At 32.5% G+C, this 576,716-nt stretch overlaps 7 protein-coding genes and 2 long non-coding RNA genes across 15 annotated transcripts; 4 read left to right on the top strand and 5 right to left on the bottom strand.

Moving 5' to 3' along the window:
- The first annotated feature begins 90,187 nt into the window (after positions 1-90,187).
- Positions 90,188-409,818, top strand: eag (potassium voltage-gated channel protein ether a go-go). Its single transcript, XM_085948780.1, has 10 exons — positions 90,188-90,606; positions 335,917-336,037; positions 346,468-346,580; positions 382,588-382,719; positions 389,294-389,430; positions 393,597-393,959; positions 395,007-395,430; positions 399,013-399,212; positions 405,302-405,554; positions 407,501-409,818. Exons 1-10 carry the CDS (start codon positions 90,528-90,530, stop codon positions 408,742-408,744), a joined length of 3,066 nt encoding a protein of 1,021 aa, XP_085804906.1. The 5' UTR covers positions 90,188-90,527; the 3' UTR covers positions 408,745-409,818.
- Positions 96,289-102,426, bottom strand: LOC147070821 (uncharacterized). Its single transcript, XR_015070894.1, has 4 exons — positions 102,264-102,426; positions 100,238-100,361; positions 98,675-98,758; positions 96,289-97,032 (listed from the first exon to the last, which is right to left on the bottom strand). It is a non-coding gene; the product is annotated as an uncharacterized LOC147070821 (long non-coding RNA).
- On the bottom strand, positions 105,455-111,043 carry LOC147070822 (uncharacterized). The gene is made up of 3 exons (XR_015070904.1): positions 110,862-111,043; positions 106,720-106,846; positions 105,455-105,629 (listed from the first exon to the last, which is right to left on the bottom strand). It is a non-coding gene; the product is annotated as an uncharacterized LOC147070822 (long non-coding RNA).
- Positions 115,127-121,410, bottom strand: LOC147070823 (uncharacterized). The gene is made up of 3 exons (XM_085948849.1): positions 121,097-121,410; positions 117,083-117,206; positions 115,127-115,493 (listed from the first exon to the last, which is right to left on the bottom strand). Exons 1-3 carry the CDS (start codon positions 121,197-121,199, stop codon positions 115,400-115,402), a joined length of 321 nt encoding a protein of 106 aa, XP_085804975.1. The 5' UTR covers positions 121,200-121,410; the 3' UTR covers positions 115,127-115,399.
- Positions 126,469-139,260, bottom strand: LOC147070824 (uncharacterized). The gene is made up of 3 exons (XM_085948847.1): positions 138,984-139,260; positions 128,302-128,425; positions 126,469-126,650 (listed from the first exon to the last, which is right to left on the bottom strand). Exons 1-3 carry the CDS (start codon positions 139,084-139,086, stop codon positions 126,557-126,559), a joined length of 321 nt encoding a protein of 106 aa, XP_085804973.1. The 5' UTR covers positions 139,087-139,260; the 3' UTR covers positions 126,469-126,556.
- djl (don juan like) lies at positions 159,214-168,321 on the bottom strand. Its single transcript, XM_085948781.1, has 3 exons — positions 168,165-168,321; positions 163,036-163,159; positions 159,214-159,596 (listed from the first exon to the last, which is right to left on the bottom strand). The coding sequence occupies exons 1-3, from the start codon at positions 168,256-168,258 to the stop codon at positions 159,323-159,325; spliced, it is 492 nt and encodes a 163-aa protein (XP_085804907.1). The 5' UTR covers positions 168,259-168,321; the 3' UTR covers positions 159,214-159,322.
- A 14,464-nt stretch (positions 409,819-424,282) lies between the features above and the next one.
- On the top strand, positions 424,283-436,781 carry LOC147070826 (uncharacterized). Its single transcript, XM_085948819.1, has 8 exons — positions 424,283-424,475; positions 424,624-425,525; positions 427,451-427,513; positions 428,734-428,859; positions 429,511-429,685; positions 430,792-430,977; positions 431,581-432,020; positions 434,496-436,781. The coding sequence occupies exons 1-8, from the start codon at positions 424,446-424,448 to the stop codon at positions 435,817-435,819; spliced, it is 3,246 nt and encodes a 1,081-aa protein (XP_085804945.1). The 5' UTR covers positions 424,283-424,445; the 3' UTR covers positions 435,820-436,781.
- Positions 436,782-480,864: 44,083 nt separating this feature from the next.
- beta'COP (coatomer subunit beta') lies at positions 480,865-496,877 on the top strand. The gene is made up of 17 exons (XM_085949047.1): positions 480,865-480,931; positions 482,599-482,757; positions 483,875-484,067; positions 484,357-484,505; positions 485,186-485,360; positions 485,588-485,693; positions 486,337-486,417; positions 486,865-486,998; positions 487,174-487,473; positions 487,993-488,083; positions 488,192-488,357; positions 488,896-489,065; positions 491,219-491,387; positions 492,647-492,872; positions 493,749-493,905; positions 494,657-494,786; positions 496,598-496,877. The coding sequence occupies exons 1-17, from the start codon at positions 480,929-480,931 to the stop codon at positions 496,757-496,759; spliced, it is 2,571 nt and encodes an 856-aa protein (XP_085805173.1). The 5' UTR covers positions 480,865-480,928; the 3' UTR covers positions 496,760-496,877.
- A 14,864-nt stretch (positions 496,878-511,741) lies between these two features.
- LOC147070828 (ninjurin-A-like) lies at positions 511,742-551,479 on the top strand. Of its 7 annotated transcripts, none has more exons than XM_085948821.1 (8): positions 511,744-511,994; positions 523,337-523,780; positions 539,634-539,763; positions 540,700-540,834; positions 543,432-543,596; positions 546,242-546,330; positions 547,189-547,374; positions 549,335-549,631. In XM_085948821.1, the coding sequence occupies exons 2-8, from the start codon at positions 523,454-523,456 to the stop codon at positions 549,503-549,505; spliced, it is 1,203 nt and encodes a 400-aa protein (XP_085804947.1). In that variant the 5' UTR covers positions 511,744-511,994; positions 523,337-523,453; the 3' UTR covers positions 549,506-549,631. The 7 variants fall into 7 exon arrangements, with proteins under 7 accessions (XP_085804952.1, XP_085804947.1, XP_085804950.1 ...); XM_085948820.1 differs by lacking the exon at positions 549,335-549,631 and adding an exon at positions 550,700-551,032 and having other exon boundaries at positions 511,858-511,994; XM_085948822.1 differs by lacking the exon at positions 549,335-549,631 and adding an exon at positions 550,700-551,032 and having other exon boundaries at positions 511,858-511,994; positions 543,432-543,536.
- The last annotated feature ends 25,237 nt before the right edge of the window (positions 551,480-576,716 follow it).

Consider the following 576,716-nt stretch of genomic DNA (forward strand, 5'->3'; position numbering starts at 1 on the left):
TCAACTTTAAAAATAATTTTAAAAACATATAACACGTGAATTGATTAAAGGGTCCTACTTTATTATTCCATATTATTTTATAGTAAGGTATATTATTAAAATTTATTTCATTACGTTTTCTCTAATGTATTGAAAATATGTTTGACTAATAATTCATAGTTTTAATGTTTTTATATTTAAATTTTATATTAAAAAACATTGATTTTTTATAAAAAATAAAAATTTGTAGCTATAACTTTTTTTTTTATTTCTACAAGATTTAATCGAGATTCAATATTGTGATAATGCCGATATTAGATAATAGAACTTCCGGCGAACTTCCGTGCTATCTCAAGTAGCAGGGCTTCGAACCGGAACTGAATCGAAAACCGGAAAACCCCGTTATTTTTGTCGGAACGAAAACCGGAACTACTATCCACTACCATCATACCTACTACCATCCAATCGGAGCTGAACCGAAAACGGGAACCGAAGCGATATTAGGTTTTTTTTATTTGTACCGGAACAAAAACCGAAACGACAAAAATAACGGTGCGAAGCCCTGGGCCTAGTAGATCGTTTAATTTTTAATTCAATATATCATTAATTTAGGTTTGTTAAAATAATACCAGTGAAGGTATTGATATAATAATGTACCAAAGGTTCTGTACACCGAGCATTGCGCAAGACGGGAACTGTAATGATCACTCTTTATTCAAACCAGTCTCGTATCGCGGTTTGTTTACATCGCGAATGTGTTGAGAGAATGGCACGAAGCCGGCAGTTATAAAAATAACACAATACTTTTGATACCGGCGTTTCTTTAGCAACGTTGAATACATTTTATTTTTAATGTTGGCAATACAAATATCTCATTGCCCGCGTGTCTGATCGAATGGCAACACTGTCTGGGCCAATGTTGTTGGTAAATATTTGAATTGAGTGGTAATCTTTTTTGATTACAGCGTTGACCCACACCTTTATTGGCCTCATCGTTATTATACCTATTAGATACCTACTTAAACGCCTTCTACTTGCGTAAAAAAGTGAAATTTACTAGCAAAAAATACCTGCTTACAGCCGACTATTTGTTGATTGCCCAGGTGGGCAGCTATTTATATTAATTTTAACGCATCTTGTTAGGTAGGTATTACATATTAGAATAGATAGGTACTGTGATAAAATAATTGATAATTCTTTATGTATTTATTTAAACAAATATATTGATATGAAAAGGCGGAATCATTTTCATAATAAACCTTTTATATTTAAACTGATTTTATTATGAGGTATTTAATATACCTATAACAGATTATGTTTTAGACAATAACTTGTTTGTTTCTGATTTGATACAGTGATTGAATGCAGTCGATGCGTTCTTCTAAGAGGGGGCTCAAGAGGAGGAGATTGAAATATAATCTAGTATCAAAAGGACATCGGCGTCGTTAGGACGTTAATTTAAATCGATATTTTCGCAAAAATCACTAATCATCGGAGATTTTATTTAAAAAAAAAAAAATATTATTGGCATTGTCGGCCGTCTTACACATTATTATTTGATAAACAACTGCACGTGTCCGCCGATCAGAAAACAGGGCTGTCAAAATATTATATGCATTAATATTTTTTAAATGTTAATTTCGTCATAGTATTATTATTACCTAATTCAAATTGAGCGTAGGTTGATACTCAAATACTATTATAGTATGTTTATGATTTCGAGAAAATAATACGATGATATATAATCCATATCAATTATTTGAAAACAATACATTTGCATGTAGGTACATGTATAATATAGTGAAAAGGTCAGATACCTGTTTAATTTGCAAGATAACATCAAAATTTGTATATACTTACCTAAATGAATAATATTCGACATTCATGAGTGAGCACGGCTCAAAGCTATGAAAATGTGTTTTTTTCAATTTGAAAATATTTTAATTGTGTATTATTTTATTACAGATTCATAATACGTTATATAACTAATACAACTACTATGAATAAAAAAGACTGGAAGGAACATATTGTGTCACGGCAATCAAGGAACACCGGAAAATATGGCCAACAATGCATGATACACAAACATAAAATACACAAAATTACCTATTTAAGTTTACCGCACACGTGCAGACCACACGATATTTGTTTTCGCAAAGTCATCGCTTTCCAAAATGGCGAATTTGGTTGCCAGTTTTTATGGCGATGAATCAGTATGTTCCTTCCTGTCTTTTTTATTCGTAGGTTTGTTTACTATGTACACCAAGAAATTTCCATTTATAAAATCCAAAATGAGTTTTGGAATATAATGCAACTAATACTAGAAAAATTCTATCATGGGTGTTTACTTCTTGAATTAGTTGACCCCAGAAACAACAGGTCCATTCCACTACGTGAACCACAGTGGATATTATGCAGGGTCCACATTGGCAACATGTCGCCGGCAACCTCGTATGATAATTATCGTAAAATTTATCGAGGTTGTCGCGCGACATGTTGCCAGTGTAGACCCGGCATTAGATGCATAAAACTTGAATAAAATATATTATAAATAAAATTTAAAAAGTACAATATAATTAATTGCGTCGACAGCCCTGGCGTCGCCCACCAGTCGGATGGACTAATAAAAAAATAATGTATCTAGTGACTGTATGTTAATAATTATTTTTAGGCACTCATGATATAAATTATTTCGCCCATTGCCTTTACATGCAATAATGGTTCTACCTACCACTTGTTTCACTAGTATAAAAGTGAAGTTGCGCAGTCAATAAAAAGTCACTTTCTTTTTATAATAGGCAGACACTAAATTCTACGTTTTAAAAAATATGCATTAGAATTAAACAATACCTATTATTTTTAATACGTAGGTCCTAAACATTACAAATAAACACTATTCATTATTAATGTTTTTTGGATAGCACATGAAATAAAAATGTAGGTAGATATGCATTTCAACATCCTTCGTATGTTTAATTCTCGGACAATTTCAGGTTAAAAAGTTATTAATATATTATTAAGTTTATATTGTGGCAACCACATAATTGAAAATGTCACCATCATATTGGTTGCAATACTTTCTCCCAAACAGTTGATTAACAAATTGAATTTAGTAACATTTACGTACCTATCTATATTAGAAGATATTATTTTTTGGTCACCCCATTCTGTCTTCACGTCGACCGTGTTTATGATTTAAATTTAATTTAGAGACCATTTACATTTGACACAAGCATTGTCGGCGACCTTTGTATATTGCTAGTAGACCAACAATTCCGGACCACATATAAAAAAATCATATTTTCAATTCTCAAGGGCAATTCTGTAGAGCTGGTTGAATTTAAACTGAATTGAAAAGCTATTTTGATTACGTATGGCATTCTCAGACGACAATATCCGTAAGAAAAAAGTTTGAAAGAATGAGCGATAAAGATTCATTGTATTCCAGTCGATTAGATTGATAAGAACAATGGTAAGATAAAACAAATATTTATCAAATGCATAACCAGCCATTCATAACGCATGCTTATTAATACTTGATAAGCATACAAATAATATAAGCTCCAAGCTGTGAGGCTATAACAATGTAATGTCATAATAACAGGTTACATTATTTATGTATCTTTTTTAGTTTATTAAATAAAGTCAAACACACACATACACACACACACATACACACACACGCACACGCACACAAAGCTATAATAGCTATTAGTAAAAAAAGATTCGTTTATCTATATTCTATAAAATATCTAAAGTTATGCCATTCAATCATACATAATTTTAAATAATTAATTTTTATTATATATGTACCTATTTATCTATTATGGGCTGATGTAGGCAGGGCTTAATGAATTAAAAAAACGAATTAACTAATACCATTTATATTGTATTCTTAATTCAACAAAAACAAATAAGTATGACTGAAAAAGTTTTAGTGTGCACTATTTATGTCGAATCTTCACAGCTTACCTCCACCCCGTCCCATTGATATAATATATACCTGTATCTGAAGCTGTGTTGTGGATTTGAATCCCATGTCTGGAAAAATTCATGTGTTGTTACTTCTGGACCCAATGGAGCAAGCAGCGATCGAATAAAAAATAATTACAAGATAAAAAGAACTTTTTATATACCTACTTACCACGTTTATAAATTTTCTGTTGAATCATATAAACTTGACAATTCTATGTTTTAATAAATATAGAATACTGAAATGTCATTTTGACATTTCATTTTGATTTCCATAGTAACGCACGTACCTATATATTAATAATTTAGTTGCTAGGACCCCCCGTAGCAACGAATTTTTCCGAAATAACTTTCCATACAAAACAGAATTAACTGAAAATGAATTCAATTCTGTTTAAAGATGGCTAAAAGTATTAAAAGAATGCATTGTTCATACATTTGTACATATTCTAAAAGTTTCAAATGTCTAGCTAGTCGGGAAGTTAGTTAAAAATCGATTGGAAGATTGGACAAACAAGAAAAAATTTATACTGGACACACAAGAAAAAATCTGTACCGGACAAACAAGAATACGAGCTAATAAAAACGTGGTAAAAATACGAACTTAAGCGCTCGATAATTTTCCGAAAATATTTATGTATTTTTATGTGTAGGTATTTTATAAAAATAAGTCCTAAAATCTGTTATAACTTCCACTTTGTGTAGGCCCATATCCAAATGCTCCACTCAGAAACGAATATGGTTATTTACAATATAATAGAATAGATTATATTGTTTTTTAATACTACAACAGGCCATTACGCCCTATGACAGTACTGTAATTAAACAATCAAATACACAGGCTTTGCTAAAATCATATACATATATTTTGACCACACCGGGATTGAGCCCGGAGCCTTTGAATGAAAAGTGAGAGTATATTTCGTTCTGATAACCGACCACGAGGAAACTATCGTGAGGGTTCAAAATATTAACAAAAACATGATGGGAAATGAAAGTTTTTTTCATTTATTTAACACTGAATATAGGATACTTACACAAGATTGAAGAGAATACAGACATCATTTTGAAAAGCCTCAGACATACATGAGTATTAGAATTTTTTTTTGGGCGAGTGAGACTTTCACTTTCCGGGTGAGTGCTCTATTGTTTAAGTTATCTATCCGTGTATGAATCATATACCTACCTATATACTTTTTAATAACTACCTATGCTTATCTGAGGTACAAAGGCGTTTATAGTAGCTATTATCTATATACATACATGTTTGTTAAAAAAATCTGCTATTATTCACTGATTCATATATAAAAAAAATGTGAATTAAAACGATGTCTGGATGTTTTTATTTATTTATACATAATGTGTAGAAACATCTCGTGATTTCCCGGCTGAGGCGGAAACAATATAAACTTTATACATATTTATATAATTAGTATAATAGTATATTAATTTGTTTTCGTTCCCAAACGATTAAAAACGTATCATCCAATACAAACACGCGATTCGAGATGATTGCTAACACTATTATAAAAAAAAAACATCACAAAACTTGTTCACGTGGGTCAGGGGTCGAAAAGCCACGGCTTGCGAGGCACGTCATGTAGCTATTTGGTACACTCGTGTGGTTATCCAGAAATATTGACTTTGAAAATAAAACTGCCATATTTCCAAATTTGCCAAAAGTTAGAAAGGTAATTCAGGATAGCTATTTTATGAATGAAGGATTTTTCTTAAAATTCATGAATAGTGAAGCGAAACTAGTTCAATAACATCGTCATTAAATGAGATTTTTTTCTCCTTTTGATATTGACATGGGCACTTTTGAAATTGAAAAAGCGAAGACTCGTTACTAGGCAAGCATAACTTAATCAAAACATTATATTATATTATAAATATCATTAGAAGACTAATCATAAATGTGAGATATAAAGTAATATATGTCGTAATATATATACAGATGCGCTAAGTCGTATGCTCATGCGTTTAATGGCTGTAATAATCTTTATGTAAATGTATCATGTAATGTAATGTAACATTATAATAATTACCAGCAAATTGGCAAGTTTGAAGGTTTTTTTATTATCATTCCTCAAGCAAATATTTGAAAATTAGACCATTATTTATTTCTACGCCGTTAATTCATATTTTATTTGAAATATTTAAAAAAATAAAATTGATATTTTATGTCTATTTGGTTCAAGATTTAATTAAATTTTGAAAACGAACTACGACCAGCTATTTTATTAATTCTACGATATTATTCTACGTTGATATTAGTAAGTAAGTGTGTAACCATTCATCAGTTAAGTAGTAGGTAGTCTCATATTATTATTAATATTATTATTATCTTATTGTATCACATAAGTAAACTGACAAGAATCTTTCTAGTATGCACAATGATCCCCGTAGTCTACCTTACTTTCAAAAGTCACTCTTCGCCACTGATTGAAATGGAATTGACGGATTTAAGCTGGGAGTTACAATGTTCTAAATCTGTTCATCTGGTACTGAATAATTGACTTACTTTCAAAAGCGGCTAAAACCGTTTTTCGAGTATTTTGAGTAGGATATATATTTTGATAAATATATATTTTGTTTACCATATTATGGTCTGAGTTTTAATTTCAAAACTCATCTAAATACGTCACTATTAATTATTAAAAAATTTAGCTTAGTTTCAAAATCGGCTAAAACAAAAGATGTCGACGGTGTTTTGGCCAATTGATGTAACCCTCAAATTATACGAAAATGAGTTAATGATTGGATCTCATTTTAAAGATGACAGAGCAGGTCCGGGCCAAATGTTGTAAATTAAAAAAAATAATTTACCACTTTTTGGAAAGGAAACATCCTTTTACATTGGTTTTAGGTATAAAAAATATGACCCGGCCACTTGATGTAACTGAATGGTGTAACCCACTGCAAAGACTTTTTCTCATAAGACAATATTGATGTAAGCCACAATTCTATGTTGGTTACACCATTTGCCCTGTTTGTTCATTCGGAAAGTTTATTCGCCACGTGCGGTTTGTCAAGTGATGGGAGGTGTATTACACGTATAAGGTGTATAAAAAGAGAATATTATTTTGTTCCGGTTAATAACGCTACCCGAAAAGTTTCCCAGAATTTTTTATTAAATACTCTTAAGAGCATACTTCAGTGAAAAGGCAAATAATTTTCAACTATAGGTGCGACGAAATTTCGGACTTGCTGCCAATCGGAGAGCGATAGTAGAGCTGTGAACACGTCAATTTGTTTTGTGATGGCGTGGGGAAATTAATTCTTAAATCGTGTAAAGATGACTAAAAAACGTTACCATTTACTTGAAAAAGAAAACATGTCAATGAATATATTATTATTATTACTAATAGAACAATATACCTACATAACATTAAATGGACACATGTTGAATTTTTATGACAAATTATGTTTTGTTTTGCACGCGTCGTTTGCACAATCTTCGCGTCGCGTCGTCACGATCGTTTTAGACCGTGCCCCAGCTGAAGTATAGCCTTAATATATCCCAAAATAAGGTTTTCTACACAATTCAAAACAAAACAGAACTTCATACAGCCAAACGATATAGTCGTGGAAAACACACTCCAAAAAACAAAACATCTTTAGAGGTTTTGCACGACATTGAAATGTTAATACAAAAATTACCAGCAGTTCCTTCGCACTACTGTAGAGCAAGCACTACACGAAAATATTTAAATGCAGAATTGAAGAATACATAATTTGTTTACAGGTTATACAAAGACGAATGTAAGATACGCAATTTTATAACATGTTTTGAGAAATTGTTCAAAGATGTATTTCGTACAAAGTTCAATTTAGGTATCCACCATCCAAAAAAAGACAAATAATGTAATATATGTGAAAAATTAAAAAAACATTGCTGAAGAAAATATGACAAATGTAGAAAAAGATTTCTACAAAAGACACAAATATGAAGCCGAGTTTTCCAAATCTACACACTGAAAGAAAACCTAAAACCCATTTTTTTATGTGTTTTGATCTCCAAAAAGTCATAAACACACCCCATGGAAACAACATGTTACTGTATTATTCACGAAAATACACAATCTTTAATGAAACTTTCTATGAAAGTGCGACCAGAAATGGTTATTGTTTTTTATGGGGGGAACAGGATGGGCATAGGGGAGCCAATGAAATTTTTACAATTTTAAATGACTATTTGAATATAGTGGATGAAAGGGGTTCAGTGAGCACGGTGTCGCTGTACTGTGATTCATGCCCCGAGCAGAATAAAAATCGCCAAATTTTGGCCTGTATCATTTGGTTTTTAAGAACAGTAAAAATATTGTAAATATCAGCACAACATACCTTGAACCTGGACAGACAATTGAAAATAATTTAAAGAATAAAGTTATTTGGGCCTCATCTGAATGGCCAACACTAATAAGTAATTCTAGAATCAACCCCAAACCATACAACGTAATTACAATGACCCACGGGGACTATAAAAGTCTCCAGAATGCAATTCTCCCCAAATTAAATAAAACAGATCAAAAAATATTAAAAAGGCCTGGTTCTCCAAAGACTCTGACCACACGCTTTTTTTCTTATTCATTGAACCCTAATGTGGAGAAAAGTACCTTTACATTTTTGCTAGAGGAAGGTCTTCCTGACGAATATCTGAGCCAACCGTACGTATTGCGATGCCTATACAAAACACCAATTTCTATTTCAACCGCCAAATTTAAAGATCTGTCTAAACTTGTACAAAATAAAATAATTCCATCCAGATACTATGAACAATATTTGACAATGGGGCATCACAGTTCAGTTGGTGATACACTGAATGAAACAGACGAAGAAGATGAGCCACCTTATAATTTATAATGTAATATTGTATGGATACTTAACTATAATAGATTATTTTTATAACATAATTCTTGTTTAAAACTTTTAGTAAAACACAGCATTACTTTTTAATTATAAGGTACCTACCTATATGACTTATTGCTTTATTAAGATATAATAATTATATTTCTTTTGAATTTGTCTTCCTTTTTAACAATTTAAAAAAATATGTTAATAATTATAAATTTGTTTTATTTGTAATTTAAAAATATATTTAACAAAATTTTATGTTTATGATAAATAAAGTCAAATGATGTAACCCATAAGGAATCTCCTATAAAAATGAGATATTGACAATAACTGAACCATCCAATTGATGTAACCCTCATTTTCTAATTTGAAACATTTTTTATGTAAAACTGGTTTAAAATACATGTGTGTTAGTAAATAATAAATACTTCAATAGTTAAAATCGTATTAATTATATATATTTTTTATACGTCATAATAGAATATTTCTGATAAAAACAGTTTTTACTCTCTCCTGAACAATTTCAATTTTGAGGGTTACATCAATTGGCCAAAACACCGTCGATGTGTTATTTCAATGTACGAGTATCTTACACAGTAAATTTATACAATATGGATAGTTTAAATAACATGGACATGATTAAATAAAAAAAAATGCAATCGGTGTGTGTTCTTACTGTCTCTAATAAAAAAAAACTTAACTTCTTAATCTATATAATATAATGGTTCTTGAAAAAAATTGAAATTGTAGTGGTACCATTTTGTTTTTATTTGTGTTATAAGGTTGCCGACTCACGACTGTCATGGGTTATTGAGAAGAATCAAAATTTGAACGCAATATGCAAAAATATTCATTCGCAAATGTTACCAGAGCAAATAAAGCACGTGTCGTTTATTAAAATTATTCGTCACCGACGACGACATTCCGACCGCTTTCCGGTTTGATTTGAAATTTTCTTTTTCGTATCGGAAAATGTGAAACTCTTTTCTTCAAAAATAATAATACAAACCGAAGAAACGTTTGTAGGAATCTAAATCGCTGACGAGACTTTTACGTTTTTATAAAATCAATATAAATCCGCCAGGTGGCGCATGTAGCTGCCATATTCTGTGGAAAAAACACGTCAAGATATGACGAAGGTAATTAGTTTAGTAAGCTATTTTTTGTCCTTTCGGCGGATATATACAACATACCAAAAAAGGATATATTGGAGGCCTTAATACTTGAGTAAGTTGAAAATGATAGATATTATATAGAATGAGGAGCGAAATGAATTAATTCTTTTAAAAAAATGATCGAAAATAATAATTATAACTCGACGTGCGGCAGTTTGGTGAACTGATAGCTCACAATATTATATCGGCAACATTTATAGCGCAACATTAACGCCAAGTAGGGTGAGTGAGGAGCATTATAATAATTATTCTGAATTGGTTTAAAGGATAGTAAAAAAAATCGCCTGTGGCGCAACATAATTTGTCATAATATAAATATTTTGATGTGATAATAAAATAATTAACTTTTTCCAAAATCATTTTTATATTCGGAGGGGGGGGGGGCGATCATTTTGGGTAGTCACCAGTGGCGGCCGGTGGTTACCAAAATTGCTTTCATAGGGGGTGCACTAAAAATTTTCTTACCTTATTTAAAAAGAAGACCAATTCGGCGTTGTTTGTGCTTAGCGAACACCTCAATCACTTTCTCATTAAAGTCTGGAACTGATTGTAAAAGTTTTTTCTCGATGCTTAACACAGATAGACAATTAAGTCTGTCCTGGTTCATGGTATTTCTTAAAAACGATTTAATTCTTTTAAGGGCTGAAAAACACCTTTCACTTTGCACAGATGTCATCGGAATTGTACAAATGATTTTTAAAAGTTTAGTACATTGGGAAAATGATGTCATTAAATTATTATTATAAAACAATTGTAAAATAGCTGTAGCACCACTAGTCACTCTGGCGACAACTACCCTTGGCGCGGTTCTTGTTATATGACCTTACAAAGAGTAAGTGTGTATTGAATAATGATAAATTAATATGGCTGCGGCAGATGCTTGGATTCCAGTGATCAGTAGTACAATTTCGTCAAGAATGAGATCAGACAGCCTCTTTGATTATACTTAAAGTGAAGATACAACGTCAGATGCTGATTGGTCAGATTCTACGGTACTACATACGGTAAAAAAGTATCTATCTGACATGCGTCGTCTACCTATTAAAATACGGAGCTACGTGACCTGGAATAAGCATTAAGTTTGCCAAGTGATTGACATGTTAGGAGGCGTCGTGACTCGCGTTCATCTGTTTCACTTAATGAGTGATATTGGGCGAAGAACCACTTTCAATCTATGTAGGTACGTAATAATGCAGATATATAAACATTTAAAATTTAAGATCTGGGGAGCTCTTATTAACCTGTAACAGGTGAGCCTAGGGATTGCAATACGGAATGAAAATGTCAGTACCGGTTTTTCGGTATTTCTTATTGAATACCGATATTTATTAAACATTAAAAAACAGAAGTCGGTGCTTATCAATAAATATAGCTATTGAAATCTTTTTAAAATATTCTTTTATAGCAAAAACCTACATACCTACATTTATTATGTTGACATTTAAAAATATGTATTCATCATAATTGAAGAACTAGTGATTTTTTGCGAATAATTTGAATATATTGATAATTTTAACTAAAGCTCTCAAAAGTTGATCATGTGCAAATTAGTCCCGGTTGCAGGAAAAGCTTGTTAAATTCAACGCTTGCACAGTCATCAATAATAATTATAGAATAATTGAACATTTATGTTTGATGAAATTTGTTTTATTATTTTTTCACCTCTGTTGGATTCACTCAATATATTTGCATTTTAGCAGCACATAACTTATAATTCATTTTCAAAAACGAAAACAAGTGGGCTTTCTTAATACCGAAAATTCCGGTATTTTGGATTTTTAAAACCGGTATTTCGGTATTGATAAATACTGGAATACCGGTATTGCAATCCCTAAGTGAGCCGTAAACTAAGAGGAGTAAATCGATGTGATTGTAAAATATTCATAAATATTTTTAATATTCTATAAATGAGGCATGTAATCAATTATTACAATTATAAAAATATATGTAGGTACCTACCTATTTCTATATATTATGTATGTGTTTATTAATGTTTTTATGTTTGAAGACGGACAAGTCAGACCAAAATATTTAATATGTAAGATACAATGCTAATGTCGCTGTGGAAGTAATACATTTCAGACAAATTATGTTCATGAAGTAATAAAAAAGCTTGTATTTTTTTTTTAAATACAAGCCAATCTTCTGTTTAAACATCCCTGTTTCAATCATAACTAATAGTTATGCTTAGTTTAGTACCTAAGCGTAAATGTAAAAACTGTTTCTTATGTGTAGTAACATACTATTGAAAAACCTTAAACTCAAATTAAATTGATAGTCATGCCATGTCAAATATGTCATTTTGGATCGTTCATTTGAGACGTGGTCAAAAAAATAGAAGGTAATCGTCGACCCAATTATCACCGATTTTCGATTGAGCCTTAGGCGAAAAATAGGAATTAATTTACAATATTTTATCCACGCCGAATTTATTTACGATTCATTAGAACGATTATTAAATGTCAAGTGACATTTAATAATCGGGGGTGATCGTGGCAGACGATTAACGTAAAAATCTGCCAGTGTAATTTAACCTTTAGAAACGAACATTATAAAACAAATCTTTAAAAAAGTTGGACCGAGTGGGATTTGAACTCACACCTTTCACTGTCTGTGTGGGTGCTTTAACTCTTTGGGCTGTCAAGCCATCTAAAAATAATGCAAATTAATCGTAGCAACTATGTTAATTGGTGTTTCAAACTGTATGTCACTTGTAGTCTGTAACCCACAACACATCAACTGACTCTTTCCGCAAAATTTCAATACAGTTTTACGTGCACACTGGGAATTCATTCTGAAAAACAATCGGAATTTGTAAGGCGAGATGGATATTCATTTTTAATCAAACCGAAGGCGAAAGAATATTTTATTCTTGAAGTTGGCTGTATTGAATGGATGTACGTACACGGTTGGTGGAAAAATTCGTTTGTTTTTGTTTTCTGAAATGTAATGCAGTCAGTGTTGCCAACTATCGTTGACAAAAATATGCCAAATGGGGTACCTACCTAATAATATTAGCTATAACTAGAATGAGGTAGAACAAAATCTAGAAAAATAACTAGAAACGAGCATTTCAAAAAAATAAGTCATACTAATTATCAACTTCACAAGGAAAAAAATTTGAAGAAAATTTATTGTTTCGCACACAAGAAAATACGTAATACACGTACAAATCTCTTAAAAACATATAAATATTATTGAATGATACATTTTATTTTTCAAACAAAATATGTATGTAGTTTTTATTTCACGGTTTCGTTCGCTCAAATAAGAGATTCTTAACTTATTATACAAAATTTACATTCTTATCCCGGTCGCAGATCCAAATTTGTCTCGACAACAAGACGTCGAATTTGTCGATGTAATTTTGTTATCATTAACACATAGTTTTGGTGCGACATTTTCAGTAGAAAAAATCTGTCTGCTGCATGTAACAAATTTCACTCGATATAGGTCGCAATTAGAATACCAAAATGTTGCATACGCACGAATACACACGTGCAGATGCTGTTTTTCATTCGTTTAGGCTAGCCGCGCGATGACGCTGTCCCGGCAAAGTCCCGCCTGTGTGCGCTAAAGAGAGTTTCTACATTGCTGGTGATTTTGATTTATAATCATGTTCCAGGCGAGACGATTTTCTTTGCGCGATTGGGTTTAAAGTTATTGTATACAAACAAATAAAAAAAATATTAAAGACATTAAAGACATTAACAGTAATCTAATAAAATATTCTAAGAAAATTCTATGTTAAAAATTGATACCATTAAATTTACCTCTAGGTATAAGTAATAAAAGGCCAACATATTGATTTCAAGAACAACTGATGATGTAATACTCGAGGTGTATGATCATTTTTTATTTAAGCTGTTTGCGGTGACAAAAAACGACAGATATAACGCCAAATGTCAGATGCATAATATATTGTAGGATGTTTATTCGAAAATGATAGATCTGGCAAGAAAATGCTACATTGGAAATGCTACATTCAATGCAGACCAATCTGATAACGTGATCACACTGATCAGTGATCACACAAATAAAAAAAAACCACTTCAATAATATAACAACGAGGTAGCACGGTTATTATTATGTACACAGTATTATCTCACATTTTCCTTCATGCGTAATTTAAAAATCGAGATTTAACAAATTGTCAAGTAAATAAAATCATAAGAAAATGTGTAATAAGTAAGTAAGTTTGGGGTTACATTTTTTATAATTTTTTCCGTATAGTCAAGCTATGAGTAAACTGTATATTTCTGGTTCCAAACATTTGTTGAATCGCGAACCCATTATGTAGTAGCCAAGTATCTGCGACTCTCGGTTACATTGGCATAAAAGGCATTTTTAATAGAATGACAAAAACACATTAAAACTAATCATATAGGTAATACAAATTTGCACGTGAATTATCATTAAATTACTGATAATCATAAATCTTCTATCACTATGTCTACGATTACATTATATGAATTCTTCTTTCAAGTTACAATTTTTTATGTGACTTACCAATGGTTTGACAACAGCGCTCGAAATGGATCAGAATCCTCGAGATGATCGCTCCGTCTCAAAAATTAAATATTGCATTCCGTTTCATAATTATATACAAATAATAGAATAATTAACTTTTTATATTATTAACATGGTTAAAAGTTTAAACGAAACTTGTCGGAATCATAGTAAACAAATTATAACGTGTGAAACCACTATTTTTGTTTGCGGCGTCGACAGCATTATAGGTACCCTAATTTAGCATGTCACAAGTTTAACGACTGTTACTACATTTGACCGCCTGAGATTGGGAGCTATATTTCTATATAATATATACAATTATTAGTAATTATTATGTCAATATTTGAAGAAATTTATCTAGCCCACCGGTTCGTAAAATCTTCCATTTCGAGCGCTGTTTGACAACAAAGTTGCATTGCAAAGAATTTTGCATTGTCTATTCTTAGGTACGTCGCATCAGAATATTAAAGCAAATAATGGATGCCCCAGATAAATGCATCAATTCATGAGTGAGACGGTTCTTATGTGGCCACATGCCATCGTAGAATGCTTGCTAGAAGTGTGGCCAATGCGTTGAAAAGGCTGTTTGATAGTCAATCATTCGTGTCACGGGTCTGGACCAGAAACCCCTCATGTGTGCGCGTCTGATTGTCACGTATTTTTAGTAAACATAATCAGTTTGATGATCCAGGGCTGATAATATAACGAAAGACAACGAAGTAAACCAATGAAAAAAAAGGATATAGTAAAGCTTTACAATTTAATAGAAAAAGATGTTTCATTTTCACCAAATTTTACCGTGTTTTGTAGCATAAACATTAACCATATTAAAAGTGGTTAACTATCAAAACACATTAATTAAAGATTTAGTAATACGTAGGTACTACCTTCTCAACTCCCGCGTAAACATTTAAATTGTCATGAAACAAAATAACGTCATACGCATTTTTTTTATTATTCATGGAACAAATTTGCAAGATAAGTGTGTAAACTGTTATTTTTTATTAAAATTTAACAGTAATTGGCGACCCGTTAGAAATCACCTTGTGAAACCACCTTCGCGGTCACGACCCCTGTAGATCTATGTTAATTGCAACAAAATGTACCTTTTCTAAATGGTTCGTAAATTGTAAATAATTAATTCTTTGTTCATTGCATAAGTGTCGACTAAATATAATACCACGTTTAGACGTGCATGGATTTACTGTTGACAGTACGTAACAAGAATATTTACAAGATAAAAAGAACTTTTTATATACAACGTTATAAAATTTTCTGTTGAATTATTATGCTCAATATGCTCAAGCTTGTACTTGCTATGAAGTAAATAAAAAACAAACAAACAAACAAATATAGAATACTGAAATGTCATTTTGATTTCCATGGTAATGCACGTATATAATATTATTAATTTAGTTGCTAGGACCACCCACTTAGCAACCAATAATAGTGTATTGGATTACGGATTTCCTACGAAATAACTTTTCATACAAAACAGAATTAACTGAAAATGAATTCAATTCTACTTAACGCATTCGGCGTCCAAAGTATTAAAGATGGCTAAAAGTATTAAAAGAATGCATTAGCATCGTGTTCTGATATAAGAGTTTCAAATGTCTAGCTAGTCGGGAAATTAGTTAAAAATCGATTGCAAGATTTGTACCGGACAAACAACCACCGGACAAATTAGAATACGAGCTAAGAAAAACGTGGTAAAATAACGTCATACGCAATTTTTTTATTATTCATGGAACAAATTTGCAAGATAAGTGTATAAACTGTTACTTTTTATTAAAATTTAGCAGTAATTGGCGACCCGTTAGAAATCACCTTGTGAAACCACCTCCGCGGTCACGACCCATGGGTTGAGAGGACGAGTTGTAGATCTATGTTAATTGAAACAAAATGTACCTTTTAAGAATGGTTCGTTAATTGTGAATAGGTACTTCTTTGTTCATTGCATGGATTTACTGCTGACAGTACGTATTATCGCGGCCATAACAAGAAAATGCACGTGTAAACACGTATTTTCACGCAAGTTGCAAGATTGAATGCATGAATCAAAAAAAATCGGAAGCTTCTGAATTTTCCTGCAACAGTTGGGATTTTTTCGATCTGCGCCTGCGCAGTAGAACGATAGTGGCGAACCTGCCGGCAAAAAAACGAATTACACCGAGGAGAGACTCATTTTGAGGTTAACCGATTTTTACTACTTGTCAAATAGTACCATAAAATGACAACATCGTGTATCGCTTACTCTTGAAGAATGAGATTGTAGAGACAGTCAGCACTTTTACGTGTAAATAGTTATTGTCACGAGAGTTTAAAATACTATTGCTGCCAGTAAATCCATACACGTGTACAAGCGCTATAATGTTGTGACATTGTATTCTATTTCGAATTTGTCAAAAACGAGTGGCTGGAAAAGTTTTTGTTAGTTTTCAGGAATATTAATTATCGAAGGATTACTGCACAGATGTTGTGTGTTATTAGTTATGCATATTTTGAGGACATCGAATTTAAATGAATTGAAAATCTAAGTGAACATGAGTATTAAGTATGTATGTATGTATTTATTTGAATATGTAAGAAAATTTTCATTTATTACTCTATTTGGACGTATACTATTTATAGAGAATAAATGTGTGATGCACTCTGTCTATAAAGCTATACGTATATGATTATTATTACTGTCAGTACGATATTAATCGAGTGATGAAATTGATGCGAACATTGTGATCATATCGAAAATAGATTTTAAAGTTGTAGTTACACAAAACATAACTGTTGTTATGTAACCCATTGTAATAGGTACATATCGTTATCGAAAATTATCGCACAAGCAAAATTTTCACAAGGGTGCCTCCAAACCTGTTAGCACCAGAGAGCTTTATTTACCTAAAACCACCACTATCTGAGAGTAGGTTTCGTGGAAATGCTCTAATTTTCAGTATTTTGTGTAAATTAATTTAATTTTTTTTATGTTTTTGTCTATTTGAGATAGCCGAAAATAAATAATAAAATATCATACCACTTATGGACGTCAGTATATGGAATATTTGTATTCTGCGTGTAAATTGCATCGCATCTTGTTTATCAAAATCTGGTATTCGAATGATTTTTTTGAAGTCAATGTAAACATTAAATAATCGTTTAGTATAGAGCTTTCACTAATATAATTTAAGTGGGAACACAATATTTATGTGTTTTTCTCAAAGCCTGGGTGTTTGTGATAGTTCAAAATTACTAACAACAACATTCAGGGGTTGCCCCTCATTGAGCCATAAACCAAAACTGCTTTCAAAGTCTTAGTATTTGGCTACTGGCTTTCTATTCTATTAATCTATTCTGTGTTCAGGTTAGTCTAAGCCTAGTCCGTATATTCTTCAAAGAAGTTGTCAAGCAGAAATCTTCTAATTGCGGGAAGTGATGTTGCCATGTTAGTCAATGTCTTTCTGATATGTTATTCCACTTTCATCTAAGCATATCATTCTTAACTAGTTTGCAATATCTGCACCAATCCTGTTGTGATTCCCTAGTTAGGTCATGGTCATAATATGAACTATTTTCCACAATAATACACAACACTTACGCATATTATATATTACATTTTTAAAACTTGTTTAAAAAATAAGTAGGTAGTTATTTACGCAATATATTATATTGTACCTTGTATTTCATTAAAAAGACTTATCATAGTTCATTCACCATTCATATTTATTTGCAACACTGACAATAGGAATATCATAATATTTCTGAAGCAATCAATCAATAATAAATTACAAACAATGAATGCAAGATAAAAAAATATGATTTTAGACTAGAGAGAAACATGTAAAAAGTAATTAGTTGAATATGAATCTGTCAGAGTCAGATATGTATAAAAAACATATTTTTTATGATAATCAACTCATACCTACCAGGGATTGAAACACATGATTCAGGGATTAATATTTTCTAATACAGTCTTCTCGGGATTGGAGAAAACATATAGATTCTCTCTTCTCTTCTTAGTCGTTCCCTTATGGATAACGATCGTGACCACTTTGAAATTATCTCATTTTCTGAGTAACCAAGACTTTCCACCCCTCTCGATCCTCTGCTTCTTTCAGAGCAGAGTAAAGGTTGACCAGAGTAAGCTCCTTCAGTTGGTCGCTCCAGCGAGCGGACGCTTCGTCTTCCCTGGAGGATATCCAAAACCATTAGTATCTACTGCATCTTAAACATATTTTCGATAGCTGTTTCTTTACCTGTAGTCTCTGGATGATTGACTGGTTCGTCTTGTGCTCTGTCCAAGAAATTTGAAGTATTCGGCACTAAAACACCATATATCGAAGGCAGTGGCGCACCCAGGATTTAATATTGGGGGGGGGGGGGGGCAAGTAGGAGAATGTAAATTAATCCCATAGGCTCTTTTTCATCTTCACAGACTAATTTCTACTTTATCGGCGTTTTGTCTATTCCACTCGGTGTGCCTACACCATGGTCCCCACATCCTGAAACGGGCCCTTAGGCTAGGATATTTGGTGGGCCCCCTGCCTACCGCTAAGATTAAAGGCAGTGTGAAACACTACATTAACGTTTTTCAAATTGTGTTTTAGTTCAAATTAAGGGTACTCATACAGTGAATTATTGGCGATTTTTAATACATCTACTTTAATAATGGAGCTGTCGAGTACCTATTGACACATAATAATCAAAAAATATAATGCACAAATATATAATTGAAAATGTTCATGGCTATGAAGTATAATAGCGCTTTTTTTTTTTACTATTAAAGCTAATTTATGATGTGTGTTTATCACATCTGGTCAACCCGACACGCCGAGCACCCCACAGCCCGGGCTCCCAGACTAGAGCCCTGTCAGCCCTCCCCAGCCATGACCTACACCACTCCGGAATTCAGGTGGACACCGAGAATTTTTGGACAGTTCCATTAGGGATTGGGTTTCTAAAAAAACCTGACCTTAGTGTTTCGAAATTTTGGTAAAAAGGGTGCTGTAGAATTACAAATCATTTTTTTGGGGTGTTTTTATTTGTCTAAGCCCAAAAGTATAGTTTATTGGCTTTCAATTTCAATGTTTAAAATCATTCTGATAATTTTCATATTTGGGGGGTGCCAGGGCCCCTTGCCCCCCCCCTGGGTGCGCCATTGATCGAAGGCATCAATAAGTGTCTTCTGCTCCTTTGTCCCTAGTCGCCGTGACACTGTACAAAAATATGGAGCACAATAATGTTTGCAAAAGCACAATTTTCGTGGTAATTGAAATTCCTCGATCCTTCCAAATAGTCATTGCATAATACCTATAGACTTTATACAAAACATTAATTTAATCTAATTTTACTATTTTATACGTAATTAATGTCAATCAATTTTCATCACAAAAACCTACTGTTCAAGCAAGTATTCCTTCTTCATTCTTCAATAATTGAAGGTAAGGAATTATTGTGATAACGATTTTTATATCAGGTAGTTTTATGACTTATGTATGTATGATGTTCAAACATACTACATTTGTACTGGTATTGTTTTCAAGGCTATATTTCCGCTAAGGCATGGTCTAAAAAGATCGTGACTACGCGACGCGCAGATTATGCAAACAACGCGTGACGAATAAATCATAATTTATCATAAAAATTCAACATGCGTCCATTTAATGTTATGTTTATTGTTATATTAGTAATAATAATAATATATTCATTGACATGTTTTGTTTTTCGAGTAAATGCGTAACGTTTTTTAGTCATCTTTACAGGTTTTAATAATAAATGTATTCCTCCGACGCCATTACAAGACAAATTGACGTGCTGACATGTCGAATATCGCTCTCCGATTGGCAACGAGTGCGAATTTTCATCCCACCTATTGTTGAAAATTATTTGCCATTTCACTGCTGTATGCTCTTAAGCCTGCACGCCCATCATACGGCCGGCCACTGAACTCGACCTAATTGCCCATCAACGGCCGCACTAGACATTGTCGACGCACAGTGATCCCTTCGTAGCACAGTGCGTACCTACTTTATCTACAATACAAATAGTACGTCGTATTACTTATTACTCCCGCAGCGGTACTCCAGCTTTACCCCGCTTCATTTCTCTCCATACCCAGATAGTACCAGTACAGTTGCACCGGTCGGTTAGAGCAGGCTAACTTTGAAAAATTATGTCACTTTTACAGAACTTATATAAAATCTAATGCTGGAATAACGATTTTTTAAAACTTGTTTTTAAGGATCAACAATTAGAGCAGGATTCTGAGATTCAGGATTTCGTGATTGCATGCCCTGATATCTAAAATAGTAATCGAGTACATAACAAATTGATGATGTTTCAACATACGTTCATCAGAAAAATCATTAATCTTGGCTTATAGATTAAAATTACATTTTTTGTCTTGGTACTGGAAACGTTTTTTTGTAAGTTTTACAATAAGTCTCGCGTTGGCTTAAAAACAGATATTGTGTAATGGTATATGTCCAGAATCATTGAAGTTAATGACCCCACCAAACAACATTGGTCTGTATAACACCTGGTGATCACCCTCCTCTTGAGGGCATCCATCTGACGCCTCCGCTGAGATCTCATGCCGTATCTTATAGGCATATTGTCACCACGTTTGTCTACAAGATAGCACTCGATATAATATATCAGCCGAGGTGGCGTAGGACGGAATAATTCCGATCCCTTCTTAGATTCATTACTTTCAACTCCTGACTCTTCTGTTTCAGCAGCGTTTCAGTACATGGGTACTGAGGACACTTTATGCCACTAAATATACATGATAGCAGAGCGAGTCAAGATTCTATTTTTTATTTTATAAACTCTTTCATTAAGGCTATACTTCAGTTGAGGCATGGTCTAAAAAGATCGTGGCTAGGCAATGCGCGGATTGTGCAAAAAATCCAACATGCGTCCATTTAATGTTATGTTTACTGTTATATTACTAATAATAATAGTATATTCATTGACATGTTTTCTTTTTTTAAGTACATACGTAAAGTTTTTTAGTCATCTTTACACGATTTAAGAATATTTTCATCCGACGCCATGACAAAACAAATCGACGTGCGCACACCTCTACTATCGGTCTCCGATTGGCGACCAGTGCGAAATTTTATCGCACCTACTGTTGAAAATTATTTGCCGTTTCACTGAAGTACGCTCTTAAGCACGAAGGTGCATGGTTGCTACATCAGTCCCGTGCAGCTTCGTTTCGGGACAGGGAAGTATGGCCCAATTTATTTTTTATTCTGACATGTTTATAACGTTAAGAAAGGCGGCCGTGTACAAATCTGCTGCATATACATGACGGGTGGAGATGGGGTAACTCAAATCATGGTCTTAATCGAGCGTATCGTGGAACCCTACGATTCGTGTGAAGCATTAGGGGTTTTTTATGACTGATAATCGTCTCAGGTGCAGTTACCTAAGACGAAGGTCGCAATGTACTCAAGTATGCGTTGACTTAATTTAGATGACTTGACGTTAAGTGTACCTATGAGAGAGACAAGCACGTAGAAGCAAAATAAAAAAAATATAGTACCAAACCTAATAGTCCCCAGCCAAATTACGTTTTTAATTTTGATAACAAATTGAGAGCTTATGATGTAGACAGTTTAAATACCTGGGGGTACACATCACCAGCAGACAGTTTGCTATAAGGATGGGAATGACTGGTGTAGCATTCATCTCAATACGGGATAACGCCTGGAAATTTAGGTTATATTTACCCTTGATTGCCTTTCAGCAACAAACTGTATTATTACTATTTTTTTGTGCGAATGACATTTTAAAACTTGCAGTTTTCTGAACAAAGTGTACCTACTGATAAAATAGTTATAGATTTTATTTACAGGTGCCACTGTTATATTATAATAATGTAATATTAAATATTAGTCAAACCAAACCAAATGCCGTCGGACAGTGCTGCTTTGTGGTAGCAACTAGCAAGTCATGTCACCAGATTTGGGAAAAACTGATCTAAACTTTATAAAGAATGGTTGTTAGCCACTCACTCAACCCATTGTTTCCTTGGACTGGATAAAACAATAATTTATTTTAATATCACCGCCGTAAGTTGGTAAAATATTTAGAAATTAATGATAAACCTACTTACTTACGTCTTGAAACAAAAATAGTCTTGTTTATAGCGATTTTTTTATCGTGCTCGATGTGTTGTGGCTGTAAGCAACCCTTACATCTTTTTAACCCCTTTGAATGATTAATGCACAACTAGAAAGTTACATATCTTTTGAGCACAGAATACACTTTGGCGGTAAATAAAAAATGACATGGCGCCCGTTTTTATCTGGTTCGCAAGTTGCGTTTGTGGTTTAGTAGCAATTTAACGACATCCAACTGTGAAAAGGGTGCTTTTTGTCGAATCTGGGTGGTTGTAAAGATAGTTGAGATGACAATGCTCCCCTTCTTGTTATCAGAAACTGGTCTTCGTATTCGGTAGAATATCTAGAAGCAGTTTAAAATGTTTGTCTTCATTATAATATTTGGTAATTAATTATATGGCGGAGACAATTACAGTCAATATCACGGACAGAATAGTCGGATAGGTATTTGAATGAGATATATAATATTTTTAATCAGCGCTTAAAATGAACCTAGAAATTATCGTTCTGTCTCATGGAGAAAATAAAAATTGCAAATAATTTAATTAATTTTATTTACACATTCTTATTAAAGTTTAATAGAACATTTGTCGGACTCACGGTAAAAAAAGTATTTATACAAACAATTATTAATGAACTTGTGTGCTTTTTTGCTGGAGTTTTTTAAGCGATGTCAATTTCCTCATAATAATCAAAATCAACGTATGCAAACCATAGGAGTTAGTAATAGAGGTTCTGATTTCTCGACCGGTTTCATTTCTCGCGATTCGAAATTATTTCTCGAAATCAAAAATATTTAATTTCTCGAGATTATCGAAAAAATCGTCATTATTACAAAATTATCTCTTCTTGACTCGGCAAAAAAAGAAGAAATTCCGTTCAGAATGAAATACGAGAGGTTTTTTCCCAAGAAATTCCATTCGTTTTCTTTTAAATTACGGTTGCGATCGTCAATTTCTCGATCTATTATTCGAGAATTCTCGAGACGAGATTTAGTTAGTAATAATAATTAATGAGTTCATGAATACGTTAATATTCGGTGTTATAATTTCAGTAGATTTGAACCTAGCATCCATGGTTTCACGGGTTTGTGGATGTATTTGTTATTATTAAATTGAATTAAAAATTTCCGTTCCATTGACGTTCCGTGGGGTTAGAGCGTTATACAGACCATGCACTGCTTATGAGCGACAGACAATGGAGGAAAAGCGTATACATAATACTATTTTTGACAGTAGGTTTATTTAGTAGAAAAAAACTCACTTTAATATTTTCGGAAAATTATCAATCTATTTCGAGCGCAGACTATACCTACCTAGATTAATCAATAACGGTTAAACGGCAATATTTTGCCAATTAAGCCAATAATTTTAGGCTATAAATACTTCGATAGTTTATTCGACGCAATACGGATATCAAGTATTTGCCCATTTATACTTTTCTTCAGCTTAGATACCAGAATCTATTTCTAAATATATTCTTTATTTCGATAAATTATGCCAATGTCTTTCAAATTCTTTCATTTTACGGAACCCTTAGTATTATGTTTTATGTGTTAGAACATTATATTATTATGTTCTGAAAATCCAATTTTTAAAAATCACTTCAAAATCAATCACATTTACTTACCTAACTTTTTTCTAAAGTTTCCTTTTTAGCCTTTATCAGAGGTTTTTTTGTGTGATTGGCCTTTCTTTTTTCAGGTTTCAATTCTACAGTTTTTCTATACAACTAGATTTCCTATCAAAAATAAATTCTAGTCGGTCTTTGTACAACGATTTGAGTTACCCCATCTCCACCCGTCTTCCATGAGGCTATAAACGTGTCAGAATGAAAACGTTTTAGTACTACACTAATTCCTTGTTCTGAAACGAAGCTGAACGGCACTGATGTAACAACCATTCACCTTGGTGCTTAAAGAAAGAAGTTAGAAAATAAAAAAAGAATCTTGTATCTGAAGAATTTTATGGAAAACAAGAAGAAACATCCAAGTTGGGTAGTTATGTGTTGATTCAGTTGGACCGATCGGCAATAATTATTGTGATCATATTTCCACAAGCGCTTAGTAGTTGAACCTCAATATAATGGACTAATTATTTGGATGAGGAGGTGTCCGTTAAATCCTGCTAATTTGTCTTCGGATGATATATCCAGACACCCGTTGTGGAGTGACGTTAATGTTCAATATCGACGCGCTTGGTTTCGGTAATCGAGTATCGAAACATCCGAAAATCGAATACCTATTGAATATCGAATTCTGAAAATCGACTATCGAATATCGTATATCTAATATTGAATATCGAATATCCAATATCTTCTGTATTCTGTCTTCTATCTAGTATCGAATATCGAATGCCGAATAACGAATATCGAATACCGAATATCGAATATCGAACAAGACGGCTATCCGAAATCGCCTCAAAATCCTGTCGCCAGGGTATTTCGTACTCATAACACCTCCGCTTGGTGCGCCCTGAGTAAATTTACCAGGCCTGTCTTACGTCGCAATCCGACAAGAAGTTTGTTAAATATTTTTATTTATGAGTAACTTTTCCGTATTATATATAAAAAACCAGATACCGTTTTCATTTTTGGTATTATCAATAATTTCTTATTTACGTAATGTATAAGAAAATAATTGATATACATAGATTAATAAAATAAATTATTATGAGCCTAAACAGTTAAAATTATTTATTTTTTGGTTATTAGCACTGACATCGACATCTATGATGGAAAACGTATTCTAAAAACGTGGCAGAAAATAATTTTCCAGATATTATAATTAAAGCTTCTTAATTAAGACGATAGATGGTATTAGCAAAAAAACTGCCGCTTCTGAATAATAAATTATTATACAATGTAGGTAGTATTTTATAATAATATTTTTTGTTGAACTGAAGGTTTCTTATATTTATCATTTTAAAAATTATAATAATTATTATCTACAAAAATGTACGTATCTTTTTATAATGTATTTTTCGAGCAAAGTTTGGAAATAATTATTATGACTTCACTTCTCTCAAACAATAATATTAAGTACTTATAGGCATTACACATTAAAATTTTCGGTACGTATTGATCTATCTATATATTGAGCACACAACACCAAATGGTATAAAAGTCGAAATAGCTATCGACTATATTGATACTAGATTATTCGGAGCAATGACTTATTTTATTATAGTCATATAATTACTAGGTGGTAGTGCCATCTATCATCATTATTGAACGATACTATCGCAAGCAAAGCAATATTAGCTAAAGACGCGTCGATTTGAATACTAACGGTGCATTTTACACGAGTCTCATTGGTACTATCTTAAAAATAGTTTCTTTTTATTTGTAAATATTACGAAACTTTAATTCAATAAGCGATTGAGTTCAGCGCGCCTGAAAGAGATGCAACGTGGGTGGGTGTTCTATTTATGCGTTCGCGCAACAAAGACGCGAACTATATTGCATGCAAATTAACATGTATCAGAGAGAGAAACAGCTTATGTGTTACAGACAGATAAATCAAGACAAATATATAATGTAATTATAGCCGGTGGGTCGCTAGAGGTTAAACTGCAGCGGATAGGTTTTTGATAGTAAGTAAGTTTATTCTTTTTGAAGAAATATGCTCCAGGTAAGGGGCGGCGGCATGGCCGAAGAAGAAGAAGAATTTCAGAAACAAACTTAATGTACCTACATAAGTAGGAAATAATAATATAAGATTAGTATTTTAATTAAAGATTGAAAAACCGGTATTCCATGAACCCGGTATTCATTGATAACGAAATACCGGTTTTTAAATCCAAATTACCGGTTTTTTCAGTAGTTAAGCATTAAACAGATAAAATAAAACAATATAAACTAATATAATATAAACTAAAATAATAACAAAAAAATCACCTTTGGGCTGAAACTAGACTTCGGTTTTTGGTAGATTTTTTGATTTGATTTGACTTTTGGACGAAATTTGGCAAATTTTTCTCTCTCTCTCTCTACATCGGTTTCTGAATGAATTTTTTATTTATTTTGTGCGAAAAGTTAACAGTGCAGCACGACGGAGAGTTAGGGCGCCATAAACGTTTTAAAACACCACGATTAATTTATCGATACCGGTATTCAATATGAAATATCGAAATTAACTTTTTCGTCCGGTATTGAAACCCTTAATTTTAATGACTTTCTTCAAAATATCATATTGTTTACGTTTCATTACAACATTACATTATCAACACATATGTATTTACAATGATAGTTTAATCCGTTTATCTATGAAACCAGTGATATTTAAAGAGTGCTGTAGGCTGATTGAAAAATTAATAATCCCAGAAATTATGAATCCAATGCGCTGATGCACGATGATGAATAACAAACAAATTTGTTCTACAGTTACCAATTCAACTCTTACTCAATCAGTTCACGTGATTCTCTCTAGTTATACATAGTCCAACCTAAAGTTTTTGTTCTAGTAAAATTTATTTGGATTTATTCATGTTATATTTTGTATGATAATAAATATATTATATCAATCATTCATACTAGCAGTGGCGTAGCGTAAGTATTAGGACGCGGCAGAAAAGGGGTTCGAAATCTCAATATTACGAAAGTCGTTAAAGCATTAACGAAAAATTTGATATCGCAGAATCACTATTAAAATTGTTATAACACGATTGTTATTATAATATATTATTTTAATTCTAATACTTACATTTAAAAAAAAAAAATATTTATATGTAAGTGTGTAATGTTTTTTTTAAAATTATTATTCGAAGCAATTATTTATTCACATCTGTTATAGCGGCGCTAAATTGGCGATGAATTTTCTATTTTATTGTATTATAACGTTTACAAAAAAAATCTGTTTGTTTTGGAAAAAAAGATTAACAAACTCTCGACTTGATTTTCGAAACACTGAGGGGAGACCTTGCATGATTTGTTATTAGGTGCCCAATATTTATATGTACGCCACTGTACCTATACTATCGTTATTAGCCTAGTTAGTTTAAAATGTAGGTATAATGAAACATCACTAATACATTGTAATATTAAGTCACGGAATGTTGTAGTTTCATGGCTATCAATAAAATAATAAATCTATGCACTAACCATCTGTCACACGATATTGTGCTAGGTTGTTCATGCTAAAAATGAATGATTATTGTTATTATTTATCAAAGTATACGTCAGAATTATGTATGGGTATAGTAATTGTAACTGAACCAACAAAAAGCTAAGACATTTGATGACAATGTTATTCAAAACACGCGATATTTTGAAACGCATGCAATATAAAAATAACAATAATTAAAAATACGTATTTTACCTTGCATATTTCCTTATATTATCTAAAGATGGCGGCACATTTGGCACTTCAAAATTTGGCAGGATTACACGGATTCGAAATTTAAAATTTTTTAGCGCGCACCAAAACAGAAAGTTTTCATTAATAAAATAACATTGAAATCTGTCAAAGATTCTAGTTTTAGATTAGAGCCGTTTGTATATATTATTTAGTTGCAGGAACCCCCGTTGCAAAGCTGCGGAGCTAGAGTCGCATTCGATTTTCTACGCTGTCACGAACAAGCAATTTTTTATTCTACTGTACGCCATTCGCGAATGTGTGTCAACATAAGACCATATTCACTATTTGGAGTACGTTTAAGGGTTGTTTTAGCTTGTCAGGCATTGTGAAATCGAAAATTTTTATGGTGGATGTTCGTTTTATTTCGGGCATTTCCGGTACAGCTCGTCGGCACTAGGAGGTACTATCGTCACTGCTCTAGGGTAACACTTTTCCGATCTCGAGGAAAAATTCTGTGTAGTGTCGTTATTTTATGTTTTGTGTAAAATAACAACCCGTTATATCCTCGTACATTAATTTAAACTTTAGTGGATATAGCAGATGTCGCTTCAATAGTATACTATACATATTATGTACATAGTTATATAATTCATTTTAAATTCAGTAGAAGTCACAGCTTAATATAATATTTGGCTAAATTAAGGCGTTATTGACAATGATTTGAGTTTCCCCATCTCCAACCGCCATGTATATGCCGCCGTGGTTTGTGCATGGCCGCCTTCCATGACGCTATGAACGTGTCAGAATGAAAAGATTTTAGTGCCACACTTCCTTGTCCCGAAGCGATGCTGCACGGGACTGATGTAGTAACCATGCGCCTTAGTGCTTAAAGAAAGAGTTTTAGAAAGTAAGAAGAATCTTGACTTGTTCTGCCGTCATTTATCTTTAATGACATGAAGTGTCATCTGTACCCGTGTACTGAAACTCTGCCGAAACAGGAGTCAGGAGTTGAAAGTGATGAATCTAAGGAGGGATCGGAATTATTCCGTCCTCCATATGACGCAGCAATTTTTTTTCGAATGCCTCAAAGTTGGCCTTGGTTGATATCAAGTCGGCGTGGCCAATCGGGCCCGTGTGTGGCAGACAGATCCGCTCGGTCGGATCCCATCAACGGGCAGTCCCAGAGGACGTGTTCAGCGTCTTGATGGTCGTGCCCGCATGTGAATTTCGGCCTATAAAGCGTCCTATTAAGCGAAAACCATGCAGCTTGGCTGCGAAGTCACCATGGCCGGTTAGGAACTGGCTTACCCAGTGCGTTATGGACGATGATATAGTATTGATTGTTGATTATAATGAATTATGGATAGGATTTTAATTTGTGGGGACAAGTATTAGTCAAAGTAATAGACCGCCGTATTTGGCTTGGTTATGCTATTATAAGTAAGTTGAAGGATGTCATATACATCAATCTGAGACGTAGTGCTTGAGAGCCGGCCTAGTCGGAATATATGATCTCCAGAGGGTGCCTCTTATAGTCGCTTACCAGGTTATTTGTATCTTTCCAGGTTATGCCAACATTCCGTGGCTCCATAGTATGTATAATGTGGATGGTATTTTACAGCCTCTCAGGACACTGGTATCAAGTTGGCTTGAAAAAAAAGCAAACAAGGTGGGCGTTATTAGTTTTGTTTTCATTTACTCTTAAACCAATCTCTAGTGCGGCCCTTTGTAGGTGGTCAAATTCTTTCTTAACAATCTGTATGGATCATGTTGAAGTCGTCTGCGTAGCCAACCAGTTAGCTCGGTCTGCTTAATATAGTGTCGCTCCTGTTCACTTACAAACTTAGTGAAAATATATTTTCATGAACAGAAATAATTATAAGTTTAGTATGGCACACGGTTCTAAGCCGCATACGGTTTCAGTCTATGGATAGCCTCTTAATTGGTAGTAGGATTGTCACAAGACCAAATGGAAGGCTCGATCGTGACCTCAAAATATTAAAAGACCTTTTACAAGATGAAAGGATGGTATCAAATTGATTTGGATAACGAAATAATAGAACTGGACGCAATGGAAATCTAAGGTCTGAAGATGCTTATTACGTTTAAGAGTTATTGGTTAACACTGATTTACCATATATGGTAGATTTAGCTAAATTTCTGACAAGTTATAAGGTATCGGCTGATTAGTATGAAGCAGTTTCAACTATTAAGATTTTATATCGCTATGATGCAGATTAGCCCAAACTGAACGTGGACTCTGTACGATTCATTAAAAAAAACCAAACCTTATTGTGGGCTAATAAGACAATATTGATGTGATAATATCACACCAATCAGGGGTGTATTCATGCTCTATCGTGGCAACACCGAGGGTGGTTTTCAAATAGTCAGTTTTTCAGTCGAGTAGTGTGCGTTACGAAGACACATTTCCCGCACATACAGTTCTCCTATCCAACTGTTTTTCTTTAGTTTCCCACGCCGTGAGACGTACAACGTTATTGTGTAACTATCGATTGGTTAGTATTCGTTGTATTTCGGATCGAATCCGCAGCCGGGTCACCGAATATAATCATAGTGTGCGTTAGTTCTTACAGTTAAATAATAATATATACACGGTGAAAATGTGTATTTTTTCTATCGGTAACGAGTATATTCATAAGTTGACACTTAGTGAAATAATATACGTACTATATTAAATCATTTAAACATTAAATAATAACCTTAAAAGAGAGTAAAGTATCAAATTTAAATTATCAACAAAGACAAAAAGATAAACAATAATAATAGAATCGAAATTGATTTCAGTTTGTAATATATATATTATACAAATAATAATTTAAATTCAATTAATTTAAGATTGAATCAATATGAAAGTAAAATTAAAATATTATATATATGTATATTTTGTGTAATAAAACATAATATATTTATATTATTTTAATCTATTTTCAAATTTGTTAAAACTGTGCGGTCTTTCCGTATTTATTATCCATATTATATTTATTAAAATAAGTTCTTTTTTCTTTAGGAAGTGAGTGATTAAAATTTGGGTTCATTCTAAACATTTTGGAGAATACCAAGGTTTGATGTATTGATATATGATTATTATGATTTAAAAAAAAATAGAGAATTTTATAATATATATTTTTGCATATTTAACTTATTACTATCTTTAGGTCAAAACAAAATATTCTTATGTCTACTATAAATAGAGACAACTAAATATACTTACAATAATATAAAAATAATATTTTATTCCTAGAACACAATTTTTAGATTCCTAAAGTTAATAAAATATGACGCCTAGATTTAAAAAAATAAATAAATATATATTTATAGTTATTATTTCCTATTCGAATAAAATGTATTTATGCCATAAGCCGATCTCGAGTATACAACTGGATGAAGGCCTCCCCTATCTCATTCCATTTTTCTAGCTCTGTAGATATTTGCTGATTTTGTAGATTTTAAGATGCCTTTCTTTTAATATTATCCACTCTCCGGGTGACATGTCAAGGGTATTAGCATTTCATCAGCTTGGTGACATGATCACGTAATCTTGTCTTCCTCTTTATCCATCTGTATCCTTTATGGTATTTCCAGAACATTGTTACACGAAAAGCAATACAATATATTATCAATTATAATAATATTTTAAAAAAATCTTAAAGTAGCCAAATCGTGTTAGTATTTTTTCGTTGTTCAATTTAAATTATCATCACTGGAAGCAGCCAATATAGCGCACTCGAGTTTGTGAACCCGTATAGTCAAATTACTATTATCAGTATCATACTAATTTTTGTTGTTGTGTGTACTCAACTATTATAATTCAAGAATATTTTACACTAAGTATTATCCTTCACAGGAGAATAGCTTTTAATCAGAGATTAAATCAGATGAAATTGATTGATTAATCATGTTTAATAATAAAACTAAATTAAATTGACACAGACTCGCCTACATACAATATTTACAATATAACGAACATATTCGACAACAATTTACGTACCTATCCGTGGCGAAGGGTGAAGGTAGGCTGTTATGATCCGCCATAAATAGTGCATATTAAACTTTGTTAGTTATACATATTTGTTTTTATTGAACTGAGACTACAATAATTTACAGTTGGTATTGGTTAGTTTTTAAAAATCAATCAAACCCTGAATAAACCAAACCATAATAGTTTTGGTATATTTTGGGCGATAGGATAAAATTGTGCACACTTTTTCATTCATACTTATTTGTTTTCGTTGGATTAAGAATATTATAATATTACACGTCATAATATTGTTGGTTCATTTTTTTTTTAAATTCATTAAGGCAATGCCCTAAAGCAAACTATAATACCTATATCCAAAATATTATTCTATATATAAAATATCAGATGCTATGTATGATTTAATTGCATAATTTTAGATATTTTATAGATATACGATTATTATCTATATGGCTTGGTTTTTGCAGGTTTTAATTAAATTTTAAAAACTAACCAACACCATCTGTAAATTGTGGTTTTATTTCAATGAAAACAAATACGTTATGACTGACAATGTTAGGTGTGCACTATTTATGGCGAATCCTAATAGCCTACCTCCACCCTTCGCCACTGGTAGGTACGTAAATTTTTGCCAGATATTCGCAGAAATACAGCGTAATGTCTACACAGTTAAGCCGGGTTGAGTTCGATAAGTTCAACACAGAATAACTCAATTATTAGTCGACATTATCGAATATACGAAAGCTACTGAATGGTAATTTATACGCCATGCTTTAGAAGTCGTATGTATGAATCAAATAGATAAATTACCCAGAACTACAGGTCAAAGTTCATAGCATATTACTCACTTTTACTAGGCCAAACCCCATCCGAGTACTCGAAAGAGACTGACTGCCTTTCATACAGTTTTTTTTTAAGACTAGTATAGTAATTACATATGGAATTTATCATTTTTTAATACATCCATCCAGATATTAAATCGAAAAATGAGTCAAGGCTTTATTATTCTTCAGATACAAATACACCTGGGTTTTAATCTTTTAAAAATGTTTTTTTACGAAGGCTTTGATTGCAAATCTCTGTCATATCGTTGTTGAAATTCACCCTGTTCTAGAGATCTGCAAGTTGACCTCTGTGAGTCTCTTGTGTTGATCAAATTTAGGATATTATATGAGGATACAATGTCCTCCTAAACATCATATTTTTTGATACTATTACATACCACGAAGCCCAATTACGTGGTGTAGATAGTAATCCCAAGACTTAATACTTTGGACGCTGAAGACGCACATGCGCGTAATGACCAGGCGGCCGATCGATGTAATTAACGTGCATTTTAAAGGTGCTAATTAAAAAGTCATTATCGACTCAGCAGCGAATGCGTTAAGATATATTATCACTACCAGGGAACACAGAAATAATGGGAAATGACATACCTAACGGGCAAGGAGTAGCAGGTAACCGATCTCGAGTAAGGAATAATCCAGGATAAACTTAAACACGTGTCAAGAATACGCCATACGTAGAATACTAAAAAGTGCTCTCGGTTTATGCATTAACGCTCATTTAATATTGGTGTAGGTATTACACACACTATTGCACTTGCATAATGCGTGTTTCATTTGCATCAAAATGTATTGTATTGAATATTGTCTATCGGAATTCTATTTATTATCTGTTCTGTGTTCACTACTGAGAAACGTATTCATAGTGCACTGCACGAGAAGCCATTGCTTTACGCATTGGACTACGAGGGTCACCACTTCTGTCACAGAGGACAACACAGCGAATTGCTCCTTCCCATGGGAACACCAAATCTTTTACACATAACGTGGTGGCCTGATCTTCGCCTCAATATCGTTTGGGCTTATTTTAACTTAAGAGGCGAGACATGGTAACGGGGTATGGATTAGGTAAAATGAACATAGGTTTTTACCTTCTATAAGTCGTATTTATCATTAGATATAGAAAATATGCCGAAATAAGATTAGTTTATCTTTTCATTGATGACGTGATCGGTTCAGGAAATTCAAACATACAGATACAACATAGATCATAGATACAGCCGAATCTCGAAAACCCGCTGGTTTTCTGATGGTACCGTTTACATCCGGACTTCGACTAAACGTAACAATACAGATATAATGTGGAATTTAATCACCCTAGATCGTTTGCCCAGGCTTAGGTTTTGATTGATGAAGAAATATTTCATTGTTTCACAAATGTTTTGAATTGTGACATTTATGTACATAATCTCGCCCATTAGACACTTCGTAGACATGTTACACATTGTTCTAGATTAAACAGTCAAAGTCAAAATCATCATAATATCTGGAGGATAAATTTTTTTTATCAAAAAATGAGTAATTTTGTTATTTTATAAGAATTCGGCCGAGAATTAATAAAAAATCACTCATTATGAGTTCTAGGACATATTATGTGCTTTTATAGAATTAACCAATTAATTATAGCAACTATGTTATTCTGATTAATTCAAAGGACCTATGATGTTTCTTGGAATATAGTAAAGAAATCGTTGGCATAATTGCAATACCTTTAATTTTTATTATTGTAGGTAAGTACTTACTTAAATTAAATTTTAGGAAAGGTATAGACTAAATTTGTATCGAAACCGTCCAAGCTTAGAACTCTATTATATCTTTAGGTTTAACGAATAATTGAGAAGCTAAGGATTTAACGATTGCAAGTACACCGGTACCCAAGTTGAGTTAAATCGATTTCAAAGTTAAACATTCGTAAACGTAGTCTTTTTTATCAATAATGATTCATTTTTCATGTTATAAGGATAAATAGTGATTATTATGTATTTCGTTATTTTTATTAATATGTTTTAAGTGTTTGAAAAAGGACAAGATACGTCAAAAAGTTGACATTAGATACGTCGCTACGAGTCATTTTAATTACAATATTTTATAGAGCATTATTAGTCCACTTAGTAAAATCGAAAGTTGGAAATAAAATGATTATACATTTTCTTATAAATTAGTTACTCGTTTGAATAAATTTTCACGCACAAACATGTATGCGATGATGTAAAATCGCCGCCATGGAAATCATTTTTTAATTATATTATGTCACTTCCGCCCGATTAAACCGCAAAGTTCCAAACTGGTATCGCAGTATTGTTCCAAACCTTTAAAAATCAGATAATACCGATATAATTATTCGGTATTGAAACTGGAAATTAAATGACGCCTTGATTAACGTAGAAGGTTTAACATGACTGTATTTTTATCGGGTTACGCGATGTCTGGTTTACTTCCGTCGATCTTTAATGCCCTTGGAGACCAGCAATGACACGTGCTATAAAATATTAATATTTTAAAGAGATAAATATATATATATATATTTATAATATTTATTGGTAGACACTTCTGTTTTTGTCCATATATTTAACGTATACCGGTATTAGTATTTACATTCGGTATTGCAATCCCTACTTAAAGAATACATATAAAAAACCTATATAATGACTTTCTATAGATAATCGAGCGAATATTATTGTCAGCATAAAATAAACACTCGCAAAGCATCATCTTACAACGGGCTCAAATACCATTATTTTTATAATTTTGTTCTTTAACAAATTCTTAATATGTATTATGTTTTTACTTACATTCCACTTGTACTCCTTTCAGTCCTCAGCACGTCAATTATAATACTAATATATTTTGATTATATTATAATATTAATTGGAATATTAAAATGTAATACTATGCAGGTATTACACATGCCCCAAATTAACTGAAGGCTTTATGTTGCGGTTAGTTTGTGTAACTATCATGTTACAAGAGTGGTTTAATTATTAATATGCTTCGATGGATTAATTCAATTAAATTTCGACATTAATATTTTGTAGAGCATGGGCTTCCAACCTTTTTCATATCGCGACATACTTTTATATTCGACGAGTTATCTCTCTCTTTGCGACAACAATATTAAAAACAATCATAAAATAAAAAAAATACATACAAATTAGCCATCGTCACCTAATATCACACTTTGATTAAGTTAAACATGTGAATTAGTAACCATTCACATTTATTTTAACTTTCTGTTTCTTTTGTGTTGATTATTACACCTTTCGCACTCGATTCGCTTATACTGGATTTACCTACTTCTAAAATTTAACAAACAGAACATTTGGGTTCACTTTGCTAGTCTCAATTTGCTAAAAATTGTTACCTCACTTTGAAAAGGTTCTAACTGAAATTTTGGCCTAAAATTACTTTTTGGGGTGAAAAGGTTCCATTAGCCATATTCTAACATATACGTTCATTTCAGAGTCATCTATTGTCAAATATGGGAATTAGCAGTATGCCGGAGTTCTATCTACATGTTTTTTTATATTCAAAATATGACCATTCTAAATTTCAAACGCTCATAGCTCAAAACATGGTCAAGTGCAATTATAACCTTTTCAAAGTAAGGTAACGAAATGTCAGAAATTACACTTTTGTAGTCTCTTGATTTATTTTATTACCACGTGCTTTATTATTATTCCCACGTTTTTTTTAGCTCGTATTCTTGTTTGTCCGCTGGTTGTTTATCAAGTACAAATCTTGCAATCGGTTTTTAACTAACTTCCCGACTATGTAGATATTTGAAACTTTTAGAATATATCATAATTCTGTTTTGTATGAAAAGTTATTTCGGAAGAAATCCGTAATCCAATCCACTATTATTGGTTGCTAAGGAGGTGGTCCTAGCAACTAAATTATTAATATAACGTGCGTTACTATGGAAATCAAAATGACATTTCAGTATTCTATATTAATTTGTTTGTTTGTTGCAAAATAGCGAAAAAATGATTTGTTGACAATTGCCTTATTTGTCCTAAATTATTAATACATAGAATTGTTAAGTTTATATGATTCAACAGAAAATTTAAAAACGTGGTATATAAAAAGTTATTTTTATCTTGTAATTATTATCTTTTCCACCGGTTATTATAATATGTTTCACTTTTATTAATTTATATTATCAGTTACCACTTTCATACGAATTTTCGTAAAACTTTTAAATACTACACAAATTAAATAAATTAAATAGTGTGATTCCGTTGACAGTCTGTTACTTAAATATAGCGAGACCGATTAACAACAATACCTTTTATACAATCAATTTTGCATTTCAGACAATTTATTATTTAATAATAGTTGGCGACAACCTAAAAAACACCTTGAAACACCCTCAGGGGTCATTACCCATGAGTTGGGAATCCATATAGTCTGAGGTTAGACATTATTAATACTTGAAATATCTAATATGATTTAAAATATTTAATTTTATTGAACCTCAGAATCATACATACCTACATATTAGAAAAAAAGATATACAAAATGTGCACCGAATACGATTCGAACTCACGTCTTATACTACTTGGATGAGTACTCTTTTCTTAAGCTACTGTTCCATCTATGATTCTTGCGAATTAATTATTTTTTATAACTACGTTTTCAATAAAAGGATCTTTTGGTTTCAAAAGACATTTTATCAGTAAATAAAAATAAAAAGAGAATTAAAAATATAACCTCTTTGATATGAAAATATGATTATGTATATAATATTATATACATATCTATATATATCGGTTCATTTCTCCGTGTTATTTTGAATGAAAAATGAAAAACATTAGTCCGTCAAATGAATACGTTTGCGAGTGAGTTTTCGCGGAAAATATTTCAGACGCAGAGGCTTTCCAGGCGGAAAATTCTTTGACTTAACTCACATCGCGATGGGTTTCTTAGAGTGGGTAGGTAGGTGATCCCAAGCCTTACTCGGATTAGGGTCAAATACTTTTGATTCTTGGTTTCAGATACGACATAAAAATAAGTCGGTTTGTCTCGTCTTGTTATGAGTTGGTTTAGATATTTAGTTTTCTGTTGATGTCCGTTATTATAGTCCGCCAAAACTTGTATAAAAACCCAGAAATCTATTTCTTATCATTAAAGTCGATGCAGATAATATAAACTTTTTCGTGTATAAGACTTATAATGTCAGAATATAATAGTGTAAATTTGTAAAAACAGAATAAAAAAAAATATAAAGATTGTAAGTAAGGATATTAACATTATGAATACATACATAAGATAAAGTTAAATGTTAAGGGCGGACATGCTCAGCGTAGGTCAAAATGAACCTTTTATTGAATTTTGAAAGCATAATCCTGGACATTCCTTAAACGTTGTAGATAATCTGTTTATATAATTTTGAACATGTTAACGCGCGTGTTTGAACATGTACCTAACCGATTTTTCTTTAAACGGTACATCATCAATTTATGGCTACGGCCGTATATTGTAGCTTAACCACTAGGGAATGCCAAAAGAAATGGCGTATTTCAAAAAAACACTATCTTTTTCTTAGGTCAATAATTATTATAAAGCAATCATTATTCGTAGGATGTTTATCACACTTCAATGGTCAAAGACATAGCTTATAATTAGTATCTTTAGAATTATCTTCAAATGTGTTAATATTGCCTATTTTTTGAATAATAAAATGCCTAATTCTTATCAAATTTGGGATCACAGAGATTATCAATATAATTTTGTATCGTAAATATTTCACTATAATAATGTCGACATAAATTATACTGATGGTTTTATAAATGCGTTTAAAAATTAATAAATGTAAAAATCTTAACACCACTGCACATTTATGTACTGAAATATGACTATATTCTAAAACATTTGATCGAGAGGTTTAAAAGAATACTATTTTATGTAATAAAAATACTTTATGCAGTCATCAAATGTTTAAATTAAATATAAAGGATAATAAGGCATCAAAATGATACAAATAGATTATCTACAACGTTTAAGGAATGTCCAGGATTATGCTTTCAAAATGCAATAAAAGCTCCATTTTGACCTACGCTGAGCATGTTCCCCCTTGATATGATGATAATATAACAAATATTGTTTTTGATTGTATAAAACAAGGATTATTTGATGAATAAAATTTATAATAAATACGATTGCATTGTTTTAGCCTAGACTAAAATATTCATACAATGACATTTGTTTAATATTTGTATCTTAACTTTGCTATATGCACATCTTAAAATGTTGCAAATAGGTAATTCAAATTTTAATATTGTTTCTAAGTATTCAGTTACATGTCGGATATATCTAAATATGTATCTTGGTTTGGGCTAGACATTAATTTGGAGACATAGATTATGTCTGTAAAAAAAATGTTGACAGGGAAACTTAATAATATATCTTTAATAGCGTTAAAATTTACGAGTTAACACTATCTTCCTAAAAGAACCACACCGTATTGATAAATAAGTAGTTATTTAAAAAAAAAGATATCTAGTAATATATCGCTATCCAGCTGGGATTTAAACCTAAAGCTTTTCACACATTACGGCTGTTGGACGTTATCACAAATTGTATGAGGTCGCAGATTTGAGGTTCACTGCAATAGTGACTTGGACACGAGGATACCGGGTGAGTTGGTACCCGTAGGTCCTTTCTTAAAGTTAGATACTAGGTATAATAAAAGATCCATAATATAACAAATATATAGAATGCCTAAATTTGGACGTAACACTACCACACACCAGTGACAAATGGTGACTTTTGGAAAGAGGTAGACTGTGGAGAAAGCACACTTATTAGATATATTTACGGGAAATAAGAAGATAATCCGACATTACTACTGATAAATAGGTACAAAAAAATCGATGAAATTTCAAAAGCTCACTGATGGTATAAAATTAAGCAATTAATTTGAATTATGTATTTTCCTAAACATTTATAAACGCAAGATACCAATTTATAATTTAACCCGTAAAACTAGACACTTTAAAATACTTCTATATTTAAAATACAGACTTATATACAGTATCAGATTTCAACTGACATAACTGACTGAATAAATTGTGTTAATTTATGAATGAACTACTGATAAACAAAAATCAAGAGATAAATTATTTAATATTTTTAACAACAATCAATATTTATAATATGTGATTGAATCCCATAGAAATTATTTTTTTAAATTATCTTATTAATTATTTTGAATAATTGTGCACTTACGTAATATGTAAGCGCTCCTTAAATAGCTTACCGATTTGTATGGACCGCCGCAGACATCTTGAAATTATGAGAAACAAACTTCATATAAAAAACAACTTTCGATTCACGCGAACATAATCCATACAATATGTGAAGCGAAACGAGATGTCACCTATTTTTTTTTTAAACTTTCGAGACATGCCATAAATGGTGCTTATTGAGATAGGGGAAAAGATCGTAAAATTATCATGACAATTATACGATAAATGTCGTTGGGCATATTTATTATATTATTATGTGATCATATTATTTAATTTGGCAATATAAAATTAAAAAATATTTTTCATAAGAAAGTAGGCTTTAATTAATCGCCTAGTATGGGGTCTTTGCCACTGCCACATACAATAAGTCCATTCCATCCTACCGACGGTATCAATGTAAATAATATGAAGAATTAATATCATACATCGGCGTATTTTTGTTAGTTTACGCAAAACGCTGCGTCGGGTTGATTAAAACCATTGCCGGACCTCATCCGGCCCGCGAGCCACCCATTGGGGAATTCTGTCTTATAGTATAAGCGGTGCGGGGATGTAAAATGTATAAAATATTCACGTCGGGGCGTAATTTCAAAGCTTTACCCCGAGATTCCTGGTTTTCAAACAGAAATATTTAATAGCATAAGGTCGGTGTCTTGGGCCGCCGCTCTCGTAGTGGCGCAGCCGACAAAAAAGCGTTACGATCCTCGTCATTCTCGGTATGGCACGTCACTGGTTTTATATACGTTTCTTCTTCGAATGATGGCTAGTATTCTATGTTATTACTAGTGAATCTTTTTTACGCGATTTCGTCGGTAGTTGAATCTGGTTGATGTTTTAGGAAAATCCATTGTAACTAATTCTTACTTAATTAAGCTGGAGCAAAGGTTATTCAAGTCCATGGCCGACTGCACAAGCATCCTCGCATCATTAAAACATTGACTTTACTTATTACGGTTAAATTATTCGCGGATCTCAGCATTCATACTGATGCGCATCCCTTTGGTTTTATTTTTAACCGATCCAAGCATTCTTCGGAAAAAATTGTTTTCTTGTTTCTTCGTTAAACTCCAGGTTCAATATCCACACAGAGCGATTGGTTAAACAGTCACGTTCGTAATAGTCGTATGGCAAAAACAGAGATAAGTCTTATATTATATGGCTACAAATTATGTATTTGGCTGATGACACTAGGGCGCAGCGTTGCCAACTTAGCGTTTTTCTTGCCGGCATTTTGATAGGCATCTAACTTGCAAAAAATGCATCTAGCTTATGGCGTTTTTATCACCGTTTTTTATGCTTCAACACAGCTGTGAAGGTGCTGAAAATAAGATAGATATTTAGTTTATTTATCATCAGATAGGTGTTTAATGAAGGAAGATCAGTACTTGAGAAATAAAACCACACAGTGAAACAGTAGGAGAATTCTTGGCGTTATAGTGATATAATGGTATCAGATATTATAATTTAATGTGTGCTTAGGCATGTGGAATCGAATTGAGGATTATCGCGGATTTCACTCTTTGGTATTACCTACCTAATTATTAATTATCGAAGGTTGTTAGGTAAATAAACTATTTTTTGTCAATTTTGAAATGAGTTTCTGGGAAAATGTGGTGTGATTTTTACCCGTATACCGATTTTTTTCACTTTTTTTTCGATATGTAAAAAAATTGGTAATTATCACAAAATCTAGCGTTTTGTCTTGCCAAATAGTTTGTTTTCGTACCTCGTCTAGCATGTTTTCGTCAACGACAGTTGGCAACAACTTAAATAAAATTATACGAATTATTGTCGTTCACCATCACAAAGTTATGGTCGTCTTTTGGGCACTCATCGTCAAACTATTTTCCTACTGTACAAAGAGCCTATCGCGTGACGGTAAGGGGAGACCACGCATCTGTTTAAAGTACGGGATTCATATTTTCTCTTTCTCTCACTCCTGCTGCAGGTCGTAAGTAATCGAATACGAATCAAGTGCAACGATGAAATCATGAGGGCTACCTCATCGTTAATTTGAAAACGATTTACAAAGAAGCTCGTCAAGGGAAAAAAACTCGTTAATGGATCAAAATTACATTTATACGACTCAAAAACTGGTGCGATCCACCAAAATCCATTCCACGATCAGCGCATCGAACATGCCTGTTCGAGAAAAATAATATAACATTTGAATTTGTAATTGCGAATTCCATGTAATTTTGATTTTATAGCATTATTTCGTTTTAGATTCCTACATACGTGTATATTTGTTGCATTGTTTGAAGCACCCAGCGAGCCAATACAATATGCCAATTTGAATGGAAGTAATTTTGTTACTGGATGCAAACACCGAGGAAAAGCGAGAAAGAGCGAAATTGCGGTGAATTGAGCCCAAGCCGATGCTACGTAGCCATGCAAAAAAATCCCATGAAAAACTAATGCCCTGTTTCGATGTTGAAGTATACCTACATACACTGACAGTTGTTTTAATCCCCAGGAACTTTGACACGATGTAGAGGTACATTATTGGATATCTGCTGGTCTATTCTATACACGAGGCGACTATCGACCGCTAAAGTGATAAAGTGATAGTATTTATTACATATTTGTATTGAGTTATTATAATTGTTACAATAATTTAGCCGTCTAAACAGTCAAACCTATCTATCTCGCTATAAATTTTATCACAGCCAAGAGAGGTGCTGTTAAAATATAGCACTTTTTATAGGAATTACAATCAACTAATAATAATTAATTGTATTGTTACAATAAGTGCTAATACTTTGATACAAACCTACCCTAAGATTGATAATATTTATCACTTTAGCGATCGATAAGTATAGAATAGACCCACTAAGAGAAAGAGTGACTTTTGGAAGTAGATTGTGATATCTCAAATTTAACGACGTAGAAAAAATATTTTTTGAAATGATTTAATTTTGTATTATTTTCTTGAAAGCTGATACTAAAACGCCTTAAAAATATAGTGCAACTTTCCGATCTGCTGCGATAATTTTCCGGTAGATGTCAGGTTATTCTATAATCACATATATACGTTTAAGAACGGATTATTATTATATTATATCACTGTAGATGGATATATTGCGACAGCTTTACGTTAAAATAATTACCAATCGATACCTCGGTTAGTCTGTCACTGATAATATAACATTAATTTATTATATTAATATTTGCTGTAAATAAGCACATAGTAAGAAGTCTTCACCACTATTGGATAATATTGGAATATATATTTGACAATATTTGGATGGGTTTGGTATTTCTTGCGTTTTATGGCCTAACTGGCAAAGCTATGAGGAATAGATTTCTCATTAATAACATCTGATATGGCTGTTATATGGACTGATGCGAACAGGTTTCGTGTTTATAAGTGAGTCACAATTTGTATTAAGTAATAAAATTCATTACTGTGACGTTGGTTACGTTCTGATGAATAAGTTCCTTCAATGAATCCCAAATGTATGATGGCATGTATTATTCAACAAATAATGTATTTTTTTCACGTCTGCTAAAATCAAATGATCAATAAATAATTGGCTGCATGCCGCAGCTATGTTTAAATATGGAACAGCGTTTTTCATTCATAACGGATTGTGTTTTCGTTATTTTTTTTGTTGTTATCAAATTTATAACTTCAAAAAAGCGCGGGAAATATTCAAAAGGCATTTGTTATTTGAAACGAACGTGAAAATTTTGCCAATAATTGGAAAATAGTAGTATTTTTTTTCACTACGTGAGTCGTACATACATATACGTTGAATTTTTGTATTTTTGTGTTAAGTCTTCAATGTATTCATATTGTTTTTCAGTTTGTGTATGAGTCAGAGTATGGTCCTAATAGGTTGAGTAAGTGGCTAATATCCATTTCTCGTAAAAACAAAAAAAAACTTTTAATACAAAAACCTCCACAAAAGGCCCATATTATGATCTTATTAGGATTGGACATGTAAAAAAATGGCCGTAAGAAGATAAAATTCTTGAGTGTGGAGAAATATGGAATAGATGTGCTAAAAATATGTAATTTAAAATAATTATGTAATTCGTATAATATGAATTACAGTTTGTCACGTTAACGAAGCGTGCATTTAATATTGGTAATATTCGGATATCAATAGCGAAGGGTGGAGGTAGGCTGTAAAGGTCCTCCATAAATAGTGCACATTACACTTTTTTAGTCATACGTATTTGTTTTTATTGAACTAAGGCTAAAATTTACAGATGGTATTGATTAGTTTTTTTTAAATCAATTAAACCCTGCTGAAACCAAGCCATAATAGTTCTGGTAGACTTTAGGCGATACGACAAAATTGTGCACACTTTTTCATTCATACTTATTTGTTTCTGTTGGATTAAGAATATGTATTACACATATTGTTAGTAATTTTCTTTTATTCATTAAGCCCTGCCTAAACCAAACTATAATAGATAAAAATATTATTCTATATATAAAATATCCACAGTTATGTAAGCTTTAATTGCATAATTTTAGATATTCTATAGATAGATTAGTATTTTTTGAATATTGTCTATTATTGTTTGGTTTCGCAGTGATAAATTGAGTTTTAAAAATTAACCAATGCCATCTGTAAATTGTAGTCTTAGTTCAATAAAAACAACTTCGTCTGACTAACAAAGTTTAATGTGCACTATTTATGGTGGATCTTAACAGCCTAGCCCCACCTTTAGCCACTGTCGGATACATCCAGAAGGCTTTGTATTTTTTGCATTTTATGGCCTTACCATAATTAATTAAGTCTATCTTAATAATCCGTTTATTGGTAACGCCGTTTTACTCATCTTATAGAATCATGTTGTAGTTGCATTTTAGTGACCATGTTTCTCATTTCGATGCGCATGCAGGGTGATGCCACCGTTTCAGCATGTTGTCTCGATTACGATCTGGTCTGGTCATACACTAATAAGTTGCATCTAATTATAATTGAGTTGCTAAGAATTAAATTAGTATAAGTACAAATTGAGTTAGCGACGTTATTGGATAATGCTTTCGATTTTGAAAATTACAACATTTTTATTAGATGTAATATTGATGATTTTAATAATAGCTGAAATATGATGATGATGAAGTGAATTTAATTGAAATATTAGATGTTATTTATTTATTTAGAAAAAAGAGTATTTTGGCAATATAGAGATTGGTCAATGAGTCATGATATATAATAAATTCAAATTATAAAAATGATTTAATTACAAATAACAACCAATATAAAAATAAAGTAGAAGATAAAGTTTGTTTTAATGTAAATATTAAAGTAAAATAATAAAAAACAATTACAAATTTAACCTATTTTACACGTCCACGAATATTATATAGTTAAAAAAAATCTTTATCGTGCCATCAAACAGATTAATCGCACGATACACAGCATCCGTCCTGCGATGGGGTATCACGAAGACCGTAGAGTTACGAGTAATGTTGGTGTGAACATGAAAATATAATATTTGCCAGTGTTGACGGACAATCACACTTCGGGTGGAAAAGGATTGAAATGGAAATATTTGCAGTGTAATGGGCTTCGTAACCTACGGTGACCTTACAGTAACGAGAGTGTTAAGGGAATAAACAAAGGAATGGATAATGCTTCACTTAAAAAATCTCAATGGAATTATATTATATTGAAATGTTTCTAATGTTTATGTTTGAAAAAAAAATCGACGACAAGATACGAATTGAATTTGGGATTTAAAAAATTGCAAAAACTTGGACTACGATTATTTTCATCTGGATTGATAAACCACTATCGTGTTCGCGCCTTTTATGTGTTATGCCTTTTCAAGTTATGTATCTGAAATGTAACACAATGTATACCTTTTTTGCGATTTCATTATTCTGGTTATAAATACACAACAGTGGACGTTGGCATGTTATGCTTTAATAAAAAATACTTTTTCCCGTTTTCTTTGTAAAGACGCAGTCGATTTTATAAATTTAATGAAAGTAACAAAAGAAAAACAGCATTTTTTGCCTCACCCAAAAAAAAACCTCGCACGTTTACCGACGGCTTCTCTTTATATTAATTTAATCCTAGCATATCGGTCACGCGAATTTTTTCACCAATTTTTTGTTTTTTGTTTTGTGGATATTTTATTTTAATTCACACTTTCTGGCACACTCTGTACAACATACATTACGACTTTGTTATTTTGCTTCGAGTAGGCACACGTGCAGGAAGGAGTGCTACGTTTTTTTCCAACTTAAATCTTATTACAAAATAATGAAGAAAAATAATATTCAGAAACGAAATAATGGCACTAAAGACCTTTGCATTAGCGTGAAATAGGTCAGTGGTGGGACAAATATTTCATATTTCACCGCGTAAGTATCGAAATAAATAATAACTCTATTTTTTTAGTACATTGCTAAAATACAAGTGATATGACAAGAAATAATATGCCAGAGGGGTGGAACTAGATATTTTAGAGGACGAGCCAGTAAAAAGAAATGCGCTTCTTTACTTAATACAGTAATATATTTAATAGCGTTTTTACGAATTGTACATAATACCTAAAATCTATAATACATACTATTATTGATTTCAATAGTTATCGACTACTATATTGACATACTTTAATAAACTATTTCTTTCTATTACTTATATTTTTTCTATTATATTGAATATACTTACATAAATTGAAAACATCTCGTGCATATACACACTAGAAAAATACTGGCGCGAATCCAGCAGATACAGACCCGACAAAAAGCATTGGTAATTTATAGCAATATCACCTTTATTTTAATGGCGTTAGAACAGATTATGCCTATCGGCAGACGCGACAAAAAAAGTGAGTGTCATTTTTTTTCAAGATGCTTCGTCCATATTAATGTCATTGATATTGAAATAATTATTTAGATAAATAGAAATGGATTTAAAACAATATAATACGACGTAAGTACATTTATTTACTTATCAATAATATCCATGTATGGCGTGCATATGTTGATAAGTCGAAAAACATCAATTCCCAGGGCAGTTGTTTGTACGTTTGGTTTTTTGTGGTAATTAAGATTAGGTACTTATATATTTTTGGATGTGTTTAAAATTTAGTAATATGTTTGTTAATACCTACTCAACCAAATAAAATTAAAAAATATTCTTGATTTACCATAGAAACCAACTTTATACATATCTGGCCTGAGAAATAATGTTTTTCGACTTATCAATAATATATTCACGCCATGCGAGGATTTAATCTCCAACTATTATTATAGTAAAATGCCGCTATCTTCAATTATAGAACTTACTATATTATCTACTTTATTTTTAAAATGGTGAATCTATCATAAAATTTAGCGATTGCATATTTTATTGATTTTGACATAAGTAATCGCAAAACACTCGAGTAAATTTGGGGTTGCAAATAGAATATTATTAAAATTATTAAAACAAGGAATAATTAAATAAAATGACCCGAAAGTCAATAATATTAACAAAAAAACTACATATATTTAATATTAGTCGATAAAATATAAAACATGGCGGTCGATGAATATAGACTTTACAATCCACTTCCGGTTAATTCTATTTCATTAACCAATAGAGCTGGTTTTTGAAAGTTACTGAAAAAACATACGATTAAAAAGTGCTTAGATACCTATTGCAAAAAAAGGACGGAGGTAACCGACTTTGAAATCAATAATCTCAAACGTTCTTATTGGATAGGTGATCTAAGATAGTTTTAAATTAATTTCTGTACCTCAGATCTACAGTATCTTATTATTTTTTCTCGAAAATAGGTTAAGTAAGTACATATTATTTAGTACGTAAAATTTACACTTTGAGTCATTCATAACAGAAACACGAAATTATGAATAAAATAAAGCCGTAATTATTATTAACATTGAAGGCATGAAACTTTTTAAATTGCGTTTTGCTGAAAGTGTTCTTTTTAGAGATAAAGTAGCTAGAATATTTTAGGGTAAGTATACATTTTAATTTGCTAAAGCTGCTATCAGTTGAAACTACTGAAATCGTCTCGTAAACCAGTGGTTTTGAATAGTTTATTTACCGTTCTATCTATTCTCGAAAATCTGGTTTCGCCCAAATTAGCTGGACCCTCGCCTATCCCTTTGTCTCACCTCCGTGTGCTAATGAGAGAGATTTGTATCTGCACACAGTAATATGGAAATAATATACTGTATGTGTTCATCTTTGATTTAAATTAGCGCACGCGCATCTTGTTTCTTAGTTCATATATTTATGTATTGTATTTCAGATCATAAAGTTAATGAGTTGAATGAAAAGTATATATTAATCTTTCTAGTGGATTTAGATATTTTATTTTTTTATAGAGTGTGTGGATCTGGCGTCTCTAAGATTCCTTGTCACTCACCAGATTTCTTGTGTCTTTCCAAGAGTTTATATCAGCATTTCGTATAACTCTGAAGTACACTCTGTGGATGTTATTTGTCGCTCGTTTAGGACATCGGAGTCTGATAAGCTTGAAGAAAAGCATGTCCGGAAACTAGGTATGCAGTTCGTAGTATCACACTTCACTGTGAAATGTTGTATCGGAAATATATGGCCGTATAATAAAGACCGTCCAACCTCTTTGGGTCGTATAGTACTGACATAAAATTAATGTCTGAATAAAACACGGTTCTTGTCGGTTTACACTTTACAGGAAGCCAGCAGCAAAAAAAATGAAAATGTCCGATATAATGGATTATTTGTTAGGTTAGGTTAGGTTAGGTTAGGTTTGCATTCTTGAATTGATATTTTTTTCCAAAATCACCTATGGAAATGGAATTAATGTTCATATTGAATCTAATAAAGTTGGAGACCGTATAATATATGGTAATCTCTTTCCGATAAGAAAGCTCATGGCGAATTGTGCAACGGTGAAATGTTTTACGTACAATTCACATGTAGCCGAAGAAAGGAACTAATTAAAAAATCAAAACTGTGGTAAAAACTAACTAACCGATTAATAGTAATTTTGTAGGTAAAATGTTTTTGAAAATATGACCATAAAAATTAAGAATTCAACGCTGAGCTTATACCGTAAGAAGTTAAGAAGTCAGTTTGTAATAGGTATTAGTACCGAAGCGTACTCATTGCTAGTATCTATCTACCTTTATACCTACGTATAGGTAAACATTTCCATGAATATTTATTGACGGAAAGCTGTGGGTAATGGTCGGCTTATGCTATAGCTACCACAACAGCGTTCATGATTCTTATCCAACCTTCTGCCAATGACTTTCGTCTAGGGCAGGCCTTCTTAAACATTTGCAATACAGTAATAAAGACAACTAGTTTTTTTTTACATTATATCTTCAACTTTATCTGGACATCAAAAATAAAAGGATAGGTGTCGGTTTTTTTTAATAAAATTTTATTATTGTATGTAGTCATTCTTAATCATTTTTTTTATCTACTGTACTATAATCCAATATACTGTAATCCAGGTAGGTACCAATAACCTAGAAAGTATAAAGTATGGTGTTGTAACAAAACAATAATATGATATAAGTTACAATAAGAATATAATAACACACCCAGAAAAAACTTTCTAGGTGTGGTAGTACAAGGTTTATTTATCAACTATGGAGAAGTATGGGATAAACTAAAACACGAATAAAAGAAGAATAATACGCTATTTTTAATAGTTACGTATGTATGCATTAAATTTTGTCACGTAACCGAAACGTGCCTTCAATATTGGGCTGGCTCAGTACAGGGGTACACTATTTGACAAAAACCTGTTAGGAAAAAATGGCTGTCAAAGTTTTTGAATACCAATAATACAGTAGTTAGATATTTTTATGAAGTATTTCCATATTATTATTATGTAAAAATCCTAAAAAAAATAACATTTTATCTAAAATTATAAAAAAACCACCCTAAATTCCCTTCCATATTAAAATTAAATCAATTTATGCACTAAAACAATAATACTCCGTTGATATTCATGTTGATGTCATACAAATCTATCTGAAATATTATGGTAAAATAAATTTCTACAAAAACTGATTTTCCATATTTTGTAATTCATAAGTCAAAACTGACATTTTGTCAAATAGTGTACACCTGTACTGAGGCATCGATTGATAATAATATGTGAGGGGTAATTTTATGGCGTCACCTTCATTTAGTCATAAAGTAAATTTCGCGTCAAAATTTTCTAAAGCATTTCTATCATATTAATTTATCTTGTGGCAGACATGATTATTTGCTCTCTCCTGAGCAATTTATAATATGTGACACCTGACCTTTTACTAATTATTTATTATCGTTATTTTTTAAACATTAGAAATAAGAATGAACACTTTTACCTGGTTACCTACCTGCATTTTTGTAGATTTTGCGTGAATATAAAAATGTGTAGGTACGAATAAACACATAAATGTGAGTATGGCGTGATAAAGCTACATTGGAGACCCTTTCGCGTTATCAGATTTATATTATGGATTTATAGAAACTCGAGAATAACCGAATAATATAATTATTATTACTACCTAGCAGAGAGAAATATAACATCTTTCAGTAAATAGGAAGCTTATATTAAAAAAAAATATTCTGTGAATTAGATTGCATATGGTGGCATCTACTTGATTATTAAAATACAGTCGATTCTCTTAACAACGTAGAGAAAGTCCTAGCTTTTTCGAAAAACTTCCTCTCCAACTCTGCAACAGTAGAGATCTTCATCGCATTTTCATTGCCATCGTCTAATCACAGAAGTTGAGGCATAAAGACAATATGGCCGAAGATATAATTATATAGATTATATTCAGTTATCATTAAAATAAGAAATTGATTATAATGTATTATAGCCATGAAAAAAAATCTGTTAAGAAGATGTCGATGAAGATTGTAGGGAAAATTGAAAAAATCACATTCATAAATTTCAAAATGAGGTCTGTATTTATAATATTAACCGTCCACTGATTTCCATCTCAACTAAAATTTAAGTTGTGGTTAATAATTAATACATTCTCGTGGCATTCAGTAACATTATTTTTTACTGCGATTCATAAGGAAACCGCAAGGAATCAAATAATATTAGAGTTCCTTTTTACGTCAGTATAATTCAAACCTTTATTGTCATCCCCTATCGGAGATCATCCGCCATTAGAGTTACTTTCATTATATAAATTATTGTATGAGTTAGGCCTGAAACTGTATGTTACAGGTTGAACTCGTACGAAACACGGTGCTTCATAAGTCTCTATATGCGACATTTGTGGTAATGCTTGAAACTGCGAAATACTGTAGTGACCTTTCATAATGTGGCCAAGGTACTGTAATATTTTTTAGGCACTTAATCAATCGCAAGGATGATGAATAGGTAAAGACATTATACATTTTAAGGCTTCAATTCTCCGTGATATTTCTTGGTTCAGTCTCATGTACTAAAGGATTGAGAAGCTACTAACATAATTATGTGATACTTTCGGGTATCACACCATCAAAACTATATTTATTTACACGTATTACGTAAGTAGAAGTCTGAAGTTTTGCAACGTGCTCACCATATGCTCCATCTATCAGTAACAAAATAATTACAAGATAAAAAGAACTTTTTATATACAGCGTTTTTAAATTTTCTGTTGAATTATTATTCTCAATATGCTCAAATTTGTACTTGATATGAAGTAAATAAAAAACAAACATACAAACAAATATATAATACTAAATTGTCATTTTGATTTCCATAGTAACGCACGTATATATTAATAATTTAGTTGCTAGGAACACCCCCTTAGCAACCAATAATAGTCTTTTACTTTTTACGGATTTTTCTGAAATAACTTTCCATACAAAACAGAATTAACTGAAAATGGATTCAATTCTGGTTAAAGATGGTTAAAAGTATTAAAAGAATGCATTGTTATCGTGTTCTGTGGATCTATTCTATACTTATCGACCGCTAAAGTGATAAAGTGATAAATATTATCAAACTTAGGGTAGGTTTGTATCAAAATATTAGCACTTATTGTAACAATTACACGAAGCTGGTTTTTATTGTTGCAATAAGTGCCATATTTTAACAGCACCTATCTTGCTGCTGTTAAAATATGGCACTTATTGCAACAATAAAAACCAGCTTCGTGTAATTGTTACAATAAGTGCTAATATTTTGATACAAACCTACCCTAAGTTTGATACTATTTATCACTTAAGTGTTCGATAAGTATAGAATAGACCCACTGATATATTCTAAAAGTTTCAAATGTCTAGCTAGTCGGGAAGTTAGTTAAAAATTGATTGCAAGATTTGTACTGGACAAACAACCACCGGACAAACAAGAATACGAGCTTATAAAAACGTTGTAAAATGAATGTGAATAATAGTAAAACACATTATAATAATATTATAAAATCAGTACCTCCCTACTCAAGAATCGGTTCATCTATATATGACATCACTAAATAATGGGCGAGGTCACAAAAACAACAAAATACAAAATCATCTTTCCTCGAGCACAGTATACTTACTGAAATCGATTTTCAACGAATGTAGAGTTTGTAAAATTTTACGTAATTTAAACAGGAGAGTAAAAGATTTTGTGACGAAATGTGACAATGGTGTGATGTAATTGAAGGATGAATTGAAAATATTTGCGAACCATATTTTGAGAGTCGCACCGTAAGCTTTTATCGATTTTCGCAAAACAAAACAACCACCGTCATTATTTCGAGAATCATGTCAGGCGATTGTTTTTCGCGGGGGTGAGTCATTAGCCTTTAGGGCAACATAACAATATAATAAGCTTTTGTGTTTGGAAAAATAACAAATCCTTTGCCATTCAGATGAATGGATTAGGATAGGTACCAACTGATTGGAAAATGATCCATTTTTTTAATGTCAATACAATAAAGGTGAAATCAATATAAATTTACAAAAACTTACCAACTAATTGCTTTCGCATGAATTCGCCAAATGATTTCGCGACACACAAAATTTCCTTGAAATAATCACACACATTTCTCTTACACGGTGGGACAATGTTTCACATGCATATGTGAGCACTGAGAGCACACATTGGTTAAACGCTTTACTACGTTTAAGGCACAATAAGAAGTCACTTTTGAAGATACTATTCAGTTTGGTTCTGCGAGCAATATCATCATACATACCCTACATAATATATATGTAGGTATTATTGCATAATACTGACGAAGTTAAGATTCGTATTTGGAAGCATGTCATCAACACGAGTGTAAAAAGTGCGTATGAGAGTCTGTTGTTATTGGAATGTCTCGATGGGGTATTAACAATTATATTTCATATAAAGCAACCCCAAAAAGACAACACAACAATATCAACCTACAATTAAACATTAGTTAGGTATCTAAATTATATTTCAAAGATGTTTGCCAGTTATCATAGCGTCCAGTCGGCAGTGCCAACTTGTGAAATGCCCCTGTTTCATTGTCACGTAAGTCAAATTATTTAAAGTCGTCGGACTTTAAGTCCGCAAATCAGGTTCGTTGGATTTCAAACATCTACGTGAGTTCAAAATGGCATTAATACGCAACCGATTTTTTAAAATGTAATTTCATTATTACTTACTTATTTGAATTTATATAATTCTTAAAAATCCTCACATTTATATCATCATCATCAGCCGGGGTCAATCCATTGCTGGATGAAGGCCTCCCCAAGCTTCTTCCAACTCTCTCGGTCCTGTGTCATTCGCTGCCACGTATTTTCGCCGAACTCTACCAGTTCGTCAATACAGCGGCTTTTAGGGCGACCCTGTGGCCGTTTCGTGCTCCTTGGGTACCACTGGATGACGGCATTTGTCCAGTGGCAATCTTTTCGGCGAGCAATGTGCCCCGCCCATCTCCATTTCAGCTGTTTGGCAACGTCTATTACATCGCGTAGGTACTCTTGTTTGCTTCCTAACCCATTCGTTTCTCTTACGGTCCTTTCGCGTGATGCCCAACATACACCTCTCCATGCCTCGCTGTGCGACTTTTAGCCTTTAGACATCTCTCGTGTTGAGGGTCCACGTCTCGCAGCCATACGTGAGCACGATTAGTACACATTGGTTGAACACCCTATTATATCACATTTATATAATTTTATCTAAATAACACAATTTTCTGGATTATTGAAAGACATTACGATATGTTCAACTATCACCAGCTGTCAATGCTCGCTTATTACTCGTTTATTGAGGTCAGTAGCAGAGCATAGACAAATTGGACGACTTATTGTCCGCGGACTTTTGGCTTGTCAATGGAACGCCCGCATTAAATCCGGCGGACATTAGTATTTATTGGGGCGGCGCTGTCATCATCATCATCAGGGGCGCGACAACCCGGTGTGGGTCCTGGCCTCCTCCAACAGCTCCCTCCACCTGTCCCTATCCAGTGTGGCCGCTTTCCAATTTGGTACCCCCAGAATACGGCAGTCACTGGCAGCTCCATCTAACCAGCGAATCTTTGGCGTCCCTCTTCTTCTACGTCCTATTGGATTGCTGGACATCACTCTCTTTGCCGGTTCATTGTCATTCATACGGTGTACATGATCTAGCCATCGCAGTCTCCCAATCTTGATTGATTGAACTGCGCTGCAATCTTCGTACAGCCCGTAGAGCTCAGGATTATATCTTCTCCTCCAATTGGTGCCATCCCTGATCGGTCCATATATACGGCGGAGAATTTTTCTTTCAAAGATGTTCAGGGCTCGTTCTTTTCGCAGAGTTAATGTCCAGGTTTCCGATGCGTAGGTGAGCACTGGATTTACAAGTGTCTTGTAAAGAGTGCTTTTAGTTCGGCGAGATAGTAAGCGGGACTTAAAAAATGTCTTAACAGACCAAAGTAGCATTTATTCGCAGACATGATTCGCTTGTTGATTTCTTCTGTAGGCGACACTGTATATGCAATTAAATAATATGTTTTCATGAAACTGTATTATTACCATGCAAATGTAATGTTTATGGAGTATCTAGTAAATTGATATATATTCATGTTAACTACTTACTAGTCCTTTCGCCAGGTCGTTAATTTCAAACATTACACTGACATCAGCGCGGGAAACTTTCATTGTTCGAATTCAACGCGCGGAATCTTGGTGCCGGAGAAGTTTTCGAGATTTTTCTCGCATGTTGGGGTGGGCGTGCCCCGTTCAAATTAACACCGCGTCGTTTCGCTTAGCGTTTTCAGTATGCCGGTCTTTGTCTGACAAAAGCGCCCCCCTTAAAGCTGTTTACAGTGTATGAAACTACTTCAAATAAATTCCTCATGCAATGTTCAACGGGGGAGAAACAATGTTTATACCTGCACAACTATACGATTATCGATTTTGACTGTCTATGGTTTGCTCATGAACTATTTTCGAAAGTATTTTGTTCCAACGATAGTAAATTGTGTCAAATTCGAAACATTGAATACATATTATATAGTATTCATAGGTTTAAGACCTTTTACATTATTCGAGAAATTAAAGTTATACAATTTTACGATTTTTAATTAAAATACATTTTATTAAAATTTATATTATAGTACTGGAGGACAATCTATTTTATATCGAATTTGGGAGGATTTATTACCTTATGTAAGTACGTTCTATGGCAAGCAAACATATTATTCGTAAATAATAATCAAGTGGAAAAATTATGTTTTTCTCTTGCGTCCTTTTTACTATTAACTGCTTGCTTTATGTAATTATATTATGATGTCATATTTGTCATATGTATTATTATCGTGCATCTTCATGCATTGTTAAAAAAATAGTGCGTTCAATTAGTACTTCTCATAATTATGTATATACACATGTTGTAGTGTGTGTTATATGTAGAGTTTACTTTTATTAACCAATATTTGAAGGGATTATTGCCAGACAATGATATGACACAGAAACATAATTTGGAGATATGAGCAATTTAATGTTCTTGTTCGTTTACTATTGTAACAGGAAAAATTACTATCCTCATTAAGATGTGCGATATATCTAACATCTAATTATTCTGTTTGAAGCAGAAGGCGTAGATGACTGACCGATATCAATATTTTGACTGGCATGGCATATCTTATTATTGTTATAACCATTTTTATAGCAACATTTGAATTTGTAAGAATTACAAATTGATCATAATCATTGAGACATCTGTGTATTTTTTTTAAAGTGTATTAAGTAAAACGTGAGTGTATGTGCTGGGAATTGGTTTTATTCAAAATCAACAAATTCATAATTATGTGGCATATCATCTTGCGATAATTCCTTCATTTTACGGACTAATACTTAAATATGTATTTAAAAAAATGTTATCAGTAGTCAACCAATTTTAAGACATCTTATAACCTCGTGCGCAGTCGATAACATTAAAAAAAAGACACCGTCTACATATTATTGTATTTACGCGTACGCCATACGTACGCATTTATTCGAGCATACGCATGGCTTAGGATGTATTCATTATTTACACGTCATGATCATTAACTAATAAAATTAAACGTTGTTAGTCATACTTATATGTTTTCATTGAACTAAGATTATAAATTGTAAATGGAACTGATTAGTTTTAAAAATCAATTGAATCCCGCCTAAACCAAATCACAATAGTTTAGGTATGGTATAGGCATCCGAAAAAAATAGTGCACACTTTTTTAAGTTGTCCTTATTTGTTTTAATTGATTTAAGAATACATATTATTAAACATGGTGTTAGTTTAAAATTAATTAAACCCTAACCTAACCTAATCTAACCACAATAGATAAAAAATATTCGGTACTGTTTGGTTAAAGCGGATACACCGGAAAACGCATTTTGAAAATAGCCGATAAACTGGATTATTTGTTAGTTTGGGTTAGTTTAGATTAGATTAGGTTGGGTAGGTTAGGTTAGGTTAGGTTAGGTTTAGTTGGGTTAACCTAACAAATAATCCAGTTTATCGGCTATTTTCAAAATGCGTTTTCCGCTGTATCCGCTTTAACCGAACAGTACCAAATATTCTTCTATCTATAAAATATCTACAATTATTTATGATTTATTTGCATAATTTTAGATATTTTATTGATAAAGGAATATTTTTGACTATTATCTATTATGGCTTGGTGTATGCAGGGCTTAATTGAATTTTAAAAACTAACCAACACAATCTGCAATTTGTAGTCTTAGTTCAATGAAAACAAATACGTATGACTGACAAAGCTTAGTGTGGACAATTTATGTCAGATTTTAACAGCCTACCTCCACCCTTCGCCACTGGTATATAGTAATATAATTAATGTGTAATATTATTACGTGGAGCGAACTATGCCCTCTGCGAGTCTGTGGCATATTATCAGTGATACCAACATAATAATAAAATTACCTTTCGGTCCATAGAGCGACCGTAACGTCTTTCTCGTGAACCATTTTACAAGCTATTCGTTGCAAAATTGCCACCCCTAATCCCGGGTCTTCAAACTTCGTTCACTGTTATGGCCGTAGGTATTCCAGATAATCTTTTCCCATACTGAATATTGTCTTGAGCAGGCCGCACACGCAAGCCGAACCTAGTAATGCAGCCTGCCACGAACAGAATTATTGAATGTATTGTCAGGTATTCGAAATTTTAATATTAGTTTCATTGAAAAAGTATTCTATATTTGAATGGAAAATGATGCTTCGATAGTTTTGACAGGCAACTGGACATAGTCTTTTGAATATGAGAGAAAGCGAAGGAAAATGCTTAATTTAAATGCGGTCGAGCATTACCAACCGTAACAATAATCATATTCACCCCATGAAATTGCTGCGTACTAAAAGAATCGCATCCGTACATGTCCAGGATTAAATGTTTCCACTACAAGCACCATATTTTTAGATTGACACAAAACGATGAATAAAAATAAATTATCCGTCATCCTGTGTCGTCAATTATTAGTGGGCCTTTTAACCTGATCCGTGCCACGGACGAATTAACTCACCAAAGCATGTATGTCGCGTCGGGCCACGGATGAATATATTCGCGGGTTCTTGTAAACGTCATAACTTCTGAATAAACATTCTGTATATATTTTTTAAACAATATTTATCATTTTAGTGTGAAAATATTCACGATAAACTTGATAAACATGTTGTGTTGCTAAGTTTTCACAAATATTTATCATTCCGTTCCTATTTCATATTTTTAAAGGGTTTATTTTATTCCGAAAATACCTGGTCTACAATTGTCCACCTAGTAAAAATTGGCTGGCAGTGATAAGGTTAAACAAACTGAAATACGTAAATAATAATTAGACAGATATACAGAATGAAGAAAATTGATTCCCCCCCCCCCAAATCAATGAGTTACACGACAGTTCGACAAATTTACAAAGCCGTTTCATTTATATGAATATCCAGTTAGTTCGTTTAGATACGTACGATCATAAATAACACACTTGAATGAAAGTTGGATAAACCCACGTGATCGACAACTGTTTTATGTAAGCATGCGTCTCTTTTTTACAATACCTCACCTCACTATTCCACTTCAGCTATCTGAACAACTCACTATGTGCAAGAAAGCTTCTAGGAGTCATCATAAGATAAACTAGGTCATTTAAGAATTCAAATATCTTATGTACGCATCCACCATCTGGAATTCTTATGAAGTTTTCTACAAGTTTGTTTTAGAGCACGTCCAGAAGAAATTTCATCAACATGTTTATTTGAACGTATGTAATAGTTTTTTTGCGAGTATTTTCCGACTATGTTCCGACAAGACATGTTCGCTCTTTAATCTCTTTAGGTCACTTCTACTCTTAAATCATGTTTCCCTACTCTAAAGTTTGGTTTCCAATCCCGATGATCTTGAAAATTTGAATTTGGATGCACCCGTCAATTATATGAATAGTGTTTTGGATTCAAACTGTTTCCTCATGTCAGGTTTATCACCCACTGATAGCAAGAACTGCATGGCTTCTCAATTCACTTCCAAGAGACGTAGGCATTTTTTAGTGATGCGATGTGGATTGTCTTTGTTTAGAAAATTTTATTTCATTGTTTATAGTTTTCTCTAATTATTATTTGGTTTGTATTTTAATTATGGTTTGATTTATCGATTCTTTTTTATTCTAAATACCATGTTGTGAATGGCTTGAATGAATAAATGCAAGATTTATTTCATTCAACATAACTACTCTTGATTTAAAACTCATATTGTTAACAAATTTGAAATTGATACTCTATATAAAAGAAACTATAAAATTTCGTCCCTAAAAATTTGACTGAAAAAATATATTACTTTTATTTTGAGCACAGGCGTATTCGACAACCTCTGTCATAATCTGAGGAGATTTATCCAAAGTGCCTGCGACTTTATTTAAAGCCACCCCTATATTTTTCAACCCCTAACGCCAGCCGATTCTAGATTAACTAAAGTGCTCCCGTAACCAATGAGGGTATTAACGTTTACTGTTGAATGAATGCCTGATTATGGCCTTCAGACACTTTCTTCACATTTAACTATTATGAATTTAGTGATGTATATTAATGGAAAATTTGTAAAGCAGAGATTGTATAAATACTTCAGATATGACCAACAGGTCGATTGCGATCAACTTGTAATATTATGTTTGCTACCAAATATTATTTGCTACACATTAGGTGGAAAATAATTGATTTTCTGCATATTGAATGACACAAACCGGTTAAAAACCATAACATCAATGCGAAGTATGCTCATTTAAATTCTCACTACCTAATATCTAAAAAATCAAGCAATCGCTGATGAAAAATATGTACAAATATGTTTGCACATTTAAATGCTCGCGTCTTGATACTCCGAAAAACATGAAATTCCGTAAACCCTGAGGGAAACCATATCAATACGATGTATGTTTGTTTAAATTCTCGCAGATTATTAATCAATACGTACTGGCAAACATCCATACACTACATATTATTAATATAAAAGATACGATATGTCTAATTTAAAAAAAACATAAAATCACACTGGTAAAAAAACATGTTTCAGGATATAATTTTCAAAAATGGTAATCCCATTTTTTTTTTTTTACTGAATACGTATTTTTTATAACTCAACCAAAATCAAATTCAACATCAAATCACTTGAAAAATCAACAAAATATCGAGATAACTTTCGATAGTCGACAATTCTAGGCAGTAAATTTCAAACAGCATCAAATCTATTTCAACCAATCACGTCATAGAAAAAGCAGGTGCCACCTTACTGCTACCAAATCTTATGAAGGTGGTCAGAAAGACGACGTATTTGTTTTGTAGTAAAAATAAACTCTTTAGGAAAGATATTCCATAACTAACACTACCACCGTAATTTTCAATTCAGTGCCACGGTATGACTATAGTTGGTCTTGTCTGCACGCATACAAATAAGATGACTTTGATCGTGTTTGCTGCAACATAATATGCAGTTGGGGTTACTCAACCCAGATTGCCGCCATTCACGTCGCCAGACTCCTCCATGCTCGTATTTCTTTGAACTTACCCCCACCCCTATTCTGCCTTACTGCAGGGATATTCTAATTAGTTAACATGGCAATACCTGTTTCCGTTATTTTTCTCGATCAAAAAGTAAAACAAATAATATCACACGGGGAAATTCCGTATACAAGGCGGCTATCTACAATAATTGGTAACATAGTGATACGCGCTATTTTTCTTGCAAATTGTTTACATTAAAAAATACATACTGTGCGATGCAATTCGTTGTACCTAATATGATGACTTATATAATTAAATCATAATTTACGTGTGTAATTATATTTTATAATATTTTAAGTGTGTTGCCTGGCTAATAAAAATGGCTATTTATCCAATATGGCAAAGGGTTGCATATTACTTAGCTACCCGAAAGGGGGGGGGGGGGCGAGTAAACCAAGTCAACAACTCAATAATTCAAGTGAATTTATTTAAAAATATAATGATACGGAATACACTTAATTTTACCTTGCGGAACCCTGGGTTTACGTTGAAAACCGTTTGGAAAACACTACTGTAGAACATAACACAGGGTTGAGGGGCCCGTTTCAGGATGTGAGGGCCATGACTGTCGGAATACGACATTGTCATATCACTTTAAAAAAAATGATTTTGAGTTAATTCATATCTTAGAATAGCCATGCAAAAAGGCTTTATTACTTTTAATATCGATGTTATCAATGAAACTAATTGAAATTTAGTTATATTATGTTGCTACTGACGTATTCAACAAACTGGAAATGTTTAACGATTCAATAAAAATTTCTTCTCGATTCTTTTAAAGTAAGAAAGTTTTACGTAAACACGTTTTTCTCGGAATATAGACGTACAGCCTTTTAAAGTTTTACGTGTAGGCTTCTTATTCGTTGGAAGACTTTGTAAGTAATGCGTAGGCAGAGTAAATAACTATATAAGTAGCTACCTCCTTCAATATTCATACCATGCAAAATTAATCAGATGATTAAATTTATCGCTTGAAACAATTGAGCTGGAATGATGAAATAGAAAATACTAAACGTTTTTTTTGGGAAAATACAATATACTAAATATATTATATAAATATACTTATACATCACTATCATCATCATTATTAACTTTGAAAACCTTGGCGGGGATTGAACTCATCCAGGAAATTCTCCAACGTTTCCGCTTTCCATATATTTTGATCGAACACCTTTAAATCTCTTGTTATGAAGTTCAGCTCAGCTATCTTAGTGCCACTATACATTACAACTGTAGCTCACGTGTTCACTGTAGATATGTTCTTCTTGTCATGGCTGAAGTGCTTTCTCGTGATCTGCATAATATACAGGTACCAGTGGCGAAGGGTGGAGATAGGCTGTTAAGATCCGACATAAATAATAGTGTACACTAAACTTTGTCACTTATACGTATTTCTTTTCATTGAACTAAGACTACACTGTGCAGATAGTGTTTGCTAGTTTTTAAAATTCAATTAAACCCTGACTAATCTAAGCCATAGTAGATATCTCTTAATTATGCTATTAAACAATACATCATTTTAGATATTTTATATATATAAGAATGTTTTATATTGATTATGTTTTGGTATAAGTAGGTAGGGCTTAAGGAATTTAAAACAACTAACTAACATCATTTGGAATATGTATGTGTAATTCAAAGAAAACAAATAAGTATGATTGAAAAATTGTGCATTATTTTTGTTGGATCGCCCATAGTATACCTAAACCATCGTGGTTTGGTTTAGACAGCGTTTAATTGAATTTGAAAAAAAAAACTAATCAGCATCATCTGTAAATTGTATTTTTTGTTCAATAAAACCACATACGTATGACTGACAAAGTTTAGTGTCCACCATTTATGTCGTAGCATAACAGCAAATATCCACGCCTCGCCATTGCTTCGCGGTACATCAACGGTACTCCTCAAAGGCAAGGAGGCGGACGTCGGTGACTTTCATTTTACGCCGCCTCCCCACTTTGATGGTGAAACACTATTCATGATGATGTGGGGACTATTCGTCTAATTAAATGACGCTGGATGCAGCGTTGAAGACACGCAAAAAATGGGATTCCTCCATGAAAGGCAGGCATACATATGTTTTTTTTTCCAGATATTAAATGGTGAATGGAGATAGCCCCTTGACTCAGTACCATTATGCCAGTCAATTTTTCACTGGACAAGGTATCTTTGATGGCAGGCTCTATGAGTATGTGACGGAGAAATACAGGATGTAAACCATATCTGATGGGAATATCCTAACATGTGTAATATTTTATATTTAATTTGTGAGAAATATGCAATTTTTAAAGATTGTGGTATAATTATTCAATAATTGTATGACTGATTTTAACTGTTTCGATGTTCCCTTTTGAATCTTTTGATGTCTCGATTACCTGATCATTAAATCACCACTGCAAAATGCTGTTTTTAAATAAATAAAAATATAAAACTTATGTTTATCGTAATTAATAATGATCTCTTTCATTAAAATGTTAAATAAACAAACATAAATAAAGGTCCAGTCGGTAAATGAAATGTTATACCCCGTTGGTAGTGGGCACTTTTTTAATGAATAAATTGGTTCACTCTCGTAAATTTCCTTGCCCCTTTTTCATGCGACCAGTGTTACCTGGGCGAAAAAAAAACACCCCGAAGTGATGCATAATTTATTTCGGCCGAAGCAACGTGTGACGTCATTCATATGCGGTTCATTCAGTGTTGCCACTTTGCGGTCGCGAATTTGCAAACCGTTTACATCGAGAGTGTGCCTGTCTCCGTCTATCCGTCTATCCGTATATCTATATAATAATATTATATATTTTAGTAGGTACTTCTGTTAGCCAAAGTTTGATAGAGTAAGTAGGTACGGCAATTATTCATCCTCTGTCGTGTACTTGCGAGAGAATAAACATGCAAATGATACTTATATAAAGTACTTACAAGAAATATATCAAATTCTTCTTCTTCTTCTCCATTTTTACAACGTTTTTATTAGCTCGTATTCTTGTTTTTCCGGTGGTTGTTTGTCCAGTAAAAATCTTGCAATCGATTTTTACCTAACTTCCCGACTAGCTAGAACTTTTAGAATATATCAGAACACGATGCCATTGCATTCTTTTAATACTCTTAGCCACCTTTAAGTAGAATTGAATTCATTTTCAGTTAATTCTGTTTTGTATGAAAAGTTATTTCGGAAGAAATCTGTAATCCAATCCACTATTATTGGTCGCTAAGATGGGTGGTCCAAGCAACTAAATTATTAATATATACGTACGTTACTATGGACATCAAAATGAAATGTCAAAATGACATTTCAGTATTCTATATTTATTCGATTGTTTGTTTGTTTTTTATTTACTTCATATCAAGTACAAGTTTGAGCATATTGAGCATAATAATTCAACAGACAATTTAAAAAAAGTTGTATTTAAAAAGTTCTTTTTATCTTGTAATTATTTTATTTAAAATTATATGCATATTGCTTATCATAGAGTTTTAATTGAATATCACTTTCTGGGTAAAATTCACATATTAATTTGCCAGTCAACATTTTCTTTTGACCATGTCTGATCCTAATAGGATCATATGGGGATTTACAGTGTGAAGGTTTGTATACACAGATTTTTTTAACGAGAAATGGATGATAGCCACTTGTTCAACATGTTAGGTCCATACTCCAGACTAAGCACAAATGGAAAAATGATATATGTATTTTCCAGACCCAGGATTCGAATCTGTGACCCACGACATTATAAGCCGACACGTACGCCGCTCAACCATCGTGGGGTAAATGATAATGGTGTAGCTTTGATAAAATCATATAAATCTATGGAGACCTCACTGGAATCGAACCCAGAGTCCCAAGTGAGAATAATACATTTTTAATTTTCTCTATTACATACCTAGATATCGTTTTTCCGACGCAATGTTTGATATCGTGTAGGTATATATGAATGTATGTGTGTAAGACGTTTCGGTGATACGCACCTAGTGAAATTATTGCACCTCGGCTGTCAAAGACCGCCATCTGTGTTTGTTTTACGGGAGCAGTTAAATTTCAGGACCTCTTTTTTCGGCGGCAAAACGATCCTTTCTGCATTGCGTTAATTTTATTTATTCAAGAGGGAGCGTTTGAACCAGTTGACTGCCGGTGAATCGAAAAACCATAATAGTAATCGAACGACGAAACGGAAAAGGGTGTTGCAGGTTAACGTTTCCATAACCAGTTTAAAAATACCACGAGAAAGGTATTGAAATATGATAGTATATCGATGCTGAGCTGTTAAAACCTCCGATGTAGTAAATTTAAAATTTAAAATTTAACTTATCTAATATATAAAAATGAATATTTGTGTGTTTGTGTGTTTGTTTGTTCGTATTTAATGCGCAGCCATACCGTTCATCCGATTGCGATAAAACTTTGTAAACTTGTTGCTTGCACTTGCGGGAAGAGTATAGGCTATACTAATATATAAAAATGAATGTCTGTCTGTCTGTATGTCTGTCTGTCTGTGTGTCTGCCCCGTATGCGTTCCTATACCATTCATCCGATTGCAATGAAATTTTGGTAAGTGGTTGTATGCACACCCATGAAGGTTTCTGAATTAGAAAAATTATCATCTTCTTCTTCTTCTTCATTCTATTTTTTTTTATTCATATGGTTCCTATACCATTCATCCGATTGCAATGAAATTTTGGTAAGTGGTTGTATGCACATCCATGAAGGTTTCTAAATTAGAAAAATTATCATCTTCTTCTTCTTCTTCATTCTATCTTCTTTTATTCGTATGGTTCCTATACCATTCATCCGATTGCGATGAAACCTTTGTCAGTTGTTGTGTTAACACCCGCAAAGGTTTCTGAAATAGTACAACTATCTTCTTCTTCTTCTTCTTCTTCATTTTATCTTCTTTTATTCGTATGGTCCCTATACCATTCATCCGATTGCAATAAAACCTTCGTCAGTTGTTGTGGTAACACCCGCAATGGTTTTTAAATTAGTACAACCATCTTCTTCTTCTTCTTCTTCTTCTTCTTCATTCTATCTTCTTTTATTCGTATGGTCTCTATACCATTCATCCGATTGCAATGAAACCTTCGTCAGTTATTGTGGTAACACCCGCAATAGTTTTTGAATTAGTACAACTATCTTCTTCTTCTTCCTTGGTTCCTATACCATTGATCCGATTGCAATGAAATTTTGGTAAGTGGTTGTATGCACATCCATGAAGGTTTCTGAATTAGAAAAATCATCATCATCTTTTTCTTCTTCATTCTATCTTCTTCAATTCGTATGCGTTCTTATACCATTCATCCAATTGCGATGAAAATTTGACCAGTTGTTGTGCGCAAGCCCGCGAAGGTTTCTGAATTAGTACAACCATCTTCTTCTATTCGTATGCGTTCCTATACCATTCATCCGATTGCAATGAAACTTTGGTGAGTTGTCGTGCGCACGCCTGCAAAGGTTTCTGAATTAGTAAAACCATCATCTTCTTCTTCTATTCGAATGCGCACCTACACCATTCATCCGATTGCAATAAAACCTTCGTCAGTTGTTGTGGTAACACCCGCAATGGTTTTTGAATTAGTACAACCATCTTCTTCTTCTTCTTCTTTTTCATCTATTCTATATTCTTCTATTCGTATGCGTTCCTATTCCATTCATCCGATTGCAATAAAATTTTCGTCAATAATTGTGCCAACACCCGCGAAGGTTTCTGAATTAGTACAACCATCTTCTTCTTCTTCTTCTTCTTCTTCTTCATTCTATCTTCTTTTATTCGTATGGTCTCTATACCATTCATCCGATTGCAATGAAACCTTCGTCAGTTATTGTGGTAACACCCGCAATAGTTTTTGAATTAGTACAACTATCTTCTTCTTCTTCCTTGGTTCCTATACCATTGATCCGATTGCAATGAAATTTTGGTAAGTGGTTGTATGCACATCCATGAAGGTTTCTGAATTAGAAAAATCATCATCATCTTTTTCTTCTTCATTCTATCTTCTTCAATTCGTATGCGTTCTTATACCATTCATCCAATTGCGATGAAAATTTGACCAGTTGTTGTGCGCAAGCCCGCGAAGGTTTCTGAATTAGTACAACCATCTTCTTCTATTCGTATGCGTTCTTATACCATTCATCCAATTGCGATGAAAATTTGACCAGTTGTTGTGCGCAAGCCCGCGAAGGTTTCTGAATTAGTACAACCATCTTCTTCTATTCGTATGCGTTCCTATACCATTCATCCGATTGCAATGAAACTTTGGTGAGTTGTCGTGCGCACGCCTGCAAAGGTTTCTGAATTAGTAAAACCATCATCTTCTTCTTCTATTCGAATGCGTACCTACACCATTCATCCGATTGCAATAAAACCTTCGTCAGTTGTTGTGGTAACACCCGCAATGGTTTTTGAATTAGTACAACCATCTTCTTCTTCTTCTTCTTTTTCATCTATTCTATATTCTTCTATTCGTATGCGTTCCTATTCCATTCATCCGATTGCAATAAAATTTTCGTCAATAATTGTGCCAACACCCGCGAAGGTTTCTGAATTAGTACAACCATCTTCTTCTTCTTCTTCTTCTTCTTCTTCTTCTTCTTCTTCTTCATTCTATCTTCTTTTATTCGTATGGTCTCTATACCATTCATCCGATTGCAATGAAACCTTCGTCAGTTATTGTGGTAACACCCGCAATAGTTTTTGAATTAGTACAACTATCTTCTTCATCTTCCTTGGTTCCTATACCATTGATCCGATTGCAATGACATTTTGGTAAGTGGTTGTATGCACATCCATGAAGGTTTCTGAATTAGAAAAATCATCATCATCTTTTTCTTCTTCATTCTATCTTCTTCTATTCGTATGCGTTCTTATACCATTCATCCAATTGCGATGAAAATTTGACCAGTTGTTGTGCGCAAGCCCGCGAAGGTTTCTGAATTAGTACAACCATCTTCTTCTATTCGTATGCGTTCCTATACCATTCATCCGATTGCAATGAAACTTTGGTGAGTTGTCGTGCGCACGCCTGCAAAGGTTTCTGAATTAGTAAAACCATCATCTTCTTCTTCTATTCGAATGCGTACCTACACCATTCATCCGATTGCAATGAAACTTTGGTGAGTTGTCGTGCGCATGCCCACGAAGATTTCTGAATTAGAAAATCATCTTCTACTTCTATTCTTATGCGTTTCTATACCATTCATCCGATTGCAATGACATTTTGATGAAGTGTTGTGCCCTTGCCCGCAAAGGTTTCTGAATTAGTACAATCATCTTTTTCTTCTTCTATTTGTATGCGTTCTTATGCCATTCATCCGATTGTGATGAAATTTTGACCAGTTGTTGTGCGCACGCCCGCAAAGGTTTTTGAATTAGTACAACCATCTTCTTCTTCTTCTATACGTATGCGATCCTATATCATTAATCCGATTGCAATGAAACTTTGGTGAGTTGTCATGCGCATGCCCACGAATATTTCTGATTTAGAAAATCATCTTCTTCTACTATTCGTATGCGTTCCTATACCATTCATCCGATTGCGATGAAACTTTTGTCAGTTGTTGTGCGCACACTTTCGAAGGTTTCTAAATTATTATTATATAAAATACAAAGTTTGTCGTTTGTTTGTTCCATCCAATTTTGATTTTTTTTTACTACATATTAATAACATTAATAACGTTTTTATATTTTGGATTCGATTTTAATTTAGTGTTCTTATGTTTGACCTTTACTCCTGTTAGAAATATTTTCATATTGCCATATTGTATTACACAGATATTTTAATATTAAAAAAATAATTACCTCTTATTATTTTTCAAATATCTAAGATAAATATAACCACGAAGCGACCCTGTGCGAAGCCGGGTACTTCAGCTAGTTCTTAATAAATATACATTCGTTCCTTAGTTAAAACATATGACAGCGACGAACACTTCTTAATAGGCGATTATTAAGCCTACCATATAATAAATTAATTTGTGTATTATCAGTTCATATTATACTAACAGAGATTGATATCTACCTACAGATGTGTTGTATATGTATGCGTTTAAAGGCTGTAATAAGCAGTACGTAAATGTATCATGTTTTTGTATTGAATATCGCGACATCAACGGCATATTATTATAATAAATGGGCTAAGTACACTAAAATTTGATGGCTTTCATAATAATAATTATTGGTCTATCTCTTAACGGTTTATGTTCTGGATTTAATTAAATAAATTTTAAAGCGCCATTTATTTTGTTAATTCTTTGATTATGCCGATGTTAGTGTGGAATGTTATTTGTCCATATACGCCACGCGGCTCCTGGAAGAATCCCTGTCACTTGTCAGTCTTTTTGGGTCTTCCCAGATCATGCCAGTATACCGTAACTCCGGCGTTTACATTCTGTGGATAGTATTTAGCGGCATTCTGGGATGCCGGAATCCAGTTGTCTTGAAGAATAGGAAATAAAAATCTATTAAGTTATCGGTAGCATGTGGCAGAGTCAGTCCAACGTCGTTTTTTCACTTTAAAAGTGGTGAGATATAATATTATATTTAGATAATATTATGTTGGTTAAATTGAAAAACTCATTTGAAACGGATGATTAAAAAAATAAGACGACTATAAAGTGCATAATTCATTTGCTATGCCACTGGACTAAACTAGCTGGGGAAAAGAGGTAATAAAAAATATTTTGTCCCCGCGATCGTAGAATGCAAAAATAAGAAATTTATATTTATTGTGGATATCATTCAATTTTAATGATGGTTCAAGTTACAGTGATCATTCGAAAAACTGGCAATTTTTGGAAGCTCTTTAGCAAAAAAGTGTTAAAACACAGCAAAGTTACGATGCTATATTTTTTTTTACATTCAGCTTTTGAAAAAAGTATATTTTAAGATTTTAATTCTTACGAAATGACCACCTTACCTGCTTTATAAAAATCGCCGATGTTTCAACTATACTAAAACAGTTGAGGAATTACCATAGTGTAATAGAACTTTCAAGATGTGACTGTATCGGCTTACCGTGAAGATCTGCTGAGGTGATCACATTATCAATAAGGTGGTTTTATAATACAGGGGAATGTAGAGGGCAACAAAAGCGTGGATAGAAAAAGATTCTTTTAGTTACGCAACCTAAGTATGCCGAGGATTGTAATTCTAATGTAAGTTGGTTGTAAACTTTCGATATAAGACAGCACCAACAGAAGAAGTACTAAAAGGTCATAAAACTTTCTTTAGACGTTGTCTAATATCTTTGCTTTGAACCGATAAAAGGCAAAATAAATTCCATTAATTTCTAGATAATTGCAAAATAATGAATCGTGAATCAAAGCTTCAAAACAAAAACAAGTCTTATTTACCAATTAAGCGGCGAGTAAAAACATTATGAAACGTCAGCGAAAGCTTTTCGGCTCAGAACTTTCAGCGCCGCCGTTTCTATTCATTCGAGCTTTCGCGTCTCGCAAAAAGCCTTCAGGTTGTTGCACGTTGGAAAAGCTGCACTGAATATTAAACAGCCAATCACAATCCGGTTTGTTATTGCTTAATCATAATTTTATTATTCGCGAGGCAGTAACGAAATTTTCAACATGGAATAAAGGCTATAGGCAACCTGCCAAATTGCCTTTCGAATTGGCCTTATCTGCCATTTACATATTCATACGATTATGTGCAAATACTACTTATTTTTCATGAAAAGCGAATATAGAAAGTTACACGGTTACAAAATTAAACTAATTTAGTTATTTGTATTTTAAATATTTGAATTAGCTAGTAATATTTATATTGATAATTAGAAATACTAATACTAGATAAAATTACTAGGTGACAATGCCACCTGAAACAATCGTGAGAGTATCTTATAATTTATTTTCTTTCACGATCCGACTAAAATAAACGACTCTTTTTTTTTTGCTTGATAGCTTATTTTTCAAATTTCGAATGTTTTCTCTCACTTTACCTCTTCTAATACGTCATCTCACTGACTCGCTGTCTTATAGATTTACATACTTATTTATTTATTTAAGAAAAAAAAATATTGTCGATATAACAAATCAAAATTCAGGACGTTCACAACATGAGATTTACATTATAACAAATATACTCTCACAAGAGAGAAGAAGAAAAAAAAACAAACTATTTTAAACAGTGAAATAAAGTTTCAAAAACAAAATGCACAGCACATCGTTGAAAATATCTAGGTTTTTAGAGAGCGCATTGACTAATCTTGCACCCCACGCTAATGGTGCCTGATAGCCTTGACTCGAGGAAACAGTACGAACGAGGATACGTTTTCAGGTTCAGGTAGATTTCAGATTCAGGTAGATACATAAAAGATAAAATAATATAATATGTAATATTTGAATATTATATTCCATTTGTATAATATGTCGCTATCAAAATGAGACCATGAAAAACATGTCGACTTTAAGATAAGTATGCCAATCAATAGCTGACAGCTATACCAGCATTATAATAAATCACTGAGATTTATTATAAAATGTCTTGTAACTTCATAGCAACAGTGAGATAACAGAAACAACTCACTGTTAATAATGCTATAGAAAAAATCTCACTATTATCAATTAATATATACAGCAGAAAAAATAAAATAAAAAATAAATATAGTTAAGGATTTGATTTGTATGAAACAAACTTTATATTAGTTCAATTGTCTCGAAACTAGTGTTTTTGACTTATCCCACTATTGATTTCAGGTAGCGATGTGGTAATTTACCTCTTTCTTCCTCCTATAATTTCAATGATCAATTGATTTAGATAAGTAGAGTATTCGCTTCATAATTTTGCACTTTTTACTACAGTGATATGCCTCATTTCCTGATTACCTCGCATACAATAATTAGATCAAATGATATTCACTTGTATTAATATAACATGTAGTAATACATAAATAAATGGATAATCTATGTAAAAATTTTTTTTTAGAACAATTTATATTACATCACGGTTATGGCAAAGCTATGAAGTGGCAACTCTATTTAATATACGACCATGTCTGATCCAAATAAGATCATTTTATGGGCCGTCACAGAGTGGAGGTTTGTATTAACAGATTTGTGTTTACGAGAAATGGATGACAGCCACTTGTTCAACCTATTGGTCCATACTCTGACTCATACACAAATTGAAAAACAATATGTGTACTTGTCAGAACCTGGGACCCACAACCCTATAGGCCGCGGCCATGTGAGATTTAATATATCTGTATAATATATCAACAGTATTATTTTGTATAATTTCATATTATCAATAAACAATAACGTCTTTTATATTTTACGTAAACATTTTCAAATACACATTTCTAAAATATATCTCACTTTTCACAGTTGACGTTTTGAGGTTATGTCATTGCAGGCTTGAAATGAGCGCTTCTGAGTATCCCCGTGAATGAAAATTGAAATAATCTCTCCTGTATAAATCGTGCTGACAGGTTTAACGTAATTAAAACCAATCTACCAGGGAACAAGAGAGATGAAGGAGGTATAAATTTGCTGTCAGAATGAAAATTTAGTATCAAGAGAAAACGATACCCAGTTATACCTATACACAACTAATTGTTTATATTAGAATAATTTTAGTGTGGATAATAAAACAGAGATTACCAATACAATATAATATTATCTACGTTGTTATGGCAACAATTATTACGAAAAATAGAACACATAAATAAACAAAATAATATAGTTGTATATTCTTAATATAAAAAAATAAATTGCTTCTTTAATACTGTCTTGTTGAATAGGACTTTTTGACAATATTATTTTTAATAGCTACTAATTATTCAAGTATCGTAATATGTACTTAAATGATGAAAATAAAAAGCATACAAGTTTAGGTACAGAGTGTATATACACTGATCCGTTTGATTTACAAAACAATGCTATAGATAATGTTTGGATCTAGGCACACACCCTCTACCTGCACCTCACCATACTTTACTTACTCGTGATTAAATTTTATTAATATCTCCGATCAAGCTCTTGTGATCGATTACGATTGAGTGTTAGCGCGTGCCCTTATACCCACATCTCACCTAACCTCTCCACCTCTACTATCTGAACAGTATAAGTGAGCTCTTCTTGTGAATCGTTATCGTAACTTCGGGTCTTTTTGAGATATCGAGATGAAACTCTACTTTGTTGGTACCAGGGAATATAAAATTAACGGGAACTGCCCTACCATACCGGGATGGTGGTGTGTTTAGTGACCTAATAGCTGGACGCAGTGACTGTTCACATTATAATAACATTTAAGATTTAGTTATAATTTAATAATTGTATGACTAGTTAGTTTGTCACCCACGGTGGCCGTGTGGCTTAAGCGTTGGACTATAACGCCGTGGGTCCCAGGTTCGAATCCTGGGTCTGGCAAGTACACATATTGTTTTTTAAGTTGTGTCTGTCAGGGTATGGACCTAATAGGTTGAGCAAGAGGCTGACATTAATTTCTCGTAAAAAACAAAATCTGTTAGTACAAAAACCTCTACTCGGTGGAGGCCCATATGATCCTATTAGGATCGGACATGGTCGAAAGAAAGAAAAGAATGACTGGTTTAAACTATTTAGTTTTTTGCGTTAATTTTCAGGCAGACACAAGACGAATCATTGTTATGACGTAGCCTGCCAATTGTCTCTTGAATGTTCCTGATAGAACATACATAAAAATACGAAGCTCGGTATTTTTTTTCAAATATGATTTTTTCTAGTGGGTATATCATCATCATCATCAGCCTGAATCTATCCACTGCTGGATGAAGGCCTCTTCAAGCTGCTTCCACTTCTTTCGGTCCTGTGCATAGCGTTGCCACATACTTCCGCAGAACTTTATCATTTCATCGATCCAGCGGCCTCTAGGTCTACCTTGCGGACGTTTTGTACTTCTTGGATACCACTGGATGACTAGATTTTTCCAACGATTGTCTCTTCTTTCAGCTATGTGTCCAGCCCATCTCCATTTAAGGCTTTTAATAAACTCTATTACATCGCAAACCCTTGTTTGCTTCCTTATCCACTCATTCCTCTTTTTCTCCTTTCGCGTTATGCCCAGCATGCACCTCTCCATACCACGTTGTGCTACTCTAAGTTTCTGGATCTCTCTTTGGAGTGGGTATATATGTGAGATGTTTTCAAGTTTGTATGTTCAATATATGGAATGCTACATTCCCAAAATCTTGTGAATTATTCGTTGAATATAAGAAATAGTCACTGATAGAGTTGTCGAGTAAAAGAGTGTCATCGGTAAACTCGAGAATGTACATATTTGCCGTGGATGTAACACCCCATCTCTTGTTAGGTGGTAATGACTAATGATATCGCATACACGATTTTAATCCAGTAAAAGCAGTAGGTATTGTTATTATTTTGAAATAGCACACCTACAAATAGGGTTATATAATATAATTCCAGATTACTAGTTGGAAATGTGTAATGTGAGTGTTCAGACCAGATCAATACACGGTAAAAAAAAATACAAGCAAGCACGCACTAATTACATTTATCTAAATTGATGCAATTTTCTCATGCGTCGAAACTTACTTGTTCTCGTGTTGCACGCCACTGCAACGTAAAATATTATATTGCAAACATTCAGCTACATCAAAGAGAACCTATATTTAACAATACAGGGTAGTTATATTGTAATATTATATTAAATAAAATAATATACATCATACTGTTAAAGTGTAGGTACCTAATATAATAAAGATTCGGATCGCTTACATTGGCTAAGAGTGGGGTTTCCCAACATTTTCCATGCTCAACACGTAAATAAATAAGATAAGTAAAGTTTGCATAAGATGAAAAAGTAACATTTTATTTTGAAACACATTGTCGAATAAAAAAAATATAAATTGAAATAAAAATAATTACAAGATAAAAAGAACTTTTTATATATCACGTTTTTAAATTTTCTGTTGAATCATATAAACTTGACTTGACTGAAATTCTATGTATTAATAAATACTTTTTTTTTGTCTTGATAGAAATACTGAATAAATATTATAGAATACTGAAATGTCATTTTGACATTTCATATTGATTTCCATAGTAACGCACGTATATATTAATAATTTAGTTGCTAGGACCCCCTTAGCAACCAATACAAGTGAGTAGTAAATATTACTTTTAACAAATTTTTTCCGAAACATACAAAACAGAATTAACTGAAAATGAATACAATTCTGCTTAAAGATGGCCAAAAGTATTAAAAGAATTCATTGTCGTCGTGTTCTGATATATTCTAAAAGTTTCAAATGTCTAGCTAGTCGGGAAGTTAGTTAAAAATCTTCAATCGTCCAATACAAATCTTGGACAAATAAGAAAAAAATTGTACTGGACACACAAGAAAAAATCTGTACCGGACAAATAAGAATACGAGCTAATAAAAACGTGGTAAAATAAGTTTGAATATAAACAGTAAAATCAATTGAAATTGTGGATATAAAATTGCTTTTCATGTATGATGTTGTAAAACGTGAAACTTTCTTAGAGTTTGGTGTAGTTAGTCATTGTTATTTTTTTACTATTGAAGTTTGGATTTTTGAAAAGATTCTTATTTTGTTTCATGCAAGTGAGAAAAAAATGCTTCGCAAGCACCTGCTAGAGCTAGACGCTCATGCTTCACCATAAGTTTATCTGCGCAAATCGGGTTGTATCAGGAAGCCCGTGTGTATGGACGAGAAAATTGTAGCTCGCGCGAAAAGCGCTATGAAAGTGTTGCCATCTAGTCGGCGCTTTACGTGATACCGATTTAAATTTCATTGCATATTGTCAACGTGAAGATCTCTTTACTTAGATTAATCGGCAGTTTTGCATTAGGTTTTTTTTTTATTTATTACAATTTTGCCTTACGCGCTTCTTTCTCTCATGGGTAAATTAGGGTCACGTAAATTCAGTCAAAGCACATTTAAGTGCATGGCGACCTTAGACCTGGGTAACTGCACTTGAGACATTCCCAGTCATAAAACAATGATACTTCACATTCAAACGTACGGTCTCGCGATAAGCCTGATTAAGACCGGTTGTGGTGCGGAGCGTGTGGTTTGGTGGGACCATTAAATTTAATGTAGGATAAATTTACAGTTTGTTGAACATTTTTCACTCCGTCTTGAAATAAAATTGACGACAAACACTTCTTAGTAAATCTTTTAATTTTAGTACGTACTTACTACAATAAACTTACAAGTTTTATATACTGTCTCGTAATAAAACCGCAAAAGAAGCTTTTTTATAACTAAAAAGATTAGAAGCTTATCTCATACCCTTTTCAACGTTAGATTTCTTACCTGATCAAAGCCAGCGAATGAAATCTTTCAGAGAGATTGTGGCATCGGTCTGATAACTATATCTCTGTAATCGAATGAATTCTTTTAGCTAAGATTTAGTAGGAAATTGCTCCACGATCTGACAGAAACAGATAAATAAAATTTAGTTGTCCGAGCAATACGACCTGTATTTAGATACGAGTAATAAATAACTATAGTTTTAATTAAATATTATTGAAGAACAATCGTCATGGCATAGTATTAAAATCGTAAGGGGTATTTTCGTATTTAGGTGTATCGGTATAGTATTATGTAACATTTTTTGTCATGCTATATTCAAAATTTTAAAGATCTGTATATTATAATATCATCGTCATCATCAGCCAGGGTCAACCCACTGCCGGATGAATGTCTCCCCTATCTCTTTACACTCTTTCGGTCCCTAGGTCTTTGCTGCTACGAACATCCACCAAATTATATGAGCTTGTCTATCCAGCGAGTTTTAGGGTGTCCCATTCAAAACCTGCCACAGCAGTTAGAGAAAGAGAACTTGTAAATCCTCGTGCTTTAAACTGAGACCAAGTTTTTTTACAGTAGGCTTTTTGCACGGTATGATAATAATTTGACGATGAAAGCGTTGAAACGCTCAAAACGTATTATTTCTATGATGAATGGGAGATTTAGTATTTCATTGTGATGGTAAAAGACACGTGTTGTTGTTTAAATTATAAGTTCTCATACAAATATTATACGTTTAGTTGATTAATGGAGGAGTGTGATACTGGACCAGTTTTTTTAGTGGATAGTGAAGCGGGAGACTGCAGAAGTAGTACCTTTGTTCTGAGTAAACCAAGCACTGGTCATCATTCTTCTACAAGGCAAGGCGATGTGTAATATAGATCTAAAGTCTCTCCCTTACCGAGACCACCTGTGCGTGGTGCCAGCTACCCCGGTATCGCAGAACACAGCGGATCTAGACTGGGAAGTTAATAAATACGAGTATCCCTGGTATTGGGCAGCAGCAATTATTATCAGTACTGTTGTAAGATGGAGATGATAGATTTCTGTACAGTTTACATTTAGATAACTGAAGGCAAGGTCGCAACGGCTTTGACACTGCAATGTGGAAAGCAAGGGGAAACTACGATATTAACTATATCCCTAGTAATTATCGTGGATGGAACGCCTTGATGATGGCCGACCTCCGCTAGCGGATGGCATAATAAGAAGAAGTAAATCACTGCCTACTTGGTATTGGACATGCACATTAAGAAGTTTCAAACATTTAACTACCTATTATGCTATAAATAATATTATCCTTAAACTCTGTTGATAAAATGCTGAAAAACTTATAGAAAAGCGTTTCCCGGAACACCGTGCGTTCCCCGCTGTTTTATAAATAGAGAAAGTTTAGCATAAATAATTTTCAGTGTAACCTGGATTCTAAAAATAAACGGCCCGTTGCAGCCGGAAAACTGTTTTTCCTGGGGGTACAGAAGGCAAAACTCGGTCACAGGGGCAATGACAGCTAGGCCTGCGACATCGATACTTCGAGTGGGTAGCCGTATCTGAAATCGGTAGAGTGCATAATTTTCTTATCAATATAGTATTGTCAATTTCCTGAAACGTAAACATTTCTACTTTATAATTATTATATGAATTAACTTTGCACGGTTTAGAAACGATTCTACGCAAGTAATGATTGTGTTTGCGGAAATCATTTTCAAATTAGAGATTTCGTAATCAGTGTTTATTTTAAGTATTTATTTTATTCTAAAGTAAAATTTAATCACATTTGGAGGTTTGATTCAATAGAAAAGAAGATTTTATAACTATAAAACATTTTAAGACGTGTTTTTTCAGATAATCTTGATAACAGATTAAAAGCAGACAAAATTATATTAAACATGGAGATAATTAAACTTTATTATTTAAAACAGCTGTCTTATAAAATCTTAAATATTGCCGTAAATATTAAATTATCAGGACTTACCTATACTTATATTAATTTCTGTGAATTTTAAGTACTTATAGTATATTTTTTTTGTCAATGTAGAAAATGTCACTATATTTACGTTATGATTATTTAACAGTGACGAAGGGTGCATGTTGAAGCTAAGTAGACTGTAGTCCGTAACTGAAAGAAATCCTCAGGACAGTCATATTATTTACAAGACTAAAATTTGAATTTTGTTCATCCTTAAATTATTACTGAATAAATAATTTTCAAAATGGTCAATTTACCAAAAACGACAGCAAGCAATAAAATATCATATATAAAAAAGTAATGCTAGAAAATTCTACCCTCGCGGTAGTTTTGTCGAAGAGACCGTTTCATTTTGTTTATCTTTGACTTTAATAAAAAATATTTTTCGTGTTAATGTTTTTTGATACGTATTTATTAATTAAAACACGTTAAAATATGAATTATCAAATAATGTCTCAAATTAAAAGCTTTATGATTTTCCACCACCGTTTTTATTAAAGTACCCCCAACATTTTTATATTTAGCCTTATAATTCACCAATAAAAATACAACAGGATTTATGGATAATATAAGCATTATGATATTGCATACCAGTAACCATTGTAGTGTAGGTATATGTGTTAGTATTATATATATAATAGAATATATAAAAATATTTTAAGTTTATCGAAGTAACAATTGAATATTGAAGTATTGACATCTCTAGTGGTAGCCTAATCGATATCAATATTTACCAACTTTTCAAAAGGGAGTATTAAACACACATCAGAGAAAACAAATGACGTCATTTGATGTTAATATTGATCGAAGAGCTTTAGGTACTATACCTAATTTGTTTCCAATAAATTGATAATATCAAATAGGAAGTTGTTTCAAATGACAAACCGTTTTCCCGATTAAAACACAAGTACAATTGATTCTTCGAGTGAATCGAGATTTACGTTCGAATTAAAATAGATTTGATGATTGTAATTAATTTTATTTACTTGGGAGTAGAAACCGGAAGACGAAAGACAGAAGAGAGCCAATGAATTAGTATTTGAAATTCGAAAACATCTGAAATCCAAAGTGTTATCTATAAACACTGATGAGAGCAGTCCTCACATATAGGTCAGGATCAGGTCTTCCGATTTTTTAATTAAAAATCATGAGAGCAATATTTGGAACAAATGATGAAGATGAAATGTGCATACATCACAACCGCAAAGTCTATCATCAATATTTTCTTAACTGAAATGAACTGGTCATGTTTAATGAATGTATGTGGGCCAGTTTGGAAAGTTTTGATGCGAAGCCATCTTGGCGTAGTGTTGGAATATCCAAATTGCAGTAGTTAGATGGAGTAGATCAAGATCTATGAAAGATTGAAAGATGACTTACTTGAGAAAGCCAGCGCCCACCACGGGCTGCTGCGCTACGAATAGCGAAGAATAAGTATTAACTATTCATATTTTGATTTATATAACCAGCCTACATGAAAGTATTGATGAGGATTTCCAAATGACCTTATCATATCCCTCGATTTGAATAGCAATCATTTACGGTCACTGGCGTGCGATAACGAGAAACTTTGGGTAATACACGTTTTATGGGGCACCCTTATCCTCTACTTTTCTAGTTGTTATCTATACTCTATAGTGTTGGTTGAGAATTAAATTTAATTGTGTATTGTACATGCACTTAGGTGTACTGCTGAGAAGGGTGTGTTAAAGTTATTTTGGTTCTTTAGGAGAACCAGTGGAGGAGATTTCCTCCCTATATTTTTAGCTTTTCCTCAAACCGGTCTCTTGACCGCTTATGCATCCTAGGTATTAGTCAGCATCTTCTACCTCTTTTAATTCGTTCGTTATAATTAAACATAACATCCCTTATGGATTTTTCAGAAGATGACTGTCACCAAAACATCAGTTCCCTGAAAATGCACCAGAACAGGAAGAAAGAAAAGAAAAATACCACTATGATTGACCAGAAGAGACCGTTTTTTTTTTTTTTTAAATTTGAACCGCAAAGGGGTACAAAACTCCGACAGTATATTGTGCAATACTCTTGGTCAAAAACCCCTTCGCTGTGATTATAATCCGGAAGGGTAATAGGTCTCTAGTGATCTGAAAGGAGGGAAATAAAAGATATGAATCTACCCGCTTTAAACTAAGACATAGTTTTGTGTTGTCGTTGTGCAGTAAGCTATTTTTGCAATAGGAGATTAATTTGACGTCGAGTGCAACGAGCATCTATAAAGGGAAAACATATATTTTTTCCCGAACATTGGAAAAATTAGTATTTTTTCTGATGATGAATGTAAAGTGTTGTTGATTAATCTGTAACTCCTCAGTATCATCAGCCAAATATACTACGTTTGCCGAATAATGACAATGGGGGAGTGTGGTATTTTTACTGTCAGTTTTCAGTCTGGATTGTAGTTCACAGACTACTTATAGTTGTACATGTCTATCATGAACAGTAGAATAGAATTTTTGTAAGCAAAATTTTAGTGATAGGTAACTATTCGTTTTTTAATTAGGACAGGAGCACATTCCCTTATTTGAGCATGTTATCATTTAAAAAGGATTTTTTAATACTTCGGAAAAAGAAAATGTCCAATAAAACTGATATGTACTATATTTCCATCAAGGAAATTCCCTTTGTAGTAAGATAGACTCAGATTGAAGTATAATAGGAATCTGAGACTATTATATAGTACGTATATTACGAAGAGGAATAATGTTCAATATAATCCCATTGTATCATAAAAGGGGCTTTCCCTTTAATACTTGTTCATTGTTAAATAAATTAACATAATCATAAACAAACAAAGTGCGCTGTTCATAAAATAACCTCTTTAAAAAGATGTTAAAAAAACCCAGAGCGAGATTTATAAAAAAATCTGCTTTTTCTTATTTTAAAATTTCCGCATTTTTCCGCGTATTTTGATGGAATATTTAAAAGACTTTTGACGTTTATTTCGTAAAAGATATTTGAGATAACAAAAATTTGAAAGAGGTATTAGGAGTTTTAATTAACATTTTTACCTTATTCATGACATTTGTCTGTCTATTTTTTTGACGTTGAGTAGGTACCTATTATAAGATAATTTTCTATAAAGCTATGAAAATATTCCTTTCAATTTATGATTTTTTTTAAATTACATTTTTAAATTGGTACTTGACGATTTAATTATGTATAGATAATTTTATACTTTAATTTAGACCAAATAGGAAACCACTTTTGAAGAATGTACTCCATGTCAAATTGGTTCCACGAGTAATCTCGTCATGTACCTTTGTCAATATATATTGTTTGTTGTTTGAGATAGACGTTATTGTTGATTCGCTTGATTTGAATAACATTGATGATCATAATATAGTTTTCAACCAATCTTTGCTACCAGTGCTCACGTATGCGTAGCATAATGTGGCATGGAATGGTGCATATTCGACGTTACGCGGATATACTTTCATTGGTAATGAAGCAATGGACAAGGAGGCAGACGGAAGTGCCTGATGCTGTAGAGACACTATAAAGCTGATGCATTGGCAAAGTACCGAATCTGTCATCTTAAAACCAGCTGAATTGTGAATCGATAGAGGCTGATGAAAATGATGAAAATCACTAGACACGACTCTTCGCCAGAACCCCTACATGCCCTCCGCTAAATACGATTTTTAAATTCCATTATCTCAAAAAGCAGATCGACGACATTTTTTACATTTCAAATTGTATACCGTCCGCGAGGAATATAAATAATAGTATAGTAAAAATAGTTTTATGACGAAAGTTATGTGGATATTACATTAAAATAATGTTTAGAAATTTATTATTTATTTAAAAAAATATTTTTTTTTAGAATTTCTACCACGAGGAATCGATTAGTGAAGGTTTTGTAGCGATATGATCATTTATAAAAAATGTTCGTTTAGTGAAGATATAGTTGCATTATAGGGATTGCAGTGCCGAATGAAAATATCAATACCGGTATTTCGGTATTTCCTATTGAATACCGAAGTTATTACCGGTATTTGTAAAATAATTGAAAGTATTGGAAGTAAATTGGAACAGAAGTATCAAGCAATAATTAATATAATACTTAGGTATATATTAAAATCTCTTTAAAAGTCACCATGGACGATGAAAGGCGATGGAAGTAAACCAGATATCGCGAATCCGACAAAAACATCCAGTCCTGTTAAGACTATTTCGTTAATAGATACATTATATTTCCACTGTCAGTATCGAATATATCGGCGTTTTTAAAACGGGTATTTTGGTATCGAAAAATACTGGGATACCGGTTTTGAAATACCGGTATTGCAATCCCTAGTTGCGTAGAGACCAATGATTGAATTATTGGACCGTTTCCATTTTTTTTTTAATTAAGTATGCTTTCACTGTATCATAAATGTACTTCATTTAAAATCTATGAGTCGGTGGATATATGGGAAGTAAAGGTATATTAAACCCTAAAAAAGTGACATAAAAAAATAACATTTGATTTCATAGAAAATGTTGCAGAATTTCTCTTATATTATAGAGGAAATATAATTGTTAGCTATTTGCTCAAAATTTATTTACTGTGAGTTAGCATTATTATTCTCTTTAGATTACTAATGAGCGCTTCGATTTCCCTACAGACGGTATGCCTTGCAATGTTGAAAATTAACCAATAGAATTGTACTGCTAGAAACATGATATCTTATAAATTAAATGTGCCAAACCGGTGGTAGGCTGGTGGTAGGTTTGCAACTATAAAGGCAGGTTTAAATAGCACAGAACTCCGTATATATCATTTTTTAAATACCGCGTATGCAATGTTATTATTTATACTGTCATTATAATATTATATCATATACCTAATAGTAAAAGATTTTTTTTAGTGTGAGGGTGGGGTTAGACAGTTAAAAACTGTACAGAAACAGAAGTATTGGTTAGTTTTTAAAATTCAATTAAGCCCTGCGTCAACAAAGTCATAATAGATAATAGTCAAAAAATATTCGGCTATCTATAAAATAGGTACCTATCTAAAATTATGCTTAATAGCATAATTGATAGAAGAATATTGTTTAACTATTATGGTTTGGATTAGACAGGGCGACAGGGCTTAATAAATTTAAAAAAATAACTTACCCCATCTGTAATATGTATTCTTAATTTAACAAAAACTATGACTGAAAAAGTGTGCACTATTTTTATCGGATTGCCCATAGCATACTTAAATTAATATGATTTGGTTAAGACAGGGTTTGATTGATTTAAAAAAAAAAACTAACAAGCACCATCTGCAATTTTTATTCTTTGTTCAATGAAAACAAGTAAGTATGACTGAAAAAGTTTAGTGTGCATAATTTATGCCGGATCTTAATAGCCTACTGCAACCCCTAGCCACGGATGTATTTAGTACATGTAAAATTGGTGTGTGTACGCGCGTTAGAAGCTATACTTTTTGGCGTAACAAAACAAAAACAAAACTTGTGGTAAACTAGATTCTTTGAACAGCTCTTAATTATCTTGTTAAATTACACACCCAAGGAAAAGGACCGCTTATTGGAACGCCGTTGGTTTATTTCTATACACTTTAACTTATATTACTAAATTATATAATTATTTATCGTTGTTTTTATTTTTAAAGTAACAACTGCCACTATGACGTTTATGGTTTGTTTACGTAAGGAATTGCAAATGGCCGACAATAATAAATTCGCTAAACGGAACAATTTTAAACTGTTATATTATACTGTATAATAAATTCACTGCCTAGGCAACAGAACAATTCTAAACTACAATATTATACTGTATAATCGTCACGATTGCAGTATCATACTGTGGCGTAAACGTAGTGCGTTCGGCTGATAACCTAACAATCGGTGGTTCGAATCCAATCGAGTGCGTTTTTTTTCGTTTGAAAAAATTAATCATGTGTTACATGTCACACGCCAAAAATACACTCTGATCTGATTTTCCAAACGCGCCTAAAGAAGTATAGGAACTTCAAAAATAGGTGAATATTTTCCAAAAGGTACACAAAATACATCAGCAAAATTGAATTTTGTTAGTAAATAAGTCATCTGACACATTTAAAAATTATCTATTTGTATTCCCTGACCCCGAAAACTTACGAACAACAACAGTGTTGACGTCTAATTAATAAAATTGTCATAGTAAAGTTTGAAAATAGAATCTGTCTAGAAACCAATTTATACTTATTAAGCGTAGTTTCTTTAGAGAAGTAATTCTTAACATTTTTTAATGACACTTTGTAAAATTTTGAGAACCCCTAACTTGCTACACAATATATTATTTATTTATTTAGAAAATAGTATTATGGCATTACAGCGATTGGCCAATGCGCCATAATACCTAATAAATACAAATTATAAAGTAACAACCAATATAACAAGAAAATATGTGCGTAGATATTAAAGTGAAATGATAAATACAATTATAAATTTAACCTATTTAACACGTCCACAGACATAATATGGTTAGTAAAAAATAAATTAACCTTTATGTTGCTATCAAATAAGTTAATCGCACGATACACAGCATCATGAAACATCATATCCGTCCTGCGACGGGGTATCACGAAGACGGTAGAGTTACGAGTGATATTGATGGGAACATGAAAATTAATGTTTGCCAGTATATATGGATTGTAAATGAACCCACGAAGAAGTAAAAAGAAATGCTTTGAAAGAGCAATCACTCTCATAGTCCAAATATGTAGGTAAATTTTTAAATGATGAAATTTATATATTACACAGTAGGCGTTAATTTATCGCAATGCCATCTAAACTTATAACCTCAATCGCGACAATCATTATTTCTAATAACTCACTTTTTATTATTCAACGAATAATTCACAAGTAATATTCTAATTATTGAACATACATAATTTTTGAAAAATTTTAATACTTAGAATATTACATTCTTAAATCTTGTGAATTATTCGTTAAACAAAGTAATTATTTAAAAATTATTAGCAAGTTCAAGGAAGCTACAACACCAAAATATCTTGGAGTGATTTGTGACGTCGGTTAGTAATTAAAGTAATACCTACTTTGATTTAAAATACAAAAGCCAATAGCCAATAGTAGTTCAATTTAGAGAACACTTTATAAAGTATTATTCAGAGAGTATTATAAGAGCCATTAGTTCATTAGTTAAAACTTGTCGTAATTAAGTATGGTATCTTTAGCATAGTGGTATATGTGCGTGGGCGTGAAACCCGAGAGATGCAGGTTCGATTCCTGCGGGGTGTCTTACTTTTTTCAAAAAAATCTTTGCTATTGGTTTACACACAACATAACACACAACACAACATTTATACACAACATCCGCCACAGGATCAATAACGCAGAAATTTATTCCAAACATAAACTGTGCCATCACTCTTGCCAGGAACTTAAAAATATCACACGAACTCACACAGATACTAACAGGCCACGGATCGGTGCGAGCTTATCTAAAAAGATTTAAATTGAGGGATGACGACTGTTGTCCATATGACGGCAACACATCTCAAACTGTGTGGCATGTCATCAACGACTGCCCTATACTAGAAAGGGGGCGATGGACTCTCAGGACTCGATGTAGACAACATAATCACGAAATTGACCTCCAAAAGCCTCACGAAGCACTAAGCAATAGAACAACACAAGAACACTACACAAAATATTTAATCCTGGCCATAAAGAAAATTAAAGATATAAATGGAGGCACCTAATTAGCCCCACATCAATGCAACTAACCCACCCAACCACCTTGTACGAAAAAGCAAGGGTATGGTTATTATTAAAAAAAAAAAAAAAAATATAACTTTTCAGAAGTGTTTTCAAAAATTATGAATGTACAATCATTATTTCATTTGGAACCATTTTGAAAAATATTGAAATGAATTCATCCATTGAACTAGTGTAAATAATACTCTGACTTTCATTATTCACCTACACTATGGATGCACATCTAAAGCGAAACCCATTCAGTCTAAATTCACCGTAACATCCCCTGAATTTTCTAATAAACGTATTGATAACACAGTATGACGTATAGGGTTGAGTAATATTATCACCGTTGCCACCTTGAATAATTAAAGTCATCTTGCAATATTACCGTAGCAAAATTTATCACGTCGTTGCACCTTGCAGGTGTGTATGACGTCACTATGATGTTGCATTTTCATAACATATTATAACCCAGTGGTATCAAACTGTGCGCCGCGGCTAGATTTATATAATTCGGAGGACGTTTTCTGTGGACAATATTATTATAAAATTAATTCAAACTATTCTTCCCTTATTATTAAGATAATCCAGTAGCGAAATGTGGAAGCAGGCTTTGGAGATCCGACATAAATCATGCACACTAAACTTTGTCAGACATACTTATTTGTTTCCAATGAGCCAAGATTATAAATTGCAGGTTGTGTTGGTCAGTTTTTTTTTTTTAAATATTTTATAGATATAAAAATATTGTTTCATCTTTTATATATTATGATTGGGTTTAGGCAAAGATTAATTAAATTTTAAATTTTAAATCACCATCTGCAACCTGTATTCTTAGAACAACGAAAATCGAAAAGTACCTGCGACTGAAAAGTGTGCACTATTTTTGACGGATTTCTACAATCGGTCTAAACTATTTATTATAATTTAGTGTAGATATGAATTAATTCAGGGGGAGGCAAACTTTTTGGATGGAAGGCCAAATTCAAAAATTCAAAATGAGTGGCGGGCTGCAAGTAAAATACCATTTTTAGATATTATACTATTTATTATCACGAAAAATAAACATTACAAAAAAAATAATGAGAAAAATGAAACTGTTGTACATTTTTTAACATTTTTTTTTTAAATTCAGATGTTAATTTTGTAGTTGATATCCTCAAAACTGCTTGTAAATGGACATCGGAGATATTTGATCGTAAAGAATTTTTATTGAGGTTCATGACCGAAAATGTTTGTTCACATAGGTTGATCCTAAAATAACGAACATTTTTCTTGCATAATCTTTAAGTTGGTCGAATTTGTCTGGATTAAGGGCATTGTAAAATTTAGAGATTTCTTCACGACGATGCAATTCTCTTCAATCAGTGTCACATTGCAGATCAATAATCTCAAGTTGTAGCTCTGTCGGTATACTATCAATATCTATTAAAAATGGATCGCGTACTATTGCTAAACAAATTTTAATCTATTGTCAATATTTTTTAAAAAACTATAAAAAAGTTATTCGTAATCAGAAGTACAATTAATGATGGCGGGCCGCAGTTTGCCCCCCCATTTTTTTAAAATTTAATTAATAATTGAATTTAAAAAAAATCATCTGAAAATTGTGTTCTTAGTTCAATGCAAACAAATAAGTATGAGTGAAAAAGTTCAGTATGGACTATTTATGTCGGATCTCCACAGGCTACCTCCAGCTTTTGCCATTGAGAACAAACAAATATTTTAATGCTGTGTCCTTTAGATTTAATTGTATTTTTATTAAAAATCCGTAATTATGTTCGTTTAAATTGTCATAAATGGAAAGTTATACAAGGACGCAAAGAAAAATACGTCTCATGCCGATAGGGATACTTTCGAATGGTAGTTTTCAAAGTCAAAAAAATGCCTCGAATCTGAATATTAAGTAAAAAATTCAATGGGGTGTTTAGAACATTTTTTAAGACGAGGTGGCACGAAAAATTTTAACGACCATGATAACCTATTGGGTGGTAGTCAATTTTTGAGAGAACTTTATTGTTAGTGATGTAACAACAAGCCATCAGAATGGATGCAGAAAGTAGAAACATTAAGTCAATGCAATAACGAAAATTACCATTAATGTCCAAGGTTATATGAAATTTGATGATAAGCCTGCGTATTTTATACACTTATTATTTTCATGGGATTATCAGAGGAAACCTTATGAATCACGAAACTTTGTACGGATTAAACGGTGGGGAAAGCCGACTTTTCTCTAAATGTGATATTAATAGGAATATTGATTTTAGGCTTAGTTGGCGACAGACATATACATAACTATTTCGTTTATTGGTTCACAAAAATTCATTACTTCCACTTTATTATATTATTATTTCCAGACTTCGGAGACTCCGCTAGTAAGGTATCATTTTTTTATCTAATTATTATCATTATTTTGAACTTATTTAACCTGTTTTACTGTTATAAAAAAATATATTCCTATTTAGGCCAAATATATATGAATGGTGATTAGTCTAAAATTATTATATATTTACATAATCATGAGCAATTTGGTTTTTATCACAACTAAATTATTGGAAAAGTCTTATCATTTATAAACTTGAATAGTATTCAGTAATCGAATTATACATCGTTGGTTTATAAAATTATATTATACATCTTCTATTCTTTATCTTTAAATGAACGAGAGTATTTTTTAAACAAGAAAGAAGCGTGTAATAAAAAAATATACTAAACATGGTTGTACGCTTCTAACAAGATTTTTTTTCTAAAAACATGATTTAAAAAAAAACCCAGTAAATAACAGCCAATGAAAACTTGTGTTTTAAAATATAATTTATAAAAATCCATCAAAAATGAATGTCACATAAATATTATAACTACCGCATAAGGGTTTATTGGTTTCAAGCTGTTTAATTAATAAAAATAAATTAAAAAGTTATGGCAATAATGAATATAATATAAATAATCAAATAATAATAGTAACCATATTAATAAATAAAATTTAAATAATTATCGAAAAAATGTTGTGAACGCAAAATTAATACACAGCTATATACGATCATTGGTTTTAATTAATAAATAATAACTAACATATAATTGAATTGGTGTTTACTCAGTATTGAAAAATAATTTACATTTTTTAAAAATAATAACTAAGTTGTCAATATTTACAATGCATTCCATTGAAGATGCGAAACACATAAATTAATTTAAAGTGGTCTTAAATTTGTATACTTACCTACATATATATTAATTTTATTTATACAAGTAAAAACAGGTGACTTGTGGACAATACTGACGAATGACAAAAACTGAATCGCGAATAATGATCTACAGTAATAATGTAGATGCACCAAAGATGTTGAGAAAAAACCAATATTCTTCCAGATAGAGTGTTTTGTGGTTTCCCTCTCAAAATCGCTATAGTTCCATGAATAAAGCATCAAGGTTCCAGTTTCATATATGTACAAATGTTTGCCAGGGTCTGTCCATATCCAGGTCTAATCGGCCACGCGAATTGACGTCAACTAAGGTCAGTTTTGAGGCACCTGATTATTTGTGTCGTATGGGACGGAACAATTCCAATCATTCTTTAGATCGATCACTGACACCTCCTGACTTCTTTGCTTTGGTAGAGTTTTAGTATTCAGAAACACTTAATGTCGCTAAAAATAAATGACTCAAAGCAATTTTTATTTTCAAAACTCTTTCTTTAAGCACCGAGGCGCATAGTTGTTACATAAATCCCGTGCGACTTCGTCTCAGGATAAGGAAATGTGGCACTAAAATCGTTTCATTCCGACACGCTAATAATGTCATGGATAGCGGCTGTGCACAAATCACAGCTACATATACGTCATGACGGTTAGAGATGAGGTGACTCAAATCATTGCCCCAAATATTTAAGTAGTAGACATGGGATCTTTTTTTTTGTTACACTTTCATGTAGATGAATAGGTGAAAAACAGCTTTTTGTTTTCTCAAATACACAGTCACAAGTAGGGAATCCAATCCCGAGCCAAAATTCTGATCCCGGGATTTCGGGATTACAATTTGACAATCCCGGGATCCCGGGACTGGTCCCGGGATTGGCATTTTTTCCATTGTTAATATAAAATTTTTATATTTACAAATAACATTGATAAATTATTTGATTAAAAGTGCTAAGCATTGTTTTTTTCCAATTTTTTAATTTTTAATAATTTATGTGAAAAAATAAAATGAATCGGCAACCTACACATGGGTATAAATCAAACTTCATTCAAACTCAGTTTATTTCTGATGTAGTTATTTTTTATTAAAAGTATTTTTTCTGTTATATTTTCGCTTTTATTTTATTTTCCATAAAAACTGATAAAAAAATCAATCCCGAAATCCCGGGATTATGTTAATCAATCCCGGGATTCATAGGTATCGAAAATAGCTCGGGATTCGAGATCCCGGGATTGGAATCCATATTTAAAATGAATAAATTCCACATTTTGATAATGCAGAAATGTTAGAAAGCAGTAGTTCTTCAGCAATTCACAAAAAGTCAAAAATACCTAAAAGTGGACTTGGCTGATTTTGAAATGTAGCGACACATCTGTATAGTTGAAAAAAATGATCTATGTAAGGGTGTAGCAACATGTTGAATAACGTCTTATTATATAGAGCTAAACGTCAAATTGAATTGAATTATATTTATCGATTTTCATTGGTAAATCACAAAAGGATTGGAAAAAAATTCAACATCTTTGGGGTGTGAAAATATTAGTTAAAATAATGAAGATGTGCCGATGAATTAAATGTGTTTTATAATAATTTATTACAGATATTGTAAATTAAAATAATTAATTTGAAATTGTAAATATTTAGTAAAAAAAAACGTGTATATTATATCATAGTAGTATCAGGCGAAGATAAAAGTAATACACGGAGATTGTTGAAAAGGTGAAAAATTCAAAACGATGATTACTGCTAACTAAGACACATTGTGTAATAGGAGTGCAGAATAAGCGAAAGAGGTATTTCGTTAATCCGCCTGCATGAGTATAGTTCCCGAGGGCGCTTGTATCAGGGGCGCAGGAGGTAGCGTCGCCGTGCGGAGGTGCCGTGCTCGCGGGCCTTGGATGGGGGGGCCGCGGGGGGCGAGGCGCTAGGCGGGGTGCGCCATGCCCGGCGGACGGCGGGGGCTCGTCGCCCCGCAGAACACCTTCCTGGAAAACATCATACGCCGCTCGTCGTCGCAACGTAAGTACAACCGCCCACTTTCTCATTAATTATGCCAGCTAATACAATTTTAATCTTGCATTCCCTTTCAGCGATGACAATGTTTTTCTTTTCAGGAATTTCAAACTTCTTTACGATTAGGTTTTTAGTCCGTGAGACAAATATCACACCAAGAATTTTCATGGCGCATGGACAATTATTATTATGATTTCTAGACTACATTAAGTAAAGAGATTGTCCATACATGGCGCCACGCCTCAATGATCGTGGGATTGGTGTGATGGGATCTGATATAATATGATGATTTGTGACGAAGGGTTAGGGGATTCTAGAAAATGTGACGCATAAGACCAACAAAATATAAACTGAAAATATCCAGATGTTGATCATTATCAACCAATTACCCCAAATTTTAGTGCAACGCTTAGTCTACTAGAATCATTCAATATTTTTTTTATTATTTTGTAGTAAACAGATATATTATAATATAAATAAATTAAAATGACAGAAAAAATGAACTCTACCTATATTGTAATAAGAATCGATTTCTAACAATAATAAAATAAGATAAAAAGGATCTTGTCGGTTTACAGGAAGCCAGCGGCAAACAAATTTTGAAAATAGCCGACATACTGGATTATTTGTTAGGTTAGGTTAGGGAAGGTTTTCATTGTTGAATCAAAATATCAAATATTAGCGCCTGGTTATTTCTATATCTTATTTCTATGCGCCTATTAGGTTTCTGCCTGGCTTCCTGTTCGACGGTTTCATTATGTCCCTTAGATAGGAAAATAAAGGAAATAGGTAGCTTGGGTTGACAGGAACCTGTGGGTCTATTCTATACTTATCGAACACTAAATTGATAAATAGTATCAAACTTAGGGTAGGTTTGTATCAAAATATTAGCACTTATTGTAACAATTACACGAAGCTGGTTTTTATTGTTGCAATAAGTGCGATATTTTAACAGCACCTATCTTGCTGCTGTTAAAATATCGCACTTATTGCAACAATAAAAACCAGCTTCGTGTAATTGTTACAATAAGTGCTAATATTTTGATACAAACCTACCCTAAGTTTGATAATATTTATCACTTTAGCGGTCGATAAGCATAGAATAGACCCACTGATGTAGTTTGATGGTGTTATCTTTCCTTCATATCCTTATTAAAGACTGGACTTCTGTGCAACTCCTGAATAGTATTAACAGTTGTTACGTTTAAAGCCCGTCGTCTTGAAGGTAATTGTCAGGTGATTTACCTTCAAGGACGTATTTAGACTAGATGGCGAGAAAATGATAAGGAAACAATAAGCTTTCACGAAACTTAAAAAATTAAAGTTTATTCACCGAAAATTCGACTACATAATATACAGCGGACAAGATATACGAGTTACAATGATTTGATAATAACAGGCAAATGGCGCGAGGTGCCTGTTCCTATTATACATTTTTATCATTTTAATTAGTTTATTGACGTCTTGGGCGTGAGATCCGACGTAGCTCCAATGTCCAATGACCGTCTCTGCCCTACATTTGTGATTATCAAGCTAGAATATTCTGTAGGCGTTCTGTAGGCGTTCTGTAGGTGAATGTGAATGAAAATGAACCTGCTGTTAAGTATTTTTTGACGAGATGATAAAAGAAAAAGGCTTGACATTGGTTGGTCTGCCTTTTTACCATTGTAACCTAAATCCAATTGTGTATATTTGGTCGCTTGTCAAGATAAGGCTGGAATAGAAAAAAATATTGAAAACTCGTAAATAATTACTGATAATAAAAATATTATTAAAAACCTTATTTCATTAGGGATTTTGCGCTAACAATAATGACAACACTGACAATATTTTTTACTCGGCGTGTAGTGACATCCGGTTTTCGCCCTTGTAAAATGTTCAAACAGTAGATAGTTGGTATGTGTTTTTTTTAACGCATCAATCAATTAGATTTTTTTGGTTTGGGATGTCCCTGTGATGAATACACACGTGGCGTGTCACCAGAATAAATCAATTCATCATCGTGTTAAGCAGCTCTTTCAGCTGAGTCCAACAAACCCAAAAAATACGACTGTTTGTCACCCAATTATATTGTCTGTCTTTTGGGTTTTGAGATTTTTGGACCCTGCGGACCGTCTGCTTTGAAGACATTGGCTGAGATCGGCCGTTGCTTGACTGATAAAACAAGTGTCGTTCAACTGAGTACCTGAGACAGCGAATAAGCATAGAAATTCAACGAAGGAAAGCAGATGCGGTTTTAGGTACTATAAAGGTATCCAAGAGACTGGAGAATGTATTTTATATACTTGGAGAAACCTAGTATATCAATAGTTTTATAATTATTATTTTATTGGTTTATACAATATAATAATATACGAGTACTATCCACTTATATTGTTCAATTTTACAAGTTTCTTTACGTATTTTGTTTTACTCTTTTAAGTAGGTACTTACTATTTTTATTGTTTCTCTATATAATTCTCAATCTAATATTTATAATAAATAACTGTTTATTTGTAATAATAAAATAGTATATTAGGAAACCCTGACTCATTGTTAAAAGTTGGTAGAACTCCGCAACTGTGTATAATCAATTATGTTACATAGATTGATACTTGCACATTGTATGAGCTGTATATTAAATTGAACACTGTGATGTAAGTTTATCTTACGTCACAGTAAACATAATTAATATTTACTACTACGTCATTATGAAGATAGTATATTATCAATATTTTAATTATAAGTTAAGGGTGATGCAATATTACAAACAATATTGCGCAATACAATATTGCTTGCGGTAAATATTATCAATATCACGATGAGGTAAGTGCATATTATTTCATTATGTACGGAAAACTGAACGATATTCCCTTTTCTTGGTATACAGTATACACACTAAGGCTTTCGGGTATAGTATCTCATAGAAACGGAACCTTAGAATTAAGCTTCTCCTACTTAATCTTGCATAATGACCCCACAACTTCCTGTACTTATACTCTCATATCTATTCTATGAGACACCCATAGCCAACCTTTGGTAATGTTTAATACTTATATAATGATAATAATATTATAATCGTTTTGTTGTCAGCAGACAAAATTGGCAAATCAGGGTTTCTCAAACTATGTTGCGCGGAATGAGAATAGGTGATTATTAGAAGAATTTTTAGAAGAATACCCCAGTGTCAAAACAAGCTATTATTGTTATACTTTTCGTTTACTACGACATATTTATAAAGTCTAGAACAGGCTCGACGCCACATCAGACATTAGAATTCAACTTTATAATATAATGCCTGATTTCAAGAAGATTTGCAATTCAATTACCCAAAATCATCGAAGTAATTAACAATTTCATTCACTTAATATGTTTTCATGTGTTATGTTGTAAAAATAATTATTAAATAAATAATAAATGTTTTTTCTCATTTTTTTATTGATTATGTAGTTATTTATTTACCTAGATACCTTACAAATCAAGGTATTCCGTTGAAATGTTTAGGATTGGTTGTCGCAGGAAAAGTTTTGGAAACACTGGGTAATTGTACAGATCACCATTAAGTCAATTCTGAGCTGGAATAAAACTCATGATTTTACGTAATATTTGCAATCGCTATAACCTATGTAGAGTGGAGGGAGCTAAGAGAGGCTTTTCCAGCAGAGGATAGATACCGGCTGATGATGATGATGATATCGTATGAATGTTACCAAAGATTATTAATCAGTTACCTAAATTTGTTCTATTGAAGGGTGAAATTGATTTAATTTGAATTGAAATTCTAAATAATTAATATTTTGTATTATTCCGTTAGAATCGTTTTTAGCGATTCGGGTTTCGTATTTCGGTATCTTCATGCATTATGCACGTCACATGATAACGAATATACAACTGAGTAGTCAGGCACAGTTGGTTGTATTTTTGTAATAGGTGAATGTATAGTCGAACCCCGGGTAGGTAAAAATGATTCAAATACATACATCACTTAGCATGTGGTTTTCGTTTGACGTTATATCGTGCGTAGATAGATAGATAGACTACTGGTTATGAGTGGAACTGAGAAAGAAAGTAATGAGGCATGGCAAGATAGTCGGCGGGGAAAAATTTACAGATACACGCGACACTCTAAATATTGTAAAGCCGAAATCCCGAATGCAGAAATCCCGAATGCTGAAATCCCGAATGGCCGAAATCCCGAATGGCCCAAATCCCGAAAAATAAAAAAATACAAACAGTAATATTTGCGCAATATTAACACTTTATGTACTCTATTTTCACGCAAATTTTACAAGAGAGACAAAAACCCATTTTCCACAAAAAAATGGTTTTTGGTCTCTCTTGTAAAATTTGAGCAATTCAAGATAAGTGTTAAGATTGCGCAATTATACCCGTTTGTATTTTTTTTATTTTTCGGGATTTCGGCCTTCGGGATTCCGGCCATTCGGGATTTCAGCGTTCGGGATTTCGGTATTCGGGATTTCGGCTTTCGGGATTTAGGCTTTCGGGATTTCAGTATTCGGGATTTCGGCCTTCGGGATTTCGACCCAAACCCATTATTTACTGATCGTGAAACATTTCTTAAAATACTTCGGAAACATAGTGCATATTATTAGAAAAAAATAAAAATAATGTCACACCGGATAGGTTATATAATATATATTTTCAAGTTTGCGAGTTGTTTTCAAATTATTTAAGGTTAGGTTAGGCTCATTACCGATAGCATATTGTTTCAAATAAATTATTGAGTGAGATAATACCTTGGTTTATTTTGTACATATCATTGATTGGTCTAAATTATTAGACTTTATGTATAAAAGGTTTTCTGTCTCTCATTTGGTAAATGGTCGGAAAATACCCTCATTTGAGTATATCTACCCAATTCTGCAAATGAGCAAGTAGCAGAACTTACTTACATACAAATTTCGCGGCATTCTGTATACTAGGTACAAAAGCGCTCATTAGACCATGTTCATAATTAATTTATTATTCACAGGGGTTAATTATTCGAGCTTGAAATTAAATTATATGCATTTATGAACAAAGCACTCGTTATTTATCCAAGTAAATTTGTACTATATTATAATACGCGCAAGTTGATATTACATTAATTAAACATATTTAGGTATGAGTGAAAAAAAATCTCGTGAGACTCATTCTGCCATACAGGTCTGAGACATGGACCTGAATAATAATAAATATGGCGAAATAAATCATGACGTAGTTAATTGACAGGCGCATGTAAATTCAAATTCTTTAGGATTTAATATTGAATGAGCGTCAGTTCATAAACCGAGAGCAGTTGTCAGAACGAAGGACTAGCGTATTCTTAACACGTGTTTATGTTTATCCTATATTCTTCCACACTCGAGATCCGTTGCCTGTTACTACACACCCGTTAGGTATTTCACTTCACATCAATTCTGTGTTACCTGCTCATACCATATCTGGCGCAATTCATGGTGTAGCCAATTATAAACGCCATCAAATATATGTCAGCAACTTTGAAAGGCTTTAGATGGTAAGAGAATTAAGTACACACTGAGGTTTTTTAATAATACAATTTATTATAATTTTGTACGTATAATGATGTGGAAAACTTATTTATTACTTTTACGTCATAGTATTTATTGCTTGTACATACAGGGAAACATTGAAATAAACATGAATAATATGGGTACTCCAGTATATGATTTAGGAAAACATAATAAATGCACATTAAATTTATATTTTTATGTTCATTATAATATTAAAATAATTAGTGATTTATTGACATTTTAATTGAGGAGCAAAAATCATGTTCACTAAGCCAATTTCAATATTATTGTTTTGTTACATTTGTAAACTGGTGAAAAATAATATATTGGTTTACTATTATACCGCTTGTGACTTCGCCTGTGATGTACGGGTGGTGGTCGTGTTCGTTGTCGTGGGTCCCAGGTTCAAACCCCCGAAAAAAACTATTAAAAAACCCCCTTCGTGAGACGGCCAAGGTTAAAAAAAGAGAAACTAAAATGTCAATTGTATCTCTTTAATCTTTAGTGATAATTTTTATTGTTAATTAAAATATCATCATCGAAGTTCTGACTTAACTCAAGGTGTAATTAAATTGAGTTAACGAGGGCCGCAAAGACTAATGTGTGGGTTAATATTTTTGTAAAGTGACATTTTAATATACTTAATACAATAATTTAGAGACCAAAACACACATTTATATGATGACAGCAATTAAAAACGTAATATTTTCATTAATTTTAAGGGTCGTTTGGCAGGGACACAATTCTGTCGATATGATCTGTATCAAATATGATTGTACGATAATCTTGTAAATTAACATTTAATAGAGTAAAAAATAGTTTATTTTAAGAACGTTTAACTGGAGTTGTGCAACATTTGGGATACGGTTTTGTCAAGTCCTCTCCTCCAATCACATGATCCGGATCCTTTACATCACACCTGAAAATCAAAAAAATAAATAATATTAATACTATCGACCGAAGGTACTTGATGGAATTTGAATTTAAATTCTAATGGATTTAAAACAAATTAAGTATATTATTTTTTAATTAACTATTTTTTTTTATTTAAAGAATACTATAAAAGACAGGCATAAAAACAGGGCACTCGTTATTGAATACAATTAATTTGAAACAGTGTAATGATAACACATCGGACTTTAAATTCGGCATGATTAGACAGTTTAGTACAAATTGCTTAAACATAATATATATTGATTCATTCGTATTATATAAAGGGTTATCAAATAAGAGATATATATATTATTTGAAATACAATAAGTTTATTGTGTCACAAGCTATATAACATGTTGCACCATCTTGTTCGAATCACATATCGTCTAGATCAAAATCATCTAATTCATGCCAGAAAAAAAACAGTAATCATGTTTCGGTAGCGTTTTCCATTGACAGTAGGGGTTTCAATCCCGGGATCACGGGATCCCGAGCTATTTTCAATACCTATGAATCCCGGGATTCGTAAACATAATCCCGAAGATTTCGGGATTGATCTTTTTATCAATTTTTATCGAAAATAAAATAAAAACAGAAAAAATACTTTTAATAACAAATAACTTAATTAGAAATAAACTGAGTTTGAATGGAGTTTGATTTATACCCATATGTAAGTTGCCGATTCATTTAATTTTTTCACATAATTAATAAAAATGAGAAAGAGGAAAAAAACAATGCTTCGCACTTTTAACAAAGTAATCCCACCATGGTCTCATACGTTTTACGGCAGTTTCATATTTGGCTGACTAATTAGATTTATGAAGCGGAAAGGCCATACACCACGATTTGCTTTACTATTTTAAATCTCGCTAACCCATTCATAAGTCTTTAGGTACTATCAGAAACAGCAATCTCATATTAAATTCACATTATTATTTATATTACAATATTATTTACTCCATTAAACTTATGTATTTTAAAGAATGAACGTACACAATATTAACAATAAAAATGTCTTAAATAGTATAAATTATACTAGATTTATTTTTGACCGATTTTATCAATGTTATTTGTGAATATAAAAAAAAATATATTAACAATGGAAAAAATGCCAATCCCGGGATTGTCAAATTGTAAAACCGAAATCCCGGGTTCAGAATTTTGGCTCGGGATTGGATTCCTTAATTGACAGTAACTGCATTGCCATTCTAGTTTTCAAAAAAATATGGCCCAATTACATAAACTACACCAACCTGTTAAAATTTTTGTGGGTGTAAAGGGATCTCACTTGCAGGCGATCATAATACCCATGCCCTTTTAATTATCAGATAAGTATATTATCAACGCCCACGGTGGCCGCGCGGCATAAGCGTTGGACTATAAAGCCGTGGGTCCCAGGTTCGAATCCTGGGTCTGACAAGTACACATATTGTTTTTCAATTTGTGTGTCAGGGTATGGACCTAATAGGTTGAGTAAGTGGCTGACATCCATTTCTCGTAAAAAACAAAATCTGTCAATACAAACCTCCACTCTGTGGAGGCCCATATGATCCTATCAAGATCGGACATAGTCGAAAAAAAAATATTATGATTATCATATTGAGTTATTTTAATTGAAATATACTTACGCCTTCACAGTCATATTGTTCGCTTTATCACACGTCAGTTCTCCACATCGTTTGATTGGCTGATAAGTTTTGCCGACTTCCAAGCTGGAAAAGAAAACACATAAAATGGCTGATATATCATTATTTGTTATTATTATCATATTATAACGTCATGGACGTAGCGGCGAAGAGTGTAAGTAGACGGTGGAGATTCGACACAAATAGTGCACACTGCAATTTGTCAGTCATACTTATTTGTTTTCATTGAACTAAGAATACAAATTATCGGTATTAATAACTGGCGTATGTTAATCAATGCTGTTGAAGAAACCGTTCTTATATTGGATTGAGTAATCATTGGTTTCTTTATTAAATATAAAATTATTCGTAGGATGTTTATCACATTTTAATGGTCAAGGACTCAATAGCTTATAATCACTATCTTTAGAATTATCTTCAAATGTGTTAATTGTGCCCATTTTTTGAATAATAAAATGCGTAATTCTTGTCAAATTTGGGATCACAGAGATTATAAAATATATCGTAAATATTTCACTATATAATGTTAACATTAATTTTACTAATAGTTTTGTAAATGCGTTTAAAAATTAATATATCTAAAAAATCTTGACACCACTGCACATGGATGTACTGAAATATAACTATATTCTAAAACATTAGATCGAGAAGTTTAAAAGAATACTATTTTATGTAATAAAAATACTTTATGCAGTCATCAAATGTTTAAAATAAATATAAAGAATAATAAGGCTTCAAAATTATATAAATATATTTTCTACAACGTTTGAGGAATGTCCAGGGTTATGCTCCGAAAATACCATAACATTTTGATCTACGTTGGGCATGTGGGCCGTTAATAACTCCACAGTTTACCTGAATATTAATAAACTTGACAGGTGGTTCTTTTTTTTTTTGCTTCACTTGAACATTCCATATTTGTGTCGCTAGATTTCAAAATCAGCCAAGTCCATAATAGATGAATAGGAGAAAAACAGCTTTTTACTTTCTCAAAAACACAGTCACAAGGGTGAAAGTTTATATTATTTCGAGTATAGAATATTTAAAATTAATAACTTCCCCATTTTGATAATGCAGAAATGTTAGAAAGCAGTAGTTCTTCAACAATTCACAAAAAAGTCAAAAATACCTAAAGGTGGACTTGGCTGATTTTGAAATGTAGCGACACATTTATAGTACTTACATTTTTTAGTACCGTTACGTTACGGTCGCTCTATGGACCGAAATTTGTAATCGCAAATATTGGTGTCACTGATAATACGCCACAGACTCGTAGAGGGCATAATTCACTCCATTGGCGAAGAGTGGAGGTAGGTTGTTAATATCCGACGTAAATGAGCCACACTAAACTTTATAAGACACACGTATTTGTTTTCATTTAACTAAACATACAAATTGCAGATGGTATTAAATCATTTTTTAAATTCAATTACAATTTTCGGCATCTTTGATTTTTATATTGTCCGACAATAATAAAACTTACTCATAATTTTATTATACAAGGCTGTGATAAATAAACTAAATAATGATAGGTATCTAACTTACTCTCGCGATGCAATGATGTATGAGTCATGGCAAACCATGGTGGCACATTTCCCAGGAACTTGGTATTCCATATTGATTATCATTGGGAAACCATGTGTTGGGTTATAGCACATCCCCTCATCCTCTATTAAAAAAAATGTTTATATTATTACCAGCACAATACATATAACCAGGTGGTAGTGCCGTCTATCAACATTCTCTATCGTTCTCATAGGTTCACGTCTTCATTCTGATATTTTAGCGTAGTCTTTATAAAGTTTCCTGACTTTTCACCGAGCATGCCATCACTGAAGTCAGTCATTTGTTAAGTGGCGACACTGACCTGATGGTTTTTCATCATAAATAATGTTTATATTTTTTAATTGATTATGTATGACTATAATTTATATGACCAAAAATTATTTTAATTGAAATTTAATGAGGTTGCCAGCAACTTGTTGCCAATGTGGACACCGCTTAAGGTTACAGTGCGTTACGTCCCTATTATAATTAGGTACCTTTAAATCTCTCACTAATTTGTTGATTCTCGATAATAAACTATAACCGTCATGTAAGCATCTGTTAAATTATTATGAGAGTATCCTATTATTTGTTTTATTTCACGACCCGATTAAAATAAATGATTCCTCCGATTTTTCAAATTTAGAATTTGCGTTTATACGTAGGTATATGTTTAATTCGCCATCTCCCTATCTCATTCTCTCTTACAATTTTTTATATGTTTTCGCTCATACGCTACAGATAATTCAATAAGCTGATATTCAATGTTAGTAAACTTATAAAAATATCATCGTCGAACTGGTGAAGCCTCCGATGTGTATTTTTTTTCAAAATGGTTGGCTAAATAATACATAATAATATACAGAGCTACAAACTTATCTGGAGAATGAGATGGGAGAGCTACTGTCGAAAACTATTCAATCACGACTCGTAACTGGCAAAATCTGACATTCGAATGACGTTTTTCAATATGGCGTCCTATGGTAGTTCGTAGTTCCATTTTTGGCCATTCTCCAGATAAGTTTGTAGGTCTGTATACCAGTGGCGAAGGGTGGAGGTAGGCTGTTAAGATCCAATATAAAATCCGGCCCACGGTGGCCGCGGGGCTTAAGCGTTGGACGATAACGCCGTGGGTCCCAGGTTCGAATCCTGGGTCTGGCAAGTACACATATTGTTTTTCAATTTGTGTGTGAGTTATGGACCTAATATGTTGAGAAAGTGGCTGACATCCATTTCTCGTAAAAAACAAAATCTGTTAATACAAACCTCTACTCTGTGGAGGCCCATATGATCCTATGAGAATCGGACATGGTCGGAAAAAAAAAACTTTAACAGTTCAGCATATTTGTTTTCATTGAACTAAGTCTACATACAATGTGTATATAGTGTTGCCTAGTGTGTAACCTAATCCAAGTCATAGTAGATAACAGTCAAAACATATTTGTTTATTTATAATTATTATTTATATTATTTATCGATTATAGTTTGGTTTAGTAAGTCACGTAAATTCAATTAAAGTACACTTGCATGGCGACCACAGTTTGAGTAAAAGCTCCTGAGATATTCTCAGTCATAAATAATACTGGTGCACCACATCCAAACATACGGTCCCGTGATACACATTAAGAAGACCGGCTGTGGTGCGGTGCTAAAAGTTAACACCTTTAGGGCGCACGACAACGCTTTTGAGAGGATTTTTTTTATATTTTCTTGATTAATTATTGGAACGAGAGATAACTTCAACAGGGTATATAAAAATGTCCATGAGTAGGTATTGGTTACAAAGATCAAAAATTGGATGCGAAGTCAGCAATAATGAATGATTGAATATATTATGAATAAAACAGAAAATAAACAGTGAACAATCCAACACGTTTCACAATTAAATGTGAAATTTGTAGGCTACAAATAAATAAATTACTAGGAGAGTTCTTTATTGTTTTTCTAAAACAGTAAAATGGAGCTTTGTCTTGCCAATACTGACTTCCTATATACGTATTTTATTATAATTTTATATTATACATACCTGTGTACATAAAACCCATTTCAAATGAGTCCCACGTGCCTGCATACGATGTTAACAAAAAAGCAAGGCTACTTATAATAATAAAATGTACTTTAGCACCCATTTTTCAGTATAACAAAATTACTCAGCTCAAAGTGTCTTCAATTGAATTTAGATGACAACTGATTCGTAATTATTCGCACAACGCTTGAACTGATTTATAATAATTGTTTATTTTATTTTTCTCAGATATCTATTTTTAAGATTATACATTATTTTCTTGAATATGAGCAGATAAGATGTTGCGACAGTGGCCTTCGGAATAAAATTATTATATCGTCGGTATAGTGGCAAAAGGCGTTAAGTCAAAAAACCTTGTTTTGAGATAATCGTCTTTTTCTAAATTCAAGAAATTGAAACCTCTCTATTTAAATAGTTTAAACATTTTTACCTAAACTTGCTACCTACTTTATGATATTCGGTAATCATTTATGAATTTGATTTGAGTATTGCCAAGTCTTTTTTATAGTAATAATAATTAGTTTTTTGAGTTTATTTACAAAAAGGTGAATTAACGTTTTTTGCCACAACGATTTTTGAGTTAATAGAATAGTCAAACATAAAATGTTGTAGTTTAGTAGTAATACATTGGACTCTAATAATAATAGAAACTGGCCAATTTAGAATAAAATTAAAATTAAAACAGAAATAATATTGGGTAGGTAATAATATCAGGTAGGTATAGAAGTAATTTGATATTTATGTATGTAAGATTAGTAATAATGATACTTTTCATCTTTATTAAATTATTAAACATAAATTTGTGTAGCTAAGTAGGTACTAAAAAAATAAATAAAAAGAATACATTTTTATTTAATTTATTTATCAGAACATTGGATTAGAGGTGGATAAACGGTATGGGGATGATGATTACACAAAAATAATTTATGAAAACAATTAAAATTAACAATTACCCTATAAATTAATTAAGAAAACTTAAAATATAATTAAGAGATCATTTCCGCTTCATCATAGCCAACCTCGAAGGGTTCGAGAACAGTATTTAATTTATTTATTAGAAACATCGGATAACATTCTAAATAAATAAATATCGATCATTCATCAAATATATACTTACCAGTGGCGTGGCAGTTCATAGATGCTGGATGTGCGGTGCATCTGTAGATATTCGATAAAGTACTATTTAATAACATTATGTATGTATCGTACAATTTTATTGTAAAGTTCATATAACTGTACAAAGCCAACTTTGAGGCAATTTGAAAGTGTGCTGCATCGTATGAAGGATCGAATAATTCCGATCCCTCCTTAGATTCATCACTTTCAACTCCTGACTCCTCTGTTTCGGCAGAGTTTCAGTACATGGGTACAGAGGACACGTTATGAAAGACACGTATACACTCTTTCTTTAATCACCAAAGTGGATTGTTCATCAATACGGTGCAGTTTCGTTTCGGGACAAGGAAGTGTTGCACTAAAATCTCTTCATTATGACACATTTATAGCGCCATGGAAGGCGGCTGCATATTATAATGATGGGTGGAGTTGGCGTTACTCAAATAATTGCACTTTTATTTTAAAGATTCTATATTATTAAAATATCCACCTACAACTTTACTATCCACACTATATCAACATCGTCGATGGCCCACTAGTAGCAACTAATAGGTATTAGGTAAATATGTAGTTTTTAACAGAATCCCCAAAATCTAAAGTCACCTCACGGTAGTGATACTTGCATACATCTAAAGCTTGCAATAATATAATATCCAATATTATCACCTGAGGGTAGGTATTGATGACCATTTTGTGTTATTCCATAGAACTCCGTATTTGACCTGATTTTCGACTTTCTGTATCTTGCTATGGCAGTAGCGAAGAATACTTGTTGACGAGAAGTAAGCTATGAATAACCAAAAAAGTGCCAAGAGACATAATATGAAGTTATTATTATGCTGAACATAAAAATATTATATTTTACTATTTTAAAACAAATGTTTATAAAAAAAATCTACCGGGCCATGGGTAACTTGTAAAATGCGCAAAAACAAATATGTGTACATATCCAAACTAGACAAAAGGCTACACAATAAACGCTTACCTTTTGCTTATACAATCTGGAATATTATTTGTGACGTCATATGTGTATTTGCTTTTGATTTTTAATGCTTGGAAAGGCTGCGATAATCAAGATTTCATTGCCAAATTTCGTGTAAATATTATTATTATTTCTATCACTAGTTACAGTCAAGGAAACATTGATTAATATGCGTTTCTTATCGCGTTTTCGCACTTATACGAAATGCATTTTTATTAAGGCAGGCTCTAAATAATAGTTTAGTAAGGAGTCTTCGCCACTGGGCTATTTTATGTATATAAATCGACAGACACTGGATTCGAATCAACGACCCACGACATACACGATAAGAGTGTGTCTACTACTCGAGGTAGAGTTGAAGATTTTAAATGAGGTGATGTTCATACAGTACCTACCAGTGGTGTATTAAGATGTTTAGGGCCCAGGTTGAGCCTCTAGACATCAACCTTTTATGGGGCCTATACCCTGCCATACAATCAAAACAGTTTTACTGTGTTCCAGAAAAATCAAAAATCAGACCGAGACGATATTACATTTGTTTAATATTCACTGGAAAACTGCACTGTGTAGTATGTGAATTTTATTTTATTATCGCCCATAATGGCCGAGCGGCTAACGCGTCGGCTTATAATGTCGTGGGTCCCAGGTTAGAATCATGGGTCTGGCAAATACACATTGTTTTTCAATTTGTGTTTGGAGTCCTAAGAGGTTGAGCATGTGGCTAACATCCATTTCTTGTAAAAACAAAAATATGATAAGACAAACCACTATGTACTCTATTGAAGCCCATGATAATATGATCTTATTAGGATCGGACATGGTCATTTTTTTTAATGTAAAGATCTTTAGTGTAGAAGATTGATTATATTATATGTATATTTCACAATAACTTTAGGTTGATATTGTTTTTAGATAGGTAACATTAAAAAAGATGTACACATTATATTTTTACATTTGATTAATTATAATTATACATATTTTTTGAGGGGCTCCAAAGCCATAGCGCTCCAAAGCGCGTGCATAATGTGCCTTTGGTAATCCGCCACTGTTTCATATTATGTGGCTATGAATAAGAAATAAATAAAAAAATAAATTAAGTTTTATATCTAAATAGTTTATTAATAATATATATGTTCTTATATATTATATAGTTAGGTACACAGGATTTGGTTCATTCGCAGACTGGATGTGGACAGCATTCTGGATAAGGCTTGGAGAGATCTACTTTACTTTTTTTGCAATTATTTCCCACCCCGAACGCACCGCAACTGAAATCAATAATAGATCATAAACTTTTATGAGGACTTATCGTAGGTATTTTACAGTGAACGCCAAAAAATCATCATGTTTTAGATTCGAGGCGAGTTAACTGATTATTTACGGTCGGATCCGACCAACCACATTTATTGTGATACTAATTCACACATTCGACAAAGCACATTAAAATATTATGTGATGGTTATACATAGTTATAGAGTATATTTTAACCAATTAAAAGAGACTCAAGATTACAACATGCTGTCTCGCCGCAAAATAAGACTTAGAGAAGTTACATTTTGAATCGGAAGCTTGATAACATGGTCGAAGGAAAAAAAATGATCTTCTACCTATCAGGTATAAAAAGGCTGAAAGCGGCTGTGTCAGCTACTGCTGACTGCTTTCGTCACACCCTACTGGGGTTGTTCAGGTAAAACTGCGCACGTCAAAAATGACAACTTCTCATGACAGCACTTGAGGTGTTTTCAAAATTATATTATACCGATGTTCTGGTGATTTAATCTACAAAATATTTTTTAAGGCTCGTTTTCGACAAAAATTTACCAGTGTAGATAGTGATAATATTTAGGCAAAAACAATGCTAAAATAAAAAAAAATGTATGAAATAGGAACTATGTGCCAAATATTCAAAAAAAAATATACTTATGTACATGTACCATTGGTAATGAATTAAAATGGAATTAACTTCCAAGTTTCTATTCAATCTCAAAGAAGGCGTTAGGAATAATATATACAATACGTTTTGATAAAATGGACAAGTGCCTAATATTACATTATGTGAACATGGTTAAGATTAGTGTTTTAAATACCAAGCTCAGCTCTTCCACAGATCAATTCAGTTGGTACTTAGTTCATGTTTCAGGTACAAATGACATAGTGCGTTTTATCAAACCCCCTTGAATACTTAAAGTTATTTGCTATAATTGAACAATAATCATTTTTTTTTTAAATTATAATATTTATTCACGTTATTTTACGTGAATTTTGAATGGTTGTCGTTGAATAACTTTTTTTGGAACATTTGGCAGATAGTTCATATTTCATTTCGTGACCGTTGGATAAAAAAAAAGAAAAACTCACTATCGTCTTGAGATGTAGAAATCCTTGTCACAGCTCATTTCACCGCAGTCGCCTGGTATTTGGTAATCTTTATCGATCTCCATCGCGAGGTCGAGATGGCCTCTGCTGAAGCATTTATTTGGATAGGCTGAAAAAAAAAGAAAAATCATTAATTAGTGTGCACTCTTAAAAAAACTATGAAAGCACCTGTAAGATATTAATTAGTGCAAATAATAGGCGCCAGTCCTAGCAAATGCGAGGCCTCTAAATATATTATTTTCGACTCCAAAATGCGTTGAGGGAGGAAAGGGGTTTACTGATTGATATAATAGTTTATGTATTTCTTCATATTGATGATACAACAAAACGAGATATTTATTTTGAAAAGATGATATTTTTCTCGCCTTTCATCGGAAAATTACCCATATTTATTCAAAAATTAACATCTTAACATTGCATCTTCAGTAACAAGTACTACCAATATTTGGTACTGTATTTTCCATGATGCCAATGAGAGCTAATTTTGAATGTGTTTATCAAAACTTTTCAGAGATTCTACTTCATGAAGTCCCCGAATTTTAAATTTTCAATTTAAAATATTTGATTGAAGTTTGAAACCCCACTTAGGGCGCAAGGCCTCCCAGTGCGCGAGTCCCGATTGGACCTAAATCAGTCCATTTGCGATATAGCCTGATAGTAACATTGCAGCGCATTTTTTATCGTTACGTTCCGAGGTTTATATGCTTTCGCGACGAAGGGTTTGCGACCACAAACGAATTGTTTTAAACACAGTTAGCAGCTTATTACATATTATATATTATAATGACGTTAGGTATCTCAACAATTAGGTCATACGAATAAAACGGTTCACGTTTACTGTGGGCGTAAACGTAATATCTATTTATATAACAATATACATATGCATCTGATATCATAATTGTGTTCAGCGTTTCCCAAACTACACAATGCAATGTTTCTCAATCTTTTTAACCTGTTGCCTATTTGTGAGTATTTTAATTAACCTTGTCATTATAAATATTGGACGCTAAAGACGCGCCCAGCGCGTAACTATTAAGGTTGCCATTCGATATAATTAGCATGCTATTTAAATGTGATAATAAAAAAATAATTATCTAGTCAGCAGTCAATGTGTTGATTTTACTTCGTCTTTGAATGCACAGGTCGTTGGAGAATAAATTGATTTTTTTACTGGATCTACGTCACTCAAATGTAGGAAAATGACAACGAAGAAATTATTATATTATTAAAAATTATTTAAAAAATAATTATATTTAATGATAATAGTATACTCAAGAACGAAAGATAATTTTGAAATGTTTACATAACCTCTAAGTCTAAATAAGTCAGTTTAATTATCGATTTTTTAATTAAGTCACCACATTAAACTTTTCGATTTTTAATGACTTTTCTGCAAACATAATCATTTTAGAATACATAAATTTATCAACGTTGACAGTTTGAACCCATACTATCATTAATAACAGAATATTTATAGATAACGAGTATATTCGTAACTATATATTTATCGATAGCGATACCCTGTGACTTCGTCCGTATGAAATAAAAAGTAGATAGATAATATACAGAATGAAGAAATAACAAATAGAAAAAAAAATGGCTGGATCTATGTGTGCGTCAATCTAGAGTTGGGTATTTTCCGAGAAAATCTCAATCTCGAGATTCGGGATTTCCAGAAAAGAATTCTCGAGAATTCTCGAGTTATCGGCAAATTTTTAAAAAACCTGTAAAAATCCTAAAATCAGTGTAAAAACAGACAACTTCCGAAAAAAATTGATTTTTATTTGTTCATGTCAGAAGACAAACAAAATAGAAGTAGGAAAACAAAAATAATTCAAAACATTACTTATTAAAATAGAATTTCAAAAAACACAGACTGTCAATCGCTGCGTCTGACAATCGCGTACGTTTTTGAGACACAAAATTTCCTATTGTTGAAAAAATTGCGCTCATTTTGAGTCGACGACGTTGGCTTAATTGTGTTAAATGCCCCGATCAGTCTTTGAACGTTTTGTGTTTTCTGTCCACTTTTTTCGAAAATAGAAAATCTTTTTTTCAATTAATATTTGATAATAAAGAAATCCCGAATCCCGAGGAAAGATTCTCGAGATACGGGATTTCCCGAAATGTTAAAAATTTCAATTCTCGAGATTCAGGAATGAAAATCTCGAAAATTTCTTGAGAATTCCCGTCGGGAAATTCCCGAAACCCAACTCTACGTCAATCTATCCGCACTAGGAAATACAAACTTAACGAATACTAGCTTTCTCTACCTGCGCATATATTCTATACACGAGGCTGCTATCGGCGGCTATCGATGGTAGTTTATCATATTTATGTATTGAGCAGATTACTTGTTACAATAAGTTAACCGTTTAAACTGTCAAAAAGTGCTATGTTTTAACAGCTCCTCTCTTGGCTGTGTTAACATTTAGAGCGAGATCGATAGTTTTGACAGTTTAGACGTCTAACTTGTTGTAACAATTATAATACCTCAATACATATATATATATATATATATATGACAAACTACCGTCGATAGCCGCCTTGTTAAAAATAATAGAATTGTATTGCTACCACACCCAGTAGGGCAAGCCAGTTACCGTTAATTTTGTGTTCCCTGATCCGTACCATATACTTCACCATTCCACTGTCACTATCTGACCACTGTAGCCATTCGTAATGAATAAAGTGCGTTGTTTTGAAAAGTTTTGTATGAATTTCGGATTTAACACCGTAAGCTGATAAAATGTTGCTAAAGCTTCGTATTTTACCACGTTTTTATTAGCTCGTATTCTTGTTTGTCCAGTACTAATTTTTTCTTATGTGTCCAGTACATATTTTTTCTTGTTTGTCCAAGATTTGTATTGGACGATTGAAGATGTTTAACTAACTTCTCGACTAGCTAGACATTTGAAATTTTTAGAATATATCAGAACACGACGACAGTGCGTTCTTTTAATACTTTTAGCCATTTTTAAGCAGAATTGAATTCATTTTCAGTTGATTCTGTTTTGTATGGGAAGTTATTATTGTTGGTTGCTAAGAGGTCCTAGCAACTAAATTATTAATATATAGGTACGTGCGTTACTATGGAAATCAACACGAAATGTCAAAATGACATTTCTGTATTCTATATTTATTCAGTATTTCTATCAAGTACAATAAAAAGTTTTTATTAATACATAGAATTGTTAAGTTTATACGATTCGTCAGAAAATTTAAAAACGTGGTATCTTGTAATTATTTATTGCATTTTCCCTCTAACATTGGATTAAATTATATGAAATTTGATGTAGGTATATAATGATCTAATTATTTTGAATGTAGTTAGAAGCGTACATTATCGTCATTCATACGCTAAAATAATTATTAATTTAAACTGACGTTTACATGTAATACTTTATTTTAATAATTTTTAAAACAAATTTTATTGATAATTTTACGTTATTTATTATTTTAAAATATGATTTTATAACAACTGTCAATGTATTTTATAATTCACTACAGTAGAATTAATAAAATAACTTTGTTTTTAAAACCACTGAAACATAAAGAAATAACTTTTTTTAATAGTAATAAACACAAAATAGATTAAAAGATAGACATGGAAAAGTTAGATAAACAAGCAAGACTTTTAAGCCAGACTCGATTTATCACTTTATGACGGTCATGCCATAAATCGCAAGAAACACAAAGGGCACTGAGTGTCCTCAAAGATTGCCAATATTGAATCCGCATTTCATTTACGTGACTAATTTTAATGTAGGTATATTAAAATATACATGAAACTATTAAAAATAACATATTCTTTAACACATGTTTAAGGTTATCCCATATATTCGAGATTTTAAACTTTTTACAGTGTCACTCAGAAGGTAACCCACTATTAATAAATTCATTATTGATGTTTTTCCTGGTAATAATATTATTTTGTATATTATTATTGTATACAAGGCGTCATTTACAAACAGTTAAATTGAGTTTTGAAATTGATTTACTTCTTGTTTAACCGGTGCACTTGTATTCATTAAAATCTAAGCACCTTAATAATATTTAGTACCTAACAAAACTTAGTGTTCAACGATATTATAAAAAAATATTAATAATATAGACTTGTTTACTTTCATTTCTGGTTCCCATTTCAAAAGCCACGCCTGCGTAGGTTGTGGAGAAGAAAGCTGCAATAATTAGCAGCAAAAACGACAAAGTCACTGCACGATTCATTTTAGCAATTATAATGGTAATTTTATCACACTGTATTTAGTTTTGAGGCTGTTTATTTACGGCGGAGTGCAGCGTGACTGAAGCGAGTTTATATTATATTATTGGTGTATAGCTTTTTACATTTGGATGGAGCTCCGGGGCTGGGCTCCCTATCTCCTTTATCTCTTGGTTGACGTTTCTCAGTGTTTATAAAAGTATTGTTGTGATTGTCCGCTTAACCCATAGATGGACATCATCAAAACAACGTGACTCACAATGCGACCGAGTATCGCGGACGCACGCCTGTAGTGACAGGGATTGGAAACAAACTTTATTTCAAATATGTACATAACCAACTTATCATATTTACATAACTTATATTTTTCATTACAAAAGTTTCAGCTATTTATTTATTTCTGTAAACCAAAAGGCAAGAAAAAATAGTGCCGAACATTTTATGTAAAACGTCACGTCGACAAATTGAATGTTAGCGGATATATTATTTTTGTAAATAATACAATGTTACGTACTAAAATGAAGAAATAGCAAAATAATAAAATAAACGAGGGGTAATTTTTGCAGTACACAAGATTGTTTTATCATTCCTATACAATTTCCGTATTTCGATGTTTTTGTTATATACCTACACTAAATTAAACATATTTCTGACATGCATATCTGTTGAAAATTAAAGTAAGTATGTGAAAATAAAATTTAATTTTAAGGAATCAAAAAAATGTAGCAAAATAACACAAACGGTCATTATTTCCGACATGCTATAAAACTAATTTTTCATGAATTGGTACCCATTTATTATTTTTTTACGAGACGGAGCACTCTTCTCGACATTTTTTACGTGCTGGAACTGCGCTCCGGTGCGCTCTTGTCCATTTCGAGCGCTGTAAACGATGTATACTCACTGCTCTACAGAGAGCGGAGCACTGCAGTGACCTCACAATGTCTTCCGAAATCTAACACTATAAACTAATAAACGCTTCTCTTTTGCCTATTCAATTCGGAATAGTGTTTGTGACATCATCGGTTTATTTCTGTAAACCAAAAGGCAAGAAAAAATAGTGCCGAAAATTTTATGTAAAACGTCACGTCGACAAGTTGAATGTTAGCGGATTTATTATTTTTGTAGATAATACAATGTTACGTACTAAAATGAAGAAATAGCAAAATAATAAAATAAACGAGGGTAATTTTTGCAGTACACAAGATTGTTTTATCATTACTATACAATTTCCGTATTTCGATGTTTTTGTTATATACCTACACTAAATTAAACATATTATTTCTGACATGCATATCTGTTGAAAATTAAAGTAAGTAGGTGGAAATAAAATTTAATTTTAACGGCCCACTTGCTTAGCGTACGTCAAAATGGAGCTTTTATGCTATTTTGAAAGCATGATCCTGGACATTTCTTAAACGTTGTAGATAATCTATTTACATAATTTTGAAGCCTTATTATCCATTATATTTATTTTAAACATTTGATGACTGCATAATATAGTATTTTTATTACATAAAATACATACAATACGGCCATAGCCATAAATTGGCAAACGATAAATGAAGTAGGGAGTAAGATCATAGTAACGCGCGTGCATGAATACGGCCGTATGTTGTAGCTTAGCCACTGGGAAATGCCAATAGAAATGGCGTATTTCAAAAAAAAAACTACCTTATTCTTAGGTCAATAATTATTATAAAGCAAACATTATTCGTAAAACTAGTCCAGTATCACACTCTTCCATTACTCAAATTAAACGTATAATATTTGGATGAGAACTTATAATTTAAATAACAACACATGTTCACACCATCACAAAGAAATACTAACTCCCATTCATCATAGAAATTATACGTTTTGGGCTTTTTAAGGGGGGACTATTTTAATGGATTTATTGAAATTTCTTGGCTGTATTTTGACGTTAGAAAGTTTTCGGGTTGTGTTGATAATGTATGCTTTCCTCCCTTTCTTGGAGTACGTGCTGGAATCTCGATGAACTCTATTTCGTCATACGACATCTTAATGAATATTTTCAGTGGTTCGGTTTTCAGACATCGTATCCATTTTATTTTCATCCTAGATACATTGTCCATGCCTTGGCTGGTTTTAGTTTTTAGCAGTTTTAAATCAAAAATATCCCTAAAAGTCAATTAAATCACATTTAACGGTTTTTTACGCCTGGCCAGTATAACCAGTGTAGGCCAGTGGTCGGAAAACCACGGCTCGCGAGCCACATGTAATTCTTTGGCACATTGGGTGTGGCTCTGCCACAAATGACCACGTACAGGCTAAAACAGTGAAAGATATAACAGTCAAAATGTCTTGGAATATAACCAACCAGCAAGTCGAAGATCGTAAATTGGTTTCAGCTTTATCGATAGCAGTTAACGAGTATTGTGACATAAATGATATAGCACAAGTTTCACGTTTTGTACGATTTATTTCATCTACTGGTCCTAAAGAAGAACTTGTAGGATTATTGCCACTCAAATATCAAACACGTGGAGAGGATATTGCAAATGCTGTAATTAAGTGTATGGAAAAACATCATATTACACTCGATAAAATTGTGTCAATTTCAACAGGCTTAAGTATGACCGGCGTAAGAAAAGGGGTTGTTGCTATTTGAAAGAAAAAAAAATCCCGAGATACTTGCTTACCATTGCACTATTCGTCAAGAACATATTTGTGCACAGACATTTGCAATGTTATGGAATTGGTGTTTAAGATTATCAACCTTATTATAGATAAAGCTTATGGATAGAGAATTATGGATCTCTAAATTTAAACATCTTTGTGCTGATATGGACATGTTAGAGAAAAACAAATGTGAACATTTTTCACAACACAAGTTTAGTAGTCTGCTTTGAAAGACCTGTAGAAGGCAGCCATGATGATTTTTACTACCTGGAATAGTATTCCTGACTCATATTATGAGCAGTTGAAAAAACTAGCGTTTGCTGTTATTTTCCTTTCCGGTTCTACATATTCATGCGAACAGTCTTTTTCAAGCATGAACCTTATCAAGAGTAAATTGAGAAGTCGTTTTATTGATCAGAACCTGGAATCGTGCCTAAAATTAAAGACAACAACATACAAACCTGACTTATCTAAACTTTTAAAGGAGATGCATGGCCATTGTTTACATTAAGTGTTTGTTAGTCATTGTCATGATTTAATTTTATAGATACCTTACCTACAATTTAGTTTTATCAATAAATAAGATCATTATGTATTAAGAATGATATCACGTTAACAGTGTACCTACCTATATAGTAAGTTTAATAAATTTGGTTCTATCGATCTCGATACTACTATGTATATTGTATGCTGTCCACTTCCATTTGAGAATGACCAGTCTCCAGGAATTTAAGGTCGATAGTTTCCAACGTAGTGTTTTTCACAATATACAATAGTAGAGCAGCTATAAAGCGGTTCCTATTTTGGCCACCGCATGAGTCAGAAAAAAGGGAAACATGCTTAACAGAATACGGGAGGCTTTTTAAATGAGTGAATAAAGCTGTTCCAACTTCATCAGAACCACGATGACCGTGACTCTAATTCAAAATGTAGCAAAATCCCTATTTTAATGCTTGGTCATGAATGGCAAGATTGAATGTACCAAACTTTCTCGTGTAAAACAAAAGTCTAAGATTTAAAGCTGTCATCTAATAAAGCTCTAGCTTTATCTTCATCTTTTGATTTGCGAGCGTCTATTTTACGCTTATTGTGATAATTCAAAATATTTATTTGGGCCTCTTTGTCCACTGCCAACATGTTTTTAAATTTTCACAAATTTCACAAGTGCCCTTTTTCTGCAACGAAATTATTTTTTTTGTACAAAGGCCCTTACTCACTTTTAAATTATTACACTTGTTACCTTTTTCCTATATTATTTTTGCAAATACTGCACATAGTTCCTAAAATCGTGTACATGTTACTTTTTTCCTATAAATTAAATGAAGATCAGTTTACAAATACACAAGTAATCTTTATTTTCTTTGCTCAATTATGAATTCATGGGTTTTGCTTCACAAATGCCGTTTTGCCCATAATGTAGAGAAAAAAATTACGAAGAAAACTGCATTCATAACTCAAAACCGTTAAAATTGCACATGTGACCTTTTGCTTTTGGGGCGACGATATGATCTTATTAGGATCGGATCGGAATATGTTTAATTCACAATAGTTTTAGATTGATATTGTTTTTAGATAGCATTAAAAAAGATGTACAGATTATATTTTTACATTTGATAAATTATACATATTTTTTGCGAGGTTCCAAACTTTGGTAATCCCCCGCTGTTTCATATTATGTGGTAAGAATAAGAAGTAAATAAAAAAATATATATTGCTTAATTAAATTTTATATTTAAATAGTTTATTAATAATAGTTATGTTCTTATATAATATATAGTTAGGTACACAGGATTTGGTTCATTCGCAGATTGGATGTGGACAGCAATCTGGATAAGGCTTGGAGAGATCGACTTCACTTAATTTGCAATTTTCCACGCTGATCACACCGCAACTGAAATCAATAATAGATTATTAATATTGATTTTGTTGTATGTATAAAAAAACTACACTTATACGGGAGTTACACTAAGACTTATGGTAGGTATTTTTAAAACGGCAGAAACAGTGAACAGAGCTCGTCATGATTTCGTTTCAGAGCGATGGGGTTAAGTTATTATTTATGGTCGGATCCAAACAACCACATTTATTGTGATACTAAATCACACTTTCGATAAAACACATTAAAATATTATATCGACTGTAGAAAGGAAAAAAGACATTATATGGATAGGTTTTATTGGATAATAACGTTGTACATGACTAAAATACGCAATGTCTCCAAAGGATGTAAGCTGTAAATGCCGATTTATTAATTAAATTGAGCTGAAAATTAAAAAAAAGTAGGAAGTGAAGTAGGAAAAACGACTTAATCATCATTTGTGTTGGTTTTCCTTTAAGTAACTAAATACTTAATATCAGATTATGCATATAAAAACTAAATTATTAATTATATAGCACTTCAAGGTTAAGTATATCTATTTTGTATTTTAACTTTGACCATAACAAAAACGTTTTTGTGTCTCCTGTAAAATTTAATTTGTGCGGATTACGTTTTTTTTCCTTTCTACAATCGATATTAGATACATGGTTATGGAGTTGATTGAGTCGATATTAAAAGGGTCTCGAGATTACAACATGCTCTTTTGCCGCAAAACAAGGCTAGAGAAGTCACATTTTCAATCGGATGCTTGCTAACATGGTCGAGGAAAAATGATCATCTACCTATCAGGTATAAAAAGGCTGCAAGCGGTTGTGTCGGCTGCAGCTGACTGCTTTCGTCTCATCCTGCTGGGGTTGTTCAGGTAAAACTGCGTACGTCAAAAATTACAACTTCTAATGATAGCAGTTGAGATTTTTTCAAAATTATAATATACTGATGTTACTGATATTTTGCTTATGAAGTATATTACCTACGTCGAAAGCGAAAAAAAATACCAAATATTTTTTAAATGTCTTTTTTGACAAACAATTGTCTGTGTACATAATAGCAGTAATAATATTTAGCCGTAAACAATGCTAAAATAAATAAATGTGTGATTATGTACACAAAATAAAATAGGAACTATGTGCCTAATTTTCAAAAAAAAAAAAACTTATGTACATGTGCCATTGGTAATGCATTAAAAATGGAATTATGTTAAAAAAAAAAAAATTTAAAGCTTCTATCCAATATCAAAGAAGGCGTTAGCAATTTATACAATACATTTTGGTAAAATGGACAAGTGCCTAATGTTACATTATGTGAACATGGTTAACATTAGTGTTTAAAAAACCAGGTTCAGCTCTTCCACAGATGAATTCAGTTGGTACTTAGTTCATGTTTTAGGTACAAATGATAAAGTGCTTTTTATCAAACCCCCTTGAATACTTAAAGTTATTTGCTATAATTGAACAATAATCATTTTTTTTTAATTATAATATTTATTCACGTTATTTTACGTGAATTTTGAATGGTTTTTGTTGAATAACTTTTTTTGGAACATTTGGCAGATAGTTCCTATTTCATTTCGTGACCATTGGATAAAAAAAAGAAAAACTCACGTTCGTGTTGAAATTGTGAAAGACTTGTCACAGCGCATTGCACCGCAGCCGCCTGGTAATTGGTAATCTTTTCCGATCTTCATCGCGAGGTCGTAGTATTTGCTGAAGCATTTATTTGGATGGGCTGAAAGAAAAAGAGAAATCATTAATTAGTGTGCACTCTTAAAAAAACTATGAAAACACCTGTAAAATATTAATTGGTGCACATAATAGGCGCCAGTCCTAGAAAATGCGAGGCCTCTAAATATATTATTTTCGACTCCAAAAAAACGATTGAGGGAAGGAAGAGGTTTACTGATTGATATAGTAGTATATGTATTTCTTCATATTGATGATACAACAAAACTAGATATTTATTTAAAAAAGATGATATTTATCTTGCCTTTTATCGGCAAATTACCCATATTTATTCAAAAATTAACATCTTAACATTGCATCTTCAGTAACAATAAATTCAGAAAAAAATTGTAAAACAGCAAAATAATGGTACTACCAATATTTGGTACTGTATTTTCCATGATGCCAATGAGAGCTAATTTTGAATGTGTTTTTCAAAACTTTTCAGAGATTCTACTTCATGAAGTCCCCGAATTTTAAATTTTCAATCTCAAATATTTGATTGAAGTTTGAAACCCCACTTAGGGCGCAAGACCTCCCAATGCGTGAGTCCCGATTGGACCTAAATCGGTCCAATTGCGATATAGCCTGATAGTAACATTACAGCGCATTTTTTCTCGTTACGTTCCGAGGCTTATATCCTTATGCGACGAAGGGTTTGCGACCACAAACGAATTGTTTTAAACACAATTAGCAGCTTATTACATATTATATTATAATGACGTTAGGTATCTCAACAATTAGGTCATACGAATAAAACGGTTCACGTTTACTGTGGGCGTACAGCGTGATATCTACTTACTTCTATATGCGTTTGCATCTGATATCATAATTATAATTATTGATGACTTATTGATTTTATTTAATAATATTGTGTTCAGCGTTTCCCAAACTCCACAATGCAATGTTTCTCAATCTTTTTTGACCTGTTGCCTATTTTGAGTATTTTAATTAACCTTGTCATTATTAATACGCTAAAGACGCGCCCAGCGCGTAACGATTACGATGGCCATTCGATATAATTAGCATGCTATTTAAATGTGATAATTAAAAAATAATTATCTAGTCAGCAGTCAATGTGTTGATTTTACTTCGTCATTGAATGCACAGGTCGTTGGAGAATAAATTGATTTTTTAATGGAACTACGTCACTCAAATGTAGGAATATGACAACGAAGAAATTATTATATTATTAAAAAATATTTTAGAAAATAATTATATAATTATAATGATAATAGTTTACTCAAAAACGAAAGATAATTTTAAAATCGTCTCTATGTTTACATAACCTCAGATAACTTTAGGTCTAAATAAGTAAGTTTAATTATCGATATTTTATTAAAGTCACCACATTAAACTTTTCGATTTTTAATGACTTTTCTGCAAACATAATCATTTTAGAATACATAGATTTATCAACGTTGACAGTTTGAACCCATACTATCATTAATAACAGAATATTTATAGATAACGAGTATATTTGTAACTATATATTTATCGATAGCGATACCCTGTGACTTCGTCCGTTTGAAATAAAAAGTGGATAGATAATATACAGAATGAAGAAATATACAACTAAAAAAAAACACAAAAATATGTGTGCGTCAATTTAGAGTTGGGTATTTCCCGAAAAAATTTCAATCTCAAGATTCGGGATTTCTAGAAAAAAATTCTCGAGTTATCGGGAAATTTAAAAAAAACTTGTAAAGATCCTAAAATCAGTGTAAAAACAGACAAATTTCGAAAAAAAATTTGTTCATGTAAGAAGACAAACAAAATAGAAGTAGGAAAACAAAAATAATTCAAAACGTTACTTATTAAAATAGAATTTAAAAAAAAAAAACTGTCAATCGCTGCGTCTGACAATCGCGTACGTTTTTGAGACACAAAGTTTCCTGATGTTGCAAAAATTGCGCTCATTTTGAGTCGACGTTGGCTTAATTGTGTTAAATGCCCCGATCAGTCTTTGAACGTTTTCAGTTTTCTGTCCACTTTTTTCGAAAATAGAAAATCGTTTTTTCAATTAATATTTTTTGATAATAAAGAAATCCCTAATTCCGAGGAAAGATTCTCGAGATCCGGGATTTTTAAGCAGAATTGAATTCATTTTCAGTTAATTCTGTTTTGTATGGAAAGTTATTATTGTTGGTTGCTAAGGGGGTCTTAGCAACTAAATTATTAATATATACGTGCATTACTATGGAAATCAACACGAAATGTCAAAATGACATTTCTGTATTCTACATTTATTCAGTATTTCTATCAAGTACAATAAAAAGTTTTTATTAATACATAGAATTGTCAAGTTTATATTATGATTCGTCAGAAAATTTAAAAACGAGGTATATAAAAAGTTCTTTTTATCTTGTAATTATTTAAGTGTTATATACTGTTAATAGGGCGGCGTCAAGATAAATATACGAATGTACATATTATATTTAAATTTAAAAGAAGTAGTAAAGAAAAAGATGAACAATCACATCCAGTACCTACATTGTAAAGAAAAGTAAGGTCACCGTTAAAAAAAATATTTACAAAACAAAACATTCAACAAATTGGAAAATAACAGAACGCCTTATTACGGATGGTATAATAAAACAAAAATATACCGCCATATTATTTTTACCGCCATCTTTAAATGATGCCAAGGCAAATAATAGTGTATCGTTATTAATAGTTATCAATAGGTACCTACTAAATAGTTATAGTTGGTAATTATAAATATGCACGCTTTTGGTAAACGATAATAACTAGCTTATATTCTATTCATAGATAATATTTTTTTTTTTAGAAACAAATCGCTTGTTTCATGTTATTTATAATTCTTTAATTCACGGAAGCACGTTGTTTTTTTAACCAAAACTAATCCTTAATTATCGGGATTTTGGCATTTAAAATCCCGGTCTTCAGGATACCGGTATCACAAACCCTAATAGCTACTTACTAAAAATGATAGATTGGTCTTAAAATATTCACAATATAAGTAATTATACACTTGGATAAATAATCAATTACTATATATTAAAAAGTAGTACGACATCAAACAATAATGAATATTATTGTTTTTTTTATGTCTTAATTTAATGTTGACAACAGAAATAGCTACCGAATAAAAAACACATTAATTTGTTGAAATTAATAATAATATAACCATTCGTATTTATTATTGTTACAAAATTAAAATATTTGAGAGGCTGAGGATTAAATGAATACAAGTGACACATAATTAAATAATTAACAATTTTCACATCATAATATATTAAAGTTATGCGTTCAGATATTTAACTGTTTTGAATGAAAAGTTATAAAAGTTTAAAACCACTGAAACATAAAATAATAACTAATTTTAATAGTAATAAACACAAAATAAATTAAAGGATAGACATGGAAAAGTTAGATTAACAAGCAAGAATTTTAAGCCAGACTCGATTTATCACTTTATGACGGTCATGACATAAATCGCAAGAATCACAAAGGGCACTGAGTGTCCTCAAATATTGCTAATATTGAATCCGCGTTTCATTTACGTGACTAATTTTAATGTAGGTATATTAGAATACACATTAAACTTTTAAAAATAACATATTCTTTAACACATGTTTAAGGTTATCCCATATATTCGAGATTTTAAACTTTTTACAGTGTCACTCAGAAGGTAACCCACTATTAATAAATTCATAATTGATGTGTTTCCTGTTAATAATATTATTTTGTATATTATTATTGTATACAAGGCGTCATTTACAAACAGTTAAATTGAGTTTTGAAATTGTTTTACTTCGTGTTTAACCGGTGCACTTGTATTCATTAAAATCTAAGCACTTTAATCATAATTAGTACCTAACAAAACTTAGTATTCAACGATAATATAATAATTATTAACATAGACTTGTTTACATTCATTTCTGGTTCCCATTTCAAAAGACATGGCTGCGTAGGTTGTGGAGAAGAAAGCTGCAATAATTAGCAGCAAAAACGACAAAGTAACTACACGATTCATTTTAGCAATTATAATGGTAATCTTATCACACTGTGTTTAGTTTTGAGGCTGTTTATTTACGCGGGAGTAAAGCGTGCAACAGACTGTCAATGCTCACTGAAGCGAGTTTGACGTTTCACAGTGTTTATAAAAGTATTGTTGTGTTTGTCCGCTTAACCCATGGATGGACATCATCAAAACAACGTGACTCACGATGCGACCGAGTATCACAGACGCACGCCTGCAGTCACAGGGGAGAATGGGACGATTTGGCACCGCGAACTGACCTCCGGTGATTGGCCTCCGGTAATTGGCCGCCGGTGCAATCGGACGCCGGCCCAATTGGACGCCGACCCAATTCGACGCCGACCCAATTGGCCTCCGGGAGGATTGGACGCCGCACAGTTGAATTAAATGCACAAAGGAATAGACGTACGTTACGATTTGTTGGAGTAAATAAGCAAGTCAGTTTAATATGCTTCTATCTTCTCAGTAGTTGTACCTTATACATTTCTCGCTTGACACATTTTTAAAATAGATTGAGAATAATTATTATGCCTTATGATGTTTATTAAAAGAAAATAGTCCTTGCCTCGCTAAAACTTAAAGATATGCTTAATCAATTAATTTATTGTCTATACATGGGTACTTATTTGTATTTACAACAAATATTAAAAATAATGTTAGATGTTAGAATGAAAATTACATTATATTTCAGCGTTTATCGACTTAATATTATAATAAAGATACATAAATGCGTATTTTAAGATAGTATGAAATTACAAACAAAATATTAAGTAAGTTATCTGCTAAGTATAAATGTTTCAGTAGTTTGATTGATAAACTGGGTCCGGACGAAGTCCCGAAGGCCGAAATCCCGAAAAATAAAAAAATACGAACATCAACAATTGCGCAATTTTTGCAAGAGAGACAAAAATCCATTTTTGTGGAAATATAAAAAAATGTAAAATACAAACACCAATAATTGCGCAATTTTTGTGAGAGGCCACTTTGTAGAACGAATGGACTTATATTTTTCATTACAAAAGTTTCAGCTATTTATTTATTTCTGTAAACCAAAAGGCAAGAAAAAATAGTGCCGAAAATTTTATGTAAAACGTCACGTCGACAAGTTGAATGTTAGCGGATATATTATTTTTGTAGATAATACAATGTTACGTACTAAAATGAAGAAATGGAAAAATAATAAAATAAACGAGGGGTAATTTTTGCAGTACACAAGATTGTTTTATCATTCCTATACAATTTCCGTATTTCGATGTTTTTTTTATATACCTACAATAAATTAAACATATTTCTGACATGCATATCTGTTGAAAATTAAAGTAAGTATTTGAAAATATAATTTACTGGAAATCTGTGCTGTATAGGTGTGAATTTTATTTTATTATTAGTGCCGAGCGGCTAACGCATCGGCTTATCGTGGGTTCCAGGTTAGAATCCTGGATCTGGCAAATACACATTGTTTTTCAATTTGTGTTTGAGTCCTAAGAGGTTAAGCCTGTGGCTAACATCCATTTCTTGTAAAAACAAAAATCTGTTAAGACATACCACTACTCTATGGAGGCCCATAATATCGTCGCCCCAAAAGCAAAAGGGCACTTGTGCATAAATTGAGTTTTGAGAAAAACGTAATTTAAGTGTTTTTGGAGTGAAAAAACATCGTGGAGAGGTTATTACTTAATATTTTGAAATGAAATTTGGAACACAGGTGACCTAATTACTCAAAATTGGAATGCAATTTGTTTTTTTTTACATTTCGTCAATTTTTGATTTTTAAGAGGTTTTAAGTCACATGTTACCCTTTTCCTATATGCATTTATGAATAGTTGCACATAATTTGAAACAGTTATTCATTCATCTACTGAGACTTAAGTCTTAAAATTCAAACTCAGTGTTCTTAAATTAGAATATAGGTTTCACTTTTAAGTAAAAATGAATATTTGTGTTTTTTTTTTTTAAATATTTTTTTATTAGTGTAAGACAAAGAATTTATAAAGAACATGCATTACAAAATAAATATAAACAAAGAAATTAAGAGCAGTTCAGTCATCAAGTTCATTATCCTCAGAGGCATTGGGTTCCAACAGTCTGTCAGCTATATTATTGCTTTGTCGCAATCCTTCACAAAATGCATGATAATTGTTAGGAATAACTCCATCACTGCACAGTTTCAGAAGGTGTTGCTAGTTTAATGGATTTATTGGAATTTCTTGGCTGTATTTTGGCGTTAGAAAGTTTTCGGATTGTGTTGATAATGTATGCTTTCCTCCATTTCTTGGAGTACGTGCTGGAATCTCGATGAACTCTGTTTCGTCATACAACATCTTAATGAATATTTTCAGCGGTTCCATGATACGATACAAGATACGTTGTCCATGCCTTGACTGGTTTTAGTTTTTAGCAGTTTTAAATCAAAAATATCCCTAAAAGTCAATTGATTCACATTCAACGGTTTTTTACGCCTGGTCAGTATAATCAGTGTAGGCCAGTGGTCGACAAACCACGGCTCGCGAGCCACATGTAATTCTTTGGCCCCTTGGGTGTGGCTCTGTCACAAATGACCACGTACGGGCTAAAACAGTGAAAGATATAACAGTCAAGATGTCTTGGAATATAACCAACCAGCAAGTCGAAGATCGTAAATTGGTTTCAGCTTTATCGATAGCAGTTAACGAGTCTTGTGACATAAATGATACAGCACAAGTTTCACATTTTGTACGATTTATTTCATCTACAGGTCCTAAAGAAGAACTTGTAGGATTATTGCCACTCAAATATCAAACACGTGGAGAGGATATTGCAAATGCTGTAATTGAGTGTATGGAAAAACATCATAATATTACACTCGATAAAATGGTGTCAATTTCAACAGACGGGGCTTAAGTATGACCGGCGTAAGAAAGGGGATTGTTGCTATTTTGAAAGAAAAAAAAATCCCGAGATACTTGCTTACCATTGCACCATTCTTCGTCAAGAACATATTTGTGCGCAGACATTTGCAAAGTTATGGAATTGGTGTTTAAGATTATCAATTCTATTATAGATAAAGCTTATGGATAGAGAATTATGGATCTCTAAATTTAAACATCTTTGTGCTGATATGGACATGTTAGAGAAAAACAAATGTGAACATTTTTCACAACACAAGTTTAGTAGTCTGATTTGAAAGACCTGTAGAAGGCAGACATGATGATTTTTAATACCTGGAATTAATAGTATTCCTGACTCATATTATGATCAGTTGAAAAAACTAGCGTTTGCTGTTCTTTTCCTTTCCGGTTCTACATATTCATGCGAACAGTCTTTTTCAAGCATGAACCTTATCAAGAGTAAATTGAGAAGTCGTTTTATTGATGAGAACCTGGAATCGTGCCTAAAATTAAAGACAACAACATACAAACCTGACTTATCCAAACTTTTCAAGGAGATGCATGGCCTTTGTTTACATTGGGTGCCGGACGACATCCCGAAGGCCAAAATCCCGAATGCTGAAATCCCGAATAGCCGAAATTCCGAATGGCCGAAAACCGGGTTTTCGGCCTTCGGGATTTCGGCCATTCGGGATTTCAGCATTCGGGATTTCGGCCTTCGGGATTCCGGCCCAAACCCGTTTACATTAAGTGTTTGTTAGTTATTGTCATTATTTAATTTTATAGATACCTTACCTACAATTTAATTTTATCAATAAATAAGATCATTATGTATTAAGAATGATATCACGTTAACAGTGTATCGACCTATATAGTAAGTTTAAGAAATTTAGCTCTCAAAAAAAATCTCAATCGTTGTACTGTTGATATTTGGCTCTGTTGACTAATGAGTTTGCCGACCACTGGTGTAGGCCATTCTTCTGGTGAGATAATAGAAATACCTTTTTTTATCTTCTCGGTACTACTATGTATATTGTATGCTGTCTACTTCCATTTGAGAATGACCAGTCTCCAGGAATTTAAGGTCGATAGTTTCCAACGTAGTGTTTTTTACAATATACAATAGTAGAGCAGCTATAAAGCGGTTCCTATTTTTGCCACCGCATGAGTCAGAAAAAAGAGAAACATGCTTAACAGAATACGGGAGGCTTTTTAAATGAGTGAATAAAGCTGTTCCGACTTCAACAGCACCACGATTATCGTGACTCTAATTCTCGATACTACTATGTATGCTGACCACTTTCATTTGAGAATGATCAGTCTCCAGGAATTTAATGTCGATAATTTCCAACGTAGTATTTTTCACAATATACAATGGTAGAACAGCTATAAAGCGATTTCGATTTTGGCCACCGTATGAGTCAGAAAAAAGGGAAACATGCTTAACAAAATGCGGGAGGCTTTTTAAATGAGTGAATAAAACTGTTCCAACTTCATCAGAACCACGATGACCGTGGCTCTAATTCCAAATGTAGCAAAATCCCTCTTTTAATGCTTGGTCATGTATCAATCCATACATCAATGTACCAAACTTTCTCGTGTAATAAAAACTCGATACTTGTAGGCATGGAGTATAGAGGATCGCCTGTAAAACAAAAGTCTAAGATTAAAAGTTGTCATCTAATAAAGCTCTAGCTTTATCTTCATCTTTTGATTTGCGAGCGTCCACTTTACGCTTATTGTGATAATCCAAAATATTTATTTGGGCCTCTTTGTCCACTGCCAACATGTTTTTAAATTTTCACAAATTTGACAAGTGACCTTTTTCTGCAACGAAATTATTTTTTTTTGTACAAAGGCCCTTACTCACTTTTAAATAATTACACTTGTTACCTTTTTCCTATATTATTTTTGTAAATACTGCACATAGTTCCTAAAATCGTGTACATGTTACCCTTTTCCTATAAATTAAATGAAGATCAGTTTACAAATACACAAGTAATCTTTATTTTCTTTGCTCAATTGTGAATTCATGGGTTTTGCTTCACAAATGCAGTTTTGTCCATAATGTAGAGAAAAAATTACAAAGAAACCGTTAAAATTGCACATGTGACCTTTTGCTTTTGGGGCGACGATATGATCTTATTAGGATCGGACATGGTCAAAAAATTTTTTTTTGATGCAAAGATATTTAGTGTAAAAGATTGATTATATTATATGTATAATTCACAATAGTTTTAGATTTATATTGTTTTTAGATAACATTAAAAAAGATGTACAGATTATATTTTTACATTTGATAAATTATACATATTTTTTGCGACGCTCCAAACTCTGGTAATCCCCCGCTGTTTCATATTATGTTGTTAAGAATAAGAAGTAAATAAAAAAATATATATTGCTTAATTAAATTTTATATTTAAATAGTTTATTAATAATAGTTATGTTCTTATATAATATATAGTTAGGTACACAGGATTTGGTTCATTCGCAGATTGGATGTGGACAGCAATCTGGATAAGGCTTGGAGAGATCGACTTCACTTAATTTGCAATTTTCCACGCTGATCACACCGCAACTGAAATCAATAATAGATTATTATTATTAATTTTGTTTAACTGTAAAAAAAAACTACACTTATATGGGAGTTACACTAAGACTTATGGTAGGTATTTTTAAAACGGCAGAAACAGTGAACGGCAGAAAGCTCCTCATGATTTCGTTTCAGGGCGATGGGGTTAAGTTATTATTTATGGTCAGATCCAAACAACGACATTTATTAATTGTGGATACTAATTCACACTTTCGACAAAAGACATTCATATATTATATCGACTGTAGAAAGACAAAAAGACGTTATATTGATAGGTTTTATTGTATAATAACGATGCACATGACTAAATACACGTTTTGTCTAAAGGATGTAAGCTGTAAATGCCGATTTATTAATTAAATTGAGCTGACAATTAAAAAAAAGTAGGAAGTGAAGTAGGAAAAACGACTTAATCATCATTTGTGTTGGTTTTCCTTTAAGTAACTAAATACTTAATATCAGATTATGAAAATAAAAACTAAATTACTTATAATTAATTATATAGCACTTCAAGGTTAAGTACTTATATCTACTTTGTATTTTAACTTTGACCATAACAAAAACGATTTGTGTCTCCTGTAATTTTTTTCCTTTCTACATTGGATATTAGATACATGGTTATGGAGTTGATTGGTTGATATTAACCCATAGCTTACGGGCCGTACAAAATTGTGTTTTTGCTAATTACTTTTCAAATGCAAATTAACACGTTAATTACAAAATTAATTAAAAGGGCCCGTAAGCATTGTGTAAAAAGGGGCTGGAGATTACAACATGCTCTCTTGCCGCAAAACAAGGTTAGAGAAGTCACATTTTCAATCGGATGCTTGCTAACATTGTCGAGGAAAAATGATCATCTACCTATCAGGTATAAAAAGGCTGAAAGCGGTTGTGTCGGCTGCTGCTGACTGCTTTCGTCTCATCCTGCTGGAGTTGTTCAGGTAAAACTGCGTACGTCAAAAATGACAACTTCTCATGATAGCACTTGAGGTTTTTTCAAAATTATAATATACCGATGTTACTGATATTTTGCTTATGAAGTATATTACCTACGTCGAAAGCGAAAAAATTTACTAATTATTTTTTAAATGTCATTTTCGACAAAAAACTATCTGTGTACATAGTAATAATATTTAGCTGAAAACAATGCTAAAATAAATAATTGTGTGAATATGTACACAAAATAAAATAGGAACTATGTGCCAAATATTCAAAAGAAAAACAACTTATGTAGGTACATGTGCCATTGGTAATGGATTAAAATGGAATTAAGTTCCAAGCTTCTATTACATCTCAAAGAAGGCGTTAGGAATAATATGACCATACGTTTTGATAAAATTGACAGGTGCCTAATGTTACATTATGTGAACATGGTTAAGATTAGTGTTTAAAAAACCAGGTTCAGCTCTTCCACAGATGAATTCAGTTGGTACTTAGTTCATGTTTTAGGTACAAATGATATAGTGCTTTTTATCAAACCCCTTTGAATACTTAAAGTTATTTGCTATAATTGAACAATAATCATTTTTTTAAATTATAATTTTGAATGGTTTTTGTTGAATAACTTTTTTTGGAATATTTGGCACATAATTCCTATTTCATTTCGTGACTATAGGATAAAAAAAGAAAAACTCACGTTCGTATTGAAATTGTGAAAGACTTGTCACAGCGCATTGCACCGCAGGCGCCTGGTGTTTGGTAATCTTTTCCGATCTTCATCGCGAGGTCATAGTATTTGCTGAAGCATTTATTTGGATGGGCTGAAAGAAAAACAAAAATCATTAATAAAATTAGTGTGCACTCTTAAAAAAACTATGAAAGCACCTGTAATATATTAATAAGTATTATTAGTAATTGGCCCCAGTCCCAGTCCCAGTTCTCTAAATATATTATTTAAGACTCCAAAAAACGATTGAGGGCGGTAAGGGGTTTACTGATTTATATTAATAGTTTATGTATTTATCCATATTGATTATACAACAAAACTAGATATATATTTAATAAAGATGATATTTTTCTTGCCTTTTATCGGCAAATTCATTAAAAAATTAACATCTTAACATTGCATCTTCAGTAACAATTAATTCAGAAAATAATGTAAGACAGCAAAATAATGGCTGTGTGTATTTTGTACACTACCAATATTTGGTACTGTACTCCACGATGCTAATGAGAGCTAATTTTGAATGAGTTTTTCAAAACTGTTCAGAGATTCTACTTCACGAAGTCCCCGAATTTTAAATGTTTAATAATTACTCAAATATTTGATTTTAATTTTGAAACCCCCTTTAGGGCGCAAGGCCTCCCAGTGCGCGAATCCCGATTGGACCCAAATTGGTCCAATCGCGCTCAAGCCTGATAGTAACTACATTACAGCGCATTTTTTCTCGTTACGTTCCGAGGCTTATGTGATTATGCGACGAAGGATTTGTGACCACAAACGAATTGTTTTAAAGACAATTGGCAGCTTATTACATATAAGTATATTAAAATGAAGTTAAGTATCTCAACAATTAGGTCATACGAATAAAACGGTTCACGTTTACTGTGAGCGTACAGCGTGATATCTACTTCTATATGCGTTTGCATCTGATATCATAATTATAATTATTGATGACTTATTGATTTGATTTAATAATATTGTGTTCAGAGTTTCCCAAACTCCACAATGCATTGTTTCTCAATCTTTTTTGACCTGTTGCCTATTTTTGAGTATTTTAATTAACCTTGTCATTATTAATATTGGACGCTATTCAATATAATTAGCATGCTATTTAAATGTGATAATTAAAAAGAAATTATCTAGTCAGCACTCAGTGTGTTAAATTTTACTTGGTCATTGTGTATGCTTTTTATATTTCCCCGCAGATATTTCAAGGGGTTTTTAATATACTTCTCTCATAGCTAGATATTTGGATTTCACACACATATCTCTCAATCTAATAACAATATACCTACTGTACTTGCTAATTTTTGTTAATTTGGAGAAAGTCTAGTATTCTAAATTTGGAATATCTACATAACTTCTAAAATAGATAACGTAATGAAATAAAAATGTAATGTTGTTGTTTGATTTAATAAAACTCATTTTTTTTGTAGTGCTTATTCCACTTTATTAAATACATTTGGACCGGTTTCGTGCGCCTCAGAGGGACATTTTCAACTGTCTGTGAAAATGTCCCTCTGAGGTGGACGAAACCGATCCAAATTTATTTATTACAATGGAATAAGTGCTACAAAAAAAATGCGTTTTATTAAATCAAACAACAATACAATGCAGTTCTACCATGAATTGACAGTTAAAAAAATAAAATAAAAATGTAATAATTTTACTTTATGTTTACGTTTTTTAAACATGTATCTTAAACGCATTTTAATTATTGTGACATCATAATCATATACATATTATTTCAATGCACCTTCTTTATGTACCTATGTGTAAACTTAATACTAATTGTTTGATCTAAGCCTACAATATAAGGAATTATTCCAGACATGTCTACAATTATTTTTAAATAGTTATAATATTACCATGTTCTTCTTCCGCGTCAATGTAAAGTAATACGGTTTTTGAAATAGGTGTTAAGCTATAATTTAAAGTTCAATTTCACTCTATATAATTTTATTGTAATATTATGGTATTCATATTGTTCAATAAGAAAATCTCCGCAATGTCTGAGTAGAATTGAATTATGCTCTAGAATGTACAGAGTAAAATGTTTGCGCCAAACTATGAGTGAGTACAGAGGAAAACATTGCTCAGACGGCATGAAGACATACATTGGCATTACGTGGCTCGGTACAATAACAAACAAATTGGTCATAAATAATATTATTGAATAACGATAATAATACAATAAAATAGCATAAAAACTTCCTGTCATAACACAATTTAACAATATCGCTCATCAATCATTTAGTCATTGTTATTAATGTTATTATGATTTGTAAAACCTCTAAAATTTCCACACTATTCTGACACAATATAGATATATTCACTCATTTAAAATATTGTGTGCCATTTGAAAGATATAAGAGTGAGTGATAAGGCCACCAAATAATAGTGTATCTTGTCGGACATTATTGTTGTTAATGAGCTCGTTTTATGTAATTCATGTCACGGACATTTTGTTGTCAAACAACAAAGCATTAGCATTTTTTTCTACCGGCCCAAAGGGTAAATGTATATCTTATGATAGGTGGGCGTTCCTATTTCAAATTTGACACATAAGTTTGTTTCTTACCGACTATAAAGCTTTACTAAACCGTAAAATCAAATTACCTATCTGTACATTAAAACAACAACAAATACGTACCTATCTAATGTTAATAAGTTTCAATGGGAGAAAAATAATACGTCATTAGCTGTTATTATCTACCAATTCTCCTTGAAAAAAAAATGATTAAAATAATATATTTAAAACTATCGACTGATGTTAGGTAATTACTTTGAACATTGACGTATTTTTATATGGAGTAAGGAAAAAATAAAATAACTACAGAATTTTATCTGTCTTGAATCATTTATAATTGTTTTTATTCTTTCGTAATAAGCAAAAATAAATAAAAATGATAGTGATATAAAAATAAACTCTATCTGCATTGTAATAATAAGTGTCAATTTCCATACAGTGTTAATGTGTATGCCATTTTTATTAATATCTTTTAATTTAAAATAAATGAACATACTTATTAAAATATTATGGAGTATTTTTAAAGATAATAAACTATTATAATTAAAAATAATAGAATATATTTATTGTATGTAATTATTCACACGATTAAGTTGGATCGTGTCTACAATAGATTTCTTAGATTTCTCTACTTAAGGGGGGACATGCTCGTCGAAGGTAAAAATTGAGTTTTTATTGTATTTTCAAACCATGATCCTGGACACTCCTTAAACGTTGTAGATAATCTCTTTATATAATTTTGAAGCCTTATTATCCTTTATAGTTATTTTAAACATTTGATGACTGCATAAAGTATTTTTGTTACATAAAATAGTATTCTTTTAAACCTCTCGCTCTAATGTTTTAGAATATAGTCATATTTCGGTACATAACTGTGCAGTGGTGTTAAGATTTTTTACATTTATTAATTTTTAAACGCATTTATAAAACCATTAGCATAATTTATTACGAGATAATTTTTGTAAAATATTCACGATAAAAAATTATATTGATAATCTCTGTGATCCCAAATTTGACAAGAATTAGGCATTTTATTATTCAAAAAATCGGCAAGATTAACACATTTCAAGATGATTCTAAAGATATTTATTATAAGCTATGTCTTTGACCATTCAAGTGTGATAAACATCTTATGAATAATGATTGCTTTATAATAATTATTGACCTAAGAATAAGGTAGTGTTTTTTTGAAATACGCCATTTCTTTTGTCATTCCCCAGTGGTTAAGCTACAACATACGGCCGTAGCCATAAATTGACAAACTATAATTGAAGTAGGGAGTAAAATGATATTGACGCGCGTGTTTGAACATGTACCGTTTAAAAAAAAAATTTAAAAAAAATCGGTTAGGTACATGTTCAAACACGCGCGTTAACATAATTTTACTCCCTGCTTTAATTATAGTTTGTCATTTTATGGCTACGGCCGTATGTTGTAGCTTAACCACTAGGGAATGACAAAAGAAATGGCGTATTTCAAAAAAACACTACCTTATTCTTAGGTCAATAATTATTATAAAGCAATCATTATTCATAAGATTTTTATCACACTTGAATGGTCAAAGACATAGCTTATAATAAGTATCTTTAGAATCATCTTGAAATGTGTTAATCTTGCCGATTTTTTGAATAATAAAATGCCTAATTCTTGTCAAATTTGGGATCACAGAGATTATCAAAATAATTTTTTATCGTGAATATTTTACAAAAATTATCTCGTAATAAATTATACTAATGGTTTTATAAATGTGTTTAAAAATTAATAAATGTAAAAAATCTTAACACCACTGCACAGTTCTGTACCGAAATATGACCATATTCTAAAACATTAGAGCGAGAGGTTTAAAAGAATACTATTTTATGTAACAAAAATACTTCATGCAGTCATCAAATGTTTAAAATAACTATAAAGGATAATAAGGCTTCAAAATTATATAAATAGATTATCTACAACGTTTAAGGAGTGTCCAGGATCATGGTTTGAAAATACAATAAAAACTCAATTTTGACCTTCGACGAGCATGTCCCCCCTTAAGGACATACAGATTCTTTCCGTATGAAATCCCGACTCGTTTTCTTCTGGGTATGCTTTCAATGCAATCCCTGTTCACTCGATGAGTGATTGCCATTTCTTTTTACTTCTTCGTGGGTTCATTTACAATCTGCATATACTGGAAAATATTAATTTTCATGTTCCCACCAATATCACTCGTAACTCTGCGGTCTTCATTATACCCGGTCGCAGGTCCATCCTGCGATGTTTCATGATGCTGTGTATCGTTCGATTAATCTTATTGATGGCACCATAAAGGTTGATTTAATTTTTAATAACTATATCATGTATTTAATATCTACATAGGAACACATTTTTTTTTATACTTTCTTGTTATATTGGTTGTTATTTGTAATTAAGTTATTTTTTATAATTTTTATTTATTATGTATTATGGCAAATTAGCCAATCGATGTAATGCCGTAATACTGTGTTTTCTATATAAATAAATAAAACAAATCAATAAATAAATTTCAAATGAATTTTATTATCATAGTAATTATTATAGGTGATTCTTACAATTTTTTATCAGATATCTATTAGATATCTATCAGATACCTTTTTAAAAGAAAAATACCATTTTATGTTAAATCTTGTATGGAATTGTGTATCCTGTATATATCAATGCTTTGGAATGTAAATTAAATATTAAAATTTAAATTTATACTAAAAAACATGTCGTTATATAGAATAGCCGGAAATGTTTAAACACGTTGACAGAGAAATGTCTGACGTGAACGATTGACCGTAGACTTGCATAATACATTTTAATCTCAGATTTTTTAGGCATTTATTTTATTATTTTATGGTTGATACATTATTTAGGAATATAGAAATACATCTACAGGTGTTATTGGTAAACATCACACTTATTGGTGGTATAAAATACTATGGTGCGTCAAATATGTGTACTATAGATTTTTGAAACGTTATAGCGGCAATATTTTTTTCTGATTCCCACCAAAATTGACATTTGTGTTCAGTGTTGTTTAGCAAATAATCATGAAAATATACACAATTGTTCAGCGTAAGTATACAAATCTATTCGAGTTACATTTCGGGTATTACGATAAATCTCTGGTCAAAATAATCGAGCGACAGGGCATACTATTAGCAATTTAATTGGAAAATTTGAGTCAAATGATAATGTTTGGGATGTTAAAAATCCAACCCGTCAAAAACGTAAACTAAAAAAATGTTGTGAATCAAAGCGTATAAAATACAGATAACATAAGAATTTTCTTAAACCGACTGGTGCGTTGAAATTTTGCTGAGTTTTAGAGCAACTTGAAATATATCTCTTATTTGATAATCCTTTATTTACCGTAAAACTATGTAGTGAATAAACAATAATTATAATTTTATTATTAGAGTATTCAAAGTAAAGCACCTATCTTTGAAGCCGTGGATCACGGACTTGGTCCAGCAGTTGGGGAAAAAATGCATAGGTATTGTTTTTGTATGAGAATTTCATCCAGTACAAGGACCAAATTGTTGGGCGAATGGCTAATAATAAGCATTCTTCGTAAAAAAAGATCGGTTATATAACTTCCACTCTTGAAAACCCATACGTTGCGCTTTTAAGTGGTTATTAGTTTTATGTAATATCGCAGAATTTGTTTTTTGAATCTGTCTTCGCGTATAGGTAGCGTCTTGCCAAATCTTATTTATCACAAAGTAAAGTAGAGTCGATTTTCACACCAGCATGGATGCAGCTTTTGGCGATCGTATTTCAACGTCACCTATAGAGAAAATACGTGTTGCGTTTAGCCCCGCGTACGGCGTGTATGTTAAACAAATTGAACACAAGCACGCTGCACGCCCCGCACTGAAAAACGCTGTCACTGGGGCATTACGCTAACTTCTAACACTACTAATCGGAAGTTAGTACATTGCAGTAGCCTTCGGTGCGAATAAAATGATAATATAATGAGTGAAATTATATACATAAATGAATAGGTAATAATACTAATAATACATAGTCGACTACTTGTCTAGTAAAATTCGGATAATAATATAACCTTTGATACTTTAAGGGCTTGCGCAGACAGAGCGCGGTCAGGCGGTCTGCGTTCCGCGTTCGGAGTTCGGCGTTCTTTGTACTGTATGGACTTCATACTGTATGGGTACACAGCTGGCGGTCAGACCGCGCCGGTCAATTGGAACGCTAGAGTTCTGGAGTTCTATGCCCGGAATTACAAAGAACGCCGTACCTCCCGTCCAGTCCCGTCATAGGAATTTGAGCAGTCACACAACATAGAGCGAAACCACACGGGGGAGTGAGTACGCAACAGCGGTGCTTTCTCACTTCCACTCGCAGTCGGAATATAGCGGTCTCGCATTATGCAGCGCTTGTGTCAGTACAACGTTTGTAAACAAATGGAACGCTTATTGTTGACCGCCACCTGTCTGCTGTCCCTGAACGTTAGCGGTCAACGGTCGGTTGAACGCAGAACTCCGACCGCTCTCTGTCTGCGCAAGCCCTTATACTATAAACAGTGTAAGTTTTTTTGTCGGTGAATGATATTATGTTTATTTGAATATATTATTTAAAAAAATATGTTAACTACGCAGATGATGAAAAGTGACATTGGAAAAAATAGCTACTGAATCTTGTCCTTAAAATGTAATAAAATAATACTTAGTAATGTAACGGTGATAAGTAATTTTCATTTTATCTATGGTAATAATATGACCAGTATTTTCATTTCTCTCAGTTAACATCAAATAAAAAAGTAGATTAAAGTCTCAGTATATAACACTATGATGCCCTGTGTTGTGGTTATCCCAAAATATAAATGTAAAATTCTCATGTTGCCTTTTCAATGAATACTCCTTTTAAAAGTGAATACAAACAACTTTCGGGCAACCCAATGCGCAATGCACTGGCTTAGATTCCCGCCAGGTTAGAATCTACAGGTTAGATTCCCGGTATGGTCATAACTCGTAATACTTTCTACGCGGTTTTATCAAAGCCTGAGTGTTTCTATGGTTATTTCATTGATACTGCTAAACGACTCCCACTGTTATTTTAGTGTTCAATTAATATAATTAAGAGCGTACATAAGTGAAACGGCTAATAATTTTCAACTGTATGTGGAACGAAATTTCGGCCGCGTTGCCATTCGGAGAGCGATAGTAGACCTGTTTGCACGTAAATTTGTTTTGTGACGGCGTCGGTGGAATATATTCTTACATCGTGTAAAGATGACTAAAAAACGTTCCGCATGTACTTGAAAAAGAAAACCTGTCAATGAATGTACTATTATTATTACGTATATAATAATAATACGAATAAATTATTATATTATTAATTAGAAAATAATTATATTTAATGATAATAGTTTACTCAAGAACGAAAAATAATTTTGAAATCGTCTCTATATTTACATAACCTCAGATAACTTTAGGTCTAAATAAGTCAGTTAAATTATTTTTTTTTAATTTTCTGCAAACATAGTCATTTTAGAATACATAGATTTATCAATGTTGACATTTTGAACCCATACTATCAAAAAACAAAATATATATTTAACATAATAGATAATGAGTATATTCGTAACTATATATTTATCGATAGCGATACCCTGTGATTTCGTCCGTATGAAATATAAAGTAGATATATAATATGCAGAATGAAGAAATATACAACTAGATAAAAAAAACGGCTGGATCTATGTGTGCGTCAATCTATCCGCACCGGGAAACACAAACTTAATGAATACTGGCTTTCCCTACCTGCGCATCTATTCTATACACGAGGCTGCTATCGTCGGCTATTGACGGTATTTTATCATATTTATGTATCGAGGTGGTTAATTGTGAGAATAAATTAACCGAAAAAGGTGATTTGTTTAAACAGTCCCTCTCTTGGCTTGTGTTAACTTTTAGAGCGAGATCGACAGTTTAGACGGCTAACTTATTATAACAATTATAATACCTCAATACATATTTAATATGATAAACAACCTTCAATAACCGCCGATAATCGCCTTGTTAAAAATAATAAATAAATAATAAAATTTTATTACTACCACACCTAGTAGCCAGTTTCAATTAATTTTGTGGTCCCTGATCTGTATATTACTTCACCATTCCACTGTTACTATCTGACCACTGTACTGGACCACTCGTGATGGATTGTTGCAAGTGCGTTTTTTTCGAAAATTTTTATATGAATTTCGGATTAAACACCGAAAGCATATTTTTATGTGTAACTGGTTTCACACTGTCTTATAATATATATATATTTAAAAGGGCTAAGCTAAATACGAATGTAGGTACATTATTTTTACATTTAAAAAATTATGTAAATTTCAGATGAGCAATCGCATCCAGTACCTACATTGTAAACAAAAGCAAGGTCGCCATTAAAAAAAAATATTTACAAAACAAAACATTCGACAAATTGGAAAATAACAGAACACCTTATTACGTATGTCGTGTGGTATAATAAAACAAAAACATGCCGCCATCTTTAAATGATGCTAATCCGAATAATAGTGTATCGCTATCAATTAATAGTTATCAATTGGTACTAAAGAGTAATAAAAAACTATAAAATTTAATGTGTTTCCATTATACAATAGTTGGTAATTCTAAATATGTACGCTTTTGGTATAGGTACAATAATAAGTAGTCTACAATATTATATTCATAGAAAATATTTTTGTATTTAGAAAAAAAATAGTTTGTTTCATGTTATGTATATTTTTTAATTCGTGGAAGCACTCTGTTTTTTTACCAAAAACTAATCCTAAATTTCCGGGATTCCAGCATTTTTTAAATCCCGGTCTTCAGAATACCGGTATCACAAATCCACTAAAAGCTACTTACTTAAAATAATAGATTGGTCTTAGAATATTCACAATATAAGTAATTATACACTTGGACAAATAATACAATACACTATATATTTAAAAAGTTGTGCGACATCAAACAATAATGATTATTATTGTTACTTTTTTGAAGTCTTAATTTAATGTTGACAACAGAAATAGCTACCGAATAAAAAACACATTAATTTGTTGAATTTAATAATAATATAACCATTCGTATATTATTGTTTCAAAATTATCATATTTAAGAGGCTGAGGATTAAATGAATACAAGTGATATATAATTAAATAATGAACAGTTTTCACATCATAATAATATATTCAATTTATGTGTTCACACATGTAACTGTTTTTAATGAAAAGTTATATGCATTTTCCCTCTTACATTGGATTAATTATATGAAATTTGATGTAGGTACCTATATAATGTTCTAATTATTTTTAATTTAGTTTGAAGCGAACATTATCGTCATTCATAAACTAAAATAATTATTAATTTAAACTGACGTTTACATGTTATATTCTATTTTAATAATTTTTAAAAGAAATTTTATTGATAATTTTATGTTATTTATTATTTTAGAATATGATTTTATAACCCAAAACAACTGTCAATATATTATATAATTCACTACAGTAGAATTAATAAAATGGTTTTGTTTTTAAAACCACTGACACATGAAGAAACAACTATTTTTTAATAGTAATAAACACAAAATAGATTAAAGGATAGACATGGAAAAGTTAGGATAAACAATCAAGATTCTTAAGCCAGATTCGATTTATCACTTTATGACGGTCATGCTATCATAAATCGCAAGCAACACAAAGGGCACTGAGTGTCCTCAAAGATTGCCAACATTGAATCCGCGTTTCATTTACGTGACCAATTTTAATGTAGGTTAAACATGAAACTATTAAAAATAACATATTATTTAACACGTGTTTAAAGTTACCCCATATTTTTATTCACGTTCGAGATTTTAAACTTGTTACAGTCTCACTTAGAAGGTAACCTACTATTAATTCATTATTGATGTGTTTCCTGGTAATATATTATTTTGTATATTATTGTATGCAAGGCGTCATTTACAAACAGTTGAATTGAATTTTGAAATTGTTTTACTTAACTTGTTTAACCGGTGCACTTGTATTCATTAAAATCTAAGCACCTTAATAATATTTAGTAATACAACTTAGTATTCAACGAAAATATAGTAATATAAACTTGTTTACCTTCATTTCTGGTTCCCATTTCAAGATACGTGGCTGCGTAAGTCGTGGAGAAGAAAGCTGCAATAATTAGCAGCAAAAACGACGACGTAACTACACGATTCATTTTGGCAATTATAATGGTAATTTTATCACACTGTGTTTAGTTTTGAGGCTGTTTATTCACGCGGGAGTACAGCGTGCAACAGACTGTCAATGCTCACTGAAGCGAGTTTGACGTTTCACAGTGTTTATAAAAGTATTGTTGTGTTTGTCCGCTTAACCCGTAGATGGACATCATCAAAACAACGTGACTCACGATGCGATCGAGTATCGCGGACGCACGCCTGCAGTGACAGGGATTGGAAACAAATTTTATTTCAAATCTTTACATAACCAACTTATCATATATACAAAATTTATATTTTTCATTACAAGAGTTTCAGCTATTTATTTATTTCTGTAAACCAAAAGGCAAGATGAAATAGTGCCGAAAATTTTATGTAAAACGTCACGTCGACAAATTGAATGTTAGCGGATCTATTTTTGTGGATAATTAAGTGTTACGTACTAAAATGAAGAAATAGCAAAAGAATAAAATAAACGAGGTGTCATTTTTACAGTATTCAAGATTATTTTATCATTTCCGTGTTTAGATGTTTTTGTTATATACCTACAATCATGACCCCCACAAAGAGGGGGGCTTACAGGGCTCTAGCTTGGGGGCCCGGGCTCAGGAAGGGCCCGGCGTGGCGAGTCGACCAGATAAAGTGATAAATACACATCACAAATCCTCTCTAATAGTAAAAAAAAGTCGCCTGCCGCGCTATTTTCCTTCAACATTATTATTATTTCAAATTATGTGTTTGTACGATACAATTTTTTTGTGTATACTCGACAATTCCATATTTCAAATGGATATATTAAAATATTAAAAAAACACTAAAATATACACATTAATTTTACCGCGTACATCATTTGGAAAAAGCTACTGTGGAGCGTCACACTGCCTTTATCCTTAGCGATAGGTAGGGGGGCCCGCCAAAGATCCTAGCATAGGGGCCCACTTCAGGATGTGAGGGCCATGCCTTTAATACATATTAAACATATGTCTGACATGCATATCTTGCGAAAATTAGTGTGAAAATAAAATACTTATTATTTTGAGGAATCAAAAAAAATATAGCAAAATAGCACGAACGGTAAGTATTTATTATTAATAAAAATATAGGTTTACGATATGTTATAAAATTAATGTTTCACGAACTAGAACCCATTTTTTACGAGACGGAGCACTCTTCTCGAGATTTTTTTCGGGCTGGGACTGCGTTCCGGTGCACTCTTGTCCATTTCGAGCGCTAGATACATTCCTTACGTTTCAAACGATGTACCCTCACTGCTCTACAGAGAGCGGAGCACTGAGGTGACCTCACAATGTGTACCGAAATCTATGACTACAGAAAAAATAGTAGAACATTAATTCAATAATTTGTATTAACCGATCGATGTTAATAAAACATTATAATCATCTCGAAATATACGTATAAGACCATATTATTATAATAGTACGACGTTAACAAATTATATTATATATAAAGTAATATTATATGACAATTTATAATCAAAACCAGAAGAAAAAGCGCCAGTTATTTTAGGATGACCCTCTAACCGTTCGTGGTTTTCCATTTGCCGAACGACATGTCTTGAAAAATTGTCATTTGATCGGTTTGGTGACATCCATCACGTCACATACTCTTGTCTACTTCTTTATCCACTGGTTTATTTTGTTGTATATCCTAACATGCTCAAAAAACATAAATATTTTACTAATGATATATGAACTTACTGATATACGAACGTTTTAAGTAAACTCAATCCACAACATCGGACCGAATTATGTATTTGAAGACCAATCGATAAAGGTAATGACAAAATACTACTTTCAGAAATAGTACCTACATTACTGTTATTTAATGGTGGAAGTTTATTATGAATATACGTACTATATTTATTTTATATTTAGAACTTTACATTTTATATTAAATAAAAAAAATCTTTTTTAAACATGCCCAACTTTGGAGTATATAGACATCATACGGCGCCTTCAAGGTTTCCTGTCGCTCGCTAGTGCCAGGTTATGCCAGTATCTTGTAGCTCCGCCATATACACTCTGTAGATAGTATTTAGCAGTCTTCCAAGACGCCGGAATCCGGTTGGCTTCAAGAATAAGCAACCGGGTTGAAATTGCCTTCAGATGTTCGCACCAAGTAGCCGACCCAGGTGCAACGTTGCCTCTTCACTCTATAAGCGTGATGAGAGGCTGCCTCGTTCACTATCTTATCCCATCGTTACACCTAAAGTCATACCCAGTATACGTCGCAATCATCTATTCTCAATGCTTAGTATACGGTTGTTTTAAACCTTCGTAAGGTGCCATGACTACCATTAAAAGCAAGCATCGAATAGACTTCATTTGATTTTAACTGAGTGCAGTCGTGAGTTCCAGACTACTATAGTCATTCTTACTCAGATATCAAGCTTTCTTTACAAAATTCCATCTCCCGTGATGAGTACCAGTGGGTCTATTCTATACTTATCGACCGCTAAAGTGATAAAGTGATAAATATTATCAAACTTAGGGTAGGTTTGTATCAAAATATTAGCACTTATTGTAACAATTACACGAAGCTGATTTTTATTGTTGCAATAAGTGCTATATTTTGACAGCACCTATCTTGCTGCTGTTAAAATATCGCACTTATTGCAACAATAAAAACCAACTTCGTGTAATTGTTACATTAAGTGCTAATATTTTGATACAAACCTACCCTAAGTTTAATACTATTTGTCACTTTAGTGTTCGATGAGTATAGAATAGACCCACAGGTATTTGAAGCTGTCAACACTATTGATGTTTTACCCGTCGAAAATAAATCAGCAGTGTAAAATTATGGATCGTTGGTTTTTGAGAGAATATTAAATAAAAGTTATATGAATAGCCATTATACAGAAAAGCAAACTTGAAATTAAAAGATCTATTAGTCGTATTTAAAATTTTACTAAATTTATTATAAGTATGTATCTACTTGACTTAAAATAAATTGAGTTGTATTTTTGAATTTATTTTCAATCTAGATTGGTATTATACCGTGCCGGACTTTTCGCCATTCCATTTTAACGATTTAGTTATATATTTAAAATGCAAGGTTTTAGGTATATTATTATATTTTATAAATTTCCGATAAATCCATATTTTTACAACATATCCGATTTTTACACTGTAACAGTCTATTTTTAAGCAGGTCACGTATATAATATATGTTAATTTCGGGACATACCGATCGCTTCTAAATCAACGCTGGAAAAACCGAAAAGCATTTCGAATTCCGTTTGAATGAATCCTAATAGATGCCTACATTCCGTTTATTATTCTTCAACATGCATTTGTATACCATGCCGAATCATCTGTTTTCATCTTGTCATCGTATCGAATAGACATCCAAGTCATGATATATTTTGCTGTATGAGTTTTTTTTTTTTTTAATATTTACCGTCACTAATTTGTATTATTAACGATATTAATACAATCGACCGAAGGTAATTGATGGAATTTTAATTTAAATTCTAATGGATTCAAGCTCTGTACTATTTGGTGTACTGGTATCTGTACCTTTGGTGAGTATACACGACGCCTGAAGATGCCGAAAGGCGAAACCCGGGTCGCAAAAAACGACTTAAATGGAATAGTACAGAGCTTGAATCCATTAGAATTTATTAACGATATTTTGTATACAATTTCCACAAATTTCCCAGGTGAGGGTTGAGATAGTAACACCAACCAAAAGAAAACCAGATCATAGGTATATACGTAAAGTAAAAACTGTACTATCGTAATAGATTATTGGGTATCCACCGCGTGTACTTCTTTCTTTTTTCCTCGACGTTTCAATCCATAGAAACCATTAATAGGGATAGTGGGCTATGATTAAAAATGTCATGACTACCGATATTGTCAGCAAAATCCAATATTTGTTCCGGTATCTTTGGTTGTAACGATTGACACCATACTCTGAACAACGTTTGCTCTTAGCTAATCGGATTCCTTTTGGAATTCTTAAAGCGACGTTTGGATTCATACACCTATACTATATTTCATCATAATAAATATCTCTTGATAATGTCCTCTGCAACGAGCCCATAACGTCAAGGAAAGAATGAAGAAGTACACGCGGTGGAAACCCAATAATCTATTACGATACAAAATAACCGTGAAAGTCTCAAACATTATGAAATCTAGTTTCTGCCGATAATAGTCATGTTTTGCAGCTGGTGTCTCTAATTCAATATATTATTACGTACAGTATTTCTTTACATTGATTTTGTTTCATCTATTATTGACAATCCACCATCATTATGTGAGTACTGTTGTAAATATCGTATATAAATGTATAATAATAATTTTGGTGTAAGTGTTGTAACCTCTTAATTTTGTTTATCTTCTATGGAAGTCAGAGGGCCAAGCAGTTTCAATGTGTAGTATGGTATATTAAAAAAAAACGGAAGTTTCCACGTGGTAATAATATTTTTATTTCACCAAAAAATTTACATTTAAAAAAAACATTCATATAGGTACTGATTTACACAAAACTATACCTTAATATGTGCGTAAGATAAGGCCTTGAAGCATCGAAGAATGAATAACGTGTTTATACTTAAAAAATTAGTCTCAATTATGGTTTAATTACCAGTAGATAATAATATTACGGTGATTTGGATTGCGTCTGTTGGTTGTTTTTGAAACTTTACTGATTCCAAAATCGAGCGAAAGCGTAGGTCAAATATCTATAACTTATTAGATTATAAGACACCTAAAAATCTAAACTCAAATTGATAATATATTATATCAATATAATATACATTAGAGATTATTTTGTTTACTAAGTATTCATATATTATTAGACAGGTTTTTAGACAAAGACAGCCTTAAATTCACGATAACATCATAAAATTATTTTTTTAAACACTTCCTATAAATAGGCTTTACAATAATATATTTGTACGCGTTTTTTTCCTTCTTAGACCACAATTTTATCGGTAGTAATCATATTATTGCCGTCGCCTTGGTACTGAACTGACCTATTACAAATTCATGAATTTCATATAGCTACTCGTGGGCGCTAAAAAGATGTATATTTTTCCAATAATGGCGCCAACGATGGATTGATCGTTTTCGAAGCGGTGGGTCCCGCGTTTGACAATTTCACATGTTGTTATTGTTTTTAATATGGATCCAGAATCCGTACTATAGATACCAATGATTAAGCGAATACATAACAGGCCTTTCTTAAATTCTTCTGGATAAGAAGTCATACAGAGTAAGCAGGATATAATAGAGCAATGGAATATGAGACACACAATATCCGCGATGTGACCAATACCGGCGAAATTTATTCGACATAATATAGTCTGTGATACTGACATAAAAATATTTCACAATCTCACACATACCTATACTAACAGGTCACAGAGCAATGACGGATCTAAAAAAAGATTTATATTGAAGGACGATGACTGCTGTGATGTAACAGCTCATCTCAAATAGTGTGACATGTCATCAACGACTGCCTAATACTAGAAAAGGATTGATGACCACTCGGAACTCCATGTGGACAATATAATCTAATCCTGGCCAATAAGAAGAATCAAAAGAATAACATGATTAACTCTACATTTTATTTAAAACTGTAATCGAGCATTTCTTTTTAAATATCATAATCATAAATATGAATATTTAAATAATAATGTTATTATTATTTCTTTAAATCACCTTGTACGAAAAAAATGTACACGATTCGTAATAAATGAATTAACAAAAAACCCTTTTCTCAAGTCCTTTTGTAAAGATTTTAAATAATTTTCCAACATTTTACGAAAATGGAAACTGCCATTTTTGGTTCAAAACCCGTCATAAATAATATGCTTCATCGATGGCAAAAATGTCGAAAAAACTAAGCTGGAAATAATTAACTAAAGTGTTGCAAATATTTTAAAGAATTATAATTGCCAATCAGCATTTAAAAAAAATAATCCATCTACAGATAAAGTATTGAATGATCTGATACTGATAAAAGAGTATAATAGTATCGGAAGAAAAGTATCGTTAACTTTTTGAAGACCCTAGATGTGACCAAAGTTATACCAATTTTCTTGTTTTTATTTCTCTAGTTTTTTTCATCCTCGATATCACAACGACATAACTTTGTATGTCCAGCGGCCTTATGTTATAACTTGTGACATGAACTCACCCGACGACATGACGTAATTGTGACGTAAGCCAATACACGCTCGAGGCAAGCCGCCCAACACACACTGCTCACCATAGATATTATTATGCTGAAACACCTATTTGTGTATGGGGACAATGAATAACGCCAGTATTTGACTAGCGTTATTTTCTCGAATGCTATTATCACTCCGGTAGTACGTCACAATGATGTCATATGACGTCATGTCGACTGGGTGACTACAACTCGCAAGTTCTAACATAAGGCCCCAGGGGCCGTATGTTATAACTTGTGACATGAAGTCACCCGACGACACGACGTAATTGTGACGTAACCTCAATACACGCATCAAAGCAAGCCGCCCAAGCACACGGCTTACCATAGATATTATTATTCTGAAACACCTATTTGTGTATGGGGACAATGAATAACGCCAGTATTTGAGTAGCGTTAATTTCTCAAATGCTATTATCACTCCGGTAGTACGTTAAAATGATGTCATATGACGTCATGTTGACCGGGCGACTTCAACTCGCAAGTTACAACATAAGGCCCCTGTTGATACGGACCATGCGACTGTACACGCACACTTTGAAAGCTTACAGTTTTCTGAGCATTCTGTGAGTGATTCCATGATGTATTTTAGAAAAAATATAATATAATAATTATAATAATAAAAAAATATATATTTTCTGCAGAAATTTACTTTATTGAGACTGGCTGTGCAATTCGTTCGCATACCAATATTCAAAACCGCTATTTTACAATGCAACAGTAATGCTTCTATTACGTATCAATAAATACAATAATTAATATGTCATTTAAAATCGACCTGATACTATGCGAGCCACATGACGTTTCTACGTATCTAAGTCATCAGTGTCATCACAAAGTAATATTATAATATTATTGTAATTACTTGTGTTCATTGACTGAAAATCGACCGAAACAATACATTAAGATTGCACAGTTCCGAATTGTTTAGTAATGACACATTACTTGTTTACCTACGTAGTTAAAATTAATTGTGTTTTTTCCTACGATTTCCATTATATTAAGTTTACAATTTTATATCAATGCATATACCTGTAGGCACGTCACTGTATGGTAAACGTAGTTCTACCGTAACGTATTTACAATACATTTTATTTGACTACGTATTTTTAATTAATATATTATAAATCACGGATGATATAACAATGATTCTATTAATATTGGTTATCAGTAATTTTCCGTTAAGTCAGGGCATGGAGAACTTTTTCCGGTGTTTACCCTAAACTGAGTTAAATGGTTTAACCCTGCTCTCAGACTTCAAGTAAATAAAACAAACACAACTGATTGCTCATACAATTATTAAAATATACTTCTCACAGCGCAGGTCAACATTTAATAACATCTGTTTAAATAAATATGTAATTTATTATTTGCTTACATTTAGTCGTTATTAAATTATGTGGAATAAAAGTAATATATTATTATATTGCAAGAAGGAGAAGATTTATTTTGAAAATACAGACAGAATCAATATTTGATTAGATACATAGAGATTTAGCACACACACACATACATAATTATATATATATACCTATATCGGTGGCGAAGGGTGGAAGTAGGCACACTAAATTTTGTCAGTCATACGTATTTGGTTTCATTGAACTAAGACTACAAATTGCAGATATTTTTTTTAATTCAAATAAACCCTGCGTAAACCATGCCATAATAGTTAGTTGTTTAAAATTCATTAAACCCTGCCTAAAGCCTCAATTATATTGAGCTTATTTGTGAGCTGTTTATTGCCGAATTTAAAAACGGGCGATTCAGCTACTGCGATTTGATGATTACACATAAAACTTTCCATTCGCTGAGAAGCCACAAGCCAGTGACTATTTTGACAGAACGTAGTTCGTTTGTTTACCGGGAGGTTGGTACTGCGCTCTACTGCGCAGACGCAGTAAGCCCACACGCCGGCGCGTAGCGTGTAAAGTTGACCGGCTTTCAACTTTTCTCGGTAGAGTGTTTACAATCTGCTTATTAGCTTATTCGATGATTATACTGGGCGACTTTACGTGCAGATTGTAAATTCGCCAATAAACAGCTCGTAAAGAAACTCAATGTAATTGAGGCTTAAGCCACACCATAATATATGAAAAATATTCGTCCATCTTTAAAATATCTAAAATTATGTCATTAAATCACGCATAGTAGACAGTCTGCACTATTTTGTCTGATCGCCCATAGCGCACCTAAACATTATTATAGTTTGATCTACGCAGGGATAATTGAATTTTAAAAACTAACCAGCACTTTCTGCAATTTGTATTGTTAGTTCAATGAAAACAAATAAGTATGACTGACAAAGTTTAGTATACACTATTATTTATGTCGAATTTTAGCAGCCTACCTCCAATCCACACTACTGATAATATTTAAGTGTGCACTGTACGCATCTGTTATACTATTATGTTCATGCATCATTAATTTTCTTTCACTCGATTAAAATAAATGATTCTGTTTATAAATGTGTGCTTAATACGTTTGCTCTATATCTCGCTCTTTCTTACACATGTTAATATGGTTTATCCTACGCGTTACAGATAATTCAAGACGAATATATATTAGGTAATAAGGTTTATTGCTCAACATTTCCATAAAATTAAAGACCGTCTAATTTTACACTAGTTTTAATCGCGGGATTCTAATATATTTTCCACGATATAACTATGTATTTTTCAATATATGATGTCAGTCGTAGTTAGTTAAATGTACCTATAAAAACGAATCACCTTTAGAACGGGTTGTTGATTTGATTACCCATCACTATTAATTTATACCAAGAATGTCTGCCAAATGGCGCCAAGCGTTAATTATATGCAGTCTAAGACACTCTAAATATTCACACCATATTAATGTAAAGTATAGGTCCGGGATAGATTTAAGAAGAATCGAGACTGGAAATAGTGTCATCGAATAAACGTGAGTAAAAAATACAGATTATAATTATAAATGATTGAGTATTATAATATTATTAGTATTATTACCTATATGACGTGTTGATCGGGCAGAACAAGATAAGTCGATTTTAGTAGAAAATAAGTTTTTAAAACTGTTTGATAATATTTTTTGGTATACCTTTAAGACGGTACGTTAGTGACACGACAAATACTTTTCAACTATAGGTGCGACGAAATTTGGCTGGCAATCGGAGAGTGAAAGCCGAGTTGTGAATACGTCAATTTATTTTGTGATGGCGGTGGGGGAATTCATTCTTAAATCGTGTAAAGATTACTAAAAACGTTACCCATTTACGTGAAAAAGAAAACATGTCAATGAATATATTATTATTATTAGTAATATCTTTTCTATGGTATGGAATTATGGACGTTAAACCAAGAGATGTCACGGAGACTTGAAGCTTTCGAGATGTGGCTGTATAGACGCATCCTCAAAATTCCTTGGACTGACCGGCTAACAAATGTTGAAGTTCTCAATCGAATGGGGAAGGACCGAGAAGTTCTACATAGTATCAAAACCAGGAAACTACAATACCTCGGCTCCATTATGAAAGGACAAAAATACAGCATTCCCCAACTTTTCATTCAAGGAAAGATCAATGGGAAGCGTAACAGAGGACAGCGCCGCATTTCGTGGCTTAAGAACCTTTATGATTGGTACGAGTGCAGCTCCACCGAACTGTTCCGGGTAGCAGACGACAAAGATAAGATTGCCTTGATGGTGGCCGACCTCCGCTAGGGGATGGCACAATAAGAAGAAGTAATAGAACATTAAAAATAACATTAAATGGACGCATATTGACGTTTTATGACAAATTTTGCTTTGTTCTGCACGCGTCATTTGCACAATCTTCGCGTCGCGTAGTCACGATCGTTTTAGACAGTGCCCCAGCTGAAGTATAGCCTTAATAAATTATGCACAGTTGTGTAAGTCATCATTAAATTTTTGGTATGAGGAGTGTGTGTGGAGATGAGGATTACTGCTGGCGGAGTATGAACGGAGCAGTAGCGTACTCGTAGTTACTGGAGGAGATAGTGAGTTTATTTACTGGTTGACGAGTACAGTTTACACAGGTACAATAAAGTCAATAATATAAGATATAAAAACTAGTGAGATATATTATAGCTCTAGGTTGGCGATACTGAGTGACATATGGAGTGACTGTTACACGATCACGATAAAAGCGGAGTGAGATATTCATGCAATTGCGATAGCGTATTTATTGAACTCATCTCGATTCAATATTACTGACACAGAGTATCCCATGCCTTCGATGAGAAATGCATTTTTACATAAAAAAATATTACTGAAGTAAAAGTTCTTATCAGCTTTCAAATCTACAATTACGTCGCTCTGTTGGGCGGAGCCACTCGTTAAACAGCCGGAGCAGATTTCGGCTGCATGCAACGCACGAAGCAAATATTAAATATAATATTTTACCACGTTTTTATTACTTCGTATTATTGTTTGTCCGGTACAGATTTTTTCTTGTGCGGTACAAATTTATTCTTGTTTGTCCAAGATTTTTAACTAACTTACCAACTAGCTAGACATTTGAAAATTTTATCGACGATGTGTCGATATGAAAATCGACGACAATGCATTATTTTAATACTTTTTGCCATCTGAATTCATTTTCATTTAATTCTGTTTTGTATGGAAAGTTATTTCGCAAGATTATTGGTTGCTAAAGGGGTCCTATTAACTTAATTATTAATGTAAACGTGCGTTACTATGGAAATCAATATGAAATGACATTTCAGTATTCTATATTTATTCAGTGTTTCTATCAAGTACAAAAAAAGTATTTATTAATACATAGAATTGTCAAATTTATAATATATGATTCAACAGAAAATTTAAAAACTTGGTATACCTATAAAAAGTTCTTTTTTATCTTTTAATTATTTAAATTTAAATATTGATTCATATTTTGTTTTGTATTGTGTTAATAATTTTAGAATATTTTGTGAAGTGTCCGTAATGATGTAGTATGAAATAGTAATATCCAATCTCATTATGCTTAATTTAATTATTATTGACTAAGTATTATTGGAGGGATGCAATATATTGGTAGATTATTTGTGTTGCTTTTTGAAATTGTTTTGGTAAATTCTTTCTTTTCTTTCGACCATGTCCGATCCTAATAGGATCATATCAGATTTTGTTTTTACGAGAAATGGATGTCAACCACTTGGTCAACCTATTAGATACATACTCTGACTCATACACAAATTGAAAAACAATATGTGTACCTGCCAGGCCCAGAATTCGAACATGGGACCCACGAAACTATAGGCCGATGCTTAAGCCGCGTCAATATTATTCAGTTGAAAATGTCCCTCTGAGGTGGACAAAACCGGTCCGAATTTATTTATTAAAAGTGGAATAACAACTAAAAAAATTGCGTTTATTAAATCAATGCAGTTCTACCATGAATTGACAGTTAACACAATAAAATATATTATTATATAATATAATAATATACTTAATTAATTTCATGCTGATTATAAATTGACTTATTTGTTTTACCCATTCCAATTTACAACAAAATAGGAATAGCGTTTCATCTACGTGTAAATGTATTTAATTTTGTTAAATTTATGTATAATTGCATCTAAAATTATATATTACTTACTTTTAAAGAGTGTAAAGTTGATATATTTGACGTGAGTGGTTTTACCCGAACACCACAGATATTATGTAGATGTAAATTTATTTTTACATCGACACATATTTATTTTAGATATAAAAATAAACGTATTTTCTTTGTGAAAATTCCAAGAAAATATTAAAAAATATGTAAGTATACGTATATGAAAATGTTATATACTGATATTAATACCAGTTTTTAGAAACTTAATATTATTGTAATAGGTTTCAAGAATTAAAACATTTTAAAATTCATTTAGATAATAATATAATATGATTAATTATAATATTTTATATCAGCTTAAGGTGACGCATCAGTGAAACATCAACTGTACGCGCGACGAAATTTTGGACTCGCTGCCATTCAGTGAGAGAATGTTGACCCAGTAACACGTCACTTTGCTGCGTGATGGCGACGGGTCAATTAATTCTAAAATCGTGTAAAGATGACTAAAAACGATACCCAAATAGTTTAAAAAGAAAACATGTCAATGAATATATTATTATTGTTACTAATAGAACAATAAACAGAACATAAAATGGACGTATGTTGGATTTATATGACAAATAATATTTCGTTTGACAGGCGTCATTTTCACCCGCCACCCGCAATCCGCGCATCGCCTAGCAACGATCTTTTTAGACCGTGCCTCAACTAATGCATGGCCTTAATCATTATAACGTTACACATTCAGAAATATTTATTGATATAGGTAGTATATAGGTGGGTATACACCTACGAACGATTGATGTCCCCTATCTCTAAAATTATTACAAAACCACTACGTACCAAGTGGAAATTGAACCATATATTTCTCTTGCCGGACAATTTCTCTAACCGTTAAGATACTGTCCCGAATGTTGTTCTTTTGAATACTTACGTAGGTACCTAACTAACGATGATTTCAAACTCCATCTAAGAACGGTTACCTACCCAAATTAATACCTGCATATTTGATTGTTTCCGTTTGTTTGGTTATAATTAAGAAACTACTTGACCAATACTGATGAAAATTTTATAAAATATAGACAACGTTATTGGTAATTAATTAACGATTATTATTATTAGTTAGTATTCGCGTGGTTATGTCAGTAATATTTTTTTTACCATGTCCAATCATAATAAAATCATTATGGGCCTCCACAGATTAGAGGTTTGTATTAAGAGTTTTTACGAGAAATGGATGCTAGCCACTTGCTCAACTTATTAGAACCATACTCTGACTCATAAACTATTACGTATTTACCAGACATTCTGATTCAAACCTAGGACCCACTATATTATAAGCCGATGCGTCGGTCGCTCGGATATCGTGGGCATTATTTTATAGCTCACAATATAATATTTAAAATTTGTCAATAATGAAGAATGACTTTTCGCAACATTATAACCTGATGTGACAGCGACAGCGTGAAAAAGTGCCTTCACACGAACATGTATGGTAATAGGCCGTTCATTATAACCATGCAATCACTCCACAGATAAATTATGCAAATATTTACCTCACATCCAATATATATGTATACGGGTATATAGCAAACGCGCGTGCCAGCTGTGATGTGCATAAGATTATTACAAATATACAAATTATTGACACAATTTTTTCGACGTCTAGATGCGCGCTTCTCCGGTACCGAGAACAAGAAATTTTATTTACTACCAAAAATGCAGTCTATATACAGGGATGGGCATACATGAGTTCAACGAGAGCCGCATTCTGGATTTTAATATATATAAAGAGCCACACCATAGTCAAGTTCTCACGTAGTATTAAATTTTAATACACAAATTCAAATTTAATACGCGCATCTTGTTATTTATAACATTTAGAAAGAAAAACTCGCGAACATACAAGTATAATGGGGAAAAAATACCTATATTTTTATCAAGAGATATTTGGAGCCGCACTTAACCCAACGAAGGCCGCATTTCCCACTGGTCTATAGTATTATTTATTTATTTAAGAATACAAAACTATGTGGACATAACAAATCTAAAATCAAGACGTACACAACATGAGATTCAGATTTTAACAAATTTAATATTACCCTCACAAGAGAGAAAAGAGAATATAGAAAAAAAAATCAAAAAATACATTACCCATTGGCGACCAAACACGAGAAATTCTATTGTGCAAATTTTATCAATTGGTTTAGTATTTTTTGAGTTATAACCGAACAAACGCACATACAGACTTATACGAGGTATAAATGAGAACTCTGCCATTCTGGGTGACCTGTGTGTCCCTGATAACTATCTTAGAAATATAGAGACTATCAGTTGTTTATTCTCCCAAGGTGCAGAACCAACCTGCCACTGGTAATGCCAATTGGGAGGGCGATAACTATGTTCAACGAAATTGCTTCGGGTGTCGATATATTTCACCTACGTGAGGATGAGTATAGGTGGACGTTGTTTTATAAATTCTTAATGTACTTATATGTACCTATCTAATTTATATTTTTTGTATTTACACATTTCTACTATTTAATAACATACTATCTATCTCTATACTGATCTATCTCTTTTTTATGTAATACTGTTTTATATTTCTTTGTTTCTAAATTTCATGTTGTGAACGTTTTACATAATTTATTAAAATATGTTAAAAATAAATAAATTTAATTAAAAATAGAAAATCCAAATTTATTATTAGTTGGTATAATATTATAATGTATATTAGTAGGTATTGAATGTAAAATTTCAAAGTTTAGAAAATATGTATCACAAACGCAACATTATAATATGTAGGTACTATTATAATATTCATAATATTACTGTGCTTCTTTTAATTCGTCATCTGTTTGTTGCAAAGTACAATATTTTTTTTCCTCCAAAGAATTATGACGCCGGTGTTAATAATTGTACTCTGAAACACAAATCTTTAATTATTATGCTATTACGCGAGATATTTTCCTACCGAATTCTTAAGTTACGTTAATTATTCTCCATTTGGCATGTTTACTCGCTCAGGAATTTCCAATAAAGTTTCTACAAATAGTCATTTTAGAAAGATCCGCATCTTCGAGACATGTAAAATAGATACACAACATCATATTGTTGACGTCTGTGCTAGTAAAGTAGATCAGAAATGAATCCCGGTAGCGAGTATGCATAACAACGTGTTATCAAAACACTATCCTTACCGAGAAAACTGTATAGCGATTCATATGTGGGTTTCCGATTTAAATCGTTGAACCGACTTTATCATCTATACAATATGTTATTGTTTCGAAGATCTTTATAAATAAGCTTAACATAATTTTTTTTTCAAAATAAGGACGAAATAAATTTAAAAAAAAAAAACTAAAAAAAGAAGATTTACTATTTATTCTCACGATGGCTGAGCGGCTTATAATGTCGTGGGTACCAGATTCAAATCTTGTTTTTAAATGTCATGTTGTGAACGTCTTTAATTTGTAATGTTCACGGTATGTAAAAAAATAAATAAATTTGAATTTGCTATACAGCAGAGTGCTTAGCCTTATGCGAAGCCACTAAAATTGCACTTAATTACTAAAATAAAAATATCAACATTTTCACTGACTCCTTAAGTCTGATAAACTCGCTCGAAAATCCAAATTTCAGCATCAAAACTAATGACTATATTCTTAATATTAGAACCAACATTTCCAAATTTAGCAATAGTAACGAACACGGTACAAATATACAGATATACTGGATTCCAGCACATAAAGGAATTAATGGCAATGAAATTGCTGATCAATTGGCAAAAAAATCTGTAAAATACCCATCAGAAAATATAAGAATTCCATACACAGATTTTAAAGCCCAGCTTAAACAAACAATGAGCGAAAATAACGGTAAATATTTAGAAAATCTTGGGAAAGAAAAGGGAACACACTACTATCAAACATTGTAAAATAAAGCGAGATGTAATAGTGACAATAGCTAGAAGCAGGACAGGGCATTACAGTTTCAACGAATCATTGTACAAAATTAAAGTGGTAGATAGCCCTCAGTGTCAGTGTGGACATCCCACTCAAGATCTTAACCACATTGTCTGGCAATGTGATGCCTATGACCAGGAGAGGGAAGTGTTATTGAATAAGTTGGGAAAATGCAGGTTATACCCTCCTTTTACGATTAATTCATTCCTGGCAAAACCAAATATTTCAGTTATGAAAATTGTACATGAATTTCTCCAAAAATGTAACGTAAATGTCTAGTGTATAGTGTAACAAAAAATGTAATTCTGTATCATTAATAGTGTAACTATTTATGCTTGTCGTTAAAAAAAATGTATGTATACTTTTGTAAACCATTGTAAAGCAGAATAGCCTTCCATTCAGAGAAGAGCTAAATTGCTTCCAAATATAGAAAAAAAAAAAAATTGAATTTGAAAAAAAATATATTGTTTTTCAATTTGTGTTTGGAATCAGAGTATGGACCTAATAGGTGGAGTAAGTGGCTAACATCTATTTCTCCCAAAAACAAGAATATGTTAATACAACCCTCCACTTTGCAGAGGCCCATAATATGATCTTATTACGATCGGATATGGTCAAAATAAAACTCAGCCGGAGTATGTGGAATACATTCGGGAAAATACAATAATTTATGCATTTTCAGTCACTTCATGACTTTTGGCTTTTTAACTTAAGGAATTTCAGATTTCTGTGATAAAATAGACTTAAAAGGTTAAGATAATAAATACTTGAAGTGTAAAATAGATATATAATAATATAAAACACACTCGTTGTGAGATAAAGAATTATTATAAAATTTAAATGTTTTAAATTGCAATGTACTTTTTTCATCCTCGGAACTTGCATTAAGATAAAAATAAAAAGAATAGTATCATCTTTTCCAACAACAGGATTGTGCAAAGGCTTCGTGTCGCCAGATTACAATATAATTTATTATTCAGGACACGGTGGAAGGGAAACCCCCAAAACAACAATTCGATCACATTCTTCGATTTTTATTTTAAAGAATGTATGATTCAACAAAATTCCGTCCCAGCTCTGCATAACTTACCAAATATAAATAATGTCGTATTCAGATACACGTGCAATAAATTGAATTGCTCGTCCTTTTAAGGCTGTACTGATGTATAGTTTTTGTGTGTAATAGTGTTAATTTTATTTGTAAATAAAATATTTCACAAATAATTAGACACTGTGGATACATAAACAAAGCATTTTGTTAGTAAAATTCATTCCTACTGTTGTGTTACTAGGGACAGCAGGAAAAATAATATAATTTACAATTTAAAGTGTAAATATATGGTAGGTACCAAACAACTGACATTTTGATTAAATTAATTAAAGCTGAAAATTTAATTCTTGATATCCCATATCTCATCTGTATGATCTGGTTTCATGTCCCTACGAAAAATTGTGATCCATTTCACATCAATTCTTCAATAAATCAAGAATTTTCTCTACTTAGGATACTTTGTCTATTAACATGTTCCATACATCTGTTCAAGCACCGAACCATTTGAGTACCTATTTACATAGACATTTTTTATTGGGCAGGTACTCATCTTGTCTTTAACATTTTTTTTATAATTGTCTATGTTACATTGTTTACTTGATCATTTTTAGTTTGTTCATATTTATTTTATCTAATGTAATAATATACAAATTATAGCGTGTATACTTACGCCATTTATGTATAAATACACTTTGAAGGCACTATTGGGTATTATTGGTAAAATTACCAAATGTGTCAATGAACCAGTGGCGAAGGGTGGAGGTAGGCTGTTAAGATCCGACATAAATAGTGCACACTACTAAACTTTGTATTTGTTTTAATTGAACTACGACTACAATGTGTAGATAGTGTTTGATAGTTTTAAAAATTAAACTAAACCCTGTCTAATCCAAGCTGTAATAGATAATAGTCAAAGAATATTCGTTTATCTATCAAATATTTAAATATATGCATTTAAACCGTACGTAATTTTAGATATTTTATAGGATAGAACAATATTTTTTATCGATTACGGTTTGGCTAGGCTGGGCTTAATGAATTTAAAAAACAATCCAATACTATCTGTAATATTATGTATTATGAATTCAACGAAAACAAATAAGCATGATTGAAAAAGTGTGCACTATTTTTGTCGGATCGTCCACAGCATAAAACTATAATAGTTTGGTTCGGTCAGGGTTTAATTGAGTTTAAAAAAATAACCAGCACCATTTGCAAACTGTATTCTTAGTTGTATGAAAACAAATAATTAGTATGACTGACAAAGTTTGGTGTGCACTATTTACATTCAATCTTAACAGCTTACCTCCACCCCTTGCCACTGCAACGAATGCACAGTAAATAATTTGAAAAATGTAAGGTCAATCTTTGATTTCAAGTCCTGAATATAATATTATGCAGATCAGTTGAAAACGCGATGTCTTATTGCATGCCATCAGTACGGTTGTAGGATGGTTTGGGCCCTTCATGAATAAAGATAGCATCAAGATAGCGCAGTGGGTGTAGCACTGTCGATTATTAGAATTTGTTTTAATTCCTATTCTTTAACCTGTTTATAAACACGACATCTGTTTATTTATTAAATTATTTATGGTTTTATAATAATATAAGTATTGATTATTTGAAACAATGATCAGTAAATTTAATTAAATTGAATCTTTTATATTATATCTATAGATGTCCTTAGTGGCACTGCACTTAATTTGGAATATAATAAAAATCCCATAATATTATGTTAATTTGATACTGATAAAAAGCTTTCATAAAAGCTCTCAACTATGAAAATGATTCATAATAATATGTTTATTTCATTTACTTATGATGCTCATACTCATAATCATACATATTAATTAAATGAACAAAGCTTTCTATTTTATGATTAGTATCTCCAATATAATATAAATACATGGACGTCGAGATCTTTTTAGGTCCTTCCTAATAAAAGCAAATTACTCTAAAATTCCAAATCCTGGCAAGAAAAACAAAGTAACAGCGTTACTTCCGAATCTTATTTAAAAAATAAATCGAATCTTAGAGATTATTTTTAGCATTGAAATTCTTTCGAGAAATGAGAAATTCGAAATTTCTGAATAAAAATCTTGAGAAAAAAAAATCAAATTATTTCTGGAGAATCTTCGATACGAAACCTCGATATCAACCTATATATTCGCATGATTAAAGATCATGACTACCTTGTAATACTTTCAAAAACTGGACCAGCTTCCTCCATCCTTTCATATTGTCTTCAAGCATCGTGACGTATGCTCAACATTTTACAAAAAATCTTACATCCAGATACTTACACCTATTCCTATTTATTACAACGTTTTTCTTAGGTCGTATTATTATTTGTCCAGTGGTTGTTTGTCCGGTACAAATCTTTCAATCGATTTTTAACTAACTTCCCGACTAGCTAGACATTTGAAACTTTTAGAATATATCAGAACACGATGCCAATGCATTTTTTTTACTTTTAGCCATCTTTAAGTAGAATTGAATTCATGTTTTAGTTAATTCTGTTTTGTATGAAAAGTTATTTAAATACCATTGTTAGTTGCTAGGGGGTTCTAGCAACTAAATTATTAAATAATATATACGTGCGTTACTATGGAAATCAATATGAAATGGCATTTCATTATTCAGTATTTCTATCAAGTACATTTTTTTTGATCGTTTAAGCTAGTCAAGTCAAGTTTATATGATTCAACAGAAAATTTAAAAACGTTGTATATAAAAAGTTCTTTTGTTATCTTGTAATTATTTATATGAAGTTTAATAAAATTAATTTAGCAAACTTTTAGGAATAAGAGCAAACAATCTACTCGTAGGAGAGATAATATCCATTAAAGCTGAAATTACCACTTATTTTGCATATCATTCTGATAATAATAAGCAATCTGAATATAATCCTTTATTCCTTCCTATTTACAATATTATGCGTCACAATACCCAAGTGTGCCGAAAGCTGTTGAAAAAAGATATATTTCCAGATAATCTTAATATAACGACGGTGATGCATTATCGCAATAATGGATCATAATATTGTATCACGACTTCGTGACTTCCAACGCTTTCTCTCAGGACATAAAATAATTACAAATGCTTGTAAATTATTTACTAATTATTGGTTGGTATTTGCTTAGATAATTAGTACTTAATATGATATAAAATTTTCTGAGTCTATATTATTTATAATTTTTGTTAATTATTTGACAGCTGTCACGTTAACATCGCTATCTGCGGTGTTACAATTTTATCCGAAAATCTGCTAACTGGTATGCCAATTTATTTAAATAGCTACCACCATGCATGCACCACTCATCATCAATTAAAAAAATATACGGCAAAAGTAATCCCTTATTTTTATTCACCTGGTCTCTTAGTATGAATATACAGATTTCTTTAAGATGTTTTCTTGGAGGGAAAGAAAGGGAGGATGATATAGTTTTTAATTAATCTTTTTTGGCGGGTTCTTCTTTTTTGGCCGGTACTTCTGTTTTGGCGGGTTCTTCTTTTTTGGCGGGTACTTCTATTTTGGCGGGTTCTTCTTTTTTGACCGGTTTTTCTGTTTTGGCAGAATCTTCTTTTTTGGCAGGTTCTTCATGCTTGACATCATCTTTCTTATAACACTCGTTGGTGTCGCAGCACGCTGGATATCTTTTACTCGCGTCTCCTTTGATGAGTTTTGGTACCCAGTCGGCGGGGCATTCGGCAGGCTCCAAGCAACTGAAATTAAATAATGAAACCTTATCATACTGAATAGTTTCAACAAGCCATGTGCCTTTTTCCTTGTTTCAATAGTTTGATGCATTACCTACTAATTTTTATAACAACTTAGGAACTAGTATTGCCAACTATTGCTAACAAAAACATGCCAGGCGGGGTACAAAAACAAGCTATTTGACAGGAAAAAACGCTAGATTTTGTGTATATAAAATTTCAATACTTTTTTTGCTTATCGAAAAAGTGCAAAAATTGAAAAAATAGGTTTATGGGATTGAAAATTGAAGGGTGGATTACAAAAACAACACATGTAAGAATTGAACAATTTTACATGAGAGCACAAAAACTTAATAGAATCTCTTCCTTGGGAATAATGGTTTTTTTCTTTTGATTTGATACTACACAATATGTGTTTATTTTTCAACGAGAAATAATATTCATTAGAACTTTTGAAGTACAGAAAAATATGTAATAGACGGAAGATGCCATGTCACTTAATTATTATGATGTATTTGTAGCAGATTTGTAGAAACTCTTTTGTCAAACGATTTTTTTTTGCTGGATTAAAAAAAACTTTAACACCTTTTAACTTGCGTTGTGTGCTGTTTTTGAAAGAACGGTAAATGAGCGCTCATAAACAACATTAAAAAAAAGACTTATAAATCTCAAATATGAAAAAAACTGACATATGTTGTTTTTGTAATCCACCCTTCAATTGATAACAGTAATTAATTAATCTAACAACTTACGATAAGTAATAATTATTTAATACCAGAGATTATAATATCTGATACCATAAAATCACTATAACGCCAAGAATGCTCTTATTGTTTTATTATTAAATACCGACCTACCTTCATTAAATATATGAATAAATAAACAAAATATCTAGCTTATTTTCAGCAGATTTAAAGCTGTTGAAGGCATAATAAAAACGCCATAAGCTAGATGTAGTTTTTTCAAGCTAGATGCATATCGAAAAACGCTGCTGGGAATCTCACATCTGGCAAAGTAATAAGTACGATGTTGATAATATCGGTTTCAGTTCAAACGACGAAGTTTAGCAGAATTTTTTACAAAACTGTGAATAATAATCGATAATTGATATCGGTTGGTCTATAAATCTTTACAATGTCAGTCTGAGATTTATAAATGTTGCATTTTGATTATTTTCATGATACGTAAACTTAAATATAGTTTTTTTTTTAAATTTTGTTTATCAGTCTGCAGTAGCGCACCCAGGGGGGGGCCAGGGGGCCTTGGCCCCCCCCAAAATATGAAAATCATCAGAATTATTTTACATATTGAAATCGAAAGCCAATAAACTATACATTGGGCTTAGACAAACAACACGGCAAAAAATGATTTGTAATTCTCCGGCACCCTTTTTAGTAATATTTCTTAGATTTTAATTTCTAATACAAAAATTTCGAAACACTAATGTCAGGTTTTTTTAGAAACCCGTTCCCTAATGAAATTCTCGGTGTCCACCCGAATTCCGGAGTGGTATTCCGGTGGTGGTGGTGGTCATGGCTGGGAAGGGTTGACAGGGGTCTAGCCTGGGGGCCCGGGCTATGGGGGGCCCGGCGTGTCGGGTTGACCAGATAAGTGAGATAAACACATTTCATAAATTAGCTTTAATAGTAAAAAAAAGTCGCCTGCGGCGCTATTATACTTCATGACTATGAACATTTTAATTTATATAAATGTCCAATATATTTTCTGATTATTATGTGTCGACAGCTCCATTATTAAAGTAGATGACGTACTGAAAATCGCCAATAATTCACTGTATAAGTACCCTCAATTTGAACTAAAACACAATTTGAAAAACGTTAATGTAGTGTTTCACACTTCCTTTAATCTAAGCGGTGGATAGGGGGCCCGTCAAATACCCTAGCCCAGTGGTCGGCAAACTCATTAGTCAATAGAGCCAAATATCAACAGTACAACGATTGAGATTTCTTTTGAGAGCCAAATTTCTTAAACTTAAATTATATACGTAGGTACGAGGGTGGGTCAATAATTCCTTAGAAAAAAGCATTAAAACAGTTTTTATTTTTGTATTTTTTTTTATTTCTCAACATAATCTCCTTGGAGCTCAATACACTTGGTTAGACGTTTCTCAATTTTTTTTAAACCGTCAGAAAAATAAGTTTTCGGAAGGTCCTCAAAATAAGCATTTGTCCGATCGATGACTTCTTCATTTGAAAAAAAACGTTGTCCACTTAGCCATTTTTTTAAGTTTGGGAAAAGGAAAAAGTCACTGGGGGCTAAATCTGGCGAATACGGTGGGTGGTCGACCAATTCCAATTTCAATTCTTCAATTTTAGCCATTGATCGTAAACATGTGTGAACACGGGCATTGTCCTGATGAAAGAGGATTTTTTTCCTGTTTAAATGAGGCCGTTTTTCTTCAATTTTGTTTTTTAGCTGGTCCAATAAAGATGCATAATAATCCCCTGTTATTGTTTTTCCTTTTTCCAAATAGTCAACGAAAATAATTCCACGTGCATCCCAAAATACAGTAGCCATAACCTTACCAGCTGATTTTACGGTTTTCGCCTTCTTTGGACATGGTTCGCCTTTCGCAATCCACTGCTTTGACTGTTCTTTCGTCTCGGGAGTATAGTGGTGTATCCATGTTTCATCTACAGTCACAAAGCGACGAAAAAATTCATCCGGATTGCGTTGCATGAGCGACAACAGGGCTTTAGAGGCCACCACCCTATTGCGTTTATTGTCGACTGTGAGCAAACGCGGCACCCATCTTGCAGAAAAATTTTTATGCCTAATTTGTCATGTAAAATAGAAATGACGCTACCTTTTGAGATCCCTGTAACCTCAATTATCTCACTCAACTTTAATCTTCGGTCACTTAATACCATATCGTGGATTTTATTGATCATTTCTGGTGTAGTCACCTCTACAGGACGTCCTGAGCGTGGTTCATCCTTTGTTGATGTACGACCACGTTTAAATTCATTTAACCAGTTATAAATAGTTGCAAGTGAAGGAGCAGATATGCCGTGAACTAAATCCAACTCATTTTTCATTTCCTTTGCTGTTAACCCTTTTATATTAAAATGTTTAATAACAGAAAATATGTAAAAATATTTATATGAAGAAGAAAAAGAGCCTATAGGACTAATTTACATTCTCCTCCTTGGGCCCCCCAATAATAATTCCTGGGTGCGCCACTGTCAGTCTGTCTATACGTTTCATTATAACTCAAAATTAACTGTACCAATACAAATTTATAAAACCTGTGTAAGTTTATTATTATTATTACTTACATTACAGTCAATTTTTTAGAATTTTTAAGCACCTAATTACATATTATTTAAAAATTGGAAAATGGATTTAAGTTATAAACAAAGAAATTTGTGAATGTTAAATCTAAATAATATTGTCGATAGATGTATCGATAAAAATAACTTACGGCAAATACATAAGTTCATAGTTCTCATAACAAGTCATATCAGCGCACATGTCAGGCACTGGGTAGGTATCTCCTATTACGAGCGCCATTTTGTACTTCTCCACGTAACATTTCCCCGGATATTCTGAAAATTACAAGTTATTAATAATTATGAATGGAAGAGTTTCAATCTGAAAAATCGAGGTTAGCGGGATTGAATTTCGCATCTGATAAATAATGAACATGCTAAAAAAACCACGATGGCCGCGCAGTTTAAGCGTCGGGACTATAGTGTCGTTGGTCTCAGGTTCGAATCCTGAGTCTGACAAATACACATATTGTTTTTCAATTTCTGTTTGAGTCCATTTCTCCATTCCATCCATTTCTCGTAAAAACAAAATCTGTTAATACAAAACTCCACTTTGTGGAGGCCCATATGATCTTATTAGGATCGGACGTGAAAAAAAACAATATGTGAATTGCCTACATTAAAAAAAAAAATGAAAGAGTGGAATAATATTTACTACCCGCGGATAGGTCGTGCTATCCAAGTAGCGACGACGGTTCTAAACAGCATGCTACTATAGTGAGCGATTTTGGGATTCATATTATATTATGCCTGGGGATGGTTGTGTAGTGTCGGCGATGGTACTTTCATACCAGCATCGGGCTATTCTAACATATCACTTAACTCTAAAATCATTTAAAAAAACGAATAAATATGATATATTGTATTCAGGCTGTTAATAATTATCCCGGGATATTAACTGTCAGGCGTGATATTTAAATAAAAACGGCCACCTATGACCGTGTTGAACGCGAGCTGTCAAATGAAATGTCATTCGGTAACATGATTACAATATTATTGTAAGTATTATATATAGCCGCCTTGTCTATGGAATCGCTTTTAGTGATATCCGTGTTATTTTGGAGTAATGAAAATAATGTATTAAGTATTCAGAATAGCGGTGAAGTACCTAAGTAAGTCAGCCTATTGTGGTAAATTCTGTTTTAACAAAAAACTGCTGGCACAAGCCCTAAGTAGTGGATTAACAGTGAAATTTCGCTTGTGCAATCATCACCAGTTTTGTTAACTGTCATTAACAAAAATTTTCCAGATAGGGTAACAAGTACGAAATATATTATCCTTTATAACATGCCAGAATGTTTGGTTTTCAAGCAAATTAGTCTAATATTCTAGTGTTTTTCGAGACATTTTAAGCTGTTTGTGGTATCGAAAAACGCTAGATTTAACGCCACCAATATTTTTTAGGAAAAGCATTAAGTTGAAAACAGTGATCAACACACTTGCAGATATTTAATGTCAACATTAATATTATTAACTCAAATTACCGACTGCACATGTATGAAATCCTGACTACGTATTTACACAACTCTAAATTATTGTAAAATTATGCATAAAAATATTTCTCACTACGGCATGAACTCGCTGAGTTGACAAACAACAAAAATATTCAACGTTTTGAAATATGCATATTATTTTAATATTTTTATATCCGTTAATCAATTTTAGAAAACGCATATTAATCCTAACATATGAGGTCGCATATATTGTAAAGTTCGCTGTATACATATTTCGTTCGTTGACATTATAAAAATACGTTTTAGACCAAAAATAATTCGTGCAGCGTTTATTAGTAAATATGTATGTGGTAAAGGCAAGATTAAGCACTTTTATATAAGTCATCATTTCTTTACAAAATAAACGTAATGGGTCCAAAATATATGCATTTTTTAGGTAAATCAAAAATCCATCCATCAATATAAAAGTTTATAACAAAACACCAGTATTTTTAAAAGATTAAACCTTTATATTTTAGCTTCTTCTTCTTATTGTGCCATACCCTAGCAGAGGTCGGCCACCATCAAGGTGATCTTAACTTTGTCGTCTGCTACCCGGAACAGTTCAGTGAAGCTGCACTCGTACTAATCACGGGGGTTCTTAAGCCACGAAATGCGGCGCCGTCCTCTGCTACGCTTACCGTTGATCTTTTCTATATTTTAGCAGTTCTCTGCTAATGTAATTTACTTTTTACGATCAGTGGTGTAGTGCTAAATAAAACGGTGAAGCGGTGGCCGTTTACAGACACATTTTTAATATTTCGACGCAGGAAATTTTCAACACATCATTTTAAACAACAATGACATTGAGCCTTCGTGGCCATTGGGATTTCACCCGGGGGCTCCGCGTTCAATGCCCAGTGATATTGTATATATTATGTATATAGTTTTCTCAAAGCGTTTATGTGATAGTTTCACTTCTACTACTCCACTACTGTCATTGGGCCTAATATCTTGCTATAGTGTTAAAAAGAATATAATATATATTATATTCACATATCTATATCATTTACATATAGTCAAAAATTAAGCGCTGAAATGCATAAAATGGAATTTGACGAACCTAAGTATAACGGGCAATATGTATCTATGTGTTCTCATAATCACATCGGAATTGATCTGACTAATCGCTTCTCTTGCGTTTTTACGCTCCGTTTACTGGTTTTCGCTTTTTTTTCTCCACTACATCATCGTTTAGGATACATGCGGGCAGCATAGATCGATTGAAAACTACGTAGCCGTTAGTATGCCATTTGCACAGACTGACAGAGTCGGGGGACGAATTCTTCATTATGTACAAAAAACCAATTGTATGTTACCTCATGTATCGATTGTTGAAACTAACTCAAATTCTACGACAAACTGTTTCGTAAAATATCAACCATTGCCTCAACATCCTGAGGCGGGCCCCCAGGCTAGGATGTTTGGCGGGCCCCCTACCTATCGCTAAGGGTAAAAGCAGTGTGACGCACTGTAGTAGAGTTTTCCAAATGGTGTACGCGGTAAAATTAAGGTTTATTTTTAATAATATGTAAATCCATTTGAATTATGGAGCTGTCGAATATCGGCACACAGTTAACAATTGCATCGTACAACCAAATATTTTCAATTCTTAATAACATAGATGTAAAATAGCACCGCAGGCGACTTTTTTTACTATTAGAGCGAATTTGTGATCTGTTTTTATCTCAGTTATCTGGTCGACTCGTGACGCCGGGCCCTTCCTGAGCCCGGGCCCCCAGGCTAGAGCCCTGCCAGCCCCCCTCCCTTGTAGGGGCCATGATGCCAACTGTTTATTTATTTTAATTTTGGAACATGTATTTCGGTCATATGGTGAGCTTTATCTATTATGAGCATCGATACGTATGTTTGAGTTTATGTAATGTTACAATAATATTATTTTAAATATTGTTTGGTGGAGATTGAAGTATAAAAGGACTTATGTAATATGGGGTTACAGCTAATTCTTGATAAGATTTGAATAGATTTTAATTACCCAGATTTCAGAGGATTCTTTTGAATACTCTGTCTGCTCCATTGTGAAGGGAAACATGACATAACGTAAGGTCAAGGTAATAACTGCTATTAAATCTTTCAAATTGAATACGTAATTAATATATTAACAGGTTTAAACATAAATATATTCGTATTGCTTTAAGAATGTTGAATCGCAGATAAGACAAGACTTTAGTGTTTTTATACTACCTAAATAATTTGTTTATTTTATAATAAAGATGATACACCTATTGTCATTTTTTTATTATTAATATTTTATGATCACAGAATAAATTAATACCACAAAAGAGTATTAAATATTGTAAACATTGTCGTATTCAAATTAAGAATTACGCCATATTTGGTACACGAGATGTCTGTGGTAATAGCAGATTTTCAAAATATTACTTAACATCTATCTCATTATAGTATATATATTTGATATCTGAACCTCTATTAGAGTTTGCAATTGACTCATAACTTTGAATCTGTGTTTTCCATGATAAATATATTTCATTATAATTATTTATTATATGTACTATTATTATCCCAAGATACCATTTTTTCCATTAAAAAAGTACAATTATACAAAAGGTGTTGAACCTTCTTCCAGATGAGGCCCTGTTTCTCTATAAAAATCACTGAAACAAGTTTCAATCTTGTGAGATTCATCAAAATTAGTAGTCATAGAGGTCCTTTTTTGACTATCTTTCTATACGTTTAAGCTCCTTCTCTATAAAAGGTGTTTTTCATGGTTTATAATAAATATACTTCAAGTGTGGCTCAAAAGGCGGTACACTGCCTAGGGACGTGACTAGTTTTGATAAATACACGGCAATTGAACTATACAATTTAATTCAATGTTATTATTAACTTATTTTCTAATTAGGTATCTCGGATTCGCGGTAAAGTCATTTGATAAATAAGTGGATAACTGAGCAAATATATAATTATAATAACGTGTCTGCTGAAGAAGTAAAACTTAATAGCTACCATTAAAATGTAAATTAACTACCTAAAACACGTTAAAATACGTATTAAAGCAACCATTAAAATCTATTAATTTTAATGAATTGATTGAAAACTTATTTTAATGTCTTCTTCTTTTAATATCAAAGAAATCTTTGCGAAATACATTATTATGACTATTTGTATTATAATCGATTCATAGAGCTGACAGGAAATTATATTTCAATTGTTTAAATCGTTCTATATTTAAAAATTGGTTTTATTTTATACAGATTAGTTTATATCAGAATCAAACAACTCTTTGATTCTTATGGCGTTCTGAAACTTTATGATATTTCGTTATGAATTTAGGTCTCTCATTCATTTTCTTCCATTGATTTTACGCTACTATAACCGATTAAAAAAGTTTAACATTATAACTAATCATTTATGTTAATTCGAGACCTTAGTGTCAAACAACACTATCTACAAAAGTGCAACTTTACAGGAGAGCCAAAAATCGTTATTTTAGATTCTTGTAACTCAACAAGGGAAATGTTTATTTAATACCTAATGTTAATATTTTATAATTTATTGTGTATTGTACATTTTTCTTGCTTATGATGATGTTAAAATTTATAGGGATAGTTTTTAATAAATATGAAAACAAGGGTAACTTATGTAGTTAGCGTTAAACTTTACTGACGATTTATTAAGAAATTAGAAAAGATTGACATAACGTTGTTTGACTATCATGTAGCCTTAAATGTAAAATAACGTTATCTCAAAAAAAACCCTTTTTTGTAGATAACGTTGTCTTTAAGCACTCGAATTAGTCTGGTTACCTGGATTTTTGGGGATAACTTCTCTGAATACTGCCCCGTAACATTGTAAAACTACCGCGAACAGCACAAAAGAAATCACAAATAACTTGTTCATCTTGTAAAGTGGAGTCTTGGATTATTAATTCTGTGTTTATCTCACCAGAAATAGGATGTCACTACAGCGCGATGTCTCTACGTGTTATTTATAATAATCATTTGATGGGCGAGACTGAAACGAGTTTTGCTAATTGCCTATTCAAACATTAAAATACTCGTTTATTTATCTCTTAGCATCGATCTTCTAACTGTCCACTCTCAAAATTAACTACTACCATACGACTTGGGACAATGAAACAGTAAACTGTACAATAGAAACACATAAATCTGTTAATTGACAAATATATACTATAAAACCTACATCGAAAAAAACGTATTGCGGTGGTGTCACGTTTTTTTGTCCACACTTTATAGTTTACAAAAACGAAATTAAAATGTGGTAGACAGATTAGAACTCCGAATCTAATGATGACCAGTTACGTACACTACCAAAACGAAATTTCTGCAAAAACGCTGCTAATTTTTGTCATGTAGATTTATTCTATTGTGATCTATATAGTTTGTTTTTTAACTATTTTACAACCAAAAAAAAAATATAACGACATGACGATTTGAACCCTAAAACTAATCACTGCTTACATTGTGGCAAATGATACTTATACTTACATATTGTATTTAAAACAGTGATAAAGAAAAATTAATATTTTTTTTTCGACCATGTCCGATCCTAAAAGGATCATATGGGCCTCCACAGAGTAGAGGTTTGTATTAACAGATTTTGTTTTTTACGAGAAATGGATGTCAGCTACTTGCTCAACCTATTAGGTCCATAACCTGACTCACAAACACATTGAAAAACAATATGTGTACTTGCCAGACCCGGGATTCGAACCTGAGACCCACGGCGTGATAGTCCAACGCTTAATCCGCGCGGCCACCGTAGTACCACCTTAGTACTATAGTACCTGTACACGTGTATCGCGCATGGATTTATTTACAGCAATAGTGAGTATTTTAAACTATTTACACGTAGAAGTGCTGACGGTCTCTCCAATCTCATTCTTCAAGAGAAAGCAAGACGCGATATTGTCATTTTATGGTACTATTTGACAGGTCTAAAAAATTGGTAAACTCAAAACGCGGTGTAGTTTGTTTTTTTCCCCGAGAAGTACGCCACTGCGCAGGCGCATATCGAAAAAATCCCAACTATCGCATGAAAATTCAGAAGCTTCCGAACTTTTTTGATTCATGCATGCAATCTTGCAACTTACATGCCAATACGTGTTTACACGTGCATTTTATTGTTATGGCCGACGTACTGTCAACAGTAAATCCATACACATGTAAACGGGGTATTAGTTTGCATTAGTATTTACAGATAGCAATAGGTACCTATGCATTATAATAATAATAATAATAATAATATGTTCATTGACTAAACTTTAAAAACACTATATTATTGTAATTTTGACTGACCAAATTATGCATTTAAGAAGTTACATAAAATAATAATTAAAAATATTACATACCTTAATAATATACTAAAATGATGTATTTATACAATTTTTAATATATGACGTATATTACTTCATTTGTACGTTGTTTGTTACATGTTATTGTTAAAAGCAAAAAAAAATATTCTACGCACGGTGTTTCCATGAAAACTGTATTTATTTTCTTTGCCATGCTTGGTGACCGCAGGCTGCGTTTTAGTGGATATTCCATGCTTTGAATTTGCTATTTCATGCACGATTGATAGGATGGAGTCCGGTCTAAAGCAAAGTCTAAGTATTTTGGGTTTTTTGTGGATTATAGATGCACTCTATCCCGGCATTAATTCAATTCAATTCAATTCATTTATTTTTTAACATATTGTGGACATTACAAATTATAAGTTTAAGACGTTCACAACATGACATTTAGAAACAAAGATATATAAATATAACAGTATTACATAAAAAAGAGATATATCAGTAGATGAATTAGATAGGTACAAGGAAGTACACCGGATGAGCTAAGCAGACCCTATTTTAAGATTTTATAAAACAACATCCACCTAAACTCATTCTCACGTAGGTGGAATATATCAACACCCGAAGCAATTTCGTTGAACATAGTTATCACTCTCCCAATTGGCATTACCAGTGGCAGGTTGGTTCTGCACCTTGGGAGAATAAACAACTGGTGGTCTCTATTTCTAAGATAGTTATCAGGGACACACAGGTCAACACTGCCCAGAATGGCAGAGTTATCATTTATACCTTGTATAAGTCGAAAAAAATACGTAGCTAAATAAAGATTTCTTCTAAATTGCAGACTGCAGTATGTAAGCATGCCTAAGAGAAAGTCAATTGGATAAAGCCACGGATAGTATCCATACAACCTCAAGTAAAGGAGTCTCAAGAATTTCTTCTGTACCCTCTTCACCATAAGGCCATACTTCAACTGGTGCGGTGCCCAAACAATAGACCCACTCTCAAGTCTGCTTCGAACTAAAGAATTAAATAAAAGTTTTAATACCGTAACATCTGAAAAGACCCGGGAAGTACGCATGACGAAGCCCAACATTTTAAGCGCTTTGTTACAAATGGTAACTATATGGCTAATAAATGTCAGTTTACTCTCAAACGTAATGCCAAGATCCCTTACAGATGATATTCGTGACAGAACTCTGCCATGCATCGAGTATTGGAAAAACAACACTTTTGAGGCTCTGGTAAACGATAAAAGATTGCATTTATCAATATTGAATTCTAGTTTGTTACGCCTGCCCCAATTTAATACATTATCTATATCAAGTTGGAGCTGACGACAATCGTCCAAGGTGACAACTTCCAAAAAGAGTTTCAAGTCATCAGCGAACAACAAAAACATAGCATTTTTTATTACCAATGCTATGTCATTTATAAAAATCGTGAACAGCAACGGCCCTAAGTTTGAGCCCTGGGGGACACCAGAAAATGTGTAAAAGGTCTGTGACTGATAAAGGCCGTACGATACGTATTGTTAACGGTTCCTAAAATAACTCCCGAATAGTTTCAAAAATCGATCCGACAATCCAATAAGTTGGAGTTTTTCCATCAGGATGTCATGATCGACCTTGTCAAATGCTTTCGAGAAGTCATTGTAAGAACAGTCAACCTGGTGGCCTCTATCCAGTGCCGATGACACATAATCGGTAAATACCACCAGGTTAGTTTCCGTTGATCGGCCTGCTCTAAATCCATGCTGTTCATTTATTATGAATGACTCAATTTTTGGATAAATCATGTTGTGCATAATCATCTCAAGAACTTTTGCTGGTGCAGAGAGAACAGCTACCGGCCTGTAATTCTCCACTGATGACTCTGTACCACTCTTATGGATTGGAGTAACCTTCGACATCTTCCACGTTTCCGGAAAGATACCTGTCTCCATTGCGAGATTAAATATATATGAAAGCGGGCCTTTAACGAAGTCAATACAACCCTTAAAAAAAAATGTAGGAACATAATCAGGTCCCAAAGAGCGAGTATTCTTCAGTTTTTTAATAAACTGAAGTACATAGCCCTCATTAATTGAAAACATATCGACGGATTGGGCACCACATGACGGTTTTCCTGACGTTGAGGCAACATCCAGATTTGGAATACTACTTGCGTAGACAGACTTGAAATGACCAGCAAATGCTTCTGCCACTCCATGTCCGGTCACCTCTTCGCCCTTCCAACTCATCCTATCAGTAAACCCACCATCTCTTCTTAACGATTTTACGTAATTCCAAAACAATTTAGGATTTTCGCGAATGGAATCTCCTACCGTTTCCATATATGTTCGATAGGCCCGTCGAACAGCTTGTCTCACTTTTGAACGATAGATGCTAAACATGATATAGTCAGTCTGATCATGCCCAGCCTTCCATACTGTATGATAGTTATGCTTGACCTTAATGTCCCCAATAATCTCCCGAGAAAACCACCTCGGGTATCGCCTTCCACCACGACATGGCGACTTCCTCGAAAAACATTGATCAAAAATATTATACACAATATTGTAAAAACATTGTACCGCCTCATTCACATCACAAATTTCGAACAACTCACTCCAGTCCACTTCACTCATCAATGAGTAAAGTAGCTTGAAGTTTCCGCCTTCAAACCTCCACCCGCCGAATTGGTTGGTTTTGTAAGAGGGAATTGGAGTCTGAAGCGGACGAGTCGACCGAAACCTGAACAGAAAAACTAAAGTTGGATGATACACATCTTCGCGTACAAGAGGAGATGTGCATCGTGTAAGCGATAAGTCGATATTGCTAAATACCCTATCCAAAAGTCCATTGCTAGAGTTAGAGACATCATTGTGCTGAGAAAATCCAAAAACAGAAGATAGAAATTCAAGGTCATCGCTGACTCTTTTACCACTACGTGCTGAGTTTAGATTAAAATCTCCCATTACAATAATCTTTCTATCTCCAATTAAGTTGATATTAGATAGCATACTCTCAATAAAACACTTATACACCTCCAAGTCACTTGCTGGTGGAAAATAAATGACGCAAACGTAAATAGTGTCTCCGTCGTAGGTCAGTTTCACCCAAAGGTCCTCATTTTGAGTCTCCAAAGCACGGAAACGTTCGGCCTGTAACCCTTCCATACTTCTAACCCCCAAAAGACAACCCCCACACTGCCTGTGGCCTGCGCCGGAGTCTCGATCCCTCCTAAAGACTGAGTACTCACTTCCAAAATATTCACGACTAAAAACACTATCATTGAGCCATGTTTCAGTTAACCCTATGATGTCATAGTCATCAGCCAAAACATTGCTCAAAAAATCGACAGATTTTGTTTTCAAGCCCCGAACATTCTGGTAGTAGAATAATAATTGCTTAGGGCAATTCTTATTTTTATTGTTATTATTAAGTCAGCTACTCGGTAGCCGTGGTGTTTCCATCCTGGCAACCCATTCTTTAATAAATGAATGGCGGGGCCAATTTTCCGCCTTCAAAACCAACGTACTTAGCTTAGTAGGGATCCCTACCTTAAATGAAGCGTAATCACCTTTTGACTTCAGATTAACTACTGTGAAATCAGCAGTACAATTAGTAATTTTTTTAATATAGTCGTTCAAGTTCGCAACTGTGGTGTCGCGATGAAAGGGGTAGAAGTGATAATTTTTAACCACCTCCGCCCCCCTCACCGCCCCACCAAAGCTACCACGAATCGCAATGGCTGCCCTCTTCCTCTTCACTACCGTTGACCATTCTTCACCGGTAGTGGAGTTTCCAAGAGACACATCATTTGCTGATACCGGTGTCCCATCAGATTTCTGAGACGTCGAGGCCTTGGGAGTGACATCTCGCTTTCCCGCTGAAGTCTCCTTTGCACGAGTTGTGTCCTTCAAATCTCCGGCAATTTTTTGTGATCTTGTTATTATAGTTGTTGCACGGGTCTTTGAGTGTTTTTGAGCTGTCAGTGGTTTGGGCTCATTAACAGCTGCATTAACGTCGATTACGCCGATTAGCGTCGGTGCAATTAGTGGCTTCGGATAATATTATCAGCCAAAAATACTTATACTTAAATAACGGTACATGTTCAAACACGCGCGTTAACATTATTTTACTCCCTACTTCAATTATAGTTTGTCAATTTATGGCTACGGCCGTATGTTGTAGCTTAACCACTGGGGAATGCCAAAAGGAATGGCGTATTTCAAAAAATCACTACCTTATTCTTAAGTCAATAATTATTATAAAGCAATCATTATTCGTAGGATGTTTATCACACTTGAATGGTCAAAGACATAGTTAATAATAAGTAGGTTATGAATGTGTTAATCTTGCCCATTTTTTGAATAATAAAATGCCTAATTCTTGTCAAATTTGGGATCACAGAGATTATCAATATAATTTTTTATCGTAAATATTTTACTAAAACTATCTCGTCATAAATTATACTAATGGTTTTATAAATGCGTTTAAAAATTAATAAATGTAAAAAATCTTAACACCACTCCACAGTTATGTGCCGAAATATGACTATATTCTTAAACATTATAGCGAGAGGTTTAAAAGAATACTATTTTATGTAATAAAAATACTTTATGCAGTCATTAAATGTTTAAAATAAATATAAAGGATAATAAGGCTTCAAAATTATACAAATAGATTATCTGCAACGTTTAAGGTATGTCCAGGATCATGCTTTGAAAATAGAAAAAAAGTTCCATTTTGACCCACGCTGAGCACGTCCGCCCTTAATACCAGGTAATAAATAACCATTGATGACACTAGGTACTACAATATTGAATGGGAGTTCTATGTTTTGCTAGAAGACAACTTACTTTATACCCCAGAGGTAGAAGTGTAGACCACTTTAGAGGGTATATAGGGTAAGTGTAAATATATTGATAATATGAATTATTGAACACAGTGTTTTGAAAATTTGTTACTATGCAATTAAAAAACAACAGAGTGGAAAAGGGTTTTGAATATTATGTACATTCCTAAATATTTTTTTTTGTTCAGACTTAATTTTGTAATCACTTAGAATATTAATAATATGATTAGAGATTGTACCAACAATTAATTATTATTGTTCATTGTCATTCGACGGTATTAGGTTAAATAAAATTTATTCATAGTAGTATTATTATTTCTTTAGCATGTATGTGATTTTTTAAGTATATTTTTAAAAATAATATAAAAACCGATTTATCAATAATACATAAATAAAATAACTTTCGAGATGTTTTTTTATTATATTATATATTAACGCTTGTTTATATAATTGAACATTATATAATCACGTGCCTTTATGACATTATATTATTTAATATTAAATTGATTTTTGGCAAAGAATGGGCGGCTAGATAATAATATACATGATGGAAACCCTTTAATGTAGATACAAATAGTGGCACCTATAAATAAAAACTATAACTATTTTGTCAGTAAACTTTGTCATAGTAATAGAGAACTGCAATTTTTAAATACAATTTCATTCACAAAAAAAAGAAGAATAATACACTTTGTTACTTAAAGGCAACACCATGCAATTGAGGGTTAAGCCATAGCTAGAGATAAATAAACGGCTCTCGACAATATGTTTGAGACGCATTCTGCAGTTTTTGGGCATATTTTTCGGCGCGGACCGAATAACATGAAGTGACTGGTGGTTTTGGGTAGCCTTCAGGGAATGCAAAGCAGATGAAAAAAGTCAGCGCGCTGGAGCGATCAAGTAAAGGAGCTTACTGGGGACAGCCTTCGCTCTGTCATGAGTGAAGCAGAGAATTGAGTCTTGATCGCTCAAAAAGTGACGGAATTTCAAAGTAGTCACAATCCTCAGCCGATAAAATGAAAAATGTCCTATCTCAAGCATCTGAGGGACTGATCAGCACTCTGTCACTGTTTAAAGCAGTGTAATATATATAATATATATATATATATATATATATATATATATACATATATATGTAAATAGCATTAAAAGAAAAACACATCAAACTGTGGTCAGATCTTATTTATAAAACAGACATGTCCAACGCACCAATTGTGATCGACCGGTTAATCGCGGGAATGATTTTGGTCGATCGCTTTATAAATCCATAGGATTTGAGTCTTGAAAATGTAAAAAGATTCTACCTACTTTCAGTAGTAATATATATATAATACGATTTCAAGGAGATTTTGATATGGACGCATTAATTATTATTCCTGTCTGTATTTCCAGATTATGTGAAATAATATGTGAGACTGAGAAGATTTGAATTCCTTTATTTTAAGCTGAGACGTCAGGCGCGCACACAGAAAAATAGTTATACGTAATTATAGTAAGTAATAATGGTCCATTTTTATAAAAAATCCATTTATTGGTTTTTACGGCGGCGGGAGGGGGTGGGGTTAATAAAATAAAGCAAGTGCCATGACTTCCACATTTATCATTAGGGCTTAAATTCCAGTTACTTCAATTGCTGAATATTAGACTTTTCCAGGTACATTTTCCATACCACGACACTCTTCTATCCTAGCAATATACACCTTGTTCGCAGGTACGTGCATCATCAGCGTTGTTTGCGTCCTTGTTTCTTAGACATTTCATGTTGGAATAATAAAGCAAATATCGGATAACTGAGATGGTTGCACCTATTTATCAGTGCCGTGGGTCTTCTAGTGGCCACATGTTCAAATTTCAAATTTATTTATTTTAAATATAATGAAAATGACAAATTATAAATTCAAAGCGTTCACGACGTGATATAAACTATTAAGTAAATTTTCAAATAAAAATACATAACATGAGTAAATAATACAATAATAAAATAATAAAAATAAAAGTACATGGAAGCACACAGAGTGAACAAGGTTGATAAACCCTTTCTTAAAAAAACGTATAAAACAACGTCCACTAAAATTCACCCTCACGTAAGTGGAATATATCAATATCCGAAGCGATTTGATTAAACATAGTTATTGCCCTCCCAATTGACATTACTAATGGCAGGTTAGTTCTGCATCTTGGAAGAACAAACAATAGATGCCACCGATTTCTAAGAAAATCATCAGAGACCTTAGACTATAGTCAGAGACACACAAGCTAATACTACCAAAAATGGAAAAGTTTCTATGTCTTGCGTATCGTAGAATGCCGAGAGGAGTAAAGCCAGCCTGTAGAGAAGGCTCTTCAATTTGTATTATTTCCGTTTCTGGGTGTGCGGTCCTGTGAGGCGTAGTTTCTTTTTACCGTCGCGCAGTAGGCTCTTTTTTACAGTATGATTAAAGTTTACAGTTAGTATCCAAAAGAAGACAAAATGTGTAATTGACTATTTTTATGACACGTGTTGTTATTTAATTTGCAAAACGCCTCAGTGTCCTCAGCAAAATAAAATACGTTTGTTCAAACCGCAGAATGAAAATGGAAGCGTGTAGTAGATCGCTTTTAGTTTTAATACTACATAGTTGATCATAACCTGTTTGAAGTTGGATGTGCTTGTTATAATATATACATACAATATATATATGTTTACGTTAATTTATTTTGTATATAATTTAATTATTCATTATTCTTCCTCATTTTTCTCATGTAATTTCTTTATAAAAATTTAAAAAAAAAAAAAAAAAATTCTTTATATTTATGTTATTCTTACTCTCTATCTTGTTAGGCTTAACTATATTATAATGAATATTTGGAAACTTTGCTGGTTGCAGTAACTTTTCATTATTATATTTTAAATTTTTGTAATCAATATGTAACTGTTTGTTTCCTTAATAAATAAATAAATAAAAAATTAAATGTTTATTAAATGGTAGATATTAAAAGTGAAAAACCTGTCCACTAATTTACCATTGGAACAACCAATTTAATGAAATTAAGTAGGTATGTGTGTCAATAAAAGGTCGTCTACGAAAACACATTCATTTATTGTTATTTGCGAATGGCTTTCAATATTATTTTTAATTGTTTGATCATGTTTCGCATTAGCGGCATGTGCATTTCTCGACTGCAAATAGATGCAGTATTATGCATGAATTTGAATCAATTAATTTCTCGTTAACAACATAACGTGTAGATATTCAAATTAGATACATACACATTACAGTTAGAACAAGTATTTACTAAGTCATTGGTTAAATTAATAGTACTAATTTATACTAAAACAAATGTTTAATTACACCTAGGCTAGGTCAAGGATACTTACAAGTATATGTCAACTAGTTTACGAATATAATACCTACGAAGATTTCATTGAAATACAATTCAAAAGGTCAAAATAACATTCCTAATAATTTGTATGAGTGTATTAGGCCATGCGCACCCGATGTCTAACCGTTTGTAGATGTGACAGATCTTGATGACTTGAATTTGAGTATCGCATCAGTAATTAAGTAGTTTTAGCAACATGTCAGTTCTTCATTGCAAGAAAATGCGATAGATACTTTCGATAGTTTTGCGAATCAATCGCTGAAGCCAGCGACGTCCCGAGACAAAATACCGCCCCTAGGCAGCGCCAAAATGCCACCCCATTCTTATAATGTTTTTTTTTAATTATCGTTTCATGATTCCAATATCTAAGAAATGTGTTGTACGGATACATTACTAACAAAATATATACCTACCACAAAATCTAATTTAAATGCCATCTCTACTTAAATATACAATATTGCGAGTCCATGGTTTCAGATACATCAAAAAATATACCTGACAACTTTCAAAACTCGCGAATCACTGGCAAAAATATTTGGTTAAATTAATGAGGTATCTAAGTATGTAGGTAATTCAAATATAATTCGCAAATCTGCACATGTCATTGCTGGTCATCAAGGACGTGAAGTCCAAGGACAACGGAAGTAAACTAGACGTCGGAACCCAACAAAAAATACACTCCTGTTAAACCCTTTATGTTAATTAATACATTTTGTTTCTAACCAGTGAGCTGATTTTTTTAGTGGAAAGATATTTCCGTTATTACTAAGTTTAGTTAGTTACCTATTCCTATATTTATCTAATAATTCTACTCGATTTGCCGCCCTTCGAGTAACTGCCGCCCCCAAGTGACGCTCAATCTGCCTACCCCCACGGGACGTCACTGGCTGAAGCGATGGGATGCATTGAAGTAATAGGCAGGGTAAGAGAAAGATGTACATTACAATGAAGGCGTAGAAAGAAGATTGATTTGATACAATGTAATGTTGGGCATACGTCGCGTTATATTAGTCGACCAGAAACTGCACGCTGAGTTTTATTAACTACTATTAGATATTGGACGGTCGTTTATACTTCGTTGTTGCGACCAATCGAAATAAAATTGTTTGTAGTGTGCGTCCGCCTTTAAAATAGTAGTTAGTCCTTGAAAAGGATCGATATACCACCGGTGTCATCATGTTGTTATCCTTCTTATCGTTTTATCTCTTTTTAAAGCTCGAAATCGATGTTAGCCCTGTTAATTTTATGTCCAAAGACAAGATCCCATTCAGGCGGAGAATGTACGAAATTATTACAGGTACCGAAGATTCAGTCCGCTTCGCACCGTCTTTTTTTAACTTCACTCGTTACGCCAAAAATAAAAAATCAAGCCATCATTGATTTTTCTTATATGGAGGGAAAGAAAATATTAAATTAAAACTCCGAAGTCCCACCAATTTAGTTTATGTGAAATCGCATACATGAACTGCTGAATGCAGCGTTCGACCCCCCATTCGTCTATCGACCTTTCCGACATAGGAAAAGTGGAAGCCGGTCGACACGGTAATGGCTCAAATAGACTTTATGACGATCGGTCATATAAATGCCGAAAATCCCGTTTATTATGTTGGCTTCCTGTGTCGCAGGGTGTCACAGAGTGTAAATACGATGTCATAGCCGTCATACAATATGCATGTACAATATGTCGGAATGGAATAGATATGATCATAGACACTAAAACGCTCTTGGCACATATGTGTCCGATCGTAATATAGTCTATTTGAACCTTATTCTCGCGTGGGGTATAGAAACACAACTACGGGGAGGCATAATAGCCGTAAGCATAATTCGTATTGTATTTTATTCATATAATTGAACACGAGTTGACGGGATCTATCGCATGTGAAGACATATCTCGTAAAGAGGTCATACCTCCTAGTATCTGTCATCCATCTGAAAGCGATATTATGACACAGGTTTATAGGTTTATAATTTGTATATTGACGTGGTCTGTCTTTTCATAAGCAAAAATAGGCATACTTCAAATTCTTAAATGAAAAATATTAGTTTAGTACTTACTATAAATTGACCAACGACTAAAAACATATTCACCCAAGTAACTTAGGTGTGTAGAAATGTTCCTGGTTCACAAGTAAAACATTTTTACTGTGTTCTAGATTACCTAAGGCAATGAGAAAAAAAATCCCTAAAAGTATTGTATACTGCATAATCATCTACAAGAATACGGCCGGGCGCGAAAAACTTGTCAGCTGGCACATCGTTAATGTTAAAAAGAAAAGCCAAAGGAAAACAGGGAAAGACCGTAGCCTCAGTGAGCGCGCAAAATAAAAACTTCGGGAAAACTAGCATTTGTTCCACCACACAGTTTTCCAAGTTTTACCGCTTAATAAGTTTTAATGTTATCAATATTTTTAATTTGTTATTTCGATTAAAATAATAATAATAATATAATATTATAGTTTATTGTTTTTTCAAGATGATAAATGTGTTTTAATATTACAACTAAGATGGAACCCCATCTACTGACATCCGAAAATAATCTATTCGGCCATATCGGATCCTAATAAGATCATATATAATATAGGCCTTCACAGAGAGGAGGTTTGTATTAACAGATTTTTGTTTTTACGAGAAACGGTTTTCAGTCTCTTGTTTAATAGGTTATGCAAGTCCGATCCTAATAGGATCATATGGGCCTCCACAGAGAAGAAGTTTGTATTAACAGATTTTTATTTTTACGAGAAACGGATGTCAGCCACATGCTCAACCTATTAGGCCCATAATATGACTTATACACAAATTAAAAAACAATATGTATACTTGTCAGACCCAGGATTCGAACCTAGGGCCCACAATACTATCGGCTGACGCTTAAGCCGTGCGGCCATCGTGGTACAATTTAGATGTCTGTAAATACGTTTGTTTGGTTATACGTTTTATACATGACAAATATTGATAAAACGTACAGAGATTATTACCTACTAATTAAGCTGCCTTTCATCTCGAAAATACGTTCTTGTAAAAATATGTTTGGACAATCGTTACCAATAAAATATGTGAAGTGGTACGTCTATCTCTGACTAGAAATTTCAATTAATGGTGGGGTATGTATGATGAGATTGCTCGCGAAACCGAACAGCCATGTTACTGCACTTAGGCGCCTGAATAGTATCTCCCTTCTGAAGAACCTCCCATTGTGTCTTAAGCCTAAAGTGTTCAATCAATTTACCACCAAAATAACAAAAGTAACAAAATTAACTAACCGTTACAATATGGTATTCCATATAATTAATTCAACAATAAACTCAATGAGTTTATCTATTTATCTGTGGTCTCGTATCCCCTTTGCACCTTGCTGAACTGCCGGTAGAAAATTGCGGCAAAGACAGCTGTGTCGTATCCCCTCAGCATCTTGTTTACTTGCTGATCACAAGGTTGCGTAGTTTTCATCACGTTGGGGTCACCAAGTCTCTCCGTAATATTCACTTAATAAACTTGTATCTTGCTAGAGAGCTTAGTGCCTTAGTTATACTAACTTAACTTAACTTAGTTAGATCGTCTTTCATCTACAACACCATTGACCCTCACACCGACCACTAATACATATCTAAGTGTTTTTATGCAAACTTCTGCCACTGCCGATATAATAACTTGAAGAGTGGTTAGTTCAGAAGTCAAGTCACCACCAGTACGTATTCCAATCTCAATGCTTTCCACACGCGATCAATGACGTAGCTACTTTATTGAAAGTCCCTGAATGACGCAGTATACTCTTTATAATATATTCTGAAATTACAAATAAAACGACTACAGGTGATAGCAGACGTAAGGCGTATAATTTTATTGCGTTGGTTGGAGTTTGACACCATATTGTTTGATGAAGAAAATCGTAGGTATAGTACGTCATTTAATGTGCGTCACGGTACATAGTAAACACGTCACTCTGGTTGGAAAGCACTTTTATAAAAGCCCGGAGCTTTTGTTTCGTACAATCCCTTTCTCTTCGGTCGGGTCCATTCTACCGCCATTCGCTTCTCGCGGCTCGCTGTTTATTTTTCAGCAAGGAAAATATATCTCACACAATTGGGTGGACTTATTTTTTAATTTTCCCAAACGATGTTGACGAAATCATATAAATCTGTCCAGAAAAAGACACAGTACGGAATTTAATATACAATTAATGAAAACTTTTTCACTGATGACGACTTACGAAAAGTCCAGTGGCGAAATCTTAGACTCGATAGTTAAAGATTATCTGAGGTTATGAGGGTTTATTGAGTATAATTGAAAAATAACATAAAGAAAATATTAGTTATGAGAAATTTCACTTCACCACATAGGTACATATTATTTATGTATGAATTCCAATACTATTTTTCTGAGCTTTACAAAATAATATATTTTCTATAAAAACAAACTAACATTATTAAACCTGGAATTGAAACAAAAAAAAAATTAATGTTATTATTCCCTAGTAAAGAATTTGAATTATATAATAATTAAGTTAGTTAATTTACCCTAATTGATTGCAGAGCCGATCGCCTTTAGTTTGACAGAATTTGAAGTAGGTACTTCAGATAAAATGTAGCTATTATAAATATTTTGCATGATTCTAGGCTAGAGCACTCTTCTGTAAAGTGAAAGATATACATTTGAGTCCCAATCGGTCCAACAGTTTTTTTGATTTTTTCCCAACGTGTATGTTTCGGAGGGTTTTTAAAATTATTTATTTTCGAAACTAAAGAAACTAACATTCATGAATCTTTTGCGTAACAGTATTGAATGAAAATACTAGCCTTATGAAGGGACCAAAATGTTAAATCAAGAGTAACTAATACTTATTGATATTATTATATCATTATGATCAAAAAATAATACGTTTAATATAGGTACCTACATTGTTTAAGTAGGTATACACAAGTATCATCATACATAAACGAATTTCTTACGTTAAAATTTTTGTTTAACTCAAAATATACCTTTACGTAAAAATATACTTACACGATTCAAGAAATGATCAACAACCGATAATGGAATGTTTAAATTAAATCATCTCGATAAATAAATCGACAACACCAATGTTTTCTATGATCTGAACTTGGTATTGTTGTACATTAAAAGAAAAGTTAGTATTCAAACATGTAACTTCTCTAAACTCTGTAACCATTTTATTCACATCGTTGTGAAGTATATCACTTGGACATAACACGTAACATAGCATTATAATTTTTCCAGAAACTGTATATAATTTGAATGCTTCTGCTTGACTTTTCCTCTACCGATTAACTATTAATAAATGTATAGAAATATTAAACTTTACATACTAGTAATGATTAAATAATGCGTGAAACAAGATTCAAACATGTAACTGCTTTGTATGAAAAGGTGGTAACCATTCTATTATATTTACAACATTGTGGAGTTAACTGCTTTGTATGAAAAGGTGGTAACCATTCTATTATATTTACAACATTGTGGAGTTAACTGCTTTGTATGAAAAGGTGGTAACCATTCTATTATATTTACAACATTGTGGAGTTAACTGCTTTGTATGAAAAGGTGGTAACCATTCTATTATATTTACAACATTGTGGAGTTAACTGCTTTGTATGAAAAGGTGGTAACCATTCTATTATATTTACAACATTGTGGAGTTTATAACATGTCATTATTATTTTTATAGCAATGGAGTGATACAGAATGGTGTATCCGTATTTTGTAGATGACTACAAATAATTCAAATCCTCATTTATATAGGCAAATATATATATAATAATATATATAAGCATATAACGCGTACGATGACCGATTGGTTAACGCCTCGACTGTCGTGGACATAATAAGTTGAGCAAGGGGCCAATACCAATTTCTCGTAAAACATAAAATTCTGTTAATACAAACCTCCCATACCCAAATGATCTTCTTGGGATTAGACATAATATGTATAGAGCATTTACCTTTAAGAGCATACATCAGTGAAGCAGCAAATAATTTTTAACAATAGGTGGGACGACATTTTCACACTCGTTGCCAATCGGAGAGCGATAGTCGAGCTGTGAGCACGTCAATTTGTTTTGTGATGGCGTCGGAAGAATATATTCTTAAATCGTGTAAAGATGACTAAAAAACGTTACGCATTTACTCGAAAAAGAAAACATGTCAATACATAAATATTATTATTATTCCTAATATAATAACCAACATAACATTAAATGGACGCATGTTAAATTTTTATGACAAGTTATGTTTTGTTCTGTACGCGTCGTTTGCACAATCTGCGCGTCGCGTAGTCACGATCTTTTTAGACCAAGCCTCAGCCTTAAATAATACTGTTTTAGGAATTATTAGCAATAAAGTTTGTGTATTTATACAATCCTGAATAATGTAGCTACAATAAAGAGAGCTCATAATCCCCTTCATAATAATGTGATGATGTAGGATTTCAAATTCATTGCCTGCTACCAATCGTATCTGCCTTGTTTGTTTTTCGTGTAGGTATTCACTCTGGGATAGTTTTAGTCTGGAGCGGCCAACTTTGCAACGTGAACTGGGTCAAAATACATGGAGTAGAAATATCGTGGGGCATTAATAACAATGTACGTCAGATTACGTTTCTAACCGTTGACGATAATATACGTCTTGAATTGGTTATGTCATCTTCAATATCTATCATTGAAACGTACGTCTTCGATAATGTCACAAAATTTTCAATGTTACCTACTCGTATTATTAATTCTGACTTTATTTGCTAGTATAATGGTAGGGTATCAATCGGAAGTAGATTGATAGCCAGAAACATCACATGTTTTTAAAAATACTTGGTCAATGTTATTGACACAAAATTTATATATGTATGTATGAGAATGTATGGATGATGATTTAGGTATGTATAGGTGTGTGTATATACATATATATTATATTAGGTGAGTTATATATCGTCTCTATTCTTGCAGAACATACTAACTGGAGAATACTAGTTTTGAGTAATTTGACTTTGAAGTTGTTAAAATGTTTGAAATGATCTATTATGTCAGTTTATTAAGTAATCGTAAAAAGGATGACTTTGAAATAAAGACTGCTTATTTATTAAGAAGGTTTCCATACGGTTAAGTTTGGAAAAAGGAAAATTTTGGTATAACTAACTCAATATGTCATTTTTTCAAATTAGTGTCTTCTGCCAGGACAATATATTGTCTCTGTTCTGGCAGAACACACTAACTGGAAACTACTAGTTTTGAGTGATTTGACTTTGAAGTTGTTAAAATGTTTTAAATGGTCTATCATGTGAGTTTATTAAGTAATCGTAAAAAGGATGACTTTAAAATAAAGACTGCTTATTTATTAAGAAGGTTTCCAGACGGTAAAGTTTGAAATAAGGAACATTTTGGTATAAATAACTCAATATGTCATTTTTTCGAATTAGTGTCTTCTGCCAGAACAGTGACGATATATATTATATTAGGCGAGTTTATATGTATAGTTTTTTTTTTTAAATAATGTTATAAAAGTAGGTACCATGTAAGAGTATTATTAAAGACTAATATCTCATTAGTTAACTCCATTAATTATTTTTCTTAGAATTGACGATTTACACCTCTTGAGTGTAGTATTTTTATTGTTTATAAAGAATAATGATCTATTATTAGGTTTTGACGATTTATTATAATAATATGCTATCGAGTGTATAGGGTTTTTACTAATTAGGTTTTTTACTGACACTTCAACTATTTATAATTTGTTTATTGTATTTTTTGTGACCTCTGACTAGGTAGGTAATGGAGTTTTTACCTACTTTATTGTATTGATTTACTATATAAGGTAGAGTTAGGAGTGTTCGTTGTCAGTGTGTATTTACCTTTGGTGAGTGTACACGACGTCTGAAGATGCCGAAAGGCGAAACCAAGGTCGCAAAAAACGACTTAAATGGAATAGTACAGAGCTTGAATCCATTAAAACTTACAACTTAGTATGGTGAAACAGTAGTGTAATCAATAAAATTTCCCACCACCACCCATCATGTATGTACAGCCGTGGATATGCACGGCCGCCTTCCATGACGCTATAAACGTGTCTGAAAGAAGTGATTTTAAGTGCCCATTCCGTCCCGAAACGGAGCCGCACGGGACTGATGCTATAAACATACACCGTAGTGCTTAAAGAAGTATGTTAAGAAAGGAAGAAAATTACGGACTCTGCTGTCCGCTAACGTTAAGCGACCTATATATCCGCAACCGAGTGTCACGAGTTGAAATGGATGAGTCTACAGAGGAGTCGGGACTATCCCGCTCCCCATACGACGCTGCAAATTTCTCGGTAAGTATAAGTGAAATAATCACAAACACTCAGGTTTTGAGAAAATCACATAAATATATTGTAACTTCACCGGATCGAACTTGCAGCCCCCGGATAAAAAGCTTTATAAAGATTTAACTATATTTTTATTTAACAGATAATTAACAAGATTTGACAATGTAGCATTGTATCTGATTAACAACCTCTATCACATCGCATACTCTTGTCTGCTTTCTCTTCCATTGGTTTCTATCGTTATTCCCAACATGCACATTTTTATGAAGCGTTGCGCTAATTGTAATTTTTGGATTTCTCTTACATTACATTAAAAAATAGTCTATGTTTCGCGCATATACGTGAGCACTGGTAGCACAGTTTGCTTAAGTCACAATGGTTTGTCACTTTTTAAGATACTATTCAAGCGCTCAAATGCAGTCTATACTAGTTTGGTTCTGCAAACAATCTCTTCATACATACCATCGTCAATTGACATTCCTTTTCCGAGATAAACGTAGTTGTTGACCCCCGTTAGATTTTAGCGCCATTGTCGTTTTGTTCAGCAAAAAATTACCGTAGATATACCTACTATAAAAAATATTTCAATTAAATAAGACGTCTGGTGGGACTCAAAACCTTATCACTGGATTCGCGCCAGTGTACTTTACCAATTAACACACTTACGATTTATCTAATTATGAAAAATTACCTAGAAATAATACAACAGAAGTGCTTAGCTTAGAAATTTTGTGTTAATTTTTGCAATCGCCTTTGTGGTTTGAATCATGGTACCAATAAAAGGTAGTTACTTTGATTTCTAGTCGATGTCAGCATTGCTCCAAATTTTAATTTTGACGTACTTGCACTTGCTAATAATTTAATAAACTATTCTTATATTCAACGAGTAATAAAGAATTTCTACCGTAACTGGTGTTAAGTACCGAGCCGCCCTCAGTGATATTCGGCTTCTATATATTGACATCTACGTCATGACGCTGTATGCGATGACAGTATTACGTCACACACTTTTTACATGCTGGCGGTATTGCAACGGGTTTAGTTCCAGAAACGGTCGCAGTAACGTTTACGTCTCAATATAGAAGTCGAAGTATAGTTTGAAAATCGTGGTAGGGTACACTTTAAACAATATGGTAAAATGGTAATTCTGTAATTATTATCAAACCTGGTGAAATACAAAGGATAGAACTACTATTTTCATGGGAGGTCTGTCAACTAAAATATATTTTTAATAAAATTCTATAAATTGATGAAAAATGTGTTGTATTTACTATCTTATTGATGATAACCTTGTAGCCATTGAAAACATGACACGCCAAACAGTTTTACAGCAAAATTACCATAAACAAAAGTATAACGGATTAACCGAATTAGGCCCCGTAAGTTGGTACAAGTTTTTCCTAAAAGTTTTCACTGCATCGCTTAGTTAAAGTGAGCAGTCTTTCCTTTCGAGTGAAACGGAATTGCAGAGGAAGCGTGTTCAGAGTGCATTTAAATATTCATAACGTATTTTGTTTTGAATAGCAGCTTGCGACGGCTGCCAACTTGTTTTATTTCGTTTCATGACATTCAGTGCAGTGTCTATTCTGTTTACACAATACGCTTCACACAAAACATTTAAAGTATGTGAAAATATCACACAAATGTATTGTGAATTTAATAAATCCTTTCTCCTACTATCGTACTGAGCAACAGTAGTATCACTGTCGTTCAGTGTAATATTTGTAAGTGAAAGCACATATCGATATTAATATCTGCAATATTCATAAGCATATCTTATGTGTTTTGCAAATACATACGTAATAAAACCATCGGAATACAAGTGAAAGAGAGAAGAAAATAGGTATGTAGGTATCTACTTCGGCGGTGGATAGGTGATGCAGATAAAAGACGGTCGTGGTTGTTTGTGATGATAGAGAAAAGAGAGTTTATTTACGGTTACATATTAAAGTACTGGGATACAATCGGTACAATATATTAAATACAATGACAATTTCGTTACGATGTGTTTCTACCGGAAACTTATAATAGATTTACTTTTAAATCAATTTATTGTGATGCGCTATTTATCGACGAACCTACATACAATTAAAATAATATCTAAAAATTATATTTAGGAAATAGCTATTATAATTATTGAGTCAGCTATTTTATATGGAGTTTGCGTCATCGGATATAGCTGACTATGTGAAAATGGATATCGAGAAAATAATCATTACAGTCCGCTATGTATTTACTGAGTTTGCCATAATTGGACACTACGAGAAATGGATATTTAATATCGCCGCTCAATACGCTGGCACGGATTGGGTTGTTTATCCCCATAGTCGTAGCGGTTCTAATTATGCACAAAACTCCTTTATTCGGCGCTCTTGTTTAAATTATAATATGTATTTCTCCACCGTTGATCCTTTTAATAATTCACCTGTTTCATTTAAACATGCTATCTCCAAAATTTTGTATACTTATACATATATATATATATTCTTTTATATTTTATGTTACTTTTTTAAAAGGTATTTAAGTAAATTAGAAATACAATAATTTATATACAATTCTGGTAGTTTCCTGTAAGAATCAAGTACAAGTACAAGTACAAGTAATCATACAATTAGTAGATAGCTGTCTGTAATGCTCCACGAACAAAGCGTCATTTTTTGATCTCAATGCTATACGGCCACCTCTTTCTTGTACGAAAGACAAAACTATGTATGTTTAACAATTATTGATTTTGATATTGTATATTATTAAGTATACCTTTATAATAAATCGATAAAATTTATAATAATTCGATAATTTAAGTACCTACATAGAGTTAGTTAACAACGGTTTATTTGTCCATCTATATTATACATAAAATGTGTGCTAAAAATCAAGGTTATCTGTTATTATAGAAGATGCACATAAAGCGCAAAGAAATTAGTATAATGACTGATTTTAGAAGGCATAATATCAAACTTCAAATTGAAATTTCCTACTCCATAACATGATTTCGAGACTTACCAACTTTTGGCAGTAACCCCACAAAATAAACACATTTTATTGATTCAGAACGCCTCTGATAGTAAGACCGGAAGACTAAATATAAAGCAAATTTCTCCAAAAAGGAAAAAATCTTACTTACCGGTATAATTTCTTATAATTCTGGGTACATAGTCTATTCCGTTCATTGTTCAGTTTACCTGTGTTTACAGAATTTATACTGAAAAGATTGTGTGGGATTGTATAAGATAAAAAAAATGTTTCAGAAGAAGACTGTGTAAATTAGTGACAAAAATATTAAATGTCATTTGGAAAATGAATATACTATAATATAATATTATATCAAACTCAAAAAGCTTTTAGAACATTTCCCATATACACAGCGATTTATTTAGTCCGGATAAAATACAATTTATCACAAATTGGGATAGGTAAGGTAGATACTCTTAACATGGGCTCTTCATTCAACGTTCTTAAAAAAATAACTTTTTGTTAATAATTATCAGTCGATCTGAAATCTTCAATACTGATAGAAATTAAAAAATGGGTATCGTCGATATACTTTCCAAGATAATGAAACTGTAATATTGCAATAGTGTGAGTGGTCATTTTTACGTGTAACGAATAGGTGAAGTAGGGGTTCTGGCGGGAAGGTCAGATAGGTGGGTCATAGCTTTGGATCAAATTAAAATTGTAAAAGCAACATGTACTTTTCCAGACACGAGATCAATCCCAAAGTATGTTGTTGATTCAAATACTGCGTATGACACGAATAGTCATCGATAAATGGACGATATGTGGCCAAAAATTCCCCTTTAAAACTAGGGTATCGTTATGCAAATCAATCGACTGTGACTAGTAATTTTAGTTTAAAATCGGACGAGATAACTCGTGAAATTTGTATAATGTGCAGCCTGTCGATCACGGCCTCATAGAACGAGAAACTCGCTGAAGGCATAGAACCGGTTAAGAACCACTGCCCCTTAAATCTTCACTGAGTAAGAACGACTGTAGGTATCGATTATTTGAATGACACGTCGTATTAGTCAAATTTTACGAATTCCGGACACGGAAAACACAAACAAATAATAAAATATTCTTTTCTCTTTCTCTTATTCCAGTTCACATAATGATTCTACGTAACATATTTCAAAAATTATTACATCTACGCCTCTCGTTTCGTCTGCCATCAATCACGCCTTAACAAAGGTAGCCTTATCGCATATTCTCGTCGAATTCTCTCTTGTCTGAGTAGAATTATCATCTATTTGTTACCCCTGCTATTATCATACCAGTCACTCCATTATCGAAAGATATTCTGTACATTTTTTCTCTCTTCTCTCTACTCTCTCTCTCGGCTCATTGCGAATATTCTTTTCGACGTTTTTCACTGATCACAGTAATAAAGTATTGAACTGATGGTTTCCTGTAAGAATAAAATGTAGTGTTAACAGCATTTATTTATATAACAAACTTTTGCCCCATAGTTAAATTATTATCAATATCGTCTCGCAGTGGCAAACGTTTAACCGACCTTCTTAATAAAAATATTTTTAATTGCCTATTAACGTATTTAAATAATAACTTACCAATTTTATATTTAAAAAAAAATATAATAATCCAATGACATCTATCTGTAAAATCTGGTAAACCAGACGGCACGTAGCAATTCCACTAATACATAATGAGATATAACTCAATCACAATAATTAAGAAAGACTTCAACTAATTTGGTACATTTCACGCATACAACATATACAAGCGATGGCACAGGTATTGTAAGAAAATACATGCACACAATGTCATAACCCGAGGCTATAGGTATAAAAGCCTGACATGTTTACAATATATATTCAATATTTTTTCGCGCTAGACTGGTTGGTGGTGGTAGATGCGAAACAGTGCTTTTGAGTACTTCGACTAAACGCTGAACTACCGAGAGAGTAGAATTTTCTAAGCCAAGATCGAATTGCGATTCAGCATTACCCTTTGATTTATCTAATTTAGTGCCTGTTGTCTTTTTTTGTGAAATATCTATGATAAAAAATATTCAGTAAAATACTGAAAATTACCAAATTCAAATTCAAGTCCTGTATATTTTATAGCTTTCCTATAATAATTTTCTTTCAGTTACCTAACTGAGCCTACTGACCTCAACAGTCATCCTTCGCCACTGTTGTCTTGGGGGTTAAACGATTATGATAGTCTTCTCTTTTAGAATATTTCCTTTTTTTCATTATATCTTGTTCCAGAATCTAATCACAGAGCACGCACCTCGCTATTGTAGCACTACAGCAAAGTGAAAGAGGGTCGGCCACTTCACGGGAATCCGTATGGCTATGCAACTAAAAAGTTCTACAATCGCTTCTTCTTCTTCTTTGTATTAGTCCGCTCCGTAGAGCATATCGTCTCTGTTCTGGCAGAACATACTAACTGGAGAATACTAGTTTTGAGTAATTTGACTTTGAAGTTGTTAAAATGTTTGAAATGGTCTATCATGTGAGTTTATTAAGTAATCGTAAAAAGGATAACTTTAGAATAAAGACTGTTTATAATAAGTTTGGTAAGTCGGTCGGTAAAGTTTGAAATAAGGAACATTTTGGTATAACTAACTCAATATGTCATTTTTTCGAGTTAGTGTCTTCTGCCAGAACAGTGACGATATTATGGACATCATGTGGTGCATTAATTTAAGTTTCCATGTCGCTTTCCAATTTTCTTGTATTTACCCAAGTCATACCAGTGTTACGGGTATTACTAAAATTAATTCATCAACTATGACTCGCTATTTATATAATTTTTTGATATCAATTTATTGATATAGTTTACAATTATTGGGAAATCTGCTAGCTTCTGCATTATTGCAACTTCGAGCAATTCGATGACCTAGCCCTAGCCCGAGTCAGTAGAATATACTGACTGTAGGTGTGACGAATATGCGATAATTTAATGACTTGATAATAATTCTTACATTGTCGAAATAATGCTGACAAGGTCCGAGGTCATTGACCGCCACACTACTATTACTTAATCCTTTTGATGCATGCAGAATTTTCTATAATTAATTAATTAACTGCTGCAAAAACTGATTTTGATTGATTTCTGGCACTTAAATGTACACTACAATGTACCGGTTAATCACAGATCAGTAAGTTATAATCACTTGAATGTGTGCAAGAACAAACTTAATAGAGCAACCACAAATCAGACACCCAAACGATTTTCGACCAAAATAATCATTTTTAATTGAGTTAGTAGTTAATACTTTGGACGCGGAAGACGCACACGGTGCGTAATGACCAGGCGGCCGATCGATGTAATTAACGTGCATTTTAAAGGGGGCAATTAAAATCTCATTATCTATTCAGCAGCGAAAGCGTTAATATTAGTTCTAAAATCTTGTGTAAATAACACATATTTCAAATTCGTATAAATTACAGTATCGTCAAAGAGCTGATTGATTAAAATTCCATTCGGTTGGAATGCTTTTCTATTTTGTGTAAATCACTATGGTGAAATTTGCGTATACACAGACAATCAAAATGTATTGCCACCATTTTGCTGGAATATCTTTATAAGAATTTATTGAGGACCATTGAATGATAGTGTCACCATTATTATAATATGCCAGCATAGGTTTTACAATAATCTGATTGAAATTAATCTATACAAGGGCCTGTCAATTAAATGAATTTCTATTTTGCTGCCATTTACGCGATTGCGTGAAATAGTACGAAAGAGGCCAAAATACGCGTGGACCTTTTAATAGGCACCGAAGATTCAATCCACTATCATTTGTAACTTATCTCGTCAGAAAATATTTTTTAAATGTAGTCAGACGAAGGTTACATTTCAATTGGATACGGGATCCGACTCGATCAAACATGCTGACTGCATTACTGATCAGTCTGATGTCGCCCTGTGTTGCCTCATCTGTTTCGTATAGTCTGACTCGGTCACACGTGTATAATTTTTTCTCAATGTCTGGAGTTTGCCGATAACGTGAATTCGCACGCATATTCAAGAATTCCTCGGCCATGTTTGAACAAGCTTTACCGGTCGTCAACTCAAAGTATGATCGGGTTGGATGTAAGTGTGGCCTAAGTCATTTCTCCTATTGTCCAGAGCAAATAGAACTACGGTTAAATCCCAAAGCCCTAGCCCGTAATTTAGTTTATATATTTGTATTCAATATATATTATATTCATGCTTATTGTAAAAATATTTTACTCTCCCAAGCACAATACTACAATATAGTTTATTATAATTATTAACCGCTCATTTTCTTATCAATAAATTCGACCTCTGAGTCTCTCTCGCCCAATCAATTTTACACTAACTATCATTTGATGTCATTGGGTGATGATAATGATAATAGATTATATATAAATCTCATTCGCCATCCATTAAAAACGAAATCACTGTATTTTTTAAGTTTAATTCAATGCTTTCCACGTAAGTTAGTATTTTTGAAAGTAATTTGCACGTAGATCTCGTTTAAAACTCTCTCATTTTAATATTTTGCCACTCAACATGCTACTGTAGCCAGCGCTCTTGTAAAACCAATGATAAGACGTCCAAAGTGTTCGAGACACTTCTAATCTCTTTTAAAATCCTCGAGAAGTTTCGAGAGTTTGCAAAAAATATTACGAACAGAAAAAGTTCGCACAGTTCTTTTATTATGAGCGATTCGTTCTGAATATGAATTAAACTCAACCATCTTTGACATTTAGTTATTTAAATTGTATTGTTAAATTTATTTTATTTATACAAACTACTTGGTCTCTTTCAGTATTTAACTGGTGCTTTCTACGCCTTTAAGGGGGGACATGCTCAGCGTACGTCAAAATGGAGCTTTTATACTATTTTCAAAGCATGATCCTGGACATTCCTTAAACGTTGTAGATAATCTATTTACATAATTTTGAAGCCTTATTATCCTTTATATTTATTTTAAACATTTGATGACTGCATAAAGTATTTTTATTACGTAAAATAGTATTCTTTTAAACCTCTCGCTCTAATGTTTTAGAATATAGTCATATTTCAGTACGTCCATGTGAAGTGGTGTTAAGATTTTTTAGATTTATAAATTTTTAAACGCATTTACAAAGCAGAAACTTGAAAATAGCATAAAAGCTCCATTTTGACGTACGCTGAGCATGTGGGCCGTTAATTGTAGAATAAATACTTAATAAAATTGTGATTCCAATTGGTACTCTCATCGTCCCATGAATAGACCTGAATAAGGAAAACGACCTGTGGAGGCCAGAGCTCATCCCGGGCTATTGCACCGCGAATTATGACGATGATAGTAAGTAATATATAGACTTACCATCTGATCTGTTGCAGCAGAAATTTAAATTACTTTATTTATTTATTGTACCGGTCATACTTCTCGCTGGAATGAATTTTTTCACACACTTTCACCGCTGTTCCATCACATATACGTTACTACGGCCAATTATGACAAATTATTATTAACAATCATTCATACGCGGAACATTAGCAGGGACAAAATGCCCAACCGGGATGAATGTGCAATATATTTCATGTGTATTATATTAATTATAGTTCACTAGGGAGGACAGAAGAAATTATGTCACTACAATCAAAAATTTACCCTTCTTTCCAGTTGTCAAGTATTCTGCCAAACCGCCTTATAAATTCAAATATATTTACATCCTGGTTATATTATAGTTCGACCGAAACTCTCAATAGCGACTTGTTTCTCGGGAGAGTTGGAAACCCTTATAATAAAATTAGTGTTAGTAGTAGATAGGTGGTGTAAAAAATACCAAGTATGAAACAAGCATGATATATAAAAACGAAATTGAAGTATTATTGGGGAAAAATAATAAATTTAAAATAAATAGGTATATTTATTGGAACACTGTCTGTCTCCGTGCTAAACGTGACTTGTGGCTGGTTTACCTTAAACAGATTAACTATGTCTACTTTAAATCTGAAGTGTAAATTCTAATTCAAATATGCAGTTGTTTATCGTTGTCAGTCGAGAATATAAACTATTTTTGATCAAACTCATGGCAGAAAATGTGCTTGTTTGCAAATATAGTATGTCGTAATTCTAAAATTTATAATTGCAGTTGGTTGAATACGCCATTGATGCAAAGGTTTAAAACGTTTGCATGTTATTTCTTATTAAAAACATAAAAAAGTGTATGTTTGTGTTTTTAATTGACAAACACAACAACAAACTGCAGGTACAAATTTTATGTTTGTATCCATTTCATTATCATCAATTATTGTAATTATTCAACACACGTATCACATGTTATGCTTATATAGTCAACCATTTATGCACCGCAAGTGGCCTGCGAATCGCCGGTTGCCGATGACTGAAATCGATAATAGTTATCATATTCATTATTAAAAATCACATTGTCAAGAATACATAAAAATATTATATTCTTTTTTTAATACTACAACAGGCGATGAGGCCCAATGAAATGACTGAGAAATGACTTAAAAATGAAAAATCACATAATTATATTGTGACCTCGCCAGGAATCGGACCCGCACCTTACGCACTTAATTACGAGAGCCGACTCGAATAGTCAGGTATTGGAGAATCATCGTTAAAGCCTAAATCCTTTTCCAACACATTTTCGTCAACCTATTGAATGGCAGGATAGGATAAGTAGGACTAAAGTCGTAACAATATACTCAGTAGTCTAGATTTCTCCGCACTCTCACAAATGATATAAATTTATGTATGACCACAGCGTGTGTGATTTAGGCCTACTTCTGGGTAATTGGGCGCCTACCATTGAGTCTATTACCACATCGGGATTTCCCATTACAAATTCTCAAATTTTTAGAGAATCATCATTCATTTGAACCATCTCCTCTGCTCATGTTGTTTTCTGCATTGACGTATTTTATGTCAACGAATATTATAATATTAATACAATCGACCGAAGGTACTTGATGAAATTTGAATTTAATTTCTAATGTTTTTTAAGTTTTGCACCATTCCATATTCAAATGGAATAGTACACAACTTAAATCCATTAGAATTTAAAGAATATTATATTAAAATAAAGAAACTCAACATGTTATACATGACGGGTGGTGGTGGGAACTTAGGTAGATACTAAAACATCCTAAAGCTCTTACTGAAACAGCCTTACTTAAGTAAACACCTAATATGAAACTGTTTTCTGAGAATGGAGAAAAATCAAGAACCGTTTCACACGAGCCGGCTGAGTCATATGACAGGGGCGTAAGTAATAATAATTAAGCATGACCCAGTCGGGGTTTTATTTGGAAAAGATTTACACCCACTGCAGTCGTGTGACGTCACTCACGTTGCGGCCAGTGTCTAATCCAATTTGTTTTCATATAACGCGTGTCGGTGACACATGTCAAGCGCCGGAAAATCGACTGCTTTCTATCGACTGAGGTCGCCAGTTTTCCACACGTCTTTGCCAGAGTCCGGGGCGTCCTCCTGTTGAAATTAGGGACTACAATCCCGGAACGAATTTTTAATACCGGATTCCAGCATTAGTATTCTTGAATCCGGAAATTGGCGAAAACATATAATTTTTATCACGTCATTTTGAGAATGTTTTTTCAATTATGATTGAGTATGTAAGGAATAAGTGGAATTGTAATCAACAAATACTCAATTATGTTAGATTTTTACCACGTTTTTATTAGCTCGTATTCTTGTTTGTCCAGTACAATTTTTAATTGTTTGTCCAAATATTGCAATCGATTTTTAACTATCTTCCCGACTAAATAGACATTTGAAACTTTTAGAATGTATCAGAACACGATGATAATGTATTCTTTTAATACTTTTAGCCATTTTTAAGTAGAATTGAATTAATTTTCAGTTAATTCTGTTTTGTATGGAAAGTTATTTCGGAAAAAAATCGTAAAAAGTAAAACACTATTATTGGTTGCTAAGGGGGTCCTAGCAACTAAATTATTAATATATACGTGCGTTACTATGGAAATCGATATGAAATGTCAAAATGACATTTCAGTATTCTATATTTATTCAGTATTTCTATCAAGTACAAAAAAAAGTATTTGTTTATACATAGAATTGTCAAATTTATATGATTCACCGATTTTATAGTAAATGACATTGTTGCAAAAAGTACATAAAATATAATTTAATAATCTAATAATTATTGATTATTTTTTTATAATAGAGAAAAAGTTTAATGAAAACCTTTTGTGTTCGCATCAACGCGTGGCAGAAGGAAAACATAATGATGGCCAATACAGTTGAAACCAATCGTTGAAAACGTTTCAAAGGAAATAAAAAAAATCTAATAATACTTATTAAAAAAACTGTAGTCTTCTTTTCACACCGAAGAAACTTTTACATAATAAATATTCATATTATTTACGAATTATCAATATTAAAATTACATTAATCTGTCAGGAAAATTAATTTAATTTTTTAAGAATATTCTTTATTCAAAATTCATTTTTATTTTATTCAGGTTCATTTACAACAGAATCGAATACCTGCTTAGAAATCATGTTGCCTTGATACATTATGGTATTTGGTGATGATTTTTGGTCTCGTATTTCTTTCCATCAAGTAATTTTTACTCTGCCACGGTTTTACTTCAAAATGTTGTTGATCCCGGAATCTCCACAAAACAAAAATACGTATCTACAATAAACAATATTTAATCGACAATCATCACGATAAGATAAATTAACAATACCTAATAAAAGAAAAATCTGCCTTATAGTCCAACGCTGGCCTGCCCCGAGTTTGATTCTCGGTGAGGTCACAATATATTATGTAGGTATGTGATTTTCTCAAAGCCTGGGTGTTTGTGAAATAAAAAATAAATTAAATATAAGTAAATGATTGACGATGTTTGGAAATATGTACAAAAATTTGTAAGAATTTAAGTCGCAATTTTATAAATTACATTTTTTATTGTTTAGAAACTGTCACTGTGTTTAAGTTAAACATTTTTAGTTATATTAAATAGAGATTTAAAAAAAATATAACACCTACAATTCCGGATTGCAATATTTTCGATCCCGGAGTTTCAGGATCGAGAAACTAAACAGGATCCCGGGATTGCAAACCTTAATTGACGTGTCTTCGCGTTGCGACCCTAATTAAAGCATACCACCTGGATGAAATTAAATTTACAATGTATTGATTATTTATTTAGTCCTCCCAGTACAATACCGATTTTTAGTAGGTGACGTTAACCGACGCTTCTGTAGGTTGAGATATAGCCTTAAATAATTATCATTCAATTCGATTTATCTGTGTGAATTTAAATAATCATTAATTAACTATTTCTTTTATTCAACGAATAATTCACAAGATTTAAGAATGTACCATTCTAATTATTTAACATACTTACATAATTTTGAAAGACACTTCTGAGAAAAATATATTATAACCAAAAGAAAAAATCTTTTTGAAAAAAAGTAAGACACCCGGCAGAAATCGAACCTGCATCTCTTGGGTTTACGCCCCGTGCGTATTGTCCACTATGCTACAAGGTGACATACTAATTACGACAAACTAACTATTGGCCTAATACCTGCTCATCAGTGCTCTCAGATTTTTTCTATTGGTTATAATATATTTTTCTCAGAAGTGTTTTCCAAAATTATGTATGTTAAATAATTATATTTAAAGTGAGAAAATATTTATAATTTAAATTGAATTTATAAACTATTTCGATTGTAATTCTCGCAATTATAATTGAAATAACTGGTGGCGACGTCTGGCGCTAAAATATCAGCTACCGACATAATATATTGTCTATTTTCCTGGTGTGTGTGATGTTTTTATTATAAGTCCATACTTCTACAAATTCAGTTTTCATTTTTTTTAATCACATTCTGACTCCGTAATGTTCATAACTGTATTTTCTCATAAATTAGCGATTGTAAGATGCAAACGGAATTCATTCATCAAAAATAGGTCCGTCTTATAGTTGATGACATAATATGGTAATTTAAATTTGGGTTTCAGTATTCTGTGGTTCTGCGGAGGATAGGTATTACAGAGGAAAGACGGTAGTAGTTGTTCGTGATGATGAAAAAGGCGAGAATTTATTTAATGTTTCAAATATGCTATAAAATATATATTATAAAAAATACAATTTATGCAATATAATAAATATAACAGTAATTCGGTGCGATGTGTCTTTAACGGAAACTTGTAATCGAGTGAGATGTCCAATCAATTCTGACCTACTATAGTTATGTTAAATTATGATGAAATAATATTAATTCGTAATTATATGAAATTGCAGATCCGCTATCTCATAATATTACGAAATCATATTATATAAATGTACTGACTGATTGTACGTAAAAATGAATATTTAATAAATAATATTATTATAATTGAAATCTGGGAACCCGATGACAGCCACTTAAATTTTGAACAAAGTAAACTTTACTACTATGTATGTAAAATATGTAGGTAATGAAGGTTTAATCTGTTTATATCTATATTTTTGAACGAGCTTTGTGTAAATTAAATGACACGCAATTCGCATGAGGTAGTTGTCGTAAGTTGTGTGTTATCCGATATTATTTCCCGCAATTTTAGCCCGGCCGTCGGCTCCATTAAGGCTTCAATACAATTCTTAGAGCATACAGCGGCAATAAAAGCTCCCTGACAGGTCGCTATTGAAGCCTTCCTTTGTAATAAATCGACAGCTTCTATCTATAGCCTCGTTTTATGGAGGTGAGTAATGCGATGTCGCTACGGTCAGGAAGTGTCGCAGGCAACTATGAATTACTATTGTTGTAAGTTATAATGGCCGTTCAGCGGTATTTTTTGCAAGTTGGCAATTCGTATTATCGTTCCTATTTCGATATTAATATCCGGATTAACGATTATCAAAGTAATGAGATATTTTTCTGTTATATAATCCAAGTATAAGTGACCAAAAGCTAGAAATAATACTTCTAAAAATTATATTTTATGGTTTCATTATGATTGTTGGATCTGCAATCATGTATTTAAATTTATTTTTAAACATATCTCCACTCCTACATACTGAACTATGATTCTTCAGTTTTACTCGTATGGTGGCGTCTCTATATCCATCTCAACTTGGGTCTTCAGCTTTTTTCTTCCCTACGGGTTGGTTGTCACTTTATTTTTTAGAGGCATCGTTTCCTCCCTGCATGCTATATAAACCGCTCATTGTGAGTGGCCCTCCCTAACAAATTGCGTTATTATTGGCTCCGCAAACAAGTGACAGAGATGGTTATGTTTTGTGAATTGTACGTATTGTATTTCACTGTATTATAATCCACTATGAGCTTAAAGAGATGACTATATTGCATTGAGATTTAAAAAAAAAACTGTGTTGTTCGTGGAGAATTGCTGCTGTTAATGTTTCTATTTTATTAAATTCAATAACATTACTTTGACATTGATCGGTATCAAATATCTGAAAATAACGTGGTCATTATTACCAGAATTTTATATAAATTAATACGATTATGATTGTATTTTTAAATTACTTACCTACACATTTTCTTCTGTCTTTCACTGGACTGTATTTGATCTCAATACTATACGGCCATCTATTTCCAATACACAATTTTAAGCTAAACGGCCAACTGTATACGTACAATTTACCGACACAGATAGAGCTCTTTGCTAAACTGTGATACGGCCAACTGTATACGTAAAAATTGACTGACACAGATAGAGCTCTGAGTTTTAAAGTACCTCGTTCACGAATGTGGTTTATTTTATTATATGGCTCCGAAAATTCTTCATAGGTTTCAAATATTTTTATTTCTTTATGAGTTATAAGTATACATTATTTTACCGGAACTACGCAGATATAGCAGGTTATGCAATTCAGATCTCAGACGTTGATTCCATTGCCAGGATCTTTATAATGAATTAAAAATATAAGTAAATATAGCTGAAACCATCTCATGATATCTACAACACATTGTATGTAACAATATAATAATATACGGGCATTTTCGCCAAAGTTTGTACATGTTTGAAATTTGGGTAATATTATTTTTTCACTCAAATTAACCATTTTTATATAGCTAGCAGATTCCTTGTTCTATTGCTGAATTGGTGATAGCAATTTTTCAGCAAAATATTGATTAATACAATATTTATATCATTTTTATTATGAAATTGGGCATAATAAGTTTCCGTTCCGTGACTACGAAACTTAGCTTTTAAAACATGAATGAAACACTTTTTATCACTTAAAAGAGCTCTATTAGATTAAAAAAACCATACACTTCAAAATAAAACTACAAATAGTCAAAAAATATTATTGAATTTTAATTCTTGGGCACATTTCGTTCCCCTCCGTTACCCTATGTCTATAATGGCAGAGCATTTTTCCTTTAGTATTTGAAAAAACCAATCAATGTTCGTTCTGCTATTTTTTTAAAGACAATAATCACTTTTACTAAATTTTATTGGAAAAATAAATAAGTTTCGTTATTTAATAATCAAATGAAAAATAGTTAACGTTCAACTTTTTTGGGGACATTTTCGGAATGGAACGAAATGGTAACGGAGTGTAATTTGTAAAGCTTAAGTTACATGTTACCATAAAAACAAATTTTTGTTTTATGAAATTTATTTGAATTTTTTGATAGACAGATAAATATTCAACGTGCGTCAAAATAACAAAACAAATCAAACTTAATCACTAAAATAGACATATTTTATAATAAATTTCACAATACTTGTAAAATAAGGTAGGTAATAATTTTGACACACTATACATTACCATAACTTTATTTGGCATTTATATTATTTGTAACTCAGATAAAAAATATTTTTAAGCAAATTAACAATATATGAAAAAAAAAATCAGCAAGGGATTCAGACGCGAGTTCCTAGCGCGGCACGGAGTATATAACTTTTACGAAAATAATTATAGTCAAACTCGGTTATTACGATCTCTGACATAGCGAGATCTCGGATGTAATAACGAAACATTTGTTGACAATTGGTTTATGATTTTCGCCATACATTTAATTCTTTCACTGTTATAACGAGCAACTTATCGGATATACCGAGCTAAAATACTGTTAATGTGTCGACCGTTTTAAAACATTTCGACCCTAAGCAATAAAATCCGATTGGACAGGATGCCGCCGGGGTCGGATTACGTTTATGACACTAGTAAAGTGTCTAAGTACCTACCTTATTGGTGTTTCACCGACAATAATAAAAAAGTATCCACGCATATGGTTGAAAAATCCAAGGTTTGTGAAGTCCGTAGGTACCTACCAGCGTTAATTACAATAAACAACTTCTTTTGTAGTTTATGAATGCCATGCTCGTTTCGGGGATTTTTACGATGGTTTCCAAATTTTTTATTTTCGGCTTTTTGTGTAATGTGACATGCTCATTTAAAAATACCTATTCTCTGATATAACGAGTAACGCTTATAACAAGCAAATTCAGTCGGTCCCATCTTCCTCGTAATAACCAAGTTCGACTTTATGTTGTCTTGAAATTTAATTGTATTCATCAACATAAAATGTAGCTATACAGGTTGATTGTAATCAAGACGTACTTTTCTGACATTTCGTGAATACCTACAGTTCTAGGTATTAAATCTAATCGAGTACACATTTCTGTTAAACGTGACAAAAAAATACTTTTTCATACATTTTTATAAATTTCTATGCCTAAAATGTATGGAGAAGTTTTAAAATTTTGGTGGCGTATAACAGAAAGAGTATGACAGAGCCAGTGCCTGTCTCGCAATTATTTCAGTCTGGTGTTTTTTCTTTTCCTTCTGTTGTTTTTTTTTATCTCCATACTTTTATGTGCGCTATTTTTGCGTATTCAGACATATCACATACTTTTTTAATCTTTATTATATTATTATATTATAGTCAGGTTATTTTTTATATTTTTTAATGAAAATATTTTTGTTTTTCATACGAACAGACAAAATAATTTTTTTTATAATCTATGAAGAACTAAACACACACTGTAAACCCAACTTTATGCATGCCATTTCGTTACTTTTACATTCCACATATACGTTACCACCAATATAGTTTCGGAGTGGAAGTAACGGATTCTGTTTCAGAAGTGTTTGAAGCCAAAATTTAGCTTAGTTTTATTGTTAAACCTGCGATATGTTTTATTATATCTGTAGTATGAAAGATAAGCTCCATATGTGTAGTATGTGAAATAGAAATATGTGTTTTCTTACCTTATAAATCGTGGTAACAGTAGTGGAACTTCTTAAATGACCAACCCAGAAAGCAACCTGTTCCGATAGCGATACCGACACACACCAACAATTTAAAGTGTACATGGCGATCAGTGTTATACAAAAATGTTGCTACATTAAAAAAAAACATATTTATAGTGAAAATTTTTCGCCTTCATGCTAAAATCGTGGTAACGGAATGTGGAGTTCCACTTTTTCAAATATCCTGGGACACACTTTAAACGTGATTTTTTTTCAATATTGGTACAAATTTACGAAAAAACTATATATTTTCCAAAAATATATAATGTAAGCTGTTGAAAACACTACGAATTTAATTTTACACACTCAAAATTAATGACGAAATCAGACTTTGTTTATTTGAATTTATGGGTGGGACATGGTAAAAACGCACTACCTTTCGATCTAAATAATCAATTAAAAATATATACAGGTCAGATAGTTGTATTTAACTGATTGAATAGAGTAAATTAATAAATTTGCATGTTAAAAGTACATAACTTTCCAACATTTTATAATATAATAACTATGAAAAAATCAATCAAAGTCATGGGACATGCCAAAAACGCAATGTACAAACTTTGGCGAAAATGCCCATACACGAGTATACAAAACGTGCCTGTCGTGATTGAGAGTATAGCAGACATAGCCAAAAACAACTATACGTTACTTAGAAATGAGGAAACTAGGCAAAACCCTTAGAAACTTCAGACTTAGAAAATAAATAAAATTGATAAGATTGCAAAGATGAGGATATGATCAGTTGGAAAGAATGACACAAGCGACTCAACTTTGCAAAAATCTGTAAGTATTAAACAGTCCTGACGGTCAAAAATAAGTATACTTAAGAATAATATTTTATGCGGTACTCTCATTTTTCTTCTTCTTTATCGAGACTTTATCAAGACTTCAACAAGACTGTGGTAGTCAACGAGTCCTGCGAGAACAAGCTTTATCAGCAAAATTTGTGACACACGAATCGATCGCAAAAATATTATACAATTATTTTTATACACATTTTTCACAAGCTGTCAGCGGTATCGCTTAGTGTTTACTCAGTGAGAAACGCTGACGGTAAACATGGGATTGTTAAGTACACAGGCTTTTGGTAATCCAAATTTCAGACGAATCTAATTACCAATTATTGCAAATAATAAATTATACCTCAGTAATATTTATTATGTTTAAATGCATTTTTCACCGCAGTTATTTTTGAGAATTTTGGGTATAGTGGTTTTTGTAATTTTTGTGTACAGAATTATAATAATATAGGTAATATAGAAACATATTCATCTTCATAAAATGGAGTAATGTTATTTTCATCGAACATTTTTTTAAAAACAGATCGATTCGACCAAAGAATATTTTTCATAGACAGGCTATATCCGCGTTACCTCATCACAGTGTAAAGAAGAGTGCTTTGTCGATGATTATAAAAGATTATATTTTTGGAAAAATAATGTTATTTTTTACCAGACAAAGGTTTGCATAACAAAATAAGAGTGATTCGTAAATTGTTTTCAGAAAACAGACTATAGATTAATAATGCCTGATTTTATTTACAATATTAACTGTAACGAATTTAGTGATGTAGAAAAATGACGCACCGACATATTTTGAAACCCCCCCTTCGAAAATGATTAAATAAATCATTTGAACGATACGACTACAGTATTATAAGTCAGGTAAAATTTTAAGAAATTAAGTCGCAAATCTTACATAACACATGTCAAGTAATATCTATTACTAGGTTATAATAAATTTTTCAGGCAAGTTTGTCATTCAGTTTATTTTTAACAGCCATTGAAAGCAAATAAATTTTGGTTTTTTTGTAAAACTGGAAAAAAGTAAATTTCGGGTGTTGACAAAACATTATTTTCTGCAACGTAAACTACGAGTATTACACAAACCATAAATATTACGGAGAATCTTCAATTAAAACGATTTACAAGTAGTTTAGCAATTTTTATTGTGACTGTCCAAGCACATGTGATGCTGAACGTTCAGGATGCCCAATTGATGTCACCACACCAGCAATGATTGAGGAAATCTACGATATTCTGATGAACGATCTGCGAGTAAAAGTACGCGAGATTGCTGAGGCGGTTCCTTGCTCTCCCCTACATATTTACATTTGTTTTCTCACATGCGTTACAGACAATTAAATTTTTTCCTAAGATTTTCTAAGGTATGGTACACACGGTGGTTCTAAATTATCTATATTATGTAAACGATATAACGCATGTCAGCATATTTTCCTACACAATAAAATGTGAAAAGCATTTATGTACACAAATAAAAACAAAACAAATATAAATGGCTGTGTGCTTAAACCGACATCAAGTGTTTAGTATAATTGATGGAGGCTTGCGTATCTTTAATCTGCTTCTGAAAAATGACCTGTTATATTAAACAATGCCAGATTAATAAACGGTACATAATTTATTAAACGTCACTGATCATAAGGTTTTATAAAATATGGAAAATCACCATTTTATCTGTTGCAGATGGGGCACAATAACAATATGTAGGTACTCTCTTAATGTAAAGGTACGTTATGAGTCTTTTGCGAGGATTATATTTAATAGTCATTTTTTCATCCTACATACATTAGTCCCAATGTAAGAATTAGATTCCTGGCTATATGTATCTGCACTGAATCCAGTATAAGCACTCCAGGTGTGCTTATATTATGCACAACATATCTTGAAAGTCTCCACTTTGCGAGTGTGGTGAGATTCAGATTACGTTAGACATCGTGAATTTGTGTAACAAGATTGCCTTCCGCGGAGAAGTTTTAGCCATACATCAGACCAAACCAAAAGATGTTACGTGAACCATACCTTGCCGGTTCCACTGTGACCTTCTCTATGACTAGAAATGTGGTTTTTTCTAATTTCTTTTTATTTTTGAACTTAATTTTTTTACTATCGCCATATGATTATAATATGTTATAGGACATCAATAACATAACTTTAAAACAAGTTCTAAGTAACTAAAAATGTTGTCTGCTAAAGTATCTTATTTTTTATGAAAATTATCTGAAGCCTAAATCCTCGACGTACTTTCTCTTTTTACCATAATAATCCATCATTGTCCCTTCGGATATTTAAAGTACTTACCTACGATGTCTTGTAATTACTTTATTATCCAATATACATAATTTGAAAACAACTCATGCATATACACACTAGAAAAAATCAAATGTAGAAAAACGCCCGACGGGACTTGAACCTGTATGATTCGCGCCAGTATGTTTATTATCAATCGGCACTTGGGTACCTTCTTTCAGTATGGGAGGCATTTTTGCCCTACCACCAAGTTAAAAATAGATTAATATATTTATTTTAATTTACAAAGTACGGCACCGTGTACAGAGTTAAAAAGATAAATATATCGTTATTGTTTGTTGATTAAATAAATGTATCTGCATTTATGAAAATTGAACAAAACTATGTTTATTGCATTAAATATTTTCAGATACTCTCTTTCATTTTCTTTGCGTCAACATTCAACACTACCAGCAAATATATTGCCTAGGTCAACCAGCTTCCTGTTCAACGATTGGCCCAAAGGGAGATGACAATATATATTATATACATACCTATTCTTATATTGAAAGTTTTCAAATAAGTCCCGTCCTAAAATCTGTCCTTTTTCGGAATCTTTATAATAATGTATCAATAACAGCTTGTTCCTATTACAATAACGACGATTGACCCAATTATTATTGTCGTTGTAAGAGTGCAATAAAGCCACATGACCCAACCATCAATCATTCTAAATATACCCATTAAACATCTTAGTCTTGTATCAGAGCAGTACCGCTGCGTCCCCTGGGGGGTTGGCTTTTATCGAAACAATCCGCTTTCTTCCCCTATGTCTCGACTAAATAATAAAATACAAGTTGAGGACGCGACTTTTTGCTCCCTTTCAAAGAGGTGCCAATGATAGTCAACATGAAAGTTTTAATAAATGAGATACACAAACTGGAAAATTTAATTTTGTTATAAGAAAGAATAACTTGATCTAATTCCGTGTCAAGTTTTTTTTCGATCTAGCCTTGACCACTATGATTGCCTTTCAACTTGTAATCAATCGTACAGTATGATGCAGCAAGTGAATAGGTTATCACGTATACCGTGATCTTTTCAGCACCGTTTTCACATTTTGTAAGATCACAGAAGTATCTTTATTTCCTTTATGGTTTCCAAAATAAATAAACACGTGGACTGGTTTATCCGACGGCTGTTTTTGAAATACAAATTTTCATAAATAAATTAATCGAGATTTGAGTGACCATTGAGTGTTGTGTCAGTATCTATTAAATAATATTAGGTATTCACTATTAATACAAGGAAATATAATAAATTTGGTTAACACCGGATGTCATCGGTTATGTTAGTAATATAATAAATTACAAAGCTGGTTGCCTTTTCATTGACGTAGTTGTTAGACCAATACTTAAATTCGCATATATAAAAGATTTGTAGAAAGGAACCGTAGACAGATCGTTAGTTAAAAGGCTTTGAGTCTCACTAGGTTCAACTTACCAATCGTATGTATGTGTTGTATGCATGAAATGTTCTAAATTACTTGCAGCCTTTTTTATTATATTTGAATTGACTTGAGTGTATTATACAAGCGGAAAATCAAATAATAATACATACCTACAGACAGACACTGTTGGAAAATTATATTATGTTTGTAGAATATAATGAAGTTATTATTTAAATACGTGTAGAGATTCTGTAATCTGAGGTGCAGAGGTTTTACCCAAATCTACAACTGACACGTTATTTATTATCTATGCTCATATTTAGAGTTTAGACAATAGCGAGACGGAAATGACAGTTGTCTAGAGACCATCAATATAATATGCAGAGGTTACAAGAGCACTCAGTCCTTTTCCAAATTATCAAGTTAAAAAAATCAGAATATACCTTTACACTCAAAAACATAGTTTAATAATATAACGTTATGCTATCTGCCGTAACGTAAGAGACCCAGAGGCCGTCCAAGAAGGAGATGGGCTGACGCCGTAGAAGTGGACTGGCTTCAAATAGGAAGACCCGGTAACTGGAGAAGTGTGGCGAGAGACCGGAGTGAGTGGAGAGTGGTTGTGGAGGAGGCCAAATCCCACCCCGGGATGTAACGCCGTGGAAGAAGAAGCTATCTGCTATGTAATACTACTAATGTATCTGTGCCAAATAAACGATAGAAAAATACCAACGTGTGTTTTAATTCAACACTGCCCATACATACATCACATGTCACATATAAAAGCAACCGCCTGAATATAAAATTATAACGGGGGTAGTTGACTAAATGAATAACAACTTCTTCCCTTATATACGTTAATAGACAATTAAAAATATTGTTATTATAAAGGTAGACAAATAACAGTCTAATATGGAGTTTTGCCACTGCTAAATGGAGGTATTAAACATATTAACATATTACCTAACTTACCGTATATATATTATTATAACACATTGATTTAATTAATTATACATACATTTAATATGATATGCAGTCTGCCACTGCGACATTCTACTATTTATAATTTACAAAACTTTAGTAGTGGTGGAGGCAAAAGCTATCGTTGGTACCCATACCGTACTCGGGCAAAAGCTTTTACTCTCATGTAGCCTTACGCCGCCACAGAAAATGCAGTCGAGATTTTCCGCCGGGGATAAAAATTACGACCAATAAATGTTTGGAAACGTGTTCTAACGTTTATACAAGCGGCCGCTACCCTTGTACTGTTGTCGCAATCTTTTGCCAAATACAATAAAGAATGTATGAAAATGTCTGGTTTTAATGTAAAATGGATGTAAAATTCAATTTGTCACAAGACCTAAGCCTAAATAAACATTTTGTGATGAAAATCTTAGAAACATAGATACGTCTTATATTTTTTTTTGTATTTGGCCGGTTAGGGGGAGTTCATTTTGAAAAAATATCTATAATATATTTTTATTGATTTTTAACGCGGCAGGCCGTCACATTCACAAATGTTTATCGATTGCATATTATGATTTAACTGTTATAATTATTAGATTTGTTAGTGTCCTTTGTGTTCTCCGCACTGTCTTGTATTTTAGACATACTGCATTAAAAAAGAAGACATTAAATTGGCTGTACCATTTTATGAGTGCCACTTGTTTTCCAATCGCCATAGGCCTTGCGTGTCGTAGAATGCCGAAAGGAATGGGGACAACCCGTTGTGAAGAGTGTTCGACAGACAAATTATTCGGGCCACGATTCACAGTCATGACAAAGAAAAAGAAGTAATATTACATTTACCTAAATAATTTGTATTTTTTGCGTCACCGGGGAGGGAAGTCCGGACCTCCCCCCCCCTTATGTGCGCACCTGGTCGAGTGGGGTTCTTTCCGGGCAATATCAATGGTTCGTCTTCTTAATAACTCTAATCAACTATGCCATTTGAAATATTTTAAATTACATCAAAAAATGGCTACCACTTTTGTAATTTCATTCAGGAAAATGATTTGTAACTGACATCAGGAATAGTCTCAGTTTTCAATTTTTTAAATCAAATTCTTGCATTTGCTGATAATTATAATTTAAATATTTTATTTAAATATATGCTCAATATTATATGCAAGATTTAAAGATGTGTCATACTTATGAACCGAAAAAAATAAATAGAATAAATGTTTTTTTTATTAATCAAGACTGATAATCATAATGACTGATAAAGTTTAATGTTCACTATTTATGTCGGATCTTAACAGCCTACCTCCACCCTTCGCCATTGCAGGAGAGATATATTTATAATATAAGTATAAACATTCTAACAAGATATTTCGTACTAATTGTAAGCTAATACAGTTTCGTGTGTTACCAACATGCAAAAAGATTATCGCATTTGTTTCTGTCTTCATTTGTTTTTTTTCACACTATAGTTTATCCTTTGAGACTGGTTTCGAAACAATGCAATGTAACAAAGTGGCAGCGTGGCAGCTATCGCCCAACGTTGCAACTGGGCCATGTTTTTCAACAGATGTTTATATTCAGAGAGACATATTTGGTATAAAGAAATTCAGAATTTAAACGGAAATTTAATATTGTTCTCACAGGGATAGAATAACCGCACGTTCCAAGGTTCAATGATGCTTAAGTTCTGAAACGCTTGTCGAATCTCAACAGAATGACTACAGGATTTAGTGAATTCCACCAGTGGAATGAAAGAATGTCATAAAGATGCTACGTGGTTTCGTTCTTGATTTTATTTATTGCAGAAAATATGACGAAAGTAAAAGAAAAAATACTTATTTCTATACAAATCGATAGCATACTAATGTTAAACATAAAACAGAAATATTAATACTATCGACCGATGGTACCTGATGGAATTTGAATTTAAATTATAAATGGTTTAAGTTTTATACAATTCCATTTGAGTATTTTTTGCGACCCGGGTTTCATCTTTCGCTATCTTCAGGCACTATGCACACTCACCAATGGCAAATACATACGGACATCGAATACAGTAAAGTTAATTCTTGTTGTCAAAAATTGATTCAAATGGAATAGTACAAAACTCAAATCAATTAGAATCTAAACATATTATATATAGCTGGAGACAATTAGACGTTACAAATCAAATGATACTCGCCTTTGACTGTCACAATGAAATACTCAATTTCTCATTCGTATTAATTCGTTAAAATATAAGTTTTGGTCTTCTCTTGGGCATTCCTTGAACTTACTGTCAAAATTTTATCCGCTTTTACAAAGAATCTACTGCGTGACGATATGGAGACAAAGCGCGTGGATTTACAGCTTCTCTTTTTCTCACTTTTGCAGTCGTCAATGAGTGATGCAATACGAATCACGTAATACGACGCTTAATTTGAATATGACGTTCACGTAAGCTGGTTAAGGAAATCAAATAGGAATGGTTAATGTTTTCCTCTCAAAATTTCAATGAAATTATGGTTTGACACAACTGAATATGCACGCATTATATATTTTTAAGACTCAATTTTCATGAGTCTATATTGCGATAAACCAAAATTCATCCAATAATTGACAAGTCGAACATGCTTGATTTATGAAATTGACCGGTTGACTTTTAAAAGATTTTAAAATTAATGAGGTTAAAAATTGCTACAAATAAATCAGTCACAGAAATTGACTTACAGTTAATTCAATTATTGATAGAGTAGTCTGTTTTTCAGTTCTACACTTTTGTTGAGCATTTTTATTGAGATGGTTTTTTTCAACAACTATATTTCATACTTTCTTAATATCTTTTGCCTCATTACTGAGGATGGAGGCAATCCTGTGTTGATCTTATTGCTACAGCAATTTTTGATTCAGTCATTTTCTTGATGGTGACGCTCCATATGGAAGGCACACGCCTCTCTTTGATACCACAAGATAATATCACTCTTCTCTCTAGGCTGCGTGGATATTTTTTTACCATGTGACCGAAGAATTGGAGAACGTGTCTCTTGCAATTGGTCAAGAGACGTTCTTTGATATCAAGCTGTTTCAGTACTGATACATTAATTGTACGCTTGGCCGTGCATGTAATGCAGAGCATCCTCTGCCAATACCACATATCAAATGCGTCAATTATCTTCCTGCAAAATTCTCTGAAAGTCCAAGTATTAACACAGTATGGGAAGATTGAAAATACTTACGTTTTCAGCGTTTTGGCGGTTTCATACTGGCATTTATTTATTTATATCTAGGTATATTATATTTATTAGTTATACACTTTCCAAAAATATTTGATATTCAGAAAGCTTGTCTGATTATTTTTTTTGTTTTTGTTTTCACTATTAATGATTCATCATTATTTTTAAAATATGTTAATTCACCATTCACTAATATAAATATCCGATATGTTTGGTGCTGTTTATATAAACGAATTTATTTCTTTTATGTTGATCAACAGTTATTTCTTCTTAGTAGACAGAAAAATAAAAACGCCAAAAAGAAAGAGTTAAATTGGTCATTTATCAAACACAATATTGACATTATCTTTTTGAAAAGAATGAAAAAGTTTCACTCTCAATGAAACAAAAAGAAAGCTTTATGCGTATAATTAACATTAAATAATTCTTAGTACCTAGTTAGGTACTTAATGGTATTTTGATATTTTTCCTGACTTCCTACCTTTATTATAATTACAATCGTATTTTTTAAAACATAATATTTAATTATACTATAATGTGAAAACACTGGATAGGACTCAAACCTGTATCCAATCGATCTACCAACATATCTCATAAATCAATGCATATTATTAAATTCCTTATGGATAATAATTATCATGACAATTAGTTATCAGATTCGTTGTATATATTAGGTGCCATCGAAAGAGGTTTCTTAACAGTAACCAGTAAAAAAAACACTAAGAACACATAGTGTGTCATTCCTCGTAAAATTCAAAAGAACAATCTCTCTAAGCGGAGATATTTAAGATTATCGTTCAGAATAAGCATGGTAAAAATGCCATCGCAAATTACGTGGTATATTTTTTTTATAACAAAAAATAATTACGTGGAAAAACACATCAAGTATAGATATATACACTCTATAAAAAATATATACGTGATAAATCACACCAAATCTAGATGTAATATTTTAGTAGTCAAACATAACGTGGAAAAACAACGAGTGTTAATAACAATTTAATAATAAGAGTGTTAAAAACAGTGTTATTTCCTAAATTAAAGTCATGCAAAAGTTGATTAAGTCTGCTTAAATCATTCATTAGTTAAAGATATAAATTATAATTTAAATATTATTTGCATGCAATAAACGGGCTTTGCTACACATTTTTTTGAATGGTTTTTTTGCTCTCTTGAAAAGTTGATAATTTAGAGTTAGTGTGTTATTCCATGATTTAGTCGATATATTAGGTGCCATCGAAAGAGGTTTCTTAAAAGTAATCCTTAATTTCATGATTAAGCCTTTCAGCAACGAACTGTTATAATAATTGTAACTGAAATGTAATTTTATTTTAAAACTTGCAGTTCTCTGTAGAGGATAAATTATGTTGACAAAATAGTTATAGTTTTTATTCATATACCACTATTAATTCATAAAAATAATATTATACTTATATTAATCGTGATCGATTAAAAAAGTAATACTATGTACATTTAGGGGTTGCTATCATGAATTTAAAGGTTGAAATGGTTATCAAAGTGTACAAAATGAGAACAAACATTATATTATTACAATATAAATAATTCGTTAGACATGGAAATCGTACCCGCGATACTGTCTTTAGAAATCCCAAGCGGATATTCTGTCACTCATCATGACAGGCATATCATAAATAAAATCAGCGACATTCATTGAAAACTTTCTAAGGGTTAAAACTATACATTACAATTTACTGTTAGGTGAAACTTTTAATAGGAAATTCTTTGCCCTTGACAAATTCATTTTAATTAAGCTCTTTTTAGAAGAATTCGCAAGGCCAAAGGCTTGTGGTATTTTGTAATATTAATGAATACGAAAATCTTGACGGACCGAGAATAAATTATATCCAGCGGAGAATTATGCAGAGCTAACAATTTGTAATTAGTACCACGGTATGAGAAAATGTTTTTCGGTGAATTCTCTTCTCTTAAAAAATCAGTTTAGTCAATGTCCTTAGTTTAACCATTTAAATTGATTAAGGTATAATAATTTATGATTTTTGTGCATACATTAGCATTCTCCAAAGCTTTGTGCGGTGTCAAGTCATGGAGCCTCACGGCAAAGATATCTTCAATATTATGTTGGCTATGAATGCTTCGTATTTCTTGGATAAAGAACATGACGATCAGTCAATCATCTAGATTGTAGACTATTGTTTCTCTACATTTTTATACATGCAAACCGGTAAAAATATGAGCAAATATAAATTGCGAATCGATAAAAACTATTATTGATTGTGTTTTGTTTTTTTTTCTGTTTATTAGTTTTTAAATTATTCATATATTATAACAGACATAACAGTTTAATTACGAATACAAAAATATAACACGGATATTTTATTGTTATCTGAAATAATCAGAAACCGATCAGTAAATAAATATTTGAACATCCATAATTTTGAAAAACACTTTCTGAGAAAATATATTATAACCAATAGAAAAAATATTTTTGAAAAAAGTAATCCACCCCGGCAGGGAATCGAACCCTGCATCTCCTGGGTTTACGCCCCGTCCGTGCATTACCTTTGTGCTACAAGGTAACGTACTAATTGCAACAAATTTTAACTATTGGCCTTTTTAATACCCACTCATCAGCGTTCTTCTAAATCAAGCTACTTTGGCAATCGGTTTTTGTTTATTAAATCAAAGTAGATACCTATTACTTTAATTACTAACCGACGTCATGAATTTCTTCAATATTTTTTATGATGTAACTTACTTGAACTTGCTAATAATTTATAATTAACTATTTCTTTTATTCAACGAATAATTCACAAGATTTAAGAATATACCAATATAATTATTGAACAAATTGTTCAATGTTCAGTGTTCAATTTGTTCAATAATTAGAATGGTACATTCTTAAATCTTGTGAATTATTCGTTGAATAAAAGAAATAGTTAAATAAATATTTGTTAAAAATAGACTATTATTTTGAGAAATCAATATATTTTTTAAATAGTGAAAATTCTGCTGCTACATATTAACTAGAATAGTTGATAACCGTGGCTTCAGTTTTGTTTTAGAAAGTCAAAGCGTTATAAGTCTGAAAAAGCTTTCTAATGTGAACAGGTAGTTGATAATCCGGACAATAATTTAATGGATTTGTAACACAGTGATGGTTATTCTTTTCATTTTTAAAATGGGTGAAAACTATTTTTGGGCCGGTAGAAAATATCTGCGGACCGGCGGTTGGGAAACACTGATTTAAACAAGAGACTACAGATAAAGGAACGGCTGTCGACAATATCTCTTAGACGCATTCTGAACATATTATTCGACGTGGATTGGGTAACCTGTAGAAACTGGTGGGTTTGGGTAGCCTCTAGGGAAGGCAAAACAGATGAAGGGTTTAGGTAAATGACCAAGCGAAGGAGCTTACTGAAGGACCATAGGTGTGGAAAATCTTGCTCACTCGAGAATAATGACAGAGTTTCAAGGTTGTCACGTTTGTCATCTAAGAGGAGATCAAAGCATTCAATTGCTCAATAACGACGAATTTCAGGTATTGGAGATGGTTGACGACTTTGTTTATCTTGAATAATGCATTGGAAGATTAATCGTAGATAGGCATCGCAAAAAAGAACAATAATAGACTTGAATACATAATATGGAAAAATAATGCCGTATTGTCAAAATGGAAGAAAGTTCGCCTGATGAAGGCTTTGATCTTTTTCATCTTTATTTATGGTGTTGATACTTGAACCACAAAGTGAAACAAAAGAAAACCTAAGATAACTAAGGTGTTTGATGGTAAACGACATAAAACATTCATTTTATTATAGGTAGGTATAGGTAAATCATTCTACAGTGGCACCATAAGCGATTGGCGCGTGTATTGAATTGCTTGCGACAATACCTGTTTCAATGCTAGCAAACAATACCACTACAACTGCAAGCCGCATTTGTCGTACCCATGGTGCCACTGTAAAACGTTTTACCTATAGTAGACTAAATAATAAATTATGTAGATAAAACTATTGTTATAGTCTTGATGGATCCGTGTTGCCATAAGTTGTGCCGTGTTGCTAAAAGAAAAAAAATGATCGTGTAGTTAATATTTTTCAAAGACGAATGGTAGGTCATGCAATGACAAGTCTACCTATGGAATATAAATTTTTTTTCTGCATTCGAATTTTGAATTTTCGTACTGCATGACATTCGTGTTTGTTACAACTTAGAGCCATGGAAATAGAATAAGGAAAAGAATGGGTGATTTTTTTTAAATTTCGAGGTCTTAAAGTCACACGATGTTATCTACAAATATAAACTTTGTTTTTTGTCACTAAATTATGTCTATTTTTTTCTAATTGGAGATTGAACAGGTAAATTACTGCATGATATACACATAGCATATAGGTATATTCGCAGATTTTATATGAGGTCTAGCAATGTGTTAACATGTTTATTCTATTTGCATATTGTTATAAATAAAGATGTTGTGTTTCAAGCGTTCATGCTTAGTTTTATATTAGATTCTCATTTCCGTCGTTAAATATATTTTTTCAATTTGAACAATGTGTTTGTCTTACTTATATTGTGATTTTTTTATACAATATACAGCGATAAACCGGCGTATCTGTTTATCGTTTCAATTAATCGCTCACTAAATTATGAAAAAAATCTTTTCCTTTGTTTCTATGACTAATAGATGCAATTTCATATACGTGCGTATTTTTTGTTAGTTTTTGATAATAATTAATACATCGAATTATCATTATTAATTAATATAATATACAAGTCCGTTCTGTCAACAGATCCAGATAGTGCATTAATGAGTTTTAAAGCAATTACAATATCTTCTTACAAGTAGCTGTATTAACTTATAGGCACCTATCAATTATTAGTGCTGATTATTGTTCCCGGTGCACTGTGCAGCAGGCACCTAATCACAGTGGCGAAGGCTCCATACTAAGCGATTATTTAAAGCTTACCTTCTATTTTCAAGTATTTAATTTAAATAAATATATTGTCTAGTACTAGGTAATATAATAAAAATATTGATTGTGATCTATCGTCGTTATTTATAAGTAGAGCGTTTAATTTAGTCAAGTTTTGAATCAAAAATAAATGACGGAACGTCACAACGTGAGTGCTATTTTTAGAATTATTTCAACGATAATCCAAGCCGAATTTTCTACCGCAATTCAGTTGTCAACTTCATGCATGTCTGCGTTTTTGTTCCCGACTCGGAAGCGTAAACAGGACAAGCTTATGCGCTATGTTTATTTGTTTATTATCTATGCTTATCTTTAAAAGCAAATAATAAATAATAAGGATGATTAAAAAAAATAATAACTATTGTGTTCGATCACATATAATTTATAAATTGTTATTAAAAATAAATATTGTATTAATTCGCGATTATTATTTAGGTTACTTCAGTCATAGACAAACATAACATGCTATTCACAGTTCATGTCATTTTGACATTTCAAAGCGGTGATAAAGGTTTATTTTATAATACAAAATTCAGTGTGTTACTGTTACTGAATGTGGATAAATTATCTCATATTGTACCGAAATCATTCGCCAGTGCTTTAAATATATAAGTATTTATTAAATTGTATAGTGTCCCGATAGAAAATGTGCGAACGATTGCATTTAAAAAAAATCATTCCCGAGATTGACGTTTCTTCAAAAATTAAAAATTGTCAAAGCTTGACCTTCCAAGGGTTCATTTAGATTTGAATACAGCAAAAAAACTTATATTAGACATTTTCACAACAATTTATATTATAAATATTTGTTTTTAACTGGCAGTTATACATTAAACAAACTTTTTTGTTGGCGATGCGTATTGTTTGGTAAAGAAAAGTATGCGTGGAATTCTACTGCCATAAGTGATTTAAATAATTTGACAAATTTAACGGTGAAAGCTATGATCAGTGTGTCGTTGTCATTAGTGTGCACCTATTCATCAGTAGTAATATCGTAAGTATTATCTTCTTATTTCCCGTAAGTTACCTGACAAGTGTGCTCTTTTTCTCTGATCTCCACAGCTTACCTCTTTCCAAAAGTCACCCTTTGCCACTGCCTAATCATCATAATCAGCTGAGGTCAATCTACTGCTGGATAAAAGCCTCCCCTCGACCTTTCCATTATTCTCGATTCCTAGTACTTTGCTGCCACGTACATCCACGAAACTTTATAAATTTATTGTTTTAAGCCATCCGTGTGGTCGTTTAGTTATCTTTGGGTATTACCATTTGTCCTGCGGCTGTCCACTCGCCGAGTAACACTTTCACCCCATTGCCAACTGCTTGGTGACACAGAGAGTATTACTTAACTCTTGTCTACTTTCTTATCCATTGGTGTTTTTGTATTGTCTTTCCGCGCTATGCCCAACATACACCTTCTAAGCCAGGTTTTTTTTTATTTTGCTCACATTAAGGGTCTACATTGAATATGTATAAATTCGCACTAGTAGCACAAATCACGCTTATGGTATAATCAGAGGTCATTTTTGAAGATACTATTCAAGCACCCTGCATCGTATGACAAAAAATACTGACTATAAATAGTGACTACTAATGGCGAAGGTGACTTTTGAAACAAGGTAGGCTTTGGAAATCAGAGAAAAAATAACATATACTTACGGGAAATAAGAAGATAATACGATATCACTACTGATGAATAGGTATACACTAACTCGATGAAATTTCAATAGGTACATGACATAAAGATGAGTTTAAATTATGTATTTTCCTAAACATTTATACACACCAAAAATCATTAAATACAATTATTTATTTATACTTGATTGAATCTCACAGAAACTATTTAAATAATATATTATACGGAAAGATTTAGGCTTACGCATTAGAGTATATAGTTTTGTATGCAATGCTTCAGACATCTTGAAGTCACGTGACATAAAGTCCATACAGAAAAACAACATATTCCCTGTAAACAATTAGACAAATATGTTAAAGACAGATGTCGCGCCGTAGCATATTGTTTTAAACTTTTAACTGACGTGCTGTAATCAGTATTATTATTTATAATACATTTCTACTTTCTTACACATACGACAGATGTCATTGGCAAATAAAATTATTTTAATTTAATTTAATATAAAATAAAGTGTTCTTACGTCAATATGCAATTAAAAAATATTTCTATCGGGAGGTAGGAGGTAGTAATCGCCTAGTACGGAGTTTTCGCCACTGGTGACTACACTATACTAACGAAATAATAGCATCGATTCTTTACTGTTGAAAAGCAACCCTTAAAATAGTACATTTTTATATGACTTATGTAGAACGTGTTGTCTATTCTGTTTCTATAAGGGAGTGGCGTAACAAATCTAAATTTTGCAATAATTAGGGCTTGGCGGAACGGCAAAGTGATCAGTCTTTTCGCACTGCCGGCTTGATTAAGTGTCGCCTGATGACCGTGACTCGCCGTTTTTACGGCATCGCGTGACTTTTGTGTCACGAATTTAGCCTGTCCATTGTCATTTTCAGTACGGTCACATGACACTTTGTAAACCAACTTTGTTTACTTTAGTGTTATATAATTTCTGGTTCAAATAAAAGCTCTGCAATTTAAATTGAACAAAAATATTTCGTACATCTACCAATCACTTTAAATAATTAAAAACTAGAAGTTGCCGTACTCTAGGTCTCTAAACCAGTGTTTCCCAAAGTGTGGTATGCGTAGCCTCTAGGGTACGGGAAGAGTTTGGTGGGGGTACGCGCTGCACCGGGCTTTGGCTGCGCCCGGTGCAATAAGCGTTAATACAATATCAATACAACATCCATGCTAGAAGGTTTATCGCATGCGGAAGAAGAGCAATTGTTGGAATTAGTTTCAGACGGATTTTTGAAAAATAATTATATAAGCAGTGTGCTTTAACATCATTCTGGTTGCAAATGCAACATGTGTATCCAGTTTTAACAGAAAAAAGTCCTGAAATACATCTTACCTTTTCCAACTTCATATATATGTGAAGTTGCTTTTTCAGCATTTGTAGACAAGTCGAAAAAAAAGGTACAAGTTTTTGGATTTGGAACCGCATCTCAGATTAAAATTAACAACCAAGGAACCAAATGATGATGATCTGTCTCAACATAAACAATTTAATTCTTCTCATTGATTATAATGAATGTTATTATTTATACTCTAACTTTTATTTATATTTTATTATGAATGAATTTTATTTTTCGTTTATTATTATTTTGTTTATGTACTAAAAAAAGGTAAAAATAAATGTATTTTGATTGTTATTAACGGCCCACGTGCTCGTCGTAGGTCAAAATTGAGTTTTTATTGTATTTTCAAACCATGATCCTGGACACTCCTTAAACGTTGTAGATAATCTATTTATATAATTTTGAAGCCTTATTATCCTTTAAAGTTATTTTAAACATTTGATGACTGCATAAAGTATTTTTGTTACATAAAATAGTATTCTTTTAAACCTCTCGCTCTAATGTTTTAGAATATAGTCATATTTCGGTACATAACTGTGCAGTGGTGTTAAGATTTTTTACATTTATTAATTTTTAAACGCATTTATAAAACTATTAGTTTAATTTATTACGAGATATTTTTTGTAAAATATTCACGATAAAAAATTATATTGATAATCTCTGTGATCCCAAATTTGACAAGAATTAGGCATTTTATTATTCAAAAAATCGGCAAGATTAACATATTTGAAGATGATTCTAAAGATATTTATTACAAGCTATGTTTTTGACCATTCAAGTGTGATAAACATCTTATTAATAATTATTGCTTTATAATAATTATTGACCTAAGAATAAGGTAGTGTTTTTTTGAAATACGCCATTTCTTTTATCATTCCCCAGTGGTTAAGCTACAACATACGGCCGTAGCCATAAATTGTCAAACTATAATTAAAGTAGGGAGTAAAATGATATTGATGCGCGTGTTTGAACATGTACCGTTTAAAAAAAATTTAAAAAAAATTCGGTTAGGTACATGTTCAAACACGCGCGTTAACATAATTTTACTCCCTACTTTAATTATAGTTTGTCAATTTATGTCTACGGCCGTATGTTGTAGCTTAACCACTAGGGAATGACAAAAGAAATGGCGTAATTCAAAAAAACACTACCTTATTCTTAGGTCAATAATTATTATAAAGCAATAATTATTCATAAGATGTTTATCACACTTGAATGGTCAAAGACATAGCTTATAATAAGTATCTTTAGAATCATCTTCAAATGTGTTAATCTTGCCGATTTTTTGAATAATAAAATGCCTAATTCTTGTCAAATTTGGGATCACAGAGATTATCAATATAATTTTTTATCGTGAATATTTTACAAAAATTATCTCGTAATAAATTTTACTAATGGTTTCATAAATGCGTTTAAAAATTGATAAATGTAAAAAATCTTAACACCACTGCACAGTTATGTACCGAAATATGACTATATTCTAAAACATTAGAGCGAGAGGTTTAAAAGAATACTATTTTATGTAACAAAAATACTTTATGCAGTCATTAAATGTTTAAAATAACTATAAAGGATAATAAGGCTTCAAAATTATATAAATAGATTATCTACAACGTTTAAGGAGTGTCCAGGATCATGGTTTGAAAATACAATAAAAACTCAATTTTGACCTTCGACGAGCACGTGGGCCGTTAAAGTATATGCATTTTTTTGACGAGACGGTACTCAGTGTTACGAAAATTATAGAAGGGATACACAGATGTCGGATGTTTGAGAAACACTGCTCTAAACCATAATGTGGAATCTCAAAAACTTCTACAGCTTGTCATTCAAGGGAAAATTTCCGGTAAACTTGGCACAGGTAGAAAATAATAGCTCAAGACTCAAGATACCATGTCTTTTTAGTCTTACTATACTATAATAATTTTTGCTCAACACGTGTGTCTTGGACTCTTGTATGACTGAAAGACATGGCATATTATTAGGGTACCAACAGTCTGGTTGTGACAGTTTTAATACCATGCAGAATTTCTTCGTCAATTCCCATTTCCTCATTTGTTATCCGGTCAATCCAAAGAATTTTAAGGGAACATCTAAACAGCGACAAATCTTGAAAGCTTAATTCTCCATGACATTTCTTGGTTTAGCGTCCATACTTCCATAGAACATAACATTGAAACATACGCAGTTTCAGACCTAGGCCTCGATTGCTAAGGAGGCGTCTCATATTTTATAATTCTCTAATTTAATTTACAAATAAATATAAACTAATTAAAAATGTACAATTTACAGTTTCGGTAATGTGATGATAGATGAAAATTCTATTCAGCTTCAATACTTTTCTTCCATTTGTGAATTTCTGTTTTGTTTTCGGCAAATATTCATTCGTACATTGTGGTTATATAAAAATCATCAGATATAAATATTAAGGAATTAAATACGCAATCTGAGATATTCATTCAACGTTGAGTATGATAGAAAACTAATTAATGGCCGTTTATAACTTTTACTTAGCAATCTAGTAGGTGTATGGTATAAGATGGAATACATTTTAAAACATTATAATTCTTTGCAATACTTTGTTCCGCCTTATAAGTCTTACAAATTTTCTGCCAAGTGCAAGTTTTACTAACTTAAACGTCCATTAAACTTCACGAAACTAATTTAACCGATGGTGCATGTGACAGTTCGGAAAAAGTTTACGAATAAAGTGCATTTCAGATGAAGCATCTCCTTATTACATTACATAAGGTAAACTGTATGACACAGTTACTGTAAATGTAAAATATCAATAGAGTTATTCTTATTTATAATAACGGCTTTTAAAAATTAATTAAAACCGAGTAGCTGGAGTACAAGATAACTGATCGACGGACATCTGGGCGCTGTACAGTTAAATAAAATACGTGAAGAATCATATGTAGATACATTACGTCTTGAACCAGGATGCAGTCAAGCTACGTCATGTATGGATTTAACGACCTGGAGACCCGATGGAGTTATTAATTTTGAGGTCCCCATGATGAGAAATAAAATAATAAACATAAACACAAATTATTTTAAACTAGGTGCGTAATAAAAATTCTAGATCTGGCAAGAAAAATGTTAAGTTGTCGACGCTTAATTTACGCGCGTGAATTGGTTGAATGAAGCTACTTGGTTACGATGTGGTACCGACGTAAGTATTTTTGGAATAGTTTGCTAATTAACGAGGTACAACTTAAGATATACAGCGTCTGAAACGATGTAACAGTTTGTGGAGTAACAATTTTGTTGAATATGCAGAATTTGTTTGAAATTTTATGTTATGTAATATATTTAACTTAAATGTACTCATGCAGAACAGAGGGAAGTCTTTTTCTATTAATAGACATTGCATTATAGGTACCTATGGTATTTTCAAAATAGAATTTATTAATTTGAATTTTTTTTTCGACCATATCCGATCCGAATAAGATATTACATGGACCTCCACAGAGTGGAGGTTTATATTAACAGATTTGTTTTTTATGAGAAATGGATGTCAGTCACTTGTTCAACCTATTTGATCCATACTCTGGTCTCATACACAAATTAAAAAACAATATGTGTCGTTGCCAGATCCACGACGATATAGACTGACGCTAAACCACACGGATATCGTAGGTGTGCATTTTGCATATAAATATACAACTACAAATTATAAATTCAAGACGTCCACAATATGGCATAAAAAACGACTGTTAACGAATAGTATTAACAGCATTTACGTGATAAAACTGTGTAATCAGAAGATTAAATAGAGAATCACACTTAGTTTTTCCATCCCCATTATTTTTTGTCAATCCCATCTCTGTTAACACTGATAGAACACGTCTTGCGCCCTACTAATACAATTAATGGCCGGCGGCAGTAATTTTGCCAGCCATCCTTTCCTCATGCGAATCTGCAGCATAAGTGTTTGAATATAATATTATGCATAATAATATAGGTATATTCAGCTTCAAAAATTCGTGAGTGTTTAGTTGATACAACGATGAGTATTTTTGAATGAAATCACCGTTAGAGTCAAGATGTGAGTATGTATAGTGCGTGAACATGGTTACATGTAAGTTGTATGTATGCAGTTCATCGTGGGACACTTATTCGTGCGCCGCAGTACGTGAAACATGAGTTCGTATAAAATTTTATCAAATGACGAGTTCTTCGTTGAACATTTCACAGCGGAATACATTTGTATGTATCTTACAAAATGCGGCGATAGTTTGCAAATAGTACTGTTCCAATTAGATTAACCATAATCTAACCTAGTAAAGACATTTTATAACATTTGCCATATGTTGTAGCATACGTACAAATATACTCCACGGTGAAATTTTCAACGAAGAACTCGTCATTTGATTAAATGTTACACGAACTCGTGTTTCACGTAATGCGGCGCACGAATAAGTGTCCTACGGTGAACTGTTTACGTACATATTTCCGGATACGCGTGAACATACCGTCACTCTTTTTATGCATCGATGCCTATTGGATTACGTTTCTTATAATAATGCAATTATATTAATGTATATATTATTTAATTTTATCAACGATACTATAATATTATATAGGTGTCTACTAATATTAAATACTAAGTCATTTTAGTGGAAAGCATTGTTTTAATGCGGAAATGCATTTCTTTATAATAAGGGTGTAAGGGATTTGGTATGGAATTAAATACTGGTTCGTAATATCTGACTCCACCATCTAAAAAGTACTTCAGCCACCACGGGGTATAGCTATCAAACTGCCAATAGATTTTTTGCTCATTTACCGTTTACCCATAGATCTCATTAAACCAGACAACATAATAATTCTGTGATAAAAATTTTACTTATTAATTTAATGAGCAATGGTTTCTCTCAGTTTAGTAATAGATACTTTAGACACTTTTATAAGATTAGTATTTGTATTTTTTATAGATTTTTATTTCACTGCGCTTGAGAGATATAATATTATATAATATAGTCTATAATTTATTTCGCTAACGATCGTCACATTAAAAAACCTTTGATTTTCTACCTGCGATGTTTCACGTTGGGCAATAACTAATACGAAACGGATTTTTTTTACCGGTTTTTTCAATTTTATTATTCCATTGGTGAAATACTCAATTCTTTGCTGGATAAAGTATAAGTTTATGGATAGGTACATTACGTTATTTAATATTGTGAAATTTTAAAAACTCGCTTTACAGAAGAGTTTGTTTTATTTTATTTTTATATATTTTTCAATCACACAGTATGTAAATTCCACATTTCTTTTAAAGCACTGAAGAGATCTAGCGGTATAAGTTACGTACCTTTTTCTAAAGCTCCTTATTACTGTAGAAAATCCTCAGAAAGCGCCGATAAATTTTCCATTTCGACCATCGGTTATCGGCACATGTGAAGCTTTTAGTTTCTACTGAAATCCTTTGTCTAGCATCCCCTGAGACCAGTTACCTATTATAGAAATTGTAACTGATATAGGTATCTATATATATGCTGTTCGGCATACATATATACGTATGTACCAGACTACGTAGGTACGCAAAATAGGCATTACAGAGGGAGCAATGACTGGGTACCTACCATATGAAATTGAGTTCGCCTGGTCAAGATTATAACTCAGGAATCGCATGATAGACGTCAACAATACATTTGATAGAATAATCATGATCCTCAATAGTGAGGAATACGATAAAAAAAGAAGTTTAATAATATGTAGCGCATTGGCCAAAAGCTATCGTGCACATGACATTAGATATTTTTACATATAGCTGACGTTATTCAAAATCACCTCATTTATGTAAATAATATGAATTCTTTACTTGAACGGTATTAACTATTATTTGTTGAAAGACATTGTATTATGGATCTGGTATAAATAATGTAGGTTTAGCTCGCCAGACAATTTCAATTTCAAAAATAGTTATTGTGTTTGTAGACCACTGAGCTAAACTAACCGTGCCATAATCCTCAATAATTGAGATTTCACAAATATATAATATTTATATGCATACATAAGGCAAAATAATATGTTTGTTTGATTTCATTTTCCTACTTAGTCCCAACTGACATTAATTATACATGAAAACAGTACACAGATTGTTTGTTCAAATTACCGTATCTGACAATTCCAATTTTGAATTTTCACGTCAGATAAAGATAAATTTTGCATATTTTGGATTCGATTTTAATTTTACCTTCTTTTATTTGACTTAGCTGTCAGAATTATTTTCATTTTGACATATTGTATGGCTAGATACAGATATTTTAATATTGAAGAATTTGATTATTATTATTTCGTTAAGTAACCACGTGCGAAACCGGTATTTCAGCTAGTGTTATATATAAATCCCGGGTTTCGAAATTCCAGTATTGAAACCCTATTATCAATAAGCGATGTATCGATATGTAGCATGCTCGGTAGTTTCGGCTCTGATTTTCAGATATATTATAAATTATTAGAAAAAAGACAAATTCTTTCGTATTATTTGGATACGAGAAGTATTATTTAATCAATAATATTCGGCTTAACAACAAACACATCGAATAACGTAACGATAATCCATTATTATTTTGGTTTCATCCAATTTAGATTCATGTCGACAAAGTAAAGTATTAAAGCTGACATAAGCAATTCTCAATGACATGACATTATTTGATAACAACGTTACTGAAGCTGTCTCGTAATAATTATTATAAATTAATTGTACTATTTAATATGTAATGTTTTGTTATAAAACTATTTATCTTGCATATTTAAAATTATTTATTATATTAAAAAATAATATAAAATTTGATCAAATAAAAACGAACTAAAATAATTAATACATTATATACATTTGTATCTATTACTTTATCCCTTTCGAGAAAACCAATTCACTGTTAGTATGTAATGTTCGATTCATTCATAAATATTCTTTCTCATATTATACCTGCAACTTTACGAACAAGTAAGCTTTTAGAAAGTTTCAAAAGGCTGTACTGGTTATCTTCATACATATACAAGTTTCGATTGCAGTCCAATAATTTTAAACTATTTAACATACCCGTTGTATTTAATTTCTTTATTTAAACCAGTGTGTTTCTCTTTCGGTTTTACCTAATAATGAATTCATTTTTGGTTAGGTACTATAAAATTTAAACTCTGATTTTAGGTTAAGGTTAGTTTAGGACTAACAAAAAACGTAAATAAAGGAAAAACATAAATTGGGACTATTGAACATTTATTAAAAATGATAAGTAAACATTGTTATGTCAACGTGGTCTTTCACCTTTTCGAGAATGTTCCTTTTCTCTTGAACTGACAACGTTTTTCGTTACATACTGATATTTTATTTGAACAGGTTTAATAAAAAAAAACAACAAATAATTTGTACAATCGTATTACACCTTACTATTGGAGACTACAAACACTATAAATAAAAACGCACACATATATCTGGAATCCATTTCAATTATTATTGCCATGCATTGAATGGAATGTATTCAAACAATATTAATACTATCGACCGAGGTTACTTGATCGAATTTGAATTTAAATTAAAATAAATTGAGTTAATATTACTTTAATAAAATTTTAAATATTTTAGTCATAAATTGCGGGAAATAAAAACTCCGATTAATCCATGTACCAACACTAATCGTAAATACAAGAAACTACACGCAAACGATAATTCCAGACACGTAAAATCAGGGTTCCACCACTATATATATAGCTAATATAATACATAATTTATGTAATTTAAGAAAAACCAGACAAAATTAACCCGGAAATAGAACCAAGAACAATTTAAATATACTGACGCTTCGTTAACACAACCACAGTATCGTACTTTATTATCTCAGTTATGTTATTCGAGTAATCTTATTTTTTAGTAAAGAAATAAAAGACGACAGAATTTCACTAAAGTATCGTGACTCGGGCACGGCGAAACTGTGTAACCATAGTGCAGCTCATCATTTTCAATCCCACGTGGGCTGTATCGCCCCTACTCGTGCTTATTTTATGATATTCGTGATGTCTGGTTCGGGACCAGAATATGTTACATATATATAATATAATTATGTTGTATATTATACTCTCGCATATTGTGGAACTGGATTTTATATCATCCAATATAGCCATTGAATTTTATTTATTCTCAGTTATCATAGATGTATAAACTGTTTTTGTAACTACTTCTAGTATCACTTTGATATAAATTGACTTTAAACAGGGGACACAAAAATAAAGGAAGTGTGTTACCTTCTGGAGGAAGCTGTAAGATTTAATTCTCAAGTGTGGAGAAATATGGGATAACCTTAAACACATGTTAAAGAATATATTATTTTCAATAGATACGTCTGTATATGCATTAAAATAAACGCTTTCACATTTTATAATTATCTTATCAATCTGTTTTGTGACTTCAAATTATTGTTCGAAGTCAAATAAAATTTGAATATTTCGATTCGTCAATCGCTGGATCTATTATACCATAATGATTGAGTCGTGAAAATATAAAATTGAAAAGGAGGCATTAATTATTTCTACTTGTATTTCAATAACCAGCTTACGTGAAAGTTCTTTTCAAATTAATTACTAGGAAGCCCGCGTGACTTCGTCGTATCATCTAATTCTAATGACTATATCATCATTCACGGCCTGCTGCATCAATGAGGAAAAGAGAGGATTTGAATTCTCGCGCTTTATACTGAGGTATATTTCCCAATACCGTCGCGCGGTAGGTTCTTTTCACAGCAGGATAAATAATAGTTTGAAGATGCATATAGTGGGTAGCCAAATAAGATATCATTTTCAGGACGATATTTTTTATTCTTCTTCTCGATTTTTTATAATAGAAAAAAGTGTTGTTGTTTAATTTGTAGCGCTTCAGTATCGTTAGCCAAATATAATAAGTTTATTTCAGTCGATGAATGACAATCTGTGCCAATTTTCATACTTGATGATAGAGTACAGCTTGCATTAAATTGGACATGTCTGCCGTAAAACATAACATAGGTACCGTTATTTAGAAGAGAAAAAACAATAAAAAACGTTTTGGTGGTTCACTTGCAAAGTAAACCATTGAATTTATGAACGTATGATTTTGTTAAAGAGGGCGGTTCTAAGAAAAATTATCGAAATAAATTTTATTAGACTTAAAATACCAATAATTAAAAGATAAAAAGAACTTTTTATATACAACGTTTTAAAATTTTCTGTTGAATCAAATAAACTTGACTTGCAAGCTTAAACGATCAAAAAAATTGTACTTGATAGAAATAATACTGAAATGTCATTTTGATTTCCATAGTAACGCACGTATATATTAATAATTTAGTTGCTAGGACCATCCGCTTAGCAACCAATAATGGTGTCGAAATAACTTTTCATACAAAACAGAATTAACTGAAAATGAATTCAATTCTACTTAAAGATAGCTAAAAGTATTAAAAAATGCATTGGCATCGTGTTCTGATATATTCTAAAAGTTTTAAATGTCTAGTTAGTCGGGAAGTTAGTTAAAAATCGATTGCAAGATTTTTACCGGACAAAGAACCACTGGACAAATAAGAATACGAGCTAAGAAAAACGTTGTAAAATACAGAAATATACCTCTAAAATCAATGAAAAAAGTTGGAACGAGTAGGATTTGAACTAACATCTTTCATTAATTGAGTTATCATTTACTTAATAGAATTCCATTTTATAAAATAAATTATATTAAATTCTACACGCTGTTTAGATCGATAACTGTTGTGACACCATTTTAATGATATTCTTGATAATGGTGTTACACCCGAATTAGTATGTACTGTATATAGCTATCTAATATTGACCCGTCTATGGTTTTTTCGAATTATCCGTGTGCTTAAGATTTAGCCGAAATTTGAAGTACGTACTTCAGATAAAAGTAAGTTATTTAAAATAATTTGCATGAACTATAGATGAATCGATAGCTTAATACTAGAACATTCACCCAAAAAGTAAAAGATGTGAGTTCGAGGAACGTATTTGAGGATTTTCAAAAGTATGTATTTTCCAATGATATAAAAAAATGTACTTCAAAATTATGTATTCACCTAATACAAAGTATTTGATTTGTAGTCTACTGGGATGCTATTGTAAAAATAATAATACAAAGGCCTCATTATTATTAAAGAAAATCAGCGAACTATTTGTTAGTTCAACGTAAATAGCTTCCTTTCATACAGCGGTTATTATTAGCTCGATTTTCCGAAAATAACTTTCATCGGTGGAAATTTCTTCCGCGTTAGGTTAACCGCACAATAATAGGGGCTGCGGGCTTTCAAATGCAGGCTCTATCGCGCTATTGTGGAACCTAGTAGGAAAAATTTCGATTTTTCCATTTCCCTTTCGCCTCGCTAAAATAGCCTCGGTCCAGGAAGTATACGTGTGTCGCATAGCTTTGCCCTTTCGATCATTCTCCCTTCTATTTATTGAATGACTCAATTTTTTGGCAATTTAATCTCGGTGTATTATATACCGAGGGTTGCAAACTATTTTAGGAAATGAAAAGTTTGAGAAACACTTTTGTAGCTTTTTTATCATTTTTTCTTCTTCACATATTTTACAGGTGTACTTTTAGAAAATAAATTCAGAAATAAATAATTAATAATATCACATTGAAATTGTGTGTAATAAAATCATGATCATAAGTCACCCATTTAAAATACTATTTTCACTAAAATCTGATAAGTTATAACATTCGCTATGGATAGTTTTTACAAACAAACGACCAGTGTTTCGTTGAGAAAAACATGCCAGACGGGGTATGAAAACATGCTATATAGCAGAAGAAACGCTAGATTTTGTGAAAATAATTAATAATAATAAAAATAATAATTTTTACCAAAAACGAAGTCAAAACCTTTCCCTTCGCGTATCGTACAAAAGGTGCGGACAAATCGAAAAAATGTCCATGCAAGTAAAAACCACACATTTTAAAAGAAATATAATTTTTAAAATTAACAAAAAATGCCTATATTGTGTCAACGGGGTTCATGTTTCGTCTCATGTTATTCCGACAATTGTCAAACTGATGTCACATACCATTTCACAATAAGGCCATGGCCTTGCTAATAATGCTAATATTTTTTCAACGTGTTAAATTGTGTTGTTTTATTTCTCATGCTACTAATAGGCACCGAACTACCTGTATTAAGTACGTATCTGATAGTCAGATATTTGATACGCATGAAAATAAATAAACTAAATATCTAGCGTATTTTCAGCAGATTTAAAGCCGTTGGAGGTATCACAAAATGAAAGTAAAAACGCCACAAGCTAGATGTGTTTTTTGCAAGCTAGATGCCTATCGAAAAATTTTAGATCTGGCAAGAAAACACTTAATTGGCAACGCTGCCAAAGACAACAACTGTAGAGTAGTCTATTTGAAGGATAGAAAGAATAGTTTTTACTTGTTAATAAATTGTAATGTTAATAATATCAACCAAACTCTACAATATTTATCATGATCATCAAAAGAAATTACGAAATATTTTATTATCAGAACTGTCAGAAACTCATACGTTAGTCTTCTGTTGTTCAGTAGTAAAAAGTGGGAAAAACGGGAAAATTTTTAACTGTGGACGGCAATGAGTCGTTTGCATCGATATGTAGTTAATATAATCATATATGTCGTAGAAAACCTATTAAAATTGTCCAAACTCTGTAGATATAATATATTTAATAATAACGGAAAATAATCACGCATCCCTAATTGTAAATAAATTTCTAAATAATATTATTAGTCTGTGAAAAAAATCTTTATATTCAGTAATTACGTAAGTATCTATTGACAATAATGGAAAACTATTTCACGTTCATGGTGGCCGCGCGGCTTAAGCGTTAGATTATCACGCCGTGGGTCCTAGGTTCGAATCCTGGGTCAGGTAAGTACACATATTGTTTTTCAATTTGTGTGTGAGTCAGGGAATGGACCTAATAGGTTGAGCAAGTGGCTGACATCCATTTCTCGTAAAAAAACAAAATCTGTTAATACAAACCTCTACTCTGTGGAGGCCCATATGATCCTATGGTCGGACATGGTCGAAAAAAAAAATCCTTCCATGTAAAAATTGATCGTTGGATAGTTGTTGATTTGGGAAAATCATCCATTTCTAATGTGGTATATTATCATATTCATCACCTTTTGACCATGAATTTAAGACTGTGTTCTGAATAAAAAAAAAACGAACTATTATTTTCCCACAACAGATTTGAGCCGACAACATTGGCCTTCGAGAAGGTGATTAATATTATGCATACGGTAGAGTAGTCGACGACAACCATTCCTCGTAAAAAAGGTCTGTAAATATTTAAAGGTTTTCGGTGTCTTTTTTTGCCTTTACCACTGCTAGTAGGTACCGCTTTCTTCTAAAGCGTTTATGCATTGGATTATATGGCAATCACAAGGTCACGTCATTTCCTTTGTATATTAACGTCTCAACTCAACGCAGTAAGTTTCATCAATTTTAAAAATAGTACGTGTTCCAAAACACGTGCGTGGATTTACTGCTGGCAGTAAGTATTATCGCCGCCATAACAAGAAAATGCACTGTAAACATGACGTATTATCATGCAAGTTGCAAGATTGCATGCATGAATCAAAAAAGTTCGGAAGCTTCAGAATTCTCAAGCGACAGTTGGTTTGGTCGATATCTGCGTCTGCGGATTGGACGATAGTGGCAAACCTGCCGGTAAAAAAACGAACTACACCGCGCAGAGACTCATTTGAGGTTAGCCGATTTTCTCTACCTGTCAAATAGTACTATAAAATGACAATATCGCGTCTCGCTTATTGAAGATAAGAATGAGATTGGCGATAAAGTCAGCACTTTTACGTGTAAACAGTTATTATCGCGATAGTTTAAAATACACACTATCGCTGCAAGTAAATCCATGCACGTCTACAGGCGCTTTGCTGTCTATTCTGTGGTTGACGCCTTTTACATTATGACGTGTTTATGATAATATGTTTAATATACTATTATGTACAATTTAATGTTGCAATTATTATTGTTAACAATTAATTGTTTTGCTGTGTATTTATAGTTTATATTAGATATTTGAAATTAGCAATGATAAATATGAATAAAGCCTATAATTAACTATTTTATGTACACATATTTCCAGTTTTTAAAAAAAAATTCATTCGCTCAAATTTTAATATACTGAATGCATGTTAATAATATTATGATTTGACACGATTCGTTAAAAATAATTTTATATGAGGTTGCGGCACTTTGGATTATTTTTAAATTTTGCCATAAATTGCAAAAGGCTAATAGTCACTCCTGTGTGAAAAATATTACAGTTCAAAAATTATTTTTACGATATTAAAATTAATGTGAAAAAATCCCGAATCTGATAAAAAATAAACCGGGCACTCGTTTAAAAGGGAACGAATTTTAAAGCACTTCGCCAGATAAACGTAAAAAGTTTAATGAACAGAAAATGGCTCCGAAAAATTCACGAGAACTTTTTTTCCATAGAATAAAATATTCAAACTGCCATATAAAATCCCGCCTCAATGTGATTAAGGGAATTTCTGAAATAATTTCCGAATTTCCAATCTGATTACTCTAAGGGCTGCACCCTTCATGTTTTTTTAACAGGCGGAGTTAATAATTTAACGAAGGCTATAGTCAAGTGAATTTATGGTAGTATTTTTTACACGTTAAGAATAAGATTTTCTGGGTCACATGTTTTCATAGAAATATGACTGATTCAACATGCTTTAAAGTTTAAATTATTCAAAAGATATATTATATTCTGAATAAACTAATTGATTGGGCCGAATATGATCCCAATACAATCCTTAAACCCGCACAAATATCTCATACCTAATATCCTCATGTATTGTTGTCATCCAGGCGCTTAACTATTTAACAAGTCATCAGTCGCCCGTGATTGATAAAAAGGCAGTTATTCGTTGATCATAACCGTGTCAACTTGCTACAGTGTAACCGTCGTCCAAACAATAATTCAATTCGAGTTTCCTTACAGACTGAGTCAATTAGAGCCGTGATGTCGCCACAAGGTATCTCATACATAACACATGCATACAAACTTGTCATCATCATTAATATTTATAAGTGTGACCGCGAGAATGACACTCAGAACCATTGACAACAGAGACGTGAGTGCATGAGTCTCGGACCTTTTAAAGCCGAACAACATCAATGTTAGTGTCTGGATCGACTCCTGTTTAAACTGCCTTCCCCCAGCTTCCACATTCACAATCATCCCAAATTACAGTCCACTAAAAAGCGCCGCCACTGATTGCACATTGTACAACCATGATGTTAGTTATCAGGTGCTATATAAATATTATGCAAAATACAAATATCTCTTCTGTTTTCTGTGTCATATTCGTTATCGGACATTGGTGGTGATTCTGGTTATTCTTCCTCTGTTTATCGCTGCACTGAGTGGAGAACTAAGGAGATCAAACCAGTCTAGAGACATAATGAGTTAAATTTAAGTTTCAAGTATCCCTATTTGCTTAACTGCTGAATTTGATGTTTCTAAGTTTGCAACGTGTTTTGAAAATTACTATTTAGTAAGCACCTAATAGTAAATTTGCATAACACGGTGAAAATTTTGGCTCATTTTATATTATCAAAATTAAAACAAACTAGTTAAAGCCTACAACAGGGGCTCCCAACATTTTCGTTAGGAGTACATTTACAGCCAGAAATGGAGTGACCGACAGTACAAACACCATACATTATTTTCGTTAATTTTAATGAAACAATGTTTCTTATCAGTCTCCATTGAATTTATAGGTTATATGAATTACTCATTTTTGTTATGTTTTGAAGTACAAATAATTACAAGATAAAAAGAACTTTTTATATACAACATTTTTAAATTCTGTTGAACCATATAACTTGACTTTTGACATGTCATATTGATTTCCATAGTAACGCACGTATATATTAATAATTTAGTTGCTAGGACCCCAGACCCCTAACAACCAATAATAGTGTCGAAATAACTTTTCATACAAAACAGAATTAACTGAAAATGAATTCAATTCTACTTAAAGATGGCTAAAAGTATTAAAAATATGCATTGGCATCGTGTTTTGATATATTCTAAAAGTTTCAAATATCAAACTAGTCAGGAAGTTAGTTAAAAATCGATTGCAAGATTTGTACCGGACAAAGAACCAGCGGACAAATAAGAATACGAGCTAAGAAAAACGTTGTAAAAAGTATTGTATCGTGACAACCGACCACGCGCACTGGTCCCGCTAGGTGACAGCACTGTTGGTTTCGCTTAGTAAATTAGGTTACTTTATTATTGCAATTATTTTTAATAATCTATTAAATAGATGATAATAATTATATATTTTTATTTTAAAGAACGTTATAAAATGTATAAATGAGTCCGCGGGCGCATGCAAAAGAGCTCGTGAGCGTTCCTACGCCCGCGAGTACAGGGTTGGGAATCCTTGGCTTACAGTATTAATTTCTCGGTATTCGGTACAACATAGTCTTGTTAAGTTAAAATTAACAACATATTAAGTAAATAGTTTTATTCAGCTTTATAATTTCCAAATGCCTCTTCAGCAATGTTCAAGGATGTTATAATATTTTTATTGGAGAATATTTTTATTAGTTTATCGTATTTATTTTTTTTACAAACGGCGAATACAACGAATTGCTTATAGAATTGATATAAACAATAATGATAATTAATATAAACAGTTATAAAATAAAAATATGGTACAATTAAACGAAATAGGTTATCTATTACATATAAATAAGCAAAAGATTTGTATAAGTTATCGGTCAATCTAAAATAATATAATCAACGAATCTTTTCTACATAGAATACTGTTATCAGATCGAGGGTAGTTTATCATATTATTTATATGTAGATGCGCAAGAATTAAAATAATCAATTAAGTATAGACAGGATATGAAAAGACAGATTGAGAACAAAACAGAGGTAATAAACATGGCAATATTCAAACTTAACAAAACTCTTGGTAGGTAGATACTCAAGAATACACTGAAAAGTTTAATTAATAAAAATCATTTGAACTTGTTAGTTTTTTGCCCCTTGATTTTAACTTGTATAAATCAGTTGTTTTTAACAATTTACTGTAGACAATAGCTTTACATAGAATATTAAGATTTACCTTATATAGAAATTTATGTTAACATCTGTCAATGGTTTGGATGTGAACAATGAAACCAAATCATAGAAATGTATTCCGGAAGTGAACGCAAAAGATAAATAATGTTGAGTACACAATATGTGAATAGTATCCTCAAAAGTGACCTCCCATCGTATCTTAACGGCCCACATGCCCAACGAAGGTCAGAATAGAGATTTTATAGTATTTTCAATTTATATTTTTAACATATGACTATATTCTAAAACATTAGATCGAGAGGCTTAAAAGAATACTGTTTTATGTAATAAAAATACTTTATGCAGTCATCAAATGTTTAAAATAAATATAAAGGATAATAAGGCTTCAAAATTATATAAATAGATTATCTACAATGTTTAAGGAATGTTCAGGATAATGCTTTGAAAATACAATAAAATCTCCATTTTTACCTACGTTGGGCATGTGGGCCCTTAAGCGTAAAGTGTTCAGCCAATCTTCTCACGTATGCTGCATGTGAAAAATAAACCCAAATAGAGAAATCAAAAAAACTGTTAGCAGTGAAACATGGCATGGAAATATGCGTGCAGGTTATAACGCGGAAAGACTACAAAAGAAATCAATGGATGACGAAACAGACAAAAGTACGTGATGCATATGAAATGGGCTGTAGAAAAAAATACCGTCATACAGTGGTACAAAATGACTACAAGGACGTTGTAAAATCCACTGGACAGACAAATTCATACAGTTCGATAGACGTGCGTGGTAGCGAAGAACTATGAACTGAGAAGAATGGAAGGAGCTGGGAAGGGGGTCTTGATCCAGTAGTGGATCAACTCATGTTGATTATGGAATACTAACACGTTCGGAGTATTGATAACCCAAATGGCAACGCCGTATTCTTTAATTTAGCGCCAAATCTAGCTCTTTTTACTATTTCAATTCTGCAGCGCATTAATCGCTGCTGTAGAGGGTGACCGGACAAAACAGAACAGCCAGGGCAAAAATGAAACATTAATTTTTGTGGAATCTATTTAGGTTAGGTTAGGTTAGGTCATTATTTCGTTGTACCTAGTCACCCAATCATTTTGAACATATTATATTGATTAGGATGAAATATCCTAAGCTTGCCGGCAAAGTACCGTTTATTTGAGGCTTTCTAGCGATTAGGAATGCAGAAACTTAGTTGAAAATGTCCCACTGAGGCGGACAAAACCGGTCCTAATATATTAATTAAAGTGGAATAAGTACTATATATAAAAAAATGCGTTTTATTAAATAAAAACAACAATACAATGCAGTTCCACCATGAATTGACAGTTAACAAAATAAAAGAAAAAACTGTATATTTATATTCGTTCAATATTCAATACATAACATTTTAATATTGATTGAAATAACCATTCGTTTTTAGAAAGGAATAATATATAAACAGATTTGAGAGTAAACGACACAAATTATATAGTAAATAGAATAAAAAAAATGGAAACGTTTTAGTCGAAATAAAAAAGCGTTTGTTGACGCTAAATGCTTCCCCAATAAACGAAAAGTAAACTTTACAAGGTTTATCGTAAAACGTAGTGTACGTATCTGTAACAAGGCCAACGGAAATCGATTTCGGATTCTCTCATACATTTTATGTAAGTATTCTAGAAATTGTTCAAGTCTAGTACGTAGGTATATATTATCTAATCTATGTAAGTAGGGGATTCACAAATGAAGAATGGCGATCTCATTTTGAAATTAATTTATAATTTAATTCATAAGTCAAAAGGGGATGGATGTAATTAACTTAACTCTTTCGTATTATATAGGGCAGGCATGTCCAGATTCAAGTACCTAAGATGTCAACTATCACACTTTCACATTCTCGCCCTTCAACTTAAATAAACTCATTATATGGCTGAGTTTATGACAATAATTAATAGTAATAATAAATCATTAGGGATTGCAATACCGGTATTACAAAACCGGTATTAAATTTTATCGATATCGAAATACTATGGAAGTATGGACGCTGGACGCTAAACCAAGAGATGTCACGGAGACTTGAAGCTTTCGAGATGTGGCTGTATAGGCGCATCTTCAAAATTCCTTGGACTGACCGGGTGACAAATGTTGAAGTTCTCAATCGAATGGGGAAGGACCGAGAAGTTCTACGTAGTATCAAAAACACGAAACTACAGTACCTCGGCCACATTATGAGAGGACAAAAATACAGCATTCCCCAACTTGTCATTCAAGGAAAGATCAATGGGAAACGTAGTAGGGGACGGCGCCGCATTTCTTGGCTTAAGAACCTTCGTGATTGGTACGAGGGCAGCTCCACTGAACTGTTCCGGGTAGCAGACGACAAAGATAAGATCGCCTTGATGGTGGCCGACCTCCGCTAGGGGATGACACAATAAGAAAGAATATTAAGAAAGCATACATGTTTATGTTTTTCGAAAATGAATTTATTGATATTTTTTCATTACTTACTAGGTACAGTGTATATTAAATTTAATGTATAAGTTTTATCCTGCCAAAACGCAAATATATTGTATGAAACCAACAAAAGTTAAACAATATTAAAACAAAATCCTTCAAATTTACTTATAGAATTGTCGCGATGAATTAACATAATATTATATTTCTAAAAAGAGAACATTGGTGGCAAATATTTGCAATTATTATATAACTATTGATCCAACGTTGATAGTACATCCATCAAAATACATGTTAAATTTGAGAGAAATTTTCCTGTTTCCGGACTTATAGTATTAATTATTGTAAAAATTATCAGTTCTAAAATATTATGATCTATACATATTTATAAAGGTTAACATAATTAATATAGGTAGGTTCTTTAGGTTACATAAAATAGTGTGTTAAATAGTTTATATTTATTGATTGGTACTTCTTTTTTCTATAATACGTTTTGACAAATACCGGTATTCAATACGAAATATCGAAATACCGGTATTGATGTATTCACTCAGTATTGTAATCCCTATAAATCATAGTCCCTTTAACAAAACCTAACAACTTAGTTATAACTAATTCACCATAAGTATTCTGAAATATAAGCTCAGTTTTATTTTGGTTTAACCTGGAAATAATTCCCCTAAAAGACTTTGCATAACTATGCATAGCGTAGTGCCCAGTAAAAACATACAAACATTGAGTTAAAAGTGTCTTAATATAAATTAATCATCACATAAATAAATTTCAAATTAGAATTCAAAATTTGTTTTTTTGCATTTTTTACCTTACAACACGGTAGACGTTACAGATACGATACAAATTATTTATAACTTTTTAAACTCTGACTTGAAATATTTTCAGAATTTTTAGCCGTTAAAATCGGCCGCCATATTAGAAAATGGCGTGCGTTGCGCAGAACATATGAGTGTTGATTTGTAGGTGTTGTTACTGTGAGTTATTAAAATGTAAGGGGTTATTTTTGACACAATATCACCGGAGTAATAATTGTACCGCCACGATGTCTACGCGACTCAATCATCGGTCTACAACATGACGGGTCTCAGGTCCGAATGCTGGGTTTGGAAAATACACATATTGTTTTTCAATTTGTGTTTGAGTCAGAGTATGGACCCAATTGGTTGAGAAAGTGACTGAGATCTATTTCTCATAAATACAAAATGTGTTAATACAATCTTTACTCTATGAATAAAATATAGATAAAATGCCGCCCCTAGGCTACGCCAAAATGCCGCCTCATTTTTTTAAATCCTTTCATGAGTCCAATATCTAAGAACTGTGTTGTAAGGACTAAGGATACATTACTAACAAAATATCAGACTAATTATTCAGTCATTTCTGGTCACCAAGGACGTCGAAGGGCAACGGAAGTAAACTAGATATCGCGAACCCGACAAAACCAGTGAGCTATTTTTTTTAATGGAAAGATATTTTCGTTTTTACCAAGTTTAGGTAGCTACTTCTATATATTCCAAATGATTTGCCGCCCTTCGAGTAACTGCCGCCCCCAAGCGACGCTTAATCTGCCTACCCTAACGGAACGTCACTGGGTGAAGTAGCTGTATATTATTAAAAAATCTGTTAATAGAAACCTCCACTCTGTTTACATCTAATTAGGATCGGACATGGTAAAAAAATGTATTTAAAACTAGACACGCACATATTTTTTATAATATGGAGAACTACAGAATTATTAACATTTTCGTTACACAGAGATTTTCGTCAATTTATTCTCCTACTGAGCGAAGAACCTACTGCGCAACGGTTAGAGGATAGTATGCATCGGTCTAAAGCGCAGCAATTATTTTTTCTATATAAAAAAACGTATAACCAACAAAAGACATTGTCTACGAATATTATCTCACACGGTTATACGTTTGAGTTGCGCGCGCCGCTCAACGCTCCGACGAACGCGCCTACGCTAGACGGGACCACTGTAGCAAGCCGTGAGTGAGTTGACTTAGACCGATTCCTCCATCTTAGACCAGACGGAGGAATCGGCAACTTTAACTAAATGGATGGATGATTAAACCTGGACACTTAATTAACCTAATTAAGATGATTTATCGTGGCTATATATTAATTATCTATATTTTCTCGATTGATTGATAAAATACGTGTCGAAAATAGCCATCATAAGAAGAACTCAAATGTTAATACAAAATTATTTATATGGATATAGAAGTTTATGACACATTGATTCATTTGAACAAAAGTCCTCAAACACTGTCAGAGGTTGTAGCATTTTATCATTTCAGATTTAAGAGAGCTCAAAGCCTGTTCGGTAAATAATAGTGCAACCAGGTTTATCCGTACAGCTAATATTTATGAACGTGAAGTTTGTTCGCAAAGGTGGCGTGACAAATATTTACTGAGAAAGCAATGTCCTGAGTACAAACTGTTTCTTATAAGACGTTGTGATAATATTGACAAATAACTGGCTGTAACAAGAACGGATTTTGATATAAAATGTTATTGAATATTGCGAGATTATTATTACTGACAATAATCGAGATTTATTGTGGAAATATTGCCGAGAAGTTGATGCTTTATCGGCTATTTTCAAGTGATTTTTATACAGTCAAGAAGTAGCCAATACTATAAGCAAGGTTTGAAAAAACCAACAGACACCAACTGTATTGCAAAGATATGGTTGGCCCGATTACATAATAGTACTGTTAATAGAAATTAGCACTTAAATATTATAGTTTAGTGTCATGGTAAAAGTTCACTTACACTCCATGCTTCATTGTTATCAAGCTGACATAACGGCATTACCAACGAAGCGTCTTCGTTTGAGGAATTCTGTTTGGATTGCCGGAGATAAGCTGGTCTACACTGAGAGCGTACAGAATACCTGGTGACGTAACTAGCTAGTGAGAAGTGAGAAGCTCCCATCTAATTCTCAATCCACTGGACCAGGTTTATGACTTTCTGCTTCTACGCAAACGTAGCATGTGTCTGAACCAAATCCTGTGTGGGTAAATGGGTCTTCAAAGAGTCCCCACTTTAGAGGTGAGTAACATGTATGCCTACTCCAGAGGAGTTTCAACCATACACCAAGCCACACCGGAAGATATTGCATGATTGATACCTTGCTGTTTCCGCTGTCATATGGTTAGTTCTGTGATTTTGTCTTTGTGATTTTCTTTTCTAATGATTTTTTTTTAAATTTTTAAACAAAGTTACTAGTTTATTTCTTTACTATCGCCATATGCAATAAATTAATTACGCGCGGTAAAATCTCAATTACATGTCATTCATTATCATTTACCACTTCTCCCCATTAAAAAGATCACAACTTATAGCTCTCTGTCAACCATCGGAATATTATCAGCAGTTAAAAAATTAACATATATTTAATTGTAATGATGTGGTATTACAAATCTATACTGTATAGATTAATCCAACGTACGATTTATATGGTCAAAATGTCAAAATGTTCGTCTCTAAAGCCATGGGTGTAACAAAACGTGTTTGTTTTTTAATATTGTAACTACTCCATGCTTGTCCATAAGCTTCGCTTAAGGGCAAACGAAGGTAATTTACTTTTTACTATATCTGCGTAATATCTTGTTCTAATTTTCTTAGCCATTCCATTATTATCCCATCAGGTACAACAGAATTTATAAACATACTTTTAAAACATTTTTAATGACTGTTTACCCAATTTACAAGTTTTAAAATTGGCTAAGTCACGGACCGGTCTGAAACGATCCTTCTCTCTCAGTACAAAGTAAAAATGATCGTAAAACCAGAAATCCAATAGCAATTAGCAAGTTTCAAAGTAAACTCTGTAACTTTCCCCTTCATAATAATAATTATTTATAATGCTCCAAGCGGGGTTTTTACTCAGTTTTTTAGGTTACTTGTGAATATTTTTTTCCGCTAATTTGGATTTGCTATTAGCAGATAATTGCATAATTGAATAATTCGATTGCGTTGTTAATTTTACGTGCATAATAAGATATTTTTGTCGTGCCTCCCGAAAATTAATTTTCTTTTTGAAACGATAAAACTAATTCGAAATAGAAAGTTGATTGACGAAATCACGTATGTTTCAAGTATAATTTTAAAGCTACTTAATGTCATAAATAGTAGATACCTATTATTCTATAAAAAATAAAACTAATTATGCTGTTTTTGTTCAGATCTTAAACAAAAATTTATATTACTCTCCATTTAATCATATTTTTTATTTATAAAGTATTTAATGTTTATACAAATAAATATTAAGCAAAACACACTGCCCTTAACAAACAATGACCCCTCCAAATCAAACCACCATACACAACACTAATGCTGGTCACAGACGTACAGTTTTCGTAATAGGTTGAACATGCCAGTTAATACTTAATGGCGGCCATACAGTTATCTATGGTAGATCATCTGCTGCGCCCATAGACGGACACTTTTCGACCTGCCAGACGTGTGCCAGGTTCAAACTGCCAGCGACCCCCTACTCCCGTGTTTTTGTAAAACTGTTGGAATTTCAACTTGCCGAAAGTTCTCGGGTGACGTTAGATGTTGGTAACGTACAGTAGAATATACCGCACAATACAACTGCGGCTGGTGTTGCTTGTTATAAAATACAAATTCATTTATTATTAAAAATGTAATAATATTATGTACGCGGAGATCGCAAATTTAATATTATATTTTATTTATTTTTACGAGAGTAAAACAAAGTAATAGTTATTTATGTAAACATTATTATTTTATACAATAAAATATAAATGTAAAAATTTTAGAGAGCATTATAAATATTAAGTTATTGTGAAAATATAGACTAATATAATAACTCAGTACTCAAATTTTATTTATTGTATGTAGTGAATATTACAAATTATTAATTTAAGACGTTCACAACATAAATTAATATACCTAATTGTGAATGACAATGTCGCTAAATCTAAATAAAATTTAAGTATATATTTTAATAATAAGATAGTACTTAATTAATTATAATACTGATGATTGATGTCAATATAATTTTTTGGCATGTTTTTAAATTTATTGTATATAAAATCAATACCTTTATAAATATTACCGTTTTCTTACTTAATTAATACTGTCCATTAAAGGGAATAATTTATTTAAAAGAATAGATTATATTTTATATTTACACGAATGTGTATAATATTGTTTCGGTGAATCGATAAAATACACAATCCACTAGCAAAATCATGATTTATTTTACCAACGTCATAGGTGTGTATTTTATGTCAATTTGTTTTTAATAAAAACAATTATAACCATAATAAATTCAAAGTAAAATTATTCGTGTATCAATATCGTTCAAGTATACTCTACCTAAAATTAATTGAAACAATACCCCTGTGTAATATCTCCGTGAACCTAACCCCCATAGTTTTTGACACTTGCTCTGCCACAGACAATAACTGTACGTATATGGGCACGTCTGTTGACAGTTCGACAGATTTTAATGGGGTAGTTAAACTGATCTGTGGTGTGGCCACTAACGTACAGTTATTGTCTGTGCCATGTTCAACCTGCCACGAAAACTGTACGTCTGTGGCCGCCTTAAGTCTTAATCGATCGGATCACAAGGCCTTACATTCGGATGTGATGCATTAGCAATTTTTTACGTCTGGTAATGTCTCGGGATCAAACATACAAAACTAAGGTCGCCGCACTCTCAAGTGAACTTTGACTGAGTTTACTGATTGACATAAATGAATTTAATGGTTTATAATATATAATACAAAAACAAACCTAAAATACTACGGACATTCATAAACTATATGAAAAGATCTTCACGTCTGTAATAAGACGCCGCATTTTTTTAAATGCTATACTGGCCATTGTGACGACCAGGTCGGACAGTCTAGGTCTAACAGCTGGTTGGACTGACTTAAGCATCTTTTCCCGATACATTCCATTTTATTCTAACGCAATATCTTTGTCACGTTTCCGATAAATTTTCGCCATCGCATGTATATTATATCGGTTTTGTTTAGGCTTTAGATTTAACTGATCTTAGTCAACACCGAGTGAAGCCATGTGCCAAGTTTTAGCAGTCGGGTATTGAACTCTGACCCCTTTAATAAAATTCGTTATAGAATAATAACTATATTATACAGAAAAATCCTTTTGACCTCTAGGAACGAATCGATACGAGACGTTACATAACCCCACCACCCCTAGTTGTCACTATGTAATGCTAAGATATTGTGGTAACAACGCGGTCATATAATTTATTCGAGGCAGTGACTCGAAAGACTCGGGTCAAGCTCGCAACTACCTTTACCCCCTCCTGGCGTGATTCTATCTCGAGATTTGCATTGCGATAAGTGACACGCGATTCTGACTTGATTCATTTTCATTGTCGGAGTCAGTGAATCGATTCATTTTTGATTGATATAAACTTGTGTGGTGTTCGATGTGTGGGTTATCACTTTGGGAGTTGTCGATGTGTCATAGGTTATAGTGATGAGGATGATGATGAAGAAGTCGAAATATGTATGCAGGAGCGAATTTTATTAGGCGTATTGGTTGGTACAATAGTATGTTACAGCAGTTACGTTACAATACTAAACTAATGATAGGTACGGATCCGAGGTCGGCATCTTGGTATAATCAGATGTTGAGCGAAGCGATATAGAGACTGCGATAGTAACAGACTGGAAATGTATATTAGAGTGACATTTTGATAAATCATTATTCGTAATTTATACAGTCGAAAGTAATATCTAAATATTTATTAAGATAATAAAAAATACTATGCCCAAATGTTTTGAAACCCTTTTAACATAAACAGCAACGGCGTTCCAAATCAACTATAGGTTTCAATTTAAAAAATACACGTTCGTTGGAAAATATACAATAATTTTATCCATATCCGAAAATTAGAGTATATTTGTACGTATGCTCAACATGTGGCGAATTTTATGAGATGTCTTTACTAGGTTAGGTTAGGGTTAATCTAATTGGAACAGTACTATTTGCAAACTATCGCCGCATTTTGTAAGATACGTACAAATTTATTCCACGGTGAAATGTTCAACGAAGAATTCGTCATTTGATAAAATGTTATACGAACTCATGTTTCACGTACTGCTGCGCACGAATAAGTGTCCAACGATGAACTGCATACGTACAACTTACATGTAACCAATTGTATCAATGATTACGCGAGGTTTACGCAAAGGTTTCGCGAATAATATAATGGTCGTATGTTTTTGGAAGAGCACACATTTGTGCAGTCATTACTTTAGACTGAATACAATTTTGTTCTCGACATCTTAATGCTTTTATACTTTTAAGTTCGGTGGATATACGTGGCAGCAAATAACTAGGAACCGAGAAGAGTGGAGAGAGCTAGAGAAGGTCTTCATTCAGCATTCGATCGACCCCTGTTGATGACTTTAAAGTGTGTATATATTATATACAGATGATTAATTAAAGAAAAATAGATACAATAAGAAGGAAAACAGGTGGTTCTGGTAAATGTAAATATTATTATTTTTTATAATACATTTCTCTTCATCACTTGCAGTCCTATTATTAATACAGAAAGTTGAATGTTGCCAGAAAGTTTGAAAGTATTAGCGTCTCTTGAACTATAGACTTTTTGTACAGAAGATATTCGAAAAAAATGGTCGTGTATAAAATATAAGGGAAGCGGTAACATATTTTAATTACTAATTTTAAATACTAATAACAGCATTACTAGTTATCGGGAACCTCTTCCAACCGGAGTAAATGCGTAGTGTGCTATTTTCTAATGAAAGATGAAATTGGTAGAATGGAAATTTCAAATTTTGGTTTTAATATTACATAAAATTGGAATCATATTATTTTAGATGGCAATCCTTAAAGCTATACTGAATGAAATTTATCATAAGTAAACAGAGAAAATACATTTAAAATTTTCTAAGGGCACCCAAGTTATTCTGATAAACCAATAATGCCATCACATGCCTGCAAGTAGGTCCAATCACTTTGATATACTTGCATACGCTGCTTTAGTGCATTTGAATTTCTTTGAAGTAGCTCCAACTCATTGGACGCAGACGACAAAGCTACCGTGTCCCCGTTAAACGGCCATTAGATGCAATTAGCATGTTATTTAAATGTGGTAATTAAAAATGAATTAAAAGGTACGCAGTGATTTAAGCTAGGAAAAAGTGAATGAAAATTTATCATAAGATCTTGTTCGTTGTTTTTTTTCTTTAACGTATATAACAGGAGTGGCTAATAATTATAATGCAGGTGACATTAGAAGCGAAATTCATTTGTTTCGTTTTTTTAATCTTGTAGACGTAGACCGTTACCTAAAAGCAACAGGATAAAGTGAGAAAAGCCGATTTTGAGATAAGTATGCCAGTCGATTGCTGGAAGCTATACCTACCTACATAATGAATCACTGAGATTTCAAATAAATGTAAAACGCCATTTAAAGGAAAAAATAATTACAAGATAAAAATAACTTATTATATGCTTACAACGTTTTTAAATTTTCTGTTGAATCATATAAACTTGACTTGATTTGCTTAAACGATCAAAAAAATTGTATTTGATAGAAATAATACTGAAATGTAATTTTGACACTCATGTTGACTTCCATAGTAACGCACGTATATATTAATAATTTCCTAGCAACTTATAATAGTGGATTGGATTTCTTCTGAAATAACTTTTCATACAAAACAGAATTAACTGAAAATGAATTTAATTCTACTTAAAGATGGCTAAAAGTATTAAAAATGCATTGGCATCGTGTTTTGATATATTCTTAAAGTTTCAAATGTCTAGCTAGTCGGGAAGTTAGTTAAAAATCGATTGCAAGATTTGTACTGGATAAACAACCACTGGACAAATAAGAATTCGACCTAATAAAAACGTGGTAAAAATACCGCTGCTGCATTTATTAATAGTGTCCTGTAATTTTAAAGCAACAGTGATATCTTAGCTGAAATAGTGGTATACTAAAAATTTTACCTTTATTAACCGCAGAAAAAGACATATAGGTGAGTAACTATTTCATTTGTATGACACACATAAATTAAAGTTCAATTATCTCGAAACTAGTCTTTTTATACATCTGTTGCTTTTAAGTAGCGAATTATAATGAGTTGCTAACAAAATAATGCGTTTTGAATTTTGAATGATTAATTAAATAATAAATATTATAATGTAAAATACCCCTTCCACGTTTATTATAATATAATATGATGTTATTAATAGTAACATAATATTATTATGTGGAAAATAAATTTCGTTCCATTTGCAATACAAAAAGTATTTAATATAGCGTGATATTCAAAAACTTCAAAGCAATTTTGTACTATTATCATTATCAATATTATGTACGAGTACATTATAAACATTAAGTTCAAATGCTAAATATCATGCGACGTGAGTTCAAAGATCATTTTACTGGTTGAATTAAAATAACAATTATCACTAGTAACAAACGAAGCGGTTACGTGATATTGTAACGCTGTTGAAGTTCAAAGTCGATTGACATTAAACAACTTTAATCCAATTTATACAATATCATAATATTCATAATCATATTATAACAAAAAGCTTCGGCTATACGGGAGCTTAATAAATTTTTAGTTGTACAGCATTTATTGGTTGTCATTATCTGGGCACTATATTAATTGGCAGCTATTTTGACGTTTTGGCCAGAAGGTTGGAGCGGACCCTTTTTTGAGTTGCTCCGCTCCAGCTCCGCCCCAACTCCGATCCGGGTCATAATACTTGCCCCAGCTCCGCTCCTATATATACAATATATTATTATGTATACAAATGTTAAAAAAAACTTAGTTTTAAATAAGATATATTATTCGTCCTTTTCATTATTAATTCTATTAAACAAAAACGACAGCAAATCTTCTTTCTTTATCTGCCTCTTCTGTCCTTTTTGACAGAGGTTATTTATCGCTTGGCAGTATTGCCGTATTTCAAATAATTCCAGTATTGCAGTGTCAAATATAATATTTTCATTGAATTTTAGGACTTAAATTTAATAATAAAAACAAAACATCCGGAGAAGTGGAGCACAACAAATTTTTGGTGCTCCGACTCCGCTCCTGTTCCTGGTAAAACCGCTTTGCTTCACTAATACGTGCTCCTCCTGCTCCGAGCTTCGCTCCATCACTCTGTTTTGGCAATATACATTTGACAATCTCGGATATCATTCCAACTTTTATGAGGTCTACCAGGAGGACAACGGCCAGTGTGTCTTTCACATATCACGGCGTATGAGGTCCTCATTTCGACAATATTTTCTACGTGTACGTTTCAGAGTTATATTGTTTATCTTCACATCGTCAATTTATCGAATCTGGTATTTCTATGTAATTTTTGACAGTTTTCCTACGATTCATTTGTATATACTCGTATGTATTCATTTCTTGACTCTACAAAATATATTTGATTTTATCTGTGTTTACTTTGGCCTCGATTCCATATTATGTTCACAATTAAATTTAGGCACATTTTGTAAATATGTTTTCAAATATATTTATTTCTCTGCTATGTTAACCTAGTATTATTTCTTTGATAATGGGATGTGTTTTTGTTCCCTCATAAATCATTGTGTAGTGGGGATGAACACACCAAGTCGGGTCTTGCACCGTCTACCCTACATCAATGTAGCTTTTGGCGATCGCATTTCAACGTCGCCAATAAAGACAACAGCTCCGAAGCCTACTTATTGGTAGATATTACTAATCAGTACATCGCAGTAGCTTTTGGCACTGCCACATTATATAATAGTATTAAATATTAGTATGAGGGATTTTTGAAAGGTAAGATTTGGCAAGACGACGCGAGGATGGTGCCCCTGGACTTTTTTAGCAGACTGAAGTGCAATCCAACACTTCTTCAAAAAGTTTTCATCAATATTAATATGTATCACAGGTTAATTTTAAATAACGTAAATACATCAAATTATAGCTTGAGAATTTTTGCTTGAGGAAAAGATCAAGTAATGTTATGTTTATTGTTATATTACTAATAATAATAGTATATTCATTGACATGTTTTCTTTTTCAAGTAAAAAAAAAAATATTTTATACGATTTAAGAATATATTCATCCGACGCCATGACAAAACAAATCGACGTGCGCACACCTCGACTATTGGTCTCCGATTGGCGACGAGTGCCAAATTTCGTCACACATACTGTTGAAAATTATTTGCCGTTTCACTGAAGTACGCTTTCAACCGAAAGTTGAAATACATTAGAAGTGATTCTAAATTCTACATTTTTTGTGGGCACTAAAACATTAAAATATTGAAGATTTTTTTTGTTGAGAGCGAGAGGAGAAATTATGATTTTAAATACCCAGCAACTCGGCACTATTTTATTTAGCACAACACTACTGCTCATAATGTGGCTGAAGTATTGTAGTTTTCTAGTTTTGACGTGATGCATAACTTATCAGATTTTTCCTATTCATTTGATGACATCAACAGTCCAAGTCTAAGAAATTTTGACTGCAGGACACATCTTGAAATCCTCAACTCTCCGTGATTTTTCCTGGTTTTGCATTAATACCTTCCATGTTATTAAATCTCGTTTGAAAATACTAAATATACACAAATATTGTGTCTAAAATTTAAATAAATATAATGTAAAATTACCTACTATATCGATCAGAAAAAGTTTCAAACAAATCACGCGTTCCAAGTCTCCTAGTCTCATTGTATCGGTTATGTTGATAATATAAATGAAAAATAAACAAGTACACATATTTTTGATTTATTAACTTGAGCTGTCATAGTATTGAATCCTTTGGAATAATTTAGAGACTGTTTCATCATAACAATATTTTTCGAGCTTAAAAAAGCTTTTCCTGAAATAATTTTTTATAAAATATGTGTACTTATATAATATTTTGTTTATACTCACATAAGATTCGGTGTTGATAAAATAATGGACAACGTACGTAGGTACATATCTTTGATCGATGGTTTATGTAAGCTAGGTGAACACAACATCGATTTATTATTTTTTCAATACGTTCAATATGTTAGTATTTTTTTATGTACATATGTTACTTGTTTCCACAACATATTTTACAGTTAAACAAAATACTGGTTCCATTCTGATTGACATATAAAATCGTTAACAAACAGTTTTACAACACAATATTTATAACATTTCGGTTGACAATGCTAATATAAAACTCAACTAAGATAAACTAATACAACTAAGTTACGTTTTTAACGAATTTTCATTAAATATGGAACGATATTTTTTTTGTAGTTTTCATGATTGTGTTGTGATAAAAAAAGCATTGATAAACTGCTTTGCTGAAACAAAAGCGATCCTCATCAATGACACTCAAATCTATCAGATCAACAACTACGTCTATATCGTACAAAAAATCTCAATTAACGGTGATATGTATGACGAGATTGCTCGCAAAACCAAACTGGCATGAAACGCATTTGGGCGCCTGAATAGTATCTTCAAAAGTGACCATCTATTGTGTCTTAAACCTAAAGTGTTCATCCAATGTATGCTACCAGTTCTCACGTACGCATATGAAACATTGACCCTTGATGTAAGAGAAATTCGAAAAATATGCGTAGCGCAACTTGGCATGGAAAAGTGCATGTCGTGTATAACGCGAAAAGACCACAAAAAACTAATAGATAAGGAGGCATACAAAAGTGAGTACGCAATGTGCTAGAGATGTAGCTCGGCGAGTGGACAACCGCCTGGATAAACATCATCATACAGTGGTACATACAAAGGGGCACGTCAATAAGGACACCCTAAAACCCACAGAATAGACTAAAGTTTTATAAATTTGCGTAGGGGGGAAGAACAATAGTAATCTAAAAGAATGGAATGAGATAAAAGAGGTCTTCATCTAGTAGTAAATCAACCATGATGATGATAAAATGAAGCATTATAATTAACTATTTCGTTTATTCAACGAATAATTCACAAGATTTAAGAATGTACCATTCTAATTATTGAACATACAAAATTTGTCGCAATTAGTATGTCACCGCGTAGCATAGAGGTAATGCGCGGATGGGGCGTAAACCCGGGAGATGCAGGGTTTGATTCCCTGCCAGGGTGGCTTAATTTTTTCAAAAAAGATTTTTTCTATTGGTTATAATATATTTTCTCAGAAAGTGTTTTTCAAAATTATGTATGTGAAGCATTATAAGTTATAACTATTATTTTTATCTAAGGACATCACAGCAATTTGATACAAAGATAATGAAGTTGCTTTGAAATACGTATATAATATTATACATACAAAATTTTGTTTACTTACCTACTTAGGTACTATTCAAATATAATATTATGTTAAGTGATGTAAGGCAAAAATAATGTAGCAAAGGAACATTTTTTTATTTAAAAAGGTAGGTAGTTAATGTTTTTTTACCATTTTCCTAACCTAACTACAGGAAAACAAACTAATATTTACCATTCCCTCTAATATTTTTTTAATCTAAGTGTAATCACAATAGAATTTGATCAAATATTCATGTCAAATTGATGTCAATCGAATTTATAGAGTCATGTCAGCCAGGATCGATTACTTTTGACATTACTTAACTTCGTAACCTACAATAGTACGAATTTGTATTATTATTAATGCTGTAAATTCCGATTGCTAAGGACGAACTGTTTTGACAAATGACACCGTTTATTATTAAATGTTTTGTTCTTTCAATGTCTTCACATTTTTTGCTTTCTTGAAAATACGATTAAAATACGGAAAGAATGAGGAAAAAAGGATTAGCAGAAAGTCTATTAATTATCTTTGCAATTAAAATTATTTGTTATAAAACAATTAACAATATTTTTTCCTTGAATTTACGCAATAAGATAACGATATAGTTTTAAAATGGTAGATTTTTTTGCTTAAAGGTCAGGGGCAATGTTTGTCATTTTGTTGTTTAATGGGTAGAGTTTTCAATATAGGAACATGCTCAATTTCTGAATGTAAAAACTCCGGGATTGAAAATGATACATTAGAGCCATATGCAGATTAATACCTACTTCAATAAATGTATGCATTAGGATAATTAATAAGAAATAACGTATCGTGTAAAGATGGTACCGCTGACGGTGAATGATTAAATCAAAAATGACGGCTGTCATTCTAACCAGAAAATGAAATACGTGTAATTTTAAGTATTGTTTACTTGTTTGAAAACAAATAAAGCAACATATTTTGATTTGATAAGCAACTCTACGGAAATATGAATGACTAGTGGTATTAAACATGTCCCATGACATATTATTATGTGCAAAATACGTTAATTGACTAATAAATGTCTCAATACATGCAATCCAAACGTATATAATGTGTTACAATCAGTGGTGGCTACTGTAATACCTTGCAACTGCACAACACCCCTTGCAATTTTTAATCGTATGTAAGCATTATTCATCAAGTTATGATTATTTTTTTGAAACATTTCAAATTTATTTACATACATCAGGTAAATACTATTTTACAGGCAGCCACTGTTGTTATAGGTCGTTCCGAAATGAAGAATGGCAAAAAATTAATCAACAAAATTATTAATTTCAGAACGCAAAAATTATGGAATGCTATACTTAATATAATAATCGCCACTTATATTTTAAAAATAGAAATAAAAAAATTGAAACATAAACGTATTTATTTATTTAGAAAAAGAGTATTACGGCATTACAGCGATTGGCCAATGCGCCATAATACATAATAAATACAAAATTATAAAAATATCTAAACATACATTCGTTATAGAATATTTTCTTCTTCGGCCATGTCTTCCCCTTAGCTGAAGCATATGGACACCACATGGCACCACCAATAATCCCTGTCGCTTCTATGTCTTCTTGGGTCATTTCAGGTCTTACTAGCTCCGCCATATACACCGGAAACCAAACGGCTTGAAGAACAACCAGGCCAGGTTGAGGTTCTCAGAATCTCAAAATATTTTACGCAGTGTAATATTCCTTCTCGTGTTTTATAAGAGATTGATCTCAAAATAAACATTTTTTCATCATTTTTTATTGTCTAATACCGGCATAACAAATATTCTATATGTACGCACGGTGCTGTGTATGTGAAATAATGTAATGTTTAAGCTCATTGGTGACGAACATTTTGCCAGTGGCAAGCGGCTGTCTGTTTACAGCGCAAATATCGATTATTTAATAATACAACAAGCAAGTGGAGCTTTTAGTATGATTGGAATATTATATCCATCGAATATTAAGGCTGGCATTTATGTGCATGTACTTACAGCTTTTCTTTCCATTCATCATAGACTAATCATAGTCAATATAATATACAATATGCTTTACATGCCATTATTCAGCTGAAACTGACTATTATCTAAAACGTTTGTGTATGATACAATGTATTTATGCACGAAATTTATTAATATCTATCACGGTAGCTTTTGATAACATTAAAGTCGTCATCCCTAGACGATTGAAGGTCATGGCTAACAGAAACGCCACTAAGTCAAATAGTGTGGATCTTCATTTCAATTCAACGAAGACGAAAGCCATGTAGAGTGCAATATATTGTCAATTACCGAGGGTGATAGGTTTGCGGATGACCTTTGGATCCGCATGACAAAGACGGGGTCTGTGTTCAACCAACTTAGACTTAACGTAGATAAACTTAATACTGCATTTCTCATACACGCTACGTAGTATACATTGAACACATACAATTTGCTATGGAAAGGAGTAGCCCCATAGTTAGTCAGTGTGACTAATCTTCGTTGTTAGCCCACACCCTTACCGCATCTTGCAATTTCCAAATTTGACAGATTTTGCCTTAACTTACTCTGCGTACATTCCCAATTTTGATTCTAGCAACACCTGGTTTGCAGCTATATTGCACCCCTTTTTGAGTCAATACTAACTCAAGTTGTGAGGGTTATCTTATAAATGCGGTAAAGACTAAAGCTTTTCAGTACAATTTATGTTGATACTGATTCTCCCTTGCGGATATCTGGTCTGCCTGTCAAGCTAGTAATCAAGTTTGAATACTTGGTGCTACGGATGATAATGGTGGTAGTCTTGAGAATAAATTTAGCATATGCATGGTGACAACAATAAAAGTGTCATCCCTTAGGTTAATTTTCTCCAGAATCCTAAAGAGGCTGTAATTATTATCGAACTGACTCATAGAGATATGAGAAGAATTGACTACTAGACATATTATATACTATTTTTAAAAGTTTATAATTTAGTTTTAGATTTTAGAATAAAGTAATAATAATACTGTCTAGCAAATAATTTATCTGGATTATAATATAGAATTCTGTGAAATTTTGTGGAGCAGACATGTAGGTGAAAGACCCACTGTAATAAAGTAACAATATTATAAGTATTGTTGTTTTAATTTAATAAAACGCATTTCTTTTTCTTTTGTAGTACTTATTCCACTTTTAATCAATAAATTAGGACCGGTTTCGTCCGCCTCAGAGGGAAATTTTCAAAAATTTTAAAACATTTGAAACATTTGAAAATGTCCCTCTGAGGCGGACGAAACCGGTCCTAATTTATTGATTAAAGGTGGAATAATTACTACAAAAAAATGCGTTTTCTTAAATTAAAACAACAATACAATGCAGTTCTACCATGAATTGACAGATAGCAAAATAAAAATATCAATATATAATAGCGTACCTATGCAATTATAAGTATTTATTATTGCATAGGTACGCTGTAACTTGTACTAAATCAAGTATTGTGGAAAACAAATTACACCGCTTCTCTCTGCAAACATACATTGTTGTCAATATGTCACCAATGGAGAATCCAGCAAGACGATATCAGCCTGTATTTATAATAAAGAGATAGTTATTTACTACTCCTTCATCTCTCTTCGGAGTGACAATGGGTATGTCAAGGCTGCGTTCAACCATCTTTAAGTTGCATTAAGGTCATCATCAAATTATGTGAGAATAATATGCCGGCTGTTCAACGGTTAATGGCTAATAATCATTTCTCATTTAATCAAAAACATATTTACCATGCGGCAGAGATCCAGATCGAAGTATAGAGTCAATTTATAGACTAATAAATTTTAAACATATTTTATGCCGTCGTTTGGATACGGAGGGCGCTACTGCATTCAGTAAATCAAATAAAATGATTGGGTATTTTTAACATATGTTATAAAAAAAAACAACAGCTGTTAACCTAAAAAAAACACACATAAAAAGAACATAATAAATTGCTAAACAATTTAGCAAATTGATTAATTCCCATAATAACTGCCTCATGTGCAATATTGACCGCGCAAAACGTATGTCCATAAATAAATCTCCGTAGCATATTATTATTAATGAGTCTATTTCGGAAGCTATTCATCAGACTGGTTCGCTCTGTTGTTATCAAAATTGACAAGGTCGGTTTGACTTCGTTTCGTTGAGTGATGGGCGTAGACCAACCAGGCAAGTTTCGACCTCAAAATAATGGTAAACTGAAACGAACTCTCGATTTTTAATTCGATTTAGGCGTAGGCATGTTCGACAATCAACATTATCGACGTCCATAGAATGTTACGGGAGTTTTTTTAATCCAAAAGGTTGCCGATGATTTACTTACCAATTTATCGCTACGACTTTACATATATTAAAAAGTGCCCATCGTAGTTTTCTTCTGATAATTTTGACTAGAAATCGAAAAATTTATCACCAAGAAAGATACTTGACTCGATAACTCAATGAATAATCACAAATAGAAAATTGTTTATTTAATCCCACTTGGTTGAATATTTTGTTAATATGTGGGTTTCTAAAGCCGTTTTAAGTATTTTATTTATATAATATATGTTTTCTTTTCACTGTGGTATACTAATAATAATATATATTATGTACATTGATAGCTGAATAGCTTATATAATTAGTGGAAGTTTATATGAGTAAAATGACTGAATGAATTTCTGCATAGTATCAAAAGAAAAAAACTGCAAGATTAAATGCATGAATCAAAAAAAATCAGAAGCTTCTGAATTTTCATGCGAAAATTTGGACCGTGCAATATCTGCTCCCGTGCATTACATACAATACACCGCGCAGAGACTCATTTTGAGGTTGACCGATTTTCACGACCTGTCAAATAGTAGCATACAATGATAACATTGCGTCCCGTTTACTCTTGAAGAATGAGATTGCCGAGACAGTCAGCACTTTTACGTGTAAACAGTTATTATCGCAATAGTTAAAATACACACTATTGGTGCAAGTAAATTCATGCACGTGAACAGGCGCTATTACTCTCCCGGGAATTTTCTCGTAAAAAAGTTTTCTCGTAGCAATTTTCATTGATGCCCAGTATTTCACTTTTTTCTTGTCATGCCAGCATTCAGTAGTTTCGATGAAATATATGATATATGCACTATGAATGGTATTTAGTGGCATCCATGACATGTATGGCACATCGCCAAGCCAGACTCAACATCCTACCAGGCTTATTTTAGTTATTTTCTCAACCCCCATTTGAAGGGTGGGAATTTAGTCAATATAGAAAATGAAAACATAAACGTTTCAAACAACTATGCCCTTTGAAAAACGAACAAATAAATTATATAAATGGATAGCGGGGCTTGAACCCGGATCATTCACTGTATATTCATACATTTTATTGAAGTGTGTATTTTAAGAAGATAATTAAGAGCTAGTCGAAGAATCTAGTTTATCACAAGTTTTGTTTTTGTTTTGCTACGCCAAAGAAGTATAACTTCTAACGCGCGTACATAAGTACACACACCGGTTTTTTATGTGCTATGATACCTAAACATATTATCGTGAAATATATATGTTTTATAGTGCTTTACACTCTATTTACATCACTTTTAATTGATTGTATTTTGGAATGTTGTAAACGTATTAAGGTTCTTCTCTCTGTGTCTCAGTTATCGGACGTCGTGATGATTTGAGACATCAATTCCCTGTGTCGCTGCTCAAATCAGTCTCTTTCTCTCTCAAGTTTATTGACACATGACATTCACCTGTATCCCGCTTGCTGAAAAATTTTCCCTGAACGATAAGATAGAAAAGTGGATAACAATACAATATTATCTCAATTTGAAAATTTTTAATTGAAAACACTTAATGAGTAATTTTGTGATTGTGCGATTAACTGATGGAAGAAATTATTGTGTGGTTTACCATGATGATGACGATTCCATGGATAGTTTAGGATTATAGAAGTGAAGAGAAAAACATAAAATTTTACTTCTGTCGAGTGTGATCTCGAAATAAAATTATCAACGTTTTGTCAATCTATCTAGTACTCGTAAATCTTGTACTAGACTTGTAACTAAATCGAATACTAGACTAATAAATATTGAAAATTCCATTATTTTTTTTCTTTTATGGTGTTAACTGACAATTATTAATGGTGGAAATGCATAGTAGGTATTGTGGGAGTCCACTTTGGTAGTAGATCGGTATGTATATATAGATGAAAGACGGTAGTAGATATTCGTGATGATGGAAGAGCGAGATTTAATTTATTGTTTACATAAGTACAAGAGTACAATCGGTACAATATAATAAATACAGTGGCAATGCGATGCGATGCGATCTGTTTTTACCGGGAAGTTATAATCGAATGGCATTCCCAATCAATTGTGATCCGCTATTTATCGACGTACACACAATCTAAATAATATCTTTAACAAAATATATTTTAGGACATAACTGTTATAATTGAGTCAACTATATTATATCGAGTTTGCGATAATTGGATATGGCTATATGGAAAAATGGATATTACGGAAAATATAATATGCTATCTATCTATAACATGCTATCTCTATCTATAACATGCTATCTCTAAAATTTTGTTTAAATAGATATATAATATATTTACTTATACATAATATAATATATATTCTTTTATTTTTTATGTTACTTTTTTATTTTTCTTTTTTTCTTTTGTAAGTATATCATTTAATTATACATTATTCTTCCTCATTTTTCTCATGTAATCTTCTTATGTAATTTCTTTATATTTATGTTATTCGTACTCTCTATCTTGCTAGGCTTAACTATATTATAATGTATATATGGAAACTGCTGGTTGCAATAACTTTTTATTATTATATTTTAAATTTCTGTAATCAATATGTAACTGTTGGTTTCCTTAATAAATAAAATAAAAAATAAAAATAATTGCAGTCAGCTATTTACTAAGTTGGCAATAATTGGACACTGCGAGAAATCTATATTAAGGAATTCGTAATTGCGGTCAGCTATTTAATATCACCGATCAATATGCTGACACTTCTTGAATTGTTTATCCCCATAGTATTATTAAGTAGAGGCGGACAAAACAGGCCCAGTTAATATTTAATAAAAGTGGCATAATCAGTACTTTCTACAATACGATTTCGTTTAATTTAAATTAATTAAAAAATATTCCGTTATGTTAACAAATGGATTGTTATTGAATACTCTAGTATTTTTATGAAATAATATTTACCCTGTGTAAGATTTTTACATTCATGACAGTCTAATTATTTAAAAAAAACCCAATAAACAAAAAACTCTTAATTTGTGACCAAAGAATAATAATAATAATAAAATATCAATCTGAAAGCTAGTTGCTATAGTCTGTAGGGTAAAATTATCTGGGAACCCTTGTCAAAGGATACTACAAAAAAGAAGTCCCTCACATAGACCATTAAACCGCTTCATTAACAGATAAGCACGAATCTAGCAAAACCAAATGTGTCCTTCGACTGGGATATAATTTTTTTCGTATATGGTTGTGAATTTTAAATATGTTTGTAAATCATTATTATTTTCAAAATTTGCAATCGTAATTGGGATCGACAAAATTTTGCTTCGCCATCAACCGGTTGGGACAGTGTTGTTAACTGTCGTTGACAAAAACATACCAGACAGGGTACAAAAACATGCTATTTGGCAGGAAAAACGCTAGATTTTGTGAAAATAAAATTTAAATAGTCATCTTGAAGAATACATATTTTATTTTTTAAATTTATTCACGACAAACTTAAGATACACAGAATGCGGTCGTCGCGGCAGTCAGTGAAATGAGAACGTCACAAAGGGCGTGATGTCTTTGTCAGAGATCCAGTATCGTGGTTGCTTTCTAGCGAGCATAATATTATGTGTATTCTTTTTAACGATTTTTGTTCGGAATGAGAAATGGATATGAGGAGCAACTCCTTTTTCTAATTAATAGCCCTACAAAGTAATAGAAAAAAGACGATATTGGGTACATCACATCAATACGAAAAGGAAAAGATTTGGAGAGTACCACCGCCTCTGTATTGAGCTTCAATCTCATGAAGAATGATTTTTCTATATTTTCGTATGCCACGTGTAAGTTTCGAGGAACTACATGGCCTGATAAAACCGAAGATTTTCGATAAATAACTCCGTTTCTTCCTCCATTGCACAGATGGCATGGTCGATTTTGTAATTTTGTCCAACCATATCGCTGCCCGCTTCGATCACGACTGGGTGTGTATACAATCTTGTGTATACAACTAGATCGCTACCGGCTGCGACAGATTGCGTTCTGTGTGCCAGAGCTTTTGGATGGTTTTTACTGTCTACTGAAAAAAAAGTTTTTTTCGATTTACAAGATGTTCAAAATAGAACGACACTTTATTATTTTTTTGTAAAAATGAAATCGATGCAAACTGTTATCGCAAGCTAAAGGAACTTTACACATTGAACTGATTACAACTGGGTATAATTAAACATTTAACCTGTTCACAGTATGGCTAAGGTTCTGCGTTGAAATAATCTGCAAACAAAGTTGGCGCCCGATCAATCAAAGTGTCATTCTACTTTTCTAAACTTGCGAGGGTATTTCTAACCGCATTGAAAATTTCATAAGTTTTATTTATTCAAACTATTACAGAGGAGTGCTTTCTTAAACCAGTTAGGTATATTAACTTAATTTAAATAATAAAAGTATTTACTTAGTGGCAAAAATATATCTTTAAGTATTAATTTCTTAACTTTGCCCCGAGTTTTTGGGTATCTAGTTTGGTTTTCTCACTTAACATAATAATAATATTAACAATAATTGTGAATAATATTTTCACGTTGGTTTTTTATTATACATTACACTTTAACAGGATTTTCTTAATTCAAATAGTTCATTTATCTTTCTAATACCGACTTTGTTCGTTGTCATTTGCTCAATTCAGAGACTCAAGCAATAGGGTAAATAATTTTTTTGTGTTGAGTACCTACTCAACATGCAAATTGCGTTAATTTTGTCAATAATACTCTTTTGTGTCTTGAATCAGGGTGCAAATAATAGGTAGGCATTGATTCATAGCTTACATCACGATCTCTCCAAATATTAGTGTTAACGTACTTGCACTGGCTAATAATTTAATAAACGATTTTTTTCATAAGATTTTAAAATGTAACATTCTGTATTGACCATACATTATTTGAAAACATATCACCCGCTATATATATGCAGCCGCGGTTGTGCACGGCCGCCTTCCATGACGCTATAAACGTATCAGAATGAAAAGATTTTAGTGCCACACTTCCTCGCCCCGAAACGATGCTGCACGGGACTGATATAGCAACCATGCACCTTATAATATATTTTTATATCGCGTGCTGGTTATTTACGTGATATATAATATTATATTGTATCTAATAATAATTATTATTCAACATAATTAGCCGGGGTCGAGCCACTGCCCGATGAAGGCCTCCCCTAGCTCCCTTCACTCTTCTTGGTCTCTAATTCTTCGCTGCCACGTACATCTATCGAACTTTATGAGTTCATCTATCGAATTTTAAGGCGTCCTTGTGGGCGTTCAGTGCCTCTTGGGTACCACTATATGTCGGCATTTTTCCAGTGGCTGTCCACTCGCTGAGCGACATGCCAGTCCATTGTCATTTTATCTGCTTAGCGACCTCTATCACAACGCGTACTCTTGTCTGCTTCCTAGTAGTTATTATAATATTTATATTTGTCGCTTTGAAAGATTCATTCCTGTTGAGCTAATTTCTTGTCCACAACATATTTCTTGATCTTGACATTGAAAGGTTTATTTTTTTTTGTATTCATGTTGAAAATACCGGTGGTCTTGTATTTTGCATTATGCATTATTTATTTAATTATTATTTTTAAGTATTCAGAACAGACGAAATACAATAAATCTGAAAATGTTGAATATCTGATTATTATGATAATATGAAAGTATCTATATTTTATTTGAATCGATGTACTTACTAATTCATATATCCTAAGAACTCATTTTCCCAAACTTTGCCTGCGATGGAACACTTACAATCCTGAAATTTTAACAGAACACCTTGATTATTTTGTAGTGTAGTTAAATAATAATATACGAGTATAATCGATAGAATTGAGAAAAAACAATAATTATTATTGATTTAGTAAATATTTAAAAATAAAACACATAGGTACAAATATATAGTGGATGAAGTTATTAGTGACAGTAAGTCTACTTGATATGCACAATATTTTTGATAGTTGAATTCTTATAGCTGGTATGGCATCGAGCCTATTTCTAGACATTGATTTCGTTGCAGAATAATAAGAAAATCCTGCTTCGCCTGTCAATATGAAGTCAAACATTTGTTGCTTCCGTTGTAGGTTTTCACGGAACATAGTTTGGGTAACCCTGAATAATGTATAGTAAGTATCATAGGTATATCCATTGATTAAAACTGACGTGAAAGCTCAGCGTGTTAACTTGTTTGAACAAAACAGTGTACATTCACGCTACCTGATTCGACGAAAGTTTAAAACAGTTAAATTTCTTTGAAAAGATACGATCTAATTGAAATAAAACTATAAAACAGTTAGAAAACGTTGATTATTACCTTAATATATTATTATTTATCAAGATTATAATATCGTTATTGCATATTTAGTAAGTCGTGAAAGCGATCCTAAGAGCGATATTTTGGGTAAATAGCGAAGATTGTATATGGCGCATATTATATTACAATCACTAAGTAAGTGTACGAGGAATTTTAGGATCACAGCATAATTTTCCGAATAAATTGGACAGGTTAAAAAAATTACTTAGATAGAACAGTCCGGAAAGTTTTTGATACAAAGCCGCCTGGGCAGATAAGACAAGTGTAGGGTTAGGTTAGACTAGATTTAACCATAATTAGATGGTATCATTTAATTAATAAATTGATATTTTAAAACATTTTTTCTTATATACTTATAAGTTTATCTTTGATTTTAAATTAAAAATGTTTTTAGAAGATTAAATTACTTACTTTATAATGTAAAATATCAATAAATTGCGTCAAATTGTAAACATCGTATTTATTCCGCTAGGTACGAGTACCGGAGCATTTGCTTTAATAGTCTTTGTTTATTAAAGTCAAACACTACACTTTTTTGCCGTTGATTTTCTTCTAATTGTGTTTCATCGGTGACTTCTAGTCGTTATTTGGTATCCATTAATGATTTTTTGAACTGAAAATTTGTTTCCGATTTCAGCCGAATTCAGCGTAAATTTTTAGGCCTTTAAACAGTTTTAATAGGGTACCCCTTTTATTTTGTTAGTTACCTACTTAGATATTTTATTATTTATTGTCGGCTATCTTAAACAGAAAAAATACACCAAACACATTTAAATTTACGTACACAATCATATACTGAGAATTAGATAACTTCCACATAACCTACTCTCAAGCAGTAATAAACAGCAAAACTTAGAGGGACACTTATAAAGATTTTGCCTGTGCGATAAACCGCCATTACATTATGTATTACAGTGGGTATTCGATGTAGCGTGTCTGCTTCATAGAAAATCGCCAATGCTCTCAAAAGTTGTAATATGTGTATTCCTTCTTTCATTCTCCACCCTTTATAATGTGTTGTCCTTATGCAACACATAGCAGGCCTATCACTACGTGACATCATTGCCTGAGTGCCACAAATGATAAATAAGCATATTTGAAACTCCATCCGAAAAACGTTAATATTTCTAAATATTATCCTTGCATCTGCATCTTGCACTATGATGCAAAATTTTGCATCATACTCAATATCTGTAAAATACCATGCAACTCCGTCCATGGTCATGACTTATGGGTTGGTAAACTGTGATATAAAGGTTATGTTAAGAGCGTACTTCAGTGAAACGACAAATAATTTTCAACAGTAGGTGCGACGAAATTTCTCACTAGTCGCCAATCGGAGACAGACAATCGAGGTGTCTGCACGTCGATTTTTTTTGTCATGGCGTCGGATGAAAATATTCTTAAATCGTGTAAACATAATTAAAAAACTTTACGTATGTACTTGAAAAAGAAAACATGTCAATAAATATACTATTATTATTAGTAATATAACAATAAACATAACATTAAATGGACGCATTTTGGATTTTTATAACAAATTATATTTCGTTCGGCACGCGTCATTTGCACAATCCGCGCATCGCCTTGCCACGATCTTTTTAGACCATGCCTCAACTGAAGGCGTACTGAAGGTAAGAACAACTTAAAGGCATTCAAAACTTTGTCATCACATGCCGCTTCATTGCTAATATGCCCAGCTCAAGAAATAAAAATGTTTATATATATATACTCGTAATAGCAGTTTCTATTCTCAGTTTGAAAGAAGGAATAAAAGGTTCAAATCTTTTTCGTGAAAATAATAGTTCTGCACTTCTTATAAATTGACAAAAGACCACATATGTACAATATATAAATATGTGTATAAAAATGTCCTGAGTGAACTCAGCACGACACGAGAAAAATCAATAAACAAATAAAATCCTCTAAAAACATATTTCTCGAAGCAGTCGCATATCTAGAGAATAGTTCCACTGGACACTACGTTAGGAAAAGCTCTCTGTGTTTATCTCTAGGAGTGATAAATTTTAGTGTATGGAAAATTGCCAAGTGCCTTGCGCCAGGGAGTCTAAGAAAAAAGCTCGCATTTTGCTAATGTGGCAATATCTGCGAGCGGCCATAAGCACAACAGCCAAATTAGATGAGATTGTAAGATGATTATGCTACTTCGTTTTGAATTTAATCAAAGAAAATTTATACAAATTTAAAAGCTTAAAAAGCTCTCTCCCGTTGGCTGAATAAAATTTATAAGGTCTTTTTTCAATCAATATTAACATAATCAGTCCTCCAAAAAATTTAAAGCTATTGTAGAAGTTCATATTATTCACCATTGTGACACAAGATATGTTCGGGTGGAGCGTTTCGCCATCAATAAGTAGAAATTATCGTACCTGCATCTTTTACAAGAAATTATTATTACAGTGGAACAATTTAACCTTAAAATTTCGCAGATGTAATGCAACACTTGGCAGATGTAATTACAAATTAATTATAATAAGGTTTTTTATTACGTTTTTATTAATAATATAATAATATGACTAATTTTCTTTCAACACTATCTAAACTCACGCTAATGTGTATGCTTATAGCCACTAAGCGAGCAGCGGACAGGGATTCATAGACAACAGATCCACCTCAAGGGATTCGGCTACCTTTGCTCAAAACCTAAGTAGCACATGCGTAAAGTTTGTATAGAGGACGGCAAAAATTATTTTAGTCAATAAACCAACATGAAACATTTAAATTTAAATTGGATTTTAAGGTATAGGGAATATAATATTTACTACAAAACGATATCGCTACTAAATAAAATGTTTTAAATTTGATAAATTTATTAATATTATAGTTTTGTACCAATAGTTTTTGTAGTATCTTTGTGAACGACGGTCGTCACTAACGAAAGCTTGCGTGCCACCAAACGGTAGCTTCTCGTTAGGTACCACTGAGAAAGCTCCAGCTCTCCATTCTTTCCACTGCAAGGAAGCTTTTCTTAGATTTTAGACGTGATTGCGCCGGTATACGTCCATATATACACATTTGAACTATACGATGTACATCGGTGGTATATTTCTTGCTAAAATGTGTACTTTGAGTTTGTACTTATGAGTAGCTTTCAAGCATCCCGTTAGTATGCGGCATGCAACATTCAGTGATGTACGATCTATCTACCTTTGTCACATGGCGTGAACCAAATGACTCCATATAGGACATGCGTATTCACTAGCTTAAAGAGACGACAGAGCAGTCGTTCTTTTAACATGGTGGCTGTGAAACCTAACTACTTACCATGAGATCAGATTATTGTGTAATTGACCCACTTGATATACCCAAGGTGATAACTAACAATTCTTGGTGGAAACTGGAAAGACATTGTATTAATAAACATACTCGTAAAACACAATATAGGTATGACATTTATTCAACCTAATTTAATAACGGTCACAAATACTTACTGATCTTCATTTAACTGTTTGAAAACAATCTATATTATATTATATCGTTTTATGATTCTATCAAGGATTTTTCTAATAGGAATTTTTCTAGGATTTTAAAATTTTTTATTGTATAATTAAAAATTAATCTTAGTGCCAATGATACAATCATGTTAGTAATACATAATTAATTGCGCCGCAGCTTGGCCATCTTCAAAATTAATCGTAACATCTACTCTTCTTTATCTTGGACGTCAGTTGAACACACCGAGAATTTTTTTTCCATCCAGCCATCAGAGTCTTGATTTCCCAGTCACCTCTCTGGAATAAAATTCAACGTTAAGCACTTCAAGAAATTAATTTTAATTAAAAGTTTGTAGTCATCATTTATTTGCAAAATTTAAAACACCTCTAATAAGTAGCAATAATATTTTTAAAAAATCACAGGGATAACAAATCCATCGATAGTTTAATTGATTGGATACTCATTCATATTGTGAAAAATGTGAGTTTTAGAAAGTATTTATTTTATAATATTACAATCCTTAATTTACCCGTCAAAAAGGGCTGCAAAGGCGTAGTTTGCGAAGGGGCTTTACTCGTAAAACACAATATTGAATCTCATCGGTAGAAATGTAGGGCAACGACAAAATTACGACCCTTAAAAAGCTGCGTTTTCTTGACAAAGGAAAAGGAATATTACGATACCTACCAATAATTGCGACCTTGGTTCCAAGGTTCATTCACTATCTTTGCTCTCAAACTTGATCGAAAGAATGCTTTTTCTCTCTCTTAGATTTCTCTACAAGAATAATTATTGTAATAAGTAATATTATTACCCACCTATAAAATAATAAAATATTCATGTGCTCATATATTATTTATGTAAAGTAATGAAAAAGTATAACTACATGAGACTGACAAAAAAATTTCCCTAAATAATCCCATGATATCCAAGTCTCGATATATCCCGATAATTTACAATTATAATTTTAAACTAGACAGTTTTTGAACATACGTAATTTGAAAACACTTCTGAGAAATATATAACCACTATAAAAAAACATGTTATAATATAAAAATAAGACACCCAGCAGATTCGAATCTGCGCCCCCTAAGATTCGCGCGCATATGATTTTACTACTAAGCTATATGTATCATATCTAATTGCGACAGGGTTAACTAGTGGTTTTTTACAATACTTAACTATTTGAAGCGCTTTCAAATTGCGTTACTTCTTGGCAACCGGCTTTTATATTATAAATCAAAGTAATAATATCACATCAATTATTAATAATCGGTGTTAGGATTTCTCCAAATTTAAGTTATAATGTACTTAATAATTTGATAAACTATTTTTTTTTATTCAACGAATAAATATTAAACATTTAATGAAAATGTAACATTTATTAAACATACATAATTTTTTAACATAAGTGTTTTCAAATCCTCCCTGCGGGCTACAATATCATTACTATATAATTGAAGAGAAAAACAACTGTAGAGAATCGATCTTGAAGTTGGAGTTCGCTGATAATGGAATCGTTGATCACCCACGAAACCCTCCTTTTAATGTTAGGCCTAAACCAGCTTCTGACATTCTTAAAACTAGGATTTTGCCTTAATTTAGATAAGTATAATATCGTCACTGTTCTGGCAGAAGACACTAATTCGAAAAAATGACCTATTGAGTTAGTACCAAAATGTTCCTTATTTCAAACTTTACCGTCTGGAAACCTTCTTAATAAATAAACAGTCTTTATTATAAAGTCATCCTTTTTACGATTACTTAATAAACTCACACGATAGACCATTATTTCAAACATTTTCACAACTTCAAAGTCAAATTACTCAAATTAGTACTCTTCAGTTAGTGTGTTCTGCCAGAACATAGACGATATTATGTTTTATTTTGTGTTTTATGTTAAATTAAGTTAAGTAATTTACCCGCCCAGTCTGGACTATTTTGGAAATTCCGGAAAGTCATGGTATATCCATCCTACACCGTTGGCTAATATAAAATCGTGTGAGATGAAGACAAAAAAAAACATTTTACCCATCGATACCGGAGGTTTTCAGACTCGGCCTAACATCGGAAACGATCGGACGTTATCGGTTGTCCAGTTAAAATCTGCATGACTATTAATAAATTGTAAACTCATTATGCCATACTATTTTTTTCAAAAAAAAACCGTTCGCAAGAACTTTGATTATAGAACCCAATCTACACCTCGCCTCATAACATAACCATACAAATAAATAACAATGCATACATATAAAGCCCGATTAATATAAACGTTTATAATTTTAAGATAATTTTGAACACAAAGAATAGATTTCCAACATTATAATATATCAAGTACGCTGAAAGATAACACTTCAAATCCGTCCAAGCCAAAAATCCACCAAGAGATTACCTTCTTAATACAGTGTGTAGCTTCCTTTATATGTCGGAGACAAAAAAGTTTATAAGTGGCGATGCAAACTTTGCCTCAACTCACGGCGAAGTGGCGGTGAAAGGGAATCTTGGGGCGAAGTTAGCGGTGGTCTTTGTGATAAGATTTATCGCGCTTTCGCCCACAAAGGGCAAGTCTACTTCAGATTGCCACTCTTTTACACCACAAACAAATAAACTGCTGCAACTTTCAAACACGTGGCAGTTTTTATACACACTGTATTATAAGTACCTACAGCCTTTTAGATATTATAATATTATATCTATCATATTATTTCAGGCATTACCAACTCGTCGATCGAGAGATGGATTTTGATCGATCACACCCAGGGAAAACAAAATTAATTAGGCTTAACTTATTGAGTATGTTTTAACAAGCTACGGATCTCGATTGTGGAAAAATATTGTATACATTTAAACACGTGTTAAAGAACATGTTATTTTAAATATGTATCATAATAATATGCATTAAAGTTTGTCATATAAATGTAATGCGCATACAATAATTTGTTTTAGTTGGGTTTATTGGCCTGATCGTCAAAAAATACCCTTCTTCAAAACCTTGGTCCATGGCGATGGGCTTTACATTTATATTTTATTAATCTGTTCTGTAATCAGATAATATAATATACCAATATGAATTGAATCGTGAAAGTAGAAAGAGCATAATATACATTAAATTTTAATATAATTATGATTTGAAACCCACGTTGCTCCTAAACTGAGGCATACTTATTTCTCTTTACCGTCATGCAAAAGGCTCTTTGCGTAGTAGCAGGATAGTTTGATAATAGTTGAATGCCCAAATAAGTACCAAAAGCTATAATTTTTACGACGAATGGAAAATTGAGTGTTAAAATTGTAACGTCTCAACTCAATGTCCCCAGCTAAATATAACATGTCTGCTCACGTTGAAGAATCTCAATGGAAGAGTGTGGTAGATCACCACCAGTTTTGATACGGGATAGTAGATCACTTGTTTGAAGTTGGATATGCCTGTACGATATAATACAAAAACGTTAAAGACGGCAACGATTTTCTGTCAGGTGTTCGTGTCACGTTTTTCACTAAAATCTTGCCCATTTCCTGCATACCTAGAGACTTAAATTGTAGGTATACTCAGATTCTAATGCGGTGGCACTGTATTCTAGTAAAATTTGGAGGTGGTTCGGTGGCAAACATAGTACCTATTTCCAAAAACACCTAATTATGAAAACAGGTACTATTTTATAATTTGATGTTACTATAATTTTTGTAGTTACTCTTTATACTGTTACCTACTTAATTTTTTTCATGACATATTATTTTAAATGTTTTGAATTTTTAATTATTCTTAAAGTTCACTACAGTATATTATGAAATAATTAAATTTGCATTTGAATGTTTTGATTTCAAAATAGTCAATGTATGTATGTAGTAATTATATAAAGAAATGTAATGTGTATTAAGTATCGTCATCCCTCAATAGCAATTAAAATCACATAGGGAAATACTGAGATAATATTTTTTATGAGACATAAATATCTAAAATTGATTATAAAATAAATTTCACTCCATGAAACGTGCTAAGGATTGTTTAATTCATAAGTTACTTAGAAAATAGTTTTGTAGACGAATGAGTCCATTATTCGAGTTGACGATAATAGTATTGATCCACATATAATGTTTTGGTCACTTAATAATAATATATTAGATACTATAAAACAATTATAAATGATACGTTATGAAACAAAATTCAACTTTCAATGTTTATTTTTTCAATACATCCACATTGAAAAATTTATAGAATTGACTGATTTAATCTAAAATTGTATTGAATTAAATAGACCCCGATGATGACAGTATTTAGTTTGCTTTAATTATTGATTTGAGATGTTAAAATAACGACTTATAGATAATTATTAAGTTTTATTTAAGTTATTTTGAGCTTTATTTTTATATAATATATTATTTAGGTTTATGTAGAGAAGGGTTTCTTCAATGAGCTTGATTTTATAAACAATTTTTAAACTCATTTTTAATCTTTACTAACATGCAAGTAAATTTATTAAACTATCTTAAATCAGAATGCGAATGAAAGAAATATCAACCAATTAATTTCAGTTTAAAATATTGCTGAGTCAGTATTTGAACTTTTGACGCAATAATATATTAATAAAAACAGATTTTTCAGTTAGATACTGTCGTTAGTTTTGTACTGCCACGACATGCAAAGCGTAATAAAATAAATTCTTTTAAATGGTTTATTGTTATTAAAAAAAGCTTTTAAATTGATTCAAATATCCCGTGAGAAATCGAATAATGGTCGATTGTGATGATGGCATATTTTGATATTAATGTTATTGTACCTAGTAAGTAAAAAAAAATTTTAAATGTTATATTGACGATTTGTTAATTAACGTTAAAACTTAAAACTGCTATCAATTTGTTGCGATTTTATTTTAAAAAAATATAGAAAATTACCGTTGAATATTGTGACATAATCAACAATATTGTATTTATGTAACGAATAATTCATAAAAATTAAGAATCAAAACACAATTTATTCTCAATATCTTACTTTCAAATATATTCAGCTTTCTTTTATCACTGTTTGATAACGTCCAGCACTCCGATTCATAGGTGGGTTTGGCTGTATACGGAGCATGCATTCTTGTATTGTTTTGTTCATTTCCACTGAAACATTTAGTGAGAATATTTCAAGGGAGCATCGAAATAGTTCATAAAATCAGTCATAAAATCTTAAACTATACCAAAATGTTAAATAAGTTTACTTACTTACTCTGAATTTAAATAGCTACGTACTATATTGACTGAGAGACCCACGATGGCCGAGTGGCTTAATAATAAGATAATAATAGAAAAATGTGGAATAGGTACTTAGCATTTTCAATATTATGCATATTTTTTTTTCGACAATGAGTAATGATAATGTAAATAATTTTACCTTATGTCAATATATTTTCCTTTTACAAATATGCGGGTAGTATTAAAGATGCCTTAAATCGATCTATCTATTATATTGATAGTATATTAGAAGTCAAAATACGAGTATGTTTGTTTGATTTTATTTTCTTACTTTTCCTCAACTGACAGCTACATTATTATAAAAAATACCAATTTTGTTTGTTCAAATTACTTTTCCTGCCAATTCCAATTTCGAATTCGACTTTTTTAGTTTCTTTTGTTTAACATGGCTGTTAGACTTATTGTATGCCTAGACATATATACTTTAATATTGAAAAATGTAATTATTATTGTTTTTTTTAAATAAGATAAATGTATATTACCGATAAATGAAGCACCTCTTACGAAGCCGGATACTTTAATTGGTAATTTTTAAAATTCAGATTATTATTAAGTAGATTTTTTTTGTTTATTACCACATTTTTCTTAGCTAGTATTCTTGTTTGTCCGGTGGTTGTTCACCCAGTACAAATCTTGCAATCGGTTTTTAACTAACTTCCTGAATAGCTAGACATTTGAAACTTTTAGAATATATCAGAACACGGTGCCAATGCATTCTTTTAATGCTTTTAGCCATCTTTAAGTAGAATTGAATTCATTTTCAGTTAATTCTGTTTTGTATGAAAAGTTATTTCGGAAGAAATCCGTAATCCAATCCACTATTATTGGTTGCTAAAGGGGCGGTCCTAGCAATTCAATTATTAATAATATACGTGCGTTACTATGGAAATCAAAATGACATTTCAGTATTCTATATTTGTTTGTTTGTTGCAAAATAGCAAAAAAATAATTTGTTAATTCCTAAATTATTGAAACATACAATTGTCAAGTTTAAATGATTCAACAGAATTATTTTATGTATAAATTTTAAAATGATTAAAGAAAACTAAGTAATCTAAAATTCACTATCTTAAAAACGTCTGTTTAAATTTATAAATGGGCTCATTCTCACTGAAGCAGAATAAAGCGACACCGGAAATATACCGATTAAACAAATCGATAACATTAATTTCTTGTTGAAATTAACATTTTCAGGTTTATTCCATTCTTTGATAATCCTCAATTCCGGCAAAGCAAAAATTCAACTTTTCACTAGATAATGCCTATATTTTTTTTTCATATAATGTAGTATTTTTGTATATTTACCTCTTCTTCCTCTATATTTCTATCCAGTATAGACATTATTTCAGCAATTCATTATCGACCAGTAACAGCCACTATTCCTCAAAAACCCGTTACGATCACAATACATGGCTCTAAGACTCTTAGCAGATTTTGGCAAAGTGGCGGGCTTAGGGACTTGGATGACTCCCACTAACTATAAAAATAAAATAAAAACCATAAATTCCAACTAGATATATCAACGTATCTCTTTTCTACGGTCATATCCTGTAACAAAAATAACTACGTATATTTGAAAATGACACATGGTATCAGTGCTTATTTTTTTTTTTGTTTATAAGTGCAATATGTATATAAATGTTTGTTTTATGTTACAGGGATTTCTTATGCTTTGTGTAATATTTTATACTCAATTTCTTAGAAATACATGTTGATCTAGGTATAACTCAATAATTTTCTGGTCATAACTATTTCGAGGCCCCTCTTTAAATCATATGACGAATCGATTGCATTATCTGCGTCAAAGTTTATAAAATTTTCATTCTGTATGATCCCATGCCGTCGTTTTCCCTATTTTTGTCAAGTATCTTAAATTCCATTGGACGCTAAAGACGCACGTAGCGCGTAACGATCAGGCGGCCATTAGATATAATTAGCATGGTATTTAAATGTGTTCATTGAAAAGTAATCATTCTTAGACCTGTTTCATATGGGACACCTGTGTGTCCCCGTCTGAACGCGCCCATTCAGTATGTGTATATCCGCCATACAGGTATCCCGTGTGAAACGGGTCTTAGTCTCTGCCATTCAGACATTATTTGACCCCTAAGGGATACTCTCGTAGTCCGCCTTGGTGGCCTCCGTCATCATATGTTAGTATATATTCATATACATATATTTTTCTAGTTGCTTGCATTTCGCATCATATAATATTATTGTATGTGGTCAAGATTTAACTTTTTTTTATTGTCGTGTTCCTTAAAGCTAACATAAGGCAATTTTTTATAAAACATACAAACCAACATAGATACCGTGTGAGCGCGAAATATATATACCTACGTAACTAAGCGAAATTAAATACAGCTCGCACGAGAGGGATGCAACGTGTGTTATATTTATGAAATCGCGCAACGACGACGCAAACTCTTTCACGTGCAAATTTATATGCGTCAGAAAGAAACAGCTTATGCGTTACAGACAGAACGATAAATCAAGACAAATATATAATAATGCATGTATTGTGTTGGTAGTTGTCGACGTTAGTCATTCGGCCGTGTCACGATCGCTTAGTTTATACCGCGCTGGGTATAATCTGATGACCTGAATTTACTGGTAAACGTCCGTTTAGCGTCGTTTTTAATGGTAAAATCGTAGATTTGAAAGAAGCGATTATTTGATTAACAAAAAAATCGTTATTTTTAATGGATACAATACGAAGTGAATGCACCAGTAGAGTTGAGTAAATCGACTCCAAACTTGCAATAAAGCGATTGTAAATTTTATATTTTTCAACTTTCTGTAAATGAGGTCTCGTTTCAAAAAGATTCTTTATTAGTATGTCAGAAAAAAATATATTTCTCGATCACGGTATATGCTGTCATAATAAGCTGCCGCTATGAGAAAAAAGTGTGTAATGTCGTTTTTCTTGGTATCAAACTGATGTTCCCATCCCGTAGCACATTTTGAACCTTTAAAAGAAAATTCTCAGTTAGCGAAATCTGCCGAAATCACCAGAACAACAATAACGTTACCTCACGCGTACCGCGCTGCATAGACAATCGCATCCCAATAAACATCTTTTATCAATGTCTACATGCCTACACATTTTCGACTCAATGTCATATCAAAATCGCGTATTTTCTATTAAATTATTGTCTATGGTTTTGTTCAAAATATTATCTATGGATGCAATATTGCAAGTAATTTTAACATAATTATATGTAGAAACTGTTAAAATTAATTAAAATTAGCATGAATAATAATTCAAAATACTAATACATTAGAGTTGGCACTTTCCATCATTGAATTTATAGAAATAGTGATCATTCAAAATATTCTGCGTAATGACGAAACCATAAACTAAATTTGCCGCCGTACCAGCTAGCATTTGACAGTACGTGACGTGATCATAATGCAATTGCAGCATTAGGTATACCTAGGTTATGTTTTTAGTGTTTTAAGTAGGACAAATCAAGCCAAAATGTTTGCATTAAATACAGTTGCTAGGAAAATAATAATTACATTTTATGCACTGTGTAGGTATATGGGATATTATCCTATAATGCTGGGAATAAAATGGATTTATCTTTTCATAAAAGCGGTTACATTACGTGCGAATCCAGTGATGTCAAAACGTTAGTGAAATCTCAGAAGACTCCGCCTGGATAAAGTTTAACGTCTTTGACGTTTTGAAGAATATTGAACGCTTGTATGGTGGAAAATATAATCTGAATGCATTTCCTTCAGTGATTTATGACGTCATAATCTTTCTACATTCATTTATGTGTCGGTAATAAAATTAGGAGGGGGGGTCGTAAAATTATCAGAGTCATAAAAGTGTAAAATTTTACGACATAAACGACCCAGATTTTCAAATCGTAACATCTGATTTGGATAATGTTATTAATATTTTACAAGTGAAAACCTGCAAAGCTTTTTGACCTGGCAATGACCAACATTTTTTACGACATCGAAGAAATACATCGACCGGAAATTTAACGGTTTTCCGATGCTGAAAAACCTGCAGTGGAAAAACATAAAAAAAATTATATATGTTAGGCACAAATTGTGTTATGTAATATTTATTTTCCAGTGATACATTCATATATAACACTGTGAATTAGTGACCAGCGTTTTCAACTTATCGTTTTCTTCCTAGATATAGCATTTTTAATAGAATCTATTTTATAACAAGCGCATATATTATTAGTGTATGGCGTGAAATCTAGTATTTTTCGACAACGCAAACTATTTAAATTTTCTAATGAAAAAGTTAGTAATAAATAAATTTCATTGAAAATCAACATTTAAAAATAATCTAACATACAATATTTTAAGTAATGACCAAATTTTGTACCTAACTATGTTTTGGTTGAATGATTTAATTACATAATTTGAAAACACTTCGAAGAAATATATGACCAATAGAAAAAAAATCTTTTTGTTACAAATACGACATCCAACGGGATTCGAGCCCGCGTTCCCTGGATTCATACCTGTTTGCGTCGCATATTTTCAACAAGGAATGTTACATTCTTAAATCTTGTGAATAAGTCGCTGAATAAAAAATAATAGTTTATTTGATTTGGTTACAATTAATCCTCAATATATTTTATTCTCACAAAACAATGTTTAAAATACGGCTACTTAATTAAAAAAATGTTATTTTAGAGACATAATTTTAAATATAATAAAATCAGCTTATTTTATTACCCTATCCGGCATATTTTTGTCAATGGTTTAATTGTCAATTTTTTTTAAATATGAATTACTATGAAACACTACAAAGGTATTCTCACAAATATAATAATATGTCAGTGAAATTATTTGTATTACTAACTGTATCTACATGTTCCGATTTCAGATCAAAATAGTTTTCTAGAATAATCATAATTATGATTTGTGATAATATATTGAGTATATAGAAAGTATTTTACAACGTTTTTCTTAGCTCGTATTCTTATTTGTCCGGCGGTTCTTTGTCCGATACAAATCTTGCAATCGACTTTAAACTAACTTCCCGACTAGCTGGACATTTGAAACTCTTAGAATATATCAGAACACGATGCCAATGCATTTTTTAATACGTTTAGCCATCTTTAAGTAGAATTGAATACATTTTCAGTTAATTCTGTTTTTTATGAAAAGTTTTTTCGGAAGAAATCCCTAAAAAGTAAAACACTATTATTGGTTGCTAGGGGTCTGTGGTCTTAGCAACTAAATTATTAATATATATTAAGTGTGTTACTATGGAAATCAATATGAAATGTCAAACTGACATTTTAGTATTCAATATTTATTCAGTATTTCTATCAAGTATATTTTTTTGATCGTTTAATCTAGTCAAGTCAAGTTTATATGATTCAACAGGAAATTTAAAAGCGTTGTATTTAAAAAGTTATTTTTATCTTGTAATTATTTACAGTTAATTTGTGGCAGATTGATGGAAAGGCATAAAGGTGTTGGATAAGAAACACGATTTCGAAAAAGACATATTTCTGAATTTCTTTAACAATATGCTCGATTCAAATAAAAAAAACATTTAAGAAAACACAAATCGAAGTGCAAGTGTTAAAAAATCAACAAAGTGGTGTTTAGATAAGTAATTATTGTATTATCCGAGAGATTTAATGATAATATTTGAAATACTCTGGAATTTCGTTCAAGACAGAAGTTTTGTTAACTCTACTGGTTATAATATTAATTTTCTCTTATCAAAACGTTCACGCTCGAAATGTTACAGTTATTAAAATTATTATTTGAGGTCACTTCTTCTGAACTGGAAAAGCGCCTCTTTGTATTTCTTTGTTTTAAAAGAGTGTTATCTTTTAAAATTGCATTTTCCCGGAAACGTTTCTCTACAGTAAGTGGGTAACCATGATAATATCCATTGTTTAGTTAATTTTAAAACTATATTACGAGTACCATTACGCAAAGTTAATTAGGTTTACTACTGACCAATAAGCTTTTATAATGCTTTAAAGATGTCCAACAGTGACTCAAGAAGAAACAATCAATGTAAGAAATAAAACGCGGTAACAATTGAAAAAATAAACAAAAGAGCGGCACATCATTTTTTATAACCTCTAGAACTTTACTGTCACAAACACAATATTTATCACCCATCAATATTTTTTTATCGCTGTCAAGGAACCAGACTGTAGTTTCTCAAAAAAATGCAGTTTTGATTTAAGTATATATTTTTTTTAACTATTCAATCCTTTATCCAATGTTGAAACTGTCATAATATGAGGGGTATAGAAGCAAAGGCAGCTTTCTACCAAAAACAATGTTTTGGAGAAAAAGCTAAAAAACTATTTCAAGGCAGATAAGTTTAATGCAGAACTTTTTTTTTAAATATAGAAATAAGGTTAAAAAGATAATCTGCATAATAAAAATCAGTACTTTCACTACACTTATATATAAAAGTCAATATTGCTACATATGCTTCCAAATTTATAAGATTGCTGGTTTTGCGTCTAACTAAGTAATTGAAAGTTTGCTGTATTTGCTCCCAAATTGTACCGAGCGGCCATTTTTTCACGTGACTTTTTTGTATGGGAATAATATTGAAAATAGAAGAATGCAGCCTTTGCTTCTAATGTGAATTTTTAAGTAATTTTTGTATGAAATAATGCATGGTTTGCGCCTCCAATATTATTTTACCATGTGCATAATGAACAGCTCTATATTTCTTCATTCATAGGTTATTTTGCCAATTTTTCCAAGATTGCTGCCTTTGCTTCTATACCCCTCATATTATCAAAATTCTATTTTATTCCTACGTTATGCAAAAATACCGTCTTAATGCTAATGCGTATGCACTGGTGTAGTGAAATATTTACCACAGTTGGACGTATTACTGCAAACAAGATCCAACCCACACGTGTAATGGCTCAAATAGACTCTATGACAATCGGTCATATAAATGCCGAAAAACCCGTTTCTTATGTTGGCGTCCTGTGTCACAGGGTGTCACAGAGTGTAAATGCGATGTCATAGCTGTCATACAATACGTATGTATAAATGTCGGAATGGCATAGATTTGATCATAGACACTAAAACGCTCTTAGCATATATGTGCCCGATCGTCATATAGTCTATTTGAACCATTATACATTATGAGAAAATTCAATATTTGAAAGAAGATTTATTTGAAAAATATGATGTATGATTATTTATTTTATACATCTGATGGGATACTTTAATAAAATTAAGTAATCACACATCATTTTATATCAATCTTGATATCAATTTTCTCAGAATTTTACACCTGTGGATTAGATCTTGTATGCAGAAATACGCCCAGTTTATATGGGGCTTAAGTCTTATTATTTTTAATTTTGCTCTATGTATAGAATCTAACTACAGTCATGAACAAATGTGAAATGTATGAAATTGTGAGCTCTTTGTTTTTATTTAACAAGATTACTACTACTTCCACCAAATATTCTGTGTTTTGCGGTTTAATTTAGTGAGATTAAATTTTCTCGAAATTATGATTTTTCATAATATACTACAGTCTAGTTTTTGGGGGGGTGAAATATTATATTGTTTAAAGTATATGTAATTTGCCGTTTAACGTTTTTACAGTATGTTGAGTCGGTTGATAACTATTATCTTATTTTTTATTCTAAGAGTTGTCAAGAACAATGGTGGATTAATAACACAATAAAAATTCAAGCGCTGATTTTATTTAATACAGATGACGCAATCGGTTCGTCAAAAAAATTTAAATGGGTCCTCGAATCCGTTCATACGATTATTGAATTAATTATACAATGATCTGAAAAGAAGTATTTATCTAAAGTGTGATATGAAAGAAAATCCGAAAAATGATCCAGAGTACTTATAACATAATCCATGCATCACTCATATAGATACATTTATTTGTATACATCCAAAATATACAATGAAACCAAATAATAATAATATCATCGAGATGGATAAATTTATCGGAAGAAGCTATGACCCGCCCTGGGTTTTAGGCCGATGATGATGATTTTTGTAATGCAAGAATCAAGCTAAATAATTTCAAAATAAAAAGAACTTTTCATATACAATGTGTATAAATTTTCTGTTGAATTATTATAGCGCCTATACACGTGCATGGAATTACTGTCGGCAATCGTGCTTATTTTAAACTATCATGACAATAACTGTGTACACGTAAAAGTGCTGACTGTCTCTCCAATACCATTCTTCAAGAGTAAGCGAGACGCGAGGTTATAATTTTATACTACTATCTGACCGGTCGTATTGAAAATCGGAGCTCAAAATGAGTAGTTCGTTTTTTTACCGGCCTCTATCGCTCTACTGCGCAGACGCAGATTGAAAATAATAAATATAATAAATAATCTTGTTTGATTTATGCACGCATTCTTGCCAACTGCAAGATAATACATGTTTCCCCATACATTTTCTTACTGTGCACAGTACACCCATGCACGTGTAAACGGGGTATTATGCTTAATATGCTTAGACATTTCATTTTGATTTCCATAGTAACGCACGTATATATTAATATTTAAGTTGCTAGGATCACCCCCTTAGCAACCAATAATAGTCTATTACTTTTTACTGATTTTTCTAAAATAACTTTCCATACAAAACAGAATTAACTGAAAATGAATTCAATTCTGCTTAAAGATGGCTAAAAGTATTAAAATAATGCATTGGCATCGTGTTCTGATATTGTATTCTAAAAGTTTCAAAAATGTCCAGCTAGTCGGGAAGTTAGTAAAAAATCGATTGCAAGATTTGTACTGGACAAACAACCACCGGACAAATAAGAATACGACCTAATAAAAACGTTGTAAAAAATCGCCAAGCATCTCCAGTCATTGAAGTACATCTTACATCTTTCTTTAGCTGATAATGATATGTATTTTTATGATTTTAATCATAGATTCGTTCATGCCAGGACTCGGGATTCTGCTTTCCACGTATACTAATTATTATTAATATCAAATAAACGGATAGTTTTATTGTTAAGATATTTATCATCCAAAAACACAGATCGAATTATGCTTTACGGTGGTCTACCTACATGGTAATCCAATGCTAAGATTACGTACAGTCGAAAATGTCACGGAATAGTTTAAATAATTTAAAATTTCTCATTGTACCTACTTAATTATTACAACAACTAGCGCGCTCTAGCGACATAAATCTTAATCTCTTTGACAGGAAAATCTTGTTTCTGTAATGGCGGCCATTCGTAGGAATAATATACCTAGTGCCTGCGTAATTATTATGAATTAGAGCTCTTAATGACAATTTGTTTCGCGTTTTCGGATAAAATTTTCCCTCTGTGTTGTGTTAATTATGATTCTGTAATGCCGGGCGAGCGAAAAGTCGGACGGCGTTAAAAACAGACTAAACACAATTTAAAAAACCGCATTGCCACGTTGCCAAAGGCTGTGTAGTAGGTACCTACTTGATTTGCTTTATGCAAGCAAAAAAATATGAAAACTTTGACGTCATTCTAACAGACCGTTTGTTGTTGTTTTAAAAATAGGAAATAAGCATCTTCAAGCTATAAAAGAAACTAAAATGTTTATTGAATATAAGTATCCCTATGCATAGATAATGAGATGAGTAAATTGAAAACCTATTCTACATTATGTATAAATGTAATGTAGTTTTCTAAAATAATCCATTATATTTTAATCCAATTCATTAATCCTAAAAGCCATTGGATAGTCTGCTAGTCATATGATATTTCACTAAAAAAAGACAGCGGCTAATAAAATAGACATTTAAAAAACTCGTGCTAGAAAATACTGCCACGATATATGAGCATTTTGACCAAAAGACCATTTGACATCGAGTCCATCGCGCTTGAATTAATGTATATATAACAAAATTACATCGCTGTAAACACGTTAGGCTAAAATATCTACAGCTTCAGGTCATGTGATAGTATGACACTAGTTTTATCATTGTATTGTTGTATAATTGTGCGTGGTTTTTGTTTATAATATGTACATAATCGTATGCGTGAAATATTCTAAATTACTTAAGTATAGGCTTTTTTTGTATTTTATTTGATGGAATTGTACAAGCGGACAATCATTCTATATTACACACCTACAGATGGTAGGCAAATTATGGAGTATATAATTATACAGTTATTATTTAAATGCGTTACCTAATTGGAAATTTAAAATATATTTTACTTAAGATAGTAGACTTTAATATACTAATAAAAGTATTTATTTTCGATGGTGTTCAATAATAAGAATCTAATATTCTTAAATTATGCAATATTTAAAAAAAATATTATTTAATTAGTAATTAATCGGAATATATGCATAACTCTTGGTGCCATATATAAATTCACTCTCTTGAATCTCGTAGGTCTCCTTTGCTCTTGAAACACTTATGCCTGTTATTGCGAGGGATGGTTTCCAATCCGTCCTAATGAATTTGAGTATACATGTGCCTATGAATTACCTACGTGGTCGAAGCCATGATTTATTCTGGATCGGAACCGTTTCCTCGTGTCAAGCCTATCGGGCACCATTAGCAAGGGGTGCACGACTAGTCAATGCGCTCCCCAAAGACTTAGATATTTTCGGTGACGTGCTATGTATTTTGTATTCGAAATTTCATTTTTCTGTATAAAATTGTACTCAAGAATGTTTTTATTTTGTTATTAATATTTTTATTTTCTATATTCTCTTTTTCTCTCTTGTGAGGGTAATGTTTGTTATAATGTAAATCTCATGTTGTGTACGTCTTGAATTTAGATTTGTTATGTCCACAATGTTTTGTTTTCTTAAATAAATAAATTGTGTTAGTAATATTACCACATGGTATAGAAGTGAAACAAACATAATCATCGAGGCTTTGATCGCATACCTATTATAGATACCGGAAACAAACTCGGAGCTCCTGGATGAAAGGCCTGTACTTTACGCACTAAACCACAAAGGCTGCCTGATGAATGAAGGTCCCTCCAAGCTGATTCTTTTCTATTAGATAGCTAGAGAGACAGATGAACAGCTTGCTCCACTAGTACTAATAATTTAGTTAAATATTTTTTCTAAATAATTAGTACTAGCGGAGCACGCTGTCCACCAGTCTCTCTAGCTAGCAAATTAGGTTCTTTCTATTCTTGTTTTGAAGTTACAAACGGTATATAATTATCAAATCATTCTTAACGGCCCACATGCCCAACGTAGGTCAAACTGGAGATTTTATGGTATTTTCCTATTTTATTTGCTTGAACATTCCTTAAACGCTGTAGATAATCTATTTATATAATTTTGAAGACTTATTATCCTTTATTACATAAATTAGTATTCTTTTAAACCTCTCGATCTAATGTTTTGGAATATAGTCATATTTCAGTAGGTACGTCTATGTGCAAGACGATTTTTTTTCGGTTAGGTACATGTTCAAACACGGGCGTTAACATGATCTTACTCCCTATTTCATTTATCAATTGTCAATTTATGGCTACGGCCGTATGTTGTAGTTTAACCACTGGAAAATGCCAATAGAAATGGCGTATTTCAAAAAAATACTCCCTTATTCTTAGGTCAATAATTATTATAAAACAATCATTATTCGTAGGATCTTTATCACATTTGAATGGCCAAAGACAGATTATAATCAGTATCTTTAGAATTATCTTCAAATGTGTTAATCGTGCCCATTTTTTGAATAATAAAATGCCAAATTCTTGTAAATACCTTTTCTGTAGGTACCTAACAAATAATTCAATATTGTAAATTTAAACCGTAGTGAATTCGACAAATAATTAAGTAGTTATTTCAACTGTTTAATCCATTCAGTCTCTGCTGTCAGTTTTTTTCGTTCCATTTTTAAATTGTGCCAATTCCGCTCGGATTGTTGTTGTAAAAGCTACAGTCTCAATTAACGAACAACGTTTTAGCGGGATTTCAAAATGGCGTCTTAAAAATAAATCGTCTCTTATTTCCCCTACTTGCCTCGCTTTATCTCTTTGCATTACTTATCTTTTGTACAGATGTCATGTTGCAGTGACGTACTACACAATATAAACCAAATCCTTTTCGTGCTGCTTCTGTTTACCGTCTCTTAGACACGTTGGAAACCTTTTTATATTAAAAAAGGGTTAACCACCATTAAATTTCCTCTCCGAGATGAAGACCGTCTTATGTGGCCAAATTATATGTCCTATATGTCTGCACACGATATAAGCGATGGTGATCGTTCACCAATCATAAATATCAATTACACAGATCGATTTAGATACAAATTGGATCATCTCAACATATGCTGTGATTGGTTCATATATCTGTAGCAATCATACCACTCAGCATTAAATGATTAACACACTTTCATAATATTATGTATGTTTTGTTCTCAAAACAAAACAATATAACGATAGTGATTGTCCGTATTTCCTCAATCGTAACTAGATCAGTAAGTATGGTCTGTTACTGCATTTTGTATAAATTAGTATTAGTATAGTATTGTAAAAAGGATAATGCATGAATCCTCACTCACTCATCGAAACCGTCACTTGACGTAGTCAACCATCATTCCACTCGAATCAAATCTCTTATTTAATTAATATAATCAATCTCTTGGTCACATCGATCTCACCAGTCTATCCGTATCCGCGATTATAATCTCACGCTGTCATCTTTACATTTGTGTTTATTGTATTTTCGTATCAACAATAAACTCTCCTCTCGAAATATCTAACTCCAACTATTTTATCTGCTACACCTCATCTACCGCCAAAGTGGTGACCCCGACGATAAACACGCAAGAACATAGTTTTTTTAAGAAACGATAACAATTAAACATTAAATAACTACACTTAATTATGACTTGAAATTATACTAACTATCTCTTCCCTTCTTTCTTCTTTTAAATCCCCCCACTACACATCATTGACAATAATAAAATTATAACCTTACACCATAGATGTATTAAAAGTAGAGATAGGCAACGATTTGGCTTCCTCATAGAACTGAATGAAGCATGCCGACAACAGCCGATAACTCACGAGAAATGGCGACGCGATAAAAAAAATGCAGGTCATCACGAAAGATTTACTTTTGTCATTATAACGTACCCATATAAAATAATGTTAACGTGGAAATTTTGCCGCAAATTGATTACCAACCTGTTTCACCATACTTTTTCGCCATACTTGCCGGCTTCACCATACTTTCATATACCATGCTGCCCCTAGCCTTACACAAATTAAAATCTAATTTTCGGTGGCCATACATCAAAAAACTTACTAAGTAAAAACAAAATATAATATATGTGATAAATATCATTTAATAACCGATTTTATTAAAAAAATAATCGAATAATGCAGAATAAGTAATATTATTATATAAAGCCTGTGCCTGGAAGTGTTACAGCAAGCGTCAAAGCTATATGCAAACTTTAAACTATTAGCAGCTAAGCCTTTTAAACTGTTAAGAAAAGTCTCATTTCAGGTAACCCTTTCAAACCCGCGAGTGTACTTAATTTGTAGAACAGCAATTAACTACTTATCTACTCTTTAAAAGTAGGGCACTCGTTTGTGCAAAATTCATTAAAATATATATCACACATACATTATTAAATTTACAAGTTGGCAATATATTATATTAGTTGTTATTAATTAATTTGGATGATAATTTTATTAAAGAATATTTAAACATTGGAAAGTCAGTAATCACTAGCTTGTACAACATATGATAACGTACCTACTAACAGAGCTTGTCTGGAAATGGTGATTTTCTTTGAGGCAGATGAAGCAATTGATTCATCAGAAGATTTAAAAGGGGCCTGAAAACAGTTCAAATCAGACATATCTACAATTATTAAATTATACTCCATTCTTAAAAAGGTACATATTTCTTACAAACTAAAAATTAAATAGAATATTATAATATAGGCGGTGTTTAATTAAAATTAGAAAAGTAGATGTTTTACAAAAATTAGCTTTAAATACGATTTGATACAACGATGGAGCTTTCTGTAGTTTGCCTATAAAATAAAAAAAATACATGAAAAGTATTATTATATTATGCAACAAACAATGAGTGTGTTTTTCTTCTCTTTTCAGTTTGTGTACAAATTAGTTGACCAAGGGTACTTTTTGAATTAATTTTCATAGGTTTAGGCTTTAACTCAATAGAAGAAGGTTTTGTTCAATATCTTTGATTGTATAGTATGATTTTCTCTTTTCCTTCGGGTGTTAAGTCCTATTCACCATAAAATTTTAAGCTATTAAAGAAATATGTAAAATTCCATCTAACAAAAATACAACTAATATCACGTTGAGCATATTTTACATTTAACCACTTTGCTAAAAGGAGTGTAGTATTTATGGAGGTGTTTGGAATATATTAATTTATATAATTAACTATCAAATATTATCAAGTAGCAGTACCTACCACCTGTTATCGCATACATCTTCTCCCTGTTTCCTTCTTTCTAATATGTTTACGTGTATATTCAGTGTTATTTTCTTTGTTCGGGTGTTTCAGTCTCAATTATTTGTCTGTGATTTACTGCATCAGCCTGGCGGATTCTTTGTAGAATCTCCTGACTTGGCGAGCTTGCCAGCGGTGACGTTTAACTGATGTTGTTTCCTCATCCATTATGCTTCTATTTTTTGATTGATTGTGTATGTTGCCTAAGGGTACAATAGTGTAAAGTAACATATTCCTATAATAATTACCCTTAAATCTTTTAAACAACACATCAATTTTTTGATAATTTAATCACATGATATGCTATTATCACACTGTAAGCATCTATCTGTCAAACAATTATGAGAATATCATTTGTTTTTTTGACGACCCGGTGAAAATAAATGATTCTTCCGATTTTTCAAATTTTTAATTTGCGTTTATATGACGTGGTGTATTCGTTAAAATATGTGGTTATGCGATACAAATTTTGATTATTGTGTTTCGATACTCGGCAACTCCACAATACACTTGGATGTATTCAAAAATACAAAAAATCCAGAAAAATACACTGAATACCAATTGGAAGTTTTTTGCACACTACGTCGTAAGTTGTAGTATTTCCGCACTTTCCCTCTGAGGCATTAAACTTGAGACGTTTTGTGTACTTTTCATCCATACGTGTAACAATATGGCCAGTCATGATATGATGTCAGCAGATGTCATCTTCGAAGATGGGGCTAAAGATATTTTGCTAAATATTACGCTCAAATACCCTTGGCTTTTATGAATTACCGACAGTTAATGTCCACATCTGTAATTCGTTAATTATGTACTATTGTATTTAAAAGACTGCATATTGGACTTGGAAACATAACAATAAAGGTAACACGGTTAAATTCACATATAAAATGTTAAAATAAACGATAGTAGGTATACCAAAACCCCTTAAAATTGGAGATGTTTACTTGACAGGATAACAGGATAGGTCGCTGAGCAAATGTGATAATCCCTATTAGTACTAGTTATTGTTTATACGTTGAGTGCAACATGGTTAACTGTTTGTAAAATTTTATTACTTATATTTGAGGCGTCTAATTACAAAAAGCGACACACAATTCGATATTTGCGGGAAACGACGTTTTTATGTTTCAAGTTTCAATTATTTGTTTTAACGTGAGATTATTTTTTCCGTTGTATTCTATGCCAAAATTAAAACCAAATGGCAATTTGTTTCAGCCAATAAACTCTTAAATGTAATAAATATAGGCAAAATAAAATTGAACGTAGCGCTACTTGTACCTCACTTTTTAATGTATTCCGCATAAGGCATATATTTACATGGTACTGTCATGAGTTTACCGGATGCTACAGCATGGGAGACGCCATTTCCAATATTGAACGTTCCCTTATTGGATGACTTAAATACGCGCGAAATCAACCAAGCTTTAAATAATGTGAAACACCGTTTTTTGTAATAAATCGAGACTTAAAATATTTGTTTTCGTAGGATTTTGTCGCGTTTTAGAATTTATAGATCAATACATATTGTGTAAATTATACAAAGAATACGTGCGTATTTTTTTCTCGATTTTGATCAAATGTGGACTTATCGATTTTTGGAATTAGACGCCTCATTTATTTGTTCATTTACTGCACTCTATTCTAAGTTAAGCAATAACTATCACTACCATCATACTCACTTTAGACAGCCTTGGCTAATCTAGTATTAGAGGAATATAAAACAACCAAAAGACTGTCTCAACGAACTACGTGTCGATGAAGATCAAGGTAAATAGTGGAGAAAGCTTTATCCGTGTATACAAAAGCTCTCTTCTGAAGTTGATATTTACCGGAATACCACAAAAGTAAATACTTTGGCTCTTCTTCAATCACGAAATTAATTGACTTCTTCAAGTAAATTATATCTCAATTTTATTAGTATTAAACTATGTAATAGAAAACAGTTTATCTCGTGTGCCACAGGATTTAGTACGCCACTGAATCCGAGGTAATGTTACTCTGTTGAACTTTACATTTAATTAAACCTGTTTCGCCCGAGAGAAGGTAAGTATAACACTTCTAGTTACATAATTAATAATACCATCAAATTAATATTGAACAATTTCCTCGAAATCTGCTCAAGGTTTTAGTGGTATTCAATTATATCGTTAATTGCTGAAGAATGTGCATAACATTTAATCCATCCAGATGTATGAATTTACTTTCATTATCGTTCAAATAGAAACCTCCTGATTCGGCATCCTGTAACTTAGATACCGCTGGATGACGTCAATGCGCGGCCTTTGTAGTCCAGTGCGTAAGGCGCTGGTCTTCCACCCGGGGCTCCGAGTTTGATCTCGGTGAGGTCACAATATTATAATATAGAGTCATCAAATTTTATTTCAAGTTGCTCTAAAGCGCAATCAGAAAAATTTCGACGCACCAAATGGTCATTCGCCGCATAGGTACTATCTCGCCGAGCTAAAAGCACTCATTAAAAGACACCTGTAAAGCCAGTACTCACCTACGCATCGGTAACCTGGACATTAACTCTGCGAAATGAACGAGCCCTGAACATTTTTGAAAGAAAAATTCTCCGCCGTATATATGAACCGATCAGGGACGGCACCAATTGGAGGAGAAGATATAATGTTGAGCTCTACGGGCTGTACGAAGATTGCAGCGCAGTTCAATCAATTAAGATTGTGAGACTGCGATGGCTAGGTCATGTACACCGTATAAATGACAATGAACTGCCAAAGAAAGTGATGTCCAGCAATCCAATAGGGTGTAGAAGAAGAGGCAGGCCAAAGATTTGCTGGTTGGATGGAGCTGCCAGTGACTGCCGTATTCTGGGGGTACCGAATTGGAAAGCGGCCACACTGGATAGGGACAGGTAGAGGGAGCTATTGGAGGAGGCCAAGACTCACACCGGGTTGTCGTGCCCCTGATGATGAAATGGTCATTTGGTTTAAGGTCTTGTGCTAATTGTATTTTATATGCCTTCAAATGGAAATGTTTATGAAGAATATTCCATGCAGTTCCATAAGAAAATTCAAGCTCTTGAGAACGGCGTATAATTGATTGTTCTGGATTTTCATACACACTTTGATTCATAGCATCGACATTTTCAGCAGTACGTTTACGTTTTTGACGAGTTGGATTCTTAACATAACAAACATTACGTACCCTCGAATTTTCTAATTAAATTACGAATAGTTAGCTCTGTATGTTGATTATTTTCACCATAAATTTCATGTAATGCCCGATTTCTAGCTCGAATAGATTTTTATACTCTGTACAACTGTATATCTTTCCATGACGATTTGTCAAACAATACTGAACACAAATGTCAATTCTGATGGGAATCAGAAAAAATAGCTGCTATGATGCTTTAAAACTCTGTACTAATTAATTAACTACTAACTAATTTTGATAACCCTATATTTATGTGATTTCCTCAAAGGCTAGGTGTTTGTGATTGCCTCTTTTCTATTACTAAATACACTACTGATTAACTACACTACTCTCATTGGGCCTCATTGCCTGTTGTACCTAGTGTTAAAAAAACTCACAAAACAGATTAATAGTTACATCGTTACTACCATACAAATTGGGAGCATCAGTTGTTTGATCTCCCAAGGTGCAGAACTAACCTGCCATTGGTAATTAAAATTGGTTGGGCAATAACTGTGTTCAACCAAATCGCTTCGGATATTGATATATTCCACCTATGTGAGAATGAGTTTTGGTGGACGTTGTTTTATAAATTATTAAAATATGGTCTGCTTAGGTCATTTGGCATACTTCCATGTACATTTTATGTATTTTGTATTATTTTATTCCGATACTTTATTTCTTTGTTTTATTCCATATCATGGTGTGAACGTCTAGAATTTTTGATTAGTAAATAAATAAATTATAATGAGAATTTTAAATTTAAATTGTACGTATTAAATTTCGCCGTATCACAGTTGTTCACCGTGAGCTGTCGTACCGGAAAGAGATGGCCGTATAGAATTGCTATCAAAAAATAACACGTTGTTTGTCGAGTATTGCAAATAGTAATGATGCAATATATAGAAGAACATTTCGTCTCTGTTCTGGCAGAACACACTAACTGGAGAATACTATTTTTGAGTAATTTGACTTTGAAGTTGTTAAAATGCTTGAAATGGTCTATCATGTAAGTTTATTAAGTGATCGTAGAAAGGATGACTTTAAAATAAAGACTGTTTATTTATTAAGAAGGTTTCCAGACGGAAAAGTTTGAAATAAGGAACATGTTGGTATAACTAACTCAATATGTCATTTTTTCGAATTAGTGTCTTCTGCCAGAACAGTGACGAATTTTATTTGATAGGTACAACTTGATTTATTTACAACCACCTACTTGTTAACCTAGTTTTGAATCATTGATAATAAATTGTATATAAATATATTATAATAGTTCGTACAAGATAGTATCGACCCCGGCTGATGAATAGCTGATAATACCGACAACACGTTATTCATTTACCATTATTAGTAGACGATTAATAACGTGTAGCTTTTTTAGTCGGAGCTTTAAAGCTGATAAAAAGTGTGAGCTTTTCATTACCTTAATTTACTCTGAGTAAGTATTTTTAAAACTACCCTGCAATGCGGTACAGATAAACTGACCAGTTATATATTTACGAGAAGGTATTAATTTTTCCGGTTAACTTGCATTTTAGTAAGTACTTTGAAGATTATGTATTTTCCATCTTCGAGATCACTAAATTTATGGATGACATCAAAAGGCAACTAACTTAGTGTGTGTATTAAATATGTTATTAATATGCTTAATATAATATAATATTATTAAAACCATCGTGATTTTGCGCAGGATTTTCTACTTTTTATTTTATTATCTGCTAGGAATATCGATTTAGGCTGCCGTCCGATTACATTATCTAACCATACCATAATTTACGATGAATTTTTGTAAGTGCGTTATTTTCCAAAAGTCTTATATTGTCGCTTCGAAAGCTTTCGAGATATCAAGATGAAACTTTACTTAATTGTTACTGTCATCACCATGTTAATGCATCGGTGAGATAATAATTTGAAACAATGTTCAATTTTAAGTATAATTTAAAATATAGCACACAATGCAAAAACATTATTAATAGAGTCACGCGTTTCCAGTGATGCTAGCATGACGATCTCTACCGGGAGCAAAAAATAATGGCCAAGTAGATGGATGAATTAATGTTGTTTTTATAAGTCTAACTCTAACCGATTTTCATTTGTCAAAGTGTTATTATAATTACTGTAACTGTTGCAATATTGTAATATAATGACCACGTAGTAAATGTTTTTTAAATATCTCAACCCAATCTAAGATATCTCGTTTAAACGCCTGCGGTTTTTATTTGGATATCCTAATAATAATAACTCATTTGGTTACAGTACCAACGATATAGTTTATAAGCTAGCACCCTAGGACCAATATTGGTTCAGTAGTTATGGTATCAAGGAAATATTTAAAACTCTGTTTAAAAGGAAAATAATTTTAAGCCACAGGCATACACTTCATATTTATTGGTAGTATTATGATAATATGTAACAATATTGTGAAGTATTTTGCTATATTCATTAATCAGCATAATTGTTATAAATATGATAAAGTATATTGACTATACGCTATAGATCCAATAGTTTAAATGTAAATATATTCATTTACGTATATGAAAGTCGTTGCCCTGTCTTCACAAAGTGTTTTATTTCGACTTTGTCAAAAAGCAAACTTTTTCCAAAGTTTAATTCGGAATTGTCAGAAAACATCGCGTCATTTAATCGCCAGTAGACAATCTCCGACTACAGCCGGAAAGTTCGAAAATAAAGAATGAAAAAAAAACATGAGTTCAGAACCGGTCAGACGTTGGAAAACTTAGACACTTACCATACTGAAAACAAACTACCTACATACGTATATGCATTGTTTTCCTTGGAGGTAGATTTATTGATCTGCTAAATTGTGATTTTAAAAGGCAATATCTGAATTTTAATATTCGTAGCTTATTTATTAAACAAAAATTAAAATTTAATTTTTACATCTGTTTTTTTATTGTTCCTTCATTTTCGAGATTAAAATGTAGTAATCTATGTGCGACAAAGAGTCTCCATCCATCTCGGTCATCCGCTTCTCTCAGGACAGAGTGAAGGCTACCCCAAGTATGCTCACCCACGTGGTCGCTCTAGCGCGCTGCTACTCTCGCTTTGCTTCGCCTTATTGTTAGACGTATTATCGTTCTAACAGCCTTTCCTTTATTTAGAGTCTCTGAATTATTGTTGGGTTTTCTCTGCATTCTGATGAAGGAATTCAAAGTATTCGAGACCCACACCACATTTTAAACGTACCAATTGCCGCACGTTCTCTTTCATTCAGGGTCCACTATATTGTAATATTTGAACGTGAATATTTACATGGTTATTGAGATTCTTCGAGCCTTTCTTACAGTTTAAAACATGTCATTTCATGCTTTCAAGTATTAAGTGATAAAACATGTAAATCCAAAGACGTAATGGGACCGCTTTCATGAGTACACTTAACATCACAAAGGTATTAAACGAAGCATTTACCTGTAGGGAGCAATCTATATTGTTTTATTGAAATTTGCATATATATTTTATTCTAATACCATACTTTAATATTGCAAATTTCTGATAATAATATGTTATATTATCTGAAATGTTTGCCGAAATTGATATTTTGAATAAATAAGTAGTCATTCTTGACTCATTTTGACGGTGTTGTTATATGATAGCGAGTCCTAGCACCTTACAGAGGCTCAGAGAAACCATGTGGCGTATACTGTGCTTCGAGAACAGATTTTTTTGTGGATCCTGGGTGTATACTATCCAAATAGTTTATACGGTGGATATACAGGATGCTGGAATTTCCTGAGAATATGCAAGACGACTAGCGACTGGTGTGATATCCATATGCTCCAACTGAGGGGCGGCATGGCCGAAGAAGAAGAACCGACCAATCGATATCGCATAATATGCATAATATAGTATAACAATATATTATATTGTAATTTGTCATATGTGTACCTACACAAATCTGAAACTTACCTTACTAAAAAAACAAATTTGTTATATACATATTATGCATACAAATATTAACGACTAAATTATAGAATTTGATAATTATAATACCGTAGTTACATAAACTCAATGCAAACGATCAAAAAATATTTTAGTCTGATAAAATAAACAATTTACTATTAATTAGCTTTCAACTATTCTGAAGTATTGAAAATTTTATAGATATACCATACCTCATTGCCTAAGTGGTCGTAACGTATAAATTATTATGTTTTAATCCTTATAATGATGTGTGCTCTATAATATGTATTGTTATTATGCAACCCTGCAACTTTATAGTGTACATGTCGTTTTAATAAGCACAAATCGATTAAAAAGGTATTTAATTTTACACAAGGGAAGCGTATTTAAAGCACTTAAGTGAATAATTTGTTAGTGCAATTTTGATATGTATGGTAAGAGCAATGTTGTTGATTCCAGAGTGCATATTATAATATCATCAACCGGTCATCAGCCACTTAGAGATTATAGAAATGTATTGCATTAAAAATAAAATAATGCTTTAAAAATCGTTTAATTATATTTGTTATTGTCAATTGTGTTATTGTCAATATTGGAATTCCCGTCGGGAAATTCCCGAAACCCAACTCTAAATATGGGAATCTCTTGCTGATGTAATACGCTATTATCACTCGTCCGTCAATTAGGCAGAGTAGTATTCAGAGTAAGTGCAGCCTACGTTTAAGTACCGTGTCAATTGTAGCGCGTCAATATGCGTATTCGTATACATTTTTGAGATGCTACACAATAATATATCGACAAATGCTATTTGGTCTCCACGCGGCGTTTCGTGGCTAATTGTGAAAGGCTAACCTCTAGAGCAGGGGTTCCCAAAGTTGACTGGGCTCCGACCCATCTAACAAAAATTTCCAATCTTGGGACCCACCTCTTAACTGTCTTAGAGAAAAGAGGGCATACATATTGGTTATGCTCAGATTCCCTAGTGGCGAGTCGTGGAACTACTTAATGCTGTCTTATTTGTTCTAATTGAAATAAAAAAAATATTTTTTATAAGTGTTACCAATATGAATGAAAGACTGTTGAAATAAGATACACAACTTAAATAAAAAAAATATATTACTTAAATACCTACACCTGCAAGGTTTTTTTACAAAGTTATCTCAATGGGAAGAATGTATTTGTTTCTTATTTTTCTTCATTACAGTTTTAACATCAACTTCAACTTTAGTTACTTTTAATCGCAGTGAGTTTGATATATCCAATTTATTTCGGTTTTTATCTGAATGAAATATCAAATTTATCACTTCCTATTTTTTTAAATTCATGTATACAGTGGCGAGGGCCCACTCAATATTCGCTCGCGACCCACTGGTGGGTCGCGACCCATAGTTTGGGAAACCATGCTCTAGAGTCTAGAGCATTAAAACGAGAGACCTTTTAGCCGTAGGAAATAAAACCAGACAAAAAACCGCACAACAACAAATAGTGTGGTGTCTAGCGATTCCAATCCCGGAATCCCGAGATCCCGAACTATTTCCAATACCTATGAATCCCGGGATTAATAAACATAATCCCGAAGCTTTCGGAATTGATTTTTTTATTAAATTTGCCATGCTCTAGAGTCTAGAGCATTAAAACGAGAGACCTTTTAGCCGTAGGAAATAAAACCAGACAAAAAACCGCACAACAACAAATAGTGTGGTGTCTAGCGATTCCAATCCCGGAATCCCGAGATCCCGAACTATTTCCGATACCTATGAATCCCGGAATTAATAAACATAATCCCGAAGCTTTCGGAATTGATTTTTTTATTAAATTTTATGAAAAATAAAATAGAAACGAAAATATGACAGAAAAAATACTTTAAATTAAATAAATAAAAAAAGAAAATTATTATAATATTTTCAACCAGTGTGAATTCAACTTTAGGCGTAAATTAGTATGAAGCCATAAAATATGAAATGTAATATGAAGACACAATAACTTTTGCCGAAAAAAATTAAATACTGATGTTATTATTCTTAACGTATTTGTCATTAATAAAAATTACACTAATTTAATGTAATAAAATAACAATAACAACTGAATTCAACACTCGATTCTATTTTTAGTTTGTTTCTTCGATCTTTATGTATTAATGCTCGATAATAGTGATGCCAATCATTTTTAATTGACGTAACATCCGGGAAGTTAATGCATTTGTCATTAATAAAAACGTTATTTATTATCACTTATTTTAAAATAATAACAACAATTGGAATTTGAAAATATGCCTGGGTACCTACCAAAATTATATCCAGTTCAAATTTGGTATCAGTGCACATTCAGATTATTTTTTTTATATTGTATTTATTGTCAACACTATAGGTTATTTTTTATTTTAATTGAACTTATATCTGTATTTGTTATCTTAAATAAATAAAGCTGTTTTACTTTCACATTATTATTTATATTAGAATATTATTTACTCCATTAAATCTATGTATTTCCAAGATTAAACATATACAATATTAACACAAATGTCTTAAATAGGATAGGTACATAATTTTACTAGATTTATTCTTGACCGATTTTATCAACGTTATTTGTATATATAAAAATAAATATTAACTATTGAAAAAAATGACAATCCTGGGATCGTCAAATTGCAATCCCGAAATCCCGGGATCAAGATTTTGGCTCGGGATTGGATTCCCTAGTGGTATCATATGCCAGTTTATTTCACTCATACAAAGAGCCCAAAATTTTAAGCAGTATCATTTACAATTTACCGCTTACTCTGGTTCTCATATAACTTTTATTGGCGGTAATTTTGAATTAACCTTGTGCTAAAAATAGATTGTAAAAGGTATACATATATGTATCGTCTATATACGTATATACGAGTGGTATGCGTCTAGTATCTAGCTGTTTCGAATCGCTCAAAATTCCTGATTCGTCACTGATTTGGGCGGCGCTGTTTACAATTATCCGGTCGGCAAATTACTTTTCGAAAGCTTTCCACTTGGAAATGTTAGATTAAATCAGGATGACGCAAAAGCTGTGCTCTGAAAAATAATTAAAAAGCTCAGTCACGGATACAATGAGAGCTTTTTTGTATGGGCAATTTTGCTTGATTTTATTTTCATTTCATATTAAATATTATGTTTTAAAGCAAAAGCGCAGCTACTCACCGAAAGCATTGACTTGTACCAGGACTCCCGCTCGCATAGAAAATTTCAATATTAACGTGGACACGTTAGCAAAATATGTCAACGATATGAACTCGAACAATTGTTAATCATCACCCCAATTTCATTGTATTTATTTTTCATCTACAATTCTAAGCTGAAGTAGCCGGCTTGGAAATTTTACAACAATATTCATCTGCATGTTTTGTTTTATAGGAAATTTAAACAATCAAACCGTATACAATTCCCGGTGAGGTCACAATACACATGAGCGATGATTCCCAAGGCATGTGTATTTTTGTGATTATTTCACTATCGTTGGGTATAAATAGCCTGTTGTAAAGTTAAAAGGAAAAAAGTGACAGTTAGAAGTTAAATTAGCAGAAATGAATGACCGGTAGAAAAGACAGATTCAAGAATGGAAGACGTGAATGGAACACTAAGGTATTGGAAACCCCTACTGGATGTATGGATAATATCAGAAGATCCACCGGAATGAGTTTGATTAGGGAAGCATAGAATGATTGAACCCAGTGCAAATAAATGCGACCCATATAGACTGAGTAAGAAAAAGGAATATCTTCATCGTTATTTAATATATTCTGATATTCGGATACTGATTCGATTACTTTAGGAGTAACGATGAGATAAGAGAACGCATCAAGCATCCTCTCTCTCGTCACGCTGAGAGTGAAAGAGTGACGAGGCGATGTTGGACCTGGCTCGGCTACGTGCTGCGGATGCCAGAAGAGAACTTCAACCTGGCTTGTCTGTTCTTCAAGCTGACCGGTTTCCGGCGTCTTAGAAGGCCGCTAAATACTATCTATAGAGTATATATACGGTAGAGCTGTGGGATGCTGATTTTACCTGGAATGAATCAAGAAGACTGGAGAGTGACAGGGGGCGCCGCGTGGTGTCCTTATGCTCTGACTAAGGGGCGGATATGGCTGAAGAAGAATAAGAAAATAATTTGTCGAGTCGGAAAATCTGCTATTGAAATATTGCAAATCCTATCTGGACATTTTTAAAACCCGCTTATCTACAAACATACATTACTCGTGGTACGATACATACTAGTGGCATTTACTATCGTGGTAAGTATGTCAATAAGTATTATGAAAAAATAAAATTATAATTAAGTATTATGAACTTAAGTTAATACTGAGGCTAAGAACAGGGCACACAATGGGCAAAAGATTTGATGTCCTCATGGGAAGAAGCGAATCGCAACTCTGCCATGAATGTCATGTTTTAGAGGACATTGTACATATAGCACTACAATGCCCTAAATATGAAATTCACAGAGTACAGCTGCGAATTGCGGATATCTATGAGAATGTCGACGAATTGAAAGGTGTCCTGGCGGTGAGCTAGGCAAAATTGTAAAGTTATTTAACAGAATAGGAGTGAGGACCTGATCGACGGATCCCCTTCTAGAAGAGAAGAGGCGATATGACAGCGAGTCACAGTCAAAGCTTCGGTAAATTCACAAAATAAATAAGTTTTATATTGACGTAGTAAATATGAAGTAAAAATCGTTAAATCTCTAGAGCAGATTTGGTGACTCAACGACTCAGTATCTGATGCAGTAATAATTATTGGATGTTTTAAAATGGCGTTGAAGTAATCACTTAACGGTATTTCAATTATTATCGATATGGCGTTGAACCTGGCTTAGCTAGTGGGTTGATGATTTGAGAGGCTTCCTCCTTGCTAGACCAATACAGTCTGACTACAAAATAGAGTACATATTGCAACGCATTTGAGTATTGTTCGATCAATACGTTACTGGTTACAAATTGCTCTTATCGATATGGGGGAATTACTGCATAGTCATTATACGTAGGTAGTGTAACCCACCCTTCTCCGGTACCTTATTCTACAACAACGAGAGAGCTACTAGGCGAGAATTTCAACTCAAGGGGTTTATTAATTAATATCAAAAACTTCCACGGATATAGCTTATTAAATTAACGAATAAACATGTTCTTACACAGTTACGTTTCTAATGAATACAGAAGACAATTATTATTAAAAGTTTACATGAGGGGTGTTGTAAGAAATTCGATTACGTATTCCCAAAAACATGACAAGTGGATGTTAAAATTACATGTTATACAGCGCTCGAAAATTTTCTAAAGATATTGACATAGTTATCAAATAATTCTGTGTATTTTATAACATTAAGCGTTTTAGATTTTTTCGTTATATGCCCTATCTAGCTCAGACGGTTAAATTATTTTTTCCACGAGACGGAATAATAATTTTATCGATTTCACGAACCGGAACAGCGCTCCGGTGCGCTCCGGTCCATTTTGAGCCCTGCATTATTATAAAGCTGAACTCAAGTTGATCAAGGCAGAACGAAACCAGAGCCTAGATTACTGATACTCGCGTTGAAGTAGTGACAGAAATTCCACATCTATATCCATGGGCATAGTCCCCACAAGGGGGAGCTGACAGGGCTCTAGCCTGGGGGTCCGGGCTAAGAAGGGGCTCGGCGTGGCGAGTCGACCAGATAATTGAGATAAACACACATCACAAATTTGCTTTAATAGCAAATAAAGTCGCCTGCGGGGCTATTTTCCTTACATAATGTTATTATTTTAAATAATATAATTTTTAATTGTGTATCGATACTCGACAACTCCATAATTCAAATGGATGTATTAAAATATACAAAAAACACTAAATATACACATTAATTTTACCGCGTACACCATTTGGAAAACACTACTGTAGAGCGTCACACTGCCTTTATCATTAGCGATGGGTAGGGGGGCCCACCAAAGATCCTAGCCTGGGGGTCCGCTTCAGGATGTGGGACCCATGTCAATGGGTATCGAGTTTGGATTCCGTGTCTGGAAAATTTGCACGTTGGTTTTCAATTTAATCAAGACTTACAAGTTGAGACAAAGAGAACCAACGATTTCCGAAAAAAGAGTCAGTTTAAATAATCACAAATTGAGGATTTATAGTCACAACGCGGTCAAACAAAAATTCATAAAAGTACCAGTAAATTTTGATAAATTACCACGTTTTTATCATCACAACTTATTGATCAAAAAGTTATTATGCAGAATTAAATTTAAAATATTTAATTATACCTAAGTATTAGTCAATATTAGATTAAAAATTAAACCACGTTTTTAACGGTTTTATACTATTCACAAAATCTTTATAACTAAGTTTCAACATAATATAACATTAGGCTGATGTTGGTAATATTATTGAGACAATAATATAATGTAAGATTGTAAAACACTATATAAATTAACATCGATAAAAAACGATGAGTCGATTATCTAATGTGGCTTAGTGCATACTTTGATATTGTATAACTATAAGAAATTGTGTTTCCATCACATACCTAGTTGCTTCAATTCTGATAAGAAAATCTATGTTATTTTCTTTTTGAAGTAAGTATCTTGTGAACACCGTGTAAACTAAAACTTATAATGTATCTATCATAGTTAATACCCTGACCGCTGTTTGCAGCCAGACAGCGACAAGGCAAACCCTCTAAACGCTTTTAATCATATATTTTTTTTATACAGCCTCAAAGTGCATGGGCAGTATTAATGAATCTTTGAATTGTATTACATATTTAATAATAGACAACATCTTTGTTGAAACCAAAAAGATAACTTAACCATTTCGATGGTTGAAGAGTTCTATTTTACGCAATAAATTACTGAACACAATGCCCATCTTAAGCTCAAATTATATTTAGCAGATTCTCAGGCCAACAATCTTGCCTGGTCGTCTGCCACAATCGCTCCGCATTGTGACAAGTCCTTAGACTATAGTCACTTTTGACTCGTTACCTGGAGTCGTGACCAAATTGAAACAATTAAGTCTAAGATTACCGAGAACGTACGAAAATATCCGAATTAACCTTGAGCTTCCAATAGTGGCCGCGCGAGCGAATCCTGTCTTGCGTTTGACATAGCAACACAAATTTGACGTTTACATAATGGAGCCTGCCTGAATTTATTCATTATTTTAACGGACTAAAACATAACAAAAATAATCCCAATCAAATCAAATGCCAACACGATTGAGTTGGTAGCTAAATCGTTCTGTATGATTGATATTTAAAGTCGACGATTGCTCACGACGATCGTTGAATCTGGATAGATCGGCGAGTCTGCTGGTGTAATCAGGCCTTTAGTTATCTCCTAATATTCCTTCAAAATACGTTATGTATTTACCACAAATATGAAAATGTACAGTAAGTAGTATTGTATTCGGTTCCATGCATTTTTGCAAGAGCCATAAACTACACACCTACAAAATTTTGTAAATACAAAAACGAGGCAGTAAAAACGTATTCTTTTTTTTGTTATTGAATAAAAATGCTACCAGAAGTTTTAAAATTATGCACAAAAAGAAATTTGTAAAACGTACAGCGTCGTAACCTTTTGCATAACATTTTTTATCGCCTGTTGCATTGGCTGCCCTGGAAAAATCGCCATTGTGTGACGTAAATACTTTACGGTTATAACAATGACATTTTATGAAAAGTATTCTCGCAACGCGAAACAAACAAAAACAAAATTTAAATGTTCCAGCTAATGGAGGCTGCCTTTGTGGAAATCTTTTGTGTATCTGAAAACCGTTCGTTATACGTATACAAATGACGACCTGGTGTTTACAGAGAGCCAAATTCTTAAGTATTTAGAAACTCCCGCCAGATTTTTCGGATTTGCCGCCATTTTGTAAAAGTGTGTACGAAATATGTAGGACCCTTAAAATGACAAATTTATTACCTACAATAAGTAAGTATTAGATTGTAATTAATATGTATTTTATACTGTTTTTTTATATTAAGTCTTTTAGTGCTAAAGGCGCGTAACCATTAATTGGCCATTAGATATAATTAGCATGATATTTAAATATGGTAATTAATTAGTAATTATCTCGCCAGCAGTGAATGTGATAACACATTAGGAATATTCAAAATTTCCCCGTGAAACCATGAGGCACAGTAACTAACTCTCAAAGACGCCGCAAATTATTTAAAAAATATATTAATTCCAAATAATCCTAATCCAATGCGCTGATGTACGATCACAGTAATACAGCTCAGCTGCAACTGGTTTCAAAGAATCTTTCAAAAAGACATGAAATTAAGTTTTGTGACTCATATGAGAATATGAGAGTAGCTATAGCGACACCACGTGTGGGTGTAAAAATCATGATTAATTACATATTCATGTGGAAAATTTTGAGTTGATTCCGTGGATTTGAGTATGTAGCTAACGACTTTTATATATTTTTCAATACGTATGTCGATGTACAGGTGAGCATGAGGGGTGGAAAGTTTTAGTCGCTCAGAAGATGACGGAATTTTAAGATAGTCACGATCATCAACCATGAGGGAACGACTAAGAAGAGAGTCCATCAGAATTCAATAAATTGCCTTAATGTATATCCGGTTGAAATAGTGTAATAATAAAGTCATATAGTAGAGTGGGTTGTCTTCTGGGTGAGGTGAGGCTATAATACGTGCTATAACACGTGTCATAATAGGACAGCCATATTTACGCGACTTGAATTTGATTTTTGGGTACACTTCGGTTATGAGGAATACAGCGGAAAACACATTTTGAAAATACCCGATACACTGGATTATTTGTTAGGTTAACCTAACCAAACCTAGCCTAACCTAACCTAACCTAGACCAACCTAACCTAACCTAGATCAACCTAACCTAAACTAAACTAACAAATTAATAATCCAGTATATCGGGTATTTGTGTGTTCAAAATGTGTTTTCCGCTGTATTCCTCATAACCGAACTGTATCGTTAAACTTATTGTCCGGTAGGCCACACCTGTGCACAAACTATAGCCAATAGTAGATAGGCGTTGTCATGAAAGCATTACTCGTTTTATATAATGAAGTAAACATCCCTCCGATCTCAAGGACAGACACCATCATAGTTCATAAAAAAAAAAAACTTTGGATTATAATATCAATCCTTTGTTTACATGTGTCAGTAGAAGATTCGATTGACTTGGATACAGTAAATATATGTGTATTTGAATTCTAAATTAACATAGTCAGTGCTCAAAAAACGCCTGGCGTGTGGCCATTAGATACATGTACGTTCACTGCTAACCAGTTAATTACCATATTTATTTATCATGCTAATTGCTACACGCCAGGCATGTCTTGAGCACTGACCGAGTTGTGTTAATTAACTGGTCAGCAGAATTAAAGACGGATTGATGGCTCCGTTTTAAGAGAGTACATATAGTTTTGTTGGTATTTTTACAACGTTTTTATTAGGTCGTATTCTTACTTGTCTGGTGGTTGTTTATCCAGTACAAATCTTGCAATCGATTTTTAACAAACTTCTCGACTAGCAAGGCATTTGAAACTTTTAGAATATATCAGAACAAGATGCCAATGCATTCTTTTAATACTTTTAGCCATTTTTAAGTGGAATTGAATTCATTTTCAGTTAATTCTGTTTTGTATGAAAAGTTATTTCGGAAGAAATCCGTAATCTAATCCACTATTATTGGTTGCTAACGGGGTGGGGTGGTCCTAGCAACTAAATTGTTAATACAAAAATCAAAATGACATTTTAGTGTTTATATATTTGTTTGTTTTTTATTTACTTCATATCAAGTACAAGTTTGAGCATATTTAGCATAATAATTCAACAGAAAATTTAAAAACTTTGTATATAAAAAGTTCTGGAGTCGCCACTGGTATATCTACTGCATATATACTTATAACTGTCTAAATAGTATAATGCCTACGTGTGTTTTATTATTCTGTTCGTTGGTTACTTTATCATAATCGTGTGCCTCCGTCTGACAGACACATCCTCCGCCACGGCGATCCGGTGTTATATTATTTCCGCGATACTTAGTTGTATATTAATTTAGTATGTTTATCAATTGTTATATTATTAAAATATACCTACGCAAAGCACTAATATCATTAGAGTTACAGAAACAACATAATTAAATAGCATTTCTGTATTTGCGGAAGGATTAAAAAGGCATTTTCCTTTTGAATAATATCCTTCATCAAATATTGTATTAAGTTAGTGAAGTGTATTATTTATATACTTAGTAAGGATGACACGTGAAGCAGTAATCAAAGTGTAATTTTGACTCTGTATGATATCAAAATATACTCCACCCTTTAGCCATTATTAATGTTGGTTATTCGTATAAGTCTCCATGATAAATACTCTTGAACGCTTTAGATGTTAAATATCTACACGGCATAATATATTTCAAGGATTTATCTTTAATGATTTATGAAATCAATATTTCTGTTCCTATGGGCACCTGTATATTTTACTGACAACAATAACTCAAAACACATAGTATGGAAAAGCCTTGCATAATATTATTATAATTTGGAATATCTTACAAACATACTGTACAGAATGAGACCATCACAATCCGGGCGGTGTGCTTTAGCTATTAAGATGGCGATCTAATAATTGTATTAATAAATGTCGCCGATTTCTTACAACGTTTTTATTACGTCGTATTCTTATTTTTCCGGTGGTTGTTTATCCAGTACAAATCTTGCAATCGATTTTTAACTAACTTCCCGACTAGCTAGAAATTTGAAACTTTTAGAATACATCAGAACACGATGCCAATGCATTCTTTTAATACTTATAGCCATCTTTAACTAGAATTGAATTCATTTTCAGTTAATTCTGTTTTGTATGAAAAGTTATTTTGGAAGAAATCCGTAATCCAATCCACTATTATTGGTTGCTAGGGTTCTGGGGTCCTAGCAACTAAATTATTAATATTTACGTGCGTTACTATTCATTTTTCCCCCGGCTGTTCTGTTTTATAATTTTAATTTATTACATTATCAAACATTTCAATCCATTAGACCTCCACGTAGCTCCCTAAAGCTACCAATGTTTGAGAATATAATGAAAATGCTGCCACAGTAGATGATGTACCTACATGTCAATTTAGTCAAGATTTTTTGGTATTGATAGCCGAAAATAAATAGTGACCTAATAAAATATGTAGGTATGTACCTAACAAATCTGCATAAAATTTGAGACAAAACATAAAAAGAGACGGTATTCTAAGTCTGCCTAAGCCGGCTCTCACATCAAAACTCGTCTTGCTTAAAACGTGTCGAATACGTCGATGTGACGTCATCTTTATTCTCAAAACACACGTTACAAATGGAGCTCCGCAGATTGGTCGAATGCGACTGTTTCGTTTGAAAAAAACATCTGCTGTTACAATCGACAAGTTGCATCCTTCTCGGGCTTCGAGTCGAAGAGTCGTAATAAATGTCAAATACCTACGAATTGGTAATTATACCGGTTCGCTGATCACCGCATTCAAATATCTATACGTTTCAAAGGCTACGCACGATTGTCGCTAAGTAGATGCGCGCGGTCTTCACAAGCAACACTGGATCTCAGCTTGTTTTTATGGCTGTGCGGCACACGATACTAGTTTTGATGTGAGAGCCGGCTAAGGGTGGCACTTTGCCTGAAGACATCACTGTCTTCTCTTGAAGAAGTGCTGACATCATTAGTTTGTTGAATATTTATGTAATGTCTCAATGAATTTGTTTATTCATACATTCGAATTATGTATATTAAAATATGTATTGATGTTATTGGTTAATAATATGACATCCTTTTCTCTCTCGATTGAGTCTTCACTCTGATAAAATCTGAACATTTTGCGGTATAGCCCAAAGGCCTTTCATGTGCCCATGTAAGATCATCTTAAAAGTAAGCATACTTGAATGAACTCGTGGCATTTTGAAAATTCGGAGTACAGCGTGGGAGGCGACATTGCCATGTGCGATATACATAAAGGTAACAACATTTCGAGATTTTATTCTCTCTTTTTCATGAATCTTACCAAAACGGTAATAGAAATAACGGTGGAATACTAAAATATACATAATATCTACCTGTCCACATTACACTTGAAATGTTAAAATAAACCGTCAATTTCATTTTACATAATATTCACTGTAAATTACACGGTTACTTTGTACAAAATATATTCGTATAACATTGACAAAGGGCGTCTACTGAAGAACTAAAGAAAAGTTGGATGTGCTAGACTAAATGAAAAAAAAATCTAGGACAGACATATTTACGGGACTAGAATTAGAATTTTGTTTCACTGATCCAATTTACTGAAAATAGAATGTAAGTACTTATATATTATTTTTTTAATGATATTATATTAAATTTATACTTAATAAACAATTTTTTTTCATAGAATAATTCACAAGATTTGAGAATGTAAGATTTTATATATTGCATACTTAAACATAATTTTAAAAATGTTTTTTGATTTGATTGAAAACACAAAAACTGATGGCGAACATTAATGCAATTCGATATGCATTTCATATACGAACTACTAATTAATCATGTCCGATCCTAATGAAATCAAAATATGGGAGAGTGGAGGTATGTAAAACAGATTTGTTTTTACCATTTGCTCAACTTATTAGGTCCATACTCTGACTCAAATACAAATTGAAAAACAATATATATATATTTGACAGACCCAGGATTCGAACCTGGGACTCACGACGTTATAGGGTAGGCCGACGCTTAAGCCGCTTGGGCATCGTGGGATTTAATGAGTGAATATAATATCATATTTTTAGTTTTAAAATAATATAGTACAGAGTAGTAGTTGTACTATGAATGGAGGGTGCTATGATATTATACAAAGCTTACGAGTAAATGTTTCAAATAAAAAAGGCTACGCCAAAAATGTTTTTGAAAGTTAGCGTGTTTTTTTCTCACTGGGTGAGTAATTATTGTATAATATAAACTGTAGACCTTTTTGCAGTAATATTTTAGAATCAAGATAGTATGATACGCATTATCGCCAGGACCGTGCTGAGATTTAAGGGGTGCAAACATTTGTAATGGATATAATATATTTTTTTATTAGAAAATATACATTCCATAGGATATAATATTATGTAGAACACATACCAATCATCATCATCAGCCGGGGTCAATCCACTGCTGGATGAAGGCTTCCCCTAGCTCGCTCCAGTATTCTTGGCCCTTAGTTCTTTAGTTCGAGATACATCCACCGAACTTTATGAGTTCGCTTATCCAGCGGATTTTAGGGCATCTCTGTGGGCGTTTACTGCCACTTAGGTACCACTGTATGCTGGAATTTGTAAAACGGTTGTCCACTCGCCGAGTGACATGTCCAGCCTATTGCCATTTTCATCTGCTCAACGACGTCTATTGCATCGCGTACTCCTGTCTGGTTCGTTATCCATTGGTTTTTTTTGTGATCTTTCTGCGTTATGGCCAACATGCACCTTTCCATGCTACGTTGCCAGTATTGTATTAAAATATAGTGCTAGATAGCAGAGTTGGCTCGAGAATCTGCTAATGTAATTTGAGCTTTACACAACTGGACTATAAATCATTTAGGAACAATACCTGATTTTCAGAATGTTAAAAACAGTTACGTAGAATACACAATTGTATACTTATTTAACTTTGAAGTCGACTTACTTAACTTCGCCGGTCACCGGTGCACTAAAATTCGTTATATTCGCATATCGTTGATATGCTGAGGATCAATTATTACTAATCAAACAACTCGTGTACTCAAAGAGCCAATGTGTACAGTACACCATGGATAGGTGAGTGCCAAAATATTATTTGCATGCATGAGGTGTACAATTACTAAGTAATAATTTTAATTGTTATATTTATTTTTATATTGTCATGATAAGTTGCATCTTTGGTAGATAATCATGGTTTCAATAAAATAATAATTGTACAATAATTCATCACTGTTACACATCAAAATAATAATATGTAAGTTGATAGCCAAACACTGTACCTATTGCATTTACTTAACACTAAATAATTCTATTTGACTACATTATTTACTACATATTTTGTAATCTACATTATTGTTTTCACTAAATCCATTTTTATTATTTTCACAACATGTACACCTCATGCATGCAAATAATATTTTGCATGCACGAGTGTCACGGCGCGGCCCTGATTGTTATAATAAAATTTTCGAATTAAGAAAAGTTTATTTTCACACTTTACACCACAGCATGTCAATTCCAAGACTCACATAAACTTCATTGACGTTATGTTATATATCACGGTATCTTCCGCGGAGTCTTAGAATATATCTACGCACTATAATATGCAGTATTACGTCGACCTTTTTTTTTACAAATTCACTAACCTAATTTAACCTTAAATGATATGTATACATGCTGTCACACGTTTTTAAACATTTTTAGTTGCTTGTTAAATTTCATTTAACTTTATGTAACATGTGAGTGAAACTTTGAAGCTGACAGCTAGAACATCGTTATGTCATTAATTATTCATTTAAACACATTTAGGGATCAAAAGCAAAACTGTCACTCTTTATTTTTGTAAAAATAATTGCTTTAAATACAATTAAAATTATATTATGATCTCTTTAAAGCTTTTCTTCCCATTACTAAAAAAATCTTTCTATTGTTCAACATAATAAATATAATATACATTTTTTAAGTTCGCTTTACGAATTGTCATTATTTGGCAGTTAGATTTATTTTGTAATATTACAATGGAATCATACCATAATATGACACATTACGACTATAATAAATATATTAGATAAGAGATTCCCAAACTAGTTTAGCCCACTACCTTCTTTTTAGAAAAAAATACGCCTGGAAATCTATCTTCTAACAGAACTATTCAAACACTAATATTGCGTTACTTTATTAAGTCTATATTTTACAACGTTTTTATTAGTTCATATTCTTATTTGTCCGGTGGTTGTTTATCCAGTACAAATCTTGCAATCAATTTTTAACTAACTTCCCGACTAGCTAGACATTTGAAACTTTTAGAATATACAAGAACACGATGCCAATGCATTCTTTTAATACTTTTAGCTATCTTTAAGTAGAATTGAATTCATTTTCAGTTAATTTTGTTTTTCATGAAAAGTTATTTCGGAAGAAATCCGTAATCCAATCCACTATTATTGGTTGCTAAGCGGGTGGTCCTAGCAACTAAATTATTAATATATACGTACGTTACTATGGAAATCAAAATGACATTTCAGTATTCTATATTTGTTTGTTTGTTTGTTTTTTATTTACTTCATATCAAGTACAAGTTTGAGCATATTGAGCATATTCAACAGAAAAATTAAAAACGTTGTATATAAAAAGTTCTTTTTATCTTGTAATTATTTACCTGCGGAACATAGTAAAATAGATATTATTATTGATAAGATGGTCTGATGCTTAATAATTTTGTTTATTAAATTAAATCATAGAAATTTAAAATAACAAAATATAATAAAAATAAAAAATACTAAAAACATTAAAAATAATCACAATGAGACTGATGAACGTGGTGCGGTGCTACCAATTTATTAATCAGCATCATTCTTAAATCACCTCGATTTGTAAAGTTATTTATAAGTAGTTGGTTTTTCTTTTTTTAGTTAACATACTACCTACCTATGATGTTATATTGAATATGATGAAGAAAATGCACTTAAAAACTTTTTTTAATACACTTTCTACGGTCATCTGCTTCCCTCAGACCAGAGTGAAAGGCAGCGCAGTAAGCTCCTTCATTCGATCGCTCCAGCGCGCTGACACTCTTCCTCTGCATTTCTTTTCCTGAAGGCTACCAAATACCACCAATCTCTCCAGAGTATCTGGTCCCAAAATTAAAAAATAATTCGAGGTCATCGGATTGGCAAAAATATATACTTAATATCTTACTGTTTAATTTTCATTTTAAAAACTTTAATTGAATAAATTCTAATGGATTCAAGCTCTGTACTATTCCATTTAAGTCGTTTTTTGCGACCCGGGTTTCGCCGTTCGGCATCTTCAGGCGTCGTGTACACTCACCAAAGGTAAACACACACTGACAACAAACACTCTTAACTCTACCTTATATAGTAAATCAATACAATAATGTAGGTAAAAACTCCATTACCTACCTATCTAGTCAGAGTTCACAAAAAATACAATAAAAAAATTATGAATAGTTGAAGTGTCAGTAAAAAACCTAATTAGTAAAAACCCTATCTTATAAATAACAATACACTCGATAGCATATTATTATAATAAATCGTCAAAATCCTAATATTATATCATTATTCTTTATAAACAATAAAAATACTACACTCAAGAGGTGTAAATCGTCAATTCTAAGAAAAATAATTAATGTTAACTTATAAGTAAATATAAATTAAGAGTTAACTAATGAGATATTAGCCTTTAATAATACTCTTACATGGTACCTACTTTTATAACATTATTTAAAAAAAACTATACATATAAACTCGCTTAATATAATATATATAACTCACCTAATATAATATATATGTACACACACCTATACATACCTAAATCCTCATCCATACATTCTCATATATACATATTATATAAATGTTGTGTCAATAACATTGACCATAATATAGTCTCATAAGTAAAACATCATACTATAGGATATAACAAAGGGCTACTAGGAAAGTTAAGTTGATCATTCAAGATAGGTAAGCTCTGTAACTGTGCTCTATTTATTTCTAATATTTCTTGGTAGAATAATTTATAATCACCCGTATGACTGTGAAGTAATTTTGCACCCTTTTCAATGTTAAACGTGTGTTTTTCATTTAATAAGTGGTTCGCAAATGTATACTACTGGTATTTCAATCTCTGATATAGACAGCTTTCAACAAAAGCTTTGCATAATATTGTACTACCCTCTATTTTTTGATTCGCCCAAAGCGATCTGGACTAAAGTTAGCTTAACCATACAAACAGAGTCAAACAAAAGCTAGGCGTGTCCTTTGACCTTTTTCTATCCATATTCCGCCAACTTGAATACGCCACGTAAGCAGGAATTATAAACCCTGGCAAAAAAACATACACTCATCTCTTTATTATTTATGAATAACTTAGTGGGCTCAATCTTTCTTTTATCAGTCTTTGTTATGAGAAGTTATTGATATTTTTATATTAGTCACTGCAAAAGTGTGTCGATCAAATATATTGAAGAAAATTTTAAGTATATACAAGTATTATATCTCCGAGAGTTTTTTTATACCTAAATTTTATATGTTTACAATTATTCTTTCAAGATCATCTTCTTCGTTGTTTTTCTTGTGATTGGCAATCCTGACCAATTCAAAACACTGTATGATTATGAATAATTACGAGGGTGGGTCAATAATTCCTTAGAAAAAAGCATTAAAACAGTTTTTATTTTTGTATTTTTTTTTTTTTCTCAACATAATCTCCTTGGAGCTCATTACACTTGGTTAGACGTTTCTCAATTTTTTTTAAACCGTCAGAAAAATAAGTTTTCGGAAGGTCCTCAAAATAAGCATTTGTCCGATCGATGACTTCTTCATTTGAAAAAAAAACGTTGTCCACTTAGCCATTTTTTTAAGTTTGGGAAAAGGAAAAAGTCACTGGGGGGGGCTAAATCTGGCGAATACGGTGGGTGGTCGACCAATTCGAACTTCAATTCTTCAATTTTAGCCATTGATCGTAAACATGTGTGAACACGGGCATTGTCCTGATGAAAGAGGATTTTTTTCCTGTTTAAATGAGGCCGTTTTTCTTCAATTTCGTTTTTTAGCTGGACCAATAAAGATGCATAATAATCCCCTGTTATTGTTTTTCCTTTTTCCAAATAGTCAACGAAAATAATTCCACGTGCATCCCAAAATACAGTAGCCATAACCTTACCAGCTGATTTTACGGTTTTCGCCTTCTTTGGACATGGTTCGCCTTTCGCAATCCACTGCTTTGACTGTTCTTTCGTCTCGGGAGTATAGTGGTGTATCCATGTTTCATCTACAGTCACAAAGCGATGAAAAAATTCATCCGGATTGCGTTGCATGAGCGACAACAGGGCTTTAGAGGCCACCACCCTATTGCGTTTATTGTCGACTGTGAGCAAACGCGGCACCCATCTTGCAGAAACTTTTTTCATGCCCAATTTGTCATGTAAAATAGAAATGACGCTACCTTTTGAGATCCCTGTAACCTCAATTATCTCACTCAACTTTAATCTTCGGTCACTTAACACCATATCGTGGATTTTATTGATCATTTCTGGTGTAGTCACCTCTACAGGACGTCCTGAGCGTGGTTCATCCTTTGTTGATGTACGACCACGTTTAAATTCATTTAACCAGTTATAAATAGTTGCAAGTGAAGGAGCAGATATGCCGTGAACTAAATCCAACTCATTTTTTATTTCCTTTGCTGTTAACCCTTTTATATTAAAATGTTTAATAACAGCTCTAAACTCAATTTTCTCCATTTTTGTAAACAAGCAAATTTTTTTTTAAATGTACGAAAATAAAAAACAACAACCCGACCAATCTGATTGAAACTTCGCAGCATACTGAATCGGTAGTGCCGCTGCATGAAAACAAACCGCTTACAGTACTAGTCGCGCCACCTGTCGGCTTTTCTAAGGACTTATTGACCCACCCTCGTATAAACGTGCGACATTGCTGTGAGGCTCCATATTTTTAGCACAAAACAACACTTGATAGTAGACATATATATATATTCTTAAGAACAGTTGACAATAGCATATATAAACAACTATCAAATTAGCCCTGCCTATTTCTTGCGCACTACAAGAAATCGTGGTTAAATCGTTCTAGTATAAATATTTTTAATGTATTTTCGGTATTAATTAAAATGCACATATAAATAGTTATTATGATCATTCAAATGATGTAAGAACACGCCTTTTGTTTTTTTACCCCTCCTTTTTACTTTAATAGATTCTTTTAAGCGACTAGTAGTGTAGCAGTGTAGTTCTGTTCCGTGATGTTGATACCGTTTTGTTTATAATATATTATTAGGAATCCTAAAATAATGTTATGAATGTTACGAGTATCATCACCTTCCCAGCCGATGGTACGACAGTAAACTTCTTGGGGGATGAACAATCTTGCGCTTACCTTTGACATCCCAAGATTTTTGTATATAATTCTAGAAATTGTTGTTTTGGATAGATTGAATTTCTCTGCGATTTCAATTAGTTTTAGCCGGTAATTCTCCATATCATTTGTAATACCATTTCACGTGTAGTGACGTTACTTAGCCTTCCACAACGGCCATCATATTCTAATGACTATCTATCTTGTTTAAATAAACGTGACCATTTGTAAATCATGGTTTTACCACAACAAAGAGTGCCACAAACCAATTTCATTTTGGATGGTTTTCACACTTTTTACCTGTTTTGTGAGAAATTTAATTACTGCATGGAGCTCAATATTTGACATTTTTTTAATATTATAATATACTTGCATTTGTTTTTTTTTTTAAATATTGGAAGCGATTTAATGGAACAATCAACTTCAAATTGCACAAGTATACCCAAAAAGGATTACCTAATAACCCAATACTTTCACCACCATTCCGTGAACTTGTATTTTATAAATAAAAGCATATTATGTAATAAATTATAAAAGATATATTTTTTTAAATGGATTATGCCATTTTTCGCTGTGCGCGAAGTTTCAACCGATTATTACTTTTCAATATATTGCATTACACAAAAGAAAAAATAATCTGCAATACATTATAATGTAGAATGTACTGTCTTCAGGCATATTTATTACAAACGGCCTTTGTTGGGATTAAATCGCCTTAAATCTGGCTGATAGTGACACTCGTGTGTTGTTTACGGGCGCAAATATGGCCGATTAACGACGCCCCGTAACGGCGTCGTTATTTGGCGACGCACACCCGACTACCGTTGCCGTTATAAAAAAGCCTTTACAAGATAAAAATAAATGCATTGCCCCCTCTTTCAACTTGCACTCTGATTCCGGTATTGTGTAATTACGTAGGTACCTAACGTAATGTATTAAGCAAGGTAGTGAACCCCAAATCCTAAACCCGAAATAAAAATTAACAAAAAATATTTGCAGTTTTATTAAGTTTTCCATACGCCTGGATTGTCTGGATTTCTTTTTACAGATTTTTTTGTATGATTTTAATATCGTTGTTTTTTTATTTTTTTATAATTATTATTTTTTGCAAAGCAGCGTTGGTATAATAATAATATATGAATGTCGAAATTCCGATGAAGCACTTTTAAAAATAAACATAATATATCACGCGATATACGATATACCAGACCAGGTATGTTCAACGTGTCGATTCTGATAGCCCATACCATAGCCACATAAGAATTAAGTCATGAAAATGATGTATAGAATAGTTGTAATATAATATGATTTCATTGAGATTCTAAATGGGAAGTTTTTATTATTTCCTTAAACAGCTTACGTGAAAGTCGTTTTAAAAGCCCGCTTGATGCACTTGATCTTCTAATATCACTTGATTCATATTGCATCAACCACAGCCTAACGCAGGAGTGAAATAAAGATAATATGCGAATCCGCGCACTTTAAACTGAGGCATAGTTTCCCTTCATCTCCACGAAGTAGGTTCATTGCACAGTAGGACAATAGTTTGATTATGACTACAATGAGTGCCGAATGGAAAATTGAGTATTTCTTTCTGATGCTGAATCTCTTTAATTGTTATCGGTTAAATATTATAATAATTCTGTTCAAGTTGGTGGATAATAATGAAAAAATTGGGAGATCAGAGAACTTGAACATGCCTGCGATATGGCATCACAATATTTAGTCGCGTGACATTCATATTTCAGTGTGACACTGTTTGAGAAGTAAATTAAATGGGAATATGTTGAGAATGCTTGTTTCGGTAGCAAACTAAAACCAAGTTTGAACCATATGAAATTTTTTAAATAATTCGTTCAATGCTAAATTTAATAATAGCAAACATGTATTACGAGGTTTTAATTAATAAAAAAAAAATAACTCGTATGTAAATACTACATAATATATTATATTTTTTATAGCTGAAAACTTGTATTTTAATAATTTACCTGTTTCACATGTTTTACTTTAATAGCTATATTAGCTAATAACTAATAAACACAGTGTACGTAATCTACAAAGTCTGCAAAATAATACATTCATGGCATTTTAATATTATTCTATTTAATTATTGCTTTTTGTGTTGATCTATTAGATGATTTATGTAAGTATGTACTTGCATTACACATACATATTATATTTATCTCTGTAAATCAGCGTTTTCCAAAAAGAGTAAAATTACAGGTTCCGCAAGGGTGGTTTTTAAAATATATAATTAGGTTAACATGAAAAAATTCGTAACAAGAACTTATTTTCGCCTGCGGTACATTGTTTTTATGTCTTACACTCAAACATTTACGAGGTTCCGTTATTCTGTACAAAATATAAAAAGGTTCCATGACTTAATTTAATTTATTTGGCATATATTATTGTAAGTAATTATAGTTAAGGCTTTCGAGATAACGTGGCAATAGACCGAAAAGTTCTGCGTATTATCACAACTAGAAATCTACAGTACTTCAGAATATTGTGAGAGGATAAAAGTACAGCATATCCCAACTTAAAATCAAAGGAAAGATCAACATTAAACGGCGTCGCATTTTATAGCTTAAGAACATCTGTGATTGTTACGAGTGCAGCTCCACCGAACTGTTCCGGGTAGCAGATGATATAGTAAATATCGCACTGGTGGTGGCCGGCCGCTGCTAAGGGATGGCACGATAATAAGAAAATATTTTCACTGTGCTGTAGGTTAAAATTTTCAGCTGTGCAATTAAATTGAAGAATCCAAGCCTGAGCTTCAACAAGAAATTCGTAGTTATAAACATATTGCATAGGCGTGAAGTTTGATAGTTTTTACAGAAAATATGACTGGTTAGAGATATGATAGTTAGAGCTATAGATAGCTAGAGAGAAAACGATTCAATATTAACTGTAGTAATAATTAAATTTACCAAATGTAATTCGTACGCAGTAGAAGAGATCGCAATCTGCGCAATTTTAATGTGGGTTCCACTCTAGAACTTATTTTCGCCTACGGTTAATTTTTTTACATACTAAATTTCAATATTTAAGGAGTTCTCTTGTACTGTATGGAATATAAAAGAGATTATAATGAAAACTAGTCACGACTGTAATTCTGTTAACGGATCTTACAAAATATAAAAATAAAGTATTAATACTTATATATTATCAATTTTAAGGGTCCCTTAAATTTAAAATACGGAAAACGAGATTTAATAATATGGTTCTTGCTTGATGAAGAGAAACCAAAATATTACTATTACTTTAAAATACGTTCAACCACGTCCTTGTTATTGAGTGATGTGTCAGTTTTTTTCATTGACACCATTCTTTTCTCATAGCTAGCAAGTAGAAAGTAAGTAATAAATATCTCAGTACTACAGCGCTGTAAAGATGCTCTCAACCCAAATCCATGGTGAAAAATTACACATTTAACTAATTCATTCATAAATACTTAAAAAAATGTTATTATACAAACGCGTATTTTTAATCCAACGTGCAATTATTTATTCATTTAATGCATAGTGAAGTGATACTATAATACGTACAACAGTAGGGATATGTATCTATTGTAGTAATAATAATATTTTTTTAAAAAATCGGTGTTTGTACTTATGTACCTACGCGCGTTAGAAGTTATACTTCTTTGGCGTAACAAAACAAAAACAAAACTTGTGATAACATAGATTCATCGACTAGCTCTTAATTATTTTGTTAAATTACACACTCAAGAAAAAGGACCGCTTATTGGAACGCCGTTGGTTTATTTCTATACACTTAAACTTATATTACTAAATTATATAATTATTGATCGTTGTTTTTATTTTCACGTAGACGTTTAATAGTTTGTTTACGTAAGGAATTGCAAATGGCCGACAATAATAAATTCGCTGCCTAGGCAACGGAACAATTCTAAACTATAATATTATACTGTATAATCGTCACGATTGCAATATCATACTGTGGCGTAAATTGTTGCTACCAGCGCTGATGTATCTATGGGGAACATGGACTCTTAATGTAATAGAAATCCAAACATTACGACTAGCACATCGTGCCATGGTTGCACGTGCATGTTGGGCATAATGCGTAAAGGTCACAAAAGAAATCAATGGATAAGAAAGCTGACAATAGTACGCGATGTGATAGTAGTGCAGTTGTAGAAGAGTAGCGATCACACAAACACCCAGGCTTTGAGAAAACTACATAAATATATCTTGACTTACGAACTGAGCCACGGGGGACGCCCCATAGTTCTAAATAAAATAAAGGTGAATCGCACGCTTAAAATATGTCTGGCGCTAAGCTAGATAGGTGCGAGGGCTTATTTTCTGTTTAGCAATCCAATTGATTTCGGTTTCTGCCACCTGTATTTACGAAAATATTTAAATAAAGTATACACAATTATTATAAATTGTTTGTAAGGTTTTGTCATGGATTCAGTGTATAATATCACCATATTATTATTACTTTTAGCAAATGTTTACTTAAATTTAATGACACGAGATAAGAGGATATATCTACTTATAAGTCTTATAACACTACTATCCAAAGGTGTCATATCGCACGACCTTGAAAGCCATTATCGAAATCAACTTATCGCCAAATTTTGATGTCAATAGGTCGATGATTGCGCTCACCGTATGACTCGCAGCGCCATCCTGTTGAAGCCACATCTTGTGCAGATCAATTTCATCTAAATTTAAAAAAAAAAAAAAAACGCGAACTCCGGCCTCATTTTTGAAGAAATAAGGTTCGATGATGCCACCATCGGGCAAACCACACCAAACGGTGCATTTTTATAAATATAATATAGTTTGCAGCGTTGGGTATCTTCTGGATTGGTCAAACTATATAATACGCGGCAATTTTATTGATTAACAAACCCAAAAGTTAGCCTCATCGCTGAATCCAATTTTACGATTAAAAAAAATGTACATCTGTTGCGCGAATCAATCTTTAAACTAAATTTCGACAATATGGTAGCGGTGTTCAATTGTGACTCTATTAGTGTGATTTTGCAAACAATATTGATCATAAATGTCAAAAAATGAGCGCAGTATAACAGCTCGGTTTGACAGTTAACCCTTTGGTAAGTTCTATAATACTGACGTCTCGTGGGGCTAAGCGGGCCTTGCATTGCTATGGGACGGCAAATTAAGAAATGAATATTAGCATTATAATCGTTAAAAGCAACAACGGTTTTCCATTAAGAGGACGATGCGGTCGCTTTGTTATAAAGTATCAACATCTTAGTTTAAAGAAATCACAAGGGGGTTCAAAACTTTTCAGTGTCTCAGACATTCACGTTCTTAAAACTATCGCTGTTTAGTAGGGTACATAGAAATCGTCCAATAATCAGTAGATAATATGCACGTCATTTGAAAGTTAGTTAAATAATATATAGGTGTGCACCTAACAATTTTGCATACAATTTGAGACTAAATAATTACAAGATAAAAATAAGTTTTATATACAACGTTTTTAAATTCTGTTTAACCATATAAACTTGACTTGACTAGCTTAAACGATCAAAAAAAATTGTACTTGACATGTCATATTGATTTCCATATAGTAACGCGCGTATATATTAATAATTTAGTTGCTAGGACCCCAGACCCCTAGTGACCAATAATGGTGTCGAAATAACTTTTCACACAAAACAGAATTAACTGAAAATGAATTAAATTCTACTTAAAGATGGCTAAAAGTATCAAAAAAATGCATTGGCATTGTGTTCTGATATATTCTAAAAGTTTCAAATGTCTAGCTAGTCGGAAAGTTAGTCAAAAATCGATTGCAAGATTTGTACCGGACAAAGAACCACCGAAAAAATAAGAATACGAGCTAAGAAAAACGTTGTAAAATGGATAGGGATGGCGTTATAATTCTGCTTAAAAATAAAAATCTAAGGACACTCGAAATGTTATCGAAATAATATTATTGAAAGTTGGTAATGAATTTTAGGAAAAGGTAATTAACACGAATTAATATCTGTCATGTCATTGTGATTAATATCGCAGTAAGTGGGTAATATTTCCTCAATTAATCATGTAGATCGATCCGTGTAACTAATTATTGTTCGCGGGATCAATTTTCCGGCTATGGTACATAATACGTCGCGTACTTTTTTTTATATAAGAGAGTTATTTCAAACTGTGTAAACAATTATGCTTTGATTATATTCAAATACATTGACTTTCTATCCAATGTAAATTTTGAAAAGGGGATTGTATATCAGTGGCGAGGGGTGAAGGTAGGTTGTTAAGATTCGACACAAATAGTGCACACTAAACTTTGTCAGTCATACTTATTTGTTTTCATTGAACTAAAAATACAATTTGCAGATGGTGCTGGTTAATTTTTAAAATTTAATTTAAACCTGTCTGAACCAAACCATAATAGCTTAGGTATGCTATGGGCGAACCGACAAAAATAGTGTATACTTTTTCAATCATACTTATTTGTTTTCGTTGAATTAATAATACATATTACAGATGGTGTTGGCTAGTTTTTTTTTTAATTCGTTAAACCCTGTCCAAACCAAACTATAATATATAATGTATGGTTTAATGGCATACTTTTAGATATATTTTAGATAAACAAATATTTTTCACAACGTTTTTATTAGGTCGTATTCTTATTTGTCCGGTGTTTGTTTGTCCGGTACAAATCTTGCAATCGATTTTTAACTAACTTCCCGACTAGCTAGACATTTGAAATGCTTAGAATATATCAGAACGCGATGTCAATGCATTTTTTTAATACTTTTAGCCATTTTTAAGTAGAATTAAATTCATTTTCAGTTAATTCTGTTTTGTATGAAAAGTTATTTCGGAAGAAATCCATAATCCAATCCACTATTATTGGTTGCTAGGGTCCTAACTACTAAATTATTAATATATACGTGCGTTACTATGGAAATCAATACGAGTGTCAAAATGACATTTCAGTATTATTTCTATCAAATACATTTTTTTGATCGTAGTCAAGTCAAGTTTATATGATTCAACAGAAAATTTTAAAACGTTGTATATAAAAAGTTCTTTTTATCTTGTAATTTTTACTCTTATTTCCTATGGCTTGGAACAGGCAGAGCTTAATTGAATTTTAAAAACTAACAAACATTGTCTACACAATATTGCAATCTTAGTTCAGTGAAAATAAATGCCTACGTTTACTGCATGCACTATTTATGTAGGATCATAACAGCCTATCTACACCTTCACGACTGTTGTATATAAAAAAATTAAACATCAGATTATTATGTCTTTATGTGTAGTAGTCGGTGTATTTTATTACAACGTTTTTCTTAGCTCGTATTCTTATTTGTCCGGTGGTTCTTTGTCCGGTACAAATCTTGCAATCGATTTTTAACTAACTTCCCGACTAGCTAGACATTTGAAACTTTTATAATATATCAGAACACGATGCTTATGCATTTTTTAATACTTTTAGCTATCTTTAAGTAGAATTGAATTCATTTTCAGTTAATTCTATTTTGTATGAAAAGTTATTTCGACACCATTATTGGTTGCTAGGGGTCTGGAGTCCTAGCAACTAAATTATTAATATATACGTGCGTTACTATGGAAATCAATATGACATGTCAAGTACAAATTTTTTTGATCGTTTAAGCTAGTCAAGTCAAGTTTATATGGTTCAACAGAAAATTTTGTTCTTTTTATCTTGTAATTATTTTGAACTGACTTGTAACTCAAATTCTCAATAATAACATACTTATAGAAAGATATATTATATTTGAATTTTAAACACCTTCCTCGTATAAGATACTTACCCGGAAGTCTGAATGTTGGAAGGCTTCGCGGGTTGAATAGAAGAAGGCTCTTCGAGAAAAGCGATGTTCTCAGTTATCAGAGGCATCTTTTCTTTTCGGTCTCGTATCTTTCAGGTGTAACGGGTTGTTTTTACCCGCCCATTTTTAAAAGGTGAAAAATAGGCTATTCTTTGTTTGTTCTATATACATGGAAAATACAAATGCGAACGTTAAAAAGAATATCATTTATGAAACATAGTATATATTATATGAGAATATTTCGTATAAATATATTTATAAAAGATATCGTTTATCATAAGAATTTTCCTTACTTATAACATTCTTGTATATATAATAATATACTAAGGTATTTGTGTAATATTTATATTAGGTATTTCGATAGGTATCTGGATAAAATAATATAACATTTTACCTACGTAATATTATTTAAAACATGGAAACATTTTCATTTTTATGGTATGAATAAAACATGTATAATATTGTATGTTATATTTAATATTCACGTGACGCACGTTTTATTTTTAATATCGTCGTTGCGCCTGCAAAATCCGACAAACATTTTTTTGCGAAAATTGGTATTTTACGCTATGTGATAGAACAACACACAGCGGATAGGCCTGTAAAACCCGTTTTCTAATATAAAAGCTAGTTTAGAAAAATTCAAAACAAGCTATGTATTTTCATTTAAAAAATGGCTTCAAAATACTCTATGAAGAGTCCGTTCACATATCGCATTTTAAACTAAAGGAAAAAAACTTACTATTGCGCCTGTTAATGACACATACCGGAGTTTGCGTGCCGAGTCTTGCTTCAAAACGCGCGTTTTATGGTCAGTCTTGTTGTGATTTGCAGCCAGGGAACTCATATCTTTTCTGTGCTTGCAGCACTAGTGCATTATAGTTGATTATTTACGTTCGCCGAAAAATAATATTTAAGCTATAAAAACAGTGTGAATTTACACAGAACCGAAAAAAATTGACAAGTCTAAGTTTGAAAAATTACAATCCCTAAAGTTATCTATGCATCGAGATTATCATTTCTTTTACGATAATCTCAAATACTAATTTTGTTAATAACTTAGGTACCTACCTACTTACCTTTTTTTATTTTTTTAAAATATAACAATAGCTATAAGAATAAAAAAGAATAAAGTTTAGTTTACTAGTAGGTAGGCAATATGACTGTTTATTAATAGGCATTATTAAGAGGTTGATTTGTTTTGTTAAAATGTTAAGATGATTATTATGTATCTTGTGTTGCTTAAGAATATTACATGGTTTGTAATACTAGTTACCATTTTTTTCTTATTTCGATAAATAAAACGTCATTTGTCAAATTTGTTTAATTATTTATCCATCCTACTCTGAACACATATTTTTATTCCCCCTTCACTTGATAATTACTTATTTATATGTCAAATTTTGGTTGGGAAGATAAAGGTTTGCTCAAAACAGACTATTGGCTTTGTTAAAGATGTTTTACGCATAAAGTCAAACATCATTAAATTATGGAATTATCATTGTAAAAACCCGGTGTAAAATGCGCTGTCTAAAATACACGTACTTACAATCCGCTAAGTGCTGCCCCAACCACAAAGCGGATTAAAAGACCCAAATAAAATCAGCTATGTGTCTTTCAGCCACAAAAAAAAATATTACGACCAAAGTGCTAAATATTGTATTATAAAATATCATTTATACTGAATCCGAAGTAGGGATCTAATTTTCGGTTTACTTACTTTGAAAAAAACGTGAGTCATTGTTGAATAAATCAGTTTTTTCCTTCTCCTGTTCAGTTGTGTTTTTTTACATAGCGGATTTTGCAAGCGCGGCGACGATATATACTTATCACGAGTAATTTTACTGCTATAAATTTTCCAATTTTTGTAAATAGCTTCGAAATTTTGCATGTGGTATTATTGTATAAGATTTGTATCGCAAAGTGGCATAAACATATGCACACTGGTGGAATTTCCACGGAAATGTCACAAAACAAATCAATGGACAGGGAGGTATTCATTCGCCATATCGATGAACCCATGCTCCTTGGGGCTAAGAAGAATTGATGAAGCTATTAGAGGCTGGACCCAGTTGATGATCTTTAGGATTTTATAAAATAATACATTTTTACCCACACGCAACTTAAAACATCCTCAATTGTCTGCTGTGAGCAACTTCGTTTGTCTATAGTATAGACAATATAAGGTAGTCAACCTGGTCCTTACCGCCCACTAGTAGGCTATCCAGCTTTTATGGTGGACGGTAAGGGTTTTTAAAAGATTTTTATAATGATTATTTTCTTTATAAATCACCATTACTGTGTAACCGGTGGGCGGTTAGAAAATTTTACTACTAACATAGATACAAAAGTGGACGGTAGGTATAAAAAGGTTGACTACCCCTGATACTATACTATACAAAATATTTTCTCTCTAACCACCTCATTCAGGTCTCCGAATTGTAAGTGTTTTTGGGATGGTTAAATACATACCTTCGCAAAAGAATTCAGCACACTTGCAAGTGCGAGAGATAAGAATCTCTGTAACATTCATAACATTCAATATTGTGTCGTCATTGCTACATACATCATACAGGAGTGTCTCGTAAGGAAAAGTAGACCATCGCATTTATTTTATGTACAAGGCTGCTATAGGCGGCTATCGGAGATGTAGAAGTTTTATCAAACTCAACAACTGTCATAATATTGTCTATGCTCATGTCTGGAGCCATGGACAGTGGTAGAAACGGATATGCCCGAATCTGTCAGTTTGCTTATAACTCCCTTCCCGTAGACTGAGTTACGAGGGCGCTCCTGTCCGCTAAAATGTCAAGTTAAAAGGTTTTCCTGTAAAACCTTTCAGCTTCAATATAATATAAAGTGTAATGTTATTTAATGTGCGACGAAATACAAGTCTTACCAAAATGCCAACAAGTGTATCATTAACGTTTTACCGATTTCAATATGTCACACACACGCGCAAATGCAACCTTTTGTTTAAATAATAACTGATGTATCCTTAACACCAAGTAACATAGGAACATCATTTATAGTGGCTATTGAGGGTAGTTTATCATATTAATTATGTATTGCAGTAGTTAATTATTACAATAAGTTACCCGTCTGATTTGTCAAAAAGTGCTATATGTTTTAACAGCACCTCTATTGGCTGTGTTAACTTTTAGAGCGAGATAGACAGTCTTGACAGTTTAGACAGCTTACTTATTGTAAAAATTATAATACCTCAATACGTGATAAATATAATAAACTACCCTTGATAGTCGCCGATAGCAGCCTTATATATATAGTAGATAGTTTAAGAAGTTGTAAATTGAGAAATAATAATAAATGCAAATAATATAACTTTAAATACTTATTAGATTCCGTGAACGTGTAAATTGACTGCGGCACTGGCGGTTTATTCTTTCTCCAATTGTTATTGGGTGTGTTGTGCAGATATATCAATATTTTTAATACAATCCAAGATAAATACTATGAAAACGTATAATCTAGTCCTAGTAGGTAATGAATTTACATAAAATTTGATACTAAAACATGATAGAGGACGGTATTTTGAGTCTACTTAAGGGCGGTACTTTGCCTATGGACGTCGCGAACCATTTACCATCATTAAATACGTGTCTGACTCTGAAAACCTTTCCCAGTATATTTCTTTAAAAAAATGTTTAACGTAGGTTTATGAGAGAACTTACAATATATAATATTTCTTTCAAAGCAGTGTCTGATTACAAATAGTAATCTTATACCCACTAAATATCAGAAGCCTCTGCTCTTAGATGGGTACAGTAAAAATAAAATAGGAACTTCATCATCATCATCGCCACGACAACACAATATGAACCTTGGCCACCTCTAGGAAATATATTTACTCTCATGTATCTACCGCAAGCTATACCTACTAACTAACGGGATGCATAAAACTGTTTTATATGGAAAAATAATTGCACAATCGGATATCTGTCGACAAGTTAGTATCTTGAATGTATGATAAAAAAACATCCACTAAATGGACATATTATACCGGCGCAATCGTGCCAAAAATGTAAGAAGAATTTCCTTAGGTTATCCAAATGAGATTTTGGAGCCGCCTGCGATGGTAATAATAGCGAAATGAGGCAAGAGATATAATGAAAATGAAAAACCACCACCTCGAGGCACATAGGACTTTGCAGTCAGTGGCTAGGAGAATAATATGAAAAGTGGGAATATTCTGATCATCCTTTAAACTGCGAATTTGGCGCCGAAAACTGCAGAACATGTAGTTGACTATCCACTCGTTCCAACCACCTGCATCGTCGCTGATATGTTTGAAGTCAATGATGCGGCCAACACGGTGACGGAAGCATGGTTAGGACGATTTTAGGGCCATCGGGAAGAAGATCGCTAGCTCTTTTCTCTTCTGTATAGTCCAACTACCATAATCTAACCGAAAGAATATTTCTGTACCAATCGGGAATAAGAAGGTAAGACTTGTTTTCAAATTATCATAACTTCTAAATTAAATAAACAAATTATTATATTTATAAATAAATATAAAATAACAAAGCTTAAACCGTTCCCCTGAAAAGTTGCTTCTCGTGACTTCTCCTCCTCCTCCTGAATCCTACTGATTCATGATTGGTATAGATTTGCAAGCCACTCATCAAATCATTAAGGCGATTCTTCAGTGAAACGGCAAATAATTTTCAACTATAGGCGCAACGAAATTTTGGACTCGCTGGCAGTCTGAGAGCGAAAGTGTCGATACGTCAATTTGTTTCGTGATGGCGACGGGGGTATTAATTCTTAAATCGTGTAAAGATGACTAAAAACGTTACACATTTACTTTAAAAAGAAAACATGTCAATGCATATATTATTATTGTTACTAATAGAACAATAAACAGAACATTAAATGAACGCATGTTATGTTGGATTTATATGACAAATTATATTTCGTTCGGCATGCGTCATTTGCACCCGCGACCCGCAATCCGCGCATCGTCTAGCCACGATCTTTTTAGACCATGCCTCAACTGTAGTATAGCCTTAAGACACACTACCACATCTATAGACAATGCGTTTTTGCGTTATCGTCAAGTACCGTTGAAATAATTTATTTCAACTTTGATTTATTCATATTTATGAGAGTTTTTAATATACGTGTTTTTTAATATTATTAAAAAATTGACTTTTCTACCCGACTAGAAAATATAGAACTAAACTAAGAGATAGAATGTATAGACACAAAAATATCCCTACAAACTCCATTGAAACATTTTTTTTTATAATACATAATAATATTATGTTTCATACTCGTTTATGTTATATTTGTATACGTAATGGAGCAAGCAATATTTGACTGCAAGATTTATCACGCATAAAAAATATAATTTTACCCGCTTTTGATGCCTATCTGCCGACATAATGTCTTGGTTTAACACGCGTGTACCTCTGAGGCATATAAAAATCAGAAAATCAATAGAACAAAACGTTAAGTTTAGCTATAAACTATGTTTTTAGCACGCGCCGTTTTTTAGCACGAAGCTGATTTTCTCGGAAATCGTGTAATAATTTTACGATAAACGTCTCACTCGTTTATTTATGTAGATTTCATAATTATTACTAAAGCGGTAAAATTATATTTTTTGTTGGTAATCGACACTAATCAATATCGAGCACTGTTTCAAAGAATTGCGTCGTATTTTTTGCATATAAAAACACACTAACTACACACTACTAAAAGGTGAAAATGATAATAACTTTTCTTGTTAATGTAATACATTTTCGTTGTAAAACGTAGAAAAAAAATATATTACAATAGTTATAGAACAATTAATTATCCCCTAGACGAAAATCCCCCTTGTAAAAAATCATTCGGACGTTAAACCCCTTATAGAAAAATTTAAACAAAAAATATTAAATACGACAAAATTTGATTTTTTTTATTAACACATGATAATATATACAAATTTTAGAGATAGAAAGGTGGAGAAAAAATACCTACGTTTAAAATATTGATAGCTCTTACAGAAAATATAGGTTAATTATATTATAATTATACTGAAATCTAATATCATACAGCTTTGTTTTTTCTAATAACTATAGAAAGTCCATTGTTTCTGTGAAAAAACTAAAGAATTTTGGTTTTTATAAGGGAAGCGTTTTATTATCCAGAGGTATTTGGAGTATTACTATTATCAGTAATTACTTACGTAAAGTATCATATATTTCAAAGCCAATTTACTTTTTGAGTTGATTCATAATCAAAAACCTGCGATTCTTAAAACTAAAAAACCGAAAGTCTATAGACATAACGCATCCAAAATTTTAAAATTGTATTTTACCAAAAGTGTCATTTTTTAACATATAAATATAAAGCTAAAATGTAAAGCTATCAAATAAAAAAATAATATACCTAGGTAATTAATTAAGTAATATTACGATAGATTTTATATCGTTTTAAAATAATATTCTGTTGTGCAATTTAAATACATTTTCTGCAAAAATAATGGTTAATTAAAATTCTCTGTAAATATTTAATCATGGACAGTTCTGATTTTCATTTTATACAACTTTTTTTCTGTGCTCGACTGGACAGACATATAATAATATGTATTCAAAAATGATATCTTCTTCTTTTTCTTTCACCCTGTCGCGAGCCAGCATTGGGGCATAGGGCAAGCACAAATTCGCGCCAATTCCCTCGGTCCATCGCCAACTCTCGCGCCTCCCCCCATTTTAGACCTGCAGCGCGTAGATCACTTTTGTAGCATCGCTGCAGGGTGAGGAACGGCCGGCCACGGTGATGGAACCCTTTAGGCTGTGCTACAAGGGTACGAAGTTTCGCACTCTCTGGCGGCATTCGGAACATAATATGTCCCAGCCATGTAAAGCGTCTCTTCGTAATTACTTCAATCACCGAACGCTGCTGTGTCCGCTCACGAATTCGAGTATTTGTAACGCGGTCGTATCAATGTATCTCTAAGATTCGGCGGAGACATTGATTCTCAAAGCTCAAAAGCCGAGATCTTTGAAGCTTAGTAAGATGCCATGTCTCACAGCCAAACAAGAGCACAGGTAGAACACACGCGTTGAACAAACGACACTATTTGGTCCTCACAGAATAAAAGAATACAGAAAGTTATATAATAACATTAATTTATGTATTTATTTTTACCATTGTTTTGTTGAGCTTAAAATTTGAGGTTTCGCTACCGAATAATTTGACTCGCCTGTGAATCTAAAACCTTTCTGACATTGGGATAAATCCATGTTGCCTAAAATAATACATTTATAGAAGGAAAATATGTACACAAACGTTCATACTATTAATATATTTAATATACATAGTAAATATACGTATTAAGTCTCATTCTTATGACGATATTTTGAAAAGAATACGATCATTATTAAATAATGGTACTCAAGTATATAAATTATAGTAGGCACCTATTTTTTCGTATAAGAATTATTAATGTAATAAAATGACTTTTTTATTTGTTATTCCGCCGAAATTGGGGTTGTAAATATTACCCGTTTATGTAAAATACCATAGTGCTATGTAAGGCGTTAAATCCACCCCCCGAAAAGTTCTCGTACGCCGGGCTTCAGTAGTTTGAACGCGGTAAAATCACGATACAGAAAGTTCGTGCAAACACAATCACGCACTGTTGACTAATGCGTTCCATACAAAAGCCACGGTGCGTGCTAATTAGCAGGGCATTAAATACGAAGAAAGCTTTCACATAAGTCGTTCTCGCGAGCTTTGTTATGTTGGCAATACAAAACCGTATATTGTAATACTTTTCTGACATTTTGGTAGTTAATTGAGCCGATATCAAGGTATCGTAGTAACAAACGAATATAGAGGCATTATGAAACTCCTGAAACTGTATTAATATACTCGTAGATAGTTACAAATTTATATTGATTACTCTATATTTACAATGTTTGAAAGGTTGCCATTGGATACACAGTATATTATCATACTTGATTTCTTATTTATCATTAGAAAAAAAAAATTAATATTTTAAATTGCAAGATTAAATGTATTCAAACGTATAAAGTGTTGCAGTTTTTCACATCAAGCAATATTAAATAATCACTTGTCATTGCTGATAAAAAAAAATTCAGTGAGCTGCTACAGCCGATAAAGGACGAAAGTTGCAATTACGACCTACTTATTAATAAGAATAAGACCAAGTTAATGCTTATCGATCGGTCTAACCTTCTACCAATAGCAAAAATACTCCCAAATATAGTAACAGTGGACGAGTTTATATAATAATTAGTGGAAAATACAGATGTGAAGCAAAAATTAGATAGAATGCGAAAAATTCAATACTTAACACACAATTTCAATTGCAACACAATGCGTATGCAAATATTAGTGTTTGTCACGGACCTGAGAGCAAGGCAAGCAATTTATGCATTTTGAATATGGTGTTGGCGCCAAATGCTTTTTATTCCTTGGACAGAGTAAAAGATGAATCAGTTAATCATTCGGATACTCCAAATAAAAGAACGGATCTCGACAATATATCTGAGACGCATTCTCTAGCTATTATCATATATATATATATAGCTAGTATTCAATATGGCAAAGGATCAAGTCATTTTACTTGACTGTAAATGGATTTATTTAAAAATGAATACACGGAATACGTTTAATTTACCTCGCGGAGTCCCGCGGAGTACCATTGGGGAAACGCTGCTATAGATCATCATACTGCCATCAACCTTAGCGATGGGTAGGAGGGTCTGCCAAAGAACCTGTCCCGCTTCATGATGTGAGGGTCAATGTCTTGTATACTGTTCGACGACATGACTAAAAGGACATAATCGATTCAATAATCATTATATCTAATGACTAATACAACGACTAATGTTGCAATTATGTAATTTCGTTTCAAATTGCTGGTTGATGATTATTATTATATTATATTTGATTGCTAGTTTCATGTATGTTCAATATATGCCGTTATATAGTAATAATAATAACGTCATATTTTCATTCATAAGTATGATAATCAAAATAATGATAGACAACCACTACACGCACAACGCTACAACAAAATAGAGGAAATATACGGCATTAACAATATATTTTACACTGTACAGTTTATTAAAAACTAAGTAAACATTCTATTCATGCAGTAGCGCGTTTGATAACGTAGAAGCATAGCATACTTATTGATTGATTTTGAGACCTCTTACAATAAATAAATGATAATCGAATTTATATTTTACATGGATTCGATTGATTTATTATTATTTTTTATTACCTTTTTTTCTTAGCTCGCATTCTTACTTGTCCGGTGGCTGTTTATCCAGTACAAATCTTGCAATCATTTTTTAATTAACTTTCCGACTAGCTAGACATTTAAAACTTTTAGAATATATCAGAACACGATGCCAATGCATTCTTTTAATACTTTTAGCCATCTTTAAGTAGAATTGAATACATTTTCAGTCAATTCTGTTTAGTATGAAAAGTTATTTCGGAAGAAATCCATAATCCAATCCACTATTATTGGTTGCTAGGGTCCTAACTACTAAATTATTAATATATACGTGCGTTACTATGGAAATCAATACGAGTGTCAAAATGACATTTCAGTATTATTTCTATCAAATACATTTTTTTGATCGTTTAAGCTAGTCAAGTCAAGTTTATATGATTCAACAGAAAATTTTCTATTATTGGTTGCTAAGAGGGTGGACCTAGCAACTAAATTATTAATATATACGTGCGTTACTATGGAAATCAAAATGACATTTCAGTATTCTATATTTGTTTGTTTGTTGCAAAATAGCAAAAAAATGATTTGTTGACAATTGCCTTATTTGTCCTAAATTATTAATACATAGAATTGTCAAGTTTATATGATTCGACAGAAAATTTAAAAACGTGGTATATAAAAAGCTCTTTTTATCTTGTAATTTTATTCATTATATACCTTCATGGAAGTTGTCACCTCTTTGTCGTCATCATTGTCGTCAGTTCCAACTTAATATAGATTTATTAGATTGGGGCAGATGTAACAAACTGAACTTCAATACTTATTGATAAATGTATTTCTTTGTCGTTTATTGCCTCAGGAGTATCCTTTTTCCAATATTCAATGCATGGCAGAGTTCTCTCGCAAAAATCATCTGGAAAGGGATCTTGGCATTACGTTACATTGCATTGACATTACATAACGTTATATACGTCAGTAAACTGATATTTAATGGATACATGGAGCCGTTCATACTCACTCACTACGCACGATTCCTTATAAAAGAAGGTAACAACAGAAAAAAATTATTTGTCTGAGACCGGCCTGTGAAATTTTAATTTTATAATATTAATTATAATAAACAAAAATCATAATTTGAATTAAAAATATATTTTTGCCTATTATAACTTGCGTTATTGATAGTTTACTCATTAATATATATAAGAAACCAATTTTTCGTCTTTTTGAAAGCTTTTAATTTGCTCACATTGGAGGTTTTAAAAGCTCCTCGACGATGTCTCTTAAATATATTTTTTTTAAATATAAAATGTCAAACTTAATTATATTTATTATTGTTAAGATATTATAGTTAAAAGATCAAGGTATCTGCCGATATAACCACGAGCCTTTGAATTTTTCCTCTATGCCCCATACTGGCATACCCCGACAGCTGGCACCTACATTTCCTACAGCGAAAGGGTCGAGATGTATGTAGGAGTCAAATGCGAAGACTGTTGATTGTGACACAATAATAAATATAATTAAGTTTGATATTTTATATTTAAAAAAAATATATTTAAGAGACATCGTCGTCGAGCTTTTAAAACCTCCAATGTGAGAAAGTTAAAATCTTTACAGCTTAAAACAAGTTATTAGATCTGTGAAATTAAAAAAAATACCAAACATTTGATTTTGCGACTCGTTGGTCTACTTTAATCCTTAAATCACCTCTGATATATCAAAGTACATACTTACATCTACATAAATAGTACTAAGTCTTAAAGACAAAGAAAACACTCACACTAACATTTTTTTTTTGATAAATTGATTCTAATAACAGAAATAAATCTCCACATGATACAACACGCAACCGTTTAGTACATACATGATATAATGTGCTTTTTCGGGCAAAATTATTCTTATAATATATTACTTGTGTGGATTAATTAACTTAGGAAGAATTGTGTTGAAAATATTATGCTGCCATATAAAATTATGTTGCCACTTCTAATCACGTATCTATTTTTTATCCACGTCCTAGGGCCTAGTCAAAAACCTAAAACCGTAAGAGATTATTTATTGCATTGGAAAAGACATTATTAACGCATACACATTTAAGAAATATAAATTTAAATATCCAAATACATTTCATTATTCTCTAAGCAACAAAGCGATCTGTCTCGTATTTAATTTAGAAATTTCATATACATAGATGTACTCTATCGAAGTATATTGAATCTTCTAATCTTCTACTAATACATTCAAATAAAGTATTTTTGTATGAACTTTGATGAAATTTGTCTTTGAGATCGGAGGACTGTCAATTTCAGTATATGACACAAGTAATGCTTTCACGAAAAAGCCTACTACCTATGTGCATTGGCTGCTGTTTTACGCACTGTAGGCAAACTCCAATTGGTTGTACCAAGTTGTAAAAAGTTGTACGTATGCAGTTCATCGTGGGACACTTATTCGAGCGCCGCAGTACGTGAAACATGAGTTCGTATAACATTTTATCAAATGACGAGTTATTCGTTGCACATTTCACCGTGGAATACAATTTTACGTATCTTAAAAAATGCGGCAATAGTACTGTTCCAATTAGATTAACTCTAACCTAACCTAACCTAGTAAAGACATCTCATAAAATTCGCCACATGTTGTAGCATATGTACAAATATACTCCACGGTGACATGTTCAACGAAGAACTCCTCATTTGATTAAATGTTACACAAACTCATGTTTCACGTATTGCGTGCGGCGCACGAATAAGTGTCCTGCGGTGAACTGTTTACGTACAAATTTCCGGATACTACTACAATTGGCCTACCGGACAAGAAGTCCAACTAACAAAGCTAGATTCTTAGCTCGATTTCCGGTTCGGCATCACTAACAATATCAATAATCAAAAACAATACATATATATTTTAGTGCCTGTTGCCCATTATAAAAATGTTAAATATATTATTTTATGTTTAGTAAATTGTATTAGTAAAATACTGAAGATGAAACAAAATTCAAACTCAAGACCAGTAAAAATGGAAAAGTTCCATCTCTATAGAAGAAAGTTATTTTACAACGTTTTTATTAGCTCGTATTCTTATTTTCCGGTGGTTCTTTGTCCGGTACAAATCTTGCAATCGATTTTTAACTAACTTTCCGACTAGCTAGACATTTGAAACTTTTAGAATATATCAGAACACGGTGCCAATGCATTTTTCAATACTTTTAGTCATCTTTAAGTAGAATTGAATTTTCAGTTAATTCGAAAATTAAGTTGATGAATGAAGTTAATTCGTTAATTATGAAAAGTTATTTCGACACCATTATTGGTTGTTAGGGGTCTGGAGTCCTAGCAACTAAATTATTAATATATACGTGCGTTACTATGGAAATCAATATGACATGTTAAGTACATTTTTTTTGATCGTTTAAGCTAAGTCAAGTCAAGTTTATATAGTTCAAAAGAATTTAAAAATGTTGTATTTAAAAAGTTTTTTTTTATCTTGTAATTATTTGAGTTACCAACCACAGCTTACCTTCCTTCAATAGGTACCTTTACCACTGGTTTATTGATTAATAATAAAGTACTGTTTTCTTTAGTTACAACATATTTAGATTCAACAAAAACTACATAATTGGTAACGACAATAAAGTCTATAAAATAGCATGTTAGAGTAAAATAGAGAAAATTCAATCAATCTAAATAATTATAAACTTTACTTAATTATGACATCTACAAGATTTCTATAATATCAATTCAAAAATATCAAATATATTGGTTAACCGCGCGAATTACAGTATAGGTATAATGAACACCACATCCAGCTGCGATGGGGTGAAATAAATACCTCAGAGTTACGAGTGACATTGGTGTGAACATGAAAATTAATACTGGCCAATATAGGGAGGGCTGTAAATGAACCCACTAAGAAGTATAAAATACATTTCAAAAGAAAACACACCTTATACATAAATTAATCTAATAATCACAATATGGTTTAAGTATCAGTTGTTTTAACCATTCTCGTTTGGATTGACAAATATGATATTTAAAAAAATATATATTTTTATATGCATGGTGCAATATTGACAACAATATCGGCTCTCGTGGTGCAGTGGGTAAGGCGCTCGCCTTCCACCCGAGAGTTCCTGGGTTCGATTCCCGGTCATGACAAAAACATTTATGTGTTTTTCTCAAAGTCTGGGTGTTTGTGATTGTTCAAAATTACTAACAACCACCTTGTACGAAAAAGCAAGGACATGGTTATTAATAATTCTAAAAAAAAAAAAAAACCGCTATGACATCACAAAAGAATGTTTAATAATTTTTGTTTACAGCTGTATGGTGACCAATTATTAAACACATGTGAGCACTTTTTATATCCGTTTATTTGATTTTATTATATAAAGATTACAGCAAAAAGTGATAAAATTTCATTACGAGGAGGGTTCTGTAACGTTCGGACGGGCCTCAGAACGACACGCACACATGCAATGTTTACGTTCATAAATTAACATCTTTATATTACCTATAATCAAACCAAATAAACGGAAGTTAAAAGTGTTCACATGCGGTTTCACTGGTCACCCACCAAAACCAATCCCAAACACTCAATTGAATGAGTTACGCCAGTCGATTTTTCTCTTTATTAATTGTTTGCAGTAACCCATTGACATAAATAAATTGTACAAGACCCCTCAGTGATAGGGGGTATTTTTTTAATTATATGCATATTCGTAAGTAAAATATTTATTAAACATAAAATTACATAAATTCCAGGTATCTACGAGTAGGTACATAAAAATAATATTATGACAGCTTTAATGAAAGATTCTATTGATTATATAAGAAATATGTTTCTTACATAATAATGTTACAGTACAGTATTATAAACCTTCTTAGAAGGTGGCCCTATTTACCATAAAATCTTGTAAATTTTGATAAAGACTTATAGCAAAAAAAGTCGCCTGTGGTGTAAATTTATTCTGTAGGTATCCTACATGTTAAAAAATTTATACTTACGTCATACTACCTCTATATTTTAAAAAAATCTACTTTTAAATGGTAAATTTATTATATTTATATCGTTCTAAGCATAGATTTTGAGCCCGAAACAAACGTAAATAACGTATAACCAATTTAGTTTTTATAATGTTTTTTTTAATAAATTGCGGGGCATACAAACTATAAAGTAAACAAACAAATGGCGAAAAAAATGTAGACATACATTGGTCATCAAAATGCCTAATGCATCATGCTATTTGTTGAACACAAAAACGAATCCCCTCAGTTAATACAATCCTAAACTGAATTACAGAATACGTGTTTCGAATAAAAATGATCCAACCGCAGCGTTAAAGTATTTTCCCTTCAAAAAATGTTCGTCCATTTTATAGATCCCGAAATGCAAATGGCGTCCGTCCCATTTCGAGATTAGGTCCGGTCTCTGGCGGCAGTTACCGCGCTCAAATTTCGAGCGGGAAAACATTTTAATAATGTAGACCTCATCCGGTGTGGGCCGCCATCTTCTGTATTTGTTTATTTCGGGAAAACATACCGAGAAATACGTGAGAAAATAAGCTATTGTTTGTTACATTTAAGTGTTGCCTATGCGCTAAATTATTTAAAGAATGGATAGTAAAGGTATCCAATACACTTCCTGTATTATCCAGTTTTAATAAAAATACACGATAACATAACCTTGTGGTTAGTAGGTGCATGTATGTATGTGACATATATTTGTAATATACTAAGGTTACGCTCAGGTTTGGCTATGTAATGGTTAGGGTTAGATAATACTGTGATTCTGGGGTGTTTATATCGTTTCTACATTCATATTATTAAATTATTTTGTCGTGTCTATGGCCATAATATATTGTGGCCATATACCTACACCATTTTCGGACGGTATAAAAACATTATAAGATCGCCGAACTTAAGAGTTAAGCCCTACAAGGGGGCTATGTTGAAGAATACAATAATAATTTTGTTGAAAAAATACGTGTTTCGCTAAAAAGTTTTAAATTTCTACACAGTATTAAATTTCACATAATATTATTTCCTGATATTCATATAAAATAAGCATGCATAACGCGGCGATAGCTATTAATCGGTAGATTGTTTTATTGAGATTTTGAAGGGGTTATGTTATATGTGGAATTGTTACTGGATAGTTGATTATAGCCTACTTCAAGTTGGACATACCTGATATAAAAGATAACAGAAAAACAAAATACCACCGCATTAATTAATAATTTATTTTCACGCTATAGAGTATAGAGTGATAAAATTACAAAACTCAATAACCAAGTATCAACAAACGTAATTCAGAAATACCCCAGAAACACAACATTAAAAAATATGATGCCGGAAATCGAACCCGCACTCATCGGATTCCGTCCAATGTGTTTTATAAATTCAGCCACCTGCACCTTGTACAGGTAATTATAAAAAAAGGAATAGTTTTGTACTTTTTTTAGAATAGCTTCACGTATTGATATGTAGAGAGAATCTTATTCTTAGAAAAAAGAAGCAATGGCGGATTATTTGGGAAAAAATGACGAAATAATAATATGTTCAATATTTGTTTCAGGCTGATAGCCCGAAGGGAAAGAGAAATTAGGATATTTTTGGTGAAATTGTCATATTATTATTTTCGATTTATTTATTATATTATTATGCACCTATACCTACTAAAGATTTATTTGTAAGTAAAATATTCATTATATATGATTTCTTATATTACTTTAATGTTCTAAAAGATTATTTTAATGTATGTAGATATTGTGAAATGTTAAATAAATATTATTTATTATTAATGTTTAGTAATTCCTGTGGCAGTATCAATCAATAAATTTGTTCGAATCTTGAGGATGATTAGATTTGATTTTATTTAGAAAATATATTCGAATAGAAAATTGAAATACAACCATTCAAGCTAGTGAATGTTATAATTTTAATATTATGTTAATTGTACATGTCAGTTTTAATTTTGATTTGTTGGATTATCTAACCTGTTTCTTTTCTGCGATTGTTTCAGCCGACAGCAGCTTCCTGCTGGCAAACGCCCAGATCGTGGACTTCCCCATCGTCTACTGCAACGAGGCTTTCTGCAAGATCAGCGGCTACAACCGGGCAGAAGTCATGCAAAAATCATGCAGGTTGTAGAAAAAACAAAACAAAAAACAACACATATAAATCAGTAAATTGAATGTCAATATATCGGAAAAAAAATTTGATTATTAAAATGCATTATTTAAACACATATTTGGATTCTGTTCACAATAAAAATAATTAATAATATTTGGGATGTCAAAAATGCTACGAATATCTTAACAGGATAACACTATTTTTCAATATACAACTTTTCAGTGTTCCTTTTTGGATGCAATCGTACATGATTATAAAGTAATATTGCTAACTTATTGATACATTTTGAAAACAAAATGGGTAAAAAAGAACATAATATGTAAAATTATACTCAACATGAAGATACTTATACGTTAATTGTGCAGTATTTAAATTGATGTATAATAGGTTTCAATTTTCCGATAAATATAATTAGTATACTGTTACTAAAAGGTAATACGAACACAATGTAATCAAATGTGATGCTCATTTTCGATAAGAATCGACCTACATGTAGATTTTAATACCGAATAAAAATATCAATACCGGTATTTCTTATTAAATGTCGCTATTAATACCGGTATTCGTTAAAACATATTGGAAAAAAAAGAATTATCTATCAGCAAATGTAAGTATCTTTATGTATCAAAATATCGATAATGTATAGCAAAAGTGTATATAAGTAGTGACATAATAATCTGTTGACCTTCAAAAAAATATATGATAGAAATTTAAATTTTTGGAAATACCTTAAATTTTATTTCGTGATCTGATTAAATATTTCTGAAAGTACATATAAGTCTATATATTTCTTTGAGCTATAATAGATATACAATCATAAATCGTCAAGTGTTCGAATTTAGAACTAAGCTCAAACTCAAAGTCAAAACTCAAGTCAAATGTTGTCATGTGGCGCCTTCACTTGGCAAACAACTTATACTGGTGGATCTATAGTATTGTAAGACACATGCAATGTCAGTCCGTCTTTCTTGTATCCTTATTTTTTTTTAACTAATTGATAGATGGTATATTTTGATCAATTAACTCTTGAAAAATGTACAGTAGCGTATGCAGGAAAAATATTTGCGTTTTGGCAGCACAGAGCTTATAATATTCTCAAATGAATAGCCAATATAGTAGAAAGTAATGAAGAAATAACATTAAATTTTTAGAAAAATTAAACGTATCCTCTTAATAAAAAATTGCTGGTATTTTTAATTTGAAAAACTGGTAATTCAGTATAAATAAATACCGGAATCCCGGTATAACAATCCATAGTTTTACCTGAATATCACCAACATGTTTAAAATTAATGATATAATATTTAAATATGAAAATTATTCAAATATAATTGATAGATAGGTAGATATTGAAATGATCCATTTAGATGTTTTACATATAATTTTCATTGATCGACATAGGCAGTATGTTATACACATTTTTTTAAATTAGGACATTGGAAACAAAGCCAACAAAGCCCCTTGTGGGTATATAGGACTTTGTTGGCTTTGCTTCTAAATGCTTCAAATCTGCAATTAATATCATATTAGTACAAATACTTGTATATAACTAATTTGGCTCCATAGTTAGTCTAGATTATATATTAAAATTCATTCTGACTATCGAATTAGATTAATAAATCGAGTGCTTAAAGTCAGACAATGTTATCTACAAAAAAGTGTTTTTTTTTTTTTTTGCGATAACGTTATTTTACATTTACGACTACATGATAGTCAAACAACGTTATGTCATTTTTTTCTAATTTCTTATTAAATCGTCAGTAAAGTTTAACGCTAACTACATAAGTAACCCTTGTTTTCATATTTTTTTAAAGCTATCCCTATTAATTTTAACATCATCATAAGCAAGATAAATGTACAATACACAATAAATTATAAAATATTAACATTAGGTTTTAAATAAACATTTCCCTTGTTGAGTAACAAGAATCTAAAATAACGATTTTTGGCTCTCCTGTAAACTTGCACTTTTGTAGATAGTGTTGTTTGACACTAAGCCCTCGAAATAAAAGGAGTAATGATAAATAAAATATAAAACAAACTCAATTAAGTATAGTAAGTACTAGCTCCCCATAATTTAATGATGGTCAAGATTCTTTTACTATGTGAATTAACAAGACCACTTTCATTCGTCTATCAGGCATGTCCAACTTCAAGCGGGCTGTGGTCTACTATATACTATACAGTATCAAAATTGGTAGTGATTTATAATACTATTCCATTGTCTTTCTTCAACTTTCATCCTTTCAATTGCAACACTAATTGTCTTTCACTACATCAAAGAAATAATTACATACTCAATTTCCTCATTCGTCGTGATGCCTCAGTTTAAAGCGATTCACATTACCTCTTTCTCTCACTCCTGCAGAAGAGGGGTGAAGCAATAAGACGCAAGTGATACATTGACATCTTCAAGAGGCTTCCTCATGGTTAATTTCAAAACTAAATTCCTGTAAGCTGGTTCTTCTTCTGGCCATGTCCGATTCTAATAGGATCATATGGGCCTGCACAGAGTAAAGGTTTTTATTAACATATTTTTGTTTTTACAAGAAATGGATGGTAGCCACTTGCTCATCTTATTAGATCCATACTCTGACTCCAAACACAAATTAAAAACAATCTGTGTATCTTCCAGACCCAGAACTCTAACCTGGGACCCACACATTATAAGCTGACGCGTAAGCTGCTCGGTCATCGAGGCGAAATAACTTTTCATACAAAACAGAATTAAGTGAAAATTAATTCAATTCTACTTAAAGATGGCTAAAAGTATTAAATAAAAACATTTGCATTGTGTTCTGATATATTCTAGATGTTTCAAATGTCTAGCTAGTCGAGAAGTTAGTTAAAAATCGATTAATTGATAAATAAAAGCATTGGCATCGTGTTCTGATATATTCTAAAAGTTTCAAATGTCTTGCTAGTCGAGAAGTTAGTTAAAAATCGATTGCAAGATTTGTACCGGACAAAGAACCACCGGGCAAATAAGAATACTCGCTAAGAAACACTTTGTAAAATAGACATAACCTTGAAGTGTATGATAATTAATAATTTAGTTTTTATATTCCAAATCTGATATTAATTATTGAGTTAATTAAAGAAAAACCTACAAAAATGATGGTTAAGTCGTTTTTCTCACTTTACTCCCTTTTTTTAATTGTCAGCCAAATTTAAATAATAAATTGGCATGTGCAGCTGACATCCTTTGGATACAACTGATACTGAGGGTTACGTCCTTTTATAGTATGACACGTAAACCATTTTCGTGTGACAGCCGTTCGAAAATTTAGTATAGTTTTTCTCAACAGCTTAGTTTTTGTACTTAATTCGTCTAAAATAAACTGAATGCTTAAATGTACGTCATGTGTCTATCATTGAAAATAGATTACATGATAATTTGATTTATATTTCTATCAATATACCTGTTATATAGTAATCTATATTTAAATAAAAAAAGAGTAATGTTAATGCAGAATGTGAATGGAACTCATAACCTATATGGTTAATTCAATGAAAAAATTAACACACCGCTGTTTATACACCCTATTATCATTAATTCTATTCTACACCTTGCCACCATACGATATGAAAAAGAAGAAGTATCTATAGACACATCATATTATGCTTCAACTATTTCTCAACGATATTTCTTGGTTTAATATCCATACAATAACGTATTGGTAACAAAATATTACTACATTAACAAAATATTACCAGATGGCAGTACCACGTCCTGTCAACATTCTCATACGTCTTCTTCTTGTTACCCTATCTTTCGTACGTTTGCGTGTACGTTTTATCTTACAGTTTTGTCCTGGTGTTTAAGACTTAATTCTTTGTTTATGAGCTGCTACATAAGCCTGGCGAAGTCTTTGTAGAATCTCTTGACGTTTCCGAGCTCACCATCGTTAAACTTATTCACTTGTCAAACGGCAACGTTTAGCTGATGTTTCTTCTACATCCATAATGTTTATCACTATATCCCTATTATTTTAATTTACCCGAAATTCTCTAGGATAATACACTAATTTTTCGATTCTTTAATCACTCGATATGATATTACCGCACTGTAAGCATCTGTCAAACTATTATAAGAATATCGTTTGTTTTTTTTGATGAGCTGATTAAAATGAACGATTCCTCAGATTTTTCAAATTTAGAATTTGCGTTTATACGTATAAGTATGTATAAAGTTGTGATTATATTGAGATGCACGTCGCGTTCTGTCACGGGGATAAATTTAGTGTATGGTTTCGTCATTTTGCAAAGTATTTTGAACAAACACGATCTCTGTAAATTCAATGATGGAGTAACCTAGTAAGGAGTTTCTATAAATTCAATAATATTTTGAACAGAACCCAACCTGCAGACCATAGATAGTAGACAACATTTGTATAGAAAATACATAGTGCCAACGGCTAAAAACAATATACACGCAAGTAAAATGTATAGGCATGTAGAAATTAATAAAAAAACGTTAATTGAGTCATACAGGTGTTTATTCAATACGGTACAACGTGAGGTGTCCTCATTGTTGTTCTGGTGATTTCGGCAGATTTTGCAAACTGACAATGTTCGTTTAAATGTTCAAAATGTGCTACGGGATGGAAGCATCAGCCTGATAACATTTTAAAGACCAAGAAAAACGACATTCCACATTTTTCCCCGTAGCGGTATCTTACTGTGACGTCACGTGATAATACGCGACATGTAGGTACCTCAATGTTTTTTTTCGCGCTTTACTCTCTCTTACACAGTTTCATACGACTTCTCTCATGCGTTACAGATAATTCAAGATAAATGTACCTAATATATTATTAAGTCTCCAAATAATGTGGAAAATCATCTTTAAAAACTATACAGCTACGTCAAACGTATATTGCGGTTATATTTGACTTATGCAACAAAAGACAGACAATAATAAAAATAGTCTACTTTGTTTGGCCTATTTTATATAGACACAGTTCGTACGCGGCCACTACAGATGGGTTTCCCCGTGTGCAGGCAGTGTTTTTGTTTACATGTACTCAAGTTGGTAGTAACGGAAGCCTCGGGCGTAATCCACACACCGTTATGTTGGCAACGAATAGGTGGAAAACACAAACAACCACTATCTACGTATTTGTAAACATCATGTTTTCTAGGCAAATAAAAATGTGCCCATTCTTTGATTGTGTTTGTTTTTACAATCGCGTTCGGATTTAAAATCTTTAACGCCATCTGAAACTAGCAGTTTTATTTTGTACCAAGCAATTTGTTGGTTTTATAGATAAACACAAAAGCTATTGCGTAATTTTAAAAGGATACTTACTTTGAGGATAGAAATAATAAATATTATATTATAATTCCGTGTAAACAATACAGTGAGTTACGTTTTCTCAATTAATAATCAATTTTAACAATTTAAATGAAGATATTTTTGGGGTTACCAATGAACAAAAATGTTAAAATGGATCAATTAGCTAAGAGAATAAAATTTATAGCTACCATAAAACACAGAAAACCTGTTTCCTTCGGCAAATATTTTCTACAATTCTAATGGATTTAAGTATTGTACTATTCCATTTAAGTCGTTTTTTGCGACTCGGGTTTCACCCTTTGGCATCTTCAGGCACGATGTGCATTAACCAAAAGGCAAACACTCACTGACAACAAGCACAGCTACAACAAATTAAACAAAAACTATACAACAAATTATAAAAAAATATTATATATAATAAATATTATAAAATTATAAATAATAAAAACAGTTTCAAGTTATCCACATTTATATTATTTATATAAATCGATGTTTTTTTAAATTAATATAAAAAATAATAAAACTATGAATTAGTCAAAAATATTTACGAGGAAAAATTGAAAACTTAATAAACTAAATTTTAATAATAAATATGACCATAAAAATATAAGCTATAATAAGATTCACATTTTATAACATTTTTCTTAAATTTAGGTTTATCTTTGACTTAAAAAAAATCTTGTTAATGTTTTCAGATATTTATTAATTAAACAGTTTAAATTGTAAATTATCAAAAAAAATGTCTCAAATTCCAAGCTTCGTATTTTTCCGCTAGGTGCCTCTTTAAAACGGGCGAAGTAAAGACTTCACCTTGCCTACAAAAAATAGGACGAAGAAAACACTATAAAATTTAGTAAAATCGTACATTCAAAACACTGACTCTAATAAAGATATTTATTTAGTACGTATTTATCCACCCCTATCACGGATTCAAAGCACGTAGCTGTGTGAGAATAACATGATTTTTTTTTCATTTTATTTGATTCAAATTAACATTATCAATACAACTATCCAACACATATCATGAAAGCTATTTTCTATCCAATCAGTGAATAAAGATATACTATCATTCATAATACGTCGACTCTTATATTATGTTGTGGCTGATACGTCATACAGTCATCCACTAGGGATTGCAAATTGCAATGCCCACTGGTATTTCAAAACCGGGATTCCAAGTATTTATCAATAACGAAAAACTGGTTTTAAATATCTAAAAAACCGGTATGTTCGGTTTTAAGAAAGCAAATAATATGTTTCGATATGAAGTTGAGCAATTTATTTGTTTATTAAAATAAGGTCTCAAACAGAGACAGAGGTCTCAAAAAGCTAAGAAAAATATACGGACTTCTATGTAGTTTCAAAAATATGTAATCCAATCACAAAATCAAATTCACGGTAGGTACCTATTTGTAAAAATCAGTAGCTTTATTATATTACTTTGGCAAAGTTGTTGAGGTCATCACTTTGGCAGTAGGTGAGGTGGATGAGCGATGGAGGAGTAAAGAACCGAAGTCTGAGGATGATGTAGATTGCGTATTTATTTGCGGTTTGACAGATGCAGTTTACATGGATATTTATTTATTTATTTGTAAAAGACACATTGAACACATGACAAAGTATTTATTCAAGACGTTCACAACATGACATTTAGAATAAAAAGTACAGGTAAATCAACTTAGTAGAGAAAAAAACAAAGCAAAAAGAAATTAAAGCAAAAGAAATAAAATAATATAGATATATATACAGACAATATTACACGATATAATAGTATCTGTCTAAAGCAGAGTAACAGTTACACGATTGAGATACAATGAAGAGTGAGTTGGCGAAGTGAGAAGATCGAGAAAGAATATCGAATGAGCTATTTGTTCGATTGTTCTAGCATTTTTAATGTAACATAAATAAATGCTTACATTATTCATAAGTCAGAGCTCTTCAAAACTGCCGACGGACTGTGAACCATTGAATAAATAATTGTGAATTAAATAAATTATATTAATTTGAGAACTATTCGCCTGTCTTGGTTTACACGGATCCGTTGATAGGCACATTATTGAAGATGCAATATTAAAATATGTTTTAAAGATATTTTTATAGCCATATTTATTGATAGATACTTATATTGTTTCTACATGTTTTAACAAATGCCGGTATTTAATAATAAATATCGAAATTCTGGTATTAATATTTTCAGTCGCTATTGCAATTCCTATCATTCAGGTACATATACCACTAACCTCAACTTCCGTCCTTTCAAACTACATAATGTTGGCCGAATCCATGTAAGTCAAATATCAACATACATACGCAGTAATAATAAAGTAGTTATTATTAATTATTAATCTGAAAAGCTTGACAGGTTGCCTGAACTATGCAGGACTAAATTCTATTTTCCAGTGAATTTAATATAATATATTGTCATCGATAAAGGGCGGATGTCACAACACACTGCTGAAGTAATGAAAGGTCTTATAGACCACAATACGGTAGATACGCCTTCTCATTGCCCAGGGTGGACAACAATTAAGACAATTAGTCATTGTTATGTCAACGGCATAACAACACTGGCCACAAATTCCACATGTAATCTAACTAGAAAGCGGCTTCACTTTATTAAAACTCAATTTATTTCAAACTCCCCCTATACTATAAATATATCCACTCAATGCTAACGAGTGATGTTGTTAGCAATTATAATTGGCAATGTTTCCGGCAGTGTTATACATTGTAATATTTATTTACTACCTATAACAAAAAACTGAAGTTATGTATAATGTTATTACAATGTTATGTAAATTATACGAAAACGTTTATACGGAGGAGGAATATTGGCCGTAAACATTAGGCCGATTAACAAATGACCGATAAACTTCAATGGCTATGCAATAAAGCTTTTTATTTTTTCATTTTAAGTATTTGTTCCAATGTAAAGACCCCATGATTTGAGTTTCCACACGTCATGTATATGGGCGAGGTCGCTTTCCATGAAGCTGTAAAGATGTCTCAATGCAAATATTTTAGTACCTCTCTTACTAAGCTGTCCTGAAACCAAGCGAGACTGACTCTATAATAATGCATCGTGGTATTATTGTCGAATGGCTATCAACCATTCCCCGTAATGACATATGTGAATATTATAACCTCCACCCTATCGAGGTCCATTTAATTCACTTAGGACAGGGTTGGCGAACCTTTATTACGTACGCGTGAAAAAAATCCCAAATATTTTTGTTAGACTGTGACGTGCCGAGCAGTTTTTCATGGGAAAAAAAAAACTTTTAAGAATTCTATAAAAATGATGATGCTCTAAATACCACTCATAGAACATAGCACACATATCACTTTTTTCAATTACGCCTTACATTTCATACAATATCAACTATCTCTCTGATCACCTCCATAAAGTAAGGTATTAAGTAAGATCGTTTACTTTTGCCATAACATGATCAGCTGAAAGTCATCTGACACTGCTTGAAAATAAGCCTGACTGGATTAATCCCAAATCCACGATCGCAAATAATTAGTCCTACATTAAATAGTAGTATTTTAAAATTATATATATTAAATTTGCCAATCACACTTAAGTAGAGCAGTCACCGAAACCGACAAACCGGGTAATCGCGCATTTCTAAACTAACCGAAAACCGAGTAATTCTACTCGGCTAACCGTTCGAATTCTTTTGTAGGTATTTGTACGAACAAAAAATAGAATTATGTAAAAAGATACAACTGCGCAGTATGGCATGACAATAGATAAAATATTACCTACTTAATATGTTTACTACCTTGCAATTAACTGATCATCCTTATTATTATTCCTAGGAGTTAGTCAACTAATAAAACTTTCTTTAAATGCAAAATACATATCGCTATATCTCAACTATTTGGCTAGCAGCCTACATTTCATCTGCAGTTACTCATAAAATAACCCTACTTACTTACCTTCGAAGAAAGTACATACAGATAAATAATGAGGTAGGTTGATATTATTGTATCTGAAATACCATGGATCAATATAAAATTGATAGTATAAATATTTAAACATGTAACATAATATTTTTTAATCTTTCGGAAAAAATCGGTTAACCGGTTACTATAATATAGTTAATTGGATACCCTAACTCTCAAGATAGTAATCTAGCATTTCCCAGTAAAAAAAAACTTTAGAAATTGACCACAATTACCTCTTTTATGTATTATTATTATCATTCAACATCTGTATAATAGTATTATTAAAATGATATTATAAATATTTGAATGTACATATTTCGGAATACTTTAGAAGCATACATAATGTATAGTATATGTATATCAGAAAAAAAAATTCATAAATTATCGATTAGGAATACCTAGGGATTGCAAAATTGCGGTATTTCAAAACCGGTATTTCAGTATTTATCAACACCGGTTTTAAAAATCCAGAATACCGGAATTTTCGGTATTAAGAAAGCACACTCGTTTACGTTTATGAAAATGAATTATAAGTTATATGCTGCTAATATGCAAATATATTGAGTGAATCCAACAAAGGTAAAAAAATAATAAAACAAATTTCATCAAATATATCGTCGCGATGAATTATCATAATATTATTTGGAAATAGAAAACATGCGTGACAAAAATGTTCAATTATTCTATAATTATTGATGACTGTACAAGCGTTGAATTTAAGAAGCTTTTCCTTCAGCCGAACTTATTTGTACTTGATGAACTTTTGAGGGCTTTTGTTAAAATTATCAATATATTCAAATTATTTATAAAAAATCACTAGTTCTACAATTATGATCAATACATATTTTAAATGTCAACATAATAAATGTAGGTATGTAGGTTTTTGCTAAAAAATAATATTTTTAAAAGATTTTAATATCTATATTTTTATTGATAAGCACCTACTTCTGTTTTTTTGATGTTTAAGAAATACCGGTATTCATGCCGATATTCAATAAAAAATACCGAAAAACCGGTATTGACATTTTCATTTGGTATTGCAATCCCTAGGAATACCTGATAGGTTCGCTTCTGATTTGTTCCCAATTATGAATACTACATTTTTATATCTTGTGTATGATTCTTTGAATCAAGAACATAGTTTAATTATTAGAGTAATATATTAATGTGTTGTATTAACTTGTGGTAGATGTGCCTTCATGTTTGGGGAGCTGACGGACAAGGAGACTATCGAGAGGATAGACCAGGTCCTGGAGGCGCAGCTCCACGACCAGTTCGAGATCCTCCTGTACAAGAAAAACAGTAAGTCTTTATACTAGCACGAACCAACATGACACCTTCCACTACACTGATGACTACCTCATACACTACATTACATTACAAACAAAACACATGTTATTATTTTTAGAATTATATTTATTAGTTGGTCTAATAAACTGATAGTAGGTACATATTTATTATTTATTTTTAATGTCATTGCAGCTAAATATTATTAACTAAGTGGTGGTTTTTGGAAAATCGCAAAATATTTAAAGACGTAGCAGAATAAAAAAACAGCTTAATGGACCAAAAAGGACTTATTGTAAGATCCAATACGCCATCCACCAGATTCGCAATCACTCGCTGGTAGTTCATGGCTTCCTTATTCAGGAATAAATCAGTCTAGAATAGAGCTTATGCTTTCACGTCTTCCTAGTTTCGATAATATTTGTTTTCTTGGGAATTCGCAGATGGGCTTTATTTTACTTCTCGAGTATCTCGAGAAATCAACATTAGGTATTATGAAATTACCTCTTCTTGCAGAGTTTCAGTTCTTTAATTATTTAGTTTTTTCGTTAAAAAAAAAAGAAATTTCATTTCGCGAGTTTTTTTTTGTTACTTTTCTAAAATCATTTTTTTTAAATTACGGTTGGAGTCGGCAGCTTACCCTAGTAATAATTTCTCAATTTCTGGAGAATCCTCATGGATGATTTCTCGAGAAATAATAATTCTTGAAATTTTAGATAATTAACTTCCAGAGATTGATCTTTTCTTATTATTTCTCGAGAATATTCGAGACTTGATATTTAGATCACGATTTTGGGTTTAGAAAGGAACCAAGATATTTGGCCCAAGTTTAAAAATTACATCACGCAATTTTTCTTTTCTTTTACCCCCTAGTACTAATTATCCCCCGCCCTCATTTGATAAAAAACCGTCTTTAAAAGACATACGTTATATATGGACGACCCTTAGTAATGGTATTATTTGTGTATTGCCAAAACCACAACTTGGTTAAACAATACTAATATTATGCTATATTTTTGTTTTATTAGATTATTATTTAGTTATATTGTTTGATCTTTTTACCTGTTACTGAGAACAGGTATTCGCGACACGTATTTTATTTGCTTACTTCCCTAAAAACCGAGTTCGTAACAAGTAAAATTTTATTGAAAAAAAATTTATTCCAATTCGATTGATCATAACTTTACAAAGAATAATTTGATATGAAAGGCGACTTCTTTATTTCTGGGAAATGAGAAGCGAGTTTGAGCGAGGAAAATTAAATTGAAAAGACGGAAAATTGAGTTACCACGTACTTACTGTTTTCAATGAAAGAAAATATGCCCGCGAACTTATTATTATGTTCCTGAATTCATCGGTATAAGATGGAGAACGAGGTTTTAAATTTCACATAATATCGAATTTTATATTTTATAATAACATTTAATGATACATCATTTATTATTCCTCCCTTTCCTGCATATTGAAATAAATGGTAAAACTTTTAACTTCATTTATTACGTACAGACTACCGTATTACATTCAATGATAATCAATAACTAGCACTGTAATCTTAATTCTAAATTCAATGCGACGACTATTGGATACCAGAAGAAGTCACAAAAATTCCTTGGACTGACCTGGTAGAAAATTAATGTAGACGTACTCAATTGAATGAGAAAGAACTGTTTCCCATAGTGGGCATTACAAAATATTAGTTCATTGTGTTTATAACGTTTTTAGTACTTACATTCGGTAAAATAATAACAACGTTTTATGCACTATGTCTGGTAGATAATCCTTACTTTCTGAATTCTGTTTCATGTATACATATGCGTGTGGTGATTTCTAAACTCATTTTTTAATCATAAGTGCATCACTTATATACGTTAATTCCTCAGTACTTCAATTGACAAAGTAATGTATGTAATGGCCATTTTTTATTTGATGTCAATGCTATGTTTTGAATTTTTTCCAAAGTGTCAGAATGTTATTATAAAATTTTTGATTTTTTGTTTATAAAAACAAGTAGGATATGTTTCGTTAGACGGATATGTATCAGAACAAAGTAGTAGCAAGTATTTCAATGAAAATAATAATTACGGAAATATTATTCTCGCCCAAGTTTGCCGCGCAAATAAGGCCGGAAGTCGAGCTTAAATGACGGAAGTACGCCGGAAAAATCCGGCGGGAAATATAAGAAAAACTAGCGCCAGAATAATGAACAAAACGTGAAAAGGCGGTAAAGTTTTTGCTGATTTCACGTCTGTCATAATAATATTAACAATGTTTGATTTTTATTAATATTATATAGGTACTCCGTGGCAGAAGTGAGAGTGAGTGATATTATGTGTTTATGGCAGAAATATTGAAGGAAACACTTATTCTATTTTCCTTTTCATAGTGTGCAAATAACTGCACAACTTACTATAACTGGTTAACTTTTTCACTGAAGGGTTGATTTTAATAATATTGAATATATAGGTACAGCAAGCCAGTGGTTCAATTGAAAAAAAAATGAAAAAAATATCTTACTCATGAAAAACTGTCATTACTTTCAAATGTTGCATTTATTTATTCGTTTGCTACTATTTATATTTTATTGTCACTAAGCAACGCATGTCACCTGATCCTAGTGCGTTTTAAAGATATGTACATTAAAGATTAAGATTCCTCTGAAATAAAGTAGAGGTCATAGTTTACAAAACCATAATGGATCGAAGAGCTAAGAACCATATATAAAAATGATAAAAAGAAACCGGATAAGTATATTTGAAACAAAAATATTGAAAAAGATTTTCGAATATGATACGTAGCAGTGAAGGAACATCCCTAAAGTGTACGTACTGTAAAGTTATTCCCTGTTCTCAGGGCAGGACATAAGTGTAGGTATATTGTCTCAAGTATGGAAGATATCCAACCACCCAAGAGGCTTCTATCCAATAGACCGAAAGAAAAAAATAAGATCAGAAGAACATTCATGACAAAATTACCTGTATGTAAAAATCTGTCACATTTCATCCGGATGTAAAACGCCAGGTGACATCAAAGGAAATGTTAAATAATTCACGTCTCAGTAAGGAAAACATGAGTAGTGTAAACAGGACCTTTTTAAATTATACAAACCTTTCGGAAAGTTTAGAAGTCCCCTTGTATGAGTGATGTCCTTGCGTACGTGATTACCGTTTCTTTAAAGTTGGTTGTTGAAATGAAATATAATCTGACCGAACCGGTTGTTAAAAAAACATATTACAGACTGAGTTGTTACTGAGATGTTAAATAATTACAAGATAAAAAGAACTTTTTATATACAACGTTTTAATAATTTAGTTGCTAGGACCACCCCTTTAGCAACCAATTGTAGTCTTTTACTTTTTACGGATTTTTCTGAAATAACTTTCCATACAAAACAGAATTAACTGAAAATTAATTCAATTCTGCTTAAAGACGGCCAAAAGTATTAAAAGCATGTATTGGCATCGTGTTCTGATATATTCTAAAAGTTTCAAATGTATAGCTAGTCGAAAAGTTAGTCAAAAATCGATTGCAAGATTTGTACTGGACAAACAACCACCAACTTAATTGCTATTGAAACAAAGAACGAACCTCAGATCTTCTGATTAAGTTAGCTACAAGTGATTTTTTTACAGGTTCGTTTGAAGATACCTTGAAACTTATACTATGACATTCCTCTATAAATTCAAATTCATCTAATCTGTTAATTACATACATGATTATATGTGAAAATATTGCTAAATGGAAATGTACTTCTAGAATGTGTACTTCGGTTATGTAAACAAATCAACAGATTTCAAATCAAATCGTAAGCTGCCGTTTTCTTTTTCGATCTATCAGTAGAAGAAGAAAATAATAATCTTATTATCCAAACAATCACACGTTAAATCACTTAGTGCGATATTTACTGGTTTCAAAATTCCTTATACGGATTAGAGTCAAAACTCTTCGGTTTAAACTTCAAACTTTACGAGGGTTTTGTTTTGGTCTCTATGCTATTTTATCTCCGAAACAAGCTAAGATCTACTGGTTTTGAATTTCGCTCAAGGCGATTCATAATAATAAATTCGTTTTATAAAATAATCTTGACAGTTAATTATATTATGGTTGTTGGTGAAGTATTTAATTTAGGACAGATATTGAAGAAAATGGTAACACTCATGTCACCAGTTACCAGGCAGCAGAAATATTTCTAGCAATATTTGTATTATCTACTGCTTCTCTGAACAGGAAGAGGCAGTCCTAGGGCACTTTGAGTAGTGCCATACCAGCCTCCATCGTAGATGGAGAGCAAACATCAACAAGAACTATTTAAACATCCCGCGCGAAAATGTTGTTACCACGTTCTATTCTGTTAGAATTTTACGCCTCAAACCAATACTAAAAGTCTACGATTCGGCAAAATCATAAAAAGTTCATGAACTTATTAAACAAAATAGTTGTGGGATATTTTTTGGAACGTGTGACAGCGTTCCGGATCCTGCTAAGTATACATGTCACTGTCGTTAAAGGTCAACATAGTTTCAGTAAATTGAAACTCATTAAAACTTACTTACGACCCACCATGTATTAGGAAAGGCTATCGAATCTAGAAAGTTGACCATCGACAATGACGTTCGATATTTAAAACCAGGGTTAAGGAAATAAATATATATTTTTAATAAAATACTTACTTATACAATGTATTTATTTCATTGTATATGTACTAAAGGAATTCGGGGGATATAGTACTGAACTCAAATCAGTCTATGAATTTTAAATAATAAATTTATCATCGCGCTATATCATAGTGAGGCAGAAGCGGAGGTTTTTTGAGTCTCACGATTTTAAGAGCCTCAATGTTCAACTGTGTTACAAAAAATACATAACATATTTGCAGTGTACCTATAAACCCGCTGTATCCATCTGACCTGAAATCACATTAAAAAAATTGCGGCGTCTTATTACGGATGTGAAGATCTCTTCACATAGTTTTTATATGTCCGTATTATTTTAACTTTGTTTATTGTGTTGTATATACAATTAAATTAATTTATTTGTGTTAATTCTCCGTAATTTTCTCTCCCATTTGGTACTTTTATTATATTACTTTCAATCAGTAAACTCCATCAAAGCTCACTTGAGAGCAAGGCATTGACCATTGAGACATTACCAGGCGTCAAAAACTGCTGATGCTTTACATCCGAATGTATGGCCTCGTAGTGATACGCTGAATTAAGGCTGAGTGTGGCGCGAGGCGGGTTGATTTGGAGGGGTCCTTGTTTATGGTGTACCTATAAAACAAATGTATGGGCCGTATGAATGAGATTCCGAAATTCTTTATAAGCTATTTAACCGATTTTCCATCATATAGCGTATAGCACTGTTTGTGACGTAAGCAATCTGACGTCACACGTCATTCAAAATGGGTGCTTTATATGTATCTTTCAAATTTCATTTTAATAATTCATTCATTACAACAAACGTTTGCTAGAGGCTCTCGTTCATTTTGTAGACTCTGTAAAACATTTGCGAACTTTAAAAACAGTTCCTAGTCGTGCTGTTGATTCATTTCATTCGTTCATTTATTCTTATTCCGTTTTGACATCTCATAATAGAAGTGATTGAAGTGAAGTTAGTCATAATATAACTGTATGTATTGCCACCAAATGGAAATGTTTAATGGGAATACTCTATCTTTTCGTAGAGTAGAATTATAAAATAAATGTGATAAAATAACTGATAAATTATTTAAAGTTCATAATAATTATTCATTTATAGTTATTAAATTTATATGGTACCGTTCGCACACTTTCAGACACATTTACAATTTCAAAATTTTAAATTAATGATCGGGGAATGAAATATTATAAGTTTGTCATTATAGGGACGCCATGACACATTATGATGTCACATCGTGACGTCGCTAACCAACGGATTACATTTGCACTCATACATACAAATGAGCAGTATTTAGCCTATAAAGTATTTGGGAATCTCGTGCATACGACCCTAAGTGTATTAAACAATGACTGCTTTGATTTTTTTTAAATCATGTTTGTGAGTGCAGAAGAAGAAAGATTATTAAGAGTACCTACTGAAAATGATCAAAAACTTTCTGCAATCAACCATGAGTCGAGACTCCAGAGTAGAGTATAGACTATAGAGCGACTTAATAGGCTGGCGAGATTGATTCTGAATAAATCAGTAGATTTTCTGGTGCAAAATCGTGAAAAGCTTTTGTTAAATATTTTTATGTATAAATATTATTTATTTATTAATATATATATTTATTTAATTGCTCAAATATACTGATTGCTCTGAGCGTTGCATTTTTTTCTAAAATGCCCTGATTATAATTAACGTTTATAAATTTTAACATAAAAGACAAATGAGTTAATTCTAATGGATTTTATATCATACTTTCTGGGAATTAATCTGATGCATTATATCCTGGAATATATCAATAGTATATATCATATATCATAGAATATATCATTGACTCCTTTACCTGATGTTGTATGGATACTATCCGTGGCTTTATCCAACTGACTTTCTCTTAGGCATGCTTACATACTGCAGTCTGCAATTTAGAAAAAATCTTTATTTAGCTACGTATTTTTTTCGACGTATACGAGGTATAAATGAGAACTCTGCCATTCTGGGCAGTGTTGATCTGTGTGTCCCTGATAACTATCTTAGAAATAGAGAGCATCAGTTGTTTATTTTTCCATGGTGCAGAACCAACCTGCCACTGGTAAAGCCAATTGGGAGGGCGATAACTATGTTCAACGAAATTACTCCGGGTGTTGATATATTCCACCTACGTGAGAATGAGTATAGGTGGACTTTGTTTTATAAATTCTTAAAATAGGGCCTGCTTAACTCATCCGGTGTACTTCGTTGTACCTATCTAATTTATATTTTTTGTATTTACACAATGTGTAAATACAAAATCCTTTATCCTTTATATTTATTTTAAACATTTTTTTTATTTTTTAAAACAGTATTTTTATTACATAAAATAGTATTCTTAATAAATGTAAAAAATCTTAACACCACTGCACATTTATGTACTGAAATATGACTATATTCTAAAACATTAGAGCGAGAGGTTTAAAAGAATACTATTTTATGTAATAAAAATACTTTATGCAGTCATTAAATGTTTAAAATAAATATAAAGGATAATAAGGCTTCAAAATTATATAAATAGATTATCTACAACGTTTAAGGAATTTCCAGGATCATGCTTTGAAAATAGAATAAAACCTCCATTTTGAATTACGCTGAGCATGTCACCCCTTAATAACTTACTATCTATCTCTATACTAATCTATCTCTTTTTTATGTAATACTGTTTTACATTTCTTCGTTTCTAAATGTCATGTTGTGAACTCTTAAACTTATAATTTGTAATGTGCACAATTTGTTAAAAATAAATAAATTGAATTGAATTATAAAACGAGCTTTAGCAGCCGTTTAAAATATTTAAATGCTTCATTTTTCTTTGCTACATGTCGTGGCATCTACTAACTGAAATGGCTCCGAAGTGATTTACGATATTAAATTAAGCCATTTACGTTATTCGTTTGCATTGAATTGGATTCGTAAATAAATGTAAATACTTGAACAATATTGCCCTTTGGTGAAATGACAATGAGAGGACACCGCTACCCTCTGAACTGTAGTTGCGTCATCAGGAAAAGGGTCAGGGGTAGCACACGCCAGATTATGTAAATATCCCCACGAAACAAATAGCGTCCACCTGTTTACGACCCCAAACAGCGCGACAGATAGCATCTTCGATAGAACAAAAATGGCGCGCATTACCGGATTGGGGACATTTTGAACGTTGAGCTTTTGAACTCGGATTGTTTTGCGTGATCGTTGAATTATTCTTTGGTTTTTTTTTTTGGTCAATTTTGTAATACAATTTTCTTTGACCTTTTATTTTCATATAATATCTATGTTAGTTTTTAGAACATTTTAAATGTAGTAAAAAATCAAAAAGGGAAGCTTCCAAATTTAAAATATCGCACGATTCGATTTCAGTTAGGTATAAACTTTTCAAATGTTTTCAACGAAAAACAACAATCGTTAAAATAAATTCTTTTATAATGGCGAGTAATAATATATTGGTAATTTCATTCAAATATTACAATTTATTATATATTATTATTTATTCAAATAAATGAATAATATAATATTACCAACTGCGTATTACAATTTACATGGTAGAGCGGATGAAACCGGTCCTAATCAATGTGTAATTACCTACTTGAAATAGCTGTTATAGTATATAGTATTTTTTTACGAAAAATATTGAAAGTTAATACAAGTAAAGAGATCAAATTTAATGTTACATTCAAAATAATTATTTTCTTATCGTTTTCTTGTTGTTATTGAGAGCAGTATTATTATGTATTTTATTTTTGATTATAATGTATTATTATTATGTATCTACTTATTTTATTTAAAATTTTAAGTTTGCAGTGATCATATGTTTTCTTACTCACAATAAACACATCACAAACTAACTATACTAAAATACACGCATAACATAAAATGTATAACATTTTTACAATACTTAATTTTTATTAATAAACTATTTAACAAAATAATATATTTTTTTCGTTTTATACCTACTTATGTGTTTAATATAATCTTACACTGTTTTGAATTTATTACAAGATTGTATGTATATCTTAATTAATTACTGAAAATAATAATAGTGTCTTTATTATGACTGTTTTCCTTTCCAATTTGTTATTTTCGTAACAATGTGTCCCCGTGTGTTTCCACAGTACTCGTGATATGCTTGGAAGTTGTTTGCCTTTCAGAAAATCGTAATCTCTTTACTGCATCTTCTGTCTCAGCTGTGTTTGTTATTCTACCCCTACCTTTGTTGCCCACGAATAATTCACGTTATTAGGATTTACCACCCCTGCAAATCTTCAACCAGATCACGTGTGACCTTTTAGAATTGAACTTTTTTCTCAAATAAATATCGCAGACTTGGAACCAAAGGCTCATTAGTGCATTTTTACCAATGTTCATATATATAATTGCACACAACTTTAATGTACGTGTTTTTTATATTGATTCTAATTTAACAAATATTTTGTCACTCCTCTTTTAAATTGTTTAAGTATGTACGATGTACGAGTTTTGAAATTGAACCCGAATATATTATACGCCGTTGTTTTATACGTAAAATTATGGGTAGCAAAACTTAAGTCATATAATTAAATACGATAATACCCATTGAAAAGAGATATAAGAAATCATCCCTTAAAAATAGAATCAGGATAATGGTTTGCATATTATTTAAAACAGATTCCTCTACAGGTAGCTTTCATTTTTTAATACCTAATTCAAATACAGGTAGATTATACTTCTACTAACATAATTTATATTCAAAATAAATATAAAAATGCGCATTTATTAATATGTGAAAATTGGTATGAAATATGCAAAACATGACATTTTAATTCTGAGTCTAATATTTATTTATACAGCTTACAGCTTTGTAAACAATTGAAATATTTTTCTAACATTTTAAATAAGTATATAAATACATTCTTAAAAATATTAAATTAAAATCGTTCAATTGCTAAAGATTAACAGGATTATTTTCTATAACCTATATAGGTAATGTGTTATTATAAATAGTTTATATAATAATTTATTAACATGTATTTTGGTTTCTATGAAGAACAAATAAGAAAGTAATTCTTGTTTTATGCAAACGACCCTTTCAATCTTTAACATAAATTTGAACGTGCTATAAAATAAGTAATAAAAAAATGTACAAACAAGGCAAAATCATTGAATTTTATTTTTAAATTAAAATGACACATTCCCACTAAAAATACGTTAAGGAATTATTTTAATTACTATGTCCACACCGATATATACGAATATTAAAAACGTTTAATTTCTCACAATTTTGCTTTGTTTGTAGATATTTATTAAGTCTATTATAAATAGCAGTTATTTTTGAAGTAATTTATAATATAGGTATAGTAAACATTTATGTTGTGAACACCGTGTACATATTAACTATTATTGGTTTAACTAACTTATTACCTTCCAGAGCAGGTTTGAAAATTTTCGCTTTGCTCCTTGGGACTATATCAATATTATTATTAAATGGTTAGGCACAGTTTTCTGAATCTAAAATTCAATATAATATATTTATATGTACTTACACGGTATTCATAAAATTATTAAAACTAAAATATTTTAATTTTTCCCAAAATTGTCTTTTAACTAAGTATATTGGTTAAATAAACATTTTTAACTATCTACACGCTTTAAAAAACATATTTATTAAAAAGCTTATGCTAAAAAAAACTTAGGTAAAAATAATATTAGGCATTTTTAAACCTTTCGCTATATTTATATTTAATACACATATTGTAGGTATCAAAATTAAACCTATTGAGCCAAAACATATTTTAATATCAATAAAATTGTTGAGATTTTATTTAACAAACCTTTCCAATTCCAAAATTCCATTCCTGCATGTGACGTCACATTGCGTTACCTTACAATATTCAATAAGACAATACAAATGCCATTTTTGACAACATATAGATCTATAAACTTGTTTTCGCCAATATTGGCCATTTGTTTTATCGATGATTATAAGAGAACATGTATATTGACTGAAATATAAAATACTTTAAGAAACTGTGTAACGTGACTTGACATCATAGAGTGGGAAAGGTTAAAATTCTGACATGCTAATGAAAAGAAAATTTAAAAGAAATATTACCTACCTATTTAATTTAAAAAAAAATGTCATTTCATTTATAAAATCTCAGCATATTTAAAAGTATTATATTTATTTATATTAGCTTCATAAAAAATTAAATAAACACAAAGTAGCAAATATAAATTTTGGTAAATAATACCACATTTTTAAATAATTATTATTATGTATTAATTACTTACTATACTAGCTTATTACTACAAATAGCAACAAGAGTTATAATTTATTATATTGTGTAGTAAATATTTTGTATAATATTCTTTTTATATTTCAAAGACAATATTTTGAAATAAAACACATTTGTTTATTTATTACTATTTTTCAAAAAAAAATGCATGCACTATTTTGGAAAATAGAAAATAGCACAATCATTATAAATCACTTTTAGAAAGCAAAAAAAAACTTTTTGTATCACACTATGCATAATTTATCTGCAATTATTTTTTTTTTTCAATTTTGCACTTTCTGTCAAAGATGATTTTGGTGCCATTATTGTCTTTGAATATTAAAAGAAACTACGTCAACAAGAAGTATATTATATATCTATCACCTTCTAACACTTTGTATCTATCTCTTTCGCTCCTCACGCATGGCGATTGACTGCTATCTCTTTCTATCTTTCTTTATCTGTCTCGCCCGTCTACTCCTTACCTTCGTACAATGTTACCTGTTGAAAAAAATATAAAAAGAACATAAAGGTACGTATATGTACAACGAAAAGTATAAAGCGAGCCAATGTCTAATGTGTAGATGTGTTTGTGATCATCTAGGTGTCTGACTATCTTTTGTCTTTTGATTTTTTTCCGGTCATTAATAAAAAAATGATTGTATTTTAACTCTCCAATCATATTTAATTTCTAACATAAATAAATCAACGACTCAGCTAAACAATGTTATAATATTAACATTTAGCTATACATAGTTAATTTAAATACTAATATTGAATTAGTTTTTAAAGCCTATCAGATTTATTTTCAACAGAAATAAAATCTAAAATTTCTCGTAAACCATCGAAAAATAATTATTTTCTATAGGATTTTAATAGGAAATTAATTATTTTATATCTTAATATTCAGTATTTTTTATATTAAAGAAAATTATATTTTTTATTGCTTATTAAATCAATAAAAAAATCAAAAGATTGACCATATGAAATAAACATAATATTTCAATAATAATCGTCTATCGCATGTGTGTCGTACAGCTTTTTTTTTCATATCACCCATTACAATTTATTATAAATTATTTTCCGCATAGCTTTCATGATAATTATTATTTAGGTACCATTAATAATTAATTATTGAATTATTTGAAAAGTATCAAAAAAAGCAAAGGACTCCTTCGAGATGTATGACCGTCATGAAATTTAGATACCTAACCTAACTTCAAAGATTATACACTCGCAAATTTATTAGACGTATCAATTAAAATATTATACTATAAACAATTCGTACTTTAAAGGCCTAATCACACTGCGAGTGGACGTGCGATGCGCGCGTACTCGCAAAGTACTCGCTTTGGGCACAGCGTAATGCGCATAGCAAGTACCGTTCAGGCCCCCTGCACCGTGCACGCAGCGCATAGCTTCTTGCAGTGTGCTCCGCTACTAAGTCTTGGATTAATATAATATAAGGGACGATCCATTTTATATATCAATACAATAGCTTGTCCTCCGCATACATTTTATTATAACCAAATGAAATTAAATATTAAGCAATATTGATTCTGTCAACACTTTTTTCATAAAAATAAATATTAGTAGGCAGAACGAAAATCAAAATAGTAACGACAATACATTAGGTATTAAAAAAAAATATGAATTCATGATTTCTAGGATTACCTTCTGAATTCTTTTAATGCTTGACATCCCCGAAGCTAGCAAACTTTACATCCTTTCATAGCATAATATACAAATTATTAGTATTGTATTATCGATCATTTTGGATATTTTATAATTCATTTATTAGTATAATGTAATAACATTCTTTCTTATTTACCATATTTAAAAGCAATTTTGCATTTCTACTTCTCCGATATTTTTTTATACCTTTTCTTCTCTTCGCTTTGTAAAAATATAAATTAAAATTGATCCGCTATTGAGTTACCACTCTACCTATTTGCATGAGTTTTTGTCCTTTTTTTTAAATATTTAAATTAATAATATTTTTCAACAATAATCTTTTCCATACAGGAATGTTATTTACTCCAATAGCAACATTAATATTAAGAATGTTTTATTTCAGAAAAAATAATCGAACGTTACGATATTATTTGAAAATAGTTTACGTTCCATAAACAAAAATATGTCTATTTTTGATCATTACAATACTGCATGATCATTATTTTAATTTGAGCATGTATCAATCAATATTATTAAGGTTATATTCTTGTACAGAAAAAAATCAACAAACCATGGAATTATATGATTAAAAAATATACAAATATCATATTATTTACACTTTCAAAGAAGTTTGCACAAAAATAATAATATTCAATTAAGTATTATTATTCCTAATTTCCGTTATAGCAAGCTTTAATGCCTCCCCGCTTCATATGCAATCTACACTACAATTTAATTTGAAAATATAATGTCTATTTATAGTGATAACAACTTTATTTATGAAACAATATAATATTTTGTAGACTAAAAATCAAAATATATCAATAGGTATAAGTGGAAAAGTTGTTTCATTTGAAGGTTTATTAGGTGTGAAAATTTAAAATTATACTAAATTAGTATTTAAACTAATAGGTACAATACATTTTCTATATAAAGGAAGGTAGGTACGTCGATATTCCCAGTGTATTAAAAAATATTATCAATGATTGTGTGCAAAAATAATAATAAAAATAAACAAAAACTGAGATATAAAAATAATTATTTCAGATATGTGTTTCAAATTATTGTAAAATAAATTTGGTAAAAAAAAAATTTTAAGTATTAAATTTACCAATTTTAGATCATAAAACTAGTTTGAGACAGTGTTTTTTTACGCACATGAGTAAAATCATGCGCTCTTATTACCGATTTCCTGATTATTTAAAAAAATATATACTTCTATTAATAATAGTCATGAAATGACTTCAGGTGGTTTAAACAAATTTAACATCTTAATTCAAATACTGCATCATACATAAGCCTGACTATTGTTGGTTAAATCTAATTAACTAAAGGTTAATTAAAATAAATAGCCCGCGTTCCTGAACAGATCGTGACCATTTCCAACTGTTTGGACAGCGTTGGGGTAGCGGAAATCGAATTCAAACCACTATCAACAGATGGGCGCATTGAACATACTACAATCGCCATAAAACAAACTTATTATTATTATAAACGGATAATTGAGGTGCTGAAGACTAATCAAGAACAAGTGTACAGGTGACCAAGTTGAGTAAATCGCCTTCAAAATTAAATATGTAATTTTAAATTCTACATAACTGTTTGTGGGATTTGGAAAATGATTTCTCATTATGGAACCTTTTTTATTACTATTCCACGCATAATTATGTTTTTAGTGTTTGAAAGAAAACAAGTCAAACTAAACATTCAAATTACACGTGGTTACCATGAAAATAACGTCAGTTTATATACTATACTTATTGGATTGTGTGGTTATATTTTTTCATACAAAGAAGAAACATGCTTGAATTTTGTTTCAAAGATAAATGTATCGCTAGATTTAAAAATCAGCCAAGTCCATAATAGATGAATAGGAGAAAAAGAGATTTTTGTTTTCTCAAATACACAGTCACAAGGGTGAAAGTTTATATTATTTCGAGTATAGAATATTTAAAATTAATAAATTCCACATTTTGATAATGCAAAAATGTTGGAAAGCAGTAGTTCTTCGGCAATTCACAAAAAAGTAACAAATACCTGGGTAACCGCCATATTAAGTAACCACCATAGGTGGACTTGGCTGATTTTAAAATGTAGCGTCACAAATATAAGTGACACGAAATGATGTGAAATCAGCTACTAACCCATTCTTCTAATACTATCACTCGTGCCTGTTTAATCGTTAACACCTTCAATTGTTGGGTATCGAATTTCGACAACATTAATATAACATAATCTATATAATATTTGTTGTGAATAAGCAATCATATTTATGTACATGAATACTTATACATATATACAATAATAATAAATTACTTTAGTTGGTAATGAAATGACCTTCCTACCAATAGAATAATATTCATATTAAAAATAGGCAACCCTAAATTGTATACCTGCGTAAAATTTCTATAGAACTAAATAAAACATAGATCTCTATTACAATAGAGTGTGTTCCGTAAAACTTCCCATATAGTATTCATCTGACAAATTACTCGTGCATCTTCGGAGTATTTTGACTAACAGGTTTGTTTGTTTCTGGACTGTGCAGGCACTCCGAGAGGTATGTTCGACCTTATTTCTGTATGAAACCAAAAAAAAATTCCCCGGTTATGTCAACAAAAATATTTTCCTCATTCATCATTTCAATAATCCCGCCATATTTTATTCAAGAACTTCGTACACAATCACCTGTTTAAGTATACACAACATTTCTGTCTTGAATTTACACGACACACTTTTTTGTATTCATACTTTAAATACACGCACTCATTTTAACATAATATAAACCTTTTATAAAGAAAAGCAAAAAAGGGTTTATAAATCAACCACATTTTATGATCTACGGATAATAATAATAATTATTGAAGTAAGTTTAATACTACACTTTGGCTTCAACTCAATAAATAATCTACTAACATGTTTTACTAAACATTATAATTGACATACGTAAAAAATCCAAAATAAGTAAGTATATTATATATTTAATATAGGTAATATAACTTTGTCAATTTTATTAATTGATCAAGTAAACTGACATTGACAGTCGTCTGTTAGTGCGTCGAAAACTTGAATAAGTATTAACGAGGCAACTTTAGTCAAGTTGATCAATTTATTAAGACGGTACTTCAATGAAACGGAAAATAATTTTCAACTATAGTTGCGACGAAATTTTGGACTCACTGGCAATCGGAGAGCGAACGTCGAGCTGGGAACACGTAAATTTGTTTCGTGATGGCGACGGGGGTATTAATTCTTAAATCGTGTAAAGATGATTAAAAAACGTTACCAATTTACTTGAAAAAGAAAACATGTCAATGAATATATTATTATTGTTACTAATAGAACATTAAATGGACGCATGTTGGATTTATATGACAAATTATATTTCGATCGGCACGCGGCATTTACACAATCCGCGCATCGTCTAGCCACGATCTTTTTAGACCATGCCTCAACATTACTGAGGTATAGCCTTAAAATGTTATTATTTGGAAGTGGTCGATATACCAACCACTTAAGATTTATCAATTTTAAAGGTTTAAAAAAAATATATAAATACATTTATATTATGTTTGAGACTTTCACGATTGTTTGTTAACGTAATAGATTGTTCGGTTTTCACCACGTGTTCTTCATTATTCTTTCCTCGAAGTTTCGGGCTCGTTGCAGTGGCCATTATGTAGAGATAATGGTATTAAAGTGTACTGTAAGATGTAGAGAGGCGTTTGCATTCATACATCTCACAGTACACTTGAAATATTCCATTTTTTTCTTCTTAATAATGGCCCCTACAATCAGCCAAAAACGTTAAGAAAACAAGGAGAAAGAACACACGATGACAACCTCCAAAAAATATTATCTATACATTAAAGCACGCTCGGCATTTCTGAATAAAAAATATGACATGACACTAATCCATAATAATTATTAATAATTTATAATAATATTATATCATTTATAATTACCAAATTGTTTTCACTTCAGAAGATGATATAATATTATTAAGTATATATTTATTGTCAATATGGATTAATATTGAGTTTAATTTGATCATCAGAATATGAACAGAGAGAACAAAAATTTATATTCATTGAATATTTTCAAACGTTTTCGAGCATACACAATTGAAAACTTATTATGCATATAAAATAGTATTACGTGCAAATTTTATTTTTAAAAAATGTACGAATGAAAATTGACTGAAACCATCAGGCCAATTCACAAAAGAGAAGTGTTTTTATGCTAGACAAGACGTATAAAAAATATGGTACGTGTCAAACTGTCAACGATAACATAATATTATTATTACGATGTTAATTGAATGAAATGATATTTACATCTTAAGGCGTCATTAAGGCCATGTTGATTTTGCTATTTTGACAGCAGTTGTTTCGGGCTATGTGCTCATAATTAGAATGCTTGAAAAGTTTTACGTTTACGATGTTATATAAGAGAAATAATCAATATATTATTGTTGTTGACATAAAGACGAGTCATTTTAAATGCGTGGCGTAGTTTGTTGTCGAAAGGCATCACTGTGTATTTGAGGCATACCTATATAATATACAATAAAATAGTAGGGATCTCAGAGCAATAATACAAAAAAGAGAGCGTATAGTCTGACTATATGTAGCCGTTTATTTACGTATGATAGAACCTCAATTTTATTATTATTAACTTACCTATGAAAAAATTAACGTTATACAATCAATCATCTTGCTTTTCAATATGGCAACCACATTTAAACACAACACAATAGCCATCTTTTCTAAAATATTAATTAAATATTGACTATTAACTTTATATTTTAGCAGCGACGCGTAGGTACTCCCGGTTTTGCGCTAAGCACATAAGTCAAACCAATATTTACCGGCTTCACTTCCAACTTTACTGATTTGATTATTAATATGTCTTCTTTCTTACTCTAACACGTCATATTGTGCAGATATACGCGTGCCAAACGCTTTCTCACTCGCACTTACGGTTAATTTTTTTTCAGGCCTTAGTAGGGATATTATAATGTTTAAAAAGATAAAAAGGTATTGCCATAATGTTACATTTTTTGATGAAATAATACTTATCATTCTCTTTCTCTTTGCTTATCGAATAAATATAACAGTATTCCTTATTTCACAAAATGATTAAAGAAATGCCTTGAGCGAAGAATATAACACTGCGTATTGGAGCAAAAGTCTAAACGAAAAATGTCCTTTCGCATTCGTACAGATGGAATTTATTGTCAAAAGCACACACGCGAGTAATAATAGTATAAGCATCTAATCCACCAGAGCTTAAAAGCTTTATCCAAGTAGCGACGTATATATACGGCGTGCATTAACTTTGCGTAGGTATGTGCATTTTTTTAAAACTTAATACGTACTTGGAAAACGGGGAATGATTCAAATATACCAGGCATGTACTACTTCAAAAATAGGCTATAATCTACCGTTCGCTATCTTATATGATACGGTTGAAAATTGTATTTTAAAACAATAATAATATACTTATATGGATAGTTGTAGGACGTTAAGAGTAAATTTTATTATTTTGGCATTTTTTAAAGGTTTAATGCATTCAATTTTGGCTCAAACAAAAATTCATTATGACATAATTTTTTCCGACCATGTCCGATTCTAATATGGTCATATGGACCTCCACAGAGTAGAGGTTTGCATCAACAGATTTTTTTTACAAGAAGTCAGCCACTTGCTCAACCTATTAGATCAATACCCTGACTCACACACAAACCGAAAAAACAATATATGTACTTACCCAGGATTCGAACCTGAGACCCACGGCGTTATAGTCCATCGCTTAAGCCACGTGGCCACCGTGACCACATAAATAATATTGGTTAATAACTAACTGTTTGAGTAATGAGTATATTTGTAGAGATGGTACATTCAAAATATTAGCGAAAAGTCTTTGTTAAACAATTTTCTGTCAGCTACAATGTGGTCTTGTAAATTTTCCTTCTTTGCTAGATAGAGGCTTTAAAATATTCAGAGAATCTCGTTTGCAAACTAGCAAAGTTTTTAGACTAAGGAATGTGGAGATTTTTGAAAGATAAGGCAGGTAGGTAGCTAGGTAAGTGCTTTCATTTTCTGTCGTATTACTTGAGATAGCCTTTACATGGTGAAACTAAATTTTTTTTTAGAACTATTTTAAATTTTCTCTTTACTTCTACAATATGCCACGTGTTCCAGTACCATACTTACACAGTATGGATGAAACAATATGAAATCTTATTTGGTATGGTCTCAATATTTAAGCTCCTTTTGATATAAATAAAAAGGATTTCAAGTTATACACATTTATATTTTTAAATAAATATAAAAAATATTAAAACTATGAATTAGTCAAAAATCTTTACAAGGAAAAATTGAAAACTTAATAAACTAAATTTTAATAATAAATATGACCATAAAATATAATGTAATAATAAGATGCGGTCCTGTGACAAATTCACATTTTATAACATTTTTTTACAATTGTAAGTTTATCTATGACTTAAAATAAAAAATATTTGTTTTTTTAATGTTTTCAGATACATATGTATTAATTAATACAGTTGAAATTGTAAATTATCAAAAAAAAAATGTCTCAAATTGCAAGATTCGTATTTTTCCGCTAGGTGCCTCTAGTAGGTAGAAGCATCACCCTTAAGGGGAGAATGCTATAAATCATAGGTTGATAAATAAAACTATACTATTTCATTAATAATATTAGACCATGTGGATTCAACTAGCACGCCGATCTCAATCGAAATGTGCTGACCATTGCTCCTAGATAAACTAACTTATTTGTAAACATATCATAGTAATATTTTCCATATTATTTCCATATCTCATAAAACTGATTCCAGTTTTATTGTAGGATTCATCTTACATAGATTTATTTTTCTCCGCCAGATGTCACACTACTTTTTTTTCAGCCGTGTAGACTTATTTTATTGAAATTCTTTTTGGGTTGTTTTTTACTTGCCTATATAAGCTTTTGTGACAAAAACTGTTTTAAATAATCATGAAACTCTTTTTCAATGCTGAATCGTGTAAAAATCAGTAACGTACAGAAACAGGAAATTGAAACAAAAAAATATTAATTAAATATATATTATTCATTCTCACTTAAAAACAGAATAATTGGTGTATAAATATTATAAATATGCATCTATAGACTTAAATATTTATCAGAAATATTACGAATGATAATTTTGAAAATCTTGGGGTTTTCTGAAAAGAAAATATTAATGTTACGGGAAAGAAAACTATGACCAAGAAACCAGAACTATTACCTTAATATATCGCAGCTCAAAAACGTTTATAAAAGCTGTTTTATATTGCATAGATACTTCTGAATCTTTTTTATTTTGAAGTTATACTTCTATAGGCGCGTTTGGAAAATCAGATCAGAATGTATTTTTGGCGTGTGACATGTTAACACATAATTAATTTTTTCACACAAAAATAAACGCACTCGATTGGATTAGAACCACCGATTGTTCGGTTATCAGCCGAACGCACTACCATTACGCCACAGTATAATACTCCAATCGTGACGATTATACAGTATAATATTATAGTTTAGAATTGTTCCGTTGCCTAGGCAGCGAATTTATTATTGTCGGCCATTTGCAATTCCTTACGTAAACAAACTATTAAACTTCATAGTGACAGTTGTCACTTTAAAAATAAAAACAATATAATTTAGTAATATACATTTAAGTGTATAGAAATAAACCAACGGCATTCCAATAAGCGGTCCTTTTTCTTGAGTGTGTAATTTAACAAGATAATTAAGAGCTATTCAAGGAGTCTAGGTAATCAAAAGTTTTCTTTTTGTTTTGTTACGCCAAAGACGTATAACTTCTAACGCGCGTACATAAGTACACACACCGATTTTTTTCTAAGTGCGTCACTAGAATTTTGTGTAATATTCTAGTTTTTTTAAAAACGCTATATTTAACGCAATACGCCAGGCGCGTATTTTGCAAGCTAGATGTATATTGAAAATTCTAGATCTGACAAGAAAAATGTTAAGTTGGCAACGCTGGGCATAACTGAACATAAGGTTTACATTTTTACATTACAGGTATTTATACAATTTTCGTTAGAATAATAAATTATTGTAGCGAAGGAACCCGATATGAAAGTTTATGCGAAGTCTATTATTTTAATTAATTATTTTCCGTCTATACTCAAGCTAAATATACCCTAGTAGACATAATGAAAATTCAATTGTACGCCAAGAGCTTTCAATAGAAGCTCTCGGAATTTCGAAGTGTTTAAACATAGTACAAAAAGGTCATCATTATTATTATTATTGGGGTGACAAGGGTGTATGCTTGGATGACCCTTGAGCGCTCTCCAGCCATCGAGTTTTTTTGATAGTGACGAAGGCTGTACTGCTTATTAAGTAAAATTGTTGCGAGTGTTTTTGCAAGTATAAAATTTTCTCGTGAAAACGATGTTATGAATATAAAATTTTGTAATTTTATTAATTTTCTCGGTAATCAGTGGCGGGTTTAGGAGTTTTTTAGAGGCCCGCAACACTAACTGAGAGACCACTCAAGAATGATATATCAATATCAATGTATATTTTATAAGAATCTTATCACATTGTAACTAACAGTATTAATTATTGAAGTTGACAGTGATGATACATAATAATATTAGAGGTTTATTTTTTGTTTACATGTACATAAGTGTTTGACTGGTTATTTTATAAGGCCATTTGATGATAGATGCAAGGATTTATGATATGATTGAAAAATGCTGACTGTCTCCTTACTAATCGCATTCTTCAAGAGAAAGCGAGACGCGATATTGTCATTGTTTAGTACTATTTGACATGTAGTAAAAATCAGTTAACCTCAAAACGAGTCTCTCCGTGGAGTAGTTCACTTTTTTACCAGCAGATTCGCCATCATCGTTCATTCATGCATACAATATTGTAATTTGCACAATAATACGTGTATACACGTGCCGTTTTTTGTTATGGCCGTGACAATACGTACTGTCAGCAGTAAATCCACGCACGTGTAAGCGGGGTATAAAGTTTTTAATTAAACCAGTGCACAAATAAATCCCTAATAATGGCCAAATTCCCGTGAAATAATTTTGAATATTATAATTATTACATAAACTTTCGCATATGTTTTTGTTACTTGCATCGATATCTATGTAGTGTATAATCTCATGTAAAAATGAAAATATACCTGATGTATACGTTAAGTAAAAAAAACCCCTTCATATCAATTGTTAACTATATATTTTGTTATTTTAAAAGGGAAAAAACAAAAAAAATCTAATGTTGAATCATCCCCTAAATAATGCGGTATTTTAACAATGTTTTAAATGATATAAAAATGTAATTTCAGTTTATTCCAAGTAATATTTTTCTTTATAATTTAAGATTTCTTCCCACCTTGCCCTTATTTTTTTAAATCCTTGGTGATATAAGTATCAAGATTCTAGTGACCTGACACTATCAGATTGCCATCTTTTTCTCAGTCTACAGAACCATATTGATGGAAAACGGCTTAGTACAAAACATGATATCCGAAGAGATTTTGATTTATTCTTTAACTCAAAACCAAGAGAATTCTATTGTCAAGAGTGAAATTACTGGTGAGATGAGGAGAAATCTTAAATAAGAATGGAATATATCTATGTCGTACGACCCAATATTGATTGAAAATTCCTAACCATTTCTCTTAGGTGTCGATTTTTACGTAAACAATAATTAACATGTAAAAAACAGAAGCAACAAAGTCTTGCATGTGTGTATATGTATTTCCGTTTACTTTTTACTTACAGTAAGCCATAATGTATTGATTTTCACAGTAATGTTGTATTCAATACATATAGTAATATTTAATTATTCCATGAGCAGGCAAAACATATAATATTTTTCCTGTCAAATGGTTAGGCACCACACACGGCCAACCTCCATTCAATGTGAAATCGAAGCTTACGTTCACACTGAAGCGAAGCGACGAAATATTGCAACAACGACAACGATCGATAATGAAAATCACCGTAGATCAGCGTTTCATAACCCTTTTGACCTGCGACCCAATTTAGGGTAATAGCTTTGGTTCGCGACGCAAGATAAAATAAATAAAATAGCACGTACCTACTAAAAAAAAAATATTTTATTTCAATAATACTAAATACAGTTTTGGTAAACATCCTAACGCTGTCTTTTGATCTGCTCTTGTCTTCTCTCAAAAATACTGTGATCTTTACCAGTAAATGTAAATATTTTATGTTTCGTTTTAAAATGCCTTTTCAGTTTATTTGGTTTCAAATATTCAATGATTAATACTTCGCAACATAGTACTTACACACTATGGCTTATCTACTCCGCGAAAAATGCTTCTTTGTATTCAAGTTTTGCCATTGTGGGTAGAATATAATGGTAACAGAAATACAGAGAATAAAACGTCGTCTCGAAAGAAATTATTAGTTTTGACCACTAAGATCACGTGAAACGCCAACGTTAAATAGTATTACCAGAATATTGTTTTGTTGAGAATATTTCGCGACCCACTAAATATACCAATTGAACCAATGTTGGGTTGCGACCCATAGGTTAAGAAACGCTGCCGTAGATATATATGCCTATTTATATAATTTCGTACGGTGCATGAAATTCTGCAAAAATCACTGAACCGATTTCGGTTGAATAAAAGACCTAGTGCCCTAGAAAACTTGGCAAATGCCCCAATCCTTCGACTTTCAGCGCATAGTACTGCTGCAGGATGAAGAAAAATCGGCCATAGCTACGTCGCACCTCCTTCCTTCTCCTTTTAGATAATACACAGAAATAAACTATTTATACCTACACAGAATACATCCTTAACACGTTAGGGTTATATCAGATCTCGGAAATATAACGAAAACGTTACCGGGTGTTATGGTGTTACGTAGTTGGAATAGATTTGCAAAGAGAAGGCTACGCACGTCTTCACTTTCCTTCACCGCGTTTGTGGACTGTGATCGCAGCCCTAGTCACGGAAAGCGTTCGGAAAATTGACCAATCATTGCCAGTTATCGGAAAAACAATTACCCACCCACCCACGAGAGAATCAATGAATGGGAAAGAATTTGTACAGTTAAATTATTTATTTCGGCGTTTGTATTTCGCCGGATTGGACATATATTTACCTTTCACGGTACAATACACAAAGGCACGTGATACAATACAAAATAATCAATACTTACTCATATGTACATAATATATAAATAATGGTAACTGAAACTTTGGAATAAGATTTTTTGTTAATTTAAAAGGGAATAACTGTAATAATTTAATATTTAAATTGATTAACACAAAAACCACATAACTTAAGAATATGTGTAGGATCGGGATTACAATCCAAACATGTCACAGTTCTAATACTGGTATAATATAAACATCTGATTGGTCATGACGTTATTGACAGTGGCGAAGGGTGGAGGCAGATTGAAATAATTAGTGCACACTAAACTTTATCAGTCATACTTATTTGTTTTCGTTGAACTGATAATACAATTTGCAGATTTTATTGGCTAGTTTTTTTTAAATCAATTAACCCTGTCTAGACTATTTAAATCATAATAGTAGAGATGGTCTGTGGAAATCTGAAAAAAATAAAGCACACTTTGTCAGTCATACTTATTTGTTTTCATTGAAATAATAATACAAATTGCAGTTGGTTTATGAAATTTGATTTAGTCATGCCTAAATAAAACTACAAAAATGACAAACCAGACAAACCAGATATCCAAGCGCGAATGAATTTTAATAATCAATAACTCGAATAACGAAAAACAGGTATCCTATTATTGAAAAGCATTGCATGGAATTCTACACATCTATGATTTTTTTTTAATTTCAGAAGCTGTTCATATGTTATTCATATGCGATGCATACATTCGTGGAATTTAATGCAGCGAACAAGCTATAATGCTGTTGTAGGTTCAACCTATTGGGGACATGCTCTGGATCCAAACATAAAAAGACAAATAACTTTTTTAATTTTCCCTCGGTTTCAAAAGTGGACATCTTACCGCGGCGTTAGATAACATAATGTAAAAAGGTAAATTACAATTATCACTCTACAGTAGGTCATGTAGACCTCTACAGATCAGTTTTTATAATAAAAGACTTTTACATGGAATAGTTGTTGGCCCAACGACACAATGTAAAAACAATGTCTACTTTTTAACAGAGTTGTGATTAATTAGCTCCTGCACCCACGGCTTCAGAGGCAGACACTATAATATATCCTCTACTCCGCCGTGGATTAAATAATATAATATCATTTTAAAGTAAACGATATTCTTAGTATTTAAATAGGAATATTTAATTAATAATAAATTTAATCTTTGTTTTCGAATGGTAGGTATTCTTTGTTTACCGAAGTCGTACTATTTTGTATTCCAATGGTGTGTTCACACTCTACTGTATTTCGAGCGTTTAATAAAATTACTAATTAGCTTAGTTGTGATATTTCTTATTTGTAGGTAACTAAGTTAGCGTTTTATGCCTAATGAAATTTACGATGACGTGTTTACCGAGCACGATCTATTTTAATTAAGATGCCGCGTAATTAAAAATATGAATAATTTTATAATACAGGCTTTCAATTGCTCTTAATATCAAAATTCTCTATCTACAAAAAGGACATTTTAATATATTATAATATCGAACTTAGAAAGGAAAAAGGGCGTAACCCACACCTATTAAATATTACAGGAGGCACAAAAACGCTTTTGTTATGGTTTTCGGTCAAAGTAAAAAAATGATGGTTAAGTCGTTTTTTCCCACGTCACTTCTTTTTTTATTGTTAGCTAAATTTAGATAATAAACCGACATTTGCAACATACATCCTTCGAATACAACGTATATTTATTTAGTCGTGCACAACGTTATTATGCAATAAACCCTATTTTTTAACTGAGGATTACGTCCTTTTTCCTTTCTAAAGTCGATATTATAATAAGTATAACACGATTATTCATTTTGTTCTAGTAGTAATTAGTATTGTTCTCAAGCAGCAATATGTGCATATATTGTGTAATTCGTATGATAATTCCGAAACTGCTGATTAAAAGGATCTATGTGCATAGATAACTAAGTTGGGTACATCAACTTAAAAGTTAAATATACAATTATAATTGTAACGTTACTATTTTTAACAGTTCTGTATTCTATGTTATTCTGTAGTCTATTTAGACAAAAAATTTTAGTCAGATAATTAATACTATCGACTGAGAGTACTTGGTGGAATTTAGATTTATATTCTAATTGATTGATGTTTTGTACTATTCCATTTGAGTAATTTTTTGCGATCCGATTTTCGCCTTTCCGAATCTAAAAATAAGCAAACACAACTTATGTTACCTAGTTAATTATGTTCTCAATTCTTTTTCCAAGTTTATATTATAAACCCTAGACTTAGAACACGTTCGTTCTTCAACATTATCGCATTGAATAAATTAGTCTTTGTAATTTATTTCACCAAGAAATAACAGTAAAAATAATATAATAATTGTTATGACTTACCTACCTAATTCCTTGTTTAAATTATTTACAACGTGGGAGTTAAAATTATAACATTTTATAGGGGGTCTTAATAAAATGATTCCCGACCTCTTTGGGAGTAAATTAAAACAAACATGAACGCGGCAACGTAACAGTTTTGATGCTGAGAGCTTTTGTTTCCCGGCGTTTGCCAATTTGACGGCTCTCTGCCAAAACACGTCCCGCGGGAGCATTTTCTACGGATGTGACGTCACTAACAAACAAGGCGCCGGATATGTGCTCTGTATCCCCCGCTCCATGAAACGATCTTACATAATATTCTATTTTTTATCGAACAGAAATATTCCATATTTGAAAAATTCCGCCGTGTCTCATTTGAAAATAAAACTAGTTCAAGAACGGCAGTGTTCCAAAACAAATTTAAAAACTCAATTCGCTCTATGTTCCACATTTCAAATTCAAATAAAAAGTACTGCATGAAAAGTTGCAAAACTCTTTTCCGCATAATAAATAACATTCCAAATTCAAATAAAAATCGGTCAAACTTTTTATTAGAACATTTTTATGTTCCAAATTCAAAAAAAAAATCATCTGTTTGTCAAATTGAATAAGAGTAATAAAAAATGCATTCGAAATGTTTTTAAATTCGGACATTGCCGTCTTTATTAAATTGAATTCCCGCGAGTGCTGTTTAGCCGGACATCTTTTTGGAAATTATTTTATGTAGTTAATTGAATAACATTGTTACGTTTGGAAAAGTTTTTGGCGCGTTTTTTGCTCGGGGCCCGTTTTCATTTTGGCGAAAAAGGTAAAGTTTTTGATGGATCGTTTTAAATAAGGCCAACGTTGTTGTGTCGAAACTCTTGTTTTATATCAACGTTGATTGTTTTTACGTCGAATTTAAATGAAAAAATACGGGCCCGGTTGTTACTTCATATCGAAAAAAAAATTAAATAGGTACAAGTATCACCAGAAAATGGTATTTTGATTCAGTATGTACCCACATTATTTTTTTTTTAATTTTATTTAAAATTTAAAAAAAACTACTTATTTTTTATATAAGTAATATACTTAAGTACTTAATTTAAAAATAATAAATAGGTTTTTTTATTTATGTATGCTGAAACTAGAAAACTGTAAAATATCAATTATTGTTTCCATTAATAATAAGTCTAATGCTGTTTTCGATTAGCTATATAGAAATCATGTCCTTAATTCAGAAAGGTATTACGTATAAATTTCGTAACTATTAATTTATAATGAGAGTTTGGCACATATTATACATACAAATATTTAAAATCTCTGCTACATATTATATTCTGTCTTGAAGTGAAAATTAGAATATTTGTTTTTAATGAAATAAGTTTACAATAAATAAATACTCATATTAATAATTAACTATTCAAATATTTTTTTTCAGCTATCGTATTGTAGATTAACTAAGCACTTTGCCCCAAAATGAGTATATTCACGTATCCAAAAACACTTAGGTTTTAGCTTAAACATTTAACGGTTCAATACGCGTATAAATATTTACTATAGGCGGTCAACTTAACTGAGGGTTTCCCCATTATGTCGACCTTCTATATTCGTGGGGATAGGTACTTTATAAGTAATATTAAAATAAAAGCCTTTTCATTAAATTTACACATGGTGGGTTCGCACCACAAAGTATCGTAGAGATGACCAGGAATTCTCTTTGGGCTTTTGTCCGTATTTTTACAGACTGACAATCTACTTCGTGCATTACCTTTATTGCTCTGTATCAAATATCCCCATACCCTGAAGATAAAGCGGGCTTACTTTGCCCGTATTATATATTATCTGATCATTATTATAGTAGCTTTGCACAATATGAAAATATCTTACATAAACATATATTTACACTTACCATAATTATATATTTTTTTAAAACCTGGAGAAAATCAAATGATTGGTAACTAAAAAATTAACAAATATTAATATTAATAACAACAGCACTATTAATTCATCAAAAAATAAATCGACAGTTTCTTTTTTTTACTGTCTGACGATTGACAATAACAAAAATTCACACAATTCATGTGGCATGATATTGTAACGCCATCTATAAAGTTATGTATACTCTCAATACAGTTGATGGCGTTTTATGACTCAAATTATCGATCTCTCGCTTGTGTATATCAGAAAACACTTACTTACATAAGTAAACCGGGACGAAATTACATCCGGAACTTTGGGACCCATCGTCAAACGGGACAATCCTGTTCACATCGGGACGGTTGGCAACACTGTATAAGAGGTCACAGTAATTCAGAAATAAATTAAACAACGTTTCTGCTAAATTCATAATAAAATCAATGTATGACAAGTGAATAAATCAAGCATGGATGTATTGTACCCAATCTATACTTTTGCAATAAAACCCTTACTTATTATAAACCCCCCACAATTCTAAGATTTGTATTGATCAAAATAACTCGATAATCTTATAACAACTTTCACGTAAGTGGTCAACATGTAGAATCACTTATATCTCCGCGGTATCATTGTGGATTAAATCTCAAGTATATCGTAAATCAAGAATTTGTAAACGTCTTTAGAACCATATATTTGATCATACTTACCGATTAGTGAAAAACTATACCACTAAATATTGGCAGAATTAAGAAAATCGCGTGATAAATCTAAAAATTATCAAAGATATTACGCCACATAGAATTGAAACAATTCTAATATCTCGTTTAAATTTCAAACTAAATCTAAAAAAATTATTTTTGCTTGAATTCTTTGTACAATATTGTACTTGATTATTTTGACAGGTACACATGCGTCTCTCAAGTTTGCCACTGTTTAGTGGTGGCACCATTTATACAAATTAGGTTAATTTAACGGCGAAATCTCTGCGTCTGGCTCTTATAGTACCTGGCAGCAGTTTACAGATCTAAACAATTTGGCGCTGTCTACCCAGTGACGCTATTTGGACAAATGGACGATTGGCAGACATTACACACTAAAACTACGACAGTTTGATAACGTTTTCACCATATACTTTATATTATAATTTATTATAGTTACTCTATGGTAGAATTATTTTTAAAACTTGTCAGTTGCTTGAAGTCTCATATCGTCCCATAACCATAATTCATATCAATCGTTCAGTTGTCCTGAGGCTAGATGGCGTTGCCAGCAACTCAAAATTGTCAATTAGGTACTGTAAAATGGGAAATATAAATATTTCGCATACATAAAATTATTAGAAAATTTTGTGTTATTATTATGTTACCCCGACGTCCGCAAAATGGTATTATTTTATAATTTAATTATTTCGCCGCATTTTTTTTTCAGTTGTTTTTAATTCCCAAATTGTTCGCAAAACAGTCAAACTTTTGTTCTAGTTTAAATGTTTGTATGTCAATGTTTGGTGTTAGCTGTTTATCGTGTAGAAATAATAACAAAAGTAGGTACACAGCGAAAATAAATATTGTATAATTAATCAGTGTGCTCATTAGCTTAATAATGTTAATTGAATTAATAATCTTATTATTGAATATACATCACGCTATTCATATGATATAATAATATAATATACAAATTTTAATGATTATATGATATATTACAACATAATAATATATCAATGAGATAAAGACTAGTCGATATTCAACGGGTCTAAGACGATTCGGCGCCGGGACAATTGGGCGCTACGCAATCGAATGAAATTCGAAAATAAATATACGTTCGTGAATTATTATAGATATTTTTAAAATATATATTTAATACTTGGTGAGAATTTAAATATGCACACGTAAATAATGATTTATTTGTGCATATGTTTAAGTTACAAGAAAAAAATAGATATTTTATTTTCATATGAAGCATCAGGCATAATAAATAAATAAAATAAAAATATTTATTTCATTAATGAACGTTATTTCATTCGACTTTGCAGCGCCCACATGTCCTGGTATCCAGTTGTCCCAATGCTATATTGAACCCATATAGGGAGCCGAAATTTTGCAGGAATATAAACTTAAACCTTCATAATGATTTTAAAAGTCCCCAACGATCCGACTGTTCCTGTTTATAAATCTATAAGATAATTAATTTTCGGCATTACTATTGTTTGCCCCAATCCTATGGTAACCCCCACCAAACAAACCCTAATTCCTTGTGTCTCCCGGACATACAATAATTATTCAGTATCTGATCAACATTGGAATTGTAGACATCTAGCTACAGGGTGATGTAACAACATTAATTAACGCGTATGTGAAGACAGTTAGTTTTGAAGCTATCGTGAGTCTTATGACGACGCTCATTAAAAAAATGTCGGTGCTTGGTGTACCAGTGGTGAGGGGTGGAGGTCGGTTGCTAAAATTTAAAATTTAATATAAATATCGCACACAATATAAACTTTGCCAGTCATACAAAGAATACAATTTGCAGACGGTGCTGGTTGTTAGTATTTAAAATTCAATTAAACCCTGCCTAAATCAAATTATAATAGTTTAGGCATGCTATGATGGGCAATCCGACAAAAATAGTGCACACTTTTTCAGTCATACTTATTTGTTTTCGTTGAATTAATAATACATAATACATATCACACATTAAACATGTCGATTACTTTTTTAAAAATCATTAAGCTCTGCCTAAACTAAACCATAATCGATAAAAAATATTCTTCTATCTATAAAATATCTAAAATTATGTCATTGAATCATACATAATTTTAGATATTTTATAGATAAACGAATATTTTTTTACTATTATCTACTATGGCTTGGATTAGTCAAGGATTAATTATTCAATTTTAAAAAGTAACGAATACTATCTACATAATATTATTGCAGTCTTAGTTCAATGAAAACAAATACGTTTGACTGACAAATTTTAGTGTGCAATATGTATGTCGGATCTTATTAGCATACTTCCACCCTTCTGCGATTGCTACCTACCTACTAACAACCTAAAGTAGTGCCCGGAGATCCCTAGCCTACCAAACCCATCCTAAATACAGTCCATTTAATTATCACCAATTATTATTTTATGATAATTACAACCCAGGTCAGACGAATCTGTAAAGATTTTGGAACTAGACCGTATCATAAAAGGCCCCGTGCCACTTGGATCGATGTGGACTTTATTATTTAATAAGGTTGTCTACGTTCTTGCCAAATTTCAGGTCTCTACCTTGGATGATAAATAAGCCTATAAACTCAAATATACTAATATTGTCATATATCATAACTTTCGTATAGCTTTTTATAAATTAAATATAGGTACCAAGTACAGGGTGCATATTACATAAATACCTATAATATATTATTATTTTGATTTCTCTATAATATATATCTTCATATATATTCGATAAATTTACTCAAATACTCCATAAATTATATTTTTATAAATTTAAAAAAAATTAAAACATGTTTAAAAAGCGTTTTAAATAACGGTATCTATTTACGGTTTTTGATTTTTATCATGTTATATTAATTGATTTTTTAGCTATAAATTTTTAGCAGAAATTGAAATAAACTGTTTAGCTAAAAATTATTCATGTTTAAACTATATGAAGTCAATATTATACAAATTAAAAAACCTCTTCAATTTTATTATGAACCGATTTCAAGTAGATAAATCGCTAGTAAGAAGTGTTGTTAAAACAATTTTTGACGAAATAAACAACTGTTTTTTTTAAACAATAAAATATTCTTTCATTTTTGCGATACAAAATTATAATGCTTATGAGTGTTTATGACTTAAAATTTAAGACTTAACTTTACAACGAGCTTATTAATTAAGTATTGCGTATATCTGCAAGCGTTTTACATAATTGTTTATCCGTACAATCATTTAAAAAACATAATATTATATTTTTAAAGTATTTTGTCCAAAATTACACAAGTTAAACATTAACTAAATAAATTATATTCATTACGTAATTGCAATACACGTATATATATTGAAATATTACGTAGTTATATTTATATCTAATATGTAAAGCTGATACATATTGTCTGTATTAATTATGTCAAAAATTATTGTTAAAAAAACATAGGAACAATTAATTTTACAGTATCGCACCTTGTTGACATAATTTATGTGAAAAAAAGATTAGTTATTACATAACATATACATATTTTATTATTCACATAAGGGCCAGCACTCACACCAATGTAAGTTGCCAAATACACAACTTGCAGCAGACTGCAGCAGATAGCGATAGCTTGCGGTGAATTTTGTCGGAGCGTCCGGTGTACGAAGCATGTATGCGACAACTATCTGTGGTGTGGGCGCTGAGCCTAAAATGCTTTCATGTCGTAATACTAAAGGGTATCGCACAAGACCGACTTTTAGAAGGCGACTGACACTTTTGTACGGTGAAATTGAGTTGTCTGCATTTCAATTCTACTACGCACATGGTTATTTCATTGAAATTTTAAAACATTCATTTATTCTAATTCATTCTACAAATGTCGGTACGATATCGTATTAAAAGTCGGTCATGTAAGGGTATTTAAATCGCCATTGTCATTAAATAAAAAATAAATATGCAGTAATAAAACTCACAGTAAAATAATTTTAATGTTAGGTATATTAAAAGCACACATTTGAATGCATAACACACTCACTAAACATATTATTAATTTCACACACAACTTATTTGTATAAAAAAAAAATACTTTTCATACCTATCGCCACAATCACGCTTAGACTTTGTGAGAAAATTCTGCTCTTAAAAGTTTCCCCGCATTTCCCCAATCATCTTATATGTCTGGCACAGATGTGAAATACCCCAACTTCCCCTTTATACATTAAGGAAAACGCCACCTCAATTAATTATTTAAGGCAACTGTAAAATCACACTCAAAGTTAATAATTTAATCATAACCACTTTAATAAATTTTAATTGAATTAGGCATATTATATTAGGTACCCACTTAAATAAGGATTATACAATTCATCATACAACACATATTACGTAATTAGCTTATATTTTAATCTTTTAATTACATACGCAAACAAATAATAACTTTTTTTCATAGAGTCTTTTCTGTATTGTATGAAAAACCACGGAAAATTTTTATTTCGTCAATTTTGATTGTATATAACTATATATAAACAATTGGAAATAAATATAATTTATGACTATTACGAATAAAAAAGTATTCACTATATACCTACTATGAAGGAATATTTTCTTCACATCCATACGTAAGAAAATGGTGCTTAATAAATTAATATGACAAAAACAGTACATAGTTACTTCTAAAAAAGTATTCATTTTTAACTACGATTTGCAGTAGTCATATTTTTTTGATTCTGGCTGTCATAACGGACGGCAGTTTGTGAATTTAAAATTCACAATCCTCTGGATGACAAAATACGCTGTGCTAACTGCGTCATAAAGTATAATGTGCTGGACCTAACATAATTTTAATATTCGATGTATTTAAAGTATTAATCAATGCAATTATATACGTGAGAGCTGGCGCACATTAACCGCAAGTAACCACAAAAATGCAGTTATCTGCGGTAGTCTGCGGTTGATTGTGCTTACTGCGTTGCAGTTTTGTGATCATTTGCGGTCCAATTTGGCTGATCGTTATGTTTTCTTTGTGCCAATTTCAACACACGCTTTTTGTTGTATTTTTAAGTTAGGTAGATATTATCAACTTTCCATGAGTGTCAAAATAAACACTTTTATTATAAAATGACTTTCTTATAAATTCCATTCTCTCTCATATTGCTATATTATGCAGAAAGCATTATTAAATTATTTATTACTGGTGAGTAAATTTCCATTTCTAGAATATTCAGATAAGTATATTAAATCACTTTAATGGTACGTAGATCATCTAAACTCACAACTACGGTATTGTAAATCTTTTCAATGAATTTGGTGAGAAAATACACATTCATTTTTTTTAATAGTGGGTAACATGACTGTATGACAATCCGTTATATATGCATTGTTAGGAATCGTTCATAAATAACGTCACAGGATTCTCAGAATTGACCCTCCTCCGATTTCAGTAAAATCTTCTCATTAAATATTTTATTATCAGAAGATGTTAGTTTATATCTTGTTGTTTTTATAACGTCACATTTCCGATTACAAATCAACATATCATATCCTTTATATGGAGTCGCGTTACATTTGTACGATTCCTAAATATTTCAATCTCAGTACCTATAATATGCCTGACTGGTTATTGTAACATAATTCTTAAGAAAATAACCATTAAAAAAAAGTGATACGTAATTAATTGAAGTGACGTTTTCATCATACTTTTGTCAACTTCAGTTCATTCGCAATAAAGCCCATGACTGTATGAAAATTGTATTAAAACGTAACATTATTGTTATTTACATAATTAACAACCATTGATCGAACTAATGTTCGATAGAGAGAGAGAGAGATATTTATAGAGAGATAGAGCTACATTGTAATCATAAATAATAAAAAATATACGTCTTTGTTAATTCTAACTGTGACAGTAAAAAAGTTTGTTCCTCACAGTTAAATTCATTATTCATATCGAATACATACAGACTCAATGAAACAGTCATGGGTTTTATTATATAAATTTCATAAGATTCCAAAATACCTCTCAGAAATTCCATAAATTCACTGTAAAAATTACTAATCTTATTTAAATCAAAAAATAAGTCAGCACGATTCTATTATTAGTGACAATTTATCGGATAATAAAATTATTCATTGTATTTTTAAATATCTCTTATTTTTATCAAATGTAATATTGTAAGAAGAAATTAACAACTTTTGTAATACATGTTAAGTGTGTAGGTACCTACTTAAATTAATAATCAAATTCAATGTATTTGGACAGGTACATATGCCAAAAAAACTCTTCATAAACATTTCGAATCTTTCATTAATAAAATAAATAGCTTTCTCGCATTGTTAAAATATACGAGAGCTTTACTTCTATTACATTTTTTTAAATAACTAATAACACTGTCTATTACTGTCAATTTACATTGATTCAATTTTTATTTATTATTCATTGATGAACTGAAGTAAGCTTTCTTTTACACATTATTTCCGTATAAATTGTCACTTACAATAATAATCGTTTCTACAAAAAAGTAAACATCCACGAAGCAATCGTACACTTCTAAAATAAATATTGTAATGAGAAATTAATAATTACATAATATAATATTCTATTATAATGTAGATAAAGTAACTTTTATACATGCATATGTTATTTTAATAATTTTATTGTTTCGTTTTCATATACATTTGAATTTTTGGATCTTCTTCGATTATCGATTCGATTAAGAATAAAATAATAATATAACTTTTGTGATTGGATACCTCCTTAAATTATCAAGTTTTATTCAATACCTGTCAATCGGGTAAAGTTAGCTTTTACTCTTTAAAATAAAACCTCTACGTTAGTTTATTACTACCCACCAACTTAACAGTATCGTAAAGTTTGACAATGAAGTGAATAGACAAGGTTCACATAATTAATAATTAATACTAATCAACGAAGTATTTGGATTTAACAAAATTGGGAACAAATTATCTTCAAATGATTATTAATGGGTGCCTAGCTTTAGTTATTGATCCAAAAAAGAAGATATTTAAAAAATATCTTCAGAAATGTCAATTTCAACTTATTAGTTAGTTATCAGTAGATTAGTTAGACCAACGCACACCACAAATTACCAAAATAACGTGGAATCCTGCAGTAGATTTTGGTCACATGTGGTAAATTCCACCGCAAGACACCATAAGCTACCGCAGTATACTGCGTTTTTGTGGCAACTTGCGGTTCGCGCGGAATGGGCGGTTTGTTGCGATTGCTTCGTGAGTTGGTTGCTGGGCCTACCCCGGGGTGGTCGCACTGTGTTGATTTGGGTTGGTGTGGGCGGTGCAGAGACGCCGCTATGGCTGCTGCTGCAGATTGCGCCCATCAAGAACGAGAGGGACCTCGTCGTGCTGTTCCTGCTCACCTTCAGGGACATCACGGCCCTCAAGCAGCCCATAGAAACAGATGACACCAAAGGGGGTGAGTTACTTATATTTTTTCTATTAAATCTTATTAACACATACCTATTTAAAGAGAATGAACTACTACATTACAACATTTGATAGTGTTTCAGGGTCATTTTATTAATAATGGTTGAATTGGTAACTATACACTGGATTCAAACCCACGGCTTTATTATGGACACTATTAACTACTGAAGATAGTATTACCAACTGCCATTCACAAAAATATGCCAGATAGAGTTAGAAAGCTCGCGGTTAACATCACGGGCGAAAATAAGCTAAACAAGTGAAAAAAAAATGCTTGATTTTCTCAAATTTCAAAAGGTGACTAGAAACTAAAGCTTTTCAAAAACATATGTCGTAATTATCTAAGATAGGAAGAAGGTATAAGAGATTCAAAGAAAATTTCGTGTTTTATTTCTAATAAAAAAGTAATAAAATTAATGCAGGTAAGAAATTTAGTTATCACTTTGTACGTAGCATTTATTTTATTTGTCAGTGTTATAGGGTATAGTTTTTTAACCGGCGGTCCGCAAAAATTTTCTGTAGTTCAAAAATAGTTACCTAGAAACCCAACATTTGAAGTGGGGTTTATTATATTTCGACAATTGTTTCAAAATTAGTGTAAATGTTACGACGAATGTTTGAAATTGCGTAAATTGCATTGATATAGGGTACAAAAGATGGGAATGTTGGTTTTCAAGCAAATCTGGTATATCATATTTATTATAAATAGTTTTAATCTGTGTATTATTATGTAGATATAGGTATCATTTTTTTTCAGCTTAACATAGGTACTAAGATGTTTTTGTTTGTTATCTGTGTCGTTGACCATCGTTTGAAACATCCATAAGTGGAAATTAAATACATCTCCTTTATGTGAGTGCGGATAAATTCAAACCACTGAGTTTGCTATTAAAACCTGCCCCCTGTGTGCCTTCCCTGTAGTAGGTACTAACTGCTATCCACCAATCTGTCATACTGATACCCTGCTGCCATACGAGTGAATGAAATGAACGTTTTTAATATCCTATCAGTACCTAGTATATCTTAGATTTAGTATTTTAGAAACATCCCCCAATGAAACTTTTATATTATATAAAGCATACTGACACATTCTACATAATAATATTATGTTCTTCTGTGTTATTCTTACGTTGTGACCAATGTTATCAATGAACATCTATCAAGGATGAATTGATTCACTTACTAGTCTGATTCATTCAATTTTAGCTGCCGCAAATAATAAATAAGTAAGTATCCTTTTATAAAAGTAATATTATCTTCCTAACTTAGAGTATTTTTTTATCCATTAGGTAAAATAACTGTATTTCTCGTAATAGTCACTATTTTATTCAACTGCTCGGTAGTTAACAAAGATTCGCTTTGAAAAAATACAAAACTGGAAAAAAGCCACAAAATATCCCTCGATAATGCGACAATTCTTCAATCTGATATTCGATGGCCATTTCAAATACTCCTTCCTATATTTATGTAGATATACACTCCCTACTCAAATTATTGCAAGTTCTGTTTTTTTACAACGTTTTTATTAGCTCGTATTCTTATTTGTCCGGTGGTTGTTTGTCCAGTACAAATCTTGCAATCGATTTTTAACTAACTTCCCGACTAGCTAGACATTTGAAACTTTTAGAATATATCAGAACACGATGCCAATGCATTCTTTTAATACTTTTAGCCATCTTTAAGGAGAATTGAATTCATTTTCAGTTAATTCTGTTTTGTATAGAAAGTTATTTCAGAAAAACCAGTAAAAAGTAAAAGACTATGATTGGTTGATAAGGGGGTGGTTCTAGCAACTAAATTATTAATATATACGTGCGTTACTATGGAAATCAAAATGAATTATCAAAATGACATTTCAGTATTCTAAATTTGTTTGTTTTTTATTTACTATCAGCTAGTACAAGTTTGAGCATATTGAGCATAATAATTCAATAGAAAATTTAAAAACGTTGTATATAAAAAGTTCTTTTTATCTTGTAATTATTATTATAAGTGTTACCTATAACAATATCAAATAAAATTTCGGTAGGTACTGTTAAAATTAATAAACAATAATTGTGTCGCTAGATTCCAAAATCACAAGTCCATAATAGATAAATAGGAGAAAAACAGCTTTTTCTTTTGTCAAATACAGTCACAAGGGTGAAAGTTTATATTATTTCGAGTATAGAATATTTAAAATTAATAAATTCCACATTTTGATAATGCAGAAATGTTAGAAACCAGTAGTTCTTCAGCAATTCACAAAAAAGTCAAAAATACCTAAAGGTGGACTTGGCTGATTTTGAAATGTAGCGACACAATTATCTGTGGTAAACTTATTATACGAGTAGTCTCTTTTCCGTGACTCCGCAGCTAGATCTTCGTCGAATATGGTCAATATAATATATATATTATAATGACGTGATGCCCAATCGAATAATTGTATAATATATAATTTTACATTTTACAAAAAATTAAGCATTTCAGCCTACTATTAAAGACATTATTTTGAAGTCGACAACAGATAAACAAAACAAATGAAAGTAGCATCCTGGCATTCGCATGACGCGTTGAAAAAAACGTGCACATTGTGTATTGTCACACTGTATCCTTAAAATTATGGGGAATATTTTTAGCAATACATAAAAAGGTTTATTGTAAGGTTTTAGAAGAACTTCTGGTCATTTAGATTTAGATGACTTCATTAATTTAATAACCGTGAAAATAATTTTCTTATGTATCTAAATACGCAAGACACTTTCCTTGGCAGTGATAAAAAATATGATAATTGAATTAAATTTTATAGGGCGACTTAATAGTAAATCTTTCTGTTATTTTACATGAGAAGCACATTCCTAAATAAATTTAACAACTATTTAGAAATGTGGTTCCTACTTCTTTAGAAGTTTTGTTTCAATTGACATTTACTTGACTTATGACAGTTAAATCCCAAAAAATCAACACGAGGGAAGTTACTTAGCGTTTTTCTTTGCCAGATCTAACATTTTAGAATGGGCATCTAGTTTACAAAATTTGCATCAGGCGTATAGCGTTAAATCTCGCTGTTTTCGACACCACAATCAGCTTAAAACTACTTATAGTATAGCTAGAATAGTATACCAGATTTGCTTAAAATCAACATAGGTGCTAATAGTTTAAATAAATTCCATATGGTAACTAAAATTCTGACTTGCATTTATTTTATTAGTTGTAAAACACGAAATTCTTCTTCAATTTTTGTTCTTATAAAACAATGTTAATAATCACGACATATTTATTAATTGAAAAGCTACTTAGTTTCTAAACAATTTTTGAATTTTGAAAAAATCTAGAATTTTTTGGCCATCTAGTTTATTTTCTTATCGTATCAGCAGGACTATTCTAAATAGTTATCACGGTAACACGTTTCCGTTATTTTTATTGCTTCAAAATAACACGGATATCACTCGTAGCAATTCCATAAACAATGTGGTTATAGATATACAATAATTGTTTACTCAGTTAATACCTACGTCTTACTAGATTCTAAAATGATGTATTTGGAATTAAGTCATTCATTCGACCATGCACGATCCTAATAGGATCATATGGGCCTCCACAGAGTGGAGGTTTGTATTAACAGATTTTTGTTTTTACGAGAATTGAATGTCAGCCACTTGCTCAATCTATTAGGTCCATACTCTGACTCACACGGAAATTGAAAAACAATATGTGTACTTGCTAGAGTGCTAGACCCATGATTCGAACCTGGGACCCACGACGCTATAGGCCGACGCTTAATCCGCGCGGCCATCGTGGGTAGAATTAAGTATGACGTGTTAACTGTGATACTCAACGACATATGTTGACAGCTCGCGGTTAACGTCATGGACGACCGTGCTAAAACATAATTATAAGGATAATAATTATCCTTATATTATATTTATTATTAACCGCCTGAATACGACATAATATCATATTTATCACTTTTTATATATTTTTTGTGAATGACGTTGCTAACACTGGAGATAACTCGATAGAAAATACTTATTATTACGTGTCCGGAAACTTGTATGTATGCAGTTCGCTGTATCACACTTCATCGTGAAAATATTGTATCGGAAATATATGGCCGTATATTAAAAACCGTCCAACCTCTTTGGGTCGTATAGTACCTACTGTCTGTAATTCATGTCTAAATAAAACACGGTTCTCGGAAGCCAGCAGCAAACAAATTTTGAAAATAGCCGATATACTGGATTATTTGTTAGGTTAGGTCTTCATTCTTGAATTCTTGAATTTTGCCAAAATCAGATATGAAAATTGAATTAATGTTCATATTAAAACTAATAAAATTGGAGACCATTAATATAGTAGATAAATACGGTCATCTCTTTCCGATAAAAAAAGCTCACGGTGAACTGTGCCACGGTGAAATGTTTTACGTACAATTTACAATATGTAACCTATTATTATGTTTGGCTTGCGATACTTTGAGTAGGCAGTGTAAGTAGGTACCTACGTTTATTTCCTTTTTACGATCGTTTTGTATGTGCTTTTTAGCTTTTGTTCGACTTCGAAGTCCAAATCCCCCAGATAAGCAAATAGCTTTGTGGTGAAATAACGAGCCCATTCATCATTCAGTCATATGGACAGTTCAGTTCCCAACAGTGGGGCAGTCATTATTATATAATTCGCCAAACATAATAGATAGTAATAAATTGTATAACAATCACGTTGTGTTGTTATACCTCTGTATTTATACAGTGTCTGGCTACTTTTCAAAACTAATAATTATTACAACTTCGCAAGGTTACCGGAAGGCATTGTATTACCATTAAAAAGCCCCCAGCAGGTCAGGGCTATTCTAACATATAACTTAAAAGGTGATAATTATGATAATATAATTATTACATGTATGTCGTATTCAACCAGTTAATAATTATCCCGTAAAGACGTGATTTTTTAACACGACCGATCATGACGGCGCCGCAAGTTGTCATATGTCGTGGAATAGTATCTACTTACTGCAACTTATTTTTAATACGTCACACTTAATTCCAAATGCATTCGAAACCAAGTGAGACGTAGTGCCATATGTAATTATCCAATTATTATTGATAACCGCATTGTTTACGGAATTGCCCTGAGTGATATCCGTGTTATTTTGAATCAATAAAAAAACGGAAACGACGCCTTAGTATACAGTAGTATTCTTAGAATAGCCCTGCTAGAGCTATACTATTACATCCTATGGGGCTATACAGGCCATGCGTTGCATAGATGCGACACACTATAAAGTTGTTGTATTAGTACCCATTGCGATAAATTTTGTAATGGCGGTTTATCTCACAGAGAAAATTGTCTCAAGGGCGCCTCCGAACTTGTCAGCGCCACAGACCTCCGCGTATGTACCATCAGGTACCATAAAACCATCACTGTTTGAGAGTATGTTTCGTGGAAATGCTCTAATTCTCAGTAGACGGTGTATAAAGTGTGGCGGGTCAAACTCGACGGCTAGTCGTTGTAGTGGGCGGAGGCCATATTCGCAGAGTACTTGAACATTGAAAAAAAATGGAGAAATTAGTGTGATGGACCAAAGTTTGCTTGGTCAAGACTCTGGTCTTCTCCATTTTTTTATGGTGTTGAAACTTGGACAATAGTAGAAAATGAAAAACATAACATTGGATTATTTGGGATGTGGTTTTGGATGCGCACGATTAGGGTTACATGTACGTAGGTATTATATTTAGTCGTATCACAGTTTCATTTTAATTTACAAATAATGAACCAACGCAGAAAATATAATTTATCCAATTCCACCATAGCTAGGTACTTACTAAAATGTTCTGGAATCGCTATCAAGTATTGTCATACGAAAATGTAATTTTGTATCTACTATTATCCCCACGGTGGCGTAGTTAGTGGAGTGCCGGTCTCTGAATACGAGGATGTGGGTACGAGTGTACAAACCAACATCTGGCTAATTTTCATGCTGGTGTAATTGATTTGTATGAGTGTACTTTGATTCAGATCAATGACTCAATGAATTGAGTAATTGAGTGAATGACTTACAACCATTTACTTCTAGAGTAGTTCAATCTCTTTAGTTAGGTAACGATTAAGCTGAACTTTGTGTATTAATGTAGGTACCTACCACATTAAAGTTTACTTTTTTTTCCATTATAACAGGGCAAATTTCTGATTCATAATAGATACTAAGAATACTGACCATTTATTTATAAAATTACTGACCAACCACATAGAATACTTACCTATTTTCAAATAAATACCTACCTACCAGATAATAGTATATTATATTTTTTACCAAATATTATACTGTTGGATGATTACTTATATTGAATATAACAAAATGAAGAAATTAACAACAAATGTGGTGTGAAAGTGAAGTGTGGCAGTTAAGTAGTTATCTTCACACAAATATTATTGACAATTACAAACCCAATAATTTAATTACGTTTTAACGGCATTAAAAATATCCACTTTATTTGTGATATTAAAAATATTAAATAATCGTTTAATAATGATTCCCACAGATATTTTATATTAATATATAAACTGCATGCCGAAACTGTTTTCAGGCCTATCGAAGTTTGCAAAGCTGGCGAGGTCGGTGACGAGGAGCAGGTCGGTGCTGGTGTCCCAGTTCTCATCGCACCTCCCCAACCTGAAGGACCCGGCCAAGCAAAGCCACCTAGCTCACGTCAGCTTTAATCATGTCAGTGCATCACAACTTATTTCCCCTATGATTGGATAAATGTTTTAGTAGGTGTTGTGTAGATGGCAGTGGAGTGAATGGTTTGAGTCTGTGATAAATTATTTGACAGTAGTATTATAATTATTTATGGTTACGTTGTGGCTATTTGTACACTTGCATATATATATATATATATTATGAATAGTTTTAATACAATTTGGACACAGAGAGACTTATAGATAGATATATCAATTTCCATAGGGCATAAACTAAACTTTTAATTCATATCATCGACATGTCTAGCCGAATATCGACCATTTAATCAGATTGGCATTTGACTAAATTTCACCCTTCACCCCTAAGGAAATATTCAGCCCTGCTACAAACCTAATGTCACGCTTGAATATTATCATCTTCTTATTAGTGACATTTTCACTACGGGTAAGCTCGTTGATCGATGGGGATACATTTTGGACATGGTCGCGGTAAACAAAATTTCACGATCATCAGAGATTTGAAGTATAAAACAATTTTCAAGTATAAAAATGGAATTTTTTAATAAACTAAATAAAATTAATGTCATGCATAAAATGAAAGTAACTAATATAATTTTGAAATAAACTGAAAATAACACATTTATTTTATTCCTCATTGCCAAAAATATTCTACATACATAGTTTTACCCTCTTTGACATGTATTTGTCAAATAATCTGATTGTACACATACTATGATTCCACTCATTATGACGATTCCTGGTACGTGGCAAATGTCAAAATAAGTGTACCAAACTTAATACAAACTTTTTTTTATTAGAAATCAATCGCAATAAATAACGAATTTGAAACACACCGGGGTACGAGGATTGCCTGTATGGCCCTTATGACAAATTGAAATAAAAGATAAGCTCAGTGCAACAAAAATGCAAATTTAATATAAATTGGGCAAATAACTACTTACAAATTTTTTTTTAAAATTTTAGCACTTTGTATGCCTTCAATATGTTTATGCCTTTTTATTGAAACTTATCACTCAGATCATTCATAACATGACATTCAAATACGCCAAAATTCTTATGACTTCAATGCCCCAAATAAATAATGCTTCCTGTAGTTAAAGAAACGGGTTAAAACTTGTTCTCGTGACAACCAACAAGAAAAATAGATGACATACCTTAATAACCAATTTACAGACAAAAACTGTGTACGAACTTGCAACTATTCTTATTAAAACTATTACATGTATATACATATGCCTGTGTACGAATTGTAGCTCCGTATAATATTAGCAAGTGGTTTATGAAACATTTTTTAGCGTTCTCTATTTTATGTGTTCTGATTTATATAAAGCAGCATATTAGTATTAATTACAAAACGGTCACTTTTACCATCACAAAAACAGTATTTTAATTTGTAATACTAAATATTTTTAAACTATACTCACATAGTTCACTTACACTTTAATAATTTAAATCTTCACTAAAAAATATTAGAAAACATAATATTAGACTGTAAAATATTTCCATTATTTTATTAATTGTTGACTTTGCAACACCTGCTAGTATGTGCATAATTTAGCGGTTTTAAGTAATGTAGGTACATCTTTCAATTCAAAGTTTTCAACATAATTTAACCATAAGTATTTACTTTACAACTTTACAGTAAAGATGTTAAAAAAAACCTTCTTTTATACTTTTATAGAGATGGAGCCGAAATGTATGAAATTTAAGCAAAAATAACGTCCTCTGCACAGCTATTCTTAACAATTAACACTTTAGCACGATTCCGTTATTTTTATTGGTCCAAATTAACACGGAAGCAAATTCATACATACGGCGGTTATCAGCGGTTTTCTACAATAGTTGGTAAATTCGTAATACCTACACTGAAAATTTATGTTGGTAGACATGTTGTGTGAATTATTTGTGGATCTCGGTCAAATTCGGGTATGTTCGTGCTGGCGTATCTGTGGTTTTTCTACCCGAACCTCGAAATTTTGTACTGAAAAGTTAAAGAAGAATTGAACATATCAACATAACCTACATTTTTGTTACTGTCATTGCAATGTATTTATTCAAAAAAAAAATGTGTTACGACTAGCCACTCGATATTTAACAGCTCACAGGGAACTATAAATTGAGGCGGCAGCTGTCACCCGAGATGTAGATTATTTTTCAAAGTAGTCGCATCTCGCATCTGAATTTTCAATGTAATTGATGTACTCTATCTTGCTCTAAAAGTTAATATAGCCAAGAGAGGGGTTGTTAAAACATAGCACTTTTGACAGTTAACTTCTTGTGACCATTAACTGTCTGAATACATAAAGTGATAAAATAAATGTGATATATTTATCACATTTATCACTTTTTGGATGTTAAATGATAATATGTTAGTATAGCCTCGCACGTCTACTGATTAAGTTAGCTACAAGTGACTTCACTTAGCAGTTTCACTGTAAATTCAAATTCACACAATAAGTTAATTACATACATGATTCTATGTGCAGATATTGCCAAAATAACTGTTGAATAGGTACTTAAACTAGAACGCAAGCTGCCATTTTTATTTTGGAGCTGCCAATAAAATATGAAAATAATGAACTCGTTACCGATACAACCACATGTACAATCGTTCAATTCCAAAATCGAATCGCCTTTAAAAATCCTAATACGAAATGACATTTATGCACATATATAGCAGGTATTGTAAAATTATAACGATTATTTATCCATTAACACCATGAACAAAACTATGGTGGTAACAATGACCCATACTGATTTAGATGACAAATTTAGATAAATTTAATGATATTGAATTTAGTGATCTCTTCTGTGATACTGTTTGTTAAAAATAGACATGTTTAGTTGCATGGTTTGAAACTCTGCTGCTAATTGAAAAGTAATTACATAATATTATTATGTATATATTGTGATTGACATGTTTTGGTGTTGTATGTGCTTGTTTGTGGATGACCATTGTATGAATTTTATTAACAAAAATAACGTATAAATATCAGGATATCGACAAATCTTTAAATATTTTATTTATTTAGTATGAATTCTGTGCCAAATATTGATAAATATTTTATTGGATTGAATGTGTCTGAACTAACTTTCAAATATTATTCATAGATGTCTCGATCTTTCACAGATCTGTGCTTCGTAACGTTAGGCTACTGAAATCAGCTATTTAGTGAGTAGTGACACCACTAAATAGTGGCAAAATTGAGAAACACACGTGGAATCTTTCAAAATAGTCAAAAATAATATAGCATCTATCAAAATTCAGCTACATTTTATTTTACATACAAATAAAGTAACTATACTTGACTATTTTACCAGACACCACATGTGTTTCTCAAGTCTGTCACTATTCAGTGGTGATGTCATTTATATCAGTAAGATTAATCAAACGGCGACATCTCTGCATCTGACCCTTAGATGACAATTCTTTATAATATCACCGTAAATCTTGTGATAACTTTAACTTAAACACTTAAAATCATTGCAAGTTTCATTCTTCTTTCAGATAAATGATTAGTATTTTATCTTGATTATTAATTTAACCACAATTAAAATGTTTCTATAACTTTCTCCGCTTCCTCTCTTTTCATACCCAGACAGCACTCAATCTATGTGAATTGCGTATGATTATGTTCACCCACCAGCCATTCTGTTGTAGTGGCTGGCCGATAGGATGATGCTCTTAGACGTTCTGCCGTATAGTATACCAAAATTTAAAAATCACCAAGTATACTTAATATGTTTCCAAACCATAGAATAAAACAGGCACTTATATGATACGGTTAACCAAATTATATATTTATGAAAGTGAATTATGAACGAATGGAATAAATGTTGTAAACTATGTATTGATCTTTTACAGTTGTTTCTCAGCGATCTCTCTAAAATATACTGTTTCTTTTTTACATGCTGCCCAATCAATTTCATCTAACATTCACGATGGACTCTCAATTCAATACTGTAATATTTAAAATAATTACTAAAACATTATAATGCAAAACAAACACATACAATAATTAATGATTAATTTATTCTAACCGCTTTGGTGTAAACTGTCTATGATATATATGTTATCTTTCTCTCTCTTGCTTATTTGTGATCTGTGAGAACACTATTATCCATAACCAATGATAGATGATGAGTCTAAACTCCGATATAATGCCCCAGTATAGACAAGAAGCGCCCAAAACCCCCCCTCACATATTACTCCATTATTGCGCTTTTAAAGCGATATGGGATTGGATAATATTATGTCTCACATTCTACACCGCAATAATGGTTCCTTATAACGTAGCATTTAAGAATAAGACCAGCGAGGACGTGTCCTTGCTGGTGGTAGATTCGATCGTAGACGTGATTTTCTTCATTGACATTGTTTTAAACTTTCACACGACGTTCGTGGGGCCCGGCGGCGAGGTAGTCAGCGATCCCAAGGTCATCAGGATGAATTACCTCAAGTCCTGGTTCATTATCGACCTGCTCTCCTGTCTGCCGTATGACGTCTTCAATGCCTTTGACCATGATGAAGACGTAAGTTGACAACTGCATAAATTTAACCATTGAATCATTCATACATAAAACACATTCATACATAAATACAGAAATTTCCTCCTTCCTCATATAAAAAATTTGTTTCAAAAATCTACGTTGGTTTATAATGTCGTGGATACCAGGTTTGAGTCCTGGGTCTGGCAAATACACATATTGTTTTTCAATTTTTGTTTGGAGATAGAGTATGGACCTAATAGGTTGACAAGTGGCTAACATCCATTTCTCGTAAAAACAAATTATGATCCTATTAGGATCAGACATGATCAAAAAAAAGGAAAAAATGAAAAATCATTTACCTATTGATGGGTTAGCAGATATTGTATGTCCAGTTTTCGCCGAAATTTAGTTATTATACACAAAATACTCGTTTACGTTACCTTTAGGCTGTAAAAATAATATTGATTGTCCAAAAAGATCTTTGAGAAGCAATTACTATCAATTTTCTCAATACATTAATATCTGTGCACCAACCCATTGATATACCCTTCTACATAACATGCATGATTCATTTATAAAAATATCTTAAATGGCGCCCAATGTGGGGCTTGAACAAATGAGCTACAGATGTCTCAGTACTTGTGAAGAACTCTAAATAAAATAATTTCTCTGTATACAAAGTAAGATCACTTTCATTTACCATAATATTTGAATATTTAGATGTTAGGTTACGCTGAGGGCTCTGATTCTATGGTGCCCTTGTATTTGTATAGTAGATAGGTGGTTGCAAGCTCGATCTCATGCCTGTAAAAATAAAATTATAATATTCAATGTATGTTTGATTCAGAGTACTAACCCAATTGGTCGGGTATAAAAAAATCCTCATATTCTTCATCATTGTGCCTTCCACTGTGAAGGCTTAAAATATTATACTCTACTTTTGCAAGGCCAAACAAACAATCGATCATAGTAAAAATTACCAGAAAAACAAAACTGCTATCCGTAAATTGTTATTTTTATCCAATTCAATCTTTGTAAAATACAATTGCATTTTTCTGGTTAGTATCAATGTTTGAATGGTGATTTCAGGGCATCGGCAGCCTGTTCAGTGCCCTGAAAGTAGTGAGACTGCTTCGCTTAGGAAGAGTGGTGCGAAAACTGGACCGATACCTGGAATACGGAGCGGCCATGCTAATCCTCCTGTTGTGCTTCTACATGCTGGTGGCTCACTGGCTGGCCTGCATCTGGTACTCGATAGGTCGCAACGACGCCGATAACGGAGTCCAATACTCTTGGCTGTGGAAGCTGGCCAACGTGACGCAGAGTCCCTATTCCTATATCTGGTCTAACGAATCCAATGGGCCCGAGCTCATCAACGGGCCGACGAGACGGACTATGTACGTGACCGCGCTCTACTTCACCATGACTTGTATGACGTCGGTGGGCTTCGGAAACGTGGCCGCCGAGACGGATAATGAGAAGATCTTCACCATCTGCATGATGATCATAGCAGGTGGGGATCGGTGCTTCTGTTATTTGTCCGGGGTGTGGCAGGTGTGACAGTTCCATGTTGCACGCACTCCCCTTTTCTTTTTTTTGGTTTATGTATTTTGTGTTGTTTTTACGTTTGATGTTTTGGTTTTATGTTTTATTGTAGTTACCTACCCAATAAAAACGGCATAAAAATATTATGAACAATTAGCGGACGAGAGACAGGCAGAACTTTATAACACCATTTAAATATTTGTGACGTTATCTGTCATGTCATATCAAAAACTAATTTGGGATACAATTTTAGGACCTAATGCATAGTAATATTCATTTAAATAAGTCGGCTTATACCTTCTTTAATCACTCAATTTTCAGACGCAATATAACATAAAAAATACTGCAAAATGATACTCATGGCGAGGTCCCTGGTGGTGAAATCGAAACCAAAGTGACAGCTGACATCTAATTTTCGTAACGTTTTCTAAAAAGAAATCTAGTATTCCTATATAGTTTTTACAAAATTGTTTTGAATACCTACCGATTATCTGCGCAATTATGAATTTACATATACTATAAAATTTTCATACTTTTACCAATATTATGTCAATTGCTTTTTTTAATAGGTACTTAATTTACAAAAAAGCATATTTTTGAACATGAGAACAATTTAGATCGCGGAAAGCGTTGTCGCCATATTATTAATTGTTTTGATAAAATGTTATATATGTATAAAGATCGTAATTAATTACTATTACATAACGCCACCATATTATGCATTGGTCCCAATGATTTGGAGGTTCCCTACAGTTTGCTTAATGACAAATTGAGAAGCTGAGGGTGGAACAAGTACAAATGCACAAGTGACCAAGTTAAGTAAATTGTCTTTAAAACTATATATAAATGTGATTGTAAATTCTACATACCTAACTGTTTTCAACATGATGTACGTAAATGACGTATTTGTTTTCAAATATTGATATTTCTTGACGTAGTTAGATATATTTTTTACCACGTTTTTATTAGCTCGTATTCTTGTTTGTCCGGTACAGATTTTTTCTTGTTTGTCCAAGATTTTTAACTAACTTCCCGACTAGCTAGACATTTGAAACTTTTAGAATATATCAGACCACAACGACAATACATTCTTTTAATACTTTTGGCCATCTTTAAGCCGAATTGAATTCATTTTCAGTTAATTCTGTTTTGTATGTTTCGGAAAAAATTCGTTAAAAGTAATATTTACTACTCACTATTATTGGTTGCTAAATGGGTCCTAGCAACTAAATTATTAATATATACGTGCGTTACTATGGAAATCATTATGAAATGTCAAAATGACATTTCTGTATTCTATAATATTTATTCAGCATTTCTCAAGTACAATATAAAGTTTTTATTAATACATAGAATTGTCAAGTTTATATGATTCAACAGAAAATTTAAAAACGTGGTATATAAAAAGTTCTTTTTATCTTGTAATAATTATTCTTTTTGTTTGACGAAAGAAAAATTATTCAAATCATTATATTCAATACTATAGTTTTAAACAGAAACAACTAAATGATTCTAACGTTTGGATGATGCCATTCGATGTAGAAAGATTTTTTCTGGAGAATTCAGTAAAGGAACTAGTCAAAAAATCTTAAATGTATCATAAATTGAAAAAGTTTTTCTGGTATTAATCATTTTTTTTAAATATCTACAGGAAGGAACTCTGGTTATTGAATGATAAAATTGATTTCTATTAGGTTACATTAAATAAAACACATTTCCCTCAAAAATCAAGGTTTTTAAATTGAAATGAGAGTCAGATGCTACAAATAAAATGATTATAATTTTTCATACAAAGCATGTATATGATTTAATCCTTTTTCACGCATAAATAGATATGTGGTGATGTGAAAACTGTTCCTAACTAAATTTTTTTATTACAATATGTCACTTACTCATTTCATCCTCAGCTTATCAATTAGTTTTCTACAATATTCCATTAAAAAATATGAATTCAATTATGTCAGCAGTCCACTAATCTTTAACATAGGTACTTCTACACTTTCAAAATTTGTATTATATAAAATATAATATTACAACTGATTAGGTACTATTATTTGAAAAAAAGAGTGGTTTGATCTATTGCACTTTCTTTATTATAAACTTTCATAATATGAGAGAAAAATATTCTAGTGTTTAACTGTTTCTTCTTTAATGTTTACTTACCTATTTTAATGCTTTTGTTTCTTCTGACCCTTCCCTGCATTTATGATTTAACTTTGGTTAACTGTCTCACCTGTGAACGTCCCGTCGTGTGCAGTCAGAAATCAAATTAAATGTGTCACCCGAGTGCTGTGTGCTACTTTTCACGAGTACCAACTTATCACATTAATTATTATTAGTTTACTCTTCTTATTGTGATACTGATTTTCATAATTAATTGTTGTAACATTCTATAATACTACATACACAATTTGTCGTGGTTGTATTTCTTCCAAGGTAAGTGGTTTGAGTACTTACTAAAACTGTACTATTAAAATGATTTATCAATACTTGATTGACACATAATTGATATTGTAAGTTTCAAAGTCGGTAATCTCAATATTCTGCAATTTTTAGATATTATGTAGTCGCAGAAACCTGTCAAGCACAAAGTCTGAACAAAAACGAACCATAAGTGCGAGTGAGAAAGCATTCAGCACGCTTATATCTCCGCAATATGCGTTAAAGTAAGATAGAATATCTACGGCTGAATTAAATATTTTTTAGAAACGTCGCCAGTAAATACTGATTTGAATGATTACATTCATTTTTTTAAAACTGTGAGCATGTTTTTGTGTTAAAGTTAAATATAAAATTGAAGTTCTACTGTGCATTATACGCAAGAAATACGGCTTTATTTTGTCGAGCAATAGCCACTCTCTTTATATTTATGACGGAAAATTAAATATTTTCGTTTTATAAGCATATTCGTAAACAATTAGAGAAAGCATAAAGCGAAATAAAATAATATATCATTATCATGTATCAAATTAGTCCTAAAATATATCAAATTAATGGTGGCTGATGAATATAAACAACTTTGCAATTAACTACCTACCAGCTTAATACTACTTAGAGCAAAGCCACACGGGCGCCGCGTGCGCGCTGCGTCGCGAGACCGCTGTATTCCCACTGCAATCAGAAGTGAGAACGCACCGCTATTGCGTACTCACTCCCACTCGCAGTCGGAATACAGTCTCGCGACACAGCGCGTACGCATCGCCCGTGTGGTTTCGCTTTTAACTAACAAACTTAGCGGAGGTGGATTTGATATTTTATGAATATACAGACGATGGAAAAGTATTTAGAGAATCATAATGAATAGAGAAGATATCAAGTTTGAAACTAATAGAATCAAATTGATGTAAAAGATACTAGAGACATCTAGTGATGAAATTTTAAATTACTGGTTTATCTTTGAATTTTAAAAAATTGTATTAAGTTATATATTTCGTAATTCCATAACTAGATGTCACTAGAACCACTATACTCCCTGTTTAAAGGGATTACACCCTGAAATAAAATTCCCAATCTTGCACAATTGACTAAATTTCAATGAGCCGTTTTCCAGCACTGCTTTACGCCACAATCTTCGGTCACGTCACAACGATCATCCAGCAGATGACCAGCGCGACGGCAAAGTACCACGACATGCTCAACAACGTGCGAGAATTCATGAAACTCCACGAGGTTCCTAAAGCCCTCAGCGAGAGAGTCATGGACTATGTGGTGTCTACGTGGGCCATGACCAAGGGACTGGACACCGACAAGGTAAATCAGGTCAGCCGAACAAGATGTCTTCTAATGGATGAGTGCCTTTCTTTTCGAGTCCATTATTTCTTTCTATCTGTTTAGAAAGTATGTAACAAATGGAATGATGCATTTTAAATATACATTTAAATACTAAATATTTTTTTTTAATCGTGAGTCTGATTTTATACAGAACTAGTTGAGGTACCCAGGCTTCGCATGATGTCACGTGCGTCGTTGATTCATATACATTTCTCATTTAACACTGTATCCACTGGATTCGTGCCAATGTACTTTTATCAATTAAGCTACGAAAATCCTACTTAATTACAATGAAATTAACTAGTAGTTGTTATACGAAACACTTATCAAATTGAGTTAATGTCTTTTTTTAATGTACCTATATTTAAAATAACTGTTTAATCGAGGAATGCTGTATGTCACTATGAAAATTATTCTGAGCAATCTTAATACTTAGCCATACTTCATGTGCTTGCAACATATAACAATTGTCATAATAGAAATAACCTATATGTAAGAGATATTATTTATAGTCTAAATTCTTTGGTAATAACTCATTTTCTCCAAATTTGGACTTCCATATTTAACCTTTCGCTACAGATATAACATAATGAGTTATTATTAACACACCTTCTATTTCTATAAAATCAGACTCGTCGATACATATTCAATAAAATCTAATACAAGTCATAACATAACTTTACAGAATAAAATAATCATAATACATTTTGTCAACAAATTATACTATATTTCAAAATAACATACCTATCTACATATTTATATAATATCTTGAAGGAGATAATATTATTATTAATTATATTATTTATTTTGTATTCTTTTTTTTCCATTATCAGTTAAAGTTGTTTTTAAATGACACATTCAATTAATATTCTTTACCATCAACCAAAGTGTTCCCAAAATATTACTAAAACGAATCATCATTTTACCCTGCCAACTTAAACATAATGTTTATTTCATATAATCTTATACTTTTAAATACCTACCGTAAAGTGACAATTCACTCAAGTCAAGGCATGAAATTTTTTTAGCACTTTTGTTGTTTTGAAATAATTCAACGCAAATGATAATAATTCATAATTCTACACATTACGGCATGTAAAATCTATACCACTTTTATTCGTGCACTTCTAAATAACGCAATTTTACTTTTAAATGTTTCCAAATTGTAAATCCTTCTCTCCGACATACTTTTTTTCAAATATACACCTCCGATAGGTAATATAACTACTAGAAAAAATCTTTTTTGTAAAGAAATACGACGCCCAACGTAACTTGAACCAGTAACCACTGGATTCGTACCAATGTGGTTTACCAACTAAGCTATGGGCATCCTACTTAATTAGGACGAATTTAACTAGTAGTTCTTACATGAAATGCTTATCAAATTGCAGTAATGTTGGATATTATCAGTTTTGTGTTTTAAATTAAGGTTTCAATGATAATTAATTTCACTAATTACTAACCAACGCCCGGATCACTCCAAATTTTCAGTTATAACGTACTTGCACTAGCTAATTTAATAAACCAATTTATTTTATTCAATGAATAATTCATTGATATATTGAATATATATAATTTGAGAATACTTCAGATATAAAACTACTATTATGAAAAAATACGACGCCCGATGGGACTTGAACCTGTAACTACTGGATTCACGCCGATGTGCTACCTTTTTTTATTAATTCAGAATATTCAAGAATAAATGACGTAGATGTTGCCACTTGTATTCCTAACAATATGGTTATTATAAAATTAAATCAATTATTTTGGGATGGATTTTAATACATTTCAAAATAATCGATCTCTGCCCCATAGGCGCCCATATACTTATTAAGTGCTTTGGAGTGGAAATGGTCATTTACCGAGGGGTGGAGGTAGGCTGTTAAGATCCGACATAAATAGTGCACAATAAACATTGTCTGCCATATGTATTTATTTTTACTGAACTAATAATACAAATTGCAGATGATATTGGTTAGTTTTAAAAATTCAATTAAGCCCTGCTTAAACCGAATATGGGTGATCCAACAAAAATAGTGACAGACACTTTTTCAGCCATACTTATTTGTTTTCGTTGAATTAAATATACATATTATTACAGAATCTGTTGATTAGTTTTTTAAATTCACTATGCCAAAAACAAACCATAATAGATAAAAAAAATATTCTTCTATAGGTATATAAAACATCCAAAATTATGTATGATTTAATGGCATAATTTAAAATATTTTATAGATAGATGAATATTTTGTGACAATTATCTATTACGGCTCGGTTACGCAGGGTCTAATTGATTTTTAAAAACTAACCAACACCATCTCTTATTTGTAGTCTTACTTCAATGAAAACAAATATGTATAACTGAAAAAAGTGTAGTATGCACTATTTATGTTGGATCTTAACAGCCTTCCTCCATCCTTTACCTATGATAAATGGTTAGTCATCTGTTCTATAAGTTTTCGATGGGTACATTAAATATTAGGTTTAAATGGTCAGTGAGACAGATAGAGGAAAACAGGTCTCGATAACTGAGTTCCGGCAGCCATTTTACGTAACTCCATGAGATCTCAACGAATCCAGACGTTTATGTTCTTTCTTTTCTTTTGAAATTCTTTTGATTCTTTCACCCAGAACCGCTTTCGCTGAAAAATCTTGTTATATGTTCATAAACTCTCCGGTTCACCTCACCAGTGAACCATTGAATATTTTTTGACATAAAATCTTAAGGTACATTGATCGTGTCGTGCAAGGGCGTCCATAATATTATAGTCAGGCGGCTCTCGTGGTGCAGTGGATAAGGCACTGGCCTTCCGCCCGAGAGTTCTGGGTTTGATCCCGGTGAGGACACAATATTTATGTACTTTTCTCAAAGCCTGGGTGTTTGTGATTGTCCATAATTACTAACAACCACCTTGTACGAAAAAGCAAGGACATGGTTATTAATAATTCTAAAAAAAAAAAATATATATAATATTATTATAGTGAATGATTTCAAATTATTATTGATTATTTTAAAAATAAATTACTTATATTCAAAATAGATACATAAGTAATATGTATGTTATGATATGACTTGAATATAGTTAAATTTAATGAAACTACATAAAAATAACCTATTGTATATTTTCCTATTATCAGCACTCTCTTTATAAGCATTTTGTTTCGCCTATTATAAAAATAACCTGAATTTTATTAATGTATTATAAGTGTTATTTTAATTATAATATAATATACTTTCACTGATCTCGACCTCTAGAATGAGAATTTTTCCATTCGGTTGTCATCGCTGGACACTGTTAATGTATACACTGGTGTTCGTGAATTGGTAGCGATCACAAACAATAGTTTAATGTTAATGCATATGCCATACCTCACATCTTGTACAAATGCCCAGTCTAAAAAAGTATACTATTTCTATAACAAAGTGTGGTCGAGCTCAGTGATATTATTTTTAATTATTGTCTCTATAACTGTTAAAAATTCAGGGTAAAGCACGAATAGATGCCCCACGTTAGTTTTTTTAACACGTTTGCGGACACGACGTCTATAAACGTCGTATTCTGAGAAATGTGATATGACAGAACGTCCATTGATGTCCTGTACTGTGGAACAGGATACGACATGACGTATATAGAAGTCGTATTTTGGATTAAAACAATATGTTCCCTGTCTACTTGTGTCACAATGTGAATATCTTTCCATTAGATAGTGTCATATAAGATTTAACTCAATTCTAAACATATACCAAAATCGAAAAGATAGATATATAAAAATGAGTTAACACATTCACGGACGCATCTAAGCTAATAAATGTTACTGATATATAACATCTATTGAAATTATTGTATATAGAATATTTTACTTACTTTTTTTTTAACTTTTCGAATTAAATATATAGAAATGCTATTAAATTTGCGATGTTATTAATATCTGTTTAAAAAAATCAACACAACAGTCACTTCCGAAGACCATGAGTAATATAATCCAAACTAGGTTATTATCATTAACTAGGTAACAAAAAAAATAAGTACTTTTGACCATGTATGCACAAGTGGTTGGCTAGTTGCCCCATTGAGGTAATGATAGATGCCATTAGGTGATACAAAAACAAATATTTATTGAACTTATGCAATATTTGTGTACATACCTACAAAAAATATATATGATGATGACCGATATAGTGCTGTAGGTCACAGGTTCAAATCCTGGGTCTGACAAATACACATATTATTTTTCAATATGTTTTTGGAGTCAGAGTATGGTGGCGACTGTTAGTCACCTCTGTACAAGACATAAATAAAAAATAATGCAATCGTCGTCTGTAAGTAAATTTATGAGTGGTTCAAAGTGGGCCATCTATCCCCACTTTACCTTATGTATGTTATTTTATAATTGAAAACAGTGTTAACACGCATATTCTTAGTTTTAAGACAAATCAAATTCAAGCTTTGTTTATAAATAAATAAAAACAATTTGATTAATTTAAAATTAAGTCATAGATCTCTGCATAACTCCTTTATCAAAATTTGATCACCAGTGTGCACCATCTAGTATTTTTTCACTTTTCACTAATAAAATGTGGTCAACACTATTTTACAGAATAAATAGATATATACCATAGATCAGGGGTGGCGAACCTATGGCACGCGTTTGAAGAGAAAAATAACTATAGGTAATAATAATGGGAGATCACATTGTATAAAAAATACCAGGCAATTACTCTTCAAGAATAAGCATTACGTTTAATGTAAACATATAATTGCATCGGTCAGTTCTTAGACTTGATCGATTTACGATGCTTGAGACCACTGTAGCGAGAGAATGCCTCATCTGATCGGAGCAATTCTCGTGTCAATTTGTGCAATAACAACCTAACTAATTAATACATTAACAAACAATTTCATTTCTACCTACGAAAAATGACTGCACCAAATAAGAAACAAAAACTTGGTGAAGCTAGTAGTTGTAATTCTGGAGACAGTTTCAAAATTAATTGGCGGACCGAAATGTATGGCGTAATTGAAAAAAGTGATAAAGCTAAATACGTGTGCTACTTATGTTCTGTGAGTGGTATCTAGAACATCATTTTTTTAATAGAATATTTGAAACTATTTTTTCCTCATGAAAAACTGCTCGGCACGTCAGACAGTTGAAAAATAATATTTGGGAAATTTTGGCACACGTACATAAAAAGGTTCGCCAACCCTGCCATAGATAGTCAGAAATACCCTATCAAACAAATTTAAACCTTTTTGTGAAACTAATAGCTTAGAGGCGATTCTCATAGATGGCATAGTTAACTCAATTTTAACCAAAATGAGGGTTTATTTCGATATAATGACATCTTGAGAAATCGTATTCAGACAGGTTTTTCCATAATCCAAACCATAAATTGTTTTGAAAGATTCATGTGAAATCCCAAGATGCATCCATATGGAATCAATATTGCAAACTGGAAACAAACTGCAGAGGACAAAATAATAATAAAGTATTTCTTTCAAACTGCATTTCAATGGCTTTAATTGTCCGTAAATCTATCTAAATCTCATCTGACATTTTTGACAATATTTAAGAATCTTATTTACCTATAATTTTACATTTTCCAAATTTTGAAACCTGAAATGGCATACAGATCTTCTGTGCAGTTCCAATTTCAAATATTATGATAACGTTTGTAAATGCATTAATTCATTAAAACACTTTGAAAACCACTTCCTTAACTTGTTGGACGAGGAGCATTTAATTACTATTTAATTACCGCATTTAAATAACATGCTAATTATATCGAATGGCCAATTAATTAGTGTACAACTGGTGTACCATCCACGTGGAAAGGATTAAAGCATAAAAACATCCTCTTTTCGTCTGTAAATCCGTAAAGATGTCAAATTATGGACAAGGCAATGATGACGTAATTCATATTTTTTTCTATTTATTGGTCGATTTCTATTTATTACTGAATGTCAGTTTTGTTCTCATACGTAACAATAAAAAGCAACAACATGGCACCGGGCAACAATTAAATTTTACGGTTACATTCTCATGCTTTCTCTTGACTTTTATAGGTGTTGAACTATTGTCCAAAAGACATGAAAGCAGACATCTGCGTCCACCTGAACAGGAAAGTATTCAATGAGCATCCGGCATTTAGATTAGCGTCTGACGGCTGCTTGAGGGCGCTGGCGATGCACTTCACCATGTCACATTCGGCACCTGGTGATCTCCTCTACCATACGGGAGAATCCATCGACTCGTTGTGCTTTATCGTTACCGGAAGTCTAGAAGTTATACAGGACGATGAAGTTGTAGCTATTTTAGGTAAGAAGAAACGATCAAGACACTATAATAGAGTGAGTAAAACAAACTTTTCATATTACAATACATGACAGTGATTCCAGCAGCTCTATTCCATCTAATAGCGTCTTTTTGTTATTTTTCTTAACCCGAGATAATTCTGATAACTTCTGGATCAATTCTATATAATATAAGACGGTTATCTAAATTGCAAGTTAACACTGACCACTGACATTTCTTATTATATCACTTTAATGTTTGGTTAACATAAAAAAACATATCAAACTGAAATTATGATGTTATATCGCGGTAAATTATTATTGCTGTGTTATAATATCGCGTTTATAACATTATGTCACAATATTACATTGTATATACTAGATTATAAAAAGGTACATTGTCTGCAATTTGTTATGAATATTTCGTATAAGCAATGATTTGTGACAGACAAGTAAGACGACAACTATAACCTGACTCACGGCGCAGTGGCACTAGTGTCACAATGTGAGCGATATTTTCCCTAATCGCCGTAACTCAAGTTATAATGTTGTCCTCTATTTCGCTCTATATGGTTGGTCTAGAATTAATGTTATTTTTGACAGTAGGTAGGTACCTACCTACATACTTAGACATACATACTAAACTCTTGGAATGCGTCATAGCATCTTTATCACTACTATTTATTGTTTTGTTGGAATAGAGCAGCAGAACATTTTTAGTATAGATAAATTGAGGCCTCCTGCGGGAAAAAAGCAGCATCATGATAACGCTAGTTTTCAATTAATCAGTTCAAATGATGCACCATTATTATATTACAATATAGTCTACGTACTAAGCACCATAGTCTACATACCTATTAAGCTAATAAATATTTAAGCTTTACAACAGATTATAGGTACTAGAAGTTTTAAAGTGGTGACGAGCAATGTAGGTATTCTCAATAAAAAAATTGTAATATTATTTTTTAATCGCTATATACTCAAAACGAAAATTTCAGAGTAACATAACTTTTTAGGAGAGAAGCTACAATACACTTATCAATCTCTCCGTTGGCACTGCATTGAATGCCAAAATTTATACAGTCCCACAAACTTATCTGAAGAACGGACAAAAATGAAACTATTATGACGCCATATGGATGCCATATTGAATTCGTCATTCTACTGTCAGATTCTGTCCAGTTGCGAGTCTTGATTGGGTAGTTTTCGACTGTGGCTACCCGATCAATTCTTCAGATAAGTTTGTAGCACGGTGCCTACCATTTTTCAATGTAGGTACCAACATACAGAATACTAATATTTCTATGGCTACGAATTCAACCACACAACATTAAAGAAAGGATAAAAAAATTGAGGAATCGCCATCAAAGGTCTCACTGTCTCTATGTGGACCGGACAAATGCTTAACATTATTTAGGTGGACAAAATCGACTGCTTAGTGAGTGGCAACACCACTAAATAGTGGCGAAATTTAACAATGCAAGTGACAATAATTATTGTCGAAATAGCCGGGTGTGTCATGCATCAAATTAAGATAAGTAGGTATAATGTTGTTTTTCGTTGTGCCAAAATTGCATAATGCCACATGCGTTTATCAACTTTGCAACTATTTGGTGGCAGTGCAACTTATGTTGGTTAGGTTAATTTAATGACATTTGCCCTAAGTGTCCATAAATAATATGAAAGGGGTTTCTCGAGATTTCATAGAACACTATTATTATACTTACGATTAGTCAGTCAAGGTGACCATGTTTCACCCATTTACCATACCATCAAAAATGTCATGGTAGATAAGGTAACTGTCAAAATTCTCAACTAACTTACAGTACAAGCAACTCTAAAATAATAAATTAACAAATTTTTCTAACAGTCATTTATTGCATAACTCCAAATTTGATTCAAGTTATGTAATTTCAATTAAAGATGTTTGCTGATTCTCACAATGCTAATGTCATTTTGTATCGTTTTCAGGTAAAGGAGACGTATTCGGAGATTCATTTTGGAAAGACAGCGCCGTGGGACAGTCAGCCGCCAACGTGAGAGCACTGACATACTGCGACCTTCACACGATAAAAAGAGACAAACTCCTCGAAGTACTCGACTTCTACCAGGCGTTCGCCAACAGCTTTGCCAGAAATCTCATCCTCACCTACAACCTCCGGCACCGGCTCATCTTCAGAAAGGTCGCCGACGTCAGAAGAGAGAAAGAACTTGCTGAGAGGAGAAAAAACGAACCCCAACTCGACCAATCCCAGGATCACCTGGTTAGAAAGATATTCTCTAAGTTTAGGAGAGACCGGGCCGCTCATACCCCACCCGCTGTACCTCCCACTAGTGGAACGGATGCGGAAAAAGGAGACACGAGCGACGAGAAGAGCTCAGCTAGGCCAATGTCCACAACTAAGCTATCAGCTGTTGCCGAAAAGGATGACGGGTCAGTTTCCGGCTCCAGCCAGGCTGGCCCGGCCGTATCCGCCGGTAAGCGGCCCAGCAAATGGGGGCGATTGCTAGGGAGTTCGAGTCTCGATTCGGGATCTGAAGCAGCGGCGCCCCCGGCTCCTTTTGCTAGAAGTCTGAGTGCAAGGGACGCCACCAAAGACCGGCCTAATTCCTCGTCTTCTTCCGGCTCCGGATCCGCTGCCCCTCCGCATGCCTCCGGTAATAAAGTATTCCCTAAGCTGCAAAAGCTATCGGCTGCCGCTCCTGCACAGGTCAAACGGCAGGACACCATTGAGGAGATCGTCGAAGTAGAGGACATGGTCCGGGAGAGAGCACGCATCGACCGCTCATTGAGTCTACGCAAAGTCGATTCGTATGACTGCGGCTTGCGGGATCCGGCTGCCGCGCTACTCTATGCTGCCCCCGACCCACCCGACTGCCGCGACGTCATGGCTAACATGATGGACTTCAAAGTAGATGTCAAGCTGGAGATCCAGAGGCTAAATCAAAAAATGGGACGGATGGAAGACCTATTAGGAGAATTAGTGTCGAGATTGACAGGCGGCAGCTCGTCGGGATCTCAAGCGTCTCCTGGTGAGCCTCCAGCGGGAGATGGCTCCGTTCCCGTTCCCGCCGCTGGCACCTCTACGTCCGGCGGCGGGAATGGCCTAGGTCCACTGATGCTGAGGAAGCGGCGCTCCAAGAGCCGCGCGAAAGGCGCTGCTCCGACACCACCCGGCCCATCTTCCCCGCCGCGCCCCAGGGACTTCCTTTAGCGGCCGCTCGACCCTTAAGTTAATCGCTGTAATATTTCAATGAACATTATATACGTCACCGAGGTCCACTTTGAATAATGTTAAGTTTGATTTAGCAATGGCGCGGGGGAGATTGTGTATGCCCGCGTATAGATAAGGCTTCGGGGAAGCGAGCGTAGCGAATATTTAAGCAATCTATTGTTCCGTTTTGAATTTATCACGCCCGCCTTCTAAGAGTGTAGTCGTACGGACGAGGGTCTAGGACGATTGAGAACTGTCATCTGGGAGCTGGGACAATTAGATGCCGGTTGTTTTGATGCCACTACAGATGAATAAAATGTATGATGAAATGCATGTACGTAAAGACTTTAAACAGCAAGTAACATACACCCACAATGGCCGCACGGCTTAAGCGTTGGCCTATTGCGTCGTGGATCTCAGGTTAGAATCCTGGGTCTGACAAGTAGTTACACATATTGTTTTTCAATTTGTGTTTGAGTCAGAGTATGCACCTAATAGGTTGAGCAAGTGGCTGACATCCATTTCTCGTAAAAACAAAATCTGTCAATACAAACCTCCACTCTGTGGAGGCTCATATGAGCCTATTGGGATCGGACATGGTCGAAAGAAAGAAATAACCAAAGAATATAGAGTAACTTTACTATACTAGAAAGTATAAAAACGAAATATTGTTGAGTTGTAGATTTAGTGCATCAAGTATTGTGCAGCGTTGCTTATCGCTTATCAGATATATTGAAGGTTTATGCAGTCAGTGTAATCACGATTTTACATTTGTATATTATGTTTTTATTAAAAATCGTACAAAGTGCTTTAGGTTTAGGGCATACTATGTCAATGTGTTCTTTCACCTTTTCAAGAACGTTCCTTTTCTTTAGAACAGACACTGTTTTTCTTTACTGAGACATTATTTGAATAAGTGTAAACAAAAAAAATCAATAAAAAACAACAAACTTGAACCATCAGGTTGTTACTTTGGCTTTGGGTACTGCACTCATAGACTTCTATAAAAAGAACACACATGTGTCTGGAATTTATTTCAATGATATCATGCATTAAATTTTAATACGTAATTTTGCGAAAAATAAAAATGTAAAATCGGGAATTAAATGTACTAAAATAATTAGGGAGTGATAACAAACGTCTATTTTGTCACATTTCATCCACGCCAAGATAACCGTTGTCTACTTACACGTCTTCCAGATTGCTGTGCCAAATCGTCTCATTCCCACGGACGTACGATCGCTCCTTACCGCTTCTTCGACTGTGCAATTAATAAAAATATTTCTTAACGCGACCCTGTACATTTCCAAAACGACTGACTCTAAAAAAATGGAAATTCAAAAGTTACTCGCGATAAAGTGATTCCCACATGTTGATAATAATTATTAGATACCTACTATGTGAAGTATGGTATATATTAAATTTCGTTTTAATATTCGATAACATGAATAATATGTTTATTGAATTCGGTTGTTATTTAACAGAGGAATTGATAAAAACGTTTGCATTTATTTAAAATGGTTAATAAAATATGTTTTAATAACATTACTTTTTATATTATTATTATATCGGTATACTTAATATTAGTTTTAATTGAATAAAACAATAATCCAACACATACACGAACTATCAATTTTATTATTATCAGAATTACATAAGCTTCATGAGAACAAGATTTTTTTATAATAAACTCTCACAAAATAACTTCAAATAATATGTATAACTTATTCTAAAACACTTTCTAATTTTAAACAATAATGAACATACATTATGTTTACAATGTATTTTTTCATATAAAACAATTTTACATCGAATTTAATTATTGGTTGTTCACGAATTGATGTAATAAAAATAATGTGATGTGAGTAGAGATTTCTGAGGAATATCTGCAATTAATGGTGTCATATCGAAAATTGTGTCCAATAAATACTATTATTATATTTAATTTTTATATACCATAGTGCAAGAAGTCACTGTCAAAAAGTAGAGCAATTCTACCGATATTATTTGGGTAAAACCTCTTTCCTATTTAGGTATATTTCTAAACAAATAAAAAATAAATGATTTAATGTTACACAATCCTTCAATTATACCTATAATGAAACAACATACATTGCGATTGTTTTCACACTTTGAACGATTAAATACAATGTTGTATACAGTGTTGTTTGAGAAGTGCTAAGTGATTCACTGTTATTATGTTTTTATGGATGAATTATTTTTATGAATTAACCTGTCCGAGTGATTGTATTCTGTAAATGTACAACACATAAGTGACTTTAAATATTGGGAATTGTATAGTTTTGAATATTTGTGTCACTAGATTTCAAAATCAGCCAAGTCCATAATAGATGAATAGGAGAAAAACAGCTTTTTGTTTTCTCAAATACACCGTCACAAGGGTGAAAGTTTATATTATTTCGAGTATAGAATATTTAAAATTAATAAATTCCACATTTTGATAATGCAGAAATGTTAGAAAGAAGTAGTTCTTCAGCAATTCACAAAAAAGTCAAAAACACCTAAAGGTGGACTTGGCTGATTTTGAAATGTAGCGACACATTTCTTCATTGGTGATCTGGATTAAACAGGAAATCATGAAATAGATTTTCTCATTGATGTAAATCGAGAGGCAACTGTAAAATGTAATAGTACCTACCCAAAGATGTTGAATCTTCTTCCGGACGGAGCCTTTTACGATTTCTGAACAAAAATCACTGAGTATATTCCAGTTTAACATAAGTGCTATTTTTGTATGTAAAAAACCATGATAACCCTGGACCGTGTTCAGAGTTTGTGCGAAAATTAGTGGTCCTTTTTTGCCACAATTTCATAGCTTTGGTTCAATCTCTTCTCTTGACATCTTTGAATATATACCTGAATATATTTTTGTATATTATAATAAATATATTATTTATACTTTATACTATATTGGAATAAAGTCCAAGCAATTTAATATATTAACCCTGATACAGGAATTGAAGTAATTGTCAATGTTTACACATGACAGCTCTTGGACCACCTTTCTTCCACGGAGAATAATTAATATAAAAGAATTTGTAAAAACCTCGTTGAGTTCATTTTTAAATTTAAAATTAGTTTGACAGTGACTTCTCGCAACATGAGGAACATAGCAATATTGTTAGTGCAGTGGGTGGCTCCAGACTATGCATTGATTTGTACGAATATTGGTCGCTTCAATGCTATGCAAATTGATAGTGGTTCATATGCAGAAGATACTCATCTTATATGTCAAAAACCATATCGTCCCTTCCAGTAAAAAAAACACCTAATGTAATAGTGTTTTAGATTTTTTTTGAATAGACAACCTTGTAAAGGATCCATTTTTATATCTAATGTAGGTAATCTTGACCAAAGGTTTGGTGAGTTTTTGTTGGAAGGTGACGGTATACCTACCTACCAGTGGCTAAAAGTCAATAATTAATTACATTGTAGAAAAAGTGACAGTTTTACAGTAAGATAATTCAAAAAATAACATGTACATACCTATTTAATAACAGATGCTATATCTGTGGAAAAAATAAGCATTTGTCATTAAAATCAAAATTGCCTTTAGATGAGCACATGACAACCGCTAGATGTTATCACAAATAACAAGAAGTTGCACGTGTTTAATGCAGGAAAGGTTTGAACATGTGAATATCATGCAAGGAGGGAAAATGCAGATGTTGTAGCAGAGAAAGGACGCGTGGTACTGGAAGATGTAGCTGACCACACACTGTGTCTACACCATGTCCCTCACATCATGAGGTGGGCCCCCAGCCTAAGATTCTTGGTGGGCCACCCTACTTATCGCTAAGGAAAAGCAATTTGACGCTCTATAGTAGCGTTTTCCAAATGGTGTGTTTTTTTGTATATTTGAATACATCCATTTGCATTATGTAGTTGTCGAGTATTGATACACAATTAAAAATTGTATCGTACAGCCACATAATTTTATACAATACTAATATTATTGAAGGAAATAGCGCTTTTTTTACTAGTGAAGCAAATTTGTGATGTGTGTTTATCTCACTTATCTGGTCGACTCGCCTCGCCGGGGCCCTGTCAGCCTCCTCATTGTGGGGGCCATGGTCTACACACATGTACCGCACTCTTTCCTTCTCTGCCACACAACAAGCTGTCCCTGCAACATCAAACCTGCGACTTCCTGCTATTTGGGATAATATCTATTAGTAATTTTATGCGGAAAGCCTTACAGTAAAATTTTATCTGAAAGTAGTATTATATTTTCTGCGGTAGTTTTACCCTTGCAATCAACGTACAGTTTGGAGCCAATCATAAATTTATTTACTTTTTTATTTAAAAAATAATTATAATGTTGTGTACTTTATCGGTTATAAAATATTTGGTATGGTTGTTTCGTAAGTTTAATATTATGGCGGGTGTCTTTTAAAAATGTCGGTTATTTGTACACTGTTATAAGTTTGTGCAATTGCCTGCCATAGTTTGAAAAGATCATTGAATATCTCAACAAAGCCTACTTCAGCAAATTATATAAATATATATATAAATAAATAAATAATAATAAAATAGTGAATATAATGATAACTAGAATTATTAGACATTACAAAATATAAGCTTGTTAAAGTTAATTTTGTAAAAAGATCTATTTAAGCTTTACGAAAAAAGGGAGAACTATTGTGGAGTTATAGCTAGATGCGCCTTATAAAAAACATTCTGTCTAAACACTCTTGTACCTTCTTGTTTATTATTATAATAATAGAAACTGAAAATATGGGCAAAAATGAATTAGTACGTAAGGCTTAGTTAAATTTTAATTTAGAATCGACGCTATCATTATTAATAATAATAGATAATTCATAATATTTTACATTGCTCACAATCGTTTAGTCTATTTTCTCCGTGCACCGGCTGAGTCTGTCGTTGAAAGTGTTTCATTTCATTGCCGCCATATTGGAAATCAATTATAGGTAAGGTTATAAGATGATGTACACGTCCAAGTCTTTAATCTTATATAATAAAATAAATCAAATGGCTACTAGACAGCGAGCTATTACTCAAATTATAGCAATACAATAGTGTTATTAAGTTTAAATATAAGTATACAAATTATTTCAAAAATCTTTTATATTTACATCTTGCAGGAGGGTGCTTGAAATGTAAATAAATACATTTTATAATCTGCAAACCAATTATTATATTTTAAATAATATAGAATGTGTTCTTTATTTAAGGCATTATGCCTTTTATTCTGAATCAATAAATCAGTGGTTTTCAAACTTGCTTGTTTAACAGCACCGTTAGTGTACAAAGAATGTTTCATGGCACGCTTAAGATATGCCTAATTAGTGGGATGAGCGGGCTTACAATTTATCAAATCTTGAAATGAAAGTAGATACAGCTATTTACCATTCCTTATTGAATTTTGAGCGAGAGGTGTCGATTAATTGCTCATTCGGTAGACAAAAGGAATAAAGTGAAGTCTTACCCGATTTAAATTCAACTTTCACAAATTATTGAGTTGTCAACATTGTGTTCTTCCTCTTTCTTTTCTTGACGTATGAGATTCGTTACAGAGGCTATTCTCAAGAGATAATGTATTGAAGTATACTGTTAGCATGAAAGCTATGAAAGCATACACTTCGGACACTCTCTCGAAGTGTGTCAAAAAGAAGTATACCTATTTAACTGTAACCAAAGTTTCTCAGAGTAAAAAAATGGGTGATAGTGTACTGATCAGTAGCAATATTATCGCCAGAAAATATCAACAAAGTATATAATATTGCCTGTACACGCGCATGGATTTAATCGCAGCAATAGTGCGTATTTTAAACTATCGTGACAATAACTGTTTACACGTAAAAGTGCTGACTGTCTCTCCAATCTCAATGTTGTCATTTTATGGTACTATTTGATAGGTCGTAAAAATCAGCCGCAGTGTAGTTCATTTTTTTGCCGGCAGGTTCGCCACTATCGTTCTACTGCGCAGACGCAGATCGAAAAAAATCCCAACTGTCGCATGAAAATTCAGAAGCTTCCGAACTTTTTTGATTCATGCATGGAATCTTGCAACTGCAGGATAATACATGTTTACGCATACATTTTCTTGTTATGGGCGCGATAATACTTACCGTCAGCAGTAAATCCATTCCGTACACGGGGTATAAATCTATCATTGTGACCATGCTTCAAGGCATTGAATTACGATTGCCTGGGATTATTAAAATGTTCTAATAGCTTGTGGCAGTCTTGGGGGAACACATTCATTGAAAACAACCGCTTTAACTAATAATTTTTTCATTGGCCTGAGCTGGTGTGTGGCCTTTCCCATATTAAAAATATCACATCAATCACCTTCACACTTTAAAATTTTAATACCTATTTGTGTTTTTCTTATATTTCAAGCACCTGACACTTTATTTTTTTATTCATAAATGACTATTATCAAATTGACCACAAAATATTCAAAAGCTCTATTTGTAAATATGTTACTGAATCTAAATAAATCAATTGTATAATAATGATGTACAATTTATTAATTTTCTTTTGTCATCAATATTTAAGTTGTTTTCAAAGCCATACCAATGCTAATAACTAATAACAGTAATAACACTCATCTAAATCACAGTTATATTGGAGTACAAAGATAAATACTGTTTTTTATTACAGTAATAATGGACTTATTATTAAAAGAATCAGGCAGTTTTTATTAATTGTAATGAATGCTTAAAAATAATGACATTTTTTCATGACATTAAATTCAAGAGACAATGATTTTTCAAATGAAGAATTTCTTTTGTTATTTTCTTGATGTTTCTATTTCTATTGAGCTATGTCTTCCTTTTTTAAATAGCTTTTGTAGGTAGTTAAATTTGCAATGGATTTGAAGAAATTTATTGATACACACTGAAATATTAAAACATATTTATTATAAATAGGTCAGTGATTAGTATTGGTATGGCCGAATATCAAATTCATAGAACAAAAATTCTTATATCAACATAAAATAATTATTTTATCAAACGATATGTACAAAACAGTCAAAAACAACAAAGAAATATATAAAATATTATATTACGGATTATGTGCTGCTATTCAAAAATGTTCAATAATTATTGTGAATTATGTTGAAAATTTTATGACATATTTGATTATTATATAATTTATAATAAATGAAAATGAAAACAATACTTTCTTTTCTAATTATTTCACATCCTATTCATTAATATCTCAGCGGATAATGTGATGAGAAATGATTATTGTTGAATCTCACTAATCCAGCAATGTATAAAACCTGAGAGTACTTTTGGAATGTATGGAAAACTGGAAAACAAAAATCATGAAAATGTGTACAAAGTACTTACCTACATTGTTAAAAATAAATATTCACAAGACTAGCACTGGTTCCTGAATTAATTATAAAAATTAATTAAATCAATTTACCTACTAACTTGATATATTTCATCATAAAATTTAATTACGGAACGTATCGGGACACAGGGAAAATAAAAAAATTATATTATGACATAATAAACCTGTATTTATTTTCTACAAACAGTAGGTACTAAACACAATGCAATGTGACGTTACTACGAAGGTTTAATGTTTTCTAGTACAGAAACTAAATAATACATAAAAGTACCACCTACATAAATATTACGAAAATAAAAATTAATATTTCGCTCACCCTAACTGTTACCTCTTCCCCATATTATCTATACTCTTCCCTAGCTCAAATTTTATATTATGATTTGAAACTATAATTATTATTTTTAAACTGACAGCCAAGGAACAGGAACACCACCACTTAGATTTTAAATAAATATTATCTATGATAATAATTAACTGACTAGCAGAGCCAGCTGGCGGTCGCCAGTCTGTCTCGCTAGGTCTTGCAGACGGCTTGGCGGTGTTGGATACTTTTATAATTGTGAAGTATGCATAGACGCCGCCATAGTTTTCCCTTCGGGGTGGATTTGCATTCACCTCAGACAGTTTGACATTTCGCTGATTTGTCAGTTTTACGATTAGCAAGCCGCCACTGCCAATATAAATTTGATCATATCATAGAAAATCATATGCGTAGTCTATTCTGGAGTCTGGCTTTCATAATATCGTCTGACACCACCTCAGGCTGATAGGCCTAGCAGAACAGCTGGCAATCGCCGATTGCTGCCACTGACATTTTAATAGAATATAATTATAATATAAATATGTTTATGTATTGCACTTTTTCATTCATACTCATTTGTTTTCATTGAACTAAGAATACATACTACACTCATGTTGTTGGTTAGTTTTTTATAATTTTTTAAACCCTGTCTGGACCAAACAATAGTAGTAAACATTATTTTTCTATCTATTAAATATCCAAAATGATGTATGATTTAATTGAATGATTTAAAATATTTTATAGACAGATGCGTATTGTGGCTTGGTTTCCCAGGCTTTAATTGGATTTTAAAAACCAACCAATACCATCTGTAAATTGTAGTCTTAGTTCAATGTAAACAAATACGTATAACTGACAAAGTTTAGTCTATACTATCTATGGTGGATCGCCATCGCCACTGCAGGATACTTTAATTTTTCATACATTTAGATTATTTCGTTATAAAACCTTTTATTTATTCAATGGGGGAAGATCCATTAGATTGAAAAAATGTAAAAACTATTTATCATAGTTTCTTTTAAGATACTCGTAATTACCATCCCGAAGGGGTGTGTCCATATGCTTTGCTTAGGAGCAAAAATGGTATTTTATTTTAAAATTCGTAAGTATGTACTTAATATACTAATGAATAAATTCCAACATGCTAAATTTATTATTTAACAAATTATCTGGCTGGGGAAATAAAAAAAATATTATTTTTATCATGTAAAAAATGGAAAAAGTAGCAGGTACTTACTTATTGTACTTAATTGTGTCGTAAAAGGTCATAATTGACTATATTTGACTATAAGTACCTACATTATATTTTACTTATAAAGTGATCAACGATAAATAGCAAACAACATGAATAATGTCATTATTAAAAGAAACATTATTGCAATTTAATTTTTATTGAGTACTAGCTGAAGTACCCGGCTTTGCACAGGGTCGCTTCGTGGTTATATTTATCTTAGATATTTGAAAAATAATAAGAGGTAATTATTTTTTTAATATTAAAATATCTGTGTAATACAATATGGCAATATGAAAATAATTCTAATAGGAGTAAAGGTCAAACATAAGAACACTAATAAATTAAAATCGAATCCAAAATATGAAAACGTTATTAATGTTATTAATGTGTATTAAAAAAAAATCAAAATTGGATGGAACAAACAAACAACAAACTTTGTATGTTATATAATAATAATTAAGAATTCGTAGGTGTGCGCACACAACTGACAAAAGTTTCATCGCAATCGGATGAATGGTATAGGAACGCATACGAATAGTAGAAGAAGATGATTTTCTAATTCAGAAATCTTCGTGGGCATGCGCATGACAACTCACCAAAGTTTCATTGCAATCGGATTAATGGTATAGGAACGCATACGAATAGAAGAAGAAGATGGTTGTACTAATTCAAAAACCTTCGTGGGCATGCGCACAACAACTGGTCAAAATTTCATCACAATCGGATGAATGGCATAAGAACGCATACAAATAGAAAAAGATGGTTGTACTAATTCAGAAACCTTTGGGGGCGTGCGCACAACAACTGGTCAAAATGTCATCACAATCGGATGAATGGCATAAGAATGCATACAAATAGAAGAAGAAAAAGATGATAGTACTAATTCAGAAACCTTTGCGGGCAAGGGCACAACACTTGATCAAAATGTCATTGCAATCGGATAAATGGTATAGGAACGCATACGAATAGAAGTAGAAGATGATTTTCTAATTCAGAAATCATCGTGGGCATGCGCACGACAACTCACCAAAGTTTCATTGCAATCGGATGAATGGTGTAGGTAGGCATTCGAATAGAAGAAGAAGATGATGGTTGTACTAATTCAGAAACCTTTGGGGGCGTGCGCACAACAACTGGTCAAAATGTCATCACAATCGGATGAATGGCATAAGAATGCATACAAATAGAAGAAGAAAAAGATGATAGTACTAATTCAGAAACCTTTGCGGGCAAAGGCACAACACTTGATCAAAATGTCATTGCAATCGGATAAATGGTATAGGAACGCATACGAATAGAAGTAGAAGATGATTTTCTAATTCAGAAATCATCGTGGGCATGCGCACGACAACTCACCAAAGTTTCATTGCAATCGGATGAATGGTATAGGAACGCATACGAATAGAAGAAGAAGAAGATGGTTGTACTAATTCAGAACTTTTTGCGGGCGTGCTCACAACAACTGGTCAAAATTTCATCGCAATCGGATGAATGGTATAAGAACGCATACAAATAAAAGAAGATAGAATAGAAGAAAAAGAAAACAGTTGTAACAATTCAGAAACATTTGCGGCGTGAGCACAACACTTGATCAAAATTTCATTGCAATCGGATGAATGGTATAGGAACGCATACGAATAGAAGATAGAATAGAAGAAGAAGATGGTTGTACTAATTCAGAAACCTTCGCGGGTGTTGGCACAATTACTGACGAAAATTTTATTGCAATCGGATGAATGGAATAGAAACGCATATGAATAGAAGAAGAAGAAGAAGAAGATAGTTGTGCGAATTCAAAAACCATTGCGGGTGTTACCACAACAACTGACGAAGGTTTCATCGCAATCGGATGAATGGTATAGGGACCATACGAATAAAAGAAGATAGAATGAAGAAGAAGAAGAAGAAGAAGATGGTTGTACTAATTCAGAAACCTTCGCGGGTGTTGGCACAATTACTGACGAAAATTTTATTGCAATCGGATGAATGGAATAGGAACGCATACGAATAGAAGAATATAGAATAGAGGAAGAAGAAGAAGATGGTTGTACTAATTCAAAAACCATTGCGGGTGGTTACCACAACAACTGACGAAGGTTTCATTGCAATCGGATGAATAGTATAGGGACCATACGAATAAAATAAGATAGAATGAAGAAGAAGAAGAAGATGATGATTTTTCTAATTCAGAAACCTTCATGGGTGTGCATGCAACCACTTACCAAAATTTCATTGCAATCGGATGAATGGCATAGGAACGCATACGGGACAGACACACAGACAGACAGACATACAGACAGACAGACATTCATGTTTATATATTAGTATAGCCTATACTCTTCCCGCAAGTGCAAGCAATAAGTTTACAAAGTTTTATCGCAATCGGATGAACGGTATGGCTGCGCATTAAATACGAACAAACAAACACACAAACACACAAATATTAATTTTTATATATTAGATTAATAGTTACTAATGATATAAAAGAAGAAGAAAGGTTACTGTAATTTTATATATAAATATTATTATAAAATATATAAACATCATTAATTTTAAATAAACGTCACATCAATTTCATTTACCTACCTAAATGTAAAAATAATAGAATTATTACTGAATAGATAGTATGTGATATGTACGTAATATGCATATAATGTAGTTTCTAATATTACTCGTAAGTCTGAAATTATTCAATTTATTGATAGCACTATTAAAATTATCTTCATCTTACAATAAATGTCTTGATTGAAATTGATTATTTATGGGTGCTAATAGAAATGTCACATTTTTTCAATTATTTCTGCTAATTCTAAATTTGAATTCTGACACGTCAAATGAACTTCTATGCGGTTCGCGAAAGAAAACAAATAACAATCATTAGTCTATAGTCCAGTCAAATTAGACAGAAAAATACGTTATGGTTGCAAAAGGTGGGGTAGAATTTTTTTTTCTTTATATATGATAATGAGTAAGAAAAAAACAAGTTTGCCAATTCGGATGACTTCGGCACAACTTTTGGCGGGCAAAAAACCGCAAAATTTTGAGATATTTTTGGTTTTTCGCTTATATCTCAAAAACGGTCGGTCGTAGCAAAAATATTATTATATATAATTTTAAAGCTTATTAAATTTCCTAAAATTTTTATATCATACATTTTTTTTATATCTCTGACCGTTTATGAGATATTTGGTGTTGAAAACAGTATATATGTATTCGAAAACACGCATTTTAGTAAAAATCAAGCTTTAATGAGAAGAAATACCATTTTAAACTTAAGATCATACAAATAAACAGTTTGTTCATACATAAATGTTCCAGATGGTGCGTGGTGGTGGGGGGAGGGGTAGTGGGAGTGGTAGAAAGTGCCACATTCCAATACCCCCACCAGTACCACTGGTGCCACGACACGAATCAGTACCACTTTTGTTTTAGTTTAGTCTCCATCGCTTTGTCTTTGAAATAAAAAAAAAAATATATTTTTCCCATTCTATTTAGATAGGTATTGTTCGATTAAAATATGTTTAAAGCTTTAATTTGATAATGAAGTATAATGAATTTCTATGCCTCTCCCCCTTATCCCCCTTCTTACAAATAAAGTATGTTGATAGTTTTAGTAATGATAGCAAAACAAATGTTAATACCTACAGAATAATAATATTCACCAAACATCTTAATTTTTTAACTGTTTCTGCCGCTTTGGTGGAGGTGGAGTAGGCAAAGGTTGTACGTCTTCAAAGTCTTGCAATGCAGCTCCCACGTATGTAATTCATCAGGGCTGGCGTCTGGATTGTTGAATACTGTGACCACTCCTTCAACTGAATATTCGTCTCCAAAATACCACACAAATTAATCTTTATATGGCCAAATAGGTAGGATGTTTTATCACACCCACTGAACGCGTGTGTGAAAAGAATGGTACGTGCGTCATATTTAAATGATTTTGTCAAGAACAACACATCTGGTTTACTTCCCTTTCCAGGTTTTCGAAAGAATGAGTTGTCCAAGAATTGTCCTCTTGCCGACATCAGTACAATAAGGTCAATATCTTCACCTATTATTACTACCCACGCTTTTGAATTCATTTGCTTTAAAATGTCAGTAGTTACAGTTAAAACATCGGCATCCTCTACTGCCTGGTTCACTTTTATGCCAACCTGTAAGAAAAGCGATTTTTTTTATTATTTTCGTTGTTCAAAAAAAGTTTCTGGTCCACCTGATTGACAGTGTTTCCTTGAAACATAATTTCAGGATGTGATTTTAAATTTATACGGCGTAATCTTTCTACAAACTTTGTCCCACTGGATGCAGCATTGGATGGATACAGGGCTCGAAATGGACCGGAACGTACCGGAGCGCCGTTCCGTTTCGTAAAATCCCCAAAATTTTTGCTCCGTCTCGTGGACATATTACTTTGACAGTGACCTAGATTTGCCATTTAATGTAAAAATCTAAAAGTTTGTCCACACTGGTAACCTCATTAAATTTCACGATACTTATCAAAATTTGTTTGACTAAAAATTATTTTAATCGAAATTTAATGTGGTTGCCACCAACTTGTTGCCAATGTTGACACGGTATAACACACTTATTTTTATAAAATACACAAGCAATTAGATAACTATGTTAACATTTTCATAAAGTATTGAGCGCTCCGGTTCGTAAAATATTCCATTTCGAGCGCTGGATGGATATCCGTCAAATACAACTTCAATTTGTGACTTATAGTGTTTTGTCAAATAATCCGAATACATCTTCGCAATGTCACTAAAGGATGAATTTCGGGACCAAAATACTTTATGTAGGAGATGTCCTCCATTAACCACAATAAACTGATTGTTAATGTTGGTGCCGTGAGTCTCAATTGCTGGTGATGGCTTGTCCCTTTTCTCATACCCTGTTTTGAAAACAGTGACATAGGGTAGGATGCTAATTCATATGTAAAGAAATGTTGCAAATCTTCCTCCGTTTCTTTACATATACAATATTATATTTTTTCAAATAGGGTAAGCGGATCAGTTACAACAACTTTAGCGCTTCGAGCTTTCATGCTACCGCCAACGGATGCAATGGTAACAAGTTTGTCTTTTCTTTTGAATTTAACATTGTGAAAGTCGTTACCGACTATTCTATTAATCCCTTTTAACCCCTCTTCTAGGGAATTATAGCAGTTTACTGCTGTTCCTACAACAATCCCACTTCTCAACGACATTATCTCGTCGGTTTTGGGAAATGGGTACCTAGTGTAATGATAGCCATTCAAGAAGCTTACTTGAGTAAGTTAAGTTACTCGGAAACTTCTCATGTCAACATGCTGTTCCGATGATTCAGATTGAACATTACAGAATGACTCAATTTTATTGCATATGTTCTGCATACTGACCATTCCAAACTCCATCTGGTTAGAATACTGTCAGTTATGCCTCTGCCCTGTGTTAGACCTCCATAAATCTTCATTGTTTTCATTAATGTTTGTTGGATGGTCATATCCAACCAAATTCCACCCCAGTATTTGTCAGAGCGACGTATCGTAAAATATCCTCTGCTAGTGAACTCCTCAAATTCAGCAGCGTCCATTTCTCTTTCAGTTGTTGCATATCCTGAAGATACAAATGGGCACTTTTAGCGTAAAGAAAATGGCCTGCTGCATGAAAGAATGGAATCATTTTTTCAATACTTTTCAAATGAAGGTTCCAGTCACCAGTTCGTTCGGCCTGAATAAAGTGTTTGATGAGCGTTGTCATTCGAAAATACTGTAATCATAGCTTTACAGTGGAACCATTATTTTCTAGCAAACACAATATGGCTTTTTCAAATTTATTTATGACAATTTTGAGGACAGTATCATTAGACTATGATGGAGATATTACTAGTAAGGTGATGGAGTGAATCTACTTCGTCTTCGGTAAGTTCAAAATTATTGTATCCCAATACAATACACATGTAAAGAATAAACATAACTACGCGCGCGATGTAGCCTAAACTGAAAGCATCTGGAACATTGGGCCCATTGACCATGTTTAAAATGGTATTTCTTCTCATTAAAATTTGATTTTTACTAAAACGCGTGTTTTCTAATACATATATACTATTTTCAACAGCAAATATCTCATAAACGGTCAGAGATAGATAAAAATGTATGATATAACAATTTTAGGAAATTTAATAAACTTTAAAATTGTATATAATAATATTTTTGCTACGACCGACCGTTTTTGAGATATAAGCGAAAAACCAAAAAAAAAAACCCAAAATTTTGCGGTTTTTTGCCCTCCAAAAGTTGTGCCGAAGTCATCCGAATTGGCAAACTCGTTTTTTTTTTTTACTCATTATCATTATATTATACAAGTAGGAAAAATCTTCTACCCCACCTTTTGCAACCATAACGTATCTTTCGGTCCACTACAATTATTAAAGCTAGCCGCTCGGCCATCGCGAAATATTGAGAGCTACCTAAATATTTAAATGTAAAAAAAATGTATTTTTTAACATTAATTTAAAAAATATGTACCTACCCACCTATTATTTTTCCAATGGGTACATTTCCAACAATATCTTTGATTCACACACTTATCAGTTACCAAAGACAACAAAATAACGAAGAGGTCAGGTTTTTGGGATTTTGTTCTAGTATATTAGTCTATGGTTTTGTTGTTTGACAGATCTAAAAAACAACGACTATTTTATTTATATTGTGTAATATTACATACAATAATTAAAATACATATCATTGTTTCGTCGTGTGAGAACAGTGCCAATTTTTTTTTTATCAAATCAGTATCCTCGAAAACACATGAACATATTTACATAAGAATGAATAATGAAGAAATCGTACTATTTGAGGTTAGTTTTTTTCCCTCGAAAATGAATTGGTTTCATTACTTCAACTGTTTTACTAACTATATAAAGTTTTATTCACCACTTGACCATATTTTAGATTCAGAGTTCATAGTAAATAATAGCGGTGATAATTTGTATTTTTGTTTTCTAGTCAAGTGATGGTTCACTGCATACAATATCGTTGACACCAGAACAGTTGGCAGAATTGGGACTGCAGATTCAATACACCAATCCGCCTCCGGTAATCCTTGATGCTCAAATAAATCATGAAAATGTTATAAACAGCACCACAGAAGAACTTGTTGTCAATGTCAATCAAGTAGAGACTACTGTCAATAATGCGAATACTACTGGATGTGTCGAATCAAATAATATAATTGATGAGTCGAGGAATAATATTGGCAAAACAAATTATGTTGAAGAATCACCACTGCCTATTACAAATATAAGTCATCTTCAAAATGTTGTTAGACTTTCTGATATACCATCGAGAGGACAGCGTGGTTTTCAGCTGATCACAGATCACATAGCTCCAGATAATTGGATTTCAAAAAAATCAAATATCTTAACTACGGATGGTGTGAGGATCAATAAACATCCCAGTAATGTTGCCGCATCTTCAAATGATTTTGTATGGAAGAAAAATGGATTTTTACCGAAAAAGAAAGCAATTCTGGCGGCAGTCAACAAAACACCTGCACCACCGCCTGGTCATTTTACAATATCTCACAATGAAATCATTCCTTCGGTTATCCCTGATAATAACATAATTCAAAAAGTCCCGCTGATTTTGAATAACAGTAACACATATATAAATCAGCCGTTGGATGTTGCCGGTAATCAAAATCAAACCGTCGCTCAAAATCTAAGTACTCATGAAGGTGTAACAAATACTACAAAGCCAAAAAACGGCACAAACTGTTATTCGAAACAAAGCATTATTGACGCGAAGAAGAAAAATATTTCTTTGAAAGCTCCAGTGGTTCCCTTCACATTGGCACCAAAACCGCCAAGAAAAATTTTGCCGCAATTGGATGTTTCGAAAAATATTAGGTTTGTATAACTTTGATTATATCATAATAACTACAATTTGTCCCGATGTCACCATGATTATCCTGGTTTGGTGTGAGTCCCGCAGTCTCGGCCGGTTATTTTGTCCCAGTTTATAATATTAAGGACATATCGCCGTTGCGCCTTCAAAATTGGCTTTGTGTATTTTTCAAAACTTTACAGGAGAGGTTAAAAACAATGCAAATTACAATGCCTGTCGCCTACAACATTGAAATATTGTGTAAAGCAATTCCAGAATACATTTTATCATAATCATTATATTTTTTCCTTGGTATAGAAGGAATTATTATAAAATTTTCGGTGCAAAAAACCTGTTTTGTGAAATTTACTCACATAGCCGATTTTAAAGGCACAATGACAATATTATTTTTTGAGCCACGTCATGTAAGAAATCGATAATTTGAGCCTTTGAACGCCATCTATTACATTTTTCTTAAATCTATGTAGAGAGTACTTATACATATTTAGCGAAGATTATTACCTTTTATAGATGGCGTCACACCATATCACATGAATTGTGTGCGTTTTTGTTATTGTTATGTCAATCATCACACAGACGGTGCAAAAATGAGAGGTCAATGAAAATTTTTGTTTTGTCTTTATTAATTTACAGAATATAAGTTTCAAATAATATTGATGTTACTCAATTTTATGAATGGTTAAAATCAAGTGATTAATATTTTATTTTAGGAATTTCAATTCTGTGTTTTTTTTTTTTATTTTGTCCTGTTGCCCTGTTCGGAAAAAACATATATGGTATGTCTAATTATTATAAATCTTCTTCGACTGCTATCTCCTTGGTTGGCGACAGTCACGAACGGTGGATATAGGCTGTAGAGATCTGGCTTAACTAGTGCACACTAAACTTTATCAGTCATACTTATTGGTTTTCATTGGAATAAGGCCTTCCGCCTTCACGAGAATACTTAAAAAAGACGAGACTAAAACTAAAATTCCAGCCAGTATCTAGCTAATGTATTTCAATGGCGGCTCGCTCACGGCAAGACTGGAATCTCTCCGTTTCAAAACGTTTGCTACTAAACTGAAGAGACGCGACATGCTAGTCTCCCAGTATCTCAGTTTCCAGTTTCCTATAAAACAGTGGTGTCAATATCAGTACATTCAATGAAAAATCGTATTTTATTACCAAAATTGGTAGCACTGAACTGAACTGAACAAGTAATAACAAATCAAGATGTCAAAAGTTAAAGATAGGCGAACTGATTTTTAATTTTAAATTTGTGGCAGAAGTTGAGAAATACTCCTGCTTGTATAATTACAGGCTCCCAAAATATTCCCGTAAAGATATTACATAAAAAGCTGATAGAATGATAAAGAATGACAATGTGTTTGACAGTTTTGAGGTTATGAGATTATTATTGCAAGTGGGTTTCAGTAGTGCCGTGTGCGAAGTATCAGTCATTATGCCAGTTTATGAGTTCCATCAGCAACCAGTTCGTCGAATTTTAGTTTCTCCATGAGCGAACGGCCTAAGAATACAAATTGCAGATGGCATTTGTTAGTATTAAAAATTCAATTAATTTTATTAGTATATTTTATAGATTGAAGAATATTTCTTATGTATTATGGTTTGGTTTAGGCAGGGATTAATCAAATTAGAAAAACCATCTGCAATTTGTATTCTTAGTTCATTGAAAATAAATATGACTGACAAAGATTAGTATGCACTAATTATGTCAGATCTCTGCAGGCTGCCTCTACCCTTCGCCACTGGTTGGCGATGGCACCGATCCTAATCTGAATGAGATTATACATGTATTTTGATTGAAAGCCAACAGTTGTAGGATTGGCACCTGAAACCCATGGAAAGAAATGCATTCTAAACACCACTCCACAATGTGCACCTTTAAAAAAATGTTAAATCTTCTTGATTATTTTTTTTATAGATGGACCAAAGGACAGCCACATCAAGTAGTCCATATTCTGCAAAATGGAGACCAGTACCATAGGTAATGTTTTCAAAATATAATATATTTATCTTTATAAACAACAAAGATAAAGGTGACTTCCCACGGAGTTGAGTGCATGACGGTCTCCACCACTGACTATTCAACCTCGACACTTTTTCTTCTAATGTATGTATCTGAGGTTTTTCAAAATTATCGGATCCGCACATATCTCTAAAAAACAGTAGAATGCGTCTCAGACATATTGTGGAGAGCCATTCCTTTATGTGGTGTCACTGGATGATTGACTGGCTCGTCCTGTGCTATATCTAAAAAATACGAAGCATTTGGTGCAACACTAATGTTTGTACAAGCATAATTTTAGTTGCAATTGAAGTTCTTGATCTTAATTCCACTAATGGTCGATCCCAAATATACAAACATACCACTGTTTCCAGACCTCAGCACTTTCTGCGGGTAAAAGGTTAACCCAATCGATAACCATTAACTTGGTCTTATTCCTATTAATAAGGATGCCATATTTCCAACACTCTTCCTCTTCCCGGTGTAGCAACTCTGAACTCCTTTTCATCAACAGCAATAATTAGTGTAGTATCATCTGTGAATCTCAAGTTATTTATTTTCTGGTCACCGATTGTTATTCCACCGTGCCAATGTATTAAGTAATCGCTGAAATTCTGTTTGACAACAGGTGGGAGTGTATGGTTGAAATTGGCAATTAAAACAAACATGGCACAGTAAAACCTCATTATTAAGAACACGGATAATTCGAAATTCGCCGTAATTCGAAATTTTCGCAGAAAAAAAGTCCCTTGAAGATTATTTTCATATAAAACCATACCTTTAATTCGAATTTCGTAACTCGAAACTATTTCAGAGTCCTGGCATATAAAAATATTCAATAAATCGTAATAAAGCTATTTCAAAAGCCTGTCATTGAAAATTGTGACAGACTTTTCTTAAAGCATCATAAATTACTTACTTTAAGAAGGTAATAAAAAATAATCCTGACATTTTATGACCTATTAACACACACGGAACCGGAAATTTGGTAGGCACATCTATGATCGTAAACGATATTGATGAAAATCAAAAAAAAATAAAAAATTCAAAATTTTAATATTTTTCCCCCATACATTTCATAATTTGTAATTCGATTTTTTTTCCCATTTTCGGTCCCGTGGGATTCGTACGAAGTTTTACTGTATAATAATGCAAAACATGACAGTGAATTATATTGTCTTCAAACTTTTGTTTTTCAGTGTTGAAAAATTAAATAGCGAGCAATTGAGAGTCGTCAGCGATGCAATAAGCAGTGTAGGTCCTACACCGAACAATCAAAACAAGGTTCTGTATGATCCAACATCAAAAACACGAGTGGTATACAGGTAATATTTCATATTTCTTAGCAGGAAAAACATTATCAGACTATGTATTCTATCTTAAGATTTAATAAGGTAAATTACCAAAACGTTCAATCCAAATAAGTACGCTCAAGTAGCTAATAACAAATTCTTCAACTGCATTGGACAGCGCCTATAACTCTACGGAATGCAGTTTCGAATCCTGTAGCTAGATAAAATTAATATATAAATTTTGTAATATGCACTATGGAAGCCACTACTTCGCCGTGGAGTGAAAAAGATCGGAATATCTTAAAATAATAATAATAAACGTCGCATCTCGCGTTGTGAGGTTCGATATTCTCAACATGCAGGTCTATTCTAACATGCCACTTAACTCCAAAATTGTGATAAAAATGCTATGATGTATTCTATGTGCTTAGTAGAAATTAATTACATTCAACGGGAGTTCTGCCGGGTGTGTTAATTAGATAACCACCGACCTCGCCCTAACCATGATATTATCAGACTTCAGGCAAAAACATGTACCAACTCAAAGATTCGCCTTAAAGATAACCGCAGAATGTCAGTAATATATTGGGGTTATCTCAGAGGTAATGGTGTTATAGTGGTACATAGTTGAAATAGACCTGACTAGGTGGAAAAAAAATGGTAAATCTTTTTATATCTTTCTAGAGTTGTGTATCCAGAAGATTTAAACTTGTGCAATGGTAAAGATGCGAAAGCTGTTAAACCCGGACCAGCGAATAATAAAACAACAGCACCTGTGATTCACTACAAGAACATAATCTTACCAAAGAAAGGTCCAAAACCAAAACAGGCCTTGGCCTTAGCATCTCCCTCGACTCAGGTAAAGGATATTAATCTTTCTCAACTAATAATTATTTCGTTAAAATATCGCAACAAGTTCTGTTTTAATCGCGAAAGCCTGCCTTTATGAGAATTTGTGAAGATCATCATAATAGATTTTTGATTTGTCACCGTATTTTCTTTCTTCTCTTCTCGACGTTTCGAACTCATTGCGAATTATTGAATATTACATTTATTTCCAGCAAGCACGTGTCTCCCGTCTCTCACTAATCTTTCCAAGTTTCCATGCCTTCCCATCCTAATTTAGTTCTCATCCACATACATAATACATGTCTTATAATATATAATTATTTGTTATTAACATTAATTAATTATTAATCGCATGAGTACACCAACCCACGCCACGGTAAATCTTGGCTTCCTCCAACGGATTTTTCCATCTGTCCCTATCAATAGTGGCCACTTTTCAGTTTGGTAACCCAAGTAGACGGCAGTCATTGGTAGAGCGTAGAGCTATGTGACCAGCGAATTTTGGATTGGTCGACTTTACTCTATGGCGATTCATTGTCATTCATATGGTGAACATGAGTCACCTACTAGCCAGCGCATTCTTCCAATTTTAATTTATTGAACTACCTGTCGTACAGATTGTAGAACTCAGCATTGTATTTTCTCCAATTGTTGCCGTACCTGATTGGCTCATAAATATGGCGGAGAATTTTTCTTCTAATAATGTTCATTTTAGAAAGTCAATATTTAGATTTCCGTGGCATATATGAGAATAGTGTCTTGTAAAGCATACTTTTAGTTTGATGAGATTTAAAGTCTTCATAGACCAAAATAGCATTAATTCGCAGATATGATGTTCTTGTTAATTTCTTCTGTGATGTGATAAAAGAGACCTAAGCTAGACGAAACTGTCAACTGTATCAAACCTGTACCTATGTACCCATGTCGAATTTAGGTGTGGTTTCTCATAGTGTGACAAAATTCTTTCTTTTCTTTTTGTGAATGCCTCTTTCAGTGCCGATTCTGATATTATAACAATGATATAAAATGGATAATTTATTATTATATTAAAGTCTTTTGAATATGTTAACTGATCCTTCCATTTTGAAGATGATATGCTGATGAACTATTTCTCAGGTGGTGTCGGTGACGAGAAGTGGCCGTAGAGTGAGACCTCCAAGACACATGGCTCAGGACTTTGAACAGGATGATGCTGACGGCTCAACTCTCATGGAGGTAGCTCCTGGACTTCCAGCAATACCTGATCCTCCCACTAATGAAGTGACCGTCAAGAAACGAATTGTGTGCCCGGCTTGTGATAAGGTAAACTTTCCAACAGATTGGTGCGATAGATTATTTAATTAGTTTCTCATACGTAGGTTGTGGATTCGAAACCCTTAGTGGAGTCAAATAGGCATGTTGTTTTTTTCAATCAATAAGTATGTGTGTTTGAATCCTGTGAACAGATGTAATGCGTTGAGATTATTTTCCAACCACCATTCCCTGTAATAAAAAAAACCCTTATGATACCTTCTACCTGTGGAGATCGATAAACACATCTTGCTGAGTAAATGTACCATAAAAATGTTATATTTTCTTTGTTAAATGAAGTATATAGGTCTCCATTGTTTTAACATGATATTTTTGTTAGCTCTTTGCCAAACCCATAGGTTCATTGGTCTGGATCAAACACACTTTGACAAAATAAATTTCATGTTTGCCAAATGCTGGATCCATTTCTCATAAAAACAAACAATCTATTAGTTCACTCCGTGGAGGCCCATATGATCTTCTCAGGATCAAACATGGTAAAAAATATATAATATTCAATCTAAAATTCTAATCGGTCATTTTTCGGACATCTGAAGCTGTCTCAAAACTCAGAAGAATTTTGATTTAAATTATCATGTTCCGTTTTATTTTCAGACTTACCACAGTGAAAAAAGAATAGGTAAACATCTGATGACATTCCCAGACCATGCCCTGACCGAAAAGACGGAAGGCATCCTGAAGAAATACAAACTCGAGAATCCGCCCAAAGAAATACAACCAAATGAAAAAAACCAAACAAACGTTCAAAATGAAAAACCTACTCCAATACTCGCGCTTGAAGTCAATCAGGCCAAGAATATTGATTCAGAAAGGGATACGATGAACAGTGTTCATCCCATTAAGCACATGAAAGAAGATAAGAGTCTATTTGGAAGTTTGACTCGCATTATTGAACACACCTCGGAAGAATACCGAGCGTCTGTGTTCATTCGGCAGCTTGCCGCTTTGATTGTTAAGCTGAGGAAGCTGATGCCTTGTTTGTTGTTCCGTGATGTTGGTAGTTCACCGTGCCTTATCAATGAACCGGTTGGAAAGTGAGTAAATATTTTACAGTTAAACCCCTTCGTGGGTTCTAGGCTCGAATCCTGGATCTAGCAAGTAAACATATTGTTTTTTAAATATTAAATAAGTACACATATTTGTGTATGAGTGAGAGTATGGACTTATTAGGGTGAGCAAGTGGCTGACATCCATTTCTCTTAAAAACATAATCTGTTAATAGAAGCCTCCACTCTGTGGAAGCCCATAATATGATCTTATTAGGATAGGACATGGTCGGAAAAAAACCCCGTTAATACGAACACGGTTAATTCAAAATTCACCGTGAATCGAAATTTTCACCAAAATTCATAAAATCTATTTATAGCAATCCCTATTAATTCTATAAATGAACCATACAAGTCGCCACTGATTTTTTTATTAAAGTTTTTTTACCATACATTTTGTATTTCGTAATTCAAATTTTTTTTCAATTTTCGGTCCAGTTGATTTTGTATTAATGAGGTTTTACTGTAATTTTAATTCTAATTGATTTAAGTGTTGAATTATCCCACTTGGGTAATTTTTGCGACCCAAGTTTCGCCTTTTGGCATCTTCAAGCACTATTCCATTCACAAGTAATGGGAAGTTAACACTGTCACAACACAGTTAATTCTCGTTTATATAACAAATTAATACAATAAAACAATGTAAAAACCTTATTACTCATTATTCATGTATTTAAATCATTATTATTCTCGACTGCTCTTGCATCGTTTTCTCTCGCTTGGTGTCGCTTTAAATATATCATATTATCTGAGAAAACTATTGCACCTTACGTTAATGGAATGTTTATAATAATAAAGAAACAGGAATAAAAAAAGAGTGTTGAAATTTAAGTGGTTGGAAATATCATAGTAAATATGTTAGATATATTTTTAAAGCCTGACATTTTGAACCACAGTTGATACTTTCAGTTTACCAATAATTATGGAATATATACTAGACATTTTTTTATTTGTTTTAGTGATATTTCTCATTAGTTTATTATATTTAGTTCACACTGCTTTACAAGTTCCATAGTTTATGAGTGCATTATGTATGCTTGAAAGCTTGTTTGATGATTACACTGGGCTACTTTACAGGCAGGTTGTAAATTTGCCAACAAACAGCTCGTAAAGTAGCTCAATGTAATTGACGCTATAGTGAGTCCTAGCAACTAAATTATTAATATTAATATATACATGCGTTACTATGGAAATCAATATGACATTTCAGTATTATTTCTATCAAGTACAAATTTTTTTGATCGTTTAAGCTAGTCAAGTCAAGTTTATATGATTCAACAGAAAATTTAAAAACGTATATAAAAAGATCTTTTTTATCTTGTAATTATTTATACTATTCCTGAATATATTGTAGTACAAGTACGTATGAGTTCGAATGGTTATATTATTTTAGGTCCCTTCGATGTTAATTACAGATATTTTGTTATGATTTGTGTTATATATGTTACACCGAATGTGCGAAATTGACTATTACATGAAATGGACAAAATTTTGGCTAATTCATGTAATAGTCAAGCCTGTTGCCTTATTCATGAATTAGGTAATTTTTCTGCTGAGTACATGAATTCGCCACGGTATGGAATTCTTGAACTGTCAACATGACAGAAGAAAAAGTAAATTTAATACGGATGGTTTTATTAGTTATAATTGGACATAATATAATATTATTATTATTAGGTTAGGTTAGGTTAGGTTTTGTAATTCTGAATTAAATTATTCAACTGAATGTCCATTTTGAGGTTAGCTATCAAGTGTCAACAAACTATCACAAACATTCAATCGACCATTGCACAATTGATACCCAAGCACGAATCAAATCGCGAAAATACTTTTCAATAAAATTCTTCCGTTATCATATTATAGTTCTAGAATTTTTTTGCGCATAGTAAATGGATATGAATGTCATTCAAATCCATAGTGTTCAAATCAATGACATTTGACACATTTGTTTAGTTGCAAAAAACACCACGGAGCTCGATCATCTATTTTGACCATAGATAATATAAATGTACATTTTGACCAATCCATGAGCATTTGATACATTTAGTTTAGTTGCAAAAAATACCACCGTAGCGCTACTATCTAATTTGTCCAAGACATGAAGTAGGCAGAAAAATTACTGCCGATTTCACGCGCTCTCCAGATATTTTGTCTAATTCATGAATAAGGCAACGGGCTTGCATTTTTCATGATTTAGGCAAAATTTTGCCCATTTCATGTAATATTCAATTTGGCACATTCGGCGTAACATATATACTCAATTTGTGACAAATATGCATCATTTTAAGATTTTGGTATAATTTAATTATCAACTGTATGACTGGTTTAAATTATTAAATCTTCTGGCAAATCAATTGCATCAAAGAAAATCGCTGTTATGTCCTTTAGAAACTGTCTCCATCCTGGACAATACGGTAACAAATGACTATGTATAATGAAACTGATCTTTAATTTAAATTTCAGGATATTGGATCTTACACCTGGGAAATATCATTTAAACATGACTGCGCTGAAATGTTCAGGACTTGGCGGTGAAAACTGCACACACGCTACTCCTCCTCTTCCTAAGGAAAACATCACTACTGAATCAAACGATTCAGCAAACACTTGGATTACGAACAAGAATGTCATGACTAACGAGAATAAAGAACCTGTTAATGATTTTATAAGAAGCAGTTCTGTCAGCGATTGGACATCGAATACTGCCAAACGTAAATGGATTCCCATCGGTTCTCAATCGGACACGGCAGAGGAGCCCCACGTCACCGATGACAGCAATTGGATGCCTAATAAATCAACGACGATGATAGATACCACCCAATCTTTCTCGCAAAGGGTAGAGAGTATTAAAACTTGGGATTCTACCATGCAAAAGCAATGCAGAGTCAGTCAAAGTACCCCGAGGAGTCCATGGGATACCAGGATGACGGAGCAACTGCCCAAGATTGATTTGCCGCAAGAAATTTTAACGCAAAATCTAATTTTGAATACGTCCAATCAAACTATTCAGATTGATGACAGTACATCGTTTGACTGTAACGATAAAATCGATGACTTACATTCAAATTTGGTTTATGGTATTAAAGACCAAATAAATTTAGATTCTTCGATCGATTTGAAGAATAGTCTGTCATGCAACAGCCAATCGACAGGAAGCAGCGACGGTACGGAAGGTCCGGAGAATTTCGACTTCAATGACAGTAGATTTGATCTGCAGATAAATTCCGATAAATTAAATTTCTCCAACTCGGAATACAGCCAAATGAAATATGGCGCTTTGCCTCCGTTTAGAAAGATTGAGCCGGCTAAAAGCTTGCAATTACCACTAGACGCTTTAGGAGATATAAGCTCAGATGCTGATAAACTACACATGTCCACGGATAATATATTAAATAATGGAAATTATCCGATAACATCTGAATCACTCGGGTTAAAGATTGATAACAATCATCATATTCAAACAATGGATACATCTGGTAACACACACAAAGTTATTTCAATTAATGAAGTCAACGAACATTGTAATAGCAGATCACTGTTGAACGATTCTGAATTAAATTTACCGATAAGCGTATCAAACACTTTGAGCACAAATGTATCGATGCTTTCTGTGAGCGAATCCAGTTTGGATGGTGGGAGAATGAATTTGTCGACAAGTCAATCGGTGCTTCATTTGTTGGATCCTTTGGGGACGGATTGTTTGTCTTTTACGGATGCTGAATTGCGGCCAACTTCACAGATGTCTTTGGATCTGCAGCTTGATTTATTCCCGTTTCATCACCCTTGAAGTGGATAATTAAATGGTTCTTGAAACTTATTGATTAAACTTTTTAATATCACTTTATATTTTATACATTACAATAATTGTGTAAGAGATTTGGTCCATAATGGTGCAACTTTTTACGTCCTAAATGTACCCAATATTGCACCCACTATTTTGCCACATGGCATAATATTCGGTGTTATTATTGCGATTATTTATTACGCATGTTTCAGTTGCTTTTAGAAATATTCAAAATTAATAAACTACTCAGGTAAATAGCATGAGCATATATTTTATCAATCACACCTTAGTGAAAATTTAATTTAAATAAAGGAAACTATTTAAAATGTGTGTTTGTTCTTGTATAAGAGGAATGTATCACTACCTAAAAACACATAAAATGACATGCTAGTGAAAGCCGATTTAAATGGAATATTTGTTCATATCACATAACAGATTAATAAAATAAAAATGCGAAACCCAGTCGCCATAGACCAATGCCTTGAAGACAGCTTTAGTTTATTACTTAATGATGGTCAGCCCATAAAGCACAAGCAATACAAATCCTGCTAAGTGTCATTAAATATTACCAATATTGGATGCGCATTTCATTTATGTGACATACTTTAATGCATATCGTCGTTGAAATTAGAAAAATGTGTAACTACGTTTTAATCTAAAGTTGGCTTTGAATGCTATCTAGTGGCTGTTGTTAATATCTACCCGTCTTGTAAATGATGTAATTCTGAAAAAATTGTTAATCATGGATGATTTAACTCCATAACCATATATTTTGTATACGAAACCATAAAGTTTTTTGTCTCCTGTAAAGTAGCATTTTTGGAGTTACACAATTTTCTAGTTTCAATGACGATATTATGATACTAACCTATTGAAAATTACATAGTCTTCAACACGTGTTTAAGTTTAACCCATTTTTCTCCACACTCGAGAATTAGACCTTACAGCATAAGATTTGACCACTTAAAAACACATAAAATGCCACATTCCTACTGTTACTAATATTAGTTCTACTCTACTCATTGTATAATTATGTGGCTTTTTTTTAAAATGGGCTATTTTTAATAAACCATTCAAATTATCGGGCATCCACAAAAAATCTAGATACGTTTCATTCTTAAAACATAAATATGCATATTAAAATTGTATGTAACTACTAAAATTTTGCACCTACACTTCTTTCATATTAATTTATATTTATTAATAATGATATTAATTTTTTACCTGTATTCATGCTAATACTGCCATCTTTGGTCATCGTCAAAATATTACATTACGCAAACAACTTTTATTGAAAATGACTGACATTCAGTATTATATCAAAATATTAATTTGTAATTATTAAGTATATAATTTAAAACTGTGGGAAAATTTGCTATTTATACATTTAATTGATTGATTTCAAGAATTTTAAATATGATAATATAATTTCAATTAAGTTTTTCCTACCTATAATATTCTTAGGTAATAAATCATTTTGAAGTTTTAAATTAAGTATAATTACATATTTTTTTATGCCTAGATTTGCTTTCTTATTTTTTTGTTGCAATATTATCATTTTTGGCACTACAACCCTTGGTTGGTCTTCACTTCCTCCAAATACTTTCTCCATCTCGGGCTAGGGTTCATAGTTCTTAAATAATGACTTAATTGTTAACCTTTCTCTCACTGTGTTAATAATTTTTGTTCCGTACTGCATTGTCAAATTTTGTTGGCAGATCTTTATGTCCTCCGAATATATTTCCTCTATCCCGGCCAAGGGTTCATAGTTCTTAAATATTGACTTAATTGAATATGTTAATTGTTAACCTTTCTCTTACTGTGCTGATCAGTTCCGTACTGCATTGTCAAATTTTGTTACCGTACTAGATTCTCAATATGACAGTATTTTCAAATGGAAATGCCAACTTTTGCAACATATTAAAATTTATAAATAATATGGCTGTCATTGTTTTGTTAATGATTCTTAAAATAGCTAATGAGGTACATATAACTGACATAAAATATGATTAAAAACCCGCGTACTGTGACTTGACATCGCAGAGTGTGCAGGGTTAATGTACATTAATTTAATTGATACATGCAATATGTTGTCGATTTAGAGTACTTACATATTTATAATAAAGTCGAAATGTAACAGAATAATTCTAATCAATGAAAATTAGACAATCGGAACAAAAATTCAAAAATCTAATATAATTGTGCAAAGAATTTTATATTTTCAAAGAGTATTATTTATTTTATATTAACTGTTTCGTAAATAAACTGTACAATGAATCTTATTAATTTATAATCTTGTAATATCTTTTTGAACTACATAATTTAAGAAAAATAAATTGAATTGCTATATTGAGTATTTCCCATTATTCACCTACTTCCCTTCAATAATTCAAGTGGATTTATTTAAAAATAGAAAAAATCACTAAAACTAGAGGGAACACTCTTAATTATACTTTGCAGAACCATGGGGTTCCGCGGAATACCATTTGGGGAACTCTACTGTAGAACATCAAACTGCCTAGGTAGGGTTCTACCAAACATCCTGGCCTGGAGGTCCGCTTCAGTATGTGGGACCCATGATGTGTTCTTTTCTGCTATATTTTTTATTGACAAGTTTTTGAATTGCTATCGTCATATGATCAGGTATATAGGTAGGTAGGTATATAATTAAATATTCATTTAAACATTCTGAATAATCTTTCCAGCTTTTGGGTTAATCATACAATTTAATTTACATAAACAGAATTGAAATTACCCATAAGGCCCACTTTGTGTTCTATTATTTACATAGAAATGAAATTAAACTTACGACAATATCTAATACTATCCTAGGAAACCAATATTGCTGATCATATATATCGCAAACCAACAATAATGTCAATAAAAGAAACTTTGATTTTATTTATTAATAGAAAGTGTAAAAAAATGATAGAAATTTTCGAAAATATTGGGCGAGTGTTTTATTTATATTTCATTTTAATATTGGAGTTTGTCGCTAATTTTTAAGACATGCTGAAAGAACAGTATACCATTATGACGTTGTATAAATATGTCAAGTATATGTAAATTCAGGGCCACTTTGAGGCATTTTGTCGCCATGTGTATTATTTATTTTATTGAACAAAAAAAAGCATACCTACATAATAATAAAGCCTGGATTTAACAGTAAGTAACGTAATGTTATATGCACAAATCTGATTAATAAGATAGAAATGTGAAAGCCAGTCACCATAGATCAAAACTTTAACTGCAGTTTCGGTTGATGGCTCAATGAGGAGCAAACGATTAATGTAATGCCCGAGCACTCGATGGATACAAGACAAAAATTTGACTTCGAAACCAAGATATTGGGTCGGAATAAGGGATATTTCTCACAATTGGTAAAGGAGGCCATAGAAACCCTGAAAATATTAATATGGGTTATGGTTAAATCGTCATGGCTTCCGGCACTGTTTGCAAAATCCAATATTCCATCCGGTATCTCTGATTGTAAGGATTGACACATTACTCTGAGCAACGTTTGCTCTTAACTAATCGGATTCGTTTTGGCATTAGAGCGACGTTTGCATTCTTTCATCCCCAAATGGACCCCATTTGGGGATGTCTCTTCTGTGGATCTAAAGGGGCCTGAACCATTATCAAGCCGACGCATAGTAAGTGTTAATTGCGAAAATAAATAAATAATGATAAATATATAACCGGCAACATTGTCCAAATGCCGTTAAAAAATATATGAATGGCAACGCCGCATTTTGTACCCACTGGCAGCGAACGATTATGCCATTTTTGTCCACACTTAAGAATCTTATCTTCTTACAACCACATCCATAAGAGAATGCATTTATTATTGTGTTCCCTGCTCATATTGTATATGATAATGTACAGGTACATATCAACCGAGGAATCCGAACGCTCCGACATAAAGTTTTTTAATAATGTAGGTACCAAATTGTGTCAATATGCCCCACATGGTAAAGATATCATGAAAAAGACGTAGATCCAGACCAGTGGTAGCGAACCTATGGCACGTGTGCCACCGGTGGTATGTGAGATGATTTTTCATGGCACTCGTTTGATGAGAGAAAAAAACCTAATAAATGATAGATTGCATTGTATAAAAAATAGCAGGCAAATATTCTTCAAGAATAATCATTACATTGTTAATAAACAATTGCATAGGTTGGTCCTTAGGATCGGGAATTAAAAATAAAAAAATTCTATCAACAAACCTTATGAAATTAATTATCGTCAGTCATTCAAATATAATAACTGCTTGTTATTTTGCATCAAACATAATCTCTATAAATGGAAAACCGTTCAGAGATGGAGAATATAATATGAAAGAAGAGTTGTTTAAATGCTTCCACGATCTCTGTGACTAGGTAATTTGAAAACAAGGAAAAAAATCAAAGAACTATAGATGTGCCTTCGGCTGGAAATACGGTGAAAGACAGACTTACAAAGAACTCAATTGTATTTTTAAACTTTTTTTAATAGAATTCTTAAAAACTATTTTTTTAAAAACTTTTTTTTTCGCCATGATAAACTGCTTGGCACGTCAGACAGTCGAAAAATATTACTTGGGAAATTTTGGCACGCGTACGTAAAAAGGTTCGCGAACCCTGGTATAGACTATAAAAAAAATTGAAATGAAAATAAAATATCCATAATAAATCAATCCATCTGTCTATCTATCCTGATACGGTAAATCCACTTTGAACTAAACTGAGAACCCGATTTTTTTGATTTAATGCAACCGAACCCCATTTGTTTTTTGTTTTTTTTTCCACTGGCTAGTGTTTCAAACAGCGCTTGTTAGTTTTCAGCGCATCTATTCTATACACAAGACTGGTATCGGCGATTATCAAGGGTAGATTATCATATTATGTTTGTATTGAGGTATTATAATATTGTTACACTAAGTTAACGGTCAAAACTGTCTATCTCGCTCTAAAATTTAGCACATCCAGTACTTATTGTAACAATTACATCTAACTTATTGTAAAAAATATAATACTTCGATATAAAAATATGAAAAATTACCCTCGATAGCCGTCGATAGTAGTCGTATGTATAGAATAGATGCGCAGGGATATCTGGCGCTCTAGAGTTGCTCAACTCAAATGTTTAATGTGGCTCTGAATAGATACATATAACCTGTTTTTCTGGCTAAAAGAAGATGGTAATTATGAAAAAAAATCAAGATTTATTATAATAAAAACAAAAGTTATTTATTTGCATAAATCCGTACGATTCTACGAAAGTACTCTGTTCGTCTGTAGCAAAGATCAAGCACGTTTTTTTCTATTTTTTCGGAGAACGAAAGCTTTTTTCAATGCAGTTTCAACGTATCCAATATTCATATTAAAATTTCGTTAGCTAAATGGAACGAAAGTCATTTCTTCGTATTGATTTGAGTTCATTTGATTTTTAATTAATAGTCAAAAGAAACAGAATTAAAAAATTATACGCGTTCATGATTTTCTCTGAATGATAAACGTAGTCATAAACAAACTATTATTGGGTATACTATGTAGGTATATCTATCTTCACCATTATCGATCGAGACGGCATTTATTCATTGTTTGGATGTAAGTCACACTCTCCTCCGAAAAAAGTCGATTTAAAATTATTTTCTTTTCTTCTTCTTCGGCCATATCCGCCCCTTAGTAGGATCATATTATGAACACCACGCGGTGCCTTCAAGAATCCCTGTCATTCGCCAGTTCTTGTATCGTTCCAAGTCATACCAGCATCCCATAGCCACTCTTTCAGGTCGCCGGAATCCGGTTGGCTTGGTCCAACGTCGCCTCTTCACTTTCATCGTAATGAGAGATTGGTTGGTGCGTTCTCTTATCTCTTCGTTACTCCTAAACAGCGCTCGAAATGGAAAAATTGACGAACCGGAGTGCTCTAAAATTTTATGAGGATATAAACATGTTTATCAAATTTTACGAGTATTTTATAAACATGAGTGTGATAGATTTTTTGTTATAATATGGCATATCTAGCTCAGACGGTCAAATTATTTTGTCCACGAGACGGAGCTATAACTTTATAGATTTCACGAACCGGAACGGCGCTCCGGTCCATTTCGAGCACTGCTCCTAAAGCCATACCACCCGCACACCCAGTATCCGTCGCAAATATCTGTATTTGAAGCTCAGTATACGGTTGCTCCGAGGTGCCATGAATGCGCTACCGTAAAGCAGCACCGTTCTTCTCAAACATGAGCAAATTTCTTCCGATTTGAAATTAGATTCGCATTCTACTGTTTTTTTTCATCTGGAGAAAGAATTTAATAGGTACGTTTACGTAACTTTTATATGCACATCATGGCCCCCACAAAGGGGGGGAAGGCTGACAAGCCTGGGGGCCCGGGGTTAAAGGGGGCCCGGCATTGCGGGTTGACCAGTTAAGTGAAAAAACACCATAATTTGTCTCTAATATGTTATTTGATGTGATATGATGATTTATAATAATTTATATAATTAAATGATAAATTACGTGTAGAATTTTATTTTATAATTACTTAATTTAAGTGTGTTTCCTGACTAATGAAAATGGCTTTTTATCCAATATGCCGAAGGGTTGCATGTTACTTAGTTACCATAAAAGGAGGTCGCAATCAGTGCTTCATAATTATTAGTCATACCATTATGCTGAGTGGCGACAACTCAATAAATCAACTCTATTTATTTAAAAATCGCTAAAAATACACGAAATACCCTTAACCCTGGGGTTCCGTGGAAACTACTTGGGTAATACTACTGTAGAAAATCACACTGCCTTTAACCTTAGCGATAGGTAGGGGGCTCGCCGTAGATCCTGGCTTGGGGGCCCGCTTCAGGATGTGAGGCCATGATGCACATACATTGCATTTCAATGATTTTTTTGGGAATTTTTATTATTTTTAAGTGGGCGATTCTTATTGTTTTCGGTTAGCATCATATTTGACTCAATAGATCCTTCAGAATTGTAGCCATTGACTTTTAACTTGTACGCACACACATTGCATGTTGACGAAGTCTTCACCAATTGTAGCCATTTTGCGCACTTTTAAATATAAATAAAGCGGGCCTCCAGACCAAGATATTTGGCTGGCCCCCCTACCTATCGCTAAGGTTAAGAGCCACGTAATGTTCTACAGTAGTGATCCCCAAATGGCATTCAGCGGATCTGCAGGGTTCTGTGTAAAATAAAGGGTTTTCCGAGATTTTTGGCATTTTTTAAATAAATTCACTTGAATTGTCGGCACGGTATCATATTATGAAGCAATGATCGCGACCCCCTTTTGTAATATCCAAGTAACATGCGGCCTTTCACTTATTGTGGTATACGGTATTGGATAAATAGTCGTTTTTATTGGCCAGGAAACACAGTAAAATAGTTATAAAATAAAATTCTACTCGTGAAATAGCGCCGCAGGCGACTTTTTTACTATTAGCGCGAATTTTTAGTGTGTGTTTATCTCGCTTAAGTGATCGACCCGCCACCCCAGGCCCCCAGGCTAGAACCCTGTCAGCTCACCCCTTGTGGGTTCCATGATGTAGGTACATACATCGGTTTTTTAATTATTTTTCACTTGTGCCTATGCGTTGTCAAGTTGTCAGGTCGTCAAAACTTTTGATTCTATATTAAAACACAACGCATTTAAATGACATAAAATAATATTATGTACTTACCTACAATTTTTTTTTTCTTATGAACAATATTTTTAAGTTTATTTTTATTTCTTACAAAAAAATATGGTCACCGTACCAGCTATTATCCAAACTCTGTGACATAGATTTTCTATACCCAATGAATTACTATTAACGATTTCACGACAGATCCATTATCCATCTGATTATATTTAAATAAAATTGTATTGTCACTAATGACCGCTTAATTTATTGAGTTTGCAGTATATTTACATAATATCTACAATTTAACCGAATTAACAGAACCTGCAGTCTTTTCCTCTGGCATTTCTTTTCGGAGCCAAGATGCTGAGATCGGCTGGAGTGAAGTAGACAGTAAACTGATGTGACCTACACACCAGGACCGGTTTTCAGTCAACACCAGACAGGCAGGGTCGAATTGGAAACGCAAACAACATAACAATTTACTGATTTGACATCGTGTTTTACAAATTTTCGCGAGACTTCTTGGAAGCATGCGAATGCTAATTTATTATTGTACTAAGGTATTTTTTCAAGTTTGTTTCAAGAATTAGTAAGCACCAAGGATAGTACCTACCTACGATCGGATGACTTGTAGATATAGAAGTCAAAAATTATTTTTCCAAACAATATTAGTTATACTACTTTATATTATTATTATTATATTAGTTTACACCCACGGTGGCCGCGCGGCTTATGCGTTGGATAATAACGCCGTGGGTCCCAGGTTCAAATCCTGGGTCTGGCGAGTACACGTCATATTGTTTTTCAATTTATGTATGAGTCAGAGTATGGAATTATTAGGTTGAGCAAGTGGCTGACATCATTTCTCTAGTAAAAACTAGTCATCCAGTGGTCCAAGTCCAAAAGGTAGACACAGAAGCCGCTGGAGCAATGAAATAATTAAATCTCTGAAAGTACGCGAAAACGCAACACATAACATCAATAGAAATAGAATTCGCTTGGAGAAACTTTCATCCAGCAGTGCCGGGTTGATCATGATGCTAATGTAAGAATGTGTGAATCCAGGAGATGGATGTATGCATGACTACTGCTTCCCACTGCTTAGATAGATATAATTATATAAACAATAATTTTTTTTCGAAGAGAATCCAAGCTGTGGAGGTCTAAATGTTCTTTCTTTGAACAGAAATAGTCAACTGACAAAATAATCGAATGACTATTATACATAAAAATTGGAATATAGAAAGGTGAACAAAATTCATACTAATGTTTTTTATTACAACATTTGAAAGCAATTTCAGAACGATTTTAGAATTAATTATAGTTGCAGAACGAAACCCTATTCTATTTTTAGAGACATTTGCCTAAGTATATGAAAATTAACCAAAAAGGGACCCCTTGTTGGGGGGGTTGTAAATTGGTATGTTTACATAAAATCCGAATAACGATCAGCTTACTTATTGTTTGTTGCAAATAAAATTGATAATTACGACAAACTGAAACTTGTTTCAAGGTCGGATAAGGAATCCACAGAAGAATCCATTTGACAGAAAATGGATTTTCAAAGTCAATTTCAACGTCTTCAACGTCATGGGTCATAATTTTGAAAATCTGAAATTTGTGAAAAGTTGACAACTGAAAATCGAAACCAAGACCTTACCCTTAACCCTATGATATTAAATTCAAAGTAGCAGCATTGCGGTAATGTTCCTAATTATTTACAGATTTCTTTTGTTATATACCTGCCAAACTGTCATATAGAATAGCAGTCTTTAAACTTACGGCATGCAAGATTAGTGGACAGTTATCCGACGAAATCGAGGTTTGCGTGCCGTAATATTTTATTTTACTAGGATTCCGACAAGCTACGTACCTATACATTTTAAAAATATATTATTATAATGTAACATAATTTCGTTAGTTTCCGCATACTATCTCGCCGAACTAAAAGCACTCTTTATAAGAGACTTGTAAAGCCAGTGCTCACCTACGCATCGGAAACCTGGACGTTAACTCTGCGAAATACACGAGCCCTGAACATTTTTTAAAGAAAAATTCTCCGCCGTATATATGGACCGATCAGGGACGGCACCAATTGGAGGAGAAGATATAATGCTGAGCTCTACGGGCTGTACGAAGATTGCAGCGCAGTTCAATCAATTCAGATTGGGAGACTGTGATGGCTAGGTCATGTGAACCGTATAAATGACAATGAACTGGCAAAGAGAGTGATGTCGAGCGATCCAATAGGACGTAGAAGAAGAGGGAGGCACCAAATTGGAAAGCGGCCACACTGGATAGGAAAGGTGGAGGGAGCTGTTGGAGGAGGCCAGGACCCACACCGGGTTGTCGCGCCCCTGATGATGATAATTTCGTTAGTTTATAATAAATCGCGAAATGCAATATTTAATTTTTCCACGAGACGAAGCAATATAATCTCGGGAACTGCGCTCCGGTGCGTTCCTCATTTCTCCGCCCCCAAGCAACGCATGACGGGACGTTACTGCAACAATAATAATAATAATAATAATACATGTTTCTGACTAAGCTTTAAGCTTACGAGGCGTAAAAGGTGTTACCTATTTAAATGTTAACGACCAACGTAAATAAATTAAAGAGCCCTAAATCTCGATCTTAAACGAATTTCCATTACGCCTCTGATAATTATTTTTAAACTCCGAAAAACTATTGAACTTGCTTGCGAGGTCGAAGAAATTTTATTGGGCAGCAAGAAAAAACAAATACAATACGCGACCATGGAAGGCTCGTAACGCGGGTTACAACAGTAACATAATATTATTTATTATTCAGGAAAAATATAATAATTTGCATTAGGTGTGCCCATTGTTTTGTGTGGTAAAACATTACTTTACGAGAGGAAATATGGCGAACGTCGAAGAGAAAATGGAGACGACACACATCTTTTGTTGGGTGATTATGCTGGTGCGCATAATGCATAGCACCAGAGTCGACACGTAGAATAATGATAATATATTGATAATAGATTAAAGTATTGAAGTTAAATTTCATTACACGTGGACCGTGGCAGGAAATTTATACGTATCTTACTATTAAGGCTATACTTCAGCCGAGGCATGGTCTAAAAAGATCGTGACTAGGCGATGCGCGGATTGCGCAAATGACGCGAGCCGAACGACATATTATTTGTCATAAAAATTCAACATACGTCCATTTGATGTTATTGTTATATTAGTAATAATAATAGTATATTCATTGACATGTTTTCTTTTTCAAGTACATGCAGCTCGTTTTTTAGTCATATTTACACGATTTAAGAATATATTTCTCCGACGCCATCACAAAACAAATTGACGTGCTTACACCTCGACTGTCAGTCTCCGATTGGCGACGAGTGCAAAATTTCGTCCCACCTACTATTGAAAATTATTTGCCGTTTCACTTATGTATGCTCTTAAGACTTCGTAAGTCTGATATTATGGAAAAATGAAGTTTATTTGACAAAATTTAAACAAAAAAACATTTTAAATCATATCAAAACCGCGGTTCTCTAGACTAGTATGCTGTTCATCTATCAATTCGTAAGTCTAATGATTTCAAATATGGAATTAAAACCTTGTATTTCACAACCAGTGTGCAGATTCATCGATTAGAGAGGTGTTTAAAATATTGTTTGTATTATTTGTTTTCCTTCCCCTCTACATTCTTCTCAAACAGACTTTCGAGGTTTTAATAGTAAGGTATGCGTATTGGAAATAGTTAGAAATAGATGACCGTATATTTTTGAGATCAAAATTTCTATTTAGCAATACAAGGGAAAGAAAAACAGAAGAACATAGGTAAGTCGGTGAGTAAATTAGAAACAATATCAAATAAGTTGGACGAACACAATCATAATATTATCGTTAGGTATTATATTTATATCAAATTCCGAATGATTCAAAAATAAGTTGGCAAGTAGGTCAAGTCGGACCAAGGCCTGAACAAAAACGAACTGCGAGTGAGAAAGCATTCGGCACGCTTATGAGTTAGAGTAAAATAGAATTTCTGCGGCTGAATTAAATATTTTTTTTAAAAGTCGCCGGTAAATATTGATTTGAATGATTACATTCATTTAAAAACTGCGAGCACGTGGTGCAGAACACGGCTTCATGTTGTCGAACAATAGCCACTCTCCTTATTTAATTACTCTGAGAGTCGGACCTACCTATGAATATATAACATAATATATAATATTATATTCTTTATAACTCTAAAACAGGTCATGAGGCCTACTAAAATAGTGTATTAAAACAGTAGTGTATTTAATAATAGAAGAGAAGCAATCACAAACACTCAGGCCGTGAGAAAATCACATAAATATATTGTGACCTCACCGAGATCGAACTCGGACCCCCCGATTAAAAGAACTGGACTGCGAGGGCCGCCTGCCATATTTGATAATAGTGGTATCGCTATTATCAGATATTCGATACCAATCAATATCAAATTAATGTTCTTATTGAATCTAATAAAATTGGAATATCACTGTCTGCAATACTGCATTGCGTTATTTTTTAATCCCAATGCTATATGGCCATCTTTATATCTATATGGCTATCGCTCACGTAAAACTGTGATATGGGGGAAATGTAATAGATACGTACTTACAATAGTTACGTGTATCCCGCGTGGACACTACATAATTCTAGTAGAGTGAATCCATGTGGCTCGTGACGAAAACGTTTGAAAACTAAAAACATAGTGGGTAACTAAATGGAACAGTCTCAATTGAATATTGATTACAAGGCACGTATAATGGTATCTGATTCTTGTGGCAGCTTAGGCGACTCATTTGGGCGTTGGTACACCTTTTAATCAACAGAAGAATGTAAGATAAAGAATCCAAGATCAGCCAGGCCTGCAAGCCCCATAAAGTTGACAATTTTATTTTGGGCACTTCATATCCACTAAAAAAGATATGGGACGATGTAAATTTCCCAAAAAAATACTACAGTGTGTTGTATAAAATGTAATATTATTTGTTCTGTGACAGAAAAAAACGGAGAAATTGTTTTTTACTCTTTCATTCAAAATAAAAGATGATATATTTGCATATTATTTGTAATTCTTAGTAATATAGGTATAAAGATAACTAACTACTGATTCGTTTCGATTTTTCATGTATATATGTGATTTGCTATTTGAACTTAAATGCTATATTCTGTAACTTTGGCAATGTTCACTGTGGTATACATTGTTTTTCCACAAATAGGAGATTGTTTATTCATTTTTTTCCGGACCTATTTTCTTCCCAAAAACTCAATAAGACACTTCTGACTTCTTTCCCAAATTAAGGGTTAAACTCAGAGTCATAGATAGACCGTTAGTACAAGGAACAATGGTACGAAAGATGTGAAGTTCGAATCTTTTTCAAGGATTATTCTAACAAAGGAATTTAATATTCACAATCGTGTCTATATTCAGAATTGATTACAAAAAAATTAAAATTAAAAAATATGATGCAGTTGTTGACAAAATACTAATTTTAAAAGTTGCACTGCACCAAAAAATGGTGCAATTATCAATATTAAATGACGATGTTTAAAATAATACTCTTTTGAATGTACGAATCATAACCTAACCTACAATAACTACAGATTGTTTAGACTTAATTCAAAAAGATACCTATCCAAGATTCTTAATTTTCAACCTTTATATGGTACGTGGATCCTTAAGTAATTCATTCTTTATTCTATTTTAAATGTTAACACTAAACCAATGACCTAATTTCTACAAATAGGTCAATATCAAATAAAAATACTTTATATATTTCTGACTGGCGTGATTCATTCATATTCTCAAAACAAGTTTCAAAAATACGTTAATATTTTTCGCCGAATCTCCCTTTCGACCCGCCACTGCACATGTTAATCACGAGGATGGCCCGTTATATGGACATTTAGGAGAACCGTATAAATTCAAGTGTACCAACATCGACATCTCAGTATTTACTTTTTCTTTTGTGGACCAACACACCATGAAGCTCTATCAACTGTTTTTCGTTACTGCATTATTTGTGCATGCATCCTTGGCTGCAAGTGTGCACAGAGAATCAAAAAATGAAGGTCACCAAGTATTCACATCTGAACTTGCCGAAGCATACGCGTACGTATTGCCCCAATCGAACCTAGACGAGACCCAGGATGACGAAGAAAGTGATTTGAGGGAAGACAATGACGTAAAAATCTCTCCGTCCATTTACGAAGACGATTCCAATAAACTGAAAAATGTATTGTTGAAAACGGGAAGTTTCCACAAAGAAGAACAAGTTCCAGTCGCCATTGTGTCCGATCCGGTGGATGTTATTATTACACAACAAGTTAAATCTGATTACAAGAATGTCGCATTCAAAGAATTATTAGAAAAGAAGGAAGACGTCGTCAAGGAGAAGAAGGATACTAAAAAAGATGAAACAAATACAGTCCAAGAAGATAAAAAAAGCAATAAAGATGAAGTTCCATTGAAAGATGAGAAGAATTCAAAGCCAACCGAAAATGAAAGTAGCCCAAAGCCAGTTAAGGAAGAAGTACAGAAGCCTGAAGGAAACAAGAAAGAAACGCAAGTTGTTAATGAAAAAGATACACTGGAAAAACCCAAGATTGCGATACCACTATCGGATGAACAAGTCAAACAAAATAACGGAGAGTCACCAAATGATCCACCACCTAATCCAATCCAGATAGGAATAAGCACTCTTCAGAATATTGGACAGAATATTGGACAGAATCTCGCTTCTTTGTTTAGACCTCCAACTGGTGACTCATCTCCTCCACCAAACATCTTCCAAAACTTCCAACAGACCCTCCAAAATATTGTCAGGCCACCAACGCCTGTTGAAAGTGACGACGTTGGCACTCCTCCAGCGGGAATCGTGCAACAAGGAATACAAAGCTTCCAGGAAACCATCCAAGCAGGTATCGAAAACTTGACTCAATCATTCCAAAATTTCATAAACCGACCGGCAAGTGACTCTGTCGAAGGAGACTCTACAGCATCTCCTCCGGGTATTCTTCAACAAGCCGTTTCAAACCTCCAACAAGGAGTCCAGCAAAGTCTGTCAACTTTGAACACAACACTTGTCAACGTATTTAGGCCACCGACTGCACGTCCGGGACTAATTCAATCTGGGCTGAATAACTTCCAAGAAGGGGTACAAAACATAAGCTCAGGACTGCAGAACCTGTTTGCTACTCCTCAGAACGCAGACTCAGAGGGAAGTCCTCCAAATGTAATCCAACAATCTATCCAAAACTTATCGGCTGGGTTACAAAACGGAGTTGATAGTATTAATCAAACGATACAGAACGCTATCAATCCCATATCAGCCCCATCGACGACTTCAAGATATCCTGTATTTTCCCCAGTTATCCCACAAGGATTAAATATCATCCGAACTGGAATTCAGAACGCATTAAACAAAACTATTGCGCAAGTTTTTCAAAGCATAGTGACCACGTCTACAAATGAGACATCGACCACAGACGAAACATTGACCACAGACGAGACATCAAACACAGATACGACACCGACCACGACAACTGTGACAGCATCAGACGAGACTGACGCGATCCAGACAAGATTTAGACAAGAACTGGAGGTCCTGAACAATACTTTACACGACGGAATTAAAAATATTACAGGATACATTGAAACGATTTCGATACCGAGCCAGGCTGTCCAGACTACCACGCTAACAACACCAGTAGTGACTGAGGTAGCGCCTAAGAAAGAGGACCAGGAAAAGGTAGTCCATAAGGATAAAAACGCTGAAGATAATACTGTGGACCACAAAATTGTGAAGCACGATTGAAAAAATAATAAAAAAAATTAACTATTTTTGCTCCAAAGTTGTGTAAAAAGTGTTTTTGAGAGTTTTTTAATTAGTGAAATTCGTATACAATCTATAAACAAAGAGGCATATTATAATTTTATGTAAATAGTACATACTTATAACAGTAAATCGCTTTTTTATAATGTTGATCGTTGATTGTTGATATGCATCTTAATTTTTAGGTCACATATTAATTATATAAACAAGATCATCTGTCACTAATGTCATTCTAAGTAGGTATAATACATCAGCTTTATACTACTGTTATAAATATTCGTAATAATATAGGTTCTACATAAAATCTATTTAAATTCAATGAATAACTAGTGATGTTAGTCAAATATGCCTGCCTGTTATAAGATGCCATGTTCCGAATTTAATGTGAAACATCATACCTACATAATATAGAGCTAAATTGTTTATGATTTATCAGTCGTACGAACTTTTGGAATCCATCCTAATGCAATTATTGTATTCGAGATACCTATGTCAGGCGTTAATACAATATTTTGAATTATTACTGTTAACTATTTGTAAATTATTTATTTTAATAAATTATTATTGTACTTATTCCAGTTATTTTAATACCATCATAACTACCAACATATTATTTAACTATGTTTATAATAATAATATTAATACCATGTACAAACCAATTATTAAAAAAAAAAAACAATGCATAAATATTCTTAAATCATGTCAATAAAACTTTTTGCAAACTTCTAATTGTCAGGAACGATATTATTTTAAATATGGTGTTTGTTCCTTGTTTTCATCTTTTGAATTACATTAAAAATTGAACGATTTTTACTTTCTCTTAAAATTAAACAATTTATGAGATTTACAAGATAGAACGATAATAATTAATATATAATCACAAGATAAAAAGAACTTTTTATATACGTTTTTAAATTCTGTTGAACCATATAAACTTGCCTTGACTAGCTTAAACGATCAAAAAAAATGTACTTGATAGAAATAATACTGAAATGTCATTTTGACATGTTATATTGATTTCCATAGTAACGCACGTATATATTGATAATTTAGTTGCTAGGACCCCAATAATGGTGTCGAAATAACTTTTCATACAAAACAGAATTAACTGAAAATGAATTCAATTCTACTTAAAGATGGATAAAAGTATTAAAAATGCATTGGCATCGTGTTCTGATATATTCTAAAAGTTTCCACAACCGGACCACCAAACCACCGGACAAATAAGAATACGAGCTAAGAAAAACGTCGTAAAAAATGAATACCTACTGAAAAATAGAGTCCAATAATTAATTCCTTTGATTTATCAAATATTAAATTCTGGACTCTGACACAATACAAGTACCTATGTGAGTCTTTCTACAAAAAATAGTTGTTAATATTTTATTAACTACCATCTACGTACTATTCAAATTATATGTACACACCTCCAAGAATTGGTGCGTACCTATATAGTGGCAGGTTTAGGGACTTTAATGAGGTCCTAGGCATTAACTGATTTTGAACACTTCTACGATAAAAAAAAAACAAAATAAAAACCATTAATTTCAACTACCAAATTACCCAGTAAAACTTCTTGTAGGTAATTAAAAATAATTCTTATTGACAATAGAGATGATACATAATAACACCAGTTGTTTATATTTTATCTGTGTACAATTACCTACGTATATGTGTAATACGCAGCTTTTTAGGGTTATGTTATAATAATTGAATAATTGTATGACAGGTTTGAAATGCTTCGAGGCCCTCTATTCATTTTCTAACGAATCGACTGCGTCATCTGCGTTAAAGAAAATTGATGCTGCGCGTATGGAGTAATTATTTAAATGGGTTGACCTAACTTTTTGATTTTAGTCAGGACATTGATAACGGGTCGCAGGTTCGGTTCCCGTAACTGTACATATTTAAAAGCCGCTGTTTCAACGTGTGTTTTATCCAGACCAAAGACACAATAGATTGAGCGAATGACTAACAATTATTTTTCATTTAAAAAAAACGCTATGAGCGAAAATGGTAATTTTCCTTGTAACTAGGCATTTACCTTTTATTGGGTATATTATGTTTATTTCGTTAAATCCTGTCCAAGTGACTCGTTTATTACGTTTTTCTATCATCATATTAAGCCAATATACCGTATTCTTTTGACGTTATGTACGTTGAATGTTTTTTTAATATTATGTACCTATTCATTATGGTTGCCGAAACCCGTTTTGCAAATTGATGAAGTACCTAAGGCCCGAAGCTAATACTTAACCTCTTTCTGCAGTACACCGAAAACATAACAACAACAAAAACCACGTAACATGAATCGGCAGCTATGTATAGATCAGTGATTCCCAACCGGGTCCGCCCCCACCCCTTGTGAGCGCGCCTGTATCGACTGTGCATGTAGGTACATTATACGTAAAATAATATGATAACATACTTTCATAAATTAATAAACTATTTTTTATGCAACGAATAAGACAAAAGATTTGAGAATGTAACATTTTATATATTGAATATACATTATTTGAAAACATCTCATGCATATACACTAGACGGGAATAATACAAGAAAAAATCATTTTGTAGAAAAAAAATACAACACCCGACGGGACTTGAACCTGTATCTGCTGGAATCGCGCCAGTATGCTTTAAGCTACGGGCATGTCAGTTAATTACGATTTTAACTAGTAGTTGTGAAATGCTAGTCAAATTATGTTATAATGTTGGCTATCGGTTTTAGTAGCTTAATTAGAAAAGCATACCTACTGGCGCGAATCCAGCAGATACAGGTTCAAGTCCCGTCGGGTGTATTTTTTTCCTACAAAATGATTTTTTCGAGTGTTAGTCCCGTCTAGTGTATATGCATGAGATGTTTTCAAATTATGTATATTCAATACATAAATTAAATAAACCATTGTCCATTGTCTCAACAATTCGTTTTGGACCTCGACCGCCCCTTGCAAAGGTTTGTAGAAAAGAAATTGTTGTTAGCCTTTAGCTACCAATTATAAATACACCGTGTAAGTCCGATAGTTTTGACAGCAAATATGGCGTAGTTGGAGCTACAACGAGCGAAATAATATATCGATGCAATAGGCTTCATGTAAAAGCAGTCGGAAATAGTAGAATTGGTAACAAATTCGTGCGCACTAGAAGAAATCGCAATCTGCGCAGGTTCAAGGTTAAATTGTTCAAATCAAATCAAATTAAATTTATTTATTTTACATATAATGAACATAACAAATTACAAAGCGTTCACGACATGACATAAAATAAGTGTAACCAATTTTAAAAATAAAAATACAGAGAGATGTGACTTAATAATACAATAAGTAATAAAATAAGAAACAAAATAAGAAAATAAATAAAATAAAATAAAGCAACAAAAATAAAAGTAGATGGAAGCACACAGAGTGAACTATCGATAGACCCTATCTCAAAAACTTATAAAAACAACGTCCACCTAAATACACCCTCACGTAAGTGGAATATATCAATATCCGAAGCGATTTCAATAAACATGGTTATTGCCCTCCCAATTGGCATCACTGATGGCAGGTTAGTTATGCACATTGGGAGAACAAACAACGGATGCCCTCGATTCCTAGGGTAATTATCAGAGACAAATAAGCCAACACCACCAAGAATGGCAGAGTTCACATTTACGCCACATATAAGTCTGAAAAAATATGTGGCTAAATAAAGATCCCTACTAAATTTTATGCTACAGTATGTAAGCATATCTAAGAGAAAATCAGTCGGATAGAGCCACGGATAATATCCATACAGCCGAAAGTATAGGAGTCTCAAAAATTTCTTTTGGACTCTCTCCACCATAAGGCCGTACTTCAACTGATGCGGGGCCCAAACGATAGACCCACTATCAAGTCTGCTTCTAACTAAGGAGTTATAGGAAATTTTTAGTACCGTAACATCCGAAAAGAACCGGGAAGCACGCAAGACAAAGCCCAACATCTTTAGCGCCTTTTTACAGTTCCACTATAGATCTCTGCTATGAATCTAAACGACATGAAACGATAAGGAAATGAGAATTTTCCAAATTCAAACCAACGTTGGGGTTTATAGAATAACATTCTGTTGCTTCTCCGTGTACTTTAGTGGTATTATACTTAGTCAAAGATGATAAATTAATTTTAATTAAAGGTGCAATAAAATTTTTATTGATGATTTGAACTTGATTATTGAAAATTAATCAAATCAGTATGTATTAAATTGATCAGGCGAAGCGAATAAATCAGGCAAATGAATGAAATTCCATTGGTGGCGACTATTGAACACTTTTATTGTCATATTTTTTTAGTTTACCTATTAAAAACAAGTATTGTACACAATATGGAAACGCAATGTCTTCCCAGCTTATTTTTTGTCATATAACGTAAGAAAGTATTTTATATTTTTGTAATGTCTCAAGGAGAATTTTTAAGATCTAACTACCTAACTCACGCGTAGGATAAAATAATTATAACAATACGATTTTTTTGAAATCTAATTAATTCAATTACCATCACCATTCATACATTTCATACTATGGTAGTATGCAACAGCTCTTATATTTACACATGTGATTTAAAAATTCTCGAGAAATGAAAATCTCGAAATATCGTAAACATATTATTATTATCATAATTTCTCGATGTTTCTCGTGACGAAATTATTCTGGATCACAAACTCTACCGGCCATGGGATACGTATCGCTACCGCAGACAAAAATCTAAGTTCATTGGGTATCTTATATTTTAATTCCAAGATTTTTTTCGCCGTTTTGTTGCATCATTCAGGAACAGGCGAAAACAAAAAACAATGTGATTATTACACGTGGTGGAATCGATCACCGCCATCTTTAGATTAATAAAGGCTGAGCACAACTTTTTGCACAAGCAACGAGTGGTCCACTTTTCAAATGTCAAAATAAGATCCCAGATTGCTTGACATATTGATTCGGCATTTCTCGTTTCAAATTGAATTACTTATAAAAAATTCTCAAATCAAATATACCTATTAACTATCCGTGTTATTAATAAATAATATACATTCCTGTTATTCATCAGCTGTCAAAGTCAGACTAGTCCTTCACACAGCGCTCGAAATGGAAAAGTTTACGAACCGGAGCGCTCCACAGTTTTCTGAGGAACAATACATAGTTATCATAGTTAGAAGACATAGTTATCAAGTTTTATGTGTATTTCATAAAAATAAGTGTGTTAGATTTTCTATTATATGGCTTATCTAGCTCAGAAGGTCAAATTATTTTTTCCACGAGACGGAGCGATAATTTTACCGATTTCACGAACAGGAACGGCGCTCCGGTGCGCTCCGGTCCATTTCGAGCCCTGCCTTCACACAAAAACTAGTGGTAATATCAATTTCCAAAAAATATTTAGCATTGATCTATACATTACATTTGTAGAAGGTGTGTTAATGCTAGTGTATTATTTATCATGTAACTTATTAATTCAAAGCAAACCATTCCCTGTGTGAACACGACAGATGTGTTAGTATGAGCACTCTATAGAACAATGACAGGCAATGACAGTTCATACATAGACAACAACGGGAGGGCGGAAAAAGTAGGACCAGTCGTTGTGATGTATCGGCTTTCTACTTGAGTCAGCAATGGGTCGACCCATTGCTGGCTTGGTGAATTCGTTGATTCAGCTGGATTTGGGGCGGTCATGTAGTTGTTCGTCATGACTGAGGATCGTGAGCCGGATAATTTGGCTATCGAACGGTCTACGCTCCTATTCCACGACGTACAAGACTAGTGGCCATTGTAAAACCCGCGGCACGCATAAATTGATGCAACTATCTGAGCCATCCAATGTTTGCTTACATATTACGATTCGGCATGTCTGACGGCGCGAACAACACAAACGGACACTAACGATCCTAATAATTACGTCGTTATTCGACGCGCATTCGATAACCACTTGTGGATGCGACAGCCCGCAATAACTCATAGATTAACACATTTAGTCATACCTGCAGGTCAGGTGTCCATCGCAAGAATAATAAAAAAACGGTGTATCTGGGTATGACGAATGTATCTGTAAAGTGCGATGTTCCGCAATTGAGTCGACTAGAATCTACTGGTATGCTATTTTTTGTTATTTTTTTAATACAAAATATAATGGATTTTTTTTTTCAAAATGGTTCCCCCCACCCGCGCTATGTTTCTATATGCGCAACTGTCAAGCACCAATAGAGCATCACACGTTTATTGGAATAGAAGGGAGACGGAATACGGGAAGACCATGATTTCGGTGGATTGTTGACATACAGAGAGACTAGAGCGCTAGAAGTGGTTGACTGAGGAGAGTGGAGGACCGGGTAGAGTGGTTGAGTCTACAAGGGGTGACGACCAAGGTCCATCCCGGCTGTAGCGCCAGAGAAGAAAAATAAGATACAGATGTTGGGTACACATACCAGTGACGTCCCGTGGGGGTAGGCAGATTGAGCGTCGCTTGGGGGCGGCAGTTACTCGAAGGGCGGCAAATGGAGGAGAATCATTAGGTATATATATATATAAATAGTTGCCTAAACTAAACTAAATAACGGAAATATCTTTCCATTAAAAAAATCAGCTAACTGGTTGGAAACAAAATGTATTAAGTAATTAACATACCTACAAGGTTTAATAGGATTGTATTTTTTGTCGGTTTCGAGATGTCTAGTTTACTTCCGTTGTCCTTGGAGGTCACGTCCTTGATGACCAGCAATGACACGTGCAGATTTTTTAATTATAGGTAGGTACCTACATACTTGCCTAATTTAAAAATTTTCCAAATATTTTTGCCAGTCACAAATTTTGGAAGTTGCCAGGTGTATTTTTAAATGTATCTGAAACCTAGGACACAATATTTCTATTGAAGCAGGGATAGCATTTAAATTAGATTTAGTAGTATATATTTTGTCGGTAATGTGTATATAGGTACAACACATTTCTTAGATATTTTAGTCACGAAAGAATAATGTAAAATACTGTATAAAAAATAGGGCGGCATTTTGTCTGGGGACGTCACTGTATTATATCGAGGTGTTTTACGCCAATGGTATATTTTTGATTAATTTTATTGATAGCTATAAATCCATGTTATAAATATGATACTCAATTAGCAGCATGGTCAATATTTGCTACTGTATAGTACGTGTTTGCACAGAATCTCGCCGAATCCAAGGCAAAATGTCTTGTACTAAGAGATTTTATAAAATATTCGTAAAGTATTTGTGCATAGTATTAATTTCTCAGGAAATTGGGGCTAATGCTTTCAAAGCAGAAATAACATCAAAACGTTCAATTAAAAACAGAAGTGAACCATTTGTAAATTTAGAAATTGAACATGACATCGTCGATGGACGAAGAAGGAGGAATTCTGAAAAAAACAACTACTTCAATCCATATAATATTGCGAACAATATCATGGGTGCATTATCTAATTCAGAAAATAGTGGATTACCAACGAACATGCCCAATAATAATAATTGTATAAACAGCCTGGTGAAGTCAACAATGGCATATTATAATTATTTCGAGAAGATGGTTGGAGACACCGCGAAGAACATCGCAAAAGATCCATTGAACCGTAATGAAGTGTGGCATTCCTTGGAGACTCTAGATGAAAATTTCGGAAATTCCACTATGTTGATTGAAAAATCTTTAAAGTCATTTAAACTAGAAGGTCCAAAGATTCTCAGGACGTACGCTGGGAAAGCGACTTCGGTTCTCTCAGACACTTTTTCAATGGGTCGATTCGCTTTGCACAATGCCGCGAAGACTTTCGGCCATATCGCAAAATTTGATTTCTTGGGACCCGATATGGTCCATTATATGCAAACGAAAATCAAGAAAGTGAAGCATATGGCACTGTGCGCTTTCGCGAAACTGAAGGAAGCGTTTTCGAAGATTACCCTCAAAGAAATGATAGAACTGACAGTCAAGCGGTTCTCCCAATTCGTTTTCATGGTGGGAAACTTTATAGGCGACTTATTTAATAAGATCATACACATTTTGTATATCCCTCAGGGCATCTCAGTTCTCAGGAGGGTTTTTCACTTAAATTGAAATAATGTCTTCATGGTGGTATTAATGCTTTTAATAATGACAATAAAGGTGATGGAAATATGACCCACTAATTACTATATCTATCTTATTCTAGACAATAATGTAGTAATTTATTGTTATTAATGTTATTATGATTTAAGATTTGTTATTCTTAAAAGAATACTTGGGGAACTGTGGATTAAAGGGGTATAAGTCAAACAAGTGCCTTTCGAGTAAAAATGAATTTCGTGCATCCCTATTACCATAAGGCTAAATAATACCCATGGTCTATTCTATACTTATCGACCGCTAAAGTGATAAAGTATAGAATAGACTCACGGAACCATAAAATAAATTGAAAAAAACCATAGAGAAATTTTGAACATATTTTTTTTTTGATCAGTAGTGTTTTCTGGGTCATTCAATACGTTTTAGATCAGGGTCCCTTTAAGTGTAAATCCGATCCTGATGACATAAGTAGGTACATATTGTTATGTGAAACGTATTTCATGATTATATTCGATTTTAACCTTAGGGTTTCGTTATTTGTATGAAAAGTTATAAACTTTTTATTTTTGACAGTGGGTACATTACATAGTCATTTATATATTTTATTTTCATACCCATTTCGAGCCCTGGCTTGGTCAGTGTTTCACGCGGCTGCTCAACAATCTTTATGGGTGAGGTATAGAATCAAACCCAGACATTTCCACTTTTCTGATAATGAATTTTGAATTGAAATGTAATTTTGTGTTAGATAGCAAAAATGTGATTTGAAAAGAATAGTTAAAAAAACCATTGTTTTATTGATTTAAAATATCGACATATTGTCTGCTATGATAATGTGTAATTACACATGGACATGCCTGGTTCAGCAAGAATTTCAATTATTGGACTTGTAAATTTCTCTTGTGTAGTAGGTAGGGGAGATCGGGGACAATAGAAACAAGGGACGATAGAAACAGTGGCTATAGCAGCCGATTCACATGTCCGAATCACGTGAGAGTTTGCCAAACTAAGTGTCATTGGGAGCTTCTGCCGCTCAACAGTCGTCCATCGAGCGCAGTCCAGAGCGGACCTGTATACGTCGCAAAAACGTTATTCTCACCATTAAAGTAATATTTTGCGTTTATCGAAAAAGTGTGACTGAAGATACAAAAACTTTATTCAGATGATTTCAATTATATTAACATATTTATTTGTCTATCAAATTTAGGTGGAATAGCTTACATTATTGCAATTGATAGTTGTTTACAAAATAATTAATGGTTTAAAAAAAATGGTGCGGGGACAATGAAACAATCTAAGGCGGGGACGTTAGAAACATATTTCTACTGTTAGTCCAGTGCATCGATTGTCATGGTTGGTCACACGAGGCATGCACTCAACAAAAATTTAACTATACATGTCACAATTGCTTATCAGAATCAATTTTTACTAGGTACTACGTATATTTTACTATTACTTTTTAGGCTCGTTACTATTACTTATCAACTACCTACTTACTTTAATATTACTTATTGTGTTGTTACAATATTTTTTTGTCAATGTTTACTTTAATTTACAATAAAATGTAATTAAATAAATCTGTTATCTTATTATTACGCTAAAGACGCCATAGAATCTAAGTACTGTTTCAATTGTCCCCAGTATGTGTTTCAATTGTCCCAGGCACGGGGACAATTGAAACAAGTTCCCAATCTTCACTGTTTTTGTAATACCTCTTTGATGCATGGTTGTAGGCCATATATAAAAATAAACACAGAAACTAGAATAGATATGACATAGACTAGAATAGATATGAATAGAATAATTGAAATATGTGAGGAGAAAAAAATTCTAAAACCCAAAGTGTTTCAATTGTCCCCGGACTCCCCTACGTATTAGATACTGCAGTTTTCCAATTAATTAGCTATCATTCTTAGCTTTCTGCCATTTTTAAGATTTACACTATTACAATTATTTCCAATCGTATTATTATGGTTTAAAACACCATTCAATTCATTTAAATAATATCGTTGATCATTTTCACATAACTATGTATTTAACATTTTGAATAGGCATCCACCTACTGACTGTTTATCACAAACAATAGTGTACTAATTATTGGCAAAATGACTGGATTTGATTTAACTCCGAATTGAATATGTCTGGAATAAAATGAATAACACTTTAAAAGCTAATTTCCTATCAAAAAATACAACATGTTTTATCTGATTCTAATTAGTCCATTGTTTAGAAGTTTATCCTATATTATCTAGATAATAAAATGAATTACAAAAAATTGAGCATATTTGGGTTTTATTCTTATGTCACACGTACCTATCTAATAAATTATTAAATATTATTGATGTAACTACCTAGTGCAATGATACTCAACTTTTTTTTTCTTCGGGCCAAATACATATATTTGTAAAGTAACACGGGCCGCATCACTACTGGTGTGACGAAAAAATCATGAAACCCCCCTTTTTTACAAAACATTTTTGAGATTTTAAAAATAATGCGTGTTTTTTAAATTAATCGTGTGCAACAGCAACACTCTTATCCCAGATCTGATGTGGACCATAATAACAATCCTCTTCGGGTGTCACCATCTGTACGTCAAAGTCGAAATGAATCTCAAGATATACGAAATTCTTGATAATAAATGTGTTTCGGGCCGCACATAAAAGCTTAAAGGGCCGCAGGTTGAGTATCGCTGACCTAGTGTATGCCTTCTATATCCACGTCATGGCACTGCTTGGGATTTAAGTATTACGCCACGCGCTTTTTGATGCTTTGCAATAGCAACTGGTTTAGTCCCAGAAAGGGCCACGATGACGTGTTTTGTACGTCTCGATATAGAAGCTGGAGTCCATGTAATTGTTTTTAACAATTAAGTATAGGCGTATAATCAGATGTTTTAATAATTAGTATGTACCTATGTAGATATTGAAAATACTATTAAATTTTCATTTATTAATTAAATGATTTTCTTATATGTAAGTAAACATAATATTATAGGTTAATGTTACTATTAAAATTTTGTTGTGTTTTAATAAACCCTCAATTATTATTATCTCAACATGGAATTTTTCACTACTTAATAAATAAATTCGATCGTAGGTGTGGAGAGGATTTTTTTAAAATAATTTGAGGTAATCTCAATTCATTTCGCTAATGCGCATTAGGTATATAAAAATAGATTAATATTGTGCTTTGGTGGCTAAAATCTTTTCAGCTGATAACAATTCCATGTCTAGTGAAAATAGTAAAGCACTTACTATTCTGAAAGCAATATTTTACTCCGTATTTATAGGCCAATCAGATTAATCAGATAAATTAAATGGTGTATGAACGCCGGTCTACACTTCGACCAACAATCTTCATGATAAAAAATAATTATACAATATAGGTAACTATAACATGGCGCAAACGCGATCACTGGTAGGTGACCAGAATGACTGTTAGAAGTCGCATGTAAGGTAGTATTAAGTAATGTGGTAACACAGCTATTTTGGTGATAGTTTGCATTATAACGTGTATTCAAATAACCCGCCGTCAAAAAACTTTCAAGAATAAGTCATAGATGTCTATATCTACTATTTTTTGACTTGGTAAAAAATATTTTTGTCTATTTCGGAGAATTTTCACATTTTTCAAATAAAATCTTTCTTTTTTCAAGATTTTAGCTGTATCGAGGTATTATTCACACTATTTATGTTTTTACAATGATTTTTCATAGTGCGTGGCCTATTATATTTTTCCATTAATACGGTTTGATTATTATTTAGTGAATTTTAACTTTATAGGCTTACAAATTTTTTAGCAAGAGATTTGTCAATGGACAATCCGCAAATTCTCCAAGATTTTAGAGAAGAAAGATCAAGGAGGGGCCTCCAAACGTCGTGGCCTGGGGGCCCGCTTCAGGATGTGGGGGCCATGGTGTCATGTTACATTTCACGTGACATGTCTAAATTTCAAACGCAGACTTAAATAAATAATGTTAATTTAATTAACAATAAATTTGGCACAACCTTGTTAAAAGTATGTGTCAACCTTGTTTCTAAAACAATGAGCGTTAAAAAAATAGGCCAATGGGGTTTCTTCCCGCCTTTTTGAAAGCGTCATATCAACAAATAACTTATTTCCGCCCAGAAGATTTCACTCCAAGATTAGATTCAGTACAGATAGGACGTGCTCGGTTAACATAATAGAAACAGTTTCAACGCAGGATGACGCTTCCTTCTTTCGGACGGGAAGGTAGAAGACAAGGCGGCAGATTCCAGCCAAGATGAAGTTCCAGCCATCACACTTTAAACATAAAACGTATTTATAAAACCATCAGTATAATTAATATTTACATTATTATAGTGAAATATTTACGATAAAAAATTATATTGATAATCTCTGTGATCCCAAATTTGACAAGAATTAGGCATTTTATTATTCAAAAATGGGCAATATTAACACATTTGAAGATAATTCTAAAGATACTCATTATAAGCTATGTCTTTGGCCATTCAAGTGTGATAAACATCCTACGAATAATGATTCCTTTATAATAATTATTGACCTAAGAATAAGGTAGTGTTTTTTTTGAAATACGCCATTTCTTTTGGCATTTCCCAGTGGTTAAGCTACAACATACGGCCGTAGCCATAAATTGACAAACTATAGTTTAAGTAGGGAGTAAAATGATATCTAAAAAGCGCGTGTTTGAACATGTACCGTTTAAAAAAAATCAGATCAAATATCAATCAAAGAGATATATACTTATATTATATATATATTTTTTTATGTTACTTTTTTTGTATATAATTTAATTATTTATTATTCTTCCTCATTTTGCTCATGTAATTTTCTTATGTAATTTCTTTATATTTATGTTATTCTTACTCTCTATCTTGTTAAGCTTAATTATATTATAATGTATACATGGAAACTTTGCTGGTTGCAATAACTAATCAAAATGTAACTGTTTGTTTCCTTAATAAACAAAATTAAAAATTAATTAAAAAATTAAATTAAGAAAAACTGATAATACATAAATAAAACCCATCTGCTACTCGATTAAACGAATAACTCGATAATTATTTATTTATATTGAATAAAAATTAAATTGAAAATGCTGAATAAGTAGGTACCCATTAATAATTATTAATAAAGTAAATGAGTAGAAAATATTAGAAAGTTATTATAATTTTTATTAATATAGGTAGGTATATACACTGTATGTATTTTTATGTTTCCTAAAATACCTAAATGTAAAATACTTAGGTACTATAAATTCATTGCCTGAGTAGTTTTTAATCAGATTAAAATAATTTGTGCATTAAATTTATTATTGTTGTTGTAATTAGGTACCTATCTCCAGTCAATAGGTCTTAACATTAAAATTATTCGCAGAATATGGTCAGACAGTGACGTTTCATAGAGGCAGGTAAGTCATGCATCACCTGAGAGCGTAACATATAAGTCACGGCAAAATGGAATGCGATTATGCAGCATTTGATGGTAAATCAGTAGCACAAAAATCTGGCCCCCTAACCATAATATACAGAGCGTTGGAGTGGAGCAATGGGGTTTTACCCGGAGCACCGAGAATTTGTAGTGCCCCAGTGATCCAGATGTTTTTTTATGTTATAAATTATCTCACTTTTTTGATAGAAGAGGCAGATAATGAAAGACGATTTGCTATTGGCAGTTTTGTTTAATAAGGATTGCTAAGGACGAATAATAAACCTTATTTCGAAACTACTTGTCTTTTTTTTATTTTTTAACATTTGTATACAAATAATATCTATTAAAACTTTTTTACCCGGAGCGGAGCAGACCCTGGAGCAGAGCTGGAGCAAGTATTAGGTCCAGGAGCAGAGCAACTCAAAAAAAGGGACCGCTCCAACCAACCCTCCAGTGCTCGAAATGGAAAATTTTACGAACAGGAACGCTCAATAATTTTTCAAAAATGTGCAATATTAGATATAATATCTGTAATATAAAAAAATATCTTAGTTTTACATAATGTACTTTATAAAACATTTTCTTCATCACCTTCGCCCGAATCAGTTGTAACATAAAAAATATATCATAATATAAGTTTACGAAATCGTTTACTAAAAAATACATCATTCATAATAATAATAATTATACAAATATGTATACCTAAATGTAAGTATATGAATCTAATTGGAGTAGGAAACATAAAAATATATGAAATAATGGACAAACCAATACAATTGTCCATTTGTTTCGTCAGTAGTTTGAATAAAAACATGTAAATAAGTGTAAATGGAAACATGAGTGAAGATACCTTATCGTTATTGATTTTTGGGTTTTCACCACGTGTACTTCTTCCTTCTTTCCTCGATATCATATAATATCTCTTGATAATGGCCTCTGCAACAAGCCCGAAACGTCGAGCAAAGAATGAAGAATTACACACGGTGAAAACCCAAAAATCAATTACGATGACAAACAACTGTGAAAGTCTCAAACAGAAGATAAGTACATTGGTTAAACCAAGTTACATGCTACTTTATTTAAAGCTAGTACCTAAATTGGAAATATTTTGATTAAACAATTTTTTAATCACATCAAAATCCATCATGTACGAAAAAGTAGGAGCATGGTTCATAATGAATTAATTTAATAAAATTATTACGAATGTAGCATTAATTATTAAATATGCATAATTTTCAACAACCCCAGACTTGTAGATATTAGAAAAAAATATTCAAATATTTACACCATGTGGGCATGTGGGATAATTTATTCTAATAGGTTTCTGATGTTGTTGAAACTATTAATTATTATGTAAGTAAATTCCCATTGGATTCCTCTATGATTTTATTAAAATGTATGCTACCTCTTTTATTTCGACAACATCTATCGCATGAGTTTTCGCAATGTATTATTTGCTCAATGCAATCTATACGTTATGTATTATATAATATATAGGTGCATATGAGGGTGAGAAAAATCACGCCACACAGTGATGTTCCTAAACAAAATGCCGCGTCAATTTTTCTACAGTATTTTAAATCTCCCTATGATGACTCAAATACCTCTGTAATAAGGAATCTGTTCTATGAATATATAACAAAAAATACCTTTGCGATAATAGGTATATGAAATTAATAACTAATACATAATATTTATTCGCTTTTTATGTTACTAGGTATAAGATAGAGTTTAGACACTTACCCAAATCACCGGAGTGTAAGATCCTATTCGATACCCAACTTCTATAGGGAAACAACTCAAAATACATTGTTCTAAGATTTCGTCGTTACCACTTGGCAATACCTACACAGTTTTGTTATTTTTACTCATTTGTACTCTGCTATTATTGTACAGTAGGTACCTATATAAAAATCCTTAGTACTATCATAGTACCACTATGTTTGTGGTTTGCATAGTATGCGACAAGTTTCTCCAATCACAAGACAAACAATAATTCAAAACACCAACAAAAACTCACAATCAAGACACGATAATTATTATAGTACCTACTTGATTTAGGTGGGTATGTACTTTTTTATAATTATTATGGTTTTATAAATAAATACTACGACGATGTAAACGACCACGACCACGACCTCTTGTTAGTTGAGGATTGCTGTTTAAACTAATATTTTGTAAGAAAATTTATTCTTTCAAAGCCCTCAAATCAAAAATTACATGTGCTATTTATTAGTTATTGTTTATAAAACCTTTTTTTGAGACAAAAAAATCTCTTCAAGCAATAAATCTTCACCGACAATATTTTTTTCAATGCACAATAGGTAGGATTCATTGTATTATTATTGAGTGGTAAACAGCTTTGCTACGTAGAAGTTTTGTGAAACAAAAAATATGAACTAAGTAGGTACCTACCACAGAACAGATAATAAATAGAATACCGATACGCTATATTCAATACACCGCATGGTGAAGCAGGCTTTTGAATGTGTGGGTGTCCTACGAAAATGAAGCACGCATTATGCACGTGCAATAGTGTGTGTAATACACCAACGTTAAATGAGCGTAAATGCATAAACCGAGAGGAGTTTTCAGTATTAGACGTAAAACGTATTCTAGACATGTGTGTAAGTTTAACCCGGCTTCTTCCTTACTCGAGCCGGTTACCTGCTATCGCCTTACCTGTTGTGTATTTCAGTTCCCATTATTTCTGAGTTCCCTGGTACCTACCTATATTGATTTAATGATTTATTTCAAAGGACCGTATTACTATGGTTATTTTAATATCCTCAACAATATATTTTTTCCATTAGCTTTATTTTCTGTATAACATGAAGGATAGGTAAAGAGTTTAGGTAGGTACCTACCTACGAGTATTTTTTCACTGCGAAGTATTTCTGCCGAACTAAAACCGAAATAAAAAATAAGAGTAGGTACCTAGCTCAGCATGATATGGGTAATACTATGAATGTTTAAATTTGTTCGTTCCCCTTGATGAAGATGCCCATAAACGCAAAAATTGTACAGAGACCACAGACATTTTAATTTACTTGCACAATAGCGTTATTAAACCTCCTTGGATGTATATCGCTCCATATCGATGGGAAGACACCTTGTTGGTTGCATACCATCTAATATCAACAGGTCGACTAATGAACGGCCTCGATTGTCTTATGATTAGGGATTCCAATCCCGGGATCCCGAGCTATTTTTGATACCTATGAATCCCGGGATTGATAAACATAATCCCGGGATTTCGGGATTGATTTTTTATCAATTTTTATGGAAAATAAAATAAAAGCGAAAATATAACAGAAAAAATACTTTTAATAAAAAATAACTACATTAGAAATAAACTGAGTTTGAATGAAGTTTGATTTATACCCATGTGTAGGTAGCCGATTCATTTTATTTTTTCACATAGATTATTAAAAATGAGAAAGGTTTCAAAAAAACAATGCTTCACACTTTTAACAAAGTAATTCCACCATGATATCATACGTTTTACGGCAGTTTCATATTTGGCTGACTAATTAGATTTATGAAGCGGAAAGGCCATAAGTACGCCATGATTATTTGTTTTACTATTTTAAATCTCGCTAATCCATTCATTATGTCTTTACTATCAGAAACAGCAATCTCATATTAAATTCACAATATTATTTACTCCATTAAACTTGTGTATTTCCAAGATTGAACGTATACAATATAAATGTCTTAAATAGAATAAATTATACTAGATTTATTTTTGACCGATTTTATCAATGTTATTTGTAAATATAAAAAAATTATATTAACAATGGAAAAAAATGGCAATCCCGGGACCAGTCCCGGGATCCCGGGATTGTCAAATTGAAATCCCGAAATCCCGGGATCAGAATTTTGGCTCGGGATTGGATTCCCTACTTATGATGTACCTATTGTGAAAACTATGAATGCGTCAAGCCTACCTAGTACCTAAAGTTAGCTATCCTATATCCTATATTTTACGCAATCGTCAATCGGACAGTTATTGTTTTGTTTCTTCCATCCATTTCTCTCCCGTTTCATTCCATAAAATAATGTGACTTCTACTCCCGTATTGATTACAAATTTAATGTACTCAAAATCATAACTGTTTGGGAACCCGCGATTTACACTCTTACCCAAGTCAGCTAAGCCCTGTGGTTCATACCAAAGTGTCTAAAATCCAAGCCTTGGTAGATACCTACACAAAGGTAATTTATTTATTCATAAAACATTAATTAACAAATGAATTATTTTTCACAATACCTATGTAGATATTTCATGTGTTTTAATTGAAAATGAAAAAAAAGGTTCGTAATAATAACTAACGATATTTTAGTAGTAGGTACCTACCCTAAATAAATTATGTATTTTGTGATTTTGTCTGCAAGCAAAAAAACTTGTTGAATAGCACTGAAGAATAGAATAATATACTATTATCTCATATTGTCTTAAAGAAAACGGAAGAGAGCAATGTCAGGGATGTAAGGGTGCTTTCTTCAATAAAAACTGTATTTTTTATTATCAGGCATGGGTTGTCTAGAAATGCATTGTTAGGAAAAAATATACCTAGATGCATTTCTAAGAAATTTGCCTGTTATTATCGACATGTACGAATTATTAAAAATCAGGGGTAGTCAACAAGTAAAATCATTGTTTAATAATTTTTTTTTTTTTTCAAATATATTTATATACCAATTCATATTCCTCAATTTCAACACAATCTGAACCGGAACGCTATATTAAATATTCTGATGAGGCTCGAGAATTTTACGAGACATCTCGCTATCAGGATTCCACGAGAAGGAACGGTAGATTCGAAGAATCCACGAGACGGAACGGAATTGTCAACGAATTCACGAACCGGAACGGCGCTTCGGGGCGTTCCGCTCCATTCCGAGCGCTGCAACCCTCTGATAATAATATAATAATAAAAACTAGAGTGATTTTTGGAATATCTACCTAGTGTAATTTTATGAAATTTCAGGCACATTTTTTTCAATTAATGTATACTCACTCTACTAAACAAGAATCCACCTCAAGCACTTTTGTGTAGGTACCAAGAACAAATTTATGACAAACCCATAAGAATTTGAAATTTTTATCAGAATTAAAATATTTAAAAAAAAAAATAACAAAAGTTTAATGGTCTTTTTTTCTCAAGTTGCTTCCGCGTGGCTGTGAACACGTAGGCTGCAACTTAAAGTAGTTGGGGCGAAGTAGGGCTATTTGGTGATAATTAAAAAAAAGCATAATTTAAGTAAAATCTTATTTTTTTATAGAAAAATAAAAGACATCGAAATATCATGAAAATATACCAACATTCAATCCGTTTCACTCCATTTTTTTCTCAGTGTTGTGAAAAAAAGGTTCTCTCACATACTCCACAAATCCATTCATCCTCATTTTGTCGTGATTGGTTTTTTTGAGTCGTTTCGTAGGAAGTGAACCTGCTCGACGGCATCCACGTTGTTTCACCACAACTAATTGTTATTCTGCAGCTACTAAATTCTGATTGTTCCTCTCTAACTGGAGTTAGGCATTTTGCCGAAGATACTATTTTTATTGTCACATGTTCTTAACGCCTGGTAGTTGGATATTGCAGCAATTTCTCTTCAATAATAATTAGGTACTCCAGTCTGCATTCTGCACGTCTGCACGGCTGTTCTGTTAACCGTGATGGAGTCAAAGCCGCAGGAGAAATTGAATTTGGATTAGAGAGTATGATGTCTGCCTTTTCAAATTCACTTGTGATGTTTCTCTTTGTAAAACTCGCCACAAATGGTGAATTAAAAATTGAATGATAATTAAACCTGCTTGGTTCGTCATTTGGAAATTACTTCATATTGAGTTGTTTGGTTCAAGCATATTTCAATGGTCTGCAAACGGAAACATTCGAGGACTGTAAAAATGAGTTGTGTGTGCTGGGAACGTAAAGAAATATATTTCATTGTCGGTTCCTAATTTTATCACATCTGGATTAATATGTGGCGCATGAGAATCCATTAGATTTAGAAAGAGAGTCTAGTAGGCGGAATACCGTTGATGAAGAATTGAAATCATTCAAGAAACAACTCAGAATTAATGAACTCTTTTGGTGATAATATATTCACCATTGTCAAATTTATAAAAGGGGAAAAAAGTGTAAAATGTAAATAGTATCGTTAGAATGATAATAGTAAAAGAAGTTTAATAATTGTAATGCACAATTATTAAACATGGAGTGCCAACTAATTCAATCAATAAAACATGAAATATTTAGTACTATTAATCTCACAGCGTATGAGATTCGGCTTTCTGCCAACTTAACCTTCTGTAAAGAATGCTTTATAAATCATTTATCTACCTCAAATAAAATGTCATTTGTAAACTCGTTGAAATATTAAATTATAATTTTTGGGCGCCTTAAAAGTTGTGTATTTACAAATTAAATACAACAGTATAAAAATAAGAACACAGCTAATCGTTAAAAGTGTTATTTAATTACACACAACCAATTTACATTGAAATTTAAAATGATAACGAAAATAAATACAAATTTGAGAAGCGTTCCTTGGTACGGTACATTAGAGTATTATTTCTTTTAAGATGGTAATAATTACTAAGCTTTATGTTTAAAGTGTGATGGCTGGAACTTCATCTTGGCTGGAATCTGCCGCCTTGTCTTCTACCTTCCCGTCTGAAAGAAGGAAGCGTCATCCTGCGTTGAAACTGTTTCTATTATGTTAACCGAGCACGTCCTATCTGTACTGAATCTAATGCACAGCACGACCTAAACGTATTAAACGAGGGTTCTGTCCCAACGTTTGAAACGATCAGAGGAACTCGTAAGCTGGAAAGCTATATTGATATTACGGCGTGTTCCAACGCTCTGCTCACCAGAGTTGAAAATTGGAGAGTATGTCGTGATGCAGCGTTGGGATCCGACCACAATGCGATTGTTTTTTCATTACAGGCCGCAGATAGCTACGCTGCAAACAAAACTTCAAATGTCAATCAACAGCGACCAGGTTTGTTTAAGACGTCCAAGGCTAACTGGATAGATTTTGGGCTTGCACTTATTTCCCAGATTCAGGATCGCGGTATCACTGTAGATAGTTTGGATAGCGTCACAGACGCACATGAGCTCGAAAACATTGTCAAAGAATGGTCATTGGCGAACGAGTCAGCATGCGAGAGCACGATGGTGCGCTCTTCGGGCGAAGGATTTCAAAGAAAAAGTAATCCATGTGGAGTCCAAAACTGGATACACTGAAGACGGCTTTTAGAGTAGCAAGGACAAAATTTCGAAATTCAGGCGTGGTTCGACGGCCGTTCACTCGACAGATTTTTGAAGCCGCAAAGAATAAGTATGAAACTGCAATTGCGGAAGCGAAATTAGAAAGCTGGAAGAGCCATTGCTCGGCTCAGGGAAAAGAGAATGTATGGTCTAGTCTTCAGAGATTGCTCAAAAGTAAGGCGTTCAAACCGCCTGAAACTCTGACAATCATCAACGGTCGCATGACCTCTTCGGCTCTCGAATCTGCAGAGGCTCTTCTTGCGTATTTTTTTCCAGACGACAGTATTGCAAACGAAACGGAGCAACAGACATTGATCCGAAATGCGGCCTCGATTCCTTCAGAGGAAGATGACGACGAGAACTTCACTCTCGAGGAGGTCGAAAGAACAATGAGGCTGTTCAATCCAGCTAAAGCTCCGGGACACGACAGTTTCACGGCGGATATCTGTCTCAATTCATTCTTAACTGTTCCTAGCATAGTTGTCGCTCTTTATAATGCTTGTTTGCGAATTGGTCATTTTCCAAAAATCTGGAAAGTAGCTAGAGTGGTGGTCATTCCCAAACCGGGAAAGGACGACTACGCTAACGTCTCGTCATATCGGCCCATCGGATTGCTGCCCGTGTTCGGTAAAGTACTCGAAAAATTATTTATTAATCGAGTTTCCTGGAAACTTCTGACTAAACATCTGCTCAGCGAATACCAGTACGGTTTCACCCCTCAAAAGAGTACTGAAGACGCGCTTCATGCAGCAATTGATAGAATCAGGGGGGCTAACCGCGATGGTCAGCTCGTAGTGGCGGTATCTCTTGATATCAAAGGCGCGTTTGACAACGCATGGTGGCCATATCTTCTTCAACAGTTGAAATCTAAAAATTGTCCCGCTAACATTTTCAGGCTCATCAAAAACTATCTATCCGACCGAGAAGTCTTCGTCGAATATGCTGGAGCATCTGCTACCAAAGAGACATCAAAGGGATGCATACAAGGTTCGTCTTGCGGCCCTGTACTGTGGAACATAGTTCTCGACGATCTTCTCTCTATGCCGTTTCCTGAAGGTGTACACGCACAGGCCTTTGCTGATGATGTATTGCTGATTATGGAATCCAAAGAACTTGGTTCTCTAGAATCCATGACTAACAGCGTGCTGGAGAGCGTCGAGGCCTGGGGAAGGAAGGTCAAACTGTCTTTCTCCGCGGAGAAAACGAAGGCCTTATTCTTTACTAGGAGGCGCGTCTCTCCGCCTTCGCTGGTGATGAATGGGCAACCTCTATCTTTTTCTAGGGATCTTAAACTTTTAGGGGTTGTAATCGATGACAAACTAAATTGGTCAAAGCATGCGGACAGCATCTGCAAAAGAGCCGCGGTGACTTCGCTCAAACTAGCAAGAATGGCCAAACCCACATGGGGTGTATCTTCTGAAGCTCTTCGAATTCTCTACACTTGTGCTATTGAGCCTATGATCACGTATGCGGCCAGCATATGGCATGAAGCTGCCAAACGGAAAAACATAGCAAAAAAACTCAATACGGTTCAGCGAGCACTAGCGATACGAATATGCAGAGCTTACCGAACGGCTTCGCTCAATTCAACGCAAGCTCTAGCAGGACTTATGCCTCTAGATTTACGTTTAAAACAAATCGCTCTCATTTACAGAGCTAAGAAGGGCGAGGAGGGCCTCGCAGGTTTTCTGCCTGACGACAGGCTTTACGAAAAACCGGTGGACTATAGAAGGCTGCCACACCCGGCTAGACTATTTTCTGAAGTGGTTTCTTATCCTGCAACGTTGGAAAGCAACGAATGCAATAACATGCCGATTTTCACGGATGGGAGCAAAATTGATGGCGGTACTGGTGCAGGGTTTGTGGCATACATTAATGGCGGTGAGATAGCGGCTCGTAAGTACCGCCTCGCCAGCTATTGTACGGTAATGCAGGCCGAACTCTATGCCATCCAATGCGCTCTGGAGTGGGCAGGCTCAGATCCAATTCAGCGAAAGCTCACCGAAAACCATAGTATTTGTATTTATTCGGACTCCAAAAGCTCAATCCAAGCAATTGGAAATCCGTTGTCTACTAATCCGATTGTCTTTTCTATTCACAGCGAGTCCGCTCTACTGAGATGGCGCCACCCCGAGGTGCACTTCAAGTGGATAAGGGGACACACCGGGATAGAAGGAAATGAAAGAGCTGACAAATTGGCTCGGCATGGTGCCTCTGAACCCAAGACCGCGGTAGCTTATGACAAATTTCCTCTGAGCTACGCGAAAATTACAATTTCAGACATGGTGAAAAACGAATGGAACTCACGATACATAAACTCATCGACAGGAGAGTTGACCCGAAGGTTTTTACCTTCAATTTTAGCAGCACGAGACGTCAGGGTGCATAAGGGACTGTGTTTTGAGATGACTCAGATTCTTACAGGTCACGGAGTCATGCGAGCATACCTGCACCGGTTTAAAATAACATCTGATGGAAAGTGTCCATGCGACGACGGAAGCGACCAGGACGTCTTACATTTACTCCTAGATTGTCAAATCTTTAGCAAGGAGCGGCACAACCTGAACTTTTTATTACAGATGGCAGATGCGGACATTCGAGACCTTCCGGGGACCATGGCAAACGAGGCCGGAAGAGATGCCCTTTTTAATTTCTGTATTGATGTAATAAAAAGAATAAAAATAATAAATGGTGACATGTAAAGATGATTCATGCCTTTCAGATCCAGTGACTGCAATCATATAAGATAGGATAAGTATATACTTAGAACATTAGTCCAATGCGACATTTCTTTTACCACGGGAAAAAACTCGACTACAAATCGCAGTCCTCAGTTCCCAATGAATACGACAAAATATTCATCAGAATCACCTCCGCCTTGCGCTACTAAGAATTTTCCAGGGTTTTTGCAAGGCGGTATCATAGGCCCTGGCCGAATTCAAATTAGCAATACCCGATGCGGGTAGAAGAACAGTTTTCAATAAGGCATATTCTCTCAGCCGGCACAATTTTCATTTGACTAGCATCAAGTAGAGTAGTTTGCGTGCCAAAGTCCTTAAGAAACCTCGATAGTAAATGCGAGGTATCCATAAAGGCATCTAGAAAAAAAAAAAAAAAATCTTGGAGTGAAATCTTCTGGGCGGAAATAAGTTATTTGTTGATATGACGCTTTCAAAAAGGCGGGAAGAAACCCCATTGGCCTATTTTTTTAACGCTCATTGTTTTAGAAACAAGGTTGACACATACTTTTAACAAGGTTGTGCCAAATTTATTGTTAATTAAATTAACATTATTTATTTAAGTCTGCGTTTGAAATTTAGACATGTCACGTGAAATGTAACATGACACCATGGCCCCCACATCCTGAAGCGGGCCCCCAGGCCACGACGTTTGGAGGCCCCTCCTTGATCTTTCTTCTCTAAAATCTTGGAGAATTTGCGGATTGTCCATTGACAAATCTCTTGCTAAAAAAATTGTAAGCCTATAAAGTTAAAATTCACTAAATAATAATAAAACCGTATTAATGGAAAAATATAATAGGCCACGCACTAGGAAAAATCATTGTAAAAACATAAATAGTGTGAATAATACCTCGATACAGCTAAAATCTTGAAAAAAGAAAGATTTTATTTGAAAAATGTGAAAATTCTCCGAAATAGACAAAAATATTTTTTACCAAGTCAAAAAATAGTAGATATAGACATCTATGACTTATTCTTGAAAGTTTTTTGACGGCGGGTTATTTGAATACACGTTATAATGCAAACTATCACCAAAATAGCTGTGTTACCACATTACTTAATACTACCTTACATGCGACTTCTAACAGTCATTCTGGTCACCTACCAGTGATCGCGTTTGCGCCATGTTATAGTTACCTATATTGTATAATTATTTTTTATCATGAAGATTGTTGGTCGAAGTGTAGACCGGCGTTCATACACCATTTAATTTATCTGATTAATCTGATTGGCCTATAAATACGGAGTAAAATATTGCTTTCAGAATAGTAAGTGCTTTACTATTTTCACTAGACATGGAATTGTTATCAGCTGAAAACATTTTAGCCACCAAAGCACAATATTAATCTATTTTTATATACCTAATGCGCATTAGCGAAATGAATTGAGATTACCTCAAATTATTTAAAAAAAATCCTCTCCACACCTACGATCGAATTTATTTATTAAGTAGTGAAAAATTCCATGTTGAGATAATAATAATTGAGTAAATAGATAACTACTCAGGTCAAAGAGATTGACTCAGGCAATGAATTTAAAGCACCTAAGGATTTTACATATTTATTTTAAATCAAAATATACCAACGTAAAATAACTTCAATATTATTAATAGAATCATAAAAATACATACATACCAATAATTAATAAATAATAACTTTCCAATATTTTCTAGGTACTCACTTACTTTATAAATTCAGCCTGTTTAATTTCATTTAACGGCCCACATAGATCAAAATGGAGTTTTATGGTATTTTCAGTGCATAATCCTGGACATTCCAATCTACAGTGCTCGAAATGGAAAATTTCACGAACAGGAACGCTCGACAATTTTCCAAAAATGTGTGATATTAGATATAATAATATCTGTAACATAAAAATATCTTTTATTTTTACATGATGTACTTTTTTCATCATCATCTTCGCCCAATACGCTATCGGCTATAACAATTAGTGGTAACATACAAATATAGAGTCATTTTAGTTTACGAAATCGTTTTCTAAAAAATAAATTAATAATTATACAAATATAAATAACTAAACGTATATGAATCTAATTGGACTGTGAAACATTATTAAAATACATAAAATAATAGACAAACTAATCACAATTTCCCATTGGTTTCGTTAGCAGTTTGAATAAAAATATGCAACTAAGAGCGGATAGAAATATGAGTGAAGATACTTCGGTTTAAACAAAATACATGCCGCTTTTTTCAAAGCTCTGATTTTTTCTAAATTCGAAATATTTTGATTATGGTAAACTATTTTTTAATCAACCACCACGCACACCGCACACGCACCGTGATAATGTTACAAAAGATGCCAACCAGATACTAAAAATCAGGAACTGGAAAAGACGTGCGGAGGACCGTTCCGGCTGGAGGACAGCGGTGGAGGAGGCCAGGGCTCGACTCGAGCTCTAGCGCCATCGAAGAATAAGAAGAATTTTTTAATCAAATTAAAATCCATCGTATACGAAAAAGCAAGGGCTGGGTTTTTAATAAATTAATTAAAAAAGTATGTAATACGCAAGATTTACAAATGTAGCATTCTTTATTAAATATGAATCATTTTAAACAACCTCAGAAGTGTAGGTACATATTATTAGAAAAAAAATATGTGTCATATATATATCATGTGGACATGTAGGATAATTTATTCTAATAGGTTTCCAATGTTATAGAAATTGTTATATACAGGGAAATTTTTCATATATTTATCTCATTGGATTCTGATTGATTTATTTAAATATTTTTATTTCGTATTGTACCTTAAACATTACAAAAAATTTGAACATGCATACGATGTTCACGAATATGTATCTATATTAATTATGGAATTATTTGATTTAAGTTATTAAATGTATTATTATATTAGTTTAACCATCAAAAACACAGTTCATTCAACCCAAAAAATATCCATATAAAATTAAAACAATAAAATATATGAGGAAATGATATTTAATTTTTTTGTCACTCAATGTAAAATATTATAAAAGATTAGGATAAATAATTATTATCTGGCGATTCCGTAACGTTGAGTAGGTAGGTAAAACAGCAAATACGTATGTTCTGGTCACAGGGAAAAGTATGACTGTATTTACTATTTAATATGAAATATTTGACACCCTTAGAAATTATTAAACAACAATTTAAGGTATTAAGTACCTACAAAGAGTTTTTAAACGATGTCAGAGCACAAGTTTTTCGGAAATTTAAAAATTTAGCAAAGCAGCTGCAATAGTTAGGTTTTTTCATGTATGCAATAATAATTATTTAGAACCCAACCCATCAACCTTGGTCGATATAGTGCTGGATGAAGGCCTCCCTTATTTTATTCCATCTCTCTCGGTACCTACTTAGTTTTTCACTGCAAAGTGTAACCCTCGGTAGGACAGATATAGTATACCTATCTCGGTAGATACTTAGGTAGGGCACGTAGTTTTATTCACACTATTTTTACTATTTTATTTTTGTGCAATATTTAACAAATTAATTAAGTCATTTATACAGTAAAGGTAATATAATATGTATTTAATGTGTTTCATTTAAAAATTTAAAAGTTCCAGTGTGCATTATAACTATTACGTTATTAACTCACTATATTTAGGCATATACCTTAACCTTAACTGTATTAAAATAATATGTATGAACTTGCAAAAAAATAAATGTCTCGTTTTATAAATTAATACTACAGCAAATCTCTATTCCAATGTAAAATAGCTTCCAACCTTTCCTTACAATCATAAAAACCTTTTTTTTTTCAAAATACATTATTGTCCCATACGTGCGACAATGCAATAAATCTTACTCAGCCCCAGTGCATTTCTTTGTACACAATTTTATTGTTCTATCACCATTGACGCAAAAGGGTCTGTCTATTTATTGGTGCATTCTAGGCCAAATTCGTTGAAAACAGTATTGTCTTGAAAAAGGTTAGTTCTTACTATATCACTATTTCAAAAAAACTTAAGTACATTATGTACGGGTCATAGAAAATTTAGTGGTTCTAAACCAGCAAAATTATTTTTTAATAAAAAAAAATATTTATGTTTTTGTACCTTTGTACCTATCAATTCATTTTCGTAAATTTTAAATCTAACCCGGAACGTAATAATATTAAGTATGACGCTTGAGGATTTTACTAGACGACTCGCTGTCCGTCGGATATTTTACGAGCCGGTACGCCGTTTTCGAGGTTTTAACGAACAGGAACGCCATCCTTGGAAATCCCACGAACAGGAACGACGCTCCGGGGCGTTCCGCTCCATTCCGAGCGCTGCCAATCTATTTATATAATTTTGAAGCAAGCGCTTGGCCGTAGTCATGGGGCGTGTACGACGCGGAATATGTGCGGGGGGTCTGTAGTAGCCCGTGCGCGTCCGGTCGTGTTCAGCGTCAAATCAGGGATAGGAAACTATAAACACAGAAAAGTTTTTGCTAGAACACTCCTATTTGAAATTGCAAAACTTTGCAGCAAAATATGGGGACAATGAAATCAATATGGAATTTTATAACTTATACAAGACTCTGCAGGAACAACCAGCCAAATTTTTCGAATATGAGTAACATGAGCAAATATTTGATAATTATATTATTCTAATTGATTTAAGGTTTTAACTATTCTTTGTGAGTCTGATATATTTTGATTATATATTGGATAATATATAAGGAAACTAAGTTTAAAAATGACTTTTCGGTTCATATGGTGTGAATGCAGGTGTAGAGTATACGCTTCATAACTTTACACCCCGGCTCTACGATGGAAATGACGTACCTACTGTTACCAAATATCATAATGCCTAAATCCCCCATCAAAAATCCTTCAATCGACAGAGTTGGGATTATAATGATATTATTGTAATTGTAAATGAGTCAAGGCTGGACCATAATGCACTTATTTTAAACATTTGATGAGTGCATAAAGTATTTTTATTACATACAATAGTATTCTTTTAAACCTCTCGGTCTAATGTTTTAGATTATTTTAGAATATAGTCATATTTCAATACATCCATGTGCAGTGGTGTTAAGAAATTTTAGTTTTATTAATTTTTAAATTCATTTATTAAACTATAAGTAAAATTAATGAAGTTCTTATGTAGTGAAATATTTACGATAAAAAATATATTTTATAATCTCTGTGATCCCGAATTTGACAAGAATTAGGCATTTTATTATTCAAAAAATGGCCACGATTAACACATTTGAAGATAATTCTAAAGATACTGATTATAAGGTATTTGTCTTTGACCATTCAAATGTGATAAAACATCCTACACAATAATGATTGTTTTGTAATAATTATTGACCTAAGAATAAGGTACCTAGTATTATTTGAAGTACGCCATTTCTATCGGCATTTCCCAGTGGTTAAGCTACAACATACGGCTGTAGCCATAAATTGACAAACGATGAATGAAGTAGGGAGTAAGATCAACTTAACGCGCGTGTTTGAACATGTAACGTTTAAAAAAACGATTATTTTTTCAGTTAGGTACCTACAAATGTTCAAACACGCGCGTTCGTAAATATGTTAACATTCATTTTACTAATGGTTTTATAAATGCGTTTAAAAATTAATAAATCTAAAAATATTAACACCACTGCACATGGATGTACTGAAATATGATTATATTCTAAAACATTAGATCGAGAGGTTTAAAAGAATGGTATTTTATGTAATAAAAATACTTTATGCAGTCATCAAATGTTTAAAATGATAATAAGGCTTCAAAATTATATAGATTACCTAGCTACAACGTTTAAGGAATGTCCAGGATAATGCACTAAAAATACCATAAAACTCCATTTTGACCTACGTGGCGCACGTGGGCCCTTAAGATCAATAATTATCAAGTTTTTTGTTTAATCGAGTAGCAGATAGGTTTTATCATTTATGTATAATCGGCCTTTTTAAACGTGAAAATATTTGGTTTTTCGAAACATCAATAAACTAAAAAAATATATATTGTATTATGTATACCGCATAGTCTTACATGAACATAATTTTATTATTAATACTTTTCGCACATGGAACATTCTGCCAACTAGTATTCGTGGAGTGTCATCAAATGCGAGTGTTTTGACTTCTCTGTTAAATTATTTCAGCTAAAATGGTAATATATTTCACCTCTAAGATTAATTTACTGCCGAACTTGTGAATACAATCCTTGTTTTGGCCATTTTAACTTTAAATCTCGCCGGTTATATTCATTGAGATGTAACATGATGTGGCTCACCCGGTTGACGTTTAATCACATTTTGCCAGTATTTATTCTTTCCTCTCGCGCAGCATTAATTAAAATGACATCCTGCTATACCGATTAATATACTGATAGGATTACGCTTTCAACAATACTCTTTAAAATCTCCTGTCACAAAAAAGATTTCATATCTTGTCACTCAATTTCATCATCTATTTAGTTTATAGCACAATAATTCATGCTGATACAGCTCTGTAGAAATCAAATAACAGTATGTAACTTCTTGATACATATTTTATGGTCAGTTAATATAATATTACATTTATTTATATTCGTAAATTAAGGATTCACTGTATGACAGATTCTCTGAGCAACAACCTAAGTATTTTATATACATTTTGACATAATTATCATCAGGCCACCTCGCATACATATTATTATATCTTCTAATTGTGTAATATGTTGGCAATACTGGATACTCTGTTAAGCGTCAATTACATTGAGCTTTTTTATGAGCTGATTATTGGCAAATTTATAATCTGCCTGTAAATTCGCCCAGTGTAATCATCGAATAAGCTAATAAGCAGGTTGTAAACACTCCACCTAGAAAAGTTGAAAGCCGGTCAACTTTTCACACTACACGCCGGCGTGTGGGCTTACTGCGTCTGCGCAGTAGAGCGATGGTGGTGGAAAAACGAACTACTCATTTTGAAATTTACATTTTTGACGTTTAATGGAAACATTGTTATGGAGCGTAGCGACCTCCCGGTAAAAAAACGAACTACGTTCCGTCAAAATCGCTCGCTGGATTGTGGCTTATCAGCGAATGGAAAGTTTTGTGTGTAATCATGAAGTCGCAGTAGCTGAACCGCCCGCTTTTAAATTCGCCAATAAGCAGCTCGTAAAAAAGCTCAATGTAATTGACGCTTTAAGATTAGGTATTTTTCTGTTTGATAAGTAGCTACCATAGTACATAATGCAAGTTTGTATGGCTCCATCTATATTTTATATAAATTGTTCCAAATTTAAAAATAGTACACCTAATTAATCGAAATAACGGCCGTAGCAACTTTCATATTACTAGGAAAAGCAAAATTTTATTTTAAAATAATGAGTGCATGTCCAATAATTAAAAGTTTGGTCAAACATTGATTAGGCGGTACTTATTAGAATGCTTTGCTGATGGCTCTTTAACTATTATTGTGTAGGTGAGTTGTGTATGTTCAAAATATTGACTCCATATTTGTTTCATTATTTAAAAACAACACCTACCTATATAATAGGGATTAGGGTTGGGGATCAGTTTTCTTAATCGATTTTTTATCTGTAATAGCAGTAAAGACCTAATTATGTTTCTAACAACTACTTTTATTAGAAAACAAAGCCATATACAATACTTATACACAGGAAAAAGGTGTAACTGTTTATATAATTTGACATCCCATGGAATATTGTCCTCTTTTGAATGTCCATAGACATACTAAGATCTTTCATTTTTCTTTTTTAAAGCTACTGAAACTCGACAAAAGCGGTCACTGACTCATTCATGGATGATAAGTTTTATATTTTTTTCGTTTTAGCCTCTGAGACTTGATATTAAAAGGCAGCTAACTGCTCGCTCAGACAGGGTCAAGTCGGTCGACCAACATCCCACGGAGCCCTGGCTACTGTGTTCTTTGTACAATGGCGATGTATACATTTGGAATCATGAAACACATCTACAAGTCAAAAGATTCGAGGTTAGTAAATAATTGAATAATAAAATACTATTATCTTTGGTAACACTGTTTTTGGGCATATTAGGATGTATGTAAGTATTGTTATTCTAACTACACAGTAAGATACTAGTGACATCTATGATGAGCATGAAATTATTGGTCCGATAATCCTAATTAAAATTTGTTTGAATACTACGAGCTTCATGTTTTCGAGAAATAGGGAAGATTCACAAAATTTCTATACAAAAATGATATCGTCGTTACGCCTTTAAAATCGGTTATGTGCATGAATTTAAAAAAAAAGGTTTTTTGCACCAAAAATTTTATAATAATTCCTTCTACACCAAGGAAAAAATATAATGATCATGATAAAATGAATTCTGGAATTGCTTTAAAAAATATTTCGATGTTGTAGGTGACATGCATTGTAATTCGCATTGTTTTTAGCCTCACCTGTAAAGTGTTGAAAAATAGACATAGCCGATTTTGAAGGCGTAACGACGATATTTAATATACATAAATTACTAACTGGTACTTTAATGAGATCTATCATCATGAAAGTGCATCAACGTGTTGTACTGGATTTTGTTTCAAACGGCTTGCGGTGCTCCTGGATATTAATTATAGGTCACTGTTTGAATACCACTGGTCTGCTTTATATAATATACTAACTTGCTGTCAAATTGTGTGTTGTTATTATTTTTGATTATTAATTGTTTACCTTCGTCCGACAGGAAGTTGTTGCCACCTACAGACATTGTTGTTTACTGATTGGTATATTTTATTTTAATCCCCTTGGTCCATCGCCACATCCCGCGCTTCCTGCTTGTGAAACCTACAGCGCATAAATTGGTTTTGTAGCATTGCAGCAGGGTCAGGTAGGGTCGCTCAAGATTTTGGTGATCTACGAAGGGAATGGTGCAACTTTGTATTTGCTCTGATGCTGGAGTATGATAGGATGAAGTAAGTAATATAATTAATACAAAGTACAAGGCATTGAAAAATTAGGTATCGAGAAGGCTAGGGGAAGCCTTCATCCAGCAGTGAATTGACCCCACCTGATGTTGATAATTAATTACTAGTTCACTTTAATCTGTTTATATTAAAAACTCGTATTGTCAATTTCTCAATATTCCAGGTATGCAATCTCCCCGTACGCGCAGCCCAGTTCGTGGTGCGGAAAAATTGGATTGTGACAGGCTCGGATGACATGCAGATCCGCGTTTACAATTACAACACCTTGGAGAAGGTCCACTCGTTTGAGGCGCACTCCGATTATGTCCGGTGCATCGCTGTTCACCCCACGCAGCCCTACATTTTGACGAGCAGCGGTAAGGATTTAAAAAAACATATTATCAAATATGTTGTGAAAAGAACATAATGTAGTTGTCCTTGTTTCAAAAACCCATTCATTTCTGTCAATTTAGTAACGGGTACATTACAATCGCCTTCATGTATGAAAGTGAAGCTAAAAAAGAGGACTACTGATTAAGTAAGCTACAAGTTTCACAACATGTCGAGACTCATATATAAAAACGCTCATGGCTTGCCCATATCATTTTTTGAATGAGGTTTTTGACCGCACATTCACTTATTCATTAATTTATAATTGCATTACAGATGACATGCTGATTAAGCTGTGGAACTGGGAAAGAGCATGGGCGTGCCAGCAGGTGTTTGAGGGGCACACACACTATGTCATGCAGATTGTCATCAACCCAAAAGACAACAACACCTTTGCCAGTGCCAGTCTCGATCGATCCGTCAAGGCAAGTACTGCATTGTTAATGAAAACCATCGATGGCTTACAAAGACATTCAAAAAAACAAAATATGGTACAAAAATACATCAAGAACAGGAAAACTGCTAGAAAGAGAAAAAATGCAGCCATCATTTAACGTCTGTAAAGAATAAAGATTTGTCCGTCCTGTTTTCCGACAGACATTACAAAAAATCCTTACAAGATCAAAGACAAGGCCTTTTCATCTTTTAGCTTTCCTAGTCAAAAAAATGTCTGACCTTATGGAAGTTAGTTTCGATATTGAAAAATGCTATAAACTTTTTTATTATTCAACGAATAATCCACAAGATTTAAGAATGTAACAATATTTATTTTCACATATTGTGTTTTCTAAATATGTATGAAAAATGTTATTATTAATGTGATGATTGCAATCTAGTCTGAAAAATGCTTGAATTGGCAATTGGCAACACTGTAAGCAGTGATGTCATTGTTCAATGCTTTGATGCAATTGATGTGCCTCTTGGTAGCTTGTCTAATTCTTGCGTGTACACATCAATCGGTGTAGGCTCTAATTATATGCCTGTATAAGATGCACTCCATAAATAATCAGTGGCCTCTATATTGTACGGATGATCATCAATGAGAAATTCGCTCATTTCTTCCACAACCACTCTTGTCAATAAATCATTTTTCTTTCTATTGTAGGTGTGGCAGTTGGGGTCAAGCACTGCCAACTTCACCTTGGACGGTCACGAAAAGGGGGTGAACTGCGTGGATTACTATCACGGGGGCGACAAGCCTTACTTGATCAGCGGTGCTGATGACAGAACCGTCAGAATATGGGACTATCAGAACAAAACGTGTGTCCAAGTATTGGATGGTAAGTTATATTGTAATACCTTCTTAATTATATGAAAAAATGTAAGAATGTTTTGTTTGTGTTTGTGATTCGTCTAGTTATTGACAAAATTTATTCCAATGGATATCTTCATTAGGCAAGGTTTTATTCAAAGTAACATAATGTGACCACTGTAAATAAACAATCCGATAATATTTCGTTAAATAATGTCACTTGGCACACCGGGTAATTCATATATTTAATTTCAGGTCATACACAGAATGTATCGGCTGTTTCGTTCCATCCAGAGCTGCCCATTTTCTTAACTGGATCTGAAGATGGCACTGTCAAAATTTGGCACGCCGGCACGTACAGGTATAAATCATCAAAATAATGTGTAATTCGTGATATCAAATACATACAGCAAAATCAAATGGATCGAAAATCGAAACAAAATTCAAATTATGATCTTCTATCTTCTTAAATCTTTGAAAAAAGAGTGTGTTGCAATTTTGTAAAATTGTTTCCGTTTCCAATACAATTTCTTTCACTATTATGGTTCATCCATCGAATTCAGTGAAAATTGCTATAAGTAGACTTTATGAATTTTAGCGAATATTTTGATTTACAGTTTCGAATTAATCGTATTCGTATTAATGGTGTTTCGCTGTACATATTTTAGTTTCCATTCTTGTACCTTTGCATACGTTAATCTGTATGGATATTATATGAGAGGGGGCTCAATGAACACGAGTTGAGTACATATGTATCTTTAATTGTTTTCTTATAAAATTCTACTTATAGTTATTCTTGAAACATCCCTGTTAGAACACTATTACATAAGTTGATAAATTGAAATTGTGTGAAACAGCTATTAATTATTAAATCAAACTATCAGTATTTTTTCTTGTCTTCTCAAATGATTATAATAAATAAATTCATTATGGAATGGATAGTATAGTTTCATAATTTTTGTCGAACGTTTTTTTTATCAGATATTTTTGTAATTTGATTACAGACCGGAGTCGTCATTGAACTATGGATTTGAACGAGTGTGGACCATATCCTGCATGCACGGATCCAATAATGTGGCACTCGGGTAAGTTATTTAATGTCTGTTATACGCTAAAGTAAAATAATCCTTTGTACATATTACGAGTATTATTCTGCGACTGTTGGCTGATGACACAACTTTTACTTAGTGTAATAATGTCTCTGTTTCTACATTCTACTCAAAGTTAAATTTATGTCATCAGTTGATTTGAAAGCAATCAAAAAAACTAGATACACACACCGTCGGCTATTGAATTCAAATCCAAAATAGTTGGTATGGTTGAATAATTGTAATATCTCTTGGATAGCTTTGGAAGGATATTTGAATTTAGAATTAAAATAAAGTTTATTCTTTTGTACTCTTAGCTTTTATGTTGCCATTGTAATTTACAGTATGATTAAGTATAAAGTATGACCAAGTGTAAAATTTTCAAAACAGTTTTCTTTTTACATTTTTTTAAAATAAGCGCTAAAACAATATTTTTTATTCTAGTTATGATCAAGGATCCATTATGGTGAAGGTTGGAAGGGAGGAGCCCGCCATGTCGATGGATGTGAATGGAGGGAAAATTATTTGGGCAAAACATTCCGAAATACAGCAAGCTAACTTGAAAGCTATTCCTGAAGGTGGGTTAGGAATACATTAAAATTATTCATCCATATTTTATTTATAATCTTGTTTATAACTTAAAATCCGTGTGATTTTTTAAATGAATTTAAAAAATCCTGTAAAGTTGCAAATCGATAACAATGCCTTTTTGATTTAGCATTGCATATATAAATATTTGTCTTTTAATTACAGATACAGAAGTTAAAGACGGCGAACGATTACTGGTTAGTGTGAAGGACATGGGATCGTGTGAGATCTTCCCGCAGACCATCGCCCACAATCCAAATGGCAGGTTTGTGGCCGTGAGCGGAGACGGAGAGTACATAATCTATACGGCGTTGTCGTTGCGAAACAAGGCGTTCGGCACGGCGCAGGACTTTGTGTGGGCATGTGACAGCTCGGAATACGCAACGCTGGAGTCATCGAGCACCATCAAAGTTTTCAAGAGTTTCAAAGAGCGCAAGAGTTTTAAACCTGATTACGGCGCTGAAGGTAATGCAGGGGTTCCATCTGAATTATGAGGAGAATGCTTATGTTCTGTGCTTGTATTTGGGCGTAGTATATTATCTGAGGTTTTTGAAAATAATGTATGTTCAATATAAAAAATGTTACATTCTCAAATCTTGTCAATTATACGTTGAATAAAAGAAACATTTTATTATAATCTATTGATATCTCCGGGGAAGTAGTGATGAAATTACCCATGTAATCCGTGTAACTCTTCTTATGAGTGGGGTGAGCGTTATTCATTATTTTCAGAAGCATGACCCTCGTCCAAGTGAGGGTTACATTATATCGTTCTCTGAACTTAGAACTGGAATGGGAGAAATAACAATCGATCTTTAAATTTTTTAATCAAATGTCTTTTCTTCGCTCGGATTATTGTGTAATTTCAGGAGTCCATTACCCAAGATGTTACTCGTCCAGTTGTCCCGGCTTCTAGATAGTAGTGCGAAATCATCTTATTCTGTGATACATACGCTGTTTCATATTTTTTTTCTTTATTTCTAGGAATCTTTGGCGGTTTTATGCTCGGTGTAAAGTCAGTCAGCGGTATGGCATTCTCTTTCTTCGACTGGGAAACGTTAGACCTTGTCAGAAGGTAAGATACATCTCCGAAATCCACTTATGAACTTCTACTAAAACATCAGCTATATTGAAGTATGCTAGGAATTATTATATAAAATGTTATCCATTTTGTTTGTTGCAGAATTGATATCCAGCCTAAGCATGTGTACTGGACAGAGAACGGAACTCTGGTGTGTCTTGCCACGGAAGAATCTTACTTCATCCTCAAGTACGACGCCCAAGTCGTTGCTCGTGCCAGAGAAACCAATGAAGGCATTTCTGATGATGGCATCGAAAGTGCATTTGAGGTATTTATATAAACACTAATCCTTATTATTATAGCTTCAATTACATTATGATCACGTCACGTACTGTCATATGCTGGTACGGTGACAAATTTAGTCTATGGTTCGTCATTCCGCAGAATATTTTGAATGATCACTATTCCTATAAATTCAATGATGGAGAGTGCCAACCCTAATGTATTTGTATTTTGAATTATTATTCATTATTAATGCTAATTTCAATTAATTTTAACAGTTTCTACATGTGCGTATTAAAATTACTTGCGATATTGCATCCACAGATAATATTTTGAACAGAACTCAACCTGCAGACCATAGATAATAGATAATAATTTAATAGAATATCCATAGAGAAAACCACTAAATCATCAAGTAGGTATATTATATTCTCATTAATGGCATTCAAATCGAGTGGGTCAACAACTACGTCTATCTCGGACAATATTGTCAATTAACGATGGTATGTATGACAAGATTACCTGCAGAATAAACTGGCACGGACTCCATTGCAATGTTAAAAGTAGTATTGTCTTTGTTTCAGGTGCTGAGTGAAGTGAGTGAATGTGTGAAGACCGGCCTGTGGGTCGGTGACTGCTTCATCTACACTAACTCACTAAACCGGATCAATTACTTTGTCGGCGGAGAGACGGTCACCATTGCCCACATGGACCACACCATGTACCTCTTGGGATATGTGCCCAAAGAGAACAGGTAAAAAAATGTTATTTACCCACATTTTTTTTATAATTTTATTTATTTTATATAAACGACATATGCAACCTATAAATCAAAATATAAAAAATGTAACATTACTGTTTATGATTACATGGAGAATAATAATCAAACAATATTTTTTTTTTTTTTTTTAGAATTATTAATAACCATGTCCTTGCTTTTTCGTACAAGGTGGTTTGTTAGTAATTTTGAACAATCACAAACACCCAGGCTTTGGGACAAACACATGAATATTGTGTGTCCTGATCGGGAATCGAACCCAAGAACTCTCGGGTGGAAGGCAAGCGCCTTACGCACTGCACCACGAGAGCCGCCAATCAAACAATATTATCAGGCATTGCTATTAGAGTCATGTACAATTTATACATAACAAAATACAATTTATCGATTAAATTTGAAATAAAATAAAAGAAAAAATACAATAAGATAAAAGCAGCATATCAAGTTATAAAAAGAAGTTGATTATTTAGACACCAGAAAAAAAAATCATTTAATGCAGTGCTCGAGTGCTTGAACGGAGGTATTCAACATGTCATTAGAAGAACTATTAGAAAGATAATGAATCCTTGGTATTGAAGAATAATCATAGAAGCATATCTAATTATTGATTTTAAACACACACTAGTCACATTGATGGGTCACAGTCATAATGATGTGGGCATTTATTTGTTTCTACGGAATTATATTTGTTAATAAACACTTAATTTACACGTTGATCGCTATGGTGGTCAATAAATCATCAAGGCTGACTAAATTCGGGCTAACGCACTGAATTGTGAATTATGGACGATTGTAGTACTAGTTATTGATTATCTTCGAATGCAATGTGATAACCTGTTTGCGATAAATGAAGATTTTCGTTTGCACAAAATTATTACCATTTATTTCAATATGCAACTCACCATTTTCTACAAACTGTTTACTGTAATATTGCATTCAAAGTTTGAGCAATAACTAGCACTATCATCGAAGTTTTCAGTTTTGTGTCACGGCCTGACTATAAGTGGGTCATGCTTACCATTAACCAGCATTGAGTTACTTTTTGTTTAAAATTTAAATACTAAAATAGGCCAATATGACAATGACAGTAGTGTATTTACTATAATATAAGTGATAAGTACAATCACAAACACCCAGGCTTTGAGAAAATCACATAAATATATCGTGACATCACCGGAATCAAACCTGAAGATCCCAACACCTTATCCACTGCACCACGGTGGTGTTTTGGGGGTCACTGGTAGCCGGCAAGGAAGTCCTGTCTTTAAGTTGTCTCTTAGCGCCGGTGAGCATGTGTACTGTGTGTTTTCCTATATAGGGTGACCAGTATGGTCCTTTGGTATGTTACTGCAACTTGGCCCGAGTATTCCCCCAAACTCCCTAAAGATAGTCTTACAAAATAAATGTCTATGTATGCTCTGTGACACTGTGATTAATTGACTAATCTGAAATCAAAACAATAACGGTTAAGCTTATGAAATCGCAGGCAAGGTGACCAATCCGGTGCAATGTATTAAATCATCCTATTGGTGTTATGTAGAATTTACTATCACATATTTAACTTTAAGTCGATTTACTTAACTTTATCACCTTGTATTTGTTCAATCCTTGGGATCTCATTTACCCTTTAGAGCTTGTCCACATGGCAACAAGTTGTGAATTTTCCAGGTATATGTGACCTCATTGATCCGTCCACAAGCATTCACGCTGTGACGATTGTCGCACGACAATCGCCCGCGATCGCTAGACTTTGGAGGATCGCGACGTTTACAGCCATTCCAAAATGAATTATAACCGCGAAATAGTATTTATTGCTATTCCAAAATAAATTATGTCACCTAGCTTGTCAAGTACCTAGAATACATATTGCAAGTTATCCTGAAATACAAAATCTCATAGAGACTGAGTGACACAATTTTTTAACAACTTTTTTCTACACTCGTGTTTGTTTTTTATGTCGATTCAAAAACGAATTACGTCACCTAGCTGGTTCACTGCCAAATTAAACGTGTTATCTGGATGGAAGACATTTTTGGTACTCGAGCGTAAATCACGGTGGGACTCGCGCCATGTAGACAAGCTCTTACTAACTCGATTATTGAATGTGGATTATGTTGTTTTCATTTTAGGTTATACGTTGGCGACAAAGAGTTGAATGTGATATCTTACTCATTACTCCTGGCAGTATTAGAATACCAGACGGCCGTTATGCGCGGAGACTTTGAGACAGCCGATCGAGTATTACCCACAGTCCCCAAAGAGCATAGAACTCGAGTCGCTCACTTCCTAGAGAAACAAGTAATTAATCAACACTTACATCTATATTAATAATTTAATGTTGGTACAATAATAGACAAATTGTTTTTATTAATATCACTCACTTCATAAACTTTTGACTGCCATGAAACATCTTAACAAAAAATGGATGAAATAAAACCAATGGTCGGTTATGGTAAACTGTTATTTATTTGCGAATTGTTTTAGAAATCACTCAGTTATTGATTAATAAATCGAACAAGACAACCGGTGATTATCACCATGCAATGAATTTTCGGTCAAAGAAAAATCATTTCCAAATGTACTATTCTTACTACAGTATTGAATCTTTCCCCCACAGCATCATGATGTAAAAGCAATATGCAAAATTGGCTGCAGATATCTGCAGAAGTCCAAATTATATGAATTAATAATGAAATATAAAGGAAACTATAAAATATTCATAGGATGCTAAAAAATAGTAGGAAGAAAAGACAGCAATCGTTACAGCTGATGAGTGATTAAAAGTATATAGTCATGCAATAAAGTGTGAAAATGATTATATAGACACCGAGAAAGTTATAGACGATCTGCTGGATGTGACATCGTGAATCATGATGGCCTAACAATCCATGGCGGGTTCTAACCTTCTCACACACTTTCAGTTCACCTGGCAATCCTGAAGATTGCCGAACGTCCGATAATGACCTATGTCTTAAGACTATTCATTCGGCCTCTACCTCACTAATGCTCAAATTAAACAAGCAGACTTAATGACTCAAACCAATCAGTGGGATTTGTCGAGTATGCTCGTGGTATTTAAGACGTTACTTCAGTGAAACGGCAAATGATTTTCAACTCTAGGTGCGACGAAATTTTGAACTCGCTGGAATTCGGAGAGCGAACGTCGAGCTGTGAGCACGTCAATTTGTTTCGTGATGACGACGGGGGTATTAATTCTTAAATCGTGTAAAGATGACTAAAAAACGTTACCCATTTACTTGAAAAAGAAAACATGACAATGAATATATTATTATTGTTACTAATAGATCAATAAACACATGATTAAATGAACGCATGTTGGATTTATATGACAAATTATATTTCGTTCGGCACGCGTCATTTGCACAATCCGCGCATCGCCTAGCCACTATCATTTTAGACCATGCCTCAACTGAGGTATAGCCTTAAGTATTACGTAGTGAAGTTAATGCTTTCAAGGATTGGCAGAGAAAAGGCAAGAAAACATAATGAAAATCATATGTAGATTGAATAAATTAATAAATACGTATTGTTTATAGGGCTTCAAAAAACAAGCTTTGGCTGTATCGACAGATCCTGAGCACCGATTTGAACTGGCCCTGCAATTGGAGGATTCAGAAACAGCTAAAGAGTTGGCCGACAGTCCTCCTCGGTGGCTGCGGGTGGCCGATCTGGCAATGCAACAGTCCAATCTGGAATTGGCTAAATACTGCTTCCGACAAGCCAATGATGACTCCGGACTATTAACCATTGCCACCAGTATAGGTAATGTGTTTTCTTTCATTTGGACATGGGTTTAACGTCCCACATTCAGAGGGCATCTGGTTCGATTCCTGGTATATACAAAAAAATAATATGATGCTTTGGATCGAAAACATGGATATGTGTGGTTTTGTCATCTCTCTCTCACAATCTTAAGTCGGAGTTGAAAGAATCGGTAATAATTAATTCTTGTACATTATAACTATAAAATCTCTATAATACAAAAATATAATACATATGTATGTACTCAGCTTGACATACACAGGGGGTCCTCATTATCCGAGTCCCTGCAGTAACCAACTTGCAGGAAAAAATCCAAAAAAAACTATAAAAACACAGTCAATCAACTGTCACTTTCAATCGATCAATCCCACACTCCTACGCTATTTTTGTCTTGCTCACATGTAATTTTCTTTTCTAAACGTGTCCTAATTAAACCCATTTACCAAGTAATTTTGATCCCCGTTTTAAGCGGATTCGCGAGGTATTTTTCGGTCCCAATTACCCTCGGTTAACGAGGACCCCCTGTAACTTGTAATTTAATGTGTTTTGTCAGTTTGCTGCTTTCAACTTAAAATTTCAGAGGCTTACTGTATACATATACATAACACAATTATTACAGTCCCACAAACTTATCTGAAGAACGGTCAAAAATGGAATTATGTACTATGAAGCCTATGGACGCCATATTGAAAACGTCATTCCAATGTCAGATTCTGTCCAGTTGCGAGTCTTGATTGGGTAGTTTTCGACTGTGGCTCCCCCATCAATTCTTCAGATAAGTTTGTGGCACGGTACTTACGACAAGTTGAAAATGTGGTAATGAATTGTAAAAAAATAATATGAATGAAAAAGATTATCAACATTTTTTATTCACAGGTGACGAAGACTTATTAGCAGAAATAGCAAACAGAAAAACAGGACCAAATGCGCCGAATATGAAGTTCCTCATGCTTTTTATTCTTGGAGACATGAATGGCTGTTTGGACTTGCTTATAGAACTCGACAGTTTGCCCTTAGCGGCATTCTTTGCCAGGTACGATATCATCGCCTGCAATACATTTAACATTTTTACTTATTGACATACTGGTGGATGCAATATATGAAGAATTAAGATGGCGTAATCAGATGAATGTGGTTGAAAACTGAACTCTTCCAACTTTACAAAAAGAGTCATAATTGCAAATTAGCATTCATATATCTAGGTATATGTTTTATTCTGCTAACGTGTCTACTTTAATATTGAGATAATTGTATTGGAAATATGATATTGAAAAGACATAATATCTATTACATAATTCTTTCGCACTAGCCACTGTCGATTGATTTGCATAATCTAAAAAATTAAACACAGTGACATCTGTCTGAATAATTATGAAATACTAAGCCACAAATCATTGGTATTACGGCGATCATAGTAAGAGCTTTCCTCTATATTCGACGTGTGCCGTTAAAAATCAGATACTGTCAGATACTGCCATAGTAATATCGTGAGGCATAGAATAAGTTAATCATATAAATACAGATGAACGTGGCTGAAAAAAGGAACTTTTAGTTCAAGGACCACGCATTGTTTTCTTCTGCAGGTGTTCGCCTTAAAAAATGACCTCTACCTACGTAACATTGCAATCTTTTATCGTAAATTTATTTGCGTTTATAGCATATGTTTGAAATACAATATATATGATATTAAAACATGCCTATTACAATATCATAGAAGTTATGTTGTTATTCTTATGATTTTTTAATGTTTTTTTTTTGTAAATTTTAACTTGTATTTCTTTCAGATCGTACTTACCATCCCGTATTTCTGAAGTTGTTCAACTTTGGCGGACGCAGGCCTCTGCGTCAAATGAAAAAGCCGGCCAGTCAATTGCCGATCCAGCTACTTATGATAATTTATTCCCTGAGCTCAAGGTAACCGTATTATATATATACCAAATTGTAAATACATATCGATAGCTCGGATGGGTAATACATAGACTAGGTATATAAATATGTCGGACCCTAGCTCCTAACAATCACAAAATTGAATCCCTTCAGGGATTAGGACGGAACTGGTTTCTAATGGTCTTATAACCAGGAGAGTTGGCGACAATTTCGTTAAGATTAATATTATTTTATGCTTCTGTATATATTTCATTAGATGTAACGTTCAACACACCTTTTCCTGAATGTTGCGCCAGTGAGCCATTTCTGAGAAGGTCACACCGGCGCTTTGCAGTGGTACCATTTTAATTGTATGCTGTAATTGTCTACCCATTGAATCCAAATTTTTCGTTATTGAATTGGTACTTTTACAGGTTTACAGCATCACTGCCGGCGGCTCCGATTGGAGCCGCGTCGCCACTCATAGTCGGTGCCGCCGTATCCGATCGGAGCCGCCTGTATAGTAATCATGAAATTATCATTATTTCACTGGCACTACCATTGAGTGGTTTATTTCTTAGCTGGCATCGTAGATGAATACGTTACCGATATTTTTCGCTAGTTGGTTTTTATTTTGCATCATAATTAGATTTTTTATTGGCATTTTTTGGCCCGTGTTTTATAAGGTCCTACCTACATACAACTTATCACATGTTCAGCAGTGGCAGCCTTAGGTTATTTAGAATATTTTTCAACATGATTTTATAAAGATAAAAAGTTTTTTAGTCAAACACGCCACTGTTCAGAGAAAATATTAATTTGGTCTTCATATTAGTGCTACCCCCGTTTCAGACGGGACACCGGTGTCGCGCACGTATATAATAAGGAGGTCTTTGTATTCGAATAAAGGGGCCTTTGTATTATGTTTATGAACTCCCAGAGCTAATGAGTCAATGCATAATTTCGCGATATAAATTAGAACATAAAACTGGCTGCGGTCATAAAAACATGTGTATCGGCGGCTTGAGAATGTAGCGGCCGACGGAAAAGTGTAACGGACACGCTTTGACTCATTAGCTCGGGGCGTTCATAAACATAATACAAAGGCCCTTTTATTCGAATACAAAGACCTCCTTATTATATATGAGCGTGACACCGGTGTCCCGTCTGAAACGGGCCTTACTCAAGTGGATTGCTTTGAAATTTGATACTTTTCATAACATGGTGAGCACCAAATCTCATAAAAGCAATTAAGGAACCGGATAAATTTCGTTATTTCAGGCCATAAAAAATCCATAAAATAAATTGCGTAACATAATAATATTTTCGAGCATTTTACAAGGGCCTTCATTCACAAAACCCACTTGAATGTTTTCAATGTGTAAGTATTGTGAAAAATTTTATAATTAACGACTTGTTATAACATACCTTATTTACAACAAATACGGTTCAAGTTCAAGAGCGGTGCCGCCCGGCTCCGACCGGTTACTGCCATATTGACATGTTTATCTACTAAAAAAAATATTATGATTATAGTCATCACTTGGTTTCATCTACCTTGACCTAATTTTTACGTTTTCGTGGATTGGCATATGGGGTCAATTCTATATTATATACTAGGCAGCGAAACTGTTAACAATCCATAGGTGTCACGTAGCCGGCCTATTGGAGGCGTTGGGCTTTGATAAATCAGGCGATATCAGATTATAGCTACATTGCCAGATGTCATCCTTGCAGATGGGACCCAAGATCATTCACATGTTTCTATGCTCAGAACACATCTGGCTTTTGGTGACAGTTAATGTCAAAGTAGTCTCCAAATCATAACACAAGTAAATTATTAATTAATATTGTTTCAGGAATCTTTGACGCTCGAGGAAACCACCAAAGCCCCTGCCGATGAAGATGAAATCGAGAATCATCTGATATCGCTGGGCGGGCAGGAGAGCGACACAAACATCGAAGACGATGACCTTTTAGATATATCAGGAGGGGAGGAAGATGAAGATCTTAGCATTTAAAATTATTTTGATTCTTATGTATATTTTGTTAAGGGCCTATTGTAAGAGATTCCATTATTCCATGTTTATTTTTCTTTAAAAATATTGTACAAGTTTATAAAATATATGTTTGCCATTACGGATTGTTTTATTTTACTAGTAAACTGAAATGTTTGATGATTATACTCTTCAGTGAGCAAAAAGTGTCACCGAAAAGTGGCATTTGCATTCCTTCACTCACATGGCGGCAGGGTGTAGATGACAACATAATGCACATAAAAATATCCAGTCATCAGATTGTTGAGCTTTAGTTTAGTCATAATACCGAAGACTGATTCGATATAACTAATAAATCTCAAGTTATGTATGTGTACATATAAAAATTATATTAAAAAAAACCAACTTTGATCCTAAGCGGAACATAATTCGATGGTTTAGTGCACAGATATTGTATGTCCAGTTTTTGTCGAAATTAAGTTAACATACACAACATGCTCATCTGCATCATATCTTTATACTTTAAAAATATTGTGCGTCCAAATAGGATATTTTAGAGGATACTGTATAATTCAAATACTCAATATTATGTCCATTTCTCATGCATCTTAAATTTTAACCTTCGATTTTCTCAAAACATACTAAACTGGACATACAATATCCACTCCCATATTATGGGCCTGAGAGTGGAGGTTGTATTAACACACTTTTTTTTACGAGGAATAGTTAGCCGTTCACCCAACCTATTGGATTATTATTATTATACTTACATAATTAGATAATTTTTTGACAGCCCTAGTAATGATAGTTTGTAGAACTAAACAATTTAGTGTTGTTGTTTTTATTTAATAAAACGCAATTTTTTTTTATTACTTATTCCACTTTTAATCAATAGATTAGGACCGGTTTCGTCCGCCTCAGTGGGACATTTTCAACTGAATACATTTTTTTAAAACAATATGTATCAAACAAAATCCAAAGCGATAGAAATAATATAACAATAGGTACATAAATAATTATCCGTCTAATAATACCTTCCCAATAACAGATTAATTTAAAACTAATGAGGTTGGACATTAATATTTCATACTACGTCAGAAGTAGGTACTACAAAAAAAATTGCGTTTTATTAAATAAAAACAACTACAATGTAGTTCCACCACGAATTGACAGTTAACAAAATAAAAGAAATTAAACAATTTAGTTTACTAATAGCACCAAATTATTAGAATGGTTGTAGATTCATTGCTGAGCCACTAATTGCAACCAGATAATGAGGAAAATATGACATCTATGAAGAATAAAAAAGATAAATACAATATTATGGAGGTGTATAGTGCCGTCTGTGAATATTTAGCATAAGTGTTTAAAAAAATCTACTTTTTTTTATTGCACATAGATGTCAATGTAATATTTTCTATAATTGATTCTATTCTATATTGTGATATCAAAATATCTTCTCCATTCCACATAATATATTGAAACTACGAAATAAGGTTAGTAACTGAATAATATTTTGGCATTGAATTTCATAATTTAGTTGGATTTTTAAAAAAAACATTCAGTAGGTTGGGTCTTTGCAGTTTTAAACAATCTCAAAACCGTACCAAGTATACACGCCATAAAAATGGTATGGGGGTTGTCCATTTCAAAAAAAATATTCATAATTATTTATTATCGATATTTTAAAGCGGTGGAAGGGTGCCGTTGACTTCCAACTAACCTAACCCCGCCTACCACTTATAGCAACCGTGGACCTCCTCCCCTCACTTTTCCGGGTACATTCCCCATACTCAAACAGTGCACTTTTAGTCTGGGAGATGAACAACTAGTCTGTGGGCTATAACTATGGATGTTCACTTACAGCAATTACAACCGATCGCATCCTCAAAAAGTGGCTATCGAATGCGTGTGACATACATTGAATGTCTTAATGGTTGCACCAATTCTTGAGACCAAAAGGTTTTCCACTGACGTAGAATGCCAAGAGGAGTTGGGCCAACCCATTGATCAAATCATCCGGGTTCCAATTGTCAATCATGAAGTCCTAATAAAAAAGAGGAAAAAGTAATATTTCATTTACCTAAATAATTTGGATTTTTTTTCGTTTCTGGGGGGGGGGTGCAGACCCGAAACCCCCCCCTGGTGTGCGCGCCTCCATGTAATGTAATCCCAGAATGTATTATATGAGGCATGTCCAACTTTAAAAAATCTATGGTATACGCAGTAACAAAACTATCACATTCCCCCATTGTCAATTCATTTGACCCGACGTACCTATCTATTATATTATTATTTGGCTGAGGAAATTGAAAAATCCGTGAAAAAAACTTGAGCCAGAGAAAGCAGCCACCTCCATGCCAAGCCCGACCGAAGGGGGTGTGAACCTCAGACCATCACTGATTAAATCAGACCATCCGGCGGTACTCAAAAGATATTAAAATACCTAAAAAAATTACCAAGCGGATCGGTGATATAATAAATTTTAGCAGAAGTATGTCGAAGCGAAAGAAACTTGAATATTGTGTTGTTCACATGTAGATTTTCATAAAATAATATAGGATTGACAAAACAAATTCATCGTTTTCTTTTAAAAATCTTATAAAGTCAAATAGAAAAATAATTGTTAAATCTCTCATTGTATGTAAATTAACATATTAATCAATAAAAAAGTTTAGAACAATTACACGTTTTTTTTCAGTATGAATGATTGCGCATTAATTTCAAGTCGAACATACACATAATGGTTGACTGACGACTTCTGGAAACTTGACAATTAAAATATCAAACATGTTTGAAATCCAACAAACTTGGTCTGCTGACTTAGAGTCAAAAGAGAAGGTAAAAAGCAAGAAAGGTGGTTGAGCCCTCTAAAAGAAGACGAGATACTTTTGATCACCGTGATATAATGTTTTTTTACAGCTCTCCCCTTTCAGTAAGTATACATTTTGTGTAATTCCAAGAGGATGTGGTTAGCAATCTTATGATTCACAGCCACAGAAATATCGTATAATTTTGAATTAAAATGAGATTTTTATTAAATATGCTAGTATCGAAAATCTAACTCTTTATAAGGTTTTTATGCTCAGGGCCAGATTTACTATAGGGCTGGGCTAAAGGACCCTTGAATTGGTAGGGACTCAGAGCCAGAAAAATATTTTGAAAAATCTTGAGAAAGAGGAAACAGCCACTTCTGTGGCAAATCCTACAAAAGTCGGCAGGTATCTATAAAAGTAAAATAATAATAAAATAGAAAATTACACGTCACCAGAATAAATATTTACGGTAGGGGCGCGCTAAACGGGGGTGTTAGGGGTACAAAATACCCGGGTGGCAGAATTCAGATAGAGGGAAAAGTCAGATTTTAAAAATGTTATTGATAAAAAATATAATTATGTTTTTCAATTTCATATAATAAGTATGTATCTATCTACCTAATGAACTTCATGATGGAAAAAAATCGCTTACGGCGCAATTTCCTGCCATATAATTAAATATGTGCTCCAGTGTTTCATCGGTACCTACTAGGTAAATATGTCATAATTTGAGGAAAATAAAATAATTGTTTTAATTTTTCTTCGACTACAATTAAAAAAAATACATATTTTGGGGCAAATTAGTGCTGGCACACATGGCCAAATATATTGTGTGTATGTTTTTGTTTTCTTCAGTTTTCCGGGAACCACAAAAAGTATTAGCCCAGGACCTCTTCAGGTGCAAATACGGTCCAGATTACGTCCATAATCATTTAAAAAATCAATCCACAAAAACCTCCTAAATCAATGCAAAATTATCCAAACCTCATTAAGGGCGGACGTGCTCAGCGTGGGTCAAAATGGAGCTTTTTTTCTATTTCAAAGCATGATCCTGGACATACCTTAAACGTTGTAGATAATATATTTATATAATTTTGAAGCCTTATTATCCTTTATATTTATTTTAAACATTTGATGACTGCATAAAGTATTTTTATTACTTACATATTTTTTTTTCGACCATGTACGATCCTGATAGGATCATATGGGCCTCCACAGAGTGGAGGTTTGTATTGACAGATTTTGTTTTTTACGAGAAATGGATGTCAGCCACTTGCTCAACCTATTAGGTCCATACCCTGACACACACAAATTGAAAAACAATGTGTGTACGTTGCCAGACCCAGGATTCGAACCTGGGACCCACGGCTTTATAGTCCAACGCTTATGCCGCGCGGCCACCGATATAAATTATACTGATTGTTTTATAAATGCGTTTAAAAATTAATAAATGTAAAAAATCTTAACACCACTGCACATTTATGTACTGAAATATGACTATATTCTAAAACATTAGAGCGAGAGGTTTAAAAGAATATTACTATTTTATGTAATAAAAATACTTTATGCAGTCATCAAATGTTTAAAATAAATATAAAGGATAATAAGGATTCAAAATTATATAAATAGATTATCTACAAGGTTTAAGGTATGTCCAGGATCATGCTTTGAAAATAGAACAAAAGCTCCATTTTGACTTACGCTGAGCATGTCCCCCCTTAATGCAATAAGAACAATACTCCATGAGATTTTGAATGAAGAAATTCAATGGCTGTGGAAATACATTCCTTGTGTCCTACAATCAAGGCTTGTCGGGTGTTTTGCTTGAAATGTAGCAGATGGCCCAGGACTGATGTCTTGAATCGAAGATGGCGGCCGCTCCAGACATTGATATGAAAAGTCAATCATAAATCCTTCCACCGATCTTTAATAACAATTTTAAACTTTGCGTATTTTCACAATCAAAAATAAACAAAAAAGGTCATCATTTTTATTTCTTCCTAATAATCTTTATCGTTAAAGTGTAGGTAGTAAGTAATAAGGAAAACTTTTGTTGAACACGTAAATATACCGAATTTTAAAACATTGCTTACGCTCATTGTTAAACATTAATAATACTAAACAATCTGTATACTTTGTATGAAAAGTGTAGGTACGTATATTATGTCATTATGATATCCTATCTATTTTCAACTCAGAAATTAATATTGCATGATAACTGATCACACATATAGGTAGGTACCTACATATTGTTGTACACGTCGTAATTATAAAATTGAGAATAAACCCATTTTTAATAGCGCATCTATTCTATACACAAGACTGCTTTCGGCCTTAACGGTAGCTAACTAGGGTAGGAAAGTATCGATAATTTCTTACCCTAGATAGCGGCCGAAAGCAGTCTTGTGTATAGAATAGATGCGCAGATAGATGTTCGTTGTCATTGCACTTTTTCAAACTATTCTTTCAGCAACACGTGCAATGTGCATTATAATATTAATTAATTATTGTACTATGTGGTAAGGTATATTAGGTAAACATTACATTGGGGTTTTCAATTGATTAGTAAGGAGAAAGTTGCGAAAAGAGCTGACTCAGTCAACCAATAACTGAACCAACAATATTATCTCGCTACTCGTAGTATCGTTCTAGCTAGACAGAAGGAGATTGTTGGCAATGATTGTAATTTCAGAGATCACAACCTTCAGTAATGAGGCAAAAGATTGAGAAATCACATTTTTTATGTTGTGTATTTGTCAAAAAGTTCATATTATTATAGGTACCTACTTACATCAGGCGGTTGAAAACTTTTAAAGTTTGTTTTTCCAAAGTGCTCTTTTTAAATTCGTATATATATTTAAAGCAGAGTTATTTCGATTAACTCTAAAAATAGCATATTCATATTTTGTAGATAGGAGATTTTAAACTCGTTAATGTGAAGACAACATACAGGTATTGTTTAGATACCAAATTAATTACAATAAAAACATTCTGGACTAGCAATCAAATGATTAAATTCCAATCTCTTTGTTAAATACTCACATCGAAATATTTTTTTTCTATCTTTTTCAACAAATTTAAATAAGAAACACTTTCCTACGTATTTGCACACTTACGGAGGTAGCTATTCGTAAACAGAAACGCGAAAATTACAAAGATTTACTATTTCCTACCTATTTTTTAAAATAAAATTCAACTCATCGGCTTAAATTTTGGCACGGTAAAAAAACTAATAAAAGTGTTTTATTTGATTTCTCAATAAATATGTATTAAGATAACGGGTTATGTTGAAAATACTGTGGTTGTGGAATAACTTAGCGATGTATTTTTATTAAAATTCCCCGAAATGAGGAAAAATTCTTTATTAATATTGACCGATGCCTATGGTCTCTGTGTTGCTATCAACTGCTATTGTTTAATAATAAACCAAATTGGTTAACCATCCGGAAGTTATTAGCACGTGCCTTTACGTCTACTGCGTAAGGCCTATAATACCAGTGATGCAAAACTCAGTAGGGACAGGTTATAAAGTTTCTAATAATTGATAGCGGTCCACACATTTACGTTGCGGAAATTAGTAGTAGGTATATAATATTATTATCCACTCTCTCTCGAGGCTACACTTCCTATTATTATGGGACTCAGTGTCACCATTAGTGAGATCGCTGATCCTGTATACCAGCGGAGAGACATGTCACGAGGTCGGGTGTAATATGCAGTGACGTCCCTAGACAAAATGCCGCTCCTAGGCAGTGTTAAAACACTGCCACATTTTTTTATACAGTACTTTTTATCATCTTTCAAGTCTCCAAAATCTAAGAAGTGTGTTGTATGGATACATTACCAACTAAATCTAATTAAAATGCCATCTCTGCTTCAATAGACAATATTGCGAGTCTACGGTTTCAGATAGGTACATTTAAAAATAAACTTGACAACTTCCAAAACTCGCGAGTGACTGGCAAACATAGGATAAATTTTAAATTATGTTAGTAGGTATGTACCTATCTATAATTCAAATATAATTCGCAAATCTCCACGTGTCATTGCTGCTCACCAAGAACGTGACGTCCAAGAACAACGGAAGTAAACTAGACATCGCGAATCCGACAAAAAAATAAAGTCCTGTTAAAACTTTTATAGTAGGTAATTACCTAATTAATACATCTTGTTTCCAACCAGCGAGATGACTTTTTTAATGGAAAGATATTTCCGTTATTACTAAGTTTAGGTAGCTATTCTTATATTATATACCTAATGATTCTCCTCGATTTGCCGCCCTTTGGGTAACTGCCGCCGACTCAACAAGCGACGCTCAATCTGCCTACCCCCACGGGACGTCACTGGTAATATGTATATTATCTACCCTCAAGTTATCGGTTATTTGAATAATACTGGGTCGTATATTTAATTAGTTATGCGCCTTTATTCCATATCGCGCCGAGATTATTGAGTACCTACCTAGTTATTATCTTGGCCATTCTATGTAATTATCTCAATTGCCTAGAATTATAACACCTTAACATTTCCGTCGCGATATATTCTGCAGTGGGTACAATAGGGTAAAGGCGCTGGAAACGGTATACACGACTTCCAAAAAAAGAAAGCCCACCAAAAAAGCGTTCGGTGCGCTCACTACTGAGTAGGCCCCCTCCCACCCGCGCATTACCCTTCACCTATGTAATAAGGGGCTCAAGGAGCACAAAATAATTATTATTATCAGCGTCTCTCATAACAAAGCAATAAAAATATTATTAAATTTCTCGGGGCTTGTAATTAATATCGGACACGCAATTACTAAACAAAGAGTTTACTGTTCTTAAATAATGGCTTCTCGCCCGTCTATCGACGACGCTTCGAGGAGCGTGATTTTGCTTGCCGTGTTCAATGAATGGACTACGTTGTATTTTCGTTAAGTCGTATCGCTGAGAAGCGGTGACGGTGACTCATGGGGCAGGCGGGCACAAGGCGTCGTCAAATCCAGTGTGCGCTGGCGTATTTGATTACGTTGTATTTTCGATGATTTACACGCCACTTGTAAAATTTTGCGCGAGAGCCCCACTCGCTCCGTTAAGTGGGCTTTACGCCTTAGGGTTGCTCTGAAAACTGCGGATCCATGAATAAACACAACATGATACCTAATAATTATAGCAGAACATGAATAAACAGAACGGTGACAAAACCGATAAATATAACTATGACCTTTCAGGAAAAATAATATAACATTTAATATTGAAAATGTCGTATCTCGATAATATGTTGTTTACATTTTTAATAACACAGGTTTTCAATACGCCGTAAAAAACAAATTCTATAATTTCTACATTCTTAATCGCTGGAAATCCTTAATTATTAAACTGGACCCAACTCAGTGTTTCTGGAAAGCTCGATATATCTCGTTATAATCAATCCAATATGTTCAAAATACTTGTGTGACTAGGTACAACGAAATAATGAGTTTATAAATACTGCGGAGTTTTGCATAATTATCAAAATCAAGCAGATAAATTGAGGTTTTTGCGCCGAATGGCCAACACATATACATTAAATATTTATATTTATATCATTTATAAACTTAAGTTTTATAAGTAGGTAAGTATTTAATTAATAAACAGATACGACAAAAATGAATGTTTGATTTTTTTTCCTGGCTGTTCTGTTTATTCATGTTCTGTTTTGTCTTGTTACCGAAGACTGCTTTTCAGGAAGACACCTGTTGTTTAATTGGCCATTATTCTGCAACTCGCACACGAAGTCTACACTGCATTATATTTATAGCAAATGATATCTGTTGAAGCACATAACAATTTAAAGTTAAAAATAAAATGACCTGGTTAAATTTATCAACAGGCTATCCAGTAATATTTAAACTGCGCGTCGGGAGCCCTATGGCACCGCAGGCTTTTTGAACAATCTTAATTCAATGCGCTGATACACACCACACCGTTAGGGTGATACTAATAATATAATATAGATCCCATTGTTGTTTCAATCAGAGCTCGGAGCAGGAGCACAGAGCAGTGGAGCAATGGGGATTTACTCGGAGCACCGAAAATTTGTAGTTGCTACTGCTCCGGATGTTATTTTTTATTATTAAATTTTTGTCCTAAAATCCAATGAAAATATTGTATTTGACACGTATGCAACATTGGAATTACTTGAAATACGGCAACACTGCCGAGTGATAAATAACTTCACCTTTTTGACAGAAGAGGCAGATAATGAAAGACGATTTGCTGTCGCTTTTGTTTAATTGAATTAACAATAAAATGGACGAATAATAAACCTTCTTTCAAAACTACGTATTTTTTAAAATATCATACGTATTAAAACTTTTTACCCGGAGCGGACAGACCCTGGAGCGAAGTTGTACCAAGTATTAGGTCCCGGAGCGGAGCAACTCAAAAAAGGGTCCGCTCCAACCCTCCGGTTTCAACCTCAAACGAAGTCGTTATCTGACACAATATACAAATTGTTTTTGAAAAGCACATAAGTACCTAGGTATAAGCTGGTTTCAAATATGGTTTTAAGAAGATAATATCGATTATATCATAGGGCTGAGATGAGGATAGCTCACCAAGTGAAATGATTCCAAATATATACAATTGGAATATAATACAATATGTGATGAATAGATCTGCGATGCCGTATATTTGTCCCTTAGGCTGGCACATTCTGAAAGGCAGACGATAAAGGAAGGACATATAATAAATACTATGGATAGTTGAATGGATGTTTCTTGGGACATACTGCGACTACTCTAATCATGGCCCCCACATCCTGAAACGGGCCCCCATGCTAGGATCTTTGGCGGCCCCCCTACCTATCTCTAGCAGCGTGTAATGCTCTACAGTAGCGTTTTCCAAATGGTGTACGCGGTAAAATTAATGACGTGTATATTTAGTGTTTTTTGTTGTATATTTTAATACTTACATCTATTTGAATTAAGGAGTTGTGGAGTGTCAGCCATATAATGTTAAGTACCTAATAACATTATTGAAGGAAAATACGCAGGGGACTTTTTTTAACTATTAAAGCAAATTTATCTGACTTATCTAGTCGACTGGCCGGCCTCGCCGGGCCCCTCCTGAGCCCGGGCCCCCAGGCTAGAGCCTTGTTAGCCACCCCTTGTAACAGAATTTTACATTGTTTCGTACATTTAAGATAAGTAGCTGAGAAGAAAAATACTTAAATTCGTTAGGTACAGGGAACTCAGGAATAATGGCAACAGAAATACCCAACGCGTAAGGAGAAGCAGGCAACCGATCTCGAGTAAGGAAGAATACGTCATAAGTCGAATACTGACAACTGCTCTCGGTTTATGCATAAATACCCAATTAATATCGGTGTATTACACACACTATTACACGTATATAATGCGTGGTTCATTTTTGTAGGACACTCACACATTCAAAACCCTACGTCAAAATTTACTGTTTGGTATATAACCTATCGAAATTCTATTTATTATCTGTTCTGTGGTTAGGTACATAAAATGTAGATAATATATTTAGAAACTTACAATTTTATACTAAAAATTGAAAATAGGAGAATTTGAATACTGTTTAAGGCTGGCAATTTTAATATGGACGTAGTTCGGCTCATAGGTATATCTCACTAACCACTAACTGATATTTTTTAAGAGCATCGAATTTATATAAGTATTCTGGATGCATTGAAACGAAACGAGTTTAAAAATCAATAGCCTATAATCTATATGCTAAGATTTATAATGATGTACACTGTACAGTAATAAATAATATGGGGGGTCGCAGGTTATGCACCACTGATATAAAACAAAGTAAAGGTGTCGAAACCCAATGAATGATTCATTATAAATCCACAAGAAATGTTTTATTACGCAACAACGTAGTACTTATATGTAAATTACCAACTGACTCAGTATACCTGAATAAATTTAATTAATTATTGCTTTTCCTTCTTTCCCTCCAAACTTTGTGGGTTATACTATTCGGTGTCCTCAAAAATCAGGGATATGTTGTGTCTGGGTTGTAGTTCAACCGGCATCCTGGATAGGACATTCTTTTCCGGGACAACCCTGGCCAAACGGTTGACAACCTTGTAGACAGCTTCCATTATTGTCTGAAAAAATTCTGCCTTTCCTTCGTTTCAAAAAGCTTGGCTGTGTGGAAATATAATGTGGCCTGATTATATTATTATAACCAATAATATAACATAATATAATATAATATTTTAATATTATACCACAGGAGAAAAGATCACATCAATAATTTTCGTATCAAAGCGCGCATCTATGTATTTATTTTTGAAGTTATACTTCTTTTGGCGCGTTTGGAAAATTAGATCAGAGTGTATTTTTGGCGTGTGACATGTAACACATTTATTTTTTCACACAACAAAACACACTCGATTGGATTCGAATCAACGATTGTTCGGTTATCAGCCGAACGCACAACCATTACGCCACAAAATGATACTCCAATCGTGACGATTATACTGTATAATATTATAGTTTAGAATTGTTCCGTTGCTAGGCAGCGAATTTATTATTGTCGGCCGTTTGCAATTCCTTACGTAAACAAAGTATTATATTAAACGTCATAGTGGCAGTTGTTATTATAAAAATAAAAACAACGATAAATAATTATATAATTTAGTAATATAAGTTAAAGTGCATAGAAATAAACCAACGGCGTTCCAATAAGCGGTCATTTTTATTGAGTGTGTAATTTAACAAGATAATTAAGAGCTAGACGAAGAATCTAGTTTATCACAAGTTTTGTTTTTGTTTTGTTACGCCAAAGAAGTTTAACTTCTAACGCGCGTACATAAGTATATACTTAACAGCTAAACACTATAAATCCACCATAATTTAAAATTTGACAGTTGGCATTTATTATTATTATAACATTTATTTAACGAGGTGTCAAATTAATGTCCAGCTAAGACTCCATACTAGGCTATTATTTATTTAAATTCTATTAATTGCCGATTAACGTATTTAAATGATAACTTCATTTTTTGTATTCTACAAGTCAAAATAATATAATTAACGAGACTTGTCTGTTTGTATGCATTATAGATAATTGATTTTCCGCTTTCTTAGCCAAACCGACAAGTACATGGCACTAAACAATCTAAAACAGGCTACAAGTTGTGATTTCGACCTTTTCATGCATACATACACACACAACGTCTAAATCAGTGTCATACTATACTATCACGAGACCCGAGGTTGTACATATTTTAGCCCAACGTGCGCATAGTAATGTAATTTTTATAAATATCAACTACCCTACAGGGACAGTAGAATTTTCTATTCCGAGTTGGAATCACGGCTAGGAACAACTTTTTATAAATATCTATTTTACTGCCTGTTGCCTTTTTCATGAAATTTAATATTTATTATAAAAAGGTAAAACATACTTACCTAATATTTACTGTTCAGTAAAATACTGAAGATGAGCAAAATTCAAATTCAAGATCTGTAGATATGGCTGTTTTAGAATGTTTTTTAATTACCTACCATACCCTACATACCTTCGACGGGCACCCTTCGCTGCTAATGGTCACAGACCACAGTATAATGTAGGTAGGTGGATAGCAGCGCAACTAAATGATAATATTCTAATATTTAAAAATAAAATTAATCTCACTTTCCAGAAAGTAATTATTATCATTCCAAAGTTAAATTTGAGATAACTACAGTTCTGCGTAAAAGTATTTAATCAAAATTTCAGTTTGACATTACTCACGTCTTTCGCAGTTATTAGTAAAACAAATAAATGGCTACCGCATCTGTTAATAATATCATAATTCAAACAAAGAATCTGTATCATACAATTTTCGCGGGGTATTTTTTTGGCAGCCGCTCACATGGTACGAAGTATTTGCTCGGAAAACCCCGGCGACGCGAAACGAGAAGCGATTGTCCTTCGGCATTTACTATCGCACGGAAATATGGATGCGAAAATCCGTGAATCACAATAAACACAGTGGCTATTACAAAAAAGCTACTTACTAGTCGCAGTGGTTCCCAAACATTAACGCCATGATTGTTAAGATTGTGATAACAAGACAACTTCATGCCTCTAGACAATTTCGTTTCGATGTAAGTACATTCTATTTTTTGTATTACTTACCATCATTGACAATTGCTTACCATCATCGAGTGACGTCCCTAGACAAAATGCCGCCCCATTTTTTATACAGTATTTTACAACGTTTTTTATTAGGTCATATTCTTATTTGTCCGGTGGTTGTATATCCGGTATAAATCTTGCAATCGATTTTTAACTAACTTCCCGACTAGCTAGACATTTGAAACTTTTATAATATACCAGAACACGATGCCAATGCATTTTTTAATACTTTTAGGCATCTTTAAGTAGAATTGAATTCATTTTCAGTTAATTCTGTTTTGTATGAAAAGTTATTTCGGAAGAAATCCGTTATCCAATCCACTATTACTGGTTGCTAGGGGTCTAGGGTCCTAGCAACTAAATTATTAATATATACGTGTGTTACTATGGAAATCAATATGAATGTCAAAATGACATTTCAGTATTATTTCTATCAAGTACATTTTTTTTGATCGTTTAAGCTCGTCAAGTTTATATGATTCAACAGAAAATTTAAAAACGTTGTATATAAACAGTTCTTTTTATCTTGTAATTATTTTATCATCCTTTCATGTCTCCAATATCTAAGAAATGTATTGTATGGGTAAATTATTAAAAAAATATATACCTACCTACCACTAAAACTAACAAAATTAAATATTTAAATATTTTCCCCCAAAACTGGAGATTTTTTGACGTTGTTAATACAGTAGTTTCTTATATTTCATGTTTGCTATACATTAATTTTCTGTGTCTTGATGAATTAAGGGCGATCCGTGTAGCTTTTCTTCTAATGGAAAGATATTTTCGTTATTACTAAGTTTAGGTAGCTATTTCTATATACCTATACATACCTGATTCTCCTCGATTTGCCGCCCTTCGAGTAACTGCCGCCCCCAAGCGACGCTCAATCTGCCTACCCCCACGGGACGTCACTGCCATCATCTCTGTAATTTATATGACTTGTAAAATCTGTTTTCTTCGGTATCAAAGATAACTATCAGGGGATGATTTAACAACGCAACACCATAGAAAAACAAATAATAATTTATATTTTAAACTACATACCTAGAATTGGCAAATAACATGAAAAATCGCAATTAATAATTATTTTAAATATGTATACTTACGTCTGTTTTGATATAAAATATTTTCGTCACGCTTTTACGTTCAAACGTCTAATATGTATTTTTAATTCGGTATAAATGTGCTAATCCGGAGACAATAATATATTCTACTTAAGTATGGTGGCGGTTCGGTACTGTCTGATGGATTCACATACAACGTTCTTTAAAAAACAAACTTTTTTTAATAACGATCATATCGATCTGAAACCTTTACTATTAGATTCCTCGTCAGTATCCAAATATATTATATTATATTAAAAGCATGGGTGTTGTGGATCTTCTTATTGAGATAATATAACATTACATTAGCACCTACGCGTTGTGGATTTGTAGTGAAGGACGAGGCAAAGACTGGCTGAAGGTGGTCAAGTAGCGAAGTTCCCTGATAGCGGCGAATCCTCATTAGTAGAATATAATAATAATACTATTACATATTTCCAAAGAGATATAATTTATTATTATTTCTGAATTTTGAATTAAGTAAGTTTAGTATCTAAATTCGCCGGTAAAAAAAATCTGACAAAAAAGCCCTCGGGCTTCATTCCGTATAAAATTTATTAAATTAATGATTTTTTAGTGCAACAAAAGCTTAAAAAAAGTCCTTTACTTTAATTTAAAAATTCGCCAGTAAAAAAATCGGAGATGTAACGCAAGAAAAAGCTCCCGGCGGAATTTCGCAATTCTTTAAAATGATAAGTATATTATAAGACGAATTCGAGACAGTCGAAAAATCACATTATTTGTTGAGGAATCCTATAAAAATTACAGTAAAATACAAAATATCTTATATTTTGTCCCACCAACCTGAATATTATGGAATCACCAATTAAGTTTGAGAAGCCGTGCACGCCGTACTCTCGTTGTGTTGTGACGTCGCAAAAATACGTTCGGCAAAACCGCGCCAACGCAGTAGAAGTAGAAACCGGCATTCATTTATAATCTTGCCGACGTATTTTATTTTCAGTTCTCATCTGAACGCCGAATTAGTTGGCCGCGTATCAGTCGCTTAAACTAATAATCCAAAAAAAGTATGAACAAGTTAACCGGTTTTATAAAATTGTTATTATTTTTAGTAAACCGAAGTCTATTTTTATAAATACTGGATTTTTGGCCTGAGTGAAAAAAGCGGTTTACTTTTTGGTGTATCATCCATCATTGGTTCAGTGTTGTTTTTGAATTTGGAACGTACCTACCCATCTGACCAGAAAAAGTCGTAAGTGTGAACAACTATCTATTATTAAAGAAATTATTTCTTTCTATACAAAATAATATGTTATTTGTTATGTACCTATGTATTCTCCGTGTAGATAAAAATATCTGATTATTTTCCCAACAAGCGTACTGTAATAATTATTAATTGCAAGTATGTATGTTTATTTTATTTCTTAGTGAAAGTTTGGGTATGATTTTGGAACTACTGAAATACCTACATCAATGACCAAATTGACCTAGTTTATCAGGTAGTTAGTACCTGCCAATAATAATAATAACTTTACTGTTGTATTTATTTATTTATTTATTTATTTATTTATTTATTTATTTATTTATTTATTTATTTTGTAAATCGTAAACTATCATAGCATTACAATTTTTGTGTTTAAATTGTGCATACACATTAACAAATAAATTATAAAACCGAATTATTCATTCAATAGTTTCACAACATAATAATATACATCATTCTTAAGCAAATTTGTTAACCGCACGATAGACAGCATCACGAAACACCACATACGTAGGTATCTCCCGATATGGGGCTAATGATAATAATTATTTGAATCTCGTCTCGATGTTGATATTGTATTCGAATTTATAATCCGTGTGTATTGGAATCGAAGGCATTGTAGTTTGTGACGTCCTACCACCCCACCCCCTAATCACCTAATGGTTAATTTATAAGCAAACAACTTTTGAATTTAGATTAGGTTACCTACTTCGCAATATAAAGTCTCTCTCTAGGGTAGAAGTGGTAAAAACATATTTTCCCTTGAAATTCATCTAGTATGCAGGTTTATATATTTTGATTTTGGAACACTATCTACTTTTATTTAAATAATTATTAATTGTAGGTAGGAAGCATAGACTAAATAAAATGCTGCAGGAAGAAAACATTTGTTTGGTGTTGCCACTGTAAACTAATAGTATATATTAAAATAATATTACACATATTGAATTCTCGCAATTTCGTTTCCGTCCAGGTATTTCTACGAACGGGAAAACTGAAAATATATGACAAAATATTTTATTGGCATTGGCCGTCAAAATTTACGGTGTTTTCTGGGCTAGTCCGCCGCACCGAAACTTGTTTGTGCTCTTGGTTTGGCCCGTGTCACAATGTTGACATCATCGCGCCATGCATTTCAATTAAATTTGATAATACACACAGCAAAATGAACATAATATTATAATATCTTAGCTTTCGACTCCGATTAATACATTTAGACCATCTTTTATCTGCCGCATGTAAGAAAATAATATAACAGTGTCTCTTTATAATATTATACTTATATCTGTATTTATATTATTACAATGATCACTGTTGCATCTCAATGATTATTTTTCTTTTTTAATACATACATAATAAAAGTATATTGTGAGAAATACGTATTTATTTAAGTTTTTCGAACCCTCTGACGAAGCGAACGTCTCTTGCGTTTCAAAAAAAACCTCCTCCGATGATAATAAAATTGACCTATTTCAAAGGAACAAAGTATTCATATTTTTGGCTGACGAATTCTCTATTGAATATTCACAACTTTCGTAACAAATCAGACATACGTAGATACATAGATTGTGATGGTTATCGGCATGGCCCTCACAAAGGGGGGGCTGACAGGGCTCTAGCCTAGGGGCCTGGACTCAGGAGGGGCCCGGCGTGGTGAGTCGACCACAAAAGTGAGATAAACACACAACACAAATTTGTTCTAACAGTAAAAAAAGTCGCCTGCGGTGCAATTTTCCTTCAATAAGGTTATTATTTAAAAGTATGTGCTTGTACGATACAATTTTTAATTGTGTATCGATACTCGACAACTCTATAATTCAAATGGTTGTATTATACAAAAAAAACACTAAATATACACATTAATTTTACCACGTACACCATTTGAAAAACGCTACTGTAGAGCATCACAGTTCCTTTATCCTTAGCGATAGGTAGGGGGGCCCTGCAAAGATCCTAGCCTGCGGGCCCGCTACATGATTTAGGGGCCATGGTTATTGGTTCAAGCCACATTCAGTGTAGGTAACTATTTTACTTCTAATAAATGTGTTTGTCTTGTGTTATGAACATTTATATATCATGAATTTTATAGTACTTCATTTTTAATGATATTATTAGCGGTTGTAGCTAATAACTAATTCTTTGGGTAAATCACTTCATTACAATTAATGCAAAATGCAGTGCATTTGATCCTCGTTTAAGTCTATTAATAGCTATCTCACAAGAATGCAAATTAATGATAGCTGCAGTTTTCAATGATGAAACCAGTCACTATATTTTTTTTTATTAAATCATTTATTTTGTATGCACAAAACACGACTTCTATCAAGGTAAACTTCAAATACAATACTAGTTATGGACATTACATTCCGTTAATAAATTCATTTTAAAAGATACGGTATATTTGTATTTACCAAGTTAATGTACCTTCCTCATATGCAGGATTAATTTATTGATGATAATCATAATATATTAATATTGTGAATAAGGACTTTTAATGATGTATGTTAATGTTGTTATCACAATATGTCCGTATAGCTATAATAATATACAATTATTCAAGTTTTATCTATAACTAGTATGATATCAATTTATTTGCTAATCTGTTTCTTGCCGGAAGCTCTGTGCCAATATTGTAAAAGCTTACCATGTATAATAACATCTAATAGGTATAATAAGTAATAAAATAACGTAATATTATTCATGAAAAAATAAACGCCAATTGTGAATAATAGACAATACGTCTGAAATAATTTTCCTCAATTGGCTACTATCTGTACTGTACAATATGGCAGTAATTAAAATTAAAAGAGTAATTATGCAATTATTACAGTGTCAAGCGACGAATGATAAAATTAAACGGCACACTGTGTTTATTAGTGTTAATTTTGTCATACATTTTGAAGGTCTTTAAGTAAAATTGCCGGGATTTTAATGATTATGAATTTTGATGCAATCTTAAAAAGATGTACTTATGTATCTATTCATTTTACTCTACGGTCATTCTAATATAATATTATCAGTGTCATGGTCGCTATTATGTCGAAGCATAATATATCTTAATAATTTACACCTATTGATTGGTAAATTTCTTGCACAAAAAAAATACAGTGTTAGCAAAACTAATATCTAAGTTTGAATAAAAAAAATATTATTGAAGCTACCATGACACGTGATAAAATATTTAAATCGAGGCCATTATAGGTATAACGTAGTGATACGCTGGAAAAATACACCACAATAGCAGATAGAAATAACATTTTATTGTGAAAATGACATTTTTTGACGTCGATTAGCAAAAGCTATCCATATTCAATAAATATCACAGTATAATAATATTTATAATATCTCCAGCTCAATACTTCGAGTGGTGCTGATTTTGTTTTGCCTATTTCGATAGATGATTTTTCCATTATAATTTATAATAGTTACCTACACACATAAATCAACTGACTATGACATGTGTTTTTTCTCAACTTGCGATCTGACACTTGAAATGTATTTTTAAACCCCGTTCTAATTGAATTATTTCAAAGTATGTATAAACAAAATTAATATTGCCAGTTTGTTTTCCGATAGGGAAACTGGGAAACTATAGGGTGGGGGAATTGAACGGAAATAAACATAATTAGTAAGGTTGTATAAATAGATAGATGATTTTCGATTTAATCGCTCCACGAATTACGTATTCTTCTTTTTTAGCACACTGTGTTGTTGACATAACGTAACATCATTGAACGAGCGTAAAAAGAAGACAGAATTATTTACAAACATGTCATATTTATTAAGTTGAAGTAAAAAAAAAGTAAGCAGACATTGAACTATGACTGGTATAAAGTATAAACTATTAATATCATTATTGCAAAACATTCCACAACAATAGTATTAGGTACGAGGGTGGGTCAATAAGTCCTTAGAAAAGCCGACAGGTGGCGCGACTAGTACTGCAAGCGGTTTGTTTTCATGCAGCGGCACTACCGATTCAGTATGCTGCGAAGTTTCAATTAGATTGGTCGGGTTGTTGTGTGTTTCTCGTACATTTAAAAAAAAAAATTGCTTGTGGAAAATGGAAAAATGGAAAATGGAGAAAATTGAGTTTAGAGTTGTTATTAAACATTTTAATATAAAAGGGTTAACATCAAAGGAAATAAAAAATGAGTTGGATTTAGTTCACGGCATATCTGCTCCTTCACTTGCAACTATTTATAACTGGTTAAATGAATTTAAACGTGGTCGTACATCAACAAAGGATGAACCACGCTCAGGACGTCCTGTAGAGGTGACTACACCAGAAATGATCAATAAAATCCACGATATGGTGTTAAGTGACCGAAGATTAAAGTTGAGTGAGATAATTGAGGTTACAGGGATCTCAAAAGGTATCGTCATTTCTATTTTACATGACAAATTGGGCATGAAAAATATTTCTGCAAAATGGGTGCCGCGTTTGCTCACAGTCGACAATAAACGCAATAGGGTGGTGGCCTCTAAAGCCCTGTTGTCGCTCATGCAACGCAATCCGGATGAATTTTTTCGTCGCTTTGTGACTGTAGATGAAACATGGATACACCACTATACTCCCGAGACGAAAGAACAGTCAAAGCAGTGGATTGCGAAGGCAAACCATGTCCAAAGAAGGCGAAAACCGTAAAATCAGCTGGTAAGGTTATGGCTACTGTATTTTGGGATGCACGTGAAATTATTTTCGTTGACTATTTGGAAAAAGGAAAAACAATAACAGGGGATTATTATGCATCTTTATTGGACCAGCTAAAAAACAAAATTGAAGAAAAACGGCCTCATTTAAACAGGAAAAAAATCCTCTTTCATCAGGACAATGCCCGTGTTCACACATGTTTACGATCAATGGCTAAAATTGAAGAATTAAAGTTTGAATTGGTCGACCACCCACCGTATTCGTCAGATTTAGCCCCCAGTGACTTTTTCCTTTTCCCAAACTTAAAAAAATGGCTAAGTGGACAACGTTTTTTTTCAAATGAAGAAGTCATCGATCGGACAAATGCTTATTTTGAGGACCTTCCGAAAACTTATTTTTCTGACGGTTTAAAAAAAATTGAGAAACGTCTAACCAAGTGTATTGAGCTCCAAGGAAATTATGTTGAGAAATAAAAAAAAAATACAAAAATAAAACCTGTTTTAATGCTTTTTTCTAAGGAATTATTGACCCACCCTCGTATCTACGTCTTACAGCATCTACATTTTTTTCTAGCTGGAAAGAACGGATAGTTTAAACTTTAATGTTGTTATAAAAATGTGCTAATTGAAATGCTTTTAAATGTCTGCCATTTTGGATCAGATTTAAAAACAGAACAAAATTTTCTAATAGAGAACGTCTCGTATACCTACAGCACCAAAACTAAAATTTGAAACGCATTAGTGGGTACCAATGTGAATATAAAAAAACGTTTTTGCGAGATTCTATTCTGACTTTTGGATTTGATAGTTGAGGTTCAATAATCCAAACAGCTAGGTAATTGTACATAAAAAAAGTGTGTCCAATTAAGTTTGCTCAGTACGTGCTCGAAATAGGATAAAATTGTATTGTATTCGAGGAAGTACGTACCTATTACGGACAATATATTCACAACCTGTTTCTAAGGAAAGAAGTGGCTATTTCGAGACGGAAACTTTAATACGTTCGAAAACATTTTTTTGTGGTTTTGGTTTTGTGAGTCAAATGATAACATTATAAAACTATCGACGTACTTTTGTAATGAAACATTACTCATTCTGATGATAATGCTACATACATTATAATGAGTCCCCTTTATCATCCATCAGCGTGCACAATAAAGTCATACGCACATAATAATATTATTAATTTTAATAAATACAATCCCATTTGTCATTAATAATGCAGGGAAATCTTCTCAATGAGCGAAAACATACACGTAAACGCTAATTCAAAGTTTGAAAAATAAACTGACACGCAAATAAAAGAATCGTTTATTTTAATCGGGTCGTGAAAAAAAAATATTATACGATATCTACTCTTATAATAGTTTGACAGATGCACAGTTCCGAGTATATAGTATAGAGCAGTGGTTCTCACAGTGGTTCGCACAATTGACATTGACAGTTCTATGGAAACGTCTGGTGGCCGCACCAATTTTCACTTTTATTGTGATTGAAAAAAATTAAGCTAAATTTTATTTACTAAAAAATGGATCAATTTATTTATAGACAAGTCCACTGAATTAAAGACATTTGAACATTTCAGTACCTACATATATATTTATTTTAAAATAATGCAAATGGAAATTGCTCAATACTCCTTTTTTCCAATGCGAGCCGCATGACTGCTTCTAAGTTTACATCTGTCAACTGGCTTCGATATTTGTTTTTTATGAAGTGCATTACACTGAATGGTCTTTCACAGTATACAGTAGTAGGAAAAAATCGTCAATATTAATAAAACAATTGTTGCCTATTCTTTGAATTGACTTGATTCTTGGTCAACGTATAACTTCGACCAAAATTTTCCAACCGTGGTATTATTAAAATGGTTTTTAAGTACTTGGTTATGACTAATTTCCAATAACGAATATTTAACGTTAGCCCAGTTAATTAAATTAAATACTGAAAATGATGTCGGTGGCCGCAACAAAATCCTCTGGTGGCCGGCGGCCGCACATTAGAACCACTGGTATAGAGTGTATAGGTAGACAGTATTAAATGACATTATAATTAATGTGTGACAGATTGAGGAAAACGTATAAAAAAATGTCAATTTCTATAAGAATATGCATGATTCAAATTGAAAAGATTTCGCGAGTGGATAAATCGAAGTGAAAGTGTTAAAAATCAACAAAATGGTATTTAGATAAGAAGTTGATGTTATCTAATATATAATTATAAAAAATTGAAACATGAATGCGGAAGAAGCATCAGCTAAGCGTCGCCGCTTGAAAAGTGAACAGGTTCGAACCACATTCAAGAATGTTGATTTTTTTTACTATTTTATATTATTATGCAGTTTCACAAGTCGAATTAATGTTAACAATTCTGATTTCCATCTCATTGTATGTATGAATGTATGTATATACATGCAGGATCCGATTAAAAGACAAGACAAATTATATAAGTACCTACTTATATTCGAATCGAAATTCAAACTTAACTGACCAAAAACAATAATATTTTATTACCTAACTATCATAATAATATTGAATTACATTGTCTATGAATGTTTCAAATATCTCAATTGTATTCTCGAATTCGTATACTATGGCGTTAGTTTGATTTATTTCTAATGAGTAGGTACTTTTAAATACAAACCAATCGGTATAATAGTATACAACGTTTTAAATTTTCTATTTATATTATATATATTATGCTCAATATGCTCAAACTTGTAATTAAAAACAAACAAATATAGAATACTGAAATGTCATTTTGATTTCCTTAGTAACGCACGTATATGTTAATAATTTAGTTGCCAGGACCATCCACTTCGCAACCAATAATAGTGGATTGGATTACGGATTTCTTCCGAAATAACTTTTCATACAAAACAGAATTAACTGAAAATGAATTCAATTCTGCTTAAAGATGGCTAAAAGTATTAAAAGAATACATTGGCATCGTGTTCAGCTATATACTAAAAGTTTAAAATGTATAGCTAGTCGGGAAGTTAGTTAAAAATCGATTGCAAGATTTGTACTGGATAAACAACCACCGGACAAATAAGAATACGAGCTAATAAAAACGTTGTAAAAATAGTCTTCCACGAGCACTAGGTACCTGACAATAATTCATTTTTAAGGCATTTAGAATAGTCTCTCACGCTTGTAATGACATACTATTTTCGTGGTTTTTTTTATCTTGTTTGTCAGCGAAATAAAAAAAGCCTAATCACTAATCATAAAACGTGGCACAGACTGTGTCTCAGTTTTACAATTTGAATACGATGTCGTTCTTGTGGTTTTGTTTGATTATAAACTAGGTAAGTATATATTATATGAATAAATCTTTCCATTTTTATTAAAACAAACACCTACTTTAGCGGGGGATTTTTTTAAAATATGAGTCGTTTAAAATTAGTCATGTAAATCAAGTGACAGTTTTATTCATAAAATTAAATTTTATTTTGGATAAGCATTATAACTCTTTCATTATAATTTAAACCCATGCATTATAATAAATTAGATTATCATTGTTTACAATTTGCCATTACAAGCCGAGCCAATAAGTCAAAAGGACCTATATCTACTATCAAACGTTTAAAAGTCACATATTTAGGCCACATTTTCCGCAATGAGAATTATAATGTGCTTCACCTCATAATGCAGGTAAAAGTAGAATGCAGCATAGGCGTAGGTTGACCTAGCAAACTCCGTAAGTGGACGAATGTGGCGTTGGTGATCTGATACAACAACTGGTCCAAAATTAAATACATAGATGTTGTACCCAGAGCTCTAAATAGTCGGAGCGCACCGGAGCGCCGTTCCAATTCATGACATCCCCAAAATTATCGCTCTGTCTCGTGGAAAAAATAATTTGACCGTATGAACTAAATATTAAATATAACATAAAATGAAACACATTTATTTTTATAAAGTTTTCATACAATTACATAACTATGTTAATGTTTATATTAATATATGGGAAAATTATCGAGTGCTCCGGTTCGTAAAATTTTCTATTTCGACCGCTGGATGTACTTACTTAAAGATGTTGAAAAAAATCTTCTACTATAGAGATGGGGCCTAAATGTATGAAATTTAAGAAATTGCCACTGTTTGAGTTAGATACAAGATACAAGTGACTTCGAATTGCAGGTTGATTAGCAGAGAACTTCACGATAGGTACTGCTATTAAATTTATTTGACAATTTTTAGGGAGTATGAAAAGCCAATCTGTCACGTTGAGTAGATAAGCATTATTATTTAGTTGAACAATCATATAATATTTGTGAAAACTCGAACAAGTAATAACAATGTATAACAGTGGTTTCCAAACTTTACGTTACTACGCCTCCCTTTTAAAACAATCTAATCTTGGCGCCTCCCCCCCTTTATTTCATTAAATACATTTTACACAGAGTGTACTACTAAACGGGCTCGATATATGGATTTCATTGCATCTAATGCAGACAGTTCCGTTTCGCATAAATATGGCTGGAGCGCTGTCTGCCACCTTAGGGGGCCATGCACAATAGTATAGAAATGAGGTAGAATAAAATTAGTCTCCATATCTTCATACAGGATTGCGAACAACCTAACTTTTATAGGACTATTTTTATGAAGTTTACAATAATTAGCTGCCGTTTTATAAAGTATGCACTTGTCAACTGTACATTATTGTGTTGTAATTTCGCGCCTCCCTTTGCAACAGTCCGCGCCTCCCAGTTTGGAAATCGCTGATGTATAATATAAAAAATGGCAGCCATTGGGTAAGAAAAAAATATAGCAACTGAGCGACATTACTATGACGTGTGGAGTTTACCTTCATATTGTGTTTGCTATAATTTCAAATGTCATATGTAACAGAAATAGCGTATAATGCTCCTCTTATTTATAGTCCAAATTCTTTGTATGTGGGTAGATCCTGCAATTTGGTCGCCAACTTTCTATAGAAGGCGGCAACAAAAGATTGTATTACAATTACACGTTGTTGTCTTATTACTATATAGAACACAATATACCTACGAGTATGTATTAAATACTTACATTTCTTCGTTTTCAACTTGTATTGGCAGAATATTTTATAGATACATGTTTTACTATATTCTGCGAAAGCTCCAATAAAATAATTTACATCTTAAAAAGAACACTATTTAAATTTAAACCACAATAAGAGATCCAATGTTTGAAATACTTGTGCTATTTTAACATTCGAATTTCAATTTTCCCAAAAGGGGAACGGTAAAATAGTGTAGAAACTAAGCTACCTATAACGTTTTCTATTTCGTTTTTAGTAAGTAATTGTCTGTGCGTTTCAATCGATTATTTTAATTTATGTATCCGAAGAGTTTTAAAACACCTACCTGTTAAATATCAATCACGGCAAATATTTAGATTATTTTGTTAAAAAAACGTACGGAGGATTAAAAAAAAGGTTTACTCTACGCAAAGAAGTACGTATCTAGATGTTTATAATATTTTATTCCGATAGTGACGATTCCTTTTACCTAGGCAGGTTCGCATGTTCTTCGTTTTTATTGTAAACAAAGAAAAATGTTTTGAATAATGAGCTTAAAATAGCTAGATATTAAATTTAATATTAAACCATAATTTCAATAGCTTTGTACAAGTGAATTAGTTATGCAATACATAATAAACACAACACTATTATTAAAATTATATATAGGTATAACAGGATATTTTATATTTGCATATTATAATATTGTTATATTAAATGTCACAAAATAAATAAGTGTGCAGTTTTGTTGATAATGCTTCAAATACACTCTATGACGATCGGTCATATATATGTCGAAAAACCCGTTTCTTATGTTGGCGTCATGTGTCACAGGGTGTCACAGAGTGTAAATACGATGTCATAGCTGCCATACAATATGTATGTATAAATGTCGGAATGGCATAGATTTGATCATAGACACTAAAACGCTCTTATGCTTCAAATACACTCTATGACAATCGGTCATATATATGTCGAAAAACCCGTTTCTTATGTTGGCGTCCTGTGTCACAGGGTGTCACAGAGTGTAAATACGATGTCATAGCTGTCATACAATATGTATGTATAAATGTCGGAATGGCATAGATTTGATCATAGACACTAAAACGCTCTTAGCATATATGTGCCCGATCGTCATATAGTCTATTTGAACCTTTAGCATATATGTGCCCGATCGTCATAATAGTCTATTTGAACCTTAAAACATTTACCACAGTACGAAACATTAATTGTATAATGTTAAGTTACCCGATCAGTATTACTGTCATTACCATAAACTATCGACAGTAATCATTAATCAATAATAATTGTGGTGACCTGATCAAGTATTGGCAGTACCATAGATAATATGAAATAAATTGAGATTCTCGTTTCTTAGTCAGTATTTCATCTAGTTCTATGATTAACTAATCTATTTAAAATTGATAATGGTAAATTTATAGCCGAAAAGCATTTGAACGATTATTTAATTCGATCGATAGCGAATGACAGTAGCTATCGTAGATCGTATATCATAGCTTTTCTGAAAACCTCTCTCAGATAACCTGATCCTTTCTAAAATGGTGTCCTTCCAATTCGGTAACCTAATCATGAAACATGTACATACCAATAATTAACGAGCACAATATTATTTACCGTATTTTAATATAGAATTTTCTGTTTATTTTCAGTTACAATTTACAAGAAAGCATCCATCACAATTTAAAGAAACACTGTGTAATAAAAACGAAGTGTAAAAATTAATTATCAACCAGTGAGTTACTTTGATTTGAAGAACTGAATTGAAAATGCCGCACAGAAACGGTCATACCGCCATCGAGATGTCACCAAAGCCCCACCGTCGCCACCACAGGGCGTCGCCCAATAATCTTGAAACCCCACATGTCCACGAGTCAACTTTGGGTAGTAATCACGGCCGCAACCTGTCGCCGCACGCTGACAGAAGTCCGCATGGAAGTAGGAGTAACGTCAGTCAAGGAAGCCACGGAAGTCACGGAAGCCACAGTAACGTCCCCCATAGCTCCAATGGAAACAATCTCAACGTCCACAGCGGAGGAGGTCACCATGGGGACACACACAGCGCTCCGACTAGTCATTCTACTAGCTTAAACAACGTAAGTCACTCATTTATTTTAAAATAACGTTATTCATTAATTGATGCTGTTAGTTTCAATGTCGGCAATCTCCACATTTTGAGATAAACGCTAAAACAAATAGAATATTTTTCTGTTTTCAAAAGATATCCATATCACCTAAATAAACCTTTGTAAAAATTACCACTTTATTATTATTCAATGATTAAATTGATTATTTATTTACTTTACTAGGTCACCGGCGCACTTGTGTTAATTTAATCATCGATTTCTTAATTATTCGACGTACCTATTCAGTGTCGTTCTAGACAAATGCCGCCCCTAGGCAGCGCCACAATGCTGCCCCATTTTTTCACAGTATTTTTTATCATCCGTGCTCATGTCGTTTCTGGTCTCCAAGGACGTCAGAGGGCAACAGAAGTAAACTAGACATAGCGAACCCGCCAAAAAATTACAGTCCTGTTAAACCTTTTATGTTAATTAAAACATTTTGTTTCCAACCAGTGAGCTGAATTTTTTAAAGGAAAGATATTTTTGTTATTAGTACTCAGTTTAGGTACCTAGCTATTTCTATATAATTATATGTACCAAATAATTCTCCTCGATTTGCCGCCCTTCGAGTAACTGCTGCACCCAAGGCTCAATCTGCCTACCCTCAAGGGACGTCACTGTACCTATTCATATTTGAATTAGTATTTTTATGGTTGTTTTAAAACTCATTTAGTGCTAACACCGCGACTGGCGCGTTTGGAGTCGTTGGCCATTAAATATAATTAACATGTTATTTAAATGTGGTAATTAAAAGGTAATTAAAAGGTTGGCAGTGATTGTGTTCAAAAATGCTAACCTTTTAATTGCTTCACATTTTTGTGTCATATCCGTTATCGGGTGTCAGTGCTGTTTTAGGCATTTTTTCACTGTCTGCGCTCAAACCAGTTGATCAAGGACTCTACTTATTTATGCCAGGGTATCGGTTACCGAAAATTTTCCCTTGGATAATTAAATATATAAATTGTACTTTACTGGATGTCACATTATTTGGTGAAAGTATGCAAACTTTCTTTTGTGCAAGATTGGACTTATTTGATTATTTCTTTGTCTTTAGCATCCGTCGTAATTTTGTCCTTCCAACTAATACAAAGCAAGCAAGTGTCCAGGTTTAGGTCACGATTACACAGTTACAATATTTAAATGATTCATATATTATTGAAATATATATCGTTTATCTCTCACCATTTTCGTTCCGTGACCGATAGGTAATACGTCTATCGACCCCTGGGAATGTGGAAGGTGTCTTATCATATTTTCTACGAGCATATTTAAGCGGTTGAGAGAATCGTAGTAAATACCAGACTATACAATCTCTTGAAATGATTACTTATGCCTCTGAGTTCGTTCTCAATACTATAATTTACATAGACTCAAACTCAGGGCTCGAAATGGACCGGTACGCACCGGAGCGCCGATATTGTTCGTGAAATCGGTAAAATTATCGCTCCGTCTCGTGGAATAAATAATTTGACCGTCTTAGCTGGATAGACCATATAATAGAAAATCTAACACACTTATTTTTATGCAAAAAAACACGTTGATAACTTAAATATGTAAAAATCTTCAGAAAACTGTCGAGCGCTCCGGTTCGTAAATTTTTCCATTTCGAGCGCTGCTCAAACTGTGGAAACAATCCACGATCACATCTCGAAACTGTCAATTTTACAACTCCATGAAAGCAGACTTCCCTAACCAGTCTATCAAAGATCACAAAATTATGATCCAGCCACCCCCCGCAGAATTTTCACGACCACGAGCAATATTGCACTTTTAAAGCCTGCTATTTAGTTCCCGTTAATTTCTACTAATTTCCTTATTTCGCAGTGCTAACTCCGTCAATTCGAAAGAAAAACCACTGTGTAGGTATAACCCATATCTTCGACATTTTTAATCTTCCTTAGGACTACAACCTTAAGGAAACGAGGTATACATACTACATGACCTGAATAAAATACCGTTATACTTAAATATAGGTACGTAAATATAATATAATAGAACAGTAGTAAATACTGAGACATATTGAGTTTGTTCATAAGTAGGACTAATAGTGAAACCTCGAGAATCTAACAGAACTATAATTGTTTTATCGCTCATGCAGATACCTACCTAGTTAAAAAATAAATGTTTTCTGCTGATTTAAAAACCGGTTTTTATGTTAATTCTTTTTGTCTACATTGAGCAATAGAAGAAGCTCCGCCTAACTGTTTACTATGCAAATTTAAACAAAGTGTGCATGTGTATTTGACTATTGGTTTAAACTATTTTTTTTATAAATGTATGCTTACATAAACAATTGGCATTATATTTATCGAATACATGCAAATGTTCATTGTTTATAGTTGTAAAAATGAAACAAATCTACTTACTTTTAGTGGAAAAAGGTAGAAAATAACATTGGCATTCTGATTTATCTACATACTTACATAATTTGTAATAATAAATAACCAAATCCGCATACCTATCTATCTAACCACAAAAATGAGTTTCGATAATTGGAATTTTAAAGTTTCATCGCTTTTAAAAATGCAAGAAATGCAGTGTTTTGGTCAAATACAGAAGTGGGTAGATGATTAATGACAAAGGTAAAACATGGTCATCATACCAACTTGCCATGAATCAGATCAGCAGTTTATTTGAAACTACAGAATAGGAAGTAAATAAATAATTCCCAACCTTATAAGTTATTAAGTTCATTCGAGTTGCATTTATATTAGCTTACTATGTATATTAGAACAGGTGGGTAAATTACCATTTTTGCTTCTATAAACTGTTAGTAGCCTGTATGTTATATTAAAATACATTTTTACGATTAATGTTTGTTAGCCATTTTCCCAACCCTTTGAGTCCTTGCACTGAATCAAATACACATTGAAATAATAATATATAACGGGCATCTTTTAATCCAAACGCGGAATGAACCTGTGGCTCACGGCTTCAAAGACAGCCACTCTTTACCGTTACAGCGATTTTTATGCCTAATCTTCTTACGCGCAGAGTTCAATTATTTTCGTATGCAGGTCTCGCCCAATATGATAACAGAAGGTTTTATTAAATGTATACATTTCGTCACCTCAATACTACGATTTGTAATCGAACGAAAATGCCAAAACCCTCATGATGATGGTGTATGAATTCTCATTTTTTATTTGCTATAAAATACAATTTCTTATTGGATTCTGGCTTCCTTCAACAACTCTACATATTGTCTCTATCGATAACGGCTAATTTCAAGTTAGGTGTAAAACCCCAAGAAATACAGTGTGTTGGTCAAATACAGAAATGGGTAGATGACAGAGGTAAAACATGGTAATCTACCCACCAAACCTACTTGCTATGAATCAGGCCAGCAGTTTGTTTTGAAACTACAGAATAAGAAGTACATAAATAAACCTCAACAATCTCAACATTAATACGTAAAGTTGTATTAAATTTATATTCGCTTACTAAGTGTATTGTAACAAAGGTAAGTTACCATTTTCGCTTCTAAAGCGGTGCATACGAGCCTCCATAGGCTGTAGCCTGTATGTTATAATATTAACATACATTTTTTACGAGGAATATTTGTCAGTCATTTTCCCAAACCATTGAGTACTGGATCAAAAATACACATCGAAACATTTATAACATGCATATTTTAATTTATCCGCAGTATTGAACTCGCGACCCACGGCTTTAGAGACAGATGCTTGATCAATCATGTCACTATTATTATCTCCCAGTTTTTTGCCCAATCTTCTTGTGAAGAGATTTCGTACGTTGGAATTTATGGTTTTTATTTAATTTTTTATCAAAGGGACCTCAAAATTAGGCAGTGCGTGGGTCCTGCAAGTGACTAAATACGCCACTGCGTTTTTGAGTTGCTAATCTGAGTAAACAAATCAAAATAGAAAAGGTTATTAAAAAGTAAAATTTTATGAAGAATTTTTCATTTTTTTATTTTGTGTATTGAGAAAGTAAAATAAGCAAAATTGTAATATTATAATAGCTTAGGTTTAGGCTAATTAATTGGTATTGTATAATACAATAATTGTGGGTTTGACTTCTGTTTAATACATCAATTACCTATTGCATTGTTGATAGTATGTTCTATTTGTATAATATCCGGTTTGTTTGCGTGCATTACTACAATCATTGTGGTAAAACACGTAGTAGGTACCTATTTACAGTTTCCTATGCCCTCGTCTGCGGAAATCCGTCTCCATTACAATATAATGTATACCTATAATACGACTAAAAAACATAATACTTATTATATTGTGTGAAAATAATTTTCACTGATAAATTCCACAGTTTTCATTATTTTCAAGCCTTTGCTTACTATTTTGATGTTTCAATGTGATTTTTGATAAATTAAATTATAGTTAATCATTGTTTAGGACCTTTAGGTAAACTTACTATACCATGGAATATGAAAACATTTCTTTCAATAAGTTGTTTGTGTCACGAGCTGTATAATAGCATATCGGTTTCATGACAAAACAGAATAGTGACAAAATAGAACATGGCAAAATAGAACATGACAAAACAGAACAGTGACAAAACAGAACAACGATAAATATATTACTATGACCTTTCAAGAAAAATATAAATTTAATATTGAAATTGTCCTATCTCTATTATCTTGATAGATTTTTAATAGCACAGATTTTCAATACGCCATAATAAATCAAATTATATACTTATTTTCTGCATTCCTAATCGCTAGAAAGCCTCAAATAAACGGGACTTGCCGGCAAGGTTTGGATATCTCATCTTAATCAATATAATATGTTCAAAATGATTGGGTGACTAGGTAGAACGAAATAATGACCTAATCTAACCTAACATAACCTAACCTAAATAGATTCCACAAAAAGTAATGTTTCATTTTTCCTCTGGCTGTTCTGTTTTGTCCGGTCACCAGCACATGTTGTTGGAACCACATAATATTATCCAGATCAAAATCATCTATTTCATGCCCGATAAAATCAGTAACCACATTTCTGTAGCGTCCTCCATTGTTTTCAAAAAAATACGCTCCAATTACACGTCGTATTGTATACCATAAACCACACTGTTAATTTTTGTGGATGTGAACGTATTTTAAGAATAACTTGTGGGTTCTCCAAATGCGACAATTAATTGTGCTTGTTTACGAAGCCATTTAACAAAAAGAAAAAAACATTGACTTTATCAGCAGTACGTTTACGTTTTTGACAGGTGGATTTTTAACAATACAGATATTACCATTTGACTCACTTAATAGTAAGCTCTGTAGGTCGATTATTTTGACCACAATTTTGATGTACTTAATGCCCCAAACGTAACTTGAATGGATTTATTATTATTGTAATAAATTTTAACAACTTGTATAATACACTGTAGGTATAACTGTGTATCCATGATAATTTTCCAAACAATATTGAACACAAATGTAAATTTTGGTGGGAATCAGAAAAAACGGTAAAAATTCTATAGTACTCATTTGATAACCCTATAATTACATTATATACCTATCATCGAAAAATGTGGATATCTTTTTTTATAAGTAACATTATCCACCTATGCAATGTTTTTTCTAATACGAATATTTCTAGTGAACAGTGACACACTACAGTCAACAAGTTCAATATTATTATGCTAATAAATTATATTGTAAAAAATGGCTATAAAACACCAACGCATCTTCGAATCCAATACCCAACATGCCCACGTTATTTATACCTACATGTAAATTTACATTTTAGAGCTATTGTTATTAACTTCGACATGTCAGTCGTATTATTATAATGATATACTTAGCTCAAATAATTATTTGTGTTATACGCTACGTCACACAAATATACGGTTGGGTACCTTACGGAGCTATATTGATAATATATTGTCAAATTGTTATAGGTAATATTGTATATACTGGGGAATCTATATTTTATAACAATAAGTAATATTTTTTAAGAATTACATTAATTATATCAAATGATTCTAATCTTTCTGAATAGCACCGATTTGGAGCTGAGGTTATAGCCATATCGGATAAATAGTCAAGTCAGGAAACAAACTTAAAATAATTATAAAATAAAATTACACACGTGAATTATCATTTAATTAAATCAATCATCATGTCACGTCAAATTGCATCATATTTTTAAAGTAAAATAGCGCTAAGTATATAAAATATTTTTTACTATTAGAGAAAATTTGTGGTGTGTGTTTTTCTCATTTAACTGGTCGACCCGCCACGCCAGGCCTCCAGGCTAGAGCCCTGTCAGCCCTCCCCTTGTGGGGGCCATGCCCGTAGGGGTAGGCACGCTACGCATTTCTTACGGCTATACTTCAGTTGAGGCATGGTCTAAAAAGATCGTGGCTAGGCGATGCGCGGATTGTGCAAATGACGCGTGCCGAACGAAATATAATTTGTCATAAAAATCCAACATGCGTCTAATTATTGTTATACTACTAATTATAATAGTATATTCAATGACATGTTTTCTTTTTTAAGTAAGTACATACGTAAAGTTTTTTAGTCAACTTTACACGATTTAAGAATATTTTCATCCGACCCCATGACAAAACAAATCGACGTGTGCACACTTCGACTATCGGTCTCCGATTAGCGAGTCCAGGCGAGGATTATGAATTTGAATATAGAAGGTCGGTATTTTAATTCTGTTCAAGGGCGGCAATTTTCCCAGGGTCCTTCGTGACTGATATACATAGGTAAATATGAAAAAGGGGTTTAAATTAACTAGGTGCATTGGTAATGTTGTGATGAAAGAAGTTGAAGGTCTTCAACTTATAATACAAATACGTGATTATAATTTATGTGTAAACTCTATAAACAGTATGTCATTTATGAATACAAAGCCTTGGTAATTTACTGTGTAAAACTACTTATTGAGGATATTAATCTTTGTGTAAAATGCCTAGGTAAAGTGAATTATTACTGAGGAAAACACAGAAAACCAGTTGAATTTACGTGTGATTATATTTTAGTTCGCTGTAAGAAACCTACTGGGTACTGAGTGAATTATTACAAAATGCGGAAATTCAGATGTAGTGTTAGTAATGTCATTGAGATCTCACAGAAAATCTAAATTAATATAAGTGTGAGGAAATTGACAATGGAAACTGTTGTGTTAATCTGTAATTCCACAAATTGGTTCAAGTTCTGAGAAAATTTATAATGACAGACGTCAGTTATCATTGGTCAAGGCAATGTCGAATTTATTTTCGTCTTTCGCAGTATTTTTTTTTTCATTTATACTAGTGTTGGTATCTGCTTGGATATGTAGTAATAAAAATCTATTTACAGACGTTTGAATTTATTCTCAACAATCTCAACTCAAGATTTGCTAACCAACAAAAGCGGTGTGCATTTTTTAGAAATACTTCAACGCAAAAAAATACGACGGAATCGAATTGAGGCTATACCTATTGTATAAGTTGCAAAGGTGCTGTCATATGTAAATACCATATTAAAAAAAAAATTGTAGGTTCATTAACACCTAGATAGTCAAAACATCACAAAACATGCTTTGAAGTTAACTCGAATGACCATTATAATTATTCGTTGAGGTAATATAGATATTATTTCAAACACACTGTTAATCAAATTTTAGAATCACGTTTGGAAAATCAGATCAGAGTGTATTTTTGGCGTGTGACATGCAACACATAATTTATTTTTTCACACAAAAAAACACACTCGATTGGATTCGAACCAACGATTGTTCGGTTATCAGCCGAACGCACAACCATTACGCCACAGAATGATACTGTAATCGTGACGATTAAGCAGTATAATATTATAGTTTAGAATTGTTCCGTTGCCTAGGCAGCGAATTTATTATTGTCGGCCATTTGTAATAAATAAATAAATAAATAAATTTGCAATTCCTTACGTAAACAAACTATTAAACGTCATAGTGGCAGTTGTTACTTTAAAAATCACGTTGTTACTTTAAAAATAAAAAGTATATAATTAATTAGATAATTTAGTAATATAAGTTAAAGTGTATAGAAATAAACCAACGGCGTTCCAATAAGCGGTCATTTTTCTTGAGTGTGTAATTTAACAAGATAATTAAGAGCTAGTCGAAGAATCTAGTTTATCATAAGTTTTGTTTTTGTTGCGCCAAAGAAGTATAACTTCTAACGCGCGTAAATAAGTACACACACCGATTTTTTTTACATACCTACCGTGAACATTACAAATTACAAATTTAAGACGTTCACAATATGACATTTAAAAACAAAGAAACTGTGTAAAGAAGAAATACATATATGCAGTATCACAAAAACAGTATGAAAAGTAAAGTAAAAGGTACACAATTATACAAAAAAAATATTAAATATAAAAAATATAAAGCATGAAAGCACACTAAATGAGCTAAGTGGACCCTATTTTAAGAATTTATAAAACAATGTCCACCTATATACTCATCCTCACGTAGATGGAATAAGGAAGTTAATTCGAATGACTATTATTATTCTTTGAGGTAATGTAGATATTTCAAACACACTGTTAAATATCACAATAGGTACATGATAATATTATGATCTCCATCCTATTACCCTCAAATTTTTGAAAATTCTAATGAATATTTGAATTTAATGTATTCCATGGATAGAAAAAAGTTGCCTGCGGCGCAAATATATTTAGTACTTAATTGTAACTGACTGAGGGTGGAGATAGGCTGTTTAGATCTAACAGTGTGTACTAAACAGTCAGTCAAACGTATTTGTTTTCATTTAACTAATATATACTACAATGAGTATAGATTGTGTTTGTTCGTTTTTAAAAAATCAATTAAACACTTTCTAATCGAAGCCATAATAGATGATAGTAAAAAATATATTCATTTATAGATAAAAGAATATTTTTTGTCGATTACGGACAGCCCTCGAATTGGAATATTTTACGAACCGGAGCGCTCGATAATTTTACAAAAATATTAACATAGTTAGTATATAGTCTAATTGTATGTGTATTTTATAAAAAAAGTGTGTTAGATTTTTTTAAATATTATATTCATATCTAGCTCGTACGGTCAAATTAATATGTTCACGACACGGAGCGATAATTTTGGGGATTTTACGAACCGGAATGGCGCTCCGGTGTGCTCCGGTCCATTTCGAGCCCTGATTACGGATGTATTCTCAATTCAACGAAAATAAATAAGTGTGACTGAAAAAGTGTGCACTATTTTTGTTGGATTGCCCATAGCATACCTAAAATATTATGGTTTGGTTTTGGCAGGGCACCATCTGTAAATTGTATTCTTAGTTCAATGAAAACAAATAAGTATGACTGACAAAGTTTAATGTGCACTATTTATGTCGGATCTTAACAGCCTACCTCCACCAATCGCCACTGGTAGGTATTTAAAAATCTGCTTGCACAATATTGCATATTTATTAGGTAGGTATAGTTCTATCGCTCTGATCCGATTATAACCAAACATAATTACTATGTTTTACATAAATTGTTTTTAATGTTTTATTATAATCAAACTATTCGAAAAATTGTTTATAATTTACATAGGTAAGTATATATGATAATGGCAGGATTTGAAGTTTCGCTACTGAATTAAGTTGTTTACGTTTTATAACAAGTTATGAAGAGAAAATTTGTAAATCTTGTAAAAACATCAGACACCTGACCCTACTGACAGTAATTAAAATAATTTACACATGACTGAGTAAAATTAAATCACATGGTTGGAAATAATAATACAAAGGTCACTTACCTGATATTTTTATAATAATAATTTCATGATGATACATCGGTCAAAAAGGTGAATAATAAAATTTGTCATGTGTCGGGTTTTATGAATTCGAGTTGGTATTAATTTATTATTCACTGTCTAGTCAAAAGAGAAACATAGTAGTTACCTACATTACATTTAGCAGGTTTTCATAATTATTATATTTAGGTAAATAATTTTACCACTGTCTCTAGCTGTGTATGTCTATCTATACCAGCGATACTCAACCTGCGGCCCGAAACACCTTTATCAGGAATTTCGTATATCTTGAGATTCGTTTCGACTTTGACACACAGATAGTGACACCCGAAGAGGATTGTCATTATGGTCCACATCAGATCTGGTATAAGAGTGTTGCTATTGCACACGATTAATTTAAAAAACACACATAATTTTTAAAATCTCAAAAATGTTTTATAGAAAAGGGGGGGTTTCATGATTTTTTTCGTCACACCAGTAGTGATGTGGCCCGCGTTACCTTACAAATATATGTATTTGGCCCGAAGAAAATAAAGGTTGAGTATCATTGATCTATACCGTTTTTTAATACAAGAATGATAATATTATTATGAAGTGTAGATATTCAAATGTTATAAATTTAATTACTTAAATATTCTAAAGTTGGCACACTACAAGGATATATATTATATCTAATTATCTCCCCATTGGTTTTTAAATATTATTCTCTATATACATAATGCCAGGGGCGGCTCTACCTTAAGGGCTCATAAGGACCATCCCCACATCACTATCATGTCAAAAATACACGTCTGATATTTTTATCATTGTCTCATTAATTTATTTTATTCATCTAAACCTGTCGCAGTTTAATAGAGATATTTATGCCCTATTTCACGGTAACACCTATGTACAAATTAAGAAAGCTATGGCGTCTATTTTACGATGACTGGGATCACTCAGTCCCATCCCGTCATCGCGGTACAAATCTCGTTCTACAAAGTATGTGAATTATATTATTATAAGTAGCTTGGTAGAAAGTAGATAGGTATGTATATTTAATAATTAATGACTAAACCCCACCACTTAGAAAGTCGTCGAGCCACCACTGCATAATATAATATTATAATTGCCAAAAATAAGCCGCATATAATTTGATAAAATAGTTAACAACACAGCGTATCTTTAAATTGTTGTTTTGTATTAATCATAAGAAGATTATTATTCTTTGAGGTAATGTAGATATTTCAAACACACTGTTAAATATCACAATAGGTACATGATAATATTATGATCTCCATCCTATTACCCTCAAATTTTTGAAAATTCTAATGAATATTTGAATTTAATGTATTCCATGGATAGAAAAAAGTTGCCTGCGGCGCAAATATATTTAGTACTTAATTGTAACTGACTGAGGGTGGAGATAGGCTGTTTAGATCTAACAGTGTGTACTAAACAGTCAGTCAAACGTATTTGTTTTCATTTAACTAATATATACTACAATGAGTATAGATTGTGTTTGTTCGTTTTTAAAAAATCAATTAAACACTTTCTAATCGAAGCCATAATAGATGATAGTAAAAAATATATTCATTTATAGATAAAAGAATATTTTTTGTCGATTACGGACAGCCCTCGAATTGGAATATTTTACGAACCGGAGCGCTCGATAATTTTACAAAAATATTAACATAGTTAGTATATAGTCTAATTGTATGTGTATTTTATAAAAAAAGTGTGTTAGATTTTTTTAAATATTATATTCATATCTAGCTCGTACGGTCAAATTAATATGTTCACGACACGGAGCGATAATTTTGGGGATTTTACGAACCGGAATGGCGCTCCGGTGTGCTCCGGTCCATTTCGAGCCCTGATTACGGATGTATTCTCAATTCAACGAAAATAAATAAGTGTGACTGAAAAAGTGTGCACTATTTTTGTTGGATTGCCCATAGCATACCTAAAATATTATGGTTTGGTTTTGGCAGGGCACCATCTGTAAATTGTATTCTTAGTTCAATGAAAACAAATAAGTATGACTGACAAAGTTTAATGTGCACTATTTATGTCGGATCTTAACAGCCTACCTCCACCAATCGCCACTGGTAGGTATTTAAAAATCTGCTTGCACAATATTGCATATTTATTAGGTAGGTATAGTTCTATCGCTCTGATCCGATTATAACCAAACATAATTACTATGTTTTACATAAATTGTTTTTAATGTTTTATTATAATCAAACTATTCGAAAAATTGTTTATAATTTACATAGGTAAGTATATATGATAATGGCAGGATTTGAAGTTTCGCTACTGAATTAAGTTGTTTACGTTTTATAACAAGTTATGAAGAGAAAATTTGTAAATCTTGTAAAAACATCAGACACCTGACCCTACTGACAGTAATTAAAATAATTTACACATGACTGAGTAAAATTAAATCACATGGTTGGAAATAATAATACAAAGGTCACTTACCTGATATTTTTATAATAATAATTTCATGATGATACATCGGTCAAAAAGGTGAATAATAAAATTTGTCATGTGTCGGGTTTTATGAATTCGAGTTGGTATTAATTTATTATTCACTGTCTAGTCAAAAGAGAAACATAGTAGTTACCTACATTACATTTAGCAGGTTTTCATAATTATTATATTTAGGTAAATAATTTTACCACTGTCTCTAGCTGTGTATGTCTATCTATACCAGCGATACTCAACCTGCGGCCCGAAACACCTTTATCAGGAATTTCGTATATCTTGAGATTCGTTTCGACTTTGACACACAGATAGTGACACCCGAAGAGGATTGTCATTATGGTCCACATCAGATCTGGTATAAGAGTGTTGCTATTGCACACGATTAATTTAAAAAACACACATAATTTTTAAAATCTCAAAAATGTTTTATAGAAAAGGGGGGGTTTCATGATTTTTTTCGTCACACCAGTAGTGATGTGGCCCGCGTTACCTTACAAATATATGTATTTGGCCCGAAGAAAATAAAGGTTGAGTATCATTGATCTATACCGTTTTTTAATACAAGAATGATAATATTATTATGAAGTGTAGATATTCAAATGTTATAAATTTAATTACTTAAATATTCTAAAGTTGGCACACTACAAGGATATATATTATATCTAATTATCTCCCCATTGGTTTTTAAATATTATTCTCTATATACATAATGCCAGGGGCGGCTCTACCTTAAGGGCTCATAAGGACCATCCCCACATCACTATCATGTCAAAAATACACGTCTGATATTTTTATCATTGTCTCATTAATTTATTTTATTCATCTAAACCTGTCGCAGTTTAATAGAGATATTTATGCCCTATTTCACGGTAACACCTATGTACAAATTAAGAAAGCTATGGCGTCTATTTTACGATGACTGGGATCACTCAGTCCCATCCCGTCATCGCGGTACAAATCTCGTTCTACAAAGTATGTGAATTATATTATTATAAGTAGCTTGGTAGAAAGTAGATAGGTATGTATATTTAATAATTAATGACTAAACCCCACCACTTAGAAAGTCGTCGAGCCACCACTGCATAATATAATATTATAATTGCCAAAAATAAGCCGCATATAATTTGATAAAATAGTTAACAACACAGCGTATCTTTAAATTGTTGTTTTGTATTAATCATAAGAAGATACAGAATAACTCAGAATAAACAATATAATAATAATATTATTATAGTATAATTATTATAATAGAATACATAATATTATATTATACAAACATCGATAAAGTTTTGATGAAGTTTTTCTTGTAATATAGGTAGTTGTTATTATAAAGTTTGAACCAAGCTGAACGCACTTTACGAGTCGTTGTTTGCCATTTGTCTTAGAAAGGGAGAAGGAAATATAACTCAGATGGCCATGTCTCATATTCAAATAGTTTAATAATTAATTATTATTAAATACATTGAAGAAAACCTTTTTCTATAGAGATAGAGTCTAAAGATAAGAAAATAAGGCAGAAAAGGACCTCTTGGATATCGAATTTTGATACAAACTTGATAACATGAAAGATTACCACTTTTTGCAAGCAAAAACGGCACTCACGTCAAACGAGAACTTGGTTCGGTGAGTTTTATAAGGAAACCACAGACTACGGTTTCATTCAGCTGGAAAAATATTCAAAATCTCTGGTTATTTATTGTTGATTTTTGGTCAGTCCAAAACGATGAAGTCCAATAATGCCATCTGTCCGTGAATAAATAAACATTGTATAAAACTACTTAGTGCACTCCGGCATTATTATTTAGTTGAAAAATCATGTAAAATTTGTGTAGAACCATTTATAACTGCACTCAAGTAAGTAATTATTATAATGAACAAAAATATGACTGCCGTTACGTATCTAATAAAATTGGAATGGGAACTGAGCGATGTTAATATTTGTGGAGTTAAATATGATTGCAGTAAAGTTGTATTCACGAAATAAAAATAAATGTTTCCACCTTCAATAAAATTAAAATTCACATAAAATGGACTGAAATATGAGACAGCAAATTGGAATAAAATCAGTTTACTGCTGTAAACCTAATATTGTATTCGAATTATGAATACTACATTCATATTATTTTGATTTGACCATGTGATTACTGCCCTCTATTGAGGTTCATGCTTAGTTAGATGGTAGAATGGATAATAATATTGTAAGTAGTTTGTAATAATTATCCTCAAGTGACATTTAATTATTGTGCACCCGACATTTTTTGTACCAGAGATAATAATTGCAATCATGTTTGATAATTCCGTTCAGTCACATAATAATAATAATTCAGTATTGCTTAATTTTTACCAACGAAGTCTCAATAATTAAAATTAGTGACAGGTCTATATAATAAATAATACAATAAGTATTCAAAGGTAAATCATTAATGAATAAATGTGATTGGAATCAGTAGGGAACTTATATAGTGAAAATTATAATCTGTGTGTACATCATAGTTTCAAACAGTAAAAAAGTAAATTACCATTTTATTGGTGATAACCGGAGCATTATTATGGGGCCTCTACGGGTGGAGACTATATTGACAGGCGTTTTGTTATTATGAGGAATGCTTTGTTAGTAAAGCACCCAAATCATTAGGTCATTGAATTGGATCAAACACATGTCGAAAAAATCATATTTTCCTTTTTTAATAAGTGTTAAAAAATATTTAGTAGGTACCTACCTACTTTGTATTTATACATTGTTTTTTAAATTAATTGGCTTGACAATTTATTCATTGAGGATTTTGGCCACCTCACGAGGACGTTCCTTTGCTTTGTAAAATAATATGTAAACGATAAATATTATAATTATTATAATATATATATATATATATATATATATATATAAATATTATAATATATAATATATTTTTAAAGGTAGATTCAAACATTTTACAATTTATAACCGGTATTCAATAATATATATTATGTTGTTTTATATTTTTGTGTATCTGAAGGACATGCTGTTTTGGTTTATTTTAGTTTTCAGCTTTAAATCTATCACATTATAAAATTAATGCATCGAGTGATCTGAACAAATAAGAGGTTTAATTAATAGAAGACAAAATTCATATAAAAACATTCATTAGGAAATTATAAAAATATATTTTTATAGTGCTTACATAATACCAAGTAATATTTTGATTACAACATTGGTATATCATTAATACAATAATTCCAGTTTTTTTGCAATCTTTAATAATATTTGCATTTGAATTGTATCTTTTTATTATCATTTGTGCAAAAAAAATAAAAAATATCAAACTGGCTATAATAATTATAAATGAATGTTTATTATTATGTTCTCTGGAAATAAAATTTTAATAGCAATTTGAAAAAAGCCAAAATGTACATAAAAGTGAAATAATATTAAGTATATAAAAATAAATATTCTATAACATTTTCGTGAATGAGATTGCGAAGTTGATATTTCGAAAATGGAAACCCATAAAATACCAAGATGGCAGCCGCAATTTTAAAACTAAATAATTTTCGACTGATTTCAGTTTAGAGATAGGTATATTTTATTGTGCTGAATATAAATATTTGGTAAAAGACAACAGAATAATAGTAATTGCGTTTTTTCACAGATGGAGCATGCTGATCCTCCTCAGCCCCACTCAAGGCATCGGCGTGACGTCACAGTAAATGTTGATGCTGCCAATGAGGTAGCGCCACTACTGGAGACAGACAACACTAAACCCAAGCCACCGATAGCAGGTTTGTTCTGAGCAATATTTGAAATCCTGACAAACTCGCTAGACTTTTAATTAAAATCTTCTTGTTTGTTTGTCAATTCAACAGCAGAGCAGAGCTTATGCACCAAGTAGTCTGTAGGCTTATTGTAATAAGGCTCTAATTGCACTAGAAGACTAAACATAAATACCAATTATTGCACACATTGTTTCAGGTACCAATTCGATCGTTTTGAAAATAATTGTTTTGATTGGTTCATAACATACGTCATGTTACTAGTATTAAAGAGTATAAGTAATGCCATAAGATACAGTTTACCACAAAATATTCTTACTTTTAAAGTTGCTGATTGTATTTATTAGAATATTATGTTTGTTTCATAATATTATCGTCAGTTAAAATAATGAATTAATTACATCAGGTGACTTATCATTATAAAAGCAAATGCCAAATTGACGACATCGACGGAGCACATCGCCCGCAATCTTTCAAACCAATTGTTAAGTCGGGCTAAAATAGAAACATTTATATTTCATTAACGTCTCAATGAAGTTTCAAAATGACATTTCTCGATTGGTGCAGACGGTCAGTTGACGGAACTTGTCTAGTCTATTACACTCACTATGTATGGATATAATATGAGCATTTACATACTGTAAAGACTAAAAGAAACACCTGCTCTATATTGTATTGGAAGTAATGAAGGAGTACTACATTAGTATTAATTTGGTATGCTATCTTAAGACTATTTAAATGTATTTTTTGGCATAACACGCTGTAGGGCGTAGGCCAAAACATTTAGCAACTTTATCAATGTAAAACAACTCTTTTACTCAGTTTTTAACATATTTCAATATGCTTATAAATACCTAGATGGCAGGGCAGTATGGTATATTGTATCTAGGCGAATTATAATTTATTGGAAGTTTATTTTTAAAATTCGTTTTACTATCATTCTAGGACCGGAAATTGACGATCTTGACGATAACACAAGTACTCCCGCCCCGGCCAGCGGGCAGCCGGGAGTCGATGACGGTTTCTACAACTCCGGAGACGAGTCGGCGCCCGATGACAAGCGGGAGACGGACGATGAAGGTACCATTAAGAAATTAATAAAAGTTTTGAAACTACAGTAGATTCTGTACTATTGGTTTATGGTATAGGTATATAGAGTGAAATGAAGGTGCGAATAAATGTGAAAAAGTTGTCTGAATTGAAGTACTTACATTCTTCAATCGAGATTTATCAATATGTCTCTTTTTATTTTGTGGTTATTAACACAAACATAAATGCACGAACCATTTCTTTTATTTAACAAATAATTCACAAGATTTGAGAATGTAACATTCCATAATATTATATTGAACATACATAACTTGAAAACACCTAAGATACCCACTAGAAAAAATCATATTTGAAAAAAATACTATGCTCAACAGGATTTGAACCCGTATATCCACTGGTATCGCGCTAATATACTATTGACTATCGGTTTTTGTGTTTTAAATCAGTTTCTAGTGGGTATATATATATCTGAGGTGTTTTCAAGTTATGTATGTTCAATAAATGCATGAGTTGATCTTGTAATACTTGTAAATACATCCCATTTTGGTCATAAATAAGATTTTTTCAAAAAATCAATCCACAAAACCTCATAAATAGTGTCGAAATTTGCAAACCTCATAGATACCAGTACTTTTATTCCATTGGACCCATCGCAAGTGGAATGTATTGCGTACGAATTATCAATTTACTATAGATAACTAGAGCAACTAAGGTAATAATAATTCGATAATGGAATAAAAACGCTGGCATTCATTATATGTTAAGACTTTTTTCTTTATTGTTTAATGAAATTAATTCTTACTTATTATTTTCAATATGACCTGGCAATGTCAAAGGTTATCTAGAAATTTTGTTTACGGTATATTAATAAATCGCAACCATCTCATATAATATCTGGGCTATAAACATTTTAAGATATTAATATCTATGCTGGATTCTATAATTTATTTATTAAATGTGTTTATTGTTTTTATTATAGCTTTCTTTATTTTATATAAGTAGGTAGTTAGATAGCCGGGTGTATAAAGGTATTATCCGTGTATGACATGAATAAGTTGATACCCCCTTTACACGTGCATGGATTTACTGCTGACAGTGAGTAATTCAGAAGCTTACGAACTTTTTTGATTTATGCATGCAATTTTGCTAACTGCAGGATAATACATGTTTACATATACATTTTCTTGTGATGGCCCGTGTGCACGTGTACGGGCACTATGAAAAGTCTAAAAACATCAATTCTCAAGGTAGCTCTTTGTAAGGTTGGTATTCTGCGGCAAATCAGATTATATGTTTTTGGATGATTTTAAATTTTAGTGAAATGCTTGTTAATTCTCAACAAACTGAAATTTTAAAATATTCCTGATTTACCACAGAATATCGACCTTACAAAAAACTGCCCTGAGAATTGATGTTTTTAGACTTTTCAACATATACACGGATATTAATCTTATGTAGAGAAGATTTTTTTCAAGAATTCAACAAGGAAAATGGATTAATGGAAATGGAAAACAAATAAAGTCGGATATTATAAAAAAATGTTGCAAGAGACATCTTTCTTTGCTGTTTTGAAGTTCAATGTCAGTTACCTATTCAATTTTACTGTCGTAGATTCGAAACAATGTCTCGAAATTGAACAAATCCTTGAATATAGTATGGATACTTTTATTATCTTGTCAACTTATACAGCTCCATTATTGTCAATCATAATTATTATTCACTTTATATAATATTATGTATAAAAGGAATTTGTTTTGAAAACCATGATAAGCATTTTGCAACATGCCACATGACAATATAAAAATACATTTCCTGTTTTATAGACTATCTCAAGGCAATATTTACTGAATGAATGCCTAGATTATCTCATCTGCATACTTATTTATCTCTGCTAAGTTGGCAGCCTTGTATGAATACAAATTATGTAAAATCATGCCTTACACCATTGTGAGAGGGCGACATTCGCATTATGTGGTCTATCTTTACACGATGGACCACACGATAGTCACATTATCAGTGTTTCAATATGCCATCAAAGGGCACTGAAAATTCACCTTGCTTGGGCAAACCTAACCTAACCTAACTTGTCATATTAAGTTAGGTTATGAAATACACCCACGGTGGCCGCGTGGCTTAAGCGCTGGATTATCACGCCGTGGGTCTCAGGTTCGAATCCTGGGTCTGACAAGTACACATATTGCTTTTCAATTTGTGTGTGAGTCAGGGTATGGACCTAATAGGTTGAGCAAGTGGCTGACATCCATTTCTCGTAAAAAACAAAATCTGTTAATACAACCCTCTACTCTGTGGAGGATTAGGATAGAAATTGGCATTAGGATCGGACATGGTCGGAACTATGTAATACAGCATTAAATCTTTATATTATAAGTCAAACAACATACTTACGTGTTGACATTAAACATGGAAATTTATACAATATTCATTCTTATAATATTGCCGTGTAAATAGAATAAGAGTCGGGTCAATTTACAAAGTTATGTAGCCATATTCACACGCATTGCTATTATATATTATATTGTATTTTATCCCTTTATGCATGTATCCTCTGTTGGTGTCAGTTTCAACATCATGCCTCATTATGTCTTTCCATCTGTCACCCACCTAAGGTCATAATGAAGAATCACCATTGGCGGGTGGACGAAAATCTGACGGAGAGACGGGTAGCTCCGATGATGATGATGATGAGGCAGACGGGCGTCGCAGACACAATGGTAACTATCCGCTGGCCGGGTATCCCATGATGTCTGTTGGTAGTCGTTCTAACTTTGGTGGTGGGTTCATTAACTTTCTCTCTATTCTAACAAACCATCTTTCTTCTGTATTTTGTTATCTCAATGCATAGCTGCCTATCTAAAAAAAACCTATCTGGGTGCGTCCCGTGCAAATGAAATGTATAAATAACTAAATATAAACCTTTGCAATATAGAATTATAGCGCCTGTACACGTGCATGGATTTACTTATAGCAAAAATGTGTATTTTAAACTATCGTGATAATAACTGTTTACATGTAAAAGTGCTGACTGTCTCACCAATCTCATTCTTCAAGAGTAAGCGAGATGCAATGTTGTTATTTTATAGTACTATTTGACAGGTAGTCAAAATTGGTTAACCTCAAAATGAGTCTCTGCGCGGTGTAGTTCATTTTTTTACCGGCAGGTTCGCCACTATCATTTTACTGTGCAGGCGCAGATATCGAACAAACCAACTGTCGCGTGAAAATTCAGAAGCTTCCAAATTTTTTTGATTCATGCATGCAATCTTGCAACTTGCATGATAATACATGTTTTTATGTCCATTTTCTTGTTATGGCCGCGATAATACGTACTGTCAGCAGTAAATTCATGCATGTGTAAACAGGGTATTAGACTAGATATTGCATAATCATTTCCAGACTAGGGAGTTGTCTACAGTATAACGTCACTTCCTAATTGGTGATAAAGGGTCTGATATATTAATTATAATAGTTGATTTGTGACAAAGGGGTTAAGGAGTGGATTGTAGATAATGAATGTGATAACTTAAAACCAAAAAAATACAAACTTATATTGATAATAAAGTATTCTGGGAAAACATTACTTACACTAATATTGATAAGATTCAACAATCACTTTTATAAAATGGGGGGGGTTCATGAATGGGGGTGACGAAGTGGTAACAATGGGGGAAGGGATGGTTCAAAAATACCTAAAACGTCATTTATATATGTTTAGACTAGTATTTCTGTCTGTCATTCTATGCTTTATCTGTAATATATATATTATTCTCTTACTTGTGAAGACTTCCCTAGTTTTCTTTTTTCCCTTTTGGTAGTGTGTATTTTGGTAGTATGATGATTTCACTTTAACCTTCTCGGTATGAATGATGTATGTATATGACCAGAACATTTATCCATTATGAAATGGATATAAACAACCTGATTGCTTAACCGTCAGTAACATATAAAACAAGGGACTTAGAATGGATCCATTACAGTCTATTAATAACCAGTAATGCTCAATAATTTAGGCAGGAAACAAGAGAGAGACAAGACAAGGCGATGTAACAGAAGCAATCTTAACAATGTCCACAATAGTAACCATAAACAATAAACACATTAGCCTTGACCATTTTCTGCGGAAGGGAAACAATCGTATCTGATCATATTAATGGTTAAACGGTTCCACTACAGTGCCCATTTGAGAGCACTTGAGAGAAAAATGTACTAACTCGGTAGATAGCAATCATTATAACAATAATAATATTTCTTTGTTTCTAAATGTCATGTTGTGAACGTCTTAAATTAATAATTTGTAATGTTCACTATAATATTATGTAAAAATAAATAAAATTTAAATTTGAATACTCATCCCACCACAACGGAGATTAAATTTGTGGAAGTAGAAATGTCTTTTTCACGTGAATTTTTAACAATTCCACACGGGAGAATATATTTATGTATGAACTATAATATACCAACATAAATCGTCCAGTATTCGAATTTCGAACTAAGTTCAACACAGCATAAAAAACCTGGACGATCACAGAACAGATAATAAATAGAATACCGATAGGCAATATTCAATATGTCGCATGGTGAAGCAGGCTTTTGAATGTGTGAGTGTCCTACGAAAATGAAGCACGCAGTGTTGACCTGTGTGTCCCTGATAACTATCTTAGAAATAGAGACCACCAGTTGTTTATTCTCCCAAGGTGCAGAACCAACCTGCCACTGGTAATGCCAATTGGGAGAGTGATAACTATGTTCAACGAAATTGCTTCGGGTGTTGATATATTCCACCTACGTGAGAATGAGTTTAGGTGGATGTTGTTTTATAAAATCTTAAAATAGGGTCTGCTTAGCTCATCCGGTGTACTTCCTTGTACCTATCTAATTCATCTACTGATATATCTCTTTTTTTTTATGTAATACTGTTATATTTATATATCTTTGTTTCTAAATGTCATGTTGTGAACGTCTTAAACTTATAATTTGTAATGTCCACAATATGTTAAAAAAATAAATGAATTGAATTGAATTGAAAATTATGCACGTGCAATAGTGTGTGTAATACACCAACATTAAATGAGCGTAAATGCATAAACCGAGAGCAGTTTTTAGTATTCGACGTAAAACGTATTCTTAACACGTGTGTAAGTTTAACCCGGATTCTTCCTTACTCGAGTCGGTTACCTGCTATCGCCTTACCCGTTGTGTATTTCAGTTCCCATTATTTCTGAGTTCCCTGTGGATGATATACTAAATGATGGCATATAGCGCCCTCACTCAACAGACAACTTATATTGATAGACCTATAATATATTACATTATTAGTAGTTTCTGACCAATGTAGCTTTTGTCTCATTATTCATTTATCAATATTGTGGTATTATTTGTGATAGCAAATAAATTTTAATGTTATTTTTTTAATTCACAGATCCAATGACTCCCAATGGCGTCGATATTGCGTCCAGATTTAATCCCGATACACCATTCCCCATGGCACCAGAATTTATGCCCGGAGCTGTAAGTATTTTAATACTCAATAATATATTTTGATATACTTAGTATGATTAGGTATTCCTTTAGTTTACTTTCTCGAGATAGCAGATTGCATGAGTAGAGATTAGTGTGGAGAAATATGGGATAAACTTTGACATGTTTGTTATTTTAAATAAAAACACGCCTACAATTTTGGTAATAAAACATAAACCAAAACTGACTTCAAAGTTTTGTCATGTCAAATCACTGCTAACCTTTTAATTACCCTTTAATTAACACATTTAAATAACATATTAATAAACCCAGAACTCCGTGACGGAAGGCCAGCGCCTTGCGCACCACGTTATCTTTGTTATTTTAAAAAGTTAAAAAAATGTGGCACGTATTTGGTTACTAATGTTTGTCTGTAAAATGTTTTGTAAACCAGTGATTCTGAACGTTAAATTGACACTAGTTGTTGAAAATTTTTATTTTACACACATTCAACGAAGCTTTCGATCTGTATCTGGCGTTGTTGCCCCTTTGACTAACCCTTTGGTTCGACAATGGTTATGTTATCTTTACTATTTATATATCAATAAATAGAGCCATTCGAATTGAGTACAAGATTGTGCAAGTATTTTTGAGACTTAACAGAGCAGTATGTCGGTTGTTGACTTATTTTGTCATTTTTTACTGTTACTTGTCTACACACTTATGAGCGACTTCAAATCAATAATGTTGCCTTGTCTTAGATTGTAATAATTATGTACTTACTTTTGCCTAATTTTTTTAACTTAATCAATTCTGCCTGAAAGTATCTGTAAACACAACAAAACTGCAGATTGAACATTCGTTATATTCCAACAGCCAATTATTAATGATATGTTTTTCTTATGACAGACACCCCGAGTCATACCAGATGTGAATGTGTACCAACAAAAGAAGAATTTGGCGCAAGGAATGATGGACTTGGCCCTCCTGTCAGCCAACGCCAACCAGCTAAGATATGTCCTTGAAGCAGGTTCAGAATTCCATCCCTACTTCTATGCTAGTATGGTCTTCATTTCAGCTAGTCTCATATTACAGGTAAATACAATACATTAATTATTATTGATATAATCAACGTAGGTAGGTGCCTAACACCCGGACAATGATAATGTGCATGGTGACAGCTGCTCTACCAATTAGGGCAAAGTGAGTGCTATCAATAGTAAGTCAAAATGTCACTGTGGGTTTATTCCTAACGGTATATAATTATAATATTTACACTTACCACATATAAAAAACCTCCATGTAATATTTTGTAAAAAATTTATAAAATCTACTAACCACATGAAAAAACATGTTTCAATGGATGCTATAGATAACTTCATGGCCCCCACAAGGGGGGGGGCTGATAAGTGAGATAAACACACATCACAAATTTGCCATAATGGGGAAAAAAAGCGCTATTTTGTTTGTAGAGTTTGGTATGTCTGGTTGTGTGATGCAGTATTTGATTACTGTGTGTCGATATTCGACAACTCCATAATTCAAATGGATTTATTCAATAATACAAAAAAATCGCTAAAAATACACCGAATACCCGTAATTTTACCAGAAACAACATTTTATAAAACGATTCTGTAAAAAGTCCCACTGCCTTTAACCCTAGCCATGGGTAGGGGGGGCCTCCAAAGATCCTGGCCTGGGGGCCCGCTTCAAGATGTGGGGGCCATGGATAACTTGCTATATAAAGAAGTCAACATGATATTAATACATTCAAACTTAGTAAATGTAGTAGGTATCTATTTGTTTACTTAATATCATCGTTTCAAAGGAAAAAATCAAGACATTCAATCTATACCTAATATCATTACATTATTATGTATTTTTATTATACTAGTTTTATTTAATGAATAATACATAAGATATAAAAATTTAGCATTCTTTGTTCAGAAACGTACATAATATTATTTTGAAAGAATATTATTATTTCTACCTAGTGGAGATTCGAACCTTCATACATTGGATACTGTCCAATTTGTACCATACTAATCACGCTTAGTTAAGTAGTTATCTTTAATTCTGTTATTATTTGCGACTATTTTTGTGATTTGGGATAAAAGTAGACGTTTGCCAATATTGACAGAATGCGAGATAAAATCTGAGACGCATAGTTGTTGTAAAGTTTGGCATAATTAGTATGGTACAAATAATTATTTAATTATTGGTATAGCACATTGGTCAGAATGCAATGGATGTAGATTCAAGTCCCCGCTTAGTACACATATTTATTTAAGAATATTTTTCTAAGAGGTATGTTTCTGGGTTGTTCCAAATTATGTGTAAAAATCATCAAAGTATAACCTGTATTTATTATTAAAGTCAAGCTTAGCGATAATTCTGTCATACACGATTTGTAAAATTACTAATGCGTATAATGCAAGGCCCCCAGTTTTTTATGTAATGTCAGTTTTTCTTTGATCGTTTGATGTTATCACTATATAATATTGTAGCCATTCTGACAAAAGTCACAATCTTCAAAAAGTTTTTAGTATTTGATAAATAATGATTTTTGACATGTTTGCTCTCTAATTGGTCATGCATTTTGTCAAATTTAATCCATTAAATGCCGGGAGGTATCAACATGACGGTAGGTACCTGGCGGACCACGCATTTCTTTTTTGGAAATATATTAAAGTAATTATGTCATAAAGACTAATTGTATTTCGAGTATTTCACCATGATTCCAAGAGATGTCAGTGTGTGCACAATATATTCAATTATTTAAAATAATCGATCGGTGTTAATATAATGAGTGTAAAGTACAACATGTATACATGCTCATATCCTCGCGCTTTTGGTATACATCCAGCTAATGATAATAGGAGTATTATTAATACTTACAATATTTTAAACTGTTATTTCTGCTAATATAGTATATTTTTACAATATTTAGTTATTATTGTAAGCTAGATTTTTTGTTTTGTTATATCAAAATACAGAGTGGAGAAACCAATAGCGATGCGTTAGTTATATCGTCGAGTATATTTTTTATTTTTAGATTGCTGTTGCTATGGGACTTCTGTCGAGCGTTAATTTGAATGTGAAGGATAAAGATGACATTTGCAAAGCCAGCCGAATTCATAATTTTACATTGATTGGTGTCTTTCTTATTACCGTGGTCAATGTGTTGATTGGATCCTTTGTAGCCTTCAGGCGAAAGGGCCTATGATCGAGATATCGGAACTGGTTTCGTCTTGGCTCATCTACGTTCCTCTACAAACATGTCTTTACTTCTATAACACGAAACTTACAATATATAGAAGGTTCACGTATATTGTTATTCAAAAAAGAAAGAAACTGCTTATTACATATCGTTAGAAATTCATATTATTAAAATTGACTGATTTCTCATTAACAAAGTGACCTGTTTGTATTATGTGTATAATTTATTAACAATTATGTAGCTATATTTATTGTGGAAGTTTTTTTTATTTATATTTCCCATAAGTATAATTATTGGCAAAACATAACAAGTGCATGTACTGGCACAATATTTATTATTCACTTACCAGGTTTTGCTTGAACACATCAAGTGGGTAGTTGTAAGTGGCTTCAATTTTGCGAAGTGCATTCAATATTTAAGTAGACATTAAGCTTATTTAAAATTTATATATTATATTTATTCAAAAGAACATTATAATTTGTAAAAATAATATTATTAGTTCTGTGAATTGATGGATAGAAAAAATTCCAGACCAGTGACTGTGTATTGAATACTGCCAACAAAAAATATTTTCATAAGTATACACCCACAGCATTAGGAAAACTAATCATTGCTAATATTTTGAAAATAGGTTATTCCTTTTCAAAAATTGTGAATATACTCATAAATTTAAGCAAAAGAATATTATAATAAGTACTTGAAAATTTAATTTTTTTAATAATGTTATTTGCATGTAAAGTTCTCCCACATTATATACATAAACTTCTAGTGATATATTATTAGAATTTTTTTTCTAAACTTGTATTTTTAAACAAAGTATATAATAATGATTTGATTTATTTATTTAAATTTTGGCATCTACATAATATTTAAATTTAATATTAATAATAATTGCTTATATTCATAATAAGCATATTTTTCTGGTAAATATCGTTCAGTATAAAAATGAATTGTGGCCATATCGGTTGTTTTTTTTACAATTAAACGATTGTTTATTTATTTCTGTCTTCTAATTTATACACAATTAATATAAAACATGCCAACCCACAAATACATTATACTATAGGTATTCAAAAAATTATATTGGTGATCAAATAGATTTCCTTTTGCTTGATATTAATAATAATTGTAACAAGAAAATTAATCGTAACTAAAATAAATTTGATAGAGTGACTTATTGTACGTCTGTTGTTGTTGCAGATTGCCGTCGGGGTTGGACTGATCGCTAATAGTACTTACGATGTAAAGGATCGCGACGAGATATGCAAGGCCGATCGAATTAATAATTTCACCGTGATCGGTATCTTTCTCATCACCGTCGTGAACGTGTTCATTGCCTCTTTCGGGGTGGCGCAGTACCCCCAGGGTCCAGTTGCCGCTATGGCGCCTGTCCCAGCCGGTTGATACTCGTAAATCCGATCGCTGCCATTTTCAAAAACTTTCACTACGACATTTGGAGAGACTATCAAATATTATTGACCCAGTAAATATTATAATTTTACTATGTAAAATAAAATACTCAAAAGGTTAGCTTTTCACATTGTCTGAAAAAATAATTACTTAATTATAATTATTTTTTTGAATGTACTGATAATATTAAGTACGTTATTTTATAGTAAACTATAGAATCAGAAGACGTGGGCTTAAAAAAAACCCATAATTTAAAAAAATGATTTGAATTTTATAAGCTGAACAAAATTATATAAAATTATTTTTATCTTTCAATATTATATTGTTTTAAGAAAATCTTTGAAATCTTCCAATTCAATTGTTATTTTTATTATTAATAATTAATAAATTCTATATTGCTCAAAAACTACACAATATTATGTTTATAATAGAAACTTTTGCATATGCGGGATCCTTTACAAATAATTGTTAAAGAATTTTCAGTTCAATTATTTCAAAAAATAGTATAAGTATATAATTTAAAAATTGGACATGATTGTAAAATATAATACCCAAATTTTGATTAAATTGAACAAAGAAAAAATATATAAGGTGCATTGGGGTAATTCCGACAGGAATTTCTATGAGATGACTAGAGGTTATATATTTCGGTTAATTATTCAAAGTGTTTTATATTTACTGCCATTATTGTTTTACCTCTGTGTACTTAAAGAAAAGATGTATGATAAATATATATTAGATTCTTGAATATATAGTTGGGTTCTTTGAATTAAGGATTTGAAATATTGAGTCATTTTTTTTTTGCATTGGGGAAATTACGAACTATCTTGGGGTAATTCCGAAATTATTCAAAAGTTGATTTTATTGCACTTTGACCGAAGGTTTACCTTTCTTTTTTGACCGTAATTAATCCTAACACAAAATATCATCAATTTTGTTAATAGTATCCAAAATCCCTAACTTTTGATACTATTAGTTCGGAATTACCCCAAAAAAAGATAGTGGTTCTCAACATTTCAGTTAAGAACGTAGGATTAAAGGGATTGTGGAACGGGATGGAGCAGAGTAGGTTTATTCCCGGTTGTTACTACCAGTTTTGTTCCCACCGGTGACAAATAATGAGAAAAATATCCCAATATGACACAAGTACCTACCACCTTTAATCATTAAAATAAAGACGAGGAAAATCAAAGAAGGTGATAATTTTAAAAATCAATTTTTATTTGAGTCTACATTCTTATTTGACTACCTTGATAGAACAATATTTTTTATAAAGATATCTTTTGTTCACTTACTGCTTTTTGCATAGCAAAATAAACTTTCTTCATACCCATACAATTAAATTAGTCAACATTAAAAATGTTAAATCAAAGTCGGAACTTGTGTTTTTAATCATTTTCATCTACTTTTATGGCATAAACTTATAATTTATTCCTGCTAGCAAACCTAAAACTAAAATGCGGGCTACACTGTTACAAAAATATAACAGAATTGCTTAAGACATGGTCTGAAAGCCTCACATATACATAATAATGATCTATTGGTTTGGTACGCAATCAGTCAAATTAAATTCTATCTTTACCATTACATAAGTAATATTCTATTTCATCAGCACTTTTTTTGTATATCTATCTTCTTCACTATTAATGACTCTGGAACGTTGTCACTATCTTTTCTTTTGGTCGTAATAAAGGTTAGCTGCTGCTGTGGTCTCATAGTTTTTAAGAAGTTGATAGAGAAGTATGCTTCCTCATGTTTTATTATTTCTTCTATGAACCCAATATAGTACCTCCATTTTTTCTGATTTAATATCTGACAAGCACTGAATCATTTAATTTGTAATTTTCCTTCATGGCAGGGTCCTTTTCTTGAGTTTTGTATACTATATCTTTATTTTTCAGTTTAAGTAGCAGTTGTTCATCTTTGTCTTTTTCTTTTGAGTCTTCTCTAGTTGTCATATTTTTTCCTTTTATAAAAACATCAACGTTGTCTTTGTCATCTCTTTCAATGTGTCTTTTCTCTTCGTTTTTTTTGTCTGTTTTATCCGCTTGATTTTCTTTACCTTTACTTTTTTTGCCAACACCTTTACTCTTAGTACAGAGAGAATTTGAATCGTTGTTGGTGAGTATCTTTTCGTCAGTTAAACTTTCACCATATTTCACATCTTTTGTTTTTTTTGTGACCTCGGTTCTTCCTTGTATATTTTTCAATCATCTTCAGAGTATTCATCCATCAATTCTTCAAAATCAAGATAATCTATAATATCAGCATTGCTATATTCGCTCATGATGTCGGATACACTAGTTATGCTGTTAAGTGAAGGCTGGCGTTACCGCACATACCCGAGATTATAATAGGGCGTGCGATAGCTTCTTATTAGGACGACGCTAAATTTACTTACTTTAATATTAATTTAATTAAGTATATTATGTACATCTAAATTAGATATAATTTTAGTTTCTTTACAGATTGAGAATCACTGCCAATTACTATGAAAAAGTTAAGTGGGCTATTGCGGAGTGAATATGTATCGGAATAACCCCAAAGGGGTATTTCCGAAAAAAAATTAAAAACACAGTTAGGACGTTGTGCTCCTCTGACGAATTCGTAAAAAACGATAATCTATTGTAAAAGCAATCACTTATTCAAATAACTTACCAGAATTCCGAGATATGTAAGTTGGGGTAATTACGAATCAGCAAAAATGGCGCGAAAAACACTTCTCCGAAAAAACTTGATGGTATGCACGCATTGTTGACACAAGCGACTAGCGACGACTTACGAAGCGATCACAATGAACATGGCTTCTAGACTTAATGTTGCCAATAGGAAAATATCGCTTCGATTGGTAGAATTTTTGAACTTTCGGAATATACCCATATTCGGAATTACCCCAATGCACCTTATTTTGTACCTTTCTATCCAATCACCAATATGATTTTTTAAAATATTTTTTTTATTGTTAACTCATTATTTTTTCTATGTCTATAATAGCATAATATATATATTTTAATACGTAGTAGAAGTGTATGATCTTGAAATAGGCCAGGAATCTCTTTGTAAATCTCATTACGTACAAAAAGGGGGTGCGTAATATCTTTGTGTTCATATATTATGAATATAAATTATAGATATGAATATTATGTTGTGATATATTTTTTGTATTAAAATTTTACATAGTTTAATGCAAATAATTAAATTATATTAAGGGAACGTTGTAATAGCATATTATTATTCTATTTCCACAATTGCCATTTTGAATTAATTTTAAAATAATATAACTAGAAAATTATGTAACTCCAAATACACTACTTTTTAAAAAACATTTTTGGTTTCCTATACAAATATATGGTTTTGGAGTTAAATCATCCATGATTATTTAACAATCTTACAATTTTTTTGAAATTACAAGAATTAAGATGGATAGATATAATCAACGGCCACTAGATGGCATTCAAAGTCAATTTTCGATTAAAACGGAGTTTCACAATTTTCTAGTTTCAACGACGAATTATTTATTGTAAATTAAACTACCATTCTATTTACTGTGTCGCTATCTGAATGCAACAGTGAGATAAGTCAAAAATACTAGTTTCGAGATTTGTTTTATACAAATCAAATCTTTAACTATAATATCGTCACCTCAATACTACAACTAGATAACTTGATTTTCACTGTTTTTGAAATAGCTATTGAATATGATTTTAAATTTCCTTTTCTATAAAATGATAAAACTAGGTAAGTCAGAATGTAATGGGAACTGTATTAATTTTGTGTTTTGAAAATATTAGATAAATTTAAAACCATAAATGCATTAAATAAATAAAATAATACTTATATCTACAATATTTTTTCATACAATTGAACATTATTTAATTGCTCCCAATAAATTAGACAAGTACAATTTTCCATTTTTATTTTAAATAATAAATATAGCCTAGATTTATGTTAATCAAGTTATTTCATTTCATTTTCCCAACAATGACCAAATCAGAGTTATCTGGTTTTAGTAAGTGTAGTTGTAGTGTAGTTGTAGGTGTAGTTGTAGTATCTGGTGACGATATGTTTATTTTATTTTTTATGTGGTATGATTTTTTGTATAACATTAATAACAGTGTTATTTCAGTTATCCCACTGTTGCTTTTAAGTTACATGACATTTTTTTAATAAATGCAACAACGGCATTTTTCTTTTATGGGGTAAGTATTACAATTAAAAAAAAGGATCTCATTGATTCATTATGCAGGTATAGCTTTCAGCAATCGATTGGCATACTTAACTCAAGATAGACTTGTTTCACTCACTGTTGCTTTCAGGTAGCGGTATGTAATATATAATATTATGTTCTATTTCTGCAAAAACCACAAAAAAATAAGTTATTAGTCATTATATGTAAGGAAATATTCGTGATTAGAGTTAAATGGACGTTAATATGGACGAAGCATCTGGAAAAAAAATGACACTCACTTTTTTGTCGGGTCTGCCGAATGGCATAATCTGTTCTAACGCCATTACAATAAAGGTGATATTGCTATAATAAATTCCCGATGCTTCTTGTCAGGTCTGCCGAATGGCATAATTCATATTTTAATATCAATATCGCTCGCTCAAATGCATATTGACATTAGAAACACTGTTCTAACGCCATTACAATAAAGGTGATATTGCTATAAATTCCCGATGAGTGATATCGCTTAATGGAAATTGCGAAATTTGACAAGTGACGTCTACCTATACATGTGCGAATTTACTTGCTAGCTACTGTACTGAGTGCGTTATCCATTAATAATGTCATTGGCTGCAATGAACTAAAAATGTTGAAAGGGTTATAATTTTATTATTATAAAAACATTTATAATATTTTAAACAAATTATTACACTTTTAGCATAGATAATTCTAAAATACATTTAAGGGGATAAATACATATTTTTTTAATTTTATCGTTGATATAATATATTTCAATGTCCCGCCGTTACACTGATTAAAAATATACTTAAAATTAAGAATGTATAGATTTATATTATGTTATTATAAATTTTTACAATTTATTAAATACAAACTTATAAAAAAAAATCATAAAAAATATCGTTTTATTGCTATGAATGGCTGAATGTTTAAATTAATATTGGTGTGTAAAAGTTGACAATAATAATTATTATTAATGTCTTTTTTTTTAAATAATGAAAATGTTACATATTATTTCATTGTAGTAGGTATCTACATAATATTATATTTTATATACAAAAATAAAAAAACTTATAATATTTTAAATTTGTGTTTTTAATTACCTACCAAACCTAACCCACAGAATCAGCGTTGCCAACTTTGCGTTTTTCTTGCCAGATCTTGCATTTTTCGGTAGGCATCTAGCTTATGGCGTTTTTACTAGCGTTTTTTGATGACTTCTTTAAATGTGCTGAAAATAAGCTAGATATTTGGTTTATAAAGAATGTCGGTCGGTACTCGAGAAATAAAACAACACAATGAAACAATAGAGCATTATTGGCTTTATAGTGATATAATAGTATCAGCTATTATAATTTAATGTGTGTTTAGGCATGCGGCATCGAATCGATGATTATCGGGATTCCATTCTCAATTTTGAAATGAGTTTCTGGGAAATTGTGTGTTTTTTTGCACCTTTTTTTCGATACCTAGGCAAAAAAGGTATCGAAATTTTATTTTCACAAAATCTAGCGTTTTTTCCTACCAAATAGCTTATTTTCGTACCCCGTCTGGCATGTTTTTGTTAACGACAGTCGGCAAAACTGCACAGAATTACCGGTTATACATTAAAGTGGACCACGTAAATTACTCATATAAATCATAATACACTCAGTAGCGATTTTCTTTGACGCAAATGACGCAATCGTTTCGTCAAAATATTTAAAACAGGGCCCTCGAAACAATTCAAACAAGTCATAAATTTATTAAAAACATCTTCAAAACATGCATATTTCTCACAAATTGATTATATAATAATATTATCTATCATAACTTATATATTATATACATAACAAAAACCCTCCAACTAAGGGGTCAATAAAATAATTATTTGTACAAAAATTAGCTATTGTAGAATAATAATGATTATTTTTTAATTACATGGTATGTTTCTAGGAAAAAATTTACACATTGATATTATTTTACTAGGTAAGTACGTTGGTAATTGGAAAACATAACTACAAAAAATAAATCACAGAATTAGTCATATAACAACTCACAGTGAGACCTGTAAGGTATTAATCCACGCAATAGGCTCCGGTTTGACCTAGTGAATGGTTGAAACTCTTTCGGGGAAGGTAAAACATGCTGCATGATTCCTCAATTTCCTGCGTGGTTTGAATCTCACCACGCAGGATCTTTCAAGCCTCTTATACGATTAATTGATATTAGTAAGAAAATACGATATAAAAAAATAATTATTATTACACAATAATTTTATACATCCTAATACCGAAGGTTTCTGTATCCCACGCCAGTGTGTTGGATATTTGGCGCCAAATGGCCTACAACAGGGGTGGCCAACCTTTTGCATACCATGCGCCAATTTTTTTCACAGACGAGTTCAGATGCGCCATACAACTCAAGCACCTTTTCTACCTTTTTACGTTCACGGTTGGAGTTGGAAAATAGGGATAGGGGTAGGATCTGCTTCGATTAGGGGAGGAAAAGGAAGGAGTGAAGGAACTCAATCACGCTATTAAATTAATTCAAATCAAATCAAATCAAATTTATTTAATTTACATATTTATAATGAACATAACAAATTATAAATTCAAAGCGTTCACGACATGACATAAAATAAGTGTTAATAATTAAAAAAAAATAAAAAATACCAAGAAGTGTGAGTTAATAATACAATAGGTAATAAAATAATAAATAAAACAACAAAAAAAAAATAACAAAGTGAAAGTAGATGGAAGCACACAGAGTGAATTTTGATAGACCCTATCTTAAAAACTTATAAAACAACGTCCACCTAAATTCACCCTCACGTAAGTGGAGTATATCAATATCCGAAGCGATTTCATTAAACATGGTTATTGCCCTCCCAATTATTATATGCCAATTAATTATAATTAATTTATGCCAGTTCATAAAACACACGTTTATTAGAGCACCAATTTATAATAGTCAGAAATGATCTCTTGGATGAGAGGGTAATGCTGTCGTGGACCCCGCTGATGGCGCTACAACAGCCGGAGTGTCTCATTTGGTGAAGTTAGCTCTAGACCATAGTTGTTGGATGTGATGAGAGAGAGATCACTGAGAGCTTTTGAGCGTTTGTATTTCGCTAGTCTTTCAATGATTGGTGTTAAATTTGTTACTGAGAGCAGCAGAAAAAATTCTTCAAATTTGAATCAGTTATTCGCGACCTTGTTTTGCTTTTAATCAATTTCATCGATGAAAATGCTTGTTCACATCTGTATGTCGATCCAAATCGACATATTATAGAACTTTTTGCAAATTTTCTTAGCTCAGAACGCCAGAAATTAATTATGTCAGAAGCATTTTGATCTGGAAAAAACTCATCAAATTTCATTTTCAATACATAATAAATTTGTTTTTAAATTCCATTCATTCCATTTGTATGTTATTAGGTATCTGCATTACAGTTTGTTCACTAAGTGAAAATGGATTTATAAATGCGAGCATGCAGTTTTCTTTTTTAGCAAAATCATGAAAACTACTTTCAAATGACCTTTGTAATATAATATCTTAATTTTTTCAATATATTTCGTCAAATTGCTTTTATCCACAGCACATTCATTCTGCTCTTTCAAGTGTAGAAATTGACTCAAATCTTCATTTTCTAACTGAGAGATGAACAGTTTTAATTTCATTTCAAATAAACTGATGCTATTTACTTTACAAAGATGCAATGCGCCACTTGTAATCACCCAATGCGCCACGGTTAGGCCACCACTGGCTTACAGTATTCCGATTTCAATGGCTCCGTATTGTAGACATCGCGACGTCTTCCCTCATTTCCCATTTTCTAGAAATCCTATCAGATATTATTTTAGTTACCCTATGATAGTGGGTCAGAGCAAACTCTCTCCATATAAAGACTTGTATTTGTCAATCTATGGTTTTCTATATTTAAATTTAATAGTCTCAATTTGTTTCAAGTCGAGACACGCGATTTCTTGTAATACTATCGTATATTGGAGCATTTATAAAAACCATAGAAACATAATAAAATTGCTGATTTCACTTTTGAATATACTATTCAGGCGCCCAAATGCACTCCATGTCAGTTTGGTTCTGCAAGCAATCTCGTCATACATACACAGTCCATTGATATATTGTGTTGTCCAGGATAGATGTAGTTGTTGACTCGCTCAATTTCAGTGCCATTGATGAGGATTGATTTTGGTTCAGCAAAGCAGTTTATAATTACGTGTGAATGTGAGAAATGGACTCTTAATGTAAGATAAATCCAAAAAATACGAGCAACGCAACGTGGCATGGAAAGGTGCATGTTTGGCATATATTCTTTTTAACACTATAAAAGGCCTAGATGCCCAATGATAGTAATTAGTAATATAAGTGAAATAATCACGATTGAGAAAATCATATATTATTGTGTCCTCACCGGGCGAACCCGGAGCTCCCGGATGAAAGGCCAGCGTCTTACGCACTGCACCACGAGAGCCGCCGCATAACTTGTAAACATCATAAAAGAAACCAATATATAAGAAAGTAGACAAGAGTATGCAATGTGATAGAGGTCGCTAAGCAGATGAAATGGCATTGGGTTGGACATGTCGCTCGGCACGTGGATAACCGCTCGACAAATACTGTTAACTAAACACCATAAAACCCGCTGGATAGACGAACTCATAAACTTCGGTGGATGTATATAGCAGCAAAGAACTAGGGACCGAGGATAGTGGAGAGAGCTGGGGAGGCCTTCATCACGTAGTGGGCTGATGGTAATGATGATTGTGGTGTATAATAAATACGTACTATCCAAAAATGTTGAAGAAAGCTTCTCATAAATATAGATGGAGTCTAAACACATGAACGTGCAGCAAAAAAGTAGCCACGGTCTACTGATTAGGTGAGGCACAAGTGATTCTGTTTTGTAGGTTCATTAAAAAATAGCTTCATTCACACTTCTTTTACGAGAATTTTTATCAATTTCTACGGAACTAACAATCCGTCTCAGTAAGTTCTCAATGATTCAGTTGAAAAATACTGTAAGATTTATGTAAAACTGTTTACAACTGTATAATATAACTGTAAAACTATAACAAAAATACAATCAACATCAAAAAAGCTAGAGATGGGCTAGCAGTGAACTCCCTAGACAAAGTGCCGTGCTTAAGCAGACTTGAAATGCGTCCCCTTTCATTTTATTACCACGTTTTTCTTAGCTTGTATTCTTGTTTGTCCGGTGGTTGTTTATCCACTACAAATCTTGCAATCGATTTTTAACTAACTTTCCGACTAGCTAGATATTTGAAACTTTTAGAATATGTCAGAACACGACGCCAATGCATTCTTTTAATACTTTTAGCCATCTTTAAGTAGAATTGAATTCATTTTCAGTTAATTCTGTTTTGTATGAAAAGTTATTTTGGAAGAAATCCATAAAAAGTAAAATACTATTATTGGTTGCTAAGGGGGTGGTCTTAGCAATTAAATTATGAGTATATACGTGCATTACTATCGAAATTAATATGAAATGTCAAAATGACATTTTAGTATTCAATATTTATTCAGTATTTCTATCAAGTACAAAAAAGTATTTATTAACACATAGAATTGTCAAGTTTATATGATTCAACAGAAATTTTTTTTTTTTTTATATTCCACGTAATTATTTAAATTAAAATTGTATGTAAATTTGTTGGAATTTTTTTGAAAAATTGACATACACGTCTATTGATGATTGGAACATTAGACGGTTAGAGCATTTCCATGACACATACTCTCAAAAGGTGGGTGGTTTTAGGGACGTGAAAGTTTGATACAATGACCATCTTGTGAAAAATTTGTCCATACGATACAACAATAGTAAAGATACATTGCCAAATTTTATATTCGTCGGTTATTGTTTAAACTAAGCCATTCGATTCAACATAATATGTTGCCATATTTGAAATGCGTCGGCTATTTTCTAAGATATTGGTACTCTCTAACGAAGCGACCGCACTATCCACTTCAAGAAAAACTGTCACTGCTTTCAAAAGTTGCAATATTTGTATCCGTTCGTTCATTTTCCGCCCCTAAGTAACGCATGACCTACATACCCCCAAGGGACGTCGCTGTGGGTTAGATTAGAACATTGAAAAAGTCAAATTAGCGATGTTAATACGAGGTGGGTCAATAAGTCCTTAGAAAAGCCGACAGGTGGCGCGACTAGTACTGTAAGCGGTTTGTTTTCATGCAGCGGCACTACCGATTTAGTATGCTGCGAAGTTTCAATCAGATTGGTCGGGTTGTTGTTTTTTATTTTCGTACATTTAAAAAAAAAATTTCCTTGTTTATAAAAATGGAGAAAATTGAGTTTAGAGCTGTTATTAAACATTTTAATATAAAAGGGTTAACAGCAAGGGGAATAAAAAATGAGTTGGATTTAGTTCACGGCATATCTGCTCCTTCACTTGCAACTATTTATAACTGGTTAAATGAATTTAAACGTGGTCGTACATCAACAAAGGATGAACCACGCTCAGGACGTCCTGTAGAGGTGACTACACCAGAAATGATCAATAAAATCCACGATATGGTGTTAAGTGACCGAAAATTAAAGTTGAGTGAGATAATTGAGGTTACAGGGATCTCAGAAGGTAGCGTCATTTCTATTTTACATGACAAATTGGGCATGAAAAAAGTTTCTGCAAGATGGGTGCCGCGTTTGCTCACAGTCGACAATAAACGCAATAGGGTGGTGGCCTCTAAAGCCCTGTTGTCGCTCATGCAACGCAATCCGGATGAATTTTTTCGTCGCTTTGTGACTGTAGATGAAACATGGATACACCACTATACTCCCGAGACGAAAGAACAGTCAAAGCAGTGGATTGCGAAAGGCGAACCATGTCCAAAGAAGGCGAAAACCGTAAAATCAGCTGGTAAGGTTATGGCTACTGTATTTTGGGATGCACGTGGAATTATTTTCGTTGACTATTTGGAAAAAGGAAAAACAATAACAGGGGATTATTATGCATTTTTATTGGACCAGCTAAAAAACGAAATTGAAGAAAAACGGCCTCATTTAAACAGGAAAAAAATCCTCTTTCATCAGGACAATGCCCGTGTTCACCCATGTTTACGATCAATGGCTAAAATTGAAGAATTGAAGTTCAAATTGGTCGACCACCCACCGTATTCGCCAGATTTAGCCTCCAGTGACTTTTTCCTTTTCCCAAACTTAAAAAAATGGCTAAGTGGACAACGTTTTTTTTCAAATGAAGAAGTCATCGATCGGACAAATGCTTATTTTGAGGACCTTTCGAAAACTTATTTTTCTGACGGTTTAAAAAAAATTGAGAAACGTCTAACCAAGTGTATTGAGCTCCAAGGAGATTATGTTGAGAAATAAAAATAAAATACAAAAATAAAAACAGTTTTAATGCTTTTTTCTAAGGAATTGTTGACCCACCCTCGTATCTGTGGATGTTATTTACTTAACCGTGCTACATTCGTTCGATAAATGCATACAAATGCCATATTATTTTATTCTTTGTGGTTTGGCAATGCGCTTTGCATGTAATTGTGTTACTAACATTTACACAAGTTGGTGGACTTCTCACTTAAAAATAATTAATATAAACAACATGCTCAGTCGACGCTTTCTAATAACTAACATTTTTACTAATATTCCCCTTTTTTCTGATATTGTTTTCCCTAATCAGCGGTCAGCTACAATCAGGTAAACTCCGGTTAACCTTCTCTTTGTCATCTGCTATCCGAAACAGTTCAGTGGAGTTGGAGCGTATCCGGAAATTTGTATGTAAACAGTTCACCACAGGACACCTATTCGTGCGTCGCAGTACGTGAAACATGATTGAGTTCGTGTAACATTTAATCAAATGACGAGTTCTTCGTTGAACATTTCACCGTGGAGTATATTTGTACGTATGCTACAACATGTGGCGAATTTGATGCGATGTCTTTACTATGTTAGGTAAGGTTAGGTTAGGGTTAATCTGATTGGAACAGTAGGTACTATTTGCAAACTATCGCCTCATTTTGTAAGATACGTACAAATGTATTCCACGGTGAAATGTTCAACGAAGAACTCGTCATTTGATAAAATGTTATACGAACCCATGTTTCACGTACTGCGGCGCACGAATAAGTGTCCCACGATGAACTGCATACGTAGAACTTACATGTAACCGAGTTGGAGATGTGCAATCACGAAACCCATAAATTGCGGCGTCTTCCTCTCAGGTGTGTATAATGTTTATTTTTCCTTGGATAATGAGTTGGGAAGACTGTATTTTTGTCCTCACATAATGGGGCGGAGGATTCATTTACAAATTTCAATAAAAACTTTTCAGATAGGTTAATCGACTGTTAATATTCGGACAACGAGCGGCAGTCTCTGGAGCCGTGGGTTCCGAAATCAATTTATGCGGACACAATAAATGCATGTTATTTTTTATGTGTTTGATGCATTTCAAAGTTCCAATGGGTTGAGCGAACGGCTAATAACCAATCGTCGTAAAAAGTCTTTGAATTACTAAGTGCGATCTCCATTAACTTAGTGGCTACACTTAGGAGTTATATATTAATTCATTGCAAGGTAATTAAAGTCATTCAAATGTACATTTTTGTAGGATGTATTTATTATATTTCTTTTTATATACTTATACAACATTCAATAATGTGTAGGTTATTACTACCTAATACAATTGAAAATACGTAAAATGTCAAATATTTAATAAACATTAATAAAGTTTATTACACAGAAACATTCAACCATTCATCGTATTAAAATAATACATTACGGCGGCCATTTATAGCCGTACTTACGAAATACAAGAGTTTTGGAAAGCTTGTTATGTCTTAAAATGAAAGCGAATGGACTTAAGACGATGTCTCTAACTCTGGAACTGCAGGAAACTGCGCCACACCGAAAGAGGTAATGAAGACGTTCACGATCGTGATGAGGAAGATTCCGTTCACAGTCAGATTATTAATTTTATCTGCCTTGTAAATGCCGTCATCCTGCTTTACATTGTACATACTGTTCATAATCAGTCCAATCCCAACGATAGTCTGAAAAACAACACACGTAGGCTGGAATCATTTTACAAAGATATCATGTTCGATTAGCAAGAATGCAGCAATGCATGGTGCCACTGTATAATGATTCCACTATTATGCAATAAGTTACTATAATTATTATCCTTAATTATCTTGTTAGAATTAATCTCAAGTGAAAAGCAATCTATCTGATATCTAGTCTATTGGCAAAGTGGCAAGAATTTTGCACTGGTGATGGACACGTGATGGACTGATCACGTTATTCGATTAAATGGATCCTAGAGCTCTCCATAAATTTTATGAAGGAACCCCTGTAGGCGGGTAACCTCGGAGGAGATGGGCGGATAGCGTCAAGATGGATACCCAACGAGGCTGAGTGTGACTGACTAGAGAGAGAGAGATTTGGGATAGAGGCCTCAGGCCTGATTGGTCTGTAGCGCCAGCTTAAGTAAACTGAATGGTGTTGAGTACTAATTATAAGTGAAATTTAACAATTAGCATTTTTACTAGACACCTTTATGGATACCCCGCATTAATTATCAAAGTTTTTTTAAGAACTTTGGCACGTAAACTACTCTATTTGCTGCTAATTCAAAGGAAGTATGTTCTGGCTAAGAAAAATGCCGTATTTAAAACGATTCGTTCACCCGTACCTATTGGGTATTGTTGATTTAATTTGACCATGGCTTATAAAACCGCGTTAGAAAAACTCTAGATATACGTCTCTGCAGCATATGGTAGTACGACATTTTGCGAATCAGAAGCTCATAAAATACCAAAATATCATTTTTTTTATAATTCTTATCGTCTGATTTAATTGATTTTCAGTTAAGGCATGTTTTTGTATTGTGTTGAATACTTACCGACTAATTTTAAGATTGCCTAAATTTTTGAAATTGCCCATGAACACATAATATTCTGAACAAAAAATCTTTTTTTTTGGATTTCATTAATTATTATTAATTTTTGCTACAATTATATAATCTTTTTAGAGCAGTGGTGATTTTCAATGAATCAGACGATACAGTCGCTTCATCAGAAAGTATCGACATATTAGGTAGTTTAACAAATTATCGAATCATAAAAAAATCAGGTGGGTAATAATATATCCTATTTTTATATTTTAATACCCGATGGAGGCTTATCGCAAAATCAAACTTATCACAAGGAGGCTTCCAAACCCGTCAGTGCCTCAAAACTCCGCGTACCTAAATCACCGCTGTTTACGAATACGTTTTGTGGAAATGCTCTAATCCTCACTCAGTAAATGATGTAATAATGTGATTTGTGTTGCATTAAATGCAATGTTTGTTTAAGATAGGTAGCCGAAAGTTGAGATTAAAAATGAAAGGGGGTGCCATGCTAAGTTTGCCATGGGGGGGGGGGCACTTTGTTTAGGGATGTCAATGGACTATTTCTTAGAAATTCATCAACCGTATTCTTTTGTTACTCTATTTTAAGGAGTACAACACCTTTCTAAATGAAATTCACTTTTTTATTGATAAGTAAAATCGGGGCAAATTGCCAATTAACGCGGCAGCATATCGCACCCCTAGTTTTAAACTATTACAAGTCAAAAAACTGACATTTTGAGTTAATAATGCAGAAAGGTTGAAAATATCATTATTTATCTGGTCAAAGACTATCACAAGTCTAAATAAATTCTACGGAAATACAGGACAGAAAGAATAGTCTATCATTTTTATAAATAGTATTGTGTGATATTTAAAGACTATGCTATTTTGAGTTGTTATGGTCTTAAATTAGGATTCAAAATTTTAGCGAGTTTAAGACTATGACATCTTGAATTATCATAGGTCAGGAATGGACAAAGTAAATAAAACTTGTGTTGTGGTCACACTGTTGACTAGACATTCTGACAATTGAACAGTAGTTTGTTGATAAATAAAATAATAAATAAAACAAACAGTGATGGAATCATAGAAAAGGATCTCAGAGGAACACATGAAAACCATAAGAAAATTGATACCGAATTAAAAAAATATGTTAGAGATCACATCAATTGCATTCCTAGGGTAGAATCCCAATCCTGAGAGCTCAAACTTTCAACCATGTCCGATCTAGTAAGATCATAATATGGGCCTCCACGGTATGGTTTGTATTAACAGAATTTTGTTTTTTTTTCGAGATATGGATGTCAGCCACTTGCTCAACCTATTAGGTCCATAATCTGACTCATACACAAATTGAAAAACAATATGTGTACTTGCGAGACCCAGGATTTGAACCTATGACCCACGACGCTTGCACCAGACTAACTACCAGACAATTTATTGATGGCTCTTTAAATTTAGCAACACTATAGGCTATACAAAGGAAAGTGTCAACAAAATGATCGACCTTTCGTGAAGTTATCTCAGTATTCTACGATCTTTAATACAGAATTTAATATTGGGCACTTTCAGTCAAAAAAAGATCAATGGTCAGCATAGCATATACAAATTTAAATGAAACACAAAAAGCAAAACAATTAATTTCGTTCAATGTCCCAAATAAAGAAAAAGCACGAGAGGAGAAAAAAATGACGTGAAAAATGGAGCTATCCCTGATCCAGATAATATTATGATAGTTTCATGTTTCGATTTGCAAGCAGTTCTCTCATAACCCTGTGGTGAAGTCTCAAACTTCTATTACACCAGAAAACTTGCAACATATTTCACCATCTTTGATATTGCTGAGAAAAAGGGTTTTGTTGTATCTGGAACGAAGTGACTGCTAAAAGAGGTTTTAATGAAATTGGTAGTTGTATTTACATACCATTACTTGAAAAAAAATCTAAATAAGAATTTACATTTTTGGTCCGATAATAGACAGAATAAAAATAAATATTTAGTTGCGTTGTATTTATCATTACGCCCACGGTGGCCGCGCGGCATAAGCGATGGACTATCATGCCGTAGGTCCCAGGTTCGAATCCTGGGTCTGGCAAGTACGCATATTGTTTTTCAATATGTGTGTGAGTCAGGGTATGGACCTAATAGGTTAAGCAAGTGGCTGACATCCATTTCTCGTAAAAACAAAATCTGTTAATACAAACCTCCACTCTGTGGAGGCCCATATGATCCTATTAGGATCGGACATGGTCGAAGAAGAAGAAGTATTTATCATTGGAAACAGAAAATGTAAAGTCTATAAAGCAAAAATATTTGATGGGTCACACCCAAGATCAGTGGATTGCGATGCACTCACTCATTGAAAAAGAAAAAAGAGAATGCTAAAAGTGCTCCAGTATTCATACCAGCTCAATATAGATACCCATTATAGCCATGGCTGAAAAGAATGGTGAACCTTATAGAGTTAATGCAATGGCAATTGATGATATATTTGACCTGAAATTACTGTCCGATGAGCTGGAACAAAATTATCTTATAACTACCGTAGGTACGAAGGTAACATGGCAAGCAATCAAAGTCATGCATTTGAAAAGAGAATCACCGTAAAGTTTGTTCATTAAAACCAATTTTATTGATTCTTCCTATGAGGAAATTAATATAAGGCATCGCATGACGGGTCGTCCAGTTCACATGAATATGATAATTTTACAGAAAGCTTATAATGAGCCACCAGGAATAACCATGCAGAAAAGGCAAGATCTTTTAACTACGAGGGTGGGTCAATAAGTCCTTAGAAAAGCCGACAAGTGGCGCGACTAGTACTGTAAATGGTTTGTTTTCATGCAGCGGCACTACCGATTCAGTATGCTGCGAAGTTTCAATCAGATTGGTCGGGTTGTTGTTTTTTATTTTCGTACATTTAAAAAAAATTTGCTTGTTTACAAAAATGGAGAAAATTGAGTTTAGAGCTGTTATTAAACATTTTAATATAAAAGGGTTAACAGCAAGGGGAATAAAAAATGAGTTGGATTTAGTTCACGGCATATCTGCTCCTTCACTTGCAACTATTTATAACTGGTTAAATGAATTTAAACGTGGTCGTACATCAACAAAGGATGAACCACGCTCAGGACGTCCTGTAGAGGTGACTACACCAGAAATGATCAATAAAATCCACGATATGGTGTTAAGTGACCGAAAATTAAAGTTGAGTGAGATAATTGAGGTTACAGGGATCTCAGAAGGTAGCGTCATTTCTATTTTACATGACAAATTGGGCATGAAAAAAGTTTCTGCAAGATGGGTGCCGCGTTTGCTCACAGTCGACAATAAACGCAATAGGGTGGTGGCCTCTAAAGCCCTGTTGTCGCTCATGCAACGCAATCCGGATGAATTTTTTCGTCGCTTTGTGACTGTAGATGAAACATGGATACACCACTATACTCCCGAGACGAAAGAACAGTCAAAGCAGTGGATTGCGAAAGGCGAACCATGTCCAAAGAAGGCGAAAACCGTAAAATCAGCTGGTAAGGTTATGGCTACTGTATTTTGGGATGCACGTGGAATTATTTTCGTTGACTATTTGGAAAAAGGAAAAACAATAACAGGGGATTATTATGCATCTTTATTGGACCAGCTAAAAAACGAAATTAAAGAAAAACGGCCTCATTTAAACAGGAAAAAAATCCTCTTTCATCAGGACAATGCCCGTGTTCACACATGTTTACGATCAATGGCTAAAATTGAAGAATTGAAGTTCGAATTGGTCGACCACCCACCGTATTCGCCAGATTTAGCCCCCAGTGACTTTTTCCTTTTCCCAAACTTAAAAAAATGGCTAAGTGGACAACGTTTTTTTTCAAATGAAGAAGTCATCGATCGGACAAATGCTTATTTTGAGGACCTTCCAAAAACTTATTTTTCTGACGGTTTAAAAAAAATTGAGAAACGTCTAACCAAGTGTATTGAGCTCCAAGGAGATTATGTTGAGAAATAAAAAAAAAATACAAAAATAAAAACTGTTTTAATGCTTTTTTCTAAGGAATTATTGACCCACCCTCGTATATGCAAAAAAATTGATACCGATGACGTACCACAATTTTTACAATAATTTGAAAGTCGCTAATAGTACTCAAGTGGCAAGAAATGACTTGGTTCACGAAGAGAGTGATGGAAATTACTCTAATTAATTCTAAATTATATAATAATTTCCATTACGCAATGTGCAAGATCCTTGAATAGGTAATCATAATCTTATACAATTATATATTTTAAAAATTTGGTAGGTATGTGATGGTTTACCTGTTCCAGTTATTTTATTTTGAAATAAAAATTTCAAATAACCATTTCGTTTATTATTTTACTTGATATGCATAATATATTGAAGAGATTTTATGTTGTTTCATATTAGTTTGTATTGTGTGCATGATGGGTTATTTCAAAATTTATCAAAATAGTCCAATTTTAAACTATGACATTTCAAAAAAACTACCAAAAATATGTGTTCTGTATAATTTTTCAATATAATAATAATTTCATACAAAAATACAAGCCCTGATACACATTGAGCAAGAAAATCAGTTTGGTATATACATTTTTAGATTTAGTTGAGAGGATTTGAATCTTTAAATCCAATTATCTCAGAATGCTGTTTTTTGACTTGTCATACTTTAAAACTAAGGGTGCGATATATTCATAATAACATATAATTATTATACCTGTAATAATAGACTCAACGTGATGCAGACCAGGCAAGGGTAGTAGTATGGATGGTAAGTAGAGCCCGCCTCAAGAACATATCTTAGCTGATTGGCGTTGGCTGACAGGAGAGCCAAGTCCATCATCCCTTGCGCCAGATTTTTCTTTTGCTGATACACATTCACATCTGGTAATGGGGGATGCTGTCACGGTAAGAAAAACATATCATTAGTAATAATATATTAAATAAAACAAAGTTTTGTAGTATTAATTCCATTTTTCTATAATACTTTAAATTGGACCAGTCCGCTTCAGAGGGATATCCCTGAGAGACGAAATCGGCCCAAATAAATTAAAAAAATAAAATTATTACTATAAAATTGCGTTTTTTTTAAAATAAATAATACAATGTATTTCAACCATGAATTAACAGTGTGAACAACGCCATAAAAGATATTATAATAGGTAATAAGAAGAAAAATCACTCCTTATTTTGGTTGTGTTCGGAAACTTGTTCGTATGTAGTTCGCCGTATCCCACTTCAACGTGAAATGTTGTATCGGAAATATATGGCCATATATTAAAGACCGTCCTACCTCTTTGGATCGTGTAGTACTGATATAAAATCCATGTCTAAATAAAACACGGTTCTGTCGATTTAAACTTTACAGGAAGCCAGCAGCAAACAAATTTTGAAAATGGCCGATATACTGGATTATTTTTTAGGTTAGGTTAGGTTTTCAATTTTCAATTCATGAATTTTGCCAAAATTAGCTATGAAGATTGTTCATATTGTATCTAATAAAAATTGAGACCGTATAGCTCACGGCGAAAAGCTCACGGCGAACTGTGCAACGGTGAAAGGTGAAATGTTTACGTACAACTTACACGTAACCTATTTTGATATTGGCAGACCCATTTAGAAAAAATCGATTAAGAGCTCAGACACACAGTACCTACTCCATCCATCGGCGCAAGGATCACTTGATTCAAAATGCATCCGAATAAAATCCCGTTGCATAAAAAATCCAACTTGATATTTAAATATGGTACAATATTTGGAATAATGTAATTATTAGCAGTTAAATAACACCTGATTTTCAACAGGGAAATAAATTTTTGACAAAGCAATACACACATATACATCCATTATGGCGGGGGATCGTTGTCTAAAAAAATATTTTCATAATCATTCCCAAATTCTGCGTAGTACGTCTCTCTATGGAATTCAGAAAATACACATATATATTCACTGCGAACCCGCATATTACTTACCGCATCGGTACCGTCACCGACACGTACACTTTCCCTGCTTTATACGACATACCCAGACACTCCACGCTTTGTTCTCACGATAAATACGTGGTCTGCATTTATCCACTAAAGACGTAAATTATAATTTATGTAACATTTCCATAATGTAATATAAATCATGCAGTTTTTGTTACACATTTTTTAAAATGTTTTTTGCTCTCCTCCAGGGCTCGAAATGGACCGAAGCGCACCGGAGCGCTGTTTCGGTTCGTAAAATCCCAAAAATTATCGCCCAGACTCGTGGAAAAAAATAATTTGACTGTCAGAGCTAAATAGGCCATATAACAAAAAAATACATACTTATTTCTATAAAATACTCATACAATTAGAAAACTAGGTTAATATTTTCGTAAAATTATCGAGCGCTCCGGTTCGTAAAATTTTCCATTTCAAGCGCTGCTCTCCTGAACAGTTGACGTTTTCGAGTTGGTGCGTTCGTTATTCCACGAGGTAGAGTTGCTTCCTCATAACTGTGCACTCCCGGCTAGGATAAAAATGATGTAATATATTCTAAAAATATTTTTTTACATTATATATAATATTATTATGTATTTATTTTCTTATTACTACATTGATTAATACAAGCGAATATCATTTGATCTAATTTTATGCGTGGTAATTAGACAAAGAGGCGAATCAGTGTAGTAAAAAGTGCAAAAAATTTGCAAAGTTATAAAACGTATACTCTACCTAGTCGGAATTATTATGAAATATTAAAATACATACATACGACATCATTGAGTATGCTGAGGCGGTATTAAATTTGGTCGTATCTAAGGCACCATTGCGACCTAAGAGAACTGTAAAATAAAGAAAATCTCTTTTACCACCATACCGATAATGGTATTACAAATTATGTACAATTATATTTTATATCAAAATTTGTGTGGATGTGATTAAATCCTTTCTCTCCTTCATTTCAGAAACTGTTCAAGAATAAAATACCTACAGTATTTCGGAAACCGTATTAACTTATTAAACATAACGTACACAAACACACGTAAACATAAACATAAAGAGGCCGGATTCATTATCGGACTGACTCATAGAATTATGAGTAGGGTTGATTACAAGACGTAGCAATTTTCTAGTCTCTAGTCTAAAAGTTGCATAGAATCTCGTGTTTAGCCCTTATCACGATACATCAGTGAAACGGCAAATAATTTTCAACTATAGGCGCGACGAAATTTCGGACTCGCTGGCATTCGGAGAGAGAACGTTGAACGAGAAGGGGGAGAGGCATGCCAGCAGAGAACCTAGCGGAAAAATTCAAAGCTTGCAATTTGAGATTTTTTTTGATAATTTACAATTTCAACTGTATTGGCCTATCACTGTCTGGAAAGTGGCCGATTACTATCTGAGTGTGGCCGATCACTGTACTTTTTGCGATTTTTTTTTCTTTTATATTTTTTGTAATAACCATGTTTGGTATTATAAAATATGTACACATAAATATCAATATACTTACATGCTTTGTAAACACGAAATTCGCAAAAACACGCATTTCAATAAAACCCCACTAATAAGCTTGTTCTGAGCGATCAAAGCAAGCCATTCGCATAACTGGCCGATCATTGTACCTCTCACCATAATTAATAAATAAAAAAGGATTTCAAGTTATACACATTTATATTTTTATAAAAATCGATGTTTTTTAAAATAAATATAAAAAATATTAAAACGATGAAATACTCAAAAATCTACACGACGAAAAATTGAAAACTTAATAAACTAAATTTTAATAATAAATATGATCATAAAATATAATGTAATAGTAAGATGTGACCCTGCAACGAATTCAAATTTTATTACATTTTTACAATTGTAAGCTTATTGAATTAAAAAAAATATTTTTAATGTTTTCAGGTACATATTCATTAATTAAATACAGCTGAAAATGTTAATTATCAAAACAAAATCTCAAATTGCAAGCTTCGTATTTTTCCGCTAGGTTCTCTTCTGGCATGCCTCTCCCCCTTAATATATGTAAATTCCTTCCTCATACATTATTCTTATCACCTTTTCATATTAAAAAAAAAATATAGCATCAAATGTTATCTTTTAATTAGTGTTTTAAGACATTCGGAAAGTAGCATTTCTGTAAGTTATAATTATTAATCATAAAGCATCAACACAAAATCATCAGCAGAAACCTTAGATAAAATATTTAATATCATTTTTAATTATTAGGCTTCAGCATATTATTTCGATCAGTGTTAAAATCCTTGTACACAAACTTTAGAAGAAAAATAATAAAAACAACCTAAATTCCAGCCAACAGTGTAGTAATTTTTCTAAGTTAATAATAAGAGCAAGATTTGTATAAAACATTAATTCTACGGTGCTGTTAGAAATAAGAAATATCAGGCGTCCTTCACGGCCGATATTTTTGTGGATCAATACTGCAGCAGCTCATTCTTTTCCGTGGCAAGCAGATGTTCGACCCAGGCGAGAGATTTTTGTGAAGCGACGCAGAGCAACATAGACGTTCAATCCGCACGGTAGCTGGCTCTCACATCTAAACTCGCCCGTCTGACGCACAGCGCAACGCAACCTTCCAAGAACGTCGATCCGGTGTCGCGTATGAATCCCGCGAATAGCGACAGTCGCACGTAACCTTAGAAACGTATAGATATTTGGATGCGGCGATCGGCGAGCCGGTATAGGAATGACCAATTCATAGGCGTTTGTATGCGTCTTGCCGTCTTCGACTCACAGCTCGAGAAGCATGCGACTTGTCGATTGCAACAGCAGATGTTTTTTTTCAAACTAAACAGTCGCATTCGACCAATCTGCGGAGTTCCATTTGGCAACGTGTGTTTTATGAATTACGCTGACGTAACATCGACGTTTTCGACAGGTTGGAGGCGGACGAGTTTTGATGTGAGAGCCGGCGTAGTGTCACCGTCGCCATTTGCACATTTTTATATAATCGAGCTTCAATATTGGGACCATACCAAAATAAGATTTCATATAAATAAAAAGAATTTCAAGTTATAAGATGGGATCCTTTGACGAATTCACATTTTAGGTATAAGATTTTTTTACAATTGTGAGTTTATCTTTGACTTAAAATAAAAAGTATATTTTTTTAATGTTTTCACATACCTACATATTTATTAATTAATACAGTTGAAATCGTAAATTCTTAAAAAAATGTCTCAAATTGCAAGCTTCGTATTTTTCCGCTAGGTGCCTCTGGTAGGTAAAGACATCGCCTTAAGCCGCGCGGCTATCGTCGGTTCAAATAGTAATATTTTTAGCTTCAACATACTATGCACAGCACAATATATTGGAGCCACAACAATAAATCATATAATATATGTGACTTTTGATAATATGATCCTTCAGGTCTTGTGAAAATGCATTTAATTAGGACAGGTAGGTATTTCTATTTTATTAGTAATCCATCCGGATGATTTAGGTATACATTTAAACCGTGGTTACAATATATTGTGGAAGAAAATTAGACGGGCAATTATGTAGGTTCATCCCATGGGCAGTGGCGCACTCAGGATTTAATATTGGGGGGAGCCCAAGGAGGAGAATGTAAATTAGTCCAATATGCTCTTTTTCTTTTTCATACAATTATTTTTACATATTTTCACAATACACGGCGGTATATTTGTACAGTTTCTCCTAGTTTTTGTTAAATTGGATGCATAGTGGCGGTAACCGTTGAGCGTGTCATCAGCGACTGGTGGATTGTAAGTGACTAACAGCGACCATGCTGGACATGTGTGCCTAGTATGCTAAAACATTACTCAAATAATATCGGCTGTGCTACCCGCTTGGTCTAGAGAGCTACAATATTTATGCCGAGTTCCACTGAAAAAAATGTTCTTTTGATTTACACCACCACTGACTGTAGTGGGTGTATTTGTTCTTTTTGCTGAATGTTTATCGTCGATTTTTGGTTTTTTAATATTGAGATTCTAAAATATTAATTGAAAATGGACAAAAAAAGTATTATTGCATTTAACTTATACACAAACCTACTCAACACAACACAGCCTAATTTCTCGGTTTTTTGTCTATTGGAGTCGGTGTACCTAAACCATGGCTCCCACATCCTGAAACGGACATTCAGGCTAGGATATTTGGCGCGCCCCCTACCTTCCGCTAAGATTAAAGGCAGTGTGAAATACTACATTAACGTTTTTCAAATTGTGTTTTAGTTCAAATTATTAAGGGTGACTTTAATAATGGAGCTGTCAAGTATCGACACATAATAATCAGAAAATATATTGCACAATTACATAATTTGAAATGTTCATGGCCACGAAGTATAATAGCGATTTTTTTTACTATTAAAGCTTATTTATGATGTGTGTTTATCTCACTTATTTGGTCAACCCGACTCACTCCCCACTCCCCACTCCCCACTCCCCACTCCCCACTCCCCACTCCCCACTCCCCACTCCCCACTCCCCACTCCCCACTCCCCACTCCCCACCACTCCGGAATTCGGGTGAACACCGAGAATTTTTTGACAGTTCCATTAGGGATTGGGTTTCTAAAAAAACCGAAATTAGGGTTTCGAAATTTTTGTTTTTTAAATTAAAATCTAAGAAATTTTTATAAAAAGGGTGCTGGAGAATTACTTACAAACCATTTTTTGCCGTGTTTTTATTTGTCTAAGCCCAATGTACAGTTTATTGGCTTTCAATTTCAATGTTTAAAATCATTCTGATAATTTTCATATTTGGGGGGTGCCAGGACCCCACTGCCCATGGGTGACATTTTTTTATAGGGACGATAAAGATCTTCTGTGTGGTTGATAGATTGAGTATATATTATAATATACAATGGAAATTCACATATATAAATTGTACACAATATAATAAATAATACAAAATATGAAATTACATCAGAACAGCTTTGATACGTTTATTAATTTATGAGTCGTTAGATACATACATTCATTAGCTATATGTAGCTCCTCATCGGACATTGTCTCGATTCCGAATTGGTCGAAACCGCCTTCTATTCCCGGCTGACTACTTGCTGAGGTGACAGCAGTTATGTCATCTTGAATGATCGGTTCTGGAATGTTTGTACATCACAGTTTAAAACAAACCTACAAATTTAGGTATAATTTGCCAAGATACCTAATAAACCATATTGCTGTGTGGTTATTTTAATAATGTACGTCCAAATTAAATGGTTTAAAATGTAAGTAAAACAATTAAATTATATATTGATAAAGGTTTGGTTTCATAATTGTATGTACTTAAATAAATTGAAATTGTCTTTGGTAGCATAACCCCATACCAGTAACGAAGTGTGAAAGTAGAGTGTTAAGATTCGATATAAATAGTAGCGTTGTCAGTCATACGTATGTATTTTCATTAAACTAATACTACAAATAGTTCAATTCAAAATTGAATACGTGTATTAATTATGGCTCTAAGTACCAAACAGTAGTATTGCCTGTGGTTACAAAATACTGAGTCATTGCAGTAAAATTGCATGAAGCAGACCTTTTGAAAAATGTGTTTTCACAGTGTGAAGCAATCTCGGCAGCTTCCATAATTTTAGGAATTAAGAACTCGCGAGTGTTCGTCAGCCATTTTATATTGAATGCCGTTGATCACTGTAGTGGTACTTACATTATTATAAATAAAATACGCCAACGGACTTACAACGTCGTCAGATTTAAATATTTTGCTGTATTTTTTTGACTTGCTTGAGGCACTTAGACCATAGT

Source organism: Rhyacophila brunnea, unplaced genomic scaffold (genome assembly GCF_057557595.1).
Source record: "Rhyacophila brunnea isolate RB1 unplaced genomic scaffold, BYU_Rbru_1.0 scaffold_21, whole genome shotgun sequence".
NCBI lineage: Eukaryota > Metazoa > Arthropoda > Insecta > Trichoptera > Rhyacophilidae > Rhyacophila > Rhyacophila brunnea.

Bases quoted from the DNA above. Each gene is read 5' to 3' on its own strand.
- LOC147070824 (XM_085948847.1), bottom strand. From the start codon at position 139,086: ATGAATCGTGTAGTTACGTCGTCGTTTTTGCTGCTAATTATTGCAGCT. The intron at 128,426-138,983 runs GTAAACAAGTTT...TTTTTCTTTCAG, and splicing joins AATGGGAACCAGAAATGAAG to CCCATCCAAATAAATGCTTC. The intron at 126,651-128,301 runs GTGAGTTTTTCT...TATTGATTTCAG, and splicing joins TTCACAATTTCAATACGAAC to TTGCGGTGTGATCAGCGTGG.
- eag (XM_085948780.1), top strand. From the start codon at position 90,528: ATGCCCGGCGGACGGCGGGGGCTCGTCGCCCCGCAGAACACCTTCCTG. The intron at 389,431-393,596 runs GTCAGTGCATCA...ATAATGCCCCAG, and splicing joins CTCACGTCAGCTTTAATCAT to TATAGACAAGAAGCGCCCAA. The intron at 399,213-405,301 runs GTAAATCAGGTC...TGACTTTTATAG, and splicing joins AGGGACTGGACACCGACAAG to GTGTTGAACTATTGTCCAAA.
- djl (XM_085948781.1), bottom strand. From the start codon at position 168,258: ATGAACAAGTTATTTGTGATTTCTTTTGTGCTGTTCGCGGTAGTTTTA. The intron at 163,160-168,164 runs GTAACCAGACTA...TGTAATTTTCAG, and splicing joins AGTTATCCCCAAAAATCCAG to AATATCCGGGGAAATGTTAC. The intron at 159,597-163,035 runs GTAAGTTATTTT...ATTTAATTTCAG, and splicing joins TATGAACTTATGTATTTGCC to TTGCTTGGAGCCTGCCGAAT.
- beta'COP (XM_085949047.1), top strand. The intron at 482,758-483,874 runs GTTAGTAAATAA...TCAATATTCCAG, and splicing joins TACAAGTCAAAAGATTCGAG to GTATGCAATCTCCCCGTACG. The intron at 488,358-488,895 runs GTATTTATATAA...TCTTTGTTTCAG, and splicing joins GCATCGAAAGTGCATTTGAG to GTGCTGAGTGAAGTGAGTGA.
- LOC147070828 (XM_085948820.1), top strand. From the start codon at position 523,454: ATGCCGCACAGAAACGGTCATACCGCCATCGAGATGTCACCAAAGCCC. The intron at 539,764-540,699 runs GTTTGTTCTGAG...CTATCATTCTAG, and splicing joins ACCCAAGCCACCGATAGCAG to GACCGGAAATTGACGATCTT. The intron at 543,597-546,241 runs GTGGGTTCATTA...TTTAATTCACAG, and splicing joins TAGTCGTTCTAACTTTGGTG to ATCCAATGACTCCCAATGGC.
- LOC147070823 (XM_085948849.1), bottom strand. From the start codon at position 121,199: ATGAATCGTGTAGTTACTTTGTCGTTTTTGCTGCTAATTATTGCAGCT. The intron at 117,207-121,096 runs GTAAACAAGTCT...TTTTTCTTTCAG, and splicing joins AATGGGAACCAGAAATGAAT to CCCATCCAAATAAATGCTTC. The intron at 115,494-117,082 runs GTGAGTTTTTCT...TATTGATTTCAG, and splicing joins TTCACAATTTCAACACGAAC to TTGCGGTGTGATCAGCGTGG.
- LOC147070826 (XM_085948819.1), top strand. From the start codon at position 424,446: ATGAATAATGAAGAAATCGTACTATTTGAG. The intron at 424,476-424,623 runs GTTAGTTTTTTT...TTTGTTTTCTAG, and splicing joins AAGAAATCGTACTATTTGAG to TCAAGTGATGGTTCACTGCA. The intron at 432,021-434,495 runs GTGAGTAAATAT...TTTAAATTTCAG, and splicing joins ATCAATGAACCGGTTGGAAA to GATATTGGATCTTACACCTG.